Source organism: Homo sapiens, chromosome 2, assembly GCF_000001405.40.
Source record: "Homo sapiens chromosome 2, GRCh38.p14 Primary Assembly".
Lineage (NCBI taxonomy): Eukaryota > Metazoa > Chordata > Mammalia > Primates > Hominidae > Homo > Homo sapiens.
Genome location: NC_000002.12, coordinates 214,663,669 through 215,240,384, shown reverse-complemented (window position 1 = coordinate 215,240,384; position 576,716 = coordinate 214,663,669). Strand labels below are relative to the sequence as shown.

At 38.1% G+C, this 576,716-nt stretch overlaps 2 protein-coding genes, 3 long non-coding RNA genes, 1 other non-coding gene and 2 pseudogenes across 19 annotated transcripts, besides 9 other annotated features; 3 read left to right on the top strand and 5 right to left on the bottom strand.

The window, feature by feature from the left end:
- Positions 48,612 to 48,812: a silencer, noted in NCBI's record as "peak4041 fragment used in MPRA reporter construct". NCBI's record gives its function as "represses an SCP1 promoter by STARR-seq MPRAs in K562 erythroleukemia cells {active_cell/tissue: K562}" and the evidence as "EXISTENCE:reporter gene assay evidence [ECO:0000049][PMID:32103011]".
- On the top strand, positions 57,221 to 65,354 carry LOC124907974 (uncharacterized). The gene is made up of 2 exons (XR_007088074.1): positions 57,221 to 57,443; positions 61,044 to 65,354. It is a non-coding gene; the product is annotated as an uncharacterized LOC124907974 (long non-coding RNA).
- Positions 76,700 to 76,867: a silencer, noted in NCBI's record as "fragment chr2:216028241-216028408 (GRCh37/hg19 assembly coordinates)". NCBI's record gives its function as "represses an EF-1alpha promoter that drives an FKBP-Casp9 reporter gene in an ReSE screen in K562 erythroleukemia cells {active_cell/tissue: K562}" and the evidence as "EXISTENCE:reporter gene assay evidence [ECO:0000049][PMID:32094911]".
- On the top strand, positions 101,759 to 308,843 carry ABCA12 (ATP binding cassette subfamily A member 12). Of its 4 annotated transcripts, NR_103740.2 has the most exons (55): positions 101,759 to 102,245; positions 128,695 to 128,788; positions 176,166 to 176,319; positions 185,721 to 185,812; positions 187,801 to 187,898; positions 189,568 to 189,591; positions 190,574 to 190,759; positions 194,370 to 194,548; positions 203,320 to 203,432; positions 208,489 to 208,564; positions 213,447 to 213,565; positions 214,606 to 214,712; positions 220,589 to 220,845; positions 220,937 to 221,049; positions 222,253 to 222,377; positions 224,722 to 224,895; positions 228,250 to 228,414; positions 228,736 to 228,946; positions 229,915 to 230,054; positions 232,539 to 232,658; positions 236,086 to 236,176; positions 238,648 to 238,827; positions 239,365 to 239,680; positions 240,542 to 240,597; positions 242,576 to 242,690; positions 249,354 to 249,683; positions 250,764 to 250,833; positions 250,922 to 251,056; positions 252,592 to 252,738; positions 253,657 to 253,843; positions 256,520 to 256,738; positions 258,002 to 258,198; positions 259,742 to 259,902; positions 261,345 to 261,581; positions 261,919 to 262,069; positions 264,348 to 264,600; positions 265,521 to 265,607; positions 266,343 to 266,436; positions 269,985 to 270,112; positions 271,578 to 271,665; positions 273,432 to 273,537; positions 281,307 to 281,361; positions 281,931 to 282,108; positions 283,607 to 283,722; positions 285,024 to 285,183; positions 286,278 to 286,531; positions 289,302 to 289,506; positions 291,236 to 291,345; positions 291,648 to 291,789; positions 292,829 to 292,963; positions 295,281 to 295,384; positions 297,368 to 297,460; positions 302,770 to 302,875; positions 306,170 to 306,307; positions 307,644 to 308,843. NR_103740.2 is itself a non-coding variant. In NM_173076.3 (53 exons), exons 1-53 carry the CDS (start codon positions 102,177 to 102,179, stop codon positions 307,749 to 307,751), a joined length of 7,788 nt encoding a protein of 2,595 aa, NP_775099.2. In that variant the 5' UTR covers positions 101,759 to 102,176; the 3' UTR covers positions 307,752 to 308,843. The 4 variants fall into 4 exon arrangements, 3 of the variants coding, with proteins under 3 accessions (NP_775099.2, XP_011509253.1, NP_056472.2); NM_173076.3 differs by lacking the exons at positions 189,568 to 189,591; positions 240,542 to 240,597; XM_011510951.3 differs by lacking the exons at positions 189,568 to 189,591; positions 240,542 to 240,597 and having other exon boundaries at positions 252,592 to 252,747.
- On the bottom strand, positions 215,964 to 218,557 carry LOC124906117 (uncharacterized). The gene is made up of 2 exons (XR_007088073.1): positions 217,662 to 218,557; positions 215,964 to 217,493 (listed from the first exon to the last, which is right to left on the bottom strand). It is a non-coding gene; the product is annotated as an uncharacterized LOC124906117 (long non-coding RNA).
- SNHG31 (small nucleolar RNA host gene 31) lies at positions 276,780 to 430,156 on the bottom strand. Its single transcript, NR_110292.1, has 4 exons — positions 429,953 to 430,156; positions 406,280 to 406,396; positions 292,438 to 292,560; positions 276,780 to 278,575 (listed from the first exon to the last, which is right to left on the bottom strand). It is a non-coding gene; the product is annotated as a small nucleolar RNA host gene 31 (long non-coding RNA).
- Positions 335,414 to 335,915: an enhancer, noted in NCBI's record as "NANOG hESC enhancer chr2:215769194-215769695 (GRCh37/hg19 assembly coordinates)". NCBI's record gives its function as "activates a minimal SCP1, AML or CMV promoter by ChIP-STARR-seq in naive H9 embryonic stem cells {active_cell/tissue: H9 hESC(naive)}" and the evidence as "EXISTENCE:reporter gene assay evidence [ECO:0000049][PMID:30033119]".
- RPL10P6 (ribosomal protein L10 pseudogene 6) lies at positions 392,883 to 393,248 on the bottom strand (annotated as a pseudogene).
- On the bottom strand, positions 393,304 to 393,438 carry SNORA70I (small nucleolar RNA, H/ACA box 70I). The gene has a single exon (NR_145773.1). It is a non-coding gene; the product is annotated as a small nucleolar RNA, H/ACA box 70I (small nucleolar RNA).
- Positions 430,224 to 430,793: a silencer, noted in NCBI's record as "silent region_12296". NCBI's record gives its function as "represses an Ori minimal core promoter by ATAC-STARR-seq in GM12878 lymphoblastoid cells {active_cell/tissue: GM12878}" and the evidence as "EXISTENCE:reporter gene assay evidence [ECO:0000049][PMID:35858748]".
- BARD1 (BRCA1 associated RING domain 1) lies at positions 430,702 to 514,739 on the top strand. 11 transcript variants are annotated; one of them, XM_017004613.2, is made up of 12 exons: positions 430,702 to 430,973; positions 443,268 to 443,324; positions 447,160 to 447,258; positions 447,940 to 448,088; positions 458,876 to 459,825; positions 471,073 to 471,153; positions 472,731 to 472,903; positions 487,830 to 487,938; positions 494,531 to 494,663; positions 495,226 to 495,318; positions 509,877 to 509,974; positions 511,377 to 514,739. In XM_017004613.2, the coding sequence occupies exons 1-12, from the start codon at positions 430,816 to 430,818 to the stop codon at positions 511,707 to 511,709; spliced, it is 2,433 nt and encodes an 810-aa protein (XP_016860102.1). In that variant the 5' UTR covers positions 430,702 to 430,815; the 3' UTR covers positions 511,710 to 514,739. The 11 variants fall into 11 exon arrangements, 8 of the variants coding, with proteins under 8 accessions (XP_016860102.1, NP_000456.2, XP_016860103.1 ...); NM_000465.4 differs by lacking the exon at positions 447,160 to 447,258; XM_017004614.2 differs by lacking the exons at positions 509,877 to 509,974; positions 511,377 to 514,739 and adding an exon at positions 501,264 to 502,277.
- Positions 431,344 to 431,423: an enhancer, noted in NCBI's record as "active region_17073". NCBI's record gives its function as "activates an Ori minimal core promoter by ATAC-STARR-seq in GM12878 lymphoblastoid cells {active_cell/tissue: GM12878}" and the evidence as "EXISTENCE:reporter gene assay evidence [ECO:0000049][PMID:35858748]".
- Positions 431,714 to 431,763: an enhancer, noted in NCBI's record as "active region_17072". NCBI's record gives its function as "activates an Ori minimal core promoter by ATAC-STARR-seq in GM12878 lymphoblastoid cells {active_cell/tissue: GM12878}" and the evidence as "EXISTENCE:reporter gene assay evidence [ECO:0000049][PMID:35858748]".
- Positions 436,987 to 437,530: an enhancer, noted in NCBI's record as "OCT4-NANOG-H3K27ac hESC enhancer chr2:215667579-215668122 (GRCh37/hg19 assembly coordinates)". NCBI's record gives its function as "activates a minimal SCP1, AML or CMV promoter by ChIP-STARR-seq in naive H9 embryonic stem cells {active_cell/tissue: H9 hESC(naive)}" and the evidence as "EXISTENCE:reporter gene assay evidence [ECO:0000049][PMID:30033119]".
- Positions 502,868 to 503,067: an enhancer, noted in NCBI's record as "active region_17071". NCBI's record gives its function as "activates an Ori minimal core promoter by ATAC-STARR-seq in GM12878 lymphoblastoid cells {active_cell/tissue: GM12878}" and the evidence as "EXISTENCE:reporter gene assay evidence [ECO:0000049][PMID:35858748]".
- Positions 503,108 to 503,157: an enhancer, noted in NCBI's record as "active region_17070". NCBI's record gives its function as "activates an Ori minimal core promoter by ATAC-STARR-seq in GM12878 lymphoblastoid cells {active_cell/tissue: GM12878}" and the evidence as "EXISTENCE:reporter gene assay evidence [ECO:0000049][PMID:35858748]".
- ENSAP3 (endosulfine alpha pseudogene 3) lies at positions 542,460 to 542,788 on the bottom strand (annotated as a pseudogene).

Below are 576,716 nucleotides of genomic sequence, written 5' to 3'. Positions count from 1 at the left end.
GTTGCAGGTAATAGAAATAAGCTTTGGAAAATTCACATTTGGGAAATAAAGATCTAGGAAAATGACCTGTATGATTTTCTACAGCACATGATTGGCATTCAGTAAGTTACAAGTGCATGAGTGGGGTAAATTTAGTAAATTACTGAATTAAGTCAGTATCTTTTTTTTTTTTTTTTTTTTAAAGACAGAGTCTTGCTCTGTCATCCAGGCTGGAGTGCAGTCGCACGATCTTGGCTCACTGCAACCTCCGCCTCCCGGGTTCTAGCAATTCTCCTGCCTCAGCCTCCTGAGTAGCTGGGATTACAGGCATGCACCACCACACCCGGCTAATTTTTGTATTATTAGTAGAGATGGGGTTTCACCATTTTGGCCAGGCTGGTCTTGAACTCCTGACCGCAGGTAGTCTGCCTGCCTTGGCCTCCCAAAGTGCTGGGATTACAGGCACGAGCCACTGCGCCTGGCCTAAGCAGTGTCTTAAAGTCTTAAAAGCTTACACCTAACTTCAAAAGCATTTAAGAAAATGTGATGAAAGTTGCTTATTTAAGAAAAAAATATGAAAAAGTGTATATCTGTATACATAAAACACATGTACACATACATATATATATATTTTAAAAATTTTAACTGATGCTTATAATTGAGAGAAATACTGAACCAGTATTTTTGAAATGGCGTCTCACTCTGTCGCCCAGGCTGGAATGCAGTGGCGAGATCTTGGCTCACTGCAACCTCTGCCTCCTAGGTTCAAGCAATTCTCCTGCCTCAGCCTCCCGAGTAGCTGGGATTGCAGGCATGCACCACCACACCCAGCTAATTTTTGTATTTTCAGTAGAGACAGGATTTCACCATGTTGGCCAGGCTGGTCTTGAACTCTTGGCCTCAAGTGATCTGCCCACCTTGGCCTCTCAAAGTGTTGGGATTACAGGCATTGCAGCCTGTTTTGAACTATTGATCATTGTTTCCAGTGGATATATTTTAAACACAGACTTTCAACTCAATACAACAGTAAAATTCATTCTGCTAGACAATTCAATGAACTCATTTAATTAAAAAGGAATTTTAATGCGTGATGGTAATGCAGATTTGTAGCAAAACAAAAAAAAAGCTTTTTACGCCTTATTTTCATTAGTAATAAGTTTCAAAGCACTTAATTTATGCGTAGTTTAAACAAACTTGTAGATATTGAATATGTATCCATTTTGTATTGTATTCTTGTTACTTTCTGCCAAGTATGAGTACAAACAAGCTGTGTAGTAAACTATGTTACATTTCAAACTTTTCCAGTCAAAAAGTTAAGTTCAACATTAATGGCTCTTTCACTCTGTAACATTCTGCCAAAGCTTGCAGCAAGTTTACTAATGATGAAAGTTGTCTCCTGGCTTTCTGACTGCTGTGTTCTGGAGAGCTTGGAAACACTGTGTTGTAGCAGTGAGGTGCATATTTAACAGTCAGGAGGAGATCCTGCACCGAGGATGCCTGTCAATCAAGCCAGCCCTCCTGCTCTTTTTATTAATCAGAAAAATGCAGATAAAAATAAATGCAGTGGACAAAATAAACAGGGAATACAAAACTGGAAAAATTTGAGATCTCCTTGCTGTAGCCTTGTGCCAGTTTGAAATATAGTTCAATCATGACATCATTAGAATCAGAAATGTATCTTATTTCTTGTAGACGGAAATAAATATTGCTTAATATTCTCAGAGTACATCGTCTTTTCACTACTTGTCTAGCCTAGCATGTGGGATTGGGTAAGAGATTTTGCTGATCTTATCTACACAGTTTTTAATGTGTCTATTACCAGTTCTCAACTGCTGTTCCAAAGATCTGGGTTTTATCTATGCTACAACTGCTATTAGAGAAGAGGAGACTATGAAAGAGTGATGCCTCTATGTTACTATCTTACCTACAGTGTTGATAAATCATCAATACTCTGTTTCAATTTCATTATCCTCCTTGAGATTGTGTCCCAGTCCCAAAGCCACAGGGTGTGAGCTAATAGCTCCATGAACATTACGTGTACTAAATTATTACCTTCCCTAATGATATGCCTAATCTACAAAAAATAACTTACTGGATTGCATGGTGTGAATAGAATGCAGGAGAATTTTAGGTAGAGTTGGCTTGGCACAGTGACACTGGGAGAGTGACATGTAATCTTTCTTGCCCATGAGGCAAAGCTGTGGTAGAGATATCAGTAGTACAAGAAGTGGATTTCAATAGGTGGGATAAATTACTGAGATATATCCTGAGCTTTGTTTATGTACCCAAATTGGAGAACAAACACTATTGGATAATAGGGAATTCAACAAGGAAATATGCTGCTATTAGAGAAGTAGATATCTCCAAAAGTGCTTTTTATGGCAACTATGCCATATTCATGCCCCTATTTTCTTTCTTATCTTCCCTAAAGTTAGAGAATGTACTTTTTTAAAGATGGTTTTTTTATTATTATTTTTTCTTTGTTTGAGACAGAGTCTAGCTCTGTTGCCCAGGCTGGAGTGCAGTGGTGCGATCTCAGCTCACTGTAACCTCCGCCTCCCAGGTTCAAGCAATTCTCCCTTCCTCAGCCTCCTGAGTAGCTGGGATTACAGGTCCCTGCCACCACGCCCGGCAAATTTTTGGATTTTTAGCAAAGACAGGGTTTCGCCATGTTGGCCAGGCTGGTCTTGAACTCCTGACCTCAGGTGATCCTCCTGCCTCAGCCTCCCAAAGTGCTGGGATTACAGGCATGAGACACTGCACCTGGCTGGCTTTTTTTTTTTGGTGGGGGGGGTGTGGGGGTGGGAAATCATTTTAATGTAACCTTTTTAGATTTAGAAGTAAGTCTTCAGGCTTTGAAACTGTTTAAACTTCCTGTTCTCGGTTGTAAGGGGGTAGATGAGGGGTGTGATTATGTAGAAAGCATAGGTCTGTAAATTTGTGAGATATTTGGCTTATTGGGCCAGCCACCAGAAAATTTACTTAAAGAAATTTTATTTTTTTCTTGTGCTGCAACTTTATTGCATCATATTCATAGAATTGAGGCAATTAGTAACTTTTTATTCTTAGTGCTAACTATAGAAAGAAGGAAAAGAAAAGGTCTTAATAATTTCACTTTGCTGTATTTTATGTTCAAATAAGTTACAGCAGACATGTACTAATTTGAAAGTACAATGGGGGCAGATAAAACTTCTAAACTTTATATCCTCAAGGCCGTATACTCACCTAGAGGCACTTGCGGGCAAACCAGTCAAATGAGAGTTTATTCAAATGTCAACTCAATAATGTAAAAAGAGCATTTGCTCTGTGCGTGGGAGAGAGGGAGGGATAATGCATTATCCATCAATAAGGAATGCCAATATGGTAAATAGTGTGGCTGTGGCTATTTCTGAAAAATATTTGGGTCAGTGTTTTACAAACATGGCAAAATAAACAACTATTTCTTCACAGACTAGAACAAGGTCTTTCATGTTCAGAAAGAAGATAGATAGCTGCAATTTTAGTGTCCTAATTATTATTAAACTGAAGTCTTCTACCACCATTTCATTTTCTGTTTATTTCATAGCAGGAAATTGATTATTCCATATCATCGTTATCTGATGGTTTATATATATATAATATATAATTTGTATGTAATATAATTTGTGTATAATATATATTACAAAATAGTACAGACTCATTACAAAATAATATTCCGACAATTCAGAAATGTATAAAGTAGAAAACAAAAGTCTCAATTTCAACCAGTATTAATAGTTTAGTTTAGATTTTTTTTCACATATTTGCTTGTGTATCTCCCAATATATAATATTAAGAAAACCCTGAAGTAGTATTTTATTTTATTTATTTATTTATTTTTAGACACAGTCTCACTCTGTCTCCAGGCTGCAACCTCTGCCTCCCGTGTTCAAGCAATTCTCCTGCCCCAGCAGCCCAAGCAGCTGGGATCACAGGCATGCGCCACCACGCCCAGCTAATTTTTTTTTTTTCGTATTTTTAGTAGAGACGAGGTTTCACCATGTTGGTCAGGCTGGTCTTAGGCTTCTGACCTCAGGTGATCCACCCACCTCGGCCTCCCAGAGTGCTCAGATTACAGGCGTGAGCTACTGTGCCCAGCCTGAAGTAGTAGTAAAACATTAAACCTTTTTTTTGTTTTTTTTCTGAGAGTAGTCTCGCTCTGTCGCCAAGGCTGGAGTGAAGCGGCACATTCTCAGCTCACTGCATCCTCTGCCCCCCAAGTTCCAGGGAGTATCCTGCCTCAGCCTCCCAAGTAGCTGGGATCACAGGCATGCAGCACCACACCCAGCTACCTTTTTTTTTTTTTTTTTTTTTTTTGTATTTTTAGTAGAGATGGGGTTTCGCCATGCTGGTCAGGCTGGTCTCGAACTCCTGACTTCAGGTGATCTGCCCACCTCGGCCTCCCAAAGTGCTGGTATTACAGGCATGAGTTGCCGTGCCTGGCCTAAAACATTAAACTTTTCTGAAACTTACTCACTCTGACATAGTATCAGGGGCATCTTTTCATGTAGCACACATTACCCGGTTGATTTTAGTGACTGCAGAGTGTGATGTATTCTGGATGCTATCATTTATATCGATAATTCTGTATTGAGGCTGTTCTCTAACTCTGTTTTTCCCCAGTTGTAAAATTATTCATCCAATTAATTTTTTTAAGTTTCTGATTATGTTTCTAGAGAAAAAAAAATTAGTGTGTTTAGTGTGATGCTGAGCTGGGATACCAATGACTTGACATTAATTAGATTTTAAGGTAAACCTTGTATCCTCTCCTTACAGAGTTCTTTGAACCACTATTTGAGTTGCTACAGGTCACAAAGTGGTTTGCTAGCTTTAGGATGACTGATTTTCTCCAACTGTGTTAAGTTTTGAAATATTTTTAAACAAATTATATATTCATTTAAGCCTTCTATGCATTGACCATAGTAGTAAATTTTCTTCTAATATTAGACTTCTGTTGAGATGCAGTTAAATAAAATAGCAGGAAGTAACATTTTATTCTAAATTTTAATTGTGACATGTATCTTGCATGTGTAGTTGTACACAGCATGTATGTACAAAGTAAAGTGTCATAATAAAATGAACACATGTGTACTCACCACTCAGGAAATAAACTTGGTAAGTTCCCTAGAAGACCTTAGTGTTCTGCCTTGACTGTTTCTCCTCCTGCTCCATCCCCCACTACAGGTCACCTCTATAGTAGATTGTGTTAATAATTTTCATGGTTTTCTTTATAGTTTTGTTACTTAGGTATGTGCTGTAAATAGCACATTTACTTTTCTTATTTTTGAATTATATATAAATGGAATCATACAGTAGGCATGCTTCTGGGGTTATTCCTTTTGCCCATCATACCATTTTTGAGATTCAACCATGTTGATGTTTGCAGTAGATTGTTCACTGTATTACACAAATATACCACAATGTATATATCCCATTTTATTTTGTCGTTTGCAGGTTTTTGCTGTCTTGACGTAACATAATAGTGCTGCAATAAATACTTTTCTACTTGTCTCTTGGTGTACATATGTAAGACTTCCTGTAGACAGTGATATTCAAAGATTTTTGCCTGAGATACACAGTAAAAATATATCTTTTCTTTTTTTTGAGATGGAGTCTCACTCTGTTGCCCAGGCTGGAGTGCAGTGGTGCGATCTCAGCTCACTGCAACCTCCACCTCCCGGGTTCAAGCGATTCTCCTGCTTCAGCCTCTGGAGTAGCTGGGATTACAGGTGTGCACCACCACGCCTGGCTAATTTTTGTATTTTTAGTAGAGATGGGGTCTTGACGTCCAAGACCCCCCTGGGGTCTTGACTGTTGGCCAGGCTCATCTCGAACTCCTGACCTCAGGTGATCTGCCCGCCTTGGCCTCCCAAAGTGCTGGGATTACAGACGTGAGCCACCGGGCCTGGCCTAAAATAAATGTTTATTATCATAATTCGGTCAGTACACATATGTACACACCTACATAATGTGTGAAGGAAACAATACATATCCTTACTAATTGCAATGCATTCTGATATCTCTATTCAATTCTTATATTTCCATTCTTTCTATTGACTTTTAAGTGACTGTGTTACAAGTCACAGTCTGAAATGTACAGCCCTCGGATATGGACACAGGAGTGGAAGTAGTGTGTTGCTATATAAGCACATGTCCAATTTTATTAGATGATGCTAAACTGCTTTCCACATTTATTCTCTAAAAACAGTGGGTGGGAGATTTCAGTTGTTATACTTAGTTATCACTGCTTGATTTGACCAATCTTTAATTTTCACCAGTCTTCCATGTGTGGGATTATATTTCATTCTATAAGGTTGAGCATCTTTTCATATGTTCCTGGGCCCTTTGTGCTTGTTTCTGTGATCTTTCATTCCTTTGACTATTTTTCAATTGGTCTGTCATTTTCTTGTTGATTCATAGCTATACTTTACATATCCTGGATGCCAAGCTTTCATATCTTGTTCAGTTTGTGGCTTATTTTCTTACTTTTATAGTGGTGTCATTTATTGAATAAAAGTCCTGAATTTTAATTTTCAATCTTCTTTAAGGTTGGTGATTTTTAGGTCTCAGGAAATCTCTTTCTACCCTGAGTTCATGAAGATGTTCTCATATACAGTTGACCCTTGGACAATGCAGAGGTTAGGCATGCTGACGCCCACACAGTTAAAAATCCATGTAAAACTTTTGATGCCTCCAAAACTTAGCTACTAATAGCTACTGTTGACTGGAAGCCTTACCGATAGCATAAACAGTCAATTAACACATATTTTGTATGTTAAATGTATTATATACTATATTCTTACAATAAAGTAAGCTACAGAAAAGAAAATGTTATTAAGAAAATAATAAGTGAAAAATATATTTGCTGTTCATTAGATGGAAGTGGATTATCATAAATGTCTTCTTTGTCGTCTTCACGTTGAGTAGGCTGGTAAGGAGGAGGAGGAAGCGGGGTTGTCCTTGTGGTCTCAGGGGTGTCAGAGGTAGAAGAAAATCCACATGCAACTGGACTCATGCAGTTCAAACCTATATTGTTCAAAAGTCAACTATAATCTCTTAACAGTTGTATATTTTGCCTTACAAATCTTTAATCAATCTGAAATTGATTTTTTTCATATAGTGTGAAGTAGTAACCCACTTTCATTTTTGTCCATATGGATATACTCAATTGTTTCAGAACTATTTCCTGCAGTGCCTTCCTTTTCTCTACATCTGTAGTGCCAATTTTATTATATTTTCTGCATAGGGCTGTCTCTGGGCTTTCTGTTCTGTTCTATTTGTCTATTTGTCTATCCCTGTGCCAATATCATGGCATGTCTTAATTATTTAGCTTTATAATAAGGCTTGATATCCAGTAGGGCAAGTTTCTTCCATTTACTTTTCTTCAGTAATATTTTCATCATGGTCCTAAGCTCTTCTATGTAAATTTTGAGAATGAGTTTGACAATTTCTCCAAAATAACCCTTGGAGATTCTAATCTGAATTATATTGAATCTCTCGGTCAATTTAGGAAGAAGTGATTTCTTTAGTATAGAAAGTTTTCTTATCCAGGAAATGGTCTACCTTTCCATTTTATTTAGGTCTAACTTTGGTATCTCTTAATATGTTTTATAATTTTCTCCACAGAGATCTTTCCATCTTGTTTGATTTATGTATGGATACAATATATGTGTTGCTATTGTAAATTTGTTATGTAAAAATGCAATATATTTTAAAAATATTCGTTTTATATATACAACTTCTCTAGACCTGTTCAGTTCTAATATTTAATCTGCATATCATGTGAGTTTTACACTGAGACTATCACATCATCTATAAATAATGACATTGTTTCTCCTCCTTTCTGATTGTTACACTTTTTTTTTCCTATTTATTTATTTGAGACGGAGTCTCACTCTGTCTCCCAGGCTGGGGTGCAGTGGTGCGATCTCGGCTCACTGCAACCTCTACCTCCCGGGTCCAAGCAATTCCCCTGCCTCACTCAGCCTCCTGAGTACAGTTGCCCCCCACCATGCCCAGCTAATTATTTTATTTTTAGTAGAGACGGGGTTTTGCCATGTTCGCCAGGCTGGCCTTGAACTTCTGGCCTCAGGTGATCCACCTGCCTCAGCCTCCTAAAGTGCTGGGAATACAGGCGTGAGCCACTACGCCCAGCCCCATTTTCTTACTTTAATATCCTGGCAAAGATCTCAAACACAATTTCAGGTGGGATCAATGACAGCCAGTATCTTGTTTTGACGCTGATTCAGAAAGAATGTGCTCAGCTTTTTATCAGTAAGTACTTTGTGTGCTTGCTTACATTTCGCTGTTGTTCTAGACGCCATTTCGTGCTGCATAGTTTTCATGGTCACTGCAGATATCGCTCCACTTTTCCCACCGGTTGGTGCCCTGAGGGGCCCACATTTATGGGCCACTTCAGTGATTTTTTTTTGGCTTCCATGGGCTCCTACTGCTTTCAGCCAGTGAGGATCAATGGCAGGAGAGGGAGGAGAGCAGACAGAGGGAGGAGAAAGGTAGGATCTTTATTTCCCTTGCTGTTTCACTGTGCAACCCTGCACAAGCCAGCTGCATCACTAGGAAGAAAGTCAGGCTTCTTTTTTTTTCTTTCTTTTTTTTTTTTTTTTTTGAGACGGAGTCTCCCTCTGTCCCCCAGGCTGGAGTGCAATGGCGTGATCTCAGCTAACTGCAATCTCCACCTTCTGGGTTCAAGGCGATTCTGCTACCTCAGTCTCCGGATTATAGGATTTAGCTAGGATTACAGGCACTTGCCACCATGCCCAGCTAATTTCTGTATTTTTAGTAGAAATGGGGTTTCACCATGTTGGCCAGGCTGGTCTCGAACTCCTGACCTCAAGTGATCCGCCTGCCTCAGCCTCCCAAAGTGCTGGGATTACAGGCATGAGCCACTGGACTGGCCAGAAAGTCAGGCCCCTTCTATCGCTCTGTGTGTGTGTATGTGTCTCTGTGTGTGTGTGTGTGTGTGTGTGTGTGTGTGTTTCCCCTAGTTAACTTTTGGTGAGTAATTCTAATTTAATTCCACTGTGGTCAGCAAATGTGATGTGTTTATTATCTTTGAAATTCCTTGAGGCTACTTTATGGCCTAGCTCATGGTCGATTTTTATATCATTTATATGTCTGTTTAAAAAATTGATTTCTGCTATTGCCAGATATAATGATTATTCTGTTGACAAAAATTTCCTGAGGACCTACTGTGTGCTAGGCATTGAGGCATTGTTTTAGCTGATGTGAATAAGCAGTCAACAAACAGAAAAAATTCCTCCTTTTTGGGAGAGCATATTCTAGGGAAGGAAATAGAAGACAAAATAAAAAAAGTGAAGCATATGGTGCATGTGATAGCAATGAAGGAAAAGGAGGAAAAATATAGTAGGAAGAGTACTGGAGGTAACTTTCCATACTCTTGGTCAAAGGCAGCCTCAATAAAGACTGTAGAAAACAAGCCATGTAAATATTTGTGAAATTGAATAAACATATCTTAGCTCTTATCATTACCTTTTGATTCTAGTTACCATTATTATATATTCCAGATATTTATTTCATTTATTTCTTAGAGCTTTTGAAAATGTGTAGAAGTTTCTTTCAAAGTCACTAAAACTGTTCATATTTTCTCCATCAACCTGAAAATTTTTCCTAAAGAATCATTTAAGACAAATTTTGGATGGGGTGTGTGGCTCATGCCTGTAATTCCAGCACTTTGGGAAGCCAAGGCAGGCAGATCACTTGAGGTCAGGAGTTCAAGACCAGCCTTGGCAACGTGGTGAAACCCCGTCTCTACCAAAAATACAAAAATTAGCCTATACTAAAAATATAAAAATGAGCTGGGCATGGTGGCAGGCGCCTGTAATCCCAGCTACTTGGAAGACTGAGGCAGGAGAATCACTTGAACCTGGGAGGTGGAGGTTGTAGTGAGCCAAGATTGTGCCACTGCAGTCCAGCCTGGGCAACACAGCAAGACTCCGTCTCAAGAAAAAAAAAAAAAAAAAAGACAAATTTTGGAAAGTTTCTCCCCTTTTAGATATCTTTTCCCCATAAAAATAATATTATAAGGCCACATGTGATGGCTCACACCTGTAATCCCAGCACTTTGGGAGGCCGGGGCAAGTGGATCACTTGAGGTTAGGAGTTTGAGACCAGCCTAGCCAACATGACAAAACCCAGTCTCTACTAAAAATACAAAAATTAGCCAGGTGTGTTGGTGGGCGCCTGTAATCCCAGCTACTCAGGCAGCTGAGGCATTAGAATCGCTTGAACCCCAGAAGCGGAGGTTGTGGTGAGCCGAGATCACGCCACTGCACTCCAGCCTGGGTGACAGAGCAAGACTTTGTCTTAAAATAATAATAATAATAATAATAATAATAATAATAATAATAGTATAACAATAGTGTTTTACATAATTGTTTATGGTAAATTCTCGGTGTTTCAATAATACATCTAATCTACTAATGTGAACATCTATAGCATTTTCCATCCAAAGGAAAACACCTTCTCAGTTTTGAAGTCACAATTTAAAATTGGATCAAATATTACTATGTACACAGTGTTTAATTTGTGCTTTATTTGATTAAAACTCTTCCACCTCCTACTACAAAAGTTTTAATGAGGCTGAAATAACTAAATTTTAATACTTAATTTGAATTATCTCTAAAATAATGTTTTATATTAGAGAAAAAAAGCCTATTTTCTCTAATAATAAATTAGGTAGTTGGATATATGTGAACAAATTATTTCTGGGACTCAGATTTTTTATTCGTATGAAGCAAGTTAGTACCTGAGTTTATTTTCCTTCTCAGTCTTTGCCAGTCTTGTTTACTCAGATATCTTTCAAGATAAACAAAATTGGCAGTACCATTCTTCTTAGGGAGAAAAGATCTTTATTTCGGAAAATAATTCTTTTTGCTAATGGGGACACAGGGAGGGGATATGTGGAAAAGTGCTTTGCATAAGGGTGGGGAGAGCAGAGACAACAGAAGAATGTGGAGCCCAACAACCTAGCTGGAGGTTGGAGCCTGAGTTGAAGAAAACACAGAACATGTTTTCTAAAGAGGACGCTTAATATTTAATTTAAAATCTTTCATGTTTGTTCAATATAAATATCCTGCATTTTTCAAATGTTCAGAATATTACTGTGTACTTTTGGAAAGTTAGCAATATGGCTTTTGTGCAAATATAAAATGAACATGTAAAAAATGTATTCAATTCATTAATGCAGGAAGTTGTATGCTATTAAGACTAGTTCAGATGAGAATTGAAGAACAGGTATAAATAGAAACTCAAGATGCTTAAATTTAGGTAACAGATAAAAACTGTTTAATTTCTTATCTAACAGTAATATTTTCAAATTTACTTGCATTGCTTTGGATGAGAATCTTTCGTATTACTATCCGTCTTCTACAACCCCTAGAGAGTTATAAAATGACCTTGTTAATGGAAAGAAAATCAAAAGTGCACACTCGTATAAAATCACATAATTCCCAGAGGGTCTACTAGGCCATACCTAGACCTGTAAAAGGACATACAGTGATGTATTTTGCCCATTTCCAAGTCATGCACAGTTTTTCTTGGCAGAAAAGATGTGTAGACACACACTAAATTGTGTGACAATTATGGAAGAGGATTGAAATACCTGTCTTGAGTTGATGTGTTAAAGGAAAAAGTAGCATGGGCAGAGTGGTGTGACAACCCATACAGTGATCTAATTCTGTGGAAGCTGGAACTCACCACTTAGGTGAATATAAGGACAGAAACCGACTGGGAAGTCTTAGGGGAGGATGTTGGACTGCTTATGAGATGTGAACAGGGGCCTATAAATGTCATCTAGATTTTAATGGACAAGGTGACCATAACCACAGCTGAAACATTGGCCACACTTTTTATAAAATCATAAACGTTTTCAATTTTCAATTGTGAGAGTTAAGAGTTCTATTTCCTTCAACTTCTGAGCAGAAGTCTTGGAAAAGAAAAAACTCTCCAACCTATTCAGTAATGATGATATTTTCTAACATATCAGTGGTTTCACTGCTTTTCCAAAGGCTAGTCTAGCACTTCAACATCCCTGAAGACCCTGGCTTCTCCCAGTTTGATGGCTAATATTAAAGAAAACCATGAGTAGTGAAAAGAGATGTGTCTAAATGTGCAATGACTTTTGAAGTACTTTTGTTCATAGTGCCTAAGGGTTCTTTTTACTTACATTGGTTGCCCTTGTCCCTATCAGAGATTGTGGACCACTGTTTGATGAATTTGGGGCTAACTAGCGTGATCAGAGATTTAGCCGGATCTGGTTCCAGCAATCCAATCTAAAACTCAGGCTTGGTGTCAGTTGGCCATTCTAAACTTCTTAATGCTCTAGCGCTATTTTACACTCTTTGGGTTCCAAGAGCACTGTAGGTAAGTGGTTGAGGGTTCTAGTTCTGTAGCCATGCTCCTTGGGTTTGAATCTTGATTTTATCTTTTATTAGTCACATAGCCTTACGTAAGTTGCTCGAATTCTTTCTGCCTTAGGTTTCCTAATCGTAAAACGGGGACAATAGTTGTACCTTTCCCATAAAGTTGAAGTGAAGATTAAATAAATCTGTATGATTAAAACATCCCTGACATATGTTAAGCATTATATACATTAGCTTTAATTCTATTTTTTTATTTTTTATTTTTTGAGATGGAGTTTTGCTCTTTTTGTCCATGCTGGAGTGCAATGGTGCAATCTCGGCTCACTGAAACCTCCACTGAGGCAGTGATTCTCCTGCCTCAGCCTCGCGAGTAGCTGGGATTACAGGTGCCTGCCACCACACCCGGCTAATTTTTTTGCAGTATTTTAGTAGAGACAGGGTTTCACCATGTTGTCCAGGCTGGTCTCAAACTCCTGACCTCAGGTGATCCACCTGCCTCGGCCTCCCAAAGTGCTGGGATTATAGGCATGAGCCACCATGCCTGGTCACATTAGCTTTAATTCTAAATTGACAGTTTTAATTCACAAGATCAGGCCTAAAAAAAGTTTCCATCAATAATAGATGTTCCGATATGTTCAATACACAAACATAAAAATCTATGTCATATATATGCACACACATATATGTCATAGATAGATATCAAAAAAAAAGTTTATAAGAATAATATATGTCAGACTTCTACCAGAAAAACAGAACCAGTAGGACACACATACACACACACACACACACACACACACACACACACTTCACACACACACTTATATAAAGAGAAAACTAGAGGCTGGGCGTGGTGGCTCATGCCTGTAATCCCAGAACTTTGGGAGGCCGAGTCGGGTGGATCACCTGAGGTCAGGAGTTTGAGATCAGCTTAGCCAACATGGAGAAACCCCATCTCTTCTAAAAATACAAAAAATTAGCTGGGCATGCCGGCACGTGCCTGTAATCCCAGCTACTTGGGAGGCTGAGGCAGGAGAATTGCTTGAACTCAGGAGGTGGAGGTTGCAGTGAGCCAAGATCACGACACTGCACTCTAGCCTGGGAAACAAAGTGAGACTGCATCTCAAAAAAAAAAAAAAAAAGAAAAGAAAAGAGAGAACTAGGGAGAGAGGGAGAGACAGGGAGAGAGAGAGAGAGAGAGAGGTGGGGAGGGGATTTATTTCAAATAATTGGTTTACAAGACTATGGGGTAGGTGTGTCTGGAATCGATAGGTCAGGTCAGCCAGCTGGAAAACTCTTGGGCCACAACTAATGGGAATTTCCTTTTCTCAGGGAAACCTCAGTTTTGCTTTTAAGGATTCAGCTGATTAGCTAAGGCCCACCCAGATTATCAACGATAATCTTCTTTACTCAAAACCAACTGGTTGTAGCTGTTAACCACGTATTCCAAATACCTTCACAGCAACACCTAGAGCAAAAGGTGATTTAATAATTGAATACTGTAGTCTAGACAGGTTGACACATAAAACTAACCATCACAAGAAGCTTGTTAATCTAGATCATATTGTGTCCGGAATTGGTGGGTTCTTGGTCTCACTGACTTCAAGAATGAAGCCACAGACCCTGGTGGTGAGTGTTACAGTTCTTTTTTTTTTTAATTTTATTATTATTATACTTTCAGTTTTAGGGTACATGTGCACAACGTGCAGGTTGGTTACATATGTATACATGTGCCATGTTGGTGTGCTGCACCCATTAACTCGTCATTTAGCATTAGGTATATCTCCTAATGCTATCCCTACCCCCTCCCCCAACCCCACAACAGTCCCTGGTGTGTGATGTTCCCCTTCCTGTGTCCATGTGTTCTCATTGTTCAATTCCCACCTATGAGTGAGAACATGTGGTGTTTGTATTTTTGTCCTTGCGATAGTTTGCTGAGAATGATTGTTTCCAGTTTCATCCATGTCCCTAGAAAGGACATGAACTCATCACTTTTTTATGGCTGCATAGTATTCCATGGTGTATATGTGCCACATTTTCTTAATCCAGTCTATCATTGTTGGACATTTGGGTTGGTTCCAAGTCTTTGCTATTGTGAATAGTGCCGCTATAAACATACATGTGCATGTGTCTTTATAGCAGCATGATTTATAATCCTTTGGGTATATACCCAGTAATGGGATGGCTGGGTCAAATGGTATTTCTAGTTCTAGATCCCTGAGGAATTGCCACACTGACTTCCACAATGGTTGAACTAGTTTACAGTCCCACCAACAGTGTAAAAGTGTTCCTATTTCTCCACATCCTCTCCAGCACCTGTTGTTTCCTGACTTTTTAATGATCGCTATTCTAACTGGTGTGAGATGGTATCTCATTGTGGTTTTGATTTGCATTTCTCTGATGGCCAGTGATGATAAGCATTTTTTCATGTGTTTTTTGGCTGTATAAATGTCTTCTTTTGAGACGTGTCTGTTCATGTCCTTCGCCCACTTTTTGATGGGGTTATTTGTTTTTTTTCTTGTAAATTTGTTTGAGTTCTTTGTAGATTCTGGATATTAGCCCTTTGTCAGATGAGTAGATTGCAAAAATTTTCTCCCATTCTGTAGGTTGCCTGTTCACTCTGATGGTAGTTTCTTTTGCTGTGCAGAAGCTCTTTAGTTTAATTAGATCCCATTTGTCAATTTTGGCTTTTGTTGTCATTGCTTTTGGTGTTTTAGACATGAAGTCCTTGCCCATGCCTATGTCCTGAATGGTATTGCCTAGGTTTTCTTCTAGGGTTTTTATGGTTTTAGGTCTAACATGTAAGTCTTTAATCCATCTTGAATTAATTTTTGTATAAGTGTAAGGAAGGCATCCAGTTTCAGCTTTCTACATATGGCTAGCCAGTTTTCCCAGCACCATTTATTAAATAGGGAATCCTTTCCCATTGCTTGTTTTTCTCAGGTTTGTCAAAGATCAGATAGTTGTAGATGTGCGGCATTATTTCTGAGGGCTCTGTTCTTTTCCATTGGTCTATATCTCTGTTTTAGTACCAGTACCAGGCCGTTTTGGTTACTGTAGCCATGTAGTATAGTCTGAAGTCAGGTAGTGTGATGCCTCCAGCTTTGTTCTTTTGGCTTAGGATTGACTTGGCAATGTGGGCTCTTTTTTGGTTCCATATGAACTTTAAAGTAGTTTTTCCAATTCTGTGAAGAAAGTCATTGGTAGCTTGACGGGGATGGCACTGAATCTATAAATTACCTTGGGCAGTATGGCCATTTTCACGATATTGATTCTTCCTACCCATGAGCATGGAATGTTCTTCCATTTGTTTGTATCCTCTTTTATTTCATTGAGCAGTGGTTTGTAGTTCTCCTTGAAGAGGTCCTTCACATCCCTTGTAAGTTGGATTCCTAGGTGTTTTATTCTCCTTGAAGCAATTGTGAATGGGAGTTCACTCATGATCTGGCTCTCTGTTTGTCTCTTGTTGGTGTATAAGAATGCTTGTGATTTTTGTACATTGATTTTGTATCCTGAGACTTTGCTGAAGTTGCTTATCAGCTTGAGGAGATTTTGGGCTGAGACAGTGGGGTTTTCTAGATATACAATCATGTCATCTGCAAACAGGGACAATTTGACTTCCTCTTTTCCTAATTGAATACCCTTTATTTCCTTCTCCTGCCTGATTGCTCTGGCCAGAACTTCCAACACTATGTTGAATAGGAGTGGTGAGAGAGGGCATCCCTGTCTTGTGCCCATTTTCAAAGGGAATGCTTCTAGTTTTTGTCCATTCAGTATGATATTGGCTGTGGGTTTGTCATAGATAGCTCTTATTATTTTGAGATATGTTCCATCAATACCTAATTTATTGAGAGTTTTTAGCATGAAGGGTTGTTGAATTTTGTCAAAGGCCTTTTCTGCATCTATTGAGATAATCACATGGTTTTTGTCTTTGGTTCTGTTTTTATGCTGGATTACATTTATTGATTTGCATATGTTGAATCAGCCTTGCATCCCAGGGATGAAGCCCACTTGATCATGGTGGATAAGCTTCTTGATGTGCTGCTGGGTTCGGTTTGCCAGTATTTTATTGAGGATTTTTGCATCGATGTTCATCAGGGATATTGGTCTAAAATTCTCTTTTTTGGTTGTGTCTCTGCCAGGCTTTGGTATCAGGATGATGCTGGCCTCATAAAATGAGTTAGGGAGGATTCCCTCTTTTTCTATTGATTGGAATAGTTTCAGAAGGAATGGTACCAGCTCCTCCTTGTACCTCTGGTAGAAATCGGCTGTGAATCCATCTGGTCCTGGACTTTTTTTAGTTGGTAAGCTGTTAATTATTGCCTCAATTTCAGAGCCTGTTATTGGTCTATTCAGAGATTCAGCTTCTTCCTGGTTTAGTCTTGGGAGGATGTATGTGTGGAGGAATTTATCCATTTCTTCTAGATTTTCTAGTTTATTTGCGTAGAGATGTTTGTAGTATTCTCTGATGGTAGTTTGTATTTCTGTGGGATCGGTGGTGATATCCCCTTCATCATTTTTTATTGCATCTATTTGATTCTTCTCTCTTTTCTTCTTTATTAGTCTTGCTAGTGGTCTATCAGTTTTGTTGATCTTTTTAAAAAACCAGCTCCTGGATTCATTAATTTTTTGAAGGGTTTTTTTGTGTCTCTATTTCCTTCAGTTCTACTCTGATTTTAGTTATTTCTTGCCTTCTGCTAGCTTTTGAATGTGTTTGCTCTTGCTTTTCTAGTTCTTTTAATTGTGATGTTAGGGTGTCAATTTTAGATCTTTCCTGCTTTCACTTGTGGGCATTTAGTGCTATAAATTTCCCTCTACACACGGCTTTGAATGTGTCCCAGAGAATACCCAGTAGTCATTCAGGAGCAGGTTGTTCAGTTTCCACGTAGTTGAGTGGTTTTGAGTGAGTTTCTTAATCCTGAGTTCTAGTTTGGTTGCACTGTGGTCTGAGAGACAGTTTGTTATAATTTCTATTCTTTTACATTTGCTGAGGAGAGCTTTACTTCCCAGTATGTGGTCAATTTTGGAATAGGTGTGGTGTGGTGCTGAAAAGAATGTATATTCTGTTGATTTGGGATGGAGAGTTCTATAGATGTCTATTAGGTCTACTTGGTGCAGAGCTGAGTTCAATTCCTGGGTATCCTTGTTAACTTTCAGTCTCGTTGAATCTGTCTAATGTTGACAGTGGGGTGTTAAAGTCTCCCATTATTATTGTGTGGGAGTCTAAGTCTCTTTGTAGGTCACTCAGGACTTGCTTTATGAATCTGGGTGCTCCTGTATTGGGTGCATATATATTTAGGATAGGTAGCTCTTCTTGTTGAATTGATCCCTTTACCATTATGTAATGGCCTTCTTTGTCTCTTTTGATCTTTGTTGGTTTCAAGTCTGTTTTATCAGAGACTAGGATTGCAACCCCTGCCTTTTTCTGTTTTCCTTTTGCTTGGTAGATCTTCCTCCATCCCTTTATTTTGAGCCTGTGTGTGTCTCTGCACATGGGTTTCCTGAATACAGCACACTGATGGGTCTTGACTCTTTATCCAATTTGTCAGTCTGTGTCTTTTAATTGGAGCATTTAGCCCATTTACATTTAAAGTTAATATTGTTATGTGTGAATTTGATCCTGTCATTATGATGTTAGCTGGTTATTTTGCTCATTAGTTGATGCAGTTTCTTCCTAGCCTTGATGGTCTTTACAATTTGGCATGTTTTTGCAGTGGCTGGTACTGGTTGTTCCTTTCCATGTTTGGTGCTTCCTTCGGGAGCTCTTGTAGGGCAGGCCTGGTGATGACAAAATCTCTGAGCATTTGCTTGTTTGTAAAGTATTTTATTTCTCCTTCACTTATGAAACTTAGTTTGGCTGGATATGAAATTCTGGATTGAAAATTCTTTTCTTTAAGAATGTTGAATATTGGTCCCCTCTCTCTTCTGGCTTGTAGAGTTTCTGCTGAGAGATCAGCTGTTAGTCTGATGGGCTTCCCTTTGTGGGTAACCCGACCTTTCTCTCTGGCTGCCCTTAACATTTTTTCCTTCATTTCAACTTTGGTGAATCTGACAATTATGTGTCTTGGAGTTGCTCTTCTCGAGGAGTATCTTTGTGGTGTTCTCTGTATTTCCTGAATTTGAATGTTGGCCTGCCTTGCTAGATTGGGGAAGTTCTCCTGGATAATATCCTGCAGAGTGTTTTCCAACTTGGTTCCATTCTCTCCGTCACTTTTAGGTACACCAATCAGACGTAGATTTGGTCTTTTCACATAGTCCCATATTTCTTGGAGGCTTTGTTCATTTCTTTTTATTCTTTTTTCTCTAAACTTCTCTTCTCGCTTCATTTCCTTCATTTTATCTTCCATGGCTGATACCCTTTCTTCCAGTTGATCGTATCAGCCACTGAGGCTTCTGCATTCGTCACGTAGCTCTCGTGCCTTGGTTTTCAGTTCCATCAGGTCCTTTAAGGACTTCTCTGCATTGGTTATTCTAGTTATCCATTCATCTAATTTTTTTTCAAAGCTTTTAACTTCTTTGCCATTGGTTCAAATTTCCTCCTGTAGCTCAGAGTAGTTTGATCGTCTGAAGCCTTCTTCTCTCAACTTGTCAAAGTCATTCTCCATCCAGCTTTGTTCTGTTGCTGATGAGGAGCTGCGTTCCTTTGGAGGAGGAGAGGCGCTCTGCTTTTTAGAGTTTCCAGTTTTTCTGCTGTTTTTTTCCCCATCTTTTTGGTTTTATCTAACTTTGGTCTTTGCTGATGGTAACATACAGATGGGTTTTTGGTGTGGATGTCCTTTCTGTTTGTTAGTTTTCCTTCTAACAGCCAGGACCTTCAGCTACAGGTCTGTTGGAGTTTGCTAGAGGTCCACTCAAGACCCTGTTTGCCTAAGTATCAGCAGCGGTGGCTGCAGAACATCATATATTGGTGAACCGCAAATGCTGCTGCCTGATCGTTCCTCTGGAAGTTTTGTCTCAGAGGAGTACCCAGCCATGTAAGGTGTCAGTCCGTTCCTACTGGGGGGTGCCTCCCAGTTAGGCTACTCGGGGGGTCAGAAACCCACTTGAGGAGGCAGTCTGCCTGTTCTCAGATCTCAAGCTGCGAGCTGGGAGAACAACTACTCTCTTCAAAGCTGTCAGAGAGGGACATTTAAGTCTGCAGAGGTTACTGTTGTCTTTTTGTTTGTCTGTGCTCTGCCCTGAGAGGTGGAGCCTAGAGAGGCAGGCAGGCCTCCTTGAGCTGTGGTGGGCTCCGCCCAGTTCGAGCTTCCCGGCCGCTTTGTTTACCTAATCAAACAACTAACTCGGCAATGGCGGGCACCCCTCTGCCAGCCTTGCTGCCGCCTTACAGTTTGATCTCGGACTGCTGTGCTAGCAATGAGCGAGACTCCATGGGCCTAGGACCCTCTGAGCCAGGTGTGGGATATAATTTCCTGGTGTGCCGTTTTTTAAGCCCGTTGGAAAAGCGCCGTATTCGGGTGCGTGTGACCTGATTTTCCAGGTGCCGTCTGTCTGTCACCCCTTTCTTTGACTAGGAAAGGGAATTCCCTGACCCCTTGCGCTTCCCGGGTAAGGCGATGCCTCACCCTGATTCGGCTCGCGCACGGTGCGCTGCACCCACTCTCCTGTACCTACTGTATGGCACTCCCCAGTGAGATGAACCTGGTACCTCAGTTGGAAATGCAGAAATCACCCGTCTTCTGCGTCGCTCACACTGGGAGCTGTGGACCGGAGCTGTTCCTATTCAGCCATCTTGGCTCCTCCTTCCAAGTGTTACAGTTCTTAAAGGTGAAATGAAGTTTGTTCCTTCTGATGTTCGGATGTGTTCGGAGTTTCTTCTTTCTGGTGGGTTCATGGTCTTGCTGGCCTCAGGAGTGAAGCCGCAGACCTTCACAGTGAGTGTTACAGCTCATAAAGGCATTGTGGACCCAAAGAGTGAGCAGCAGCAACATTTATTGCAAAGAGCAAAAGAACAAAGCTTCCACAGTGGGGAAGGGGACCCCAGTGGCTTGCCACTGCTAGCTCAGGCAGCCTGCTTTTATTCTCTTATCTGGCCCCACCCACATCCTGCTGATTGGTCCATTTTACAGAGAGCCGATTGGTTTGTTTTGACAGGGTGCTGATCGGTCCATTTTGACAGGGTGCTGATTGGTGCGTTTACAATCCCTGAGCTAGACACAAAAGTTCTCCACTTCCCCACTAGATTAGCTAGATGCAGTGTCGATTGGTGTATTTACAAACCTTGAGCTAGACACAGAGTGCTGAATGGTGCATTTACAAACCTTGAGCTAGATACAGAGTGCCGATTGGTGCATTCACAATCCGTTAGCTAGGCATAAAGATTCTCCAAGTCCCCACCAGATTAGCTAGACACAGAGCGCTGATTGGTGCATTTACAAACCTTGAGCTAGACACAGAGTGCTGATTAGTGCATTTACAATCCCTTAGCTAGACATAAAGATTCTCCAAGTCCCCACTAGACTCAGGAGCCCAGCTGGCTTCACCCAGTGGATCTCACACTGGGGCTGCAGGTGGAACTGCCTGCCAGTCCTGCGCCATGGGCCCGCACTCCTCAGCCCTTCCATGGTCGATGGGACCGGGTGTGGTGGAGTAGGGGGTGGTGCTCGTTAGGGAGACTCAGGCCACACAGGAGCCCACGGAGGGGTTGGGGGGGGCGACTCCATCATGGCGGGCTGCAGTTCCCGAGCCCTGCCCCGTGGGGAGGCAGCTAAGGCCCAGCGAGAAATTGAGCGCAGCGCTGGTGGGCCAGCACCGCTGGGGGACCCAGCACACCCTCTGCAGCTGCTGGCCTAGGTGCTAAGCCCCTCACTACCCAGGCTGGCAGGGCTGGCCTGCTGCTCTGAGTGTGGGGCCCACCAAGCCCACACCCACCCGGAACTCTAGCTGGCCCGCAAGTGCCCGCGTAGCCCCAGTTCCCGCCCGTGCCTCTCCCTCCACACCTCCCCACAAGCCGAGGGAGCCAGCTGCGGCCTCGGCCAGCCCAGAGAAGGGCTCCCATGGTGCAGTGGCGGGCTGAAGGGCTCCTCAAGTGCGGCCAGAATGTGTGCCGAGGCCGAGGAGGCACCGAGAGCGAGTGAGGGCTGCCAGGGCTGCCAGCACACTGTCACCTCTCAGTATTTCTTGATGCCTAGGGGTTTAAATAAAGTTTAGTGACAGACTGTTTCATATCTACTACTTCTGCTGCCAGTTTTCTGGCATGATTTGTTTTGGATTCTGAGAGATACAATTACGCAATTATTTCTGGACAACATCCAGCTAGCAATAGCCGGAAGCTAATTTTCCTTTTTTTTTTTCCACACTTGAGAAGCACTTCAAGAAAATCATCAGGAAGAAGTCAATTGTTCTAGGCACAGGGGTTTGTCACTTCACCTGCTAGGGGGGACGACTTTCTCATAGTAATGGAAGAGAGCCTTGGAGTTGAAGGAAGGGGTCTTATTTATATTTTTTCTATTGAGAATCCTAGAATTGCAGAATTTCAGCTGAAGAGCCACTCTCTTTCCTAGCTTTACAAAGTGTCCAACATTACAAAGCAAATCCATGCATGAAACAGAAATATAACAAAGTTTCCTACACATTTCCCTCAGCTATTCAAATCATCCTAACAGAAGGCATAGCATTAAATCTACTAATGCCATAAAGCTTCTTCAGAGTTTTTCAGAAAATTTAGTGTTAATTCCAGGTGGCTATAATTTTATTATTTTTGATGGCTTTCTTACATTAAGTAGGTTGAATGGTGGAATACTTGACAATATGATGCCACAGATAAGCATAAGAACATCTGAAAAGAGAGGCCAGGCACGGTGGCTTATGCCTGTAATCCCACACTTTGGGAGGCCAAGGCGGGCGGATCACGAGGTCAGGAAATGGAGACCATCCTGGCTAACACAGTGAAACCCCATCTCTACTAAAAATACAAAAATAGTCCCAGCTGCTTGGGAGGCTGAGGCAGGAGAATGGCATGAACCCGAGAGGCAGAGCTTGCAGTGAGCCGAGATAGTACCATAGCACTCCAGCCTGGGCAACAGAGTGAGACTTTGTCTCAAAAAAAAAAAAAAATCTGAAAAGAGAATAGGTACTTCGATTGAATCACTTAAAATCGAAGTGAATCTTCATTTCTAAAATGTGTAGAAATTGGTAGAAAGCTTTGTTCCTTTAAGTGCACAGAACCAATAAGATTTACAAAAGGTGTCATGGAGGGACCTGTAAGATTCATTTTAAGTCGACAGTCATCTACGTGGATAGAGGGCACACAGTCAATCTTCTATTACAATGACCAGTAGGTCAGTCTGTTTCCTTCCTCAACTGTATAAGGGCCCTTAGATAATCAAGTATCATTCATCTTTTTTAACCTGAAGTGCCTTAGCCGTTAATATATAAAGAAAATTAAGTGCACTGCTAGAATTAAGGCTTCTAATTGCCTTAACATAGGCACTCGATGATGGCAAAACACTTCCCAGTTCTTCTGAGATGGAGCATATAGTTATTGTGTGTATTACATTGCTTATTGGTTACTTGTAAGATACACTCTTCAGAAATAGGTTCAGCCTATATTACTGGAGTTATCCTCACACGTTAACGAAGAATGACAAGGCATGAAGATAATGTGACATTAAAAATAACAGTGAATTGCACCTTGACTTCCTTATATACGGTGAGAATGGGAAATATGATATAGATTGTTGTGAATATTTTCCTTTTGTCTATTAAAGAGAATTTTAATGATAAAGATAAATATTAATATTTATGTGGTGCTTTTGTACATCTAATTAAATGTTGGGCTTGTAATATATAACAAAACAATTATAAGCACTGCTTCAGAACTTTTATAGCTCTTTTGTATATAGGATTTATAAAGTTACATTTACTGTACTACAGGGTCAAATTTGTAAAAAGGAAAACTGGAATGGCTAAAAGTTAGACAGGTTTCTTTTGGAACTGAGATCAGGTTATCACGACCTATCAGTAAACACCATAATATAAGCAGAATCTCTCCTGGTCCAAGCCACACGCAAATGTGATGTCAACAGAGTCTTAGCTAACAAGTACTTTATTGGTGGTATTTGTTAAAGGTTGAAACTATTTCCAATCTGATACCTATAAATCACTCAGATAGAATTGCATCTCATTAATTTTGGATTGTAGGACAAGCTCAGTCTCAGGAAGTTTATATATTTTAGAGCAAAATCTGTGAAATATACTTTACCTGAATTTCTTAATTTGCAAAACTTTGGACCAACCTTACAGGACATTATGCATTTCTCCACAAGAATGGGAGCCACTGGTGGACAGCGACATTTGTCCCTTGTGGGCACTGTATTTGTCTCTTGCATACTACAGTACTTAGCATGTATAATAAGGGTAGCAGTAATTTCTATTTATTGAACATTTATTTAATGATCAGTCATTACATTAATAATATTAATTGAATAAATTCTGCTTTTTTAATGTAAGCATGGCTCTAGACATTTTAAACACATTACAGTATTTAATGCTTGCAACATCTTTGCAAGGCGGATTCGTTATCTCCATTTTAAAGGAGAGAATTAGACTCAGGGAGGCATAGGTGTCTAACTAGAAGATATTAGAGCCAAATTTCAAGGAGAAGACCTGTCAGATTCTTCTAGGTCTGCTACCTTTCTTCATTAGGGTCTGCACTCAATACATGTTGGATAAATAAATGTTCTTAAAATATAGTATTTATAAATTATATGATAATTGTCTGGTCTGCATTTAATTTTAAGGAACTAATGGGCATTCAAACTTAAGCTACTGGCATGTTCTGAGATGGACATTTTGATTCTAATATGAGTAAGCATCCGGGTATTACATTCATTTACAAGCTTTGGATATGTTCTAGCGATTCTGATACACCTTGTTTGCTCACACACCCCTCCTCCACAGCACATTGATTTGCCCCCTTACACCTACGAGCGAGGGGACTCCTTCTTGCTTACATAAGGTACCTTCTTTTTAGAGTAGCACTATGATAAACACATGTTCAACTGCAGTCATTTTGGGCAAGACTTTGGGTTTAAAAGTATGATGAATTGACGTAATTCTCATTATAATTACAAAGTGCAAACTACACAAACTCCTCTTGATCTCTCTAGGCAAACACTTTTGCTAAACACTCTCTTGGGGGTCTCATTACCATAGGAAAGACTGCCTGGGACAGTTTGCAAACTGTCATTGACCACCAACCTTGAATGAAGTGTGAAGGCAAACAAAGAGGAAGTGATCATGTGTTATGTAAAAATAATTTAGAATATTTTTAACAGGTCTTTATCTTAAGAAGGGTTGAATAAAGCAATGATCAAAGACGAACAATTTTTAACTTTTACATATTGTTCTCTATGCCAGGAAATGTTCAAAGTGGCCTACTTGAGTTTTCTCATTTAATCCTTCTATGAGATAGGCGCTATTAATTTCATCTTACAGATGAAGACACTGAGCAGGCAGTGCCTTGCCAAGGGTCACACCCTTAGCAAGGAGTGATGGCAGGATTCAAACCAACATCTATCAAACTGCAAGGTCCACATCTGTAACTTCCCAAACTGCTTCTGAGAAATCTTCATTGTCTCAAGGATTGAGAAACCTTGACACAGTATAGGATGTCTGTGAACATCTAAAACTTCACATGTTCACAATAGACCCTTTCCTCTCCCACCCCACATCCACCCTGATTTTCCCTCTCCCTCTCTCGCTCCCTCCCTCCCTCTCTCTCTCTCTCCTTTTCTTTTTTCTTCTCTTCCCTTTTCTTTTCTCTTCTTTCTTCTACCAGGACAACAATTCACATGGTCACGAAGCTGGAAATGTTGACATCTCTCAACTGCTCTTAGTATTTAATTAGTTGCACAGCTCTGTGGCTTCTCCTGTGCATTGTGCCTTGAGTCTATCTCTCACTTTTCCTGTCTATTCCTATGACTTGATCTCAGTGCTCATTGCTTCTCATCTGGAAAATTGACGTCATTTTCTTACTAGTTCTCCTACCTCCTTTATTATTATTATTATTTTGGTCCATCCTATCATTATGCCAATATTCATCCTAAAGCTAAGCTATGATAATTCCTCTCCTCTGAGTTTTAAAAACAAGTCTTTATGTCTTCTGTATATGGAATTATGTCCAAATTTCTCACTTGAGGTTGTGGGGAGATGAATTGAGATCTTATTCCCTACTGCTATCGGGAAAGATGTGAGGATTTTTTCAACCAGAGAGAGCCATTATCCACTAAGGTTGTGGCCCTTACATTCAAGCAGCCACAGGAAGTAGTCACATGCTTGTTATCACAATGAGTCCCAGGTTGCTATTTCACAAGCAATGCAATCAAAGCCATGTTGCAAAGAGAAGTATGACTTCCCCATAGGAGATTAAATTGTGTTGTTTGGAAAAGAAAATTAATGTTTGCTCTAGTGAGATTTGTTTGCCTTTAGGTAACCTGGGAGGCTGACAGCAGTAGCCTTTGCTGCTTCAGCTTCTTCCTCACCTCAAGAGACCAGAACCCACCTATCCCAGTTGAGAGCCTGAAACTCCTAAGCAAAGGAAGGGCTGCGTTACTCTATTTGATTGAAGATTGAGGTTTCCATGACAAATACAAGATGCAGCTGTTTCCCTACAGGGAAAGGGGTGGAGTTTTAAGAGTGAAGGGGATTGAGATTCCAGATGTTGAGAGTAAGATTAAAAAGGGATTATGGGATGATTGTGAGAGGGATTTAAAAGATAAACCACAGTTGGGAATGAGAGGAACACCTCCTTCTCTATCACTCTCTGTAAGTATAAGCTTTTATTTTGATGTTTCTTTTCTTTCCTTTTCCTCCCCTTTCTTCCTATCTGCCTCCTCCTTCTCCCCCTCTTCATTTTTCATGGAATTCTAAGAATTGTATGGAATCAATATAATCTATGGAATCCATATGTTTCAACCACACTGTAAAGTATTCTTCTCCTCCTCTTCCTTCTACACTTCCTCCTCTTCTCCTCCTTCTCTCATCCTCCTCCTCTTCTCCTTCTCTTTCATCCCCCTCCTCTCCTCCTCTCCTCCTCCACGTCTTCATAAATCAGTTTGATTATTGTCTGTCTCCCTCTATTAAAATGTAAGCTCCACAAGGACAAATAACTTTACATTATTCACTGCCTCTTCCTAAAGCCTAGAATAGAGCCTGGAATAAATTGAGTGCTCCATAAATATATGTAGAATGAATGAAGGTTGGTCATGTGAAGCTCAGATATCTAAGACAGGTCTCAGTTAATTTAGAAAGTTTATTTTGCCAAGGTTGAGGACACACACCCATGAAACAGCCTCATGAGGTCCTGAAGGCAAGTGCCCAAGGTAGTCAGAGCACAACTTGGTTTCATACATTTTAAGGAGACATGAGACATCAATCAATGCATATATGATGAACATTGGTTTGGTCCGGAAAAGCATGACTACTCAAAGTGGGGAGGGGGTTTCCACGTTATAGGTATGTGAGAGACCAATGGCTGTATTCTTTTGAGTTTCTGATTAGCCTTTCCAAAGGAGGGATCAGATATGCATTTATCTCAGTAAGCAGAGGGGTGACTTTGAATAAAATGGGAGGCAGGTTTGCCCTCAGCAGTTCCCAGCTTGACTTTTGCCTTTAGCTTATTGATTTGGGGGCCCAAAGATTTATTTGCCTTTCACATTTCCCCCCTTTTCTTTTAAAAAGTCTTTTGGAGAAAACATTTTAGAAGAAAATGAGTCTCTGGTCTCAGGTTTCATCTTCTCTCTTATGACTAAGTTGGTTTAGTCCTAGATGGGTAGGTTCTGAGTTATTAGAAAGCTCATTTTTAGCAGGTTGTGAAGTCTCATGTCCTGTGAAGAGAAAATACTGGAAGGAAGGGAGAAAAACAACAACAAACAAAAGAACAATCCTGGAAAATTGATATAGGCCACATTACTCTGAAGTCCATTATATCAGTAGGCAGGTGTGAAAGTGGCTTATATATGTAAATGCTGTTATTTTCTGCTGAAGTGTAAGTTGTTTAGCTTCAGTTTGCAGGGCTTTAAGAAAGCACAGCTTAGTTTTCAGTGATTTCAGTTTAGGTAAAAAATTGGAGAAAAAGGAAAAGAAAAGAAAAAAATTTAAAACATTATTTTGGAGACTTGTAGACTGGAAAAAATTAGAATTTGGTCCAAACTGTATAAAATAATAAAAATTGAAAAACATTAGGCAAAACTAGAATCTAACAACTGGTGTACTATAGTTTTTGAAACACAATTTTTCTCTCTGCAGTTTCCCATTTTTACTAAAGACAAATCATGATAGAACTGATTTGCTTTGTTATACTTGGCCATATTATTTGTATAAAGTACAGCAAGAATAATTATTTTCACATAGGCTTTTAGAATTGGCTTTAATGGAACTTTGTTTCATAAAAGGAACCTCAGATAAGACTTTTTTAAAGCTGAGCCCAGCCATGGATTTGTACCATCAAACACCTATGAGTGGGGTGAATTCCTCTCCTCTTGAGGTCCCAAGATAAACTTGGGGGCTCCAAGGCCTGTCAGAAAGTTGCATTCTTTGCTTACCACAGGTCATGAACCCTGTGCAGGGACTGTGTAGACAAGGTATGAGGCCAGTTTTTCCAAGGGGCTTTTATTGGTTGCATAAGTCAAGTTTGACTCCTTAAAGGAAAGCATGCCATTCCAGTCAAAGCCTTGGTAAAATAACCAGTTTCTCCAGTTGTGTCCTGTTACAAATGAAAACAGATTCTTATTGCACTTATGCAAATAACTGTATTGTCGTAAGTTAAGAATACTCAAAAATATTTTCCAAATTCTGGAGAAATCAGGTAGAGAGAAATAAATATGCTCCAATTTTTGTTCATAGGAGTATACTAAATTGTTAAAAGCTGTCAATAGCTCAAAGAAAAGTTGCCTTGACTCTGAAAAACAAAACAAAGGGTCAGCAATGTTTTAAGCAAAAAGTCAAAGAGATTAATTCCATCTTCTGTTAGTTCAGTCCATGCAGTTAATTCCTGTTCTGCTTGATATTCATGAACATTTCAGCTCTCCATGAGTCCTGAATGTTTTTTCCTCTATTCTGATACCACAATCTCCAAAGTTATTGGAAACCTGCATTCAAGAGAGCCTGTTAGAGTTTTATAGCTGATTATAAAACCACCTTCTAAGGAGGATCAAAACAAAGCAGCAATTTTCTGTGGATGACAAAAGGTTTTAGGGCAGCCATAGTCAAAGACACAATTGACAAGGAAATTTGTTACCTCTGTGGCACACAATAATTTAACATAACAATTGTAATTTTTACCGATAATGTACACTAGGTCATATCAGAATTATAGGAGTTTCCCATGATTTTGGAACACATACCAATAGCATATTTATACAAATACAGCCCAAAGAAAACCAAATACCATTTCATATTTGACAATGCTTCCTGTAATTTTTACGCCAAATAAGCCAAATTATGTCCTTTTTGGACTTTAGGGAACCTAATGTCTTAAAGGATTACTTAGGTCAGAAAAAAATATAATTTATAATTTGATTTTGGAAGGTTTGTTAAATATCAAGGGTTTAAAATACTTGATATCACAAAACAGAATCACAGGTCATTGTAAAATAAGTCATTTATACAAAAGTGATAACTCAAGGATTTCAAAAAAAGGAGAACACCTTTATTCTTTCAGAGAGACTTAATTTTCCAAACAGCATGAAGCCAACGAAATTTGTTTTTCAAAATTTTATAAATAATCTATAAAATTTTAATCTTGACCACAAGATATAACTTCCATAAGCCTTTTATAATCTTTATAACCTTTATTAAGAAATTGGTTAATGCTTCAAGAAAACCTTGTCAGTCAGACACAGTGGCCCATATGCTGGTCTTGCATCAGTGTGCCTTTGACATTAATGATTAATTTATAGAGAAACTGAACTTATTTTATCTTTCAAAATCAGCCATAACAATCTCACATGCCCACCTCTTCCATGATAGTCCCTGGGCCATGAAGAGTTGAATAGCTTTAATTTCTGGCCCTGTGTCTCAGGAATGCAGTTTGATTGGCATTTTCTACCAGACCTGAGGATGAGGCTTTAATTGCTGTTAGTGTTTAAGATTTAGCAGGAATTGGTGTCTGTTTTAGAATGAAAGCCCAGTAACTCAATGTCACAAGGACTTTAAAAGCACATACCAAAAGATACATGGATGTAATAACCTTAATTAAAAAAAATGTTTTAATCTAAGTTTTTTCCTAAGCAAACCAAAACTTAATAATAATGGTATAGGAATTGTTTTGATAAAATGTAAAATCTGTTAGGCCAGTTACGAAAAGGCAAAAGAAAAGACTTTCTTCAATCCACAGAATATTATGTTGGAAGAAAATAGTTCCTTTAGACCTTTAAGAAAACATTGTTAACATCAGGCCCCAACAAACAGAGCTCATGGAAAAAAACTTATATGAGCTGACAATGAGTTGAAGGAGAGCATAACCATTTAGCACTCTTTAAAAGGAGAGAGAAAACAAACAATGGTGAGATGCTATAAAAGTTGAACTTCGGGTTAAAAAAATGAAAATGTCTTATAATTTATTAAATCAATTGCTTACGAAAATTTCATTGTTCTAACCAATTATTTAGTGTATAAATTTTTTTTACATCAAGCCCAATCTCTAGATAGTCCATTATCATTTCTTTTTAATTATAGACAACTTTATCACATACAAGTTTTTTTTTTAAATCCTATTATTGTGACTTACACAGATCATTCATGACATGCCTGGACTTTCTCGTCTGTCCTGAACATTCCTCTTTCTTAAACAACCAGTCATTTTATTCTAGGACAAAATTTACCATACAAGATTCTTTCTCATATAAAATTATTTCTCTTTAAGCTTTCTTATTTAAAAAAACCTCTTTTTTTTTTTTTGGAGATGGAGTCTCACTCTGTCACCCAGGCTGGAGTGCAGTGGTGCGAGCTTGGCTCACTGCAAGCTCCACTTCCCAGGTTCATGCCATTCTCTTGCCTCAGGCTCCCAAGTAGCTGGGACTACAGGTACCTACCACCACGCTTGGCTAATTTTTTGTATTTTTAGTAGAGATGGCATTTCACTGTGTTAGCCAGGATGGTATCAGTCTCCTGACCTTGTGGTCTGCCCGCCTAGGCCTCCCAAAGTGCTGGGATTACAGGCATGAGCCACTATGCCCGGCCACCTCTTTATTTCTATAACTTTATTCATATCTCTCTTACTTCCTGGTTCTTTTTACCTTGTTTTATACATAATCTTTAAATAAACTTTGAATTAGACAAAAATTATTCACCTTTTTAAAAAGAACACACTTTTTTTAAAGAATGTTTTCCAACAGTATATTTTTATTGGGAAATACCCGAATAATGAAATATCTGTTAGGTAATTTAATATAACTTTAGATTCTAAATTATGACAAGTTTGTCTACAAGTATTTATTCCATTACACTTACCTAATTATTTTAATCACTTACTGAGATTATTTATGAAAACTGAAAGTCATAATTTAAAGTTATGAAACCACCATTGCAAAATTATAACTGAGACCATGAAAAAGATCTGACCTAACTGATTCTATCTTGCTTCTAACCTTCCAGCTCCTTGTTCATTCCCAGACATAGGCCAAACTAACTTTCGGAGGAACTTTGTTTATAGGTTAGCTTTGAAACAAGTGTTAACAGTCCTTTTTCAAAACAAACTTCCTTCCTGCATGTGGACTAGACTGCCTAAAGCCACAAGATTAGAAGTTACGGTAGTCTTACTAAATTCAAGATGTAGCTATTTTTATTAAACCAATGTCAATGTCTTATTTATTAAAACATTACATAAATGAAGATCATTCTGTTTTGGGCTGGGTTTATAGTTTTGTAACCCTTATGCCAAATTTTGACATGTTATAGTGTGTCCAGAATTGGTGGGTTCTTGGTCTCACTGACTTCAAGAATGAAGCTGCGTACCCTTGCGGTGAGTGTTACAGTTCTTAAAGATAGTGTGTCTGGAGTTTGTTCCTTCTGATGTTTGGATGTGTTCAGCGTTTCTTCCTTCTGGTGGGTTCATGGTCTTGCTGGCTTCAGGAGTGAAGCTGCAGACTTCCGTGGTGAGTGTTGCAGCATTTAATGCGGCGTGTCGGGAGTTGTTTGCTCCTCCCATCTGGAGTTGTTCATTCCTCCTGGTGGGTTCGTGGTCTCACTGGCCTCAGGAGTGAAGCTGCAGACCTTTGCGGTGAGTGTTACAGCTCATAAAGGCAGTGTGGACCCAAAGAGTGAGCAGCAGCAAGATTTATTGCAAAGAGCAAAAGAACAAAGCTTCCACAGCATGGAAGGGGACCCGAGCAGGTTGCCGCTGCTGGCTCGGGCAGCCTGCTTTTATTCCTTTATCTGGCCCCACCCACATCCTGCTGATTGGTCCATTTTACAGAGAGCCGATTGGTCCATTTTACAGAGAGTTGATTGGTCCATTTTGACAGGGTGCTGATTGGTGTGTTTAAAATACCTGAGCTAGACATAAAAGTTCTCCAAGTCCCCACCAGATTAGCTAGGTACAGAGTGCTGACTGGTGCATCCACAAACCCTGAGCTAGACACAGAGGGCTGATTGGTGCATTTACAATCCTCCAGGTAGACATGAAAGTTCTCCAAGTCCCCACGCAACTCAGGAGCCCAGCTGGCTTTGCCTAGTGGATCCCACGCCAGGGCCGCGGGCGAAGCTGCCCGCCAGTCCCACGCCATGTGCCCGCACTCCTCACCCTTGGGTGGTTGATGGGACTGGGCTCCACGGAGCAGGGGGCTGCACCCGTCGGGGAGGCTTGAGCTGCGCAGGAGCCCATGGGGTGTGGCGGGGGGCTCAAGCATGGCAGGCTGCAGGTCCTGAGCCCTGCCTCGTGGGGAGGCAGCTGAGGCCCAGTGAGAATTCAAGCACGGTGCTGGCAGGCTGGCACTGCTGGAGGACCTGGTGCACCCTCCACAGCTGCTGGCCCGGGTGCTAAGCCCCTCACTGCCCGGGGCCGGCGGCACTGGACAGCTGCTCCGAGTGCGGGGCCCGCTGAGCCCGCGCCCACCTGGAATTCACGCTGGCCTGTGAGCGCCAGACACAGCCCCAGTTCCCATCCACACCTCTCCCTCCACACCTCCCCACAAGCAGAGGGACCGGCTCTGGCCTTGGCCAGCCCAGAGAGGGGCTCCCACAGTACAGTGGCAGGCTGAAGGGCTCCTCAAGCGTGGCCAGAGTGGATGTCGAGGCCGAGGAGGCGCCGAGAGCAAGCGAGGGCTGCTAGCACGTTGTCACCTCTCAATAGTATTTGGCAGGGATAAATATGAAGTTACTTGATCAATAAAAGCAAACAAAAATGTATGCTGGCAATTCTTAAGACATTTCTAATATTACTTTACCAATACTTTTAAAATTAGCTTATTTATTAAAGATTTTACTTAAGTCACATAAACTTGAAAAAACATTTGATTAGTCTTTTCTTTTTTCCTGATAAAGAATGTGATTCAAGTGCTTTTATTTTTCTCAAGCCAATTAATTAGAGCTCTTTTATGTATTTTCAGTAGTGAAACATTGTGTACACAACACATAAATACATAGTTGTATCAGTCATACTGATAAAAGTACATTTTATAGATCCCTAAGACCTCTTTTTTTTCCTATCTTTGATTTGCAAACTCTTGTTAACCTGTTTTATTACCCTTGCAGTTGTTGGCTAAATAGTCCTAAATCTGTATATTGAAGGAAACAACTCTTAGATGAGAAATCAGATAGCAAAATTTACATCTCAAGATACAGAGATAAATAATCTGCTGGTGTAGAAGGAGATTAAAGATGGATGCCAAATCAAACATAAAATTACAGAAATCTATCACAGGATTGTACAAGGAGGCCAGTTTTATTTAGATAAGGACTACTTATCTTTTAACTGGATCTCTGAGCTCTGGGCATGGCCCACACTAAATCTTGGGTCTCTAAAAAGGGAGAATTCTTATGAGGCTAGACCATGTGATGCTTTTACAGTGCACTTAAAAAAATTTTTCTAACAAAGACATTTTTAAGTGTCTAAATGACATTCTTCCTTAAAAAACCAAGGGTAGGCTGGGCCCAGTGGTTCTGGCCGGGCACAGTGGCTCACACCTGTAATCCCAGCAATTTGGGAGGCCGAGGTGGGTGGATTACCTGTGGTCACGAGTTGAAGACCAGCCTGGCCAACATGATGAAACCCCATCTCTACTAAAAGTACAAAAATTTAGCCAGGCGTGGTGGTGGGTGCCTGTAATCCCAGCTACTCAGGAGGCTGAGGCAGGAGAATCTCTTGAACCCGGGAGGTGGAGGTTGCAGTGAGCCAAGATTGTGCCACTGCACTCCAGCCTGGGCAACAAGAGTGAAACTCCATCTCAAAAACAAAACAAAAAAACCCAAGAGTAGCCTCTGTTGCAATAACTATTTTAGTCAAAAAATCAGGCAACACAATACAAAATCAAGCAGTTTAAGAGCTGTGACAAACTTGTCTGTTTACACTCTTACGGTTCCATAAGGAAAAACAGGTTTCTCTCCCAAAAGGAGTCTGGTGCCTTCCTCATTTTCTTTAAGGAATTCCAGCCTATTATAAACTATTTTAGGTCCCTCATGCAGCAGAGGGTGCAAGAGAAAGGAGAGACAGCAGAAGTAAATGAAGAAAGCAGAATTCAGTCAACTGAGAAGAAAAAAACTTTTGTTCAAAAAAAAAGACAAGGTCCTAGGAGAGAAAGAAAACAAAAATATGAAAGCCTTTTAAATACAAACACACACACGTGCGCGCGCGCACACACACACACACACACACACACACATCTTGATGTTAGCTTTTAATTAAGCTGACTTTTAACCATTGAGCTCCTTAAAAAAAATCCTTTAAAATCTCTTTACCATATTTCAGCTAGGACAAACAGCTGCTATTTCAGAACTGCAAAGTATCAAACTAGAAAGGGCTTGATTTAGGAACAAAACCCAGGCTATGGTGGTGGAAACAAAGAAAGCAGAACCTTAGCTATCAAACTGCAGCGTGGGGTGATAGCCATTGCTCTTTCAGTTTGGCCTGGCTAGCAAAAAGTCGCCTTGTTTTATAAATAAAGCCCTTTAAGTAGTCAAAATAAAAAAAATTTCCTTTTTTTTTTTTTTTTTAGCTTTCGATAGCGGTTTTTCTCCTCCCCCAACCACACTACCTTTTGTGTGTGTGTGTTGGGGGTGGGGTGGGGGGGCAGAATTTAGCCACTTCAGAGGACTTGTTCCCCGTAATTTGGAACTTTCCTTTGGCTTTCATCAAGTGGGATAGAGTTGTTCAAACCCAGTGGAAAATAAGACCAAAACAACAACAAAAACAGAAAGAAACAACAAAAAAATTAAGGAAAATAAATGATAGCACAACTTACTTAGTGCTCTAATGATAAGGAGAAATTAAGACCAGCTCGTTGTTAATTTTAACTTTAGCTGAGACAAACCCCAATTCATCTACTTATCTAGCGATGGGTCTCAGGCTGAAGACTGCTCTCTACCATCCTAGAAGCAGGAAAAAATTCAAACTTGTCTTTCCTGTTGGAAGCAAGCCCAAACTCAATAAAGGAATTACCTGCCTTCCATCATCAGGGAAGCAGGAAAACTTGCCTTCCTTGTGTTAGAAGCAAGTAATGTCCAAAAAAAGGAGTTGAATGGCAAAATTAACTTTATATCTCAATCAAATTTTGGGAGATCAGAGATTCTCTGGAGGTGGTGCTTCCAGGCCTCAGCAAATTTTCCTATTGGTTTGAGCCATAGAGATAGCTCAAAGGCCAGGCACGGTGGCTCACGCCTGTAATCCCAGCACATTGGGAAGCCGAGGTGGGCAGATCACGAGCTCAGGAGTTCGAGACCAGCCTGACCAACATAGTGAAACCCTGCCTCTACTAAAAATACAAAAACTAGCTGGGCGTGGTGGCACTTGCCTGTAGTCCCAGCCACTCGGGAGGCTGAGGTAAGAGAATTGCTTGAACCCAGGAGGTGGAGGTTGCAGTGAGCCAAGCTCACGCCATTGCACTCCAGACTGGGCAACAGCAAGACTCCATCTCAAAATAAATAAATAAATAAATAAAAGATAGCTCAAGTTGGCGCCAAGCACTCACAGATTTATCAAAGGTCAGGAGCACCTCCACTTAGTATCCCTTTGTGGTTACCAAAATGTGAACCCCAAATATCTAAAACAGGTCTCAGTTAATTTAGAAAGTTTATTTTGCCAAGGTTGAGTGTGCACGCCTGTGTCACAGCCTCAGGAGGTCCTGATGACATGCAGCCAAGGCGGTCAGAGCACAGCTTGATTTTATACGTTTTAGGGAGACGTGAGACGTCAATCAACATATGTAAGATGAACATTGCTTCGGTCTGCAAAGGCAGGACAACTCAAGGTGGCGGGGGGGATTTCCAGGTTACAGGTAGGTGAGAGACAACCAGTTGCATTCTTTCCAGTTTCTGATTAGCCTCTCCAAAGGAAGCAGTCAGATATGCATTTATCTCAGTTAGCAGAAGGGTGACTGAATAGAATGGGAGGCAGGTTTGACCTAAGCAGTTCCCAGCTTGACTTTTCCCTTTAGCTTAGTGATTTTGCGGCCCCAAGATTTATTTTCCTTTCACAGTCAGAAAGAAGGAAGGCATAGCAAAACTTCGGAAGGCACAATCCATCATGTCTTCTCCATCCTGTGCACTATAAGGGGCCAAGGACTTCGTCCTTCTACAATATTCTGCTTTGAGAAGTTACCTGATCTTTTAGAAAGTGAACTGCTTTCACATGGATGGATCTCACAAATTAAATGTAGAGCAAAAGAAGTAAGACAGAAGGGAATTAATGTAATATGATTTCATTTAGATGAAGTTAAAAAGACAAAACTCTGTTGTCAAAAGATGTCACTATGGTTGGTAAGACTATTTTCTTAAAACAGCAAAGAAATGATTATCACAAATTTCAGAATAATGAGAATAGAAAAGAAAGTGTGATTGGCTGGGCTATTTCTCAGCCAGTATATACCCACCCAGCTCTAGAGGTTGCTATCAGTTGGTGCTATTCTGACCTTTCCAGGAACTTGAAAGTATCTTGAATAATTCCCCTAGTAATTTGGAAAGTTCTTATTATTACATAACAAACCACCCTAAAACTTAGTCATGTAAAAACAAACATTTTCTTAAGCTCACAGACTCCGAGTTGAGAATCCAGGCAGGGTACGGTAGGGACGGCTTGCCTGTGCTCCACAATGTCTGGGATCTCAACGGAAAGCCATGAAGGCCAAGAGTGCCCGGAGGCATCTTCATTCACAACTGTAGCTGGGATCTCAGCTATGCTTTTGGCTGAAACACTTACATGTGGCCTTTCTACTTGCCCTGGTGATAGGGACAGGAGGCAGAGAAATTCTAGGCAGGAAAAGGGCAGGGGTCCTGGTGAAGCCCCACTCTCAAGCCTGGAAACTGCAGCCCAATATGAGAACATCTTGTTTTCCCACTTGAATGTTGTCTTTTCCAAAACCACCCCTGGCCCACCCCACTTCCCATCCTGTACTCATAAAAACCCCAGGCTCCACTGGCAGAGAGTAGAGAAGGGGAGAAGAGAAGAAGCAGCTGAAGGTCAGAGAGAAGTAGGATGACTTCACAGGGACAGCTTAATGGTGGGACTTTGGAGAAAAGTCCAGCAGGAGATGGCTAGACTTCCGGGGAAGAATACCTTCCTGCTCCATCCCCTTTCCAGCTGAGAGCCACTTAAAAGCCTCTGTATTCACTGCCCTTCAATTCATTTGGGCAACCTGATTTTTCTTGGATGCTGGACAAGAGCTTGGGATATAGAAAGCTGTCTCACCGACTCTCTGCCCTCATGAAAAGGTAGAGGGTCTGACCTGTTCAACACTTAAGCTATCCACGAATGGCAGAGCTAAAAGAGTGCACTGCAACACACACCCCTCTGGGGCTTTGGGGGTTGTGGGTAATTCCCCCCTAGATGCTGCGTGTGGAGCTGCACGGAGTTTCCACTTGTCCTGGTTCCTGCACCTGCTCACCTGCATGCTCCCCCTCCTGCAAGGGGTTGAGAGTTGTGGGCTGAGTAAGCCAGGCACCCCTGTTGCAAGGCCCACGGGGGCGTCAAAGGAAATTTCCTGTTTCACTGGGAATTTTTTTTTTTTTTTTGAGATGGAGTTTTGCTCTTTTCCAGGCTGGAGTGCAGTGGCATGATCTCGGCTCACTGCAGCCTCCACCTCCCAGGTTCAAGTGATTCTCCTGCCTCAGCCTCCCAAGTAGCTGGGATTACAGATGCCTGCCACCACACCTGGCTAATTTTTTGTATTTTTAGTAGAGATGGGGTTTCACCATGTCGGCCAGGCTGGTCTCGAACTCCTGACCGCAGGTGATCCACCCACCTCGGCCTTCCAAAGTGCTGGGACTACAGGGATGAGCCACCGTGCCCAGCCTCACTGGGATTATTCACAGCATGATGCCTGTGTTCAAGATCAAGTGGCCCAACAAGCAGGAGTGGAAGCTTCAGGCCTGGACCTGGAAACTCATAAAGCACCACCTTACCATATTCTATTGATCAAGCAGTCACAGACCTCAGGTACAAGAGAAAGGGGTATAGATTCCACCTTGTAATTGGCAACGGTGTCAAAAAATTTGGAAGCGTACTTCAATGCCGCCACAAAAAGAGTGCGTGGGGGTTTCTGGGAGCTACAATTTTCTATTACATAGGGAATAATTATACAGGTGTTTACTTTATAACTATGCTTTAAACTCTACATATGTGTTTATGAACACTTCCGTGTGTATAACCAAAAAAAAAATTAATGCTTAAACCTCTGTGGGAGCTTTGAGTGTGTTGATTTGGGGAAGATGAGCATTGCTGGATTTGGAAGAAGGTCACAGTTGCTTCCTGATAACTCCCAGGGATCTGACAAGATAGGTCTTATAAGGGAAGGGTAGGTGCTAGTTCTCCCCTGTGAACCATTAGGTGGAGGAACTATTTATCGGCAGACAAGCCTATAAGTTTGCAAAGCCATAAGGCTGATTTCTCTGATCCCCACTAGTGAGGAAGAGATACAAATACCACAGAACAAAGTGAGAACCCCTGACACATCCAGATTACATGGAATTCCAACACAATCCCAGCCTTTTCCAGCATGTTCCAAGTCAATCATATATTTCAGCCATACTGTAAAAGTATTACCCTCAACTTTGCTTTCCATTTTCCAACTTTAGTACCTTTTGTTACTATGCTCTTTTCTCAATTTGCCATGGCCTCTCCAGCCCCTGTCTTCACCAGGCAATGTATTTCAAGTTTCTGGTCAAATGCTGTCTTCTTCATAAAGACAATCCTCGCCTTTCCCCAAAGGTTATTTCTTCTGCCTCTCTTTCTTTCTCTCTCTTAAACCACCATAATACTTTCTCTGAACCCTCTTTTTGGGATCTTACATTTTTGTTACATACATATTGTGGCTCCTTGTCTTCTTGCCTTAGCCCACCTACTTGGCCATTATTATAAACACTATTGTTGAGTAAGTGAAAAACAATCATTTAAAGTAACAATTTTCCAGCTTTCCATCCTGAGGAGCTTTGACTTGTTAAGTTTCTTGGGAATTATTTAATGCATGTTCTACTTGTTTCAATGTCCCAACACTATCCCCCACCGTATAACAGTCTGGAGAGAAAAGCATCAGACAAAATCGCTTGGTAACTCAGAACAAAGAGTTAGAACCCTCGGTAGCTGAGAGTGATTGGTCTATTCTGTTGATTATCTCACTGATTGCCAGGAAAAATATGCCTGGTCTGATTGACCAGGCACGTCCCTCCTTCTTCCTCACTTTCTCACGTTTGTTTTCTTTTTTTTTTTTTTTTTTTTTGAGAAGGAGTCTTGCTCTGTTGCCCAGGCTGGAGTGCAGTGGCGCGATCTCGGCTCACTGCAAGCTCCGCCTCCCAGGTTCACGCCATTCTCCTGCCTCAGCCTCCCGAGTAGCTGGGACTACAGGCGCCCACCACCGTGCCTGGCTAATTTTTTGTATTTTTAGTAGAGACGGGGTTTCACTGTGGTCTTGATCTCCTGACCTCGTGATCCGCCTGCCTCGGCCTCCAAAAGTGCTGGGATTACAGGTGTAAGCCACCAAGCCCGGCTATATTTATTTATTTATTTATTTATTTATTTATTTATTTATTTATTGAGATGGAGCCTCGCTCTGTCGCCCAGGCTGGAGTGCAGTGGCGCAATCTCGGCTCACTGCAACCTCCACCTCCCAGGTTCACACCATTCTCCTGCCTCAGCCTCCCGAGTAGCTGGGACTACAGGCGCCTGCCACCACACCTGGCTAATTTTTTTGTATTTTTACTAGAGACGGGGTTTCACTGTGTTAGCCAAGATGGTCTTGATCTCCTGACCTCGTGATCCACCCTCCTCAGCCTCCCAAAGTCCTGGGATTACAGGCCTGAGCCACCGCGCCCAGCCTCATGTTTGTTTTCTTAAAGCTTTTCCCTTGGCCAGGGAGGATGGACTTCTCAGGAAGAGAAATCAGAAACAAGTTGGATACACAGTCCATACAGAAAAGAGCATTTTATCTATAAACAAACCCTATAGGGGTCTGTTCCCTTCCTCCTCCTGATGTTCTTAGAATCACCTAAGTGGAAAGAAAGAGGATCTCTAGCATGAAAAAGGAGAAAAAATGAGATGTCAGTGAAAACAATCCACTAATAATGGTATAAATATAAGACATTTACCTCAATTCCTACAGCTTTATTTTTCTTTCTTTTTGGAGTTAGAGAAGTAGAGATACATCCCCTGGAGGAAAGGAACTTTAGAATTAAAATTAACATGTCATTTTTCTACTTCTTTATTATTCCTCAAAACTTCTGTTTTTTCTGGTTAGGCACAGTGGCTCATGCTTGTAATCCTATCAGGAGGATCGCTTGAGGCCAGGAGTTTCAGAGCAGCCTGGCAACATAGTGAGACCTCATCTTTACAAAACAAAACAAAACAAGAAAAACCTTTGACTTTTTTCTATATTCTCCATTATGATTATAGCTACACCCAACTAATTTCCCAAGATGGAAGCTGAGAGTTACCTTTGACTCTTCCTGTGTTCATCCCCCAGGTTCGATCAATTTCTAAGACTTGTCAAATCCACCTCCTGCATGTATGTATATTTCCACCACCTAGCATAGTGTCAGCATCCTAGTACAACATAGTAGCAATCTATGGAACAAAAGAGACAGAAGTGGGGGTGGGGGGGAGAGAGAGAGATTGGAAATTGAGAGCCTTGGATATCAAGCTCTTAGCCAACGACTACAGGGCTAATTAATGGCTGAGCTAGGTCTTGAATCAAGGTCTCTTAAATGCCAATCTAGTTCATTGATTCCCTCTTGTTGCATTTTATCCTCTTCATCTACAAGTATTTTGGTTTTCAGGTAAGCAGGAACAAAACAGGAGGCATTATTATATCTCACATCATTCTTTTACTAGTTAAAATTCAAAGCTGGAGAGGGCATTTGATCTATCTTCATTTGCCTAAGAACTTCCACCACCCACCAGCCTCTGTCTCAGGCAACGCTTGGTCAAGGTGAGGAAAGAACAGATGCACCAAAAATATATTAAAGGAAACACGTCAGCTGAAACATTAAGAAATGATAATTTTAATAGGCAGGAGGAATGGTTTCTCCTAAATAAACTGCTCAAAGAAAAGTAGGTGAGGTTAGACAGAGTGACACCCACGTGCTGGAATTTCAGACCTTCAAACAAGGCAGTTTGTTGTTTCGATTATATAAGGCATCACTGTAATTCTTTATGAAACAAAGGCTAGGGCTGATCAGTCTTCACACTGGAGCGATGTTGACAGGCTCGCTGACAGACCTGGCTCTCCCTTCAGTGCAGAGCACAGACACATTCTCAAAGTAGTATCTGCAGTAAAGACCACAGTGGTGGAAAAAGATTCAGAAGAATCAAATGGCGTAGACTGACTATGTACACTCCAGGTATTAGTTGCTGGTTAGCTTTCTTAAAGAAATAAACACTGCTGGCTGTCCTATTCTCGTGCTCGTTATTGGTTTTATGTCAAAATTTTCTCATACTCACATTTGTCTACCCATAGGACAAAAAGGCATTGTCATAGAGCATGTGGTGAAATGCTTGCATTTTAAAAAATTTGGGACAAAAGAGCAAAGACGTCCTATATTTTGGGAAATGCTACAGAGGTGAAATAAAATATGATGGGAATGTGTCCAGACCGCCTACTCAGGTTACCTTAAATTTACCATCAAAACAAAATCCCAATGTTTAGAAGTTTGGAGAAAATATGAAATACCTCTTAAAATTGTGTGTTTTGTTTTTCTTTTTTTTGGTGAGACTTCTTATGTACCAACCCCAGCTATGTCTTCCCATCACTGTTTGAACATCACTGCTTAATTTTTCAGAGATGACTTCTTAAAAAATTGTATATATTTAAGGTATACAGCTTGATGATTTGATACAGGCATACAATGTGAAATAATCACCACAATTGAGATAATTAACTAATCTGTCACCTCACATCGTTACCGTTGTTTTTGTATGTGGTGAAAATAGTATGTACCCTCTTAGCAAGTTTCATGTATACAGCACAGTAGTGATACTTCAAGTCACCATGCTGTACATTAGATCTCCAGAACTCATTCATCTTGCATAACTGAAACTTTGCATACCTTGAGAACATCACCCAAACCCATGCCCTGGTAACCATCATTCTACCCTCTGCTTTTATTTTAGACCCTACCTATAAGTGAGATCATGCAGTATTTGTCCTTCTGTGTCCAGCTTATTTCATTTAGCATAATGCCTCCCAGATCTACACAGTGATAACTCCTGAGCCCTTTTCCTTCAAATCGCGCATGAATGGCCTCTATGGTTTACACACGAAAGGACCTGCTTTACATGCCTGTCCATCACACAGCATCTTTGTCTCTCTCATTTGTGAGTTACCAACTCTTCTGTGTCTACTCCTGTGCTTTCCTGTACCTCCTTGTTGTCTCTGAGTTACCCACACACCAACTGAGCTCTTGACTTCCACGGAGGCAGAGGCATCTGCTTGGCAAAGGTCCTAGCTCACATTCATCATGCTCTTCTTTCCGGCTGTTCTCCAATGATGCAGATTTTAATTATTTTCAGTGGAAGTTAGTGAATAGCCAGTATCAATAAGACAGGCAGTAGGCTAAAGAAAGAAGAGGAGTAAAAGACGCCTCGACAATCTATAAACTATATACAGTCATTAATCACCTTTTAAAAGATGGTGGAAGAAGAATTTTAGAAGTGAGGATATAAAGAATATTTCATTGGGTCTACCAAATTGATTCTCTGTGAAATCTTTCAGAAATGAATTCTCTCTCTCTCTCTCTTTCTGACTTTTTGTTATATTTTGGCTCTTGTTATTTTTGTAGTGATATACTAATTACATTTAAAATATAATAATTGAGCTCGATAGCCCCTGTTGTTCCAGAAATTTCTAACACACTTTATTGTTTGCCAGAGGATTAAATATAATTGTTGTAACTCTTTCCTTGAAGAAATAGAAGGTAAAATGATTTGCACACAAGGTCACTTTTTCCAATATGTAACTTGATAGCCATTCCTACAGTGTCTGAAGTTAAAGAAACTATTTTAACAAAAATTGAGCATCCTGCTACATATAATAAACTCTGCATTGAAATATGTTCTCCAGGCTGGCCAGGCGCAGTGGCTCACGCCTTTAATCCCAGCACTTTGGGAGGCCGAGGCGGGTGGATCACAAGGTCAGGAGATTGATACCACCCCGGCTAACATGGTGAAACCCCGTCCCTACTAAAAGTACAAAAATTAGCCGGGCGTGTCGGCGTGCGTCTGTAATCCCAGCTGCTGGGGAGGCTGAGGCAGGAGAATGGCATGAACCCAGGAGGCGGAGCTTGCAGTGAGCCGAGATTATGTCACTGCACTCCCAGCCTGGGCGACAGAGCAAGACTCCGTCTCAAAAAAAAAAAAAAAAAAAAAAAAAAAAGAAATATGTTCTCCAGGCTAATTGCAGATTCTGAGATACTTTTAGACTATCCAGAAATTTTTCCATTCTGGCAATTTGTTACATATAGATTCAATCTGAACCTTCAAATTAACTTTTCTTTTAAATTTATTTATTTTTTATTTTTTTATTATACTTCAAGTTCTAGGGTACATGTGCACAACATGCAGGTTTGTTACATATGTATACATGTGACATGTTGGTGTGCTGCACCCATTGACTCGTCGTTTACATTAGGTATATCTCCTAATGCTATCCCTCCCACCTCCCCCCACCCCATGACAGGCCCTGGTGTGTGATGTTCCCCATCTTGTGTCCAAGTGTTCTCACTGTTCAATTCCCACCTACAAGTGAGAACATGCAGTGCTTGGTTTTCTGTCCTTGTGATAGTTTGCTCAGAATGATGGTTTCCAGCTTCATCCATGTCCCTACAAAGGACATGAACTCATCTTTTTTTATGGCTGCATAGTATTCCATGGTGTATATGTGCCACATTTTCTTTTTCTTTTTTTTTTTTTTTGAGATGGAGTCTCGCTCTGTCACCCAGGCTGGAGTGCAGTGGCACAATCTGGGCTCACTGCAAGCTCTGCCTCCCAGGTTCACACCATTCTTCTGCCTCAGCCTCCTGAGTAGCTGGGACTACAGGTGCCCGCCACCATGCCTGGCTAATTTTTTGTATTTTTAGTAGAGATGGGGTTTCACCATGTTAGCCAGGATGGTCTCAATCTCCTGACCTTGTGATCTGCCCGCCTCGGCCTCCCAAAGTGCTGGGATTACAGGCGTGAGCCACCACGCCCAGCATATGTGCCACATTTTCTTAATCCAGTCTATCGTTGATGGACATTTGGGTTGGTTCCAAGTCTTTGCTATTGTGAACAGTGCCGCAATAAACATATGTGTGCATGTGTCTTTATAACAGCATGATTTATAATCCTTTGGGTATATACCCAGTAATGGGATGACTGGGTCAAATGGTATTTCTAGTTCTAGATCCTTGAGGAATCGCCACACTGTCTTCCACAGTGGTTGAACTAGTTTACAGTCCCACCAACAGTGTAAAAGTGTTCCTGTTTCCCCACATCCTCACCAGCACCTGTTGTTTCCTGACTTTTTAATGATCGCCATTCTAACTGGCGTGAGATGGTATCTCATCGTGGTTTTTAATTTGCATTTCTCTGATGGCCAGTGATGATGAGCATTTTTTCATGTGTCTGTTGGCTGCATAAATGTCTTCTTTTGAGAAGTGTCTGTTCATATCCTTTGCCCACTTTTTGATGGGGTTGTTTGATTTTTTCTTGTAAACTTGTTTAAGTTCTTTGTAAATTCTGGATATTAGCCCTTTGTCAGATGGGTAGATTGTAAAAATTTTCTCCCATTCTGTAGGTTGCCTGTTCACTCTGATGGTAGTTTCTTTTGCTGTGCAGAAACTCTTTAGTTTAATTAGATCCCATTTGTCAATTTTGGCTTTTGTTGCCATTGCTTTTGGTGTTTTAGTCATGAAGCCCTTGCCCATGCCCATGTCCTAAATGGTATTGCCTAGGTTTTCTTCTAGGGTTTTTATGGTTTTAGGTCTAAAATTTAAGTCTTTAATCCATCTTGAATTAATTTTTGTATAAGATATAAGGAAGGGATCCAGTTTCAGCTTTCTACATATGGCTAGCCAGTTTTCCCAGCACCATTTATTAAATAGGGAATCCTTTCCCCATTGCTTGTTTTTGTCAGATTTGTCAAAGATCAGATAGTTGTAGATGTGTGGCATTATTTCTGAGGGCTCTGTTCTGTTCCATTGGTCTATATCTCTGTTTTGGTACCAGTATCATGCTGTTTTGGTTACTGTAGCCTATAGATTCAATGCCATCCCCATCAAGCTACCAACAACTTTCTTCACAGAATTGGAAAAACTACTTTAAAGTTCATATGGAACCAAAAAAGAGCCCGCATTGCCAAGTCAATCCTAAGCCAAAAGAACAAAGCTGGAGGCATCACACTACCTGACTTCAAATTAACTTTTAAAGCATGAGTGTGACTAGCCAACCAGCCACTGCATACATATATATATAAAATCAGTTTGTAAATGTGAAAGACTGTAGGGAGAAATGGCAAGGAAGGATGAGATCATCAGAAAGGATTGAGAGAGTGCAGATATTTTGTAGTTTAGAACTTTAGAATAAAGCAGCAATCTACGTTTCACTGCAAGCTAAGAACTATTTACACAATTGTTCAATTAAAATTGAAATAATGTTGTAGTTAATCTTCTACATTTAGGAGCTTTATTATGGAATTTAAAATCAATACGAGTGAAGTTCAAGAGAGGGCCATTGCATGAACATGTTGGTAATTGTAAAAAGTTCTGCAATAAATCCCTAAAACACGAAAGTTTTCACTATTTACAAATGAAGCTGAGATAAAAGCTAATATAGGAAAATGAATCTGTATATAGAATTTTTGAAACCTAACTTTTGAAGCAAATTTGATATCTTTCAAAAAAAATCTATCTTTCCTTTTACATAACCCTCACCCTCTACTCATTTAACCCACAGGCCAAATTCCTCTTTGCTGTTTCTTACAGTTAAATTTCTTTTTTTTCTTTTTTCTTTTTCTTTTTTTTTTTTTTTTGAGACAGAGTTTTGGTTTTTGCCCAGGCTGGAGTGCAATGGTGGGATCTTGGCTCACTGCAACCTCCACCTCCCCGGTTCAAGCCATTCTCCTACCTCAGCCTCCCAAGTAGCTGGGATTACAGGCATGCACCACAACAGCTGGCTAATTTTTTGTATTTTCAGTAGAGATGGGGTTTCACCATATTGGTCAGCCGGTCTTGAACTCCAGACCTAGGGTGATCTACCCGCCTCAGCCTCCCAAAATGCTGGGATTACAGGCGTGAGCCACCACACCTGGCCTCTTAAGGTTAAATTTCAGAGGTACCACTTGGTGAGAAATGGGGAATTTCTTCCCTGGGGACCATGGCCAATTAAGTCTTTCTGGTTTGTTCCTTCAACGTTCTTTTGCTTCCCAACGAGATAATTTTTCTCTCTCTCTCTTTTTTATTTTTAAATGGAGTTTCCCTCTTGTTGCCCAGGCTGGAGTGCAATGGCATGATCTTGGCTCACTGCAACCTCTGCCTCCTGAGTTCAAGCGATTCTCCTGCCTCAGCCTCCCGAGTAGCTGGGATTACAGGCATGCGCCACCACCCCCAGCTAATTTTGTATTTTTAGTAGAGACAGGGTTTCTCCATGTTGGTCAGGCTGGTCTCGAACTCCCAACCTCAGGTGACACACCCACCTTGGCCTCCCAAAGTGCTGGGATTACAGGCTTGAGCCTCTGTGCCCGGCTGATAATTGTTCTCTTACTAGATCAAGTGCATGTGTTTTTATCCTATAAGGGTTATACAGCCTGGCCTACACAGAAAGCCTGAGAAAGCCCGTTCCAGCTGCTGTCATTCCTTTTCCCCTAACCTCTCACAGGGCGGCTTATGATGTCTTTGCTACTGAGATTAGTGTTCTGTTTTTTTTTGTTTTTTTTTGTTTTTGACTTGAACATATAGCTTGGTGAGTTTTTTTTTTTCTCTTGATTATGAAGATTCCTTACAGTGCTCCTTTGGTTGCTGTGTTTTTTTGTTTGCTCTAAGATCAAAGCTGAGATTTTTCCAACATTGGAAAAGCAGGGTTTTTTCTTTTGCAAGTACTACGGACCCAGCCACTCTGCCATTTTATTCTGTTTTGGGGAAATCTTGGGCTAGTCCTCCTCCCATTATAAGAACATAGTGTTTGTTTGGACAGGTTTCCTGAGCTGAATTGCCGTTTGGTCACTGAAGGACACACAGATCTGCTTCTGCTCTTCCACCAGGAGGATAAACAATTAGCACAGAGCCCACCAAACGATCAGACCTAGGTTCATTGAATTCACTATTTGTAGACCATTTGAGAGGAGTTGCTCCTAATTGTCTAATGAGTTAGTCTGGAATTAAATACAAATGAATAATTTTTTTGGAGTGGTCATTTGTTAGCTTCATTTGCTTCTGTTTTGATTCAATTTTGGGATTCATTTTTTCATATTCTTTTTATTTTATATCATTTTGTATATGCTTCAAAACAGAAACATATATTCAACAGAAGTTCTCACTCCTATTGGCCCATTTCCATCTATCTATATAGATAACTATTGCCATTAGCTTCTGGCTTACTTTTCCTACGTCTCTTTCTGCAAAATTAGCAAATATTTGTGTATGTGTGTGTTTCTATATATATTTGTTTTCATTTTTCCTATATAAAAGGCAGCATACTATATACATTCTATATACACATAGCCATATACTACACATGCTATATAGATCACAATATGTATTCATTAACAATAATAATCTCAGAGATCTTTCTTATACTTTTTGCTTGTTTCTGCATAGTACTCCATTATGTAGATATTGTAGTAAAGATTTTTGGTCAACGTATCCCCAAAGAAAATTTACAGTCATGGAAATTGCACCTCATAAAAGTTGTTAAATATTAAAAACTTATGGAGAAGCACATTGGAAAAATTAGCCAAAGTTAGAATTGGTAGAAATAAGCCATAAAAAAAACAAAAGCTAAAACTTCACATGGTAAGGTTTATTATTGACTAAAAACTAATATCAGAATCAACTCTTAACAAAGTTTAGATATGTCAAATTTGATGTGGGGAAATTGAGCTTGTTAGAAGGAAGAGCTGCCAGAGAAAAACCACATGGTGGAAGCCATAATTGGAAAAATATTATGTTTTCAAGAAATCCAATCGAATAATCATAGTCTCAGAGTAATATTTAAGTTAGAAAGAATCAATGTCAATAAAAGTAATTTCAGTTACATTAAAGATAAAAATGAAAAAAACAAACTGTGCTTTATAGAAAATTGATCAAAGAATCAAATTGGCTTAATGGAATGAGCTCTAGAAAATACATTCTTGATGAAAATTAAAATCGATCATGTTTGTATAATTCTGCTTAAAATATTTTATACAGGATCAAAATATCTACTGGGTCCTGAGGTAGAATCAAAACAATGTGTATGGATGTGTCCTGGGCTGCTTTTCCACAGTCCTCCCCTTGATTTTTTTTCTTCTTCTCTTCTTTCTTTCCGTCTCTGGTAGTCATCAATGTGCCATTTTGGAGCTGCTTAACTATGCATCAATTAGGCTTTTCTTTGAAGTATTATTTTTCTCCTTCCCATTTCCTACTGACTCAAAGTGTCCTCCCTCTTCAGATTATGGGTGACCCTCTCTCCTCCCTCTCTCCTCCCATCCTGAGTCACCCATAATCTTTGCTGACATTTGTATACGTCACATATTCATTGGCATGCTGAAGGGAGCACCCAGTTGTCCTTGTGAGTGCTCTCACCACCTTCCTTTGAAACCTATCTTGACCTTTCTGGCTCCCTGCTTCTTCTCCTCTCTTTGCCCTAATTTAAACTCTTGATACCCTGAAATTTAGCCCAACTCTGGCTGGGACCAGTTGCATTCCTGGTTGATTAATTCCAGGAGCTCTCAGTGAAGTGCTCCAATGACTAAGCATCTCATCAATTCTGCTGCCAGTTCCATGCTGGTATTGTGTCTTGGTGTGACAATTGTGTTTAGGCTTGTGCCTTGATAAGTGTTCCATAGTGTGCCCTCATTCCAGATTCTGTATTCTTTTTTTGTCTGGGTTTCTGTTTTGAGAGCATGTTTGGTACTTGTGTTTCACTAAGACTGCTTTGTCCGCCTTCTTAAAGGGCTTAGTGCTGCCCTTGAACTCTAGCCTCAGATCTAGGACCCTGTTTCCTGTTTCCAGAGTTTCTTGATGTCTATCAGCCACCAGCCTGGCTAGACCTCTGAGTATTACCTACTCCTGATCACCAATCTCCAGGTTCTCCCTGTCCACTGGAACCACCATTTATCTTTCATTGAACCTCCCAGGCATTGAGCATTTGACTAGACTCCTTACTCATGCACCCACACTCTTCTCCAAGTAGGTCATAGTTCAAGTTATGCTTCTTTCCATTCCTTGACAATGGCACCACTCTTTAGCACCTGCTCAATTCTGGGAAGTGATTTCCATGTCCAAGTCTCAAATTAAGCCTTAACTTCAAATTTCAATTTTGACAAAAACTTTATTTAATTATTAATAAATTATTATTAAACTATTACTACTATATAACTAATTAATATTATATAATTATTAAACTAATTATTATTAAACTATTATTTAATTACTTAATTATTCCACCATTCTTCATTCTTCTACTTTTTCTTTTCTTTTTTTTGTCTGAGACAGGTTCCTGCCATCATGTTGCCCAGGCTAGTCTCAAAATCCTGGGCTCAAGTGATCTCCCACCTTGACCTCCTAAAGTGCCAGGATTACAGGTGAGCCACTGCAGCCAGTCTCCACTCTTTTTTGAGTTTATTTCTCAATATTTAATCTATTTTGGGAGAGTTTTTGTTGTTTTGTCTACTCTATATTGCTCTTAAGTGTCCTTAAAGTAAGAAATAAGTCACCTACTACCTGTCTCTGTCAAAAAATGTCCTATCATGATTGTTCCTCAAATGGAAAGGTTATACAATATTAATCTATTAAAAACTTGCTATGCCTGGGCACGGTGGCTCACGCCTGTAATCCCAGCACTTTCGGAGGCTGAGGCGGGCGGATCACAAGGTCCGGAGATCGAGACCATCCTGGCTAACACGGTGAAACCCCATCTCTACTAAAAATACAAAAAATTAGCCGGACGCGGTGGCGAGCGCCTGTAGTCCCAGCTACTCAGGAGGCTGAGGCAGGAGAATGGCTTGAACCCAGGAGGCAGAGCTTGCAGTGAGCCAAGATAGCGCCACTGCACTCCATCCTGGGTGACAGAGCGAGACTCTGTCTCAAAGAAACAAAAAAAAAAAAAAACAGAAAACAAAAAAAACTTGTTATTTGCCTGGGCACCTGGGGTACAAAGATAAATAAGACATACTCCTTGTCCTTAAGGAACTCACTCACTACACAATTACAATACAATATAAGTTCTACCAGGTGTGATGTGTAAGGAACTTTGGGAGGACAGAGGTGAGTTTGCCTTGCAGTGAAACAATCAGCAAGATTGTTAATGACAAATAAGATGTAGTCCTTGTCCTTAAGGAACTTACTCACTACACAATTACAATACAATATAATAAAAGTTCTACCAGTTGTGATGTGTAAGGAACTCTGGGAGGACAGAGGTGAGTTTGACTTACCTCCTTTGCAGTGAAATGATCAGTGGTTGCCTAACAGCCAATTTGAGCTAGTTCCTAAAGACTGAGTAAGAGTTTGCCATAGGGGGTACTATATGCCTAACAGAAGAAACAGGAAATGGAAAGGTACCCAGGCATGTCAGAGCATGGCCCATTCCACTGGAGGAAGCATGAATAACTTGGATGGCTCCAGTATAAGCAGCATTGAAATGGGAGGGGCAGGAAATATGGCTAGAGAGACAGGTTGAGGACCTCTGATGAAAGACCTTGTATGCTATGCTAAAAAGTTGGGACCTGATTCTACAGGTGATAGGACTGCTCCCTGACAGTTGAGCAATTCTTCAACTGCCTTATGGAATAATCTAGTCCTTCTTGACTGCCAAAAAATTTATTCACAGTGTTTTAAGAAAACAGTAGGAGTTCAGTGCTCTGAAAGTTACATAAGGCTGGTGTGATTCTTCCAGAAGGCAGGTGCCATGGTAAATAGCTCTACAAATATATTTTCCCACATTTTACACACAAATATTTTTCCTTGTTCTGTGGATACCTTGTAGAAAAATACACCTTAAAGTATAGCTTAGATCTCCCTGCTCTTCTATTTATTTACTTGTATTTGAATTTTATGGTGAGTATAAATTTTTTCTGGCAAAAGTCACCTTTGTGTGTGTGTGTGTGAGAGAGAGAGAGAGAGAGAGAGAAAGAGAGAGATTAGAAGAGCTTCCTGATTTAGGCCGGGCATGGTGGTTCACACCTGTAATCCCGGTACTTTGGGAGGCCGAGGTGGCCAGATCACTTGTGTTAAGGAGTTTGAGACCAGCCTGGCCAACATGGTGAAACCCTGTCTCTACTAAAAATACAAAAAAGAATTAGCCAGGCATGATGGTGGGCACCTGTAATCCCAGCTACTTGAGAGGCTAAGGCAGGAGAATCTCTTGAACACAGGAGGCAGAGGTTGCAGTGAGCTGAGATTGTGCCACTGCACTCCAGCCTGAGTGACAGAGCGAGACTCCATCTCAAAAAAAAAAAAAAAAAAAAAAAAGAAGAAGAGCTTCCTGATTTGTCAAAGTCCATTTTGTTTTTCTCAAAGCTGTTTTGATTATGCATGACTTCTTCCTTGACTTACTGTTAGGACAAGCTCTCAAAATTTCCTGGCAAAAGAGTAACAACTTTAATTATATCATATGGTTCTGGAAAAGGAATTATCTGTCAAGTAACCATGAAAATATTTTCAAAATTCTTTCTTTTCACAAATATTTTTCAACAGCTGTGCTCTAGAGAAGCATCAAAAAAAGTACTCCTGAGAATGGTTGATTTTCTGCTTTGTTTGTCCCTGTGCATCTTGCATCTTAGTGAAATGCAGCAGGACAGATCACTTCCTTTTTCAACATTTATTTAGCATTTACTGTGTATACACAGGCACTGGTGAGCTCCTGGAGCAGGGTGGGAGGTTTACAAAGAAAAAGGGTGATTCCTCCTTCTAGGGCCATTGTGATATCTATTAGTCACTTCCTCCTCTGGCCTATCAGCTTGTGGCTGCTTCACTCCTGTGGTCTTGGCCTTGCATTCTCCCTCAGAGGACAATGCTTGGGCCATGGAAGCCTGTTGCCAGGACTAACCCAGAGCAGAAAGTGCATGGGGGCACTTATATCCACCAAGGGAGGCTATAGCCAATGACAGATGGAAGGGACTTGATCTGAAATTACTTCTGTGTCTGGCTTCTCATTCTCTCACTTGCCTCCTCCACTCCCTTTCCAGTTTCTCTTGGGAGCACTGGGGGCAGTTTGCAACTTGAGACAGTAGCCATGTATATCACTCAGGTTCTCCAGAGAAACAGAATCAATGGGCTATATAGATAGATACATAGATAGACATAGATACATGTATGCATGTATACAGATACACAGTCAATTATTGTTACTCACAATTCATAGTAATTATGTTCTATTATGTTGCTGCGAATACTGAATTAGCAAATATTGAATAGTCGCTTGTATGAATAATAAGAAATACAATGGCAAATACAGGGTTGGATTCATAGAGTCTCTCTGTCCACAACATTGTCATCAATTAATCAAGATATAACCTTGCTTTATGTGTGTTTCTTCTTAAAGACACCTTACTTAATATAGTCATGCACTGATTAATGATGTTTCAGTCAACAACACACTGTCTATATGATGGTGGTACCATAAGATTATAATGGACCATATATAGAAAAGTGATATATGGCACTTGATATTGGCATTGCACATCAAATAGAGGAAATGATTAATATTCAGTAATGGTGCTGGGATGTTTGGTTTTCCATATGAAAAATTAATATAAATAAAAATGTGCCTGTGCCATCTAGGTTTGTGTAAGCACACTCTATGATGTTTGTAAAACAACAAAATATGATGCATTTATCAGAACATAGCTTTTCATTAAACAATGCATGACTCTCTATATATTTTTGATTTATTAACATTGAGTTCAAGGCTAAGAGCACTAAAATCCTTGCCTGAATAAAGCTTATCTAGCACATACATTTTCTCTGGAAGGCGTGTCACAGCTTTCTTGCACTTAGAAACACTAGACAGCACTTCAGCACTGTGCCGGGAGAGGGGCATTTTAAACAGCAAAATCAACAAAAAGCACAATGATGTGAAAAACATGGCATTAAATATACCACAGAAAGGAGACTTGTTTACAGTATGAGAGTTGAAACAAGGCTGGACGTGGTGGCTCACTCCTGTAATCCCAGCACTTTGGGAGGCCAACACAGGCAGATCACCTGAGGTCAGGAGTTCGAGACCAGCCCGGCCAACATGGTGAAACCCTGTCTCTACTAAAAATGCAACAATTAGCTGGGTGTGGTGGTGTGTGCCTGTAATCCCAGCTACTCAGGAGGCTGAGACAGGAGAACCACTTGAACCCAGGAGGCAGAGGTTGCAGTGAGCCGAGATCATGCCACTGCACTTCAACCTGGGCAACAAGAACGAGACTCCATTTTAAAAAAAGAGTTGAAACAAGAAGGCAGAGCGTTGCCTGTTTGTTTGGCTTTGAGTAGGAACGTACCTGAGGAGCAACTCAGCATTTTCATTACTATGTGCATGTCCAGAAATGACTGCAAAACTATCATATTGATTTTGGGGTTACAAATAAATTTTAGTAAGTAGGCAAAACAGCAAATACGGAATTCATGAATAATAGGGATTGACTGTATGTCAATATACATGTTATATATATATGTGTGTTATATATGTATATATTGCACATATAAACATCTATTATATGTATATATTACAGAATATATACATATAATGCATACATATATTACATATGTGTATACACATAATATGAATGTATTTATTATATATATTTATATACATATACATTTGAATGTACATATATGTAGATATAGATACATCAGATACATATATACAGCCTGAAAACTCAGGCAGGAGTTAATGCTGCAGTCTTAAGGCAGAATTCCTTCTCCAGAAAACCCACAACTCTGGGAAGGCCTTCAACTGATTAGATGAGGCCCACCCACATTATTGAAAGTAACCTCTTATACTCAAAGGAGTATCTAACTGATTGTAGATGTTTTCCAAATTTGTAAAATGTCTCTACAGCAACACTTAAATTAGTACTCCATTAAATCACCGAGGCCTAGCCAAGTTGACACAAAAATTCCCATTCCTTGCAAATAATTTTAATCTGAAGTTGGTTTCTCCATTCTTCAAATATCCTTTGGCTACTCAGCCACTAGATATCTCTACTGGCTGTTTCCCTGCAGGGTCTCTTATTTCACCTCCTCTTTGTGAGCTTTCTCTTTTTTTCCTGCGAGAGCAGGATAGGTTTCATTTTGTTTTTTGGGCTTACGCCTCTGGATACCACTTTCCATCTCAAGAAGGTTAGCCAAATGTTTTCCCATATAGCTATAAAAATTAAATCCGTTTTAAAATCTTGTTTTATTTAGATGGGGATCAGAAATAAAAGGCTAGTGGTGATTTGAACTAGTTCTTGGAGAATCAGTAGGATTAGAGTGGGCTGAGATAGACTGGATATAATTCAGGGGGCAGGATTAACATGAACCAAAGCACAGGGATGAGATAAGTGCAGAGCACAATCTTGGAAGACAGATTGCTCTAGAATGGCTGAACATCAAAATTAACGTTGGTAATCTATGGAACATTGAGACAGAAAGATGGGCATGAGCCATATTACAGATCCTTGAATGTAATGATGGATGATGAGGAGTTGGTTGTATGAATACAGCAGCTTAGGTATTGTATTTTTATTTTTATTTCTACCCATCCACCACATCACTCAGCCTCCTTTCTCCTCCCCAAAGAACTGTGCCGAGTCTGAGCTGCAGTTAAAGCTTCGAATGCAGGTTCTGGCTCTGAGTTCTGAGCTGAAGGTCTAGGAACCCTGAGTATGAGTGAAAGGAGAAAAAATAAAACCAAAAAAAGGATTTTGGGGCTCAACATTTAATAAGTAATTACAGAGTGTAATATTTACCATACTTTTCACTTGCCGTATGAGTGCAAAACCAGGAGAAACTCCTATGAGGCAGTGCCATGCACGAACATGGCTGTCAGAGGAAGTTGCAGCAAACTGAGAGGGAGAGCATTTGAAAATGTGGAAAACGGCCTCTTTCTCTCTATTCCAGAAAGTGACCCCAAAAAGAGTCGAGTGCCTCCTCTATTCTATTCTCTAGCCTATGGAATACAAAAATCACAAAGCGCTGACTGAATATGGCTGTTTCCTTTGTTCTCCCTCTGTAGAGCTAAGGGGCTTTGGGAGGTATTTACAGGCAGTTCGAGTGCAAATGGATGTCCAATAGTTCTCACTTTAAAAAAAAAAAAACCCTCAAACAAGTAGCCTCCAGGTGCATCCCAAATGGCATGTTGATTGACTCAGCTCAAAAAGAAATTAGGGATGTAAATGTGTTTGAGAAAATTATTACCCAAATCACAACATCCTCTTCAGACAGTTGTATGATTGAATACTGAAAAGAACATTAAAAGTCTTCTAGCAAAAGCCTTTGCCAAAGTATTAAATGATAGACTGGTATGAATTCTCTTCTTGCCCTCTGAGAAAAAGATCTTCTTTGCCTTTGATATTCATTCAGGTTTGTTTGCATGTATAATTCAGACACATTTGTAGGTAGCCTTCTGTCAAAATGTCATGAGATTTCATATTTAGAAGGACTAATACTTGGAGTGATGTAGTGAGTATTAAAATTATTGGCATAGACAACTGTCATACTGTCTTAAAGCAAATGTGGTACAGACGATGTATACCAAAGGTGAATATGCTGAACCTGAAATTATATTGACAATATCTTTCATTCGTATATTAACCTCTTCAAAAAATTTTATTGAAGTCATAAAAAAGACACTTCATTTTTTAAATGAAGACCTAATAAACACCTGAAGTTTCTCTTAATCGTAGATTTTTACCCTATTAATTCATCAATTTGTTCATTCTATAAATAAATGTCTATTAGTGTTAGACCTTCGAGACATGGCAATGAACAAGAGAAGCAAGGACAGTTTCTGGCGAGCTTATATTTGAATGTGAATAGAATTAGAATTTATGAGACAAACAAGATAAATTAAACAAAAATATAAAAACATCTCAGAGCTTGAGTTTCAGCTTCCTTTTCCTATCACTTAATCCACCATTGGTGATTAATTTGATCAACATCATCTATCATTTTAAATTATTTTTCATTGATGGAATTTCAGCAGTAATTTTCTTTTCTTTTCTTTTCTTTTCTTTTTTTTTTTTTTTTGAGACAGAGTCTCGCTCTCTTGCCAGGCTGGAGTGCAGTGGCATGATCTCAGCTCACTGCAACCTCCGACTCCCTGGTTCAAGCGATTCTCCTGCCTCAGCCTCCTGAGTAGCTGGGATTACTACCACTGAGTACTGAGTACTGAGATTACTCAGCCTCCCGAGTAGTTGGGATTACTAGCCACCACACCCAGCTAATTTTTGTATTTTTAGTAGAGACAGGGTTTCACCATGGTGGCCCGGATGGTCTCAATTTCCTGAATCTTCTGATCCTGTGATCTGCCTGCCTCGGTCTCCCAAAGTGCTGGGATTGCAGGCATGAGCCACCATGCCCAGCCTTCAGCAGTAATTTTCTAACAGGCATATGTGGATTTAGGAGGAAGGAGAAAATTTAAAAGGACACGGAGAAATTTTTACTGGTGTTATCTTTATAAGTATCTGACTGGTTGGACTTGCTTGAGCTTGATCAAGAATGGTTAACAGTTAATTCTGGAAAGATAATGCTGCTATTCTGTTATTATGTGTCTGGTCCTTTTATGATGCTTTGCTCTTGCAAATATCCAGGGACCAAGGAGCAGGTATAAAAGCCTATAAACAAAAAATATTTTATTGATCAGTGATACATTTATTTGGTCAATGAATAAAAATTACATATTGCAAACTTTGTAAACACTGTCCTGTAACCAATAACTATAGTTGTTAGTACTCAAGTGAAAAATTTATGATCAGTTCTTGGTTGGATTGAGTCTGTCTCTCTCCCTCTCCCTCTCTCCCTCATGTTCATTAGCACAATAGTCTCTCAAGAATGGCAAATTGTGCGGAGGAGATTAAAGATGGCTGACTAGAGGCATCTGACAGTCACCTCCTCCATAAAGAAGAATCAAAATAGCGAGTAAATACTGGATTTCAAAAGTGAAGTGACAAGAAACACCTAAAAGGAAAGAGAAAGAAGTGAGGCAGTCTGTTTGGCAGGATCAGCTGGGAGCCCAGAGAAGCTCCCCAACGTGAGAAAAGGGTAAGTGAGACGTCCCCAGTCGTCTACATTTCCACCATGGGCTCCTCCAGTCCTAGCCATGGGAAAGCCCCTCCACCATTGCAGGGCCTGAAATTAGCATAGGGGGCTGCCTGCAGATGGCACGACAGCATTGCTCCAGAAAGGGATCTCATGTGGGGTCCCACACACCCCAAGATCCCAAGCAGCTACAGCATGGTGAGATTTTGAGAGTCCAGTCTCTACCAGACTGAATCCTTCCCTAGGGCCCAATAGTCCCTGCATCTCTATATCCCTGGTACCCCATTGACATCCCCTGCCTACAGTTGTCACTGCTGTTGGCTGCCACTTCTTGGGCTGAAGCAGGAGTCACTGGCAGCAAACCTACCCCCAAGAAGTGGGGCTGTTGCACGTTTTCACGTGCCTTGAAGCCAGGAAACCCAACCCGCAGCCACCACCTGGGCCTGAAGCTTGTGATCCCCAGCCACCATCCTACAGCCACCAACCTACAGCAGCTCTGACCTCCCCAGCAGCAGGGCTGCAGCACACCTGCTGCCTTCACCACCTGAGCACTCTGACGGGGGCAGGGGATCACCTCAACAATACTCACCACAGCCAGTACCCATACATATACATACCTGGGGACCTAAGGACAGGTCCACCCAGCCTAGCTTTGCCTCCCCCGGTGTCTGAGCACAGTATGCAAGGCTAAGGGATCACTCTGTCATGTCCACCACTGATTGGCACTAGAGTACTCCTCCCAGGGCCCTGTGGACTGGTCCACCTGGACTGTAGCAGACACTGCCAAAACCAGGACGGACCGCTTGGCATTCTAAGAGCTGTCCCAACACTGCTACTGCCATCACCAACACCATGCCTACTATCTAGGGGCCTGAGGACACACTCACTTGCCCAGCCCACTACTACCACTGCTGGCACCCAAGGAAGCTACCTGGAAGCCTAAGAATTAGCCTTCCAGAACCCACTAACACCATTGCCAGTGTATGCTGCCCTTAGGTTCAAGGAGAGGCATTCTCAGCCAACCACTGCCACCACTGGGAACAAGCGATCAGCCCACCTGGCATCCCCATCTCCAGCAAAATTTCACCACAGCTTCCACTAACAACCATACCCTAAGACACTGAGGAAATAACAGACACCACTGACCCAAAATTATATGGTGACTACACTACTGCGCACACCCAGACTCAAAACCAAAGTGCGCTACCCAACCAACACCAGAGATACATATTCAGGAAAAAATCCTCCCTTATGAAAGCAAATCCGAAACATTGGGGAAAGTGACTATTGTGCTAGGTGAGCGGGTATCAACATAAGGACCTAACAAACATAAAAGAAGTAAGGAACTGTTACATGTTCAGAGGAATGCAATAATTCTTCCGCAACAGATTCCAATGAAAAAGAGATTTATGAAATGCCAGGAAAATAATTAAAAATAATGATATTAAGGAAGCCCAGTGAGATATAAGAGAACACAGATAAACAATACAAAGGAATCTGAAGAACAATTCAGGATATAAATAAGAAATTTACCAAAGTAAAAAAAGAACCAGACAAATTTTGAAACTGAATAATTCATTAAATAAAATAAAAATTCAAAATATTAAAGAGCTTCAATGATAGACTAGATCAAGCAGAAGAAAGAATTTTAGAACTTCAAGACAGCCCTTTTTAAATAACCCAGTCAGCTGAAAAAAAGAAAAAAGAATTAAAAAGAATGAACAAAGCCTACATGTCATATGGAATACTGTAAGTGATAAAATAATCAAATTTTCAGTGTTCCAGAAGGTGAAGAGAAAACCAAAGAGAAAGAAAGTACATTTAATAAATTAATAGTGGAAAAACTTCCCAAATCTACCAGGACATTTACACATCTGGATACAGGAAGCTTAGAGATTCTCAAATATTTATAATACAAAAAGATATTCTCCACAGCACATTATAGTCAAGCTGTCAAAAGTCAAAGACAGAGAGAATTGTAAAAATGGCAAGAGAAAAGCATGTAGTCACTTATAAGGGGATCTCATCAGACTAACAGTGGATTTCTCAGCAGAAACCTTACAGGCAAGGAGAGAATGGGATGATGTATTCAGAGTGCTCAAAGAAAAAACTGCCAGCCAAGAACACTATACCAAACTAAGTTATCTTTCATAAACAAATGAGAAATAAAATATTTTCCAAATAAGCAAAAACTGAAGGAATTCATCACCACTAGAAAGGACCTACAAGAAATGCTTAAGAGAGTCCTAAACCTGGAAGCAAAAGGACAATATCTACCATAATGAAACACACAAAAGTATAAAACACACTGGGCAGGCAAACACACAAATGGGGAAGAGAAATGACTGAAATGTTACCCCTACAAAATGTATCTTTTATACAGAAAACCACCAAACTATAATGATAAACAATAAGTGGAAAAGAAAGGAACAAAGGTTATATAACACATTCAGAAAACAATTTAAAATATGATAGGAATAAAACCTGATATGTCAATAATAACCTTGAATTAAATGGAATAAGTTTTCCACTTAAATTGTATAGACTGGCTGAATGGATTTTAAACACATGATCCAATTATATGCTATCTACAAGAAACTAAATTTACCTTTTAGTCTATATGTAAAGATAGACTAAAATATATGTAAAAGATAGTCTATATATAAAGATACATATAGACTAAAAGAAGTAAAGAGATGGATAAAAGATAATTTATACAAATGGAAACCAAAAGCAGTCAGGAGTAGTTGTACTTACAAAACAGGCTTTAATTCAAAAACATTTAAAAAGACAAAGAAGGTCATTATACAATGATAAAGAGATCAATTCGGCAAAAGGATATAACAATTATAAATTTATATGCACTCAACACCGGAGAACTCTGATACATAAATATTATATTACTAGATGTAGGCCAGGTGTGGTGGCTCACGCCTGTAATCTTAGCACTTTGGGAGGCTGAGATGGATGCTTCACAAGGTCGGGAGTTCAAGACCAGCATGGCCAACATAGTGAAACCCTGTCTCTACTAAAAATATAAAAATTAGCCGGGCACGGTGGCACACGCCTGTAGTCCCAGCTACTCAGGAGGCTGAGGCAGGAGAATTGCTTGAACCCAGAAGGCAAAGGTTGTGGTGAGCCGAGATCACACCACTGCACTCCAGCCTGGGCAACAGAATGAGACTCGGCCTCAAAAAAAAAATTATATTACTAGATGTAAAGGAAAAAATAGACTCCAATACAATGTACAATAATAGTGGGGGACTTCAACACCCCATTCGCAGCAATAGACAGGTCATGTGGACAGAAAACAAAAAAGAAACACTGAACTTAAACTGGACTTTAGACCAATGAACTTAACCTTTACTGTTTCCAATGGCTACAAAATACACATTCGTCTAATTAGCACATGAAACATTCTCCAGGATAAATCACATTAGTTCACAAAAGAAGTCTCAGCAAATTTTTTAAAAATCAAAATCACATCAAGTATGTACTCAGAGCAAGTATCTTTACTGTTAATCTGATTAGATTCCCTTACAGGTGACTAGATACTTTTCTCTTACTGTTTTTACAATTCTCTTTATTTTTGACTTTTTACAGCTTGACTATAATGTGCTGTGGAGAATGTCTTTTTGCATTATAAATATTTGAGAATCTCTGAGCTTCTTGTATCCAGATGTGTAAACATCCTGCTAGACTCGGGAAGTTTTCCACTATTAATAAAACTGGAATAAAAGTGGACTAAAACTAGCAATCAATAAGAGTAACTTTGGAAATGATACAAATACATGGAAGTTAAACAACGTGCTCCTGAATAACCACTGGGTCAATGAAGAAATTAAGAGAGAAAATTTTAAAAATGTATTGAAACAAAAGAAAATTGAAACACAGCATACCCAAAACTATGGGATATAGCAAAAGCAGTGCTAAGATGGACATTTGTAGCAGTAATACCTACATCAGAAAAATGGAAGATTTCAAATAAACAGTCTAATGATGCACCTCAAGGAACTTGAAAAGCAAGAACAAACCACATCCAAGATTAGTGGAAGGAAAGAAACGATAAAGATCAGAGCAGAACTAAATAAAATAGAGACTTAAAAAAACAATACAGGCCGGTCACTGTGGCTCACGCCTGTAATCCCAGCACTTTGGGAGGCCGATGCGGGCGGATCACGAGGTCAGAAGATCGAGACCATCCTGGCTAACACGGTGAAACCCCGTCTCTACTAAAAATACAAAAAATTAGCCGGGCGTGTTGGTGGGCACCTGGTAGTCCCATCTACTCGGGAGGCTGAGGCAGGAGAATGGCGTGAACCTCGGAGGCGGAGCTTGAAGTGAGCCGAGATTGAGCCACTGCACTCCAGCCTGGGCGACAGAGCAAGACTCCATCTCAAAAAAAAAAAAAAAAAAAATACAAAGGATTAATGAAATGAATAGTCTCATTAGAGACTATTATGAACAACTATGCACTAACAAACCGGAAAACCTAGAGGAAATGGATAAATTCCTGAACACATACCATCTTCTAAGGTTGAATCAGAAAAAAAATAGAAAACCTGAACAGACCAATGAGTAACAAGATTAAACCAGTAATAAAAAGTCTCTGAGGAAAGAAAAGCCGAAGACCAGATGCTTCACTGCCAAATTGTACCAAATGTATAAAGAATTAATGCTAATTTTCCTGAAACTATTCCAAAAAGTTGAAGAGGAGGGAATTACCCCTAACTCATTCTATGATACCAGATGCTGTCTCTCCTGCTCTGCCGTGTGAAGATTATGCTTGCTTCCCCTTCGACTTCCACCATGATTATAAGTTTCCTCAGGCCTCCCTAGCCATGCCTCCTGCACAGCCTGTGAAACTGTGATTCAATTAAACCTCTTTTCTTTATGAGTTACCCAGTCTCAGGTAGTTCTTTATAGCAGTGTGAGAAAAGACTAATACAATAATGAAGGACAAAAACCATATGATCATCTCAAAAGATGCAAAAAAAAGCATTTGATAAAATTCAACTTGTCTTCATGATAAAAACTCTTCACAAACCAAAAACCCCACCAAAAAACTCTTAAAACTAAGAAATTCAGTAAAGTCTCAGGATACAAAATCAATAATTAAAATTAGTAATATTTCTATACACCAATAATGAACTAGCTGAAAAAAAATCAAGAAGGCAATACCATTTACAATAGCTACAAAAAATACCTAGGAATAAATTTACCCAAGTGGATGAATGACTACAAGGAAAACTACAAAACACTGATAAAATAAACTGAAGAGGACACAAACAAATGGAAAGACATCTCATGCGCATGGATCAGAAAAATTAACAGTGTTGAAATGCCCATACTACCCAAAGCCATCTATAGATTCAATGCAATTGCTATCAAAATATCAATGTCATTTTTTATAGAAACAGAAAAAAAATCCTAAAATTTGTACAGAACCAAGAAAGAGCCTGTATTAGTCTGTTTTCACACTGCTGTAAAGAAACACCACAACTGGGTAATTTATAAGCAAAAGAGGTTTAATTGGGTCACAGTTCCACAGGCTCAACAGGAAGCATGGCTGGGGAGGCCTCAGGAAACTTACAATCATGGCAGAAAGCGAAGGGGAAGAAGGTACATCTTACATGACCTGAGCAGGAGGAAGACAGAAAAGGAAGAGGTGCCACACACTTTTAAACAACAAGATCTCATGAGAACTCACTATCAAGAGAACAGCAAGGGGAAAACTGCCCCTAGGATCCAATCACCTCCCTCCAGGCCTCTCCTCCAACACTAGGGATTACGATTCAACATGAGATTTGGGTGGGGACACAAATCTAAACCATATCAGATCCCAAATAGCCAAAGCAATCCTAAGCTAAAAGAACAAAGTTGGAGGCATCACGCTACCTGACTTCAAAATATTTTACGAGGTGATAGTAACCAAAACAGATAGTATTGGTATAAAAGCGTACACATAGACAAATGGAACAGAATAGGGAAAACATAAATATATATTTATAGCCAAATGATTTGGACAAAGGCACCAAGAACATACACTGGGGAAAGAATATCTTCATCAATAAATGGTGCTGGCAAAACTGGATTCATATTCAGAAGAATGAAACTGATTTCCTATCTCTCACCATATACAAAAATAAACTCGAAGTACATTAAAGACTTACATGTAAGAGCCCAAACTATAAACCTGCTAGAGGAAAACATAGGGGAAACATTTCAAGACATTAGGCAAACATTTCATGGCTAGAAACTCAAATGCATAGTCAACAAAAACAAAAGTAGGCAAATAGGGCCATATTAAACTAAAAAGCTTCTGCACAGAAGAGAAAATAACACAGTGAAGAGGCAACCTGTTGAGTGGGAAAACATATTTGCAAACTGTTTATCCAGCAAGGAACTAATTTCCGTAATATACAAGGAACTAAAACAACAGTAAGAAAACAAAGAATCCCATTAAAAAGTTAACATGAATGGACATTTCTCAAAAGAAGACATACAGGTATATAAAAAATTAACACCACTAATCAACAGGAAATGCAAATCAAAGCCACAATAAGATATCATTTTACCTTAGGTAGATTGAGTATTATTAACAACAAAAGATGATGCTGAAAATGTGGAGAAAAGGGAACTGTTATACATGGTTGGTGGGAACGTATGTTAATATAGCCATTGTGGAAAACAGTATGGTGATTTCCCAAAAAACTAAAAATAGAACTACCACGCAATTTAGCAATCCCAATATTTGAGTGGAGTGCAGGTATCCCTTTGAAATACTGATATCAATATACTGATATCCTTTCTTTTGGATGTCAGTATATCAAAGGGATACCTGCACTGCAGCACTATTCACAGCAGCAAAAATACAGAATCAATCCAAATATCTGTCACTGAATGAATGAATAAAGAAAATGTGGTATATATACACAATATAATACTACTTGGCTATAAAAAAGAATGAAATCATGTCATTTGCAGCAATGTGGATGGAAATGGAGGTCATCATGTTAAGTGAAATAAGCCAGGCTGAGAAAAGGAAATATCATATGTTCTCACACACATGTGGCAGCTAAAGAAAGTGGATTTCATAGAAGTAGAGAGTAGAATGATAGAGGCCAGAGATTAGGAAAGGTGTGTGGATAGGAGAGAGGGCATGAAGAGAGGTTGGTTAATGGGTACAAACATATAATTAGACAGAAGTAATTGGTTAAAATGTTCAGCAGCAGAGTAGTGTGACTATAGTTGACAACGATGTACCTCATGTTTAAAAATAACTAATAGAGAGCACTTGAAATGTTCCCACCACACAGCAATGATGAATACTTGAGGTGATGGATACCTTTAATACCTTTAATGACTTGATCATTAACACATTCTGTGCATGTAAGAAAATATCACATGTACTCTACAAATATGTACAAATATTATGTATCAACAAAAAATAATGGCAAATTGAAGGCAAGGGTCAGTATTCACAGGAGGAGGGCCATTTCTGGCCTTAACCCCTTACCCAATCTGTTAGGACCTTGTCTGCCCTCTTTCTACGGGCAATACGGTTTGTTGTTGTTAAAGGAATGGATAAATGCATAACAAGTATTGAGCTTTGGTTACACAATTAATTGAACAGGTTGTGGCCAGAGGGCAAACCTTCCAGAACAAATCAAGTACCTGCTATACATTCCTATATGCAACTGTGACACTGAGCTCATGTCTCTGTCTCCTTGGTGTTGATATGACTTTCTTGTTACTAGAGGTGGGGAAAAGAGACTCATCCTTTCTGAGAACTAATAATGACTTTTTTCCACTTGGTTGAGTTCTGAAAATTACAGAATTATAGTTATGAGTAACAGGACATTGTTTAGAATTGCATTTTATCGCTTCAATAAAATTCCCAAATATACACCATTTTGCCCATTGTGTCACATCGGGGTTTAAATTGTACATTTCAGTCTATATTCTCCCCTTTTGAAAAGAACAGCAAATCACACTTTTGCTGGAAAAAAAAAAACTCTCGACTTGGAAGCAGAAGACTAGATTTTACAATTTAGTAACTCTGGACTTTGGGTAAGCTGCTACATATCCCTAAGCCACAGCTTTCCTCATCCATAAAATAAGAGGGATTCTTAGATGAGCTTTAAGTTGTCTTTCCAGCTTCTTAATTCCTCAACCAGTTGAGTAGCCAGTCAACATTACTCACCTTAGGCTATATTGGCCTCTCAGATTCTGTCCCCATCTGAAATCTACTTCCTTCTTGTTCTCTTACCAGCTGTCCTCCAGTAACTTATAGAAATGCCCATAGAAGTGAGGAGAACTTTTACAAATTAATTATGTTGCCTATTTCTGTTAATATATTGTGTTTCTATATTTTTACTAAAAATTATTTTTCTATCAAATTATTGTGTGGAATGCTGGAGAAAATGCAAGGTTCATTTAAAGTCAATTCCACACACATTTTGTTGTGCTCACTGGCTCCACAGATTTGTTACATGAAAAATTCTTTGCATGCCCACATTCCAGAGAGAAAGAGCAATGAACAATTCTGAAATGATTTTCTATTTTTATTTTTTATAAATTGGAGCTGATTCTTAAATACAGAAATACTTCCATTTTTTCTAGTGGTTCTGTGTCCTGCAGTGATGTGTAGACCATCTCACAGAGGACTCACTTCTGATAATCCTTTCCTTGGGCCAGGCCTGGCACCATAGTTCTTAGACGTGTTCATTTTTTTCTCATAACCACTTCTCTTACCTTTTTATCTACATTCACACTGCTAGGGGAATTTGCGAATCTCTGCATTTTAAACAAGTCTTCTTGTGGATCTGTACATTTTTTAAAATTTGATTTTAATTAGTCTTCTTTTGTCGTATAGTTATATAAGTTTTGACAAATGCATAGTCCTGAGCACCACTCTCAGGACATAGAATAGTGCTCTTACACTAAAAATGTCCTTGAGCTGCCTCTTTGGAGTCAAATCCCACTCTCAGCCCTAAACCTTGTCAATTACTGATTTGTTTTCTGACCCTAAAGTGTTATGTGTTTTTAGACTGTCATGTAAGTGAAATAAGATAGTATTTATTTTTTGAGTCTGGTTTCTTTCACTTCGTGTGATGTATTGAGGACTCGTTTATGTTGGTGCATGTATCAATAGTTTGTTCCTTCTTGTTGCTGAGTAGTATTCTACCATATGGATGTACAACAGTTTATATATTCTCCTGCTGAAGGACTTTTGAGTTGTTTCTAGTTTGGGGCAATTATGAATAATACTCCTCTAAATATTCATGTGCAGATTTTTGTGTGGATATGTGTTTTCATTTTTCTTCGGAAAATACCTAAGAGCAAAATTGCTGGGTCATGTAATAATCATATATTTGATTTTCTTAGAAACTGCCAAACTGTTTTACAGGGTAGCTGTACCAGTTTGCATCTTCACTAGTGTTGAATGAGAGTTGCAGAAATTTCTCTGTCAGTACTTGATATAGCGAGGGTTTTATTATTTTAGTCATACTAATAGGGGTATAGTGAAATGTACTCTTTTCTTAAACCACAAGAACATCTTTTACATTATGAAATAGACTACTTAACATTGCAGTCTAGTATATTTACATTTGTATTAAATTACCAATATCTGAAGCAATCCCAAGGATCAAAGGACCATGAGTAGGCATTTGATTTACATCTGCTTGGCCAAAAAGACGTATGAGAGATCTATCCCCAAACAAAGATAGGACCCCACAATGATAAACTACACATCTTGAACTGTAGAAAGCGAACACATAGCTTTAAACTAGCTTCCCCGTCCTGGTAGAGCCCACTATCAAGAGTTCAAAAATAATGGAGACCTCTCAGATTACACTACTATACAACTAGGGAATACTTTAAAAAAAAAAACAAAAAACAAATCTTTGCTTTATAGAACAAGTCAAAATATAGAACTACCCACACCATTAGTACCATTGTATTTTCAAGAATTAGACCTGACTCTTCTTGGAATTGCTTTCTCTCCTACTACCTAGTGACTACATGGAACTCCTGGTCTTTGAAGTCGGCTGAGCCTCAGACTTGCAGTGTCTTAGCCATGCATTAGAATAGCTAATGTCTTCACTATGACTTTTGTCCTCATGGCATCTCAAAATCTTACTAACTTCCTCAGAACTAGAAATACCATTTGACCTAGCAATCCCATTACTGGGTATATACCCAAAGGATTATAAATCATGCTGCTATAAAGACACATGCACACGTATGTTTATTGCGGCACTATTCACAATAGCAAAGACTTGGAACCAACCCAAATGTCCAACAACGATAGACTGGATTAAGAAAATGTGGCACATATACACCATGGAATACCATGCAGCCATAAAAAATGATGAGTTCATGTCCTTTGTAGGGACATGGATGAAACTGGAAACCATCATTCTCAGCAAACTATCGCAAAGACAAAAAACCAAACACCGCATGTTCTCACTCACAGGTGGGAATTGAACAATGAGAACACATGGACACAGGAAGGGGAACATCACATACCAGGGCCTGTTGGGGGGTTGGGGGAGGTGGGAGGGATAGCATTAGGAGATCTACCTAATGTTAAATGACGAGTTAATGGGTGCAGCACACCAACATGGCACATGTATACATATGTAACTAACATGCACGTTGTGCACATGTACCCTAGAACTTAAAGTATAATAAAAAAAAATCTTACTGACTTCCTCAATTACTAGACTAGCCTGGTACTGTTGGTTTGTCCTATCTTGAAGCTGCTTAGAGCCTAGTGTGGCTGGGTTACATCTTAAGTGGGAGTTAAGGAACAACTACTTATAGTCAAAGTTACTCCTGAACTTTTAGAATAATGCCACGTTGGAGGCCACAGCATGCTGTCTCACAGCTGAATCCAGTTCTGCCAGTTTTTCCTCCAGCTTTGGAACGAGTGACTTTTTCTTCAGTTGAGCACCAGATGAAGGAATTGGCTTGTGTGTGTGTAGGGACCATCTGGTAAGAAAACAATCCTTGGCACCTGAGTACCACAATTCTATTAAGTGCATCTGATTCTCATGCTATGAGTGGCTCAGAGAAAGTGAGATAAACTGAGGGAACAGACTTATGTCTCCCGCTCGTACTCATCTTGGGCACCTACTCAGCATATTGAGGGGGATGGCAGGTGAAATTTCTGGCACCATCTTAAATGTTATTTTTCTGTCTTTCCTGCAACCCTTTTCCTATCTTCCCAAGGTATATAGTTGGATTTCTGCAAGAAAAATGTCATAAAATCTGTAAAGTTACTTTTCTGTAGTGGCAATGCAGTAGCTGGCTACTGTCTTCTTTTCCATTTCTTCGCAACGGGATGGAGAAATATTGATAGATTTTATGTACCCTCTTAATGTCTAATGGCAAACTTGGCCAACCTTACTCCTTCCCTGAACAGTGCCCCCACTGCAAGTAGCACAATTGGTGAGCCTGCACACAGAACAGCCATATTCAACGCTGTTCTTACATGAGTGAGAGACATTCTTTTCAGCTGCTTCTAGCCCAAAGCCACAGAGTGCCCCTCCTGAGGTCTATAAATGCTCAGGCAGATTACAGAGCTGGGCTCATTAAAATCTGGCCGTAGAGCAATGGTGGTGACAAAATATGATATGTTATTACTTTCATTTTCATTTTCTGAAATGACTGTGGCATTACTCATTGGAGGTGCATTAGACATTTTAGATACGTTTTTACCCAATCAAATTCATAGAAGTAAAAATACCAACAAAGTTTCCAAAATATGACAACACAAATTTTCAAGTCTGGTTTAATAATACAAAATAACTGCTACTTATTTGTAATAAACAACAGTGTGTAAAAATAAATAGAAACCAATAAATGTACTTAATAAACAAATTGTTTAAAAAGAAGTAGATAAGAATTGAAAATTTGCTAGTGCAGAGCCTTACATAGTAGGAATTCATTAACTATTAATTGCCCTTGTTTTCTTTCATTTTTAACCCTTTGTATTTAGAAGATAGGTTTGTTAATGACCTAGTCATGGCAAAAAGAATAAAAAATGCTTAATAAGAAAAGTTATTCCTTGGACCCCCCTTTTTCTGGTTTGTTTTGGAAAGGCAATGTGGCACAACAGAAATAATATTTATGAGGCAAACCTATATTTAAATCCCAGCTAGTTGTGTGACCTTGAGCAAACTATTTAATTTCCTGAGCATCAGTTTCTTATTTTCAGAAGAAGATAATGTTCCAAATATCCAGGGCAGGGGATAATAACACTGCCTTGTGGAATCATTTTAACAGTTTAGGATGAAGCCATTAAACATTCAATGTATTGAATTTCTTTTGATTCCAAGAAACCTTCTAACTATGTATAGTTTTCTTGATAGGTATCTCCAGATTTTGTGGTGACCAAATGGGCTTCTAGATCTTATCAGTCATTTCCTAGTGTAAACCAGTGATTCTCATTTACCTAACCATGTTGCTTTACTAAACATAGAAAAAGAACGAACCATTTATCCAGAAGGCATGCTGTCTACTGGTGCAATGAGGTCTCGTCTTAAATTAATATACCTCATTTCATAACTGTAATTAAAGTGAGTTTCACTGCTTCTCCCAGAGACAGACCTGCTCTTTATGTAAAGGTGAAATTAAGCTTTTGAGCCTGCAAGGTGAAGGACTAGCAGCTGAAGGTTATACATTTAGCGAGGTAAGGAATGTCACCCAGGGAGACTTCTTTCTAGACTATTCTACTTCTGCATACCCAATTAAAGTTTACGTTTAATCATTATTACAGTAATGACTGGACATAATTTAAAAATAAAAAGTATTTGACTTAAGTATTTGACTTATAATGGAAAACTCTCAATTCCTGTTACTTGCAGGCAACTGCTTTGAATTCTTTAAGCTATTTCTTCTGATATTTACCCCCATATTTCTAAATTGCATGCCTCTGGTATTGATTTCTTGATTTTTAAAGTTTTAGATATTCTCTACTTATCTCTTCGGATGAAAGAGGAGGATGTTGCTAGCTTACACACACTGATACACATCCACGCAGCTAGCACACACACACATGCATGCGCACACACATACAGCTCTTCCATATAGTTATATCATATTTTTAGAACAATTGAATCATTATAGTGTTATGAAAACATTGTTCATAGCTGAGACATTATTAGTGAGTATTATAGTTGTGCACATGAGCATTTTCTTGCACAATTTTTGCTTTTTCTAGAATGTATATTGATGAAGGGACCTGCTACCCCATAACATCACTCTGTATAGTAGACAGTTAAAGAGTTTTTGTTGTCTACAATGCTTTCAAATGCCCATTTTGAAATTTAGCTCAGCACCTACAAGGCCTGCATTCCAAGCTCTCGCTTCTAGAGATCCTATGGACTACAATTCTTGGAAGAGACCTCAGCTTGTATCCAAGCATAAAAGAAAAGCAAACTTTGATATGCCTAGGAGCTGTGATTCCATCGTCCCTGGCCTCTGGCTGGTGAGCCAGCCCTTCCTCTCTTTCTGCAGAGCTTTTCTTACTGACAAAGGTTTGTTGCTAAATTCTGAGTTTGTAGTCTTAGTTTCCTTAACAGGTGTCGCTCTTCATCTTTATGTTTTCCCAACCTCCTCTGAAATTTTAAACATACTGCAGTTTTGTCATCTGCATGTTCTTCTTGGAGATGGGCCTCCTTAAGACTTTGTCCTGCTGTAATGGGGATGAGCTGCTCCAGAGCTGGCAACGCACCTACCGCCCCAAGACTACGCCTCTTCCCCATCCACGGGAGGCTCTCCATCTCCCTCCTCTTTGGGGCTCTCTGTTCTTTGTATCTTTATCTTATCTGATTTACTCCTCAATTTTAAAGAAGTACATCCTTCAGTAGTTTCCTGGGAAAGAGTTTGTGGTAAGTACATTTAATTTTTTTTTGACTGAAAACATCTTTATTTTCACAGTTGCTAATTTTGCTGAGTACATATTCTAGGATAAAAATTACCTTTTCAAATGCATTCTTCCAGATTTCAGTGTTGCAATTGGGAAGTTTGGTGCTATAATGATTCTTTTTATACATTAATAACTTTATTGAGTGATAATTTTATACTGATTGTTGATCCACTGTAAAAAATATATATATTTTTACATTCTGAAGACATTTATTTGTTTATTTTAATTTCATTTTATTTTACTTTAAGTTCTGGGATACATGTGCAGAATGTGCAGGTTTGTTACATAGGTATGCATGTGCCATGGTGATTTGCTGCAACTATCAACCCGTCATCTAGGTTTTAAGCCCCACATGCATTAGGTATTTGTCCTAATGCTCTCCCTCCCCTTGCCGCCCACCTCCGACAGGCCCCGGTGCCTGACGTTCCCCTCCCCATGTTTAAGGTCTATCCTCAGTCTCTGTTATTCATGAATTTTATATGTTGTGGCTTGAGGTGAGATTTATCAATGGGTCTCTTTAAAGGTAAAAATGTATGCCTTTTAGTTCTAGAAAATATTTATATTTTATCCTATGATAATCTCTTCTGTTTTCTGTGCTCTCTATATCAGCAACTATTATTATTTAGATGCTAGGCTTTCTGGATTGGCTAAATAAATAAATTTTTCCCTCGATTGCAGTATCTCCATATTTTATTCCTATTCTTTATTTTACTTTTCAATGCTTCTGTTGAAATGTTTATTTCTGGCCTGGCATGGTGGCTTACACCTGTAATCCCAGCAATTTGGGAGGCCAAGGCTGGTGGATTGCTTGAGCTCAGGAGTTCGAGACCAGCCTGGGCAGCAAGGTGAAACCCTATCTTTACAAAAATTACAAAAAACTAGCCAGGCATGGTGGTGCGCGACTGTAGTCCCAGCTACTCAGGAGGCTGAGGTGGGAGGATTGCTTGAGCCTGGGAGGTGGAGGTTGCAGTGAGCCATGATCACACCACTCCACTCCTACCTTGGTGACAGAGTGAGACTGTCTCAAAAAAAAAAAAAAGAAAGAATGAAAAAAAAGAAAACAAAAAGAAGTGCTTATTTCTATATCATACTGTTAATTTTCAAGAGTATTTGTTTTTGTTTGTTGGTTTTTTCAAAGTAGTATAGCATCCTTTTTTTTGTTTTATGGATCCTGTATCTTTTAATTTTAAATTTAATTTTTAATCTTTTCACAAGTTATTAGGGTACAGATGGTATTTGGCTACGTGAGTAAGTTATTTAGTGGTGATTTGTGAGATTTTGGTGCACCCATTTCCCAAGCAGTATACACTGCACCATATTTGTAGCCTTCTATCCCTTGCCCCCCTCCCACTATTCCCCCACGTCCCCAAAGTCCATTGCATCATTCTTATGCCTTTGCATCCTCATAGCTTAGCTTCCACGTATCAGTGACAACATACAACATTTGGTTTTCCATTCCTGAGTTACTTTACTTAGAATAGTAGTCTCTAGTCTCATCCAGGTCACTGCAAATGCTGTTAATTCATTCCCTTTTATGGCTGCATAGTATTCCATTATATATGTATAATGGAATATATATATATATACACACACACACCCACACACTCACACACCATTGGGTTGGTTCCATGATTTTGCAATTGTAAATTGTGCTGCTGTAAACATGCGTGAGCAAGTATCTTTTTCGAATAATGACTTCTTTTCCTCTGGGTAGATATCCAGGAGTGGGATTGCTAGATCAAATGGTAGTTCTACTTTTAGTTCTTTAAGGCATCTCCACACTGTTTTCCATGGTGGCTGTACTAGTTTACATTCCCACCAGCAGTGTAGAAGTGCTCCCTGATCACTGCATCCGTGCCAACATCTATTCTGTTTTGATTTTTTGATTATGGCCATTCTTGCAGGAGTGAAGCAGTATCGCATTGTGATTTTGATTTGCATTTCCCTGATCATTAGTGACGCCGAGCATTTTTTCATATGTTTGTTGGCCATTTGTATATCTTCTTTTGAGAATTGTCTGTTCACGTCCTTAGCCCACTTTTTGATGGGATTGTTTGTTTTTTTCTTAATGATTTATTTCAGTTCGTTGTAGATTCTGGATATTAGTCTTTTGTCAGATGTATAGATTGTGAAGATTTTCTCCTACTCTGTGAGTTGTCTGTTTACTCTGCTGACTGTTCCTTGTGCTGTGCAAAAGCTCTTTAGTTTAATTAGGTGCCAGCTATTTATCTTTGTTTTTATTGTATTTGCTTTTCGGTTTTTGGTCATGAGATCTTTGCCTAAGCCAATGTCCAGAAGGGTTTTTCCAATGTTATCTTCTAGAATTTTTATAGTTTCAGGTCTTAGGTTTAAGTCCTTAATCCGTCTCAAGTTGACTTTTATATAAGGTGAGAGATGAGGATCCAGTTTCATTCTCCTACATGTGGCTAGCCAATTATCCCAGCACCATTTGTTGAAAAGGGTGTCCTGTCCCCAACTTTATGGTTTGGTTTGCTTTGTCGAAGATCAGTTGGCTCTAAGTATTTGAGTTTATTTCTGGGTTCTCTATTCTGTTCCATTGGTCTATGCACCTATTTTTATGCCAGTACCATGCTGTTTTGGTGACCATGGCCTTATAGTAGAGTTTGAAATCAGGTAGTGTGATGCCTCCAGATTTGTTCTTTTTGTTTAGTTTTGCTTTGGCTATGCGGACTCTTTTTTGGTTCCATATGAATTTTAGAATTGGTTTTTCTATCTCTTTGAGGAATGATGGTGGTATTTTGATGGGGATTGTGTTGAATTTGTAGATTGCTTTTGGCAGTATGGTCATTTTCACAATATTGATTCTACCCATCCATGAGCATGGAATGTGTTTCCATTTGTTTGTGTTTTCTGTGATTTCTTTCAGCAGTGTTTCATAGTTTTCCTTGCAGAGGGCTTTTGACTTCTTTGTTAGGTATATTCCCAAGTTTTTGTTTGTTTGTTTGTTTGTTTTGTTTGTTTGTTTTTTGCAGCTATTGTAAAAGAGGTTGAGTTCTTGATTTGATTCTCCGTTTCGTCACTGTTGGTATAGAGAAGAGCTACTGATTTGTGTTCATTAATCTTTTATCTGGAAATTTGCTGAATTCTTTTATCAATTCTAGGAGCTTTCTGGAGGAGTCCTTAGGGTTTTCAAGGTAAACAATGATATCATCAGCAAACAGTGGCAGTTTGAATTCCTCTGTACTGATTTGGATGGTGTTTATTTCTTACTCTTGTCTAATTGCTCTGGCTAGGACTTCCAGTCCTATGTTGAAGAAGAGTGGTGAGAGTGGGCATCCTTGTCTTGTTCCAGTTCTCAGAGGGAATGCTTTCAACTTTTCCCCATTCAGTATTATGTTGGCTGTGGGTTTGTCATAAATGGCTTTTATTACATTAAGATGTGTCCCTTGTATGCTGATTTTGCTGAGAGTTTTAATCATAAAGGAATGCTGGATTTTGTCGAATGCTTTTTCTGCATCTATTGAGCTGATCATATGATTTTTGTTTTTAATTCTGTTTATGTGGTGTAGCACATTTATTGACTTGCATACGTTAAACCATCCCTTCATCTCTGGTATGAAACCCACTTGGTGCATTCATCAAGGATATTGGTCTGTAGTTTTCTCTTTTGGTCATGTCCTTTCCTGGTTTTGGTATTAGGGTGATTCTAGCTTCATAGAATGAATTTGGGAGGGTTCCTTCTTTCTCTGTCTTGTGGAATAGTGTCAAAGGATTGGTATCAATTCTTTGAATGTCTGGTAGAATTCTTCTGTGAATCTGTCTGGTCCTTGACCTTTTTTCTGTTGGTAATTTTTAAATTGCCATTTCAATCTTGCTGCTTTTATTGGTCTGTTCAGGGTATCTAATTCTTCCTGATTTAAGCTACGAGGGTTGTACTTTTCTAGGAATTTATCCATCTCTTCTAGATTTTCTAGTTTATGTGTGTAAATGTGTTCACAGTAGCCTTGAATGATCTTGTGTATTTCAGTGATGTCAGTTGTAATATCTCCTGTTTTGTTTCATAGTGAGGTTATTTGGATTTTCTCTCTTCTTTTCTTGGTTAATCTTTGCCAGTGGTCTATCAATTTTATTTATCTTTTCAAAAAACTAGCTTTTGTTTCATTTATCTTCTGTATTTTTTTGTTTCAATTTCATTTAGTTTTGCTATGATCTTGGTTATTTCCTTTTGTCTGCTGGGTTTGGGTTTGGTTTGTTCTTGTTTCTATAGTTCCATGAGGTATCATCTTAGATTGTCTGTTTGTGTTCTTTCAGTTTTTTTTGATGTAGGCATTTAGGGCTATGACATTTCCTCTTAGCACCACCTTAGCTATATCCCAGAGGTTTTGATAGGTTGTGTGATTGTGTCATTGTTGTTGAGTTCAAAGAATTTTTAGATTTCCATATTGATTTTGTTTTTGACCCAATGCTCATTCAGGAGCAGGTTATTTAATTTCCATGTATTTGCATGGTTTTAAAGGTTCCTTTTGGAATTGATTTCCAGTTTTATTCCACTGTGGTCTGAGAGAGTGCTTGATATAATTTCAATTTTCTTAAATTTATTGAAGCTTGTTTTATGGCCTATCGTATGGTCTATCTTGGAGAAAGTTCCATGCACTGTTTAATAGAATGTGTATTTTGTCCTCTGCCTCTGCCTCTGCCTCTGGCCTCTGGCCTCTGGCCTCTGCCTCTGCCTCTGCCTCTGCCCTTTCCACAGTCTCCATCTCCCTCATCTCCCCTTTCCACGGTCTCCCTCTGATGCCGAGCCGAGGCTGGACTGTACTGCCGCCATCTCGGCTCACTGCAACCTCCCTGCCTGATTCTCCTGCCTCAGCCTGCCGAGTGCCTGGGATTGCAGGCGCGCGCTGCCACGCCTGACTGGTTTTCGTATTTTTTTGGTGGAGACGGGGTTTCTCCGTGTTGGCCCGCCGTGTTGGCCGGGCTGGTCTCCAGCTCCTGACAGCGAGTGATCTGCCAGCCTCGGCCTCCCGAGGTGCTGGGATTGCAGACGGAGTCTCGCTCACTCAGTGCTCAATGTTGCCCAGGCTGGAGTGCAGTGGCATGATCTCAACTCGCTACAACCTCCACCTCCCAGCCGCCTGCCTTGGCCTCCCAAAGTGCTGAGATTGCAGCCTCTGCCCGGCTGCCACCCCATCTGGGAAGTGAGGAGCGTCTCTGCCTGGCCACCCATTGTCTGGGATGTGAGGAGCCCCTCTGCCCGGCCGCCCAGTCTGGGAAGTGAGGAGCGCTTCTTCCCGGCCACCATCCCATCTAGGAAGTGAGGAGCGTCTCTGCCCGGCCACCCATCGTCTGAGATGTGGGGAGCGCCTCTGCCCCGCTGCCCCATCTGGGATGTGAGGAGCGCCTCTGCCCGGACAGTGCCCCGTCTGGGAACTGAGGAGCGTCTCTGCCCAACCGCCACCCCGTCTGGGAGGTGAGGAGTGTCTCTGCCCGGCTGCCCCGTCTGAGAAGTGAGGAGCCCCTCTGCCCGGCAGCCACCCCCTCTGGGAAGCGAGGAGCCCCTCCGCCCGGCAGCCACCCCGTCTGGGAAGTGAGGAGCGTTTCCGCCCGGCAGCCACCCCGTCTGGGAAGTGAGGAGCGTTTCCGCCCGGCAGCCGCCCCGTCCGGGAGGGAGGTGGGGGGCAGCCCCCGCCCAGCAGCTGCCCCGTCCGGGAGGTGGGGGGGCGCCTCTGCCTGGCCACCCTGTCTGGGAAGTGAGGAGCCCCTCTGCCCAGCCGCCACCCCATCTGGGAGGTGTACCCAACAGCTCATTGAGAATGGGCCATGATGATGATGCTGGTTTTGTCGAATAGAAAAGGGGGAAATGTGGGGAAAAGAAAGAGATCGGATTTTTACTGTGTCTGTGTGGAAAGAAGTAGACGTGGGAGACTCCATTTTGTTCTGTACTAAGAAAAATTCTTCTGCCTTGGGATCCTGTTAATCTATAACCTTACCCCCAACCCCGTGCTCTCTGAAACATGTGCTGTGTCCACTCAGGGTTAAATGGATTAAGGGCGGTGCAAGATGTGCTTTGTTAAACAGATGCTTGAAGGCAGCATGCTCGTTAAGAGTCATCACCACTCCCTAATCTCAAGTACCCAGGGACACAAACACTGTGGAAGGCCGCAGCGTCCTCTGCCTAGGAAAACCAGAGACCCTTGTTCACTTGTTTATCTGCTGACCTTCCCTCCACTATTGTCCTATGACCCTGCCAAATCCCCCTCTCCGAGAAACACCCAAGAATGATCAATAAATACTATAAAAAAATAAATAAATAAATAAAAGAATGTGTATTTTGTGGTTCTTGGATAAAATGTTCTGTATATATCTGTTAAGTCCATTTGTCTTTGTTGGGTTGGGTTAATTCTAAGACCTTGTCTTAGATCTCTGAATTTCTTTCTTCTAGTTGTTCAATTTTACTGCTGAGACTTTTCAGAGCATTTTGCATTTCTAAAAGTTTATCCAAAGTTTCCCGAGTTTTTTTTTATTGTTTTTTCTTTAAGCTATCTATTTCCTTGAATATTTCTCTCTTCACTTCCTGTATCATGTTTTGGATTTCTTTGCATTGGGCTTCACCATTCTCTCTTCCCTCCCTGATTAACTTAACAACTAATCTCCTGGATTCTTTTTCAGGTAAATCAGGGATTTCTTCTTTTGGATCCATTGCTGGTGAAGTTGTGTGATTTTTTTGGGGGGTGTTGAAGAGCCTTGTTTTTTCATATTACCAGGGTTGGTTTTCTGTTTCCTTCTCATTTGGGTAGGCTCTGTCAGAGGGAAGGTCTATGTCTGAAGGCTGTTGTTCAGATTTTTTTGTCCCACGGGGTGTTCCCTTGATGCAGTACTCTCCCCTTTTCCCAGTGGATGTGGCTTCCTGTGAGCCAAGAGTAGTGATTGTTGTCTCTCTTCTGGGTCTAGCAACCCAGCGAGTCTACCCGGCTCTGGGATGGTACTGGGGGTTGTCTGCACAGAGTTCTGTGATATGAACCATCTGTGAGTTTCTCAGCCGTGGATACCAGTGCCTGTTCTGGTGAAGGTGGTGGAGGGTGCAGTGGACTGCATGAGGGTCCTTAGCTTTGGTGGTTTAATGCACTATTTTTGTGCTGGTTGGCCTCCTGCCAGGAGGTGGCACTTTCCCGAAAGCATCAGCTATAGTAGTGTGGAGAGGGAGTGGCGGTGGATGGGGCCCTAGAACCCCCAATATTAAATGCCCTCTGTGTTTGGCTACTAGGGTGAATTTTGAAGAACCATTAGATAAGCCTGGTGCTAGGGGCGGGTTTTGCTGCAGCTACTGTGGGGAATGGGGGTGAGATTCCCAGGTCACTGGAGTTGTGTACCTAGGAGGATTATGGCTACCGCTGCTGAGTCATGTAGATTGTCAAGGAAGTGGGGAAAGCTGGCAGTTACAGGCCTCACCCAGCTCCCATGCAAATTGAAGGGCCAGTCTCACTCCCACCGTACCTCCCCCAACAGCCCAGAGTCTGTTTCCAGGTGGAGGGCAAGATGGGCTTGAAAACATGCCTGAGGCTTTCCGCCTCCTTATCTGCGAAAGAAAAGGGCTTTAGTTCTTTCCCCTGCCTGTGAAGTCTGCACACCTGTGCAGTTCTGGCCAGGAGGCTTCTGTTCTGCCTGTGAGTTCTAGCCAGGAGGCTTCTCGCCCCGTTCACATTGTTACAAAGTTAAGCTAAAGAAGTCCTTCTCCCCGTGGAGTTTTACCCCCTGCTCCTCTGGCCACCCTCCCGATGGATCCTTGTGGTGTCAGGCAGGAATGGGCTGCTAAGGGACCCAGCGAGTTCCCAGGGCCTTTCTGCTGCTTCCTCTACTCTTGTATTTCACTCAGCTTGGCTGTCTAACTTGACTCAGCCCCAGGTACAGTCAGAAACTTCTCCTGCAATCAGACCTTCAGCTTCTCCAGTGGGGGTGTGTGTTCAGGAGAGGAGGGTCTCCCTTTCCCACTTCCGCAGTTGGGGCACTCATGATATTTGAGGTGTCTTCTGGACCCTGCAGGAGCTGTCTGCTTCCTTCAGAGTTTCTGTGGGTCCTCTCAGGATTGCTGGTCTGTTTTTGCAGTCAATCTGGAGCTAAAATTCACAGTGCAAGCCTCCGCTCGCTGCTCTGTCTGGAGCTGCAATTCTAGTCCTGCCTCCCGTCTGCCATGATCCCTCAGTAATCTGTAATTTTTTTAGATGGTTGCAGTATCTGCTCTTACATTTTAAGTAAAATCATGTAAGCATTTTAAAGTTTCCATTTGTTTTCTCTCATCATTGTTTTCTCTGTTCTGTTTGTTCAGTTTCCATCTTTGAGTTTAAACTTCCCTTAGTCGCCTGGTGGTCTCTGGCTGTTCATTTTTAAATAAGATATTATTGAGAGCTCTGTTTCTAGGCACAGTTTGCCAATTTGTGGACCTTGCCACAGAGTGATTGGATGGAGCGTCTGGCTATCTCACTGGGATGCTCCCCAAATAAGATTTGAAGTATTTTCTTTTGGTTAAATCAATTTTCTCAAAAGTAAAGTCTACAATCTCCTACCTAATGATATGTACTTTGCTGTAAGCATTTTGGGAGTCCAGCAGGAAAAAGTTGTTGGTGAAGGGAGTGGGAGTGGAAGGAACAGCCAATTTTATCAGCCCCCAAAAGTTAAGTGCTCTTTGGAGAATAAGCCAGATCTTACTCATTGTAGCATTTCTCATGGGAATGAGCTAGACAGCTTGCATATTGTGACATAAAGATGTTGGCAGTTTGGCTGGGATATTTGTCACACTATTATTTGTCAGGGTTGATTTAAGTGATTGTTTCATGCTTCATGGGTGTCCCTTTAGAAACTGTGAAAGGGGATAAAAAGCTTCAACAATAGAGAGGCCTACTCTGTTTTTTGTTTTGTTTTATTTTTTTTTATTTTTTTTAATTTTTTTTTGAGACGGAGTCTTGCCCTGTCGCCCAGGCTGGAGTGCAGTGGCATGATCTCGGCTCACTGCAAGCTCCGCCTCCCAGGTTCACACCATTCTCCTGCCTCAGCCTCCCAAGTAGCTGGGATTACAGGCGCCTGCCACCACACCCGGCTAATTTTTTTTGTATTTTTAGTAGAGACAGGGTTTCACGTGTTAGCCAGGATGCTCTCCATCTCCTGACCTTGTGATCTGCCTGCCTTGGCCTCCCAAAGTGCTGGGATTACAGGCGTGAGCCGCTGAGCCTGACCTTGTTTTATTTTTTGAGACAGGGTCTTGCTTGTTGCCCAGACTGGAGTGCAATGGCACAATCTCAGTTCACTGCAACCTCTGCCTCCCGGGTTCAAGCAATTCTCCTGCCTCAGCCTCCCAAGTAGCTGTGATTACAGGCGTGTGCCACCACACCTGGCTAAGTTTTGTATTTTAGTAAAGACTGGGTTTTACCATGTTGGCCAGGCTAGAAAGGCCTACTCTTTCATCACAGTGACTACATTGCTGAGCCTCCAGCTACGAGACAGAAGATACAAGATAGGACTTAACATATGTGTAAGGCACTTAAAGTAGTTCTTGGCACAGGAACTATTATTAGATACACAATTATCCATTATTTTACATCAATTTATTAAGTAAATACCGCTTTTTTACCTACAGTTTTGCTAAAACGGTCCTTACTTCAAATAAAATCCTACTCTCAACTAGCTTATATCCTAGAAAAGACACTTGAAAAATTGATAAACAATTGAGAAAAAAAGACAGATGAAACAAGATGAAATCCATGTTATTGAAGAGAGTAACAGAGATCCAAAGAAGTCACCTTCTTCTAGGGCAGAAAGAATCTTTTCTGCGCTCAAAGAGAATTCAGGGCTCCTTCATCTTGAGTGTCTGGGGCTTTAACCAGTATACATCGGATTTGGTTTTTATTCTACTCCAGAAATCTTCTGTGAAGCCCTTTAATTCACAGAACCCAAATATTTCCCCTGAGAGGTGATGTCACTCAAATGTTTGCTTCCTCTTTAATATATTTGTATTTCTAAAGATGTACTAATGTTTATGGACAGGCTTTATTTTCATAGAAACAGGAATCATATGCCATCCCATATACTTCCGATAAGTATTTCAGCTGTTTTCTGTTGTCCTTAAAGAAACAGGATACCCAGAGGACAGTAGGAAGCTAAAATGATCAGTATTATCCCACAAGAGAATTAAAGAGTGTAGAAAAAGGCATTATCACATGATATCAAATGGCAGAAAACTAGGTTAAACCTTTTAGCAGGCTGGGCTGTTGTCCTTTGAGGGACAACTCGGAGACCTACTGATGCATTTCAACAATGACTGCGATCATCACTGCATTTCTATTCCTTGCTGTGATGAGAGAAGCTTGTATTCTCAGTAGAGGTCCCAGGCTTGGAAATAAGTTGGTTTTCTTAAAATAGCTTATTGAAAGGAAGCTCTTGCAAAAGCGATCAGCGTCATTACCAATAAACTGTTTTGTTTATCTTTAATGTGAACGAATGTCATCCAGAAATGGAGCTTCTTCCTGCCTAGTGTCACTGACCACCATTGGCTGCAATGGAAAATATTGATTTAAGGAAATACTGTTTATTCAACAAAAATTTACTGAGTCGAGCACTGTGTAGGCCCTAGAGATACACTGTGATGCCAATACGTGAAGGATTTTAATATTTACAATCTAATGAGGGAGACAAAGAGCAATGAAATAATCACACACAAAAAATGTAAATGCCAACTCTATAAGGGCTACCAAAGAGAAAAGCACAGTGCTGTGGATGTTAGGTTAGACATTTGTAAGAAAATGACTGCCAGAGAGAGTGAGTGGGTATGAAACTCAGAGAGGGCAGGAGGGAAGTGTGTGCAAGACCGTGACCCTGGGAAGGGAAAGAGTGGGATGAAGAGACAGTGAAAGAAAACAGGTAGGGAGAGTTTTGGAGGATGGTGGACTCTAAGTATTAGACCATAGACAGTCTTGTGGACCATTAAGCAGTTCCGTCGTTGTCCTAAACACAAAGGGAAGCCATTCAAGGGCTTTAAGAAAGGGAGTGACATCTTTAGACCTGTGCTTTGAAAAGATCATTTTGGCTGCAATTTGGAGAATAACTTGGAAAGGCAAGAGTGGATGCGTAGTTGTGTGTAGATCATGTATCACTGGTCAAGCCTTATTGAGAACTGTTACATGAAAGCAGCACTTAATTTATAAGAGAATAAAACTAATGGATGTCAAAAAATTCAATCTGATATTCTCCTAGATTAGTGGCTGCTGAAAACTTTCAGGACAAATGACTTAAAAAATCTCTCAGAAGAGAAAATCTACTATATTTCTTGGGAACAGATACTGACATTTGACTATTACAGGGGAACCCATTCAGTGCTTTAAAATGCCATACCTTTTATTGGATAACTTTCACAACAATATTGAGAAGCAATTTGGGAGCATAATTTCAATTTTACAGATGCGGAGTTTAAGAACCTAGGTACAGAGAGACCTAGTGACTTGTCCTGGGTCATGAAAAAATTGAATAGCAGTGCTAACTGTTGACTTTCTTCTCAAGCTTTCAATTCCTTGAGTTGTCTAGATGACTTGGCATTCACCAGAAATGTCTCAGAGCACTTAAAGTTAGACCACAATTAAGCATAATATTGTAGACTTGGCACACATCTCCCTAAGGTTATTCTAAGCATGAAACTGCACCCTTGACCTCAATTTTTACACTTTACATACACGTTTTGTTCACTTTTTCACTTAATTTCATCAATCCCTTCATGTTACTTATTTGTCCTTTAGGTTTATACACAGTAGTTTTATGAACTTATAAGGATGCCACTAAGTTCTCAACTCTACCCCATATAGATTTGCCAAAGGCTGTGTGTTTACTGCAATGAACGTGAGGGAGTTTTGAGAGTTGATGCATGTTAGCCCCATAGAAAATGATGTATATGAACTGTGGCCTTCTAATAAAATCTTTCTCCATTCTTTTTAAGGTGATAAAAGGTAAAATCTATAAATTGTTTCAGAAATTAAATTAATGGTAACAGTAATGTTCTTCCCTAAATGACGATTTTAATTAACGTCTCTTGTTTAACCTGTATTTGTAATATTGACTGCCTATTATCTAGAGTTTCCAAGAAGCTTTAAAAGTGTACTATCTTCTAAAATTCCTGGAGAATGACAATGAATGACTTTCCCACCTTTTTTTTCCCCCGACTACAGGCAGACTTCTGGCCTAGAATCAAAACTCAGAATTTTTATTAGTTTTTTTTTTAATTGCATTAGAGAAAGTAGTTTGAATGGTTTGATTATTCACAGCAATAGGGCATTAGCAGAAAAGAAAATATTTCATATCATAAAGATGTTATAATAGATATTGAAATTCATCTTTGAAATGCTGACAAAGCATTTAACCTTCCATCTTAGTCATTCAACTGTAACTATCTGGGTAAATTCAGGCAAAAGCCTTTCATGTGTTTTTAACTAAAACATCCTACTAATGGGGAGAAGTCTCGGGCTTGATTGAAATTATACATATATATTTCTACTTAAACCTTTATATTCTATTAGGCCAGTATATTCTTTTTGGCAAAGATTTCTAATTTTACCATTATTTAGTCAAAGTATTTGGAACTCTTTGGATCCAGTAATCAAGTAAATAAAAGTCTGGAAGATTAACTTAGTGGGTAAAATTGTGGGAAAAAGTTTAAGGAGGAGCAGGATTTTTGCATAGTCTCAAAGTGTCCTACTGAAAATAGTCATTCTACAGTGAAGAAACTTGGCATGCATTACTTCAACCAAGGCTCATAACTAACATTTGGCAAATGATATAATGGTGATGTTAACAGTGTGTCCTAGAGAAAAATTTCGTGTTCTTTGATCATGTATCCTCACGATGAAATAAAAGCCTGGTAAAATGTAAGCTCCATAATGTTTATCATCAGGGGCATAAACTTTTTTTTTTTTTTCTTTGGAGACAGAGTCTCACTCTGTCGCCCAGGCTGGAGTGCAGTGGTATGATCTCAGCTCACTGCAACTTCCGCCTCCTGGGTTCAAGTGATTCTAGCCTCCAGAGTAGCTGGGATTACAGGTGCCCGCCATCACACCCGGCTAATTTTTTTGTATATTTAGTAGAGATGGGGTTTTGCCATGTTGGCTGGGCTGGTCTTGAACTCCTGACCCCAGGTGATCCGCCCACCTCGGCCTCCCAAAGTGCTGGGGTGACAGGCGTGAGCCACCGCACCCGGCCTATCAGGGGCATAATCTTAATCTGACATAGTTACTTGTTATGCCTTGAGCACTTAGTAAATGTTCAGTGATAAGAAATTACTTACTCATTTGAAAAGCAAACATTTATTAAACATTTATAGAAAATCTAGTATGGAATACACACATATACACACACACACATTTCACACATTTAAGAAAGTACTTTTTTTTTTTTTTTTTTGAGACAGAGTTCCGCTCTTGTTGCCCAGACTGGAGTGCAATCGCACTATCTCGGCTCACTGCAACCTCCACCTTCTGGGTTCAAGCGATTCTCCTGCCCCAGGTTCCTGAGTAGCTGGGATTACAGGCACCCGCCACCACACCCAGCTAATTTTTGTATGTTTAGTAGAGACAGGGTTTCCCCATGTTGGCTAGGCTGGTCTCGAACTCCTGACCTCAGGTGCTCTGCCTGCCTCGGCCTCCCAAAGTGCTGGGATTATGGGCGTAAGCCACCGCACCCGGCCAAGAAACAACTCTTTAAAGAATTCTGTTACATGATTGAGACTACACTGGGTTTCAGAATTTTGACTTAAATATTCACACTGGATTCTACTAGTTTAGCTATCTCTAACTCTGGATTTATAAAACCAACATAAATTAGTTAAACATAATTGAAGTTAACCCAAAGAATAAAATAAATATCAATGAGTCCATATTGATATAGATAAGTAACTGAATAAATAGAGAAATGGTAGACAAGAGTTAACATGTATTTACAGAAGAGTTCCAATTAGTAACTGTAGAAGGAAGGTGGTAATATAAATTCACTATTATAAGACTACAGTGCAGACAAAGGAGCAAAGACAATACATTGGGGAAATATCACCTTTTCAACAAATAGTGCTAGAACACTGGATATCCATCCAAAAAAAAAAAAAAAAAAAGAATCTAGACATAGACCTCACACTTTTCACAAAAATTAACTCAAAATGGATCAGAGACCTAAAACGTGAAGGGCAAAATTATAAATGTCCTAAAAGGTAAGATCAAAGTAAATCTAGATGACCTTGGGCTTGGCAATGGCCTTTTAGATAAGACACCAAAGGCACAATCCATGAAAGAAAGAATTGATAATCTGGACTTCATTAAAATTAAAAATTCTGCTCTGCAAAAAAGATTGTCGAGAGAAGCCACATATTGGGAGAAACTATATCTCTGATAAAGGTCTGTTATCAGAATTATACAAAGAACTCTTAAAACTCAACAGTAAGAAAATAAACAACTAATTAAAAAATGGGCCAAATGGCTAGGCACGGTGGCTCATGCCTGTAATCCCAGCACTTTGGGAGGCCGAGGCGGGAGGATCACGAGGTCAGGAGATTGAGACCATCCTGACTAACATGGTGAAACCCTGTCTCTACTAAAAATACAAAAAAAAAAAAAAAAAAAAATTAGCTGGGCGTGGTGGCGGGCGCCTGTAGTCTCAGCTACTCGGGAGGCTGAGGCAGGAGAATGGCGTGAACCCGGGAGGTGGAGCTTGCAGTGAGCCGAGATCGCACCACTGCACTCCAGCCTGGGCAACAAAGTGAGACTCCATCTCCCAAAAAAAAAAAAAAAGTGCCAAAGACCTTAACAGACACTTCACCAAAGAAGATATAGATAGCAAGTAAGTGTATGAAAAGATATTCCACATGATATCATATGTCATCAGGAGGGGAATGCAAATTAAACAAAATGAGATAGCACTGTACACTTAATAGAACATCCGAAATCCAAAACACTGGCAACACCAAAAACTGGCAAGAATGTGGAGCAACAGAAACTGTCATCCATTGCTGGTAGAAATGCAAAATAGAACAGCCACTTTGGAAGACAGTTTGGCAATTTCTTACAGAACTAAACACATTCTTACCATATGATCCAGCAATTATGCTTCTCGGTATTTACTCAAAGGAGTTTAAAGCTATGTCTACACAAAACCTGCCCACAGATGTTTATAGCAACTTGATTTATAATTGTGAAACCTTGGAAGCAAACAAGATGTCTTTCAATAGGTGAATAAATAAACTCTGGTCCTTCTAGACAATGGAATATTATTTAGTGCTATAAAGAAATGAGCTCTCAAGCCATGAACAGATGACAAGGAAATGTAAGTATAGATTACTAAGAGAAAGAGGCCAATCTGAGAAGGCTACATACTGTATGATTTCAACAATATGACTTTCTGTAAAAGGCAAAACTATGGAGACAGTAAAAACATCAGTGGTTGTCAGGGGCTTGGGAGGAGGGAGGGATGAATAGGCAGAGCACACAGGATATTTAGGGCAATAAAACTACTCTGTATGGTATTATAATGGTAGATTCATACCTTGATACATTTGTCCAAGTCCACAGAATGCACAGCTCCAAGAAGGAACCCTAATATAAACTGTTGATTTGGGTATTAATGATATGTCAGTATAGGTTCATCAATTTTTAAAAATGTGCTCCTCTGTGGGTGAATATGCGTGTGTGGGAGTGGTGGATGGATGAGAGGTCTCTGTATCTTACTCTCAATTTTGCTGTGAAGCTAAAACTGCTTTTAAAAAATACAGTCTTAAAAAATTACCTGCTACCCATCATGTAGGAAGACAAAAAAGAAAAAGTATTTATCTTGACATAAATAAATAACTGAATAAATATACAAATGGTAGACAAGAGATAACACTTCCTTACAGAAAAAGAATCCAATTAGTAATTCTAGAGGAAAGGTGGTAAATATAGAATTACCATTACAACACTACAGTTATAATTGTTTCAGGCAAGATTCACCAATGGATGCTGAAATTTTGGGTAAAATTTTAAGGAGAAAAAGGATATTTGCACCCCAAATTATGTCTTCCAAAATAGTAACATCACAGGGGAGAAATCTGACAGACACCACCTTAATCAAGGACTCAAAGCTAACATCACAGGTAATAAGATATAGTGACAGGTGGCATCATGCACCCTTCTGATACGGTACCCTGAGAAGTGTACATTGTCTCTGTACTATCCTTCCCAATAATAATGCAAAGCTCACTCCAATCATGAGCAAGCATGAGACAAACCAAAACTGAGATATACTCTACAAATTAGCTAAATTAGATAGTAACTTAGTACGACATAAAAGTTTTGAAGTCCTGAAAGACAGGCAAGGAAAGACTGAGAAACAACAGTTTGGAGGAGAGTGTGGAGACATGTCAACTAAATGCAGTGTAGGATTCCAAATTGGATCCTGGAACAGAAAAGAAGACTGTTGTAGGAAAACGAGGAAAATCTGAATAAAGCTTGTATTTTAGTTAACAGTATTGTACAAATGTTAATTTCCTGGTTTCAATCATTGAACTATGGTTATGCTACACTGGGGAAACTGATGAAGGGGATATGGGAACTCACTGTACAGTGCTCTTAATTCTTCTGTAAGCCTAAAATTATTTCAAACTAAAGTCTTAAAAGACAGTAAAAATTGAAGTTGACACTATGAATTGAGCACTATATTCACTGTAGTACAAATATCACAATTGGGGAAAGGCACGTCTCTGAAACATTCTAGTGTTCTATTCCATTTCCACCACTTGAAACACATTTGTTCCTTAAACATTGGATTTTAGAAATATGTGGATGGCATAATGTAACTGTCTTTAAAGATAACAGAATTTTCTATTAATTTCCACTTGTATCTCTGCATTCATTGCCTACAAACCAATTTCAGCATTTTCCCTAAAGCAGAATGATGAGAGAGTTTTGAGAGCTGGCAGCATGTGAGAAGCCTTTACAGTTTCAAGACCCATCAGGATGCTTACTTCTTCAGCAAGTCCCAGCCACACGGTGCTTTTTGCAGTCACTCCTTGCTAATAAGACTTGCTACGTGGGTATTGCTATCAACAAAGTACAATAGTAAGAATTTTTTTGTTATTGTTGAAACTGACTTGTATAATATATACCACCCAATTCCATATTAGAATTAATGTAAATAGTGATTATGCCTTAAAAACAGAAGTCTCAGGATACAAAATCAATGTGCAAAAATCACAAGCATTCCTATACACCAATAATAGACAAACAGAGAGCCAAATCGTGAGTGAACTTCCATTCACAATTGCTACAAACAGAATAAAATACCTAGGAATACAACTTACAAGGGATGTGAAGGACCTCTTCAAGGAGAACTACAAACCACTGCTCAAGGAAATAAGAGAAGACACAAAAAAACAGAAAAACATTCCATGCTCATGGATAGGAAGAATCAGTATCATGAAAATGGCCATACTGCCCAGGGTAATTTATAGATTCAGTGCTATCGCCATCAAGCTACCATTGCCTTTCTTCACAGAATTAGAAAAAACTACTTTAAATTTCATCTGGAACCAAAGAAGAGCCCACATAGCCAAGACCATCCTAAGCCAAAAGAACAAAGCTGGAGGTATCATGCTACCTGACTTCAAACTACACTACAAGGCTACAGTAACCAAAACAGCATGCTACTGGTACCAAAACAGATATATAGACCAATGGAACAGAATACAGGTCTCAGAAATAACACCACACATCTACAACCATCTGATCTTTGACAAGCCTGACAAAAACAAGCAATGGGGAAAGGATTCCCTATTTAATAAATGATGTTGGGAAAACTGGCTAGCTATATGCAGAAAACTGCAACTGGACCTCTTCCTTACACCTTATATAAAAATTAACTCAGGATGGATTAAAGACTTAAATGTAAGACCTAAAACCATAAAAAGCCTAGAAGAAAACCTAGGCAGTATCATTCAGGACATAGGAATGAGCAAAGACTTCATGACTAAAACACTAAAAGCAATGACAACAAACGCCAAAATTGACAAGTGGGATCTAATTAGACTAAAGAGCATCTGCACAGCAAAAGGAACTCAAAATGTCTTATCCCACAGTTTGGGCTTGGGGTGGGGGTGGGGTCTTTCGAGATTGCAGTCCAGATGTTGGTTAGGGCTTCAGTTGCCTGAAACCTTTACTGGGGCTGAAAGATCTACTTCCTAGTTGGCGCACATGAATAACTTAGCAAGCTGGTGTTGGTTGTTGGCTGGAGGCCTCATTTCTTCCTTACCCAAACTTCTCCATAGCCTGCCTGAGTGTCCTTACAACAGGGTAGCTGACTTTCTCTAGAAAAGGTAATTAAAGAGAGAGAAGTTGGAAGCCTCAATATCTATTTCAACATAGCCCTGGAAATCTTAATGCAATTATTATTTATGGAAGTCAGTCCTATTCAGTATGGGAAGATACTATCCCAGGAGGTAAGGATCATTAGGCGCCATCTTGGAGGCTAGTTACTACTATAGTGTTCCTAAAGGTAACAAGCTTGTGTATTTTCTCTTAATGTTCATATTAACTTTCAATATATTTTTCTTATTTACCTACTTCAAAATTCCTAATAATTGTTCTTGTACATTAAATTAACAGCTTTCAAAACATACCATTGTAGTATAAAAACAAAATCCTAAGTTCACTCATGGATTGAAAAAACACCCTCTTGACCAAGGTGACCCCTGGCATGGGAGGTTGGACACACTTCATGATATCCTCTTTTTTTCCAGTTTAGACAGAACAACTGACCAGCATTAATGTTAAAATTGAGATCATAATACTGACAAAACAGACTCTTTGTGACAATAATGTAGCAAGACCTAAGGCAATGCCAGGTAGGGTTAAGTCACACACCGCTACACTTAAAGAATAGACTATGTTCTAACTGCCATAAGGTTTTCCTCTTTCTCTAGCAGCTAACCAAGCACTGGCCTCAAGATAAGCAATATGAAAACAATTGTAGCTCACCACCAGACACTAACTAACTAACTCTCCCTGTTTCACAAGCCATAACTACAGCTTTGATTGGACAAGAGACTGATCTTAATAATTTTCTCCTGATAAGATCACCAACCAGGACTGGTTCTGATGGGTTTACAGAGGATGTGCACTTGAGTGCCTTTATGTCCTGAAAAGATCTTTGGATGTGCAGGGCCTGACTATAAAATACTTAAATGTTAAGTCATCAACCCAGAGTGAACATGGCTCATATGTTATATGCATGTTTGTTCAATACACATGTGTCAGGACCACCTTTATGAATAATCATAGCTCCTCCTGTAAGCTGTTGAATATGTATGTTTGGCCAATAAGCTCAGCATAAAGCTCTCTCCCAACTCCTCCTCCTTCAAAGTGCCTGTCTCTGGTCGTTGCTGGAGGCTGTGCTTCCCAGCCTGTGGGATGGCCACCTTGTAGGCTGTAACCCTTTACAGGTAAAGTCTCCTTTTCTAGATTTGTAGATCTTGGGATGTTTCAGTTGACAATAGTAAATCTTTACCCTTGCTATGATAAACATACCTTTATATTTCAGTTGACATAGAATTTCAATACAACAAACATATAAACAGGTTTTGCTTCAAAGTATATCTTGAAATTGTACCAATATTTGAAAGGAACGATTTAGTGAATAATAGTAAATCCAAATGACTTGTCTTATTTATATTATGACAATGTAATTCTGATTAGGTATATTGGTAACATACATGATGACATAACCATTAATCACATACAGGTTCAGGGATGTCTGAAATGACATTTACTCAGGTATTCGACTCTTCATCTTCCAAAGGCTGAGGCTGTCCCAAACAGATTTGTGTCAAATAATGAGGCCAAAGCCAAACCTCAGTACAGTTCCACTACATAAGGCCTTTGGTGAATTCTGACATGAAGATCAATTTCCTCCTTACCAAAGTACTGCTAAACCTTCAGAAACTGCAGCTGTCTTAAGGATGCATTCCGGACTGTTTCAGATCCCCTTTGTCTGTTTTCTCCTCTCTCCACGTTTGCACTTTGCCAGAAGGTTTGGTGTCTGAAGACTCAGACCCTTAGTTCCTGATGGTAAATGGCTCTTAACTTTTATTTTGCAGAAAGACCAGTCTTGTTATTTTAATTTTATGCTATATAGTTATCACCTGGGCATCAAAGAAAATCTAGTTGTACTGAGTTCTACAAAATATTTTGTAAGCATTTCTATTAGTTTTTTACTCTGAACCCTGTCCAGGGATCCAAACTCAGTCCAGACCAGTTTGTCTGAAAAGGAATAGATGCCATGTACTCCCTTCCATTATTTTTCTACCTTAACTCATCTTCAACAACCACTCCCCTACTCTCACTCCTTTTACAGTTGTAAAATCAAAGGCATATTTCTGGACATTTTGGGAAATCATTTAAACTCTGAATCCCAGGCCTTTCATTAAAAGAGCCCTTTTATGACACGGTTGAAAATGTATTTACACTGCCTTAAATGTGCCAATAAAATATAACTTCCTCTTTTAATAGATCAGATTTTTTTTTTTTTTTTGAGACGGAGTCTCGCTCTGTCGCCCAGCCTGGAGTGCAGTGACGCGATCTCGGCTCACTGCAACCTCCGCCTCCCGGGTTCACGCCATTCTCCTGCCTCAGTCTCCCGAACCGCTGGGACTACAGGTGCCCACCATCACGTTCGGCTAATTTTTTGTATTTTTAGTAGAGACAGGGTTTCACCGTGTTAGCCAGGATGGTCTCGATCTCCTGACCTTGTGATCCACCCACCTCAGCCTCCCAAAGTGCTGAGATTACAGGGGTGAGCCACCACGCCCGGCCCCTAGATCAGAACTTCTTTACAAGATTTTGCTTTACTGGATAATGTGGAAGAAAAACAATTGTAGAAACTTGGTAATTTATAGTTTAACAGTCTTTTCCAGTTTACATAACCTCTTTATTATGGCTCAGTGTCTTTGGTATAAATGCTTAGTGTCTTACATTTCTTTCACCCACTATGATTCTCTTTAAAATGGTAATGGGTATGATTGGATTGTTTGTAACACTGTGAATAAATGCTTGAGGTGATGGATACTCTATTTATCCTAATGTGATTACACATTGTATGCCTGTATCAAAATATCGCATATACCTCATAAATATATACACATAATATGTACCCACAAAAATTAAAAATAAAAAAATTTAACAGATGGTAATGGGATTTATGGAGGGTTGGTTTTATAATCTTGGAATATCAGGGGCCAAGCTGCTGGTGAGATTTGGGAAAAGGGAGGATCATGGATCCACATTCATTCTGAATCTTCCTTGGCTTCTCCTAGAGTGACAAATTCTGTTTCTTCTCTGGATGTGTAACCCCTGTGTCAGTTCTGTCTGATGTTTTGAGACATCATGCTGGTACCTACCATTAATGGCCATTGGCTAAGACCATTTGTCTTGCTTGAAGTTTTCCTAAATTGCAATCTCTTTATTGTTCAGTAAAGTTTACAGCAATTGCTTGAAAAAGCTTTCCCAGTTTTATAATCAACAACATGACTTCATAAGAAGTAGATGCCATTTAAAAAAATTAATGCGAGTGCCTTTTTCCCTTCAAGTATTGGGATACGGGCATAACTGTCTCAGAAACTTTTTAAAAAGTAAAAAATGTTTTTAAATGAAATGTTAGTTTTTAAATACCTACAAAGTTCTGCTGGATTAAAATATGTATTAGATATCAGTACCTTATGAGTGCGGAACATCTGCATGTCATCACGTCATTGGGGCCCTGTAACAGTCAAGATTCAACCAAAGAAGATAAACCAGTAGGAGATATATATTGAGAGATTTATTAAAAGGAACTGGCTTATGTAATTGTGGGAGCTAGATAGGCAAGTCTGAAATCTGTAGAGCTGGATATCAGGAAGGGCAGGCTGGAACTTCGGGGCTGAATCTTCTAGCCAAAGGCAGAATGGCGTCTTTATCAGGGAACCCTCAGTTCCTCTCTTAAAGCCTTTCAACTGATTGGATCAGGCCCACTCAGATAATCTAGGCTGATCCTCTCTTACTTAAAGGTAACTGATTATGAACTTTAATCACACCTACAGCAACCCCAAGATTAGCCTTTGGTTGAATAACTGGAGACTTAGCCTAGCCAAGTTGACACATCAAAAGATCATCACAGGTCTCAAAGTGTTTGTCCCCAGAGTTTTTCCAATGTTGCTCATGATCTAATTTTCTGTTCTTTATCCCTTTAATCATAGGGATTAACTGTGAATATTTACCTGATATCTTTGGATATTTAAATGGTTGACTTTAACCTACAAGGAAGAGTTAGTATAGTCAGAATATTCTAAATGTAGGAAATACATGTGTATATAAGTTATACATAATGGCATTAATACTCTTAGGCTTTGTTTGCTAGTTCAGCCTTTATGTTTAATAAGAACCTTCCAAAGAGAAATCGCCTCATGATTTAAACTATAACTAAGAAACTTCCATTTATCTTCAAACAATTTTTAGAATATCATGAATAAGTTATTTATTGCTGACCTTTTCAGCAGTCTGCAGGCCAGCTCTGTGCTGAAACATAATTTAAAAAAAAACACTTGGGCCGGGCGCAGTGGCTCACACCTGTAATCCCAGCACTTTGGGAGGCCGAGGTGGGTGGATCACGAGGTCAGGAGATTGAGACCATCCTGGCTAACACGGTGAAACCTCGTCTCTACTAAAAATACAAAAAATTAGCCAGGTGTGGTGGTGGGCATCTGTAATCCCAGCTACTCGGGAGGTTGAGGCAGGAGAATGGCGTGAACCCAGGAGGCGGAGGTTGCAGTGAGCTGAGATCGCGCCACTGCACTCCAGCCTGGGGGACAGAGCGAGACTCCATCTCAAAACAAAACAAAAGAAATCAAAACAAAAAACCATTTGTATGTACTTTTTCAATGCTACTGTGCATGTATAATTTTTGTATTAAGTTCACCTCCTTTTCTCACTGACCTACTGCAATTAAAGTAGTATTTACTTTGCTTTGCCATATCATGATTCAAAATCAAAGACTTTATTTTAAAAAAAAGAAACATTTTAGTTAGGAAATATCATTGCTAAAGAGAGATATTACTTTTATAACATTAAAGGAATTGAGCAATTCTTTTGAGTGTGAGTTACAATATCAGTTATGTAACAATTGCTGTCAGTTTTACGTTGCCATATTAAGAAGCTAGATAATCTTATGAATTCATGGAGAGGTTAAACATTTCTACCACGGATGGATTGCTTCATACTTAATTGTTCAGACTGGGTCATCCAGATGAAGCAGGGTAGGCTAACTTTAATTTTTCAAAGAGTGTTATAAATATGAAAGCGACAAAATACTCAATCTTCAAAAAGAATTTCTGGGCTCCTGAGAATATGTCAGGGATCCCAGAGAGGTTTACACTTCTCCTCACACTGTCTTGAGTATAAGAAAAAATAGAAAGTGACAGTATTTCATGTGTCCTGATGTATAATTGAATATTACTTTGAGTTTGAAATAATTGCTGTGGAATTAATCTCATTATCTTCCTTGATTGTCATTGTTCTGAAGGTTCCAAGTGATCAAGCATTATTTTAGCCAATAGTAATAGTAATTAAGTGTAAAGAGTTGGTGAAATTTTTACTACTTTAGGAGCTGCTACCAGAGTTTCTCATATGGTGAAAAGAGAACAGCTTTTATTCTAGTGACTGAGAAGCTTGGATGTGAATGTATTCCTCTGGAGTCTGGAGGTCAGGAAGCACTATAGCTTCAGAGAAGGGTTCTAAACTACTCAGCAGAAACGAGAGGAATTTAATTGTCCTAGAAAGGGACGAGGAAGAATGGAGTAAAGAGAAGAAGGAAATGGAAGGGGGAGAGAAAAAAGGTTGAGTTGGGGAGATTATGAGAGGCCATATACATGCAATTACTTGTCACCCCCTAATCATTAATAAGTGTGCTAATCACGCCTGTAATCCCAGCATTTTGGGAGGCCGAGACGGGCGAATCACTTGAGGTCAGGAGATTGAGACCAGCCTGACCAACATGGTGAAACTCCATCTCTACTAAAAATACAAAAGTTAGCCGGGCATGGTGGCAGGCACCTGTAATCCCAGCCACTCAGGAGGCCGAGGCAAGAGAATTGCTTGAACCTGGGAGGCGGAGGTTGCAGTGAGCCAAGACTGCACCATTGCACTACAGCCTAGGCGACAAGAGAGAAACTCAGTCTCAAAAAAAAAAAAAAAAAAAAGTGTGCTAAACTCACAGAATACTTTGTGTGTGGTTTTTTTGTTTTTGTTTTTGTTTTGTTTTGTTTTGTTTTGCTTTCAATTAATATACACCACCAATGAGTTTCCATCTGGGTTGTATAGGGTATTAACCCAAGCCACTGCACAGATGGCAGGAATCAGGGAGGCAGAAGTGGCCTCAACTATCCTCTAGGTTATTTATATTTGTTTGATCTTTTAGTTTAATTCCCCAGTAAACCTGTAGGCCGAGAATAATTATCACCTCACTTTCTAGATAAAGCAATTGACCCTCAGAAAGTGGTAGCTTGGCCTCAACACCTATCTCGTCAGTAGGGCTCCTCTGCTCTTTCCCTCCACATTCTCTGCTTCTTTGTGCAACAAAACAATTCTTTCAATAAGCCCTATGGCTTTCTCTCCCCTTGCAGTAAGTGTGTACCTTCGCTTTCAATGTGATTTGACATTTCTCACATGGCCCCTAGTTTAGGGAATGAAGTTGCTATATCAAAGTGGCATCTTGCCAATGACCTTCTGATGCTGCAGAGCCATGGTGTCAACAGAATTCTGTTTCATGGGCTCCCTGTGCTACACAAAATGGTTGTTGGCTCTAAGCAGTGAACTTTCATTATTGGAAGAAGGCTGATGATTTGAGGGTCAAGCTGTAGGTGAGAATGAGATTATGTTTCCCATAAAAGTCTCCGTGGTAGAGAAGTTTGTGCAAGTCTCTCAGAGTGTTTTGGACAAATTTCTTCTTTTATTATTGTCTATATATAGGTCACAACTAGCTTTCAAAACAATTCCATGGTCCAGAAAAAAACCACAGGTAGTAACAGAATGGGGAAGATTAACGTCATTCCTGCCACTTAACATGATTATTTTAGATTGAGATATATTTATTGCGTGTTATATGGGAGTACTTCCCCCTTGGAAAAGGGTTAAAATATAAACTTGATGCTCCCAATTATAATACAAATTAATGAATGCACAGTTAGTTAATTTAGAAGTTGATATGTTTAGAAAAATACCATGGGTGAAACTATATGCTGCAAAATTTGATTCAAAATCTCTGTCCAGTTATCTGTAGCAAGACTTCACTGATACAATAGCCATATGTTCTGCTTGTCACATGCTGTCATTAAAATACTCATTAAATGCATATCTGGAGAGCCAGATGTTTCATTTTTATTATATACCATTTTCTTCCCATTTACAATCCATATGTGCTTATCTAATGGTTAAAATTTTGTGAATTTTTTTACATACTTTTGAATATACTTTTTATCTCTAGCCACATATTTGTAAAGAAGCATATATAGTACATATTTACATCTATATAAACACATACAAAAATGGATATTTTTGAGTGTGGACTTGTGAATTTATCCTACTCTATTTGTACATTCTCTTGTTCAAGAGTCAAGCTATCAGCTACCACTATACATGCCAATCAGTTGTTCCCTTTCACTTCCCCCTGTACCTTTCCTTCTCCTCTGCTTCCAAAATATTACTGATCAGGCTGGGCGTGGGGGCTCACATCTGTAATTCCAGCACTTTGGGAAGCTGAGTAGGGTGGATCACTTGAGGTCATGAGTTCAAAACCAGCCTGGCCAATATGGTGAAACCCTGTCTCTACCAAAAGTACAAAAAATTAGCCAGGCATGGTGGCACATGCCTGTAATCCCAGCTACTAAGGAGGCTGAAGCAGGAGAATCGCTTGAACCCGAGAGGCAGAGGTTGCAGTGAGCTGAGATTGTGCCCCTGCACTCCAGCCTGGGCGACAGAGCAAGACTCCGTCTCAAAAACAAAAACAAAAACAAAAACAAAAAAATATTGCTGATCAGTTAGTGCTTGAAAGAGACTTCTCAACTAAAATGTTTGATTATTGATTTGAATTGAAATTATTGACTAGTTCCTTTACCCCCTAGCCTTATGCTTTCAAAGTAATACAGTAGTAGTTGCACATACAAAATGGGAGGCTGAGGGGGGCGGATCATGAGGTCAGGAGTTCGAGACCAGCCTGACTGACATGGTGAAACCCCATCTCTACTAAAAATACACAAATTAGCTGGGCATGGTGGCACACGCCTGCAATCTCAGCTACTCAGGAGGCTGAGGTGGGAGAATCACTTGAACCTGAGAGGTAGAGGTTGCAGTGAGCCGAGATTGCACCCCTGCACTCCAGCCTGGGTGACAGAGCAAGACTCCACCTCAAAAAAAAAAAAAAAAAAAGGAAAGAAAACCTGTGTGTTGCTCAAGATTGAGGGGACAGATAACTGGTTGACTTATTTTTCTTATATGTTGGAATTTGAAAATGCTAGAAATGATCATTTTCTAGCTTATTTAATAAAATTAATCTTTTCTAAGATAGTTTTTGTTGTGCCCAAGAGAATGCATGCTATAGAAACCTTTACTATTGGGATATTCTTTTTTAAATTGCTCTGGGAACAGGCCAGTCATCAAAGACTAAAACACATGCAAAAATTGGCTCGTTGTATTTTTTCCATGAAGAAACAAGCGATAGTAGATAAATATATAGATTTGTCTTTTAAGCTGCTTAAGGTGTTATGAGGGGGAAAACATAAATTGAGAAGAAAAAAATACTATTTTTCATTTTCATTTTTCCTTTAAAATGGAGAATTGATTATTAAAACTTACATTGCAAAGAGGAGGAGATGATCTTTCTGAATACTCTACGCTATATCTTTCCATCAGTTTAAATAGGTTGGCCAAAAATTTCTAAATTTTACAGGCATCAGTTTTTTTTTCTTAGCCTCACAAGATTATAGCTACACATGTAGTAAAATTAATTCAACATCACCAGTTTAAGAAAATGATTACTCACCCTGAGTGAGTGGATGAATAATTCTTCACAAGATGGGAAATCACCCTGAAATTGCCATACTCACATGGCTCAATGTAAGATAATCAATTGATTTACAAACTTGGTCCCTGACATGACTGTGTTATTTGTGATGAGAAATTCCATGCCATTGAAATCACCTTGGAGGGATAAGGTGCTCTGTAACAGCTTGGAGTGAGCGAGACTTTTTAAAGCTCCCTTGAAATATGTCTTCTTTTCGGGTTTTGTGGATCAGATTTTTACCAGTTGCTTCTTGACACAATTCTTTTGTCTACATTATCATTGGAGTGTCTCAGTGCTGAAAACTTGAAAATCCTGAATCTGATACCTTCCTCACACCCACCTGCTTCATAGCATCAGCTATCAACCTCTTACATCGCAAGTGGATCTTAGGCAATGAGGTATTAGCAACTGGTGCCTCATTATGGTAATCCTTGGGTGGAGTCCCACCCTTCTTATAAAAGAAGGATGCTGTTATTTTTACCATGAGTTAGCTTCAATTTCCCAACTTGTTGCACATTTCCACCTAGGTTAAATGTGTGCACTTGCTGTGTTTTCTTACCCATGCTTGCTTTATTAGGGCCTGTTGGAGAACAGGTTTTGCAGACACAGAAACCTGGGTTCAAATTAATGTTCTGACACCCATTATCTGTGTGACCTCAGGAAGCTACTTGTCCTATGCATCTTCACGTATACAGCAGGTAAAATAATGTTGACCTCACAGGTCCTGTATGCAATGAGTATCCCATAGCACCTTAATGTAAAAGTCAGTTGATGGTAAAACAAACAAACAAACAAAGTTGTCACTGATGCTATACACAACAACCAGTGCTGAGACAAAGGAGTAAAATTATAATCTGGTTGCTGTTAAAATTTCTGAACTGTTTTACATCATCACTAACTCAATTCACTTGTTTTTTCTATTCAAAAACAGGGTTTCAAGTCTCAACTTCAATCAGTTTCTCATTCTACTAACATTTTCATCATCCCACAGCATCGGCTTTATCATACTCTATCTCTTAAGAAGAGTTTCCAGGAACTTTTCATTTTAAATCCGCAATATGACATCTCCTCCTCTTTGGCTTTAGGTCCCTAACTCTCCAACTTTATCTTCTACTACTTCAGACCAGCTCTTAGATTTAGTTGGGTCAGAATTCTCACCATTCAGGAATACAGAATTTATCTCAAAATTGTGGTGTTCCATGAGACTTGGTCCCTGTACTCAAGGGGCTCAGAGTATGGACAGAGAGACAGACTGACTATACTAGAAGGTAATAAGGGAGTTGGCTATCTGTGCGAACAAAGCTTTATGGGAAAACAGATGAAGGGGTGATTAATTCAGCCGGGGGTGGGGGTGTGGTGGGTGGAAGTGCTGGAAAAGGCTTCAGAGGGGAAGTTACACTTGAGTCAGTCATTTGAGAATGAGCACAATTTCATTTTGGGCAGAGGGAACAGCATGACCAAAGCCTGAAAGTGAACAGTCCTCATCTAAAGTATTCTAGCAGATGGCAGGAGGGAGGGCTGAAGGTGGAGAGACAACTGATGAAGCTGGCAAGAGCCAGGCTGGGAAGTGCCGTGAGGCTCTATGAAGAAGCCTAAAAGAGCAGCCTTCCTTCTCCTGAATTCCTGGAGCAACTACTCTTTGTGAACTCATTTTGGCCATAATTTTTCATGCGTGTACTTACAAAAAAATCTCTACAAGTGATTTATAGACCTGCCTAGAGAAACAGGGAAAATCCCTGATGTTCATTTGTTTCTCAGCTCTTCCTGTGAAGTGTAATACATGGGACTGGAGAAAACATAGCACAGAGATTAACAGTACAGAAACGAGGTTCGAGTTCCTTCTCTGCTGTTCCCACTGTCCTCACTGCTAACTAGGTGAAATCCAGCAAGTTATGGCACTTCTAAATATCACTTTCTTTCACTGAAAATGGGAATAATGACAGTTTCTATATAATAGGACTCCTAGGATGATTCAATAAGTCCTTAGCAAACATTGCTACCCAATTAATAGAATTAATTGACTACTTACTATGAGGCAGGACCTGTGCTAGATTCCTTTTTTTGGAGGGGGGATGGAATCTCACTCTTTTGCCCAGGCTGGAGTGCAGTGGCGCCATCTCAGCTCACTGCAACCTCTGCCTCCCGGTTTCAAGCGATTCTCCCTCCTCAGCCTCCCAAATAGCTGGGATTACAGGTGCCCACCACCATGCCTGGCTAATTTTTGTGTTTTTAGTAGAGACGGGGTTTCACCATGTTTGCGAGGCTGGTCTTGAACTCCTGACCTCAAGTGATCAGCCCGTCTCGGCCTCCCAAATTGCTGGGATTACAGGCATGAGCCACCGCACCTGGCGAAGGGAGAACTCTTAATGCTTTAACGGATTTTGCAAGTAAAGTCTGGATTAGTCAGGGTAGGTGTGAGGATCAAAGGGGAGCTTCACCCTACTAGCCTTGGCTCCAGTAGTTTATTCAATTACATTCAGCAGCAAGTATTGAACACTAATGATATGTAAAGTACTGTGATATAAAATAGTCCATGTCCTCAAATAATTTATAATCTTGTAGGAAAAATAAGACATACACAAATAAAAATAATGCAAAAACTTTAAGTTCCTTGAGAGAGGGCAACAAAGAATGATTCAAAGGCAAGAGAATCTATCCTATGGGATATATCCAAAAAGGCTTCATTGAAGATGTCAACTTGGGGATAACTTTGAAAGGCAGGATCTTAGAGAGGGAGGAATGTATCATGGAAAGAGGAAATAGAAATGTCTTGGATCAGCCTGTGTCCCCTTTCACTATAAGAGCCTGAAACAATGTGGCTTGTCTGTAATAGACACGTGAATCTCCACTCACGAATTGAGGGACTCCAGTTTGTAATTTATGTCCCCTACAGCCTACCTTTCCTTTTCTGCCCTGTGCTTAACCTAGTACATTGTGATGAAAGGTGGGACCTGGCCAACATAGTTTCTTCCCCCAAAATCGAAACATTCAACTTTAGGTTAAAGGTGGACACTTTCCCTAGTATATCTAATGATGGGCTGAGGCTCAGAGCTTTGCAGCTAAGCTCTGGCCTTATTGACTTAAATCATTTTAATGACACTTTAATATTAAAGAGTCACTGGGCCCAGTGTCTGTGAAATGCTCTCTGTGCCCTGCCTCTGCTAGAGCAGACACTGTGTGCAGGAAAGAAGACAAGAGAATGTAGGACAAGTCCTACTGGCCTTGCAAAGGTCCCACCCCCTAGTCCCTGTGACGCATCCAGTGCAGGTGACATGTTCTCTAAGGTGTGGATAGGCAATTAATTTCATGGAGAGTAGGAGGTGTGGGTTCAGCTGCTGCTTTTTTTTTTTTTTCAGTGAGGCATTATCTGAATGATGCTCATTCTCTCTTGAGTCTGGACTTCGTGCAACAAGCAGCAACTGGATATTATTTTAAAATAAGCATAAGCCACCCAAAGATACTGATCTGGGTCCTTCTTTTGGAAGAAGAGTTGATTGAGAAGTGCCTCTTGGTTAAGGATTAACCACAGGGAAAAATCCAGCAGAAACAGAAGAACTGTGGGTTTCTTACCCCAGCCCTCAAGGAAGCTATGCCGTGAAAGGGGTACTGATACACTGACATACAGCAAGTTGGACGGGGCATCAGTTCTTCATTTGTGGAGTGGAGAAAAGAAGAGGAAATCTCTCATTTGGGGCATTTGAAGGATGGCTTCCCTGTTTCATCAGCTTCAGATCCTGGTCTGGAAAAATTGGCTAGGTGTAAAAAGGCAGCCGGTGAGTTAAAAAAAAGTGTGGGAGTATGGGTCATGGGGCAATACGCCAGGTAATCCTAAAATGTGATCTTAATGAGAAGTGAAAACAGAAGAGTTTAAAGGCATTTTCCAAAGCAGGAAGTAAGATATTTAGAATTCATCCCCCTATCTGTCTTATAGCTAATGGAGCGAGTCTTAACATGCCCCCAAAAGCAGCCTTTTCATTTCAGTAAATTAAAGAGTAAACCAGGACATGCCCTGGGCAAAAAAAAAAGAACATGACTCATTACTGGCTGAACTGGAACGTTGAATTCTGGTTTCAAGCCAAAAGGCTTTCAGAATTTTTCTTAATGTAGTTAAAAATGGGATAGAGGAAAGAAAAGTATTATTTGAAATGTACAATAAATGGGAAGAAATATACTGGAAAACTGAAAGCCATAGAAAGTTTGGTTGAAAGGTAAAATACAGAACAGAAATAGTTTGAAGGCTATTAGTATAGAAAAGCTACTGAGAAATTTTAGTATCTAAAAATCATTTACTGGGAATACCAAACAAGAGTATGTATATGTGCTATGTTTTAAGAATATTATTGAATCACTTAGCTTTACTACTACAATCTATCTTCTCTTGCTCATTGCAACGTCTTTTTTGTACTCTTACATTAATGTTTGCGTTCTAATTACAAAGTTAGCTATTAGATCCTCATCAGATGGCTCCCAGGATGATTGAGAAAGGAATTGGTTTCTGGGAGTTGTTATATATTCAGAAGAATGTTTGAAAATCGGGGAAATCCAAAAAGGTATTCAATATACTTTATTTTAAAGTGGTAATTCCCAGCCTTGAATGAGTAATGTAAATATTATGCAAATAATATGCATCACACAGAAACCAGCACTTTATCTATGCACCTTATCTCGCTCCAGGCTTGCTTGGATTGCCTGACACTTTACTTGAGTGTTTTGATGTGTGTAGTAAGAGGAGGAAGTAGATGTTCATTTACCCTTGTGAATTTTGTGGGTAGGGTTTTAAAATTCTAAGGCATGTGATTGCATGGGTGTGGGGTTTGAATATAAAATTATAAACTCATTCATGTTTTTATTTGTTTTTTAACTGGAAAAAAAAAAGCACAGAAGAAAACCTCCCCATAATTATCATGTGGTTGATTCTGTGTGGCATAAGCAGGGAAAGGATCCTGGGTGTGTGGATGTGGTCATGTGGTCAGAGCATGCGAGTTGGGGCCCCTGCCACTGCTCCTCATGTAACTTAAGTAGCTTAAGACAGTTTCTCTAAGCACTGTTTTTCCCACCATGATGTGGCATGATGAGTTAGACGTGACATGATTAGTTAGATGTGGCATGAAGCCTGCCACATCTAACTCATTGGGGGAAGTACCAAATGTGCTAATGTATTTCAAAGTGCTTTATAATACTGACACACTTAGCAAATAGATTAGTGAGGGATTTGAGGCAATGTGTGTCATATTTTATGCAGATTAATAATGAAAGGAAATTCAGGAGAAGATACTGTGGGTAAAAGGAAGAAATCCACGTACAGTCAAGTTTGTAAGTGATAAAAATTCAATAGCTAAAAACAAAAACACAGAGGAACTAAAATCTGTACGTGTTATTGTCAATAATCTGAATGCTGAGGTCTGTTTCTTTTACAACTCTATTTTGTGTAAAAAAAGTTATAGGAAAAAAAAACACCCAAATCTCAGGTGAAGATGTTTGTTTTTCATTGAGAAATTTTATCTTTAGAAATTTTAATGACAAATTTTTTTCCTCATTTTGAAAGTAGTAGGTATATCAATTTTCTCCTTTGGGGTTTCTCTTCATTTTAGTCAGTGTTTGTGGACATGGTGAAATATTTAGGGGAGATGTAAGTCAGATATTAAAAGTTTTTCAAGCATGACACCTTGCATTATTCCCATCTAGTCAAAACCCCTAAATAAACTCTGGTAACTATACTTTTCCTAGGGAGGGAGAATACATGAGCCATTAGTTCATTTTGGGACAGGGAATGATTCAGATCTTAAGTGCACCTTAAACAAATGGAAACCAGAACAGATAAGTCTTCACGGCAGAGTGAGGTCAGAGAAAGTCCAAAATTTGGGACAATACAGAGGCCAACCTGAATCCATTATAACCAACCAGAGGGACAAGAGAGACCTGTAGAAGATGGTGATGCAAAAGGAAAAGGAAGGACAATTCTGAGTGGAGGGGGAAAGGGCAAAGAAAGAGAAATTTCCTTCACAGTTTCGCCTAGGGTCAGCTCTGTCTCTCCATGTTGGGAAAAAGACTTGAAGACACGTGTGGGAAGGATATATGTGCGATGGCATTACACTTAAAAAGGAAGAGAGGAATAAGAGGTTGGAAAGTTGGAATTAAAGATCTAAAGGGGGATAAAATGAAAAAAATTGTCTAAAGAGAAATTATAGGCAAATTAGAAGACAGACAAAATGTGAAATGAAGGTACATATGAATTTGAGGAGAAGAGTGTTTTTGTAGGAACTAGACTTGGTTATCCATCAAATAATAATTTAAAATGCAAGCATTTATATTTCTACATTCATAATCATTCTAAAAATTGTACTTTCAAAGTATACTTTTACTCACAGCAAAACAGAAATTAAGCTATGGACACAGGAAATTTATAGTCCTTACTTAATGGTAAAGAAAAATGGAAGCATCACCACCATGACAACTTTGCCTAATATTTTTTAGAAATTCCATCACAAAGCAAGGTGGTGGGAAGACTAATTCAAAAGAGAAGAAGTTAAGAATCTATTAATGGAGAAACAAATGGCACATGAAAAAAGCAAAGGAAAACAAAGATATAGTAAAAATATTAAGGTAGATTGGAGATAAATGAGGAAATGTGTTGATTATAAAAGTATATGCTGGGGCTGGGCGCAGTGGCTCATGCCTGTAATCCCGGCACTTTGGGAGGCCGAATCAGGTGGATCACTTAAGGTTAGGAGTTCAAGAACAGCCTGGCCAATATGGCAAAACTCTACTAAAAATATACAAAAATTAGCTGGGTGGGATGGCAGGTGCCTGTAATCCCAGCTACTTGGGAGGCTGAGGCAGGAAAATCGCTTGAACCTGGGAGGTGGAGGTTGCCGTGAGCTGAGATTGTGCCACTGCACTCCAGCGTGGGTAACAGTGAAACTCTGTCTCAAAAAAAGAAAAATAAATAATTTTTTTTTAAAGTATATGCTGGCCAGGTGCAGTGGCTTATGCCTATAATCCTTTGAGAGGCCAAGGCAGGTGGAAGACTTGAGCCTAGGAGTTCGAGACCAGCTTGGGCAACATGGTAAACCCTGTTTCTATTTAAAAATACAAAAATTAGCTGGGCATGGTGGCGCATGCCTGTATTCCCAGCTACTTGGGAAGTTGCGGTGGGAGGATTACCTGAACCTGGGAGGTCAAGGCTACAGTGAGCCTAGATTGAACCCCTGTACTCCAGCCTGGACAAAAAAGTTTGACCCTGTCTCTCTCTCTCTCTCTCTCTCTGTTTGTCTCTCTCTCTCTCTCTCTCTCTCTATATATATATATATATAGAGAGAGAGAGAGAGAGAGAGATTATATATATACACACATATATACATATACGTATATATGTACATATATACGTATATATACACATATACATACGCATATATGTGCATATATACGTATATATACACATACACATATGCATATATGTACATATATACGTATATATACACATATACATATATGTACATATATACATATATACACATATACATATATGTACATATATACATATATACACATATACATATATACACATATACATATATATGTACATATATACATATATACACATATACGTATATATGTACATATACATATATACACATATACGTATATATGTACATATATACATATATACACATATACATATATATATGCTAAAATAGAAAATGAGAAGAGAATTACAAACAGCTATACAATCCGAGAAACAGGATGAGAATAGCATAAGCTAAATATTTAGTTTGGCTATAAAAAAGGGAATCTTTAATTTTGGTGGTGACTTCCCTCAAAATTATTCTTGGAGTAAATGTCTCTCTCTTTTTTTTTGTAAAGTAAGATATCAGAATTCTGGAATATTGGGACATATCTAACTGACTTAATTTTACAGGGTCCTAGAATGCTCAAGGGACTTGTCCAAGGTCACACAGCAAATTTAAAGCTCAAAGTCAGATTTCTTCAAGCATGAATTTATTCTTTCCATCACTTCCTGATGCTTCTCTATTGCTGCTGAGTTGAGTTTTTTCTCTAACATTCTCTGATCCCACTTAACACTTAGCCCACCAAAGAACAGATAATATCTGCTAAGGAGGCCTTGGAAATTGATGATTTTTAATATCTGTGGTAATATCAGTTCTCAATTGTATTGCCAAAGAAATGAATACTAAAGGAAAGTAAAGAAAAATACATTAAGTACTAATAGAAATGTTAGGTAATAGAGAAAGCCAACCAGGTGCAGTTGCTAACCTGCTGGGCTTGTAATTTAACTTTAAAAATAATGAAATAATGAAGAAATATTCCAGCAGAGATGGTTAGCAATAGGAAGGCTTACCTAATGAGATGCTAGTTAATGACAGGGAAGAGTCCTGGGACAGCAAAGAGATTGCAGGCTGAAAGACTAGATAATATAAGAGTTTGTCTTCCATTAAGATGACGAAGTCTATGAGAAGTATGAGATTATGTAAAGTGACCAAACCTACACATTATTGGAATTCTTGATAGAGAAGGAGAAAAAGTAAACAACTTGAAAAACATATTTTAGAGAATAATTCAAGAAAATTTCCCCAATCTTGCTTGAATGGTAGACATCCAGATATTACCAGAGATTCGGATAAATTTAGAGAACACTTGTGAGAGTTCATACAAGCCAAACGTCACCAACTCATGTAGTCACCAGATCATCCAAAGTCCATACTAAAAAAAAAAAAAAAAAAAAAAAAAAAAAAAAAAAAAAAATTAAAGCCAGCTAGAGAAAAGAGTCAAAGCACCTACAAAGGACAACTGGTTAGACTAACAGTGGACTTCTTGGCAGAAGCCCTGTAACGGAAAAGATGAGGATCTATTTTTAGCCTCCTTAAAGAAGAAAAAATGCCAGCTGGAATTTTATATCCTGCCAAACTGAGCTTCATAAATGAAGGAGAAAGTCTTTCCCAGACAAGAAAACACTAAGAGAATTTGTCATTATTAGCCTGGTCCTACAAGAAATTTTCAAAGGATTTCTAAACATAGAAACAAAAGGACAACACAGAAAAAGATACATAAGTACAAAGCTCACAGATCTTGTAAAGCAACTGCACAATAGAAACCTCAAAAGAACTAGCTAACAACATTACATCAAGAACAAAATCTCACGTATCAACATTAACTTTTAACATAAATGCCTCAATGCCCTGCTTAAAAGATGTAGAATGGCAAATAGGATTTTAAAAAAGACATGGCCATCTTCTGTCTACAAGAGACTCACCTACTGAGTAAAGATGCATTCAGACTTAAAGTAAAAAGGTAGAAAAAGATATATCACACAAATGGAAAAGAAAAGCAAGCAGGAATAGCCATTCTCATATTAGATAAAACAGACGTTAAACCAACAACAGTTAAAAAAAAAAGACAAAGGCATTGTGTAATGATAAAAGGCTCAATACAACAAGAAGATTCAACTATCCCAAGTATATATTAACCCAATACGGAAGCACCCAGCTTTACAAAATAAATACTACTAGACCTAGGAAAACAGATTAATAGCAATACAATAATAGTGGTGGACTTCAACACCCCACTTATATTACTAGACAGATAATCAAGGCAGAAAATCAACAAGGAAACTCTGGACTTAAATTGGACTGTGGAGCAAAAGGACCTAATAGACATTTATAGAACATTATACCCAACAACTGCAGAATATACATTCTTCTCATCTGTGCATGAAACAGTCTCCAAAATTAACTGTATGCTTGTCCAAAAGGGAAGTCTCAATAAATTCAAAAAAATTGAAATCATATCAAGTAGCTTCTTGGACCACAGTGGAGTAAGATTGGAAATCAATACTAAGGAGAAGCTTTCAAAACTATACAAGTACATGGAAACTAAACAACTTTCTCCTGAACAGCTTTTGTGTAAACAATAAAATAATGGCAGAAATTAAAAAAATGCAAAACAAATAAAAATAAAGACACAGCATACCAAAGCTCCTAGGATATAGCAAAGGCAGTGCTAAGAGAAAAGTTTATAGCATTAAATGCTTACATCAAAAAGATAGAAAGCTCTCAAATTAACAATTTAACATCACACTTGAAGGTACTAGAAAAACAAGAGCAAAATAAAATAAAAGCTATCAGAAGAAAAGAACAACACAGATCACAGCAAAAATAAAGGAGATTCAGGCCAAAAAAAAAAAAAAAAAAAACAATAGAAAGGATCAATGAATGAAAAGTTGATCCTTTGAAAGGCTAAACAAAATTGACAGACCACCAGCTAGACTAAGGAAAAAAGAAAGATTCACATAATTACTAGAAATGATAAAGATGACATCACAACTGTTACCAGAGAAACAGAAAAGATCATCAAAGACTACTGTGAATACCTCTATTCACACAAACTAGAAAACCTAAAGAAAATGAATAAATTCCTGGAAACATACAACCCCCAAGATTAAACCAGGAAGAAATAGAAACCCTGAACAGACCAATAACAAGTAATGAAATTAAACCAATAATAAAAAAAATCTCCCGATAAAAAAAGCCCAGGACAAGATGGATTCATGGCCAAATTTTACCAGATGTACAAAGAAGAGGTGGTACCAATCTTGGTGAAACTATTCCAAAAAAAAATCGAAGAGGAGGGCTCCCTTCCCATCTCATTCTATGAATCCACCATCACCATGCTTATCAAAATCAGGCAAGGACACAACAACAACAAAAAAGAAAACTACAGGCCAATATTTCTGCTGAACATAGATGCAAAAATCCTCAACAAAATACTGGTAAACTACAACAGCACATGAAAAAATGATTCACCATGATCAGGGAAGCAAGGATGGCTCAATATACACAAATCAATAAACATGATCCACCACATAAGCAGAACTAAGCACAAAGACCATATGATCATCTCAATAGATGCAGAAAAAGAATTCCATCAAATCCAACATCCTTTCGTGATTAAAAAAAAAACCCTCAGCAGACTAGGCATAAATGAAACATACCTCAAAATAATAACAGTCATATATGACAAACCCACAGCCAACATCACGCTGAATGGGGAAAAGTTGAAACATTTCCCCTAAGAATTGGAACAAGACAAGGATGTTCAGTCTCACTACTCCTATTGAACATAGCACTGAAAGTCCTAGCTAGAGCTATCAGGCAAGAGAAAGAAATAAGAGGCATCCAAATTGGAAAAGAGGAAGTCAACTTATCTCTGTTCAATGAGATGAACAGGTATATGCCATGATCATATACCTAAAAAACCCTAAAGACTCCTCTAGAAGTCTTCTAGGCCTGGTTAGTGACTTTAGTAAGTCTCAGGATACAAAATCAACATACTCAAATCAGTAGCATTTTTCATACACCAACAATGATATATCTGAGAACCAAATCAGGAACTTAAGGCCATTTAAAATAGCCGCACAAAAAATACCTAGACATATATTTAACCAAGGAGGTGAAAGATCTCTACAAGGAGAACTACAAAACAGTGATGCTTTAATTTCTTTAAATTGTAGATAACACCAATAAATGGAAAAACATTCCATGCTCATGAGTTGGAAGAGTCAATATTGTTAAAATGACCATATTCCCAAAGCAATCTATAGACTTAATGTAATTCCTAACAAATTAGTAACATCATTTTTCACATAATTAAAAAAAAAAATCCTAAAGTTTACATAGAACCAAGAGAAAGCCCGAATAGCCAAAGTACTCCTAAGGAAAAGGACAAATCTGGAGACATCACATCGCCTGACTTCAAATTATACTACAAGGCTATGGTAACTAAAACAGCATGATACTGATACAAAAATAGACACAGATCAATGGAACAGAATAGAGAACCCCAAAATAAAGCCACATACCTACATCTGACTGATCTTCAATAAGGCTAACAAAAATAACAATGCAGAAAGGACATCCTATTCAATAAATGGTGCTGGGTAACTAGCTAGCCATATGCAGAAGAATGAAACTGGATCCCTATTTCTCATCACATACAAAAATTAACTCAAGATGGATTAAAGACCTAAACATAAGACTTAAACTATAAAAATCCTAAAAGAAAGCCTGGAAAAACTTTTCTGGACATTAGCCTAGGCAAAGGATTTATAATGAAGACCCCAAAAGCAAATGCAACAAAGCAAAAATAGACAAATGGGACTTAATCAAACCAAAATGTTTCTGCACAGCAAAAGAAATAATCAACAGGATAAGCAGACAATCTACAGAATGGGAGAAATTATTTACCAATTATGCTTCTGAAAATGAATTAATATCTAGAATCTATAACGAACTCAAACAAATCAACAGAAAGAAAACGAACAACCCCATTAGAAACTGGGCAAAGGATATGAGCAGATGTTTCTCAAAAGAAGAAATACAAGTGGTCAACCAACACATGAAAAAATTCTCAATATCATGAATCATAAGAGAAATGTAAATTTAAACCACACTGAGATGCCACCTTACACAAGTCAGAATGGCTGTTACTTAAAAAGTCAGAGTGGAGCCCGCGGCAACTCCTGCTCACACTGGATGCAGATCAGGCAGCACCAGGGACATGACCTGGAGACCTGAGATCAGACACAGACCTTCTGAAGGAAGTGGACTGCTCCTGAAGGATCCGAGACCCTTCCAAAACTGTGAGTGCCCCAACTGTGGAAGTGGAAAGGGAGACTCCCCTCTCCTGATCACACACCTCCACAGGAGAAGCTGAAGGCACTGGTATCCATGGCTGAGAGACCATAGACAGTTCACATCACAGGACTCTGTGCAGACAACCCACAGTACTAGTCCAGAGCCGGGTAGAATAGCTGGGTTGCTAGACCCAGAAGAGAGACAACAATCACTGCTCTTGGCTCACAGGAAGCCACATCCACAGGAAAAGGGGGAGAGTACTACATCAAGGGAACACCCCATGGGACAAAAAAGTCTGAACAACAGCCTTCAGACATAGATCTTCCCTCTGACAGAGCCTACCCAAATGAGAAGGAAACAGAAAACCAATGCTGGTAATATGACAAAACAAGGCTCTTCAACACCCCCAGAAAATCACACTAGTTCACCAGCAATGGATCCAAACCAAGAAGAAATCCCTGATTTACCTGACAAAGAATTCAGTAGGTTAGTTATTAAGCTAATCAGGGAGGGACCAGAGAAAGGTGAAGCCCATTGCAAGGGAATCCAAAACATGAAAGAAGAAGTGAAGGGAGAAATATTCAAGGAAATAGATAGCTTTAAGAAAAAAAAATACAAAATTAGGAAACTTTGGACAAACTTTTAGAAATGCAAAGTGCTCTGGAAAGTCTCAACAATGGAATTGAACAAGAAGAAAGAAATTCAGAGCTCAAAGACAAGGTCTTAGAATTAATCCAATCCAACAAAGACAAAGAAAGAAGAGTAAGAAAATATCAACAAAGCTTCCAAGAAGTCTAAAATTACGTTAAATGACCAAACCTAAGAATAATTGGTGTTCCTAAGGAAGAAGAGAATTCTAAAAGCTTGGAAAACACATTTAGGGGAATAATTGAGGAAAACTTCCCCAGCCTTGCTAGAGACCTAGACGTGCAAATACAAGAAGCACAAAGAACACCTGGGAAATTCATCACAAAAAGATCTTTGCCTAGGCACATTTTCATCGGGTTATCCAAAATTAAGATGAAGGAAAGAGTCTTAAGAGCTGTGAGACAGAAGCACCAGGTAACCTATAAAGGAAAACTTACCAGATCAACAGCAGATTTCTCAGCAGAAACCCTACAAGCTAGAAGAGATTGAGGCCCTATCTTTATAGCCTCATCAAATAAAACAATTATCAGCCAAGAATTTTGTATCCAGCAAAACAAAGCGTCATATATGGAGAAAAGATATAGTCTTTTTCAGACAAATGCTGAGAAAATTCACCATTACCAAAGCACCACTACAAGAACTGCCAGAAGGAGCTCTAAATCTTGAAACAAATCCTGGAAACACATCAAAACAGAACCTCTTTAAAGAATAAATCACACAGGACCTATAAAACAAAAATACAAGTTAAAAAGCAAAATAAAGAAAGTACACAGGAAATTAAAAGCACAGTGAATGCAATGGTACCTCATATTTCAATACCAACAATGAATGCAAATGGCCTAAATGATGCACTTAAAAGATATAGAACCACAGAATGGATAACAACTCACCAACATCTGCTGCCTTCAGGAGACCCATCTAGCACAAAAGGAGTCACACAAACTTAAAGTAAAGGGGTGGAAAAAGGCATTTCATGCAAATGGACACCAAAAGCAAGCAGCGGTACCTATTCTTGCATCATACAAAACAAACTTTAAAGCAACAGCAGTTAAAAGAGACAAAGAGGGACATTATATAATGGTAAAAGGCCTTGTCCAAGAGGAGAATATCACATTCCTAAACACATAGGCACCTAACACTGGAGCTCCCAAATTTATAAAACAATTACTAATAGACATAAGAAATGAGATAGGCAGCAACATAGTAATAGTGGGGGACTTCAGTACTCCACTGACAGCATTAGACACGTCATCAAGGTAGAAAGTCAACAAAGAAACAAAGGATTAGACTATACCTTGGAACAAATGAACTTAACAGATCTGTACAGAACATTTCATCCAACAATGGCTGAACACACATTCTATTCAACAGTGCATGGAACTATCTTCAAGATAGACCATATGATAAGCCATAAAACAAGCTTCAGTAAATTTAAGAAAATTGAAATTATATCAAGCACTTTCTCAGACCACAGTGGAATCAAACTGGAAATGAACTCCAAAAGGAGCCTTCACAACCATGCAAACACATGGAAATTAAATAACCTGCTCCTGAATGAACATTGGGTCAAAAACAAAAATCATATGGAAATTTAAAAATTCTTCGAACTCAACAACAATAATGACACAACCTATGGAAACCTCTGGGATACAGCAAAGGCAGTGCTAACAAGAAAGCTCATAGCCCTAAATGCCTACATCAATAAGACTGAAAGAGCACAAATTGACACTCTAAGGTCACACCTCAAGGAACTAGAGAAACAAGAACAAACCAAACCAAAACCCAACAGAAGAAAGAAAATAACCGAGATCAGAGCAGAACTAAATGATATTGAAATAAAATTACAAAAGATAAATGAAACAAAAAGCTGGTTTTTTGAAAAGATAAATAAAATAGACCACTGGCAAGATTAACCAAGAAAAGAAGAGAGAAAATCCAGGTAACTTCACTAAGAAACAAAACAAGAGATAATACAACTGACACCATTGAAATACAAAAGATCATTCAAGGCTACTATGAACACCTTTCTGCACATAAACTAGAAAACCTAGAAGAGATGGAGAAATTCCTGGAAAAATACAACCCTCCTAGCTTAAATCAGAAAGAATTAGATACCCTAAACAGACCAATAACAAGCAGGGAGAATGAAATGGTAATTAAAATATTACCAACAGAAATAAAGTCCAGGACCAGACAGATTCACAGCAGAATTCTACCACAAATTCAAAGAAGAATTGGTACCAATCCTTTTGAAACTATTCCACAAGATAGAGAAAGAAGGAACCCCCACCCCCTAATTCATTCTATGAAGTCAGCATCATCTTAATACCAAAACCAGGAAAGGACAAGAGCAAAAAACAAAACTACAGACCAATATCCTTGATGAACATAGATGCTAAAATCCTTAACAAAATACTTGCTAACCGAATCCAGCAACATATCAGAAAGATAATTCACCATGATCAGGTGGGTTTCATACCAGGGATGCAGGGATGGTTTAACATATGCAAGTCAATAAATGTGATACACCACATAAACAGAATTAAAAACAAAAATCACATGATCATCTTAATAGATGCAGAAAAAACATTTGACAAAATCCAGTGTTCCTTTGTGATGAAAACTCATGGCAAAATCGGCATACAAGGGACATACCTTAATGTAATAAAAGCCATCTATGACAAACCCACAGCCAACATAATACTGAATGGGGAAAAGTTGAAAGCATTCCCTCTGAGAACTGGAACAAGACAAGGATGTCCACTCTCACCACGCCTCTTCAACTTAGTACTGGAAGTCCTAGCCAGAGCAATCAGGCAAGATAAATAAATAAAGGGCATCCAAACCAGTAAAGAGGAAGTCAAACTGTCACTGTTTGCTGATGATATGATTGTTTACCTTGAAAACCCTGAGGACTCCTCCAGAAAACTCCTAGAACTGATAAAATAATTCAGTGAAGTTTCCGGATACAAGATTAATGAAAAATCAGTAGCTCTTCTCTACACCAACAGCGACCAAACAGAGAACTAAATCAAGAGCTCAGCCCCTTTTACACTAGTTGTAAAAAAATAAAATACTTAGGAATATACCTAACAAAGGACTCGAAAGCCCTCTGCAAGGAAAACTAGGAAACACTGCTGAAATAAATCATAGACAATGAAAACAAATGGAAACACATCCCATGCTCATGGATGGGTAGAATAAATATTATGAAAATGACCATACTGCCAAAAGCAATCTACAAATTCAATGCAATACCCATCAAAATACCACCATCATTCTTCAGAGTTAGAAAAAGTAATTCTAAAATTCATATGGAACCAAAAAGCCCACATAGCCAAAGCAAGACTAAACAAAAAGAACAAATCTGGAGGCATCACACTACCTGATTTCAAGCTCTACTATAAGGCCATAGTCACCAAAACAGCATGGTAGTGGTATAAAAATAGGCACATAGACCAATGGAACAGAATAGAGAACCCAGAAATAAGCCCAAATACTTACAGCCAACTGATCTTCCACAAAGCAAACAAAATCATAAAGTGGGGAAAGGACACCCTTTTCAACAAATGGTGCTGGGATAATTGGCTAGCCACATGTAGGAGGATGAAACTGGAGCCTCATCTCACCTTATACAAAAATCAACTCAAGGTGGATTAAGGACTTAAACCGAAGACCTGAAACTATAAAAATTCTAGAAGATAACATTGGAAAAACCCTTCTAGACATTGGCTTAGGCAAGGATTTCATGACCAAGAACCCAAAAGCAAATGCAATAAAAACAAAGATAAATAGCTGGGACCTAATTAAATGAAACAGCTTTTGCACAGCAAAAGGAACAGTCAGCAGAATAAACAGACAACCCACAGAGTGGGAGAAAATCTTCACAATCTGTACATCTGACAAAGTACTAATATCCAGAATCTACAATGAACTCAAATTGATCAGCAAGAAAAAAACAAACAATCCCATCAAAAAGTGGGCTAAGGACATGAACAGAGAATTCTCAAAAGAAGATATACAAATGGCCAACAAACATATGAAAAAATGCTCAGCATTACTAATGATCAGGGAAATGCAAATCACAACCACAATGTGATACCGCTTCACTCCTGCAAGAATGGTCATAATCAAAAAAGAGTAGACATTGGCATGGATGAGGTGAACAGGGAACACTTCTACACTGTTGGTGGGAATGTAAACTAGTACAGCCACTATCAAAAATAGTGTGGAAATTCCTTAAAGAACTAAAACTAGAACTACAATTTGATCCAGCAATCCCACTACTGGATATCTACCCAGAGGAAAAGAAGTCATTATTCGAAAAGGTACTTGCACACACGTTTATAGAAGCACAATGCACATTCGAAAAGGTACTTGCACACATGTTTATAGCAGCACAATGCACAATTGCAAAATTGTGGAACCAACCCAAATGCCCATCAATCAACAAGTGGATTAAAAAACTGTGGAATATATATGTGATGGAATACTACGCAGCCATAAAAAGGAATGAATTAACAGCATTTGCAGTGACCTGGATAAGATTGGAGACTATTATTCTAAGTGAAGTAACTCAGGAATGAAAAACCAAACGTTGTATGTTCTCACTAATATGTGGGAGCTAAGTTCTGAGGACACAAAGGCATAAGAATGATGCAATGGACTTTTGAGGCTTAGGGGAAGAGTGAGAGGGGGGCGAGGGATAGAAGAGTACAAATGTGGTGCATTGTATACTGCTTGGGTGCTGGGTGCACCAAAATCTCACAAATCACCACTAAAGAACTTACTCATGTAACCAACTAATACCTGTACCCCAATAACTTATAAAAAAAATTAAAATAAAGATTAAAAAAGGAAAAAACAAGCCAAAAAATAACAGATGTTGGTGTGGATGCAGAGAAAAGAAAACATTCATACTCTGTTGATGAGAATGTAAATTAGTTCAGACTATGGAAAACAGTATGGAAATATCTCAAGAAATTGAAAATAAAACTACCATTTGAATCAGCAATCTCACTACTGTGTATCCACCCAAAGGACACATGCACTCATATGTTTATTGCAGCACTACTTACAATAGCAAAGTCATGGAAACAACCTAAGTGTCCGCCAACAGTTCATTGGATAAAGAAAATGTGGGACGCCAGGTGCAGTGGCTCACACCTGTAATCCCAGCACTGTGGGAGGCTGAGGCAGGCAGATCACCTGAGATCAGGAGTTTGAGACCAGCCTGGCCAACATGGTGAAACCCCATATCTACTAAAAATACAAAGTTAGCCAGGTGTGGTGGCGGACACCTATAATCCCAGCTACTTGGGAGGCTGAGGCAGTGAATCACTGGATCTAGGAGGTGGAGGTTGCAGTGAGCCGAGATTGCGCCACTGCACTCCAGCCTGAGCAGCAGAGCAAAACTCCATCTTAAAAAAGAGACAAAAAGAAAAAAAAGAAAATGTGGTATATAAGCACCATGGAATACTACACAGCCATAAAAAAGAATGAAATCATGTCCTTTGCAGCAACATGGATGGAGCTGGAGGCCATTATCCTAAGTGAACTAACATAGAAGCAGAAAATCACATATCATATGTTCTCACTTATAAGTGGAAACTAAACAAATGGTATACACAGGCACAAAGACAGAAAAAATACTCTGGGAATGCCATAGTAGGGAAGGGATGATGGGTGAGAAATTACCTACTGGATACAATGTACAATATTTTGGTGACGGGCACACTAGAAGCCTAGTCCTCACCATTACACATGTAATACCCATATAACCAACAAGCACATGTACCCCCAAATCGCAAATTTTTAAAAAAGAAGATGGTTCCTAAATAGGCACATCAAGGAGTGACTTCAAATTTCAACAGAGGTGGGATCTAATTCCAGCCTTCTGACCTAAAGAAGGGAAATTAACTTTAGTTGTTTATTTTCTGTGGTAACTGTTTCGCTACTGGATCACACTGTAGCTCAGTTGATGATAGAACTAGCTTTTCCACTCAGATGTTGTCACAACTTGCTAAAGGCTTACATTTTGGATCAAGCTTGACATACCCTCCTGCAATCCCCAACTTGCTCATATTACCACCTTTCACAGTGACTAGAGAAAGAGGAAAACTTTGCTTCAGAATTTAAGGACAAGTTTGTCTATGCATTAAAATATTTTTTAGAATAAAACAATTTAGGATTAAGCCCTAATTTCAAAATAATCCTAAATCAGATTGAAATAAACTGGGTCCTGCACAACTTACTCAACTATGTGATCAATGTTCCAGTTCCTTTTATCTCTTCTGAATTGGTATCATTTACTCCCTTAATCCCTTTTAATTGCTTGAAAATTTTAGTTCTACCTATTGATTATGGTGCCTGCCACATAGTAGACATGCAAATTTTATGAATGTAGTCAACCATTAAAAAGTAACTGAGGTGAAGAGGTTTCAGAAATGGGAGCAATAGAGGAGTTAATTGACTTAATGTCTGATAAAAATCCGTTGCTTCTGTAAACACCATAAAAAATTTACCAATCTTTAAATTTCAAATCTATAAGTACGGATTTCACAAAACTTTCTTGATTCCAGTTTTTAGATGAGTCATTTCTTTAGATGGCAGTGAGGCACACCAGTGTATTAGTCTGTCCTCATGCTGCTAATAAAGACATACCTGAAACTGGGTAATTTATAAAGCAAAAGAGGTTTAATGGACTCACAGTTTCACATGGCTGGGGAAGCCTCACATTCATGGTGGAAGGCAAAGAAGGAGCAAAGATACATCTTACATGGCAGCAGGCAAGAGCTTGTGCAGGGGAAGTCCCATTTATAAAACCATCAGATCTCATGAGACTTGTTCACTATCATGAGAACAGCACAGGAAAGACCCGCCCCCATGATTCAATTACCTCTTGCTGGTTTCCTTCCACAACACATGGGGATTATGGGAGCTACAATTCAACATGAGATTTGGGTGGGGACACAGCCAAATCATATCAACCAGAAAGACTAATTGAGAACTCCGAGCCATTTTTATTTCCTCACTGGGAAAGTAAGGTTCCTCATGGGAACTAAGGTTTATTCTGGGTCTTAGGTACCAAGCTCTTACTTCGCAATGTAAACCTTGGAATCCTCTTGTTACCATCAAATAACCGTCATTCTTGTCTTATAGGACAATGCTAAAGGAAATAAATAAAAAAGGAAAAAAGAGAGAGTGTACTTTATATATGGAAGTTTGAGCAATTTTTATTTTCAAGTTTGCAATAAAAAGTTCTAGGTTACAGAAAGTCCTTTAAATGACTTTCAATGCTCTCATAGAATCAATTAATAAAAGTATAGTATTCAAATCAAAGACAGCCAGTAATCCATTTTGTAGTGCGTTAGCTCTATAATTTAGTGATTAACTCTGCTAGTGTAGCCAGACTCCCTGGGTTCAAACACCAGCTCTACTGCTTAGTGGCTTCTGGAAGAAAAGCTTATTTAGTCACTTTAAGATCCTGTCTTCCCATCTGCAAGAGGAAGGGAGGTTATTATGTTAAAAGTGATAACGCATGTTGTGTTTAGCAGAGCATGTTACACAATCTAAGCAGTCAATATATATTAGCTATTATCATTTGGAGTATTGTATTGAATGCTGACATTAATTATAAGAAGACCACTTGACAACAAGAATTCATCCTGGGGAACATATTTTTTAACAGTACTTAACAGAATTGTTAAAGTTGCCTAGGGGAAGAAGGGATTTTGTCTCTCTTCAAATATTCATAGAATTCTCATGTGGAAGAAGTGGCCAAACTTAGACAAATAGGCAGTAGTTACGGGAAGAAAGATTTCACCTTAATATAAGCAAAAATATCAGACAGTATGAGTTGTCCAATGATGAAGAGTTTCATAGTAAACTTCTTGTCACTAGAAGCATTCAAATAGAGGTTGGATAACCATATGGCAGATATATTTTCCCTAAGTCTCAACGTACCAGTCATTCTGGACTTATTTCTGTTCCTGGACTATCCCCTTCTCTTCCCCATCTGTGGATCTTCACACATATGCTGCTTCTGCTCTACAGACTCCCACTTCTTTCTTACGCTCCATCCAACACATATTTATTTCTTCTGTTTGACCCTTTTTCATCCTTCGTGTTTTAGACTCAGCTTTCTTTATCTTTCTCTTGCATTCTTTACTTCCTATGTCATATTATCCATTCCAACTAGCTGTAATTATTTTTTTCAAATTTTATTTTAGATATGGGAAGTATATGTGCAGGATTGTTAGATGAGTATATTGCATCCAAGTGGTGAGCATAGTACCAAATAGGTAGTTTTTCAACCCATGTCTCCATCCCTCCCTCTTCCCTCTAGTACTCTGCAGAGTCTGTTGTTCCCATGTGTGTGTCCATAAGCGCTCAATGTTTAACTCTCACTTATAAGTGAGAACAGAGAGTATTTAGTTTTCTGTTCTTACATTAATTTGCTAAGGATTATGGCTTCTAGCTCCATCCATGTTGTTGCAAAGGACATGATTACATGATTTCATTCTTTTTCATGGCTATGTAATATTCCATGGTGTATATGTACCACATTTTCTTTATCCAATTCACCATTGATGGACACATAGGTTGATTTCCTGTCTTTGCTATTGTGAGTAGCATGGTGAGTGTATGTATCTTTTTGGTATAATGATCTTTTTTCCTCTGGTTATACGCCCAGTAAAGGGATTGCAGGGTTAAATGGTAGCTTTGTTTTAAGTTTTTTTGAGAAATCTCCAAACTGCTTTCCACAGTGGTTGAACTAACTTATACTCCCATCAACAGTAGATAAGTGTTCCCTATTCTCTGAAGCCTTGCCAGCATCTGTTTTTTTTTGTTTTGTTTTCATTTTTTTTTTTTTTTTTTACTTTTTAATGATGGCCATTCTGACTCATGTGAGGCCAAAACAGCATGGCACTGGTCCAAAAACAGGTGCATATAACAATGGAACAGAATTGGAAACAGAGAAATAAAGCGACATACTCACAACCAACTGATCTTTGACAAGGCTCACAAAACCAAGCAATGGGGGATAGGACTCCCTATTCAATAAGAGGTGCTGGGATAACTGACCAGCCATATGCAGAAGAATAAAACTGGACCCGTACCTTTCCCCATATATAAAAATTAACTCAAGATGGATTAGAGACTTAACTGTAAGACCTCAAACTCTAAAAATCCTAAAAGAAAATCTAGGAAGTACCCTTCTCAACATTGGCCTTGGCAAATCATTTTTGGCTAAGTCCCCAAAAGCAATTGTAACAAAACTAAAAATTAATAAATGGGACCTAATTAAGTTAAAGAGCTTCTACCCAGCAAAAGAAATCATCAGCAGGGAGTAGTGGCTCATGCCTGTAATCCCAGTACTTTGGGAGGCCAAGGCTGGCAGATCACCTGAGGTCAAGAGTTCAAGACCAGCCTGGTCAACATGGTGAAACCCTGTCTCTACTAAAAATACAAAACTTAGCCAGGCGTGGTGGCACATGCCTGTAATCCCAGCTACTTGGGAGGCTGAGGCAGGAGACTTGCTTGAACCTGGAAGGTGGAGGTTGCAGTGAGCCGAGATCGTACCACTCTACCCTGGGCAACAGAGTGAGAATCGGTCTCAAAAATAAAATAATAATTATCAATAGAGGAAACAGATAACCTAAAGAATGGGAGAAAATATTCTCAAACTATGCATGTAACAGAGGTCTAATATCCAGAATCTATAAGAAACTTAAATCAACAGCAAAAAACAAATAATCCCATTTAAAAAACGGGCAAAAGACATGAACAGACACTTCTCAAAAGATGACATACAAGAGGCCAACAAACATATAAGAATGCTCATCCTCACTAATCATAGAGAAATGCAAATTAGCTGTAATTATTTTTTTGTTTCCCTTTCTCAAAAGACTGAAAACTTACATTGCTGTATCCCCACTGTCTGGTACATAGTAGGTGCTCAACAATTTTTTTTTTGTATTTATGTATAAATCTTAAATAAATGATTACTGTTTTATATATGTTTATATTTATACTCTAAATTTCCTTAAAACTCTCCAAAACTATGACACTATGAAGGGGAATGAAAACTCTTCATCTTAGCCTTTTGTTTTTGTTTTTGGAGTGAGGCAAAAGAAATCCTATTGAAATATAGAAATTGTATTGATATTCAGTATCATATCATTCTTTTTTTATTAATTAATTTTTTTTTGAGACGGAGTCTCACTCTGTCACCCAGGCTGGCATGCAGTGGCAAGATCTCGGCTCGCTGCAACCTCCATCTCTTGGGTTCAAATGATTCTTCTGCCTCAGCCTCCTCAGTAGCTGAGACTAAAAGCGTGTGCCACCATGCTCGGCTAATTTTTGTATTTTTAGTAGAGACGGGTTTTCACCATGTTGGCCAGGCTGGTCTCAAACTCCTGACCTCAAGCAATCTGCCCGCCTCGGCCTCCCAAAGTGCTGGGATTACAGGCATTAGCCACCATGCCCTGTTGGGTATCATTTATTTTTGACATAACCAGCCTCAGGCTACTCTAGTATAAAGGCACAGACTCAAATGTCTGTAGGGGCAAAATATATAATGTGATAGGTAAAGTACACCATGCACTTCATTAAAAAGTGGGGAATGGTGACATCTGTGATGAACTAGAGAGTACTTTCCCTATTTAAAGGCATTCACATTTCATCGAAAACAATAACAAAACTGTGTGAAAGAAACAAAACACCTCCATGAGTCTGATGTGATCTTTCTACCACCAGTCTGTTACCTCTGCTCTAGGATAATAAGATGTAGTAATTAAATTCACAGAGTCTCCAAACAGTAGTTCAGTTTCATATAATTTAAAAATATATAGTTAGACTTGTTTACTTAAAATTCACCTGTATCTTATTTTCTTTACTGTTTAGTGAAAATGGTAAGAAAATAACAATGGTAGACAAAAATAGCATCAGATAGACTAGCATTAATTAGAATAAAGGGTTCTGACAACGTAATAAAGTAGTGATGACCTAAAGTTGAAATTATATGCTTTGCCCAAATTTTTTAGAACATCGGGTTTTTGAAATTTGTAAATACTTGAAATAATAGTTCTTAGCAGGTGCAGAGGAAAATATTACTAGATAATTCAATTTTGTTAATAGATACTGCAGATTAGCTTTAAATGAAAATTTTGCATTGAATTTACATTTGATTAATTCAAGGAATTGCTTAAGATTTAAACTTGTAATTTTGAGTTGATGACTTAGTGACTACAAGGTCACTGAAATGTGCCCTGGCATTATCATTAATTCTCCAAACCTCAACACTTGCATGCAACAGGATAGAATTTCTTGATGTGAAGCTTGTCTTTATCTCTTTTTCTGTTTCTTCATCTCTTGCACTCTTTTAAAAATTAGTCTAGATTTTCAAAAAGGAATGCAGAAATCTTTTAAATAATTTCTAAACTTTTTATTTTAAAACAAATTTACAGAAATGTTGCAAGAACAGCACAAATAACTTCTTTTCTAGAACAATTTGAAATTGGTGCTCCATTACCCCCAGATACTTTAATGTACATTTTCTACAAGTAAACATAGCTCAATACCACCATCAAATCCTTAGACTCAAGGTTCACCAGTTGTTGGAACTGTGGCCTTTATATAGCAAAAGGATCCAGTTTAGAATTACCTGCTGCATCTAGTTTTCATGGCTCTTGTCTCCTTTAATGTGTAACAGTTTCTCAATTTTTCCTTGACTTTCATGACCCTGACGCTTTTGAACCTTCATGACCAATTGTCTTGTAAAGTATCAGTTGTTTCTTTATTTTTTGAGTCAGGTTATTATTCATCTTTGGCAAGAATGTCACAGAAATTATGCTTTTTTCCGTTTCATCACATTAGGTTGTGCATGATGACATTTTGTCCCATTTTATAGAGAAATATTTTGTAGGTACATACTCCATTCCTCATTAAGCTTTCAATTTATTTATGTTTACCTATGTGTTTGTTTCCATCAGCATAGATTCATGGATTCCTAGTTTATTTAATTAAATATATTTTATTTTCAAATATATTTTAATGTTTAAATACAGCCACAGGCTGGTATCTGTATTCTTGGATGTGTCCTCATCATTCATTGCCAATCCCTTTGCAGTAAATCCATCACCCTTCTATCAATCTATCTACCTACCTATCTATATCAATCAAGCAAGCAAGCTATATAACTATCTATCCTTTTGTATCATCTGTCTCTTTCTTTATCTTCTACATATCATCTTTAGCTATGTCGAGTATTGAAAATATTGAGACCCCACTAGCAATGATCACACCTAGAACTCAGTTGTCTACTAAAAGAAGCTAGCATTTTTTTTGGAAAAATAGGTGTTTTCAGGAATTGGACAAAGAAGGTACACAATGAGGCAGAAACAAATTGTGGAACCAGAAAGTAAAAAATAAATAATACACATACGCATTTTTATCTGCATTTTATGCCTCTTTATACATTTGGGAATTAGGAGTTTATGCCCATTTTGCTCATTCTAACCTAACACTACCAAGATCATTCTAGTTTCCTTCTTTTCCAATTGTTATAATTACCTTGAAGGACAGTGAGAAGCCTGACTCCCCTAATGGGGGATATTTCTACTTTTATCATCAACCTGCTCTTATGAAATCGGTCGCCTGCCACTGCCTCTGTCCTGTCTCCCTGCACTGACACCTTCTTCACCCCACTTGGTCTCTGACATCCCACATCTCACTGCCTCAGTGCCCATGTCCTCTTCACCCTTCTAAGGCCCCACTTCCCTCACTGGGTAGCTGTGGCTCCTCAAGTACTAGCACGTACACTTACCTTGCTAGGACCTACCTACGGACTTTTGGATTGAATTTTTCAGGAAAAGAAGAAGAAAAAGAGAACAGAATGGTACATCTCAGTAGAAAATAAATCCTGGAGAAATAAAAGGACACGAATGCCCTGGCCCACTAAGGAATCATAAACTATTTAGTGTGCACATACCCTTTGATGCCAAGAGTATAGGGGGGTGGAATGCCAAGGAGATGTAGAGACAGTGTGAAATAATTACACTCTAAGCAAAAATACTAAACCTTTAAACACTGCTTTCCTCAAACATCTCCAGTAGCTCCTGTGTCTATATGTGTAAAATTAATATATCATCCCTTTCTCCAAACAGAAAAAAGTCATGGCCTATTGGTTTAGAGTTTGAATCCTTGACACCGCATTTGCTTCTAGGTTGCTTATGAACATATTTAGAATGGTGTTGTGAGCAACACTGCTGCTATGAAAATTTAAATTTTATTTATTTCTTGCTTTTGTGATTAACCTGTCAACCTTAATATTCGTGAGACCATAGTGTAGAGGGCTTTGTATTTATTTTCCCCGTAAAATGCAGTATGCAGAAATGTTCTCTAAATCTCTCTCTGACCTGAAATCCCAGGGAAACCTTGTAATAATAGATTCGTTTATAGGCTGGCTGTGGTTTTTGCCTTCAAGAGTCTAAAATGCCTTAAACGTCTCTGGTATAGATTGCATTTTTGTCTGGATTCAAAATATGTTTAAAATTAATTTTAAAACTCACCAAAACATCCTCATGAAATCATCAAATTAGATCAAGCAAAAGGCAACCATACATACCATACAATATATGCCCCTTATCTGAATGTGGATATGTTGTTATCGTTGATCTCGGTCACTGAATTCTCATGAAGTTGCCATAGAAAATGAATAGAAGTTCCTAAAAGTAGCTATGGGGCATTAAGTCTACTCAGATGAATACTTTCATAACTATGACCTCAAATACAAAACTGATAAATCCACAAACATTAATTTTTTAACCTTAATTCTTTCTAGTCTACATTTCAAATGAGAAACATAAAATAAAGACGATACCTTGTATTCAGGATCTTTAAAGAACAAGCTCCAATTTTGAAATAAATCAGAGATGAGGCTAGAATAATAACACGTCTTACATTTCTGTAGCACTCATATTTTTGCAATACACTTTCTGTAATGCTTTCTTATTTGCTGCTCGGAACAGCACAATAATTATAAAAAAAAGAATCCTGGCCTCCTATGTATCTTGGGATTCAGATCCTTGTCTCCTGCTCTGCCTCACAATTGGATATATGACTTTGGACAAGTTATGCTAACTTTCTGCACCCAGAGAATACAAAAAAGAGTTAGATCAGATTACAGGACCTTAGGATGGCTTTGGCAGTTTGGTCAAACCTACAGCTCCTTTAAGAATAATGTTTTAAAATTCATCATGTAAAATAAAATAAAAAGGATTATAAATAAAGCCAATTATATTGAAATTCAGTTATCAAAGTATTAAGAAAGCAAATTTGGCCGGGTGCGGTGACTAACGCCTGTAATCTCAGCACTTTGGGAGGCCAAGGTGGGCAGATTATGAGGTCAAGAGATCAAGACCATCCTGGCCTACATGGTGAGACCCCGTCTCTACTAAAAATACAAAAATTAGCTGGGCATGGTGGCATGTGCCTGTAGTCCCAGCTACTCTGGAGGCTGAGGCAGGAGAATTGCTTGAACCTAGGAGGCGGAGGTTGCAGTGAGCCGAGGTTGCACCACTGCACTCCAGCCTGGCGACAGAGCAAGACTCCATCTCAAAGAAAAAAAAGCAAGTTTATGATATGGTAATATGTGTGTCTCTTTATTGTAGTATTAAATAAAAGGTCTAGTGGTGAATTCATAACTAATTTTAAGTAGTAATGAGTATAAACAGCGCTTTAAGATATCTGCAACAACTCTAATGTGATTTTTAAATATCCATAATTTCTATTAGTGACAAAGTCACAGGTTCTTCTAATAACACTGTGGTTCATTGCCTATATTCATCATTAATGGAAATACTAAATGTTAATAACAAGCTAGAGAAAATAAAAATATAATCTTTTTTTCTCCCATTCAAATTTACAAATGCCTTGAATTCTATTCATTAGGTGATCCCAAAGAAATTTTCCAACAAAAATATTCCAGGACTTTGTAAACACTCCTGTTAGATAGGTAGGGTGGCATACATCTAGATCCACTCTCCTCAAAGTGCAGTCCATGGACCAGCTGCATCAGCATCACTTACCTGGGAGCTTCTTAGAAATGCAGAATCTCAGCCCCCACCTCAGATCTACTGAACCATAATCTGTATGTTTACAAGATCCCAAACTGATCTGGAAGTCCACACTAGTGTTTGAGAAGTGCTGTTTTAGATTAAGTTGTTCAGTCTTTATGGGTGCTTTTCAAGCTATGTTCAAACCGAGTGCCTCAGGATTCCTTGGATCTATAGTGAACTTTGTGAACTTCCATTTTTGAAAACTTACCATTATACCCAACGTCTAAGAAGTTGGTGACAGGCCTACCAGCAAGGAGAGCAGCACTCTTGGACACAAAATGGAGATTTTAGTAGCAAATGTAGATTAGGAGTTATTTAAGGATCAGTAATTCATGGGGTTTGGATTGCTTTGGTGAATTGAAGAGCTCCAGGTAGATAGCTTGAGATTTGGCTGAAGCAAATTGTCTCTGAAAAGTGGGAGAGAAAAGATAAGTCTGACCAGAAAACTATACAGTTCCAAGTTTCACTTTATTAAGTATAGGCAAAATTTGTCCCTGTGGTTTGGTTTTAGCACCATAACTATTTGCATATCACAGTTAATGTTCTTGTGAATATGTTTTTCATGGTTCTGGAGCCAATTATATAGGTCTATAAAATATTAAGCAGTTAGTGTTTTTCAAACTGAATCACTTCTACACGGGGAGGAAAAGCAGCTCCTAAAGTACTTAAAGTGAAATTCTCTAATGAAAATTTCAGGCCGGGCACGGTGGCTCACACGCCTGTAATCCCAGCACTTTGGGAGGCTGAGGCAGGTGGATCACAAGGTCAGGAGTTCAAGACCAGCCTAGCCAAGATGGTGGAACCTCATCTCTACTAAAAATACAAAAATTAGCCAGGCGTGGTGGCGGGTGCCTGTAATCCTAGCTACTCGGGAGACTGAGGCAGAGGATTGTTTGAACCTGGGAGGCAGAGGTTGCAGCAAGCCAAGATCACACCACTGTGATCCAGCCTGGGTGACAGAGCAAGACTCTGTCTCAAAAAAAAACAAAAAAAAACAAAAAAAAAACAAAAAAAACCCAAAGAAATTTCAATGCAGTATGTGTTTTTGAGCATCTATTTTTCATCGAGTGGTGGAAATTTAGGTATCAATAAGACACTGCCCCTACCATAAATGAACGTCCAGTTTATTTGGGAACTGGGCAAAAAAAAAAAAAAAAAATCATTGACTATAACGGTGTAAGTTCTATGATAGAAGTAGACACACAAGACATTAAGTAGTATATGGGACTGCATGGGACTTGAAGTTCCTTTTTACTTCTTCACTCATTGACTCAATTATTTCTTTTTTGGTTCATTCTTAAGTTCATTTTTTCAACAATATTTATGGGTCATGACCCACTTCACACACCAGTCTTTATGACTGAGCATAGAATGCTGACATTGAAAGGGCTAAAATAGGCATAGGTTGAAATTATTTTGGGTTTTGTATGGCCTGTTTAGAACATTGTGTCTTATCCAATAGGGAAGTGGGAAACTCTAAAGGATTTTTAAGGAATGAAGTAACCAATCAGGGTTAATTTTAATATAATGATGATTGGGGCAGTCATGAGAGGTGATCCAAAATAAATCTTCAGAAGGTTATTTCATGGTTTTAAGCCTGGAAAAATCATTCTTCTGTGCATTTACAGGTCTTTTACATATTAAAAAAATCTCTCATTCACTTTTTATTAATAATATCTACAGTTGGTCAAATATTCAGCTTGTGTTGAAATATTATAGTATGACATACTTTTTGTAGTCAGGTTTTAAAAATCTTTGGTTCAACAATAAAACTAACAATTTTTTCTACCATTATTTTGCAGCTTTGGACACTTGTCTTGATCTTATGGCCAGTCATTATTTTCATAATTTTGGCTATTACTCGGACCAAATTTCCTCCAACTGCAAAACCAACTTGTAAGTAAATGACATTTGTTTATTTCCTTAATTTTTGGATTCTAGTTAAAATTTATTTTGGTACCACTTTAGTGTTTCATTTCAAAAATTTTTTTTTGTATAGTGTTTTCACTTGGAAGGATTAATATGAACAATTTGTGTGTTTTTTACCCTAGATTTTCAAGTTAGTCAGAAAGTTGAGTTTGTAATATTTATCTAGAAAAATATGAAGCTTGTAGAAGCCAGAAAATATTTTAGCCTTTATAAAATTTTGACTCATTTATTATTCATTTCATAAATCTTGCCATGATATGCACAGCACAAACAAGCAGCAATCTCTTGCTATATCATTCTTTACTTTTGTAATGGAAACCATAGTCTTGTATTTGATCAACTGAACAAATGAAAATCCAGAGTAGTATACAAATCCCTTCTCTCTCTTTAGGGCTGATATTTGAGTGGTGTAAATGTGTCAACACATTTAGTTCAAGAGAAGATTGTTATCTAATTAGCGCTCTTTCAGTTACATTTAGTAATTGTCAAGTTGTAAAATGGGCAGAATGCCCGACACTCCGTTATTTTCTTTTGGATCCAGAATGAAAAAGTAGAAAGGACTAAGAAAAGTCCTCAGAACTGAGGGGGATGAGGGTTTTAACCCCAGTGGCTTGATGAATGCTGTTTTCATTTTTATTTTTTCCCTGTGAAGCCAGTTTTCTTAAAAGAGGAGGAAAAGTCAAACCAGACACTTCTTGCTTCACAAAGCAGCCATCTCCTAAAAAGCTTCTTGTAAATCAAATTTCTATAAATTAGATTGTATTTCACATAAATTATGGTAATTTGCTATGTAAAAGAAGACAATCCTGAATTATTTTGTAAAGAGAGTAAAAAGCTAGTGACTTTTAAAAATAATTAGTGTTTTTGAATCACCCAGTTCTAAGAAATCAGATGAGAACCATAGCAGAATTTACGTGAATCATGCTCAATAGGCTAATTCAAAAGAAAATGTCAACTCAGTTAGTGGAAAGCATTTAAACTGTTGGTGCTAGAATAAACAATTCCTTACATTTAAATAGTACCTTATTTCTTTTTTGTTTTGTTTTGTCGAGACGTAGTCTCACTCTGTCGCCCAGGCTGGAGTGCAGTGGCGCGATTTCGGCTCACTGCAAGCAAGCTCTGCCTCCTGGGTTCACACCATTCTCCTGCCTTAGCCTCCTGAGTAGGTGGGACTACAGGCGCCCATCACCACGCCTGGCTAATTTTTTTGTATTTTTAGTAGAGACCGGGTTTCACTGTGTTAGCCGGGATGGTCTTGATCTCCTGACCTTGTGATCCACCCACCTCGGCCTCCCAAAGTGCTGGGATTACAGGCGTGAGCCACCGCGCCCAGCCAACAGTGCCTTACTTCTAAAGGATGTTTTCTCAAGTCATTTGAGTTATTGATGAGATTTTATTTGATTGTTCATAAAAACAGCATAATTTTGCTCTCTTCATATTATGTGTATATTAGTTATTTATAACAGATTGACTCCACCGTATACTGTTGGAGTTTATATGTTTGTTCATATCTTAAGTAGCATGGGTCTCAGAAATAATCCATTTATATATTTCTACATATCTTAAGTAGCATGGGCTTCAGGAATACCATATAAGTAGGACAAATACTCTTAAATATTCTGGTTTAATATGCTAACTATCAATTTTCTAACAATAGTGATGGGAGGATTTTAATAGCTCCTTTCAACACCTATTTTCACCAATTTCTTGTTTTTAAGGACTTTTCAGTTACATAAAGTTCCTCTTGTAAAACTTCCAAGAGAGAAATATAAGGTCTTTGAATGAGCAGTCTTAAATTAATTGATATTACCTGATAGCATTAGAGATTCATGGAAAAAACTGTGGAAAGCTCTTATAATTCTACTAAATTAGGAAGAAAAAAAATACTAGAGAAATAATGTGATATGTGCCTCTTAGGCCTAATCTAAAGGGCTCTGAAAAAACATTGTATCAGGGAGGAGATGAATAACTTTTTGCTATGGACCTATTATCATACTCTAATAATAACTAGCCAAGGAAGTGATTATCTTTCTGTTTATCAGTAGGACAGTACAAAATTATAGGATGGTTCAAACACGGAAAGTATGTTTGTTAGTCTCTTAGACCTTATCAGACTCAGTCTAAAAAATAGTTTTTTGGTTTGTTATTACAAGTAGAAGTGACCCTCTCACTTTACAAATGAGAAACCTGCAACACAGGGAGATTACAGTTTGCCAAAATTCAATCATGTGGGATAGGAAAGAAAGGTGGTGAAAACCGCTTCTTTGTCCATGAGATTTACCGCATCTTACCCTTTTATACACAAATTTTTTCTAAGTCTGAAACTCCTATTTGGGTAAATAAGAGCCAAGTAAAAATTATGCCCAAAGTTTCAATACATTCTATAATCAATAGAATATAAAATGTAATTTTGTAATCAGAGGTGCTATAGAGTAATTTGGAGAATGTAAGACTGGTAGAGAAGCAGTTACTTGCCCCCCCGCCTCCTTTTTTTTTTTTGAGACAGTCTTGCTCTGTCGCCCAGGCTAGAGTACAGTGGTGCGATCTCGGCTCGCTGCCACCTCTGCCTCCTGGGTTCAAGCAATTCTCTGCCTCAGCCTCCTGAGTAGCTGGGATTACAGGAGCCCACCACCACACCTGGCTAATTTTTGTATTTTTAGTAGAGACGGGGGTTTCACCATCTTGGCCAGGCTGGTCTGGAACTCCTGACCTCGTGATCCACCGCCTCGGCCTCCCAAAATGCTGGGATTACAGGCATGAGTCACCGCACCTGGCCTTTTCCCCCTCTTTTGTCGTAGAAAGAATAACTTTGAGATGACAGTTTGGATTTAGATGCTTTTATCCTGTTTTTTAAATTGCTCTTGTTTTTCTTTGTTTCTCATGTATGTCTTTTATGCTGAAAGATTAGAATTGGCCAATAATTCATCATAATAAAAATATTTCTTGATCTCATACTGTGTACCAGATATTTAGTAAGGTGGTGACTGTATTATTCATCTCACAGTTGAGAAAACTAATGCACAGAGAACTTAAGTAACTTGACCAAGATGGTACCGTTAATAAGTGGTGGTGTCAGGATTTGAAACCAAGCAGTCTGGCCCCAGAATCTTGTTTTAAGCTCATGAACTCACATTTCTTACATCTAGTAGTCAGTACTAATTTTTCACATTGCATCATTTACATTTTGTAAAAGTGAACTAAAATTAGAAACTAGGATTGGAAGCACCCCTGCTTTGCCTCAATTATGAAATCAAGAAATATGGGGAGTAAGTGCATTCCAATGTATGTATTAGAGTTATCCTAACTATTAGTATTCAGTGCTACCTGTGTCCAACTAATTCTTCATGAAGCATTGTAGCTGAAGTATCATAGAAATTAGGTCCTCTTTAATAGAGTTAAAATCATTTGTGGGCTACAGTGCTAGTTGGGCAATAGAGAAGTGAAGATGAAACTCTAGAATCCACCTCTAAATGAAACTCAGCCATGGTGGGTCCCTCAGTCTTCATCATTAGATCATGGGTGTGCTGGAGAGCAAGGTGCAGTCTGGAATCCTGCACTCATGCCCTTGCCCTCACTTCCTTGAAAACATACCACGGGAAAAGTCAGCAGCAAGAGCAAGGCCAGAACACACCTCACTCCTCTGACTTTCACAACTCTCATCAGTGAGATGCCCCACAGGCTCTTTCAACATTAAGACTGTACAATAGCTCCTCTTAACAATTCGGGCACTGGAGTCATAACAACATGCATGGATCCCACAACAACTTCTGTTCTGTAATACTGTGGGTACATTCTGCTCCCAGAAGAGTCAGGCAGGTCTGTAGGACTTGATAACTCATTTAGAACAAATATAATTAGTGACGTAAAGGATTCCCTTCATAGTCTTTTTGATGGTTGGGCATCTGGAGAAGTCTGCATTTTTGATGAGCGGGAACCAGCTGCAATCCCTGACACCATTGGTGCTGGTCCAGATAACATAGATATTCCTGACATCACCTGACTTCACTCATTCCCTTTTGTGTTGCAACAAATGGCTTAGGTAACTAGCCTCTGCAAAGAATAAATCCCAGGTGAAGAAAACCTTTTGAGCCTGGCAGGCAGGCCCTAATTCTTCTCATTCAAACAGGGAAGAAATGAGCTGAGGTGCCAAGTTTGAAGTAGTTTCAATCTCTTATAATCTCCACATGCAGCAGCTTGTCAAGAGGCAAATGTTAAAGCCAAAAAACACTGCTTAGGATCAAGGGCCAACAAAACAGCACAAATCTCTACAAGACACACTTAGACTAAGCCAAGCTGTAATGTGCGGCAAGCTTATTTTGTCTCCCTTTAATACACACATACCCATGAATGTCCAGGCAAGCAGCCCCTAATTACTGTACAACTATTTTTCAAGTACAGTAAAACCCTGACAGAATGAGATAAGTAGACTCCAAAAAAAGTAGTCATGTCAAATAAGGAGTCACACTTTTGTGAAGTTTATGAAAAACAATGTTTTTCTATTGTTCCCTAAATACCTCTAAAAGTACAATGGAAATCATACTGTGCAAATATGACCATACATTACATTAAGCCCCAACTATCTCAAGGCTGTCACTTTCTAACACTCCTGGGCCCTCTGCGGATAAGAAATTCAGCCCATCTTGCATGTGAAAATCAGGGCTGGTGGAAGGCAGGAGCCAGCCATGAATTGAATTATATCCAAATTTATATTATCACAGAGTTATACTAAATAGCACCCATCCAGATGTTACTCAACAGCTTTGGTAAATGCAAGAACGTCCAACATTTTCAGCCTGACTTTTTTTTTTTTTTTTTGCCTCCAAAGCATACCCTTTATCTTCAGGGATGCATACAAGTAATAACAGGGATGAACATTTATTGAACACTTTGCTATGTGTCAGACACTGTGCTAAGTACTTTGCATGCCTTAGTTAATACTCACATCATTTCTTTGGACCTTGTAATAGAATTGTCCCTATTTTAAAGATGAGAAAATTGAGACACAAATAATGTGTTAAGTAATTTACCAAGGTTCACATGGTTATTATGTGCTGGAGCCTGGATTTTTGGATAAGATACCTGCGGACAGATGGTTTTATCTGGGTCATGGGTGTCACCGATGGCGGTCCTGAGGTCTGGTTCATTACAATAACTCATTTTTCTTCCTCATACCACTTATTAGGACTATCATAGATTGAGCATTGCTGTAAAAATGAACTCAAGTTGTTTTTCTACTTGTTAGTAGCTCTGGGAAAAAAAAAATGTGAGAAGGAGGATTGAAATTGTTGATCAACAAGTGGTTTGTGGGATCCATGCAAGTTGTTATGACTCCAGCGCCCGAATTGTTAAGAAGAGCTATTGTACAGTCTTAATGTTGAAAGAGCCTCTGGGGCATCTCACTGATGAGGGTTGTGAAAGTCAGAGGAGTGAGGTGTGTTCTGGCCTTGCTCTTGCTGCTGACTTTTCCTGTGGTATGTTTTCAGGGAAGTGAGGACAAGGGCATGAGTGCAGGATTCCAGACTGCACCTTGCTCTCCAGCACACCCATGATCTAATGATGAAAACTGAAGGACCCACAGGAAATAATTTCATTTGCTATCTTGATTGGCTAAAAATTTACATAGGTTTTTTTGTTGTTGTTGTTCTGAGGAGCTCAGAATTCATCATCATTTGTCTTTTGCTGTGGATTGCCCAATCCAGTTTCTGCATTCTCATGAGTACCAGCAACACTAGTTAGTCTTTCAGGTTAGAAACATCTGAATCATCCATGACTCCTCCCTTCGTTTACCTCCCATAACCGCTGGCATGCAAGTCAGAATCCATTTGTGAAATGTGTCCCAGAGTTACTGCTGCCCTTCCATCCTTCCTGTCACCCCTTGGTTCAAGATCCCATTGTCTCATGCTTGGATTGCTTCCATAGCTTTGTGACTGTGTGAAAGTGCGTGTGTGTGTGTGTGTGTGTGCGTGTGTGTGTGTGTGTGTGTGTCTTGAAGCCCTAACTCCAACTCTTTCCATGTTTCTTCATCAGATAATCTCCCTAGAATACTATTTGGGCCCATTAGGTTTCACCTTCTCTTTGTCTGACTTTCAAGACCTGCATAATCAGGATTCTTCCAACTTTGTGTTCATTCTGTTCTGCAGTAGAATGCCTGTGCTTAAGGAGGAGGTGTCTGAATGTCCTCCACACGTCTCATTCTCACTCCCACGTTGATGCATGTCCTTTTATCTTCCCTGCATGCCAGTTAAAAGCCAAGCTCACATCCAGGGTACTCCCATTTAGCCTTGTCTGATCACTCAAACCCCAATCAATTTTCCTTTATATCTCTCTTGTTGAAGTATTGGCTTATAATGGTCTTTAAGTGTTTGCTGCTTCAGTCTTGACTCACTTATTGGATAGATAGCACATTAATAGCAGAAATCACATCATACCACTGTACGCACAAGGTATAGCATGGTTCCTAACAGGGAACACAGTCAGAATGCAACAGGTAAAAATCTGATACAGTTTGGAAGATTTATATGGGTGACTGGATTACAAAATTCACTCAATGATAGATAGTAAAAAAAACTCAATGTGAGTCTGAGATGGGTAAGGGACAAGGAGTTAGTTTGTTTTGGTTTGCTATTTATTTTTCAGATCCAGGTAAATCTGATTATGGGATCAAAATAATGTCTATAATGCCCATATGGGGGAAAGAAAATGAATATAAAGCCCCGTCACTCCTTCCCAGCTACATCCACCTGGGAATTTCCATCACAAATACGAAAGAGTTCCAAATATGTAGGAGAGATTTTTTGTGTAGGAGCATTAACAGCCTGCTTCTTGCTTAAGAAGTTTCAGAACATTTTGGAACAGCTTTTGAATTTCACGGCCAAAGACCCATCCTGTACTTCCTCCATCAGCAAATTGTAGTAAGTGACTTTTTGGGAAACATTACTGACCCTTCACATACCAACATGGAGATAAATTCTGTGGAAGCCATAGAAACTGAAATTGGGATTTGATTGGGACCCTGTTTCCTCCAGTGTCCCGTGCAGAGCTGTCTGAAGCACACAGAGGGGTCGAAGATGTGGACACGGCTGCATCACTCACAGGGATGACTACAGCTCCTGCTGGCAGTGGTCCATCTCCCCCAGCTCCTGGCCTGACTCTCATGCAATGTGGATGGGCACACCCTAATGCCAGCTAACACGATGACAAGGTTTCTCAGCTAATGCCCTCTTAGGCTCAGTAAACAGAATTGCACAGAGAATAGGAAATATCTCTGAAGTACAATAAAACTTAATTTTAACAAGTAGAAAAATTAAGAGTAAGGAAGGGTATTTTCTCTCCATCCTGTATCATCCCCACATTGTGTAGTCTACCTTGCAAGCTTCCCAAAGGTGATTGTCTCAGTGAAATCGGCCATGGGAACCAAATGTCTTCTGGTTTTTACTCCTTTTCTCTTTCCTTCATAAGAGCAGAGGGCCTTTTGTCAGACAGGGCCTCCTCTCAGATAGGGAGTGCTAATGTCCAAGTCTATCCGATAAGTAAAGATGAATGGTTGAATATTTATAACATCTTTATAACATTTTTTTTAAATGGAATCTGTCCCTGTTGCCCAGGCTGGAGTGCAGTAGCGCAATCTCGGCTCACAGCAACCTCCACCACCAGGGTTCAAGTGATTCTCCTGCCTCTGCCTCCTGAGTAGCTGGGGTTACAGGCATCCACCAAGATACCTGGCTAATGTCAGATTTACCTGGATCTGAGAAGTAAATAGCAAAAACAAAACAAAACTAAACTAAACAAAAACTTGATATACTTAGATTAGTGCCTGCTATATGGTAAGAGCTATAAAAGTGTTGGACATTATTTTCTATACTGTATTATTTATGATACTATATTTGTATAGAGTATAGCATCTATCCTTGAGTATCATGAAGCTAATCTAGTATCTTGTCATTATTTGTCAGATGAGGAAACTGAGGCTCAGAAATTTTGAGGGATGTTATAGGGCCAGGTGCCATGGCTCATGCCTATAATCCCAGCACTTGTGGGAGGCTGAGTTGGGTGGATCACCTGAGGTCAGGAGTTCGAGACCAGCCTGGCCAACATGGTGAAACCCTGTCTCTACTAAAAATACAAAAAATTAGCTGGGCCTAGGGGTGGTCACCTGTAATCCCAGCTACTTGGTAGGCTGAGGCAGGATAATTGCTTGAACCCAGGAGGCAGACGTTGCAGTGAGCTGAGATCACACCATTGCACTCCAGCTGGGCAACAAGAGTGAAACTCTGTCTCAAAAAAAAAAAAAAAAAAAGAAAGAAATTTTAAGAGACATTGTTAAAGTTTCACATTTATTCTTGCCATCATCACATATTTAAAGGGCGCCTGTTGCATCTATTAAGCACTAATTAAGAAAGCCATGAGCCCTCACAGCAATCAAGCCTATAAGAGAGCAATAAGTATATCAGAAACTATTGCAATGTGAAAAATTCCACAGTGGAGGTAAGTCCAAGACAGAAGCAAGGAAGTTGGAGTCAGCAACTGCCTGGGACCAAGGCAAGTGCAGTACAAAATTAGAGAGTTTGAAAAAACTCAGTGATCAAGATCAATAATTGTTCAAGAGAGAATTTTACAAAATCAAAATTAATACAAAACCTTATGATGAACAAAATATCAATATTCAAAGTAAAAACAGGATCGGGGTTACCAACTTTTCTTTTTCCTTAGCTCCAACGTAGAGTTCAGTGCTAAGACTTAGCATGAGTCTTGAAGAATGAGTAGGAGTTCATCAGTTAGATAACCAGTGTCATTGCATTTCTTACAGAAAGCAACTTACATGAGTGAGGACATAGAATGTGGAAGAGTTAGATGTGCCAGGAATTTGGAATCTCTTTTGCCTGAAAAAGGAAGATGCTTGTTGAGTACTGAAAGATAAGGCTGTTTGGTCCAAACCAAAAGTATTAGAGTTTATTTTTATTTTTTTGAGACAGGGTCTTGCTCTATCGCCCAGACTGGAATGCAGTGGTGCAATCTCAGCTCACCACAACCTCCGCCTCCTGGGTTCAAGCAATTCTCCTGCCTCAGCCTCCCAAACAGCTGGGACTACAGGTGCGCGCCATCATGCCCAGCTAATTTTTGTATTTTTAGTAGAGACAGGGTTTCACCATGTTGGCCAGGCTGGTTTCGAACTCCTGACCTCAAGTGATTCACCCACCTCGGCCTCCCAAAGTGCTGGGATTACAGGCATGCGCCATTGCGTCAGGCCTAGACTTTATCTTAAAGGTGATGAGAAGCCACTGGAATTATTTTTACTAAATTAGTTTTATTTTTAAATGTTTATAGATTTTTCTGACTATAGATATACATGCTCATTATTAAAAATTAAATAATGAGGTACGAGTGTGCATACTGTAAAAAATGGAAGTCATGCATAATCTCAACCTCTAAAGAGAACCATTGTTAACATTTCAGTGTACATTTGCTAGGACTTTTTTCTATGCATGTACCAAATACTCACAAACACACATACATAGGCACACACACACACACACACGTGTACAAACAAATAAAATAGGACCATTGGGACTAGACAATAGTTTAGAAGGTGTTCCTGCAGCTGTGTGGGAGATGGTTTTAAGGAGTAGGAGCTGGTGGCTGGATTGGGAATTCTGGAGTTAAGACTTCCACTTCGGTCTTCTTTTTCATGATCTCTTGATTGCCCAAGAGAAATAGTAACTGAGGCTAAAAGAAATCTGTATACTTCTCTATCAGAGCTAGCTATTTCCTTAGGCTTTTTAAACACCCCCTCCTTCAATCCTCCATTTTCTTTTCAGATTTTTTAAATGCAGATTTCTTTTAAAAATAGAGAATTACTCTTTGTACTATGAAGGTTTTCAGTGCAAGGTTAGCCATAACCCTCTAATTTCATACTGTCCAAAATAAGATTTACACAATTTAGGAGAAATTTGGGAAGTGAAAATGGAGCAAACTAAGGAGCAAATAATACAGAAATCACATGCTATTATCAATATTTTTCTTCTTTGTCTTTTCTCTATTTTGGGGATTTACAAACAGATGTACCCAGCTACTCTACCTCAATCAAAATGATCTAAGTATGTTTGCTGAAATAGACAAATGGCAGAGTATTACCCTAGGCTTTCTGAGTTGGCATCTGGAGGTGGAGGTGGAGTTGGAGGTGGTGGTGAGTGGGATGGTGTTGAGGACCAGAGAGTTTAAATTTTGAAGAACTCGCCAGGTGATTCTTATGCTACTTCAAGTTTGTGAGCTACTTTTTCCTTTCTTTTCAACTTAAAAATAATTTTAGATCAGCTCATCACTGTGAAAACAAACCAGAGAATGGATTTAATTCTTTGAATAATCACGGAGAAGAACTTGCCTTTCACCTGAGTTAGCTTGCAGGCTTTCAGTGGCTGCCAGCACCCTATTCTTCTTTTCAGCACTCAGTCTTTCACTGTAATCCCCAGGATATCAGAAGTCTCACACCATTCTTCATGTCTTATATTGAAGACACGTTTTTAGGACAGGTGCGAAGAGGAGCAAACCTCCTCTCAGAGAGTACTGTTGGAGCAGTGTCTAAAGAAGGACGTGTTCACAATTTCCTGAACTGGTGCTTTTCCAAGATGATTTCATTGATAAGTTACATGCCCAGGGAACCCAGGTCCATGCAAACAAGCACTTCCCACTCTAGCTTTATAACACTGCATTTATGGCTTCATAAATATCAGAAGAATGAGAAATGTTAAAATCTTTTCATTATTTTGAAATTGCTGCCCTATGTGGAGATGGTTAAAAAAAGATGCTTCTGGAGATTTATATTCTACAAGGATGTGCCTAGGGCTGTAAAGAGCAGGACTGCGTTCTGACCTCAAGTTGCTTACGATGGAATTGTAAAGTGAAGAAACACACAAGATAGATTATGGGCCATAATATATTTTTAAAAACAAAAAATTAAATATAATTAAAGTAAAAGTGTTAAATATAGATCTTGGCCAGTACTTTGCACATAATGGGAACTCAAATATTCATTGATTAATAGTGACATGTAACAATTGTGCAAATAGGAAAATAAATATTAAATAGGCAGCATTGGCAATGAAAACTACTGGATGTTTAAAAAGGAAAAGATGGCTGCGAATTAGGGTAATTGAGAATTACTTCAGGATTAAATTAAGCTTGGAAGAAAAAAAAGTGAATATGCAACAAGAGGAAGTGGCTTTCAAGAGGCAGAAGGGGCATGATCGAGATCTTGGAGGCAGAACTTCTCAGGCTTAACTGGCTAAAGATAGGTAGACTAGTCTAGCCAAAGTAGAGTGTTTTGCTTGAGAGTAGACTGGGAAACAGAGGGAGACACAATCTCTACAAAAAAATAAAAATAAAAAATTAGTCACATGTGGTGGTATGTGCCTGTGGTGCCAGCTACTTGGGAGGCTGAGGTGGGAAGATCACTTGAGCCTGGGAGGTCGAGGCTGCAGTGAGCCATGATTGTGCCACTGTACTCCAGGCCTGGGAAAGAGAGTAAGACCCTGTTTCTTAAAAAAAAAAAAAGAGAGAGAGAGAGAGAGATCAATTTCATCATGTAGGGTTTTGAATACTAGACTAGGAGTCTAGATTTTATCCTGTAGTAATGGAAACATTGGAAGTCTGTGAAGAGTTATTTAATTTTGTGTTTTACAGCATGGGAGGTAAACTAAAGGAAGTTTGTTAAGTTTTCCACCCTAATTGTTTATATCCATCCAGATGTTTATATCACAGGCTGTATTAGTTATCTGTTGCTCTATAACAAATTGCCCCTCAAAACTTAGTGGCAACAACAATAAACATTTATCATCCTCCATTTTCCAGGGGTCAGAATTTTTTTTTTTTTTTTTTTGAGATGAAGTCTCGCTCTGTCACCAAGCTGGAGTGCAGTGGCGTGATGTGGGCTCACTACAACCTCCACCTCCTGTGTTCAAGTGATCCTACTGCCTCAGCCTCCCGAGTAGCTGGGATTACAGGCATACGCCACCGTGCCCAGCTAATTTTTGTATTTTTAGTAGAGACGGGGTTTCACCATGTTGGCCTGGATGGTCTCGATCTCTTGACCTTGTGATCTGCCCGCCTTGGCTTCCTAAAATGCTGGGATTACAGGCGTGAGCCACCGCGCCCAGCTGGGGTCGGAAATTAAAGAGTGACTTAGCCACATGGCTTTGCCTTGGTGTGTCTCATGAGTTTGCAGTCAGGATTTGGGCTAGGACGTCAGTCATCCAACAACTCGAGTAGGGCTGGAAGATCTGTTTCCAAGGTGGATAGCTCACATGGCTGGTGCGTTGGCACTGACAGTTGGTGGGAGGCCTCAGCTTCTCCCCAGCTGGGCCTTGAAGCTACTTGAGTGTCCTCAAGACAGAGTGGCTGGCTTTCCCCAGAGAAAGCAATCCAAGATAGGCAGAAACTATCCTTTTTCTGTCCTGCCCTTAAATGCCTTAGAGCATCACACTGCCACATTCTATTCATGAGAACAAGTGCTTCAGCCTGACTCATATTTAAGGGAATTAGGCTCCACCTTTTGAAAAAAAGTGCCGAAGATTCTGTGGATACATTTTAAAACCACCACACAGCCTAACAAGATTCAATGGTGCAATAACAAAGGGCATAAACGTGCTTACGATATTCAGCCCCATCATCGCGGTGTCCTTATCTGCTTTGGGCCACACTGAATTCCTAGTACCTAGCAGGGCCTGCACGTTGAGGCACTCATTAAATGTTTTTGAGCTATTACTGTTTTACAGATGGAGACATTTACTTTCAAAGATTTTAGTGACAGTCCTTACTAAGTGTTGAAGCAAGATTTAATTTGTTCTTACTTCCCATATCCTCTTTCTACTCTCTATGCTATCTGTCAAACAGAGTCACTCATGTCTGTAGAGATGCTCACCTTGCTGTTGGCACAGCTAACAGAATTACTCTCTGGAATATTGCTTGGCACTTAGTCACCCAACAAATATTTGTTGAACAAATGAGTGAATTTGGTGCAACAATAATTGAAGGCTGGAAGTTTAAAGAAGTCTGTTCAAATTTACTTACAAGTCAGTGGAAAATGGGAATACAATCTGGAGTGGTTGCCTTTTGTGCAGGTTATTATTCTGTCATATTTGCTGAAAGGGCACCATGTTCAAAGGGCAGAAGTTAGATATTCTGGATATAGAAGAGATGGAACTCCTGGAGTTTGAGAAGCTCTGTGATAACCACCCAGAAGGATTCTATGGCAAATGAACTTCCTACCATTGAATCATTGTTTTGAACATAGTCTTTTCAAGAGCAGTAATATTGCAGGGGGTGTGGGGGCTGGGATAAGTGTGGATCAGCTGGAATTCCTCCCATTTGAGTTGTGTTGTACTTTGACATTTAAACCGCAAAGAGAAACAAATGAATTAGGATGCCACATGGCATACCTAAACTCTCATACACCTCTCTACACAGCTCTAACATGGTTTATTCTGGAAAAATTTTGGACCAAAATTGAACCTAACTCCTGTGAAAACTTGACTTACCTCCACTGAATCCTGTTAGCTTTAATTAGCTGTTTTTAGGTTTTATGATAAGCAGAGCTCTGAAAATCAGGGAAAAAAAATTATAGAACTTTGTTATGCAGGTTACATTCTTTTCAGAGATATACCCAAGAACTGATATTTAAGGTCTTTATTTTGTTGATTTATCTTTGGTTTTATGTGGAAATTTGGCATTAAATATATAATCCAGAAGGTAAATAACAGGGACCAGTGTATTTCATAGGCAGGTTTAACGTTAGGGCTTTTATGGAATTTGTTAATATTAGATAGTATTAATGTAGCCAAACTCCCAGAACAATAAGCAATCAGTTTTTCTGCAATGTTAGTGCAAAGAGTATTAAATTTTAGCTCAAATACAACTGAAAGCAAATGAACAAGAGTGGGATTAGGTTAATCGCAAGCTTTAGGAAGGTTGCTCAATGTATTACAGCCGTGATTCCAGTCCCTGCTTTTGTTACATAGATTTCTAGCACCCAGCTGTGCACACCCCAAAACACTCGGCTATTTGTTAAGCAAATATTTATTTATTATAGCATCATGTGGACTCTAAAGGGAAAGAACGCAGGATTTTTAGGTAAAAACATGGATAATCAAATTACAGTAACTGTAAAATCCGCAATCTATTACATAATCAAGTGTGATAGCAGGAACAAAGAACCATCAATGCACTAAGATTTTTTAGAAAAAAAAAGATTTTTGGAGGCTAGAGAAGTAAGGTAAAGCTTAATAGCATAAATAAGACTTAAGCTATGTCCTCAAAAAAAAACTAATAGGATACTTGGATTTGCATGGAGAAGAGTGGGGAGTTTTGTAAGGAAAGGAAGAGAATGAACAATTTCGTGAAGGTGGGGGTAAAGGGCTTATTTTGCTTCAGGGAACTTTCTCTGAACCTCTATACCAGGTTAGTTTTCACTCCTACACCAGCCCTCCTTTATAATTGTAATTGACTAAGTATGCATTTATTTGATGTTTGTGCCTCTGGTCTTCCCTTCATAGGATCTATACCTAAGTCTGTTTTTCCCACAAATACAAGCAGTGCCTAGCGTATCAGATACTTAACAGTTAAGGAAATGCCCCCTTTTTCCTAAATTCCATTAGATTCTACTGGGAAATGAGTTTGAATCTATAAAATTAGACCAAGAGACCCGGAGTCATAAATACCAGGGTGAAGATATAGGAATATCTTTATTCCATAAGCAATGAAGAATGACCCATGGCAATAAAAATATGGAGTTTTGTGCATATTAATCAGATAGTGTCAGAAGACTAGATCAGGGCAAGGAAAGGCTGGAGAAAGAAAAAGAATTACACAGTTATTGAAATTATAATATAAAAAGTAGTGGGTACTCTAATGTAATTGGAGAAACAAAAATGGAGAAGAATGAGTAAGTCTTAAAGATACTGGGAAGAGGAAGTAGTAGAATATGGTAGAGACTGGATTTGGGGGACAAAGGAATGGTTTGAAATAAAAACACTCTTCTGGCTTTTGATTTGGGAGTCTGAGAAAACAGAATAGTGACAATAATGACTTCTTTCATGTAACTTATCTTTCAATTCTTGTACCAAACCTGAGAGATTAATTACTGTGATTTCCATTTCCAGATGAGAAAAATCAAAACTCTTAGAGAAGCAAGTAGAGCCTAATGATCAAACCCCTGGGCCTTTGATCAGGGTACTCAATTCAAATCTCAGCTTCACCTTTGTGTCATTGGGAAGTTAATTCTTCTGTGCCTCAGTTGGGGATAATCAAAGAACCTACTTCATAGCATTGTTGGGGAGTAAAATAAGAATAAAACTAATAAGATAGCATGTAATAAGATAATTTGTGGTATCACACAAAAGGATGCCTGCAGTCTATAGATGCATATAGTAAGGGCTCAATAAAAGATTACTATGAGTAGGTAACTTGCCCAAGATTAAACAGCTGGTAAACGGCAGAGCTTCCTACTTGAACCCAGGTCTTCTGGTGTATTTGTTATACATATTGTTATGCACGTCCGTGTGAAGAGACCACCAAACATGCTTTGTGTGAGCAATAAAGCTTTTAATCACCTGGGTGCAGGCAGACTGAGTCTGAAAAAGGAGTCAGCAAAGGAAGATAGGGGTGGGGCAGTTTTATAGGATTTGGGTAGGTAGTGGAAAATTACAGTCAAAGGGGGTTGTTCTTTTGCAGGCAGGGGTGTGGTCACAAGGTGCTCAGTGGGACAGCTTTTGAGCTAGGAGAAGAAATTTCACAAGGTAATGTCATCAGTTAAGGCAGGAACCGGTCATTTTCACTTCTTTTGTGGTTCTTCAGTTGCCTCAGGCCATCTGGATGTATATGTGCAGGCTTGGGCTCAGAGGCCTGACATTCCTGTCTTCTTATATTAATAGGAAAAACAAAACAAAATAGAGGTGAAGTGTTGGGATGGCAAAAATTTTTGGGGGTGGTATGGAGAGATAATGCGTGATGTCTCTCAGGGCTGCTTCGAGCAGGATTAGGGGAGGTGTGGGAACCTAGAATGGGAGAGATTAAACTGAAGAAAGATTTTGGGGTAAGAGGTGATATTGTGGGTTTGTTAGAAGGAGCATTTGTCGTATAGAATGATTGATGTGGCCTGGATGCGGTTCTGTATGAATTGGGAAACTAAATGGAAGACACAAGGTCCGAATAAGAGAAGGAGAAAAACAGGTTTTAAAGGACTAAGAATTGGGAGGACCCAGGACATCCAATTAGAGAGTGCCCAAGGGGGTTTGGTGTAATTACTTGCTTGGTTGGTGAGTTTTTGGGCTCTATCTTTGAGTTTTTTTATGTTGTTATATACTAGGCCAGATTGATTTAGGTAAAAACAACACTCTTCATTTAAAAATGTAGAGTCTTCCTTTTTCAGCAATGAGTAAGTCAAGGCCTATTCCTGTCGTCTTGTATTCATAATAAACAAAACAAAACAAAACAAAATAGTAGTGAAGTGTTGCTGTCATGAGGGGGACAGGGCACTGTTCGGTCCTATTTGCAAATTGATTTTTGGGGATAAGGAAAACTAGCATACATGTGCCTGTCCCATTGATAGGTAGACACATGTAGGTGGAGAAGCCACAGAGGAAGAAGAGAACTATGTAAGGCAAAACTGGAACTGTAAAGTGAAAAGATGAGAGGGAGCACCAAAAGAGATGATGTCTTGCACTCAGACTCTTAGGGATTTAGCGAGGGCAGCAGCTGTTAGAGGTTGTAATGGGGATTGATGGGGCAACTGGGTAGAGGGGGCGGTTCGATTTTTATGGTGTATTAGAAAGCACATAGTGTCTATGAGTAACCTTTCACTGCTATTCATGGGGCTGAGTATAAGCAAGCAAGAGGAGGGGCTAGGAGGAGAGTCTGAAGAACAAGGGGAAGGTAGCTAAGGATGGAGTGAAATGCAGGGCAAACGTCTTAAAGGAAATGAGAGGTTCTAAGAGGCAGGCTAGTGGCTTGTGACCTACATAGAAGAGGTTGTGAAACGACGATAGAATGGAATGAGCCTGTGAGGCTGGAAGGAGGTATTTTCCTTAGTCTAAGAACCATTTGCCTTGAGTGGGAAGGGATTGATAGGTGGACAACTTCAGTGGGAGAGCAAGTAGGAGTGACTGATGAGAAGCAGAAAAACTGGCCATGAGGGACAGAAGTTGGAACGCTAGCTGCTTCTTTAGCTACCTTATCAGCATAAGCATTGCCCTGAGCAATGGGGTCTGAGGCCCTTTGATGGCCTTTGCAGTGAAGTACTCCATCTTCCTTTGGAAGTAAAGTGGCCTTGAGAAGAGTTTTTAATTAAAGAGGCATTAATAAAGGAGGACACTTGCGTAGTGAGGAAACCTCTTTCAGCCCATGTAACAGCATGGTGGTGCAGGATATGGAAGGCATATTTAGAGTCAGTATAAATATTGACACGCAGTCCTTCTGAAAGAGTGAGGGCCTGAGTTAACACAATGAGTTCAGTTTGCTGAGAGGTAGTGGAGGCGGGTAGAGTGGTAGCCTCAACGATAGATATGGAAGATACTATAGCATAGCCTGCCTTTGCTGGTGAGTAGCTATTAGGCCTGGTGGAACTGCCATCAATAAACCAAGTGTGATCAGGGTGAGGAACAGGAAAGAAGAAAATTTGGGCAAATGGATTGAATGCCAGGTGGATCAGAGAGATACAGTCATGGGGGTCAGGTGTGGTATCAGGAATAATGTGGGAGGCCGGATTGAAGTCTGGGCCAGGAACAATGGTAATTGTGGGAGACTCAACAAAGAGTGAGTACAGCTGAAGGAGCCAGGGGGCAAAAAGTATATGCATCAGGTGTGAGGAAGAAAATAGATTTTGAAAGTTATGAGAACTATAGAAAGTGAGTTGAGCATAGTTTGTGATTTTGAGGGCCTCTAAAAGTATTAAAGCAGCGGCAGCTGCCGCACGCAGACATGAGGTCCAGCCTGAAACAATAAGATCGAGTTGTTTGGATAAAAAGACTACAGGGCGCGGTTCTGGTTCTTGTGTAAGAATTCTAACCGCACAGCCCTGCACTTCGGCTGTGTGTAATGAAAAAGAGTTGGGATGAGTTAGGGAGAGCTAGTGTGGGAACAGCTTCTAGGGCTGTTTTTAAGGAACAGAAAGGGGAGTGGGGAAGGGATTTAGGATTTATGGGGTCAGCCAGGTTTCCATTTGTGAGTTTATGTAATGGTTTAGTTGGGATGGCAAAACCAGGTATTCAAAGGTGAAAGTACCTAACCATGCCTAGGAAGGAAAGGAGTTGTTGCTTTGTAGAAGGGGTTGGAGTTTGGGAGATTAGCCGGACATGATCAGCAGGGAGAGCACATGTGTTTTCATGAAGAATTATGCTGAGATAAGTAATGGATGAGGAAGATATCTGGGCTTTGGAGGGGGATATGCGATATCCCTTTGAGAATAGATGTTGGAGGAACAGGAGAGTGTCCTGTTGGGAAGATTTGTAGGAGGGGCTATAAAGTTGAAGGTGGTCAAAATATTGAATAGGTGAGAAGCACATGGATGGAAAGAAAGTAAATCATGAGAAAGGGCTTGACTGAAGTAATGGGGGCTGTCCCTGAAGCCTTGTGGCAGTACAGCCCAGATAAATTGCTGAGACTGATGGGTGTCAGAGTCAGTCCAAGTGAAAGCGAAGAGAGGCTGGGATGAAGGGTGCAAAGGAATAGTAAAGGAAGCATGTTTGAGATCCATAACAGAATAATGGGTTGTGGAGGGAGGTACTGAGGATAGGAGAGTATATGGGTTTGGCACTATGGCATGGATAGGCAAGACAATTTGGTTGATAAGGTGAAGATCCTGGACCAGCCTGTAAGACTTGTCCAGTTTTTGGACAGGTAGGATAGGAGAGTTGTAAGGAGAATTTGTAGGCTTTAAGAGGCCATGTTGTAACAGGTGAGTGATAACAAGCTTTAACCGTTTTAAAGCCTGCTGTGGGATGGGGTATTAGCATTGAGTGGGGTAAGGGTGATTAGGTTTCAATGGGATAGTAATGGGCGTGTGATTGGTTGCCAGGGAGGGAGTAGAGGTGTCCAATACTTGTGGGTTAAGGTCGGGGGATACAAGAGGAAGACACGAAGGAGGCTTTGGGTTGGGGAGAAGGGTGGCAATTAGATGTGGCTATAGTCCAGGAACAGAGTAGCGGATAATTTTGTTAAAACATCTCGATCTAATAAGGGAACTGGGCAGGGGGAGATAACTAAAAAGGAGTGCATAAGAGAATATTGTCCAAATTGGCACCAGAGGTGGGGAGTTTTAAGGGGTCTAGCAGCCTGGCCATCAATACCCACAACAGTTATGGAGGCAAGGGAAACAGGCCCTTGAAAAGAAGGTAATGTGGAGTGGGTAGCCTCCATATTGATTAAGAAGGGAACGGACTTACCCTCCACTGTAAGAGTTACCAAAAACGTCTGTGATGGTCCAGGAGGCTTCTGAGGCCATCAGGCAGCATCAATCTTCAGCTGCTAATCTGAGAAGATCTGGGAAGGAGTCAGTCAGAGAGCTTTGGGCCAGCATTCCAGGGGCTCTGGGAGTGGCTGCCAGGTGAGTAGGACAGTCTGATTTCCAGTGGGGTCCCTCACAGACGGGACACAGCTTAGGAGGAATCCTGGGCTGTGGGCATTCCTTGGCCCAGTGGCCAGATTTCCGGCACTTGAAGCAAGATCCTGGGGGAGGACGTCCTGGAGGAACACCTGGCCACTGCAGTTTAGGCATTTTGAAGTTCTTGTGTGCTAGAGATATGGCTGGGGTTTCTCTCACAGTGGAGGCAAGTAATTGCAACTCAGAAATACGTTGCTACATGGCTGCCTCTTCTTTATTATTGTACACCTTGAAGGCAAAGTTAAGTAAGTCCTGTTGTGGGGTTTGAGGGCCAGAATTTAATTTTTGGAGCTTTTTCTAATGTCGAGAGTGGATTGGGTAATAAAATGCATATTGAGAATAAGATGGCCTTCTGGCCCCTCTGGGTCTAGGGCAGTAAAGCGTCTAAGGGTTGTTGCCAAATGAGCCATGAACTGGGCTGGGTTTTTATATTTGATGAAAAAGAGCCTAAACACTAACTGATTTGGGAGAGGTCGGCTAAAGAAAAAGGAGCATTAACCTTGACTACGCCTACAGCTCCAGCCACCTCTCTAAGAGGAAATTATTGGGCAGGTTGGGGAGGGCTAGTTCCAGAATGAAACTGTAAGCCAGACCAGGTGTGAGGAGGGGAGGTGATAGAAGGATTATAGGGTTGGGGAGCAGAGGCTGTGGAAGAATTGGGACCTGGCTCAGCCTGGTGAGAAGCAGCCTGGGGAGGAGTGGAGAGGTCAGATGGGCCCATAGAAAAAGAGGATTCAGAGGACTCTGCTTGGGGTGGAGACTGAAGGAACAGACAGGAGAGAAAGAAGAAAGCTTTGGGATGAGGTGCATTGGGAGTAGAGACTAGGGAGGGACCAATGTGTAAAAGAATGCCTGGACGTCAGGCACCTCAGACCATTTGCCCATTTTTCGACAAAATTATCTAGATCTTGTAGGCTAGGGAATTCAAAAGTGCCATTTTCTGGCCATTTAGAACCATTGTCGAGTTTGTATTGGGGCCAAGTGGTGTTGCAGAAGCAAATAAGATGCTTAGGTTTTAGGTCAGGTGAGAGTTGAAGAGGTTTTAAGTTTTTTAGAACACTTAGCCTTAAGGGAGAAGAAGGATGAATGGTGGGCGGAAGATTGCCCGTAGTAAAAAGGTAAATCTAGATAAAAGAGGGTAGAGACATGGAGAGAGGGCAGTGGGTACTTGTCACCCAGGGGAAGTGGTACTTGCCACTAAGGTGAAGGATCAAGACAGGCATCCCCGTGGTGATCAGACACCTCTGAAAAGTGGGAGAATAATCAGGCAGGCATCCCCACAGTGATTAGATACCAAGGGAAGACTGTCTTCTCGAGTCTGTGACCGGCGCTGGAGTTTTGAGTTCATGGATAAAACACATCTCCTCTGTCTCTACCAGAAAAGGAAAGGAACCAATATTAAGGAAGGGAGAGATTGAAGGGTGGAGGGATAGCAAGAGAGGTTAGAGAAGAGAATAAAAAGAAGCCGCTTAACTGATTTAAAATTGGGGAGATGTTCCTTGGGCTGGTCTGAGGACCCGAGGTGGTAGGTGGATCTCCTCACAGAGTGAGGACAAGGACAGGGGACTGGTCTCCCAAAGGAGTCCTCCTGTCCCGGGTCTTCAGCACCAAATGTCACACGTGTCCATGTGAAGAGACCACCAAACAGGCTTTGTGTGAGCAATAAAGCTTTTTAATTACCTGGGTGCAGGTGGGCTGATTCCGAAAAGAGAGTCAGCAAAGGAAGTTAGGGGTGGGGCAGTTTTATAGGATTTGGGTAGATAGTGGAAAATTACAGTCAAAGGGGGTTGTTCTCTTGCAGGCAGGGGCAGGGGTCACAAGGAAGCTCAGTGGGAGAGCTTCTGAGCCAGGAGAAGGAATTTCACAAGGTAATGTCATCAGTTAAGGCAGGAACCGGCCATTTTCACTTCTTTTGTGGTTCTTCAGTTGTCTCAGGCCATCTGGATATATACAGGCAGGCTTGGGCTCAGAGGCCTGACACATATCATGTTGCTACTGGAGGTAAAAATTAAGTCACAGGGGTAGAACTGAACTATTAGTTGCTTCTTAGTCAAAGAACACCACTTGTTTGTTGCAGTTCATGCTTTAAAAAACTGGTCTAGTGTTTGGAGGAAAAAAGGAAATCAATGGTTCTTATATTAGTTCTGCTAATGTAAATTATCCTAAGATTTGAGAAAGGACACAAATTGTTTTTTGGTTGCTATACTTAGGTACTGAATCATATATGTGAAATTGTGCTAAGAGAAACAATGGATAAAAATCCTCTGAATGCTAAGTTAGTCCTAAAATCTTTAGCGACCTCCACTGTTAATGGACTTTGTTTCTTTTTGAACTTTAAAAGAGAGGGCACTAAAGATGCTTCATAGAACCAACATTTGAAAGAATTCTGCTCCCTGCAGTAGTAACCAAATAGCAATCACACAGAAGTAAATTGATGAGAAAATGGTTTCTGAGAGCATAAATATTCAGAGGCTTTTTGGCCTGTGCGCTAATTAGTAAAATGTAGCTCTTGTTTTATTATTATATCCTTGCTAGTAAAGGTCTAGATTTTTGTGAATGTAGCGGTTCCTAGTAGTTTTAGCCTAGTAATGCTTTTCCTTTTGACGTGGTTTTGTTCCCCATTCTTAGGAAAAGGAATATGAATCTCATGAAACTGTAAGCAAGGAAAGATTATAGGGTTTATATGGAAACTGAGCATAAATAAGGCCTGGGAAAAAAAAATAAAGCAAAACTTGAGCCATAGCTAAAACTAATTCAACAAAAAGTGGGTGTTAATCTACTTTAGTTATTGCTATCTTGTTTCCTAGATCCCATATTATCTCCAGGAGAATGTTCTGACCACAATTTTATCCTTTCTGTTTAAAAATTTCCTAAACTCTCCCTGCTCTTTCAATGTGCCTGGCATTTATCAGATGTTCAATAAATATTTATTAAATGGAGGGAGGGAGGGGTGGATGGATGGACATATATGAATGATATACATGAATGATTAATGGAATGGTTAAATCAATGAATCAATAAAGTTTCAAAAAAAATTAACCCTTTTTTGCTACTAAAGCTCATTCCAGGAGACACTGTGTCACATCACTAACATAATTCAGCATTCCTAATGACAAATGCACGATCTTAACCAGGAATTAGCAGTCTTTTTTCCAAAACAGGTGTCTCCGTTCTCATTTCCTCTTCCTTAATGAAATCAATTTTGCCTCTTCCCATTTATTAAAATTCTAGTTTAAGCTGATGACAAATAATGTCAAACTAAGCCTCTGACAGCTTTGTTTCCAGTCTTCCCATCAACTCATGAAAAATGAATCAAATCCAGCTCACTTCCAGCTATTGGAATCTAATAGCTTTTCATTACACTAGACTAACCCAATTGCAATACCTAAAGAAAAATAATCAAGGAAATGTGGGTATATTACACATTTTCAACACATTTAATACTAAATCCTTTATCTTCCCTTTTTCCCAAACTGGCCGTTGCCTAATGTGGGAAATGAATTCGTCTTCTACTGAGTCATTCAAAACAGTAAGATGGCAGCCATTTTTTCCCTTCATGTCCACATCCTTTAGTCACTAAGTTCTGTCAATTTGTCCTTCCAAATGTCTCTTGAAACCCTCTGTCTCCATTTCTGCTACAATTGTCTTAGTTCAGATCTTCATTATATTATCCCATCTCCATGCATATGTTTTAGCTCCTTCAGTCTATCTTATATATTAATGCTAGTTATTTTCCTAAACAGAAATCTGTACATGCCATTTTCTCTGCTTAATATTCTTCTAACTCAAAATTACATTCAGGATAAAATCTAGACTCTAATGTGTGGCACCTAAGATTTTTCATGACCTAACTCTTCAGAGTCATCTCTTACACAGCCCCCTCTCCATCACTCATTGTCACATACATCACACTCCAGCCACTTTCAATGAGCTGAAGGAAATGCTGCCATAGCAGCATAAATGGGATCTAGAACATTCAGTCATGTAAAATGCAGACAGCTGTCTTGCAAGGGTAATGAAATGACCAGGTGAGCCAATTGCTTTATATCTGAATTCAAATAATTGCATTATCATGGGGCTTTTATGGTACTTCAGGCTCCTCAAGGGTTTTCTTACATTTATACCTTTGAATATATTATTCTCTCCCTTCCCTGTCATTCTCTCAGTTAGCTCCAACTTATCCTTCAAAACACATGGCAGGTACCACTTTCTCTAGCACTCACTTGCTCACTCTACTGTCTGCCACCAAGTTGTATTAGGAGCCCAAATTTCATCCTTTAATATCATACCCTGTGCATGACTCTATTAGCGTAAGAAGAATCATGCCAATTGAAATTGTTTTGTACATATACTTGTCTTTTTTCTCCTATCTTTATGAACTTCCCCCACCACAAAACACACACACACATGCACACACACACACACACACACGAAGCCTGTATGCACATTTAGGTAAGAATTTTATTTTTCATATCTATATTTGCTCTTAAGACTCAGTCCGTTGACAAGCACATAGTAAAAATTTGTGTGTTAATCGAAGCTAAAGATCTGTATTTGCAGTAAACCATTTTAATAAATATTTGACAGCGCTTTCCAATCCGTGAAGAATATCCTGATCCAGTTTGGACATTCATGATTGTCAGGTTCATCTTAATAGACAATATTAATAATTAACTGGGCCGGGCATGGTGGCTCACACCTGAAATCCCAGCACTTTGGAAGGCCGAGGTGGGTGCATCACCTGAGGTCAGGAGTTTGAGACAGGCCTGACCAACATGGAGAAATCCAGTCTCTACTAAAAATACAAAATTAGCTGACCTTGGTGGTGCATGCCTGTAATCCCAGCTACTTGGGAAGCTGAGGCAGGAGAATAGCTTGAATCTGGGAGGCGGGGGTTGTGGTGAGCCAAGATTGCGCCATTGCACTCCAGCCTGGGCAACAAGAGCCACACTCTGTCATAAAATAATAATAATAATAATAATAATAATAATAATAATAAACTGGTAGTTAGAGAAAGGTAAGTTCTGTGGGTCTTTGTCCCCTACAATCTTGTTGGCAGTTGGTGTGTTTACAGTGAAAACAAGCCTCACAGTTTGCCACACATGAAAATATTTATTTGCAAGCATGCACAAAAGCAGTCACACAAACCTGCTCATGAAGCTCTGCAAATACCCAGCTGTTTGTCCCTGTAGGCACTCTGATAAGGACCTTGCTGGAAAAATGTTTTAGAGGCACACGCAACAATACATTAGCAGCAGTGGGCATTAGCTCCAGAATCATACGGTGAGTGATGGGACACAAGGCTGAATGGAACTTCTAGGCTCAGGATGGTATTAGGAGCCTGGGTTTGCTGATTCTTAGCTGTGTTCATGTAAAGGTGGAGGTACATTTACAGTATTTCTAGTCAAGCCACATTAACTGACTACTTTTCATTTCACGGATAAAACCTTACTTCCAACACCCCTCATGCTACCTAACACATCCCAGGACTGACTGAAGGTACAGACAGGAGAAGCATTTCCATGCAAAGGGCTTCGCTGGCTTGAATTCTCCTAGAGGCTCTCATTTAGACTTAAGTATCCCTGGTCTGTGTATTCCTGATTTGGTAACTTCAAAAGTTAACTAACAGCCTCTGGATTGTAGATTAGAAGTAACTACAAAAGTTAATTGATAGTTGCTAAGTTATAGGTTAAAATTGACTAATGTACTTAACCCATTGTATCTGGATGTATTTTAAAATGAAGTATAGACAATCTTGGATCCTTTGGCCAGTCATGATGGTGGTTTGCCATCCCCACTCCAATAGTTGGTGCGCAATAAATGTAGTTGACAGCAATGGATGCTAGCCAGAATGACTGATTAGCTGAGCAAACAGTATCTTGCCCATGGCTTAAAATACTTCCCATTATTTATTTCCCCTCTGTCATTGTCTGGCCTTCAATCCAGAGATCCTGACTTCTTCCACCACTGTTACTTTTTATTCTTTATATAAAAACTACATAATGATTTTTTCATTTATATTAGGAATCTGCGATTACATAACATTATTTGACTCTTCAAGTGCCTATGTATTTGATGTTCTTGTGGAAGCAGGTTGATGCTTTATTGAACATTTCTGCCCTTCTTCCTCCCTTCTTCATTCCCCACCCTGCCCCAATAATTCTACTGCAGTTACTTACAAATATAAAGTGCCAAAATGTCTATAGAATGAATGAATGAATGAATGACATCCCATGTTATGGAAGGAAGAATCTTATCCTTGTGTACGTAAAGCTAAAATGGAGGAGGCAGAATTGTTACATGTATAAAAGCAAATTACTTTAGGCCAGGTCTTGTTGAAATAAATCCCATTATAAAATTGAGATTTTTGCATGATGAAAGAGCACTCACTGTACCCAGGAGAATGGTAAATCTTTTACCTACAGGTTTTCATTTAATCTCAAAAATATTACTCTGAGGTAGATGTTGTTGTCTCTGGTTTGCCCCTAAGAAAAAGAGAAAGTAAAGTCAGTGGGCCAAGGTCTTAGGGTGGTAGAGTTGGAACCAGGTTTTGAGTCCAGGCCTGGGCTAACACCACACAAATCTTCACTGCAACCTATCACCAAATCTTTTTCACCAAATCTTGATTCAGTTCACTTATTTTCAGTTAACATTTAAAACAGTGAAAGTCTTGTGCATCAAAAGAATAGAAAGCTCATTGTTACTGAGAATTGGGCTTTATAGCAAAAGCTTCTTACACAGGCACGAAGAACTGTATCAATCATTCACTCATTTTAGTCAACAATGTGTTTTTTGTTTGTTTGTTTTTTCTGTTTTTTTTTTTTTTTTTTGGAGACAGGGTCTGTTGCCCAGGCTGGAGTGCAGTGGCATGATCTCAGCTCACTGCAACCTCTGCCTCCTGGGGTCGAGCCACTCTTCTGCCTCAGCCTCCCAAGTAGCTAGGACTACAGGTGTGTGCCACCATGCCCAGCTAAGTTTTGTATTTTTAGTAGAGACGGGGTTTCACCATGTTGGCCAGGCTGGTCTCGAACTCCTGACCTCAAGTGACCTGCCCGACTCGGCCTCCAAAAGTGCTGGGATTACTGGTGTGAGCCACTGTGCCCAGCCCTTCAACAGTGGTTTTTTGAGTTCCTTCTCCAATCATATTGTGACAGGTGTATATATGGTATGGCATACATATAAAACTTTGCCAGTAAGGTAAATTGACCCTCATGGAGAACTGTAACCATTACGTGGTTCCTAAGTTCAAAGGAACACATCAAATTTTATGCAGTTGGGATGATAATAGTTACGAGAAGCTTCTGGCTAAGTTTCCCCCTTTTGATGGTTAAGGATCTCCATTCAGCCTTGGGAATTGAAAAGTTTTAGTGTTAAGGCTGTTGAGGTCAGTAGGAGAGTGTCTTTCACCTTAGCATTTGTAGTACTTTGTCCAGTTTTATATCTTTGGATTTGAAGAATTACTGGAAAACAAGTTCAAATATTTTGTTTAATTTGAGTAATAAGAAAATCAACTGTTGTGACTCAGATTGCCACTTGATAAATAAAGGGTTATTTGCACTTTTTTGGTGGGGGGGTGGTTCTGAAATAATGCAGTCTGTAAGCTGAAACTGTGAACACATGTAAACATTTGCTGGCCAGGGATGGTAGCGCATGCCTGTAATCCCAGCACTTTAGGAGGCCAAGGTGGAGCGCTACGTGAGCCCAGGAGTTTGGGACCAGCCTGGGCAACATCATGTGATATGGTTTATACACAAAACAAAACAAACAAAAAAATTTGGCCAGGTGTGGTGGTACGTGTCTGTAGTCCCAGGTATTCAGGAGGCTGAGACGAGAGGATCACTTGATCCCAGGAGGTCGGGGCTGCAGTGAGCTATGATCATGTCACTGTACTCCAGCCTGGGCAACACAGTAAGACCCTGTCTCAAAAAAAAATTGCTATCTTGGGTACAGGTCAAAGATATTCTTTATAAAAAAGATAAAAGGAAGAAAGAGAAACTTCATAATAATAAACTTGAAAATCACAAAGACCAAACCATACCAAATGATATTTTGATGGATTAATGGTAGCTTAAGGGGAAAATATGCACATGAGTTAAAGCTAGGGCACCCAGCATGACATGCCACTTAGCTTTTCAGTGAATTGAATACCCAAGATAAAGCTGCTTGTTATGTCATGTGAGCTACTCTGCCTTGGTATACCCATCTGAACTGTGGCTTTCAACCTCATTGTCCCCAAGAGAGCACCAAGATGGTAAAGTGTATAGAAATTCTATTAATAGTTAGTATACTCTAGATAAACAATGAAAATCCGTCTTACATTCATCCAAAAGAAACTTAGTGTGGTTAATTTTTTTCTTTTGTTTTTGTAAATTCTGTCCTGCTTGTTTGGTGTATAGAGACTTTGACGTAAAATTGCTTATGATACCCAAATGCAATCAATGCTCTAAAACCATCGGACACTCTGGCTTTTCTCCTTGTCTCCCATGATGAGTCCAAGCCCTCTCTGATACCTTCGTACTGAACCCTGATGTCTTGACCTGTCACTGTGATGTCATATTCAGGAATGACCTCATACTCAGGATAGTATGCAGCCTCCTTTCCTTATAAACTTTCACATTCCACTATCCGTTACCACAAACACCTGTTCTCTTCTGGGTGACTCTAGGTGTTGCTGACTAACAGGCAGTAATTTCTATAGATATGTCAGGTATCCAGTATCTTACACATCTCAGTAACAAGATCTATTAGTCTGGTTTAAGTGTACTCATCTCCAGAGAACCACTGCTGTATGGAAATGCCTGTTACATAGCCAAGTTAGGGAAGAGGTTTTAATTAGAGGAGACTTCCATCAGCTTTCAGCTCACACAATATATACAGAATGACTTCGTGGAAAGAGTGTGGGGCTTGAAATTACAACTCTTATTTCAAGTTCCAACTTTGTTTACTTACAAATATCATTGAGCTTTTATTCCCTAATCCATAAGAAGGGAAATGATGTTTATCTTCCATGGTTATGTGAATGAAGCTCAAAAGGATATTATTCGTGAAAGTACTTTTAAAGCTAAAAAGCATTAAAACACATTCTGTTACATATGTTATTATTACAGTAATTGAAAAGGAGATCCCTTGAGCAAACTCTTTAAGATAAATAACAGGTTATATGGATTCCAGAAAACTACAACAGGACTGGCAGTTAGCAGGGGGCTTGTGTGAGGTGGAATGGTGGGTCACAGGCTTGAATATTTATGCATCAGCCCCCTTAATGACTCTTCACAGGCCACTGGTCCTCCTTCCTGTGCACCCAGGCTTAAGACCATCAGGCTGCTAAATGGTGAAGAGAAAGAAGGCAATTGCTTGAACAAAGAATATTGATTGCTCTGGGCCTATGTTCCTTTGAACCCTGTAGCACAATTATAAAAGTATTATTGCAAAATATAAACAATGTGATTCAGTTTAGTAGGCAGGAGAGACAGCCTATGGTTGAAAGTTAGTACCAGCTGAGGGCTGGTGGGAGTCCTGCTTAGCGCTAAGGGGTGGGTTTTATCCTGAGGGTGGGAAGGCTGTTCAGAAAAAAGAGCATTAAAATACCAGGAAGAATTAACAATTTTAGCCGTTTGGGAGGCCGAGGCAGGTGGATCACAAGGTCAGGAGTTCGAGACCAGCCTGGCCAAGATGGTGAAACCCCGTCTCTACTAAAAATACAAAAATTAGCTGGGCACGGTGGCGGGCACCTGTAATCCCAGCTACTCCGGAGGCTGAGGCAGGAGAATGGCGTGAACCCAGGAGGTGGAGGTTGCAGTGAGCCGAGATCGTGCCACTGCACTCTAGCCTGGCCAACAGAGCAAGACTCTGTCTCAAAAAAAAAAAAAAAAAAAGAATTAACAATTTCAGTAAATAATATGTAACTGCATATGGACTTGTGAAGTGGGAGTCATACTTTCATCTGAGGTCAATACAGTGTGTGTAACACTATTAATAAGAATAATTCCAATCCTCTAGTAACAAAACGCAATCCCCAATGCTCCGTTGATATCAGTTTTGTATCTGAGAATTCAAGATCCTCTTAATTGTTTTATAGGGAAATAAAACTTCATTGTCAATCTTGTCTTCCAGGTCTCTTTCTGTTCCCTGTCCTGACATTCTCTCCTGGGCTTCCTAAAACATATGTATTGTGTGTGTATATATTTAAGATATCTATATACACATACTTTTAAATGTATAATTTCATGTGTTAGTTTGGTAATGTACTATAAAGTAGTATGTATCAGAGCATTCCAATGTTTAAAAGTAATCCAAGGAGCAGTGTAATAATTTGGTCACCTTTATTTAGGGGGGAAACTAAATCTAAATCCCTTCCCCCATTTTTTTGTTTGTTTCTTTTCTTTTTCTTTTACTTTTTCTTTTTTCTTTTTCTTTTTTCTTTTTCTTTTTTTTTTTTTTGAGACAGAGTCTTGCTTTGCTGCCCAGGCTGGAGTGCAGTGGCACGATCTCAGCTCACTGTACCTCTGCCTCCCCAGAATTCAAGCAATTCTCCTGCCTCAGCACCCAGAGTAGCTGGGACTACAGGCGTGCACCACCATGCCTTGCTAATTTTTGTATTTTTAGTAGAGATGGGGTTTCACCATGTTGGCCAGGCTGGTCTCGAACTTCTGATCTCAGGTGATCGGACTGCCTCAGCCTCCCAAAGTGCTGGGATTACAGGCGTGAGCCACTGCAGCTGGCCTGTTTGCTTGTGTTGTTAAGAAGTGAAGGCAAACAGGCTAAAGAGAGTCAATTGACATAAACTTTAACTGAAGCTTTTGAATACAAATATGTGCAACATGAAACTGAGGGTAATTGATTTCTCTCTTTCCTGGCCAGAAACTGGCATCATAAAACTATTAATATAGGAAGCAAAAATGAATAATAAACCAAGTGATTTTCAACTTTTTGGTCAACTAACAGGAGAATTTTCCAGCACTGGTTGAGAAAAGATTTAAAATAATATGGTTCTGAGGGGGAGGAAAGAGGGACTTAGAACATTTTTCAAGGATTACCTGGTAGTTCTAATACTCTGTATGAAACCACAGTTACTGCAGCAAGCAGGAAAATAGAGCATCGAGTGGAATACAGCACTTAAGATACCGTCTTGACTTCCCAATGGAGCGGCCTACTGGATGTGACAAGAAGTGGGTGTTATTTATGGCTGCTGACTGGGCTGCCTCCGGCATATCATTTACTCTTACAGTGTCTTCCTTTTCTAGCCTATAAAGTGCAAATAAGGGATTTTTCTCTCTTAAACAGCCTAGGGTGATTGTTTCTTAGATTTATAAATATATATATTTAAAGCATTTTGAAATTTAAGTAAGAATGTGTCTTAGTTCTATGATAAATCCTATGATAAATTTCTGACTCAGTTGCATCTTTTCTTTTTTTTGAGACCAAGTCTTGCTCTGTTGCTCAGGCTGCAGTGCAGTGGCACAATCTCAGCTTACTGCAACCTCCGCCTCCTGGGTTCAAGCAATTGTCATGCCTCACTCAGCCTCCTGAGTAGCTGGGACTACAGGCACGCACTACCACGTCCGGCTAATTTTTTGTATTTTTGGTAGATATGATATCTCACTATGTTGCCCAGACTGGTCTCGAACTCCCTGCCTCAGGTAATCCACCTGCCTTGGCCTTCCAAAGTCCTGGGATTACAGGCATGAGCCACTGCACCTGGCCTTTAGTTCAGGGAATTCATCACTGTATATTTTTAAAGGAATTTTAAGTAACTACATTAAAGTTACTAATAATATACCTTATTTTCCTGTAAGCAAGCAGAGCAGGAAAAATGATTTAGGAATAAAGATGCAAAGTTTTTTCAATTACATGTGGGATTCCTCTAATTACCGTATATAGCAGAAAGAAAATCCCCAACTAGCCGAGTTGTTATAAGAATTAAAGACAATACATGCCACATATAGGGAAACATATTAGGAATACGATAAATGGTAGCCATTAGTCTATTTATCCCCAACCAGTATTTTGGTATTAATCCTGTCGATATATCTAAATTTAATTTCTTTTCAGCTTTTTATGTTGTGTCTGATTTCATCAGCCTATCTTAATGTTGAAAGCCACTTGCCTGGAATTGAACGCTTCTGTTCATTTATTTCCCTAAACATTTTATTAAGTAACGCAAGATTAAAAACTGTACAACCTCACCAAAAGGAAAAATTAAAAGAGTCTGATGCCCAGGGGGAATCTGTGAATGTCTAGGAGCAATAAGCAAAAGCTGGCAGCTCATTTTGACCTGAGTGAAACAAAACAAGAGGGGCAATAGAAAGGGAAAGAAGTAATTGAACTGGGAGACATTAATGACATTTGCCCTGAATTAACTGTTCCTTTAAGCATACTAAGCAGTCAATGATAAACTTATACCAGTTCTGATGTTTGAAAACTGGAGATCAGTTCAAGCTTTCAGATATCTTCCACGTTTCATTTCTATTATTTATCCATCAATATTTTCCACAGCAGGCACCAAGGAGTTGATACCGAACACGGGCTGTTTAGTAAGGTTCCCTCACTTACATTTTATTGTTTTAGAGCCAGGAAAAAGTGCTATGACTTCTGAGTTCTCATCCTTCTGTTTCACATAGTCACATTTTTCCAAAAAGAAATCCACCACTGTCTACAGGAAGATTTTCTTGTGTGCTATATTGCACCTTCTTGCATCTTTCACCTTTTCTATATATTGAACCAGGAAGAAAAGATGGTATGAGGGTTGCGATTTTAGTATCTGTTATCTCTGCAGATGAAGCACTTGAAGACTTTTTCCCATCCTTCTGTTTTTCTCCATATCATTAGGCTAAAAGAATAAAAGCCATCTGTCTGCCTGAGACACAGAAGGGGCTACTGAAGGTTCACTAAATATGCATAAAAAAGGACAAGAGGGAAGAGGCAAAATATACCATGTTACCTAGATCATGTGCTGATTCACATCCCACTTTCTTTTAATTTTTGGACCCGTGGGTAGGATTTAATTTTATTGTTGCCTTAGAGAAGTCTAGTCTTGGGAGTTTCAAACTAGGAAAAGAGGAGTAATTGCCTGAAAGGTATTGTATTAATTTAGATCTAATTCTTAGGTATAATGGCCCAAAATAAAGATAGAGTGACTAGGATTTGTTTTGCTCCACTATGAACCTTGTGTTTTTTTCCTATTTCTCATTATTCTCACTAAGGGTAGAAACAGTTATAGTTTTCTTGTCCACCAGCAGTATCTCCACATTATGGACATAGAAGATGTTCAATAGCCATGTTTGGATTGAATGAATGAATGAATGAGTAATGATTCTCCATTGTGGGTGTAGACACACAGACTGGATCAATATCTACACAGGAATAAACAACAAAGGGGATACTTATCAACTAGGACTGCATAAGAACTGGGACTTTTAAGATTCAAAATGAATTTGAAGGCAACATTACCCGAAATGTGAAAGATTAACAAGAATTCTATGATAGCATCCATACAGTAAAATCATATGAAACCATTAGATCAGTATTCTCTCAAGGAAGACAAAGGCTAAACACAATGCTACATGATCTCAAGTTACTTTGCTCTACCAAGTGGCAGACTGCTGGCCTGAGTTTGCCAATGAAAGCTGTAGGAGTCAAGGGGAATGAATGGGATTGTTTTCCCTGGCTATTGTTTTTAAAAATCTTAAGAAACTGCAGAATAAGACTGAACCACTAATAAAGCGGTATCATTTACTATTAATTGTGAGAATATCTTTCAAGAGCTGCCATCTGGCTAATGGCTAACCTGTTTTTTAAAAATGCGAGAAGAGAGATCTTGGGAATTCACATCAGGAGTTGAGCAAATTTTACCTTTCACAGGAAAAAGCAATGACTGCACAGGCAGCAAACGTGGTATCGTTTAAATAAATTAGGTTGTGTCTTTCTAATCTGTGGAAATTCCTTGAAAGGATTGACTGAATATCTGTGGTTAGGAGCATCTAGTGCTTTACGTTTTTTGTGTGTGATCTTCCCATAAGGCTATGAACAACTGTTGCATTAAGTAATTTGAGGTATAATTTAATAATAGATAAAAGGTCCGATCTCGGATTCCAAAAACCAGCTGAGATGGGCAAATATGTAAAATGAGAGCACAGCATTCATCGAACAGTGAGTTGACTTTTAGAAACCTAGAGACAATTTAAAAATATATTTGTTAATAATTCAGAAGCAATACAAATAAATGGCACATGTTTGCCAACAACCAAAAGTTTGAAGGATTATGAGAAACTCTTGCAGGACTTAATTTAGCTCGGTAATGGAGTAAACACAATAGCAGATGATGCTCAGTGGAGAGTAGATAGAGGTAATATATAATGGAACAGTTTGGAGTTATGCATTTAATGAGCTCTGAATTAGCTCTACCCCTCAGGAAGAGAAATCCCAGCTAGTATCATAATAAACAGGGCAAGGAGGACAGTGAGTAAAAAAATGAAACCTAGGTAAATGAGTTACCCACAAAATTGACAAAACCAAAGAATGGAATTTATCAACTCAGAGAGCATTGTTATAAAGCTATTCTTGAACTGGCTTGTAGGTAAGCTTACATTGTAATGAGCTGTCTCTGGTACTTTGTAACTAAAACCTAGTTATGGCCGAATGCAATTCCAATACATCATTATTAAGAAAATTGTGAAATATTTCAAACACATTGGCAAGCACAAAAATAACAGACCTTCATGTATCTACTGCCCAACTTTATCAGACTCTAATATTTTGATGTCATATTTGCTTCAGCATCTATTTGTGTTATCATTTAAAAGAAGTCAAACATTAAAGGTACCTTGGAGGCCCCTGTGTAAACCTAGTAGGTTCCATTTTCTCCCTCCCTTCCTGCCTCCTTCCTTCTGTTCCTGAAGGAAATAATTATCACTAATTCAGTGTGTAACATTCTTATGCTTGTTTTATATTTTTTACTACATGTTTATATACTTGACTACATCACATAGTATTATTTTGCAAGTGTCTAAATGTTATGTAAATAGCATCCCACTCACACATCCTTTTGTATTAAGCTTTTTGGGCTCAACATTATGTTTTGCTCAGCACTGTGTTGTGTAGTTTATCTCCATTGATTTAGGCAGCTTGAGTTTATTCACTTTGACCCATCTACTCCATGTATAAATATATCACAATCTATTTGTCTGTGGTCTTTTGATGAACACTTTCAATTTATTACCATAATGGATATTCTTTTATATGTCTCCTTTTGCACATGTGTGTGTTTTTCTAGAGTACCTCTCTAGACTTAGGCACATTTTTAAACTTTGTCAAATGTGGCCAAATGCTTGCCATACTAGCTTTATCAATTTACTTTTCCCCACCATGGGATGAGAGTTCCCATTCCTCCATATCCTCTCAACACTTGTGTTTTAAACTTTTGCCAATCTGATAGATGTAAAACGGAATCTCTTGGTTTTCCTGTGTATTTTGCTGAAGTATTTTCTTTTCAGAAAAAAAAGAACTTTTTCTTAGAAAAAGCAAATACTAATTGCTATGTTAAAATATTTTTAATGATAAATTTTAACTGTACAACGTGGGAACATACCACCAGGGAATTTTTGTCTGCTATTTTTCCCCTTAATGAGACAGTAACTTTGACGAAAAATGGATCTGCGAAGAGAGAGGGAGAAGGCCAGTAACATGTTGTGGGATACAAAGCAAGCCACGGGTCACATAAATTGTCTCTTTGCGATTGGCAGAGGTCTTGGTAAGGAAATCTTTGGTTGAGGAAAAAAGTCAAGTCTGATGAGAAGATGGGGTTTTGCTACCTGTCAGCAGTGCTGCTGGAAAGAAAAGGTTGTGACACACATTTTCCACTGGTGGGCTGTCACAAGTATCATTTGTAAATAGATGGAATATGAATACCAAAGACCTAAATATTACACAAACTGTTGAGGAGTGATAGGATCTGGAACCAGACTTCGAGCATCCCGAGTGAATAGACCATCTGTTGAATTAAAGAAGTGACTAAGCTTCTGCCTTGATGAGGTCTATTTTTTTTCCATACAATGATCCCAGCAATAAATTTCACTGGCTTTTAGTTTTACACCATAGCACACAAAATTCACTGTGATAATAACTGAGTCAGATTTCCAAGTGAAAAGATAGTTGTTAGTAACATACCTCTATTGGGGTAATTACTAAAATTTGTTTTCTCCATTTCATTACTTTTAATGGGTTATCAAAATTATATTTTGATTTCCAAACATAATCTTCATTTTAAGTGCTTAATACTTGAACATGCTCATCTCCTTTTACAGGGGATTCTTCTACTTGGAACACTTGTGATGGATGGATGGCCCAGATTTTTTTTTTTTCCTGCATAAATGAGGAAACTGACTCAAGATACAGGGTTATGATTGCACAATAAATCATTTGCAAAGCTAGGATTAAGAGGATGCTTTTTGACTCTCGCTCCTGTCTGAACCTTCACTCACTAGAGTACTTCCTGAAAATTTTGCCAATATATAGTTCCGGGCAATAACTCATAAGTTAGCTCAGGTTACTAGAAGGGCAAAGATTTGGGGAAGAAGTTGAAAAGGGCATTTTCTCTGATTAACTCCTAACAACTTTACACTGTTTTCATTATCTTTCTTGGTATTCTGTACACTGGTATCATGATGATGGTGGCCCAAATTGGCAATGACCCCTTTAGAAGTGTCGAAGGGAGAACATTACTCAATTTTCCCCCCTCTTTGCCTGCAAGTGGTAAACACCTCCATCTCCCTTCTGCTAAGGATTAGCCACTGGAATAATGGATCACTTTCACTGAAGCTCCCATGCATTGGTGGTGGGGGGTAAATACACTCTCACATTTGACTCACTAAAGTGAAGCCCTAAAGTGCCTGACAAGTGTGATTTCTCTCTGTATAGTAAAAGCTGTATCTATCCCAGTACATTTATTTATTTATTTATTTATTTTTATTTTTATTTTTTGAGACAGAGTCTTGCTCTGTCACCCAGGCTTGAGTACAGTGGCGTGATCTCGGCTCACTGCAACCCCCACCTCCCGGGTTCAAGTGATTCTCCTGCCTCAGCCTCCCAAGTAGCTGGGACTACAGGCACGCACCACCACACCCAGCTAATTTTTGTATTTTTAGTAGAGAGGGGGCTTTACCATGTTGACCAGGATGTTCTCGATCTCCTGACCTCATGATCGGCCCACCTTGGCCTCCCAAAGTGCTGGGATTACAGGCGTGAGCCTCCACGCCTGGCCTATTTATTTATTTTTATTTTATTTTATGGACACTGTGAACTCGGTAAATGATCACGTTTCTGTATTTCTTTGACACCCAGATCCAAATTTGTGGCCAACCTCTATCAATACACAGACCTCTGGCCCATATTATTGTATTGGCTTTATTTTTTCCTATCCTTGTTTGTTCTCATTCTGAGTCCGTCATTATTTTTCCCTATTATAGAGTGTGTACTTTAATAAGCCTCCTAAAATCCTTCTAGAATGAAACTCCCTTCTTCAGGCAATGTCTGAGATAGGTTTTGCTGAGGGACTCCCACAAATAGTAATGCACAAACACTAAGGTGCTTGCTGAATTACCATCTTTAAGCCTTATTAGTAAGGTGACAGTTTACAAATAAGTTTTAGTACATTAAGACTTGAAACCAAAATATTTTCTTATGTAAGACGTTTCTTCCTGAGAGGGGGAAAAACAACTTTTCAATTCCAGGCATCTTTTCAGCTGGGAATATGTGAGATCATGGATTAAGGCTCTGTTTTCCAAAGTGTGCCCCATGGAATATTCATTCCCAGGTTATTATCCAATGCTACCCTAAAAAACAGGGAGAAAAATTTAAAGAAGGAAAGGAAGACATGTTCTGTAATCAGATCATGGAAATCTGGAATTAACCAAAGTTATTCAGGTTTTTTACTGAAAAACTTTTCAGAGTCTTTAATATGCAAATATATTCTGGCTTTCCCAGAAGGGGAGATAGAGTTTAGTTTCCTAAGCTCATTTGGCCCCAGAGTCTGGTTTAGAGGAATCCCCGATGCTTCCCCACTCTACTCCTCCAAACCCCAACATCACATTGGAGATCATAGTAACAGGAGAGGAATTAAATCCTCAACTCGTTCTCTCAGTGCAGGCTTTGTGAGTTAACTCCTAGATGCCTAGGTGATCAGCAACACAGTTAACTATGAGCACAGCACTTCCCTCCTCAATCAGAACAGATGCAGTGGCACTGCAGGAAGTACCACTCCCCCAGTGTACCATTCCTCCAGGGTACCCCTCCTTTCCTGGATGCTAAGTGGTGTTGCTGGATCTGTGGAAAGGGAGAATATCTCGGTGGGGGCGGGGGCTGCAGCTGATGGGGCTCAGCATAGTGGCTCTTTACCCACCAGCACCAGGCCTTTCTGATATGACCAATCAGCACGGTCATACCCAGTGTATGCGTACCCAGCTTAATTCAGACCTGCCCAGAGGCTAAAACCATCTTCCTGGTTAGCCGCATCTAAGGAGAATTAGGAGGCTAAATTTTAGAGGGAGAATGTCCTACAATGAAATGAGATTCTAGGGGTCTATTTAAAAAAAAATTAATGTATATTTAGAGGGGAAAAATAGTTGCCAGGATTCTATTTGCAAATGGCCATAGCAGGGAGATTTTTTAAAAATGCAATCGTGAATCTTTGTTACTAAAAGACAAGTTTCAGAAAAGCAAAATGTCAGTTACTGTAAGGCTTATCTAACAAGACTAATAAACCCTACTCACCCCAGATGAGCCGTAGAACTCAACATTCCTTGTTTCTTTTCTTTCTTTCTTTTTTTTTGGAGGCAGACTCTTGCTCTGTCACCCAGTCTGGAGTGCAATGGCACGATCTTGGCTCACTGCAACCTCCGCCTCCTGGGTTCAAGCAATTCTCCTGCCTCAGCTTCCCAGGTAGCTGGGGTTACAGGTGCCTGCCACCATGCCCAGCTAATTTTTGTATTTTTAGTAGAGACAGGGTTTCACCATGTTGGCCAGGCTGGTCTCGAACTCCTGACCTCGTGATCCGCCCACCTTGGTCTCCCAAAGTGCTGGGATTACAGGCGTGAGCCACCGCGCCTGGCGAAGAACTCAACATTCTTTGTTAAGTGGAAATGTTTTGAAAGTATGAGTGAGATTTTTATTTTTAAACTTCCCCCAGATTCAGTTCACAAGGGAGTTTATTATCTGCCATGTATTTGTTACTGTTATATCTCCCAGCCTTGAATCAAAACATTTTGTTTAAAATTTAAATAGACCAGGCCATGATCTTTGGAACCCATCACCCAGCAGGGTCTCCTTAACATTCAGAAAAGACGGAGCTACATTTTGGTCTGGACATGCAGGAAGGTGGGGTTATGGAGTCTTCTGGGCTGACCATCAATTCAAGTGTACACTAAAGGGTCAAAGAGATAACATCCAAAGAGACAGCAAGGTCCTGAGTCCAGACTGCCTTCTAAAAACTCTGCTTCCCTTAAAAAATAATAATAGCAATAAGCCAACAATATAAAGAAGGCAGAGATCTTCCCCCAGTGCCTCTTGCCTATAGTTTCATAGCCAGAGTCTCAAGGTACAAAAAATGTCCCTATGTCCTATCCATAGGGACACTTTTTGTACTTTTCAAAATCCGTCTGGCTGTGGTACTTGGCAGCAGCTATGAGGGATGCAGAGGATGTCAGAAAGATCCCGACATTGTAGGACACCCACCCAAATGACCCAAGGTTTGTTCTTGTTCCTTGTGGCTGTAGCAATTGAACATATTCAGGTGCCAACGTTTTGAGTACAGGAACTCCTTAATCACTGCTTTCAGGATTAGGCATCTTGCCTCAGCCCTCATTACCACCTACAGTCTACCTTTTTGCCAATGGATTTGAACTTGGAAAAGAATCTGTGCTATGAAGTAAGACTTGCCTGGGGAGAAGGAGGGAGAATGTATCATGGCACCACACCCACTGAGCACACAGTAATTTAAACACTACAGCGGTTGATACAGGTACATATTATGAATTACTAGGAAGAGAAGTGCATCATCATGCAACACTCCAAACCATTCACTGGCTCAAGGCATGAGCCAGGAGACCAGGTCGAGCAGAGAAGCCACAGCCAGCAAGTGGAAAATAAGATGAATGATGCAAGAGAAGCCCGATGAGCAATGGTAACTCATGGTTCCATGGGGCCTTGTGTCTTCAATGCTTATAGTACCTTACACAAGCATTGCCTAATTGATCTTCCCTGTGCCCTGTGAGATGGCAAAATCCATTATCTTCAATTTGGGAGATGTGGAAATAGAGTCCTAGGTTAATTTACCCCCTGGTGATTCAGTGATTCAACAGCAAAACTAGAAGTGTACCTGTTTTTCAAATTCTCAGTCTCTTTCCTCCTCCAAGATTCTGAAGCTTAGCTGAACATGTTGTTTTCATTACTGTAATCTATCATATAGTTCTAGATCCATCTCTGGCATTTTATTGTTTATGTTTGTTTATTATTAATTATTTATTTGGACTTTGACCAAATTGCTTGATTTCTCGGAGGTTATCTACAAAATGGGCATAAACCCTCACCCTGCCTATCTGACAGAATTGTCATGGAGCTTGTATGAAATGATGTATGTTAAATTCCTTCAAAACCATGAAGATTTATTTTTTATTTTATTTTATTTTATTTTATTTTATTTTATTTTATTTTATTTTATTTTATTTTATTTGAGACAGGATCTCACTCTGTTGCCCAGGCTGGAGTGTTGTGGCATGATCATGGCTCACTGCAGCCTTGAACTCCTGAGCTCAAGCGATTCTCCTACCTCAGCCTCTGGAGTAGGTGGGACTGCAGGCACATACCAGCATGCCGAGATAGTTTGTGGGTTTTCTTGAGTGTGTATTTTTTGTAGAAACAGGGTTTCGCCATGTTGCCCAGGCTTTGTCTCGAACTGCTGGGCTTAAGCAATCCATCCGTCTTGGCATCCCAAAGTGCGAGAGTATAGGTGTGAGCCTCTGCTCCTAGCCGAAGGTTTATTTTTTAACCAATGTCTTTTGTTTGTTTTCAAACATACACTTTTTAGTACACAATATTTCTGGCAGTTCAGGAAAACAAATGATTTCTATATGCATTTTACTTAATAAAACTGTGATGACCTTGTAAACCAGATTCACATACTCTCTCTTTTTTCTGTCTTTCCATAATAACCCAGAGTAATATTTTTTAACTGTTAAGATGAACAATTTTTAATCATCATTCTCAGTAAACTATCACAAGGACAAAAAAACAAACACCGCATGTTCTCACTCATAGATGGGAATTGAAAAATGAGAACACATAGACACAGGAAGGGGAACATCACACTCTGGGGACTGTTGTGGGGTGGGGGGAGGGGGGAGGGATAGCATTAGGAGATATACCTAATGCTAAATGACTGACGAGTTAATGGGTGCAGCACACCAGCATGGCACATGTATACATATGTAACTAACTGTGCACATGTACCCTAAAACTTAAAGTATAATAATAATAAAAACATTTAAAAAAAAGATGAACGATTTTTTAAAAAATAGAAGAATGAACCCTACTTAACACCTTTCTTGGTGCCAAGCACACAATACCTGCCCAGTAAATATTATTGAATAGATGGCGAATGGATTCACTTTGTGGATAATAAATCCAGAGGTTGACATTTATGGATGTCAATGTGTATTAGTTAGATTTTCAGAAAAATCAATACTGAAAGGCTCTACAACAATAAATATTGATTTTATTAATCATTTAAATCTGTCTATTTTACAAGGCATGTGAATATAACACAATATTATCCCTTGAACTTACTATAACATTGGAATACAATTTGAATCTTTGTCCTACAAACGATAAACATAACGATGTATATTAGGTTAGAGTCTTGAGTCATGCAGTCTTCCTCGGACTCCCCCAGGGGTTCCTACAGCTACCCATTTATTCACATATTTAAAATTGTTTACAATGTGTGAAGCATTGTGCTAAGAACTATGTAAGGTTTTTTCTTTCTTTTAAATAGCTTATTTTTTTATCCAGTCTCTTAAAAAGACGCAATTTTACTAGGTTAGAGTCTCTATTAGCAAGTTCGAAGTCATATTGGTTTTCAGCCCTAGGCTGAAGTCACTCTAGGCCACATAGGTGTAGAAGCCCTCATTCCGAGGGACTGGAATCAGGAAGAACTGGTGTATTTGATTTTATCTGAAGGTGGGTGGTGGACAGGACACCTCCCCTCAGTAAGTAGACTGATCCCTCAAATGAAAGGTGCATGCGAAGGAGAACAGGAACAGATCTACAGGCTCCTGATATAATGTTACGAACTACTTTGAAAGGCCAAGTTTATATCATTTACAATTTAACTTGTCTTTTCAAGTGTAACCGAGAACAAAATGTGCTTGAAAACTACAAGAAGATTTAAAAAAAAACGTTAATAAATTATTACAAATATGCTTCTAAGATTCATTTCCTTTCCTATGCTTTGAAAATTCACATTTAGGTATTTGATTGTTTACAGCTGATGTTTTTGATATGCTTCTCTCATTCTGTACTCTTGATATGGTGTTAAGTCCCTGTTGTGGTGCTTGACAAGGAGACATTATTTGCACGATCAGAAGGCCTGACACTTATTCTGCCACTGTGACCCTGTATCCAAAGAAATTAAGAAAAAAAAAAATGCTCTCAAATGAGTAACTCCATATTTTTTTTTTTAAAAGTCAGAATTTTCCTTCCAAAATGTATCATTCTATTCTTCACTGGGGTAAAGACTAAATGCCTTTCACCTGGAAATATAAAAATACCAACTAGGTTGTCTTCTGAACTGTTTTGAGAAAAACAGAATGAAACAGTGGCAAGTGTCCGATTCTACCATTGCTATAATGTGTACAAATGTCACCGAGGCAGCCTACAGAATATTTCTGGAGCCTAATGATTTCAAATGGAAGTAGCTTCATTCCTGAAAAGACCATGGCATAACTTTCTGCAATAATAAAATAAATAGAAAATAGCACTTCTCTAGACAGTGCCAGTGAGCAATGTGCTCCTGAATTTATTGCGGAAGTGAGTCAAAATTCTTCTATGGTGGTGAAAAAGACAAAGTAAAGGAAGACATTGAGAGACAACTGCATTCTTGGCTGCATCAATGAATACAGAGAGGGGAGCAGGGAGGAAAGGCAGCAGCAGGAGGAAAAGGGAAAAGAAGAATTGGAAATTGAACGAAAAGAGGAAGTAGTGAGTGAAAAGGAAAGAAGAAAACATTAAGAAGTAGAGGAAAAAGAATTAAGTCGATTAGATGCAATGAGGGAAGAGGAAAAGAAGGATGGGGGAGAAAGTGAAAACAGGAAGTGAACAAGGCAGGGGAAGGAGGGAGATGCCTGTAAGAAAGGCTATCCTTCCAGGAGTCAGCAAACTACAGCCTGTGGGCCAATTCCAGCCTATTGCCTGTTTCTGTAAATAAAGTTTTATTGGAATACAACCAGGCTCATTGAGGCACCCATTGTCTATGGCTGCTTTCATACTATAATTGCAAAATTCAGTAATTGTAATGGAGACAGTATGGCCCACAAGCTTAAAATATTTACTGATTCTCATGAAAAGCTTTGCAGTCTAATCCAGTGGTTCCCAAACTTCACTGTGCATCAGAATTACCTAGAGAGCTTATTAAAACACAGACTGATGAACCCCATCCCCAGAGTTTCTGATTAAGGAGATCTGGGGTGGGATCTGAAATTTTTATTTCTAATAAGTTCCCAGGTGACACTGATGTTGTTGGTCCAAGGATCAAACTTGGAGAACCATCACTCTAATCTTTACATTCTGTCACACTGACAGTGTTCAGAATAGATTCTTTTGAGAGGAAAGGAAAAGGAAAATCAAAATTGATCTCCCTTTGAGGTAAACATTACATATATCCATTGATATCACAATTATTTACAAAGCATACATTTAAAAAATTCTTAGAACTGATTCTTTTTGTAATTCTAGTTTCATTCTTATAGCAATGAAAAATGAATCTGATTTACTTTAAAGTTGAGTTAACTGGTGGTTTGTTCCCAAAATTGTTTCATAGTTTGGTTTGATTCAACTCCTTGAAATAACGTGGACTGTGTCAGTGTTATGATTGGACAGTGTCAATGAGGTAGACTGTATCCATTCAATGAGAATGACCTCTCTCCACCCATGAGTGGCTGGCTCCTCACTGCCTTTGCCTGGGGCCCCTGAGAAACTAAGCCATAACCAGCTTAGGATTTTGCCAACCAACACATACCTCACCCTACTCCCAGATGATGCTGACATCTTCTGAATTCGACCCTATGAAATTGGCAGATTCTTCAATAGCTTTTCTCCTGGAGATGGGCATGAATGTTATCCTGGGATGAGACTTTTGGGAATCATGGTACCATGGACTTTATCCTGCTTAAACACTCTATCTCAAAACCCTGCCTGAGATTTTTTTATTTTTATTTTTACTTGTATAGGGCTGCCATGGTTTGCACAATCATGGTCTTCCTTTACTTGTGTCCTTAAATTTGTGCTTTGGCTGGGAACATAGACACTCAATTATTAGCTTTAATTTTGCAATTCCTATGCTTGCTGCATGGAAGTTTCGTGAAAGAAAGAGAGAGGCTTCTCTTTTTTCTTTATCCTAGCACTGGGGAACTTAAAGGGGAATGTAATTTCAGAACTGAAAGTGCCAGAAACACCTTCAAGGATAGAATGCGCTGAAGTCAAAATTAGCAGCTCTTTAAAATGTGTAACGGTTTGATTCCACCATTGCTCTTTTTATTTGTATACATAACTGAGATGGGAAAAGAATGGAAAAAATATCATTTTTTTTACAAGAAAGCTACAGGAAATTTAATTCTATTTAATTCAGACATTACTTCTAGAGGATTTCCAGAATTTAAAGTTCATGTATATGAGAAAGTATATTATAGATGTCAAGGAAGGATGAATAACATAAGTAAATGTTACATGCCTAGCACAGTACATGGGATACAGTAGATACTTAATAAATCACTGTTGTTATTGTTGTTGCAACAGGCACCCTTACATTGATGAGGGTATAGGCCTTGATTAAAAGATTACGGCAAAACAAATAACGCAAGCCATCCATGCTCTGCATGGCACTCTGTTAGCTGAAACTTGTGCATGCCTGAATCAATTCCTCATTTGCACGATCCCATGTAACATGTTAAAAATCCATTATCAAAAAACTGTGCAAAGCATAGACTGTCTATACTTTCAACACCATGGGAGTTTATTTTTAAAGAAACTCTGTGATGAATTTTCCTATAAATTAGGTTTGTCCTCTGTAGATATCATACCAAAGAATGTTGTGGGTTAAATTCCTTCAAATTCCTCTCAAATCATTTGCAATTTGTAATGAATGCCAGGAAAGGTAATTTGGATGTCACCGAAAGCTCTTTTTTCCATGACATCTTTTTCCTTCTTTCCCTCTCTTTGTATTGCAATATGGCTTTTCTTGAGTGTCTCATTTTTTTCAGTACTGCCTGACTCAGCCACGCCATCATGCTGATAAGTGGCATAGAGCAGAGGGGTCATCTGGTCATCTTTCTGTTGCCCTTCCATCTATCTTCCATTCAAATCAGCCACTCCATGTGTTTGACAGAGAGTAGTAATAAATTCATTTGCAGCCCTATACCCTAAGTGAGAGGTTACAGTGGAGATCTGTGTAACAGAGTGCATTACCATGAATGGTAAACCTCCACTGCAGACTTTTAAAGGTCTTGCCATATGCAGTTCACTGTGGTAAAATTTTGTTTCGGAGGGATGACATGAAAAGCTAACAGGCGGTTTAGCAGCTACTCTCTATTTTATTCAGGGAATTGCATACAGTGAAAACATTGTGGGAAATTATTATTGGTTCACTGCAATTTTCACTTAGGTTTAACATTAGGAAAGGCACCAATCTCTCTGGTGTCAAAGAGGGTCCACATGGAAGGAACTAGTGAATAGTTTGGTGGGCTTCAGTTCTCTCCAATTTCTTCTGAGTTTTCAAATCTTTCATTCATACTGGTATTAATTTTTAAACTATTTTTTTCTATAGTTACTGTGATAAATTACCCCAAACTGAGTGTCTTAAAACAACACAAACTTATTATTTTACAGTTCTGGAGGTCAGAAGCCCAGAATTTGGTCTCAGCGAGCTAAAATCCAAGGTCTCAGCAGGGCTGCATTCCTTCTGGACCCTCTGGAAGAAAAGCTGTCTTCTAGATTGTTCTAGTTAGAAGTTCTAGAGGCTCCCCATATTCCTTGACTTGCAGCTTTTTCCGCCATCTTTAAGGTCAACAGTAGAGCATTCTCCAATCTCTCTTTTTCCCTCTTTGCTTTTCTTCTGGCAAGCTTTCATATTTTCCCTTCTTTATTTTTTTCCCCCAGCTCTTTCTTTATACAGAACTACATTTAAGTTACTGGAATCAAATACCTATTTATTCTTTCTACTGGTAGATTAATGCATGGCCATGTTGCTCTTACCATTCTCTCTTTCTCTCTCTCTCTTTTTTTACTTTTCTCCTTTCTCTTTAAAATGAAAACAGACCTGTACGGGCACTCTTTTTTTTTTTTTTTTTTTTTTTTTTTTTACACATTCATGCGGAGATTAAAGTTTTGCTTTTTAGCCTTAATTTTCCTAAACTTGCCTTTTTTGAAAGTTCATTGTCTGTGTATTCCCCCAAAGGAAGAAATCTAGTGTTTTCATAGCAAACCTAATTGTGAAAAGATGTGTATTTCCCAGCTTGCCTATTGTCATGACTCGTGTGTATGCCATCATCGTATTTTATAAAGGAAATGTTAAAGTTTACAAAACCCCTCACTATGAAAATTACTGTTTTGTATGACTTTAATTTTGGAGAAAATTTGCATTTTCATTCATACCATTCACTATTGGTTTTTAAACGGGAAAAAGAAGTTGTGTATATAGGATAATTAAAATGTTAAATTTTAAAGAGACCAAAAATAGCTCCTGGTTTTTGGAAGAATGGCTGCATTTATACCTACTTTGATTACAAAAGAAGACATGTAAATTGTGATAAAACACAGTTAATATACAGTCAAAAGGAAGAAAATAAAATGAAATACACTACCCAGGAAAAAAGCCATCAATCAAATTTTGGTGATACAATCTTTTGGATTTTTTAGTACATGTTTGTGTGTGTGTGTGTGTGTGTGTGTGTGTGTGTGTGTGTGCGTGTATTAAAAGATTAGGACTCTTCTGTTCATCTGTTTTCTGATCTGTTCTTTTAAACTAACAATGTGTCATAAACACTTTTTGTATTAATTGACAACATTTGTATTGGCTGCTTTGTGTTTTATCATGTGGATACACTGTGATTTATTTTTAAAACATTCTGGCAAACATTCTTGCAACTACCTGTAAGTATTTCCTTAGAATAAATCCCAGGAAGGGAATTCATGGGGTAACCAGGCATTTTTAAATGTTTTTATACGTATTAGCAAATCCGGAAAAGGGAAGTTAAACATAACACCCTCCAAGACTGCTCCTACTCAGTGGTGAGTGTTAGTTGCAGAGTTGGGGCTCAGTTGGGGGACCCGGAGAGTGGTAATCCAGGAGGTTAACTTCACAAAGTGGAGTTACTGCATTTATGTTCTTTCCCAGACAAATGTGCCATACTGATGTAATGACTGTTTTTTTAATTTTAGGTTACCTCGCACCTCGAAACCTTCCTAGTACTGGATTCTTTCCATTCCTGCAGACCCTACTCTGTGACACAGACTCTAAATGCAAAGACACACCCTATGGCCCACAAGATCTGCTTCGTAGGAAAGGAATTGATGATGCACTATTTAAAGACAGGTGGGGGCACTTCTCAAGTGTGTTCAATTGTTCTGAGAGATCAAATCTTGTTTCCTTCTGAGATAGCCAGGAAGCCATGCAAGCTTAGATATGCAATTTTGTTTTCTCTGTCTATAAATGTGATGATCTAAATATGAAATAACAAAGTAGGTATAAACTGGAATAACTGTTTATGTGAGATTGAGTACAATCTACTTTGGGTGAATGTCTCAAATTTGCTTTATAAGATGGGTGACTAAAGTAGTCCTCCTTTACATCCCTCAAAGATTCTCTATCCAACCTTAAATTATCAGTGACACATTGCCTGAGACTCATCACAAGCATGAGATGTCGTAAGTGTAAGATAAGTGTCAGGGCCATCATCCTGGAAGAATCACATACTGGTACTACCATGTGTGATACTTTCAGATACAATAAAAACCAGGAAGTGCAAAAAAGGAAATTAAGCGTCCTGAAATTCAAAGTAATAAAGTTAAAAGTATACATAATTGAATGACAACCTTTAAATGAGGTTAATGCATGTTCTACTTTATGGTGTAAGGAGCAGGTGAAGAATGAATAGGGAATCTAAGCCATTAACAACCTGACCATTTACAACTTCAATTTTCCTTGCTGGGATTCTAAACCTAAAAAGACTCCCAGAAGCCTATCTGTCTTCAGAACTGAAAACAATATTGTAATCTTGAATCAACCATGCGCTAATTCTGTTAGAGATATTTTTTGAGTATCTCTCAAGAAAATATTATATTTATCTATAATCGTAGATATTTAGTTGCCAAATTTAATACTAAATTCCCTAGCATGTAGCACAATTTCTCCTTTAATACCATTCTCATTATTTTGGTCATCAAATAATCTAGGTGATACTTTAAGAGTGCAACTGCAACCCGTTTATCAAAAAATATAAACATGTTAAGAATTGTCATGAGACACAGCTTGGGACCCCTAATTGCTGGGATGCTGATTCACACTGATTTTGTTGTTTCAATAATTAGGCTTGATGCTTAAAAGAATCTGATGTTCATTCATTCATTTATTAATCTATTTAAAAAACAGATTAATAGACTGAGAGGCTTCTATGTGCCAGGCACCATTCTAGGCACTGGGATACAGAGGTGAATAAAACAATTTCTCTATCCTTTTTGCATTCTAAAGGAAGGGAAAGCAACAGCATGATCAAATAAATAAATAGCATAATTAAATAATAATGAGTGTGCTAGTGAGAAAATAAAGCAGTTTAACAGGTAGAAATTATAAAGTAGGGATTTAATAGAGTGTCAAAAGAAGGCCTCTGCTAGAAGTGACATTTCGGTAGAGACCAACAAGGACAAGGAAAAATCAGCAGCAGCATATGAATATCTGGAAGAGAGTGTTGCATGCCGAGAAACAGCAAATGATCCTGAGGTGGGGACAAACCCAACCATTTAGAAGAGCAAAAAGTCAGCTAACACGGTTGCAATATGGCAAGGGATGAGGAAACGGATTGGGATACGTAGAAAAGGAACCTCAGAGACCAGAGCATGCAGAATTGATCATGAAAGAAAAGGTAAGGGGATTCGCATTGTGTGTTTAGTGTAAGGAGAAGCCATCTGAAAGTTTTGAGTGGGGAAATGACATGATACATTGTCTATGAGAACGGCACAGTTCTAGGCATATACAAGCATGACCTCAATGAGCACCGGTGTGCAATTAATTCTGTAAGAAGACCACTGCCAGCTAGTGTCTATTCCCTCTTGTATAATCAGTGCAAAGGTGGGATGGAAGAAGAATGGCATTCCTTCTTGTTCCAATGTTGATGGTCTCTATGTTTGTCACTAAGTGAGTGATGAATTAGGAATAATGTATGCTGATGTTCTAGCAGCGGAGGGAAAACATTAAATCAATAACAATAATAGGAGATAGAACAATGAAGACTGCCAGAGGGAAGCTGAAGCAAGACACCCTCTATACTTAAAGCAGAAAGAGAGCTTTCAGCTAGGGTAATCAGGTAAATCTTCACAAAGAGGTTTACTTGAGACAGACATTTTGTGAACCAGGCATTAGAGGAGCTGTGAGAAAAATTAATATCCATCATTTACAAATTGGATTACCATTTTACAAAGAACTATAAGGGACATAATTAACAGTATCTAAGAAGTAGACAACTATAGTTCCCTCTAAAGAAGTATTTGTCTATCTAATATTATAGACAACCAAATTCATGGGGTTGCATGAGATGAGACACTGAGTTGGTTTTGGAAGTAGGATTAAAGCCCAGGTGTATTTTTTCATCTGTTGATTATTCTCTAGATGGCTGATCATGTCTGCTTTACTTAATTTTAGTTTTACCTCCAGGTAGTTTATCTAGCTCAAGTTGTATATTGCTGTATATTCACTATTTTCTCTAAACTACTAAGTAATTGGAGTTTAATTTATAAAATTATGTACAATAATAAAGTTGCATTAATGATATTTCCCATCATGCTATTAACTTTTATGCTTTATATAGCTGTGCAATGAAACTGGCATATATTTTACTGGATAAACAATTCCACTAAAATTGCTTCCCTTTAGTGAAGGAAGATTCACCAGCATAGCCTCATTAGGAAACAAAACAGTCTTCCTTTTCTGTTCTATAAGTGAGGGGAAAAATGCCACCTTTGGTCTCACCAAAAGAGGCCTGCCATGTTTCTTTTAATAGAATGCTCTTCTGAAAGACATGATCACACTGCAGTCACTACTTGTTGGCCAGTCGCCAAGTGTTTTGATGTGATTTTGCGTCTGGCACCAGCCTTCTGTTATTAAATTTATACATCTCTAAGCATTAGCTTCAGGATGAGATGTTTAAAAAAAAATCCAACACTGTACTCAGCATCGACTCTAACTAGCTGTCTGAAAAAAGAAACTATTACGTTTATGGTTTTCTTGCTCATTTGCACAACAGATGATCCAACATCACAGATCTTACCCTTTTCTTTCCTCCTTACACTGCCTCTCAGAATCTATCAGCACAGTGGGAGCCCCTGGCCATGTGCCATTGCTCACACAGTTGGCGAATAGCAAAGATCATCCCCTAGAGCATACAGGGTCATTATTTGGAGAAGGGATTCAGCTTTCCTGAGATCCTGGGGGCAGTTTCCTCTGTGGATTTGCTCCCTATTTCTGTTGACACTCATTCATGACCTGCGGCTTCTAAATTCGTACCTCTGCTCCTATTATATGGCTCTTGCAGAACTTGAAAAAATATTTAATCAGAGTTTAGTCGGGTCAAATTTTAAAGTGCCAAGGCTTTTGTTTAATATTGAAAAATATGGATGAACTTAGAAACTGACCAAAAGATATTATTAGGAGTGTAAGATAACTGGAAGTAAAACAGGTGTTTGCCTTCATTTGGTTATATAGATGAGAAAGGATGTAGAGGTCTCTTCTTGTATTAATTTTAGATTAATTTATAACCATTTAGTAACCATTTTAGCTAAAATCAGCGTAAAAAGAAAGGGCAATAAGAATTTAAGAGTTTTAAACTTTCCTCTAGCTTGTTTTAGTATTACATTTTTGTTACTACATAGTTAAAATCACAAAGAGATACATGAATTGGAACATAATTACATGTAATTTAAACAGAAACATTGATCATTATGAAATAAAATTGATAAAAGTGAAAAAAGAATGGTTAAAATTTTATTTATCAAAAAACAAAGTAGAAGAATGTCTTAATTATTATGTAAGCACAACCATTCATTCAATAAGAATATAATGAATTCGTACAGCATGCTGGAGGCTATGCAAGTCACTATAGATACAGAAATGCATGAGGCATATGCCTTGCCCTATATAAACTTACAGTTCAAGTGGGAAAGAGAGACGGAGAGACAAGATAACACGTAAACTGCTATATAACATGGTAAATGTAATGAATGTCTGTTTAAGTGTCACTGTGCCCAGAATATTAGACAACAAATGGTGAATAGTTACACAGGTACCATAAGACATTGTTTCTGCCTGAGGAATATGGATCTTACTGGAGAGTGTATTAGTGAAGTGGAGATAAGTGTGGGTGGGCAGATGCCAGGAGAGTTATTTCAGAGGCTTTTAAGAGTGTCGTCATTGAGAACAGATAGGGTGGTGGTTACCAGAATAGCAGAATGTATATTTGAGATAGGTCATGGAGAAAGAATGCCAGAATTCAGTGAAAGGGAAAAATAGAGGCAGTTGCATAGTTGGCGTACAGGAATAGGCAGACAGCTTTGCTACTGACTGTGATGGAGAGATTACACATTTCCTTGCAGTGTTGCCAAATTAATCTGCTTGTTTCATGGTTAGGTAGAACATAATCTGCACAGTGTCATCTGAGAGACACAGTGGTGTTATCTCCTTCTCCCCATATTCTATGTGTTCCTGACACATGTAGGATACCCCCTAATCTGCCCATAATAATAGCCTGACAAATTTTAGAAATGTATTAGTTAGCCTCTACTCACTATATACTATAACTAACTCCAAAGTCTTTCCTAAGAATATAAAAAACCCTAAGACACAGTAACATATTAAGTCATTTCTAAATCTTAATGTTTTAACTGATATGGATTGTTGGATTGTAACTGGGCCACTTATAAGAGATATATGTTTGGAATGTGGACAGATATCCATAGCTGAAGTATGGATGACCCTTAGGGAATGAGGGTCAGGATGAAATATGAATAATTAAAACAATTAAAATTCTCCTGTGGGTGACTTGTGTTTGGGATATCCAGGAAGGACAACTGCGTCAAATCACTGAGGGGGCCTCAAGACCATTACAGTGTCCTTAGTCCTTATTTGCAGTTAAAAGTTAATGACAAATGTCATCTGGAAGTGGGATCAGAACTAGACTTGCAGAAAATCTCATATGTTTCCAGGTGCCACTACATACCCATGTAATTCTAATTCTGGGGAAATGAGAAAAAATACATATACAAATTTAACTAACCCTTAGAGACAAAAAATAATGTCAGAATTTTCTTTCCAGGATTTGCCATATGTCCCTTTCCTGATAGGAATTCCTCTTATAAATAGATTATGCCATGGCACACAGTACCACTTATACAGGTAGTGACGTTTCCTACTCATAGGAAAAAGACACCCAGTGGAAGTACATGCATTTTACCATTAAGACGATATATATAAATGTGACATTTCCTGAACGTAACTATTGGTAGACATGTCTGAGAACAAGTAAAATCTATTCAGTGTTTAGTTTTTTTTTCCTCAGAATGATGGAATTCTTAAATCCAAAATGTTTCCTGTATTGAATTCCACTCCAAAATAGAGCCCTATAAATGTCACTGAGGCAGAATCTACATCTTCACTATCTTAGAGGAGTGGCCCTTAGCCATGCCCATCGTACCGTGCATGTGGCCGGGTCCAGTAGAAGTTAGTAAGCTGATGCCATGGGCCACTTGGTGATTTGACTCAGGTTTTGTTGGTTCACCCAGAGGGTTGAATTTTCTGGAATCAGATGGGCCTATGTCCCGAATTCAGTGGACAGCTAAGTTTTGTGCAGTACTTTCATATGCTTCCCAGAGATATCCAGTATGAGATAGAGTCTCTGAGACTTCCTTGGAGCTATTTAGAGTTCCTGAATAGGATTTTTATCTCTCCTGATTTGGTTTGGTCATGGGGACTGGAAATGGGGATGAGTTGAATAATTCCATTATCTGTCATTGCACAGGGTTTCTCAACCTTGATTCTCAACTACTCATAACTGGGACCAGATAATTCTTTGTTGTGTTGTGCATTGTAGGATGTTCAGCAGCACCCCTGGCCTCTACTCACTAGATGCCAGTGACACTCCACGCACAGTTGTGACAACCAAATATGTCTCCAGACATTGCCAAATGTCCCCCGGGGTAGGGGTATTATCCACACTTGAAAACCACTGGGCTAATAGAAGGCTGAAGGAAAAATGTTTCTGGTTGCAAGAGGCTTGCATTAAGGATGTGAGTAAGGATATTGCTCTATAACAAACACAAATGGGACTAACTCAGATTTAGGGGCCCTGTCATGTGTTCCAGTCCTCCTTTGCACATGTCCTTACTTAGCTATTCTCATTAATGTACCATAATCCCTGGTTTTCTTATTTTACTTGCCCATTATTTTACATATAATAAGAATGTAATCAATGTTGGTGAGTTAATGAATGAATATGGTAGGTACGATGTAAGATGATAACTTTGGGGCTGTGGCTGGGTGTTTCCTTTTCTAAGGATCCTTGCAGAATCAGATATGCAACAATGGAGAGCAGGCCACAGCCATTTAAAAAAAGTTGCTTTAGTGGTAAGTTGTTCCAAGTAATGTTCCTCATTATCAAGTATCCAGTGCTTGTCATGTGCTAAACATCCTACTATCTGCCAACATAATACACTGTAGGCTTTTCTTAAGAACCTTACACTCTAAAAAGGGGGAAATTGGTAAACACTACTGGTGGAATATTTATCTCATAAACAGATAAAAGTTACATAAACTCATAAAATGAGGAAGGGGTTACACGGCTCTGGGTGAGGGCCTGTGCCTCATTCCATATCACTAGTAAATACTTGTAGGTTCCAGATCTATAAAATAATGGGATACATCCATTTGGTATCCGGAGCTTTTGAAGTTTCTAGGATTCTAAAGGGATTACATCTAAAATATGGGCCTCCAGCTCCATATTGATGGTGAAGGTTGCATCTTTGCAACATCTTCTTTTGTGGGTACTCTGACCAAGAGCTAATATTGATGAGTACCTATGATGACAGGGCCCAGAGAGACTCTTGGTACACACACCTCATATCATACTCATAACAACCTTGCAAAGTAGGTGTTATTATTGCTAATTTGCTGGTGAGGGAGATGATGGCTGAGATCTTTTAGGAAGAGAGAGCTGAAATTCTGAAGATATCTTCTAACTCTATAAAGTACTTTCTGCCATACCCCAACAATATGGTCTCTTTTTATTTAATCAGCCATCAGATCTTATGGTCCTATACTATGTTAGATATTGGGAATATAAAGATAAATAAGACATGGCAGCTTTTCCTAAAGATGTCACAGCTGAAATAGAAAAAGTGGTGGGAATAGGTACAGATAGATATGAAATAAGTGTGCACTAAGTGCTTGTGTGAAGTAACAGGAAGGTGCTATTTCTCAACCACTGTTCTAAGAAGCATGTAGTGCTTTGTCTATAAACATGATCCTGCTCATTAGAAACTTCAGGGAATGCCATTAACTCAGCAAGACCAGCTACTTTCTTGCCCTCTTTAAGTAATTTAATAGGGAGTTAATAGAATTAATTACCTTTGTTTGGGGGGAAAGTAGCTGTGTTTCAATTTACAGCATTAATTCATCTTTTTATGCACATACTCTGTTGTACATTTATTTTGTGATTTCCATTTTAAGAGTTTAAAGAAAACAGTTTTGATGTGTGATGGGAGTAGACACGTGCTGTCACACCACACCTTGTCAATGCAAAATGAAGCTGGAGAATATTTTCAGGAAGGGGAAGAGGAAAGCACACATGATATCCAACTCTTGCTTCCAAAAAAAAGACACATTAAGGCTACATAAAAGATGTGGGCAACCATGTCACACTGGGCACTTCCTGGTGAGAGAAAGGTGCTGTTAGAATGGGAGCTGCTGTGCGTCCTTGTCTAGGAGCAGTCATTTTACTGTTGAGCAAGCTCAGAGCTGCAGAGCCAGCTGCTTGCTGAGAAGGGAATGAGTTTGTCTTTCCATGGTGTTTAAATGCTATTTGTAGGAGTAATTTTAGGTTTCGTTTCTGAATGTGGGAAGATGAGTAAAGTGTCCTCCGTGGAGCAGATGCAGCTTTTGCTTCTCCAAGAGCACACTTGCTTAGTTTCCTATTGCCTCTTCTTTCTTTTCTTCCCACTTCCTCACCACCATTCATTATTGAGTCTATTTTCTCTTGCTCTTTCCATTGCTCATTTTGATCTTTGTCATCCTCCCTTTTGTTTTTGTTGCTGTCCCTAGTCCTTAAATTTTTATGAAGGCAGTTTTTGCTTTTGTCTTCAAAATGTGTTGATATTCAGTAGTCCTCATAGGATTTCAAGCCAAACTAAAAAAATGTCGAGAAAAAGAAAAGTAAACTCAACTTTCTCAAACTTTCTAAAACTTCTTTTTGAGAAAAGGGAAAATGTTCAGGTCATTTCTTATTTTTACCTGAACAATTTTCCCATCACGTAGTCAGCATAAGGAATGTAAAAAGATTAGGGGCATACAGTCAGGGTCATGAATAATTCAAATATATATTAAGAATGCAGAACTTTTGGAGCAAAAAGTACATTTTATGGAGAATATTGGAAAAACACTAGGGAATGAAAACAAATATCACTTCTTTTTCTTTTTCCAATTATAAACACAAAGTACCCTGGAACTAGGATTCAGATCTTGTTTCTAAAACAGAAGTCAAGTTGAACCATGGTAGTAAGCAGAATTTCTTGCTTTTCCATTATCTTTTTATAGCCATTGTTACGTACCTTAAGGTTTTTATAAATAACTACATAAAATACACCAACTTTTTGGAATTCTAAAAATTATTTGCATCCTGGCATTTAGACTGATTTTATTTTTGAAACATACATACTTATTTTAGGCACGAGCTTTTAGATACATCCAGTTTTCAAGAAAATGTGATCATCTCCATTTTAATAACAAACTAAACAAAAAGCGAATTTTTAGAAAAGAGGGGGTTACTAATTGTGGGAAGGCCCAGCAATGTCTTCTTCTAAAACCTAGTGTGATCATGTTGCACAGGGATTCCTGGCACCACAATGTAATTATTACTGCCTTGACACATTCAATGCAATGGAAAATTTATTTTAATGTTATTCCTTTTATACTTGGTGCCATCTGTGATGACATCAACCACAATTCCTGGCACATACTGGGTATTCAATAAATGTTTGGCCTTTCTCTTCTTCCTTGAACCTGTGTTGAAAATCTTTAAAAGGCCATCTATAATTTAACATAGAAAACTTATTTTTCTTTTAATGTTGACAAATAAGCAGACCTTTGTTTCAGTCCCCAAAGCACTCTTGGATTCTCATTTGTTTGGGACCTATCAACTTTTTAAAAGAAAAATATATATCATACATATTTTAAGTATTTATCTCTAATGTCTTTTAAAATGTCCTTTCTACAAGATTAAAGTAAAAATAACTATTTTAAACTTCATCTAGGCCATTTTCTCTGAATAAAAATATACTTTGTAGGAGACCTTATATATTCATTGGTGTGTGGTTAGGTGAATTCTTCCATTAAAATCCTGGAAACTATATTAAATATTTGAAAGTCCTCAGACAGCCCTGGAATCTGCCACATAATACATTGCTGTAACTAAAATTAATGTGGGAGAAGTTACAGAGTTCTTGCTTTTTCTTCTCTAGTGAGATTCTGAGAAAGTCATCCAACCTGGATAAGGACAGCAGTTTATCATTCCAGAGCACCCAAGTTCCAGAAAGAAGGCATGCATCACTAGGTAAGCTATTTTCTTCTGTAGAGTTCAGAACAAGCCTTATGGAACAGTAAAGGTCTAATCTTTGAAAGGTTTATACTTTAAACTTTTCAAACAAAGAAGGAATGCTTAGAATAGCCCTGTGAGATCTAAACGTTCCTCATGGTTGCCTGAGTATGGCGGTGCAATTACGCAAAGGTGTTGAAAATAATTAGAAATTAAGTTCTTACTGAAATACTCCATAGGAGCAAAAGCCTACATGTTGAGAATTGCACCATTTCCCAGAACTGACTCTAGACTCTTTAGTTGTCTGCAATTAGATGATGCTGGGATGGGTTAGAAAGCCCATTAATAAAAATTTTTGGAAAGAATCTCAGAGGTTTGTCCAGATTTTCCATTTTACAGATGAGAAATATGAGGCTCAACAAAGTTAAGTGCTGTATCTACAGCCATACAGCAGAGCTGGCATTAGAAGGACTTCCAGGCCAGTACTCTTTCAGCTGTACACTTCTTCCTCACACTTAAGGCTTAGTATCACAGTCTTCAGTGTGACTGTGGACTTGCTTCACATCTAGGCCAGTAGCTCTCAAATTTTCACGTGCAGAGACTCTTCCTGAGTTGCTCCCTCAAAACATGCGTTTCTGAGCCTTAGGTGCGAGTGATTCAGTTGCAAGTGGACTTGAGAAACACTGATTAGAAGCCACATGTTAAAAAAAATAAACGCTCGAAACAGCACGACTGGCTAACATTCATTGACAAATATTTACTAAGTCCCTAATACTAAGCAGCCACTGTCTTAGGGGCTGGGGATATATTAGTGAACAAAACAAGATTCCTGTACGTTGAAATATGATTGGTGCTCTGGATAAAAAGGGAGTTTCTTTAAAAGGCCATGGGATATTTAAGACTTTATGATATTCAATAACATTCCAATGCAAGTTGATGGAGCAAGTAAAAAAAAAAGTCCTATGTTAATGTAGCAGGAACATGGTGGTGAATGGTTTTGAGGAGTTAATGTTCTGTTATGAATGATCTGTGGGTCTTTGGCTGAGTAGGTTAAAGCACCGTAGAAATAAGGTTATAATGTTATGGTCCAGTAAGCTTTGCTTTGCTTGGTAGCCACAGATTATGTTTCTCACTCTGGCCAGTTATCTCACAAATATATTGCCATAGTCTAAAGGAATCAGATGGCAAATTCTTCAGCCCTGTGGGCACAAAAATAAAGCCTAGGCCCTACTGCTGATGAGTCACTGGTACCATTGAATATTAAGATTCTTTGCTCTGAGGATGACAAAAGACTTCTGTATTAAATTTATAAAGGTCAATATACTGGCTTAATGAACATCCATGTTATAGATAGGAATGTCGTCTTCTAGCTAATGCTCCAAACCCAGAAAACTCTGCCACATCATAAATAAATAATACTAGATGTAGATGCATTGGGAATTACTTAATTAGAGTATACTGTATGTAGTCCAGGCTAATGGCTTTATCCCATTTATTTGATCTAAAATATCATTCAGAAACCACTTTGAGGAGAGAATTTATGATTCTAAGCAGATTTCGGTGTCCCAATTGGATAATTAAAAGAAAAGACCATTATCACCAGATGTGCATTGGCAGATCCTTTGAACAGATGTTGGATATGATGGATCTGTGGAGCTAGTGTAGGCACCTCAAATCCTCCAGGCCTGCACAGAAATGATTCGGTTTATTGGGCAATAATGTTGGTGATGAAGTTTAATGTCACCGACTGGAATGAAAGCAAATGACATCTAAATGATTGGATAAACAACAAGAACAGACCAAAGTCATCACAATTTTATATGAAAAGAAAAACTCATGGAATTTGCCACTTTTCCAGTATAAAACTTCCATGGAAGAGGCATGTTTGAGCACATCCTTGCTGTAGGGTATATGAGGTCACAAGTGATGTTTATGGATTCTCATGTGGTCCTGTGCATTTGTGTGTGTGTGTGTGGAATGCTAATCTGTTCCTTCTTTGATTACAGCCACAGTATTTCCCAGTCCAAGTTCTGATTTGGAAATCCCCGGAACATATACTTTCAATGGCAGTCAAGTGCTCGCACGAATTCTTGGCTTGGAAAAGGTAACTTGATTCAATTTTGTAATGGGTAGAGTGATTCAACATAGGCCTTTTAGGTTAATAGAAGGATCTCTCAAATAGCAAGATGTTTGGAGCACCTTTCCTATTTAGGGTAATATCTCAGGCAACTTCTTTTCTTAGGAACCCTTCAATAAACAGCTTAATTTTAAGACATTCTGAATTCCTTAATATCTTGAGTATTTATTTACTTCCCTGTTAAGTCCCTTAATTGAACTTAAAGTTTTCACTTAGTAAGAAATTAGGGTGGCATAATATGTGATGTTTTAATTTTCTGAAGCAGGAAAGAAAAAAAGACCAAATGAAGTTATAATGCTCTTCGAATTTGCTGCCTCATCCATACTAATCAAGTCTTGGGAAAAATTAGAGCTAAGGAAAATATTGCCCCAAAGTAGGAAAATCCTTTTTCTTAGCGTATTTTAGAGAGCTTACTTATCGATTTCTCTGTTTCCTAGAGATCATCTACTTTAAGATTTCCCAGATTGCAAGATAATGAACATAATTTCTATCAGAGGTGTAAACTGGCAGCCTGTGAGCTAAATGTGTGTGTGAGTGTGTGTACGGAGATTTTAAGAAATTGAATGTGAATGCCTTTAGGCAGAACACGTGCTCTTTGTAACTACAATCTCTACTTCCCCTTATTGTCTTTCATCTGGCCAGATTAATATATTTAAGTTATTTGGCTGGTCCCATAGGTATTTAAGTCCTGTTTTATGTGCTCTTTAGACATGAAAAGACTTCATTTTCAACATTTGGCATTAGAGATACTATTCTCTCTCTCTCTCTCCCACTCACCTTTCTTCTCTCCTTCCCCCATCACCTTCACACACACACACACACACACACACACACACACACACACTAGCGTTTTTAATAATATATCTATATCTTATATAGCAACCATTTCTTTTATCTGATCATGAGACATGTCTTTAACATTTATTAACATTCCAGTAACCATAACCACTGCTACTTAATATGACTTTGTTAGTTATACTTAAATTAATACTCTGTTTAACTGAGGCATTTCAATAAACTGAGTTATATAAATGAGCCAAAGGCCAGCACAAAAGCGGACTCCAGGAAATGGCATCACACTCATCAACTCTGCCCATGCTGGCCAAAATAGAGGACCTTTCAATCTGTCCAATCTAGACATTGAAAGTCTAGTTTACATAATATTTGAGGCTTCTAATGTTTTTTGTCTGGCATAGAAGTCTCTCAATATGCCCAGTTAATTCCAGTCTAAAGCTTCCCCCAATCAAGCACAGTGTATAAATTAGAGAACATTATTCTATTCCATTCCAGTTCTTACATATTGGTTCCTAGAAGTAGACAGTCTTGCATTGGATCAGATAAATTCTTTAATATCTAGAAGAGCAATGCTATTCTCCAAAATGCTACTTTGTCATATTGAAACTCCCAAGTTATCTTTCTCATATGGAATAGAATTTCAGAATTTTGTGAGGCAGCACAGAGCTATATATCCAGGGGAGATAAGCCAAAAATGAAATTTCTATGTATGGATACATATTTTTAGAGTAGTTGGAGCAGGGAAGGGATGTAAAAATTAGGATGATATATTGATGCCTATGTCAGCAATCTCTCTGATTCCTCTTTCTTTCTCTTTACTGCTTTCTGCAACACTTGCAAGAATGAGTAGAGAAATCATTTTTGGGTGAGTTTATGTGGAATGTTAGAAGAGAGATACGGATGAATGACTAGAAGGCCTAACACTTATAGTACATCCTAGATAAGTGGATTCTGTCTTGTTCCATTACTTTTAGAATTTGAGTCACTAGAAGGTAGCATGTAGGTTTTGTAATACACACTTAAGGGGAGGATGAAATTGACCTCACCTCATGGAGTAATAAGAATTAATTATTAAGATGGACCCCTTAAGTCTGACAACTAACTATCATCAGCTCTGTAAATATCTAAACAACTTAATAATGGTAAATATGATCAACATTATGGGTAAAATACTGCTATATCTGTGACTGGCCTGAATTATGAAATATATAGGGAGATTATGATGATTCCATTACGAAAATGATTTCCAATGACTACTTTTAGTAGTTATGCCTGCTATTATACATTTTCACATACGTTTTCCTTTTTCTTTCTATATATAAGACTTAGATGGAAGAACTGCTTTGCAAATGAAGCAATCTATATTTGTACACTTCTGTAAATAAACACTGTTCATCCTAGGAATAGACCTCGAAGCTCCTTCTGTTGGAAATCTTCCAAAGATCACAACCAGTTTCCTATGAGTGCCATGAAGAGTTAGGACACCTGAGTTTCTGCTACTCAATGTCCAGAAAAAGTGAATAAGATTTTTATGCGTGAAGATTTTTGTAAGCAAAGACTCTGTGCATTGAGGTTTTCTGGTCAGAGACAAGAAATGAGTTCAGTCAAACAATTCATATATAAATCATTTAAATAATAACAATGACAAGAATTTACCACATTCATGCATTCGCTCTACAAGTTTCATGGGTAAACTCTATCTACTTTATTGTTATTTTAATAGCTGCTATAATGGAGGACCTCAAAATGGCTATTTTGAAGACAGCTTAGATTCCTTGAAGAATAGAATATTTGAACATCTACATTTATTAACACTCTTATTTTACTCTTTTCACACATGCTTTTAGCTGTTAAAGCAAAATTCAACTTCAGAAGATATACGAAGAGAACTATGTGACAGCTATTCAGGATACATTGTGGATGATGCCTTCTCTTGGACCTTTCTAGGAAGAAATGTTTTTAACAAATTTTGCCTTTCTAACATGACCCTTTTAGAGTCTTCTCTCCAAGAACTAAACAAACAGTTCTCCCAGGTGAGTGTAGATCTTTGATCCACAAAGTGACTCAACATGAATTAAAGGGTAAATCTATAGCCCGTGTAGACTGGGAAATGCTGACTGGGATATTTGTTTACCTTAGGCATGTTTTCCTCACATAGACATTTGCACACAAAGTTTAATCTTAAGTAGTATTACTTATTTAATGTGAAAGGTTGAAACGATTTCAATGCTAAACCAAAAATATTACATTATGGTTAATGTGGACACACCTTTATAAATAAAATATGGCTTTGCTCTACAGTAAATGAAGTTTGATAGTTTTCTCTGAGATCTTTAGGTGAGATTACTCAGGCTGTGATACAAGTTTAATAATTAAACTGTCACAGTCATATAACTGCCAGAATTTAGAATAATGGGTAAAATCTTTTTATTTTTCTCACTGACTTCAAACCTAGTTTGAAAAGCTAATTTTTCTTTAATTGTGAATTTTCAAAAACTTTTATTTTAGGTTCAGGGGCACATATTGCAGGTTTGTTATATAAGTAAACTCATGTCACAGTGGTTTGTTGTCTAGATTATTCTGTCACCGAGGTACTAAGCCTAGTACTCAGTAGTTATTTTTTTCTGATCCTCACCCTCCTCCCACACTTCACACTCAAGTAAGTCCCAGTGTCGGTTGTTTCCCTCTTTGTGTCCACGTGTTCTCGTCATGTAGCTCCCACTTATAAGTGAGAAAATGCAGTATTTCGTTTTCTGTTCCTGCATAATTTGCTAAGGATAATGGCCTCCAGCTCCATCCATTTTCCTGCAAAGGACATCATCTCATTCTTTGTTATGGCTGCATAGTATTCCGCAGTGTATATGTACCACATTTTCTTCATCCAATCTGCCATTGATGGGCATTTAGGTTGATTCCATGTCTTTGTTTTTGTTTTGCTTTGTTTTTTGTTTTTTCTGAGACACAGCTTCACTCTGTCACTCAGGCTGGAGGGCAAAGGTGCTATCTCAGCTCACTGAAACCTCCGCCTCCTGGGTTCAAGTAATTCTCGTGCCTCAGCCTCCCGACTAGCTGGGACTACAGGTGCAGGCCACCACACCCAGCTAATTTTTTTTTTTTTGTATTATTAGTAGAGATAGGGTTTTGCCATGTTGGCCAGGCTCATCTCGAACTCCTGACCTCAAGTGACCCACCTGCCTCGGCCTCCCAAAGTGCTGGGATTATAGACGTGAGCCACTGCACCGGCTGATTCTGTGTCTTTGTTATTTTGTGACTAGTGCTGCAGTTAACATATGTGTGCATATGTCTTTATAGTAGGATAATTTATATTCTGCTGGGTATATACCCAGTAATGGGATTACTGGGTTGAATGGTAGCTCTGTTTTTAGGTCTTTGAGGAATCACCACACTGTTTTCCACAATGTTTAAACTAATTTATACTCCCACTAACAGTGTTTAAGTGTTCCCTTTTCTCTGTAACCTCACCAGCATCTGTTATTTTTTGACTTTTTAATAGCCATTCTGACTGGTGTGAGATGGCATCTCATTGTGGTTTTGATTTGCATTTCTCTAATGATCAGTGATATTGAGCTTTTTTTCATATGCTTGTTGGCTGTAGGTATATGTTCTTTTGAAAAGCATCTGTTCATGTCCTTTGCCCACTTTTTAGTGGAGTTTTTTTTTTTTCTTGTAAATTTGTTGAACTTCCTTATAGATGTTGGATATTAGACCTTTTTCAGATGCATAGTTTGCAAAAATGTTCTCCCATTCTGTAGGTTGTCTGTTTATTCTGTTGATGGTTTCTTTGCTGTGCAGAAGCTGTTAAGTTTAATTAGATCCCATTTGTCAACTTTTGCTTTTATTTTGATTGCTTTTGGCATCTTTGTCATAAAATATTTACCATTTCCTGTGTCTAGAATTGTGTTGCCTAGGCTGTCTTCCAGGGTTTTTATAATTTGGGGTTTTACATTTAAGTCTTTAATCAAACTTGAGTTGAATTTTGTATATGGTGTAAGCAAGGTGTATATTTTTTAATTGAGTTGAATTTTGTGTATGGTGTAACCAGTTTCATTCTTCTGCATATGGCTAGCTGGTTATCCCAATGTCATTTATTGAATAGGGAGTTCTTTCCCCATGGCTTGTTTTTGTCACCTCTGTTGAAGATCAGATGGTTGTAGGTGTGTAGCCCTATTTCTGGGTTTGCTATTCTGTTCCATTGGTCTATGTGTCTGTTTTTGTACCAGTACCATGCTGTTTTGGTTACTGTAGCCCTGCAGTATAGTCTGAAGTTAGGTAATGTGATTCCTCAGCAATAAGTTAGATTTTGATAAAACAGTATATCCCTCTCACCAAAATATTATACATTAGAAGCAAGAACACTCTACTATGGAGTGTTTGCATACATTAGTCTTTAAACAAATTTAATTTAATGTTAAGTTCCAGGATACATGTGTAGGACATGCAGGTTTCTTACATAGGTAAATGTATGCCATGGTGGTTTGCTGCACCTATCAACCCATCACCTAGGTATTAAGCCAAGAATGCATTAGCTATTTATCTGGATGTCTTCCCTCCCCCTATCCAGCTCTGACAGACCCCAGTGTGTGTTGTTCCCCTCTGTGTGTCCATGTGTTCTCATTGTTCAGCTCCCACTTACAAGTGAGAACATGCAGTGTTTGGTTTTTTGTTCCTGTGTTAGTTTGCTGAGGATAATGACTTCCAGCTCCATACATGTCCCTGCAAAGGACATGATCTCATTCCTTTTTTTCTGACTGCATAGTATTCCATGGTGTATAGTGTCATATTTTCTTTATCCAGTCTATCATTTATGGGCATTTGGGTTGATTTCATGTCTTTGCTATTATGAATAGTACATACACTAGCCTTAAACAACAATGGTAAAAATGAGACAGCAATAATCTACATTTAATGCAACCCCACATACAATGAGAGAACACAAAAAAATACAGTTATAATAATCCCCAATCCAATGTAAAGTACTTACAATTGTTTTTTTAACAAAATTGGCAGTCATGTAGAATAGAACATGTGGTAAAAAAGACATTGTTCAAAATCACATAGCACTAAGTATGTGTAATTGTAATAGTAAACATTTTCCTGAATTATGTATATATATATATACACACACACACGCTCTTATATATATTATATTATATTATATTTTATATATATATAAAAATCTATCCGTATCTCTACTAATCTATATATTAGTTAAGGAGTACTCCATCCAAACAATATAACACCTAGTAATAAGTATAGGGAAGATATATCTGCAACCCTAAACCAAGTCCTAAGAAAAAAAAACATTACTCAGAGCTAAAATTATTTTAGGAACTTAATTTTAATTTCCAAATATATAATTTGAAATATTTTATATAAATACAGCTTTGTTAACCAAACTTTTATGCCAATTTCTGGAGTTACAGGGAAAAGATCCAATTATGTTTAAGAACATTAGAAGTAGTTGCTGGTTTTCCAAATAAAAGATTGGCTTCAAACTGAGTGAAGGTCTAAAAGAATTGCTTATGTGAAAATCTAGATTTTTGATGCTTTTAAAAACAGCAAACCATGTGATTACAAATGTTAAAGTCTCATTTTGCTCTGTTTGTGGTTTTATATTTTAAGCTATCCAGTGACCCCAACAATCAGAAGATAGTGTTTCAGGAAATAGTCAGAATGCTGTCTTTCTTCTCACAAGTGCAAGAGCAGAAAGCTGTGTGGCAGCTTCTGTCTAGTTTTCCAAATGTGTTTCAGAATGACACATCACTAAGCAATCTATTTGATGTTCTTCGAAAGGCAAACAGGTAAGAAAATGTAAGAATTAAATGTAATATTAGTGTTCACAAAGAAGTGTTTAAAAAAATGTTACCTGTGATGATTACTGTTATCTGGGTTATTTAAACACAGAGCAAATAATCCTTCAGCCTCTTATTGCAGATTTTAGCAGTGAAGGTGAGTGTATTAGTTAAGCAAAGAAGAAACATACACTGTGGTCATCAAGGTTATGGAAGCATCCACGAGGAACTGATCCTAACTGTTGTATTGTTACTGGGTATCGCAGAGCTTCTAAGAATGAGGTGTACAGCAGGACCAACAGTATATTGCAGCACTGACTCCAGTTCATTCAGGGACAACCTGAGCTCTATGCAACTAGCATTTAAACTATCCAGGAATAAAATATCTCAGTGAGTTTTGTTTGGTACCATCCAACATAAAACAACCATATTGGTAAGAGTTTTGTTCCAAGCCACCTCAAAGAGGTTGGCCTCCCTCATGTGTAGTCAGCTTAGAAATGACCTTTCCAAGCCTGCATATCAGTTAGCCTTGGTATATATGTTATAAAGATTTTAAAACCTTTGCAGGAGAAACACCTTTAAAGGTTACTTTATTCGTAAAAGAGATCTGGGCACGGCCAGTATTTAGAGTTTAATGGACAGTACTTAGGTTTTGATTGCCCTGTATAGCTAATTTGAAAATGAGCCTTAAAAATCCAACTACTGCATCAATGATGTTCGATTATTAAGTGCCTATTACATGCTAGATGTGTTACCAAGTCGTTTGTACACATGATCACATTGAATCTTACAACAAACAGTATTTATTTTATAAATTAGATTAACAGTCCTAAAAATTAAGTATTTGCAGATCCTGCATCTAGAAGGGTTTGCAACTAGATTTTCTAACTCCAGAACCCAGGCTGCCTCTCTTATATGTCACTAATAGCATGATGTAGTCTATTTTATATGTCTAGAGCATCAGAAGAGATTGCTTTTTACTTTTGGAATGCTTTTAAGAGCTTATATCTATTCAAAGACCTTATAATAAGCCCTTGTATTGATAAAACAATCTCATTTGATTCTCAGAATAGTGCTTTGAGCTGGAGACAATGGATTCCCATTTTATAGAAGAGGAGACAAATCCTTATGGAGGTCAAATGGCTTCCCCAAGGTTCTACAGTTAGTACATGGCAAAGCCAGGACCTAAACTTAAAGAATTTGAATCCCAGTCCTATACTCTTTCCATGGTAACACACCATAACTGGAATACAGAAGAAGCAAGATATTAGGAAGTTTGATTCTCTATGTTAACCCTCATTTTATCTCTTAGGGAAATTTTCACTCACTCAGAATTTTGACTCTGATCCTTTTCCTCCTATTTATTTTCTGTCTTAGGAAGCAAACAGGTGAATCTGTAAAAGGAGAAGGGGAATTATTTGACTTGTATAGTGTAGCAGTGAAAAGAGTCAATAATATTCAGACCCCAAATAAGATATCACTACACACTCACTGGAATGGGTTAAATGTTAAAAGATGGATAATTCCAAGTGTTAGCAAGAACATAGAGCAACTGAAGCGGTCATATATTACAAGTTAGCATGGGAAACAACACAGTCATTTGGAAAATAGTGTGACAGCTTCTAATGAAGTAAAACAGTAGATCCGTATGAGGCTGCATTCTACTCTTGGGTATTTATCCAAGAAAATGAAAATATACACCTATATGAAGACTTGTATGCTGATGTTTATTTCTTGATAATAGCTAAAAGTGGAGCCAGGTAATCAAATCTCTATAAAAAAATGGCAAAACAAATTGTGGTTTATTCATATATTAAAATACAACACAACAATAAAAATAAGCAGATTATTGAGTCATACAAGGTAAATAAGTCTCATTAATATTATGCTGGCAAAAACATCAAAACAAAAAATATATACTGTGTATGTAGATAGCGTTATCATCCTATTTATAGAAGGTTCTAGAATTGACACAATTAATCTATAATGTTAGAAATCAGATCAGTGGATTCAGGAGCAATTGCATGAGAAAAATTTTCTGGGGTGATTGAAATGTTTGTATCTTAATTGGCATGGTGGTTACATGTATGTGTATTTGTCAAAACTTATAACTTCACTTTGTACCCCGTAAGTTTATACAATTAAAATGATCACTTTACAACTTAAAAAAAACTCATTTAATTGTACACCTAATATAGGTGCATCTTATTGTATTTAAATTATACCTCAATGAAATTTGATTAAAAAATCAACAACAACAACAACAACAACAAAAATTCCACAAAATAATATTTACTAAAAGACAGAAGATCTAAAAATACTCTAGGCATTATTTTGGCGGAGCAAATTACACTGGCAAAAACATTGTGCTGTGGCTATTTTAACAACAACCTCTGATCCAAGTTCTGCAGCTATTTTAATTCCCTTTAAATTTTAAAATAAAATTATTGCATATTTTGGCACTATGCAGTAGAGTATGTTGTCAAGTAATGATTATATATGTAAAAGAGTCTGCATAATAATGAAAATAGCTTATTAATAAATGGCTTCAACTCAAGCACCTTAGTAGCAAAAAAACAAATAATGCAATTTAAAATGGACAAAAGATCTGAATAGATATTTCTCAAAATAACACATATAAATGGCCAACACGTGTATTTTTAAAATGCTCAACATCACTCATCATCAGGGAAATGAAAATCAAAACTATAATGAGATATCATCTAACTGCAGTTAGAATGGCTATTACCAAAAAGACAAAAACAATAACAGATGCTGGCAGGGATACAGAGAAAGGGAAACTCTTGCACACTCTTGGTGGGAATGTAAAGTAGAATGGCCATTGTGGAAAATAATATGGAGGTTCCTCAACAAATTAAAACAGCCATGCACAGAAAGACAAATACTACATAATCTCATTTTTATGTGGATCCTAAAAAAGTTGATCTCATAGTAGAATGTAGAATAATGATTACCAGAGGTTGGGTGAAAGGGGAGGATGAGGGAAGGTTGATCAAGGGGTAGAAAGTTACAATTAGATAGGAGGAATAAATTTTACTGTTCTATTGCACAGTAGGGTGATTGCAGTTAATAGTAATCCATTGTATATTTCAAAATAACGGTAAAAGAAGATTTCAGATGTCCTCATGATAAACAAATAATAAACGTTTGAGGCAATGGATACATTAATTATACTAATTTGAGCTTTACACATTGTATACATGTACCAAATTATCACACTGTACTCTATAAATATGAACAATTATGTGTCAATTAAAAATAAAATAAAACTTACAAGAGGCTGAGTGCAGTGGCTTATGCCTGTAATCCCAACAATTTGGGAGGTGGACATGAGAAAATTGCTTGAGTCCAGGAGTTCAAGACTAGCCTGGGCAACATAGTGGGATACTATCTCTACAAAAAAATAAAATAAAATAAAAAAGTAGCTGGGCATGGTAGTGCATACCTGTGGTCCCAGCTACTTGGGAGGCTGAGGTGGGAGGATCGCTTGAGCTTGGGAGTTTGAGGTTGCAGTGAGCCATGATAATGTCAGTGCTCTCTGGCCTGGGTGACAGAATGAGATTCTATCCCAAACAAACATAAAACCTAAAGAGAAATAGTTTCAAATTATTATGAAGCAAATGACATTTGACTTAAAAATTATTTTATATTCATAAGAACACTTAACATGAGCTCTGCCCTTTTAACACATTTTTAAATTGTAAGCTATAGGTACAATGCTGTACAGCAGATCTCTAGAGCTTATTCATCTTGCTTAACTGAAACTCCATGCCTGTTCATTACCAACTCCCATTTCCCTTTCTAATCAGACCCTAGAAACCATCACTTGACTCTTTGATTCTAGGAATTTAACTATTTTAGATACTTCCCATACAAGAAATTTTGTAGTATTTTGCTTTGTGTGACTGGCTTAAGTGGTTATGCATTATCATTTCACATCATGTCTTCAGGGTTCATCCATGTTGTTGCATATTTCAAAATGCATTCTTTTTTAAGTCTGAATAGTATTCATTGTGTTTATATAGCACGTTTTCTTATTCATTTATTTGTTGATGGACATTTAGGTTATCTCCACATTTTGACTATTGTGAATAGTGCTGCAATGAACACAGCAATACTACTATCTCTTCATTATTCTAATTTCAATTCTTTTGGATAAGAATCCAGATGTGAGATTGCTGGATCATATATGATAGTCTATTTGTAATTTTTAAGGAACCTCCATACTGTTCTCCATAGCAACTCCACTGTATTCCTTTTTTTTTTTTTTTTTGAGATGGAGTCTCGCTCTGTCGCCCAGGCTGGAGTGCAGTGGCACGATCTTGGCTCACTGCAACCTCTGCCTCCTGGGTTCAAGCGATTCTTCTGCCTTAGCCTCCCGAGTAGCTGGGACTACAGGCACGTGCCACCATGCCCGGTTAATTTTTGTATTTTTGGTAGAGACGGGGTTTCACCATATTGGCCAGGCTGGTCTCAAACTCCTGACCTTGTGATCTGCCTGCCTCAGCCTCCCAAAGTGCTGGGATTACAGGCGTGAGCCACAGCACCTGGCCTATTTTGTATTCTTTTGGTAAATTTTTTATCTTCAATTTTCTTTAATTCAGCAGTATTTCTTTTTATTTATTTTTAACTGACAAAAATTGTATATATTTATGGCATACCACATGTTGTAATATATATCTACATTGTGGAATGGCTAAATCAAGCTATTTAACATATACATTTCCTTCATATACTTATTTTTTTGTGGTGAGAACACTTGAAATCTACTAGCTTAACAAATTTTTTGTATTTAATATACTTTTATTTACATAAACAGGCCTTAGGGCTGGATTTGGCCTGCAGGTTGCACGGCTTAGTAGGTGCAGCAAACCATCATGGTACACATATATGTATGTAACAAACCTGCACATTCTGCACATATATTCACACCCCCCCTTTTTTTTGTAGAAGAAATAAAAAAAGGTTTGGGACACATAACATTTTGTTTTTTTGTTTTTTTGTTTGTTTTTTGAGACGGAGTCTCCCTCTGTGGCCCAGTCTGGAGTGCAGTGGTATGATCTCAGCTCACTGCAACCTCCACCTCTTGGATTCAAGCAATTCTCCTGCTTCAGCCTCCCAAGTAGCTGGGATTACAGGCATGCACCACCACACCCAGCTAATTTTTTTCGTATTTTTGGTAGAGACGGGGTTTCACCATGTTGGCCAGGCTGGTCTTGAACTCCTGACCTCAGGTGATCCGTCCACCTTGGCCTCCCAAAGTGCTGGGATTACAGGTGTGAGCCACCGCGCCCAGCCAACATTTTGTATTCTCACCAATAGCATGGAAGGTTTGGATTTCTTCATATCTTTGCCAATACTTTTTGTCTTTTTTTTATTTAATAATATGCATCCTGACAGCTGTGCAATGATATTAAGATTTTGATTTGCATTTCTCTGATGATTGAACATTTTTTCATATGTCTATTGGCTATTTATATGTTTTCTTTATATTTTGGAAATTAACTGTTTATCAGATAAATGGTTTCCAAATATTTTCTACCATTGTATAGTTTGCCTTTTTGATAGAATAGCATCTGACTTTTATTTAGTCAGAACAACTCTTTTTTTAGTGGTCCAGTAATACTTGATCTTTCTAACATGATAGCCCCTAGTTAATGTGGTTTTTGAGCACTTGAAATGTGCTAGTGTGCCTAAGGAACTGAATGTGTAACGTTACTAACTTGATTAATTTAAATTTTAAAAACTGATACTTGGTTCAGTTATTGTAATACTTTTTAGTATGTTAACAATGGCTTAGGTATGTGAATCTACTTTTTCATCCGTAAATTTAATGAAATCTAAATACAGGTGAAGACTTTTCAATTAAAATTTAGCATCTGCACTGAGATGCCCCATAAGTTTGGAGACCTAGTACAGTAAAAGACCTAAATTATTTCATTAGTAATTTTTATATTTATTAAATATTGAAATGCTAATATTTTGGATGTATGGAGTTAAAATATATTATTAAAATTAATTTCATCTGTTTCTTTTTACTTATTTATTTATTTATTTATTTATTTTTTGTGAGAAGGAGTCTTGCTCTGTTGCCCAGGCTGGAGTGCAGTGGCGGGATCTGGGCTCACTGCAAGCTCCACCTTCTGGGTTCATGCCATTCTCCTACCTCAGCCTCCCAAGTAGCTGGGACTACAGGCGCCCGCCACCACGCCTGGCTAATTTTTTGTATTTTTAGTAGAGACGGTGTCTCACTGTGTTAGCCAGGATGGTCTCGATCTCCTGACCTCATGATCCATCCGCCTTGGCCTCCCAAAGTGCTGGGAATACAGGCATGAGCCACTGCGCCCGGCCTTTACTTTTTTAATGTGACTACTAGAAAATTCTAAATTAAATACATGGCTTGGACTTTTTAAAGTCAGCTGTTTATTATTATGATAAAGCTGACAGTGTCACTAAAAGCCATAATTTTCTCACAAATGACTGTATTTTATCACAACATTATGGTCTCATTGGTTTATCTTAATCTTTGTTGAACAAGTAATAGAGACAAATGGACCCCACAGGAATTTTTGTTATTTCTCCAGCATTTTTTTACATTGTATGTTGTATATAAACCAACCACCGAAATCAGATTATATAATGTTAAAGTTAAGACAGTAATAAGCAGAAATCAGCAATCTCAAAAGTTGAGAAAAGCATATGAAAGGACACACAGGATTGTTGCCTTACTGAGATGAAGGCTATGCTGAGACATAAATCACAAAAACTCTTTTTAAAAATTACCTTTACTCAGAGAGCAACCTGTTTTTGATGATGTTTTGTTTTGATGATGTTTTGTTTTGATAATTTCCATTTTTATATGATGAAGAGAAGAAAAATAATCTATGAAGTAAAATAAATATCAAGTATCAATGGTGTAAAGGATTTCAGAGAAGATGGAAGCCCAGGTGTCATTATTTATTCAGTTACATTTTGTTAGATAAAGATGAATGAAGTCTACTGACATTTAATTAATAATGTTAATGATAATAATGCTGAAAGATTTAATGAGATTGTCAAATGTTCAGTCTTTGAAGATGTTACTTTGGGACAATAGGTCAGGTGAGTTAGGCAGAGGGTCAGGCTTGAAGGCCGACCAAGATTTACGCCCTGAGACAGTCTAACTGATCTCCATGGTTGCTAGGGTTTGGAAGTAACCCAACACCTGAGAACCAGGAGATTCTTGGGGCAAACATAAAAATGCCTGAGGTGTCACCAGTCATGTATACAGAGCAGAGATGAGAAAAATACAGCCATGCCTCTGTGGCCAACTGTTCGGAACACAGCTGGGTGACAAATTAAAAATGCCTGTGGGCTCTGTGCAGAAATGTTCTGCCCTCCTCCTCCCCACCATGTTGAAGCAAAGCTTTTGTGCTAGAGGCAACATATAGAGTGGATAGAACATAAACTTTGAAATAGAGAGACCCCAGCTGTACTTATTATTAACTAAATAACCTTGTGTTATTTAGTTACTTAACTTTTTTCAACTTTAGTTTTCCCATCTGCAAAACTGGACAAATAAATAGATTTTATAGAATTATTAGAAAACTAAATGTTAGAAAATATATATGCATATATTTTTATGTATGTTTATAAACATACACACATATCCACATGTATATCCTTATTTTATACTAGGAACTACCCAGATGGCACCTAAAATTTAGTTCTCTAAACAGCTATCATTCATATCTAGGGGACTAAAATTAACATCATCTTAATCTAAATTTCAAAAATTCCAAAAACATTATAGAATGCCATGAAAGTGTACACAAATACTATCTATTGCTGGAATACACATTGAGTTTACTAAGAAACTAGATAGGGAAAAATTACTATTAGCTAATTTGTACTACATTTAACTTCACAATGTCAAATTTTTAACAAAAGCCTACTACTTAACTAAAGCATTGACTCAACTGTTGATACAAATCACAGTACTTATATAATGTAGAAATGCATGTGCAATAACAATATTTCTTTAAAATGCACTAATGGCTATAAAGGAACTAAAAGACATGTTTTGAGAAACTAATTGCGTTTTCCAAATACAGGATGAACTCAAGCATAACTGAATTTTCTGATTTTCTATCCCCAGTGTAGACTGCCCATCTTATCGGTAACATAAAAGCTATAGAAACAGAGTATGGATATTAATTTTGAACTACCTCTGGAATAGTGCCTATAGACCACTTAGAAGATAGAATATAGTCTTTAATTAGGGCAAGCTCCATTTTCTTCTTCAAAAACATTACTATCTGTTTAGCAAAAGATAAATATTATAAATGCTTAAATAATAATTATTCCTGAAACTAGATCCTTTATTTGGGTTTGGTTTTTAATGAAAATACTTTCTAATATTTAATTTTTCTTTTTAGCTAAAAAAAGATGTATTCTTTAATTGAAAGTTGCTTTTCCTAACTACTTATTTCTAAGTCTTAGAAAAAAATTGATGGGAACCTTGCTCCATTACTTTAAGGCTGGTGATTCCTGATGTTTTAGAAACCTAGAAACATAAACTGCTCTGTCTGGTTAAGAATATTTTGTTGAGATTTTGTGCATGAACAGACAAACAAGTAATTAAATTACAAAAAGTAGCATCTTGTCTTTTATATTATAAGAATAATTTATACTGTAGCCATTTTCTCCTTGAATAATCTTTTGTTTCTGTCTGCAAACCTTGAAACAGAATCTGGTTTAATTGCTTTTTGACTCCTTAGTGTGCTGCTGGTTGTGCAGAAGGTTTATCCACGTTTTGCAACTAACGAAGGTTTCAGAACCCTCCAGAAGTCTGTTAAACATCTGCTGTACACTCTGGACTCCCCAGCTCAAGGTATTATATTTCCATCTTACTGTGTTAAATTCAGTGTCACAAAGCCCATTGGAAATATAAAGCAGAGTGCAATGAAAGTAATCATGTAGAGATGATATTATTCTTAGGTGGGGACATATGCTATGAATAAATCTGGATCTCGAGTTAATCAAAGTGTGGAGAAAGGGAGAAATGGCCAAGAAGAGGGAACTGTGGCTTTCTAGGGTTTTTAGTTAGGTGAAAATGATCTCTGTTAGCTTGTAAAACTATGTTTATACTTGGTATAGAAAAAAAAAATCAGGGACTATGCCTCAACAAATCGATTTCTACCTTATTATTTGAAACAAATGCCTAAAGTGAATTGCAGTATTTTAAAATTCATTTTCAAATTTTGATTTTCCAGTAAGACAAGGTATAACATGTTGGTAGTGAGTCACAAAATGTCCCTTTGGCATATCTAGAATGGTACTGTCTACACTCACATGGAGACATACAGCTACATACACACAGACACATACAGACAAAGGTTTGGAGATGTAAGGAATAAATCCCTACTTGCCAAGTTTGGTTAACAATTTATCTCTGGTGAATAAATTTAGAATTATGCTTTCTCAGCTGAGTTTGTCAGCTTTTACATATTTCAACTTTTACCTTTAGATTACAAAATAAGCATCCTGAGATCATCAGGTCAAAATCTGATTGTTCATTACATAGTATTGAAATATCAATTTTCATATAAAAAGAAAGCATGCCTGTGAAGGCTTTGAAGAATTCTCACTGGAGGGTCCAACAATACTCTTGGATGCCATTTTCTGTTAGTCTAGAGCATTTTTTATATCTACAGTTTCAGAATTGATGGTTAGCTTGCAGGATTGACTGTTATTAAATTTGATGGTCTTGACGTCCATTAGAAAAACAGGATTACTCTTAAAAAAAAAGTTTAGGCTAGAAAACCAGACAATGTGCTAACAAACATAATTATTTCCTCTGTTTTCTTTTCATATTTGCATTTTAAAGGCTTAAGAACTTAATGGTTCTCCTTATTACCCTTTCCTTTTTATCTTCAGACTCATCCTTTATAATTAATATAAAGTAAAGTAATAAAGTTACATTTTTAAAAATTTTAAGTACAAAGCTCACCTGTGCTTCAAAAGCTGGAGAAGTAAGCAGGATTTCTTATTAAGCAGGGAGCAGAACCCATTTCCTGGTGAAAAATGTAATTCAGTTTTCAATATTTAACCGTGACCATGTCTTATGTCTATGACTGTGCTAATCATTTTGGCAAGTCTTTTTTTTTTTTTTTTTTTTTGAGATGGAGTCTCGCTCTATTGCCTAGGCTGGAGTGCAGTGGCGCGATCTCGGCTCACCGTAACCTCCGCTTCCCAGGTTCAAGCAATTCTCTGCCTCAGCCTCCCGAGTAGCTGGGATTACAGGCGCCTACCACGCCCGGCTACTTTTTTGTATTTTTAGTAGAGATGGGGTTTCACCATCTTGAACAGGCTGGTCTTGAACTCCTGACCTCGTGATCCACCCACCTCAGCCTCCCAAAGTGCTGGGATTACAGGCATGAGCCACCACGTCTGGCTTTTGGCAAGTCTTAAAACACGTCATTGGATGGTCAAGAAGACAAGGACATACACCAAGGAAATGTATTTTTATTCATAAAATTTGATACACTTACCTTTTGTTTCTTTTTAAATTTCCTGCACTGTGAGTTCATCAAGCCAAGAATATCAATGCAGATGTATTAATGTCAATTCCTAAAAGTTACTAACTTCAAAACCCTACCTGTTTGAGCAGAAATTTTGTAGACTTTGAAAACCCTCCTAAGTATTTCTAGGAAACTTTCAGGGAACTTAAACTTGTCATTGAAGGCAGAACTAGTGACTACAGTTCAACAGCACTGGGGTCTCTGGTCCAAGTACAGATACCTGCCCCGTAACCCAGGCCACCTCATTCTTAGTCTTCACAGTGTTCAGCAGTATTTTTGAAAATGAACATCCTTTCTCCCTTGGTTTTTTACTCTGTTATGCTGGAGTGGGGTGGTATCTCATAGCAGAGTTGCTTGGATTCTCTCTAATATAATGGTTAAGATAGGTTTGTAGGCTTCATACCACTCTTTCAAGTAAAGAACACAATAGGTAATATTTATTGTATCAATGCTCAGTACTTTAGTATCTGAAATTCATTTTATCATCTAAATAACTCTGTGAGATACAGTTATTATCCCATTTTATAGACAAAGAAACAGAAGCTTAAGGAGGCTGGGTGCTTGGCCTGTGTTACTCATCCAGTAAGTGGCCAAACTGAGATTAGAACTTGGATCTGTGTATCTCCAAATCTAGGCCCCAGGAGCTCTTTTATGAACAACCTCACTTAAACATTTACCTTCTGGGACATACTTGCTTCTGAGGTATCTCACTGGGACATGCAAGTACCTGCTTAACCTCAGAAGAGCCCACACTTTTAGTCACTGATGGAGCTTGGCTCCCCATCCACACTTATTCTGTGGGAAGCCATATGCTACATTTTTTCCACTGCCTTCCCCCATTCCTCTCCACACTCTGATTTCTACCCACTTTCCTCACACCATGTTTATCTCTGATCCACCCTGACGTATGAGCACACTTCAAGATTTCTTCAGGAGCCTCCTTAGCAACCGTGAAAATAGAGAGCTGCTAATAAACACCTGGGAAGAAAGTTGCCTCCTAACTTCCTATCTCAAGATACCTAATTCTCAGCTCGGCTCCAGCTAGGATCCTTGCTACACAGTTAATACACTCCATAGTAGGTCCATTTATAAATACTGAGTTTTGGGAGCAGAGATTATGTTTGTGACTCACTGGAATTTGCTCTTTTGCAAAATAGTACATTATATAAAATTACATTTTTAGGATGTAATTTAGGATAGAAATCCTTACTGATAAAAAGAGGTTATCTATGCACCATATTTCTGTGTCTGTGAATACAATTTTTTTAGCTGTGTCTATCCCAGTACATATATTTATTTTTTTATTTTTATTTTTATTTTTTGAGACGGAGTCTCACTCCGTCGCCCAGGTTGGAGTGCAGTGGCATGATCTCGGCTCACTGCAAGCTCCACCTCCCGGGTTCACGCCATTCTCCTGCTTCAGCCTCCCAAGTACCTGGGACTACAGGCACCTGCTACCACGCCCGGCTAATTTTTTATATTTTTAGTAGAGACGGGGTGTCACCGTGTTAGCCAGGATGATCTCGATCTCCTGACCTCGTGATGTGCCCACCTCGACCTCCCAAAATGCTGGGATTACAGGCATGAGCCACTGTGCCCGGCCTGTGAATACAATTTTAAGTATGCCTAATCTTACAAATAAAAAAGAAGTAAAATCTCAGTTTTTAAGGGTCTGTAACATTTTCTATTTCATTAAGGACTGTTTAGTATAGTATTTCTCTCAATATACTTTATAGTCCTTAGTGACCAAAGGGAAGAGTCTTTATTTAACTTCAGGGTCAAGTCTGTCATTGATAATATAAAGTTAATTTTCTATTAGTTACTTATTTTAATGGCTTGACGAAAAAGAGAAACTCTATAACCACATAGTATTACAAATACCAATTAGCTTGCTGAGCATCACATAGGAGTTCAAAGTGAGCAAAATTTGATCTTAGAAAAAGAGTTTTATATACCTTTACATTGCAAAGGCATAAATCTCAACAGGTTTTTGAATCTATAGTTATTCTATATATAGATGCCAATACATAATAGGTATTACTATTGTTAATTAGGTTTGTTTATTCTGGGCATCCCATTCATTCTTGGCCCTTTAACTCACTGATGCATTACTGTTATTAGAGCAATAATATTCAGCTGCATCGTGAACAGAGCACAGAAAAACTCTACTCTGCTGAACAGAAAAACCTGAGACAGCCACTCTGCCAGATAGCAGGGGCTGTACAAACGTTACTTAAACATGACTGATACAGGTGACAGACAAGGAGATTTTTAATTCTGGGATAGTCTTTTTACACACATACTAATTTAAATAAAGTTAATAATCAGGACCAGCAAAAAAATGGGTGATTGCATAGTTTTGTGCTAGTACCTTTTTAGAAGGCTTTAGGTTGCACTAACTAGAGACAATACAAGAACTATTGAAGCTGGTAATAAAATATCCCATTGAAAATGATTAGGCCAATGTTAAAAATGACAGCATTGAGACATACTGGATTATTTATAAGGAATGAGTAGAGTCTGAAGAGAAGGGAAATAAGTGATATCATTTCCCTAAAGGAGCTGAATTAAAGTATTGGATTTATGATGTTTTTATTTATGCAGGGGCCATTTAAAGCATTTTCATTTTCAATTTTTATGTGAATGCTGTTGCACACTTACTCTTTTATGATACAACCTTATGCAGCAGGCTGAATTAGGGACCTATTTAACTTCTGGGGGTAACTCATGGTGTTGAATTAGATCTTCGTATGTGGTCTCCATTAGACCAAACTTAGTGACTGCCTTCCACACTATGCACCCTCATATTATTTGAGAACTCTCAGAGCAGTTCTGTTAACATCAGTCAATTTGCATTCACAGCTGCATTCAATTGAGATTAGTGGCTGCTTTTTGAAAGATAGAAAATATAGATTAGTGATGGCAGATGTTTCCTGAGGCTACATTCTAGACAACTGAAGGCAAAAAAAAAAAAAAAATCCAGTGACCCATAAGACTAAAATTGGCTTCATTTGATTAACAAATCACGTGGTAGTCAATCTTCATTATAGTACTTAGCAGTCATCTGCATATGCAGGTCCTGGGATAAAATAATGTAGTGGCTTGATGCACAGACAAAGAACTTGTTAGAAATGCATATGCTTGACCATCGGGATTATTTTGATCAGTAGGCATCTATTTCCTATAAATATCACAAATATTTCCAACAAAAGAGCATAGATGTCTTTTATACAATTCTTTTGAGAATGATTCTGCAGATTTCTGCATTTTCTCCTCATTAATTTGACCTGGGATGGTTTTCACTGAGGAAAAAAATCTTTAAGCAAACATGTTAAATGTTTACCTATATAAAAATTATTACTTCAGGTGACTCCGATAATATAACGCATGTGTGGAATGAGGATGATGGACAGACCTTATCTCCAAGCAGTCTGGCTGCACAGTAAGTCTTTGTTTATTTCTAAATAGGTAGATAACTTGGCTGAATAAACAATCAAAACAATTTCTAAACATAATTCGCTTATCAGTGTATATAAGCATGGAATAGAAAAATCAACTATTGACTGAGCAGAGGAAAGGGCATAGTCCAAGTGTAGTAAAGTTGAAACTTATTTTTTGATATTATTTAATGATATTTAAGCATTGCACAAGAAAATCTCTTTTTCAGTTCTGAGCTTGCATAACTAGATCTAATGTGTCATGTCTGGATTGGTTACCTTATGCCTATGAGGATGATCTAGCTGGAGGGCTGTCAACACTTTTCTTTCACCACAAACAGTGTGTAAGTATCTGTCTTGCTCTGTGCAGGCTGCTATAGCAAAATACCATAATCTGACCAGCTTATAAACAAGCCTCCTAATACCATCATCTTGGGGGTTAGGAGTTCAACATACGAATTTCGGGAGAACATACTCATTCATACCATAGCAGCCTCTAATTTTTTGTTACTATTTTTTGGGTTTCCAGAGAATAAAAATATTTTTTATGCTTAAACAAGATAATGCAAAATTTGTTTGCTTTCAGTGGTATTCAGTTAGGCAAAACTGTTTGTAGGTAATTTAATTTGGGACTTTTATTGGCATATATAAAGTCCCGGGAATAGGCAGTGGAAATAACAGCAGCAACCATGCTGTCTAAAGACCATTAATGTAAGCAGATCCTGAAGTAACTGTGATAATTATGGTAAGAAATGCAAACAGTTGCTTATGGTAGTTAATTGACGCAAATTTCTGTAGTTCAAGGCAAATTTAGAGACGAGATGGCCTGCCTGTTAGGTAAAGATTGCTTTAGCCTGTAAATTATACTATTGAAATTCTTTTATTTTAGTCCCAAAGGATACATCTGTGTGCTAACGGAAATCTATACAAATAAAAAAACAAACAGGATTACTTAGGTTTAACCAATTTTTTTCTTTTTCTAAAATAGAACGTACATAGTTGTTTACAAACTTTCTATTATTTAACGAGAAGTTCTCCACCTCTGAGTAGATTCTGGCCAAAATCCTTGCATAAACAACTACCTCCTCTTTCTGCTGCCATCTCTCTCATCCTCTAAGGTGGCTGACCCAGGTGCTTCTCCCAGAGCAACCAAGCCCTTAGGCAATTTCACCCTAGCCAGGCTGCCATGTTTCATATAGTCATGTCTTTTTTTTTTTTTTTTGAGATGGAGTCTGGCTCTGTCGCCCAGGCTGGAGTGCAGTGGCGCCATCTCGGCTCACTGCAAGCTCCGCCTCCCGGCTTCACGCCATTCTCCTGCCTCAGCCTCCCAAGTAGCTGGGACTACAGGCGCTTGCCACCACGCCTGGCTAATTTTTTTTTTTTTTTTGTATTGTTAGTAGAGACGGGGTTTCACCATGTTAGCCGGGATGGTCTCGGTCTCCTGACCTCGTGATTCGCCCGCCTCGGCCTCTCAAAGTGCTAGGATCACAGGCGTGAGCCACTGCGCCCGGCCAAATAGTCATGTCTTTTAAACACATTCCCTATATAGCCATCAAAAATAATAATAGCAAAATACCTTTAAACTGAGATAACTGCATGCGTATTGCTGAAGCCATGTATTTTTATGAGAGCCTTGAGGCATCCATAGCATTGATAATGTCAACGCCACAGACCTGCAAATTCCACAGCAAATGTAGGTAGTTGCTGACAGCTAGTTGACAGTTTATTAGGAAGAATTCCATACTTCTAAGTTGGCTCTTGTTGTGATTGATGAAATTAAGGGATTTCTTATCTTCAGACTTCCTTTCCATTCCAGCTTTAAAATAATCACAGAGTGGCAATACTGGTATAAGGTAAAAAGTTATTTTGGCTCAGAATTTTCTAAAGAAAGATGCTCAAAAATACTTTTTCCTCATAGCTCTACTTTCTCCTAATTATTTTTGTTCTAAAGTCATTATTTTTATCATTTTGTGTTTGTACTTATGAACATGAATGTGCACATCCAGACACTTACCTTTTATGGTAAGCACTCTTGGGAAGTAGGTAGGATTTTGTATAAAGGATTACTCCAGTGTTGTAAGGGAATAATTGGGTATTTATGCCAAAACTGTGGCACACAGATATAAGATCTTATTTTGGAGTATACTAAGTCTATTCTCAGAAATTTTTGTAATCAAATGTTCTTCATGAAACTAAGAGAATGCCTTATCAAGGTCAATTCTAGCCCAACTGTCCTCTATTTTAAGCTTGACAATACACCATGAAACTCTCTTGTTCCAGTCCATCTAGTAGATAAGGCCAGTATTTTGCTGTTGAGCAGTGCACCAAGTGGAAATAGCTCTATGTTGTAACAATGATGACAGACAGAAAGACAAACACAAAAGAAGGAAGGGCAATATTGGGAAGTGTGGGGAAAGGTGAGGAGAGGAAGGGAGAACCACCTTACTGAAGCAGGAGAACGACCCGACGTGTGCTTATCCGGTGATGCCTCATTGGGCACTTCTCAGATAAATGGCCAGTGTCTCTGCAGCTTCCTGCATCTCTTTTCCTTATGTATTTATCCTTTCCACAGATACTAACTCAAGTGTATGATGTACGAAATACAAATGCTAGATATTCTGTGATGGGGATGGGGTCGGGGTGAACAGGGAATGGGATACAAAACTAAATGGATCATTCTTTCAAGTTGCTCAGAGGAGAAATGTTTATATTGAAACCTCTACTTATCACTATAGCCAAATAAAATAGATGGATTATTCTACCCTCCTCTTCCCAAAATAGATGCAGTAAATTTATAATTATTCTCATAGTTTCATTTGTCTCTTCTTTGACGTCTTGGATTCTCAAATCCCATCTTCCAGCTTATCTTTAGAATATTCTTTCTGACACTGCTTCCCACTACCCTCAACATTCTGAAACTATCATTTCAAAATACCTGCTCAGGGTTTTTTGAGCAAGTGCTGTGAGTATATTGGTTATTATTATACCTTGGCTTGATTTGATTTGACTTGACTCACTGATGTCATAGGTAGACTACAGTCCATGAAACTTGACTGTAGGCATGACTTCATATTACATGCATAACCTATATAATAGGGTTAGTTTTGTCACCTGTCACACTCCTGTTGCATTTTTAACAGTAATAATGTGATTTAGAAATTTCCCTAATAGATAGTTTATTTTATTTAGGACAGAAAACTTACTCTAAGAATACACTCTCCTGGTCCTTCATTTGTGAATTGATCAATGGCATTAACTATCTATAAGGAGGCTTTGATAAATAATGAAGCTCACTGTCTAAAATCTCTAAGGTCTGAGTCCACCAAATATAGTATTACCAAGAGTCTCTAGTCAAGGAAATGCCTATGCACAAGCATGAGCGCTTGTAAAATGGATACTTTTTAAAAAAATATAAAGACTATGAATAGTATTTAAATGAGTCAGCCCTCTGACCACTTTGCTGTGCTCTGACTGCCAAGTTAGAGACTTTTCTTGCCATGTATTTCTTTTTCTTTTAAAGTTCCTCAAGGATCCAGTGTTGTTAACCCACATTTAAACACCCTGAGTCTTCTTTAATATTGATGAAAATATTTTCCTGCATTTACTAGCTATGCCAAGGTTAATCGTTCCCACTCGCATTTTAATAAAATCTAAGTTAAACATCCAGTAGGACTAGTTAATTTGTGTATTGTACAGTTTGATTCAAAACAGATGATCCCCAAATCAGCCATTGACATTTATTCTATCTTTACATAAAATTCAATAGTAGACACTAAGGAAAGAAGTTACAAAATAAATAGAGATGTAGCCTCACAGTTGAAGCGACAGAGCACACATAATACGCACATACTCATTCACATAGCCTTACTCACTCATGTAGCCTGAAAAATCTTAGGCCCTTTCCTTACATGCCAATCACTTTGAAAGGAAACCAGAAAGTGGTGAATTTGGAAACACTAAATTGGTTGATTAGAGAAAAAAGGAACTTATATTGGTCAATGGGATCCCATTAATTCAAAATTAAATGAATTCAAATCTAGTTATTCAATATTATAGGTGGAAAGGACCTAGCAGATCATCTAGCCCCCTAGCTTTCAATTGACAAGAGAAGAATCGGAGAGTCAGAAGGGGGTTGCCAGATTTAGAAAATGAAAAGTAAAAAAAAATTGCAGGACTCGTGGGATGTACTTATACACAAAAAAGATTATTCATTGTTTATCTAGGATTCAACTTTAACTGGGAGTCCAGTATTTTACCTGGCAATCCTCACCCAGTGACCTTTTTCTTTCATGTAAGTGTGCCTAGAAATTGCCTTAAGATGACCTATGATGGCATATTAAAACAATTAAATATAAAGATAGTACACATAGAAAAGGCAAGTGCTCAGAAGATCTAGAGTAGTGCTGCCCTTGTACAGTTAAACTGGGTGAGGGAAGACATCCAACTGCATAGTATTTCTTTCTTTTTTTTCTTTTTTTTTGAGATGGAGTCTTGCTCTGTCGCCCAGGCTGGAGTGCAGTGGCGCGATCTCGACTCACTGCAAGCTCCGCCTCCCGGGTTCACACCATTCTCTTGCCTCAGCCTCCAGAGTAGCTGGGACTACAGGCGCCCGCCACCACGCCCGGCTAATTTTTTTTTATTTTTAATGGAGACGAGGTTTACACTGTGTTAGCCAAGATGGTCTCGATCTCGTGACCTCGTGATCCGCTCGTCTCGGCCTCCCGAAGTGCTAGGATTACAGGCGTGAGCCACCGCGCCCGGCCAACTGCATAGTATTTCAATGTCCAAGTCAACCAATGCCAAACAAGGGACCAAAATGATCTCAACAAAACGGCTTTGCTTTACTTTTATATGTCTTAATTTCTATATTCTTTTCTAATTCTGCAGGCTCCTAATTCTGGAAAACTTTGAAGATGCCCTCTTAAATATATCAGCAAATAGTCCTTATATTCCTTACTTGGCATGTGTGAGAAATGTGACTGACAGTTTGGCCAGAGGTTCACCAGGTAATACTGTTCTTAACAGTCAAAATGCTGCTCATGGTTTCTACCTCTGTTCTAAAGTAGTGAGTTTTTGAGGCATTTGCTTACACAGGAAAGAAAATTTGTAAAATCTTAGTTTCCATATGCATCAGTTTCAGTCTGGTGATTTGATATACAAAGGGAATGTCTTGTCATAATATCATATTATTCTGTTGCTGCTGCTAGCACTAGCTGGCCACCTGGACAAACTTTAATACATAATGGCCATATAATGGATAATATGATAATGGCCACTGGGACAAATTTTCCAAGTGTCCAGAGTCATTAGAGGTTCATATGACCCTTCATGACATTTCTATGCTCTTAATAATCTTAGCTGTTAAAAAATGTTAAGGAATGATAATATAGAGTTCTAAAAGCGGGTGTAAATTACATAAACAAAGGCATTTTTGTGGCAGACTACTTTTATTTTCTACCCTTACACACTTTATTTGCAATTTTCTGCCTACATGGGCAACCATAAAGATTATATTTAATCAAATGTTTCTTTTTTTTGAGAGAAAAGACCTACTTTCTCACATTTTCTAGGACACACACATTCTTTTTTCCTACACCAAAAATAGTTTTCTGAGAGTTAATGGCAAGCAAATAGCACAACAAATATTTAAGTCCAGACTTTGTTTACAAGGTATGAATTAATCAAGGTTGGAAAGGCATATTTATATCACAGTGATTCTATAACCTATTCTTTCCAAGATACTTCAACTTAATAGTATATCCAAAAGTCAGGAATGAAAGCATAGTCAGTTCACAAAGAGCCAAAACTATGGAGCACCTTTGCTAGAAATATTTTTATCTCTAAGCTGATATTTTTAAAATAATGAACTCTGTTGTCCCCATGGTTCAAATAAAGGTTAAATTTTCATTCATCTTATGTTTGTATTGAGGTAGGCTATTATCTTAGGAAAAATTTAGTAATAAGTCAGGATAGAGGTGTCTTTCAAACTGGTTTCCTAAATGACCTTGCAATTCACATAAAGTAACTCTTCTCCCTTCCTTTACAGAAAATCTAAGACTCCTGCAGTCCACAATACGATTTAAAAAATCTTTTCTTCGCAATGGTTCCTATGAAGATTACTTTCCTCCAGTTCCTGAAGTCCTAAAATCAAAAGTAAGCCATGAAAGTAAAAAAAAAACAAAAAACAAAAAAAAAAACAAAAAGACAAAACAAACAAAAAAAAAACCTTAACACTTCTCATAATATTTGGCAAGATACACTTTTAAGTTTTAAATCTGATCTTTGTAAATAATGATGCTATTTTAACTCTAGATTTATAATGGCCCTACTTACGACTCTAGAAAAATGGTGACAAAAGAGTTTATGGCTGGATGCCGTGGCTCATGCCTGTAATTCCAGCTACTCAGGAGGCCGAGGTGGGAAGAATCACTTAAGACCAGGAGTTTGAGGCTGCAGTCAGCTGTTGTCACACTGTGCTCCAGCCTAAGTGACAGTGTGAGACCCTGTCTTTAAAAAGAAAGTTTTTAAAGAGTTTGATGTTATATAATGGTATTTTTTTTTAATCAGTGGAGATCTCGGCATGAAATGACCCAAAAGAGCCTAATTAGAGTATGCACATTTATAAGGGAATGGCTAACAATAGTTATCATATTAAACTTCATAATTTGAAAGAGATTTGAAAAAGGATTCGTAATAATAATTTCTAATTTGAGATGTCTTGTTTTAAAATTTGTAAAAGTAGATTTTGAAAGCTGATGTTTTAGATTTCACAGCATACAAAAATCTCAAAATGTGGTTCACCCTACTTTTATTGTTGTCATCAGAAGCTAAAATGAATAATTTATATTAAAATTTATGATACTAGAGAATGTGGGAAAAGGCAACCAAAAAATATATAACTGTATGTGGGAATAACTTTATGCTTATTTGTCTATTATTCTTTATCTCATGCATATAGTATACAGGTTATCATGAAATTTAGTTTATTTTTTAAATAACCCTATTAAAATTTGAAAGCTGTATTCCTAGAAAGAATAGCTATTTAATTGGATTTACATAGTCAGGAATAAAGTGAAATTAGAACTGGTTTATTCAGGGCAAGCAAGATGACTTGTATAGTGAACATGGTATAATTAAGCAGGCATGCAAAACATTATGTCCATGTATATTACAAATAAATGTACTACTTACCATTACCTACATTTTAGCCCTAGTCTTCTACATGCATCAAAATTTCTAATATACTTAATTTAGCATTATCTTAATTTGTTTGTGCAAATGAGAAGGAAATTGTGCATTCATCTGGAAAATTCCTACTCATCCCTCAAGGACAAGTTTAAATACCACTTCTTCGATAATATTAGAGTATCACCTTTCTTGCTGTTTTTCAGCCAGGATAATGACTTTTTCTTCTGTGCTCCTATAATATTTATCCGTTCATTTTTTTATCAATTATATGTACTCCCATAATACTAATCTATTTATTTGTAAGACATAGCCTCTTACCCCAAAGTGCTTATTGTCAATCCATTGGAGGAGATGGAAAAGCAGACCAACAATTGTAATACAGTGAGATAAGTGTTGTGATAGGTGGATAGAGGCTTCTGTGCATGGAGGCGGGATATCTAACATGGATTGTAAGGGATAGAGGTGGAGAGAAGAAATTCTGTAGAGAAAATAATGCTTTCTCTGAGTTTTGAAGGCTGCATAGAATTAGGTTAGTTGTGCATTCTAGACATAGAGTCCTGAGTTTAAGAAGATAGAGGCGTGAACTTGAAAGACAGGTATAGGGGTATCTGCAGTCATGTGTTCAGCTGGAACAGAAGATGCCCATGTGATAGGCAGAAAACAGGGCTGCAGGGTGAGGCTGAGCCTAGATCCTGACTTCCTTGTCAAGGAATTTGAATTTGATCATGAAAGTTGTAAATTTGAAGAAGGTGAAATTTGCATTTTAGAAAGAGACATCTCTAATGAGATGACATCTCCAGTGACAGTGAGATATCTGGCCTTTGGAACTTATTACTTGGCATTATAATTTGTTGCATATGTCAGGTCTGTTTTCCTCACTAGAGTTTAAGCTGATGAAATTATGCTTTCATCACCCCTAAAGCCCCACATAGTAGGAGCTTAAGGCTTGATTCATGAATGTATGAAAAAGTGAGGGTGTTAAAGTAGAGCACTGAGAATGTAATCATGCTCCCTGGGCAATTACAGTTCTTGACTTAGAAAGTCACCAGGAAGCACATAATATACACTAGGGAAATGGAAACACCACAGTCTCAACCATTTATACTAATAGGATGGGACTGGGGCTAAAAATAATTTAAAACATCATCCCCAATTTGAATATAATGCTCTCCTTCAGGGTTACATTATGGAAAAAGTTCTAGAAGCCACAGAAGTGGAAATAAACTACACTCGTTTCTTTTGAGTAGAAAATCTATCATCATTTATAACAAGCATGGCTGTTATTTGAAATTGACGGGACCCATTCAGTCCTAGACCACAAGCTCCATGAGGAATATTGCCAGGTCTGTTCCTTTACCATTGCATCCCCAGCACCTGGCATAGGGTATGACACATGGGAAACACTCAGTACCTATCACTGAAAGAATGAAGACAAACTCCTAGAGTTTCACAGTTACTGATGCTCTTACTCCCCTGCTTTGTTCACCCTGATAATTAGTATCATGCTTGTGACCATCAGTTAGGGCACACCCAATCTAACGCTTTATTCATGATATTCCTAAGATAGTGGTGAACCCTGGCATTCATTGGTGACTTTTCCCAGCTTTTTCTCCTTGCCGGAACATTCTGCTCTTCTTGAACTTTTGTGTTTTCTCCTCCCTTCATTGTTTTATCTTTTTTCTTTCCAGTTGCTTTGATGGGAAGAATAACTTCCTGATTAGGGAGCTATGCATAAAGTGGGTGTTCCTGTATTGGGCAGAAATACAAATAACACAATATTTTTATTGTAAAACCTGTAAAATTTTAAATAGACTCATTTTTCCCTCTATTTACCCACCAAGAGCTCAGGAATATTGCTGCTTTATCATTTTATGCCCATTGCTATTGTGAGGTCAGTACCATCATGTCACTTACGATTCTGATTCAGATACATTTGAAAAGCATCAGGCAGTGGAGAATTCAGTCACAGCTGGAAATGGCATTAGTCATCCGTTGTTCTATTTTAAACCTGAACTTTTACTCGTGATAAAAGAGAGAAGGGCTCTACATGAAGCTTTGGCAAATCTGCAATCTGAAGTTGACACATACTTTTGAAGAAAGAATTCTAATTCACTGAATTTATGTTGATGATTAATGATCTGTGAAGCTTCTAGAACTTTAATGCCTGTATTGTTCTCAGAATAAAGCAGTAAGTAATAACAAAGACAAAATGACCATAATGTTGCTCCTTGGTGGATATGCTTCTCAATGCCTTCCACATTATTGGCCCTGAATTATACTTTTATTTCAGAGAACCAAGCCTATTAGCCACAGTGTGGCTAGATTTCCAATGTCCTCTTCTATAACTTTTATCTCACTAAGCCAAGACTATACTATATGGAACTTTGCTGGTTTCCCACATATGTACACCAAACTTATAATTAAAAAACATATTTCAGTATCTACTGGGTAAAAGTCATTCAAATGTACAACACCCTCAAAGCTCAATTAAAACAAATATATTAGCCCAACAGAATTTATCTTTTTATTTAATAAATTACCACAAAAAACTCCCTGGAGAATGTAATATAGAGGCTTCACTCCATTTATTACAGGTTTAATCATATCTAGTAGCTGGAAAATCAAAAGAAAGACTAGAGTGGCAAATGCAGTTATAGGTGGTACAGTGATTGGGTCTATTCCAGAATGGAAAATCTCTCATAGCAATAACACTAGTAAGTAGAATTTTTGTACATATAAACCTATTTTTGAATAGTTCAAACCCAGAGGTCAACTATAATATTAAGTACAATGGAAAATAGACCAATGATATTTACTATCTAAGATGACCAACATTTAATTGCTATAACTACGTGTAGTTATAAACCTCTCATTAAAGACATATCATTGTGCCTTTCTTATTTGATAATATAGAAATAAATATTCCCAAACATTTGCCGGTACCATAAAATACTTCATTTTGGTCAAACTGTAACTTCTGATTAGAAACTGAGCTGCAATGAATGACACATAGGATGTCATGTTTCTTAGGATGTTGTTCCAATTTATTTCCCTTCTTAAAAGAAACAGCTCTAGGGTAGCTTCCAAGCACAATAGAATTTTCTTTCCCAGGGGCACATATTATTTTTTCCCCAGGATGTAGGGCATGGAATATATCCTCAGAACACATAGAACACAGTGAACTGATAGTGAGAGGAATATCATTGACAGGATAGGAAATTATTTGATTTTCATTTTCCTCTTTTTCCTCCGGGTGTGGGATTTTTAAACCCCTTTAAGCACTTTTTAAAGCACTTTGAAAGACAAAAACACCGAGTATCCTGTAATACCTAAGAGAGAAAATAACGTCAATAACGGTGCAGACACTTCCAAAAAATCAGGCGTCTTCTCGTCCATAGTTTAAATACAGTCTTATTAGAATGAATGTGATCTTCATGCTGCAGTTCAAGAAAGGCTTTTAAAATTTTTTGTTAACCTTTAAAAATTGTCGACTGGCCACAGTGGCTCACATCTGTAATTCCAACACTCAGAGAGGCTGAGGCCGGCAGATGGCTTCAGCCCAAGAGTGAGACCAGCCAGGGCAACAAGGTGAAACCCTGTTTCTACAAAAAATACAAAACATTAGCCAGGAATGCAGGTATATGCCTGTAGTCCCAGCTACTTACTCGAGAGGCTAAGGTGAGAGGATCACCTGAGCCTGGAGGTCGAGGTTGCAGTGAGCTGTGATCGTGCCAATGTACTCCATTGTTTCCACAAGAAATACAAAAAATTAGCCAGGAGTGCAGGTATATGCCTGTAGTCCTAGCTACTTACTCAAGAGGGTAAGGTGGGAGGATCACCTGAGCCTGGAGGCCGAGGTTGCAGTGAGCTGTGATCGTGCCAATGTACTCCAGCCTGCGTGACAGAGTGAGACCCTGTCTCAAAAAATAAAAATAAAAATAAGAATTGTGGTAAAATAAACATAACATTTACTATCTTAACCATTTTTAACTATATAGTGCAGTTGTGTTGAGTACATTCACATTGTTGTACAACTAATCTCCAGAACTCATTTCATCTTGTAAAACTGAAACTCCATATTCATTAAACAACTCCTCATCTTCTACTTCCCCAGCCCCTAACAACCCACATTTTGCTTCTGTCGCTATGAATTTGACAACTCTAGGTACCTCATCATATAAGTGGAATCATATAGTATTAGACCATTCACCTTTCATTTTCGAGACTGGCTTATTTCACTTAGCATAGTATCCTCAAGGTTCATTCATGTTATGGCCTGTGTCAGAATTTCTTTCCTTTTTAAGGTTTAATAATATACCACTCTGTGTGTGTGTGTGTGTGTGTGCATACATTCCCACCAACAGTGCACAAGGGTTATAATTTCTCCACATCTTCTCCAACACTTGTTATTTTGTTTTTTTTTTTAAATAGTAGTCATCTTAATGGGTGTGAGAAAGAAATACTTTTTAAACGTTCTAAAACAAACTTGCTTTTTATCTGCCCTTACATATGATTTAAAATATAAATCAAAATATAAAATTAGTCAAAGTATTTGTGAGTTAAGCTGGATAAAACTAAACTCCATTTTTTAAACCTGTGACTCCACAGAGAAAGACAGGTCTAATAGGCCCAAAAGTTTTACCAGGTTCTTACGAGAACAATAAACTCAAATGACAGACGGTAGTACTTCATAATAAAACTAACGCCAAATGCCAACTAACCACATACATAGGCAGAATGTTTTTCTTAAAGGAAATCAATTGTGGTTGCTTATTATCAACTACTATATATGTAGAAAAATGTAACTAATCTATTTCCCACTCTTTTCCCTTTTTGGAAAGCTGTCTCAACTTCGAAACTTGACCGAACTTCTTTGTGAATCTGAAACTTTCAGTTTGATAGAGAAGTCATGCCAGCTCTCTGATATGAGCTTTGGGAGCCTGTGTGAAGAAAGTGAGTTTGATCTGCAACTCCTCGAAGCGGCAGAGCTGGGCACCGAAATAGCAGCCAGCTTACTGTACCATGACAATGTCATATCTAAAAAAGTGAGAGATTTGCTGACTGGAGATCCAAGCAAAATTAATTTAAATATGGATCAGTAAGTTTTTCCATTGTCTTCTTCCTTGGTGAAATCTCTTTCAAAATATTGAAATACTTAGTTGAATTTCTTCTTTTCTGTTTTGTTCCAGGTTTCTAGAACAGGCACTGCAAATGAATTACTTGGAAAATATCACTCAGTTAATACCGATCATAGAAGCCATGCTGCATGTCAATAACAGTGCAGATGCTTCTGAAAAGCCAGGTGTTTCCCCATCCACATTTTAAATCTTGTCTTATTAGAATGCATGTGATTCTCACGCTGCAGTTTAAGAAAGCTTTTTTGAAGTTCCCAACCAAACTCGCTTTGCTATCTGCCCTTACACATGAGAAACCTGAAGCATTCAAATATGGTTACTTGTCTAAAGTAAACACACAGAAAGCTAGCAGAGAATGAAACAGGGAAATCTGATTTCACAGCAAAAAGATCTTCAAAAGTTTAACTAGTTAGACCATTCACCTTTCGTTTCTCTGATATATTAAAGTTCATCCCATAGTCAGCTGCAAGGGCAACAATGAAATTTACTTGCTTCTGTGAAAATAACCTGATGGAAAAAAACCAAAAGGATGCACTGTTGTCTACAGAAATCTCAATTCAGAACTTTCTATTAGTATTCCAAGCATGAGGTATCATGCAATACGTTTCTTCTTTGCATAATTCCTCAATACTGAAAGGAAAGGCATTCAGAATTTTGGACAACGGGCAGCCACAAAATTGGAATGGCACTAGATTGAAAAATAAAAAAAAGATATATTTGCATGAAGGATACTTAGATGGAAAGGCATTTGCAGGATGATTATTACAATCTGCTAAAATCTAAATATTGTTTATTGTGCCATAAATGACCCAGAAATAAAAGAATTATAATCACCGTCCTAAAAGAGTTTGAAGTTAAACACGTTCTATTTAAAAGTGAGATAATGATTGTAAAAACCCTTTATAACTGTAGTGTGACTGTAGTTAAAGAAAAATGCTCTGTGGCATTATGTGTGGATTTATCAAACTTTGTCCTAAATTGACAATATTACATGATCCCAGATTAAAAAAACATATTGAATCTGTGTGATATTTTAAATCAAATGGAGAGATATTTATTTAGTGCATTATGTGATCAAAATCTGTGAGGAAAGCATATTTTCCTTAAATAAACCTTGACTTGTAGATACCTAAGGAAAATTTATAACTCAGAGCAATCTGTTACCTCGGGTTTATGATATAATAATAAGAACAAATCTAAATCAGATAGAAATAGATCCTAAATATGCAACGTTTGCCAAAACTGGGAGACATCTGCCCCTGAGAAGGCACGTATGTCTTAGTCTAGAAGGTTTCTCTATGTTAGTCATACTAAAAAGAGTGACCTGACAAACCAACATGGGTTTTCTTTTTACATTTTTCTTCTTGCAGGTCAGTTACTAGAAATGTTTAAAAATGTTGAAGAGCTGAAAGAAGATTTAAGGAGAACAACAGGAATGTCCAACAGGACTATTGACAAGTTGCTGGCCATTCCCATCCCTGATAATAGAGCTGAGGTGGGGTGTCATGTGTTTGTACTTACATGCAGTTCTTAGAAATTTAAATAGCATTTAGCATTTGTTGAGCGCTTACCAGTTAAACACTGAGAAGTTGCATGCTAATCTGGTGAATTTTCTATGCAAGTGATAAACCTGGAGGCCTCATTAAAGATAGAAGAAAAATTCTGAAGCAAGAATTTTATCACTATGTGTCCCTTTTCTCTTTATTTTTCCTTGTCCTTTCCCATGCCCCATTTGTTCTTTCCTTTTCCTTACCCCCAGATGGCTTCCTCAATCAATGAGCTTGCAGTGAGCTGAGATCGCACCACTGCACTCCAGCCTGGGCGACAGAGCGAGACTCCGTCTCAAAAAAAAAAAAAAAAAAGAATTATATTCACTGTCGCAATTACATTGTATGAGGTGAATTTGTACCTACTCAAATGCTATCAAAGTCAAACTTCAGTAACCTAATTGGGGGAAAATGTATGGAGACTACTTACTATTGCTTGCAACTAAAATTAAAATGGATATCCATTTTTACTTTTTAAAAGTCGTACAGCAAGACATAGCATATACAATAGATGTGGTCAAGGGAACTAAGGGTAAGTTTGTGGTTGTAGTAAATATTTTTTGATGTGAAAATGAATAATGTCATTTCTTCATATGCTGGTAATAGGGTTTTCCACTCAAAATGTCTTATCTTTTATTCTTTTTCCAAGTCCATTGTCTGGAAGTGTCATGGAAATTTTCCAAAAGAGCTGCAGAGCTTAAGGCCTCATCCATTCAAACCTTATGTGTGACAGAGTGTGTCATTTCTAAGCACAGCCCAGTTATTTTCCAATATTGGATAGTTTCTAAAAAGCCTTTAAGGTTCCCCTTAAAAAATATTGCAGCTATCTCTTGTCATTTTAATTGGTTCCCCCATACAAAAATTAAAACAGCTTTGCCTTTACTGTACTAGTAAATAATATTCATTGATCTTTTCTCTTTAATCTCACCTTTTGATTATTTGATCCTAAGATATAATTTCAGCAATCAAGTTTTTGGCTTCTATAGAGCAGGTTCATTTTAGTAAATAAAACGTGTAAATGGAGAGTCTACATTCTTATTACTTTCAAGAGGAAAGAGTGAAAAGTTCCTGTGGCCTTGAATGTTATACGCTTTTCTCTTTATTTCAACTCGGTGGCAATAAAGATGACATCTTATTTTGCGTAATCATACCTCACTATCTACAGGAGCATTACTGTTCAAGATGGGTAATTCACATGATTGTAGGATCTGAAACTCTTTTTCTTTGCTTTACATCTCTGGACCCACAGAGTATATTGCCTAAGATTTTAATTTTGAATGATTACAAAAATTAAATGCAATTTGAATTTATTAAGAGTGAGATTTTAAAGGGAGCAAAGTCTTTTTTTTTTTTTTTTTTTTTTTTTTTTTTTTGAGACAGAGTCATGGTCTGTTGCCCAGGCTGGAGTGCAGTGGTACAATCTCCGCTCACTGCAAGCTCCGCCTCCCGGGTTCTCACCATTCTCCTGCCTCAGCCTCCCGAGTAGCTGGGACTACAGGCACCCGCCACCACGCCCGGCTAATTTTTTGTATTTTTAGTAGAGACGGGGTTTCACCGTGTTAGCCAGGATGGTCTTGATTTCCTGACCTCGTGATCCGCCTGCCTCGGCCTCCCAAAGTGCTGGGATTAGAGGCGTGAGCCACCGCGCCCAGCCAGGGAGCAAAGTCTTAAACTAACGTTTTCCCCAAACTTACTCCAAACCACTTGTCTTTCTTGGTATCATCATTCACCCAGCTGTTCAGGCAAGAAATCCAGGGGCCATCCTGAATGTCTCCTTGTCTCTTTTTTCCCCATCTTTTTTCTTTTATTTTTGAGACAGAGTCTCACCCTGTCTCCCAGGCTGGAGTGCAATGGCGCAATCTCAGCTCACTGCAACCTCCACCTCCAGGGTTCACGTCATTCTCCTGCCTCCGCCTCCCGAGTAGCTGGTATTACAGGCGCCCGCCACCACGCCCGGCTAATTTATTGTATCTTTAGTAGAGACGGGGTTTCACCATGTTGGCCAGGCTGGTCTCGAACTCCTGACCTCGTGATCCACCCGCCTCAGCCTCCCAAAGTGCTGGGATTACAGGCGTGAGCCACCGCGCCCGGCCTCCCATCTTATTTCTTAAGTGAACTATTAATTCTCTATTGTCTTATTAATAGTAATTAGTGCTTTAGATGAAAAGTTGTTTGATTCTTGAGGACCTTTTGTTTTAGTTTAAAATTTAGAGTATACAGAAAACCTCACAAAATGAACAGTTGACTCTCGAATGATTCACAGTTGAAATATTTTTCTTCCTCCATTTGCAGATTATTTCTCAGGTGTTCTGGCTGCATTCCTGTGATACTAATATCACCACTCCCAAACTAGAAGATGCAATGAAAGAATTCTGCAACCTGTCTCTTTCAGAGAGATCCCGGCAGTCTTACCTCATCGGACTCACCCTTCTGCACTACTTAAACATTTACAACTTCACATACAAGGCAAGTTGCTGTTGGTTAAATATGTTTATATTCATGGTTTATATAAAACTATTTAATTATACATTTATGTTCTCTGATACTATGAGGGATGAGATCCATTTATTCGGCTTTTGGAATTATTGCATTATGTTAAAGCTAAATGCAACCTTAGAGATCATTTATTGCAATTTTGCACGTTTTATAGATGTGGAAACTGATATTATTCCTTACTAACTCTCGGTTTGTGTATCAGAGACCAATTATTAAATTTAATATGTACTGTTACTGTGAAATACAAATGTTGTATTTCAAAAGTGTTAAATGCAAATGTTGCAATTATTATTTTTTTAACAGTGAACAGACATGAAGTTGGTAGGGTTAAAAAAGATTAGAAAAAAGGGGTTTCTTAATTAAAAATAGGCTTTTTTTGGCGTTCTTTAAAAAAAAATTTCCTGTTTCCTTCATCAATTTAGATAGAGGCTACCATTACATACCCAGAAGGAAAAACAAATGGTTGTTATTAGAGCTTAGTAAAGTCAGCATTGACTTCATCTTGCAATATGCAGATGCTCTATGAGTACTTATTTACTAAATAACCGAAAGAAAAATATAAACATAGGAAAATTAAGCACCTATGTTCACCCAAATTTCACTTGGGTCAAAAATATTTACATGTTCTTAAAAACACTGAAGAATTATCCTTCTCTGTAGTAAACACAACCAAAAGGAAATAGCTGACATATTTTTGAGACATAGCCACAGGGATAAAAATGTTTTGGACTAGTTATAAATAATTCTGCTCTGAGTTACTGTCATCTCATGCCTATATTTCTGCAGTGGTCTCCTAACCATATCCCTTGCTTCCACACCTACCCTCTACCCCTCTCCCTAGCACCTTGCAAGCAGCCTGACTGATCCTTTTAAAACTTAAAGTCTCATTATATCACCCTTCTGCTCAAAACTTTCCAGTGGATCTCCATTTGATTCAAGTAAACCCCCAAATTTTACAAGGGCCTTATGATCTGCACAATGATTCCTCATCACTAAAATCTCATTTCTTACTTGGCTACTTTCTGGACCCTGGCTCCAGAGTTGCTGTGTGGCACAACTCCAGAGACAACCCTTCACATGATTTGCAAGGCTATTTTTTTTTTTGACTTTGCTTAACATTGACCTTTTCAGTAAGGTCTACCCTGACCACCCTATTTAAAATGCAACCAATGCTACCTACAGCACTCTCAAATCCCCTTTTCCTATTCTGGCTTCTGTTTTGCTTCCAGCCAACTATATATTTTATTAAATTTTCATTTTTAAACCTTTTTTTTTTTTTGAGTCAGAGTCTTTCTCTGCCACCCAGACTGGAGCGCAGTTGTGCCATCTCGGCTCACTGCAGCCTCCACCTCCTGGTTTCAGGCAATTCTTGTGCTTCAGCCTCCTGAGTAGCTGGGATTACAAATGTGTGCTACCACACCCGGCTAATTTTTGTATTTTTAATAGGGATGGGGTTGTATCATGTTGGCCAGGCTGGTCTTGAACTCCTGACCTCAAGTGATCCTCACACCTTGGCCTCCCAAAGTGCTGGGATTACAGGAGTGAGCCATCGTGCTTCGCCCATTTTTAAAATGTATTTGCCGTTTGCACCACTAGTATGTTAGTTCCACAAGGGCCTCTTTGTTCACTGAAATATTTTAAATGCAAAGAACAGTGTCTGGCCCATAGGGAAATGAAGCAAATACCCATTAACTCAGCCAATGGTTATTTTACATAAACTATAACCTACAATGCATATGACATGAAATTACTATTATTACTTTGCCTAAAATTTTAACTCTAATTTTATAATGCCTCTACAGAGCAGATATCAAACTAAATATTTGCTGTTGAGTCTAGCCGTTAAACGTCGGCATGCCAATTTATTTCACGTTAATGTGGGAATGCCTAGAATTCTGGCAGAACTGCAATAGAAAATAGAAAAAAATGTTGGTTCTGATTTTCAAAATATGATTGGAATCAGGAGCTCTGCTATTGAGGTAACCATATCTTCATGACTGAGAGATGGGCGGTGTGGGAGATATGAACACAAAGCTACCTCTCTAACTGAATCTTGTGCTCAAAATCTTGGTCTTTGACTTCCTTAGAAATATCACAGGTTTTCTCTCAGGGACCTCAAACAGCTTTGCCCCTCTGCCTATGCCCTTCCTCTTCTTGTTCTTCCAATGGTATGTTCTTTCTCATTCTTTGAGATTTTGCTTTGAAAAGGTCTCCTTTGATTTCGTAGCTAAACACTCCCTACCTTCTCATATGCCCCAGCCTTTGGTTCATTGGCTTGTTTGATATCTGTTCCTCCTAATAGATCAAAGTTCTGTGAGTACCGAGATGGTGCCAGCTTCAGCACCACTGCATAGCCATCACCTCACCCAGTGCTGGGAACACAGCAGGCACTCAATTCATGTTCCTGAATAAATGAAATAAGAGGATAAAAAAATTACATTAAAATTTTAAAACATTTTCAATGTTTCTTCTTGTAGCACATAAGCATTATGGGATTAAAATGACTTAGCCTGATAAATCATGTAAGCCTTTTGACAGTTTTATTTTAATTTTTAGGTGCATATTATATCATTTTTGAGCAATAGTATACATGAAGAAATATGTAGTTGACATTTGCCTTTATGACTTATAAAATCATCTATTTTTGCAACTTTATTGAGGTATTATTTATATACCATAAAAATCACTCATTTTTCGTGATTAACTCAATGATTTTTTTAGTAAATATACAGAATTGTGCAACTATTACCACAATCTAATTTTAGGACATTTCCATTACTTCGGAAGGAAACCTCATGTCTATTTGCAGTTACGTCTCATTTCAATCTCTAGCCCAAGCAACTTCTAATCTATTTTCTGTCTCTGTAGATTTGCCTTTTTAAAAAGATATTACATATAAATTGAATCATGAAATATGTGGTCTTTTTGCCTGGCTTCATTCACTTATTCACTTAATATAATTTTTTTTGTTTCATACATATTGTACATGTATCAGTATTTCATTTCCTTTTATTGCCAAATAGTATTCCATTTTAAGAATATATACTTTGTCCACTCACCTGGATTGTTTTCCCTTTTTGGCTATCGTGAATAATGCTGCTATAAACATTCACATACAAATCTTTGTGTGGACATGTTTTCACTTCTCTTAGGTAAACGCCCAGGAATGGAATTGTCAGGTTGAGTGTTAAATTTACATTTAACTATTTAATAAACTTCAAAAATGTTTTCCAAAGTGGCTGTACCTTTCTACAACCTTACCAACAATGCATGAGGATTCAATTTTTCCACATAAAGCATTTATTTTTATTCTGTTTCTGTTAGGTGTTTTTCCCGAGGAAAGATCAAAAGCCAGTAGAAAAGATGATGGAGCTCTTCATAAGACTAAAAGAGATTCTCAATCAGATGGCTTCTGGCACACATCCGCTGCTAGACAAAATGAGATCCCTGAAGCAAATGCATCTGCCCAGAAGTGTTCCATTAACACAGGTAGCAAAGTCACCCAGTAATGTTCTTGTTGAAAAATGCCTTCTGTCATATTGAGTAGTTATAATACATTCAGCTTCAATCGTAGTACATTGAAAAAAAAAAAAACAACACCTACAAGAAAACTCTTCTACCTAGCAACACTTTTTGCCACTTTAATTAGTGAAGTTTATTGTTCTTCATTTACATTTGGAATAAACATATAAAAGGAATTATGGAAACTGTAAGGATACTCTAAGTATTATCAGGTTCTCTTTCTCTGTTGTTTTCAGTAGCTTCTAAAGCTCATATAGTGTCAATAAATTGTGGATTTTTGTCTCACAGGCAATGTACAGAAGCAACCGAATGAACACACCACAAGGATCATTTAGCACCATCTCCCAAGCATTATGTTCTCAAGGAATTACCACTGAATATTTAACTGCCATGCTGCCCTCTTCCCAGAGGCCAAAAGGCAACCACACCAAGGATTTTTTGACTTATAAATTAACTAAAGAGCAAATTGCTTCAAAATATGGAATTCCCATAAATTCCAGTGAGTATACTTTAAAATAAGCATGACAGTTGCCCTTAATGACAATAAGAATACTGTCTATTCTGTCTTAGTTTTTTATGATAAATGAAGTATTAATTTTCCCCAAGAATAAAAATAGAAAATAATTATACAGCACTTACCACATGTCAAGAATGTTATATACATTAACTCATCTTAGTATGGGGAAGTGGAGTACAAGGAGGGTAAGTAACCTGGCCAGTGTCGCTCAACTTGGAAGTGCCTGAGCTGTCATTTGAACCCAGGTACTCTGCTACAAAGACTATCCTCTTAACTACAATACTACACTTAGATTTTGTCAGTCATCACTGAGCCTTCTAGACAATATAAAAACTTGCCTTAAATCTGTTTGGGTTGAAATTTTTTTCCTAACTTTCTAGAATTAGAATTTTTATCACACATGGTAGAGTTGCATGACTGCAGCAGAACCGTAAATGTCTCGTGGCACATCAAAACCATTTACTTGATCTATAAACTTGGAGATGCAAAATGTGATGAGTGAGCTCATTCAAATAATATATGGGTGTTTAGTATAGCAACTGGATTCATTTATTCATCTTTTTATTCATTCACCAAGCATTTATTGAACAGCTCTTATGTATCTGGTACTATCCTAGTGGTTGGTTTTTGTGTATTTTTTTCAAAGGTAAATGCTGGGAAATGAATCTGTTAGCCATTCTGAAATGTGGCTTTCACGTTTTCTATTTCCTCCTGGCAAAATGCCATCACTTACTCTGGGCTTGCTTATTGGGTTAAACTTTCTCACCTAAAAAAGATTGGTTACTGTGCTTTCTTACTTTGACACCAGATGCCTCACATCTGTTAATAATATAGGAAGTACTAGAGCATGTATTTTTGGGTGTGATAAGAATAATCTCTGTCAATTTGCCATGTGGAAATGGATTTGAAGTACATCTATTAAATGGTTTTATTTCACTTTTTCCTTCCAGCACCATTTTGCTTCTCCCTTTATAAAGACATCATTAACATGCCCGCTGGACCTGTGATTTGGGCTTTCTTGAAACCTATGTTGTTGGGAAGAATTTTGTATGCACCATATAACCCAGTCACAAAGGCAATAATGGAAAAGGTTTGACCATTATAACTCAGTTTCTATTTTGACTATTAAGATGTTTTTTAAAGTAGTCAACTTCCAAATTTACTTTAGCTGACTGATTTCTTTCTATCTTACCTACTATTATTATTATCCTTGGCTTTCTGAAACTATTAGTAAAATTCTCAACTTCTGCCCTGGATATGTGCAAGCAGTATAGATTGGGTGGGAGCCCTTTGAAGAGAAATGAACCATGTTAACATTTGAGAATGAGGTTAGTTGAAGCAAGACCTCAGATTTTTCCATTTATCTCAAAAAGCAGAAAAGTCCTCTGCAACTGGTGTCTAACTTTCAAAGTATGTAAAAATTATTGTACTAGAAAAAGTAATATTGAGCATTATATAACTAGTTGGAACAAAAACAATCCCTGAAGTATAGATTCTTGGCTTCATATTTAGTTGTACAATTTAACGTCTCATTTATATAGAAGATAGATGTCGAATAAGACAACATTATTAACTATACTTACCATTTACTTCATTTAACCATAATAGTATTTCCCTCTCACTTTAAAGTTGGCTTTAATTATTTGAATTTATAAACCTAGTACTTTTAAAATGACGGAGCTAAAGTAAAAGAAAAATCTCTGTTTTACCATTACTTGGCCATTCAACTATAATTATATGAACATAACATTATTTTTATATGCTACAGAATAATGGACAGCGATCATTATTATCAAAGAATATTCAATTTAATCTCTGTCCATTTTTATAAAAACTGTGATTTAATACCTTATTTGCTTTACTGACTATATATTCCTATGTAGTTTTGCATAAATTGAGTTATATATGAACTTTGTTTTTCAATTTAAATAAACAATTATTTGTTGATTTTTTTTAACTTTTATTTTAAGTTCAGGGTTACAAGTGCAGGTTTGTTACACAGGTACACTTCTGTCATGGGGGTTTGCTGTACAGATTATTTTATCACCCAGGTATTAAGCCTAGTACCCATTAGTTATTTTTCCTGATCCTTTTCCTCCTCCCACCCTCCACCCTTCTGTTCCCCTCTCTATGTCCATGTGTTCTCATCATTTAACTCCTGCTTATAAGTGAGAGCGTGTGGTTTTTGGTTTTCTATTCCTGTGTTGGTTTGCTAAGGATAATGGCCTCCAGCTCCATCCCTGTCTCTGCAAAGGGCATGCTCTCATTCTTTTTTATGGTTGTGTGGTATCCCATGGTGCACATGTACCACATTTTCTCTATCCAATCTATCATTGTTAGGGATGTAGGTTGATTCAGTGTCTTTGCTGTTGTGAATAGGGTTGTGATGAACATATGCATGCATGCATCTTTATAATAGAATGACCTATATTCCCTTGGATATATACTCAGTAATGGGATTGCTGAGTCGAATGGTATTTCTGTCTTTAGGTCTTTGAGGAATTGCTACACTGTCTTCCACAATGGCTGAACTAATTTACACTCCCACCAACAATGTATAAGTGTTCCTTTTTCTTCACAACCTCAGCAGCATATGAGCTTATGTTTTAAGCGTGGTCTTTTTTTTTCCCCTTTTTGTATTTGGTTCTCACCTCCCCTTTTCCTCTTCTCTTGATCCTATTCTTCCTTTCATATAAACTAATGTATGTTAGCATTCATATATGCATCTTCCTATAATTTATTCTATTACTCCAATCCTTTATAGATTATTATACCACATATATTCATAAGCAGAGTTCTTTGAGGTCACTGCATTAAAATGATACTGCATTTTAATCCTTTTTTATATATAGTTTTTCTCATACAAGAATACATTGTGAAAATTTTTCCAACTCAATAGGTATAATTTAATTCATTCTTTTTAGAGATTGCACATTTTTTTTTATAACACCGAATTTACTCATCCAATCATCAGGTGTTGGGCATTAATTTTGTTTCCAATGTTTTGTGTGTGTGTGTGTGTGTTTTTCTTGCTAATATAAACAATGTAGCAATAAATATTCTTGTGTATCGGTTTTATGTAGCAGTATTTTTATTTCAATAAGATGAATGTTCAGAATTGAGGGGTTGAAGGATATTGCATTTTATTTTAATAGCCATTGTCAAATTGCTTTCCAAAAACCTCTAACATCTATTCTCAGCAGCAATACGTGAGAATATCCTTCTGCTATCCTCGAACTAGGATGTTTCTTTAATAGTAAAGTTAAGTGTGTCGTTGGTGAAAATGAAAAACTGGTAAGAACTCCAGAAGTCAGGCTTTCATTTTGGCTATAAACTCACTCTGGACATGAATCAAACCCTAAATTATCCAGAATTTTTATAAATGAACTTGACCCTATGAAAGCTGTCATTTGAAACTTTTGACCATGTGGGAAATTTCTGACAATTGTTTGTACTAACTTCATGTTTTAGAACTGTCTTTTGAAGTTACGTAACAAAACAATCTTAAGATACCTTGTTAAAATATAGACAAAATACTAATGGATCACACTTCTTTTGTTTCTTTGTCATTAAGTCCAATGTAACTCTGAGACAGCTGGCGGAATTAAGAGAAAAATCTCAAGAGTGGATGGATAAGTCGCCACTTTTCATGAATTCCTTCCATCTGTTAAACCAGGCAATTCCAATGCTCCAGGTATGAGATGCTTCTGTCATTCAACTTAGTAGGAATTTGAATTCTTTGAGATTTTAATTGCCTTCAATATGTGAACGGGAAGGGGGTAACTTTCCGTATTCAACAGATTAAATTGCCTCTCTTCCAGAGAGAAGGTCTGAGACAGGGTAACTGATCTATCACTCATATTCATAATTGGCTAACTTCACCTCTGGTACTGCAGCTCCTCTGTCTGTAATTCAGAGAAGACATCTTACAAGTTGATCTAGAGACATAACTAGTGATGTAAATCAGTTTTTCAAAAGTTTAAAATGCTACAAAAATGCTTGTTATTGATTTCTCTCCTTTAAATTACTCTCCTTTGCTATCTTAACCAGAATTCCTAAAATACCAATAGGCTAGAGAACATTAAACTTGGGGAATTCCATGGTAGAAATTTATGACACATGTGTTAATAAATTCCAAATTCAGTTTGACATGTTATACACAAGGTGTTCTCGTTAACGTATTTATCTGAATTTACGTTTAAGGCCACTTAAGGAAGCAAAAGTTATAATTGGAAAAAGTGCTCTAGGCCAGGTGCGGTAGCTCACGCCTGTAATCCCAGCACTTTGGGAGGCTGAGGAGGGCGGATCACCTGAGGTCGGGAGTTCAAGACCAGCCTGACCAACGCGGAGAAACCCCATCTCTACTAAAAATACAAAATTAGCCAGATGTGGTGGCGGGCGCCTGTAATCCCAATTACTCGGGAGGCTGAGGCAGAAGAATCGCTTGAACCTGGGAGGTGGAGGTTGCAGTGAGCTGAGATTGCGCCACTGCACTCCAGCCTGGAGAACAAGAGCAAAACTCCATCTCAAAAAAAAAAAAAAAAAAAAAAAAAGGCAGGAATTTCTGAAGATGATGCAAATAATGTGGGGAAATGTTCCAATCACAGAGATATTGGCAACTGAAGATGGAGCAGCAGAATTAGCCCAGTAATCAGTTGGAGAAAAGAAAATTGGCAGGAATGGTGACAACCTAGGAGCTTCAAGAGACTGGCTTGCATATCAAAGAGAGGTCCTTGGAAGAGTAATGGAGCCCTAAAATATTTTTGGGAAAATAATGCCCTTTTGTATGATCATGCTTAGGAAGTTAAACTTAGAATGGAGGATATTATATGATATGAGATGGTCAGAAAAATTATACTCCAAAGGTGCTTTTATTCAGTCTTTGTTTTGACTAAGAATTAATGCATAGTTATAATTACAACCCAAATTTTATCATAAATGATTAAATAAATTTCTAAAATAGACATTTAATATATTTAATAACATAAACTTTTCATCAAATGTCTTCCCCACAATTTCCTATTAATTTTTGGTTCTAATTCTAAGCATGCTCATTTTAAGTGGCCTTTTCTAGTGAGTCTCAGAAAACGAAGGCTACTTAGATAGCACTTCATGACAAATATATTTTCCTGAACAACACATTGCCATTTTCTCCTAAGACTTTTTCTCCAGGAGGAGAAAAAAAAGCCACATATGATTTTCTTAAGAAAAGTTTTGTTAGCTAAAGTGGTGAATTAACAGGATGTGTTCTATACATAATAGTTTCAAAGTACTGTAATTTGCTGGAATCTCTGAGATTGTGTTCATAAAGGGATCATCATCTAATGGAAGGATCTTGATTCTGTCCAGAGCAAAATTAATTATTTTCGATTATTGAGGAAATAATATTGTAAATATGCACAGAATTTGAAATTTTAAGCTTTTGGCACAAGAACTGGCTTTGCCACTGTGAACCCTTAGGTGAATGACTTAAAGTACGTGAACTGCAGCTTATGGATCTCTAAAATTAGTATATTGGTAATGACAGACTTGTGAAGATCACATATGTGGAAGCATTTGGTGTTTTGGTATTTTTAAATTTTGTATACATTTATGTGATACAAACGCAATTTTGCTACATGCATGGATTAGTATTGATCAAATCAGGGTTTTTAGCATATCCATCACCCAAATAATATACATTGTACCTATTATTAGATGTCATATGATTGATTGTAAAAGGAGTGATGGGAGAATTGAAATAGGGTTTAATGGATTGTCTCCAGATTGCAACTAACACAGTACTTTATTTGTTAGTGATGCTCTGATACAGATTTTCCAAGATGCAGAAGCTAATTCCTGATAAACCGATCTTAAAGGACTGTTATCACAGCATGTAGCTGCATGATAGCTAGCCATCAGTCTGCATGCCACCAGCTGCTTTTAGAACCCTCAGCAGCTATGGATTTAGCAAACTAATTCTATTATATATGTGCTCGACTAATATGTTTTTCTTAGTCATTCATCCCCATGACAATAAAACAAAAGACACTGGTAAGAAGGACATGAGACTATGTTGTACCAAATGGGGCTCTAAAAGGACAATCAAGCCTCACTTACATAAAAACCAGGCCATGAATTTACACATGTGATGAAAAAACATTTCTTTAATTGAGTTGAATTCTCTCCTTCATTTTTTCCCTTAGCCCTTATTAATTGTGTGTCCTTAGGAGAATTTACATAGCTTCTTTAGCCATAGCTTTGTCATCTATTACTTAGAGGTAATAATAGCCCTTACCTCAAAGTGTTGTTGTAAACAAAGTGAGAAAGTCAAGTTAAACTCTATAAGACGGTGCCCAGCACATGGTATTATAAAAGCTCAACAAATATTAGGTAATAGTACTCCTAGAGTGATAGAAGTTATGTCTTCTAATTTGGCAAATAGCTATAAAGGCCTTTATATTTTAAAGCAATTATGTTTTTCTTTTAATTTTTCAGCCTTTCCATTGATAGAGTTTAAAGTTTTATCATCAATTTATTCTTTCATATTCACATAGTTGCACTTACGACAGTACAAAAATAATATTATAATAATTGAAATGGACTATTCTGATGTGATGAGGCATTCTTACCTACTTCACCAAAAGGTTACCTGAGACTGGAAACGGTACTTGCTAAAAGCTTCAGGCTAGGAAGTAGTAGAACTTGAATACAAATCAGTTGTGATGTCAGATTCCACGGAGACATCATGATTTTTAAGAGTTTTGTTTCAAGTGAACAAAGTTCAACCATGAATCACAACATTGTGTATAGTATACATTAAAAAGGAATAATATAGCCATGAGGAAAAATCCTGTTAAATCGAATATAAATTTCTAATGTTGATAATTGTAGTCACATCTGGCCACTGTGCATGCTGACCAATTTGTATCTATAGACAAGCAACAGCCCAGCCTGTCAAGTCATTACCAACCCCCAATCTTCTCTTTTCTTCTCAAGGATTTCTCTGTGAGCCTTTGCAAGACAGTGCATTGATAATGCCCAGTTGTGGTTACTGCACTTCACTGTGGTGGTTATTAGAGAGACAATGTCAAACATGATTTTTCTTGTATTGAAACTGATTTTTAATTATTATTTGTTAGAATACTCTAAGGAACCCTTTTGTGCAAGTTTTTGTAAAGTTCTCCGTGGGACTCGATGCTGTTGAACTATTGAAACAGATAGATGAACTCGGTGAGTCCAAATTCACAAAGCTTTTATTCATGAGTCATGTCGGACATATAAACAACATTGTTCCATATGATTACATTTTCCCCCCTTTTCTCCTGTACTTAGTTTGTAGCTAGCTACTCAAAGAAAAATGAGACCCTGGATATATCCCCCCTATCTTCTTCCCAGTTAGTTGTACAATTACAAGTAGTCATGATTATTTGGATGCCCAGTGTCTGTAGTTAGTTTCAATAATTATAATGTAGGCCAGGCGTGGTGGCTCACGCCTATAATCCCAGCACTTCGGGAGGCAGACACGGGCAGATCACTTGAAGTCAGGAGTTCGAGACCAGCCTGGCCAACATGGTGAAGCCCTATCTCTACTAAAAATACAAAAACTAGCTGGGCATGGTGGTGCACGCCTGTAATCCCAGCTGCTTGGGAGGCTGAGGCAGGAGAATTGCTTAAACCTGGGGGGTGGAGGTTTCAGTGAGCCAAGATCATGCCACTGCACTTCAGCCTGGGTGACAGGAGTAAAACCCTGTCTCAAAAAAAAAAAAATTATTATTATTATAATAATGTAATATAAATGCAGTTTTTTTCTTCAATCATAGGTAGGTTGTTAGAAGTAAGGGAGCACTTTATTTTAGTGACTTGATGAAATGCAAGTCCTTAAGGACAAGGGAAAATGAAATTATTTATTTCTGGCTACATTTAACATTTTTATCTCCACTGGCCTCAGTATCACTTGACTAACCCAGAATGTAATTAGAAGAGATATAGAGTTAGCAAAAGCAAGAAAAACGCAATGGGGAGACTCAAAAGAAAATACACTGAAATCAGTATTCAAGGTTGGGTCCTCCTCACATGGTCGTTTAAAAGGAAGAGGCTGCAGAAGATCAAAGGAAGCTGTCTAAACTTATGCATTCCCTCTGCCATGTCCCCACCTTCAACCTAAGGGATGCAAGACATCTAATTCAGGCTGTGTCTGATTCACTGTTGCTATGCAACCATGGGTATGAGAAACGGATTGAGAGCATCAGAATTTGGCAGTAGCAGAGCAAACGCCCCTCCCCCTCCCTGGCACTGCTGGGACGTAAATGATTTAGGTTCTAAACCACTGGGGAAGAATTATGCCTATATTTGTATTGTATATGATTGTACACATATTATGATAGTCAACCCAGCTTGATTAAATAAAGGTACTAGTGGATTTACTCTCTAAAAGTATCATTTGGGCAAGGAACTATTTGATTAACACATCAGGGCTAAACTGCAAAGTTCTTAGATAAATTTTGTCATTTCTAACTTCTGAACTAGGAAGTGAGGCTAAGAATTTAAAATAAGATTAAAATGAACGTAGCACTGAGACTCTTATGTTTGTATAATTACACATGTAACTTAGTATTGAAGAGGTTATATAGTTTGAATTCGGGGGACTCTGACCCCTTGAAGTGTTTTTATGATCCTGTCTACCAGAATTTCTAAATAATTCCTTGGTGTTGTGTTGATTTCCAGTGGCCGCTGGAGGCCACTGTTCAACCACAATTTACCCCTCCCCCACCAACATCTACATCAAGTAAAACATTTCACTTTAAATTCTAATGAGAAATGCATTTAAGAAGTTGTCTTCTGTGAGAAATTTAGTCCTATTTTGGACGATGTAAGAGACATGTCTGGGTTCTGTGAAGGAGGGATTTATGATATTCGCAGCCTTCTCAGCATTCATGATGATCAAGTCAGTAAAAATGTAATTGGCCAAATGATTTGTTAACTTGCAATTTCATATTTACCCTTTGTCCCGGTTGATTTCCTCACAAAGAATCATAAAATTGAAGAGAAATTAAGTCCCCTTTATTCCAGAGTAATTACCCAAAATAAAATCCTGATCATTTTGTCAGATTAATACAGATATCAAAAGTATTAATTTTAAGATATACACATAAGATTTTAAGTCAAACAGTATTAGAAACTCACAACTATGTGGCATATATTTTCAGGTATCTTAAGTGTTTCTATATCACAGCTTATGTAATAATACAGTTTATTTATCCTATGCATTCTACATAGACTTTCCTTTGTTTCAGTTTGTGCATTCACATTCCGTGTACAAAGCAGGCATTTCTGTTTAGTTTATTCTAAACTCACATCTCTGGTTTATAGTTTTTGTCCTAACTACATGTAGATAGATTTTTAAAAATTTATTCATCTTAGTTCTTTGTTATTAAATTGTAACAAAATATACTTTTAAGTTATCTTGTATCTTTCTTAGAACCTAGGTTTACTGTATTTGTAACTAGCTTGGCTCCTCAATGAATATTTGCATAACGACCCATTTTCTTTGGTGTAGAATACTAGATATTTTTAGAGTAAATTCTGCAGGCTTTTGTTATTTATAATCTAGTTTAGTATTTACAAAAAATCAGTATTTCATCTAATTACGACCAGAATCAGGACCATAATTTTTTTTTGTCTCTTTTGCTTTGCCTCTTTAGATATTCTAAGACTGAAATTAGAGAACAACATTGACATCATCGATCAGCTTAACACACTATCTTCCCTGACAGTAAATATTTCCTCTTGTGTATTATATGACCGTATTCAGGCAGCAAAAACCATAGATGAAATGGAGAGAGAGGCTAAAAGGCTCTACAAAAGCAACGAACTCTTTGGAAGTAAGTGCTGTTCTATTAGGGTTTGAGCATCTCTTTGTGCTAAAATTGGCCAAATTCTTTCCTCATGTCTTTCATCCAGAACTCAGAAAACTAGTGTGGGGGTCCTTAGGTCCTCTGATGTCCTTAGAAAAGAGAACCTTTCATGTAGGCAACCAACTATAATCTCTAAGTATGTCTAATTTTGTTGGTGTACTTCAAATTAAGATTGAAAAGGATTACATAGTTACAGAGTGAAGTTGAGTCCATCCTCATAATCAGTCATTATTTATCTAAAAGTGTTTTTATATTAATAAGTGGCTTAGAATGGTGCATTTAATCTGTCTACTTAGTTGGTGATTATATTCTTAAACTCCAGCTTTGAATTTCTGAGGTTGACACCTCCAATTAACCATGTTTTCTGTAAATTAAGAACCTGAACCTACTGTCACATTACTAACTCAATTGACTGTTTGGCTGTCCCCTCTGTGTACTCTCCAAACAATGAATAACGTCAACCATAAAATAACCTTTCTGCTGTTGTTGCCATTTTATTTTTAGGTGTTATTTTTAAGCTTCCTTCTAACAGAAGCTGGCACAGAGGCTATGACTCTGGAAATGTCTTTCTTCCTCCTGTCATAAAATATACCATCCGGATGAGTCTCAAGACCGCACAGACCACAAGAAGCCTAAGAACCAAGATTTGGGCTCCAGGGCCACACAATTCTCCATCACACAACCAGATCTATGGCAGGGCTTTTATTTATTTACAGGATAGTATTGAAAGAGCAATCATTGAATTGCAAACTGGAAGGAACTCCCAGGAAATAGCAGTCCAGGTTCAAGCAATTCCTTATCCCTGCTTCATGAAAGACAAGTAAGTGTGTGCACTTCCAGCCTTTTTAATGATCAACAACTTTTCTGAGAACTCACTTCAGTCCATTCATTCAGATGTATTACATGAAAGGAACAACATTCACCAAACTTTTGTAATATGCTTGTTTTGAGAAAGAGTTCACACTATAGGGCATAGCTTCATCATAACTGCTCATCAATACCAAAATGATGGTAAAGTGTTTACCAAATGATCTATAAAAACCCTTAGCTCTCCAAAAATTCTGGCCCTAAAATTGGAATAATTGGACTTCAGACCTGAGTACATTGCTGCATGATTTTGATGTTCCCCACTGTCTACTGGGCTTACCTCCCTCTAGTCAAATGAAAGGGATGAACAAGACGATCTTAAAATCCCTTCCAACTCCCAAATCGGATTTTAAAAAATCTGAGCGCATGATCAATTTTAAGAAAACAAATTGATAAAAGAAACCTTGAACACATTTTGATCAACTATTTCAGATAAATATTGTGCTACCTGAAACTTTCATGTATTATCAGTTCATTTGCTAGGAATCCTCTATATCTAAAATGGTTTTTCTAGATGAATAAAAAAGTAACAATAATGCTTTTAGACAATTCAATTTGAATGTTCGAGAAATCTGCCAGTTGGGTAGCACTGAATGCTTCCTTCACTCTGTAGATGGTTAAAAAATAAGCAGATTATGGTTTTCAAGCTCACCTTCCTATATAAAAGCTTGAGGCTGAATATTACTTTAAAGGAATTGAACATGCTACGCAACCCAGTTATTGCAGTTTATATACAATTCAGATGGTATTGGATTTTTCTTTTCTCTTCTTTTTTCTTTCTTTCAATGCTTCTGTCTCCCTTGGCTACTTCAAGAGTTATAAATGAGATGAGGTAATGTAACCCAGTGCAACAGTAGCATGAGGAAGCAGGTAAGGAGTCCATCAAGTGGACTGTCAAGGTTAGCTGGCTATTGTGGAGGCTGTTGTGGACGGGACTGTGCTGCCCGAACTATGTGTGAACTGCAATGGTTTGCACAAATTATAAAGATCTATGGGGTCAATGAAGTTATAATTCTTATCTAGTTCCCTGCTCATTTGTTCCCCTTATAAATTTTGGTACCTAGGATGGTGGGTACCTGGGTGTGCAGTCTGTATTCTTTATGGGAATATGTTCATTATGCCTTACACACATATACACTGTTGCATATAAAGTGATTTCCCATTAATTATTTCATTTGTTTCACCCAACAACCTCATAATGTAAGTAGGAGCAGGAATTATTGTCCATACTTTCCAGATGAAAAAACTGAAATCCAGAAAGGCTAATTAACTTGCCCAAGATAATATAACTGGTACTACACTAGTCCTCCTGTTTATAAGACCAACATTTCTGCTTTATACTAGACCAAATCTAAAATACACTATCACTTGGAAGAAACATTACAGGGGATTTGTTGTTAATGAATGAAGGCCTTTGCCTAGTTCTAGATCCAGAAATCACTTCAAGGCTGTACCTGAACCAAAACAAAATTCATTCAAGAAGTAGTCTGTAAATGCCTACCCCATGCCATACAGTTTCCCAGGAAACAACAACAAAAAAAATGGAATATGGCCTCAACTCCCACTGCTCCCTCACCAAAAAAACACCTCATCTCTCTGATAATGACACACTTCTGCATGCTAAAGTGATACTGAATGATAGTGATCTCATGCTTCATTAATATTTACATTTTTCTTGGGGTACTTGGAGGTAATTTTTTAGTCTTGTAGATTAAAAAAGGAAATGGCCTTGGGACCTTTCTCCAAGTGAAAGCTTGAGTGGAGCCCAACACATAAACAGAGCAACTTAGAATCTCTCATCGACATCTACTGCTTTTGCCTCAGCTCAAATAAGGGCATCAATTGTCAGAACCATGGCTCCTAAGGTGTGGTCTCTGGACCAGCAGCATCAGTATCACCTGGGAAGTTGTTTAAAAAGCAAATAGATGGTCCCACCCAGATATAATAAATCAGAGGCTGGGGCCCAGAAACTTGTGTTTTAGTAATCTCTTTGGGTGCTTTGAGAACCACTCCAATTTAACTTTCAGGTTTCATGAGCAGGACATTGAGGAATACATCTGGGCTTGAGGATGTCTTCCAGTGATTCTCTAGTTGAGCACATCATCAAAATAGACATTTCTATACCATGTATAAAGCATCTTCCAGAGCATTACTTTGAGGAATCCAAGTTCTTTGTCTGCATTTTAAATCAAATGCTTTGGGCCAGGCACAGTGACTCATGCCTGTAATCCCAGCACTTTGGGAGGCCGAGGCAGGTGGATCACTTGAGGCCAGGAATTCGAGACCAGCCTGGCCAGCATGGTGAAACCCCATCTCTACTAAAAAACAAACAAACAAACAAAAACAAATGAATGCTTTAGATTTTATTTCATTTTTAGAAATTTAGTTTCATAATAACTATGATCTTCCTAAGAGTAGCTATAAATACAGTAATTTTGGAAGATATAGCTTTTAGTTAGGTAAACCAATCATCGTCTCATTTTAAATCTGCCTTTTAGATAAGAATTTAGTTTAGACATAAAGGTTTTGAGCCTTGCAATTATATCTATATAGTAATTATTTTCCCAGACACATACTCAAACACAATTTAAACAATATGGCAATTTTATGTAATAATCCAGAGCTTTTTTTTTTCTTACTCTTGAAACATTACACTAAAAAAATCACAGACCTATGGTTAAATCAGCTTCATGCTTCGTAAATAATGGGGTAATACCGATTATTTTCAATTTCAAAACACGATCATAAGTTCAATGTAAGAGAGAGTGAGTTCTTTATATATTATAATCTCTGCAAGTATGGTGTTCATTTTGGTCGCTGAATTTTTCTTTTTTTGTTTGTTTTACAGCTTCCTAACCAGTGTCTCTTATTCTCTTCCAATTGTGCTTATGGTTGCCTGGGTTGTATTTATAGCTGCCTTTGTAAAAAAGCTTGTCTATGAGAAAGACCTCCGGCTTCATGAGGTATGTTGAAAATCACTTCTTGTTATGAATAAGTCCTGTTCATAGAACAATTACTATGATTTTCATCATGCCTTTATAAACTTCAGAAAGCCTAACTTATCCCTTGTGAATTAAACAGAAAGAAAAACCTTTTACAAATCACAAAAGCAGCTGATAAGGCAATATTTTATTTTCTCAAAAAGTGACATAAAAGTCACTTAATAAGTGCTTTTGAAAAACAACATCTGAATAAAATATGAGTACAATGATAATTCCTGGAGTAATTTTTTGCCCAAGAAATTACCTATAGGACTTAGGATCTAACAGAGGAAGTTTAAATAACAACAATAACAACTGTTCAGGCAGAGAGATTGTTGGCATGGTAACTAAAATAACCCAAATGTAGATATAGATAGAGCTATAAACATAGACATAGACATATGGCATATTTCGGCTCTCACAAAGAAAATTCTCTTTCCAGTATACCTTGTCTCCTTCAATTACCTTCTCCATTTCCCACTGACTCCTGACTTATAGAAACTAAGAATTTCATGTTATGCTACTGATTGGGTTAGTAACCATATCACAATGGAAGACAGAACCAGGAGTGTGATGCATGACCTCTTTCTGGGCACGTTCTTCATCATTAACCCCAAATCCAAAATATCTTACTTCTTTTTAGAATTTATGATAAAGCATTATGTGATTTTTAGATTGTATTTGAGTAGAAATTATTTTATCTACTTATCCCATAATGAGTCCCTTCTTATACTCACTCATGGAGTGGAAACAAAGGTGAAACATTTCAAAACTGGGGCACAATAATTATTGCAAGGCCTGGCTGAATTCTGAAATAATGAGGTTAGAGGAACCCGTCCATCCACTTGTCCTTTTCAGACTTACCTTGCCAATGCTTTTAGACAATTGATCATTTCTCCCTATAAGATACAAGTTGCTGCTACATATTTCTGTTAGTTCAGCATCAGGCTTTCAGGGTTGTCCCCGTATTTGAACTTATATTTTTTACCTCTTCTGTTTGAATTTTGGTTGATCCACACAGCTGCATTTTTATATTTCAGTTATAATTTGGTAAACTTCTCATCAACTAGTTTGAGTCCTGTTGTTTTCAGGACTGTATGCAATGGTTTTCTAATTCCAATTTAGAAACTTGAATCCATGCCTTCAACCGTAATTATGATTGCAAGCCCCTCCCTTCTAGTTATCTTTCAGGTTCCCAGTATTCAGAAGCAAATCATCACAGAGTAAAGAAAATCTTTGAGATAGAAACTGTGACAGAAACAGAGTCCATTTCTACTTCAAAATTAATACCTACCTTTAAAATATTACTTGTGATAGAAACAGTAAATAGAAGCATGTATGCATACAGTATATATACAAATGTATATGCATATAATAAAACTGTGTGTATATAATACACACACATTGTATTATTTCATGTTTGAAGATGATGCTCTCTGAATGCATCTATGTATGTCACCAAAAATTATCAAAGCATAACGAAAAGTCATTTCTCAACTGAAAATGCAAAAGACTTGTTTTTAGCTATGAACCAGTTTCTGTTTGGTAGCTCTGTGTCTCCATTTGGCCTGCGTCTACCTTTGAAATTTAACCACCTTTGTCTTGGGGTCAAAGTCACATGGTGGAAGATCACTGAACTTGTAATCAGAATATCAGGTTTTGTATTCCAATTCTACCAGCCATATACACTCGGGCTCAGTCTCTTAAACCCTTTGAGTCTGATCATCTAGACTTCATTCAACATTTATTTCCAGAATGTAGCTCTCTCTCTCTCTGCCAGAACAGAGGAGCTCAATTATTCATATTTTATCAATTCTAAGACATTGATTTTCCCCCCTTTTTAAAGCCTTGGAAATTGGGATACATTTGATAGGGTGTCACGATTTATTTGGCAGTAATCTTTCTTTCTTGGTGGCATGTAAAATAGTGGCACATCCTCAATGTGTTCTAAATTCAAAGAAATACAGTGTGTTTATGAAATGAATTGATGGAGGTGAGCGTGGAAGGAGTGGGATGTCCCTAGTGCCTCCTGCTCAGCCTCGCTCCACTGCCCACAGTTCTCATCTAAACTCCTCCTTTTTAAAGATGTAAGGTTCAGCTCAGAAAGTGAGAAGTGACTTGCTGAAGACCTTGGAGCTAGTTAATGGTAGATCTGGCAGTAGAACGGAAGTATTTTGACTTCCAACCAATCCTCTTCCAGATCATAGCTACCTTTACCCTTAGAATCTTACTTTAGTAACACAGACTTCTAAGGACATTTGCAGATGATGATAGATAATCTCTTAAGTTACCAGAAACTCAAAGTCACTTTTTAATACTATCTTTTCATATTCTGATAAAGTCTAAAGCTGCCCAAGTCCTACTTCTTTCTCATTCAAATTAAACCAAAAAGGTAAGTAAAATCAATATTCTCCCCTTTTCGTTCTGTAATTATTCTCAGTCCTGGCAAGAAAACCAAGTTAATTGCTATCTCAATGAAGCCACTTATCTTTGACTTTGTTATGGTATGATTCCATGAATCCCTTTCCCTTGTTAAATAAATTAGCACAAATCTAATAAGTTTATTAAAGTAAGCCCATAGTATAAAAAAAGTACTTAAAAAATGCCTTTCGATTGGGTTTTGTTCTGCACTTTGCTTTTAAAAATTAAAATACTGAAGCTATAAAAATCTGATTTTATAACATATACAGAAGAGTATATTTTTTCTCATTATTTTCATGGTTTATGAGTTCGATTCATCTGTTTGATCTAATGTAAGTCATGTATGGGACTTTCAGTGCTTATATTTTGTTGGAGACAGAATTTTGGAGTCATTCTCTCAGTTCAGACAGGTAGCCTAAAATATATGTGGGCCGCAGAGGTGTTACCAAGAATTAAACAAAGATTTTTTTAGTCTCCTAGTACTTCACATTAAACAATTTTTTTGTGCTTTCCTGACATACATTAATCCACCCCACCAGTGGGAATTTGAAATGTTTCCAGTAATGATCACAACATCCTTTATATCATACTAAAAAAAACAATAATATAAATGTCTATTGTCAATAGAATTATAGAAATTGAGGTAGAAAATGTTATTATTCCTTATGAGTTAGTACTTGACATTCTTGCAGAATTGAATGAAGACATTGCTCTCAAGTAAATATATGAGTATTTCTGATTTCTTTTCTTGGCAGTATTTACGTCAACCCCTGTGCATAAGCTTCTCATGAATGTGGCAACACATTTATCCAAACTCTTCTAGAATCTCTTTCTTATTCTCTGCTATAAACTGGGCAGACTTTGGCTACTAGGCAGCGGGGTTTTCTTTGAGCAACAGGTTATCAGATATTGATGAATTGCTCTGGCAGGTTTGGGAGGCTTGATAAAAGTGACTCTCTGATTACAAAGCTGGCACCTGACATCTGTCACTTTGAGGAGGAACTAATGGCATCCAAGAAAGCACATCTAGCCGCTCTCGGTGGGCCCCCTTCCATCAGCAAATTTGGTCTTGTTTATTACAACAAAGTTGGCAGTGAATCTGGATAATTTATGGATGACTTATATGCTCTCACTGGTCTTTCTCTTTATGAATAGCAGCTGTTTTCCTCGTGGCATAAAATCCTGAAGTTTAACACTGAAGTTTCATGCTAGAATGTTAAATAGTGAATGCTTTTGGAAGCACCTAACTCACCCTGTTTCAGGAAAAAGCAAAATGATGAGTCTCTAACTTTTGCAAATTCCTGGGACTGGAATCTGATCTTGAGTATCAAAAATTTCAAAATTACAGTGATTAAACACCTTTAGTCCTGGTGTTCAAGCCTGCCAAATTATCTTTTAACAAGCCTATGAATGAAGAACATTCTCAATATATAAGTGATTTCTAGAAAGCTATCAATTGTCAGGGAAGAAAAACACGTTTATACACATGACATCAGCTTTATTTTGTGGCCTTGATATGGTCTAGATATTTTATAAACCACCTTGGGAAATATATTGACATTGTCTCCTACTTACATACATTACCACTGGGACGAAATATGTTTGTATAGGCTACATAAAACTGTGGTAAATATCAGCTTGGGAAGTAGTAATATAGGTTCCATAACTCCCCACTTAATTATATTCAAATAGGCATAAAAATCTGAAAATACAAATAGTAGGAAAGGGAAATAAAAAGGACTAACATATCATATTGGAACAGGTGAATATCTCTGAAATAGTCGCCAAACATGACACAGTAATTTTTTCAAATGGGGTAGGGTACACGCAAAGAATTGCTGGAATAAGATATCTGAGGTCTTTTTCACACCAAACTGTAGTTTTGTTTTCAATGATAGCATGTGTAGCAATTGGGGAAACTTTCCATAGTGACCTTTGCTTCATGCTACTTTGACCCATATTTTCCATTCCCACGGAAGCATAGGTTGAGTCTTTACTACAAATGGTGACAGGGCCTTGGAGGAGAAAAACATTAGGGAGAGAAGAAGGTGAGAAAGAGGGCAAAGTTAAGAGGGAAAGTCACAGGGTCTTTCTCAGTGGTGATTAGTTTAAAGCCCACAGCTTAGGCTGTTGGCAGCCAGGTAGCTGTTTCCCTGGTAACAACTGGAGCAGCAGAGTTATCGAAATGTGATGTTACCAAAGCAGAAAGTAAAATTCACTATTTTGCTCGTAGAGCAAAAGATCCGATGCATTTGCTATAATTTTTTTTTCCTGGAAAACTTAGGTTTAAGGGGGTGGGGCATTGACTATCCTTGATTTTGAAAAAAGAAAAAATTGGGTTATAAAGCTGTTAGTGGAGATTTATTTATTTATTTATTTATTTATTTTGAGACAGAATTTCACTCTTGTCTCTCAGGCTGGACCTGCAGTGCAGTGGCATGATCTCGGCTCACTGCAACCTCCACCTCCTGGGTTCAGGCTATTCTCCTGTCTCAGCCTCCTGAGTAGCTGAGATTACAGGCACCACCACCATGCCCGGCTAATTTTTGTATTTTTAGTAGAGATGGGGTTTTGCCATGTTGGCCTGGCTGGTGTGGAACTCCTGACCTCAGGTGATCCGCTTGCCTCAGACTCCCAAACAGCTGGGATTACAGGTGTGAGTCACTGTGCCCGGCCAGTTAGTGGAGATTTCCTCTGTTCTTTTTTTTTTCCTAAAAAAAAAAAAAAAAAAAAGGGGGGGGATACTAGGTTGATAGGCTTAACATTAATCATGAATTGTTTTTTTTTTTTTTTCATTTTTTTTTTTTCTTTTTGAGACAGAGTCTTGCTCTGTCGCCCAGGCTGGAGTGCAGTGGTGTGATCTCGGCTCACTGCAAGCTCCGCCTCCCAGGTTCACGCCATTCTCCTGCCTCAGCCTCCTGAGTAGCTGGGGCTACGGGGGCCCGCCACCACTCCTGGCTAATTTTTCTGTATTTTAAGTAGAAACGGGGTTTCATTGTGTTAGCCAGGATGGTCTCTGTCTCCTGACCTCGTGATCTGCCCGTCTTGGCCTCCCAAAGTGCTGGGATTACAGGCGTGAGCCACCGTGATCGGCCCTCATTAATCATGAATTGTTAAAATTAGAAACCAGGATATCCAGGTTTCCCCAAAGTACATGTCACAAAATTCAACCAAACCAAGGTCCAGGGGACTTTAAATCTTTTTATTTTTATTTGTATTATTTTATTATACTTTAAGTTATGGGATACATGTGCACAGCGTGTAGGTTTGTCACATAGGTATACACGTGCCATGGTGGTTCGCTGCACTCATCAACCTGTCATCTACATTAGGTATTTCTCCTAATGCTATACCTCCCCTTCCCTCCATCCCCCGACAGGCCCTGGTGTGTGATGTTCCCAGGGGACTTTAAATCTTTCAGAATCCTTTTGAGTTAATGCACAAATTGATTGTGCTTGTTTATTTTTCTACCTTGTGGAACGCCTTGGCCTCTGGGGATATCACTGAGGTATCAAAGAATATCAATTGAGAGAGAGGTATAGAGGATCTCAGATACATGAGTTTATTATGAATGTATAAATGGCTTTTTGGAAAACAAGGATGACAAATATTGACCTAGACTGCCAGTAAGTGTTAAGGATGGGAAGGCTATAGCTAAAGGCAGGAGGTCTCCCTTAAGTTATGTGTTTTAAATTCTTAGGAATCAGGTATACTGTTTCTCTCAGGAACATCAATACTGATTGTGTTGTTCATTAGTGTTTAGTAAAAAAAAAAATTATGGATTTTTATGAGCTCAGTCTCTACACTGAACTAATAGTTAAGCCATGGTTTTTTACCAGTTTGAAATGCTCATGCCTGCATAAATGTCAAAATCATGTAAAATTCTACAGGGGATACCATAAATTTGATAATCTATTCTAAATTAGTTTAATCTAGAGATGTCAGCTGGGTAACAATTATAAAGTGGAACTGTAATTAAACCCTCACCATCCAAATTGTTTATTATATTGTGCCATTCTGTGAACAAATAATCTAAGTTGTTCTGGTGTATATAGGCATATTTCACATAGCAAGCATGGATAAATTCTTGATTTATGTAAATTATTAAAATGCCTAGTTCCATATACAGAGAGACTATCATGACATTTTGACATAATACAGGGAATAATTTTTATTTGGAAGAATATCAGCATAACAAGCGCCTCACATTTTTTCTTCTTACAGTACATGAAGATGATGGGTGTGAACTCCTGCAGCCATTTCTTTGCCTGGCTTATAGAGAGTGTTGGATTTTTACTGGTTACCATCGTGATCCTCATCATTATACTCAAGTTTGGCAATATTCTTCCTAAAACAAATGGGTTCATTTTGTTCCTGTATTTTTCGGACTACAGCTTCTCGGTTATTGCCATGAGCTATCTTATCAGTGTCTTCTTCAACAACACCAACATTGCAGCTCTGATCGGAAGCCTCATCTACATCATTGCCTTCTTTCCATTTATTGTTCTGGTTACAGTGGAGAATGAGTTGAGCTATGTATTGAAAGTGTTCATGGTAAGTCAACCGTTGGAATGGCAGAGTGGGAAATTACCCATTTTTGTTTGTTTGTTTGTTTGTTTTTGGATTCTCAGACTGAAAGTTCACTTATCTTAATTTGAAATTCAGTGAAAGCAAAGTAAGCTTAATGTCCTAATGATAGCTTTTCTTACATCACTGTATACCATACAAGACAATGAAGAGCTTACAAAACCATGATATGTGATACTGTTAAGAAATAGTTCCTAAAGAAAGAACAGTTAAAATGTCATACATCATGTTTTAGAGGTCTTCAAGAATTCTGACTTCTCTCTGGACCAATTCCTGAAACGTCTTGGAGCCTCTAGTATTGGAATTATTCTCATATGTGAACAATTTTCATGGTTCTCATGACATATAATATAGCTTAAAGGTGTAAAGACAAATGCACCAACAGCATATAAGCAACCTTAAATTCTCTCCTGCCTTGTCAATTCAGAAGCACTAAATTAAGAATTTTAATTAAAGCATTAAGATTACTGACTGAAATTTAGAAAGCAGAAGCTAATTTCATCATATTAAAACTTTGCTATTTATGGAAATAAAAAGTAATGAATAACTTTATCTAGCATTGACAACTTTGGGTTTAAACAATATTTAAATTTCTAATTTGTTGCAATTATCAATATTCAATCAACTGATATTTTAGTATATTTTTATTCATAGTACTTCTATTACCTGAAATAAATGTATGGAGTGAAAATGCCTTCTGGCCCTTAACATTTTTGGTAAATTTTAGTCTTAATACTGAATTACTCCATAATTAACTATTTTATTACTTGCTGAGCAACATTTAATGAGTTCAAATGTATATTTTGATTTTTTAAGGAATGGTTTTCAAGTTGTAATTTTCCTGTTTTTGTTTTCTGCTATTCTCTCTGCTCTTGCTTCACAGTTGTAGCATGGTTGGTAAGGGACTGCTGTATTTTTAAATATGCTTAGAGAATGAGCATCAATTTTATCTATACAAATGTCCAAAGTTTTAAGTATTTTAGGATACCTCTGGGTGAAATACATGAAATCTACAAGAACTATCATTGCCGTTTCCTTTCTTCACAGAGCCTGCTGTCCCCAACAGCATTCAGCTATGCAAGCCAATACATTGCACGATACGAAGAACAGGGCATTGGTAGGTCCCCTTTCTTTAAAACTGGATTTTATCTTTCACAACTGTGCTGTGTGTCACAGAAGAATAAACACTTGTGTTCACTTTTTAGGTCTTCAGTGGGAAAATATGTACACCTCCCCGGTTCAGGATGACACCACCTCATTTGGCTGGCTGTGCTGTCTAATCCTAGCTGACTCTTTCATTTATTTCCTTATTGCTTGGTATGTCAGGAATGTCTTCCCAGGTATGAATGTGCTTCCTACAGATACATGCTTTTTATGGTTGACTTCAATATAAATCAACTAATAATATGTTCTAATATTTTATTTGCAAAAAATTTTTAAATTAAAAAATAAAAATATTATATATATATATATATATATATGTATGTATTGAGATGGAGTCTCCCTCTGTTGCCCAGGCTGGAGTGCAGTGGCGTGATCTCGGCTCACTGCAACCTCCACCTCCCAGGTTCAAGCGATTCTCCTGCCTCAGCCTCCCAAGTAGCTGGGATTATAGGCACGTGCCACCACGCCCGGCTAATTTTTGTATTTTTAATAGAGCCGGGGTTTCACCATGTTAGCCAGGCTGCTCTCGAGCTTCTGATCTCAAGTCATCTGCCCGCCTTGGCCTCCCAAAGTGCTGGGATTACGGGCAAGAGCCACCATGCCCGGCCTTTAACTTTTTTTTAATTAAAAAAAAATCTTATTTGCCATATATAATCTCCAAAAAGAAGTATTCAAATCCCAAAGCTAACAAAAAATTTTCAGGATGAGATAATATACTGCTAAATTTCCTCTCGGATATTCCTTTAAAAGATGGAGTGAATTAAGAAGCTTAGAATAGTGTCAAATCAATCCAGTCTCTCTAAATAGGAGTGTGAGAGATAATAAGGGAAAAACCAAATCTCCTAATTCTAAGGAGAATTTACCAGATTCTAACGGAAGAAGACAAGTTGGGTTCCCCCTTCTAGGTCTCAAGCAGTCATCCTTTCTAACATGCTTAGTTTTCCATTTAGCCCTACTTATATGTATGCATTTTTTGGTGTTATACATGAATAAAAGAATATGATTTCATTTATGTAAGATCTGTGAAAGACAGATAGAGACAGAAGGCAGATCAATGATTGCCTGGGATGTGAGGTGGGAGCAGGGATTATCTGCAAATGGGCATGAGACAAATTTTTTGAGTTATAGAAATGTTCTAATACTGAATTGCACAACTTTATACATTAGCTAAGACTTATCTACCTGTACACTTACAATAATAAGACAAGTAGGCCAACAGCATGCATTGTTATGAGAGAAATGATATGAAATTATATGACTAACAGTTTTAATTATGTTTTTCTAAGTGGCAAAATTATCCTTTTGGTCATAGATGAATATGTCTACACATGTCTGTTTGGACCCTTGTGGGGATTAAATTGTGGCTTTTTCTGGGCTGGAAACCCAGAATCTGGATCTGAACTAGTCTTATCACTGTAAAATCACAACTTGTAGACATGTATTTCATAGATAAATAGTGGCTTTTTCCATTACAATAAGTGTACAGTTAGATAAGTTTTAGTAAATGTAAATAAAGCTGCTTAAAAACTAACAAGGAAAAAAAGCATCGTTTTTTGCTTTACTATGGAAACTGAGACCACCTTTTAGTTTTATATAGTGTCAAAAAATAAAACTACTTCCTAAACCATACATAGGATCTACTGTTTTGTTTCTGATGATAAATGTTAACAGTCAACTAAAACTCACTGTTCCTGATATATTTTTATTCCAGGGACATACGGTATGGCAGCTCCCTGGTATTTTCCAATTCTTCCTTCCTATTGGAAGGAGCGATTTGGGTGTGCAGAGGTGAAGCCTGAGAAGAGCAATGGCCTCATGTTTACTAACATCATGATGCAGAACACCAACCCATCTGCCAGTAAGACAAGTCGGTCAACAGCGTGCTTTGTTATGAGAGAAATGATATGAAATTACATGACTAGTAGTTTCAATTATTTTTTTCTAAATGGCAAAATTATCATCCTTTTAGTCATGGATGAAAATGTCTACACATGCGTCTTTGGACTCTTATGGGGATTAAATTGTGGCTTTTTCTGGGCTCATTAGCTCAGTTGGTTAGCATATGGTGCTAATTAGGCCAAGATTGCAGATCCCTTTGTGGTCCAGTTAGACTCACACAGAGAAAAATTTTGTTCCTTGGCCACAATCTACACCCCTAACTCCAGCCATCTGTCACCAGTCATAAGGGGTAACCAAGTAACAAGTTTGAGTAATTTAGCATAACCCATCACAAATACTGGAAAAGTAGTTCAAAGCTTGTGTCTTCCTGATACTAGGTGAGTCGTGTCATTATAAAGTGAGTACGGGCCACTAAGCGGTCCTTTTGTGATGCCTGAAGGAGGTGTAGATAGTTATTAATGAACTGGATTCTATAAACCACAATCTCAACTAGTCTTATCACTCTAAAATCACAACTTTGGAGGCATTTATTTTATAATTTGGTATCATCCTGCCCAACCAGAGGACCAAGCCTTAGACATATCTTTTGACTATTTGATATCTGTTGAATAAAGGAGAATTTATAATTATAATACCATATTCTGGGACTGCTTTTTCCAACAAAGAAGGGTGAAATGAACCCTGGTTCTCCACTCTTATTCATTCTGCAACCAAGTGAGGAGGCTGAAGACTATAATAAATCATTTGTTTCTGGATTTTTTATTTTACTTAGAGGGTTATATTTTTATAGTCTTAAATTTTTAATAAAGATAAAGTCTAACTCTAGCTGCATTACCTTACTTGTGAGTTTACAACTCTTCCCTTGATTTCTCTCCAGGTCCTGAATACATGTTTTCCTCTAACATCGAGCCTGAACCTAAAGATCTCACAGTCGGGGTTGCCCTGCATGGGGTCACAAAGATCTATGGCTCAAAAGTTGCTGTTGATAACCTCAATCTGAACTTTTATGAAGGGCATATTACTTCATTGCTGGGGCCCAATGGAGCTGGGAAAACTACTACCATGTATGTTAACTTTTTGACATTTATTGCCATGGAAGCATGTTACAAAAAATACAGGTGTAAAAAAAATAAACTAACCTATGTTTATAAAACATAAAGTTATTACATTTCCCAGATGGAGGAAGATGGTTCAACTTGTATGCTATAGAATGGAGTCAAAATCAAAGGTTGTAATACTTTAAAAAATTTTTAATTCAGTGCCAATTTTGTAAAATAGGGAGTTTCTAATAAAAATAAATATTCTTGGCACCTCTTAGATAATAGGAAATTCTACAACATTGAGTTCATATTCTTAGGTAGAGACTATTGATTGGGGCTCATTAGTAACTGATCTCTTAAAGGGAGTATCTGTTTTCTGGCTCATCCCTGGTCTCTACCAAGCTGCACTGCTTCATACACCCACCCTGTTTCATTTATTTGCATTTCTAACCTGGCATATATATAAGTATGAAATTTTGCATCCTGATATAAACACACTTAGCCTCAGCTGCTCCTTCATGGGAAACCTTTGCCTTGACTCATAAAGAAACAAAGGAACCACCAGCTATCAGACAGCAATCAAAAAGGCCAGGAGCAGAACATAAGCTGTTCTTTCTCACTCCTCACCTATGTAGCATTTTCCTGTGTCAGAATGGAGAAGAGATTCAACTGTTTTTAAAGTGACATTCTTTTGAGTTATTTTTATGTGATTTGCCTCCAATGCTCCATATTCACTTAGTTGCTGAGTCAGCTCTAAGATGCTGCTGGTGCTCGAGCCCTTGTTTGAGAAAAAGGATCAGTTGCTGCATATCTTACTTAGTATCATCACGAATCAGCTCAGTGACTGCAAAAACACTGGAATTAATTTTTTTTTGTAAATAAAAGGGGACAAACGAGGTCATGAAATGAGTGAGCATACAGCCTCTGCTATTTGCATGGCCTGTTTAAAGTCAGAGTTGGCTTTCCAGGGAGAATACAATGCCAAAAAGGCCAGATTTTTTTTTAACTTTTATTTTAAGTTCAGGGGCACAAGTGCAGGTTTGTTACACAGGTAAATTCATCATGAGGGTTTGTTTTACAGATTATTTCATCACTCAGGTATTAAGCCTAGTGCCCATTACTTATTTTTCCTGATCCTCTCCTTCCTCCCACCCTCCACCCTCCGAAAGCCCCACTGTGTGGTGTTACCTTCTCTGTGTCCGTGTATTCTCATCATTTAGTTCCCACTTATAAGTGAGAACATATTTGTATTTGGTTTTCTGTTCCTGTGTTAATTTGCTAAAGATAATGGCCTCCAGCTCCATTCATGTTTCTAATAGGCAATAAGAGGCTAATGAAGAAAAGGAACAGAGAAGGCTCTTGAAGAGGCTATAATTTTAGCTGAGAATGCCCCCATTTTATTGTTCTAAATAGAAACCTTTAATATAAAGTATGTTATTTGTATTTCAGTGTTCATATGGGAAAACTGCATATTCCTTTGTTCATAATTTAATCCAGAAGTCTGCACTGCAAGGCACTGAGTAGGTTACTGAGACAAAGTGCTTAGAAAACAGGACCTTTCCTTGACCTCATGGAGCTTACATTATAGTGGAGGAGATGGGTATTAAATAATTGCCCAGTTTACTAACTATCTGAAAGATGATGAGGAATTATCCAGGTGAGAATATTCTAATCACAGTATAGAGAAAAGGACTAGAGATGACCAAAGAGCATGCGGGAAGTAGAGTTAGGAGCTTAGAGTGATGGGTTAGGCAGGTGGTGATGGTGATGGTCCCATGAGGATAGCTGTGAAAACGGTGAGATGGGCATGTAGTTAGGAGATTAAGATAGGAGGAGAGTGCAAAAATGACTTACAGATTCCAGTCTCGTGCAACCAGTGTATGAATTTATCACATGGGGAAAGAGGCAAAATCAATGAGGGTGTGGCTTTTAGGGTAAAGATCATGAGCTCGGTTTTAAACATACTGAGTTGAAGGACCCTGTAAGAAATCTCACAGAGAAGTGGTATTGTCTGATAGATATATAGAGCAATCCTGGAGCTGAATAATGAAGTCTGGGCTACAGATGTAAATTTGAGACATGCCAACCTGTAGATGCTAAGGGATGTCAGGAAAGTGCATGGGTATGCTCAAGGAGGGAGAACGTACTTGGAATTTAAAAGCCCAATCATGGCTGGGCGCAGTGGCTCATGCCTGTAATCCCAGCACTTTGGGAGGCCAAGGCGTGTGGATCACGAGGTCAGGAGATCGAGACCATCCTGGCTAATACAGTGAAACCCCCGTCTCTACTAAAAATACAAAAATTAGCCGGGCGTGGTGGCACATGCCTGTAGTCCCAGCTACTCGGGAGGCTGAGGCAGGAGAATGGTGTGAACCCAGGAGGCAGAGGTTGCAGTGAGCTGAGATCGTGCCACTGCACTCCAGCCTGGGCGACAGAGTGAGACTACGTCTCAAAAAAAAAAAAAAAAAAAAGGCCTGATCGTTTTTGTCATCATCATTTAGCATTTATGTAATACTCTGAATTATTAAAAACTTAAAAGTAATATTTCTTATTCCCATTAAATACCATTTTATTTCATAGTTTGCCCTTGACTGAGAAGATACACTGTATTTTTTCCTTCTAACAACTGAGATATAGTTATTCCTAATATCTAGCTTCAATGCTTGGCTTATACCTAATTTATCATTTCTTCATTTCCAGTTCCATGTTAACTGGGCTGTTTGGGGCCTCAGCAGGCACCATTTTTGTATATGGAAAAGATATCAAAACAGACCTACACACGGTACGGAAGAACATGGGAGTCTGTATGCAGCACGACGTCTTGTTCAGTTACCTCACTACTAAGGAGCACCTTCTCCTATATGGTTCCATCAAAGTTCCTCACTGGACTAAAAAGCAGCTCCACGAGGAAGTAAAAAGGCAAGTTAAGACAGGAATGAGAACCTAAGTTGCTAACTCCTCTCAAAGACCCATAGCTTGGTTGGTAAAGTTCTGGTAATGATACCAATAGGAAATATTTTCTCACGAAATAATTACTTTTTAGTTTTTCTACTTATTTAATATTGCAAACATTTAAGGTCATTATCCTTACCGGCCAGTTATTACACTGAAATTGTTTAACTCTCTTCATCTGTGGCTCCCATATTGCCCCGAATCCTTTGCTTCTGATCTCCATGGCTACTACCCTGGTCCAAGCCTCCTAAGTGGATTCTTGGATTTCACTCATCTCTTGTGAAATCTGTTCTTCAAAGAGCAACCAGGGTGATCTTTTTCAACTGCAAATCAGACTATGTCACTCCTGGATTTAAATCGTCCAGTGGCTTCCTTCCATGCTCAGTATAATACTCAATAACATCCTTATCAAGACTTAGGAGGTCCTAAGTGATTTGCCTCCATTCTCACTTCTGATTTCATGTCCTTCCACTCACCTCCACATTCACTCTGCTCAAGGCACACTGGCCTAGCTACACACGTGACTGTCCTAGGCCTGCTCCAGCCTCAGGGCTTTTTACTTTCTCTTCTCTCTACTTACAGCACCTACCCCCCCAGATGGCCATTTGTCTTAATCTTGGTCAAATGACCGCTTTCCTGGTCTGTGCCAAAATGTCACCTTTTCTGAGATGACTACCATATATAAAATTGATGCCTATAATAGCATGTCCCAGCCACTCCTTATCTTATATTCACTGCTTTATTTTTTTTAATTGCACTTATCACCACCAAAACTTACTTGAGAATATATTTATTGACTGGATTTCCCTATATCCCTCCCAATACACACACTTACTAGAACATAATCTCCTTATGAATAGAAATTTTATGTGTTCACTGCTTTTCCCAAGTACATAAAACACAGCCTGGCACAAAATAGGTAGGAACTCTCTAGATATTTGTCAAAGGAATGAATTATATATTCCTTTGTGTTTTTTTCTGAGTATTAATTTTGTACTTTGTAAAGTACATTAATTTTGTACTTTGTAAAAAGTTAATTTTTTGAGTATTAATTTTGTATCCAGGTGATAAATAATAGAAAACTATATTATGAATCCTCAAGAGTTTATTGTACCTTACTGAGCACATAATAGTTACCTAGTGAATACATATCAATTAGGGTTATTGTATGTTTCCAGTACTCAAATAGTATATCTGTAAAAAAATAACCATCATACATTATTTTTGAAGGACTTTAAAAGATACTGGACTATATAGCCATCGTCATAAGAGAGTTGGAACACTGTCAGGAGGCATGAAGAGGAAGTTATCTATATCCATAGCTCTCATTGGTGGATCAAGGGTAGTAATTTTGGATGAACCATCTACTGGAGTTGACCCATGTTCTCGCCGAAGTATATGGGATGTTATATCCAAGAACAAAACTGGTATGAGTAGTTTCTCAGAACTTCTCCACCCAACAGTCATACTTCTGCCCTCTGGCATATACAAAAGCAAACTGAGGCTGGGTGCAGTGGCTCACGCCTATAATCCCAGCACTTTGGGAGGCCAAGACAGGAGGATTGCTTGAGCCTGGGAGTTTGAGACCAGCCTGGGTAACATAGTGAGACGCTGTCAATAATAATAAAATAATAATAATAATAATAATAATAATAATAATAATAATAATAAAAACAGCTGACTGTGGTGGCTGGCATGTGTAGTCCTAGCTAGTCAGGAGGCTGAGGCTGGAGAATCACTTGAACCCAAGAGGTCAAGGGTGCAGGGGTGCAGTAAGTTATGATCAAGTCACTGCACTCCAGCCTGGATGACAGAGTGAGATACTGTCTCAAAAAAAAAAAAAAAAAAAAAACCAGCTTGACGACTTTTCTGTTTATGATATCTTTTTAAAAATTTTAAAATTTATTTGTATAGATACATCATGCTTGTACATATTTATCGAATATGATATCTTTTAAAAGTCTAAGATTGGCTCTTTCTTTTCTGAAGATTTTGAAGATTTTTCTCCCAGACAACTTTCTGGGTCAATTGGTTAATATCTATGTACTGCCCGCTGTGAGTTGAGCACTTAACTGGCCTTTTTGAGAGCATGCAAATCCAACAGAAGTTTCAAAGTTTAATGCTTAGAGGAGCTAAGAATCTAATTAGAGATATCAAACATACACAAATGAAAATAAACTGAAAACAGACTAAGTAAGTGCTGACAGGATGTGAAGCAACGGAGTAATCAGAGTGGAGTGGAATAATCAGAGAGGAATATTCAAAAAGTCTTAAATTATTGCTTTTTCATAATGAAGAAAGGGGAAGAGAGAGAGAAAAACAATGCAAAATGAACCCATGGGAGCAAAATTCTAATAGACTGTGAAGAATTGCCAATGCCCACATGACAAATGGTGAACATTTAGTCACTCAGCATAATAAAGGATTATTTGCTGTTAATTTATATGAAAAAAAATGCGTCCAAATATTTAAGAACACCCTTCTGAGTTTTTCTTCTTTTTTTCCTTTCTTTTTTTTTTTTTTCCCTTTGAGATGGACTCTCGTCTGTCACCCAGGCTGGAGTGCAGTGGCATAAATCTTGGCTCACTACACCCTCCACCTCCCGGGTTCAAGAGAGTCTCCTGCCTCAGCCTCCCAAGTAGCTGGGATTATAGGCATCCGCCACCACACCCAGCTAATTGTAGATGGGGTTTCACCATGTTGGCCAGGCTGGTTTCGAACTCCTGACCTCAAGTGATCTGCCCGCCTCAACCTCCTAAAGTGCTGGGATTACAGGCGTGAACCAGTGAGCCTGGCCCTGAATTTTTCTTGCATCATTTTGGAAGCTCTTTGAGGTCAGTCAGTTTTTCAGTTAGCTCATGAAATGTGACTCTTCTCAGATGTCACAGGATTTACTCTGGCCAACTCTGTGTGTCTTGGGAACTGTACTTTCACGTTTCATTCCCTGTTGTTCTTGTCTGTATTTTCAAGCCAGAACAATCATTCTGTCAACGCACCACTTGGACGAGGCTGAAGTGCTGAGTGACCGCATCGCCTTCCTGGAGCAGGGTGGGCTTAGGTGCTGTGGGTCCCCATTTTACCTCAAGGAAGCCTTTGGCGATGGGTATCACCTCACGCTTACCAAGAAGAAGGTAGGAATGGGAGAAAATATATCTCATTATGGCACCATAAATTAAGTTTTATATGAAATAGGAGCAGAGTCTCTCCAACTTTATTCATTGCTAAAATTCATTAGTATACTAGCTTACTGCTTCTCATATTTGAGTGAGCATCGAAATCCTGGAGGTCTTGACTAAAACCCAGAGTTCTGGCCCCACCCCAAGAGTGTCTGATCCTGTAGGTCTGGGATGGGAGTGCAGAATGTATTATATTTTTATCAAATTCCCAGGTGACGCTGATGTTGCTGGTCTGAGGACTGCACATTCAGAACCAATGTGCTAGGTAAAAAATGATTGACATCTTAAGGTTACTGATGGAGAATCAGCCTTTTAGTTCTCCTAACATTTCAACCTAGAAAGCCAAAAATTCAATTTTCTGCTTTATCAAAAGCAAATAAAACGAATATGAAGTCATGGGTTCACATTCTGATTAGTACTCCTCAAGTGGCAGTGCAGGGACTGTAATTTGCACAGGTCAACGGTGCCTTTACATCTTTTGGAGAACAAAAATGCTCGCTAAAGATCCCTGCACCACCTAACAGAACATATGATTTAAAAATACTGTGCAAGATGTATATGCTATTAGGAAGTTTTCAACTACCTCCATTTATTTTATATCTAATCCTCCTGTGACTTACAAAATATAAGAAAATGTTATGCTATTAATAGTTATACTCTTAATTATTATACTCATTCAGACATTTATGTATTAGGTGCATTATGCCTTATGATATCCAAGCACTGTCCCAGGCAGTGGTGACACAGCAGTGAACTGATAATATGAAAATCTCTGGCCTCTTAGAGTTTATATTCTGATGGAGTGTGAGGAATTCAGATGATACGATCAATAAGTAAATTATTTCATATATTGGCAATTAGTACATCACTTATTTCTATTAGTAAATTTTTTAATATTTATTAATAAATAATATTTTAGTAAATATTTATTTCTATGCTATGGATAGAAATAAAGCAGGGAATGCCAAGTGGGGCAATATTTAAGTAGGGTAATAAGAAAAGAGGTTCTTTGATAAAGTGACAGTTGAGCTGAGAGTTGGAGGTGGTGAGAGAATGGGACACATCGCTATCTGGAGGTATAGGACCACCAGTTGCAAGGACCCTGAGGAGGGGATGTGCCTGAACCCAAAGCCCTCTAGCAACAGAAAAGAGACTGTTGTTGCTAGAGTAGAGCAAATGAGAGGGAGGGGGTTAGAGAAGGGACAGCGTGACATGGGAGAATGGGGCCAGTAGAATAGGGACCCAAGTGGCAAAGGGGTCTCTAGAGCAGTGATGTTATGATCTGACTCAGGTGTGGAGTGGCCTAAAAGAGCTCATCACCTCACCCTCTGATTAGGGCCTGGAGCACTATAGTGTAAAGAGAGGAGAGTGTTTTAATTCCTACTTTTCTCTCTTAGAGTCCAAATTTAAATGCAAATGCAGTATGTGACACCATGGCCGTGACAGCAATGATCCAATCACATCTCCCCGAAGCCTACCTCAAGGAGGATATTGGGGGAGAGCTTGTTTATGTACTTCCTCCATTCAGCACCAAAGTCTCAGGGGCCTACCTGTCACTCCTACGGGCACTCGACAATGGCATGGGTGACCTCAACATCGGGTGCTACGGCATTTCAGATACCACCGTGGAGGAGGTATACCTCAATATTTCTTTTTTTTCTTCAAGCTGATATAACTTGCTGTTCCCTTTGAAGAAATATGTGCCATTTTTCTAAAAAAATTTTTAAAATAGTTCACAAAATTAGAAAAGCTTAACATTTTTTCAGTACTATTCTTATGTAAGACTGAGAATAAAATGTTGCCCCAGCTAGACAGCACGTATCTTTTACATACAGAAATATTCACTTGAAGTCAGACGGGAAAAATTTGTCTCAGTAAATGTGATAAAAGTTCAAAATCAAAGGTAAGCTTAGAAATGAGAAAAGACATGCACTTTTCATGTTAATGAAGTGATCTGGCTTCTCTTTCTAGGTCTTTCTGAACTTGACCAAAGAGTCACAAAAAAATAGTGCTATGAGTCTTGAGCACTTAACACAAAAGAAAATTGGGAATTCCAATGCCAATGGCATCTCAACTCCTGACGATTTATCTGTGAGCAGCAGCAATTTCACAGACAGAGATGGTATGAATCTAATGTGGATATTTTGTTTAATTCCAATGGATGACATAAATGAGAAAAATCACAGACAGACTTTGATTTTTAAAAATTCAACTCTAAAGTTTCATTCTAAATTCAAAAAACACTAAGGAAATTTAAGCCTCCTTTTTTAAGATATAAAATATTCATTAAACCAAATCGAATTCTCTATTTCAAAAGTACTTTGAAGAATGTGAAAGAACTCTCTTGATAGCATGGTGATGAGTATTCCACCTCCCCACCAGAAATTGTTTTCAAGAAGTAACTTCTACAATTTCAGTTCATGTTCAGCAAGGTAAAATTCTTCTTGTAATCGGGGCTAACAATGGACAAGATTACCAAGTAAGGTAGTTCACTCCTTGTTATTAGACATGTTGAAGTAGAGACAATAGTCATAAAAAAAAGGAAAAAAAAAAAAAAGGAAAAAAAAGGAGCTGCCGCTCTTTATGGTACCCTCAATGGAAAACATGTCTAACCTACGTGACTCTGAGTCTTTCAGGTGCTGAGAAACTGCTTTTGGGGAGAGTTTCTGAGTTAATTAATTTGGACTTGATGGCTAAGAGTCTGTAATAGTAGATTTCCTCCCCCAATCCTTAACATAGGATATGCTTAAAAAATCATGTTGCTTGACACGACTTTGTGGGATTGGGCTCTTTTGAAAATAACTTTTATTGTCTCTTCTCTTTCTGACAGTTAATTTATACCTCTGGAAACACCATTTACTTAAGGAAGCATAGAGTAAAATGATATATAAATCATGGAGTAGTCATTTCAACAGTTTTTGCTTACAGAAAAAAATCTCTAGGAACAGAACTTTTAATTAAACATTTGCCTGGCTCTCAAAGTCAGGAAAGATAATCTCTGATGTTTGTATAATTCTGGAACTGGAGGCTAATTTGTCCTCTGTCATAGTTCTCATTTCTTTTCTTTTGGGGAATATAATTGTGGCCTCCATGGCATTGAGGACTTTTATTAGAAAGTGGTCATCTGCTGCAGGAAGCAAAGGCTAAGTATGTGCCTCTGCATGTGTCTTATAATTTGAAACTATTCTTCAGTCCAAATGTTCCCTTCATTGACATTATCTTTTAGAAAGCACATTTATTTCATTTGATACACCTGTAAGTCATCCACATATAATTTCTCAAGAAACAGAAAAGCATACTAATTAACTGAAAATATTCAGCTCCTTCTACAGTTCCCTTTTGCAGAGATATGAGTTTGCATTTAAACTTGTTCACTCTGTTTAATTGGAATTCATTTTAAATTAAGCAGCTTTGTATTTTTTCTTATCAGCTAAATGAAGATCATGATTTTTGTGCTGCATAATTTCTGATGGAAAACTTAAAATATACGCAGAGTTGATGAATACCATCATTTTATCACCTATGAAGGTGTGCGTGGTGGCAGGCTTTCGGAGAGAATGCTATATTTGAACCTGTTTTTAGAGGGAGTGCTGAAATTATTAGCCACAGAGCTCTATTGAGGAAGCAATGGTTTATGGCCTCTATAGCTGCTCTGCCATGGAATTTTTCTCAGCACTAGAAAAGCATTTCAAAGTATGGGGATGGTAGATATTTTTTCTAATGAGTTCTTTTTTTTTAATAACTCTAGTGGCAAAAATGGAGTTTTGAAAGGCCATATAATCATTCCAAATTTCTAAAGAGAATGTAATAAATATGTGGTTGAACCAGAATTGTACTCTGGAAGAGAGGATTTCCCTTTTCCTACTCTTAGTGTGAATTAATTGGACCTCATGTTAGAATCAGAGCCAATTAGACTTACAGTCACTAAGTTACTCACAATAGGAACAAATTGTTAGATTAGGTTGGTGTTTGAGTTTGTATTTGTCTCACATGTATTTAGTCTCTTCATAGAAACTATCTCTTGAGTATTAGTAATATATACTGGGTCTGCATTGAGACTTTAGGGTTTGAGGTCAATATTCATTTATGAAATTCTAGGTATCTAACTTTGACATGTAAAATTACTATGCCTGTGATTAATACTATTTTGTGTATAGTGAATTAGAATTTTCAAATCACTTTACACACAGTTCTATATGAGATGGATATTATAGTTCTCAGTTTTCCCAATGGAAGGTCCAAGGCTAAGGCTGAGAAATAACATTGCTGAACCTCAAATCCAAATCTTTAAAAGCTTTTCCCACCACAGTGTATTATACCATTTATATATAGTTTCTGAAGTTATTTTATTGCTTATCAAGATTTCCCAGAACCATATCCAATCTCTTTTTCTTAATCAGACAAAATCCTGACAAGAGGAGAGAGGCTGGATGGCTTTGGACTGTTGCTGAAGAAGATCATGGCTATACTCATCAAGAGGTTCCACCACACCCGCAGGAACTGGAAAGGTCTCATTGCTCAGGTTATCCTCCCCATCGTCTTTGTTACCACTGCCATGGGCCTTGGCACACTGAGAAATTCCAGCAACAGTTATCCAGAGATTCAGATCTCCCCCTCTCTTTATGGTACCTCCGAACAGACAGCCTTCTATGCGTAAGTTTCTTTCTGTTAACTAAAAGAATGTTTCCAAAATGCTTCCAGGAGTGTGGTTGTACCTGAATGAAGGCCATGAGATCTGGAGAATAAAGTACTTAGAAGCCATGGTACCTGATTCTGCTAAAGGAATGAACAGTTTGATTGATTGCAATATGTTACTTCTATTGCCAACAAATAGTTTTTTTCAGAGTTTTTGCATTCATCTAAAACTAAAGTTATAGTAGATATTTATTTATAATGACGACTTTAATTAAGAAATCCAGGCTAGGTATGGCTTCCCAATCTGTTGTAATATACAGCAAATAACTTTTTATTGGTCTCACAAATATTAAATAGCAATGTCAGAATCCTGTGTAATATAATGTTACATATACAATAGGTGATCACTGATGCATGTGACAATTAGGTGAATAAGAAGGCAGCCAAACAGAGACATGTGCATTTTCCTGTGATACCTTTCTTTCTTTTCCTGAGACTGTGTCTTTTTTCAGATTTCTTAGATTAAGAAAACAGTCCTAGGCTGAGTGCCGTGGCTCACGCCTGTAATCCTAGAACCTTGGGAGGCCAAGGTGGGCTGATTACTTGAGCTCCAGAGTTTGAGACCATCCTGCCAACGTGGCAAAACCCCGTCTCTACTACAAATACAAAAATTAGCCAGGCCTGGTGGCAATCACCTGCAATATCAGCAATTCGGGTGTCTGAGGTATAAGCATCGCTTGAACCCGGGAGGCTGAGGTTGCATTGAGCCGTGTGATTGCACTACTGCACTCCAGCCTGGGCAACACGGCAAGACTCTGTCTCAAAAAAGAAAAAGAAAACCCTTCTATATACAGCACATTTCATTTCTTCAAGCATGATTTTAATATGGGAGACTAGTAGAAAAATCATGAATTTGTTTCTGTCCTTTCATATTGCAGTAATTATCACCCGAGCACGGAAGCACTTGTCTCAGCAATGTGGGACTTCCCTGGAATTGACAACATGTGTCTGAACACCAGTGATCTGTAAGTGGTTCTTGCTCTTCTATTTTTTGTTTTCAGCATTCCAGTTTGAGTGTGTGCATGTGTATGTGGGTGTGTGTGTCTGTTATTTGCCTGGAAGAAAGCTGTACCCTGATAGAAATCCCTGTTTAACAGATTTTGTCTATCTCCTTTAGTTCATTTCTTAGTTATCCTATGCTATACCAATCAATATTAGATGTCTTATGATTTGTACAACTCTCTTGTATACATATTTTCATTTAATTATCACAATCTTGTGGATTATTAATCCCATTTTACAGATAAAGAACTGAGGCCCACAGAGACCAAGATACTTATCTAGCTGAGACTCCAGTTCTCATTTGCACTATATAGTGTTGCTTATTTGAACATCTAAGATAGTATTAATACACAACTCATGTAAACATGACCTTGGTGTATTATTATGCTAAAGTATCCCTTCCTCTCTGCAAAGAGTATAAAGGAGAGAAGAAACCCCATCCTGACACAGTAAGACAATTCAATAAGCACTGGTCTCAATACTATGTAATCAATAAATGCTCTCCCTTGTCCCCCATCACAAAACGTCAAATCATTTGGAAATGGTGGAGCAATGTACACTGAAGTTATGAAAAATCAGTAAATTGTTCTGTGACTACACACATGAACTTAATACCAAATACTTGTTTACATGCTCATATGTAAACATGAGAACACATATACATACACACCTCACAGCAATATCATTTTAACTTGCAGACAGTGTTTAAACAAAGACAGTCTGGAAAAATGGAACACCAGTGGAGAACCCATCACTAATTTTGGTGTTTGCTCCTGCTCAGAAAATGTCCAGGTAAGATGGAATTCAGTTTCAGTGAAATGGGAAAAATACGGGAATAAATATCGAAAGCTCGAAAGATCTCTCTAGGTTACCAAAGAATCAGTATAAGTTCATTTTATGGAAGCTAGTAGCTCAGAAATATGGATCTGGGCAGCTCAAAAAATACTGACTTTGAACATCAGCTTACTGTTTTAAATCCATCTCAGGACCAATTTCCAAAGGTAGGTAATTCTATGATGGTCTTTGTGGAAACCAACCGAAAATGAATTTTTGGTCTCAATTTAGAACTAAGTAGAAGGCTCTATGCTTCACAGGAAAAAATGAGACCATAACTGTCATATTTGAAATATAGCAAGACTGCCACTGTAGTGGTCAGCTGGGAAGTCAATAATGTATAAGTCTAGAACAGAACTCCATGTGTCTCTAAGCAACACCTCCAGGCTTCAGGAAAAAAATCATTTCCTGAAAAAACAAAAAAATTATTCATCACTTACTCTGTCTGTATTCTATTGATGCGGACCTTAGTTTTCTAAGCCTATCAGTTCACCACACTTGTACGAGAACCACATTCACTAGAGAAGTTCAAGATTGTTGAAGAAAAAAGGTCACTATTAGTTTCTAATAGTTACTATATTGCCAACTAAATTTCTTGCAATATTTTCTTCAGAGTGACATATGGTTGTACACTGAAGTGTCTTGGTATAATAGTTTATAATGAAAATATCTTCAGTGAATGCAACCCATTTTGGTGTTCTCATGCAAAATAGATACTAACAATAAGAGTTGGGACCCAAAAAGAATCTTTTGGAATCCCTGCATATTTAAAAATTAGTCTTGGCCAGGTGTGATGGCTCAAGCCTGTAATCCCAGCACATTGGGAGGCTGAGGCTGGTGGATTGCTTGAGCTCAGGAGTTCAAGACCAGCCTTGGCAACATGGTGAAACCCCATCTCTACCAAAAATATAAAAAGTAAAATAAAATTTGCTGGGCATGGTGACACGCGTCTGTGGTCCCAGCTACTCAGGAGGCTGAGGTGAGAGGATAGCTTGAGCCTTGGGAGTTCAAGGCTGTACCACTGCACTCCAGCCTGGGTGGAAAAAAAAATTAGTCTTAACCCAGTATTAAAAGTTTTAAAATCCTTTATCTAATTTAGCTAACTTCAGAAGTTCTTTATGTATTTCTTTAGTTCACAGGAAAAGTTACCTAACTTAATATTTAAAATTGACATTGGTATAGTTTTTATTAATCTGAAAAATCTAGGCCAGGTGCAGTGGCTCATGCCTGTAATCCCAGTACTTTGGGAGGTGGGAGGATTGCTTGAGCCCAGGAGTTCGAGACCAGCTTGGGCAACACAGTGAGACCTCATCTCTACAAAAAATTTAAAAATTAGCTGGGTGTAGTGGTGTGCACGTGTAGTCCCAGCTACTTGGTGGGGCTGAAGTGGGACGATGGCTTGAGCCCACGGGGTCAAGGCTGCAGTGCTGTGATTGCACCATAGCACTCCAGCCTGGGTGACAGAGAGAGACCCTGTCTCAAAATAAATAAATTAAAATAAATTAAAAATCCAGTAGATCTTCAATTTTTTCCAACCAATTTTGTCATTTAATTAACATCCCTAAATCTATTTCCAACTATTTAATAACAATGAGGTCACTTTGCATAATTGATGCTCTGTATACCAGACATACAATATGGATAAAGTACTAAGTTTTTTGAGAGAGAAAAAAAATTATACTGTATATACATCAAAAGATGAAGAGAGTAAAAAGGAAATCCACAGAGTAGAGAATGATATTCACAATATACAACAAAGGACTCATATCCAGAATAAACGTGTGTATAAAGAACTGCAAATCAATGAGAAAAAGATAAATAACACAGCAGAAAAATTAGCAACAAACATGAGACACTGTACAAAGAGCATATCCAAATGGCCAATAAATATATAAAAAGGTAGTCATCAGGGACATACAAATTTAAGGCACAAAGCAATACCACTCCACACTCACCAGAATGGCTAAAATGAAGAAGAGGAAAAATTCTAAGTGTTAACAAAAATATGCAGCAACCAGAACTCTCATATTCTGCTCTGGGAATTTAATTTTGTGCAAACAGTTTTTAAAACTACTTGGCAATATATCCCAATGGTAAAAATTTGCATATCTGTGGGACCTGCAATTCCACTCTTACTATATACCCATCAGAAATGTGAATAATGCTCACTAACAGAATAGGTAATGTCAAATACAATATATTTCCACAGTAGTATATAAACAAAATGAGAATGATTGATCGACCACCATACATAACATATGGAAGATTCTCATAATCATAATAATGAGTGAAAAGAACCAGACACAAGAAAACACATTTATACTATTCCATTAATATAAAATATAAAAATAGGCAAAACTACGCTGTGTCTGTTACTTTGGGAGTGATAGTAATTTGAAGGGAGTGTGATGAGGGGGCTTCTGAGGTATGGGTCCTGTTCTGTATCTTGTCTTGGTTGTTGGTGACTGGTTACACAGGTGTGTCAGTTTGTCAAAATTCATCAGGCAGTACAGATAATACATGTGCATTTCTCTATGTATAGTATAATTTAAAAATTACACGAATACATAAGAGTATTCTCTTTTAATTATTTGTGAAAGCAGTGTCACTCTGGAATGTGATCTTCATGTTGATATAACTTGATATAAGATAAAATCCAGCACCGATTTTCTTTAGAGCAAGCTGGAACTTTATGTTCTTGAGATAGACAGGTGGCACTATAAAAACGTGCTAGACTTTTCCCATACTAAACTTCATTGCAATGAAGCATGAGAAGCTACACTGAAAATTAAGTTGTCAGGAAGCAAAGAAAGTTACAGGCATAAATATAAATGGTTAAACTAAGCTCTAAACAAATATACTTGGTAATATAAGTACCCACAAGGGAAAGTGACCAGGGTACACAGGAACTCTCCACTAGCTTTGTGACTTTTCTGTAAATCTAAAATAATCCCAAACTAAAAGTTTATGTATATCAAACTAATATATATACACACATATATACATATATAATATTAACTAATATACATATAACTAAGCTGAGTCTTAGGTTGCATACTAAAACTAATGTATCATAAACTTTTCATCCACTGCTATCAATCCTTGAAAAGTGTTATATTTTCAATTTGTGGCAAATATTTTTTTCCTTCCTTGAGAATTATTGAGGAAATTTTATCATCTTAATGTTTAACATTATTGTCCAAACATATTAAGCCTCAGCACAGTGAAGGAAATATCACACATTTGTTAACTTGTGTTCTTCCAGGCCTTTAAGTGAGTCCTAAACATAGGGATTTGCTCTACATGAATAATAACTATTTGTTCTAATTTCTTGGTGTAGGTGAGATGACTTCTTTTTCAAAGCTCTTTAGAGTCAAAGGACAGTCTTATCACACTCTACCAGTTGCAGTAATAGACAAATCATGAGACTGAAGCTCCTTGACATTGTCTATTTAACTTGCACAGCATTGGCCAGAAAAAAATTCATTTTTAACTTTATTTTCCAGGAATGTCCTAAATTTAACTATTCCCCACCGCACAGAAGAACTTACTCATCCCAGGTAATTTATAACCTCACTGGGCAACGAGTGGAAAATTATCTTATATCAACTGCAAATGAGTTTGTCCAAAAAAGGTAAAATAATCTGTTTATAACATATTTAATTGCTTGCTAATTTTAATGGTAGCTGCCTTCTAAAGAGACAATAGATACAAATTTCTATTGTTTACATTTTACATGGTTAAATTCTCAGTTTTATTTAAACAGCCTTATATATTGAAATGTAAATAATGACTCTAAATTAAGATTTATTTGAGCAAATGGAAAACCAATGGTTATATTAGGCCTCAAAAATGTACTGTTAAATTTGTACATATTTTTTTTTTCCTTGAAGCCAAAGGGAATTTATTGACTGACTTATACCAACTTGGAGAGGTTTAAGGCATGACTTTTGATGACAATTGGCCTCAGTTCCAATATGAATATCTCAAAACTTAAGAGTGTGATATCTGCATATGGACAAAATGTGTTGTTCATGTGTAGCAAGGAAATGTGCTTGTACTTAAGCCACCCAAGCATTTGTCATGGACACAAAGTTGGTAGACCTTCAATTGCTGCCATTTTCTTCTTTCCTCCATCTCTTCCCTCCTTTGTTTCTCAATATATATCCATGATTAATATTCATTGTAAAAAATAATTAGAAACTACAGATAAGCAAAAAGAAGAAAAAGAATATTATTTCTCCACACAGATATAAGCACTATTGATATTTTGGTGTATATCCTTCCAGAAGTTTGTCACAGATATACATGTAAATATTTTTAACAAAATGGGTTTTATTATAAACCAACTGTCTTAAAATCTGCCTTTGAAAAAAGTGAATTACATACTATGATGTTATTTGCATGTCAAAAATATATAGCTCTATAGCACTACATTTAGGATGACAGTCACAAGATTATTCTAGTGTGACTGCACCATTATTTATTTAGTCTGTCCTTAATTTGGTAGGCAGTTAAATTAACCTATTCTTAAAATTACTACTTGGATTTTAAAAATCAACTTTTCGTTTTTATACCATGAATTGACAAGCAGTTGACATGAATTGACAAGACCCAACTTGCCCTCAAATATTCAGGGAGAAAAAATGTATAATGTCTGGGGACAATATAGGGGAAAATTTGTTATATAGAAGAAATTGAGCCATTTGAAAAAAGATATGAACTGATATTATATCACTTCCATATTAATTACCTAAAAGGAATATTTGAGTACTAAAATATTAAGATATTTGAGATGGTAGATGGGTCAGTTAAGTTGGAGAAATTGATTACATTATATGCCACTCATTTTCAGGATGACTACTAAACATATGCAATTGTTTAGGACTTATTGCCTCTAGTTATAATGTACACTTGAGACTGAAATATGATAAAAAGAATTGATAGAAATGTAAAATATTTGTCAGGAAGTATTCATTTTATACTGTAAATGTGTTCCTAACAGAAACAAAAAGTTGAGCTCCTCGTTAAGTATTTTAGATCTATTTAAGAAGATTTTCTCCACTAAACCAAAGATATATTTTTATTACTCTCTGTAGATATGGAGGTTGGAGTTTTGGGCTGCCTTTGACAAAAGACCTTCGTTTTGATATAACAGGAGTCCCTGCCAATAGAACACTTGCCAAGGTAAATTTTGATCTTTTTTCTGGAATGTTATACAAATGAGAAGGTGAAATTGATATGTTTAATCATTTTCATGAAGTGAAAACAAAATATGGGTACAATCGATTTGGCATTGTGCATAACCCAGGGCACAGTGGTTCCAATTCTGTGTATGTACCCTAGGGAAGCATGTACACATTAGCATCAGGACACACGTACAAATGTGTATACATAGTAGCATTTCTCATAATAGCCAAAAACGCAACCCAAAATGCCCACATGCAGAATATAGAAATAAACTGTTTCATATTCATTCAATAAAACTTTCAGCAATGGAAATGAAAGAACTCAGCTCCATGTAACAAGCAAGTTAAATCTCCCAAACATTATTAATAAGGAAAGAAAAGACAAAAAGGAATACATTGACTATGATTACATTTACTGTAAACTTTGAGAGTTTATAGGCAAAACTCAACCGTTTGTTTAGGGGAAAGGGAGGGTATTGTGATTTGGAAGGACACAGAGGGTCAGGGAAAAGGCATTCTGGAGGCTGGCAATTCTTATTTCTCAACCCGTGTATAGTTTAAGGGATGTACTTCCTTCAGAATTTTTTTGGTAACACTATACTTTATTACCTGCACTTTTCTTGTGTATACGTCAAAACTATTTAGAAATGAAAATGTATATGTTTAGCCTTGCTTCTTAAAGAACCTGGAAACTTTAACCAAATTTAATGGAGATAAATAATTCTGCTCACTTATTTTTCCTTTTAGATTATACCTAAAATGAGGTAGAGTCACGGGATCAGATGCATATTCTTACGTATGTGATCAATGGTAGTCATAGGGATTTAAAATTGTCTACACATATTTCTCATCTGGTAGTAAGAGACATACACAGTCTTTGGGAAAGTGGGGGAACTAATGTCCATTTCATGATGATTATGTGCCAACCACGAGTATCATCTTTTACACAAACTACCTAATTTTCTGCTCACAGCATCCCTGTGTGATAAATATTCCTGAGTCTATTTTAGCTGATTTTTACAGTAAATCATATAGAAAGTAATTAGTGGTGCTGGGGATTTCAGTGCTTTCCTTTTCTTTCTTCCTCTCTTCTCTCTCTCCACACACACAGTAAATATTCTTGCACAAACATGTGAATTTCTAATATAAAATCATTTCTCTCAAAATCAACTTTGCTATTTTGAATTAGTAATTGGGTTTCTTGAATTGAGGTTCACCAGTATATTAAATCTCTCTGTTTATGACATAGAAGGTAAAATCGCGCCCCATTTGGTAGGTTATAATTAGGAATCAAAAATTAGTGGAGGAATGTCAAGGCTTTCAATCTTGTGCTAAGGACACCATGCGTGTATATGTATTTTATTTATTTCTCCAGCTTGGTCTATTCCATTAGTTTTTATTACCATTATTGGCAGCCAGGATACCTTAGTTCTAGTCTCAGAATCCCATGGATCTGCCACAGGGATGTAGATAATGATTTCTCCAGTTTATTTCAAGCTTTGCCTAGAAGAGATCCTGAATAACTAATAATTTAGTGCTATCCACAGAACAACTCTCTTCCCAATTTCTGCCTGTTTCTAAATTGGAAATTTATAGGCCTATGGTCAGTACTCTAGAGAACAGTGCATAATCTTCCAAGATAAAATAAATTATTGGAAAATTGATGCTCTTATTTTAAATATAAATAAGATAGCTGTCAGATGTTAAGACAGCCTAATTTATTTGAATGCAATATTGATCTTGCCTTCTTTTGGAATTTAATAGGTATGGTATGATCCAGAAGGCTATCACTCCCTTCCAGCTTACCTCAACAGCCTGAATAATTTCCTTCTGCGAGTTAACATGTCAAAATACGATGCTGCCCGACATGGTAAAGTTACTAACACAAAAGTGTCCTGTATTGCAACTTCTGTTACTCTTTGTATAAAAATGCACTTTATATCCTGTTTCTTCACAGGTGGCAGGTATTTTATGGTATCTAAATCACAGGTCTTTAAAAGGAGTTTAGAAGTAGTAACTATCGCCAGATGCAACATTCTGGATAATCCTCTTAACTTCAGGTCAATTTAGTTTTCTCATCTATCAAATCAGGATAATAATGCTGACGTCACGTGCATGTCTGCTGTCAACCAAGCAGTTATAGCTTATAGAAAAATATTTTTAAACGACGTGCTTGTCTATAGGCTAAACAATTTTTAAAAACAATTAATGTTTACAAATACTGTTCACAAATCTAAATATGATGACAAAACTTTTCTTTCTTTTTTGACATATGTTAGTGGTTACTTTTTTATTTCATTATTATTTTTCTTCAACTTTTATTTTAAGTTCAGGGGTACATGTGCCAGATGTGCAGGTTTGTTACATAGGTAAACATGTGCCATGGTGGTTTGCTGCACATATCAACGCATCACCTAGGTATTAAGCCCAGCATCCATTAGCTATTCTTCCGGATGCTCTCCCTCCTTCCATCCTCTGCGCTCTGACAGGCCCCAGTGTGTGTTGTTCCCCACCATGTGTCCATGTATTCTCACCATTCAGCTCCCACTTATAAGTGAGAACGTGCAGTATTTGGTTTTCTGTTCCTACATTAGTTTGCTGAGGATAATGGCTTCCAGCTCCATCCATCTCCCTGCAAAGGACATGATCTCGTTCCTTTTTATGGCTGCATAGTATTCCATGGTGTATGTGTACCACATTTTATTTATCCAGTCTGTCATTGATGGACATTTAGGTTGATTCCATATCTTTGCTATTGTGAATAGTACTGCAGTGAACATACATGTGCATGTATCTTTATAACAAAATTATTTATATTCCTTTGGGTATATATGTAGTAATAAGACTGCTGGGTGAAATGGTATTTCTGCCTGTAGATCTTTGAGGAATCACCACACTGTCTTCCACAATGGTTGAACTAATTTACATTCTTACTAACAAACAGTGTAAAAGTGCTCCTTTTTCTCTGCAACCTCGCCAGCATCTATTGCTTTTTGACTTTTTACTAATAGCCATTCTGACTATTTTGAGATGGTATCTCATTGTGGTTTTGATTTGTATTTCTCTAATGATGAGTGATGTTGAGCTTTTTTTCATGTGTTTATTGGCTGCATGTATGTCTTCTTTTTAGAAGTGTCTGTTCATGCCCTTTGCCCACTTTTTAATGTTTTCTTCCCCCCTCGCCCCAGTAAATTTAAGTTCTTTAAAGACTCTGGATATTAGACCTTTGTCAGAGAGACAGATGGCAAAATTTTTCTCCCATTCTGTAGGTTGTCTGTTCACTCTGATGAAAGTTTCCTTCTCTATGCAGAAGCTCTTTAGTTTAATTAGATCCCATTTGTCAATTTTTGCTTTTGTTGCAATTGCTTTGTTTTTGGCATTTTCATCATGAAATTTTTGCCCGTGCCTATGTCCCGAATGGTATTGCCTAGATTTTCTTCTAGGGTTTTTATAGTTTTGGGTTTTACATTTAAGGCTTTAATCCATCTCGAGTTAATTTTTGAATATGGTGTAAGAAAGGGGTCCAGTTTCAATTTTCTGCATATGGCTAGCCGGTTCTCCCAGCATCATTTATTAAATAGGGAATCTTTTTCCCCATTGTTTGTTTTTGTCAGGTTTGTCAGAGATCAGATGGTCGTAGGTATGTGGTCTTATTTCTGAGTTCTCCATTCTGTTCCATTGGTCTATGTGTCTGTTCTTGTACCAGTACCATGCTTTTTTGATTACTATAGCCTTGTAGTATAGTTTGAAGTTGGATAATGTGATGCTTCCAGCTTTGTTCTTTTTACTTAGGATTGTCTTAGCTATTCCATCTCTTTTTTTGGTTCTGTATGAATTTTAAAATTTTTTTCTAATTCTGTGAAGAATGTCAATGGTAGTTTAATGGGAATAGCATTGAATCTGTAAATTACTTTGGGCAGTATGGCCATTTTCGCGATATTGATTCTTCTTATCCATGAGCATGGAATGTTTTTCCATTTGTTTGTGTTCTCTCTGATTGCTTTGAGCAGTGGTTTGTTGTTCTCTTGAAGAGGTCCTTCACTTCCTTTGTTAGCTGTATTCCTGGGTATTTTATTCTTTTTGTAGCAATTGTGAATGAGAGTTCATTCATGATTTGGCTCTCTGCTTGCCTGCTGTTGGTGTATAGGAATGCTAGCAATTTTTGCACAATGATTTTGTCTCCTGAGATTTTGCTGAAGCTGCTTATCCTAGCTTAAGAAGCTTTTGGGCTGGACAATGGGGTTTTCTAGATATAGGATCATGTCAACTGCAAACAAAGATAATTTGACTTTCTCTCTTCCTATTTGAATACCTTTATTTCTTTACCTTGCCTGATTGCTCTGGCGAAAACTTCCAATACTATGTTGAATAGGAGTGGTGAGAGAGCATATCCTTGTCTTGTGCCAGTTTTCAGGGGGAATGCTTCCAGCTTTTGCCCATTCAGTATGATATTGGCTGTGGGTTTGCCATATACATCTCTTACTATTTTGAGGTATGTTCCTTCAATACCTAGTTTGAGTTTTTAACAAAAGGGATGCTGAATTTTATCAAATGCCTTATCCGCGTCTATGGAGATAATCTTGCAGTTTTTGTCTTTAGTTCTGTTTATGTGATAAATCACATTTATTGATTTGTGTATGTTGAACCAACCTTGCATCCTAGGGATGAAAGCCAACTTGTGGCAGATAAGCTTTTTGATGTGCAAACTGGAGTTTGCCAGTGTTTTATTGAGAATTTTTGCATCGATGTTCATCAAGGATATTGGCCTGAAGTTTTTTTTTTTTTTTTTTTTTTGAGGCAGAGTCTCACTCTGTCAGTCACCCAGGCTGGAGTGCAGTGGCACGATCTCAGCTCACCACAACCTCTGCCTCCCGGGTTCAAGCAATTCTCCTGCCCCAGCCTCCCAAGTAGGTGGGATTACAGGTGCCTGCCACATGCCTGGCTAATTTTTTGTATTTTTAGTAGAGACAGGGTTTCACCATGTCTCTACCGGGCAGGCTGGTCTTGAACTCCTGACTTCAGGTGATCCACCCGCCTTGGGCTCCCAAAGTGCTGGGATTACAGGCATGAGCCATCATCCACAGCCTCTTTTTTTTTTTTTTTTTTTTTTTTGGTATCTCTGCCAGGTTTTGGTATCAGATGATGCTGGCCTCATAGAATTAGTTAGGGAGGAGTCTCTCCTTTTCAATTATTTGGAATAATTTTAGCAGACATTGTACCAGCTCTTCTTTATACTCTGGTAGAATTCAGCTGTGAATCCATCTGGTCCTGGGCTCTTTTTGGTTGGTAAGTTTTTTATTACTGCCTCAATTTCAGAACTTGTTATTGGTCTATTCAGGGATTCAATTTCTTCCTGGCTCAGTCTTGGGAGGGTATATGTGTCCAGAAATTTATCCATTTTTTCTACATTTTCTAGTTTATTTGCATAGAGGTGTTCATAGTATTCTCTGATGGTTGTTTGTATTTCTATGGGGTCAGCGGTACTATCCCCCTTATCATTTTTCATTGTGTTTATTTGACTCTTCTCTCTTTTCTTATTTGTTAGTCTAGCTAGTTGTCTATTTTATTAATTTTTTCAAAAAACAGCTCCTGGATTCGTTGATTTTTTTAAGGATTTTTTGTGTCTCTATCTCCTTCAGTTCAGCTCTGATCTTGGTTATTTCTTATCTTCTGCTAGCTTTGGGGTTTATTTGCTCTTGGTTCTCTAAGTTCTTTTAGTTAAGATGTTAGGTTATCAACTTGAGCTCTGTCCAGCTGTTTGATGTGGGCATTTAGTGCTATAAATTTCCCTCTTAACACTACTTTAGCTGCGTCCCAGAGATTCTGGTACATTCTCTCTTTTTCTCATTAGTTTCAAAGAACTTCTTGATTTCTGCCTTAATTTCATTATTTACCCAAGAGTCATTCTGGAAAAGGTTGTTCAATTTCCATGTAGTTGTGTGGTTTTGACTGAATTTCCTAATCTTGAATTCTAATTTAATTGCACTGTGGTCTGAGAGACTGTTTGTTATGATTTCAGTTCTTTTGCATTTACTGAGGAGTGTTTTACTTCCGATTATGTGATCGATTTTAGAGTAAGTGACATGTGGCAATGAGAAAAATGTACATTCTGTTGTTTTGGGATAGAAAGTTCTGTAGATATCTATCAGGTCTACTTGATCCAGAGCTGAATTCCGGTCCTGAATATCTTTGTTAATTTTCTGAAAGACAAAACTTTTATACTAAGAAGTTCTATACCTGGGCAAAAGCATTGCCATTCATTGAGCACTGCCCATATGACATGCTTTATATGAAATATTGATGATCCCTACAGCACTCTTCAGGGTGAATATTATTATCCCCTACTATTATATTATTTCTCTAAGGCCTAGAAGTGGGATTTGAATCCAGGACTGTCTGACTCCTGCCTGTTTATTTTTCTAATCCTCCACACTGCTCCTCTGGACTCAGCCATGCCTACTTCAGTTGAGTTTCACAAGAGGCTTTCACATAGTTTTTAAAATAAGGTTTGAAATTTGAAACAGACTTTTAAAAAATATACATATTTCAATTACTGTTTATAAGACCATCTCATCTTCTTGAGCCTTGCGCAAATTGTTTTTCCATGCTGATCCTCAAAAAAATTAAAAAGAATAAAGAAAAGCTGGCAAACACATTTGCTGGCCAAGATTGAGATTTATAGCCTAATAGTCTATTAAGTAGGAAAAAAGATACAACATCTCTTTTAGAAATGCCAACATCTACATTTCTTTCATCTTCCTACTGTTGGGCATCATAGTGTATGCCAGATGTACTGGTGACTGTAGAAGTAGACCGAAGAGTCCAATACTCATTCCAGCAACAGGATCTTGAGGAGTCTTCATTTCAGAGAAAACAGTATTTTTTTCCCCAATTGCTTTGGCATTTTCCTATCAGGAGAAACCAAGAAGAAAATACAAGATTGATAGTCATTAGATCTAGAGCATCAATAAAGAACAAAGTAAAAAGTGGTAAATTAAATTAAATGATGACTAAAGTGAATTGGGTCTAGTGTAACCGGTGTGAAATACTACTGGATGCTGTACTTTCAGTAGGGTGTTTTACTCAGAGCAAAAGACATTTATTGTTGAGACAGATAATGAAAGTATAAGAACTATAGAAATAACTAGGGGAAAATGTAGCAAAGATAAAGAGAACAAGAGACCAATGCTGCTTTTGAAGGGTCAGCTTTTTAAAACCTGTATTCTGGCTTCCTTTGTAATTAGTGCTCTTTATTTAGACTAAGGCAATCTGAGTCACTCTAGACTCCAGCAGGCTTGTTGTAGCTCCTAACATTACATTTTAAGTTACAGAGCATAAAGAATTAAGAATTCTAAAACATAAAAGTTTATTTTGACCCTAAACTGAAGTTTATTTTAATTAAAACTAATTTAAGATGTAGCTTGAGTTATATAGAAATTAGTAATAGTATGTCTTCTAGCCTCTAATAATTTTTCTTAAATAGACTTACGGAAGTGGTAAGTTTCCACTCTCTCTGGAAGGAACTCGATCTCTTTCAAAGAAGAAGTGCTACATCACCCTAACTTACTTTTATTGTTTCTTAATGCATATATGAGATCTACCATTGTAATAATGTTACTGGTTTTAAAAATCAACCCAATTATTCTCCCACTGCCTCCCTCTAACACACTAGTTGTTTGAAGGCATCTTTGTTAGATTTTGCATGAATTGGGTTTTTACTTTAACTATAAAATTGATTTTCTTTGAATTCTAACATGCTAATAAAAATCTTTTAATTAGCTTTCCTTTGCAATGTCAATATCTATTCTATTCATGTGGTTCCCTCTAGTGGTTAATATAACATGAAAATTCTGTTCTTTCTTCTCAAAAAATACAGGTTTGCTTGTTTTCCTTAACAAATGTTATACAACTAGGCTCTTTTTCAAGAATACTAACACATTGTCCCTTCCACTCCAGTGTTTATTCTTACTTTGTTGCATTAGAAGCAGTGGTCCATGGGAAGCATCTAAATTAAGGTTTATAACTGTAGAGACATCAGAAGATGTCTTATTTTTAATATACATTATATGTAAGAAAAATATTAATTGAAATTTTAAGATTTGAGTTCATTTAAAAGCATTTACTGACCAATCTCGCTACTTTGGACATCATGCTGGATGCTGTAGAACCTACAGAGATAATTATGATACAGGTCCCCAACTGTGACACATTTCCTTGATCTTTCAGCTAAAAATATGTATAAAAAACTGGTTCCACAGGATTTTGCATAGTGGAGTAAAATGTATTTGCAAGGATTCCTCTGGTGAAATAGAGTATTTCTTGATTCTGAAATACAAAGCAGAAATAAAAGAAAAGTTCTCCCTTACCTATATAATAATTTACCATTAGGGTTTAAGTAGAGCCCCCAGGAAAACTGAATCTCAGTTAAAAAGGGCCCCTTAATTTATACAAAAGATAAGAAAAGTATATCCCTCCAATGATGTGATTAACATTATAAATCAACTTGGTTTTTGTTGTTGTTAGTTTCTTGCTTTAACCATATATTTTTTCTTTAATATACAAGAGTTACAGAACTCAAATTCAAAGGATGTTACATTCTACTTAATGAAAATTACAAATGTAACTTGAGAAAATCTGCCTTTAGAATCATCTATAATATTCAGTGCTGTGCAAGGGCCTTAACATCCTAGTACAATGAACAAATACTATATGAACAGTTAAGTGAGAAAGCTCTCACTTAGTTTATGACACTATAGGAACAAGTATTTAGGAGCTTTCTTCAGTGGCATCCCCTACCACTCTTTTCCACAGTCGCTCAGACAGTACACACTTTACCCTCACATTGTTTTCCTTTGGGAAACTGTTGACAGCTCATTCTTGACTTTGGCTAACCAAGGTCCCCTAAGGAAGGGAAGAAAAGAGCCTTGTTTTTTACTCAAGTATAAACAACACTGGGAGATCCCAGCAATTTGGGACTGTATTGGAATTAAGTGACCACTTTTCTGAAGCCAGCTAATATCTCTGAATCCTCTTGGATATTTATGTCTCAATGAAAAGGCCTCGGGTATGGCTGAAGTTCCCAAGCCCTACTCTGGTAGAGCTCTAGAAAAATAAGCATCTTAGAAGCAATAAAGGGGAAGGAGGAGTCCACTCAGGCTACACTATTTCCCCAACACAGACAGCACTAAAGAGGGATGGGGGAAGTAACTGTCTGCTCTTTAAGGGATCCTCATATAAATAATTGGTCCTGCTTTGAATTGCTTATTTAAATGTAATACATGTCTGAAGTGCTGTTGAAATACAAACATATATATGACCAGATAGAAGGAAAAAAATGGAACATACTTATTTAAATATAACACACTAGAGAGAAATGCAATATAAGAAATACAAATTCTTGCTCCCTTCCCAAAGGTTCTAAACACAATGTGAAAAACTTCTTTTTATGTGAGTGCCACCAATTGTATGGCATTAATGGGATTAGGGGAAAAATAATTTTCCTTTAAAAAAAAAAGGTCCCCCAAATAAAATTGTTTAGATAATAATATAAGGAGGAAAGTGTTGAATATTATTCATCTAAAAATTGGTATTTCTGATTAACTGAATACCTACTAATAGAAGAACTGTTTCGTCTTTAAGGCATCATCATGTATAGCCATCCTTATCCAGGAGTGCAAGACCAAGAACAAGCCACGTAAGCAGATATCTCTAGCATGACTACTTTCTCCTTGACATAGCTGAGCCTTTGTATAAAGTGCTGTAATTGGAAATCACAGTTGTATCTGAATGAATGTCAATCTAGAAGGGCTGGTAATATGTCACTGACTGGGATCAAAGGAAGTTTCTGCAAGGGTGTAGAGTGGGCTTGCCAAGTAGAGCTTGTTGACTGTAGACTCACAGCGTTTGCTGCTTTTATAAGTCAAGTGATAAGTGCTACATCACTTCAACTTCCCTGCATAGCAATTAAGTATGGTTCCTATGCTCAAGAATGATATATCCCTTGCATAGACTCTGTAACCGTTGGAGACCGAGGTTTTTCTATCAAATATCCCTAGTCAATTCAGATGCACTAGAACTACATTTATTCTAGGGTCATGGTAGAGTCACGTTGGAAATATTATCTGGCTGCCTTGCAGGATGCCTTATTTGTGTCACAGCCAACTCTTGTACTGTTTTCTTGATGGTTTTAGTTATGAATCTTTCTGAAAGGAAAAGAGTTTCAAAAACTTATGTGTGTTTTCCTCTCCCTATTGCTCACTCTAGAATCAGCAGTTTAATCGATATTTTAGTGGCACTGTCTATCTTGATGGGCTACTCTGTCACCACCGCCAGCTTTGTCACCTATGTTGTAAGGGAACATCAAACCAAAGCCAAACAGTTGCAGCACATTTCAGGCATTGGCGTGACATGCTACTGGGTAACAAACTTCATTTATGACATGGTGAGTAACTTATGTCCTTCATTGCAGGGAATAAAAGATCAATTTGGATAGAAGACATCAGTTTTCTATTCAAGAGTTATTTACTCTAGTTTGTTCAAATTGTTATCACAAAGACAGGAAATAAAGAAAATGACTTGAGTCAGGCTTATCTTCATCCAGTGGTTGGAGGAAACATAACCTACCGGCCCTCATCTCTGTGGACTATATCAGATTCTCTAGGGCACTTAAAATGAGGATTTCTGGGCCTCACTCCAGATCTGTTAAATTCATATCTTAGGAGGGGAGCGTGGAGAACATGCATTTTTAAAAAGATCCCCCAGGTGATTCTAAGCACGCTGAAGTCTTACAGTCAGTACTGTGGAGAAATAGAAGCTTAGCAGCAAAATATCCTTACGTAATTGTGCCAAACAATCAAGCTTATAAAAATTTAATCAACTAATAGTGGAAAATGCGAAGTAGTAGCCCCTGCTAATGACACATTAGAGAAGATTAGTAGGAAAAAGAAGGGATGTATTTCATTGATAGCTCTCTCATTTGCATAAAATGGTCCCAAGTTCAGATGGTTGTTCTGGACTCCAAACATACCAATGTTGGCCAAAAGCCCAGGATGGGTATGCATTTGCCTGGTGATTATGGTGAAATTGTCTGAGTTGCTGTCAAGATCATCGGCTTAAAGGGTTGGAGAGTAATTAACTGCATATCCATTTTGTTAATGTATCCAGTGAGGTCTAAAATGTGTTTGTTGTAGAAGTCAAATCTAAAAGAATAGTAATGACTTCTCAGGACTTAACAGGAGCTTTAATGTTAAGAAAATTTCAAGTACATACTTCTGTGAAGGTCTACTTAGTACTTTAGGATTCTGTTGTCTTATATCTGGAGCTCATTCCAATTTAGGAGATTCCTCCCCACCCTGCAAATTAAGTTACCACCACCTTCATTGTGTCCATCTTCCTGCAAACTCCTCAGCATTTAATAAATATTTCTACTTGCCAACAAAATGCTAAGTTCTTTGTTCGTATACCTGTGATTATGAGGATATGTGGGACCTGATGCCCTGCTGCTTTGCACAGAGTGGTTCACACTGATAACCAAGCTTTAGAAATCAACCATCTGAGAAAGTTCCAGCATTCAAAACGAAATCAATACTTTGAGGACTGAATGTAATACCAAGATACCTGGCTGTCTTATCTTTCTCACTGAACCTCTGTCACTGAACCATCCCAAGTCTCAAAGCCTAGAGGCAGGAACACCAGGGACTCCTTGTATATCTGTTAAAGATGGAGATTGGCTTAACCTCATATTGCAGGAGACAAATTCTAAAGTGAAATCAATGTAAAATAAGTTGAATGTTAGAAGCAATGGGAACATAAATAAGAATTCATTTCTTCAAATTTTTCTAGGTCAACTTGTTGCAGTTTTAAACTAGATGGGTTATTGATTTTTTTTTTTTTGAAAAATGCTTGTCACGTATTAAACATTGTTTTGAATATTTCCATAGGTTTTCTACTTGGTGCCTGTAGCGTTTTCAATTGGTATCATTGCGATTTTCAAATTACCTGCATTCTACAGTGAAAACAACCTAGGCGCTGTATCTCTCCTACTTCTCCTGTTTGGGTAAGCTGCTGATTAAGCAATGAAAGAAGAATTAATAGAATTAAATGCCCCTAGACACAAATAGGACTTAAATCTCATTAGCTAAATTACAATTGTCTTGGGGTTTCATTTGACATGAGTGATGACTAACAACACATTGCACTTGCTAGTCCATAGACTGCAAAGTATAATACTTTTGAAAATTAATGTTGTTATTAATAGTAATACCTAAAATTAATAAGCATTTATTGGGTGCCAAGTGTCATGCTTTCTAATTTACATATGTGATCTCATTTACATAAAAATGAAAGCTTTAGAATGATGAGAAAATGTGTATACATGTATAAATTTATGTATTGACTATATGAGTATATGTAGCATTATGAAGTGCATATACCTTCATGTATACTTACTTATATTTATCTTTTTATAGATGTATAAGGACACACACATAATATTGTTTCTATCTTAAGCTAATACAGGTAACACAGGCTGATATAATCAATGCTTAGCATAACAAATCTTTCTGCCCTGAATACATGGTAGTAACCCTTAATTAGCAATTGTAGCTAATGCAGGAACTCTGTCTCTAGATCTATTTAATTGCCCCCCAAATTGCTCAAGGTTTTGCTCAAAACAGGCTAGCCAGCTTCTAAGCATGCTCTTTCTGCTCAGCTAGACTTGAACAGTGTCATTACTTTTCCTCAACTTTAAATTATAAGATTTATACTGATTAAACTCATATTTCTGAGCAACCTAAAAGGCTTGCCTAGGCGGGATAATACCATATTCAGGAGGGATTAATTTGTAGTTTTAATGATGTAGAACTACTCAAGGTTTCTTAAAGAGGCTTTTTACTGTCTTTAAAAAAAACTCTTTGGATTTTTTTTGTCAAAAAGGAATGAAAGAGAGATCTAGTTAGAAGGCTTGACAACTCATCCCTAATGGTTATTTTTACTTTGGAAGCCCATCTAAATTGTTATTTTTTGTAAAATAGAATAATTAAGGCATTTCTTTTCTGAGACAGGATCTCACTCTGTCACCCAGGCTGGAGTGCAGTGGCATGATCACAGCTCACCACAGCTTGATCCTCCGACCTCAGCCTCCCAAATAACCAGGGCTACAGGTGCGTGCCACCGCACCTGGCTGATTTTCATATTTTTCTGTAGAGACAGGGTTTTGCCAAGTTGCTCAGGCTGGTCTCAAACTCCTGGGCTCAAGTGATCCACCTGCCTCAGCCTCCTAAAGTGTTAGGATTACAGGTGTGAGCCACCATGCCTGGCCGAGGCGTAATTTTAATTCTTTGTGTTTTTAACCTGCAGGTATGCAACATTTTCCTGGATGTACTTGCTGGCTGGGCTCTTCCATGAAACAGGAATGGCCTTCATCACTTACGTCTGTGTCAACTTGTTTTTTGGCATTAATTCCATTGTTTCCCTGTCAGTGGTATACTTTCTTTCCAAGGAAAAGCCTAATGATCCGGTAAGGTCCCTTATTTCAGTGAATTTATCAAAAGCTTCAACATGTTCCAGGTGGAAAGATTTTATTTATTCTACATAAAAAAGAAGAATATCATTTGATTCTATTAAATTTGGGAGAGGAGAAACTACAGCTTTTAAAATTCTTTTTGGGCCTCATCTAAGTTAATGCCTATCATTGTATGTATTGAGCGTCAAAACTATTGACACCTGATAGGGCTTGAATGTGGTGACAGAGGTGAAATCAGATGTATTGTGCGGCACTACATAAATCACGCAACCATTGGTCAGCTAAACATCTTACTCATTAACAAGTTCTTATGGTATGGTGGTGACAAGGACAACGACTTAGTTATATGACTGTGAGCTTTGATTCATTTGAACATTCATAGAGAAAAAACCTAATTCATCCCCTTTCAATCATGTATTGGAGACTACTTCATTGTAAGCATCACTTTCCATTCAGAGCTGACAATTACGATTAGTGAGAAGAGAAGCACTAACAGTGTCAGGCAATTGAACAGAAAAGAATAGAGAGGAAATGAAGTGAACTGAGGACTAGACAAGCATACTCTGGGAGAAGGAAGAAAATTCATGAAGTGGAAGTAGTTGGCCCACGTGTGAATAATGTGAAAATGAGCTATTTGTCCCTCTTCGAGACATGTTGGCTCTTCTTCTACCTCATTTCAGCATTTTAGTCCCTCTCCAAGTAGGGATTACCTTGGGTTCCAAAACTTTACTGTACCAAGTACCTCCCTCCCTCAGGCACATAATGATACCGTGTAACAGACCCCAACACACTGGCTAGCCCTACATTCCTGGGATTAAAGGTAGGTCTAGAAATAATTTTGCCTCCAGGATTAGGTCCAACATTATAGGTGGCCTCATATAATGATTTTCTGCTTGTATTTCAGTGATAAACATCCACCATTTAGTATACTAAATATTTGTATGCAAATTCAGCCTATATGGGAAATAATTGCCAATCTAGATAAGCTTTTTAGGTTTCACTATTTGTCTACATCCATCTAGTTTTAAATTTTTGTCAGCTTTTTGGAAACTTAACACTGAGTTTTATTTTTATTTCTCTTATTTCAGACTTTAGAACTTATTTCTGAAACCCTCAAGCGCATTTTCCTGATTTTCCCACAATTCTGTTTTGGCTACGGTTTGATTGAACTTTCTCAACAACAGTCGGTCCTAGACTTCTTAAAAGCATATGGAGTGGAATACCCAAATGAAACCTTTGAGATGAATAAACTAGGTGCAATGTTTGTGGCTTTGGTTTCTCAGGGCACCATGTTTTTTTCCTTGCGACTCTTAATCAACGAATCCCTGATAAAGAAACTCAGGTAAATATAATGAAAACATAACGTTTGACATCTAAAACAGAACTCAATTCAACCTATTGAGAAAGAAGTCAATAGTCTAAGCTTTTCCATTGGTAATATGGAAATGTTTGGCTCAAAAACTTTTAAAAAATTCTAGCATAATTCACTATTTATTTTATTCTAGTAAGTAGTTATCAAATCTTAATATGTGACTGCAACTATTGCTGTTGAGTGAGGGAATAAAATTAAATAAGCACAGTTGTTAACCTTAAATAGATTAAGGTACAGTGGTGAAGTGAAAATATGTAAATGAACAAAAGATGTAGTCTTTGAGTTGAGTTTGGGAAAATGGAAAACACTTTCAAGGCAGAAATGGGGAAAGAGGATTGAGTGTGGAGCATGTTGGCAATGAGTTTGGGAAAAGAAGATTAAGAAAAAGTGAAGACAGCATCATAAATGAGAAGAAATACACATGCCATTGACCCAGCAATTCCATTTCTGGAATGTTTGCATATATGGTCACAGATACACAGACTTACTTATGTATGTTTAAAGTTATTCATCATGGTAACCATTTCTAATACCAAAAGAATAGAAACAACATAAACGTCCTTCATTTAGGGACTAGTTTAATTATATACATAGATTCACTAATAGAACATTAAACAGCCATTAGAAAAAATGATATAGTTCTCTATGTAACATTTGGAAGTGTCTTTAATATTTACTTATTTAAAAATGCAAGGTTCAGAACTATGTGTAAAGTATATTGCCATTCAAGTTAAAAAGAAAAGAAATATTTATGCAGACATATCCATAGACTATCTCTAATTGTGAGTGCCTCTGCTGATGAGAGATATATACAGTTGAAGATGACCAGTTTTTACTGTCATCTTCGGTACCATTTAAATTTTAATGACATGTACATGTATCACCTATTGAAAAATACAATGTTAAGTAAACAATGAGAGGAAATAAAAGAGCAGAGATAGAGAAATATATTAAGAGCATATTTAAGAAAGAAGTATTACAATTTAATCAGAACAGAATAAATGTAATGAAAAAGTAGGAGTTACAGTTTAACATGTGGTTGGGAGATTATGGAATCTCTTAAATGCTTGGTAAAGAAATATGGTTTGGGCTTTATTCAACAAACAAATGGACATTCATTGAGAGTTTTTGAACAGAGAGAAACATGATCAAGTTGTGCTTGAAGAAGTGTAATTTTGTAGATGGAGTGCAGATTGGAATGGAAGAGTCAGAGACCCTGGAGCAGTTTTAGCTCCTGGAGAAATCTAGGTGAGAAGAATAAAAGCCTATAGGACTAGGCAGAAAATAATCCACGATAGGGTGTTATAAGGTGCGGTGGCTCACGCCTGTAATCCCAGCACTTTGGGAGGCCAAGACGGGCAGATCATCTGAGGTCAGGAGTTCGAGACCAGCCTGGCCAACATGGTGAAACCCCATCTCTACTTAAAATACAAAAACTAGCTGGACGTGATGGCACGCACCTGTAATCCCAGCTACTCGGGAGGCTGAGGCACGAGAATTGCTTGAACCCAGGAGGCGGAGGTTGCAGTGAGCCGAGATGGCGCCACTGCACTCCAGCCTGCGTGACAGAGCGAGACTCCGTCTCAAAAAAAAAAAAAAAACAACAAAAAAAAGGCATTTCCAGTATTTGGAGACTGACTACATGATTTTGGAATAAGGAAGATTAGAAGAAACATTACAGTTGGGGTCTTTGGGGATCTCATCAGAAGAAACAGGGACATTGGGAAGAAAGCCTGGATTGATTTCTTTAAATTTTTTTTTTTTTTGGTATTTGTTAGCCAATATATCAAGGTGGGTTTGGGACTTAATGAGTTTGGAGGGCTGATAACCTTAAAATATTGGCTAAATCCTAGGTGAGACATTAGTAAAACAAGTACAGAATAACAATAGTATTCATATTATTGATGATTATAAAAGTAGATATATCTGCGGTACAATATTGTGCCTATAGTTAACAATACTGTATTATGCACTTAAAATTTTGTTAAAAGGGTAGATCTTATGCTGTTTCTAAAATTAAAAAGAAGAGAGGCTTTTTAAATTTAATTGAAAAAAACATTCTTTTTTGAGACGGAGTCTTGCTCTGTCGCCCAGGCTGGAGTGCAGTAGCGTGATCTTGGCTCACTGCAACCTCTGCCTCCCAGGTTCAAGCAATTCTCCTGCCTCAGCCTTCTGAGTAGCTGGGACTACAGGTGTGCACCACCATGCCTGGATAATTTTTGTATTTTTAGTAGAGACAGGGTTTTGCCAGGTTGGCCAGGCTGGTCTTGAACTTCTGACCTCAGGTGATCCGTCGGCCTCTCAAAGTGCTGGGATTATAGGTGTGAGCCACTACACCTGGATGAAAGGATTTTTTTAAAAGGTGATCATTGGTCTTAGGTTTGTAGATGATGAGTTTTCCTAATGATTCTGGAGTTCCTTAGTTCCTCTGTTAGGAACTAACCTTCAAACATATACTTACTGTATTCCTTATTACTGAAATTAGAATTATAAATCTTAACAGTGGATCTGTAAACATTTAAGGCATGGAGAACAAAAGCTGTTTCACAAATATAGTGAATACAGTGAGGAGGGTCTATACTGATTTAAGTTATCTGAGTAGCATAATTCATTACAAATGTAAAAGAAGTCTAATGATGACTAGTACACTGTTAGTGACATGAAAACCCATCAAAACATGTCAAAATTGAATGCTGTCATTTCAAAATCATTGACGTAAAATCACTGGGTCCATTTTTAGGCTTTTCTTCAGAAAATTTAATTCTTCACATGTAAGGGAGACAATAGATGAGGATGAAGATGTGCGGGCTGAGAGATTAAGAGTTGAGAGTGGTGCAGCTGAATTTGACTTGGTCCAACTTTATTGTCTCACAAAGACCTACCAACTTATCCACAAAAAGATTATAGCTGTAAACAACATCAGCATTGGGATACCTGCTGGAGAGGTAAGAAACTGTGTTTTGTTTCTAACTGTCCTTTTCATTGGCATACTATGTGACAAATTAAAATCTTAATTATTGGCCAGGTACAGTGGCTCACACCTGTAATCTTAGCACTTTGGGAGGCCGAGGTGGGTGGATCACTTGAGGTCAAGAGTTTGAGACCAGCCTGGCCAACATGGTGAAACCACGTCTCTACTGAAAATAGAAAAATTAGCTAGGCATGGGGGCGCACGTCTGTAGTCCCAGTTACTCGGGAGGCTGAGGCACGAGAATAGTTTGAACCTGGGTCGTGGAGGCTGCAGTGAGCCAAGATTGTATCACTGCACTCCTGCCTGGGTGACAGAGTGATTCTGCCTCAAAAAAAAAAAAAATCTTAATTATTTTCCCACAATTTTTTTCTAGAAATATAAATGTTAATCTGAATATTTCCATGGGAAAATATACACACATGCATATATATACACACACACACACACACACACACACACACACACACAGATATATATATACACACACATATATATATATACACACACATATACACATATATATGTATACACATATAGAGTCATCCCTCCATATCCATGGGAGATTGGTTCCAGGACCCCCAAGGATATCAAAATCCACAGAAATCCACAGATGCTCAAGTCCCTGATATAAAATAATGTAGTACTGTAGTACTGCATATAATCTATGCACATCCCACTGTATATTTAAATCATCTCTAGATTACTTATAATACCCAATGCAATGTAAATGCTATGTAAATAGTTGTTATCGTGTATTGTTTAGGGAATAAGAACACAGGAAGTCTGTACATGTTCAGTACAGATGATTTTTTCCCCCTGAATATATTTCAATCAAACCTTTGGATCCAAAGGTTAGAAACTCGGATAAGGAGGGCTGACTGTATATATAATTTACACATGTCCAGGTATTAGGTTGGTGCAAAAGTTATTATTATTTACCCTATGAGTCTTCCCGCTTGGCGGAGGGAATTCAACAGGTCCTACCACACAGCAAGTTCTGAGCCCCTTCCTAAACTACTGTCCACTTACTGTGGGGTAGACTTTGGTCAGGAAGCCTGTTCAGGGTGCTGTCTTCACCCTTTCATTTCCAGTCCTCCCCAAAAAACATCATAAAGACATCAGTTTTCAGAAGTGAGGTCCTAGGACTGCATCTATTTATTTATATTCTTGCCATTTTCACAGAAGCGATATTAAGGCAGCATTGAAAAGAGAAAGCAAATCTGGCTGTGCCACTTGGTTTTCTAAGCAGAGCTGCAAACTACACGCATCAAATTTGACAGTACGAAGAAACTATTGCCGCGATAGTTTATTCAGTGAAGTTGTGATTTTGTGTGAATAATGTGAAATGTATAAATATAATTACTTTGTTGGGTTAGCAGATCTTATTTGTGGGGTATTTTATCATGTCACATAGAGGGATGATATAACATAACATGTAAAATAGGTCCTGTGTGTGTGTGTGTGTGTGTGTGTGTATATATATATATATATATATTCAGATGGTTAAAGGAAAAAGAATACATGGTATCCATTTGTTTTAAAAAAGAAAGTTTTATCAAGAGCATTACACTATCCATGAATAATTCCAGAGATTTATTTTTCTCGGTAATTTATTTCACCCAGGGAGAAGAGGGAGAGATACAAAAGCAATGTCTCATTGGTTTGGATTAAGGCTTATATCTTCTTTTTCTCCCTCAAACCAGTGTTTTGGGCTTCTTGGAGTGAATGGAGCAGGAAAGACCACTATATTCAAGATGCTGACAGGAGACATCATTCCTTCAAGTGGAAACATTCTGATCAGAAATAAGACCGGGTATGAAAAACTAATGCTTCAATTTAGCGAGTACAACATACTTAAATGAGAAAAATAATTGAAATGAACATTTAATGTTATTTTGTGGTTATATTATTCAGTCCTTAGGGGAGAACAAAGCTATTAAGGTGGGTGGAAATGTTTAAATGTTTAAATGTGAATTTGATAGTGGGATTATTTTATCCCTTTTTATCAAAGTCACTGACCACCATGACCAAAATAGAGCTACCTTCCCAGCATTTGGGAACCAGGAGGGATAAATCTTTTGAAATTCATCTGTGTTTTTGATTCTCTCAATTCAGATCTCTGGGTCACGTTGATTCTCACAGCTCATTAGTTGGCTACTGTCCTCAGGAAGATGCCTTAGATGACCTGGTAACTGTGGAAGAACATTTGTATTTCTATGCCAGGGTACATGGAATTCCAGAAAAGGATATTAAAGAAGTGAGTACAAGTGTGAAAAATTACTTAATTTGAAACCATTATTGTTTCTACTTCCATCCCCCACCCCACCACACCCACTGTCCCCCCTGCCCCACCATTTCCCCTCAAAACCACCTGGAAAACATTGTCATTTTCCTTCTGGCAGTGGCAATGGCAGTGAGTCCCTCTTAGTTTGGTCATGTGCATTATATATGCACCTATGAAATTAGCTTTAGAAACTCCTTGGCCCGTGTTTGTTCAGTTACCCTTTTAAGAACTGTCAAATACAGGATCACACTTGCATTAGGCTCTGGGCTGAGCACTGGGTGGTGAGGCCTATACATCTTTTAGTGTTTGGATTAGCACTGACACATACAGTTAACGGCAAAATGCCCAAGTAAAATAGATTCGTTTCCACTTTGGTTTTTAATCTGTGGCTTTAGATCTCACTGCAACTATTTGCCATTTTAATGAGATGGCTGACCCTTAGGGCAGTTTCTTCTACTTTTGAAATCCTGAGGACCTGTTGTTTAAATTCAACTAGGATTTCATTATTTGCCAGGACTATTTAACTTCAGAAATAACTGCAAGAACCCATGATTCCTAATGTGCTAACGTTTTGGTACTGGGTCAGTTTTAAATAGATTGAAAGCCTTTGTGACAACTCACCCCTCAGTAAGGAGAAAGAGGACGCAGGGGTAACAGTCAGTGAGAATCCTGTCTTGTGAATTCTGTTTCAGCTCTATTAAGCCTTACTAGAGAATCTTGTGGTAATGCAGCAAAAAGTTCAATCTGCAATTGTAAACACACACACACGTTTGGTGGGGGAGGGAATCCCATCTGAAAATGAGCCTCCAAAGAATCTCTTTAAATAAACTATTAATCCTTAAGTGATTCTTTGAAAATAAAATCTATGTTGAATTTAAGTGTTTTCATTTTTTTCCAGATATATTCTCCATGATAACATTTTCTTTTCATGAGCATCTTTTTTTTTTCCATTTAGTGCTTTAAGGGTTTTGGCACAGGAAGGTCAACCTAACTCCCCTTTTATTGCCTACAGACTGTTCATAAACTCCTTAGGAGACTTCACCTGATGCCCTTCAAGGACAGAGCTACCTCTATGTGCAGTTATGGCACAAAAAGAAAATTATCCACTGCACTGGCCTTGATAGGGAAACCTTCCATTCTACTGCTGGTAAGAGAATCATTATTTAAACAGGCCACTCCATAATTAGAACAGCATATCTGATTGCATGTGTTAACATTTCATCATCATGATTGCAGTCAACATTTATTGAGGTCTCACTATGTGCTAGCTATTGTGCAAAGCACTTTATGTATACTATCTCAATAAAGGATTTTATATCAGCAAATAATTTGTTACCACAACAATATGCTCTCAAAAATGTTTTATCTGAAAGCAATAGCTTAGTGCGTTTCCAAGGAAACACTGGCATGGAAATGGGAAGTGAAACAAATTCAGGGTACTCAAATGAGTAAGTTACGGAATATGGTAGCATCTGATTCCCACCTATTGAAGAAATCATCTCTCTTTTTCTGTTAGGAACTGAGTAGGTAAACTCACATTTTCCAGCTTCTACTATGGAGGACAGACACATTTTAGGACAATGTGTTGTGCTAAAATTTTATTTCCTTGTTACTTTAAAATATGAGTTATCTAGCTTAGGATGTGATGGATCCATCCTATGTCATCTGAATGTGGGGGGTATAGGGTGGGGAAGAAATGCATTCCACATTTACATTTTTCTTAAGAGATGGAAAATTTAATTGATTACCTGGAAATATAAATTACACATAGTAGTAATGTTAATATTCTGCACCCCAAGTCTAACTTTGTCAAAGGATGGTTATTTCAGAAAAATATACTTGCCCTTATTTTGGAAAATCCCGTTCATTCAAGGACCTCCAAACTCTGAAAGAGCCTTAACTATAAGGAATCATAATGCAGCTATAAATCACCACATTATTCCAGGGATTAAGTCATACAGTGGATCAAATCATTTCAACTGCCAGATAAAGTGATGCACAGCCCATCTTTCTATAATACCAGAAGCTTATAATGCATTATATCTCTGCCAATCGATGCTTATAATGGAATTCTATTGTGTAAATGTTCCTTAAATTGAACAAAACAATCTTTAGGCACCTCTGTGAAATAACAAATGTAAAGTACTTTAAAATGTTAGACATTTTATGTAAACATTATGCATTAATGAACCAAAATGAAATATTGACATGAAAGATACCAAGTTTTCTTCTATATGCATTTACTAAATATGCTATCTTCTTCAAAAACAGGAGCAGTGACAATGTATCCTTTGTTTCCCCAAATTAACACTAATTTCTTTATTTTTTAAAAAATTATTTAACTACCATTTTAATTGACACATAATAATTATACATATTTATGGAGTACAGTGTGATATTTTGATTCCTGTATACAATATGTAATGATCAAATCAGAGTAATTAGCTTATCTATCACCTCAAATATGTATCATTTCCTTGTGTTGGGAACATTCAAAATCCTTTCTTCTAACTATTTGAAAATATACAAGAAATTATTGTTAACTATAGTCACCCTATAGACCACTAGAACTTATGCTTCTTGTCTAGCTGTAATTTTGTATTCATTAACCAATCTCTCTCTATCCTCCTCTCCCCGCTATGCCTCCAGCCTCCAGTAACCATTATTCTACTCTCCACTTCTATGAGCTCAACTATATTAGCTTCCACATAACCCATTCCTTTCTTTAGATTTTACATCATTCTGTAAAAACAAGCCTCTAGTTATGTACATATTCTTTGTTACAAGTATATTTTTTAAATTTTTACCTAATCTTGCCCTATAGTTTGTTTAACCATCTGTCAAAACCTGTTATTGTATGTTTAGATTATCTACTGCTACATTTTCTGTCTGAATGATTTTTCATAACATCATTTACTTTGAAAAATAACGTACATCTTTCTACTTGGCAATTTCTACAAATCTTGTTTTTATTTCCCAAGGAGTGTTAGATTTCAATTAATAACAGAAAACTAAAAATATATCTCAAACAAATTAACTGAAATATCAAATTATGTTCTTTCTGTTTCACATAGCATATTATCACTCATAGCCACAATTCTGCTACCAGGAACAGGGTGGTAATCTTGTTGATGTGGCTTATATATGTGGCAAGATAGAATTAAATATAAGAATTTGCCAGTAATTGAAGTGGAATTTTTTTCCAAAGAAACATAAGAGACGGATGTAAAGTAACAGGGTGTCAACTTCACTTAGACACTTTTTGAAACAGATTGACAATTTTAAATGATTAATTTTGAACTTTTTGACAGCAGCAGAAAGAAGTCTATTAAGTATAAAACAAGTTAGTCACAGGACCTCGAAAAGTATTTCTGTTCTAGGGAAGTGAAATGCAGTAATTCATGAAAAGAACTTCATCAAAAATTAATTAATTTGATAAATTTTTGTTGTAACTTTCTATTAAGGATGAGCCGAGCTCTGGCATGGATCCGAAGTCGAAACGGCACCTCTGGAAGATCATTTCAGAAGAAGTACAGAACAAATGTTCCGTCATCCTCACATCTCACAGGTAAACTGAGTGGAATCTTTAAAGCGAATCCACACAGTCTTAGGATGACAGGTGGGAAAAGGTAATCCTGTATAACATAAATAAATATATACACATACATATATATGTGTGTGTATATATATATATACACACATACAAAATATATACACACAAATATATGTATATATATAGACAACGAATGCCCACAGTTCAATCAAACTATTTTATATTTATAGTAGTAGGAGCAAGTCAGGCAGGTTTCATGGTGAGAATATAGTTCCTGTGGTGGGACGGAGTCTAAGGTCTAAGCAGTCTTTTTAACATCGAATTTCTCATGACTTATGGCCCTCTTAACTCGTCTGTGGCTCCCTATTGCCTGTCAAATAAAGTTCAGAATCTTTAGGCTCAACATGCAAGGCTCTCCATTCTATGGCCTCATCTAAATGCTCAGTCTTTTTCCCCTGCAACACCCTCTCCTATCAGTCAATCTGGATGACTCCTTCCTGGTTCTGCATTCTTCCCATCTCCATACCCTTTCCCATCTCCAAGCCCCTTCTTTGGCTGTGCTTTCTATTTGAAATTTTTTTTTTATTTTTTAATTTTTTTTATTTAGACAGAGTCTTACTCTGTCACCCAGGCTGGAGTACAGTGGCACAACATCTGCTCACTGCAACCTCCACCTCCCGGGTTCAAGCAATTCTCCTGCCTCAGCCTCCCATGAAGCTGGGACTACTGGTGCCCACTACCATGCCCGGCTAATATTTGTATTTTTAGTAAAGGCAGGGTTTCAGCATGTTGGCCAGGCTGGTCTCAAATTCCTGACCTCAAATGATACACCCCCTTGGCCTACCAAAGTGCTGGGATTACAGGCATGAGCCACCCCGCCTGGCCTGAAATGGTCTTTTCACAAAATCTCTCCAACTTCTAATCTTACCAGTCCTTCCAGAACCAGCTCACATACCTCTCCTCCACAAAGCAGACACTTCCAATCAGCTAAGTATAGGAGATACTAAATCATTTTATCCATGCCTCTCTTATGAGGATGGCCTTGTCTTATAATTTGTATTAAGTTTATGTTTGCATTATAATTGTCATATAGTAGAAAAAGTATTAGATTTGCTTATTATCAAGAGACTTGTTTATATCATAGTTTGCCCCAGCACAATGGAGCCAATCATTTAATTTCCATTGGCTTTTGTAAGAGGTGGACAGGGTAATACCTAAAATCACCTCCAATTATGATAGACCATGAAATTAGAGACTGTATAATCAAGTACAGGCCAACTAGTTATAAATCCAAAAATAGGAAAGCCAACAGAATATGGGGTACGTAGCATAATGGAAAAAGCTTAGTGTTATTTTGGAAACACTTCTAAGGAAGTGTAGGTCTTGAATCAAAGATTGAAAGAAATACTAGGTTTGATGGAGCGGGTATTCCAGGTGAGAGAGAGATGGCCTTTGGTTTTAGAAGAAACAGTAATAAACCCTATCTGAAGACATTTAATTTATATTTTAAGAGATTGGCTTTTGTTCTCCTTTAAAAGAACTAAAAACTAAAAGAGAATCAAGAAACTAGGCCAGGCACGGTGGCTCATGCCTGTAATCCCTGCACTTTGTGGGGGTCCAAGGCAGGAGGATCACTTGAGCCCAGGAGTTCAAGAACGGTCTGGGCAACATGGCAAGACCCCCATCTCTACAAAAAAAAATTAAAATTAAAATATTAGCCAGATGTCGTGCACATCTGTCGTCCCAGCTATTCAGGAGGCTGAGACAGGAGGATTACTAGAGCAAAGGAGGTCAAGGCTACAGTAAGCCATGTTCAAGCCACTGCACTCTAGCCTGGGCAACAGAGTGACACCCTATCTCAAAAAAATAACAAAGAAAAGAAAAAAACTAAAATAGTATTTCCAAGTGCCATAATGAAACAATTATGCTTATGCTCATGAACTTCAACCCAAGTTTTCTGTATCCTGAATGCTAATATGATCCTGCTTTGTCTTTTAGCATGGAAGAATGTGAAGCTCTCTGTACCAGGTTGGCCATTATGGTGAATGGAAAGTTTCAATGTATTGGATCTTTGCAGCACATAAAGAGCAGGTGAAGAACAAATGCATTGCTTAACAGATAGTGTTGGGTCATCTATCTAATGGTGCTCACTCAGATTCAAGGATTATCTCAGCAGCCTAAGTAGTAAAACTAGAATGGACAAGCTAATCTTTGGAAGCTAGTCACTGACTCACCTTAAATTTAAATTATTTTATTGGGGATTTGATGAATTTTTACTTAAATATTTTAGTTAACTCATAAATTTAACTCATAAATGTATTTTAGTTAATGCATAAGTTTAGAAGGCCAAAGATGAAAAAATGAATAAATAATAAACAGTTCATAACCAAATTACTCTCAGGTGGAAGTTCTAGAGTTTACCCAATAATAAATTAGAACTTGACAAGTAAATGAAGGCATAGATTGTATCTAGCATGTTCATTTGCCATTTGCACAGTCTTTCAGTAAGCTATCTAACATTCATACCACATTCAAAACCTTTTAATCAAGAATACATTGGAGAAATGTGCATAAATATCATACTACTATCAAATTTAATAGTTTGTATACACCAGAGTGTATATGCATTTATACATATCCATGTTAATCTCCAAACTTCAGAATATTTTATACTTTTCTGTATAACAAGTTGACTTTCTTGCAAGATAGCATTAACCAAGATAAGGAAAAAAGGATGAAAGAGGCATTGTGTTGCTCTTAGAGAGTCTGTTGTGACTTCTTTACAAACTCTATTCTTGGTGCAAACAGTTAGCTGGCACATTGATTTAATATTTATTTTTAAAACCCCAATAACATTAATTTTTATTGATGACACCAAATCTCCAATGACCTGCTTATCAAGACCTTGCTTACTTTAAATTAGAATGCATTTAACTTTACAAGTGTATTGTAAAGACCATCAACACTATGAAGAAACTGCATCAACTAACAAACACAAAATAACCAGCTAGCGTCATAATGACAGGATCAAATTCACACATAACAATATTAACCTTAAATGTAAACGGGCTAAATGCCCCAGTTAAAAGACACAGACTGGCAAATTGGATAAAGAGTCAAGACCCATCAGTGTGCTGTATTCAGGAGACCCATCTCATGTGCAGAGACACACATGGGCTCAAAATAAAGGGATGGAGGAATAGCTACCAAGCAAACGAAAAGCAAAAAAAAAAAGCAGGGGTTGCAATCCTAGTCTCTGATAAAACAAACAGACTTTAAACCAACAAAGATCAAAAGAGACAAAGAAGGGCATTACCTAATGGTAAAGGGATCAATGCAACAAGAAGAGCTAACTATCCTAAATATATATGCACCCAATACAGGAGCACCGAGATTCATAAAGCAAGTTCTTAGAGACCAACAAAGAGACTTAAACTCCCACACAATCACAGGGGAAGACTTTAACACCCCACTGTCAATATTAGACAGATCAACAAGACAGGAAATTAACACAGATATTCAGGACTTGAATTCAGCTCTGGACCAAGTGGACCTAATAGACATCTATAGAACTCTCCACCCGAAATCAACAGAATATACATTCTTCTCAGCACCACATCACTATTCTAAAATTGACCACATAATTGGAAGTAAAACACTCCTTAACAAATGCAAAAGAACAGAAATCATAACAAACAGCCTCTCAGACCACAGTGCAATCAAATTTAAGAAACTCACTCAAAACCGCACAACTACATGGAAACTGAACAACCTGCTCCTGAATGACTACTGGGTAAATAATGAAATTAAGGCAAAAATAAATAAGTTCTTTGAAACCAATGAGAACACAGACACAACATACCAGAATCACTGGAACACAGCTAAAGCAGTGTTTAGAGGGAAATTTAGAGCACTAAAATGTCCACAGGAGAAAATGGGAAAGATCTAAAATCAACACCCTAACATCTCAATTAAAACAACTAGAGAAGCAAGAGCAAACCATTCAAAAGCTACCAGAATACAAGAAATGACTAAGATCAGAGCAGAACTGAAGGAAATAGAGACTCGAAAAACCCTTCAAAAAATCAATGAATCCAGGAGCTGCTTTTTGAAAAGACTACCAAAGTAGACCACTAGCCAGACTAATAAAGAAGAAAAGAGAGAAGAATCAAACAGACACAATAAAAAATGATAAAGGGGAGATCACCACTGATCCCACAGAGACATAAACTACCATCAGAGAATACTATAAACACTTCTACACAAATAAACTAGAAATTCTAGAAGAGATGGATAAATTCCTGAACACATACACCCTCCCAAGACTAAACCAGGAAGAAGTCAAATCCCTCAATAGACCAATAACAAGTTCTGATATTGAGGCACTAATTAACAAACAGCCTACCAACCAAAAAAAGCCCAGGACCAGATGGATTCACAGCCAAATTCTACCAGAGGTACAAAGAGGAGCTGGTACCATTCCTTCTGAAACTATTCCAATCAACAGAAAAAGAAGGACTCCTCCCTAAATCATTTTACAAGTCCAGCATCATCCTGATACCAAACCCTGGCAGAGACACAACAAAAAAAGAAAATTTCAGGCCAGTATCCCTGATTAACATCAATGTGAAAATCCTCAGTAAAATACTGGCAAACCGAATCCAGCTGCATATCAAAAAGCTTATACACCATGATCAAGTCGGCTTCATCTCTGGGATGCAAGGCTTGTTCAACATATGCAAATCAATAAATGCAATCCATCACATAAACAGAACCAATGACAAAAACCACATGATTATCTCAATAGATGCAGAATAGACCTTCAATAAAATTCAACACCCCTTCATGCTAAAAACTCTCAATAAACCAGGTATTGATGGACTGTATCTCAAAATAATGAGAGCTATTTATGACAAACCCACAGCCAATATCATACCAAATGGACAAAATCTGGAAGTATTCCCTTTGAAAACCAGCACAAGACAAGGATGCCCTCTCTCACCAATCCTATTCAACATAGTATTGGAAGTTCTGGCCAGAGCCATCAGGCAAGAGAAAGAAATAAAAGGTATTCAAATAGGAAGAGAGGAAGTCAAAATTGTCTCTGTTTGTAGGTGACGTGACTGTATTTTTAGAAAACCCCATCTTCTCAGCCCCAAATCCCCTTAAGCTGATAAGCAACTTCAGCAAAGTCTCAAGATACAAAATCAATGTGCAAGAATCACAAGCATTCCTATACACCAATAATAGACAAACAGAACCAAATCATGAGTAAACTCCCATTCACAATTGCTACAAAGAGAATAAAATACCTAGGAATCCAACTTACAAGGGATATGAAGGACCTCTTCAAGGAGAACTACAAACCACTGCTCAAGGAAATAAGAGAGGACACAAACAAATGGAAAAACATTCCATGCTCATGGATAGGAAGAATCAATATCATGAAAATGGCCATACTGTCCAAAGTAATTTATAGATTCAGTGCTGTCCCCATCAAGCTACCATTGTCTTTCTTCACAGAATTAGAAAAAACTACTTTAAATTTCATCTGGAACCAAAAAAAGAGCCCCTATAGCCAAGACAATTCTGAGCAAAAAGAACAAAGCTGGAGGCATCATGCTACCTGACTTCAAACTATACCACAAGGCTACAGTAACCAAAACAGCATGATACTGGTACCAAAACACATATATAGACCAATGGAACAGAACAGAGGCCTCAGAAATAATGCCACACATCTACAACCATCTGATCTTTGACAAAGCTGACAAAAACAAGCCATGGGGAAAAGATTCCCTATTTAATAAATGGTGTTGGGAAAACTGGCTAGCTATATGCAGAAAACCGAAACTGGACCCCTTCCTTACACCTTATACAAAAATTAATTCGACATGGATTAAAGACTTAAACATAAACATAAACACTTAAACATAAAAACCCTAGAAGAAAATCTAGGCAATACCATTCAAGACACAGGCGTGGGCAAAGACTTCATGACTAAAACACCAAAAGCAATGGCAACAAAAGCCAAAATAGACAAATGGGATCTAATTAAACTAAAGAACTTCTGCACAGCAAAAGAAACTATCATCAGAGTGAACAGGCAACCTACAGAACGGGAGAAAATTTTTGCAATCTATCCATCTGACAAAGGGCCAACATCCAGAATCTACAAAGAACTTAAACAAATTTACAAGAAACAAAAAAAACCCATCAAAAAGTGGTCAAAGGATATGAACAGACACTTCTCAAAAGAAGACATTTATGCTGCCAACAAACATGAAGAAAATCTCATTACTGGTCATTAGAGAAATGCAAACCAAAGCCACCATGACATACCATCTCACGCCAGTTAGAATGGTGATCGTTAAAAAGTTAGGAAACAACAGATGCTGGAGAGGATGTGGAGAAATAGGAACACTTTTACACTGTTGGCGGAAGTGTAAATTAGTTCAACCATCGTGGAAGACAGTGTGGCGATTCCTCAAGGATATAGAACCAGAAATACCATTTGACCCAGCAATCCCATTACTGGGTATGTCCCCAAAGGATTATAAATCATTCTATTATAAAGACACATGCACATGTATGTTTACTGCAGCACTGTTCACAATAGCAAAGACTTGGAACCAACCCAAATGCCCATCAATGACAGACTAGATAAAGAAAATGTGGCACATATACCCCATGGAATACTATGGTGTATATGTGCCACATAAAAAGGATGAGTTCACGTCCTTTGCAGGGACATGGATAAAGCTGGAAACCATCATTCTCAGCAAACTAACACAGGAACAGAAAACCAAACACTGCATGTTCTCACTCATAAGTGGGAGTTGAACAATGAGAATACATGGACACAGGGAGGGAAACATCACACACCAGGGTCTGTTGGGGGGTGGGGGGCTAGGGGAGGGATAGCATTAGGAGAAATACCTAATGTAGATGATGGGTTGGTGGGTGCAGCAAACCACCACGGCACATGTATACCTATGAAACAAACCTGCACATTCTGCACATGTATCCCAGAACTTAAAGTATAATAATAAACACAAAAAATAAGAAAAAAAGGGAAGTATTTAACTGCAGAAATTAACATCCATTGCCGATTTATGAATGTCATAGAAAGCCAAGATTTTATGTTATGTTTTCTTTTCAACTCAATTTTTGCCCAAAGACTCTGATTTTATATAGAGGTAGAAATAAATAAAAAATCATAGCAGTGCACTATTTCCAGTTTGCAACATGTCCTGAACTTTTATGGCAAAATGATAGTCTTCATATAAAGAAAAGGTGATATAATGGTTGGCTTGGGTCCTGTTTCATTATCTAGAATTCCAGAGGAGCTATTTCAGCAAAATGTAATTCATATCATATTTTGCACTTTTTCTTTCTAGGTTTGGACGAGGATTTACTGTCAAAGTTCACTTGAAGAATAACAAAGTGACCATGGAGACCCTCACAAAGTTCATGCAGCTGCACTTTCCAAAAACATACTTAAAAGTAAGTGATGATGGCTGGGTGCAGTGGCTCACGCCTGTAATCCCAGCACTTTGGGAGTCCGAGGCGGGCAATCACTTGAGGTCAGGAGGTTAAGACCAGCCTGGCCAACATGGTGAAACCCCGTCTCTACAAAAAATACAAAAATTAGCTGGGCATGGTGGCACATGCCTGTAATCCCAGCTACTCGGGAGGCTGAGGCAGGAGACTTGCTTGAACCTGGGAGGCAGAGGTTGCAGTGAGTCAAGATCATGCCACTGCACTCCAGCCTGGGTGACAAAGCGAGACTCTGTCTAAAAAACAAAAACAAAAACAAAAACAAACAAAAAACCAACAATGTAAGTGATTATCTTGCCTTTTGATCTTCACTAGTTTTGATGGTAATGTCATAGCGACATTTGTGATTTCCAAGTTGACTACAGCTTTATTATTAATCTTAATTTATTGATTAGTTCAAGATGCGTAAGATATGCCAAAGCATACTTAGTATGAACAAATAGCATCAATTAATTATATATTTTTGTACTTACTTAAAGTTAACACAGTCCTTTCACATACATGTATTTTTTTTTTTCCTCACAAAGGATTTATGATCATATTGTATTAGTTTCCAAGTTGTATACCTTGCTGATCTACTCATTATATATATTAGGGAACTGAGGGATGACAGGTATTATATGACCAAGGTCATTTCTTCTTAAAAAAACCCAAAAAACTACAGAGCTCCAGAATGATTATCTGGTTTGTCCCCCTCATTTGAAAGAGAAGCCCACAAAAGTTGGAGCAGGACTGAGTAGAAATCAAGTCCTCAAGTTCTAGACTAGATGAAATATTGTACAGTTGATCTCATCTCACATATGCATAGGCATGGGATGGACACACACAGATATATGCATATATACCTAACATAGCCCATACTTAATTAAAATAAATGTACTTGACAGGAAAATTTGTCATTATTACATCTTTGATATACAGGCAATTTGTAGAAGATGATTTCAAATGATTGTTTTTGAAAGGAAATCAGACGTGGAATGATAAAAAGAAATTGGAAAGACTAGGGCTGAGGTCCAATTGTGCCCATGTGATTCCCAGCAAGCCATTAATCTCTGAGCCTCATTTTTCTCATTTGTAAATAGGAATACAGGAGTGTCCCACTATTCATGGGTGATACATTCCAAGACCTCCAGTGGATGCCTGAAACTATAGATAGTACCAAATCTGGTATACACTATGCTTTTTCTTATACAGAAACAGGCAGGTAGCTTACACAACATAAATATACTGGACAAAGGAATGATTCACATGCCAGATCGGGTGGTACAAAATTAGATCACACTACTCAGAAAGGCATGCAATTTAAAGCTTATAAATTGTTTATTTTTGTATTTTTCCATTTAATAGTTTTAGAACTTGGTTGATCACAGGTAACAAACCATAGAATGCAAAACCACAAATAAGGGAGTACTACTACAGTAACATCTACTTCACAAAACTGATGTGAGAATTAAATGATAAGGTGTCCACAAAGATACTCCATAAATTATAAGGCACAATGTTAATTTGAAGTGATTTTAGAGAAAATAAACTGCATTTTAAAAATAATTATTTTATCTTCATAAAATACCTTTGCCTCAGCCTCTCCAAGTTTGGCTAACTTCTCTATTTCTCTAGGAAAGAATAGCTTTCTTAATTCTTAAAAAAAATTTTTTTTAAGACACAGAGTCTCGCTATGTTGCCCAGGCTGGAGTGCAGTGGCATAATCATAGCTCAGTGCAGCCTTGAACTCCTGGGTTCCAGGAATCCTTCCACCTCTGCCTCACAAGTAGCCAAGCATATAGGCATGTGCCACCATGCCCTGCTAAGTTTTGGATTTTTTGTAGAGACAGAATCTCACTATGTTGCCCAAGCTGGTCTTGAACTCCTGGCCCGAAGCAATCTTTCTGCCTTGGTCTCCCAAAGCACTGGGATTACAGCTGTGAGCCACCACACTCGGCCTAGCTTTCAGGATTCTTATCAAAGCTCATTTTCTATCATCTAAATTTAAATCAAATTTAAAAGTAAAAGGACATCTTTCTTGCACAAATTGTGTTGGTAGTAATGCTTTCTCTTTTAGTGGATTTCTGGGTTGAAATCTGTGTTGTTTCACTGAGTGATGAAATTACATTCTCCCTGGTCTGTTCCTCATGGGACCAGGGCTATACAAGGCAAATGCAGTGATAATAAAAAGTCTGATTTCTCCCTAGCAGACCATTCTTTACAAATTTGTGGTGGTTTCTAGATGTCTAGAAGGAAAATAGCCAAAACAACAATCTGAGAGCAAAAGTAGGCAAGATGGCCCAATTGCAGTAACAGATATAATGCAACTGCATGTCAATGGGAGACGCTAAGCAATGCACAAAGCGGGAGGAGAAGGGTCTGAAATACATGGTCATGATCTGATGCACTGGCGTCACAGGGGTAGATTCTGGAATAAGAAAATATCCTAATCAAACTAGTATCAGCAAAGATTATCCCAGCTGCTTTCTGCAAGAAAGTTAAGTGTACAGAGTTTCTGGGGTTCTGAAGAGGCTGTTGCAGTAACTAAGATGTGGACTAATAAGCATCAAGTTAATCATATTGGTGGTGCAAATAGAGAGAAAAGGTTAAGTTTGAGAGGTATTTTAGAGGAAAAATAAATAAGATCTGGTAACTGATTAAATATCCAGGAAAGCAAATTGTTAAAGATACTCCAAGGCAACTAGAATGGATTAAACTAAGTAGATGGTGATACTGGTGACCGAAATAAAGAAATTGGAAAGAATTTTAGGGTGAGTTGGGAAAAGGATGAGCTGTCATTTGAAGGAGCTTCAATGCTTTTGAAGTCTACTGTCTTTAGCCAATATAAATGGAACTGCTAATTTTTAGCGTTTTAGAACACTTCTAACACAAAAATGAAATTTCTTAAGATTGAGCACTGAGAAAGCTTATGTGAGCTGAGCATAATGTCACATGTGAAATACCATTCCACAAATTCTTTTCCAGGCAAGATTATAATGACTGTATAACTTCACATGAATATAGAATGCTTTGGAGTTTTCATGAACTTTTAAATTTGTTTTCTCTTTGACATTCACAAAACTTTCATCTCATCTTTGCAAGCTGTTAGTTTCAAAATATACTCGTTATTTATACTGTAGCATCATTTTCAGTGGAATGAACTTCAGTTATTTTCCTGAACTCTTGGTAAAGTTATGTCTAGTCATGTCAACATTACCAGACATTGCAAAATAAACTTTTTTCCTTTGGTTCCCACAGGATCAGCACCTCAGCATGCTAGAGTATCATGTACCAGTCACAGCAGGAGGAGTCGCAAACATTTTTGATCTGCTGGAAACCAACAAGACTGCTTTAAATATTACAAATTTCTTAGTGAGTCAGACCACTCTGGAAGAGGTAAGATATATACCACGATCCATGTGCACAACGTCACATATTAATATTATTATTCATTCTGGTTATTTCTTTTTAATTACATTCAATTTGTTTTTAATTGAATTAATATCTAGTCTTGCACCTGAAAAACTTAGCAAAGAGCCTAATCAATTTCTCACTTAATTTGGGGATATTAAAAAAATAGATGTGAAAGACATTAACTTTTCCATTTGATAAGACATCTGTACCCATAAAGTTATATGTATACATAAAGAAAAAAACCCCACTATTTTCACATACATAACAAACAGCTGTTAACACTTTCCTTCCTTCTTCCATGGTAGGTTTCTTAAAGAACATTTCTATTGATTGGCTTCCTGGATTAGGGTTGGACAGGGTAATTAGAATTTGGTGTCAGACCTTTAGATCTGTTAAATTCAGGCAATTAAAGTGGTAAATGCAGAATCCTTTCCGTTCAACGTACATCATCTGTCTTAATTACATTTGCATTTAATAACTACAGACTTATTAGGTCATCCTTTATCACTTCTGTACTGTCTTAATTTTGCACAGCTCAACCAACATGACATATAGAAAGTTTGATTATATCTGTCATTGGACTAGGTCTGAAAGTAAGGCCTTTAGGGGTCAGTATATGGTGCTGCATTTGATGTACAACTCTTCTTGTGGGGCTTTAGGCATTTTAATGGGGGCTTTAGACAATCATGACTTTCCTGAAAATGAAGACTTAGTCTTCGACTTATGACCAACTACCAGCACCATGGCAAAATACAGACTCTCGATAGTTTTTGGATGAAACTATGACTAATAGATTTAATGACTTTAAACAAAGTGAAAAGATCTGCCTGTTAAGTAATTGGCTTACTGAACACAGTGTTAACATGGGCTTTCTATACAAATTTTATCTTAATGCATTAACTCTTGAAACTAGTGAAATTTCTCTCAACATTTCTACACAACCATTCAATAAGGGCACAGGGCTGGGCTCCTTGTTTATACCTGATAGAGATATTGATGTAGGTCATATGAATGCAGAAATGTGGCTACAGATAGTCAACTATGGCTTAAGATTGACATGATTATAAATAAAATCATAGTCATAAATATGGTCATAGATATAGGTGCTGTTTTCAAGCCCCAGTTAAATTTGATTTTCTGAAAGGACTCCTAGTGCAAGCATGTATAAAACTAGGATTTGGATTTTATAGGGGCCTGCATACACATATATACACGCTTGCACTAGGAGAGAGGAAGGGGAGAGAGAGAGAATGAATTAACTTTATTTTTTCCTTTGGCTTACCAGGCATTAATGGCTTTATTTTCCCTGAAAAATCAGGTTTTCATCAACTTTGCCAAAGACCAGAAGTCCTATGAAACTGCTGATACCAGCAGCCAAGGTTCCACTATAAGTGTTGACTCACAAGATGACCAGATGGAGTCTTAACACTTCCAGCAAACTCAATCTCAGCGTGTGACCAATGGCTTCATTTTGAAGAAAAGCCACAGAAGATACACTTCCGCAAGATATCTTCATTTTAAAGTAAAGTAATATACTGTATGGAAAGTTACAACTGTGTTAGACTAACAAGTAATTATAAAAGGAAATTTTTCCTTCTAAGGTCAGTGAGTGTTGTTGCTACTGAAATGAATTCCTGTATACTCAACACTGTGAGCATGCTAATGTATATGCTGGTGATTCTTATGCAAAGGTGAAGCCACCTCAAGATGAATATCTTAATTTATTACTTTCAATAAAAAGACAGTTTAAAAGGCATGGATTTTGGTAGTTGAAATATAAGAGTGGAGAAGAAAAGTCAGATGGTTTGTGGCAGGTGCCACCGGGCAAGCAGACAACATAATTTATTTCCAGAAAACAACAGAATGAACATCATCATGAATACATGAATCGGCTGTGATGTGTGAACTGCTAAGGGCCAAATGAACGTTTGCAGAGCAGTGGGCACAATGTTTACAATGTATGTGTATGTCACTTTCGGTACCTGTGAATGCATGGGGACGTGCTGAACCCGAAAAAAAGTGCCTTTCCATAAGGACTGCAATAGAGAGGGCAATTTACCCTGGTGGTACACGGAACCTAGATTCACTCCTGCCATGCCTTGCCAATAGTAAGCTGCAGGGTGGAACAAGAAATCACTTGCTCTGGGGGGAAGGGAGGGGGGAATGGGTGTGTCAGCTGGGTAGATACAAACCCTGAAAAGAGAATCCATGTGCTACTGGCAGGCAACATTTTTTAAAGCTCTTTCAGAAACCCTCATATTTGGGGTTTCTTTTCAGGAAACATTCCTGTGGAGGGAAAACGAATATGAAGATAATTTTCAGCTAATTATCTGGGTGACCCAGAATCGTGTATATGGCTATAGGATAGACTTCTTAATAATGGCAAGTGACGTGGCCCTGGGGAAAGGTGCTTTATGTACCGTGTGTGCGTGTATGTGTGTGTATCTATACAAGTTTGTCAGCTTTGGCATGACTGTTTGTCTCGAAAACCAATAAACTCAAAGTTTAGAAAAACTCATTCATGCTGTCATTTCATTTGTTAGGGAAGAGACAGGAACCTAAAAATGGGAGTCATGTGGCCTGCAAAGTTTCACTTGATCTGGCCCCTGTTGGCCTCTCCACCCTCATCCCCATCTTTCTCTCTCTTTGGCCCTTTGGGATCTAGCCATGCTGGCCCCTTCCCACTTTTTCCAGTGCTCCACAGTCTTCCCCATCTCCAAACCTTTGCACATGCTGTTCTCCTGCTGGGAATGCTCTTCACCCCACACTTTTTACCTGGCTAACAGGCTCCAGAAATGTCATACTTTCTTAGAGAACCCAGACTGCCCGGCTTTCTCATTTTAAATCTGGTCTGCTGTTCTAATACTATATGCTTTGTTGTTCCTCCCAACCTCCTACTTTTCTGTCAGAGCATGCATCATCATTTGTAATATATCCAGACTGACTGACTTAACTACAAATATATATATATATATGTACCTTAACAGATGGTAACACAATTTCTTTCAGGATGGAAAATGTCTTTGCTGAATATAATATGTAGACACGCCTTTTGGAGTAGATAGAAGGTATAACTCTGAGAGCGTGGGTGTCTCTAGGGTCCCAAGTGACAAAATAGATAGCCGAGCTCCATGAAAGAATAAAAGGAATTTGTTTGCTGTTCATTGTCTTTGTTGTGGTTGGCTGGTTGTCTGCTTGTTTCTGAGCAATGGTAGGAAAGGAAGCAAAAGAAAAGGACACAAGGGACATGGAGAAAGGTGGAACCAGTGAGATGGCAGAAGGCTAAGTACTGAAACAGACGGAAGCCCAGTGAGAAAGAGAAGTGGTTGAATGGACGTTTAAAACTATGAGTATTCAAATACTTTTTGCATATTCACTCACTGTGCAGCCATGCTGTGGATGGTCCCTGTTACCACTGAATCTTCGTTGAAGTCAGACACGCTTACAAATGCTCTGTGTGACTGAGTGTCTTGTGGAGACTGGAATGAAGATATGTTAATTCCTTTTTTGAAAGAGGTGCAGTACAGTGACAGCTTCATCCCAGAAGCTGTCAGACCATGAGACAGGGAGATGCCAGGACATGTGTGGAGCAGAGCTTCTGACCATAGGACATGGATCAGGGACTCCAGCCAATCTCATCTACCTCTCAATGGGCAGGGAAGCCCCAGCTGGGCTCTGGACCGTGATAGTAGCACCATTATTTGAGTGATTAGTATTTCTCTGTCTCACTAGGCTTGAAACTCCATGAGGACAGAGATCTATTTTGATCTTCCTGGCTCTCCAACTGGTACCTATATACACAATAAATATTCGTGGCACTCAATAAGTAAGTATTTGTTGGTTAAATGAGTAAATAAATGAAGGAGAAACAAGAGAGGCTGGCATGGTTGATATGAAAACCAAGCAACCTGATTTTGTTTAAATTTCTGAAATACAGTGAGGTTTCCCATGAGGTAGTTTATTCTGAGGGAAGAAAAGAGAAAGATGATACATAGTCCCATATTACAGATATTACAATGAATCTACTGCGATGGAAGGATTTGGGTATCTTCTTTAGAATGAGAATGCTATGTTTTGTTTTTGCACATTTTTGGACATTTATTTTTCTTCCTCTTTTTTTCTGTTAGTATGTACTATTTAAGAGTATCATGGCACATTTTTATATGTAATTAAGGAACATCTATGAACAAATATTTGAACCCATATCCCTTTGGGTTTCTCTGCAGTAGAGGAAATGTTTAGAGAATTCCCAGTTCCCAGAACTTCCACTCTGGATAATACCTACAGAATGTGCTTGCTTTTTTGTTTTTGTTTTGTTGTTCTTGTTGTTGTTGTTCTTTTTTTTTTTTTTTAGACAAGGTCTTGCTCTGTTACCCAGGCTGGAGTGCAGTGGAGAGATCACAGCTCACTGCAGCCTCGATCTCCCAGGCTCGAGTGATCCTCCCACCTCATCCCCCTGAGTAGCTGGGACTACAGGTGTGCACCTCCAAGGCTGGCTAATTATTTTTTATTTTTAGTAGAGATGAGGTCTCGCTATGTTGCCCAGGCTGGTCTTGAACTCCTGAGTTCAAGCAATCCTCCATCCATGGTCTCCCAAAGTGCTAGGGTTACAGGTAGGAGCCACCACGCCTGGCCCAGAATCTACTTTTTTAATGTGAGTTACCTGAATTACCTCTGAGGATAGTGGCAATTTTTACTTCATGCATAAAACCTAATTTTCATAATATTTATACAGTGGGTACAAAAATCACAAGAATGGAAAAATGATAAGCCAGGTAGAGTGACTCATACCTGTAATGCCAACACTTTGAAAGGCTGAGGTGGGTGGATCACTTTAGTCCACGAGTTTCACACCAGCCTGGGCAACATGGCAAAACCCTGACTCTTAAAAAAAAAATAATAATAATAACATTAGCTGGGAATTGTGGTGCACATCTGTAGTCCTAGCTTCTCAAGAGGTTGCAATGGGAAGATCACCTAAGCCCAGGATGCTGAGACTGCAGTGAGGCTTGATCGTGCCATTGCACTCCAGCCTGGATAACAGAGTGAGACCCTGTCTCAAAAAATAGAAAAATGATCCAGACAGCCTTCTGCACAGTATGCTGTCTTCCTTATTGATCGACTTCTAGACAAACAGCAAATGCTGACCTAGGTAAAGATGGGAATGACCAACTAGGCTTCCATCCTCTTACCTTCACCTGACACCAGAAGTCTGCTTGTTTCATTAACCTAAGCTTTTCAATGTAAGAAGACAACAAGCTACAAAGAAATGAATACTATTTCCTCTGGCATCATTTGTTTCAAGGTTAATCTTATCACTCCTTTGCTTGTAAATCCAGATTGGTTTTCCATAATCTGCAGGATAAAATACAAACCCCTTAACTGATCTTCAAAGTATTTAATAATCTGGTTCCAACACTTCAATCTCTCTTCCCTACGCAGTTGATGCTCTTACTGTAATAAATTTCTCGCTATTTCCTATTTATGTCAGAGCCTCTCTCAATTCTGTGCAACTTTGCTCACACTGCTCTTTTCTCTTGGAAGACCTTTTCTCCCTCCCTACTCAGCTTTTATCCAGAATCTCCTTTTCATCTTCATTACACTTCTCTTAGGCCTTATCTTTAAGGAAGACTTCCGAGAGAGCCTCAGGCAGAGTTAATTGTTCTATCCTTTGTTACAAAAGCATTTTTGTGCATGCCTCTGCAGAAGTATTTTCATATCACATTATAAACATCTCTGTACATATCTCTTTCTTCCCTAAGTTCCTTAAGCGCAGTGACCTATTTTTCTTCATCATTGTACCTCCCATATCCAGCAAAATATCAACATATTGTTGCTGCTCAATAAATTTTTGAAGAACCAAAGAGGTCTATTTCAACTTAGAAATGCTTGTAGGATTTTTGCTTTAACTTTTTTGTAATCATGTTTGTTTTAGTTTTAAAGTTTAAAGTTAATTGCTGGGGGAAAATGTGCAGATGACCAACATTTTAAGTTAAAATGTTGATTCTGCATAAAGTGCATTTCATTAAAATGCCAAGCATTGGACATACAATTATTTTAGTAACACTACTGCCTATTATGGCATTTGCCTAAGGATTTTCTTTTATTTTGTATTTTTTGAGACAGAGTCTCGCTATGACACCTAGGCTGGAGTGCAATAGCATGACCTCGGCTCACTGCAACCTCTGCCTCCTGGGTTCAAGTGATTCTCCTGTCTCAGCCTCCTGAGTAGCTGGAACTACAGGCATGAGCCACCACGCCCGGCTAATTTTTGTATTTTTAGTAGAGACATGGTTTCACCATATTGGCCAGGCTGGTCTTGAACTCCTGACCTCATGATCTGCCCACCTCAGCCTCCCAAAGTGCTGGGATTACAGGCATGAGCCACCACGCCCGGCTTGCCCAAGGGTATTGAAAATAAAAATGCTATTTAAATCAAATACTTTCACTAAGACAGAGTTATACTTAATCACTCTCATCGCACAAGTGGAAAAGCTAGATAAGAAAGCAGTTGTAGTTAGGTTGGCTGCATGTGGTGTCTCACACCTGTAATCCCAGCACTTTGGAAGGCCGAGGCAGGAGAATCCCTTGAGGCCAGGTGTTCAAGACCAGCCTGAGTACCTAGCAAGACCCTGACACTACATAAAATTTTAAAATTAGCTGGGTACAGTGGTGTGCATCTGTAGTCCTAGCTTCTTGGGAGACTGAGGTGGGAGGATTGGTTGAGCCCATAAGGTTGAGGCTGCAGTATGCCATGATTGCACTAGTGCACTCCAGCCTGCACAACAGAGTGAGTCCTGTCTCTTCCAAAAAAAAAAAAAAAAAAAAAAAAAGAAAAAGTTATGATTAAAATAGCAGGATCTACCACTTATTCATAATTTTTTATCTGTGAGATACAGGTCAAGTTTGCCACATTTCTTATTCTCACAACAAACTTTCAATTGGTTACTGAAGGTTGGAAAAAGGCAACTATCTGGCCCAGAATCCTACAGCCAAAGAATGAATTTGATGCCACAGACTGTATTCTGACATAGACCCCTCCCTCACAAAAAGACTTGACTATGTCAACTTACATATTTAAAATCCATTCATAATTTAGTGATGAGCTGTATTTATGTCTGTGCTGACTTGGCAAGAGAATCACTGGTCCTGTGGGCCCTGAAAACTGCTCCCTTGTCTACTGTAGCTATCTCCAGTACTGTTTCTAGCACAAACAAGAAGACTCTGTCCCTGACTATCCTCTTTCCTTAGAAATCCTTAGGAAGGATCCTCTTCTTTCACCTTCCTACCTCCTGCCCCCGCCCCCCTCCACTGAACTATCTCGCAGAGAAAACCAACAATGTCATTAGATATACAAAGATTTACTAATAATTTCCATTTATTTTAACTCAAAAGAGTTGTGGTTTGTACTTACTGAGATTTTGTTGTTGTTTTCAATATAGCAGATAATTTTGCTATTCTGTTTATTTGATTTCTTTCCTCAGTTTATTTTCATTTTTATGCTTTATTATTGCATTCAAATGGGAGCTATAATTTCCAGTGTAAGGAAGCCCACAATGTGAAATGGTCTATGCCCTAAACAGGTTATGGCCAAGATGGCTCTTTCAACACCTCAAAACAGATTTTTAGTTCTTATTTCATGGGACCCACTGAAAGTTTCTAGTGGAAGAGGAAAACCCTTCACTTAAGTTAATGCTCTTAGCAACTCAACAGAATTGCAAACTGAATTCTTCTCAAAGACAAAAGCTTCACTAATCAGCCCAAAAGAAATATTTAGTATTACCAGAGAAGTTTAACTTTCTTTTATTTAAAGCAGTCCAGTCATTAAAGAAGATATTCATGAAATATTTTGAGCTAAAAAATTGTAGGCAAGATGCTCCAACCAATGCATATATCATTTAAGAATGAAATAAATGGAAAGTTCTACTAAAGGCAAACCAGATATAACTCCAGAAAAATCCTGAAACTTTCCGTCATATTCTTTGGTAAAATGCATAAGCACACACTAACTAAGCTAGAAGATTTTCTTTTCACACTAATCTGTTTTAAAAATTTATCTAAGATACATTTAAAAAAAAGAAAACTACAGGCCAATATCCTTAATTAAAAATGATGCAAAAATCCTCAACAAAATACTGGCAAACTGCTAAAAGAAAAACTTCAGCCAAATTAAATATAAAGGAGTTTAATTAAGCAATGAACGATTCGCGAATTGGGCAGCCCCCAGGATCACAGCAGATTTAGAGAGACTCCAGGGATGCCTCATGGTCAGAAAAAATGTATAGGCAAAAAAAGTAGTGATGCACAGAAACTGGTAGTGAGGTACAGAAACAGCTGGATTGGTTACAGCTCCATGTTTGCCTTATTTGAACACAGTTTGAACACTCAGCAGTGTATGAGTGGTTGAAGTATGGCTGCTAGGACTGGCCAAGACTCAGTGATTGTTACAGGAGCATACTCCTAAGTTAGGTTTTCAATCTTGTCTACCTATTAAGTTAGGTTGCAGTTTATCCACAAGGACTCAAATATAGAAGTATGGAGTCCTTCTCAGGACATATTTAGTTTGCTTTAACAAAACCAAATTCAACAACACATTAAAAAGATCATTCATCATAACCAAATGGGATTTATCTCGGGGATGCAAGGATGGTTTAACATATGCAAATCAATCAATATGATGCATCATATCAACAGAATGAAGGACAAAAACCATATGATTATTTCTACTGATGCTGAAAAGCATCTGGTAAACTTCAGCATCCCTTCATGATAACAACAACAAAAAAAAAACCCTCAAAAACCGGGTATAGAAGGAATACACTGCAACACAATAAAAGCCATATAGGACAGACCACAGCTAGTATCATACTGAACAGAGAAAAACTGAAAACCTTTTCTCTAAGCTCTGGAACAAACAAGGATTCCCACTGTCACCATTGTTATTCAACATAGTACTGGAAGTCCTAGCTAGAGCAATCAGACAAGAGAAAGAAATAAAAGTCATCCAAGTCAGAAAGAAGTCAAATTATTCTTGTTTGCAGATGATTTATCTTGTATTTGGAAAAAACTAAAGACGCCATAAAAAAAAAACTGTTAGAGCTGATAAACAATTCAGTAAAGTAGCAGGGTACACAATCAATGTACAAAAATCAGTAGCATTTCCATATGCCAATGGCAAACAATATGAAAAGGAAATCAAGAAAATAATTCTACTTACAATAGCTACAAATAAAATAGAATACCTAGGAATTAACTTTAACCAAAGAAGTGAAATATCTCTACACTGAAAACTATAAAACACTGATGAAGGAAATTGAAGAGGGCACAAAAAATTGGAAAGATATTCCATATTTGTGGATTGGAAGAATCAATATGGTTAAAATGTTCATACTATCCAAAGCAATCTACATATTCAATGCAATCCCTATCAAAATACCAATGACATCCTTCACAGAAATAGAAAAAGCAATCCTTAAATTTCTGTGGACCCACAAAAGACCCAGAAGAGCCAAAGCTATTCTGAACAAAAAGAACAAAACAGAAGGAATCACATTACCTGACTTCAAATTATACTACAGAGCTATAGTAACCAAAAGAGCATGGTATTGGCATAAAAACAGACACAGATCAATGGAACACAATAAAAAAGGACTCAGAAATAAATTCATACATCTACAGTGAACTCACTTTCAACAAAGGTACAAAGAACATACATTGAAGAAAGGACTATCTCTTTGATAAATGGTGCTAGGAAAACTGGATATCCACATGCAGAAAATGAAACTAGACCCCTATCTCCTAACACAGATAAAAATCAAATCAAATGGATTAAAGACTTAAATCTAAGTCCTCAAATTATGAAACTATTAAAATAACACATTGGAAAACTCTCTAGGACATTGTACAGGGCCAAGATTTCTTGTGTAATATCCCACAAGCACAGGCAACCAAAGCAAAAATGGACAAATGGAATCTCATCAAGTTAAAAAGCTTCTGCACAGTAAAGGAAACAATTAACAAAAATGAAGAGACAACCCACAGGATAGGAGAAAATATGTGCAAACTATACATCTGACAAGGGATTAATAGCCAGAATATATAAGGGACTCAAACAACTCAATAAGAAAAAATCTACTCATCCGATTAAAAAAATGTCTATTTGAACAACTAAATGTCTGAATACAGAATTCTTAAAAGAAGACATACAAATGGTAAACAGGTATATGAAAAAGTGCTCAACATCATTGATCATCAGAGAAATGTGCATCAAAACTACAATGAGACACCATATCACCCCACTTAAAATGGCTTTTATTCAAAAGATAGATAATAACAAATGCTGGCAAGGATGTGGAGAAAAGAGAACACTCATACAATGTTGGTGGAAATGTAAACTAGTACAACCACTATGGAGAGCTTTCTAAAACACAAAAACTAGAGGTATGATATGATCCAGCAATCTCATTGCTAGGTATATACCCAAAAGAAAGGAGATCAGTCTACTGAAGAAACATCTACACTCTCATGTTTACTGCAGCACTTTTCACAATAGCCAAGATTTAGAAGCAACCTAAGTGTCAATCAGCAGATGAATGGGTCAAGACAATGTTGTGCTTATACACAGTGGAGTAATATTCAGCCATAAAAAAAGAACGAGATCCTGTCACTTGCAAGGATGGAACTAAAGATCATTAAGTAAAATAAACTAGGCACAGAAAGATAAATTTTGCATGTTTTCTCTTATTTGTGGGAGCTAAAAATTAAAATAATTGAACTCATGAAGACAGAGAACAGAAGGATGGTTACCAGCCCCTGGGAATAGTGGGGGAGGGGGAGCAGGGGGGAAATGGGGATGGTTAATTGGTAAAAAAATATAGTTAGATAGAATGAGTAAGATCTAGTATTTGATAGCAAAACAGGGTGACTACAACCAATAATAATTTATCAGACATTTTAAAAGAAGTAAAAGAGTATAACAGAATTTGTGTGTAACACAAAGAAAGGATAAATGTCTGAGGTGATGGATACCCCATTCACCCTGATGTGATTACTACACATCGTATGCCTGTATCAAAATATCTCATGTACCCATAAATATGTACATCTATGAACCCATAAAAATAAAAAATAAAGTTATTAATTGAAAAACTTATCTGATAGGACTTGACAGACAATAATAGATTTAAAAGATACACAGGAAAATCAAACATTATATAACAGAAGTTCCTTTTTGTTTTTGAAAACCAGTCAATGTAAGAGAGCACATGTTAAAAACTATGACTGAAAAAAAACTTACCTTAAAAAATAAACATCAAAGCTAAATATTGAAATGATACATTGTGTATCTGGGTGGACTTCACTGAGATGAATATTCTTGTAAAATTATTGAAATGTAAAGGAAAAACCCTTTGGATAGCCAGAAAAAAGAACCAAGACCCATTTTAGAGAAAGAAAATTAAGTAGTCATAATATTATTTGACAGTAATGATTTATATCAGGAGAGAAAACATAAACAAAAGACTTTGTATCTAATTAAAATGAAACTGAATTATAAAGGTTTTAAGCAGATTATTTTGAAGATATGAGAATTCGGGAAAATTCAAAACCCTTTCCTGAGGAACCTACCAAAAAACAATTTTCAGACAACAAAATGATGGGAGTAACATTGACATAAAGACTAGTTTTGAGCATTAAACATCTATTTGTCTGCAGAACTAAATCTAAATGAAGATTATAAAAGTATGTATGTGAAAAAAAAGAAAAAGGAACATATCTGATCTCTTCCTAGGTAGAGCTTCAAAAGTACTCCTCTGTTATAAAGGTCTTCCTAAAACTGTTCCTTGATAATGAAATTAAACTATAAATTATCTTATCAAATAATTTATCTTTATTAAAGAGACAGCTTACATCCTTACTTGACCAGTGTAACCTATCTAGCATTTTGAGATCCCTCCACGAATACTGAATCTCTAACATAACTTACATATGTAAAGCATATCATTTATTGAGCACAGAGATTTGAGAAAATTGAGGGTTTTTTTTTTCAATTATTCTTTTGTGAATGTACTAAGGAGAGGAAATAGGTGGTTAAAATGTAACGGACACTCTACAATGGCCCCCAATTATTCCTACCTCCTGGTACAGATGTTTTTTAGTGAAAAATTCTCTCTCCTTGACTATGAGAGAACCTGTGACTTGCTTCAGACAAACAGAATATAACAAAAGTGATTATGTCACAAAAGATTGTACCATCTGTCTTGCTAATAGCCTCTCTCCCTTCCTGGCTTTAATGAAGTAAGAGGCCATGTTGAAAGGCCTCCTTGGCAAGGAATGGCAGGCAGCCTCTGGCCAACAAGTGGCAAGAAACTAAAGATGGCCTCCAGCTGAGAGCCAGCAAGAAACTGAGACCCTTAGTCTCACAACCAGCAAGTAAATGCTGCCAACAACCATCTGAGCTTAGCAACAGGTTCTTCCCCAGTCTGGTATGCAGATAAGAACTCAGCCCTAGACAATACCTTAATTACAGCCTTACAGAGAACTCTGCTAAGATGCACCCAGACTCCTGACCCATAGAAATGGTAGATAATAAACATGTGTTGTATGAAGCCACCAAATCTGTGGCAATAGTATTACGCAGCAATAGATAGCTAAAACTCATAGGTAGATTCAAATCTAACTGCCTATGCAGCCTTAACTTCCATTTTTTTCTTTGATAATATTTTTCCCTCAAAGTACCCTTTCCAAAAGATTCTAGTCAGTATTTGCTTAAGTGTGTAATTAATAATCCTGTCCACCCCAATCTTCGAGATAATTTTTATTCCTCTCTGTTTAAGGCACTAACTCTTTGGTTGACTTTCTGCTAATTATTTCACTGTGGTAAAATACACCTAAGATTTATGATCTTAATCATTTTTAAGTGTACAATTAACTGGTATTAAATACATTTATAATGCTGTACAACCATCACCATCTGTCTCTACAACTATTTTCATCCTGTAAAACTGAAACTATACTCATTCAACAATAATCTCCTTTCTCCCCTCTCCAACTCAACAATCACCATTATACTTTCTTTCTTTATGATTTTGACTACTCCAGCTACTTAATATAAGTGGAATCATATAGTATTTGTCTTTCTGTGGCTGGCTTATTTCACTAAGCATAATATCCTCAAAGTTAATCCACGTTGTGGTATATGTCAGAATTTCCTTCCTCTTTAAGGCTAAATAGTATTCCATTGTATGTATATACTACATTTTGCTTATCTGTTCATTGGTCAACGAATACCCGAGTTGCTTCTACCTCTTGGCTGTTGTTAATAATGAACATGGATGTACAAATATTTCTTCAAGACCCTTCTTTCAATTCTTTGTAGTATATACCCAGAAACGGAATTGCTGAATCATATGAATTATCACATAATTATATTTTTAATTTATAATACTGTTTCCACACACAACAATAGCATTTTTCATTCCCATCAACCCTGCACTAGGGTTCTATTTACTCCACATCTTTACCAACAATTATTACAATTATTATATTCTGGTTTTTTTGGTAGTAGCCATCCTAATGGGTGTAAGGTGGTATCTCATTGCAACTTTGATTTGCATTTCCTTAATGATTAGTGATGTTGAGCATCTTTTCATGATTTTTGTTTGTTTGTTTTTGGTTTTGGTTTTGGTTTTTGAGATGGAGTCTCACTTTGTCGCCCAAGCTGGAGTGCAGTGGCACGATCTTTGCTTATCTCAAGCTCCGCCTCCCAGGTTCACGCCATTCTCCTGCCTCAGCCTCCTGAGTAGCTGGGACTACAGGTGCCCACCACCACGCCAGGCTAACTTTTTGTATTTTTAGTAGAGACAGGGTTTCATCGTGTTAGTCTGGATGGTCTCGATCTCCTGACCTCGTGATCTGCCTGCCTCGGCCTCCCAAAGTGCTAGGGTTACAGGCATGAGCCACCGCGCCCAGCCCTGTTCATGTTTTTATTAGCTATTTTTATATCTTCTTTGGAGAAATGTTTATTCAAGTCTTTTGCTCATTTTTGAATTGGGTTGTTTGTCATTGAGCTGTAGAAGATCTCTATACAGTCTGGATACTAATCCCTTATAAAATATATTATTTACAAATATTTTCACTATTGTGTCAGTTGCCTTTTTACTCTGTTGATAGTGCCTTTTGATGCATGATTTTTAAAAATGTCCATGAAGTTCAAATTTGTCTGTTTTTCCTTTTGTTTTCTATGCCTTTAATGTCATTGCCAAATTCAATGCTATGAAGCTTTTACTCAATGTTTTTTTTCCTAAGGACTTTATAGTTTTAGGACTGACATTTAGGTTCCTGATTCATTTTGAACTAATTTTGTATTCCAACTTCTTTCATTTGCATATGGATATCTAGTTTTTCCAACACCATTTGTTGAAAAGACTATTCTTTCCCCACTGAATGGACTTGGCACCCTAGTCAAAAATCATTTGATCATATATGTGAGGGTTTACTTCTAGGTTCCCTATTCTGTTCCATGGGTCTGTATACCTGTCTTTATGCCAGTTCCACATTGTTTGATTACTGTCGCTTTGTAGTAAGTTTTGAAACCAGGAAGTGTGAATCCTCCAGTTTGGTTTGTCTTTTTCAAGGCTGTTTTGGCTATTTGGGACCCCTTGAGAGTCTGTATGAATTTTAGGTTGGCGTTTTTTATTTCTGCAAAAAAATGTCATTGGGATTTTGATAGGAATTGCGTTGAATCTATAGATAGATTTGGGTAGTGTTGACATCTTAACAATAGTAAGTTTTCCAGTCTATGAACATGAGATGTGCTTCCAATTACCTGTATCTTTACTTTTTCAGCACTGTTTTATAGTTTTCATTGCACAAGTCTTTCTCCTTCTTGGTTAAGTTGGTTTCTAAGTATTTTATTCTTTTTGATGCTATCTAAGTCCATTTTGGCTTCCCGAACAAAATATTTTAGACTAAATAATTTATAAACAATAGAAATGTATTGCTCACAGTTCTAGAAGCTGAGAAGTCAAAGATCAAGGTGCCAGCAGATTCATAGGTATCTGTTGGCAGCCTACACTTCATAGATGACACTTTCTTGCTAGTCCTCATATGACACAGAAGACAAATAAGCTCCCCTAGGCCTCTTTTACAAAGACATTAATCCCATTTATGAGGGCTTTGCCCTTATGACTTAATCACCTTCCAGATGTCCCACCTCTCAGCTCCACTGCGCTGATTGTTAAATTTCAACACATGAATTTTGGAGGGACACGAACATTCAGATCATAGTAGGTGTTACTGTAAACAGAATTGTTTTCTTTCCTTTCTTTTTCTTTCTTTCTTTTTTTTTTTTTTTTTGAGATGGAGTTTTGCTGTTGTCATCCAGGCTGGAGTGCAGTGACACAGTCTCAGCTCAGTGCAACCTCCACCTCCCGGGTTCAAGCAATTCTCCTGTAATTGGGATTATAGGTGCCTGCTACCATGCCCAGCTAATTTTTGTATTTTTAATAGAGACAGGATTTCACCATGTTGGCCAGGCTGGTCTCGAACTCCTGATCTCAAGTGTTCCTCCCGCCTCGGCCACCCAAAGTGCTGGGATTATAGACATGAACCAATGTGCCAGGCCTAAAATTGTTGTCTTAATTTCTTTTCCAAATTGTTCATTACTAATATATTGAAATCTAACTTAGTTTTGTGTTTACTTTCCATCCTGCTACTTTGCTGAACTCACTTATTAGTTCTAACAGGATTTTTTTTATGTGAAAATTTTAGGTTTTCTACGTATAATATCATCCGCAAGCAGAGATAATTTTACTTCTTCTTTTCTAATTTGCATGCCTTTTCTTCCCCTTGCTTAATTGTTCCAGCTAGAATTTCCAGTACTACATTGAGTAGAAGTGGTAAAAGCCTGTGTGATTGACTCTTGTCGACATCTATGCTATTGTTACAAATCACAGAAGGTCAGCTTCTGTATCTGTTCACATTTTGCCAGCCACTGATGAACTAATCTAGATTTAATAATAGTTAACAATTACATAAGTATAAAATTTCACTTTTTATGAAAAAACTTTACATGTTTAAAATCATTTGAACCTCATAGCAACCCTGTGCAGTATTACTGCCCCTAGATGGGAACAAGTATCAAAGGGGTTAAATAATTGATTTATAGCAAAAAAGATGATATATTAAATTATGGTATTAAGCTATATTTTTTATCTGCCCTAAATTCTATCCCAACCTTTTTCTTTTCTTTCCTTTTTTTTTTTTTGAGACAGGGTCTCACTCTGTTGCCCAGGCTGGAGTGCAATGGCGTAATCTCAGCTCACTGCAATCTCCGCCTCCCAGGCTCAAGTGATTCTCAAGCTTCAGCCTCCCAAGTAGCTGGGATTACAAACACGGACCACCATGCCCATCTAATTTTTGTATTTTTAGGAGAGATGGGGTTTTACCATGTTAGCCAGGCTGGTCTCCAACTCCTGACCTCAAATCCAGCTCCTGACCTCAAATGATCTATCTGCCTTGGCCTCCCAAAGTGCTGGGATTACAGGTGTGAGCCACCATGCCTGGCCCCTAGTCTCTTTTCTTATTTCTGTGGTTCCCTTGTTCCCATTCCAGGTTGTCTCAATGAAGCTGGTGACTATGGTGGCCCCTCTTCATCCCAGCAATTAGGTGTGCATATGACCCTAGATGGCCAGAGCATCTTAATTCTCTTAACCACTTTGATTAGTTTAGAGATTGACACAAGACTCTAGCAAAGTTAGTCAATCATTCCTGAATTAATATTTAAATTTTGGAAGAGACATTTCCTTCTCATGGGATTGCTGAACTGAGAGAAGACAAGTCTAGGACAAGTGTAGGGCTCCCAGTTGCTGTCTTGTTCATAACATGGAAAGAGCTTGTGTATTTAATAAAGTCTAGCAGAGACAAGCAGAACCAACAAATAAAATACAATTACCTAAGAAAGTCCTGCTGCCTTTTTTGTTTGTTTGTTTACCATAGAATCCAGCGAAACCCAAAGGACCACTCTGGCAGCTATGGAGGACAGGCAGTAGGGATCTAAAGCAGAAGTCAGGGCAATCTAGAAAACTAGTGCAGCAGAATAACTTGGTAGCTATGGAGATAGCAAAAAAAAAAAAAAAAAGGTTAAATTCTGGGTACGTTTTTGAGGAAAAGCTGATAGAAACTGCTGCCAGATTAATGAAGAATACATAAGATAAAGAGAGTCAAGAATGAATCCAAGGGTTTTAGCTTGAGCAACTGGATAAATTGAATTGTTATTTATTGGAGAATGAGAAAATTGGAGACACAAAGACAGTTTAAGGCGATAAAATCAAGAGCTGGGTTTAAGATGCATTATGTTTGAGATGTCAGACATTCTAGAGGAAATTTTGACTAAACTATAGATCTCTGTGTCTGGAGTTTGGGAAAAGATCTCTGCTGGAGAAAAAAATAATGTGGAAGGCACTGGCATACAGATGAAAATTCAAGCCACAAGCCTGAATGAGATTATGCAGGGAGATGAGTTTGGCTAGATCAGTGAAGCAATCTAAACAGAGCATCCCAAGGCAGCACAGTATTTTTGAGGTAGAGAAGGAGCATCCAGAAATAATGTGTAACATGCAAGCCAAGAAAAGAAATTGTTTCTAAAAAGGAGAGAGTGGCCGACCTTGCCCAGGCAGCTGCTAGTTAGATTAAAATAAAGACTGAAAATTGACAGTTGGATCTAACATATTCAGGGATGACCTTGACAAAAAAAGTTTCTGGGGAATGACAGAAAGAAAACCTCATGAATGAGTTGAATAAAAAATAAGAGAGAAAGTAGGGAGGATGGGAAAGGGGAGCAGAGAAATAGGTGGTAGCTGGAGGAGAATTCCTAGTTATATTACAAGAGGGATCTCACATATTCTAGTGGGGGCAGAAAAAGGTCAAGTTTGCCAAGGGTAGCGTCCTGTACCTTTGATAGTCTCTGGGGTGGACAATGTCCCCTTTTCCCTGGGTAATATTTTCTATGTCAGGATTAGGGGCCGACATAACTTGTGATCTGGTCTCTTTCTTGACTTAGTTACAATATGGTAGTGCTTCTGGGCTAACTCATTTTCACCCTCGAGTGTCTGTTACATCTTCCATTTTTCCCATAGGCACATAAGCTCACACTTAGCTCAGAGGTCACCCAGTTCACCAGAGTGGGATCCATGACAGAACACTGTTCACAAGTCAGTGACCATGCCACACTCAACTGAAGGTGACCAATCCGGAACCCAATGTCTCCTTTACTGTACCATCTTGTGCAGGATCGTTTACTTTGATGTGGCATGTACAAGAGAGATCTACAGCAGCTTGCCTTCCATGTTAAACTCATTTAATGAATATTTAAAATACCTTGCCTTCCACATTAAGCTCATTTAATGGATACACATGCTTCCGGGTCAAAGCCCTGAGGTAGAAAATTAGCACTGTGTTCACCCCTCTCTCCTCTTACTTTCTTTCCTTTCTTTTTCCCTTAAATCCTAAGGATAGAAAGCAGGTATGCTTTCTTTACATCTGATCTTCCTTCTACAAATGAACAACAAATCTTAAGACAAATAGTGTCTTTTCTTTATAAGAGAACTCTGTGATCTTAAACTCGTTCTCTAGTTTTCCAGGCTAGACTTGTTCATCTACTACAAGGGGTGGAGGGAGGAAAGTCAAAGAAATTCAGCAAATCCATTCTTAAAACAATACCATGGCTTTCAGAGTTACTATCCTGCTCTGTATTCCTATTTTGTTTGTCATAAACTGAATGTTACCTTGGCCTTTCCTCCACTTTCTGGAACTTTTCCAATTCCCTAACTCCTCCTGCCTCCCTCTCCACCAACGTGCCCCCACTCCTACCCTCCAGCAGATAAACACCTTGAACTACAGGGCACAGGCATAGAAATCAGAGAGGCAAATGAGAACAAGCTTCAAAGGAGAGAGGTTATAATGGCAGGTCTATCCAGGCAGGTCTTTCTCACACAGAATAGCAAGACTTTCACCAGACCTCATCTCTGCAGCCTCAGAATCATAACTTAATAACACAAAGGGCATACAGCTCTTATGGGTGGACTTGCATTAAAGTTCAAAACACTGATGGCTAAAATCTGAGTGTCAGATTATTGATTTACAATGAGAACTTTAACGGAACACTCCTATCCCCCAGCCAACAAATTTTATCTCCCCTCATGCACACTATATAGGAAGTCATGCTTTAATCAGAGGGTTACTTGCTGAGCGGAGAGACTCAGGCCAAGTTGAGATAATTATGTGATTTCAATGTTTAATGTCATCAGGCTTCTTGAGCCTGAAGCATCCATCTCCACAGTAAGATACACCTTCAAAAGATATATCCTTGACTCTGGAAACCTTCTTCCCTCATCAGAGCTGAGTGGGCCTTGAGGTCTACCATCCTCTGTCCTTCAGAAACTCTTTTTCAATGCTTCTTTGGCCAAGCAACTCCCTTTTAATGGATCTTTATTTCTTTAGACATGATAATCTAGCACTTTACACCTGAAAGAAATATCAAGATATTTTTTCAGGTATAAAGATTTTGTGCCTTCATTATTTGTCGATTATAATGCTTAACTCAGAGCAATGTTTCCAAACTTCCCTTACAATAGGAATGACTTAGGGCTCGTTGTTGGAAAAAATTCAGCTTTCCAGGCTCTTCCCTTGGAGATTCTAATTCAGGGAGTCAGTGACTAGGGAAAAAGTGACAGTGTTAACAGGTACCCAGGGGATTTTCATATTCAGAGAAATTTGGAGAACAATCTAATACACCTTATTTCTATGCTCTTCACTAAGGTTCCACTATGGACAATATATACTCACAACATTTACACTAATTATGTGTATACTTATATAAACCCTCATAAAATCAGGCTGGGCGCGGTGGCTCACGCCTGTAATCCCAGCACTGTGGGTGGCAGAGGCGGGTGGATCGCTTGAGGTCAGGAGTTTGAGATCAGCCTGGCCAACATTGTAAAACCCCATCTCTACTAAAAATACAAAAAATTAGCTGGGTGTGGTGGTGGGCCTCTGTACTCCCAGCTACTTGGGAGGCTGAGGCAGGAGAATGGCTTAAACCCAGGAGACGAAGGTTGCAGTGAGCTGAAATTGCACCACTGCACTCCAGCCTGGGTGACAGAGTGAGACTCCGTCTCAATAAAAAACAACAACAATAATAATAAAATCAATCACATCAGGTCTGAGAGGGAGCATAACACAGGGATTTAAATGATTGCTTCTTAAACTTAAGCACCGCTTTTGAAGTCACCCCCTAGTTTTGAGGTTCACACCCAGTTGCCCTCAGGAAGTAACTGATGCAGTTTGGCTGTGTCCCCACCCAAATCTCCTCTTGAATTGTAGCTCCCACAATTCCCACATGTTATGGGAGGGACCTGGCAGGGGATTATTGAATCATGGGGGCTGTTTCCCCCATTCTGTTCTCGTGGTAGTGAATAAGTCTCACGAGATCTGATGGTTCTATATACGGGGAAACTGCTTTCACTTGATTCTTATTTCTCTTGTCTGCTGCCATGTAAGATGTGCCTTTCGCCATCCGCCATGTTTGTGAGGCATCCCCAGCCAACTGGAAATGTGAGTCCATTAAACCTCTTTTTCTTTATAAATTACCCAGTCTCGGGTATGTCTTTATCAGCAGTGGGAAAATGGACTAATACAGTGACCTTGTATGTTTTACTTAACCTCTCTATAAACTCAGTTTCCTTGTTTTTAAAATGGGGATAATGCTAATATCTTCCTCAAAGGATTGTTATGAAGATTTTATGGATGTTAAAAGTACTTAGCAGAGTACCCATGGTAAATTCTGCATAAATGACAGTTCTCATTAACATTTTGGTGCCACGGCTTGGTTTCAGCTCTCAAAACCAGTAATGAGTGCAGATTTAAAGACTTTGTTGCTCATAGGTATATCTTCTAAAACAAAAATTCTCAAAGCAAAAATTGTTATAAATAATAAGATGACTATTTTCACCTAACAGTGGGAAGATTAAGTTTCTGCATTTTGTTGATTCCAGGAATCACCTTAACTGGGTTTCATTAAGCACATTCCCCTTAATGTATCTACTCAAACAGAAAAGAATCTTGTGTTAACAAGCTCTCCAATTGACAAAATTATTTTCACTGTAGCCTGAACCCCAATTGTTAGAAAACTGTTCCTTTGCTTTATCTCTTAAGGTTAGATTATCACAAGAAATGATCAACCTGTCTTCAAAAATATATTTTCCATAACTTAAGATTATAAACTCGGCCCAATTTGGCACATATTGGAAATTAATAAGTGCTACTGAATGTATAAATAGATGGATGGATAAATGAAGAAATAAATGTAATATTCCTAAAAATCCTTTTTCAACTTTCCTCTGTCAACAAAATCTAAGTCTGAGCTTTACAATACAGCATTTTATCAGAAGAAGAAAATGATTTTAGACATACTTCTCCATTATGGTACTTTCTAATTCAGTGATTCTCAATTTGGGCTGCATATTGAAATTACCTGGGGAAATTATACTGCTTCCAGGGTTTTACCCTTCCCTGGAAAATCTAAAATGATTGGTTTAGGGTGTGGTGTGGCCACTGGGAGTCTTAGAAGTTCCCCTGGTGTTTTTAACGTGCAGCCAAGGTTGGGATCCACAGTTCTATCTACTATGGATAATTGATATCTCACTGAAGAAGTAAATTCAAAAACAATATATAACTCTTGAACGTCTTACTGAATTTGAATTATACTTCGGCTCCATAGATAGAATTATAAATTGTATTGCTTCAATATAGATCCCAGGTACTAATGCCCCTTGAAAACTTGTATTATAATCATGCCAGTATAATTAGAATTGGAAAGAAGAGTCTTTTGAGAGATCTAATAATGCTTTTAAATGATGTGAAAATCAAGTTATGCTCTAGCCTTTTTTCTTTTAAACTTATATTTAAAAACTAATGCAGCTACAAAAAAATAAGATATGTGCCCAACTGCCATATACAAGAGGAAGAAACAGCTGAGCCTGTTTGGGGTCATTATTTTCAGAAAGAAGTTCTCAACAACTATGCTATATAAAACTATTATGATGAACATCCTTTTGCTTTTTAGCCAGGTGGTTCTACAATACTTATAGGTACTGAAACAGCTTCTAACATATTTGTCCCATCTGCTTTTGTAGTTGTTGCTCTATTCTTTCTGTTCTCTGAAAATATAGCACAGAATATGAATCATGTTCAGCATCATATGTGAATCATTTAAATCCCACCTAACAACCCAATTAAGGCGTGAAGGCATTATGTTATGTATCAGTGAGTAAAAAACTACCACAGAGAAATGAGTTTTCTTAGTAAATTGATTACTTAAGAAAAATGGCAACACAGAAGTAGACTTCTATTTCTGTAGATTTTAGCAATGGAAAAGTATATGTCTCCTTACAATATTTCAGCAAATTATACTTTGAATGCTTTCCCAACTTTTAAAATGTAAACATCTTTTAAACAAAGCAAGAAGGGCAACAATATATATTTTTATATTAAAACTCCATTAAAGAAATATCACATAAATAGATGGATTAAGATTTAACAGACATAAAAATCATGCTTCTAAGTAAAAAGCTAAAAAGAATAAACCAGTGGGTATTTATAAAATGCTCCCCTCATTTTCATTATGTTTTGTTTCATTAATATACATTCACAGGTACACACCAATAGAAAACAGAGAAACTGGCTCTAAATCTAAGCTCTGCTGGCCCTATCTTTACTGTAAAAATTGAACAATGGCAGATAAAATGTAGAAGTAAAAACAAAACCATAACTGGACTTTAAAAAGAGATAAACCGGCCCATGGACCAGAGACAGAGCTGAAATAAGAGCCACAGGTTGCCAAAACTCTGGGTCCAACAGCAGGCAGTGGTTGGAATTCAGCCACTAAAGGGATGAGGGGACTAAAACCTCACCCAAATGAGGTACAGGGTGCCAGAGTTCATTTACTCAAGCATCCTCAGTGAATCTTCTCTTCCTCAAATAAAAACAATGATTTACTTAAGCACATGTAGGAAATCTGATTCAGAGGGCAAACAAGACAATTTGCTAATATCTCTCATGCAATTGGGGCAGGGAGGTTTATGGGATGGGTTATGTGACTGCATGGTACAAAACACAGTCTTCCTCAATCTGTGTTTTTCCCTCTGTTTGCAACTCCTTTCCTGTGGTATCTCAAGGGGGGTGGGTAAAGGGATCTGTCAGACCCAGTGCAGACAAAATTGGTGTACAATGTCCGTAGAGAATTTAAAAATAATAACAGGATCAACTTATTTTCACCAAGCTCCAGCAAAGGCACTTCTAAACAAAGTCAGTGATTGATATGGTTTGCCTGTGTCCCCACCCAAATCTCATCTTGAATTCTCACGTGTTGTGGGAAGGACCTGGTGGGAGGTAATTGAATCATGGGGGCAGGTCTTTCCTGTGCTGTTCTCGTAATAGTGAATAAGTCTCACGAGATCTGATAGTTTTAAAAAGTGGAGTTTCCCTGCACAAGTTCTTCTTGTCTGCCACCATTTGAGACATGCCTTTCACCTTCAGCCCTGATTGTGAAGCCTCCCCAGCCACGTGGAACTGTAAGTCCAATAAAACTCTTCCATTTGTAAATTGCCCAGTCTCAAGTATGTCTTTATCAGCAGTGTGAAAATGGACTAATACAGTGATCAAATACTCCTATCAAAAAAAAAATCTTTCATCAGGGTAAATTCTAAAGAAGTGATGTGGTTGCTACTAAATTTTAATAACATATTGGTAAATTGCAAATTTGAGCTTTTAAAAAATTATTTATTCTTTGATAAACACTGTATTCTTCATGAAGGAAAACTAGGAGAACTCCCAGGTAAAACTAGGAGAACTTCCAGGTAAAGTGTATACACTTTACCTGGAAACTGGGGAACTAACTCATCACAGAATTCCAAGTTGAAGACAGTTAGGAATCTCTTTCTAGCTAGCTTGGGGGGCAATTTCTACCTCCATCACCTCTGAAGCTATATATTTCTGCATTTAACTGGTAGATTTGTTTTTTTTATTTGGTTTTGTTTGTTTTGTTTTGTAGAGATAGGGTCTTAGTCTTGCTCTGTCTCCCAGGCTGGAATGCAGTGGCACAATCATAGTTCACTGTAGCCTCAACCTCCTGGACTCAAAGTGATCCTCCTGCCTTAGCCTCCAGAGTAGCTGGGATCATAAGCTCGAGCCACTGCACCAGGCTATTTTTATTTTTATGTTTTTATAAAGATGGGCCCTCACTTTGTTGTCCAGGCAGGTCTCAAATACCTGGCCTCAAGCGATCCTCCTGCCTCAGCCTTCCAAAGTGCTCAGATTACAGGTGTGAGCCACCATGCCAGCTAACTAGTAGGTTTTAAACAAGCAATGATAGCATTGTGATTGCAAAGATGAAGAAACAGAACTTGTTACTTCAATTCTGTCATTCTATGTAGCCACTTGGAATTTTTATGTTTAAAATATTTTGACTGTAGGGACATTTGAAAGCTGCTAGAATCAATCCCAAAGAAAGACATGGAGAGCAATGAAATTTATTGTGAAATAAGATTTTTATAAAAATCTCTGCCAAACTATCCTTAAAGACTTTTCTAACTATTTGTATAACTGTTGCTTTGTGTCAGAGAAATATATCAAACTGAAAATAAAAAGTAACCTCTGATCAACTAAGAGTGAAGATAGATTAAGCAATCTGTCTATACTTGCTAATAAACTTAAACATGCAAAAATCTATTTTGCTGAAGCCGTTGACAGAGGGCTTGAACACAGAAACTATATTATTCATTTAGTGACAGATCATTATGTAGATATTATTTTTCCTTTTTTAAAAAATGCATTAGTTAAATATCAATTCATTATGTTTTCCTTTGTTGAAGGTATTTATTTTAGTCTCTAAATTTATTAATTTTTAAATTTTTAAGTGACGTGACTATATATGAAATTCAATAAAAGATAAATCTTCACTGTTTTCATCACTTTCACAGCCACTATGATTAGTTTTATTTCATAATTATTAAAAATAATTTTGTCATATACAGGAGGGAGGTGTCAAAGAAAAAGATACAGGCCATGCACTGTGGCATGCACCTGTCGTGCTTGTATTTGGGAGGCTGAGGAAAGAGGATTGCTTGAGCCTAGGAGTCTGAGGCTGTAGTACTCAATGACTGTGCTTGTGAATAGCCACTGTACTTTGGCCTGGGCAACATAGCAAGATTCCATCTCTAAAAAACAAAAGGAAAAGATCCACTCTTAAAAAGTCAGATATGTTAAGTGAGTCCCTGTTCATCCCACCATCAAACCTCCCAGTTTGTGAAGCTGATAGGTGCAAAGTTATTGCAGTAAAACCCATTATTTCTAAATTGAGAATGAAGGAGAAGGTTAATACTCCTAGCATTATTTATCTGAAAGGAACTAATTTACCCTACTAAATTTTTAAGTAATGAAATTAGAATGAGTCCAGAAGTCACAAATGTGTAGTCCAAAACCCAGATTCTACACAAAGATATATTTTACATAATTTATACATTTCATGGAAAAGAATAGAAAGCCAATATGTTGCATTCTAGATATCTGACTTGAAATTCAAATATTTTACTCTGAAAATGGCAAGATCTGATATCACTGATATCCCACTGATACCACCATGGAAGGTAATTGAATCATGGGGGTGGTTTCCCCCATGCTGTTCTCATGATAGTCAGTGAGTTCTCACGAGATTTGATGGTTTTATAGGCATGTGGCATTTCCCCTGCTGTCACTCATTCTCTCTCCTCTGCCCTGTGAAAAAGTGTCTTCTGTCATGATTGTAAGTTCCTGAGGCCTCCCAAGCCATGCGGAACTGTGAGTCCATTCAACCTCTTTTCTTTATAAATTACCCAGTCTCAAGTATTTCCTTATTGCAATGTGAGAACGGACTAATATAATGTAGTTTGAATATTGAGATTTGAGGGTGGCTTTCACAGAGCTTATAGGACTGTACACAGGAAGTCTGGGAGTTAAGAAAGAGGTTACCTGAGCTATTTGCTTACTTTCTGTAAGTGACTTGAGAAAAACAAACTATGTTCTCCAGCAGCCAAACTGGAAAGAGTACAGTTACTCAAATATCTGCTTCTACAGCCAATATCTAAACTCACCTGGCAACTCAATCCTGCAATGAAATCCACACCTATGGCTCGCCCTCCAGAGTCCTCGCTTCTTGAAATAGCTGTACAAGATCTCTCTTTGAACTATGATCTAACTTCAAAACAAGCTCATTTTGCAGAAAGAACAGCTTGTAGTCTATTATATAGACAATATAAGAGAAAGGCCAAATGGCATTCTTCAAGAACAAACAGTTTCCTTCAGTTTCTTGGAAAGGAAAGTCTATGCAAAAAGTACTTTTCTCCCTGGATCAATAGTTTTAGGTTTTAACCTCTTCAAAGTACATAACATTCACTAAGATTTTCAAAAGAAAAAAAGGAACATACTGTAGGTAATTTATTTTTTGTTTGTTTGTTTTTTGCCATGGAGACATTCTTTGTGACTGCAGGTAATTTCTAAGTTGTTGCATTCCAGGTGTGAATATGCTAATTAAAACAGCATGCACCTGTCCTGACCATAAGATTGAAAATACAGGAAAGTGAAAGAAAGACCATGAACTAGAACAGAGATACTAAAAGCAATTAAGGACGCTGAGTTGGTGTGATTTTCCTGTGTTTAAGTCTTACAGAAGATGGTTCTAATTTTTAATTCAAAATCAGTTGGTTCACATCTTAGCTTCCTAACCATATGGGGGATTTCCATCCCTATCCCCATCACCACCTCATTGCTGTCATCAGCATTACAGAAGATCCCATTACCCTTTCCCAGTGTCATCTGTCCTTCTTAAGTAGGTTTCCCAGTAAAGAAAGATTTCCTTTAAAAGGTTTTTTTTTTTTTTTTTTTTTTTTGAGACGGAGTCTCGCTCTGTCGCCCAGGCTGGAGTGCAGTGGCGGGATCTCGGCTCACTGCAAGCTCCGCCTCCCGGGTTCACGCCATTCTCCTGCCTCAGCCTCCCAAGTAGCTGGGACTACAGGCGCCCGCCACTACGCCCGGCTAATTTTTTGTATTTTTAGTAGAGACAGAGTTTCACCGTTTTAGCCGGGATGGTCTCGATCTCCTGACCTCGTGATCCGCCCGCCTCGGCCTCCCAAAGTGCTGGGATTACAGGCGTGAGCCACCGCGCCCGGCCAAAAGGTTTAATACTCTTTTCTCTTCTACTTTGTTTTTTTTGGTAAGTTATAAAATCTAAATAGTTCAGCTATTTTAGTTTTTAAATATATTTTTAATGTAAAGAATTTGTTTTCCAAAAATTAGTTTAAGTAATTCTTAAATAGTCCATCATTTAGTATACTGTAAAATCTAATTTATTTTCATCAGTTTTTATGGATCTGAAATGTTTCGGAATTAAAAGAAAGATAAAACTTGGTCAAATGTCTAAGAAATCATCATCTGATTACATAAAGGACATAATGGAAAAAAATCTGAACTTAATTATATGAATACATGGGAGACTGCTAAATTTTTTCACTAAAAAACAAATAGAGAACTACTTATAATATTCTTTATGCTTCATGGCTGGTAAAATAAAGGCTCTAGTTAGAAATGGTGTGGCATTAACACTACGTGGCATAATTTTTCCATGAATCATAGCCAAGTTCTGACATTTATGCTGAGATGAGAAGAAGGAGTTAAAGAGGCAATGGGAAATGATTCCAAGCAAACCTAAAAAAAGAGAATAACTGAAAATGCTAGTTCTAAATATCATTTGCTTCTTTCCAGAAAGGATATGTTTTAATTTTATAAAGCATTAATGATAATATCTACATATAATTCCCTTATTTGATCAAAGAACCTATGTATCCAATTTTCATTTTCTTTCTTTCCACTTATTTTCATTTAAACCAGAGGAAAGACTATGACTGGGAAATTAATACATTTGGAAATATACCTATAGTGGCCCATAATAACATATCTGAATAATTTAAATTCTCATGCTCATTGCCATCAGTTTAGTTCCCATTGTTTTTACTTGTCTACTCATAGGAGGAGCATTACAAAGTGAAAAATATGCCGAGGCCCCTAGTTGTGATCCAAGGGACTGTGAGCCAGACCACTCTTAGCAGTCTCTCCTTCCAGCATGCCCGATTGTTCACAACTGGTGGAAAGTCCTGGTTAATTTGTCAGTTATCATCTCTGGAAGATATATACATTAAGCTATCATCTGCATTAATATCTTAGGCCACATTATTTTATTAGATTAGCCTTCTAGACTAGAAGAAAGTTCTAGAGCAGAGATTCAAGGCACTGGTGTCCCTCCAACCTGATCTAGACCTCCCTTGTATTCTGTTACCAGTGATATAGTGTTGGTTGGCAAATGTCCTATATCTTAGGTACCAACATATAAAAAGGCAATTTCTTTTTGAAATCTAAATTTGAGTTTCTCTTGAAAGGCCAGATCTGGCAACATTGCCTATCTCTCCCCAATGCCAAGTGGATTCTGCAGGAATCCAATGGCACTGCTTGTTTCAAATGAAACACAGACTCTCCAGTTGGTCACGGTTGCCTCCATCCCTGAGTTTCTCCGAACCCTGATGCTAAATGTCTGATACCATTAAGAGGCTTTTCTGACCATTGAAACTCCTCCATCTCTAAATCTGGTGACTCTACCCCATTTTGTAACTGAAAAGTATAGCAGCTTAGCCTCAGACTACATTTTAAACTTTTTTTTCTTTTCCCTTTTCTCTTCCCCCTCCAAATCTAAAGATGTAACTTTAAGACAAACTGCATATGTGCTACCTTTCATCTCAAAATACAGCCTTGGAATGTGCTGTGAACCTCGACTCCCTTTCCTTTTCCATACTATACTCCCATGCCTTGTGCACGTTTATTTATCTCGATGCTTGTTAACCACACACCACGCTCTCTTATCTGGTCACATATTTCCTTAGAAGTGTCAGGGGTCAGATCCTGATAGGGACGAGACAGCTCCAGAATTCTCTCTCCAACAAAAGATTACTTCAAGTCCAGAAGTCACTCCCGACTGAAGAGTGACTACAGAATTGACCTATTATGACCTGGCAGGACCCACGATGGCGCCAGCTCCTTTACCAAATGGGACAATAATTCAAGGTGAGCCACGGGAGCAAGTCAGGCCACCTGGCACCTCCTAGCTCCCTCCTTACCTCTTCTGCATTCCAAACCCTTTCTTTAAAAACCCACGTTCCCTCCACAAGTTGAAGAGTGGAATTCCTTTCTACTCTTCCCATTGCTGGCATGAATAATAAAGAAATATCACTCTTTATTATGATAATTCATTATTATTTTGACTTCTTTCCACAAGCTGCAGGCAGCTGGATCCTTTTGCCAGTTGCAGTTTTACTCTTTTCTCTTTTCCTGACGATACTTATCATTCTCGAAAAGAATCTTACTTGTCCTCTTGTTTACTTGTTTATTCTCTGATTCCACTATACTCTAGAATTGAAGTTCCAAGCTAGCAGAGAGCTTCCCTGTCTTACTGACTACAGTATTCTCAGTGCCTAGAATACCACTTGGCACAACAATATCTATTTGTTAGATGACAATAACTACTTGTTATCATCGTGACTGCATTATTGTTTTTCACAAGGCAGAGAAATATTTCTCTGTATGCCCATGACCTTATGTAAAGGACTTGAGGAAAGAAGTTACATTCAAAGAAACAAAAATCCAACAGAGCTTCTGGTCTATTTGTATCTGGTCATTTCACTGCCTGCAATATAAAAACAATGGGATCTAAACTGATGGTAATTAACATGACTTTTAAGATCATTCAGAGAGTTTAGTATGGACCACTAGAAGCATATTTAAAACTATTAATTTCCCAGTCATGATCCTTCCTCTGGTTTAAGTAAAAGGAAGAAAATGTATTTTTTTCATTTATATTTGTTTCATTGAGAAGCCTTAATTGTATGTATTTGTGGAATACAGTGGGATATTTTGATATATGTATACAATGTGAAATGATTAAATCAATATAATTGACATATTTATTACCTCACATGCTTTTCTCTGGCAAAAACATTTGAAATTTACTCTTAGCAATCTTGAAATATGATATATTACCATTAGCCATAGTCACCATGCTATGCAATAGACCTCAAAAATTTATTCTTCCTAAGTGAAAGCCATTTGTTCCTGTGGAAAATAATGATTTTAAGACCCTTGAAGTGTCTTGCTAGGGTACATTCAACTCTAGCAATTTGATTGTCATGCCAATCTTGTTTTTCACGCTGGGCTCCATACACTTTTTTCTTTTTTGAGGTGGAGTCTCACCCTGTCGCCCAGGCTGGAGTGCAGTGGCGCAATCTCGGCTCACTGCAACCTCCGCCTCTGGGTTCAAGCAATTCTCCTGCCTCAGCCTCCCAAGTAGCTGGGACTACAGGCACCTGCCATCACGCCTGGCTAATTTTTTCTATTTTTAGTAGAGACGAGGTTTCACTATGTTAACTAGGCTGCTGGTCTCGAACTCCTGACCTCGTGATCCACCCACCTCGGCCTCCCAAAGTGCTGGGATTACAAGCATGAGCCACTGTGCTTGGCCTCATCCACATTTTTAAAAGCACATTAAAAGGCTCTATGTCCCATCACCAAGCAAATCTGGGTGGATTTGAGCATAAATATTCATTAGAACCTCCCTCCACCTCCTCTTAAAAATGCTCTACTGAAATGGAGATTTTGACTTTTAGAATAATGAAGAATATAAAAAGCCTTTATTCTGAAAAATTAACAGATTAATAAAATAGCATTTCTCTTTTTATTAAGATGAGTTGTCTTATTTTTTTAAGTAAATTTCAATGTACTGTGCTTATTGTAAGAAAAGCATGTTATTTTTCAGAGGGTGGAATAGCTCCTTAATAATGTGTTATAATTTCTGCATTCTCTGTTAATCCCCAATTAAATGCAGCCAGAATTATTTTCATTTTGGTACTTAGTATAAACTTTGAAGCTCTCCTTTGTCTTTGGTAAAAGTATAAGAGGCCTTAGATTCTGCTCCTTTAGTTAGGGACTTACTACACAAGCCATCTTACTACACAACCCAGCTCTCAGTTGTTTTCTTTTCTCTCAAAAGAGGGAAACAATAAATGAATCATCGTGAGAATTAATAAATCCCTGTTAATGCAGTGTGCTTGAGTAATGTTTTGCAAAGTCTGTTTTGAAGAGAGGGCCTGTATCCTTTCTAGATAAAACTAAAAACCTGGGAAAAGAGAAATATGCTTTCAGAGTATTTCAGAATAGGAACATTCAAAATAAGGTAAAATTTTTGTTTTGTTGTTGTTTTGGTTGTGTCTTTATCACTGCTACTTTTTTTCTGAATGGAACCCCACTCTTGGAAAATCCGGTTGCCTCCCAGGTGAATCAAGACAAATGAAGAGTGATGATTTGCTGTTGCCCTCTGCCTCTCAGTGTCTATAAAATCTAGCTTCGGTTTGAACAAAACAGGTGCCCTGGTGTTTTCAGTTCTACATCTGCTGCAGAATCTAATTATAGCATTGATGCCCGTTTAATCTGATTGGTTTCCATTGTGTCTTTGTCTATGCTCAGGGCCTTGTTTCCGAGTCATTTCACTAGCCAGTTGGTCTTTGCCACATTCCATTGAAAGAGTGTGATTTGGTTTCTCGATTCATCATATCTTATTGTTTTTTGTGACTTGGAACTGTAATGTCACAGTAAGATTTCTTTTCTTTGTCTAAGAATGTTTTTAAAAAGACTTCTAAAATTTCTATGACAGAAAGTAAAGAGGTTTAGTTAGAATTAATCTATGAATCTCCCATAAAAAGTATCTGTAATGTATTGATACAAATTCCTTCGCAAAAGCAAACAAAAGTTTACTTCAAATAAATTACACTTAATTATTATTAACTTTATTTTACCAAAACAGTAACAAAATGTGGTATAAACTATTGATAGACAACTGTTGTCTTTCCAACTGTCACATTCCTCCTTCCCACTTCTTCCTTCCTGGCCAAGATGTCATTCAATGACAGAGTCTTAAAATGTCATACATCATTTTCTTTAAATTTCTTTGCAGCTAGGTTATGGGGTTGTGATCCAATCCTGCAGAAGAGACCAAAAGGAAAGTCTGCCAGGGAGCTTCTGAGAAAAGTTTTCCTTCCTATTAAAAAGATACGTGGGAAGAAACTGTCCATCTTTTATGACAGATGATGTTATCTCTACATGTGATACCTAAACTACAGCTACACCCTTACATTCAAGAGGTTAAAATAAATCTAAGGTCCAAGACAATATTCTGAGGATGAAGAGCTGAAATATAGAAAGATATGAATCCTTTATAATATTACTAAGCTGTCAAACCAATCCTGAAAGCACTTTGACACTTACTTTTGTTAAACTTTTTAAATTGGGTATTCTATTACTTACAACCAAAAGAATACAATGGAAAATCACCACATTAACTGATAGAAAATGTGATTATTTTTATGCAATGCAGAACTATATCTGTACCAAATAATATGTAACTAAAAACCTAAATTACATTTATTGAAATGGTGTCTATTCTCTTACCAAATTAAAGCAAACTTCTTGAATAACAATTATTTTTCTAATTTTGTACTAAAAATCACTTTTAAATGGATTCTAGTCCTAATGACATTCTCCCCCTCAAACATGGTATTGATAATTCAGCTGAGGCTCTTTTTAGAGTGGTTTTAGTTTATTTATTTATTTGCTTATTTTTGGTTTTTACTTAGGGATGAGGTTAAGGGAGAGTTTCCACAATGTCAGACAGAACTCAGAATTGAATATATTTCAATTCAATTCAATTGAATATATTGACATCTGTTTTTTAAGATATTATATAATTGTATAGGCATACATCCAACAATGAAAACTACAAATTCCCCATGATAACCAGTTTTTTAAATGTGTCCTAATAGTCTGATTCATTTTGAGTATATAAAGAAGTCTTACCTTATTTTCCTCGCAACTCTTTTCTTCTTTTTCTTTTCTTTTTTTTTCTTTTTTCTTTCTTTCTTTCTTTCTTTTTTTTTTTTTTTTTTTTTGAGATGGAGGAGCTGTGCTTTTTTTGCCCAGGCTGGAGTACAATGGTACACTGCAACCTCCGCCTCCCGGGTTCAAGTGATGCTCCTGCCTCAGCCTCCTGAGTAGCTGGGATTACAAGTGTGTGCCACTATGCCCGGCTAACTTTGTATTTTTAGTAGAGACGGGGTTTCACCATATTAGCCAGGCTGGTCTTAAACTCCTGACCTCAGGTGATCTGCCCGCCTCAGCCTCCCAAAGTGCTGGTATTACAGGCCTGAGCCAGTGCGCTTATTTTTCTCACAACTCTTAATATATGTTTCTTAAAAGAAAAGCTTCCTTTTAAAAGTTAATACCAACAAAACAAGTGGATAATTTATAAGCCTATCACCTACCCATGATCCACAATAACTGAGTTACTTCTTTTCTTGTAGCAAGGTCAAAATAGAGTTCTAATCTACCGTGGGTAATTTGGATGAAGAGACTGGCTTTAGGAAGAAGGTAAACAAGCACTTCACTTTGGCTGATAGCCTAGATAAATTTAATGTGTGAGTGGAGTCACAGAAATGGGATAGCGATTAATGGAGAAAAAGAAACATGAATTTCACATTAAAAAGATTAGGCAAATCCCAACCTTTATTATAAAATATCTGTGAGCCTACAAAGATGATTTATAATACTGGAAAAGCTTTAGCTATGCTTTGGCTAATGCTCCGGGGAGGCTCAGAAAACACAATCCAATTTCCTAGTGGTGTACAAAAGAGACATACTTTAAAATAATTGCTATTTTAAACTGTAGGCTTCGTGGAGCTATTGGCATCTAACCACAACATAAGGATCAACAGAAATTGTTACACTGCCACTTTAAAAATGTGATATTTTTTGTCACATATTTCACAGCCCATGGCAAGAAAAGCCAACTACGTGAAAGAATTGTTTCAACTGATGCGCACACCTTACCTTGGCTGATTCACCTTAGAGACGAACAAACAGAAACAAACTGGAAGTCACGAAGCAATATAACCTGTTAATTAAGCTTTTGGAGTGATCCAATTGCTATTCTCTGGGAAAACAAAGCTGTGGCTCTCACACACAATTTATGTTTTTGAAAGCACATCCTTCCTTTTAGGCATTTTGTTTTTTTCAAAATTTTCTAGAAGATTCAGAAGTATTTTGTTCCAGGGTTAATTGTAGGAGCACACCACAGCAATATGAAAGATATATTTACCTGTCTGACATCTCAGGCAGTCTTATTTAGCTCTTAACCAGCACAAGAGCAGGTTTCTTAGAGAATTTTTACATTGTGAATTATGCCTCCAGAAATGTGACTTATATCTGCTTTACTTTAGCCCAATCATCAAACTCTGATGGTTTTCTGCTGCAGGCTACTCTGATTGTTTATTCCATTCTGACAGCCAGTTTTACAACTTAGTGTTCTAAAGTAGCATCGAACCAGAGTCAAGCAATTTTGTTCTAGCCCCATTATTGGTGTGATGGACTATTCAGTATTCAACCTAATACAGAGTTTCATAAACAGCTTCTAAGGGCTAGAAATCTGCCATAGCTGAAGCTTGTTTTCATGGCTGATTTATCCAAAGACACTGCTTCACAACCAAAAAATCTTGGCAAGTAATCAAGATGTTGATCAGCTCAAAGAAAACTTTATTATTTCTCAGCTTTTAGCATCCCTCTGACAACAGTCAGAGACCAGATGCCAATTTGGTAGTTTTGGAAGGAATCTTATGATATTACTGTTTAAATTTACTGAAAAAGCTCAATGTGATTAATTAACTGCCTCAAAGTAATGGTCTGTCTTTAAGGTAAGAGCATAAGATAAAGTAGGGTAAACATACATAGAATATTTAGTCATTCAATAAATATTGAGTATCTCCCTCTTTTGGGGTATTGTTCTAAACACTAGAGATACACAAGAAAGATATCGTCCCAGATTTTCTTTAAAATAATTCAGTGTGTGGGTGGGTAGGGGAGGGGTGAATTTGAAAGGTGTTAGTGGATGAAATATGAGGGGCTTGTTTTGATGATTCTTACACATGAGTGGTGAGTACATGAAGGTTTGTTACTCACTAGTTTTATTTATCTTTAAAATATCCCATTAAAATATTTTAAATTAATAAAGACCACAGAGGTCCAGAAATAACAAAAAGATAAAAGAAATACGCAGTCTCTGCTGTCATGGGATTGACAGTCTGTCAGGGAGGGAAGACAGACATTCTGAAAGTATTGAAAGGAATTAAGAAACTATTCAATTCAATATCAGAGAACTGCAAATTAAAACTACAATGAACATCACTAGTCACCAGAAATTAATATCTGAAAATACCACGTGTAGGTGAGGACATGGAGTAATTATTAACCCTCACACACCTCAGGTGGAAATGTGAACTAGTACAACACTTTGGAAAACCACTTGGAAGTTTATTTAAAAGTTAAAAATACACGTACCAAATGACTCAACTATTTCACTGCTAGTTAATTACCCAAGAAAATGAAAACATGTCTGCAAATACTCATATTCAAATGTTCATAGTAGCTATTTATAATAGCTAACAACTGGAAACAAGGCAAGCGCTCAACTCTTGAATGGATTAAACGAACTGTGGCATATCCATACAATGGAATTCCACTCATCGATAAAAAGGAATGAACTACTGATATTAAACTATGTGCGAATCTCAAAAGCATTATGATAAGGAAAAGGAAATGGTCATAAAAGACTACAGACTGTGTGTATCTGCTGTTTCTTGCTGTCCCATTCACATTTAGCATACATGATGCCCCATGAGCACAGAATTCAGGTAGACCCACAATGCATGGGAATACGACATGACTGAAAGAATGTACAAGGTAAGTGCATAATCTGTACAGCTAAATACATGGGACACTGACTGCCCTGAGAAGCCAGGCTTTCTGTTCAAACTATAGCTGCTTCAATAAAAGCAGGACCGACTGAGGAGCCCAATCATATCCTTTCTTACATTACTTGCCTGTATTATGTAGAAAATGATGACATAGAAAGAAAGGAAAAGTGGGGTAACCACTAGAGAGTGTTAGTGGGATGTGCACATACCGAGAAGTGAAATACAAACAGCTGAGTTGGTTTTGTGCAGCATTTTCACATATGCATATATAAAACACAACCTGTGTAATTTGGGTGATTTTGCATTTAAGATAAATGCTTTTATATTTATATTTAAAGTTGGCAGTGCCATAATATGAAGAATGGTAAATTTTATTCTAAAAATTTAAATATTTAATGTTTAAACTTAGAACATTAAATAGCAAATAAAGATACCATGAAAAGTTGAAAGACACACCAGAGAAGAAAGGAAAAATCTTTTATATTTGATTACCTTAAATGGCACAATTTTTCCTGCTTTTTGAACAAGGAGCCCCATATTTTTGTTTGGTAATGGGCCCCACAAATTATGTAGCCCTGTCTGGACTTGACCCTGAAGGACAATGGGGCATGGGGTATCATGGAAAGATATCAGAAAGGAAAATCACATGACTGAGTTTGTGCTTTAGAAAGCTTGCTCTGGGAATAAGGTGGTCCCTGGATTTGGGGGACAAATACATTGGAGTAAAGGAATCCAATTATAATGATGACAACAGGGATGTCGCTTGGTAAAAGGATGTAGATTTTGAAATATTAAGAGTTAGAGTTGCCAAGACTTGTTGACATGCCTTTTGTTATCTATCCTATATTGATATTAAAAATCCTTGAATTCTCAAAATAATTTTATCTTTTAGACACTGTTTCTCAAGTTTTTGGTATCTATGAACTACCTTGATGATGTTTGGCTTCACAAAGACCACCAATTTTAGGTAAACTTACAGATAAGTTTTTCAATGATAAAATATACTCTTTTAAAATTTAAAGTAATTAAAGTGTATTTATATCATCGTGAGTAATGATGTTATTTGCTACTTTTCAACTAAAGTAACAACATCTGTCTGGCACAAAGGTCAGCCTTCCACATTGAGGTTTGTTTTTTCTCTCTTTTTATCTCATATTTTAAAATGCTCATTCAAATAGTAGATCAAAATTAGAATGACTATCGTCTGAGCTTCCCAGATTTTACTGTTGTCCAAGTATAACTATTAACAGCACCCCTTTTGCTCTCACCTGTCTACCTTGTACATAAATTACATGCTCACCCCACCCAGCAATATGGCAGCAAATGTTCGGTGACTCTGTTCAATTAGTTCTGGATATCTGGATCAAATACACCCGATATAGTGGGATTTCTGACTGAAAAATGTTTTCTGTGCTGCATCAGAGGCTAATCAGTGAGCACATCATCCCAAAAAGTTGAGGGATCAAATGTTTTAACACAAGAGATAATAGCAAATGGAGTCTTAACCTGTTCATTACTTGTTTTCCCATTCAGGGCGTGTTTTTTCCTGTTCCTATTGCAGCACTTTGGGTGTGGTATTTAAATAGGAAGCAGACCAATGTGAAAGAGACTTCTTTTAGTCACACAATATTTGTGTTCTCCTTTTCCCTTAGTATAATAATAGATCTTTGGATTTTAGCTGGGCACATGGCCATTAGAATAAGGACTACATTTCCTAGTCTCTCTTGCTGCTAGATAGGGCTGTGTGACTCAGTTTCAACCAATGAGATATAAGCAGAGATAGTGTGTTCAACTTTCTGGAAGAATAATTAAGGAAGGAAAACATCTAATTCTTCAATTCTTCACATAATTCTTTCCTCAGTTCTTCTGAGCAAATTTAACACATCTGAATACTACCACCCAAATGCAATATTATCAATACATTAGCCTATGGCAGAGGTTGACAAACTTTCTCTTTTTCTTTTTTTTTCTTACTTTTTTTTTTTTTGAGACAGAGTTTCACTCTTGTTGCCCAGGCTGGAGTGCAATGGCGCGATCTTGACTCACCGCAACCTCCACCTCCCGGGTTCAAGCAATTTTCCTGCCTCAGTTTCCTGAGTAGCTGGGATTACAGGCATGCGCCACTACACCTGGCTAATTTTGTATGTTTAGTAGAGACAGAGGTTTCTCCATGTTGATCAGGCTGGTCTCAAACTCCCAACCTCAGGTGATCCACCAGCCTCGGCCTCCCAAAGTGTTGGGATTACAGGTGTGAGCCACTGTGCCCGGCCGACAAACTTTTTCTTAAATGGTCAGATAGTATCATAGGTTTCTAGGGCTACATGGTTTCTGTCACAACTACTCAACTCTGCCCTTGTAGCCCAAAATTAGCCATAGATAACACAATATGAATGGATGTGGCTGTGTTTCAATAAAACTTTATTTACATAGTGGCCAGGTCATCAACCATAGTCTGCTGGCTCCTGGCTTAGATTGGTGTTTTCCAGCTTTTTGCACATCAGAATTCACTAGGGAAATTTTAAATATACAATGTCCAGGGCCTACACCCTGAGCTTCTGATTTAATCAGCTGGGGTAGAGCCCAAATATTTGTTAAAATGTCTCACTATAATTCTTCTGTGACGCCAGAAAAAAAACATGCTTTCCATGCATTAGCTTACTTTTCAAACATCGTCAATCTTGGGAATTTCTTAGGAAGAAATGGTTAAATGTCCTGGATGGTTTCTTTTCTATTTGTATGTGTTTTTAATACCCCTAACTGCCCTTTCTCAGACAAAAATTTATGACACCATGTTTTGTTTAGTTAGACTTTCAGTGGCCTAAAGGCTCTGAATGCTAATGAGATAATTTGGCTGGAAATTCCAGATTGAGGCAATTAAGTCATGACCTGTGACAAACTAACTGTGCCTTAATTGTGAGGTAATTGAAATTCCTTTATTTGAAAAATATAATGGAAAAACAAAGTTTATTTTAATCACCTGGCCAAACTTTCAGAAAAATAGAATTGATAGTTATCATGTTAATTCTACGGATGTGTTACAGGGGAAAATGTTAATTCGTTTTCAGTTTGGGGCTGTAAATGTGGATCTAATATATACCACTTTGATTATTCTTGATCAAAAACTTTAAAAGGCTGTGTAATACAAAAATTACATAGCATCAAAATGTGCTAAGCCATACATAAAATTGTTGCTGGCATAATCCAGAAATAGAAAGGGGGTCTTCAAAAAATTCATGGACAATGCAAATGATAAAAAAAACTCTGGCTGGGCATGGTAACTCATGCTTGCAATCCCAGCACTTTGGGAGGCTAAGGCGGGCAGCTCACCTGAAGTCAGGAGTTCAAGACCAGCCTGGCCAACATGGGGAAATCCCATCTCTACTATAAATACAAAAATTAGCCGGGCATGGTGGTGCACACCTGTAGTCCCAGCTACTCTGGAGGCTGAAGCAGGAGAATTGCTTGAACCCAGCAGGCAGAGGATGCAGTGAGCCAAGATCATACCACTGTACTCCAGCCTGGGTGTCAGAGTGACAGTCTGTCACAAAAAAAAAAAAAAAAAAAAAAAAATGAGATGACATTGAAGATGAAGCCCACAGCAGCAGACCATCACATCATTTCATGAGGAAAAATTAATCATTTGTTCCCTAATTGAAGAGGACTGATGATTAACAGCAGAAAGAATAACCAACACCATAGACATCTCAGTTGCTTCAGCTCACACAATTCTGACTAAAAAATTAAACTTGAGCAAACTTTCCATTCAATGAGTGCCAAAAGCATTGTGTCCAGATCAGGTGCAGAAAGAACTTTCAATGGAAATATTAAACAAGTGGGATCAAGATCCTGAAGCATTCTTTCACCTTGGCAGACAAACAGATATATGTATACCCTGAAGCATGTCTTTGAAGAATTGGAACAGGTGATGAAATATGACTTTACCAGGATGATCCTGAAGACAAAGCACAATCAACACAAGGCTACCAAGAGGTGGAAGTGGTCCAGTCAAAGTAGAAATAGCCTGGTCAAGGGCAAATGTCATGCCAAGAGTTTTTTGGGATGCTTAAGTTATTTGGCTTGTTGACTTTCTGGAGGGCCAATGGATGAAAAGATCTGCTTATTATGAGAGTATTTTGAGAAAGTTAGCTAAAGATTTAGCAGAAAACACCCAGGAAAGCTTCACCAAGGAGTCCTTGTCCACCACAACAATGCTCCTGCTTGTTTCCCTCATCAAATGAGGGCAATTTTGTGAGAGTTTATATAGCAAATCATCAGACAACTAAACTTACAGTATTGATTTGGCTCCTTCTGATTTTTTTTTTTTCCTTTATCTTAGAAAATCTTTAGAAGACACCCTTTCTTTTGTGAGTAATATAAAAAAGACTGCACTGACATGGTTAAATTCCCAGGACCCTCAGTTCTTTAGGGATGGACTAAATGGCTGATACTGCTTAGAAAGGTGTCTTGAACTTGATGAAGCCCAAGTTGAGAAATAAAGTCTTTTTTTTTTGTTTTTATCTTTTAATTCGATTTTCCATGAACTTTTAATTCCATTTTTCCATGAACAAGCCCCCTCATATATTAGTGTATGTACCCATAGCTTATAAAAATTTAGGTCTAAATTAAAGATGTGGTATGACTCAGGTATTCAGTAAACATCATGAAAAAGTGAATGGCCATAAAAGAGTAACAACACTGTTTAGAGTGCCCCATATAAGTGAATTTTCCAGATAACAATAGCTGGCCCCTTAAAGTGACATTATTTTTTAATAATTTATTTTTCTTCAGCTTTTATTCTATGTTCAGGGTACATGTGCAGGATGTGCAAGTTTGTTGCATAGGTGAAAGTGTGCCATGGTGGTTTGGTGCACAGATCAACCCATCACCTAGTTATGAAGCCCAGCATCCCTTAGCTATTCTTCCTGATGCTCTCCCCCCAACCACCCCATTAGGTTTTGAGAGAATTCTTTCTGCCCTCTGGAACAGAATTGTATCTTCTTGGTGACTCAGGACCATCATTGTAAGCTTGGGTTATTATACTGGGCTAGGATGCACTGACATCTACAGGGGCCTCAGAAAAAATGGGTAAGAGTGTGAATTCTGGGGCAAGATGGCCAGGTTTAAAATTTAGCCCTCCCCCTAACTCTACTAAGTGTACCTAGACTCGTTACTTGCACTCTGGTGTCCTCATCCACAAAATGAGAATAATAATAGTACTGCCTCACCAAGCTGTTGTGAGGATGAAATGAGTTCATACATGTAAAAGATTTAGAAGAGTGCCTGATAAACGTGCATTACTATTACCACTATTCTTGAGGTGTTTAGTTGTTCACAAAATAGTCCCACACTTTCTTTTGATGTTGTGTTTGTTCAGTGGACATTCATTTTTTTTTCTTCTGCTCTTTTAATTTAAGGATGTTGAGGTCATATCTAGGGCATCAAGAAGCCATGGCCATTAGCCAACCAGGATGGGGGAGATAGGCAGTGGAACAGTATCTACACTGTCAGCATTCAACCTGCTCAGCCAGCAGACAGTGCCAACACCAGATGTTGAGATGGTGACAAATGTAGGGTCAACACTTGGCCATTCCCTCAGTTCTTCAGCTGTGGCCTGGACAGTCAGCCACAGGGTTTCATGATGAAGGGTCATGAATTCCTAACATGGGTAAAAACTGACAAAGGGGGCTTGGATTAGGGACATTTAGTAGTCTAGTAGTTTCCAGGAAGCTGGCACTAGAAATGTCCTTCACCAAGTAAAACAGCTCTACTGTCTAAACAGGATTCATTCATGTGCTGTGGCTAACCGCTGAATGGGAAGGACCACAATCTAGGAGGAGTTTCTACATCAGTTATCAAATAACACCCTGAAAACAGGAATCCAGGATGAAGCCCAGTTAGGAGAATTAAGGGAAGGGCGGGGCTCAGGAATAAGGGGATTCCCAGTCATTACAACAGAGACAAGACTTCAGGGTCAGATCTACACCAGAGATAACTAAATGCTGACCCTCGGGAAGTGGTTCTTTAAGTATTTAAGTTTCCATTGTTCTTGGAATTGAGAATGAAGATGAGCCCATACAGGAAGACCAGCTGATCCTAGAGTTTTGTATGATAGGGTATAGAGTATGGAAAAGAGGGGAAAGATACTGGGATTTGGAAGCTATTTAGGCTTAACAGCTGAGTCATTTCTTGTTGCTGTCAGTGGACTTACCTCTGACAGTATTACGCATCTCTCTCTACCAATCTACTAAGGTACTTTAAATTTGTTATCCACTAATGTACCAAAAAGTGTATGTACCTATTTATTTTAATTGTGTGTAAAGTAAGAGTGAATAAACTCTCTAAATGAGACCTCGAACAGTCCTCTTATGAATAAGTAATACACATTCCCAAGTAGAACTTGTACTACCGCTTTGGCTGCTCTGAAATCTTTTTAGTTTTCTCCAACATTGTATCATATATTTAAAATAACCAGTTGTGGGCTGGGCTTGGTGGCTCATGCCTGTAATCCCAGCACTCTGGGAGGCCAAGGCAGGCAGATCACCTGAGGTCAGGAGTTTGAGACCAGCCTGGCCAACATGGCAAAACCCCGTCTCTACTAAAAGTACAAAAATTAGCCGGGCGTGGTGGCGGGTGCCTGTAATCTCAGCTATTCAGGAGGCTGAGGCAGAAGAATCGCTTGAATCCAGCAGACGGAGGTTGCAGTGAGCCGAGATAGTGCCACTGCACTCCAGCCTGAGCAACAAGAGCGAGATTCTGTCTCAAAAAAAAAAAAAAAAAAACAACAAAAAACTAGTTGTGATGGCAAAATAAATGAGATGTTGACAACAATTCCACAGAAATGATTCTGCCTGACTCCTTTCCCCTTTCTAATGGTAGCACTCTTTCCCTCTTAGGAGTAATGGGAAGGTTTGACCTTACTGTCTCGGTCAGGTAGGTTCACTGACAGAGTTCTCCTGCAGTCCCCTAGTTCCCAACTCTGCCCTGGATTACCCATCTGTAATGCCAGTAACTGCCGGAAACCTATGTTATAGTGCACTCAGTAAGCTTAGAAGGCCATAGTCGTAGATTGAATACGTCCACGAATTTTTTTTCTTGCTTCTCTCATTGAGAGGCATTGTTTAATTCCTCTGATCTTAAATCCACCAGACTTACTTGAGCAATGGAGTGTAGCATTTTAGAATTTCTAAAGTGAGGGTATAAAAGTTTTGCACTCACTCTTGGAGTCCTCAGCTGCTATACAGAAACCCTGACCTCCCTGAGGCTGCCTTGCTGGAAAGACAAAATGAGAAGACCATGTGGAGCGGCTCTGAGACCACATAAGAGAGAGATATACATGGTCAGCTGCTCTACCCCTCAGCCATTTGAGCATCTCTGCAGAGGCCCTGCCCAATTAGCAGAGTTGCGAGCATAATAATGTTGTTGTTATTTTATGGCTTTAAGTTTTGGAGGTGGTTGGTATGTAGCAAGACATAGCCAGAACTGCCACTCTTCACTTGTGCCAGAGATTCATAGCATAAAAAAGCCTGCTTTGCTTTTATTAACTCATCATTTTAGTCTCAAGACTACCACACTAGATATTTAGCCAAGTGCAAATTTGCCTACTAAAAGGTTAGGGCAATTTCAGGAGACACATATAACATAGATGGCGAAAGGTTGTACTTAAGTACTGAAAGAAAAGGCACCTAAGAATTGGGTCCTGCAAAAGAGGTCCCCTCCAGGGTTTCTTTGCATCTCATGCCCCTCAGGTACACACATGCACTCCTCCAAGCATCTCTATCTTCTAGTCATCTGCCTAAATTCCCACCCACCTACACAGAACACTCCACCTCTCCTGAATCCATTCCCCCTCCTTCTTTAACATAAATACCCAAGTCTGATGCGTGAAAGGAAATAGCAGCCCCAGGGTTTGATGGGATGTCAGTGAAGCAGGTGGATACCAAGTCTCCTACATAGAACAGGTGAGGAGTAACAGCTCTGAACCATTGTTAATGGGGAAGAAGGAAGCTCCTTGCTGGAATTTTTTTTTTGAGACACAGTCTTGTTCTGTCACCACAGCTGGAGCGCAGTGGCATGATCAGCACTCACTGCAGCCTCAACTTCTCAAGCTCAAGTGATCCTCCAGCCTCAACACCTCTGAGTAGCTGGGACTAAAGGCATGCACAACCATGCCCAGCTAATATTTTTGAATTTTAGTAGAGATGAGGTCTCGCCATGTTGCCAGGCTGGTATCAAACTCCTGAGCTCAAGCAATCTACCTGCCTTGGCCTCCCAAAGTGCTGGGATTACAGGCATGAGCCACTGGGCCCAGCTGGATTTTTTTTTTTTTCAATATTTGCATCAGTATGTGTTACAGTTGAGCAGATCCCCGTAATTAAGTAACTTTTAAGTGAAACACATATCCAAGAAAATTCATTACTTTTGGGGGGAATAGGGCATTCCAAACTAAGAATCATAATTGAGGCATTCAGACTTCAAGCAGGTAATGTAAATGAGTGAGATGGACTTGGTGTCATTAATAGGGAGAGACAGGAATCAGGGCAACGCAGAATGAGCTTGCATGCTTTTGCAAAGGGCACAGTTGTTACATGCCTCCCAGCAAATGCTGTTTTGCAGGAATGCAGACAGTGTTGCTACATTTTTCTCTCTCTCTCTTCAGAAATCTAGATTTACATATGAAATGTCCAATTTTTAGAATGTTGAGGAGGTTAAAGAAAATATACCTATCCACTGAATTGGGGGCACCAGATGAAAAAAAATTCGAGAAAGTAATGTTCTTAATTATCAAGACACCCCTACCTTCTCTTTCTCTGAGTCCTATAATTATATTGAGTAGCATTTAGTTTCCTTCTTCTTCAGCCTGAAGGTTCTACTTGAATAAATTAATTACATTAGCCTTTAATATTGACTCCTATTTTTTTCTTAGAGTGACTCCCAGATATGATTAATTCCTAAACTTTAACCATCTCCCTCTAGGGTGGAGAGAAGAATGTTTGCCAATTATTTTCTTTCTTATTTCTTTCTTTCGAGACGGAGTTTCGCTCTTGTTGCCCAGGCTGGAGTGCAATGGCGCAATCTCGGCTCATTGCCAACTCCACCTCCCGGGTTCAAGCAATTCTCCTGCCTCAGCCTCTTGAGTAGCTGGGATTATAGGTGCCGCCACCACACCCAGCTAATTTTTTGTATTTTTAGTACAGACAGGGTTTAACCATGTTGGCCAGGCCAGTTTTGAATTCCTGGCCTCAGGTGATCTACTCACCTCTGCCTCCCAACGGGCTGGGACTACAGGCATGAGCCCCTGTGCCCGGCCCAATCATTTTCTTCACAAAAGTTTAAAAGTCTTAGAGATATAACCTTCACTACTATGTTAATTCTGAAACTCTACCTTCTTTCATCCTTTCTTAAGCAATACTGTATTAATCAGGTATTCATTGGTCCCTGTATTTCTTATAGGTGTTTCTCCTATAAGAAATGCCTGGTGAGATTTTAATAGAAAATAATTTAACTTGGGATTTTTAAACAGAAAATAATTTAATGAGTATCTGGTGGGGAATTATAATCAATTAAAATAACCAAACAAAATTAATTATTTTTATTCTATAAGAAGTTAATAAATACTGCATTGAATCTCTACCACCTCTTCCCCTTCCCCAACTCCCAATCCCTTCTGACAGTAATTCCTTACATCTGAATCACATAACGTTCCAAGATCTGCCAATATTTGAGAAGACTCCGTGTTCTGGTCTAGACAGTATAGTACTTTAAATCTTTTCATTACAACAATATAAAAAGGATGGGTCTGCAATAATTCATCACTCTTTATTCTCTATCAGTTGCAATGTCAATAAATGTCCAGATGATAACCAAAATACTTTCAGCCTTCTGGCTGAAGGTAGGCTCTGAAATCATTTGAACTGTTCTGATTCCTTAAGGTAGCACTGCTTAACTCTTTAAGAGTGGGCAATGAGAGGCTGGAATCTGAGCTGGGAGCTGATGTACGCCTTGTGGTACTGAAACTTTTAAAACTTCAGAGTTCTCCTTAAGAAAAAGAATACACGTTTACAGGCAAACTGATGTCCAAAGTGTTCTAAAAAGAGTGGACTTTTTTTTTTTTTTGAGACGGAGTCTCCCTCTGTTGCCCAGGCTGGAGTGCTGTGGTGCGATCTCCGCCCACTACAAGCTCCGCCCCCCGGGTTCACGCCATTCTCCTGCCTCAACCTCCCGAGTAGCTGGGACCACAGGCGCCCGCCACCACGCCCGGCTAATTTTTTTTTTTTTTTTTTTTTTGTATTTTTAGTAGAGACAGGGTTTCACCGTGTTAGCCAGGATGGTCTTGATTTCCTGACCTCGTGATCCGCCCGCCTCGGCCTCCCAAAGTGCTGGGATTATAGGCGTGAACCACTGTGCCCAGCAGAGTTTTTTTCCTTTAATGAGAATATGATAAGAGGCACAATCTCTCTTGTGATCGTTAACTTTAGGTGTCAACTTGACTGGATTGAGGGATGCCTAGATGTCTGGTTTTGTCTTTCTGGAGAAACCTGACTCATACACCTCTCAGGTGGTGAAACCAGAAAATATGAGCCAGGGAGTTATTGGTAACTGGGTTCTCAGAGGTATTGAATGAATTCTTTAGAACTCAATAAAGTCCACACATATAACCTGTTAAAAGACAGAAAGAAATGGCCTGTTGTGGATGTTCAGGTACCCTATTCTGTAACCATTTCTTAAATGTTTCAGTAAAAATAATAAGAAAGTATACACACTGACTTATACTGTATAAATGGTACCTTATTTGTCTTACATAATTTATTAAAGAACTAAGAAAGTTCAGATAAAAATACTGGTATAAGAAGCAAAAAGGATGAAGAATGATAAAGATTATTCTAACATCAAAAAGAACATTCAAATAAGAGCAAAAAAACCAGATCATACCCAAAGTATTAACTTCTGTTTTGAGGTCATACAAGTGAGGTGGCCCTAAAGCTCTCTCATCATTAGCTTTAGGATAAATCTGCCTCTACTTAGAAGCTCCATCCAATCTCCAACACAAGGTGACCTAAAATCATTCCAGCACAGAGAATTTTGGCCTTTTTTTTTTTTTTTAACTAGTTTCCTCTAGGTAGAATATGTGAGTTTGGTAAAATCTAATTACAACTTCCTTGTGCCTTATTTGAGAATAGAAAGATTCTTTCTCATCTATCAGACATACAGATACAGAGAGTAATCGAAGAGACTCCCTAACAAAGCCACTTTTTAAGAAGAGTTATAGATGTTACTCAGACTTAGCGCCAATATTTAGCAGATATTTGATAAAGGAGATTCTTTGCATTGAATATCTGTTACTTCAATCTGTTCTCTTAAGGAAAAATTGTGTTAAATGTCAGTGAACAGGTTCTTAGACTTCCGCTGGAAGATTTTTTTGCAAGGATCTTGGGTAAGACTTTTATTCTGTCTCCTAGATCAGTTTTTCTCTTTTACTTCTCTGACAATATCCTCATTCTAGTATTTGAGCTGCCCATCTACCATCTATAGGAGACTTTCTATCTCTATCCATATTCCTGTTGTGGTAATACAGAATATGCCTTCTGCAACTATTTTAATGTCTAGATGGAACCATTTTTTACTGGACCTCAGCTGCCTTTACTGCAAATCCATGTAAGTTTGCCCTACTTTTCAGTTTTTCTTCCTTAAAAATTTTTTTTTGCCACTTATTGCCTTAATGCTTTTAGTTCTACGACTCAAGGATGTTTTTATTTATTATTTCCTATAGTCTATCCCCTCCGTGCTGTTTTTGATTCTCCCTGCAGGCTTTCCCTCTTTTTGCTGACATTTGCCCTCAAGCTGTACCTTTTATGTTTTTTTCTTTGGTTCTTTCTTCCAGTAGCCTTAATTCTTGGTAATAATGGGAAGAGATGTGACCATTTAGCAATACACCAACTTGCTCAAAAAGACCCTGCTTTCTAGACCCCTCTCTTTTTTCAGAGTCTTTTTTTCATTCACTTCAAAGCATCCTTTTGGTCACTGATGTTCTATTTTGAGACAGACATAAATGCCACTTTGGAAGTTTTTTGAAAGCTTTTCCTGACCATGCAACTTCTTTTAAATGTGTGTTAATTGAGACTAGCCAAAACCAAAATAGCTGTTGAACAAGGGAGCAGAGTGTTTCCAATGGAGCTAGGTAGCCCTTAGGCAAACTCAGGACTCTACTCTTGCTGGGAGGGTAGACATGCATGGCTATCAATTTGCTGCTGTATAGCTAACATCACTCCTATAATTAGGAGATGAAGATTATCTTTCGATGTTATAGGAATAAACTGGTCACAGTGCATCTTTCTCTTCCATTCTCCACTGAGATAATTCATAGCCTATCTTCTATCTGAGCTCCATAACAGACACCAGAAACAAGATTATTACATAAAATTAAGAGTAAACTCTGTATTTGGTAAGGATTCCAAGAAAGATGGTGATAGTCTGTGGTGTTTCTCACTGGCAGGGACAGGTGGTAGTCATGGTGCAAAGTAGCGTTAGTAGTGTCAGATCACTATCTGTTAAGCATAATTGAATTGTCACTGATACTCAATTATACACTTATATTACATAATCAGAAATAAAAAGTTGTAATTATTTTTTTCTACCTCGCTTTGGCAAACTGAGATTTGCCAAAGTGGTGAATTTTTAAGAAGTTTTGAGAATTTACTAGTAGTGAGTTAGTTACACTTTTAGATGAGCCAATCAGTATGCTTCCAATGACTGATTTGAATTGTAATTCATCTTATGCTCACATCCAATTACTTCTCATAGAAAGGGTTCAGAAAAGTTCCCAATACACCAAAGCAAAGCCTTGACTTCAGAAAATATGTATACTTTGTTAATTTTCAACTTTTTTCTTAATTGAATGGGGAAAAAAGTAAAGTTCAGTCATTCTGTTAAAAAGCATCATGTTTCTTCAAGCTAGAATGACATTAGAATGAAGGTATTTTTAAAATTCTTTGTTCCCTGTAGTCCCAGCTACTGGGGAGGCTGAGGCAGGAGAATGGCGTGAACCCGGGAAGCGGAGCTTGCAGTGAGCCGAGATTGTGCCACTGCAGTCCGCAGTCCGGCCTGGGCGACAGAGCGAGACTCCGTCTCAAAAAAAAAAAAAAAAAAAAAAAAAAAAAAAAAAAAAAATTCTTTGTTCACAGTTAATATTTCTACCCAAATTTTGAAATATCATCCCAAACTTTAAGAAAAAAAAAAAAAACTAGGATAACTGTCCTCTTAGAGAGGCATACTGAGTTACCATAAAAGTGAGCTAGAGTCTAGACCAGGTTACATTTCTGGGATATAGTAAAGATTTAGTATGAACCAGTCAGAGGTTATGTCAGGAAGCTGTGAGGAATGAATTGCAATTTATTGGTAGCTGAGAAAATGGGATTCAGGTCACAGCAATATATTATAGATTGGTTCAGAGGTCGACACTCTATTTAGTTCTGAATGACTACAGAAAAGTGAGGTAGAAAAATAAGAAAAAGAAAGGAGTATCAGTAGGAGGTTTAGGTAGAGACCATTGAGAGGAGAAAGAAAGGAGAACGTAGGAAAGAAGAAGCTATACAGGTAATACCAGGATAAACCTAGAGTATCACGGACTGATTCAGGTTCTTAGGAGCCAAGTTTATCTCTATTAGTTGTCCTCAACTTTCTGATTGCTTACTGTCTTGTACTCAGTTATTACTAAACACAGGGAAAGGAACTTTGATTTATCAAATTCACAATCTCTAAAATCCAGGTATAGGTGAATGGACAGTGGAAACCAAACACAGGGCATTGACTGTGCATTCGACACTGGACATTGACCATAGATGTGAGTGGGATAGAGGACTATAGGATTACTTCCTGTATTCACTATCCAGGAATACCACAAAATACTTCCCCCCAGGGTTTCTAACATGTGCTAGGACCAAAGTAAATTCTGCCCTTCCTCCAGGCAAATCATAGCTTGGAAAATCAACTGTCTTAGCACAATGGAGCTGAGACTAAATCAGTGACCTGAGACCATAGTAATAATATGAATATTTCAGGTTTCTGCAGTGTTCCTAAATGGTGAGAAGAGACAATTATATCAAATTGAAGAAACACTTTTTTTCTGAGATGGAGTCTTGCTCTGTCATTCAGGCTGTAGTGCAGTGGCGCGATCTTGGCTCACTGCAAGCGCGAACTCGCCTCCTGGGTTCACACCATTCTCCTGCCTCAGCCTCCCCAGCAGCTGGGACTACAGGCGCACGCCACCACGCCCAGCTAATTTTTTTTTTTTTGTATTTTTAGTAGAGACGGGGTTTCACCATGTTAGCCAGGATGGTCTTGATCTCCTGACCTCGTGATCTGCCTGAAGTATGGATCTTTAGACCATATTTGCGACAATTCTGTTTCATTTTCCCTCGTGATGAAATCCCCCATTTCCAATACAGACCGGCTGAATATGCTCTCTCCTTCTACATCATGGAGGACTTTTATTATCTCTAAGGTATAATTGGATGACAATCTAGTAAACATAATCTACTCTAGAGATATTTTTATTGCAATAAGGGCCAAGACAGTTATCCTAAGAAGGATCATCAAATATATATGTGGTTACCCTTCGTCTTTGATGATGATGGCAGACATAACAAAACATGGACTTATTTCCCACTGATACCAGATCTAGCCACAGAATCTTCCTCAATATTGGTGTTCCAGATTGCCACAAACAACTGAACAAAGTAAGCCATTTAAAACTTATTTGCAATTCAGAAGCTATGTCATAAAACTCTAATAGTAACATTTTAAATATCAATCAAGATGCATATGCACACAGAAAGTATGAAATATATGGAATGATGAAAGGGACTGAGGGAAGATAGTTCATATAATTGTAAATCTAGTTCTGCTATCAGATATGATACTGAAGGAAAATATTAAATAATTCAATAGTTAATGACAATTCCTGGTAAGAGTGTCACAGACCCAAATTGTCAATAACTACAAAATGCAAAGAGGTCACATTCAAGATCACAGGTACACATGGCTGAGCAAAGACTGAAACACTGTTTGAAACCTTTTATTTAAATTTTTGTTGTTGCAGTTGTTGTGGAATGGATGGCCATCATTTTCTGAACACTTGTTATATAATGTGTTTCTACTCTTCAAGAAACAATGCAGAAATGACAGATCCAAATTACTATATCCCTTTCAAAGTAGCTGACCTGACAGACTATACATTTATTCCAGCAGTACTGCCATTTCTTAAAACAGTTTTAGAACTCCTCTTGAAATTGCTTTCAGAGCCTGAAGCTAATTTCTTTGACTATCCTCAATAGTGGCAAATCTTCATCCCTTGACAGGGGATTTGATTTTTTAGAGCTTGCCAAAAGTCAAGACTAGTGAATAAAGTCGTTGGTTAAATTGGATTATAATGTTTGGGTTTCAAAAATAAGGTGAGCTACAAAGTTATGAGCCTGGTTTTCTCATGTAGCTCATAAACCAGTTTAGAAGCCAATCACAAAAGGGAATTTTTAAAAGTATATTTTAGTTTCTTCCTCTATAAAATAAGTGGATACTACTAACTGATCTCTAAATTCCCTCCAGCTTTATGATTGTTTCAGTAATTTATTTTAAAAAACTCCATATGATTGAATTTTTTTTATCTTTTAAAAAAGGCCATTCATCATACTAACATAATACTGGCATACTTTATGTTCTTAATTATCACTGGGATTCATTTTCCTCTGCTGTCAAATGAGGAAGGGTCTTGAACTGATAACTCTTCAGCTGTACAATGCTGTGCTATGTGTTAGTAACCTATGATTTCACAACCAATTATTCCAAATTAAGTGGCTTAAACAACATTTATTATTGCGGTTACTTTGAGTCAGGAATCTGGGCCCTGCTTATCTGTGTTGTCTGCTTCAGGTTTCTTACAAGCTACCATCAAGGTATCATCTGAGTTGCAGTAATTCCAATGATCAGCTGTGGAAGAATTTGCTTCTAAGTTCACTACATGATTGTTGGCACGGTTCCATTCTTTATTGGCCTCAGTCCTTGTTGGCTGTTGGCTGAAGGCTACACTTAGTTCCTTTTTCACATGGGCCTCTTTGTAAGGCATCTTAAAAGCAAGCAAGCAAACAAGGAGGACCAGGGAAAGAGAGTGTAAGTGAGGCAGGATAGGTAGTCAAGGAAGTGACCATGTTCTCGAGGCACAGCAACCATGGTGACTGCACAATCCACACAATAAATGACATTCGCAATGTAGTTGAGCTCATTCAAGCAAAGCTATCTTCAGTAGGGACTTTCCGGTCTAAAGAGCATGCACATTTTTATTTTACCTATCCTCAAACTGACCATTTGCTCATTTTAACAGTAAAAAGCACACCTCCGGGTGGAGATTTAAGATGCTAATGAGACATGCGATGTATGAACAAGCATGTACAGCTATTGTGCATGTGCACCAAGAGGACAACCCAGAACATGCTTACTAGTAACACCTCTTTCCACCTCTTTATGAATAATCATGTAGGTCTCCATAAAGGGAGCCTCCCTAGTGCCAGTCTTTGCTGTCTTGTCCTGCTCTGAATCCTCTCTCTCTCTCTCAGGGTATACTGCCTATTCTGCACCTAACCTTCGAAATACTCTTTTTCTTTTTGAAATAAATTACTCTATACTACACCCCCTTTGCTGGGTGTCTCTTGTTTAAATTATTTTAGGAAGACAAGAACCGAGGTATCACATCAGCCATCAACATAAGCAAGATGGAAGTCATAGTTTTTGTAACCTTATTTCAGAATTGGCATCCATCACTTTTGCCATGTTCTGTTCTTTGGAAGAGAGTAATGAAGTCCAGCCCATACTCTAGGGGAAGGAGTTACACATGGGACTGAATACAAGAAGGTAGGGAAGACAGGGATTCAATTTATAAGCAACCTACTATTGTCTTCCCTCTGGCCCCCAGTGATTCTCATTTCTTCCACATGAAAAATATGTGTACCATCTCTCATGTCTCTGTAAAACTCACACCATTATGGCATCAGATGAAAGTCCAGTATCTCCTCATCTAAATTATGTCCAAGTATATGAAGGAATTTCCTTGAGTGTAGTTCTTTAAGTACAGCTCTAGGAGTACAGCGCCTCTATATCTGTGAACTTGTGAACCCAGAAAGACAAGTTATCTGATACCCAACAAACAATGATGAGGCAGACATAAAATAACAGATGCAGACATTTCTGTTCAAGACAGCAGAAAATTGGGAGATGCGATGCATTTTGTACTGCTTCTGTTCACTTCAGCCCATGCTGGCAATGTTTTTGCTTATATATTTTTCTCAAAAATGTTGTGGGTCTTCTGTGAATGTCACTGGCATTTTGCCTATTAGACAAATCACATCCATACATCTTCTGGGGTGGGATTGGGGAGGCTTTGGGCTTCTATTGAGATTCCTGAAGAACAAAGTTCTGAAGCTTCCTGGAGGCCCTATTGTTCAATAAAAAATCTGTGACGTATGCCCATAATCTCTAGAGTCTTTTGTGTGACTGAATAAAACTCTGATCCTTTTATCTTCTCTTTTTTAAAAGGTAGTATAGTCAAATCATTAATACACCTATTTTTAGGTATCCCACAGCTAGGCACTCCATATCTACCACTCGCACACCAGAAGATAAATATTTTAAAAAGAGTACACTTCTCCACTGTATTTGACCTGGCCTTATTCTATAACTCTAGGAGTTCTGGGATTATGATTTTCCTATTACCACAAACTTCACGGCTACCCTAACACAAGTGCCTCTGTACCACAGGGCTTGCTGCATCTGGACCTACTGCACAGACTTTATCTGCTCTGGTTCCACTCACAGCTGGCAGAGCAGTATCCCCAAGTATGCAATAAACTGCCTCAGATCCCAAAGAAGAAACCAGGTATCATGTTTTCTTGCTTGATGAAAGATGTGAGGATGTGATAATTTATCCTTTACTTTGAAGGGGATGTTCTAGGATGCCCCAGACCAATGAATCCCTAACATTTAACTGATTGAATCAGGTCCTTGAACCCTCAGAATGCTTATCTCCTACCCTCTTACCTAGTCTTCCAATGTACTTACCTTGCCACTTTTTGATGATCTGATCCAACCAATATGATGCCATCAATATAATGGACCAATGGGATGTTGTGTACATAGCTGATCTGTCTAGATCCCTCCAGAAAATATCATGATAGAGGGTAAAACAGTTAACCTAGTTAACCTAGGTAACAGTTAACTTAGGCAAAATTATGCTTATTACATATGAATACAAACTGTTCCTGATCCTCCTTTCCAATAGAGATTTTTAGAAAGGATAAAACTGCTACATTAATGACTTCATACCATGTACCTGAAGTTGTGGTAATCTGCTCTAACAAAGATGCTTCTTCTGGAAGAGCAACTGCAATTAATGCAACATTTGGTTGAGTTTGCAGCAATCTACTTTCATCTTCCAGATCCATCTGGGCTTTCTAAGAGCTAAAATAGTGAATTAAATGGAGATATAATGGGGCCATGACCCCTGCATCTTTTAGGTCCTCTGCTGTTTCCCCTGGGATGCAATATTGCATGTGAGGAAGGGGCATATTAGAAATTTCCACTTGCTCTTCCCACTAGAGTAACTTTTATTCTGCAATTTAATAAATCATTAACTACCAAGCATTTCTATTCCAATTATATATCTTGGGACCAAGGAAACAATAACTTTGTGAGCCTTTGAACCCAGTGAACCCACTACTATGAGCCGGACCAATGCCAGCATTCCATTTATCATCTGTCTTCTGTATACCCTCACTTTAACATGGGGATTATGATGCTTTATGTCTCCAGTTTTCAATGTCAACTCAGGCATGACATCAAACAGCTCTCGAAATGTTTGGGTATTCCCTTTTCCCCAGAGTTTAGTTATACATGTAAATGGGTATCATTCCTGTTGGAGAATGACTTGTCTCTGTGTTACAGGGTCCCTCTTTCAATTGATAAGTTTAGGATATGAAACTGACACAAGTATGGAAATGGAATGTGACTTTGTAATATTTTATGTAGTTTATTTCAGTCTTCTGATCATCTATTTTTGACTTATATTAACTTATAGTTTGAACAACACCCTGATTGGCTGCTCATCTCCCTTGCCTTCAGGGATGTTGTGTACCCACTGTGATAACTGAACTTTGGTGAATATACACCAATGAGTTATAAGCTTATATAAGGCCCTCCAGTTGACTGCAGGTGGAAACTGTGACTTGCTTCTGACCCCCAGAATATGGTAAAGATGATGGGATGTCACTCCCTCAATTCAGTTATGTTTTATGGCAAAGGTAATGGATGTTACTGCCATGATTATGTGACCTTACATGACTGTCTTAGCCAACCGAAAAACAGAGACTCTCTGGCTGGCCTTGAAGAAGTAACCTGCTATGATGTGAACAGCCATGGAGAGGGCCACATGGCAGGAAAGTGAGGTGACCACTAAGAACTGAAAGCTTTAATCTTACAACCACAAGGAATTTGGAACAAATAAAAATGACACAACTCATGTCTAGATACAGATAGAAATAGTGATTATATAGGTATAAATGTAGATAGAGGGATAGATAGATAGATAATGTACTGAAGTGAATTATAAAGAAAGGCATAACTTACTCTGGTGTGGACCATAAATCTTTTCTCATGAAGGGTTTTTGGAAGCACACTTATATCTACAATTCATCTGTAATAAATTTTTGTGAGTGGACTGTGCTAGAGACTTCAGTTAATTTTTTCATACGTGGATATGAAAATTTATAGGCCTAAATGTCAAATTCTGACCACACCAAGTACTAGCAAGAACATGTAGCAACTGGAACTCTAATATACTATTGAAGAGAGTGAAAATTGATATAACCAATTTGGAAAAGCTTTGGCAGTACTGACTAAAGCCAAAGTCATACTTCATGATCTACAAGTTCAATGCTAGGTATATTTCCTATAGAAATGTATACATATATGCACCAAAGTACATGTACACGAATGTCTATAGCAGTACTAGTCTTAAATGCAAAAAGGAAATATTTAAATGGCTACTAACAATATAATCAATAAATAAATTGTGTATTTCTAAAATTAGTTATCATATTGGAATAAAAAAGAGGAAACTTCACCAACAATATGGATAAAGCTCACAGACATATGATGAGTGAAATAAATCAGACAAAGAATATATGCTGTGCAATTTTGTTTGTAGAAAGTTACAACTCAAACTAATTAATGGTGAACAGAATAGTGATTAATTTTAGGAGGGCAAATGGAGGGAGCATGAGGAAGTCTTCAGAGATATAATGTTTATAATATGACCTAGTTGGTTGTTACAAGAGAATATTTACTTTGTAAAAAAGATTCATTGAGCTATATATTTACATATGTAGTGCACTTTACAATATGTTGTACTCCAATGAAAAAAATATATATCTTCCATAAACAAATAGTAGTTTAGAGAAGAAATGAAAAGGTCCCCTGCATATTCAAAAACTTGTTCAATTTTATTCATAATAAGAGATGCAAATTCAGCCATATATTGTGATACCACTTCTTACCTACCAGATAGGCAAAGAGCCTATACATATTGGATATAGTCTGTTGGACAGGCTGTGGGGAAACAGGACCACTCCTATGTTGCCAGTGACAACGTCAAATGGTATAATACCTATGAAGGTGAGCTTGGTGATATCTAGGAAATTTACACAGCCATTTACCATTGATCCAGCAATCACACTTCTAGCAATCTACTTCTAATACATACTGTCATAACGTGAAATTACTTTTTATGCTGAATAGCTTTTGTTTGCCACTCCAGATCTCTTCTCCACCCTTCCCCACTCTGCTCTGAGCCTGAGAGACTGAACTTTTTGACCTACGTCAATGGTCAGCAAACATTTTCCGTAAAGGGCCAGAAGGATAACTGAGGGCCATATAATCTCTAACTACTAAACTGCTGTTATAGTGTGAAAGGTGAAAGCATGCACAGATAATACATACACAAAGGAACATGGCTGAGTTGCGATAAATCTCTGTTTACAAAAGCAGGCCATAGTTCATTAACCATTGGACTACATTAACTAGATTCCTCTGGCTTCGACATAGGTTTGGCCCATAGGAGGCATCAGCCAGAGACTGGAAGCCAGGAGGAAAGTTAAGTTTGGGGTATTTATTTCTCACCTCCTTCTGGGCCAAGTCAATATTCCTCTACCTAGGGTCCAGCTTCTATCAGGCAGTGCTGTCCAACAGCTACAGCTACCACTTCAATGATAGTAGTTTTCCAGATTTCAGTAACTACTCTTATAACTTCAGGCCAAATGGAGGGGAAATGACTCTCAAATGTTACTAGCATTTGTCTTAGCACTTTTTCTGTTTCCCTTGACCGTTCTTTATGTCTCTTTGAATAATACTTTTATTAGCCTCTCCTCAATAACCCAGTTTGAGTGTGCCATCTCTTTCCTGCCAGTACTCTGACTTATTGATAGGTTATTATTATGGCATTTTTTAAAGCAAAATTTGGAAACAAACAATATTTATCACCAAGGAACTCACTGAGTAAATTATGATTGATTCGTGTGTGTGTGTGTGTCTGGCATGTATCAGATATCTTTGTTTTTTCCCTTTCTTTTCTCCTTATCATATAACATAAAATTTACTGACTTTTATATTATAGTATTTAAGTATTGTTAACTTTACATCAAGTAATACAACGTTATAAGATATCAAGGAGAAGAGTGTTCTTCTCCTTGATATCTTGTAACTAAATATAACAAATAAAATATATTTTTATTTGGAGAGTAAGTATAGTTTAAGGAGATGTGTATCAGTGTCAAACTGACACGGAGTGGGCTTGTGTTGGTTAGTTTTATGTGTCAACATGGCTAGGACTAGATATTGCTATGAAGGTATTTTTAGGTGAGATTAACATTTAAATCACCAGACATTCACTAAAGCTGATAACTCTCCACAATGTGCATGGGCCTCATTCAATCAGTTGAAGACCTTAAGAGCAAAAGGACTAACATCCCCCAAAGAAGGAGGAATTCTGCCAGCAGATTGCCTTTGGACTCAGGTGAAACAACTCTTTCCTGTGTCTCCAATTGACCAGCCTGTTCTGCAGATTTTGGACTTCTTAGCCTCCACTGTCGCATGAGCCAATTTTTTTGAAATAAATAAATCTCTCAGATAGATAGACAGATGGGGTTGGCAAGGGGAGGGGGCATGATGGCAGACAGGCAACAGGTGGGAATGTAAACTAGCATAACCGCTAAGGAAAACAGTATGAAGATTCCTTAAAGAACTAAAAGAGAACCACCATTTGATCCAGCAATCCCACTACTGGGTATCTACCCAGAGGAAAAGAAGTCACTATATGAAAAGACACTTGCACATGCATATTTACAGCAGCATAATTCATAACCGCAAAAATACGGAACCAGCCTAAATGCCCATCGACCATGAACAAGTCGATAAATAAAATGTGGTGTATATACACCATGGAATACTACTTAGCCATAAAAAGGAATGAAATGATGGCATCTGCAGCAACCTAGATGGAAGCGGAGGCCATTATTCTAAGTGAAGTAACTCAAGAACGGAAAGCCAAATATCGCATGTTCTCACTTAAAAGTGGGAACTAAGCTATGAGGACACAAAGGCATAAGAATGATATAATGGACTTTGCGAACTCGGAGGGAAGGGGGTGAGGGATAAAAGACTACATGAGTGTATACCGCTCAGGTGATGGGTGCACCAAAATCTCAGAGATTACCACTGAAGAACTTATCCATGTAACCAAAACTACCTTTTCTGCAAAAAATATTGAAATTTAAAAAAAGACAGATAGAAAAAAAATAGCATTTAGAATACATTCTTTAAAAATCAACATGTAGACTGGGTGCAGTGGCTCACACATGTAATCCTAGCACTTTAGGAGGCCAAGAAGGGAGGATCGTTTGAGCTCAGGAGTTCAAGATCAGCCAGGGCAACCAGCCATGGCAAAATCCCATCTCTACAAAAAATAGTCAGGTGTGGTGATGCATGCCTGTAGTCCCAGCTACTCAGGAGGCTAACGTGGGAGGGTCACTTGAGCCTGGGAGCGCAAGGCTGCTGTGAGCCATGATTGCATCACTGTACTCAAACCTGGGTGACAGAGCAAGATCCTCTCTCAAACAAACAAACAAACAAAAAACAAACAAACAAAAAATAACATGTAGAACAAAAAGTTAATTATTTACTAGAACAAACACAATCCTCAGAAAATGATACATTTCAGAGTTGCTGGAATGTCCAGTTTTCAATCAAAATTTGCTAGACTGGCAAAGAAATAGAAGAGTTTATCCATTCTCAGAAAAAACAAAAGCAATCAGTAGAAACAGATTCTGAGTTGGCCTACATGTTGTATTTCGCAAAATCTTCAAAGTAGCTATTATCAATATATCTAAAGAATTAAATAAAAATATGGTTAAGTAATTAACAGATATGCTGTTAATGAGTTAAAATACAGGTAGCATTAACACAGAAATAGAAATTACCAAAACAGAAATTCGAGAGATAAAAATACAAAAACTAAAGTAAAAAAATCACTAGATAAACTTGATAGCAGATTTGAGATGGCAAAACAAAGAAAAAGTGATCTTGTACTATAAATTTCTAAATGTTGTTAAAAAAGGAGAAATGGATTCCGTAAGTCTTTTAGGACACCACTTTCCTTTTAAACCTTTACTTTCCCTATCCTAGCTTCTCCTCTCTTTTCTGATGACAACAACATCTAGGAAGTTATGCACCTAGACAAGAAAAATAGTTCCTCTCGCATCTGCAGAAAAGGCTGGTTGTGTATCTGAAACTTAAAAGCCTTATCTAAGGCCCTGTGCAGTGGCTCACGTCTGTAATCCCAGCACTTTGGGAGGTTCAGGTGGGCTGATCGCTTGAGCTCAAGAGCTTGAGACCAACCTGGCCAACATGATGAAACCCCACCTCTACAAAAAATACAAAAATTACCTTGGCAAGGTGGCCTGTGCCTGTACTCCATCCCAGCTACTCGGGGGCTGAGGCTCAAATATCACTTGAGTCTGGGAGGTCGAGGCTGCAGTTGAACTGAGATCAAGTCACAGCCCTTTGGCCTGGGCAACAGAGTGAGACCTTGTCTCAAAAAAGAAAAACAAAAAAACAAAAAAACTGAAACTAACTCAAAGCCTTATCTATATTCTAGCTGCATGGCTCTTTCATTACTCTATATTTGTCATCACCCTGTTCAAGATTTCTCACATCTGCCTCTCCCCTAACACTGCTGTTCTTTGATCTCAACTAACTACAGATTAGAAAGTGGCAATCCACTTTCTAGTCTGTAGGCAGGTGGATCACGAGGTCAGGAGTTCGAGACCAGCCTGATCAACGTGGTGAAACCCCGTCTCTACTAAAAATACAAAAATTAGCCGGGCATGGTGGTGCATGCCTATAATCCCAGCTACTGGGGAGGCTGAGGCAGGAGAATCACTTGAATACAGGAGGCGGAGGTTGCAGTGAGCCAAGATTGCACCACTGCACTCCAGCCTGGGTGACAGAGACTCTGTCGCAAAAAAAAAAAAAAAAAAAAAAAAAAGAAAGTGGTAATAGAAGTGGCAATAGTAGTTTGTCATTAGTACTGCTCACCAAATATTTGTATTTGTAGTAGTATGCTTTCTCATGTCTCTTGAAGTTATTTGTGGCCTTGAACTTACTTTAGACACAAAGTGTGAGTGGAAGGTTAACAAAGGGGATGTGTGTTACTCTGCACACAAGCATTAAACACCAGTATGTAATTCATCACACTCTCTGTTCACTTTGGATGCCTTGCAGTGTTACAGGCAGTAGTATCTTGTTCAATGCAGATCCTGTAGTAAAATCCATGGAGAATTGGTACCACTTCTTGGTTGGAAAACCAACCAAACAAACAAAACAATGGGGAGTGGAAGACACATCCAACTTGCAATGGACATATAATGTGAGCAAGAATTAAACTTGGTGGTTTTAAGCCATGAAGATTTTCAAGGTTTTGTTACTTCAGAATAACCTAGGCTATTCTGACTAGTATATGTATTAATACTTTTCTCCACCTCTCTCACTTTTATTATCTAACCTACCCAGAGGAATGATGTCACTGCCTCTGTCCTTGAACCCATGCCTTATCTTTTAAAAGAAGGTGGTGGCAGCAAAAGAAACTACCATCAGAGTGAACAGGCAACCTACAGAATGGGAAAAAATTTTTGCAATCTACTCATCTGACAAAGGGCTAATATCCAGAATCTACAATGAACTCCAACAAATTTACAAGAAAAAAACAACCCCCATCAAAAAGTGGGTGAAGGATATGAACAGACACTTCTCAAAAGAAGACATCTATGCAGCCAACAGACAAATGAAAAAATGCTCATCATCACTGCCCATCAGAGAAATGCAAATCAAAACCACAATGAGATACCATCTCATACCAGTTAGAATGGCGATCATTAAAAAGTCAGGAAACAACAGGTGCTGGAGAGGATGTGGAGAAATAGGAACACTTTTACACTGTTGGTGGGACTGTCAACTAGTTCAACCATTGTGGAAGACAGTGTGGCAATTCCTCAAGGATCTAGAACTAGAAATACCATTTGACCCAGTCATCCTATTACTGGGTATATACCCAAAGGACTATAAATCATGCTGCTATAAAGACACATGCACACATATGTTTATTGCGGCACTATTCACAATAGCAAAGACTTGGAACCAACCCAAATGTCCAACAATGATAGACTGGATTAAGAAAATGTGGCACATATACACCATGGAATACTATGCAGCCATTAAAAAGGATGAGTTCATGTCCTTTGTAGGGACATGGATGAAGCTGGAAACCATCATTCTCAACAAACTATTGCAAGGACAGAAAACCAAACACTGCATGTTCTCACTCATAGGTGGGAACTGAACAATGAGAACACTTGGACACAGGAAGGGGAACATCACATACCGGAGCCTGTTGTGGGGTGGGGGGAGGGGGAAGGGATAGCATTAGGAGATATACCTAATGTAAATGACGAGTTAATGCGTGAAGCACACCAACATGGCACATGTATACATATGTAACAAACCTGCACGTTGTGCACATGTACCCTAGAACTTAAAGTATGATAATAAAAAAATTAAATAAAAAGAAAAAAGAAAAACTACCTATTGGGTACTATGTTCACTATTTGGGTGATGAGATCAATAGAAGTTCAAATCTCAGCATCACGTTTAATATACCCATGTAACAAACTTGCACATGTACCCTCTGAACGTAAACTTTTAAAAAAAAATTTAAGAAAAAAAATAATAAATAAATAAAAGAAGGTGGTGGTTGTTTTTCATTCTGCATGTACCTATACTAATTTTTTTAAATCTCTCCAGGTCTACTGACCTGAAGTTTTAAGATAGTATTAGCCATGATTAGCTGTATTTTTAAAATCCTATTAATATATATCTAGTGGGTTACTTTTCTAAATAAAGGAATAGAAACAATATTCTGAGGCTTGGAACAGAAAAAAGCACCACAGAGCCTATTTGTAATTCTAGTCCCCCAAATACCATATTGAATCAGTTATATCAGTAATATTTGGATGCTCATATTCAACCAATGCTACATGTTACAACCTCAGAAGAACTTGTATATTAAGAGTGTACTTTTCAGCCCATTAAGGTGAAGCCACAGTATGATTTAGTTTTGATCTCACCTAAAAACTACATGAAGGCATTCTGTGTTCTGCCAATAAGCCTGTTGAAAGACAACAAATACCACGGGATTCCAAGTGTGTCCTAGTTTTTTTTTTTTTTTTTTTTTTTTTTAAGATAGAAGATAGCATGCTATAGAAAACTTTGGCATAGAAATTAAGTTATCTGTGACCTTTCCTAGCTCTACTTACGGTGATTATGTCTCAACTTCTTCAAGAAAACTGATGTAAATCAAAGTTCCCAATCTCATCAAGATCCCCTAATGTGCCTTAAAGCAACAATGTGATTTATATTCTTGTTTCAGAAGCTTAAATGTAAATGATATATTATCCAAAAGATTATCTTTTGAATCTGACACATATTGCCTTTCTGAAATCTTATATGACCTACGTAAGGTTTAATAAAAATAGTAAATTTTCCCATGTAGAAGCTAATATATAATTATTAGTTTCATCCATTTGAAATTGCCAATATTTAACAAATCTGACCTATAAAAGTGGCACTTTATGGTTTAGCCTAATAACTTTCCACATATTATTTTGTTGCATTTTCCTTTATATACATGATGAAAATGTACAAGAAGAAATTGGTCATTTTCTCCCCCAAACTCTGCTCCTACTTTTATATTCCTTATCTTGATGAATGCACCATTGACTACCCAGTTGTCCAAGTAAACGTGGAAGTTATAATTAAGTCTTCCATCTTCCTTTCCTTTTACATCCAATTGGTAGTGAATGCTATTATTCCTTAAAATATCCTAAAGTCTACACTAGCTCCATTGCTACTGCCTTGGCTCAATTTGTAATCTGCCACAGATGGGGTTCCCAAGGAAGCAGACTGAGACAGGGATTATAGCCAGAAGGAAGGTTCTTAAGGCTGCAACATGCTGAAGGGAAGGGAGTCAAGCAGGATTGAGCAGAGGGAAAAGTTGGGCTGTGATGCACTCTCAAGAAAAGCTTCAGCAGATTCTATAAGGAGTTTGTTGGGGTTCTTTGTTTTGTTTGAAGAGATAGAGTCTTCCTCGGTCACCCAGGCTGGAGAACAGTGGTACAATCATGGCTTACTGCAGCTTAGAACTCCTGGGCTCGAATGATCCTCCCACCTCAACCTCCTAAATAGCTAGGACAACAGGTACATGCCTGTAGTTTGCGTCTGGCTATTTTTTTTTAATTTTTTTTTATTTTTAGAAATGGTTACCCAGGCTGGTCTCAAACTCCTGGCTTCAAGCGATACTCCTGCCTCAGCCTCCCAAGTAGTTAGAATTACAGGCATAAGCCACCACACCCAGCCCACAAGGAATTTTACAGTTGAGATGGCCATTCTGAATTATATTAAATTGGAGCAAAGGGATGAGGCCTTTATACCTCTGCATCAACAAGTCATCAAACATGGTCTGGGAAAGAAGTATGGCATTAAGAGAGGCCACACTCTTCAGCCTAGGCAGTCTCTAAGATGTCTGGAAGCTAAAGGCCATCTGCTGGCAGCATTCCCAGAGGGGAGAGGAAACTTTTCAGTTCTGGAGGGGCATCTGGGTAGCACATCACAACATCCACTAAAGTTCGTCCCCTGTAATGCTCATATCCACTTCTTCACCATAAGTTCCAGAAGCAGTTCCTCCAGGATTCCATGGGCATCTTTTCCTAAAGAAACTTACAGGAGGAATGTCAATAGAACAAAACATAACCTTTATCTCTGTAGTTTGTCTCCAGACCACAATTGATACTCACGTCTCTCTTTTCTATTATGCATTCTAGATTCCTTTTGCCTTCAGGTAGCATTCTGCTAGCCTCGATGTTTTTCGTGGTGGTGTGACTGAGACCTTCATCCTCAAAGGTCTAAGCCTACAGTAACTGTGCCTTTCCCAGGCCCCAAGTGCTGCCCTTGTCCTTTTAAACATCAAAATTGGGGAAGCGGTTACCAAGAGACGATGCTCAAGTAGATATCTAGAAGCCAAGTGCATTTTTCTTGCCCCATGAAGTAAAGACAGCTCTAAGTCCTTGTAGAAGTCAAGTGTATTTTTCCTACCCCACTAACTAAAAACGGTTCCAAGTCCTCGTGATGATTAGGGTCAATTACCCCTGCCAAGAGAGTCACTCCTCCTCTTGCCTGCTTCTCCCTTGGTAAGGTGAGCCTGAAGTGCCCAGGAAACAGCTGTAGCTTTTAGTCCAATAAGACTCTTGTGTATTTGGAAACCAAACCTCTAAACTCATGAAGCCCAGAGTTGTAGAAATGGGAAACAATCCCCGAGAAGGTCAATGGTAGTGATGGTCAGTGGGGCTCCTTGGCTTTTAACTCATGAGTCCCAGATCAATGAATTTCAACTATAGGGAAACAGCATCATGTAAAGGTCATTGGTTTAAAGCAGGGTTTTTTAACCCTTGGCATTATTAATATTTTGAGCGGAATAATTTTTTGTTGGGGGGGGGGCTGTTCTATGAAGTGTAAGATGTTTAGTGTACTTCTTTCCTCTATCCACTAGATACCAGTACAACACAACCCACCCCAGTTCACCTCCCCAAGACCCCCCACTCCACTATATTACGACAACCAAAAGATGTCTCCAGACATTGTCAAATATTCCTCCAGGGACAAAACTGCTCCTGGTGGAGAACCACTCATTGAAATGCATACAGGAGGGATATACTGGAGGATGGTGTCCCACCATTGCTAGGCATTGCCTCTGAGTTGACATTTCAGCTATGCCTTCAGTAGGCCATTTTATTGCTCTATAAGGTTGTCAGCTTTCTGGGGGGTGCAGTATGTAATGTGCCCAGTGGGTCCAGTGGTTATACACCCACTCCCACACTTTGTTTGCCATCAAAATGGTTCTTTAGTCTAACACAATGTAGGTTAGAATGCCACATAAATGGAGAAAATGCTGTAAACCCTCAGATGAGAATGCCAGTTTAGGCTCTGTAGCCAAGAAAGGGAAATCAGTACCTGGATATATAGCTGCTCCTAGTGTTGTGAAGGGGGACTAATGTAATCAACTTGTTACCAAGTAACTGATTGATCTCCTTGAGGGACGGTGCCATATTGACAGACTCAGTATTAGGTTCTGCTACCGGATGATTGGGCATCTGTAGCAACAGTGGCTTCGTAAGTCTTGGTAAGTGAGAGTCCACACTGCTTGGTCCATGCATGGCCTCCAGCTTTGCCATCATGGTCACCCATTCATATGCCCATTGTAATAGCACTAGTGTAGGGTGAAGAAGAGATCAGTTGATATCAACTAGGTGAGTTTTTGGTCTGATTGTTTAATGCCTCCTCCATGGTGAATGCTTTCTAAGTGCATGACATGTGATAGAAATATTTTCACATTTGGTGCCCACTTGCATATGTCTCTACTCTAGAACACCACAGAGCATCTCTTCCCATTTCTGATACCTCTAATACAATAGGGAATCCAAGGTTGTATGGCCAAAGAGGTAGGGCTACTATCACCACAGCACGGACTTGCTACAAAGCCACTTTCTTCCCGAAGCTGGTAGCTTTTCCTGTCACCTAGTATGCGAGTTGGAGCAGTATTCTCAGCTGTGGAAATTTTCTGACAAAAAAGGGGGGCCTAATAAGCCTTGTGTTGTCCCCCTTCAAGGTAGGAAGTTCAACATGCAATAATCTGTCATTTTACTGGTGTCTTACAAAGGCCTCTTGATGTTATGTATCACTGTTAAGTGAAAGAGTGTGATGTTCTGCAAGATGTCCAGCTGGTCCAGGTTTGTCCTGACTATAAGAGAGGGAAGAAGAGTTGATGTAGTCCTGGGGCAAGACTGTGAACGTATACACCTGTCAGCGGTGAACGAAAAGTTTTCTGATTCCCCCCATTACGCTTGTTTGTTAGGAGAAAAGGCATATAAATTTGTTTAACGTGCATACACAGGAAGAACGACAGTGATTATCCCTGATTCTGTTTTTGATAGGGGTGGGAAAAATACATTTACCAGCTTGTTAGCTATATATCATTTACCTGAAGCCACATCAATACATAGCAAGCATTCCACATTGATGCAGAAGCCATAATTGGGAATATATTTATTTATTTATTTATTTATTTTTTGAGACAGAGTCTGTCTCTGTTGCCCAGGCTGGAGTGCAGTGGCGTGATCTCACCTCACTGCAACCTCCACCTCCCTGGTTCAAGCAATTCTCCTGCCTCAGCCTCTGAGGTAGCTGGGACTACAGGCACCCACCACCACGCCCGGCTAGTTTTTTGTATTTTAGTGGAGACAGGGTTTCACTGTGTTGCCCAGGCTGGTCTTGAACTCCTGACCTCAGGCAATCCGCCTGCCTTGGCCTCCCAAAATGCTAGGATTACAGGCGTGAGCAGCCACCGTGCCTAGCTGGGAATACTATTTAGTGGAGTTTGCGGTAGACAACTGTCTTCCTCCAAAATCTGTCTAGTTTCTACAGGGGCCAGACTGGTGAATTAAGTGGAGATATGAAGGGGAACATCACTCTTGCATTCTTTAGGTCTTAAAGGGTTACACTAGTCTGTGCCATCTCTTTGGGATGCAAGATTGCTTTTGATTTACTATATTGCCTGGGGAGGGGAGCAGTTTCAGAGCATGTCCAATTCTCTGAGCCTCTTAAATCTTTTCTTCCATTGCCTACTATGGCAATTCTGGTATTTAATACTTCATTTACTGTGGGTCATCACTTTTCCATGCTTCTAGGAAAAACTACCATACTCTAGAGTCTTTTCCAAGTATTAAATCCCGTATATTGGAGAGACCTGTCAAATCAATAAACAACTTTATGTTTTGTCCCTTTAATCCAGCACTCTCACAATCCAGTTCCATATGTACTCCCCAACTCCTGTCGATACATTTTGGCTAAGTCCTACAGCAGTTTAAGGGTTATTTTAGTTTTCTATTTGCTGTAAAACAAATTTCTACCAACTTAGTGGCTTAAAACATGACCCATTTTTTAACTCACAGTTGTGTAGGTCAGAAGTCCAGCACTGCGTGACAGGGTTCTCTGCTTAGGTCTGAAATCTAGGTGTAAGCCAGATTAGGTTCTCTTCTGGGGGCTTTGGGGAAAAATCTGCTTCCAAGCTCAGTCTTACAATTTGCAAAATTTAATTTCTTGAAGTTGTAGGACTTAGGTCTTCATTTTCTTGCTGGCTGCCAACCTGGAGCCTCTCTCAGCAACTAAAAGCCTACTACATTCTTTGACATGTGGACTCCTTCACCTTTCAAGATAGCAACTTGCTGTGTCAAAGCCTTCTCTTTCTTTTAATAACTGACTTCCCCTTCATCAACCAGCTGTAGAAAGCTTTCTTTTAAAAGGTTCATTTGAATAGGTCAGACTCACCTAGATAATCTATCTTAAGGTCAGCTGATTTAAGACCCTAATTATACCTGCAAAATTCCTTCCCAGCAATACTTACATTAGTATCTGATTGAATAACTGGGAGAAGGTGTGTATATACCAGGGGCCTGGAATCTTGGGGATCATCTTGGAATTCTGCCTCATACAGGAGGAAAGGGGAAGGGTTTTTATTCATTTGCATTAACCAGTTATTGGATATGGGCTGTCATGAGAGGGCAAAATGACCTTAGGAGAGAAATCTATTTAGCTAAGGCAATTATGTAGAGGGCTGACAGCTGAGAACTGCCTGTCAGCAGCACTCCCAGGAGCTAGGGGGACAAATTCTTCTATCCAATAGAAGGGAATGGATGGTTTAATCTCATCTATTGCATCATCCTTCTTGTCTAGATTACCATACCACTTCCGGTTTTGCCCTCTTCCAATATACACTTCACACAAATGACAGACCACATTTTCTACAACACAATTCTGATGATGTAATTCCCTTCATTAAAGTAACTGCCTAGTTATGTACAGCATTCATACCTTTACTCTTACTACCATGTAATACAAATTCTTCATGATCTCATCCTTTTTTGCCATCCGGTCAAAGGCTACAGACCTTCCATTTCTTGTTCTTTCTTCTTGGAAAGCCTTGATCATCCAAACACTGTCCTTTTTTCCCAAGTTAACTGTCCTATTCAAAACTGGCGATATCACCTCCTCCACATAGCCACCAGAGAGCCTTCATTTATGGCGCTGCCATCATCTCAGCTAAGTCCATGTCCTCTGTGCTTTCCAGAGAAGTCCATGCTTACCTCTACGACAGCATGTGTCATTCTATTTAGTAGACATATATATTCCTTTAATTTTTTATTTTCAGTTTTTGTGGGTACATAGTAGGTATATATGTTTATGGGCTACAGGAGATATTTTGATATAGGCAAACAATGCATATTAATCACATCAGAGTAAATAGGATATCCATCACCGCAGGCATTTATTCTTTGTGTTTCCAACAATATAATTGTACTCTTTTAGTTATTTTAAAATGAACAATTAAATTATTTTTACTATGGTCACACTGTTGTGCTAGCAAATACTAGATCTTATTTATTCTAATTATATTTTTGTACCCATTAACCATCGTCCCTTCCTTCCCCCCACCCTCCAACTACCCTTCTCAGCCTCTGTTAACTATCCTTCTACTCTCTATCTCCATGACTTCAACTGTTTTAATTTTAAGCTCCCACAGATAAGTGAAAACATGTGATGTTTGTCTTTCTGTGCTTGGCTTATTATACTTAATGACCTCCTGTTTCATCTGTGTTGTGGCAAATGACCAAATCTCATTCTTAGTTATGGCTGAATAGTACTCCACTGCGTATATGTACATTTTCATTACACATTCATCTGTTGATGGACAGACACTTAGGTTGCTTCCAAATCTTAGCTATTGTGAATAGTGCTGCAATAAACTTGGGAGTGCAGATACCTCTTCAATAGATTGACTTCCTTTCTTTTGGGTATATACCTAAAAGTGGGATTGCTGGATCTTATGGTAGTTCTATTTTTAGTTTTTTGAGGAACCTCTAAACTGTTCTCCATAGTGGTTGTACTAATTTACATTCCCACCAACAGTGAATGAGGGTTCCCATTTCTCCATATCCTTGCGAGAATTTGTTATTACCTGACTTTTGGACAAAAGCCACTTTAGTGGGGTGAGATGCTATCTCATTGTACTTTTGATTGCATTTCTCTGATGACCAGTGATGTTAAGTACCTTTTCATATACACTTTCCATTTGTATGTCTTCTTCTAAAAAATGTCTATTCAGATCTTTTGCTCATTTTTAATCAGATTCGTAGATTTTCCCCTCCAGAGTTGTCTGTACTCTTTACTTCTTGATTTCTTTCTCACATTGTTCACTGTTGGCATACACAAATGCTACTGATTTTTGTATGTTGATTGTGTATCCTGCAACTTTACCGAATTTGTTCATCACTTTTAATGTTTTTTGGTGGAGACATAAGGTTTTTCCAAATACAAGTTTATATCATCTGCAAATAAGGATAACTTGACTTCTTCCTTTACAATTTGGATGCTTGTTATTTATTTCCCTTGTCTGACTGTTCTAGCTAGGACTTCCAGTGCTATGTTGAATAACAGTGGAGACAGTGGGCATCCTCGGTATGTTCCAGGTCTTAGAGGAAAGGCTTTCAGTTTTTCTCCATTCAGTAGGATACTAGCTGTGGGTCTGTCATATATGGCTTTTATTATGTTGAGGTGTGTTCCTTCTATACACAGTTTTTTGAGGGTTTTTATTATGAAAGGATGTTGAATTTTATCAAATGCTTTTCAGCATCAGTAGAAATGCTCATATGGCCTTTATCCTTCAATCTGTTGACATGATGTATCACATTGATTGATTTGCATACGTTGAACCATCATTGCATCCCAGGGATCAATCCCTCTTGGTTGTCATGAGTTATCTTTTTAATGTGTTGTTGAATTCTGTTAGATAGTATTTTGCTAAAGATTCTTGCATCACTATTCCTTAGTTGATATTGGTCTGTAGTTTTCTTTTTTTATGTGTCTTTGGTTTTGGTATCAGAGAAACACTGGCCTTGTAGAATAAATTTGCAAGTATTCACTCCTCCTCTGTTTTTCAGACTAGTTTGAGTAGGATTGGTATAAGTTCTTCCTTAAACGTTTGGTAGAATTCAGCAGTGAAGCCATCAGGTTCTGGGCTTTTCTTTGCTGGAAGCCTTTTTATTATCCAAATCGGTAAACAGAAAGTCAAACTGTCGCTGTTTGCTGATGATATGATTGTATACCTAGAAAACCCTAAAGACTCCTCCAAAAAGCTCCTAGAACTGAGTTCTAGGAAATGAGTTCAGCAAAGTTTCAGGATACAAAATTAATGTACACAAATCAGTAGCACTGCTATTCACCAATAGCGACCAAACTGAGAATCAAATCAGGAACTCAACCTCTTTTACAACAGCTGAAAAAAATAATAAAATACTTAGGAATATACCCAACCAAGGAGGTGAAAGATCTCTACAAGGAAAACTACAAAACACTGCTGAAAGAAATCACAGACAACACAAACAAATGGAAACACATTCCATGCTCATGGATGGGTAGAATCAATATTGTGAAAATGACCATACTGCCAAAAGCAATCTACAGATTCAATACAATTCCCATCAAAGTGCCATCATCATTCTTCATAGAACTAGAAAAAGCAATCCTAAAATTCATATGGAACCAAAAAAGAGCCTGCATAGTCAAAGCAAGACTGAGCAAAAAGAATAAATCTGGAGGCATCACACTACCTACTTTCAAACTATACTATAATGCCATAGTCACCAAAACAGCATGATACTGGTATAAAAATAGGCACATAAACCAGTGAAACAGAATAAACAACCCAGAAATAAACCTAAATACTTACAGCCAACTCTTCTTCAACAAAGCAAACAAAATCATAAAGTGGGGAAAGGACACCCTTTTCAACAAATGGTGCTGGGATAACTGGCAAGCCACATAGGAGAATGAAACTGGATCCTCATCTTTCACCTTATATAAAAATCAATTCAAGATGGATCAATGATTTAGACCTAAGACCTGAAACTACAAAAATTCTAGAAAATAATATTGGAAATACACTTCTAGACGATGGCTTAGGCAAAGACTTCATGACCAAGTACCCAAAAGCTAAGGCAATAAAAAGAAAGATAAATAGGTAGGATTTAATTTAACTAAAGAGCTTTTGCATGGCAAAAGAAAAAGTCAGCAGACTAAACAGACAACCCACAGAGTGGGAGAAAATCTTCACAATCTATGCATCTGATAAAGAACTAATATCCAGAATCTACAACTAACTCAAACAAATTAGCAAGATGAAAACAATCCCATCAAAAAGTAGGCAAGGACATAAATAGACAATTCTCAAAAGAAGATATACAAATGACCAACAGACATATGAAAAAATGCTCAATATCACTAATGATCAGGGAAATGCAAATCCAAATCACAATGTGATACCACTTTTCTCCCACAAGAATGGCCATAATAATAATAATAATAAATACATGTAGGTGTGGATGCAGTGAAAAAGGGAACACTCTACACTGCTGGTGGGAATGTAAACTAGAACAACCACTATGGAAAACAGTGTGGAGATTCGTTAATGAACTAAAAGTAGAACTACCATTTCATCCAGCAATCCCCCTACTGGGTATCTACCCAGGGGAAAAGAAGTCATTATACAAAAAAGATACTTGCGCATACAGGTTTATATCAGCACAATTTGCAACTGTAAAAATGTGGAACCAACCCAAATGCCCATCAATCAACAAGTGAATAAAGAAACTGTATTTATATATGATGGAATACTACTCAGCCATAAAAAGGAATGAATTAATGGCATTCGCAGCATCCTGGATGGGACTGGAGACTGTTATTCTAAGTGAAGTAACTCAGGAATGGAAAACCAAACATCATATGTTCTCACTCATAAGTAGGAGCTAAACTATGAGGATGCAAAGACATAAGAATGATACAATGGACTTTGCAGACTTAGGGGAAAAGGGAGGAAAGGGGGTAAGGAATAAAAGATGACAAACTGGGTTCTGTGTATACTTCTTGGGTGATGGGTTCACCAAAATCTCACAAGTCACCGCTAAAGAACTTACTCATGTAACCAAATACTACCTGTTCTTCAAAAACCCATGGAAATAAATAAAGTAAAATAAAATAAAATAGTCATAGACACACACACGCGCACACACAAAAGTTAAAATTAGGTACTGTGAGTGTTTACCTGATTTCTGGTTCTTATGAAGGTGCTTTTTCTGTGTAATTAGTTGTTAAATTGGTGTCCTTGCAGGGGGACAATAAGTGGAACCATCCATTCCGCCATCTTGCTCTGCCCCTCCAATGGTTTACTTTTTTTTGGTATCCACTGAACTAAGAGCTACTTGAAAGCAGATAAATTTTTTTGTCTGCATCCTCATATCTCTAAATTTCTTTCATCCATCCCTGCACTTGCTACTTACTAGATGTTCACTACACATAAATAGGTTTTCAATTACTCTGTTTTTGTTTTAACAAATATCAACAGAATACTCTAAAAGATACATATTAATATATTAATATTGGTTGTCTCTGGGTAGTGGGATTATGTAATTTTTCTTTTTGGCTAAATTGCATTTTCAAATTTGTAATTAATTACCAGAAAAGATTACTAAAAGATTACTAAAGACTACTAAAATCAAGACTAATCATAGCATCCACTTATCTTCCTGTCCAGAATTCTTCTAGATAACAGAAAATGCATCTTTAAAAAAGTATTTCGGCTGGGTGTGGTGGCTCATGCCTATAATCCCAGCATTTTGGGAGGCCAATGTGAGCAGATCACTTGAGCCCAGGAGTTCAAGACCAGCCTGGGCAAAATGGCGAAATCCTGTCTCTACAAAAAATACAAAAATTAGCCAGGCATTGTGGCGCCCACCTGTAGTCCCAGCTACTCAGGAGGCTGAAGCGGGAAGATCACATCCAGGAGACGGATGTTGCAGTGAGCTTAGATCACACCACTGGCCTCCAGACTGGGTGACAGAGTGAGAGCCTATCTACGCCCCCAAATAATAGTAATTTATTAAAAAAATGTATTTCCATCACAGTGCTAGAAAACAAGGGTGCCATCAGTGGAACAGAAAGTCCTGAATAATAGAAAACAGACAGGATCATGTTGACAGAGAAACAAGATTGAAAAAAACATGTTCAAGAAGAAATATCTGGAGAAATAAGAGAAAGTCAAAGATGTTCCAAGCTTAAAGTGAGCAAATACAAAGAGAATGGGAAGGCATAGAAATATCATCAGGGTATTAATTAACTGTGTTTGGAACAGCAGTGGAAAGAATGGATATTGCTCTCCAGGCAATATTCTGATAACTGCTTTCTAAACCTTGCAAACTGTATGCTCAGACATTTTCCTGGTATGAGTGCTAAGGGTGAAGAAAGATAGAGAGGTAACTCTTTGTTACCCATAGTCCTCTACAAGAACAGCAGGACTAATGAAAAAGTGAGAGAGAATTTGACTTCTCCCTAGTCTAAACTCAACTATTCGTGTTATTTTCTAAAGTAGAAATGTTCAAATAGGAGGTGCACAGAGTGGGTACCAGAGATGGAGGAGGAAGCCAATGTCCTGGTAACTGAGGATCTCTGGGGGAAATGCACACTCAAAGCTCTGATGCCAAACCATCCCCATGTGCCTAGCCTGGCTTCAGGTACTGCCCTCCCCTAAAATCACCAGAGGCAAGCTTCTGTAAATGGAACCTACAGTCACCAAAAAGGAAAATAAGAATTTTCAAATATTAGCATAGAGGAAAAAACAGAATTATAAAACACTTAAGGAAAAAAACCATGAACTAGAGGTGCAAGATTCAACGAAAAACTCACATTCAAAGGTACAGTTCATAGAGAAAACCAGACTAAGTGACTATGCAAAGAATGAGTAGAGATCATAGAAATGAAAAATATGATCCCTTAAATAAAACATTCATTAGAGAGGCAGTCTAGCAAAGGAGGATGGAAACAAATAAAGATTGACTTACTGAGGGGGCCAATTGACCTATCATTCTTTCAACCATCCCTGCACTTGCTACTTACTAAATGTTCATTACACATAAATAGGTTTTCAATTACTCTGTTTTTGTTTTAACAAATATCAACAGAATACTCTAAAACATACATATTAATATATTAATATTGGTTGTCTCTGGGTAGTGAAATTATGCAATTTTTCTTTTTGGCTAAGTTGCATTTTCAAATTTGTGATTTGAGATCTATATGATTCTCATGAAGTTCAGGAGAATGAAGCAGCAGAAAGTACAATAGAAACGTTAAGAATGGAGAATACATTCAGATGTTCCCACAGCATTCCAGAAAGAGAAGGAAGAGGAAATAAATGGGAGAAAATTACATTTAAAAGGAGAGGGGAGAAGGAAGAAAAAGAGAAAAGCAAGGAGAAAAAAGGTTAGGAAACGGAGGAGATAGGGTGGAGGAAAAGGTAACTTTCCACAGGTAAAAAGTCCACCATGTGTCTGAGTACTGATGTTAAAAAAAACCCCACATGGCCAGGTGCAGTGGCTCATGCCTGTAATCCCAACACTTTGGGAGGCCGAGGTGGGTGGACTTGAGGTCAGGTGTTCGAGACCAGCCTGGCCAACATGCTGAGACCCCGTCTCTACTAAAAATACAAAAATTAGCTGGGCATGGTGGTGCATGCCTGCAATCCCAGCTACTTGGGTGGTTGAGGCATGAGAACTGCTTGAACCCGGGAGGTGGAGGTTGCAGTGAGCCAATATCTCGCCACTGCACTCCAGCCTGGGCAACAGAGCAAGACTCTGTCTACCAAAAAAACAAAAACAAACAAACAAAACACATACGGACACATTCTAAAAATATGTCAAAGCCCTAAGTATAAAAGAAAGCATTCAATGATTTTCAGAAAGAAAACAAACATGTATCTATGAAGGAATGAAAATCAAGTTAGTGTCAGACTCATGGTCCCCACAATTTTACAATCCCCATCATGCAGAATTCACACTGTGCTGCCGAGAGGCCAATCCAACAAGACACCAAAGTAGACGGTCCCTCCTGCAGTTGCAGAATATGGCACTCCAGCCAGACTTGTCATTGCTAACAATAAAAGCTAGAGAATAGAGCAATGACTTCAGAGTTCTGAAAGTTATTTCAAATCTAGAATTCTATACTCACTGGATTTAGTGTGAGAGCAAAATAAAGACATTTTTTTTTCAGACATACAAGGCTCAAAAAAGTTACTATCTACAAGTTCTTTCTGAAAGAATTCCTAAAGGGAAATTCCAGTAAGAGAAAATAAATACATAATTCCATTTCACAGAGGTAAGAAAAGACGCCTGAATGGTTACTGTACAATATTTTAAAAAGCTAATTTGACCATGGGAAATGATGAGAAAGGAATGTAGGGTGTAACTAACAGCAAACTATTGTTGTCTTGTTCAAGGAGAGTCTTATACACTGGCATGCTTTTAGGGGGTTGCATCTCTTCTCCCTTGATTCTTCCCTTGGGGTGGGCTGTCCACATGCACAGTGGTCTGCCAGCACTTGAGAGGGGCCCAATGCGCAGTGTGTTTACTGAAGTTGTGCACATGCTCACTTGAGGCATTTTTCCCGTTCAGTGTTCCCAGAGAAAGGTCACCTACCAGTTAAACTCTGCCATTTTGCCTCTTGGTGCACATGCTTGAGCCCATTTGCTCAGCTCCTGAGATCTTATCAGGAAGCTGCTGATCACCAGATTCAGGTGTTTCTATCTATTGGGAGACTGCCTTTCCCTGGCACTGGCTGCAACCAATTATTAATACTATTTTAGAGAGACAGTGTAACAACCACCTGACCATCACCTGATGGGCACCAGACATTTCTGGTAGGAGGGGTCCTCTCCTGCCCTGCACATATCTGACTATCTACTATTAAAAATATGGCTGCTCCAGCTTTAAGGGATCCTGGGAAAAGAGTATTTAGCTTTCACCACCCTATATGGAAGAAGAGTAGGGAGAGGGCTTGGGGAAATGTTGGTGGATCATTTGACCAGAGTGTCTACCTGGAAGTTAAATGTGCTGATCCACTGTAGATATTGATAGTGAAAAGGATCAAGATATGCCACTCCAAAATATGCCTCTTTGGCCTAAGGATTATTTGGAGTTAGAGGTAATTAAGCATAAACAAAATACAGGAAGGGTTCTGTGCTCTCCTCTTATCTGTCTAAAAGTAAGGCATATATTACCCTTTATGAAAATGGCATATTAGTCGGGTGTGGTGGCTGGCGCCTATAGTCCCAGCTACTCGGGAGGCTGAGGCAGGAGAATGGCATGAACCTGGGAGACGGAGCTTGCAGTGAGCCCAGATTGCGCCACTGCACACTCCAGCCTGGGCGACAGAGCGAGACTGCTTCTCAAAAAAAAAGAAAAAAGAATGAGATGGTCCCTGAAATATCTCCTCAAGAGGGTAGAGTAAGTTAACTACAGGCCTTTTGTTTTGCTGAATGTCATATACAAAGCTGAATTGCTCAGAATTTTGAGAACCTGGATGACAGGAAAGGGAAAAGGGGAGAAATTAGAAGTGTAGGTTTCTATGTACTCTCACCATTCATCAAGTAAGTTTCCTAGTGCTCTGAACAAGTGAACTCCAAATATGCCGGCAGCATGGCCCTATCTATTAATATAAAAATATATGAGCACTCTCCCTTTGTTGTATGTGTGTTTTCAGGTCCGAAATATATGAAATGCTGCACTGGTTATTACGTGAGGACACCAGTGTCAAAAGGTGTTTTGTTACTAATAAAGCCTAATTTCTTCATTTTTTAAGACATAAAAGAACTATAAACATATTAAATTTTCTTATTCACTTCATTCTTCCACCAAACTTGGAAACAACGGTATATTTCACTTGGAAAAACACACTGTTTGCATATCCTGCCTGACAGAAAAACTCTGGCATAGCACAACGTGCCCACGCTGCTCTGAGGAGGTGTTCTGATCCCAGTGATACAAGGCATTAAGATGGGAAGGCTGCCTGAAAACAAGATTGTTTGGGGATTTCTTTATACTGTGATTGTTCACCCTGGTGATTGTGAATGGAATTCAAATCATTTTAAGCAAGCAGAAGAGTTGCTGAATCACCACCTTGACTGCAGGCTTCCAAACTTGTGGCAACAACCAGGAAGGGGGAGAGGTTAAAAATTCAGTTGAAATGTGTACTTAGAAAAAATTAAAAACTGAATTAAAAATTATCTAATCATAATGAATTATAAATATAAAAACTATTACTTGATGTTCTTGTACCTTGTAACAGATCACAGGCAAATTTATAAAGATCTTTTAACAGTACTAATATTTTTTAAGAGAGGTTCCCCCTTTTAGATTTTGCTTATGTGATGTTATCATTTGAGTTTATCATTTCTGTAGCATGAAACAAACATAACCCTTTTTGGAGCACATTTAAATGATGTCAAAAATTTAATAAAATTAATGGCCCTGTTCTTTGCAATTGCTGCAATACATTTTCTTTCTTACACTAAAATTATGAGTAAAGATGCTGTTACTTTTTAAGTGATTTCACATAATAAAAATATGAAGTCTAGATTAAATTGATCTTTCTACTACTATTCATTCTGCTATATTCCCTCTATGAAATTGATGTTTCATCTTCAATTGTACAATTTCAACTAAAATTGGAAGACCAAAGCAACTTAGGCTATAAAATAATAAAATTACCTTACTCTGGTACAGTTTCATATTTTTCAAAGCACTTTCCCCTTATTGAATTCTGTCTCACAACAAATCTAGTTGTTATTATTTTTCTTTTGATATATGAGGAAAATGAGACACAAAATGTTAAGTGGCTTGTTTTTAGTTACACCATTTAATTAGTTATAAAGCTAAAGCTGGAACAGAATGTTTCTGTTTCTGAGTTCTTTTCTTCTGTGACTATTCCATGAGACCTGATGCTTTCATGGAAATGAGTCAGAAGTGTACCCTCTCCAGATAAACTCTAAACTCCTCACAATGAAGAGTTCAAGGAGACTGTCAGTTCTTAGAACACCCTTCCAAATTCCACAATTTGGAAACTATAATGATCATGGAAACTATAATGAGATTGGTAATCTAATATTTTCTGTTCTTCAGCAGCTGAAATAGGACTATACAGCAATTATCTATTAAGCCAAAGCTATATGTTACTGAAAATACAAGCATATTCAAGGCACCTAGGACAGGGACTGAAGGAATGGTTTTTTGATTAAAATAAGAATTTCAAGGCCTGGCATTCAGAATTGTTAAAGATCTCAAGGCCTGAAATGCCTCCTACTACTTCAAACAGGTATCTGGGGATACAGATATCCAGGAATACAGGAATTTCCCAGGACTGGTATGCCAATTCTGACTATGCAATTAGAAGAAGGAAACAAGACCTCAGCCCATGTACCAGAACTAGAGAGACTGTCAATATGGATTCAAACCCAGATGCTATGAGACAAAGTCAGAAAGATAATCCCAATAGCTGTGGAGAGTTGCTATGGTTTTAATGTGTTCCCCAAAAAGCTTGAAGTGGAAACTCAATCCCTAACGCAACAGTTCTGGGAGGTGGGACCTAATGGCAGGTGTTTAGGTCTTGAAAGCTCCACCTGTATGAATGGATTAATGCTGATTATTAAACGGCTTGAAGCTGTAAGTTTGATCTCTTGCTCTCTCTCACCTTCTCTTGGCCCTTCCACCATGGGATGACATAGCAAGAAGGCCCTCACCAGATACTAGCCCCTTGATTTTAGCCTTCCCAGCCTTCAGAACCCAAAACCAATTTCTGTTTATTATAAATGACCAAGTCTCAGGTATTCTTTCATAGCAGCACAAAATGGACTAAGACAGTAGTTGCAGAAGTATAGTGAAATTTTTCTGAGGAAGCTCAGATTCCCTAAGCAGCAGAAGCAATGTGGGAAAGAAGTCTGCCAAAATTTCACTATTAATGAAGGTAATTTAGAAGGACAAAGAGAAAGGGAGAGTTCTGGCTGCTTTTCCATTATAAAACCAAAAAAGTAGTTTGCATAGAGAATTACTAGTCCAGACTTGGGGAACAAGGGTTGCATGTTATGATTCATTCTCCTAGCTCCAGTCCAATTCCCCACAAGATTTCTGAAAGAGAGGAAAAGCAAGCCCCAGAAGGATGCACAGAAAAAGCTTCAGACCTGGTTTGCTTTACTCACTAATGTTCAAGTAGTGTAGTCCTGGCTATTCACTGACAGGATAGGTAAACACTAAGAACCAGTTTCCTGGTATCTTCACTTGTGTTGCCATAACAAATTATCATAGACTGGGTAGCTTAAACAATGAACATTTATTCCCCACAGTTTTGAAGGCTGAAAAGTCCAAGGTCGAGGTGCTGACAGATCCGGTCCTAGTGAGGGTTTGCTTCCTGGTTTGCAAATGGCCATCTTCCTGCTGTGTCCTCACATGTTGGAGAGCAGAGAATAAGCTCTCATATCTCTTCTCTTAAAAGCACTAGTCCCATTCATGACTAATTACCTCCCAAAGGCTCCATGTCCTAATATCATCAAATAAGAGGTTAGGATATCAAATTATGAATTTTAGGGAGACACAAATACCTGGTTTTCCAAGAAAAATAATCCCAGCACTTTGGGAGGCGAAGACGGGCAGATCACGACGTCAGGAGATCGAGACCATCCTGGCTAACACGGTGAAACCCCGTCTCTACTAAAAAATACAAAAAATTAGCTGGGCGTAGTGGTGGGCACCTATAGTCCCAGCTACTTGGGAGGCTAAGGCAGGAGAATGGTGTGAACCCGGGAGGCGGAGCTTGCAGTGAGCTAGATTGCACCACTGCACTCCAGCCTGGGCAACAGAGTGAGATTCCATCTCGAAAAAAAAAAAAAGAGAAATGAAGGAGTACTGGGGACTCTGCGGAAAGTTAACATCAGGATTTGTTTCTACTGTGGGAAGGATAGGCATCTCAAAGTAGAGCATATCTGTGAGGCAAACTCTACCCTAGTCTTCCAGAAATTGAGGTAGGAGCTGGTATAAGAAGACCATGACCCTCAGAGACAACAGAAATGAGGATTAAGGAGGGGATCATGGAGACAAGAGTCCTGGGTGTGGGGTAATTGAAGATCCAGCCTAGGCTTTGCACCTACTCTCCCAGACAACTTTGTGTCCCAGGGGATACCTGTGATGAACCAATAAAAACTTATTATGCATTCCATATTCTCCAGACTGGGAAGGATCATGGTGGGGAAGATGCCCAACAAAAAGAGGTGAAAATATTTCCTGTATCTACATATTTGCCCATCTTAGGAGGAGTGGCTGAGCCCTGAGTTGAATAAGACTTGAGAACCACACATAAGCCTTGTGTTTTTCTTCCATTCATTCGACCTAAAGGGAGAGAGTTAGTATAATTGATTTGTCAGGATAGCCAATATTTTCTCAAGGGAACATATAGTAACTAGAGAACATGTTTTTCAGTAGCTGTTAGGAGAATCCCATCACAAGAAAACACACAGATTTGTTAGAGAGATGTCAGTAGTAAAGTCCAAAGAAGCTTCCTGTTGGCCTCCAAGTTTTATTGGTAAAAAGCTAATTTGAATAATATGAAGGGAGGGGAAGAGCTTAGGAGCTGAGAGAGGCAAATTTCCATAAAGAAGAGCCCAATCTAACAGGCTTTGGGGAAAAGACAAACTTCTAAGACAGTATTATTGAATTGTTGGCTAAGTGACATATAAAGTAAAACTCCTCCAGCTCTGTTATAAAATCAATGTTAAATCTTACATTTCCAATTAATGCCTTCATGGCAGTTGTTCTGTTTTTTTTTTGTTTGTGGGAGGAACTCAGAACAAGTTGTCTGCCAGGTAATTGAGTTACCCCATGTGATGGTTAACTTTATGTGTCAACTTGACTTCTCTAAGGGGTGTCCAGATAGCTGTTAAAACATTTTTCTGGGTGTGTCTGTAAGGGTGTTTCTGGAAGAGATGAGCATTTGAATCAGTCAACTGAGTAAAGAAAATTGCCCTTACCAATGCCAGCAGGCATCATCCAATCCCTTGACAGACCAACTAGAACAAATTAGTGGAGGAAGAAAGAATTCACTCTGTGCTTGAGCTGGAGTTATCTGTTTCCTCCTGCCCTTAGACATCAGCATTCCTTCTTTTCCAGCCTTTCAAATTTAAACTGAGACTAACACCATTGGGTCCCTGGTTCTCAGACTCCAAGGCTTAGACTGGAACTACACCACCAGCTTTCCTGGGCCTCCAGCTTGCAGATGGCAGGTTATAGGACATCTCAGATTCCATAAACACATGAGCCAATTTTTCACAATAAATACATATATATATATATATATATATATATATATATATATATATATATCTCCTATTAGTTCTGTTTCTCTAAAGAGGCAAGGCTAATATACCCCATGAGAAATATAATGCTTCAGAAATACAGCCATCAATCCCTGTTTCATCATTTGTTTATAGGGTGCCTTATAGCTTTAAAATATTCTCATAAAATTATTATATTCTGAGTTTTTCACAATAAAATAATGTAGATGAGTAAATAGAGTGGTATCATCCTTTCTTTTTTGCAGATGAGGAAATGGGCTTTGCAGAGAATAAGTAACTTGGCCAAGTGATAAGTAACTAGAACTCTGATTCTTGTCAGTAAGTTTTTTGGTTTCAAGGGACCAAAACCACTCATACTTGGTAAATAATGGGTCTCAGTGGTGTGCTAGTAAATGTCTAAGAATTGGAAAAAAAGGTCAGAGTTTGTAACATTTGCTAGATCTCCATGGTGTAAATACTTCTCACCTATGGCTAATTTCAGCCTACTAATTTTGATGTCACCGAATGAAGAGCTGGGAAGAGATGCATGTGACCAGCAAGAGCAGGTAAGAACTGGCTCCAACACACCACTTCCTGAGAGGCCATCCAAGGCCAAGAAACGAATTATAGCTAGGACTTCTTTTAAAGCATTTGATGAGCAATCTTCCACCCTTTTCCGATTTGCTTTGGACACATTCATTTATCTTAACTATGTCTTTGGTAAGTTTACTTTGCTAAAGTTCGACTTTCAGAGTCCAAGGAAAAGTAAAATAGTATGCAGTCTCTTTCTGTGGTATCTTTCCCCTCATGGAGTCTGTGAAGGGGCAAGTTTTTGCAGCTAATGGAGAACAGAGGTAGAAAACATCAATGCTCTCCTGTATAACTCAGTGGTGTCCCATGAGGGACAACCATCTGGTAAAATACAATTTATGAACATGTAACAACAAAAACTAAAACTCTCAGTAGGCAATTTTTCTTTCATAATTTCTGGAACTTCTATCACAGATATGGGGACATTTCTCTAGAAAAAATTCTGTGGCAAATCTCTTGAGAATGGATCATTTCTCTATTAGAATGATGTTATGAAGGAGAACAAAGAAAGAAAGAAATAGAATTAACTACCTTGGAAACTTCCACTGACACAGATTGTAAGAATTAATATTTTGTATCTAATTAATATTTTATATCACATTTTGGGGCAAATAGCAGATTATCAATAAATATTTTTGAATTGATAATTTTTCAAATACTAGTACATAAAATATGTATTTTATTTATAATAGAATTTTAACGTGGTCAATTAAAATATTTTAAAATTCCACATATAACTTGAAATAAATGATCTTGCCTTTCTAACATCTACCTTCCCACATCTTGTTCCTCAAATCAACAATGAACCAGGTTAAGGGCTAGCTGTTGCACAGACAAGGATTCATAGAACCCAGCACTTTAAGAGATTACAGACTAGCTTAAATCTTCAAATTAAAAGTAAAAACAAGATTATGAAATACTATTTTCAAAAATAAATGTAAATAAACCCAAAGCCATTTTGAAAATCATCTTCAGGCCAGGTGTGGTGGCTCACGCCTGTAATCCCAGCACTTCGGGAGGCTGAGGCGGGCAGATCACGAGGTCAGGAGATTGAGACCATCCTGGCTAACACAGTGAAACCCCGTCTCTACTAAAAATTAAAAAAAAAAAAAAAATTAGCCGGGCGTGGTGGTGGGCGCCTGTAGTCCCAGCTACTCAGGAGGCTGAGGCAGGAGAATGGCATGAACCTGGGAGGTGGAGCTTGCACTCCTGCCTGGGTGACACAGCGAGACGTCATCTCAAAAAAAAAAAAAAAAGAAAATCATCTTCATTTTCTGTGTTTAGGAGGAAATATCTGGTGGTAATATACTTTTTATTGACTTTCCTTCCTTCCTTGGGAGAATAAAAGGAGTGATTCTTAGAAAATGCTTAGCACAGGTGCCCGGAATGCCATGCATATGTATATCGCTTATTCAGCACCATTATCAACTGGTAACCATTTTCAGAAAACAGAGTTCAGTGTTGCTGTGGCCTTTCTGAGAGAATGTGTATAATACACCTCAGAACTGTGCCATTAAGAGGTGAGTCCCAAGCAACCCCTTCCCTTATTTGCTGAGAATTGTATTAATACTACTGGCATTAACTCTTCAGCATCTCTGGCTGGTATGGGCAACCCTCTCCCTGTTGCATCCCATTGCCTGAGGACCACTGAAAAATCTCTCCTGGGGCTTCACAAAACAATGTTTGCCCTCCTCAAGATCTCCTTTCACCTCCTCTCATTGCTTTTAGACAAATGACTGGGGTCAGGTCTCAGCATGGTTCAAGTGGGGAATTACTGTCCCTGTTATTTAAGTAAATAGATAATTTACCCCCAAAGTCTCAGAACCTGGATAGTGGGTATTAGCAAGAACCAGCAGAGTATATGTGAGATATATATATATATATATATATATATATATATATATATATATATATACATATATACACACACACACATACATATATATATAAGCTGAGAGTGTTGAATGGGGAATGAGGGTTGAGGTGGGACAGAATATAGGGAATTCATTGATATCGGACAGTCTCCTGAGACTTAGATGATAATACCTTGACAAGGTTGCCTGGAGTCAGTTCTAATACACTGCTGGCTGGCTCCTTGAAGTCTGGAAATAAGGATGGTCTATAGTGGAGATGCCAGCACTGCCTTGGCAGAGTATTGAGGAAGGGGTCTTAAAGACTTGGGCTCATTTCATAAGACCTGAGAACACACTAGCTGATTCTTACCTGGAAGGACCTGGGTAGGCACTCCCCTAAAACTACAAGGAATGCACTAACGAGGGAGTGCTGGCATCATTTAAAAATGAATGATGATAGATGTCATCTCTAGACCAGGGTTGATAGGAGAGGAGATGGCTATAAAATTGAGCTTCCTAGTGATAATGGAGATGTTATAAGATTCTGAAATAACAGAGGCCAGGTGGCACCACTTAACTATCAGAGGTAAGCCTGACACAATTACTGTAACAGACACAGGCCATAATGTCACCAAGGAAACTTGACCCACAGGGGTCTGTGGTAATGGCAAACTGACCAGGGTGTTCCTTGGGGTTAAATAAATTAGCAACTAATAAAGGTTATTCCTTGATTTCTATAAACATAAATAATCAAGAGCTGGAAAGCAAATGGTTGGCGTCGGCCACTGCAATGGCCATTGCAATGGAAAATCATGCTCCCTTATCTGCTGTCTAGATCTGAGCCAATTCTTAGTCATACAGCTCATCAATTGAGAAAGAAGAGGTCAGGTTCCCCTTCAAAAGGTCTTTGCAATGCTATAGCAAGTATATGAAATAAATATTTCACTAATCCTTAATCAAAAGAATCTTGGGCCTTTCATCTTCTTAACTGTACACTGGAGAAAGGATAATACAGATCTTTCAAGGGCTTCTGAAAATAGAGAAAAAGATGACGCTGATATTAGGAGGACACATAGGTGATGATGGCCCCTGTTAGAGTGTGGCTCTACGGAGGCAAGGTGACAAATGGGTGTCCTATCTCAAGTCTATCTCACAGTGGGTCTAATGAGTCTAAGGCCTTCAAGATGAATATTTTCCTAGTTATAAATGCAAAATTGGATATTCCTAGTAGCTGGCAGAAGCCTCACATTAGTTCCTTCACCAGCTAGATAAGTGCCACAGTGGTAGAAAAAGCCAAGTGCAAGTTTCTGAAATCACCGTTGCAACCTGGCCAAAATAATAAATCAAAAGCAATCTATAGGTCATTTGGAATGGCAGAGACTTGTGCCATCTTCAAAGTCTAAAAGATTGATGAATGATGGACCCCATCATATTCCCATTTAATTCACTGATATGGCCCCTACAAAAATCAGGGTGATCACAGCAAACAATAGTGGACTTACCATAAAACTGACCAAGTGGTAGTGTTAATCATAGCTGCTATGTTGTATGTAGTACTGCTAACAGAACAAATCAACACAGCTGCTATGAAACTGGAAAATGAATTTTTTAAAGTTGTTATCAGGAGAAAGGACTGAAAGCCCTTAGCATTTACCTGATTGGACAGCAGTGCAAGTTCAGAGAGTTGCCCCAGGTCTATGTTAACTCTGCTGCTTTCTGTTGCAATAGAGTCTAAAGGGACACTGCACAGAATCTGCTGGTCCACGAGTTAAATGACATTATATTAATCAAACTAGTGAGCATGAAGTAGCAAATGCTCCAGATGTTCTGACAAGCCATATGTGAACTGCAAGGTGGATAAACCATAGAAAATTTAGTCTCTACTAAAAATATAAAAATTAGCCAGGCCTGGTGGTGGGCACCTGTAATCCCAGCTACTCAGGGGGCGAGGCAGGAGAATCACAGGGTGAACCTGGGGGGTGGAGGTTGCAGTAAGCCAAGATCATGCTACTTCACTCCAGTCTGGGCAAAAGAGCAAGACACCATCTCAAAAAAATAAATAAATAAATAAAAAATAAAAATAAAAAAGAAAATTTAGGGTACATTAGTGACATTTTTTTGACAGGAAGTAGAATTTATTGGTGAGTATTAAGAGGGGGGCAGCACATTGGAAGCCCTCATGAGTGCAGGGCCCGCCACTTGTCCAGAGGGCCACGATTGGGGATGTACTTGACCCCACAGCCATCTGGGATGAGCCACTTCTCAGCCACCATGTCTTCAAATTCATCAGCATTGAACTTGGTGAAGCCCCACTTCTTTGAGATGTGGATCTTCTGGTGGCCAGGAAGCTTGAACTTGGCCCTGCGCAGGGCCTCAATCACATGCTCCTTGTTCTGCAGCTTGGTGCGGATGGACATGATAACTTGGCCAATGTGAACCCTGGCCACAGTGCCCTGGGGCATTCCAAAGGCACCTCGCATGCCTGTTTGGAGCCTACATTGGGGTAGCGCAAGGTCAGAAACATGAACATCCATTGGAAAGGCCTGTCTCCAAGGTCCCTCAGAGCAACCCATACAACCAACAGGCTGTGTACACTACCAAGGAAGCTGCTGTGTGCAGCCATTGCACACTGGGCCCCCACAAGGAAAGGAACTCAGTTGGCTTAATTGGCTGCAGAACATTAGTGACATTTTTATAGTCCATGTTTTGAGGCAAGCTAGGACATTCCTTCAATGTAAAGGACAAGTTATTACACCATGCACCTCCTATATTAAAGAAAAAGGCACAGTGCTTCAGTTCTCTTTAGATATGGGAGATATTCTATCACTTGGGTTCCCTGTCTCAAGTTTCTTGTGCCCCTTGGTGTCACAATTCAGAGACATGTTCTACTCAGTCTCTCAGAGGTTCCCTAGCAAGATCGAGCCTGGCTGTCTACAATAGTAACCACCTCATTAACACTAAATCTTTAATGGGCTTTTCTCCTTACTCCTATCTCTGCACTACTCTCTACAATGCTCCCTGAGATCACCTCCTAAATAAGTTACACTGAAATCCTTGTTCAGGATCTGCTATTGGAGGAACCTAAACCAAGAGAGTGGATAAAGGTAAAAACAAGGACAATATTTACCAAGTTATTGCAATAATCCAGGCAAGAGATGATGATGTATGAATGAAGGTGGAAGCACCAATAAGAAATTGGGAGGCCATTAGAATGAGGCAGCTCCAGCACCATGGATTCCCACTTAAGCAAACCAAAACCTACTTCAGTGTAAACACTCTTAACCAATCTGAAACTGTCAACTAACATCTAATCTTAATCAAAAGAACCTTGGGCCTTTCATCTTATTAACTGTACACTGGAGAAAGGATAATACAGATCTTTCAAGGGCTTCTGAAAATAGAGAAAAAGATGACACTGACATTAGGAGGACACATAAGGTCATGATGGCCCCTGTTAGAGTGTGGCTGTATGGAGGCAAGGTAACAAATGGGTTTCCTATCTCAAGTCTATCTCACAGTGGGTATAATGAGTCTAAGTCCTCATTAGAACATTCTATTACTTATACCTATATACACATGTATATATGATAGATATATATATAAGAAGAACATTCTATTACTTATGCATAACCAACTGAAACCATCTAACTAACTTCTAACTAGATCACTTTAACCAATCAATTTTTTTACCCTGCTTCCTCATTTACCTTTTTTTTTTTTTTTTTGTGAGACAGAGTCTCACTCTGTCACCAGATTGGAGGGTAGTGGCACTATCTGGGCTCACTGCAACCTCCGCCTCCCAAGTTCAAGTGATTCTCCTGCCCCAGGCTCCAGAGTAGCTGGGACCACTGGCACATGCCACCATGCCTGGCTAAATTTTGTATTTTTAGTAGAGACAGGGTTTCACCATGTTGGCCAAGATGGTCTCGATCTCTTGAACTTGCGATCCTAGCGCCTCAGCCTCCCAAAGTGCTGGGATTACAGGCATGAGCCACCGTGCCCGGCGTCGTCTACCCTTTAAAAGCCTTCCCCTTATGCCCATTTGTTGGAGCCCCAAATTGCTTGCAGTCTTGAGCTGCCCCATTTGTGAATTGTCGTCTGTTCAAATAAACTTTAAAAAATTTTAACGTGCCAAGATTTGTCTTTTAACACACTGGAGGTAATTGGATGTGGTCAAGTGTGATTGAATTTTGGATGTATTTTGAAGTTAGAGGTGTGAAGTTGGATGTGTGATGAGAGAAAGATGGAGTCCAGGATGTCTCCAAAGCTTTTGCCTGAATTAACTGGAATGATCAAGTTTCTTTCAAGTGAGATGGAAAAAGACTTCAGGAAGAACAAATTTTCTGGGGAAGATACGGAATTCAATTTTGGTCAGCTTAAGTTTGAGATACCTAGTAAATATTCAAGACAAGCTTTCAAGTAGGCAGTCTGTGTGCATGAGTCTAGTGCTCAGGAGGAAGGCTCACACAGGAGATATAAATTTGGGACTCATTGTCATATGATGATATTTCAAGCAATAAGACCAAATGAGATCACCCAAAAAGTAAATGTAGAGAGAAAGAGAAGAGGACCAATGCCTGAGCACTGGACCCCTCCAATGTTAAAAGCTGGAAAGGAGAGGAACAGACAAACGAGATTTTAAAAATTCTATCAGTGAGATACGAAGAAAACCCAGGAAATGGGATATCCAGGAGGCTAATGGGACCAAAAAATATGGTATATAAAAAAGGATGTGATCACATGTTTTTTAAAGGTTTGCTGATATGTCAGATCAAATAAGGACTGGGAATTTATGAGTGGATTTAGTGATGGGAAGATCGGCTGAAGCCTGGGGACATGTTTTTTGGTGTTCAACGATATTATGAAGTACACTTCATTAATTCCAGTGAGGTTCAATGAATATCTGAGCATTCCTGAGGCTGAATACAATGCAGCCTTTCTCAAAAAGATGGGGGAAGGTATGCATGAAAAGAACTCTTAAAATGAACTTTGGATACTTTGCAATTTTGCCAAAGGTCAGCCATGACATTGGCAATAAAACACTGGAAATAATATGATTATAATAATAATATTACAGATGAGCAAACTCCCCTGGGTGCCCTGGTGGGAAAAATACAATAATACTAGAATCTCCTGGCAGTCAAACTAGTTAATTTACTGAATGCTTTTTGTGATAATTTTGCTGTAAAATAGACAGTAGATTATATTGAACAACAGTACCTACAATTTCCAACTGCACAGTGTTTTGGTTTGTTATAATCAACGGGAGGCCCAAATGATGGCTGAGTTCAGGCTGGTACAGCCACCTGACAGTAATGCTGAAAGTCATCTCTCAGTAAGCCCTAATTGTTCAATGAGAGCCCATGAGAGATAATGCCAAAAAAGCCTTATACACAAAAAGCAACTGACTCCCAGACAGGTAGGGGGCAAAAATAAGTCCATTTCATCTGTTCTCTCTCTGGCGAAAAGTTGTTCTGTGGCTAGTTTTACCTTTGTTACAAATAATAGATTTTTTTCTTCTCTTATGATAGCATTTGATTTGGGTCTAGCAATTACCTTTAGCTTACTTCACCACTGCTCAGTGTCATTTTCTCTCCTGATGGAAAATGTTGCCTAATCAGTGTTTGCATTTCTTCATCCACTATCCTTCCCTTGCCAACAGTCATACTTGTTATAAAAACAGCATCTACCTATAGGATTGTTAAAAAGATCATGGAACTTAATCTAGCTAAATCACTTAGGATGGTACTTGGAAAAGAGCTTGTGCTCTGCATATGAGTGTTACCTCTTGTTTTCGTTTTACATGATAAATGTTTAGGGGGAGAAAAGATTTCTTTTCCTCATCCATTGCTAGGTTCATGGCTGAGGGTCCTATAACATAAGACACATTAACAAGAGAAAAACACACAAATGATTTAATATAAGTTTTATGTAACACAGGAAACTTTGTAAGGAAATGAAGACTCAAAGAAACAGGTAAACGTGTGTATTTTTATGCTTAGGTTTGATGATGAGTGTACCGTCATAGGCAAATATGACTGGAACAAAAAGGGGTATGATCTAATGGTAATAAACTGGGGAGAACTTAGCAAAGGCTGTTTGTACAGATTCTTTTCTGAATGTCTGTGCTTCAGAGGTAAATATGTTCCTTTGCTCTAGGTATAGAAAGGGTACCTCAGAAATGAAGGTCTTATGATCTGCTGCAGGGGAGAATAGTGAAAGAAGGTCAGAGGGTGACTTTTCCAGGTTTTATGACCTGCTTCAGCAGAGAAGGGTGAGTGGAAGGTAAAGGTGATTTTCCTTCTGCTGATTTCTCAAATGCTAAGGTGTCATGTTTAGGGGTAGTATTTCCTGAACTCCATCAGGTTTTACTTTTGTATGGCCTATCTTTACATGAGTTTCTGTTACTTGTGACTATAAAAAATATGGAACTTATCAAATCATTGTGAGCATGGATTTTTCTAATCTTTTTCTTTTTCTTTCCTTCTCCTTCTTTTATTTATTTATTTATTTATTTATTTTGAGGCAGGATCTTGCTCTTTTGCCCAGGCTGAAGTGCAGTTATGTGATCATAGCTCACTGCAGTCTCAAACTTCTGGGCTAAAGGGATCCTCCTGCCTCAGTCTGAGCAGCTGGGTCTTATAGGCATGCACCACCAGGCCTGGCTCATTTTTTAAATAGAGACAAGTTCTTGCTATGTTGCCCAGTGTATTAGTCCATTTTCACAATTGCTATAAAGAACTACCTGTGACTGGGTAATTTACGAAGAAACGAGGTTTAACTGACTCACAGTTCTGCGGGCTTAACAGGAAGCATAACTGGGAGGCCTCAGGAAACTTATGATCATGGAGGAAGGCGAAGGAAAAGCAAGGCACATCTTCCCACGCTGAAGCAGGAGAGAGAGAGAATAAATAGTGAAGTGCCACACACTTTCAACCAGATATTGTGACAACTCACTATCACGAGAACAGCAAGGGGAAGGCCCACTCCCATGATTCAAATACCTCCCACCATGCCCCTTCCCCAACACATGGGGATTACAATTAGAGATGAGATTTGGGTGGGGACACAGAGCCAAACCATATCACCCAGACTGCTCTCAAACTCCTGGGTTAAAGTGATCCTCCCACCTTAGCCTCCCAAAATGCTGGGATTAAAGGTATGAGCCACCACACTTGGCCTGTACTTCTAATTCTAAATGTATGAATGTGTAGGAAATAATAATCCTGAAACCTTCAGAAATCCCACAAATTCTGGAGAGGAGAGTAAGTATGAGCCATTCACATTCTAAAGGCTCGGACCAGACCTCAGAGTCTTAGGATCTCTGAGTCTCAGCTAAGCAACTGACATCTCCCAAGTGAGCTGCTATAGTTTGGATAGGCTTTGCTTGGCTCCGCCAAGTCTCATGTTAAAATCTGATCCTTAGTGTTGGAGCTGGGGCCTGATAGGAGGTGTCTGGATTGTAGGGGGAGATCTCTCATGAATGGCTTAGTGCCATTGTTGGGAGAGTGAGTGAGTTCTCATTCTTAGTTCCCACAAGAATAGGATGTTGAAAAGAGCCGGGTACCTCCTCCTATCTCTTGCTCTCTCTCTTACCATACAATCTCTACATACCATGAGCAGGAGGAGCCTGAAGCCCACACCAGAAGCAGATACTGGAACCATACTTCTTGTACAGCCTTAAGAATCACAAGCCAAATAAACCTTTTTTCTTTATAATGTACCCAGCCTTAGATATTCCTTTATAGCAACACAGATGTACTGAGACATAAATTTGGTCCCAGGAGTCAGGTGTTGCTATTAAGATACCTGAAAATGTGGAAGAAGCTTTGGAACTGGGTAATGAGCAGAGGTTGGAAAAGGTTGGAGGGCTCAGAAGAAATAGAAAGATAAGAAAAAGTTTGGAACTTCTTAGACACTGGTTAAATGGTTGTGACCAAAATGCTGAAAGACATATAAACATTTAAGGCTGTGCTGATGAGGTCTCAGGTGGAAATGTAGAAACTGTTAAGAACTGAAGCAAAGGTCACCTTAGTTACAATATAGCAAATAATTTGGATGCATTGCATGCATGCCCTAGAGTGGCAATCTACAGTATCCAGCAAGAGAGATTTCTAAGCAGCAAAGTGTTTAAGAAGTGATGTGGCTGCTTTCAACAGCTTATGATCAGATGTGGGAGAAAAGGAATGACGTGGAGTTTGAATTTATAATTAAATGAGAAGCAGAGCATAAAAATTTGAAAAATTTGCAGTCTTGCCATGTGGTAGAGAACAAAAGGAGCATTTTCAAGAGAAAAATCCAAGGGTGTTAACAAGCAACCACTTGCTGGAGAGATCAGCACAGATAAAAGGTAGCTGGGTGCTTCTAGTCAAATCAGTGGGAAAAAGGCCCAAAAGCCACTTCAGAAATATTTGAGGCAGCCCCTCCCATCACAGGCCCAGAGGCCTAGGAGGACAGAATTGTTTGGGGTACACACCTGGGGCACCACTGCCAGATGCCACCTTAGGTTGCTGCTTCCTGCATACCAGCTACTCTGACTCTAGCCATGGTTGAAAGGGCCCCAGATACTGCTCTAGCTGCCACTCCAGACAGTGCAAGCCATAAGCCTTGGAAGCTTACATGTGATATTAACTCTGCAAGTATGCAAAATTTAAGAGTAGTGGAGGTTTGGTAGCTTCTACCTCAATTTCATAGGACCTATCAGATAGCCCAGGTGCCCAGGCAGAAGTCTGCCACAGGGGCACAGCCACTGCAGAGGGCCTCTACTAGGGCAGTGTGGGACCAGTATGTCAGGCCTCTGAGCCCAAGTCAAGCTATCGCATCCCCTGTGACTTGCACGTATACGCCCAGATGGCCTGAAATAACTGAAGAATCACAAAAGAAGTGAATATGCCCTGGCCACACCTTAACTGATGACATTCCACCACAAAAGAAGTGTAAATGGCTGGTCCTTGCCTTAACTGATGACATTACCTTGTGAAAGTCCTTTTCCTGGCTCATCCTGGCTCAAAAAGCACCCCCACTGAGCACCTTGTGACCCCCACTCCTGCCCGCCAGAGAACAAACCCCCTTTGACTGTAATTTTCCTTTACCTACCCAAATCCTATAAAACGGCCCCACCCTTATCTCCCTTTGCTGACTCTCTTTTCGGACTCAGCCCGCCTGCACCCAGGTGAAATAAACAGCCATGTTGCTCACACAAAGCCTGTTTGGTGGTCTCTTCACACGGACGCCCATGAAACAGTACTGCTGTCCTCCAGGTTCCAGAATGGTAGAGCCACCAGTAGCCTACAATCTTAGCCTGGAAAAGCTACAGGCATTGGATTCTAACAGTGAGAGTGGCCACATGGATTATGCCTGGCAAAGCCATTGGGCCAGGGCTGCCTAAGGCCTTGGGAGCCCACCCAATGAACTAGTGTGGCTATGGGACATGAAGTCAAAGATTATTTTGGGTCTTTAAGGTTTAATGTCTGCCCTGCTGGGTTTCAGATTTGCCTGAGGCCTGTTACCCCTTTCTTTTGGTCAAATTATCCCTTTTGGAAAGGGAATGTTTACCCAATGTCTGTTGCACTATTGTATCTTGAGAGTATGTAACTTGATTTTGATTTTACAGACTTACAGCTTGCTTTGAGTCTCAGAAGAGATTTTGGACTTTTGGGTTGGTACTGGAATATGTTAACACTTGTGGGAACCATTGGGACAGAATGATTGCAATGTGGGAAGGACATAAGATTTGGGAGCCCAGGGGAGAAATGCTATAGTTTGGATAAGGTTTGTTAAAAGTGTCATGTTGAAATTTGATCCCCAATGCTGGAGCTGGGGCCTGCTGGAAAGTGTCTGGATCATGGGCACAGATTTCTCATAAATGGGTTGGTGCTATTCTTGAGTTCAGTAAGTGAGTTTTCACTCTCAGTTCTCGCAAGAACTGATTGTTGAAAAGAGCCTGGCACCTCCTCTTCTCCATCTCACTTCCTCTCTTGACATGTGATCTCTACACACCATAAGCAGAAGCGGCCAGAAGCCCTCACTAGAAGAAGATGCTGGTGCCATGATTTTTGTACAGCCTGAAGAACCATGAGTCAAATAAACCTCCTTTCTTCACAAAGTACCAGCTTCAGGTATTCTTTTATAGCAACACAAATGGATGAAGACATGAGTATTTATAGCAATTGCATGCTTCTAAGAAAAACAAAACATATATCCCCCTCTCAATCCCATCTCCATCTTTCTTAGATTCACTGGGTCTTATCTTTGGCCCACCCAGGGTACAGCTTATATTCCAAGTCTCAATTTCCTTTGGAAGGAGGCTTTGCTGGTGAAGGGAACCAGAATATGTCACCCCAAAATATGCCTAATTTACATAAAAATTATTTTGAGCTGAAGGTAATTAAGCAGCAGCAAATGCAGGAAAAGCTCCCTCTACCCTCCCCCTTTCCTGCCTAAAGGAAAGATATAAATTCTCCTTTACCAGAAACAGCTCTAGACACTTAAACCAGCCTAGAGATAACACCAGAGAAATCTGCAAACAAACCTTACTTCATTCATTTCCTCACATATTTTTACCTTCCTACTGTTTGCCACCCTTGGAAGCCTAAAACCACTTTTCTTTGTCCTGTCATTTCTTGACAAATTTGTTGTTCTTTGTTTGAAGATGGTGTATCAGCCAGAGTTCTAAGCCACTGATTTGAGTTACTCTGTTGAGGTTTCTCCTGTGTGATGTGCATTGCATGCATTATAATAAACTGTTTTTCTCTTCTTAATCTGTCTTTTTGGTTAATGAGTCCCAGCTAAAAACCCATGATGGGTGGCCAGGTGCGGTGGTTCACACCTGTAATCCCAGCACTTCGGGAGGCCAAGGCAGGTGGATCACCAAAGGTCAGGAGTTCAACACCAGTCTGACCATGGTGAAACTCCATCTCTACTAAAAAAAATACAAAAATTAGCCAGGTGTGGTGGCATGTGGCTGTAGTCCCAGCTACTCCAGGAGGCTGAAACAGGAGAATTGCTTGAACCTGGGAGGTGGAGGTTGCAGTGAGCTGAGATCGCGCCACTGCACTCCAGCCTGGGTGACAGAGAGAGACAGTGTCTCAAAAAAAGAAAACCTCAAGATGGGTAGAGGTAAGTTTGCTTCCCCTGTGCTGGTAACACGCTCATGCACTGACATCCTTTTGGAGGGTGGCAGCTTTGGTAGTTGGGTCCAGTCATTCTTGGAGCCCCTGACACCTCCCTGGGATGCCATGAGGAGATGGAGTACAAATTTGCTGCTTCCAGAACCTCTAATCACCAACCCTTCAAGATCTGGAACCTTTTTCAGTTTTTGTCATGTCTGGTTCCTGATCTTAGAGTCCCAAAGCCCATCTCCTTTGCTGGACTGTGTTCTTTTACAAACTTTTCTTAACTCTGTAAGACAAGCCCCAGATCTCCATTCACCCTAAAGCTGAACTGAGACAAAGGGGTATGAGAGAGAAAAATAAATATCTCTTGTGTTTCTCACATGCCTAAGCTGTGCAAACAAAACACAAATTCATATTTCAGTGGATTATTCTGGAACACAGTAATAAAATGGATCATACCATCTCTTGCCTCTGGCCTTGGCATATACTGCTGCTTCTTCCTGGAATATGCTGCTACCCCCTCCTCTTTAACTGGCTACCTCCTACTCTTCACATCTTAGGTTAAACATCACTTAGCAAATTTAAACTATGCCTTAATTCATTATTTCAAAGAATCAACACAGATTAAAGATTTCAAGAACATAAATATACTTTCATATATGATATTCACTACCATAGCTTAAATTAAGGAGAGAGTGGCCTCCCAAGACCTGCAAATAAAGAGAGATTTCCCTTCAGGGGTTCCTACTTCCTTCCTGCAACCTCCTCTTCTTAAAGGCATCCACCTTTTCAAGGGTTGTGGGCTCCTGACCCTTTCCATTACCCTTTCCCAAAGTCTTCCCACAGAAAAGGATCATTAATTGCTCATTTCCATCTTAGTGCAAATGTAAATCAATGTGTTAAGTCTCCTGGGGTATTCAGGCTAAGCCAAGATACTCTGGTGGAATGAGAGACTTTGTTCCCAAATAAAGTGATGTTAAGCTGCAGGAAGAAGGATTTTACTTATTGCAGTTTAATATTAAGTGACTTTGGGCCTGCCCCAACCTCTCTCTATCAGTAAAATAATGCTGCATGTATTCTGATTTTCCCAACAATTACTTTGGAAACTAAACGAGATAATGTATCTGAAAATGTCTACAAAGTATTACATAAATGCTATTGCTATTATTAGTTAAGTTTTACCAACTTAACATCCATTGGCATTCAAGGCAAATCTGGACACCCTTTATTCATAATGCCTGGATCTCTCTCTAAGTTGCTGCATTCAGTATACTTCCATGTAGATTTACAGTTTCAGACTAGTTTCATAAAGTAAGAAAGCATATTTCTTTAAGAATAAAACAATACCTATGTCTTGCAATAATTTTTCTTGTAATCTTTTTCAAAATCTTTTGTCTCAGGGGAATCTTCTATGTTTTTCTTACTTTTGCACTATAGAGCATTTTATTTGTCTATATAACTTAAAATATTTTTTCTCTCTGCCCCAAGAGCTAAAATGTGATATTAAAATAACTCATCTCTTCATTTTCAATGAAAATGAATTAAATCCACCATTATCTTTTAATTAATTAGGGGAAAAGGTTTTACTTATTATTTCTTACAGTTGAATTGCACTGATCTCTAGAGTCTGTGAAATTAAGAAATTAAAACTTAAGGCTGTTGGAACTTCAAATTATTCTGAGCTTTGAGAGAGATGTGGCTATGCAGTCTGAGTCACAAGGCATGCAGCTGCAACTTCTGACTTTTTTTTTTCCTGTAAATAATTATGACCAAAGAGTGCCAGAGATTAGAGTCCCTCAGATCACTGTCCACCCATCCTTAGGAAATAATAAAGTAATCTTCCTTAGAATGTAGCAATCTATAACCAATGAAATCACTGTAACATATGCACTGGTCTCATATGAAGCATGTAACCTGCTAAAATTTCTCTTTCTGCCTATATAAATGAAACTTTACCTTTCCCACTTTAAAACACTGATCTCATTTGTTTGGAGTTGTGTCTCCTGGATGGCTATCCTTAAGTGTTGCACTGGAATAAATGCTATTCTTAATAATCTTTTCTGACTCTCATTATTTAAGATCCCTCTCCCTCTCCCTCTCCCTCTCCCTCTCCCTCTCCCTCTCCCTCTCCCTCTCCCTCTCCCTCTCCCTCTCCCTCTCCCTCCACGGTCTCCCTCTGATGCCGAGCCAAAGCTGGACGGTACTGCTGCCATCTCGGCTCACTGCAACCTCCCTGCCTGATTCTCCTGCCTCAGCCTGCCGAGTGCCTGCGATTGCAGGCGCGCGCCGCCACGCCTGACTGGTTTTCGTTTTATTTTTGGTGGAGACGGGGTTTCGCTGTGTTGGCCGGGCTGGTCTCCAGCTCCTAACCGCGAGTGATCCGCCAGCCTCGGCCTCCCGAGGTGCCGGGATTGCAGATGGAGTCTCGTTCACTCAGTGCTCAATGGTGTCCAGGCTGGAGTGCAGCGGCGTGATCTCGGCTCGCTACAACCACCTCCCAGCCGCCTGCCTTGGCCTCCCAAAGAGCCGAGATTGCAGCCTCTGCCCGGCCGCCACCCCGTCTGGGAAGTGAGGAGCGTCTCTGCTTGGCCACCCATCGTCTGGGATATGAGGAGCCCCTCTGCCTGGCTGCCCAGTCTGGAAAGTGAGGAGCGTCTCTGCCCGGCCGCCATCCCATCTAGGAAGCGAGGAGCGCCTCTTCCCCACCGCCATCCCATCTAGGAAGTGAGGAGCGTCTCTGCCTGGCCGCCCATCGTCTGAGATGTGGGGAGCACCTCTGCCCCACCGCCCTGTCTGGGATGTGAGGAGCGCCTCTGCTGGGCCGCAACCCTGTCTGGGAGGTGAGGAGCGTCTCTGCCCGGCCGCTCCGTCTGAGAAGTGAGGAAACCCTCTGCCTGGCAACCACCCCGTCTGAGAAGTGAGGAGCCCCTCCGTCCGGCAACCACCCCGTCTGGGAAGTGAGGAGCGTCTCCGCCCGGCAGCCACCCCGTCCGGGAGGGAGGTGGAGGGGGTCAGCCCCCCGCCCGGGCAGCCGCCCCGTCCGGGAGGTGAGGGGCTCCTCTGCCCGGCCGCCCCTACTGGGAAGTGAGGAGCCCCTCTGCCCGGCCAGCCGCCCCGTCCGGGAGGGAGGTGGGGGGGTCAGCCCCGCCCGGCCAGCCGCCCCATCCGGGAGGGAGGTGGGGGGGTCAACCCCCCGCCCGGCCAACCGCCCCGTCCGGGAGGGAGGTGGGGGGGGTCAACCCCCCGCCCGGCCAGCCGCCCCATCCGGGAGGGAGGTGGGGGGATCAGCCCCCCACCTGGCCAGCCGCCCCGTCCGGGAGGTGAGGGGCACCTCTGCCCGGCCGCCCCTACTGGGAAGTGAGGAGCCCCTCTGCCCGGCCAGCCGCCCCGTCCGGGAGGGAGGCGGGGGGGGGGGTCGGCCAGCCACCCCGTCCGGGAGGGAGGTGGGGGGGTCAGCCCCCCTTCCGGCCGGCCGCCCCGTCCGGGAGGTGAGGGGCGCCTCTGCCCGGCCGCCCCTACTGGGAAGTGAGGACCCCTCTGCCCGGCCAGCCGCCCCGTCCGGGAGGAAGGTGGGGGGGACAGCCCCCCGCCCGGCCAGCCGCCCTATCCAGGAGGTGAGGGGCGCCTCTGCCCGGCCGCCCCTACTGGGAAGTGAGGAGCCCCTCTGCCCGGCCACGACCCCGTCTGGGAGGTGTGCCCAGCGGCTCATTGGTGATGGGCCATGATGACAATGGCGGTTTTGTGGAATAGAAAGGCGGGAAGGGTGGGGAAAGAATTGAGAAATCGGATGGTTACCGGGTCTGTGTGGATGGAAGTAGACCTGGGAGACTTTTCATTTTGTTCTGTACTAGGAAAAATTCTTCTGCCTTGGGATCCTGTTGATCTGTGACCTTATCCCCAACCCTGTGCTCTCTGAAACATGTGCTGTGTCCACTCAGGGTTAAATGGATTAAGGGCGGTGCAAGATGTGCTTTGTTAAACAGATGCTTGAAGGCAGCATGCTCGTTAAGAGTCATCACCACTCCCTAATCTTTAAGTACCCAGGGACACAAACACTGCGGAAGGCCGCAGGGTCCTCTGCCTAGGAAAACCGGAGACCTTTGTTCACTTGTTTATCTGCTGACCTTCCCTCCACTATTGTCCTATGACCCTGCCAAATCCCCCTCTGCGAGAAACACCCAAGAATGATCAATTAAAAAAAAAAAAAAAAAAAAAAAAAAAAGATTGACATACCTTAAGTCAAAAACAAAACAAATAAAACTACATTTTTCTGCCATACCAAAGATGTACTGTTCAATCATTAGTAGCATGCATTTCATACTTCCTGCATATCACCAAAACACTACATTTTTCCTTTGATCAAATCTTATGAATTTGGGTGATTAAAAATGATCATTGCTTACCGATATTGAAAGTTTAAAGATTTCCAAGCTTATTTAAGCTTTCCTGTTACTGGTTCTTGTGAATCTCTTTTCCCATGAAGTCATCACATAATTTTGAAAAGTAGGCAGCTAATTACGCTAGGAAAAAAGAAATAAAAGAATATGTAAATTTATTTTCTACTAAATTGATATACACTAGGCAAGAGTATGGCTGCTTACGTGGCTAGGCAATACCCTGTGAACTCAAATCAAATAAGCCACTGAGTTTTTCTCACAATGATACCCTTAAGAATAATCAATCATTTTTCTTTCTCTTTTTAAAATTTATATTTATTTATTTATTTATTTACTTATTTGTTTACTTTTGAGGCAACGTCTCACTCTGTCACCCAGGCTGGAGTGTAGTGGTGGGATTTCGGCTCACTGCAAGCTCCACCTCCAGGGTTCAAGTGATTCTCCTGCTTCAGCCTCCCGAGTGTCTGGAATTATAGGTGCACACCATCACACCCAGCTAATTTTTGTATTTTTAGTAGAAATGGGGTTTTGCCATGTTGGCCAGGCTGGTCTCAAACTCCCGACCTCAAGTGATCTGCCTGCCTCAGTCTCCCAAAGTGTTGGGATTACAGGTGAGAGCCACTGCGCCCGGCCAATCAATCATTTTTCAAATTCAACCAACTGACCTCATGACCTTAATCATATATATATATATAAAATCTAAAAAGTGCCTGGCACTTTTAATATATAGTAGTATAGTACATTGTCAAGAAACACTTGCTGAATGAATGCAAAGATGTATAAAATACAAAATTTTGGGTACATATGCTCATGAAAGGCATGAAAAAGGCAACTACGCATCATAAACTATTTAGAGATGTGTTAATAACACTTGATTATTAGACAAATGGTAGCAAAAAGCAATGGTGAACCTGTAACAGCAGGCTTCTGGAAGACATATAGTTTGAGAATCACTCGGACAAAATAATTCATTCTGAACTGTAGTAAAAACTAGATTCAGTTATCAGTTCTACACAAATTACTTAATTTGGGACTCTGAAACACAAATGTCTAAAGCAGCCAGTCAGGAAATAGCTGAGCAAAGGTACTGGAACCATTGGGAGTGCTGAGCATGGACTAAACTAGAGGACACTTGCTTGGTTCAGGAGCAGATATTTCTCAGCAATTTCAGTCATTATCATATTGGATTGAGAGTGCCATATTGCCAGATGTTTCCATTTTTCAAGACTTTTAAACACTGGTGATTCCATTATTTGGAAAATGCCACCTGGCCAAATTTGGCTCTTGGATTCCTAATTCTGACCTGGACTTAATCTTCCCAGGCCTCAGATGATGTAATTATGTGACAGTGCTATGTAAACTAAACACCATTTTTTCGGTGGTTCATAACATCTTGGGTCACACACCTTTCCAAGATTCTGATGAAATTATGGATACTTTCCTCAAAACAACTTGATATAAGTGACATTTTGGATAAAATTTCATGATATTCATGTGCCCCTTGAAGGGTGTTCATGAACTGTTAAGGATTACATGGACCCAGCTTAAGAATCCCTGGGTTAAACAAATACAATATTAAAATATTATACTGATGTCTCTTTTTTTCTTTAACTGCCAGGAAGCTCAGACCCAGATCTGTGGCTCTAAAATAATAATTGTGTAAAATCCTAAAATGTCTACTTTTCAGTTTGATTTTGCTCCTTGGTCTTGACCTTCTAAAATTCCTTCTATTTCTTCCATTCTATGAAATGATAGACTCTTTGTGTTTTAGTTGTAGTTGCCTATTTTATTGCCTGCATTTTTTATAACCCACCTAAAATTCCTTGAGCAATAAATAAATAAGAAATGATAGTAAACTGTAACAGGAGTAATACTAACGGACACATATTTGTTCCAAATGAAGAGTAACTGTGAAGTAAAGACAGTTCTCTAGTATCCTCCTAGCTCTCTCTTCTCTCATTTTCTCCTTGTAAGTTATTCTTCACCCTCTTCTGATTGTGCTCATGCTACCTTGGTTGCTCAGAGTTCCCCAAGGCTGTCTTCTACCCAAGTCCATTGTCTCATGGTAACAATCTGTCTTGTATCTGCCTTGGGCTAACTACCTTAGACCTCTGCTGACATCTTCCTCTTAAGGCAGAAGATGTCTGAAGATGTCTTTCAGAAGAACTGTCTGACTGTGTCTCATTTCGACAATCACAGTCTGCTTTACAATGTTATTAAATGTTTTGCAACATGATTGTGCCATAGGGCTACATAAAGTTTGGTGTCTTGTCCCTCTTTTATAGGCTCCATGGCTTAGCAAAGTGGTGAGTATAGATAACAGCTTAATAGACACAGATTAAGTTTGAGTGTACTACTTGTTATTCAAAGCCTGCTGTTTTTTTCCATTTTTTCAAACAGGCAAATCTCTCAACAAAAATGTCACTTTTTCAATAAGCTTTCACCAGGTGATGCAATGAAACCTGGATCCACAAGTGAACATCGGGATTTGGGCAGATGAAGAATATTTCTGTCTGGAAGCCATAAGAATTAGTGCTATAACTAATCTGACTGAATTCTAGGGATGATGAAGTGAACACAGATCACCGGGAAGTGGAAGATTAACAAGAGAATATGTTCCTTGCTATACAGTTATAATCTGGGAGCTTATGGTTTCTGATAATTTCTCAATCCATTTTATACTTTTATTAAATCTGTTATTAGGTTACAAGTTATTAGACTTAGATGTAGCCTGTTGTTCATTGCAAAACATGGCCTTCAAGTAAATGCTAATATGGCTTCTAAAGGTTAATGTCACCAGAGTCAGATTTTTCTAAGCAGCAGTTTAAAAGGTTTGACATTTTCTGAGTTGCCCCTGAGAAAGTGCCTCTCTAAAAGCACACCTCCTGCCAGAATGTAGCACTTTCAGAAGCTAGACTCATTTCAACAAACGCTGAGTGCCTACTATATACTAGGCATGCTGGTATCGGGGGAAAAGGAGGGCTTGCCTTCGAGACAATAGAGATAGTGATTAGATCTAAAAGAACCAAACACTAACCCCATCCTCTCCCCACTGTTTACTGGCAAAATAGCACAGCAAGGACAGGTAACATGAGAGTATAAAGGAAGAGCTCATTAGGGGAACTTGGGAGCACAGAAAGACTTCCTGGAGGGGGCGATAAAGCAGCTGAGTTTTCAGACATGAGTCAGGATTATGGAGTTTATATTTCTGACATCTAACAACACCATGTATTAATAGTCCATCATCTCGTATTTCTTGAATTTATATAGTGTAATCTTGGAACAAAAAACAGTAAATATAATCATCCCTTAATGGATCCCTGTGGACACCAAAATCGTCAGATACTTATGTCTCTTACATAAAATGACATAGTATTTGCTTATAATCTACACACATTCTCCCACATACTTTGAATCACCTCTAGAGTACCCATATTACCTAATACAATGTAAATACTAGGTAAATAGTTGTTATACTGTATTTTTTTTTAGTTTGTATTATTAGTATTATTGCATTGTTTTTGAGTATTTTCAATCCATGGTTGTGTGAATCAACCCATGGTTCAGACATGGAACCCACAGGCACACAGGATCTACGGTATAGACCTAGCATGAAATTGTGTGATGGCGCTCAGCTATAAGGTAGCCATTCCAGTGATCCATAACATGTTTGTATCAGTTGATTTTTCAGACTATCACATTATTAGCAGGCACCCAGGACTGGTCTAACAGTTACAGAATGAGAATCAGAAGGTCTAGTTCTACATAAAGAACTTCCTACAGAAGTGCCTTTTAAAAAGAGGCTCTGGGCCTGGTAGGCAGTTTCTCAGCGGTGGGCAGTCTAATTGCAAGTTTAATTGCATAATTTCTTCAGTGAAAGGAGAATGGATTCTTTGACTCTATGAGCCTATAGAATAATAAGGGTACAAATAATTACAATTGAGGAAATATGATAAATCCAAGGGAGAATACCCAAATTCATTAAATCTTATTCATTATCAGTTACAGCTGTATACAGCAAGGCTAAGAGGATTGCAAAGTGCTTAGGGTAAAGAGGAAGGTAGGTTGACTTTAGTAAAACTATCAATGAGTTTTTATATCTCTATTGATTTTCTTGCAGGAGTTAAGGTTCTTCCCTTTGGGAGGAAAGGAGGGGAAAAGGGCTGGGGGTAGGAATAAATGCAGAATCAAGTAAAAGTGAGAGAATCACGTTAAGAAAGACCAAATTGCAATTTGTCCGATTTATGCAAACAAATTAAGTTGGAGCAAAGCAGATGTGAAGATTGAATAGAAATTTCTGAGTATGGTGACTTCTCTGAGTGGAAGCCCAATTTGAAACCCCAGAATCCACATCCACAATTCAGGGTTCTTTCCATCATAATCTGATGCCTGCTATTTTTATGGTCATGAATTTGAAAGCTTCAGAGAGGTAGAGTAAAATGTCAAGGAGGTCTTTTCCGCTCAGAGACCCTTTCCTCTGCAGAGGAAGCTGTTTCTCTTTCTCTTCTCTTCTACCTATTAAACCTCCACTCCTAAAAGAAAAAAAAAAATGTCAGTGGTTGTTTGCAATCCGTAGAGATTGTCTGGAGGAAAGACATGGCAGTTACTTTGGTCCAGAATTTTCATAATCTTTTTTTTTTCATGCACCTCTCATAGTAATATACAATTTTTCAATCCCCCTTGGGAACTTTTAAATCATTCGGTAATTTTTATGTACTAAGTTTATATGTGTGTGTGTGTGTGTGTGTGTGTGTGTTATATAATTCATACATATACATATTCTAAAGTTGTCTTCAGTGATCAACTTTAATCATTCCTGGTTGAGAAAGGAATGATTGAGAAAGGGTCTTCCCTTTTGTCTTTATAAATTTATGTCTTGCTTTTAGGCAAATTAAGGAAGGGCAGAGAGCTTTTCTTATATCTGCTTCTTCTCAAATGCCATCAGCTCAAAATAATCCTTATGCCAAAGGAGTATATTTTGAGGTGGCATATTCTGGTCTCCTATAATTATAAGATCATAATTACATTTTAAATTGTCTTAATTTATAGTTATGTTTTCCCTATATATACATATAACAAAGTTTAGGAAGGTAAAATCTCTAAGGGTAAAATCAAAACATACTTCTAAAAGATTGTGTTTCTTTCATATAAAAATTTAGTTATTTATAGGATGTTTGGAAACAGGCCATTCTTGACTATTCAGAGATCAGAGTGAGTTTTCATAATCAAATTCCTGGATTTATAAAACATAATACAAAACTGGCCACTTACAAAATTAGTCATCAAATAACATGGACTACTCTCTGCCTCTCATTAGCCTCTATAATTCTCATTGCTTAAAGCACCAGTACCTGGACAGTATGATATAAAATACAATGCAAATCAAATTCAAAGTTCAAAATACAAATATTGCACAAGATGCAAACTTTCTTAAAGTCATTGAAAGTGATATGGAGAATTATTAGAATCATAAGCAAATAAGAATTAAACCACTCAACAACTAAAGAGAAATGCAAGAGCCATGATGACAAGTTAGGAGCATCAAAAGATAATAATTTGAGTATCAGAAGATTAAGAGAGGCCCTTAAGAAAATGGGGATTAAGAATGTCATGTCTTACTATCAAAAACATTGTTTTGCCCGGGTGCAGTGGCTCATGCCTGTAATCCCAGCATTTTTGGAGGCTGAGGCGGGTGGATCACAAGGTCAGGAGTTCAAGACCAGCCTGGCCAAGATGGTGAAACCTTGTCTTTACTAAAAATACAAAAAAATTAACTGGGCATGGTGGCGGGCGCCTGTAGTCCCAGCTATTCGGGAGGCTGAGGCAGATAATTTCTTAAACCCTGGAGGTAGAGGTTGCAGTGAGCCAAGATCACCCCACTGCATTCCAGCCTGGGCGACAGAGTGAGACTCTGTCTTAAAAAATAATAATAATAATAAAAAATTAAAAAACATTGTTTTGCAATGTTACACTCCCAAACTATGGGATTTCATTTTTAATTCATTCTAAAAATCAATACATAATTGCAGTTATAAACCAAATATTATTAAATGTAATTCATTTTCACAATTTTTATTTCCTTTTTCAAGCTAAAGAGCTATCAAATATTTTAAAATCTTCTTGTCCTTCCTTCTTCTCCTCTTGTTCCTTCTTTTCCCATTCGCTTTCTCCAGTATTTAATATAAAATTGTGGCCCAGCAGTTAAGATGGTCCACCTTAAGTGAGCTTTTCCCAGTCCCAAATAGTGTCAGAGCATGAGGAACTTCTGTGCAAAATCGGAAAAAGGAATCAGCCAGAGCCATCCGGAATCTCAATATTTGGAAAAAGATGAAAGAGCAGGCACCTTTGGGACAGAAATAATTATACTTGCTCCAAATTCTGTGGCCTTTTCTCAGTTCTCAATCCCTAAGCTGTCTTATCACTGGAGGAGAAAGCCTTTTAAAAAGAAAAATATAACCAGTAAACATTTTCAGTCTATTTCTCCCTGCACCATCTTCTTCACCTAAAATCCCAAGTCTTCTTCAAAATAAGGGTTTTCAAGCCTAAATAATATTCCTTCTATGGCTTATCCTTGAATGAAGTTTTTTTTTTCTTTTTAACTTTATTATTATTTTAATAGAGATGGGGTCTTGCTTTGTTGCCCAGGCTGGTCATGGACTCCTGGGCTCAAGTGATCCTCCCACTATGGCCTCCCAAAGTGCTGGGATTACAGTTGTGAGCCATCACTCTGTTTTTTTCTTTTGAATCAACATCTCTTGGATGTTCTCTTAGATGATCATGCTACTCCATCCAATCTCCTAAATAGGAGTAGGTGTTTCTGAAAGTGCTTGCCCTTCCTTTTCTGCATACTTTCTCCCAGAATGTCCTAGAAATCAGAAACCATGCTTTTAAATTGCTTATTTATCATTTCAGAGACCTTTCTAAACACTTTCTGACCAAAACAAACAAAAAATCCTATTTTTTTGTTTTAAAAAATCAAGTTTTTAACCAATCTAACATGTATAATGTGCAAAAATCTCAGAAGGCATTTCTTATTGTATTATTACTCTGTGGCGTATTAAAACAAATCTCTTTCATTCTAGGTTTGAAACTTGATCTCTTCCCTATCCAATGTATTACTATTTTTTTAAAAGTCTAGGTATCAGAGAACCCCACTGCCTGAATAAATTTTCAGTCTCTTTCTGGCTTGAGTAATTGAAAAGCGGTATATGACTGAACAGCCTTGTTAATTATGATTCAGCCAATGCCATCCATAAAAGTGAGGAATAAAAAATATTGGTACATATCTTCCCAGTTCATTTTAATGAACTATAGGTAATTAGTACTTGACCTTTTGGTCATCTCTGCTTTTAGTATAGACGCATAATAGACATGAGTATTAGGCATAAATTTTAGGCTAAGTTTGAAACTTGAGGAGCTATATTTGTAAACTGTATTCCTCAGACACTTTACAGTTGATCTTAATAGATTATTTTAAAGAAAATCTCACCAGTAATATAGCTCCAAATATGAAATGATTACTCTTTACAAAAACATGCCTTATAAGATTTTAAAATTATATTTAACTTAAATAATTAGGTAAAATGTAGTTCATCAACTGTGATTAAAAAATGTTTCATGATATTCTTCATTTCACTTATGCAGAATATGAGTAATGTGTTGTGGAAAAGGAGCTGTCATCCTCTCTAAAGTCATGTCAGAAAGCAATTTAAAAATTGTTCATTATTTTATTTTTTTTGAGTCAGTGTCTTGCTCTGTTGCCCAGGCTAAAGTGCAATGGTGCAATCATGGCTCACTGAAGCCTTGACCTCCTGAGCTCAAGTGATCTTCCCACCTTACCCTCCCCAGTGGCTGGGACTACAGGTGCATGCCACCATACCCTGCTAATTTTTAAAGTTTTCTTTTGTAGAGACAGGGTCTCACTATGTTGACCAGGCTGGCCTCAAACTGGTCTCAAGCAATCCTCCTGCCTTGGCTTCCCAAAGTGTTGGGGTTACAGGTGTAAGCCACCACATCCGGCCGGCCCAGGTTTATCATTTTAAAAACAAATTCACAATTTTAAAGTTATTCTTTCTGTACTTGAATTTCTGTGAGCTAAAATATTGATTTTCACATTTTCAACTTATATTAAAAAATGCCAAAACTTGTAAAATAATGAATACTATATTTTTATTTGAAGTCTCTTGTAGGTATTTTAATAAATAAACCATTTGTACTAAGTATCACATGAAAAACATAACCTGCGGAGTTATTTTAAAACATAGAGGCTGCTGTGCAAGTACTCGGAATATCGTTGTACTTCCCTTCTTTTCCATAAAGCATGGTGGCATTTTTCACCTTAAGTCTTTCCTTTAGGAAGTACATTGTTTAGTCTTTATTGGGATTTTGTAGTCAGGGAAAGAAAAAGAAGTGTATTGTTGGTAATTCATATTTCTCTCTTAGCAAGGCAAGGTTCTTTGTTGCTCTGACAGAACATGAAAGTCTTGATTCATGTTTGCATAGAAGTAAGCTATCAAAGTATATCATATCACTACCAAAACTATTTTACTAGCTTTGTCACATTACAAATTGATTTTAAAATATACTTGTCTTATAAAGTAAAAAACTGCATTACTCGTGTTTAAACACCGCATAAACCAAATTTAATGATCTGTTTATTTTTCATGCTTGCATGGACCAAGTTGTTTGCACTTCAGAATGTTGTGATCCGCAATTATTTACTGCAGAAAAACTATTAGTTCTACAATCTGTGACTCTTTAATCTTATAAATTTAAGAATGAGTCAGTTTAACCTTATATCCTAGTATAATAATATATTTGTATGTATGCCCTATTATATTTATATACATTTGATTTTAGTTGTAATGTATAGTGGTTTTGTTCTAGGCTTACTTATAAACTTAGGTAAAGTACAACAGAGAAATGCATCTATGAATTGACTTATGGATGAAAACTACAAACATTTCAGCTTGTGTAAAAGAAGATGATGTATTTATCTATTTTATTGTCTTGCGAGGTCTATATTTGTATCCTTTATTTTCAAAAGTTAATTACTTTATTTAGAAGATTAATGAATCAAATACCCTTTAAGCTGGTATCACCACTACTTCAAAACTGGTGTGGCTTGTCAACAAGTAAAACTTGACATTCAAGAAATACTCAAGTAATACTTCACAATTTTTGAATAATTACAAACACTTAGCAGAGCTAAGCTTGTCAAAGTTGTTTCATCTATGAACATATTACTGCTGTAATTTGATTTAAAGACACGTAGTATATAAATGAGACTAGAAGGGGACATAGAGCTATGATTCTGTTTGATCCAATATTAAAATTATCCTCTGAATGGGCAGATAAAATGGTTAATTCAATATTTTAAGAAATTATCCTTAGATATGGATTTTTTACTATCTTGTACTGATGTTGTATGATAAAAAAAATTACCACCTTAAGTCTTAGGACATCTTTATTTAAATTATAGTTTTTTTTTTTTTTTTTTTTTTTGGCTGCAGTTTACCTACTGGGACAGAATGAGCTAGATTTTGTGATTCTCACCCAATGCTTCAACCATTTATTCTGGCACCCTATAATTCAAGAAAGGAAGTTTAATTCCTACTTGGAAATGAAATATAGAGGAGAAATTTCAAAGCAAGCCACATTATCTATTGATCATAATGGGAATTACACAAAACCTTGGTAGGTTTTTTAAAGAAGGTATTTTTTTTTCTACGGAGGCAATTGTGCACTGACAATTGAAGTTAATAATTTTGTTTTAATTTTAACAAATGTGAGGTTGGCTGAGTACCTCTTATTCTGAGTTTGGACAAAGAGAAGTATAATAACCTCTCACATGTATGCTTTACAGACTACTTTTACATAGGTATTCCCATTTGATCCTCACAGCAACGCTATGAGAAGGCAATTATTATTTTTTCCATTTTAGAGTTAATAAAAGGGAAGCACAGGTTGTGAACTCTATGAGGACAGGGTCAGGTCAGTCTTATTCGCCCCTCTAATTCCAGCACCTAATATAGCAACTGGCGTATGATAAGCTCTCAGGAACCATTTGATGCATGAGATTAATTGGAAAGATTTTAGCATTAAATGGCTTTTTAATGCTAAGACTTTTTCTTCTTCCCAAGGTCGCTCCACCTGATAAAACTTTTAATGGTTTTAAAAAAAAAAAAAGTAAATGAGAGGGCCAGGGCTTGAATAAACATGTTACAGCTCCAAGAACACTGCTGCCTTAGTTTTTCTTTTTTTTCCTACTCATTATTAGTTATCCCATCCCTTTTGTTTCTCTTTTGTCCCCCTCAAAATGCTTATAAATTCTTTTTAAAAACATATACATTTTAAAATGTATTTTTCCTTTTATTTTTAAATACTCCTAACCATTAAAAATAGTTGGAAAACAAAGAATATTTTTCCTTTTTCTGTTCTTGGTTTTTATAATTACTGTTATCACAGCATCCTCCTTCACCTAAAGCAATAAGCTGGAAACATGTGAAAATCTTCGACATCAAGCCCACTGAGTGTGAAAACAGAACTCTATTGAGAAGATAATATGATCAGAAACAAATTCAGGTAATATGTTTTACCCATAAGGACTGTCATGTCTTGCCTCTGGAATGATAAGCATGCATTTCACAGGCTGGCTGGGCAGTTTGGAGAGTGAGGGAAATAGAAACCTGAAACACCTCGTACCATATCTATCTTGCCCACCTTGTTTGGGAGCAAAACGTTTCCCCTTGGGAGCAGGATGTACTGTTTTTCTGATATTAAAAAACATAACAAAAAAATAGAAGCCTTCACCCAGTCTTACTGAGATAAAACAAAAGATTCGATTTCAAACCTGGCTCTCACAAATCTGAGCTTTCAGCAGGCACCATCTTTGCTGGCAATATTACTTTCCCAATTATTTCCAGGTTCTGGATTGCTGGGTCCTGCCTCCCTCCTTTCTTTTCTTTTCTTTCCTCCTTCCCTCCCTCCTTTCTTTCATCACATCATGATGAGCTATATATAATGTATACAGCTACTTCACTTGTACAAAAGAGGCCTGGTGAGGCAAGAAACATCTTCACCTTTATACTCAGTTACATGGCTAACATGGCATTTTCCAGGGGCCAGCCCTCATAAATCCAGACTTCAGATTTGTTTCCATAGCAATCCTATATTCTGCTAAAAAACATTCCATAATTAAGGACTCTTGTTCTTAAAGTTCTCAGCCACCCCAATCCTGGGATTTTCCCTGGCTGCTTTTAATCGATTCAAGTCCAGTCTATGATTATGACATATTGATTCCTCTCTCTGCCCCACCATCCTCTTTCCTCTCTTCCTCCTTCCCATGGCTTAAACTTAATTTCTCTCTTTGCCTCATGGAAAGTTACTTTGGGTTCTGCTAATTCCCCTCTTAGCCAAGCATCTTTTTTTTTTTTTTTTTTTTTTGAGATGGAGTTTTGCTCTTGTTGGCCAAGTGGAGTGCAGTGGCGTGATCTTGGTTCACTGTCACCTCCGCCTTCCGGTTCAGGTGATTCTCCTGCCTGAGCCTCCCGAGTAGCTGGAATTGCAGGTGCCCACCACCATGCTCAGCTAATTTTTGTATTTTTAGTAGAGACGGGGTTTCACCATGTTGGCCAGGCTGGTCTCGAACTCCTGACCTTGTGATCTGCCCACCTCGGCCTCCCAAAGTGCTGGGATTACAGGTGTGAGCCATCACACCCAGTCTTAGCCAAGCATCTAATCAAGAATTTTCCCAAACCATCTCACAAAAGAAATCTGGTCTGACATGTTAAGAAAATGAATTTTTTTAAACTTTTGATTTTATACACTCCTAGGTTTTATTTTTCTTCAGACAATGGGAAGAGAAGAAGTAGATTGAATCTATTGGAGTGCAGAAAACAATACCCTAAAATATGCCCCATTGGCAAGCTAAGTGCTTTGAATTAAAGAAAACTGAAAGGCCTCAGAAATAAGCCTCAGAACTAAAGTCTCTCTCTGACCTTCCCCAACCACCCTCTCTCTCTGACCTTTTTCCTTGCTCAAAGCACCAAGAGAGATTCTAAGATTTCCTTATCTGACTAAGGAAGCTTCTTTCCAACAGAAATGCAATTGTCTTAAGACCCACTTCCTAGAAATCTCATCAAATGACCAGGAAAGTTCAACCATTGAAGAAGAGAACTGACTGGGAGTCAGCACCATGCCTAGGCTTTTCATCTCTTCTCTGACGGCAGCTCCAAGAGATTACTTACCTACAAGACTATTTGCATATTTTCCCAGTGAAGTTCAGCCACTCATCATCCTGCCACCTCCCCCAGAACTCTGAGAAACTTCATCCCAGGCCATTGTTCTTGGGGTTCATTAATTTCCCCTGAAAATCATTTACTACTCCTCATGATTGACTATATCTCATATTTCCTTGTCTATTATGAAGAGGGTAGTATCAACCATCTGGCTCTTCTTTGAATCTCGTATTTTAAATGTTTCCTATGTTTATGCATGTTCAATAAATTTGTATGCCTTTTTATCCTATTAATCTGTCTATTGCAGTGAAACTTCAGCAGGTGGAGAGGAAGCTTTCTCTCCACCTATACAAACCTAAGCAATACTCACCAAAAGCCAGAAAAATTTAGTCATTTTAGAGAACTTAAAGGGCACAAACCATCCCAAAAAGGGTTGGTTATCTGGAAATCTCTGGGGGCAGTGGGGAAGCCTTCTCCTAAGAGAAAAGAGCAATTTTGGTCTGGAAATAATACCTTAGCATCTAAGGGCCAAGCTGATTTTGATTACGGCATGTGTCTTCACTCTGTCCTCATTCATTCATTCCTACACCTATTACATCCCTGGTGCTGTCCTAGGTACAGGGGATATAGCAATGTACAGACAACAATTGATGCTTTCTTGAAGCTGGTGTTGCATAAATAAATATAAATAATAAATTACACAAGTTAAATATATAATGTGCGAGTTGGTGAGACACATAAAGAAGGAAAAGTGGGGTAGAAAGTGTTCCTCCAAACCAGCCCCTCATGGATTTGTGATATGAATGGAAAAAGCACAAAACCATAAGAGCCAATTTTGCATGCTTCTGAGAAATAATGAAGGCATTGGCAGCACTAAATTATTTGAGTAGACACAAAAATGGGGAAAAGCCACAATCCCTATTTTAGTAGAGCTGTGTGGAAATGGAGTACCTTGTAAAGGCAGCACCTAGGGAGAGTTTTGGACTGGAGGGGTTGAGGGGCTTGAAGGAGCGAGGAGCTCATGACCTCAGAGCATGCCAAGCTTCAAGCTTCTTTTATTTATTTATTTATTGAGAAGGAGTTTCACGTTTTGCACAGGCTGGAGTGCAATGACATGATCTCGGCTCACTGCAGTCTCCACCTCCCAGGTTCAAATGATTCTCCTGCCCCAGCCTCCCGAGTAGCTGGGATTATAGGTACGCGCCACCATGCTCGGCTAATTTTGTATTTTTAGTAGAGATGGGGTTTCACCATGTTGGCCAGGCTAGTCTCGAGCTCCTGATCTCAGGTGATCCGCCTGCCTCAGCCTCCGAAAGTGCTGCGATTACAGGCGTGAGCCACTGTGCCCAGCCAGCATGCCAAGCTTCTGAGTCTAGGCAGTAAACATCACTATGGAGCTCAGTGACAGATCCTGAGAGGAGGCAAAGTCTGGATCCCATGTTGTGCCAACAGCACTGTGTTTGCGACTAAATGTCAAACACAGCCTGAGATTTCCACACGGTGGTAGGCAGGGTAGACACAACTGGACATAATAGGTAGATGCACTGACATGCTGGTAAATGTTGAACAATGAGCATTCTGAGTGTAGTTGCAACATATATGTTGGTTGATATTTGTATTAGAGTCAGACAGAAGTGAAACTTGTTCATCAATGATGTGACTTGCTTGCAAGTTGAATACTGAAAGAATATGTCACCAATTTTAGGCTGTGTGCAGTGGCTCATGCCTGTAATCCCAGCGCTTTGTGAGTCCAAGGTGAGCGGATCACTTGAGGTCAGGAGTTGGAGACCAGCCTGGCCAACGTGGTGAAACCCCGTCTCTACCAAAATACAAAAATTAGCTGGGTGTGGTGGCAGGTGCCTGCAATCCCAGTTACTTGGGAGGTGGTGGCAGGAGAATCATTTAAACCCAGGAGGCGGAGATTGCAGTGAGCCGAGATGGCACCACTGCACTCCAGCTTGGGCACAGAGTGAGACTCCCTCTCAAAAATACCTATATCTATATCTACCTATATAGATAGATATAGATATATATCACCAATTTTTGTACCTATTCACAATACAACATCTATAGACATGACATACTTTTTAAACATTTTTAAAATGTATTTTATTTTATTTCAATAGTTTTTGGGAAACAGGTGGTTTTGGTTACATGAATACGTTCTTTGGTGGTGATTTCTGAGATTTTGGTGCACCCGTCACCCAAACGGTATACACTGTACCCAATGTGTAGTCTTTTATCTCTCACCCCACTCTCACCTTCCTCCTGAGTCCCCAAAGTCCATAATATATTTCTTTTGCCATGGCAGACATGACATATATTTAAAAGTAACCTGCATTATTACATTTTTCTCATGTACGTTTAGAATAAACAATCAATGAAATATATTAAGCCCTAATTAAGCCTTACACCAATATTCTTGGTGTAAATACTCTCACCATGGCTGCTTTCAAGATACTGAAGTAAATGTATTCTGTATTATTACATTTTATTCATCTATGTCTGGAATAAACAATCAACAAAAGAATATATTAAGCCCTAATTAAGCCTTACACAGATATTCCTGTTGTAAATACTCTCACTGTGGCTGATTTCAAGCTACCAAAGTGATGTCACTGAATGTGAAGTTGATAAGATGTGCAAGAGCACACTATCATATACTATAGCATTTCTACTATAGGGATAGAAAAAAATGTAAATAACTTCAAGAGCATAGATAATAAGTAAATGCAGTAAAATATTTAGGAAGTGAGTTTTTAATATTACCTTTGTTTTTAAAAAGTTATTCTAAGTTCACATAATATAATTTTAAATAATGACAACATTTAACAAACAGCTGGCAAAACTCCTAAAAATTCCTGAAAATTTAATAAATGGCTCTTGTGAGCCTAAACATGCCAGCTAGCACACACCACTGGTGGATGGCAAAGCTATATAAATGTGGGTTGTTATTAATAATGTGACTTAATATTTACTCCCTGGCTCAAGTTGCCCTGAAAGGCAAGCTTTTAAAAAAATATTTCAGGGCTTTAATTTTAGTCTATTTGCTTGGTCGCAATGGGGCTTTTCTTTGAATAGCTAAGCACCATATTTCCAAATCTCTTAGGGTGGCATATATGAACAGATAAAAATCTCAGCCATTATTTATTGATAGCTGCTAGCTTCCCTCTCAGAAAGTGACTTTTCACTGATCCTTCCCCAAATTCTAGGAGTTCGTTATTACATTTAGCTGTGTACTAACTATAATCACTACTATATAATAGGTATTAGGTTGAGCCAGATGAAATTGCTGTTGTCTGACCATTTTTGACCTACAAAACCAGTAATTTTATATGCTTCAATCAACACTTTTGCTCTAGTCAAGCTGGTAGTGATGTTCCCCTATCATTTGTGTGTCTGCATTCCTATGATTTTGCCCATCTAAAATAATTTTCCTCCTCCCTTCTACTACTCAAACCTAAGACTTAACTCCCACTTTCACCTCTCCCACAGATATCCATGATCGTTCCAATCTTCATTAAGCAACTGTAAGGATTCTCTCCCATGACCTTTTGTGATACTTTATGTGGATCACAGAATTGAACACTTAATTATAATGTCTCATATTATTTATATTGTGTCTTGCATAGTCTTAATAACTAGGAACTAAATTCTCTGAGAGGAAAGACTATAACAAACTTTTTCTGTAAGTAACAATGTATAATTGTGCTGAAAATGGGTATGAACTCGTATTTCAACTGATTGGGATTTAAATAATATCCTTTTCTGAAGTTGAACGTAATTAAAACTAGGTTATGTGCTACTTATGTGCTTGGGCTTTGGAGTCAGGCAAACCTGGAACTATTTCCTTGCTCTGCTATCTGTAAGCTATATGTTTTTAGGAAAGTCACTAAATAGCTTGAAGTCCCTTTTCCTCTTCTGTCAAACGGGGTAATGGTGTCTATACTACTGGGTGATTGTTAGGATTATATGATGAATCTGGATTATACAGACTTTTTTCTAGAAAATATAACCAAAGCAATATATTTTTCTCAATGATGTGAGTAAAATCAGGGAAGGAAAGATGATCATGGTGTTTGGTTTAAGAATAAAGAGAACACAACATTATATTTATTTTTATGATTGTATTTTTTGGTTTGACTCGGCTTCCAAATTTCCCAAATTAATACCTAAAAATGGTATGTGTGTATTGTGTGTGTGTATACCTATACTGTATTAGTCTGTTCTCAAGCTGTTAATAAAGACATACCCAAGACTGGGTAATTTATGAAGGAAAGAGGTCTAACTGACTCACAGTTCCACACGGCTGGGGAGGCCTCACAATCATGGCGGAAGGTGAATGAGGAGCAAGGTCACTTCTTACATGGCAGCAGGCAAGAAAGCTTGTGTGGAGGAATGCCCGTTTATAAAACCATCAGATCTCATGAGACTTATTCACTATCACAAGAACAGTATGGGGGAAGCCACCCCCATGATTCAATTATCTCCACCTGTCCCCACCTTTGGCACATGGGTATTATTACAATTCAAGGTGAGGTTTGGGTGGGGACACAGCCAAACCATATCATATACACATACATATATACACACACACTTATATATACATATATACACACACATACATATATATACACACATGCTCTTATTACCTAAAAAAAATTCTGATCAATTTATTATTCTTGAACCTAGAGTTTTTTGTACAGTGGTAAATGCTAGCATTTATTAGGAACTTAATATGTTCCAAGCACTTTTCTAAGTGTATTAGCTTATTTTATCCATATAATAGCAGTAAAGTATTTTCTGTTATCCCTACTTTACAGATGAAAAAATATATAAGCTATATTTTGAGATAGTGAGAAAAGTAACTAAAGGCATGAGCGAAATTTAATAGACTATGTCTGATAATTGTAACTAAATTTTAAGTCAGCGTTCTAAATTCTAAATATATTGCTGAAGGGCTCTTAAGGATTATTAACAATAAGAGTAAAATGAGTCCAATATGAACAAGGCATAATTTCTAAAAGAATATATATGGATGAAGAAAAATTAAGCTGAAATGCATGTTGTAATTGATCATTGCTTTTACAGATAATGGTATATAGTCATTCTTTTTTTTTTATTCCCATATTTATTGAACACAAATTGTATATGAGGCATATTTAAATATATTGGTTACTTCTCACTTGTGCTTTGAATGAAATTTAAATTATTGCATGAATTTTGATTAAACTGATTACAGAATTTTGAAACACAATGGAACCCAAACTAGGGCCAATGCTCATTTCCTAAATGAACATTTTATGTGCAAACAAACAGCTGCTAGAATCCAACAGAATTTAAAACAAGCTGTTTGTAAATTTTACTGACAGCTGTTTTTGGTGATTTTTGTCAACAGAATTTTCCTGCTTTGCATCACAGCATCCTTTTATTATAGTATCCCCTCAAAGTATAACTTGCTTGCTTTAATCACGTTTACAGAGATTTATGACTTGATGCTTATTCAGTGGTAGAGCTTCTCAACACAAAATGTCAGTGAGCCTGTTATAAATTGCTTCTGGCATTCCTACTCTATCTTTTATTTGGCTGGGAGTATTTCCACCTGAAAGTGATAAATTCCTGTTATAACCACTTTATGTGCTTCAGTAATTACACTGTACAGAAAAAGAGGATTTCTACTGAGGTGTCTCCTTAAAAATAGCAAGCAATAAAAGGCAGTGGAATGGGCTGAACTCTGAAGTCTATTGAACAAAAAACAATGACCAGTGAAATATGTGTGTCAGACTGAATTTGATAAATGATCAGGAAGTACAGAAGATACCAAAACCTTTAAAACAACTACTGTGGGGTCATAGTAATGTAACTATGTCCTTAGACTAGTTACTTTTAAGCCTGTGACAGAAATTTGGCAGGTGCCCACAAGAATGGAGTTAACATCCTTTCAAAAACAATCTTAAAATATCTAGATGCTTCTAGAGACTTGGGTAATTCTAAACTAAATGCCAAGGTGTACATGACATAGGGACTGAGTTGGTATGTACTAGTCAAAGAGACTGTGGCATGCTAAAACGGTTCAGTACAGTACACTGCAGCCAATAACTTGATCAATACATATACACACAATTGAACTGATTGAAATACACATTAATCATGATATTCATGGGTGGTTTGTTTGCTTCATATATGCTGTCTCTAGTACGTAGGACAAAATTACTGTTTTTAATTGCTTAGGCTTTTTTTTGTTCTTAAATGAGCAACAAAATGATGTAAATAAAAGATGTTTAAGTTAATGAAACAAAATTATAAACATTTTCATTGTCACGTCCTAATATTATGCCAACGATGGTGTTAGGAATCAGGTGGATACTTTATCTGAGATGATACTAAAAGAGACTATAATCAGTAAATAGGATTTAAGCTTCCTTTCCAGGTGATTGCATTATATTTGCATAGGAATTGCTACTGCAAGTATCTCTGTTCCAATAGCCACAGAATAAGTGGTTCTTTGCTTAGAATATGTACTCTTTCATAGGAGAAATCATAAGCCAGTGTAGCTGGCTTCATGCAACTCAACAATGCCAGTCCTAACAATGGAAAAATATGTTGTGCACTTATTGTGTTTTAAGCTTTAATATATATATTAAAGTTTAGGACAGTCCATTGCAAAGGGATGTCCATTGGTTGTGCTGCACTTCTGGTTTAGGACAGTTTCATAAACTGTAATTCCTTTCTCACCACAACCCTTTGAGTATGAGATTGACATATATTAACCCTAAATTTACAAAAGATGAAACTAAGTTCCAAGATGGGTTACACAATGGACAAAATTGTAGGAAATGTCAAGGCTAGGTTTATAATTCAGTTCTGCTTGACTCCAGATCACCGTGTACTTAATCATTACGCCACATTGAATTTCAGAAAAAAAAACAGCACAAAGCATATGACTTTACCTTAATAGCATCATATAAAGGCAAGCTCAGTCAAATGTGCACAGCACACACCACAGTCCTAGATGCTGGGATGGTCTGCTCTATTCCATCAATTACCATATTCAATTGCTCCTTATCAAATGTTTCAAACTACATTTTTTTGTGGGGGGACTACACTTCATAGAGGGGTGCTTGCAAACAAAATTTGTATCTGACAAAAAGAATGCTCTCAGGAAGTCGAAGTGGCCTTTTCCAGTGCATAATACCATAATTAAAAATCAGAGAAGAATTAATATAAAGGTAAGAATTTGTGAGATATCTTTACACTCCTTGGGAGTAGAGTCTGGGTATTATGGATATCCCATTTTGCTTGTTATATATGTTTATCCAAGTGAATATGAGGAAGATTTACCTCTTTGTAAAACACTTCATAACACAACAGAAGAGAAAACAGCATTTTGACTGTTTTCAACAAACCATTATATAAGCCTGAAGATCAGAAAAGAATTCAAGGCTGGAGATGCCTTCATAGCATGGTAACACTACAGAGGGTAACTGAAGCAGTCGGGGGGATGAGGGTTTAAGTGGGCCTGGAGAGAGGAGGATAGGTAAATAAGGCTGAAGCAAGCTTATCTGCATGCCTCAGAATCCACCCAGGACTACAGTGTTACAGTGGGGGAGGGATGGATGATTTTGAGTCTAGGATACTTGGGAATACTGCTTACTAGGAAGAGAACAGACTAGGAGTGAAATGGAGCAACAAGTCTAAACTTTTATGTACACAGGAGGTCCTTGCAGGGAAAACTCTGAAAAAGAAATGATACCATTTAGCCCTTTTTAAAGTGAGAAGAAGAGGACATTGTTCATGTCCTAAACCATGGCTTTACTGAGACCCTGCTGATGGCTGGAGTTCCCTGCAGAACTTTTTCTCTGGGACAAGAATTCCAGGATTTTACACATTGTTGGATGTACCCCATGGGAGAAGGAATGTGCCCTTGAAACTCAGGATCCAGGGTTAAGAGGAAGAGTTGGTTCAAAACAAACATCCCATCTCCACTAAAGGCAAAGCACCAGCAAGCTAAGCTGTAGAAAAGCAAGGCTGGAAGGAAGAAAATGGAATGGGAAGTTGCACATCGGAGAGTAACCCTGCTTATTCTCTTTATGAGTTTCATTATGGCCACTATTAAACAGCTGCCACGAATGTCATGACCCCTGGGGAGATGGAACAGGACAATGGCAGAAGAAAGGAAAAAAGCAAACAAACAGTAGAAAGAACTAATTGTATCTGCATCATAATTCATTTAATAGCATGGTATGAATACGCCAGTTATAAATGTTTGGTCCCAAATCATTTTACCAAAATGTGAAATTTTCATTTACTCTGATCACAGTTAAATTGTGCCCCAAGTATAGTGGCGCACGCCTGTAGCCCCAGCTACTCGGCAGGGTGAGGCACGAGAATCGCTTGAACCCCTTGAACGCAGGAGGCAGAGGCCACACTGAGCTGAGATTGTGCCACTGCACTCCAGCCTGGGTGACAGAGCAAGACTCTGTCTCCCCCGCCCCCCCGCAAAAAAAAAACTGTGCCCTTAATAAAAAAAAATTGATAAAAATGTTCAGTGTTATTCTTTAGTAAATAAAGCATTAACAGTACTGATTATATATAATCATCCTCAATCAGTTACCATTTACTGAGTACTTATGGTGTATGTGATTTTACATTTAATCTTATTTAATAGTCCTCCAAATCTACCCGATAAATATTATCCCCATTTTGCAGACAAGGAAACTAATGCTCAGAGAGCTTAAGGCTTGGTTTAAATCACACAATTATTTAGTGAAAGTGGGATTATAAGTAGGACAATCTATCTCCTGAAATCCTCAATTTACCCCATTAACACCATAGTATCTCTCCAGGTTTTAACGTTTTAAGTTTTCGTTCTTTTTCTTTTTCTTTCTTTTCCTTTTGTGTTTTTTTTTTTTTTTTTTTTTTTGAGACAGTCTCGCTCCGTTGCCCAGGCTGGAGGGCAGCGACACCATCTTGCCTCACTGCAACCTTCACCTCCTGGCTTCCAGCTATTTTTCTGCCTCAGCCTCCTGAGGAACTGGGATTACAGGTGCATGCCACCACACCTGGCTAATTTTTATATTTTTAGTAGAGACGGGGTTTCACCATGTTAGCCAGGCTGGCCTTGAACTCCTGACCTCAAGTGATCCACCTGCCTTGGCCTCCCAAAGTGCTGGGATTACAAGTGTGAGCCACCGTGCCTGACCCATTTTAAGTTTTCTAGAACTTGATTTCTCCCACGCTCAACAAAGAGTAAGCACTGGCTTAACAGGACTAATAAGGACTAACTTCTTAGGTGCCTCTGAGTTAAAAAAAAAAATTGGTTCGTTTGTGTGCTATCATAGTTTCAGTTAAAACATTTAATAAAGCCTTATTTAGTTGTGCTTATTCTAACTAACCAAGTGTGTGATTTTGGCCAAGTCATTTAAACTCCTTGAGTTTTCATTATTTAGTGGAGCTACAAGGCACAGTGGCTCACACCTGTAATCCCAGCATTTTGGGAGGCTGAGGCAGAAGAATTGCTTGAGGTCAGGAGTTCTAGAGCAGCCTGGCCAACATAGAGAGACCCTGTCTCTACAAATAATTAAAAAAAAAATTATCCAGGCATGGTGGGGTGCACCTGCACAGGTCCCAGCTACTCGGGAGGCTGAGGTGGGAGGGTCACTTGAGCCCAGGAGTTCAAAGCTGCAGTGAGCTGAGATCGTACCACTGTACTCCATCCTGGGCAACAGAGTGAGACCTTGTCCCAAAAAACCCCTCAAAAGACCAAAAATATAATTTACTGGGGCCATTAATAATCAAAAAGATCTGGGTTAATATTCTGCCACTGTTGTTATCTGTGCCTCCATCCTGGACAAGTATGCTTTTCTTTTTACAAATCTTACTTTTCTCTAAAGATGGGGGTCTTGCTATGTTGCCTAGGCTGGCCTTGAACCCCGGGGCTGAAGTGATTCTCCTGCCTCAGCCTCCCAAGTAGCTAGGACTACAGGCATGTGCTGAGCCCCTTGGGCAAGTAAATTAAGATCTCTGAGCCACACCTGCCTCCTCTTATTAAAGAGCACTGTCTTAGCTGTTATAACAAAATACTATAATCTAGATGGCTTAAGCAACAGAAATTTGTCATATTTCTGGAGTCTAGAAGTCTGAGATTAGCGTGCCAGTATGACTGGGTTTTGGGGAGGGCCCTCTTCTTTTGCGTTCTTGCTGTGTCCTCATGTGGTGGAGAGAGAGAGAACTCTCTCTTCTTACAAGGTCATTAACCCCATCATGGGGGCTCTGCCCTCATAACCCCATCTAAATCTAACTACCACCCAAAGGTCCCCTCCAAATACTATCACGTTGGGGTTACAACTTTTAATATATGAATTTGGGGGTGACACTACAGATACTAATGCCCATTTCATAGGGTCCCTATAAGGCTTAAGGCAGGTATTAACATAGGAAAGCACTTAAAGCTGGGTCTGGCTTGGGTAGGTAGTTCAATGATTCAACAAACACTGAGCACCTACCTGGAGCCAAGCACTGCATGTGCCACATGAAGCGATATTGGGAAATGAGTCACATGCAGCCAATCTCTGGCCTTTTGGAGGTTTTGAACTAGAAGGGGACACGCACATAATCGTATGTGTGTGTATCTACATACACAGGTGATATGATGCACCTGAGAGAATCCAGTCTAGGAACTAGGAAAACCTTTAAGGAGTGATACTTCAGCTGTATTCTGAAGGATGAGGAATGGAGAGGAGGCCAATTCCAGGTTCCAAAGTGAATCTTTGCGCAAAAGCCATGAGGCAGCAAGGTGCAGGGGCTTTTAATGACCTAAGGGAACGCACTGTGGGGTTGGGACCATGATGGCCAGAGGAGGTTTTGACAAGAGGCTAGTCAAAGAGCAGAGAAAAACTTTAAGGAGTTTTAAGAAAGGGAAGTGCCACGATGAGTTTTGTGTTTGGAAATGTTTTAGGCGGCCACACCGCAGTCTCGGGACTGGCTGGGACCTGGATAGACACTTGGATATCAGCTAGAAAGCTACGACAGGAAACCAGGCGAGGACGAGGCAACTGGGGATGTTGTGGAGCAGAGACGGAGAGAAAATGGGTGCATTCGAGACAAGTTAGGGGGAAAAAATGCAAGGACTTGGAAATGAACTTGGGGCGCGGCAGGAAGGCATGACGGGTTGCTCTGTAGGTCTTATCTGTAAATTACGGCGATCAGTGAAAGATCTGGAGGAGGAAGGTGGACACACTCTCTAACAAAAAAAACCCTTTTTGAAATTTTATACCAATATTTTAAAAGTAAACCAGATCTTTTCAGACATGCCTTTGAGCTGATATTTGTTAACTAGTTAGAATTAGAAACTTTCCTTATTTTTACTCAGTTACAATATACGCCACAGCTGAGGTGAGAGGAAAGAAAAGGTTGCTTTCTTAGGAACAAAGAGTGGTACCTTCAGTATCGTGGGCAAAGCTTTTCCAAGTCCAACAGCAGTCAAAACAGCGCTTTTTATAAATAACACTCAGCTAAAAGTTTCTGGGTTTGTGATTGTTCCAACGGTTAAGCTCGGATGAGGGTCCCTGGAGTCGTAGCTCCCGGGAAACGTCGACTGGCTTTCCACCTGGACTTCATCCGTCCAGGCAGCCCAGAGGGGCTTCAGGCCCCGCCCGCTCTCCTGCCAACTACAGCCTCGCGACTGCGCTCAGCCTTCAGGCCCCGCCCCTTCGGTCAAGCGGCGTGCTCTCACTGCACGGCGCCTGGGCCCCGCGCGCCGGGACCTCGGTTTCAGCCGTCCTGTCCTGCCCCGAGGCCCCTAGGCCCCGCCCCTGGGCCCCGCGCGCCAGGACTTCGGTTTCGACCGTCCTGTCCCGCCCCGAGGCTCCTAGGCCCCGCCCCCTCTGTCCCCGGCGTGTTCTCGCGGCTCCGCCCCTAGGACCCGCGCGCCGGGACTTTGGCAAGTTTCAGCCGTCCGGCCCCGCCCCCTCGGTCCCACGGCTCTCGCGGCCCCTCCCCTAAGTCCCACACGCCGGGACTTTGGCAAGTTTCAGCCTCCAGCCCCACCCCTAGGTCCCGCCCACTCGGCCAGCGGCTGGCTCTCGCGGCCCCGCCCCTGTGCCCTGCGAGTCCCTATTTTGGGAGCATTGCGGCCGCCGTGCCCCGCCCCTCCCCGCGCGCCCCGCCCCTCTGGCGGCCCGCCGTCCCAGACGCGGGAAGAGCTTGGCCGGTTTCGAGTCGCTGGCCTGCAGCTTCCCTGTGGTTTCCCGAGGCTTCCTTGCTTCCCGCTCTGCGAGGAGCCTTTCATCCGAAGGCGGGACGATGCCGGATAATCGGCAGCCGAGGAACCGGCAGCCGAGGATCCGCTCCGGGAACGAGCCTCGTTCCGCGCCCGCCATGGAACCGGATGGTCGCGGTGCCTGGGCCCACAGTCGCGCCGCGCTCGACCGCCTGGAGAAGCTGCTGCGCTGCTCGCGTTGGTAAAGACGGAGCTTCTTGGGGGTGGCTGCGAGGGCACGGGTCGCACAGTTTCTGGGGGCGGCAGAATCTTTTCAAATCTTCCGTTTCCTCCTTCCGTTCCCGCGCTGCAGTCGGGTCGGCGTGCGGTTAGCACCTGCCGGGGGATATAGTATTAACAACTTCTGCTTCTCATTCACTTTATTTTTGGGCGACTTACCGGCCTCCCCTTGCCCTGAATCCAACTGAAACGGTAGTTTTTGAACTTCAGCGGGCTGAAGAACCGTCTGGAGGTGTGGCTAAAAAAATGTTCATCCCGGTCGCGCCTCCAGAGTTTGAATCGGGCTGGGGTGGGGCTGAGGCTTCTGCATTTTTTACCCGGCCCTGGATTACCCCGCTGCTTTCCGGGAGCTGTGGCGAATTGGGCTGGCGGGCCGCCCCGGAGACCCTCTAAATTAGAAGCAGCTGCCACTCTAAGTTAAACTGGCCTTTTTGACATTTTCTCCGTGCCAGCTTTTTCGAGTGAGATGGGATGGAGCATCGGATATCTACCATAGTTGTAGATTGAAGATGGCACGGAATTTCTCATTTTCTTAGTTTGCTCAAAAGACTGTATGTCTGGTGTCCCCGCTCTTAGTGATGCTGTTTATTGTTTTCCTTCATGCTGTCACATTATGGGAGTCCTCTCAGGGTTTTCATTCCGTCCAAAGACATTTTCATGAGTGTTACTTCTTGCTTTTTTTCGTGTAGCTCTTTCTAGTATACAAACCAAGAAGGTTTGTAAAACCCAAGAAAGGTTTGTCTCATTTTCATTTCTTCTGAAAAGCATTTTTATTGAGCACTTGCTGTGTGTACAGCTAAGTATTTCTGTATGAAGATCACTGGCAGTTTTTTTGTTATTTGTAGCTGTCAAAAGTTTATATCCTTTTTGGACTTTTTTCCCCTTTGATTTCTAACTTGCAGAACTTAAGTTACCTAGTTGCATAAAGTATAAGTAACACAACTTTTTCTTTTCTTTCCTTTTTTGAGACGGAGTCTCGCTCTGTCGCCCAGGCTGGAGTGCAGTGGCACGATCTTGTCTCACTGCAAGCTCCGCCTCCCGGGTTCACGCCATTCTCCTGCTTCAGCCTCCCAAGTAGCTGGGACTGCAGGCGCCCGCCATCATGCCCGGCTAATTTTTTGTATTTTTAGTACAGATGGGGTTTCACCGTGTTAGCCAGGATGGTCTCCGTCTCCTGACCTCGTGATCCGCCCGCCTCTGCCTCCCAAAGTGCTGGGATTACAGGCGTGAGCCACGGTGCCCGGCCAAACTTTTTCTTTAAAAATGAAAAGGACTTAACTGTCAGAGTTTTGCACTTATATTTTCTTTGACGAAAACTTTTAATATCTGTGACAAAATGACATTGCACTTCTTAGAAAAGTGACACTCAGATAAGTGAGTACATGAAGACATTTGAGTTGTGTGTTTGTTTTCCTGTAGCACATGGGTCATCTGAGAATAGGAAATTTAAAACTGGCACTGCTAGTTGCAATAACAGAAGCATTATAGTTCACACCTTGATAGTCCAACGAAAGTTAGACATTCCCTTGGCACATACCTATGTGGAAGCATCGGGCTTCACTTAGACTGTGGTCAGAATGCCTGAGTTCAGGTTCTAGCTTTGACACTATTGAGTAGGCCAAGTTATTCATCTCTCATTTTCCGGATATGAGTAATACTAATGATTAGCTTATTTTCTTGTGAGGATTCATTAATAATCATAAATTTATTGAGCACCCATAAAGTGCCAGACCCTATTCTGGGTATTGGGGATTTGTTAGTGAACAAAGCAGACAATAAATTCCATCTCTTAGGGAGCTTTTATGGAAGAAACAAAATGAAATTTTACATGTATGTAAAGTATTGAGTTTGGTGGTTGTGATAGAATAAATGATAAATAATGTGTGTCTTAATCTAAAAGAATGTGGTGTTTGCTTGCTACATGATTTGGGAGAGACAAAATAGATAATATATATGAATATATGTTGTCCTGAAAAATAACAAAGCCGGTTTCACTTTTTATCCCCTACCAAATATTTTTCCAGTTTCTAACTGAAGTGAGTAGACAGTAAGAGGCAACGGAGTGTAAACAGACATCAGTAACCAGGCCCAGACTTTTAGCATGGCTCACCCATTTGACTACAGAATGCTATTGAATGCTATTGATTTTTTTTTTTTTAATCCGAACCTCTATAGATGAACTGAATCTTAACTCTTAGACTGCATGTTTTCATGTAGGGGTCTGCAAATTTTTTCGGTAAAGGGCCAGGTAATTAATATTTTAGGCCTTTCTGCCCGCAAATAGTTTTTGTTCTTATTTATTTTTACATCTCTTAAAAATGTAAAAACCATTCTTTCCTTAAGGGCTGTACAGAAACAGACTGCTGGCTTGGTTTGGCCCACAGGCAATAGTTGCTAAACTGTCGATAAAGTCTTGATAAACTTAATGTCTCAAGTTTAAAAATCCTTTTTGGTATACAATTTTATATCACATGGGGTGCCTTTTTTTTTTTTTTTTCCCTAGGCAAAGTTTCACTCTGTCACCCAAGCTGGAGTGCAGTGGCATGATTTCAGCTCACTGCAACCTCCTTCCCCCGGGTTCAAGCAATTCTCTTGCCTCAGCCTCCTGAGTAGCTGGAACTACAGGTGCATGCCACCATGCCCGGCTAATTTTTGTATTTTTACTAGAGACGGGGTTTCATCATGTTGGCCAGGCTGGTCTCCAACTCCTGACCTCAAGTGATCCGCCCACTTCAGCCTCCCAAAGTGCTGGGATTACAGGCGTGAGCCACCATGCCTGGTCTTTACATGGGCTTTAATGTTTAGAAATGATTTTGCTTTCCTCTGTAGGTGTCTCTGCAACTTTGGCACTATCTATAGTGAAAAAAGCATGGCCAGCTGCACCTTACTCAAGGAGGAAAAGCATTGTTCCTACCTCTGCCTTTGCCCTGGTAGCCTCCTGACATTGCCGGCAAGGAGCAACTCAGAATGGTCTGCTTCTTCCATTTGCTACCCTCCATTCAAAGCAGTGTCATATTATTTGAAATTGTGTCAGTATGTCCTTTTACAGAGTTTCAGAGTTCTACCCAGTGGGCTAGTGATTACCCCGATTACCCTCACATTCAGCTTGCAGCTGACATCTGCCTTGTGTTGCACATGGATCTGTTTTGCAGCAAGCATTACTTGCTGGTGAGGGTGGATTGGTACATAACCGGGCATCCTTTCTTGACCTTTAACATGAATCTGGCTTCAAGGTGAAGCCGATGAAAGTGTTCAAGAGGCCAGATGTGACATTTATATTAGGACCAAGCCTCACAACCAGAAAGAAGCTATTTAAGGATTTGGAAAAATGAGACAGGAAGACCATATTATTTGAGAGGCTGGCAGAAAGCACAGTAATAATGTGTTCCTAAAGGAAGCAGGAAATGGTAATAGGAGCTGCAGTGTAGAAGCCCCAGGTGTCATATAACACTGTTTTGTGAATTAATAGGTACCTCTTGGCATATTTTTGAGGGTGAGAGTGGGATTAGACATCTATGACAATTGTAACGTGGGCCTTTTTAATCAACTTTTTATGAAAAGTTAGAAAGTAATCTTTTAACCTTTATGATAGGTATTTTTTTTTTTCTGAGTTCTTGTTTAGGAGATGATCAAGCTTAATTTTGTATTCTCTCATACTTTGAGGCAGCATAGTGTAGATGTTAAATGTGTGGAATCTGGAGTTAGATTCCCTGGGTTCAAATCCTGGCTCCATTATTTAGGTTATTTTATCTTTTTATGCTTCCTTTTCTTCATCTGCACAAAATGAGTGGATATTCATAAGATGCCTTGAGCTGTGTCTGTTATGTACTAAATACTATATGAATATTTGTGAAATAAAGGATAGGTTCTCTGACTCCGGGTTCAGCTTTTGCCTTTCTTCATGAGTTTTGAATGTTCAGAGGCATTCTCACAGAGCAGTGATCCCCAAATGGAATGATTTCTCCCTGGCACTGGTTATTCATTAGAATAACGAGAAATCACTGAGACACTGTGTAAGGGGTGATAAGGTGATGCATTTTCTACTTCTGCCTTTAAGGAGTGTATGCTTAATTATAAGGGATAAAATAAATACAAGTTCAGGGTAAATTGTCGTGCAGGTCGACATAGTGCTGAGAAGAGTACTTGGGTAGGGCCAGTGGAAGGAAGCTTCATGGGCTTTTAAATTGAAATATGAATAGATTTTCTTTTTTCTGAGACGGAGTCTCCCTCTGTCACCCAGGCTGGAGTGCGGTGGTGTGATCTCGGCTCACTGCAACCTCCGCCTGCCAGGTTCAAGTGATTCTCCTGCCTCAGCCTCCTGAGTAGCTGGGATTACAGGTGAGCGCCACCAAACCCGGCTAATTTTTGTATTTTTAGTAGACACGGGGTTTCACCATGTTGCTCAGGCTGGTCTCGAACTCCTGACCTTGTGATCCGCACTTCTTGGCCTCCTAAAGTGCTAGGATTACAGGCGTGAGCCACCACACCAGGCCGAGATGCGAATAGATTTTTAAAATGGAGCCAGGTTGCAGGGAGCTGGGGTGATGGGTGTTATTTGCAAATAACTAGCTATAAAGAATTGTAGGGTAAAGGGGGACTGGGTCAGGTGAACAGAGAGTTAAGACAGGGTCAAATCAGTGATAGTAGCCTAACAACAGAATACTCAGTTGGTTTATATAGTTAACTTCCTAAAGAGAGCAATTTGTATAGCTTTCCTGGACTCTGGTTCCTCATCTATAAAATGAGGAAAATGGACTCGTTGATTTGTAAAGTTCTCTCCAGTTTGCAGATTTCATAGTTATTTGTGTCCACTGGATGAAGTTTAACATACATACAGAAAAGGCACAAATCATTGGTGTTCAGCTTGTATCGTATCTTCCAAGTTAGAATTTATTTGTGAGATTTATTTATTTATGGAATATTTTGAGTGATGTCTGTCTCCTTCAGTTATATATTTAGTAAAACTAGGTTCACGTTTGTAGCCACAATGCCAGACACATAGTTTCTTAGTGTATGTTAAATTGATGTATGAAAGAACTTAGGTTAAGGTAGGATCACATTTGAAGGGCCTTTGCAAGTGGTAATACCAGAAGATCTAGTTAATTTACATGAATTGCTAAGAATCCCCTATAGGTTCCATGTCATTATCCATATACTTTACTTGTTAAACACTTTATTCTTCTAAAGATAAACACAAGAAAAATTGTTTAATTGGCTTGGTGAGCCTGCACATTTAGATGTTCAACATGTTGGTCCACACGTTAAAATTACCTTGAGGATTCTTTAAAATGTAAGAGCACTTTGGGAGCTGTCTTGCCTAATATTAAATAGCAGTTGATATTTCATGGAGATACAGGGGAGCCATTCTATTAAGAAATAGATCTGCCTTGGTATTATCATCTCAGATGGATTTACCTTCCTTTTTTTCTTTTCGAAGAAAATTTTGTATCAGTAAGAACTTTAAAAAAAATTGTTCTCACTACTTAATTCTTCCCTAAGTTATCCTCTGACAGCACTGATCTGAAGGGGTGGGTTGCCCCTCCACACCTGTGGGTGTTTCTCGTAAGGTGGAACGAGAGACTTGGAAAAGAAAAAGACACAGATACAAAGTATAGAGAAAGAAATAAGGGGACCCAGGGAACCAGCGTTCAGCATATGGAGGATCCCGCCAGCCTCTGAGTTCCCTTAGTATTTATTGATCATTCATGGGTGTTTCTCCGAGAGGGGGATGTGTCAGGGTCACAAGACAATAGTGGGGAGAGGGTCAGCAGACAAACACGTGAACAAAGGTCTTTGCAACATAGACAAGGTAAAGGATTAAGTACTGTGCTTTTAGATATGCATACACAGAAACATCTCAATGCTTTACAAAGCAGTATTGCTGCCCGCACGTCCCACCTCCAGCCCTAAGGCGGTTTTTCCCTATCTCAGTAGATGGAACCTACAATCGGGTTTTATACTGAGACATTCCATTGCCCAGGGACGGGCAGGAGACAGATGCCTTCCTCTTGTCTCAACTGCAAGAGGCTTGCCTTCCTCTTATACTAATCCTCCTCAGCACAGACCCTTTACGGGTGTCGGGCTGGGGGACGGTCAGGTCTTTCCCTTCCCACAAGGCCATATTTCAGACTATCACATGGGGAGAAACCTTGGACAATACCTGGCTTTCCTAGGCAGGGGTCCTTCCGCAGTGTTTGTGTCCCTGGGTACTTGAGATTAGGGAGTGGTGATGACTCTTAAGGAGCAAGCTGCCTTCAAGCATCTGTTTAACAAAGCACATCTTGCACAACCCTTAATCCATTTAACCCTGAGTTTGACACAGCACATGTTTCAGAGAGCACCGGGTTGGGGGTAGGGTCATAGATTAACAGAATCTCAAGGCAGAAGAATTTTTCTTAGTACAGAATAAAATGGAGTCTCCTATGTCTACTTCTTTCTATACAGACACAGTAACAATCTGATCTCTCTTGCTTTTCCCCACACTGATCTTTCTAAATCAACTACATGTAAAGTTACAGAAGTATGACTGTAGATGGGGAAAAAGTAGAGTAGCTGAATTTTCAAGGTACAGAAATCCTGTTACCATGCAAATGTCTTCTCTTATTTGTTTGGATTTTTTCTATCTAATATATATGTATATCAAACAGAAAATAGGGTAAGGATAAAATGGAATTGTTAATACAAATGCATTTTTGTATATAGGCTTCCATTTGGTTCATTCACTAAGAACTTATTGAAATCCTGCAGTTAATCTAGCACCATGCTAGGTAGGTAATGGTGGGTTGGGGAGCTCAGAAAAAATGAAAGTTAAGATCTCTTGTCTTAGGGCTGGAGTCTAATTTCAAGACAAGAGAAATAGAAAATCAGGAAGTTAAAATACAGATGCTCCTGAACTTGAGATGGGGTTATGTCTGGATCAACCCATAGTAAGTTTAAAATATTGTATGTCAAAAATATATTTAATATACATACCCTACCAAACATCATAGCATAGCCCAGCCTACCTTAAACATGCCCAGAACACTAACATTAGCCCAGTTGGGTTAAATCATCTAACACAAAGCCTATTTTATAATAAAGTGTTTAATAGCTCATGTAATTTATTGAATACCATACTAAAAGTGAAAAACAGAATGACTTCCTGCTGTGGCCCAGCATTGTACTGCATATTGCTAGCCTGGGAAAAGATCAAAATTCAAAGTGTGATTTCTATTGAATGTGTATTACATTTGCAGGATAATAAAGCTAAAAAATTGTGAGTCGAACCATTGTGAGTCAGGGATCATCTGTACAAAATATTTAGTTTTCAAGCCTGGGCAACATGGCAAAACCCCACCTCTACAAAAAATTAGCCAGGTATGGTGGTGTGCACCTGTAGTCTCAGCTATGTGGGAGGCTGAGATGGGAGGATTTCTTCAGCTCAGGAGTTCAAAGCTCAGTGAGCTGTGATCATGCCACTGTACTCCAGCCTGGGCGACAGAGCAAGATCTTGTTTTAAAAAAAACAAAAACAACCCCCCCCCCCGCCAAATATTTGGTTTTCAACATTGAATCCCAGAACCCCAACTAGATGCTCTCTTCTTTGTAACTTTAGAGCATTTTGTACATCTTTTAAGTCATATTAATTTGGTTTATGTAATTAATTGGCCAGATTATAAGACCCTTAGAAAAGAGTGGAACACAGTCAACTTTGTTCTTTAGATGTTACATGGCATGAATTTTGCAGAAGTGATGGCTGGAGGCTGAAATCCAAGAGATGGACATAGGCTAATAATAGTTGTAAGAGACACTGGCCTGACCACAGCAGAGTTTTTGTTGAGGAGCAATGAGAGAAAAGGTTGCATGGCTTAGGTGTTACAGATTGTGAAGAACTTTTTAATAGTAAATTTTTTTTTAATGGTAAACAGTGTGTGAAAAGAATTAAAATAACACAGTATATGGCCATTCAGTATTTGTTAAATGAACGACAGATAAGTGTGAATCTTCTTCAGTAACTTATAATTATCAGTTTCTTGTGTATCCTTCAAGAGGTTCTATGTTCATATAAGCATTGTACTGCCTCAGATAAGCAGATACTAAACACCATGTAGTTGTTGCATGATTCATTTAACCATTTCCTTATTGGAAACATTTAGGTTGTTTGTGGTCTTTTGCTGTAACAAGCAGTGCTGGAGTGATACTGATGTCATGTGCCTTTACATTTAAAATGTTTTTAAATAAAGTTATACATGAACGTAGTTGACAGAGTCAATAGGACAGACTATTAATGAAAACATTCTTTGCTTCATCCTTCATCACCCCTGAGTTCTATGCATCAGAAACATCTTTTGTCTTTTTTTTAGTTTTACAAGCATGTACCTCTACATTTCCAAATATGTTTATATTGCTATTTATTTTTTTTTCCATTTTAGATGTTATTAACTTCCTAACTATTCTCAAAGATGAATTTTCTTACTACTGTTAACTTTGACAGTGGAAGTTAGTGGATGTAGAATTCAAAGTACAAAATAATTGTCAAGAATTATTTTGAAGGCCTCGTTCCACAGTTCTGTAGCATCTCTTATTACCCTTGAGAAGTCTTATGCTATCCTGATTCCTTTTTTTAAAAAAAGTATGACATTTAATTTTATTATTTCTTAAATCTCTGGAAGGTTTTAGAATCTTGTCTAGATATCTTTGATGTTTGAAAGTTTCATTTTTGCAAGTATCTAGTGTTGCTGAAGGACAAATTCCTGGCAGTGGAATAGCTGAGTTAAAGTTGGATGCATTTATATTCTTGATAGGTATCTCCTAGTTGTAATAATTTTTTAAAAAAGTTTTTCTAAAGATACATGTTCTTGTTGTGTTGTCCAGGCTGGAGCGCAGTGGCTATTCACAGGCACGATCATGGCACACTATAGCCCTGAACTCTTGGGCTCAAGCTTTCCTCCTGCCTCAGCCTCCTGAGTAGCTGGGATTGCAGGCATGTGCCACTGAATTTGGCACTCCCTTCTCTCTCAGCTTGGCTCACACACTTCCTTCTTGTTCCCTCCCCCAATACACACAAGTGCACATACTTCTCATTCACATTTCCATTATCTTTCCTTATCCGTTAACAGCAACACAAATATATATTCTAACTCACTAATTAGAATAATTAGTACAACTGATCAATTATTCCCACATGTTAAATCATTACTAATATGTGATAGCACCTTATTGCTAGAGTGAAGGTTAAGAACTATAGCTAAAGAGTTCAGTCATCTTAGGAAGGAAATTTAAAGTTGAGAAACAGAATCAAGGCGTTGAGTCAAGTATTGCCAGAGAAAGCCGGAAGGCTACGGACTGCATCCTGGGGGTATGCCTACATGGAGAGGTAGGAAAAGCAGCTAAGGAAATGCTGAAATAGGCAGATCAATGTGTATAAAAATATTAAAATGCGGTGGAAGGAAAGGTTTCAGGAAAGAAGATGAGGTCAGTGCTGTTTCCCAGAGTGGTCAGAGAGAAGGGGACCAAAAATGCTTTGGAGAACAGTTTCAGCAGAGTGGAGGGAGTTAAAGCTAGGAAGGTGAGGAGATGGGAGTAGCTGGTATGGAGCACTCATTTAAGAACTTTTATCTGTTCAAGAAAGGGAAGAGATGGAGCAGAAGGTAGAATGGGAGGTATGATCAAAACTGTGTTTTTTCTGTGTCAAAGGAGAGATTACCTGTTCATGTGTAGATGCAAATGAGAGAAGAAAGGCAAGTATTATGAATATCTAGTGCTTTGGGAGGCAGAAAAGATATGGGAACTATAGGTAGAGTAGCACATTTTAGGAAGAGTGACTAAAGGAGATCGAATTTTCCTCTTAGACTCTAGGAAGGGTAAGATGACTGGTGAAGAGATAAAAATGTATTTAGGTGTTAAAAAACTTACACCATTAAGTTCCAGTAAAGTTAATGAGATGAGGAAGCATAGAGATTGTTTTGAATAGCCATCTATTCATTTGTTTGTTTATTTATAGAATATTGAATACATTACTTTGGTAGAGATACAAACATGAAGAGGCTACCAAATAAATTTTATGTCTTTATTTTATTTTATTTTAATATTTTTGAGACAGAGTCTGGCTCTGTCACTCAGGCTGGAGTGCAGGGGTGTAATCTCGGCTCACCTCAACCTGTGCCTCCTGGGTTCAAGTGATTCTTGTGCCTCAGCCTCCCCAGTTCCTGGGATTACAGGCGTGCACTACCATGCCTGGCTAATTTTTATATTTTTAAAATTTTATTTATTTATTTTTGATACAGGGTCTCGCTCTGTCACCCAGTCTGGAGTGCAGTGGCTCAATCTTGGCTCAGTGCAACCTCCACCTTCCAGGTTCAAGTGATTCTTGTGCCTCAGCCTCCCAAGTTGTTGGCATTACAGACATGCACCACCACACCTGGCTAATTTTTGTATTTTTAGTAGAGACAGGGTTTCACCATGTTGCCCAGGCCAGTCAAGCTCCTGGCCTCAAGTGATCCTCTCACCTCGGCCTCCCAAAGTGCTAGGATTACAGGCATGAGCCTCAGTACCCGGTTGCTACCAAATGAATTTATAGAGAGAAGTTTATTCATCTTTCTTTCCTTTTTTTTTTTTTTTTTTCTTTTTTTAATAGTGGTTATTCGCAGCCTGAGTGGGCAGGGAAGAAGTAGACTCTGGGGCCTATCTAGCATTATAGATTGGCATCCATGAGTGTCTAAGAGGTCAGCACAATTAGGTAGTGGTGAAGGTGGCTTGGAAATAGTTAACTCTGGCCTGGGCTGGATAGGGAATCCAAGGTGCTAGGAAACTGAATGGACTTCTTTCAAGGTAGAGAGCAACCTGAAGGTGGAGGTTTGGCCAGGGCGATGTAATAAAAGAGGTAAAGGAAGGATATTATGATAGGAGGAGCTTGCCACGAAATAGAATTCAGTACACTTGATGGGGAAAAGGAGGTTAGGTTTGCTAGGTCAAATAACAAAAATTATAGACACAGTATGAATGTTAAAAGAGATCATGTTTATTGGCAGAGTCACAAGTCATATTTTTATCTGTACGTTTTACATACTGTGATACAAAAATCAGACATGGTGAGTTTTTAAAAAGTAATAGGTTTTGTAACGTCAGTGAGCACCATTTTCAGTATCTTGAGAATAACATTGTGGGTGTGTACTGTTTTTCGCAATCTTTCTGAAAATCTCAATTTCACTTGAATGTTCATATCTATTAAGATGTGCAGTGTGATACTTTCAATCTTTCAAGAAATGTGAAGAATTGTTTTTATTGATACGTGGTATGTGTACAGAGGTAATTTAATAATAATGGTGTAAATATCTAAAGGTTTTAGAGTTAGTATAATAAACCAAGCAGAAAAAGTGCTCATCATTTAAAAGGCTTTACTTCTCTGGGTACATTACATCCATTGAGTATAATGTCTTGGTGTGTATTTATTAGTATCATTACTTTGTTAGGATTAACAAATGTAGCAGGTATTTTGATGGACAGTATTAGAAATATTTTGTTTCTGTGTCTCTTTGCTCACTCACTGCAGGGAACTTCATTCTATCTGCAGACACACTGCTAATCTGATGATTTCTGTTTACATTTGCTTAAAGAACAATTAACTTTCTGTGAACTGAAAGAATGGCTGCATTTTTCACAATATATCTGTGAAAAATTGATGGCTACTTTACAGTAGTAAGAAACACATGTTTTTTTTAATTGGGAAACCTTGGATTCTTACGGTCAAAATGACTAGATATCCTGGTTTGTCTGGGGCAGTCCTGGTTTATTCCTGTTGTCCCAGCATCCTATTCAATTATCACTCCTCTTCACTCTCAGAAGTTTTCTCATTTGGATGATACGTTATATGGTCATTCTACGTGTGGGACACATTTTGAGGTATATGGTCTACACTTTGAATCATAAGGGGAAGATACACCTTAGTAGTTGAAAGAAGCAGCCAGTAGTTGGTTTTGCCTTAAGAGGTTTAGAGATACTTGAACAAAATTGTTCCTTTCTCCAACTTTCTAGAAAATACATTTTAAAATGTATTACAACTTGTACCCAGTTTGGTGGTTACTATTTAAAATCATCAGGTATGTTATGGTACAATATTTAACCAGGGAGTAACAGCCTTTCAAATGAATGCATCCTTAATACCTTCTGCTTTGAGAAAGTGAGAAATATGGTAGTGTTGGGCCTTGGATGAAATATTGGGTGTGAGATGTTTATCTAACAATGACTCAAATCTTGATTGTTTTAATTTCTTCAAACAGTACTAACATTCTGAGAGAGCCTGTGTGTTTAGGAGGATGTGAGCACATCTTCTGTAGGTAAGTAATTACGGTTTGATGTATATAGTACAACTGTATTTTTTACTAGATAACAATCATGTAATCTTGTTGATAATAATGGTACTTGATGTTTGTGTAACTTTCAAAGTCTGCAAAGTAACCTATTGTACATTATCTTAGTTTGATCTTTAAAACTGTGTCTTAATTTACAAATAAGAAAACCAAAGCTCAAAGAGGATGACTTGTCCAAGTTACAAAGCTTAGTAGACAGCTTTGCCAAATTGGAGGAAAAAAATTAATGCCTTTTATATAATTCAAATAGATGTTTTTAAATTTTCCAGTTAAATTTTGAATCTAGACTCAAAATTGTGAAAGTATAGGTCTTACAGTTATTATATTAGTTTCCTAAGGCTGCCATAACAAAGAACCAAAAACTGGGTGGCTTAGAACAACAGAAATGTATTGTCTCTCTAGTTCTGTAGGCTAGGAGTCTAAGATCAAGATGATGACAGGGTTGGTTCCTTCTGTGGGCTGTGAGGGAGAATCTGCTCCTTGCCTTTCCCCTAGCAATCTTTGCTGTTCCTTGACTTGGAGATGTATCACTCTGGTCTTTGCTTTCATGTACACCTGGCATTCTTCCTTGAGTGCTTGCTTCTCTCTGTGTCAAATTTCCTCTTTTCATACGAATACCACTTATATTAAGGGCTCACCCTAATGTTCTCATCTTAACTTGATCGTCTAGAGCCTCTTTTTCCAAATTAGGTCACATTCACAGTAACTGAGGGGTGAAGACTCAAACATCTTTTTGGGGGACACAATTCAGTGCATAACAGTTATTGTGAAATTATATCCATGTGATGGCCCTGGCTTACAGGTCAGAAGATTAGATTTTTATCTCTTATTTCTTGTTCAGGAGAAATCAGTTGAGAGATTAAGTGTCTTAGTTTAATTGCCTATGAGACAGGGAAAATATAGTCTCCTTTGAATTAATCTTTTAATTATTTCCAGTTATGAGTATGTTACTGTCTGACATGAACAAATACATTCGGAAATTTGAGCATATATGAAAATAACCTTGTGTATTACTTCAAGGGCTAAGGTTGTCTGGGAGGCAGCTATGTTTTGGGTCCCAATTTTGTTCCTGGAAAAACAGATCTGTTATACGAGGGATATCCAGCAGGAGGATGGGGGGTAGGAGATGGAACCTGTTGCCTACCAGATACGTCTGTTTGGATGATGAAAGAAAAGGCATTTTAAAGTTGGTGTGTTCAGAGCTGACCTCTTGATCATCCTCCTCTTCAGCCTTTTCCTGCCTGGGTAATCTTCATCACAGTAAATGGTACCAGTTACTGCTAGGTTGCTTATCCCACATCGCTAAGTTCTGTCAGTTCTGCCTCAAAATGTGTCCTGAATCTTGAATTTTTCCACCTTTTTTCTGAATTTTCTACAGTTTATAGTTTGTTCCAAGCCATCATTGTATTATCTCTGCTCATACTATTGTGATAGGTTCATAGCTGGTCTTCCCTTTTTGGCATCATCACCCCTTCCTCATTTTCTACATTCTTGACAGTGATCTTTGAAAAATCACGATAATATCCATATCATTACCCTGCTTAAACTCTTTAGTGGGTTCCTATTGCAGTTAAAATAAAATCCAAGCTCTGCCCTCTGGTCTGCAAAACCCTGTATGGGACCTAGAACCTGTCTTCCTCTTGGACGTCATTTACCTCTGGCTCACACTGTTCCAGCACTTCTCCTTTTAGCTCATTCAATACACCAAATTCACTCCCGCCCCAGGACTTTGGCACTTGCTATTTCTTCCACGTGAAATGTACTTATGCCAGATTTCTGTGAGGCTTACTTTTTACCAGTTATATATCAGCTGAAATGTCACTGCCTCCAAAACGCCTCCCATGGATCTGCTTACGAAATGATGCCCACTCCCTGTCCCCACTCTGTAGCAAGCAGATGTATTTTGTTTCAGCTGACAGATGATGGGTTTGCTCACTGTATACAATAGGTCAGTCACAAAGCTGCTAGAGCATAATGAACTCCATGACATTTTATGCAAAGTTGGTTTGTGTGTGTGGTGGGGTGGGGGATCCATACGTTTAATCAGATTCTAAAGGACTCTGTGACTTAAAACAACCAATCAAAGGTTTGAGACACGAGAACATCTTAAAAGAGAAAATGATTATGTGTATATGACATGAACGTAGGAAAGAATTCATTCAGTGCAGTTTTGATTTGTTTTGATTATATGATGCCAAAAATTATGGTAGCTGTTTTTATTCATGCAGATTTTGAGTTAAAACTGCTCAGCAATGAGGTTTTAAAATGATTTGACATAGCTCAGTTCAACTGATAAAGGTAATTCATCTACTCTCTAAGATACAATTTAAGACATGTGGCAGGGGTGCTCAAACATTTTGAGCATTCTTCAGAATTGAGAACCATAAAGAGCTTTTGTGTGTTCATGCATTTACCGTACAAAACTGAGACTTTTTAAAAAAATTAATTTAAAAATAATAAACCCATTAATACAAACACAAATAACACTTTGTAAGGAAAAATAACAATTTTAACAAATCAAAGAAAAAAATAGAGTGGCACTGTTGTACATTTTTGCAAATCTCTGTCTTGCTGAATGGAAAACAGCTACATTCTCAACTTATATATTCAGTCTATTGTGATACTTTTTTGATTGAAGAAAATCTGGCTTTATACATAATTGTAGTTGGAAGAAGTATTGAAGTATTTTCAGTAGCTTTTTTAGATAATTGTGGCTATTCTTCTTTAATACTACACCAAAACTTGACAAGTGCTTTTTTATTTTTATTTTTTTGTGAAGACAAGAGTCTCACTCTGTCACCCAGGCTGGAGTGCAGTGGCGCGATCATGGCTCACTACAGCCTCAACTTCTTGGCTTGGGTGATCATCCAATCTCACTTTCTGAGTAGCTGAGACTACAGGTGCACCCCACCACGCCTGGCTAATTTTTGTAGTTTTTTGTAGAGACAAGGTTTTGCCATGTTGCCCATGATGGTCTTGAACTCCTGGGCTCAAGCGATTCTCTTGTCTCGGCCTCCCAAAGTGCTGAGATTACAGGAATGAATCACCATGCCTGGCCAACAAGTGCTGTTTTCTTTAGGTTCATCACAGTGTGGAATCTGAAACTATATCAATAAATTTTTATACTCTGTTACATGAAATTTCATTGGTTTATCTAGTACTTTGAATTTATCTGTTACTCAGCATGATTTTATGACATCACACACGGGTCATTTGAGAAATACTCACTGAGCTATACAGGTCCACCGAAAAATGACATTTTTTTCAGAATTCCAAATTAATGTATATAAAATAATTTGGGAATAGTTTATAAAATGTTATAGAAATATAAAATACTAGTCTGATCTGAGTACTAGTGCAGTGCTGGACAAGTAACTTAAATAACTGGATCTCATTTTCTTCATCCAAAAATGAGGTGGTAGTTCTTGATGAGTTGATTTCAGATTGTATTTTACTGATAATTAAGTATTGCACAAATGATTTAAATTGCATGAGTAATCAGTTTTACATATTTTTTTGTGTTGGGGTTCCAAGTTAGAGTTCTTAACTACTAGCAAACAAATGTACAGAAGATCCTTTGCTAAAGAAAGTTGACATTTATTGACCCCAGTGACATTTTTTGAATTAGATGGTCCCAAAAGTCTCTTCCAGCTCTGGTATGGGTTACAGATTCATTTTACAATTTTTTTTGAGTTACATTCTGTCAGAAATCATGCTAGAAGCCAAGGATACAAGAATTAGAAATGGCATAGGTTTTGTTTGAGGATAGTTCATATTGAGTAAGAATCCTCTCTGCCTACAGAGGATTGGGTCCTGTGACAAGGAATGTCCTGTGGTGCTTGGGGAAGATGTGGCTTTTCAACTGTTACATTACTTACTCAGTCCTACTGGAACCCATCTGGTGAGGCCAATGAAGGAGGAGATTTATAGAATTCTTATTCTGGAATTCACAGATGGGCTTGTGGGGGGGATCGTGAATCCCTCTTTTTACATGAGTATGTATAGATTTTCATCAGATTTGCAAAAGGTCTATAAACCCCAAAATTAGAAAAACTCTTCTAACTCTGAAACTTTAGTCCTTAGATAACCCAGGTAATTGAGTCTACAGGTTTTAAAATTGTCTGAAAAAGTCAAAGATCTTTTCCCAAAAGCTACTTTAAAGCCTTGAGATACTAGTCCCAAAACAAAACAGAAGGTCTTTCCCAGTGTCTGCAGTAGTTTTGGGTATTTTCATGCAATGTTAAGATAGAAAAAGTTAGGATGCACGACTACTATGCATTAGGCATTCTATCTTTCTGTTACATCTCTGTAACCTTTAGAAGCTACAGATTTATTTGTAGGGAAAATTATGCAGACTAATAATCAGGCTAAGTAAAGTCTCTTCATAGCAAATTACATGAGCAACCTTAGATTTGATGTATGTATTTTACTCTTTAAAACAGTATTCAACAAGGATATTACAATTGACCATTGTATGTTAGAATAACCTCTGCTCCATTTATTTCTGTTCAAACTGTTTAGTTTTTGGAATTAAATTCTGCTGAATGGGTTGCTTTTTTTTTTTTTTTTAATTATTTTAAAGTAATTGTGTAAGTGACTGCATTGGAACTGGATGTCCAGTGTGTTACACCCCGGCCTGGATACAAGACTTGAAGATAAATAGACAACTGGACAGCATGATTCAACTTTGTAGTAAGCTTCGAAATTTGCTACATGACAATGAGCTGTCAGGTAAGAACTATCCCTATCTCTCTTAGTTAAATTCATCAGTTAAAAACTGATGAATTCATATTCATAAAGTATATAAAACATCTATCTGGAGTTCTGGAATACGTATTTCAGATTTTAAAATCTGTAGGTTTTTTTTTTTTTTTTTTAAATAGCCATTGAGTCTCTCTATGTTGTCCAAGCCGGACTTGAACTCCTGCACTCAAGGGATTCCCCCCACCTCAGCCTCCCTGGTACATGCATGTGACACACCCGGTGGTTTTTTGGAAGATCATTTTGAGAAATGACGGGAACCATAGAGATAATTAAAGTCTAACCCCCTTATTTTATAGTTGAGAAATCAAGGTCCAGAGAGGTGAAATAACCTTGCCTACAGCCGCATGTGTAGTTAGTACTAGAAGCTGGAGAAATAAAGCCCATTTCTGACTGTAAATCCAGGAACTTTTTTGCTGCTTTACATTGCCTGCTTTTTACATTTATGATAACTTCTGCAGAATATATATGGAATAGTGATTTTGGCCTTAATAGCACTTAACTCACTTAAATACACTTTCCCAAGATAGAATACGACATTTTTCCATGGATCACTTTTCTAGACTGAATTAATTAGATGAGCACATTTTGAAAGAGCAGAAATCTAATATTCATTTTCTTTTCTATTTAAGTGGGGGTTAACGTTTTTTAAATTGTCCTTAGACTCTGTGTATTAACTGTGTATCTTTCCATTGTGCTTTCTGCTGAGAACTAATTAACTGTGGAAAGAAAGTAAAATGTTTTGTATCTTCATAATTGGATATTAGAGTTGTCTTTTTATTGACCAGATCATGCTATTTTAGTGTGTGTTTGTAGAAGAACGTGTTCTTGACTGGCAGGATGCCATGGATGATTGATAATGCTCATATAAAATTGTTAGATTTCTATTTTTAAATCTTTTGTTCTTAGAATCCTGCCATGATGTCTTATTGTCAGCTAAAGATGAAGTTGATTATACAAAATAAATAAATGTGGCAAAAACTTTGAGTCTTACCACAGGTCCATATTTTTAAGAATTAGAACTTAAATCACTTTATACCTATTAAAATTTTCCTTCAGCTAGTTATCTGCGTCATTGTATTCAACTCCATTCTTTTATGATAAAATGTGCTGTAGTGCAGAAGTTTTTCTTACTTTCAGATGTAACTATACACACACATTTTTAAAAGTTGCCGTTTTTTAAAAATGATATTGTAGTTGTAAACCTTTTTAAGAACACACTGAAGAAAAATTCTGTCATTAGTTCATCTGAACTCTTCTTATTTAAAGACAGTACTGACAATGTTTATTTTCTAGTTAAAAGAGATTGGTGTGTGATCTACCTTTCTCTCCCCACATAGATACCGAGGGTCAGTGCAGGGGTTCTTAATCAAGGGCCCATGCACCTTTGGCAGTGTTCAGAGTTGAAGTGGGTAAGGGATCAGTGAGCTTCTTGAGTTAATTGTGCAGTATGAAAACTGTTCATGTTTGTGTGAAAGTGACTTTTGTTAGATTCTTAGGAGTGTGTGGTCTGTTAGGATTATTGGCTTTGCACTGAAATTTGGAGTGCTACTTTGGGATTTGTGGCTATGATGATATTTTGATTTGGTTCTTCACCAGTTGCTGTATAGTAATGTATTCATTTGCTAGAACTGCTGTAACAAAGTATCACAAACTGAGTGGCTTAAACAACAGATATTTATTGTCTCACAATTCCAGACACTGGAAGTCTGAGATGAAAGTGTATGCAAGGTTGGTTCTTTGTTGAGGTCTGTGAGACAGAACCTGTTTTAGGCCAGTCTCCTTGTCTTGTAGATGGCCATCATTATGTTAACATGGTTTTCTCCTTGTTTGTGTCAAATCTCCCCCTTTTTAAAGGACAGGAGTCATATTGCGTTGGGAGTCCACCCTACTCCAGTATCGCTTCATTTTAGCTAGTTACATCTGCAATGACCTTATTTCCAAGTAAAGTCACATTCTAAGTTACTGGGGGGTTAGGACCTCAACATGTGAATTTTGGTGGGGGAGGAACACAATTTATAACAATATAACATTTTTAATGATGATAAATGGAGAGCAGGGTAACCCTTGATGGATTTACCGTTGTCAGTTATGGCATACCATAGGGGTGCAAAAAAGAGTAAGATAGACTCCTTTCCAGAAATTTTATTCTAGCTAGTGATGTTTGAATCATTTATATTTTGAGGACTATGGAATATGAAATGCTTTCTTCATATTTCATCATTAAAGATATTTAGGAAAATTGAGTTTAGAACAAGTTTCTGAGGCCTTTAAGAATGCGGTCTTTCTCATCTAAGTAGAGTTGGAGATTGGAGAGATAATTCTACTGATTAATTTCCCAAAGGCCATTTTATGTTTGTTTTCCTTATTATAATTAGGAATAATTATTTTAGTCCTTACCAGACTTAAGCACTGCGCCCTCAACGTTACTTATATTAAACTGAGTTGAAGTTCCCTGTTTAGATAACACATAATCAGAAATTTAGGAACACGAAGGTCATCTTTAATCCCGTTATTCTGTAGGTAAGGAAACTGAGGACCCAGGCTACACAGGGCAGTTGTGTTGTAAATTTCTTACTGTTTTTCTATTTTACACAACTTTTTGGTTCGAAGTGTAGGTATTCATTATGTTTGTTGAATTGAGTTGGATAAAAATTGGCAGTGCTAATTTATATGCTAGAGACTAAACTTAATTAAAATTATTTATTTATTTATTTTGAGACAGACAGTGTCTTGCTCTGTTGCCCAGGATGGAGTGCATTGGGGCCATCATGGCTCACTGAAGCCTTGAACTCCTGGGTTCAAGAGATCCTCCCACTTCAGCCTCCCAAGTAGCTACGACTACAGGCACTCACCACCACATACCCTGCCAATTAATTTTTTTTTTTTTTAGAAGAGATAGGGTGATAGGGTCTTGCTGTGTTGCCCAGGCTGGTCCTGAACTCCTGGCTTAAATGATTCTCCCACCTCGACCTCCCAAAGTGCTGGGATTTACAGGCATGAGCTAATTGTGCCTGACCTAATTAAAATAATTTTAAAATACATTCTTAGAATTTGGTTTAAATAATTTCATTTCATAATGATAACATCTATGCATTCATAGACCTTCTTAAAAAATTATAATGGTAGTATCTTTCTTTGCTACTTTGATAGGAAATGACAATAAATTTAGAGTATAAACATACTGAATTATAACCTTCTGTCCAGATCTCTAAATTCCATGGTGTAGAGCTTTTTCTACTTTAATATAAGTTGTATAGACCCCCAACTTTTCATCCCAAATTCTTCCCAAAACAAACTAGCCTTGAAGGGCATTTGAGATTTTTTTCTGGAACATTTCCCTTTGTTTCTTTATAGTTTGTCTATTCAGTGTATTTTACGCAGTACCTTTGTGGTAATTGATTATCTAGTAAGTACTTCTAGAACTAAAAGGTTAGAAGGTAAACTATATACCAGGAACTGATAGTTGGGGACAAATGACAGTTGGTCTTCTTTATAATAGTAAGGAGATTGGAAAATGATCTCATTAGGATAAGGGTATTAGATTAAGTGATTCCTAAGCTGTCTCTCCAAAATTGTATGATTCTGTTAAATGGTCATGTGTAGAAGATGATGAATTAAGTGGAATGGTGAACATCTCTCACATTTTCTCTTTTAAAAACCCTGTAGTTCACAATTTATCTTTCAAATGAACCTTGTTACTTGCATTTACTATAATATATATAATTACTGTAATTAAGGTGGGCAATTAGGAAGAACTTGTCAAATCATGGACATAGTGTATGGTATACTGGAGATAAAGAAGCCTAATTTGTAGTAATACTTTCTAAAATGAGCTTCTAAATACTTGAACAGATTTTTCTTGGTTCAGTGTACTTTAAAGAGGAGATTGTCAAATTTTGCTGACAACCATTTATGGATAATTTTACCTTATCCTTTATAACATGATCTTCTTTTTACTAATGGAGTTAAATTTAAAAGTTTTTATTTTCTCTTCAACCCTATCATATTAAGTCAGACCTTGCAGGTGCTGGTCAGGTTCTGTGAAACATGTCGGTGTTGGTGACATTAAAAAAAAAATACTTTGATTATGCTTTTATAGTATTACAATTTCCTTTTCTATTTTCTGCTTTAGAGAGAGATGCTCGTCTTTCTGTAACGATTACATAGTGTTTCATATATGCTATGACTTTTTTATAATAGAGGAAGATGAATGTTTGAATAGCTGTGTTGCTGTTGTTTTTCTTAAATAGTACTAAATGCTTCCTAGCTTACAAAATAATCATTCTTCAGTGAAGGCGTTAATGTTGCACAGATGGTAGCAAAGGACTTTCCTTTGATTTTTAATAAGGGACTGGTTCGTCAAAGAGATTTCTCAACTTCTGTTGTGAAACCTATAATAGAGAATAACTTGAAAGGCACACAGTGTACATGATTATAATCCTTTGATGTAGATTAATGATAGCTAAATCACATTTTCTAATTGCCTCTTTTTTCTATAGTTGATTATTAAATTGTAAGAAAAAACTTGGCCAAGCAGCTCCTTAGTAACACATGCATCTCTGTTACTCAATATTTTGTGATGTACTCTGAAATTCAGAGAATGGAATTCTTTTAAATATTATCATTAAGGAATTTTCTGTGCAGAGGAAGGACCAGTATTTTTCTTCATGAAATGAATATGTTGATTTATCATGCTGAGAAGCATTCACCCATAAAAATTGTTGGTAGCTGTTAATAATGTGATTTATGTTCCAGCAATAGTGTTTTGCTTTTTACAGTTTTATCTTAGAATATTATCTTAGATATTCAGAATATCTAATAAAATTCAGAATATACAGTCATCTTTGTTGTGCTCCTTGCTTAGTTATGCAAGATACATAATTAAAATCTTTTGAGTAAAGTTATTATTACCAGATGAATAGTAAAATTGTGTTCATATCAATTACATTGAGTATATTATCTTCATTTACTCATTTATAAGGTAGGAAATATGTACACCTGAGTATGAAATTTCTTCTTTTTATATTGAGGTTTTTTAGTCAGTTGAGTATGTTGCTGCTATATATAAGCCTTAATTTTCCTTTAAAAGCTCAATTCTACATTTTTAAAGTTTTTCAAAAATTGAGAACCTCAGGGTTTGAACATGGTTTTAATTGAAAATGTCATCTGTGTTTAAAATAATTAAAAAAAAATCAAATACAAGTTATTACAGACTATCAGAGGATTAACCTTTATGACTTTGTAATCCTGAGTCTTTCTTGAAAAGTAATCCTGGTAACATTTCATTTTGACCTTTCCTATAGACTTGAGATTATATCAGAAGTGACTTGGTTTTGAAATCTACTTACCACTGCAAAGAAAATACCTTGTTGAATCTAGACATAAAGTCTCTATGTGAATGGATACGTCATTCTGATACTTTCCAAGATCCTGTCTTAATAACACTTTGTGGACCAGGTCATGTTCAGCTATGATATTTAAAAGTTTATGTAGGAGAATCTGCCCTTATTCATATACATACTCCTGCCTTCAGTAGGTTTATCATTTTACTGTCTTTTCAGTGTAGTGCTTCCATTTCATCTGCAGGAAGTGATGGTACACTTTGGAGTAGAAAATCTTTACTCTTTTGCTAGAGAGGGACCATGTCTGAAATTTCTAGAGTTAAGTACTAATTATTTTATTTTTCAAAGCCTGTTTCCCATTTCTTCTTACCTGTTTAAGGTTCTTTTACCAGGTAAATATATTTTTGAAGATAGGACTTTTGTACTCAAGAAATATGAGGTGAAAGAATAGGCAGAAGAAGCAATTTTGAACTTGAAAGAATTGAGATGATCATTAACAATCTTCTGGTGTATTAATAATTTTAAGCTGGTAAAACAATAAAACAAGCTGTTCTATGTGGATAAAAAATGACTAAAAGGAAATAAAAAATAATAGATGATGTACTTTTCTTTTGCTAATAAAGACATGAGAATGTTGAAAAGAAATTTATTCCCCAAAACGTAAGAAAATGAAAATAATGTTGTATCTCTTAAGTATTAAAAGTTCTCAGTAATAATCACCATTTGAAAATGTTATTGAACACCTTGTAACATCAGATGTTTATTTCCTATATGGTAGATGTTATATCCCTTAGGAATAAGACTAGTGGCCACTGGTTTTCTTCTTAAAGTACCTTAGGTTTAGAACTCCATTCCATTAAAAGTTTTCTTTGGTTCTGTAATGTAGGTAAAGTTTTATGCAGAGTTCTTTTCGATTTGAATGAAGAGTGACTTAAGGAGGAAAACAAAATTTGGGTAGTTTCTTTTTCTCTCTTTTTCTCTGTCTCTCTCTCTCTTCTCTTTCTTTTTAAAATAGGAATAACAAAACATATTGTAAGAAGCCTGGTTGGTCAGAGGAGATTGTCTGTGTTAATTAGGAGAATGTTTGTCAGGCAGCATGAAATCATTTGTTAATTACTGTTTTTAATCTTATCAGATTATTGTTATTTTTCCAACTTTCCTCCGTTTCTAATGTTCTTCTTTTTCTTTCTTTCTTTCTTTTTTTTTCTGGGCCTGAAATTACCTTTTGCTAATCCAGTTTGTGTGGAGAGATAGAGTGCCAGATTGGGAGTTAGGGGACTCCTTCCTTCTTTTTGTTTTAACTTTAGTCCTTCATTGTTAAAATGAAAGAATTAGACTAAATTATTTTCAAGTTTTCTTCTAGCTCTTAAAATTAATTCTAACATCTCTTACGTAAACATTTGGAAAGATTTAAGAGATATCAAATAATTTATTCACTAGTACTTACTGAGTACTGTCTATTCATGTGCTCACCACTGTGCTGGGCTGAGCTGGGTTGATTTTACCTATGTTGTCATGGGGTGGGAGAGAATTTTAAGGCAATTTTTTTTTCTTGAAGAAAATGAATATCCCAAAGACAAAAACAACATAAGACAACTTGAAGGTAGTTGATCGTCAAAATCAGAAAAGTGGATGACTTGTATGATTTGTCAATGAAGAAAAACTTTTCCTCTACACTCTTAGGTTCATTGTATGGAGGCCTGTGAATTAAACTGTAAAACAATTAGCAAGAGAAAAAATAGATTTTTATTTATGAATATACTTGTGAGTTCACAGAAAAATGTGACTCTCCAAACAGGTAAAAATGGGAGTTTATAAACCTAAATTAAGGGGAAGAGGTAGAGGGAAGAAAAGGCTTCTATGGAAAGAACAAATGGCTTTCTTTCTTTTTTTTTTTTTTAACTATAATTTCTGGGATACATGTGCAGAACATGCAGGTTTGTTACATAGGTTTACACATGCCGTGGTGGTTTGCTGCACCCATCAACCTGTCATGTACATTAGGTATTTCTCCTAATGCTATCCCTCCCCTGACCCCGCTCCATCGGACAGGCCCCGGTGTGTGATGTTCCCCTCCCTCTGTCCATGTGTTCTCATTGTTCACCTCCCACTTATGAGTGAGAACATGCAGTGTTGGGTTTTCTGTTCCTGTGTTAGTTTGCTGAGAATGATGGTTTCCAGCTTCATCCATGTCCCTGCAAAGTACATGAACTCATTCTTTTTATGGGTGTATAGTATTCCATGGTGTATATGTGCCACATTTTCTTTATCCAGTCTGTCATTGATGGGCATTTGGGTTGGTTCCAAGTCTTTGCTATTGTGAACAGTGCTACAATAAACATACATGTGCATGTGTCTTTATAGTAGAATGATTTATAATCCTTTGGGTATATACCCAGTAATGAGATTGCTGGGTCAAATGGTATTTCTGGTCCTAGATCCTTGAGGAATTGCCACACTGTCTTCCACAATGGTTGAACTAATTTACACCCCCACCAACAGTGTAAATGTGTTTCTATTTCTCCACATCCTCTCCAGCATCTGTTGTTTCCATGACTTTTTAATGATCGCCATTCTAACTGGCGTGAGATGATATCTCATTGTGGTTTTGATTTGCATTTGTCTAATGATGATGATGAGCTTTTTTTTCGTGTTTGTTGGCCACATAAATGTCTTCTTTTGAGAAGTATCTGTTTATATCCTTCGCCCACTTTTTGATGGGGTTGATTTTTTCTTGTAAATTTGTTTAAGTTCTTTGTAGATTCTGGATATTAGTCCTTTGTCAGATGTATAGATTGCAAAAATTTTTCTCCCATTCTGTAGGTTGCCTCTTCACTCTGATGATAGTTTCTTTTGCTGTGCAGAAGGTCTTTAGTTTAATTAGATCCCATTTGTCAATTTTGGCTTTTACTGCCATTGCAGTAAAAGACTTCAGGACATTGTTTTAGTCTTGAAGTCTTTGCCCATGCCCATGTCCTGAATGGTATTGCCTAGATTTTCTTCTAGCATTTTTATGGTTTTAGGTCTTATGTTTAAGTCTTTAATCCATGTTGAGTTAATTTTTATATAAGGTGTAAGGAAGGGGTCCAGTTTCAGTTTTCTGCATATGGCTAGCCAGTTTTCCCAACATCATTTATTAAATAGGGAATCCTTTCCCCATTGCTTGTTTTGTTAGGTTTGTCAAAAATCAGATGGTTGTAGATGTGTGGCATTATTTCTGAGGGCTTTGTTCTGTTCCATTGGTCTATATATCTATGTCACAATGGTTTGCCGCACCTATCAACCCGTCTTCTAGGTTTTAAGACCCACATGCATTAGGTATTTGTCCTAATGCTCTCACTCCCCTTGCCCCCAACCCCCTGACAGGCCCTGGTGTGTGATGTTCTCCTCCCTGTGTCCATGTCTTCCCATTGTTTAACTTCCACTTATAAGTGAGAAGATGTGGTTTTTGGTTTTCTGTTCCTGTGTTAGTTTGCTGAGAATGATGGCTTCCAGCATTATCCATGTCCCTGCAAAGGACATGAAGTCATTCTTTTTTATGGCTGCATAGTATTCCATGGTGTATATGTGCCACATTTTCTTTAAAAATCACTTTCTTCCGTGGTCTCTGTAAGTGAGGTATACTGGCCATCCTTTAATTCCTTAAACTTACTACAGTTGCCCCTTGAATAACATAGGCTTGAGCTGCATGGGTCCACTTATATACAGATTTTTTTTGGTCAAATGCAGATGGAAAATACAGTATTCATGGAATGCAAAACCCAAGTATACAGAGGGCTGACTTTTTCTACACTCTGCTTCTCCAGGAGTGAGTACAGGAATTGAGTGTGTGGGTATTTTGGTATCCAAGGGAGTTCTCGAACCAGTCCCCTGATAATATGGAGGAACAACTTTGTATGCTCTCTGCTATTGGGCTTTTGAACATTTTATCATCTTGCTCTTGCCTCTTGGTCTAGGTAACTTGTGATCTTTTAGAATGCTTTTTACCATTTCTATTACTGTAACACTTGTCAGAGCCAATATATTTCCTCTTGGATGATAGCCACATAATTGGCTATTGTTTCTACTCTTTTCTTTCCAAAGTTCCTCCTCCACATGGCAGTCAGAGTGGTAATTCTACAATATAAAACATTATATCCCTTTTCTGCATTGGATGTGAGATCCACAGGACTGTTTCCTTTACATCATTTACATCTCAGCTCAAAAATCAACTTCTCCTTGATGCCTTCCTTGATGACCTTAATTAAAGTAGCAGGTGAGTGTAAAGAAGAGTATCTCTCACAAAATCTGGCACTTTGTGTACATAGAGACAATTTTTTTTCTTTTTAAAAACTCTGCTGAATCTTTGTATATTCTGTCTACCCTCAATGGAATCTTTGTGTTTTAATTCTTGATTATAAATCTATATTTTTCAAATTTTTAAAAAGTATTTTATATATATATATGTAGAAAAAATATATATTTTCTAACCATATAGTTTAATGAATTTGCACAAACTGAACTCACCCAGAACAAAAACAATACTCTGGAAGCCCCTCTTGTGCTCCCTTTCAGTCACTACTTTTCCCTGTAGGGGTAACCAACTACTATTCTGACTTAACACATTAAATCAGTTTTGACTGTTTTATATTTGATGTAAGTGAAAACATATAATGTGTATGTAGTTTATTTTGCTTAAGAGATTATGTTTGAATATGTAGTTATTGTTCATTTATTCTTACTAATCTTTGGTTATACAGCTTGACGTTAATATTAGATGATACCTAAAGGGTCATGACTATTGTCTTTAATCCCCTTTATTCATTTTGTCAGAGATACGTTTTGAAGTCATATAGTATGAGTCCTCCAACTTGGTTCTTCAGTATTATGTTGGTTGTTCTAAGTCTTTTGCCTTTCAAATTGTACCTTTCTTTTTCCGTGTAAATTTTATAATTGCTTGTCGAGTTTTACAAACAAGCCTACTGGAAATTACATTGGGATTTGTTATATCTGTAAATCTGTTTGGAACAATTGGCATCTTAACAATATTGTTATAGTTCATGAACATGGTATATCTCTCCATTTGTGTAGAATTCTTTAATAAGTATTTTGTAATTCTTAGCAAACAGAACTTATACATTCTGTTAGATTTGTATTTTATGGGTTTTTTTGGGTACTATATTTGGAATATAAGTTTCATGTTTTGTTCTCTGCTATATCTTCAGTCTCTAGGATATGGCACAAAGTCGGATTCAGTAAGTATTGAATGAGTGAATATCTGCTATCAAAGAGTTCACACTCTAGGAGCTGAGAAAGAAGTACATAATTAAAAGATGATACACTTTAGGGGAACTGTAAACAAAATTCTTCGGGAGCTCCATGTGGGAGCAATAAATTTCATGTAACAGATTTCTTTTTCTTTTTTTCTGTCAGATTTGAAAGAAGATAAACCTAGGAAAAGTTTGTTTAATGATGCAGGAAACAAGAAGAATTCAATTAAAATGTGGTTTAGCCCTCGAAGTAAGAAAGTCAGATATGTTGTGAGTAAAGCTTCAGTGCAAACCCAGCCTGCAATAAAAAAAGATGCAAGTGCTCAGCAAGACTCATATGAATTTGTTTCCCCAAGTCCTCCTGCAGATGTTTCTGAGAGGGCTAAAAAGGCTTCTGCAAGATCTGGAAAAAAGCAAAAAAAGAAAACTTTAGCTGAAATCAACCAAAAATGGAATTTAGAGGCAGAAAAAGAAGATGGTGAATTTGACTCCAAAGAGGAATCTAAGCAAAAGCTGGTATCCTTCTGTAGCCAACCATCTGTTATCTCCAGTCCTCAGATAAATGGTGAAATAGACTTACTAGCAAGTGGCTCCTTGACAGAATCTGAATGTTTTGGAAGTTTAACTGAAGTCTCTTTACCATTGGCTGAGCAAATAGAGTCTCCAGACACTAAGAGCAGGAATGAAGTAGTGACTCCTGAGAAGGTCTGCAAAAATTATCTTACATCTAAGAAATCTTTGCCATTAGAAAATAATGGAAAACGTGGCCATCACAATAGACTTTCCAGTCCCATTTCTAAGAGATGTAGAACCAGCATTCTGAGCACCAGTGGAGATTTTGTTAAGCAAACGGTGCCCTCAGAAAATATACCATTGCCTGAATGTTCTTCACCACCTTCATGCAAACGTAAAGTTGGTGGTACATCAGGGAGGAAAAACAGTAACATGTCCGATGAATTCATTAGTCTTTCACCAGGTACACCACCTTCTACATTAAGTAGTTCAAGTTACAGGCGAGTGATGTCTAGTCCCTCAGCAATGAAGCTGTTGCCCAATATGGCTGTGAAAAGAAATCATAGAGGAGAGACTTTGCTCCATATTGCTTCTATTAAGGTAGGATGCTTACTCTGAAATACCATCTCAGAATGAGGCCAACTATAAAGCAATTTCTTTGCAGTTTTTGAAAAATGGCATAGGATTACTAGGATAATTAACCTTTCACAGACATGATACTTCCTCTGAACCAGAGAAGCCAGATTCATAGGGAGAGCATCTCTACTTCAGTTGGAGCAGTGGCCCCTGAGTCTGGGCGCATGATCTTGTAGGAGAAAACCAATATTTGAATATTTCGGCTTTTATTTTGCCAAGTGCTTTTGCTTTTGTCTATTTTACCTTCAGTTTTTATCATTTTGTTTACCTGTCTTCATGCTTTATGAATGTAGACAATTGCTAAGTTATTACAGGCAACAATGTTTACTTAGTAAAAAAGCCCATATTTACCATCCAAATTCAACCAAAATTTGGAAGGTTGAAAGATGTGGTCTGTACATTTCTCCAATGACCGGGACATTTGACTATCAGAAATGGCTCCTCCAGTTCACCACAAAGGAGCTGCTTTTTACCCTACAATCAGCTGTTCCTTTTACTGACCTGTTCATTGACGTTCATTCTCTTTAATTATTGCCTCAACACCTGAGATGTGGCAGCGTTTTATGGAACCTGGCCTGTTTTCTGAACACTTGGCAGTGGTTAATCTTTGAAACTGACACAAACACTACATGTGAAATAGAGCAGTAGGCACCATAGCTTTATAAGCTTTGCTCTGTGATTTCATGCAAATGTTAGGAAAGTATGATATGGTAGACCTTAGTACTAAATTAGGATAGCTTTTATGCAGTCTCAGCGACTGTACGTAGTCAATTCACCCAGGAAATCCTTTGGTCTTCTGGATGGGTAGAGAACTTTGGGACACCTGGGAGGAACCACTTGGAGGTCCACAAACATGAGGCTGGTGGGCAACATAAAACATTTGAGAAGAACATGGAGTAGACATTGAGTGTGGTCCAAAGATTCCTGTATTTCTGTGTGGAGAAAGGGAATAGCATAAACTGAGCTTATCCCAGCTGCTGCTGGTTTGTTTTCCTTGCTTTTCTTCCAGATTAATGAGGAATACAGTCAGCTCTGTGTATCTGTGCATTCTATGTTTATGGGTTCAACCAACTGCGAATCAAAAATATTTGGGAGAAAAGCCAATAACAATACGCAATAAAAAAATGCAAATTAAAAAATATCGTATAACAACTATCTACATAGCATTTATATTGTATTAGGTGTTATAAGTAATTTAGAGATGATTTAAAGTATACTGGAGGATCTCTGTAGGTTATTTGCAAATACATCATTTTATATGAGGAATCTGGATTTTGGTATCTGCTGGGATTCTGGAACCAATCCCCCACAGATACTGAGGGATGACTGTACTCTATTTCTGATACCAGTGAGGCAGGGACCTTACAACATGACCACATATCCTTTGGACATGTTGAATTTTTGCACTTGGCTCTGGTTGTGTTTTAGTTTGATTTTTGCAAAGCCTGACTTAACAAAATTAGACATTTTTTGTCATCTCTGTTATATATATGTATATTATATGTACATATAAGCTATTGTAAACAAAGTTATAGACATAAGTAGCTAGTGTAATGATTATTTTTGTTCATTTTGCTGGCTAATACATAGTAATTTATATATTTTGCTTTCTGGGAAATTTTTGGACTATCAGGCAAGCATTTACTTATATTGGTGGCGACTTTTTCTTCTAACCATAAGAATAATTTATCTTTATTAATGAGGATCCCTAGGGTCTAGGCCAGAGTTTTGTAAGTTCTTTCTTAAAGGTGCAGTTAGAGTAAATGTTTTCAGCTTTGCAGGCCATGAAATCTCTATCATAGCGGTTCAGCTCTGCCTTCTTAGTGCAAAAGTAGCCACAGGCAATATGCAAACTAATAAAACTTACGTACAAAATTGGGTGACTGGCCCATAGGCTATAGTTTGCCTACTCTTGGTCTAGGCATGTGAAGAAACTGTAATAGAATATTAAGTCAGGATAAAATGATGGCATGCTCCTGTCTTGGTGAATTTTCTCTATTAATACGTTCAAGATTACTTCATATGAGTTTTGTCAGTTTGCTTAGAGTTTTGCCGGAATTATTAAATCCATTTTTATTTCCTTGAACTTAATTATTAAATGCAATTATTGTCACCAGTTGTCAGATTATGTTATGGTACATTTTTTAAAAGTTAATTTTTATTGTTTTTAAAATCACCAATTAATAGTGTCCTTTTAAATTTTTTTATGAGTTGAATGTATGCCTCTCGCCTTAGCTTTATTTTAATAAATATATCCTTAAAATCAGATTTGCTTATATAAATATATTTATATATTTTTTTCTTTTTTGGGGGTGGGGGGAGGGGCGGGGGACAGAGTCTTGCCCTGTCACCCAGGCTGGAGTGCAGTGGCACAATCTCAGCTCACTGCAACCTCCGCCTCCTGGGTTCAAGCAATCCTTCTGCTTCAGCTTCCCGAGTAGCTGGGATTACAGGCACCTGCCATCATGCCAGGCTACTTTTTATATTTTTAGTAGAGACGGAGTTTCACCATGTTGGCCAGGCTGGTCTCGAACTCCTCACCTCAGGTGATATGTCCTCGGCCTCCCAAAGTCTTGGGATTACAGGCATGAGCCACCATACCTGGCCAATCTTTTTAGAAACAGTTTTCATTTCATTCCTATCCTAATTTTCTCATTTGCAGCCAAGAATGAATAAATCTATGTGTACACATATTGCAATTCTGCTATCTTATTTATATTTTGCACCCACCTGCTTCAGAAAAGGATTTGAAGTGGCTCTAAAGTTAAAGCTACTATAAAATGGAACAAGGAGTTGGTAAAGAGGAAAGAGTTACTACAACTGGAGTGAATTTAGTTTTGGTGACCTTTAAGGCAGCCAAAGCAAATAAGGGGAAGGACCAGGTTTTGTGCTGTCAAAAGATAATGCATCTTTTTTGGTGGTGATTATTTATGTTTTGTACCCACCTACTTCAGAAAAGGATTTCAAGTGGCCTAAAGTTGTTTAGACTTGCGTTGTATTGTTTCTTAAGCATGTTGGTAAACTTGCAGTTTCTATAGTTTGAGCACATGTTTGCGCTGAGCATCCTTGGTGTATGCACCGAGGGCAGAGAACCCAGCAGGAGTTTGTTCTCCTGCACTAGTTACCTTCCCCCACTGCAGGTAGGGCTTTACTGATTGATTTCTGAGCTTGGAAACATTATTAATAAACATCGTATAATACCTTGCCCCAAACTACCTCTGGGCATCATCATTGGCCATAACCTTTCCATAGCTACCACCCTACTGGCAGCTACTTCTCTTTTCTTGCCCCTACCACTTGCATTAATTTTCTATTGGTGCCAAAACAAACTTCCACAAAGTTAGTGATTCAAAGCAATGCAAATTAATTTTCTTACAGTTCTGTACACCTGAAGTCTAGTATGGGTCTCATCACACTAAAATCATGTTGTCAGCTGTTTTCAGGAGGTTCCAGGAAAGACCCATTTCATTTTTGCTTGGATGGTTGGCAGGGACTTCATAATTCTTGTGGTAAGACTGAGATCCAGATTTCTTGCTGGTTTTCAGCTGAGGGTTGTTTCCAGGTTCTAGAGACTCTCACATTCCTTTAGTTCGTGGTCCTCTTCTTCATCTCATCCAGCAGCAGCAGATTGAGTCCTTCTCACATCTTATCTTTCTGACATAGCCAGAAAGACCCTCTGCTTTTAAGAATTCATACGATTAAATTGGGCTACTTGAGAAATGCGGAATAATCTCCCCATCTCAAGGTGTGTCCACTTAATTACACTGCAGTGTCCCTTTCACCACGTAAGGTAACATAGTCACAGGTTCTGGGGATTATTCGTGTGTGGACATTTTTGGAGGTCGTAATTTTTTGACCACACCACTGAAGTAGCTTCCTAATTTCCCTTTGTATTTCCTGCAGTCAGTTCTCTATGTAACAGCCAGAGTAATCTGACCGAAATCAAAATTATCATTTCTCTGCTCTCCTATCAGTAAGTCTTTTTTATACCCCTCTTCCTATTTGAATATCTTCATAACTCATGTTCCTATTTGAATGTCTGCATCAGCTATGTTAAACTGCTATTGAGAACACTGTGTCATGAATGGGAGAGTTTATGAGAAAGCTTTGTGCGTAAGTAGAAACTAAGATACTCATTGTTTATTCTTCTGATTTATTACCACAATTACTTTTGCACCAACCCAATAGAAAACAAAATACTAAGGATATAGAGAAAATTTTTTATTTTCTATTATGTCAGCTTTGCTTGAGAATTTGTGCCATCCTGACCTTCCCCTTTTCTTCCCCCACACCCTTCTACCAAGTTCTCTAGCACAAATTCTTAAAATGGCAATGACTACTCATAATTTATGCCACAGCAATGACTTACTGTGGAATAGAAGAATGGCTTGAAGCTGGCATGCCATGATTTATTAGTGATGTAGACATAATAGATAATGTTTTGAATGCAACTTACAAGGCATGGTATGCTTAGAACATAACAAAGGTGATGAAGATCCCCTGGAGAGAGAGAAGATCCCTTGTGAGGAGTCTCATTTAGAGTTTAACTTTGTAGTTTATTATACTTGAAGACAGTCATGTTATATTGTGTGTGAAATTATATATCCTTCATAGTAGCTTCATGAGAAGGTAGCAAAGGAAACAAAAGCAGCCTTGGCATATGTGATATTTTCAAGAGTTTAATTTCTAAAACACCTCCTGGAGTCAGTATCTATTTTTCTCCTCTGTCACTCACCACATATGTATAAGTCTGCTTTTGTAATACCAGTAACTTATTGTGCCATTGACCAGGTTATCAGAATTATCTGTTAAATTACAGGCATACCTCATTTAATTGCACTTCACTTTTTTATGCTTCGCAGAGAGTTTTGTTTTTGTGTTTTTTGGCAATCCTGCATTGAGCAAGTCTGTCAGTGCTGTTTTTCCAACAGCCTATGCTCAGTGTGTCTCTGTGTCACATTTTGGTAATTCTCACAATATTTCAGATATTTTCACTATTGTTGTATCTGTTACGGTGATTTGTGATCAGTGATCTTTGATGTAACTATTGTAATTGCTTTGGGGCACCACAAACCCTGGCCATGTAACATGGCAAACTTAATTGATAAATGTCTTTTCTGACTATTCTGCTTACTGATAATTCTCCCATCTCTCTCCCTTTGAATCCCTGTTTCCTGGGACACAAGAATATTGAATTTAGGTAAACTAACAACCCTACAATGTCCTCTGAGTTTTCAAGTGGAAGGAAGAGTCACTCATCTCTTACTTTATATAAGAAGCTAGAAATGATGAGTGAGGAAGGCATGTTGAAAGTTGAGATAGGCCAAAAGCTAGGTCTCTTGCCAAACAGCCAATTTGTGAATGCAAAGAAAAAATTCTTTAAGTAATTTAAAAGAGCTACCCTGTTGAATACACAAATGAGATGAGAAGAAAGCATAACCGCCTTACTGCCGATATGAGGAGAGTTGGAATGGTCTGGATAGATGATCAAACCAACCACATTTCCTTAAGCAAAACCCTACTCCAGAGCAAGATCCTAAATCTCTTCAATTCTGTGAAGACTGAGAGAGGTGAGGAAGCTGCAGAAGAAAAGTTGGAAGCTAGCAGAGGTTGGTTCATGAAGTTGAAGGAAAAAAGCTGTCTCCATAATATAACAATGCAAGTTGAAACAGCAGGTGCTGATGGAGAAACTGCAGCAGGTTATCCAGAAGATCTAGCCAAGATAATTATGAGAGTGGCACACTAAACAACAGATTTCAGTGAAGTTGAAACAGCCTTTTGTTGGAAGAATATGCCATCTGTGTCTTTCATAGCTAGAAAGGAGAAGTCAATGCCTGGCTTCAAAGGACAGGCTTTCTTGTTAGGGGCTAATGCAGCTGGTGACTTGAAGTGGAAGCCAATGCTCATTTACCATTTAGAACAACAAAGCCTGGGTGGGAGCACATCTTGACAGCATGGTTTGCTAAATATTTTAAGCCTGCTGTTGAGACCTACTGTTCAGGAAAGATATTCAAAATATTACTAATTGACAGTGCCACCTAGTCACCCAAGTGTTCTGATGAAGATAAGGACATTAATGCTGTTTTCATGTCTCCCAACAAAACATCAATTCTGTAGCCCATGGATCAAGGAGTAACTTTACTTTCAAGTCTTGTTACTTAAGCATTTTGTAAGGCTATAGCTGTTGTAGATGGGTATTCCACAGATGATTCTGGAAATGACTCACCATTCTAGATGCCATTAATATCATTGATGATTCATGGGAGGATGTCCAAATGTTAACATTAACAGTAGTTTGGAAAAGAGTTGATTACAGTTTTCATGGATGACTTTGAGAGGTTCAGAACTTAAGTGGAGAAAGTAACTATAGATGTAGTAGAAATAGCAAGATAACTAGAATTAGAAGTGGAGCCTGAAGACGTAACTGAATTGCTGCAGCCTCATGATCAAACTTCAATGGATGAGGCGTTGTTTGTTATAGATGAGAAAGAAAGTGGTTTCTGCAGATGGAATCTACTTCTGGTGAAGATGTTGTGAACACTGTTGAAATGACAACAAAGGATTTAGAAAATTATATCATCTTAGTTGATAAAACAGCAGCAGGGTTTGAGAGGATTGGCTCCAATCTTGGGAGAAGTTCTACGCAGATAAAATGCTACCAAACAGCGTCACATGCTACAGATAAATCTTTCATGAAATGTCAGTGGATGTGGCATACTTCATTGTCCTGATTTAAGAAACTGTCACAACCACCCAAACCTTCAGCAACTACCTGCTTGCTCAGTCAGCAGCCAGCAGCATCAAGGCAAGACCATCCACCAGCAAAACAATTGTCACCATTTTTTAGCAATAAAGTTATTTTCAATTAAGGTCTGTTCATTTTTTTTAAAAAACATAATGCTATTGCACACTTAGTAGACTACAGTATAGTGCACATATAACTTTTATATGTGCTGGGAAACCAGAAGATTCGTGTGACTTGTTTTATTGCAATATTTGCTTTATCGCAGTGACCTGGAACTGAACTGACAGTATCTCCGAGATATGCCTGTATTTTATTCAGTAAATTCTAAGAAGCTACAGAAATATTTAACATATTTTAGAGCTTCATTCCAGTTGGTTCATTTTTGTTTGTTTGTTTTAATGGCATCTAATTGCCAAGAAGGGAAGTCTTTGGTTCCTGGTCGGTTCATTTACATGGAAAGGCTTAACCATGCTAGGCAAGTCATTTGTCTTATACTTAATTGTAACGTTCTGTATTGTTTTTATGAATATGTTTATTAATGGTATTTTAGAAGAGCTAACATTTATAATAAGGAAAAGTTTTGTTTTTATGTGTGTGTTTTTGGAAAGTTAATTTATATTGTTGGAATATGTGTGGATCTGCAGTATGTACAAATGTGTGAAGGATCTTTCCTTTGATTGAAAGATTAGGAATAAAAGATTCAGTGGGACACACACACACTCTTATTTTCAGCCTTCAGTGTATTACTTGAAAATACCAAATTCATTTAAAATTTTTAATAAGCCTTGGCAAATACTTTCCTTAGATAAATTATGTTTGCTGTGGTTTAAGAAAAGTTCAATTATTCTTTCAAGTTGTGAGGAGCCCAAAAGTGAGTACTTGAAAGTAATTTAAAGAAGCCAGAATCAAAACTTAATTTATTTCCTGGCTACTTCATATCAGTTCAAGCTATTCCAGTTACTGTAGACTCTATCTAATTATCATAATTTTATTTATGCGCATGACATTACATTTACATGAAGTAGAAAGATGAAAATATGACAAAACTTTCAAGTACTAGAGAGGAGAAAGCAGATTGGTTATAAAAAGCAAGCCGTTTGCTAATCAGCTATACAGTTCAGGGGTGGGGAGAATGTTAACAGAAGACACTTTGATAATATGAAGAGGTGACATGAAAGAAAAATAGCAACTGTCTAACAACCTTAAAAGAGAGTCTACTTGTATTCTTTAAATTGTCACTCCGTTTCTGTTTGACTATTCCCTTGAGACTCTTCCATTTCACAATTGTGTTTATATTATTTTTTAAGCTTCTTTAATATTTTTTTTTTGCATTACCATGTAGAATTAGAATGGGGAAATCTTTGAGAAGGTTTTTGTGTGTGAGTACTTTCATGTTAAAGATAGGGAATGTGTGTGGTTCTGGCAGTTTATCTGCTCACTTGTTACAGGATTGTTTTGGAAAAAAAAATTTGTATCTTGGCAGATATTCCTGCATTCATTTGTAACCGTTATGAATATAAAGCAAAAGTTGCAGGGGCTCACACCTGTAATCCCAATAATTTTGGAAGCTAAGGCAGGAGATTGCTTGAGTCCATTAGTTTGGGCAACATAGTGAGACCCCCATCTCTACAAAACAATAAAAAAAATTAGCTGGGCATGGTGATGTATGCCTAGCAGTAGCATACTGCTGAGGCTGAGGCAGGAGAATTGCTTGGGCCCAGGAGCTTGAAGTTACAGTGAGCTATGATCATGCCATTGCACTCCAGTTGCTAAATACATGATAACTTGCTCTAGAAGTAGAATTTGCACTGTTAAGAAATCTGGGAAAATGTTGCTTTTTTTTTTTTTTTTTTTCCTGAAACTGGGGTAATTAATTTGAAACCTACAATCCTTTTAGACCCATTGAGCATTTAAGGTCATTTTGTTAATTTAGGAATATAAAAATGTATGTTGCATGAGAATTTACTTTTTTAGAAAACTGAAGATTTGAGAAACAGCCCAGAGCACAGAAACAGAGACAATTAGATATAAAAAGCATTTTTTTTTTTTCTGAGGTAGAGTCTCGCTCTGTCGCCCAGGCTGGAGTGCAGTGGTGTGATCTCAACTCACTGCAACCTCCGCCTCCTGGGTTCAAGCAGTTCTCCTGTCTCAGCCTCCTGAGTAGCTAGGATTACAGGCGTGTACCACCATGCCTGGCTAATTTTTGTGTTTTTAGGAGAGACGGGATTTCACCATGTTGGCTAGGCTGATCTCAAACTCCTGACCTCATGATTTGCCTGCCTCAGCCTCCCAAAGTGCTGGGATTACAGGTGTGAGCCACCACGTCTGGCCAGCAAAATTTTTTAAAAAGAAAAAAAAATCAAATATTATATTTAGGAGAATTAGTGATTTCTACATTATCAAACCAACAGAGGAAAAAAATTTCAGAAAAAAGTATTGGGAGAGGGGTTGGGTGGGGAGAGATTTATTCACTAAAGAAGCACTCACGAAACTCATTGAACACAATGTTATGCATGTAACTTCTGTCTATAGCTTTTTATTTGGTCTTTTTTGAGAGTATGCTCTGCTAGATATTTTTGCTTTATCGTCATGGACTTAGGTACTGTACCCTGCCCTGTTATCCTAAAAGAACTGATTAGTTATATTTGCAGTGAGTGGTGATAATAATGTAATTTCAAGAAAATTTTTACCTTCATCCCGCTGCATAAATGCCTCCTTCTTCCTAAAGCCTGACATTGTTTTACAAAGGGACAGTATCCTTTATATTACAGCTAGAGATTTTTAAAAAGGCTTTAAGAGTTAACGGATACTTAAAACGTAATATGTAATTAAATATAAATGATAGATGTCAGATCTTTCCACATTACATGAAGGGCCAAATTTAAGAGACCCTGGTATTAGATAGCTGGAGGATTATTATCTCTCACTTCTAGGAAAATAAAAAAGAAGAGTGGGAGGGCAGACTACCTGAGACCAGTTCCCCAGAACTCCTTTGCCACAGTCTACCTTCGCTGGAGGCTGGCAGCAGAGGGAAGCTATTTTTTTTGTCTTACTTCAAGACAGCTTTAAAGTGACCTTAAAAGTCTACTCATTTATAGTAGGATTTAGTTGGATCATGACACACAAGACACAGAAAGTTCAAAACTGGAAGGGGTCTTCAATTTTAATGCTATTTAATAATTGACGGTGTCTTAATATGAAAGTCGAATTAATATTGTCTGCCTTCAGAGTATTTTCCTTGCCTTGTGCCTCATTTTAATTCACTTATTCCCCGGATCTTGCTCATCTGATTTAAAAAGAGGTTGTGATTTCTAAAGTAAAGTTATTGTATTTCTTACTATTCCTCATCTGCCTTCTCCATTGCATCAGTGTGCTACTGTTGCTACTGTTATAACATTGTTGCATAGCTCTCCAGAGTACTGGAATAGAGAAATAGAGAAATTGAAAACCACTTGTTAGAAAAGACTTGTAAGGCTACATTACAGAAGCTCTATTTCGTATAGTTGAATTAGTTGATAATGGGTGGTGATTTTAGTCTTGAACTGGGCGGGGAGCAGGGGGATAAAAAATTTAATGCTAATTCTGTGGGCTGATTTGAATAGGTTTGTACTGATCTCTTTTTTTGCCATTTTAAACAGAGCAACTGTTGCTTCCTAGAAAATGTTGAACAAATAAGGTGAATATAAACTAAATGTATTAGGATGGAGTAACTGCCAATAAAATGGCAGTTTTTGGCTGTTTTTTAACTTTGGTTTCACTGAGTAGTCTTCTGGGCTAAACAGTTTTGGTTGTTTTAAACAATACTCAGAAGCCATTTACAAATGCTCAAAAATTGTTTTTTTCACAAGTGAAATTATGGCTTTTAAAACTTCATTGTGAGCACATGATCTTTGGCCAGTGTCCTTTATTTGGTACCTGAAATGAATTTTGAATATGGCTTTCTAATAGATTTTGTAGTCTATATTCAAGCATGACTGTACTTCTTGATATCTCAGAATAATTTATACGCAGACAATTTCTTTTTTGTTTTGTTTTTTTGAGACGGAGTCTTGCTCTGTGGCCCAGGCTGGAGTGCAGTGACATGATCTTGGCTCACTGCAACCTCTGCCTCCTGGGCTCAAGTGATTCTCCTGCCTCAGCCTCCCAAGTAGCTGGGATTACAGGCTGGCACCACCATGCCCGACTAGTTTTGTATTTTTAGTAGAGACGGGGTTTCACCATGTTGACCAGGCTGGTCTCAAACTCCTGACCTCAGGTGATCCACCCACCTTGGCCTCTCAAAGTGTTGGGATTACAGGCGTGAGCCACCACACCCGGCCTAATAATTTATTAACTCATGAACAGTAGCCTTAAGAGAAAACGATTTAAGTTTTACTTTATATTGAAGAAGGCAGCATTTAAAAAAGCTCAATATTTTCCTTTCTTTCCTTAATGCTTTTTAATTTCCGTTTTGTTCATTTTTCTAGGGCGACATACCTTCTGTTGAATACCTTTTACAAAATGGAAGTGATCCAAATGTTAAAGACCATGCTGGATGGACACCATTGGTAGTTGTCTGGTTTTTATTCTCATTCTTTCTGTGTTTTACAGTTCTTATAGTTTATAGTTATGTAGTTGTCTATATATCATCCTCTGCCACATATACTCTTTTTAGTCTGAAGAACTTATGTTTTCATCAAGTATGAGAACATGATTACTTTCCTTCTAGCTTTTCATTTGTGACAGGCAAGAAATTGGTTACCTTTTGACAGACTACCTTTAGATTTAGGAATCCATTTGTACTGTACTGCAGAATTTAGCTAATGTCTAGAGGTAACAGCTACAGCTGACATCAGGCTCCATTCTGTAGCACTGCATGTCACTGGAACCAAATTTCTTGGAACAAAAAGAGGTCGGAGGAACTGAGTATAGGAAAGTGATCACAAGGAAGTAATTCTCACTGAGGGTCTATCTTAGCCTCACTTATACCCTATCCAATTGTAGATATATAAGGCAGTAGAAATCTTTGCTTACATTAAACATTTTTAAAGGTCTTTGCTTATTATTACTAAAAAAGTGTGAAGCATAATCTGGAAACAGAATGACACAAATACTTGGAAACAATTGGTATGTAGGCCAATTACATTAGGACAAACATGAGATTTGAATGCAGCCACAGAAGTGTCAGCAAATGAAGTGGATGCCTTCATCCTGTAACTAGAAATTCAGCCCAGAAATTAGGAGACTCTCAGTAGGCTAGGTGCAAGAAAGCTGGGAGAGTTTAGTCTAGATCAGTCGCTTTGCTGGTTGGACTCTACTGGCTGGCTAACCTTTTCAAAGAAAGGTTAATTTTATTTTTTTCTTCAAAGCCACTAAGGCAAGTTGTAGTAAAGATTGGTTAGTGATTTAGAGGGTTTAGTGCCTAGTTTGGATTCCTTTCTCCTAAAAATAGACCTACAGATGTTGAGTGTGATATCACTTATTATGAATTGAAATTGATGTACTTAAAAAGTATAGAATGCCAGAGATTTATTAGAATACAGCATTGTTTATAGTTCATTAGACATAAGGAAAGATTTGGATGTAAGGCATCTTTGAACACTCCATTGTTGCCGTTTCTGTCATTCAGCAAGCTCTTTTTGTATTCCTACTCGTGTTATTTCTCTTATCAATAACAGCAGCCATACAGCAATTTGTAGGTTCAGCAAATAGCTTATCTTAAAAGCATTCCTTCACGGATACTTACTTTGTTGCATGATATGTGTATGTACTGGTACAGATTTTATGTATCATCTTGTTATTAAATATGTAGACTTTTTTCTTAATGTGTTACATTTATTGTAGAACATTTAAGGAGCTACCGTTGGTTTAAAACTACATTTTCTTCTAAAAAACAGAAAAGTGCTTGACCCAAGGCTCAAATGAGAATAGCCTTTCTTTTTTTATGAGTTACACAGATCTTGATTGAAAGATTATTAATAGTAACTTTCACTCTGTCAGCAACTTATAGTGTTTTTGAGTATTTAGGTAACAATAAATTTACTGCCTGACGTTTACATTTATTTTTCTAAAGTGTGATATTATAATATCATCCATTGCTCTTTCTTATCACTTCTTTCACTTCTTTTTCAAAAAATTTAATTAGCATGAAGCTTGCAATCATGGGCACCTGAAGGTAGTGGAATTATTGCTCCAGCATAAGGCATTGGTGAACACCACCGGGTATCAAAATGACTCACCACTTCACGATGCAGCCAAGAATGGGCATGTGGATATAGTCAAGCTGTTACTTTCCTATGGAGCCTCCAGAAATGCTGTGTAAGTAGTTCAACGTAAAAATTATTTTTAAAATGGACCTATATTCTTGAATCAAGGTGTGTGATAAAGCAGACTTTAAAATAGTCAAGTTGATGGCTTTCTTCACTTTCACAACTAAAATTAGATGTGATCATCACATTCTGCACTCATAATCAGCCTTCATGCCCTTTTTATGATACAGTTGGTCCTTCATATTCTTGGGTTCTACACTTGAGGATTCAGCCAACTGCAGATCAAAAATAATTGGGAAATATCAATGACAGATCGGATAAAAAAAATGTGTTACATATATACCATGGAATACTATGCAACTACAAAAAAGAATGAGATCATGTTTTTTTGTGGGCACATGATGGAGCTGGAGGCCATTATCCTTAGTAAACTAACGCATGAACAGAAAACCAAATACCGCATGTTCTCACTTATAAGTGAGAGCTAAATGATGAGAATTCATGAACACAAAGAAGGGAACAACAGACACCAGAGTCTACTTGAGTGTGGAGGATGGGAGGAGGGAGAGGAGCAGAAAAAGTAACTATTAGGTACTAGGCTCAATACCTGGGTGGTGAAATAATCTGTACAACACACCCCCGTTACACAAGTTTACCTATATAACAAACCTTCACAACTTAAATAAAAACCTAGAATAAAAGTTTAAAAAGGGGAAAAAAAATAACACTACGATAATAAGTAATATAGGTAAAACAATATAGTATAAATATTTATACAGCATTTCATACTATTAGGTATTACAAGTAATCTGGAGATGATTTAAAGTATACGGGAGGATGTGTGTAGTTTACAAGTAAATACTATGCCATCTTTTATAAGAAACTTGAGCAGCGGCACATTTTGACATCACGGGTTGAGGAACCAATTCCCCATGGATAGCAATGGGGATAACTGTGCTGACATATTTGGGGGAGATTTACTTTCTTAATTCAGAAACAGTTGTCAATTTTGGAAGCTTTCATTTAATGGAAAAATTTACTTAGTGTTTATATTCTGTAGATTGATTTACACTTTAATAAGCAGTTATTGTAGAAATAATTATTTTGTATGCTTCCTAATAGTTTGGAATTATTTTAAATATTTCATTCCCATTTTATTTTTTCTGTGTATTTACTATTACAACAGGTAAAGCATATAAGAATTTAAATATTGGGCCGGGGCAGTTGAATTATTTCTTAAATTTTTTACATCATTCACATGAGGTTCTGGGTGAACTTTTTGCAGTGTCAGGACACAGAGATGCATTAGTGAATGCCAGCAGCTGGATTTTAAAATTGGCATTGTCAAGAGTGTCACAAGCAAATGCTGTATGTAGATTTTGTATCTTTAATCTGTAACTTGGTTCATGTCTCCCTATGTAGTATTTTATTCTTTTCAGTTAATTAAGTAGTTGAAATGAAAATGCAGGTATTGCGTCTCTGCCCTTGTTGCTTCTATAGGTTTGAAAAGGGCACAAAAAAATTAAGTTTTCAATGGTAACAGATGCAAATAAGAATTATAAAATGCAGGGCTTCTAGGTCGTAATTTTTTATTGGTAATTATTTAACATAATTGAAAACCAAATTAATAATGCAAGAATGTACCATACCTTGGTGCTGTTAGTTTCAGTAAATGTGTCTAATCTCTTTTATCTCTCATCACAGGTTATAAGATAATTGGGGCAAATTCAGGGGATGTGTATATTCTTCCGGTTTTTATTTGTGTGTGTGTGTGTGTGTACACACGTGCGTGTTTGTGTGTGTCTCCATATACATGGACCTATTTCTTTGTAAGGACCTAACCGATATGACCCTCCCATATGTGTTGCAAGCTATTTGGTAACGCAAATTATTGCTTGGGTCAGGTGAAACTGACTAGTTTTCATTCTAGGGTTCTTAAATCAGCCATGACTACTTTAATGGATGGAGCACTGGTCAGGGCGTTAGGGAATCTAGCTTTTATTTGTGACTCCATTACTGACTGTATAGCTTCAGGCAGGTTAATTTCTGTGCCTTGGTGTCCTCACCTATAAAACATGGGTGATGCCTGCTGCATTTCTATTTCTTCAGAGCATAGTGAGGATTAATGAGCCAAAACACAGAGCCTGTCTTGTGGTTTGTACACCATGATTCGTCACTGCACTGTGAGGGCTTATTAATATACAAGGAGTGGCATGAGACAGTGAGTGAGTCTGCCTTCACAGGTGCCTTCAGTGTTGGTTTAAGTAGGACTACCTAGTGAAGTGGCAAATTTAGGTATATCTGTTCCTCAGCACTGTCCAGTAGACCTTTCTGTGGTGGTGGAAATGTTTATATCTATGCTGGACATTCAGTAGCCACTAGTCACCTTTACTATTGAACACTTGAAAATTAGCTATTGCTACCAAGGAATAAATTTTAAAATGTATTTTATTTTAACCATATGTGCCAGTGACTACTGTGTTGGACAGCTGGTTGATACAGCTGGGCAGTTGGGAAGTAGGGTTTATTTCACCCAAGAGGTTGGGATTGATATTGGATAAAGGATAGTAGGGCAGATGAAGGGACAGATTTAATCCTAGGGTACAAGAGTATGGTGGCTGTTTCTAAAAATTTCCTTTCCAGACTATTGGTCTTCATACTTTTTTCCTGTGTTTTTTGCCTCTTAAAAACATGTCGTAGTCATTGTTGTTCATCTGATTGGCTTTACAAATTTCCTGACTGTTCTCCTCCTTTTCAGGTTACTTTTCTTTATTCACTCTCCATCCTGCAGCCAGAGCACCTGCAGAAGAACACGAGTCTGGCCAAGTCATTTATTTGCTTAAAATCCTTCCGTGGCTTCCTCTTAATGTTTTTAAAATAAAGGTTAAATCCCAAAATATGGTTTATAAGACCCTGGATGGTCTGGTGCTACTTTCCTCTCTGTTCTCATCGGTCTTCACAGCTTCTCCTTTCCCCCTTTCCTTCAAGCATTTTTTGCACCAGCTTTTCTGAATTTTTGTTTCCTTAAAATATGTAGGGTCTTTTACCTCCTAGCCTTTGTACATGTCTTTGCATTGTCTAGAATATTTGTTTTTGGTAGCCAGTTTCTCATTTGGGTTTCACCTGGGTTATCCTGTCCTTTTGGCCACCTTTCCTGATGTGGTACTTCTCCCCAGTCGTAGGACTTACTGTTTCCTCCCTTCTCGTGAGGCTGTAAGCTGTATGGGCCAGGGATCATGTCTGCCCTCCCTAGTTCTGCCAAGTGCCTAATGTAGTCTGTATCCACATTTGTTTGTAGAGTGAATTAGTGTTTGAATGAATGAAGATTATGGTATACTTTTTCCTCTTTTTTGATAAAAGGTCAGATGACATGAAAATGGGAATTGCCTCCTTCTGCCACTACCTTTACTGTGTGACAAGATGTCTAAAACCAAGTTTCCCATATCTGTGCCTTTTCTAAGGTGGTTGAACTGGTTCCTGGCAGCTTTTGCCCAATTGGCATCCATGGCATGTTACTTTTTGTGGGATTGTGGCTACCCAAAGTAATTCCTATAGCCTTGACTTTTAAGTGCATGCTGTCTCAATGTTCTAGAGACTGTCTTCTAGAATTAGGTAGTAACAGGTGAGAATAGATGAAATTTATTCCTGCCCTTTCCTCCATTTCTTAAGGAGATCATGGGAAGGGGGTCTGGAGCATGGAGACTATGGGATTCTTACTACTCTTCTATTTCTTCCTGAAGCTCTTACTCCTTATAAACCATTAACATCTCAAATTCTGGAATCTGAGTTGGCAAACAAACTTTTTCTGTCTCTGCTTACTGTATCTCTTACTCTTGCTGGAACTCTTTTCTCAATAACCAGGCCTGAACTCTTCCCATGGAAGAAGGGTAAGAACCAGCAAGGGCAAACACCATTCTGTCTGACCCTCTTTAGGGTTTGCTACTTTGGCTGATTGAAGAAGTAAAGTCCTTTTTGCTTACTGTAAATTTCTAAGTGGCCTCCTTTAGCTCTAGCATAGACATTTTGGCTGTGTTCTTCATGACCTCAAGGTTGAAGTTTTCTCTTAGATGCCTTCCTTTCTTCTTAAGTCTTCTCATAGTCCCTCCATTGCTCCTTTGCCTCATCATCCCCTCAGTTGTCTGCCTGCTTCTGTTCTAGTAGGAGTGAACAGTGAACAGTCTGTTAAAGCACTGATTATAGAATGGTGTGAGGTATGCCTTCATAGCACGGTGCTCACAGTAGTATGAAAGTCTCAGCTAGGGCTGAAAGTAAGACCAGAGGAAGTCACAGAAGGCTTTCTGGAAGAAGAAGAACTTCGAGTTTTGAAAAAATAGAACGGGAGGATGGGATTTTGAGAAAGATAAGATATGGGTGCTAAGGTACTCAAGGCCAGACTGCTTCTTCATTCATTCTAGGAACTTCCGTTAGTGATGTAAGTGGAATAAAAGGATGGAGGAGGATGAGAGGCCAGAGAAGATGGGCAGGGTCTTTGAAAGGCTGTGTGTGCTAAACAGAGTGCTGATTTTAAGTTGAAAACCTCCTCCTTCACACTGGGGAGGGAACTCAGTTAAGAGGTTTGTCCAGTAATCCAGGAAAGGAGTGATGAGAGTCAAATCAAAGTAGTGACAGTAGTGGTGGGAGGGGGGTGGGGTGGAGAATTAGCCATATTTATTAATTTATTCTTTCAAATGAAGTTTGATTTACTTTGTACTGTTTCAAAAATACCATATTAGGATGTTTTGAAGTTGGGTACGTACATAGATTCTAGTGGAGTACCGATTAGGATGTTGATTGAAATTGGTAAGTATATACAGTGGATTAATAAAGTTGGTTTCTATCAAGTCGATTGATAAACTTTATGTCGTGTGTTATTCTTTAAATGAATACATCAGTTTGCTAGGTTTTTGTTTAGGAATTTTGCATTTTAAAAGTTAGAGTGATTTGTGATTTTATCTTTCACTTCTTGTCGGTAGATTTTGATATCAAAGTTAGACTCATAGCTTCTAAAAAGTAATCAGGACCAAGCTGCATGTCTCCATTTGTTTAAGCATTCTGTTATATATATCTTAGTAAAGTTTTTAGTCTGTTTCATATATATGTATGTAGGTATACACATGCATATACCTATTAATTGAGGTTATTCTAGTTATAGACTGAGTATCCCTTGCCCAAAATGCTTGGGATCAGAAGTATTTGGGATTTCTTTCAGATTTTGGAATATTTGCATATACGTAATGAGATGTCTTAGGGATGGTTCTCAAGACTAAATGTGAAATTTATCTGTGTTTCATAAACATTTTATACACATAGCCTGAAGGTAATTTTATACAATATTTTAAACAATTTTATGCATTAAAATGGTTTTTTAAGTACTGTGTTTGGAATTTTCCGCTTGTGTCATATTGGTGCTCAAAAAGTTTCCAATTTTGGAGCGTTGCAAATTTCAGATTTTTGGATTAGCAATGCTCAACCTGTATAGTATTTGATTATTTGTTGCTAGTAAACTGGATATTGTGTTAATAAATATAATTTGTTATTCTTGATATATAGGAGAGCTGTTGATTTAGTACGTTTCTATCCAGTCAACACCTAATTCTAAAGATCTAATTATCATTTATTAACTTCTATTTCTTATTGCATTTGTCAGTGCTTCCAGAATGATGCAATAATGATGATAGTTGGCTTGCTTGTTTTGTTCTTCCTTTTTTAAAAAAGTACTGACCCATAGAGTTATAGTCAATACTAATATCCATATTAAATACAAAGATTAATGTTCTTTATTGCCCTGTGGAAGCTTTCTTCCCTTTATTATTTTCTAACAAGACTGTATTTTATTTTATTGAATGATTTTCAGCTTCTGCAGAGATGATCTTATACTTTTTTTGTTTTTGTTTTTGAGATAGGGTCTCACTGTGTTGCCCAAGCTGGTCTTGAACTCCAGGGCTCAAGCGATCCTCCCACCTCAGCCTCCCAAAGCTTATGCTTTTTTGACTATTGATGTTGTTAATACATTTAAAAATATTAAATAATGCTTGTATTCCTGGGATAACCTTGACTTGGTGTTGTGCATCATTTAAACACAAATTTTACATGAATTTGCTAGGGTTTTAGGAATTTTGCATTTATGATTATAAGTTAGAGTGATTTGTGATTTTTATCTTTCATTTTTTTGCCTCGGATTTTGATACCAAAATTATACTCATAGTTTCTAAAAAGTAATCAGAATGCTTTTTTTTTTTTTCTTTTTACCTTTCCTCTTCTCTGGAACATGAATAGAATGTCTTCTGGAAATATCCTGCCCCCTGCCAACTTAGCATAACAGTATCTATTTTGATAACTCACATATTATATAATTTTTGGAGATCTCTCTAGTTTTGTTATTAGTAGTAATCACTCTGATAGACCAGTGTATTCATAATAAAATACAGACACTAAAGAGAAAATGGACTTTTTTTTTTTATCCCATCAAGTTCATCCTTAAAAAGTCCCTGTGGATTGAGAAGCCAAGGCGGGTGGATCCCGAGGTCAGGAGATCGAGACCATTCTGGCTAACACGGTGAAACCCCGTCTCTACTAAAAATACAAAAAATTAGCTGGGCGTGGTGGTGGGCGCCTGTAGTCCCAGCTACTCGGGAGGCTGAGGCAGGAGAATGGTGTGAACCCGGGAGGCGGAGGTTGCAGTGAGCCGAGACCGCACCACTGCACTCCAGCCTGGGCGACAGAGCGAGACTCCATCTAAAAAAAAAAAAAAGAAAAAAGTCCCTGTGAACTGTAAAACTTTTACCTATTTTGACGTTTTATCTGAGGCTGTGATTTTGATTAACTTTATAACTTTCCTGTTACTGTAAGAATATTAGTTTGAATTAGAAGAGTAAATATTTTTGTAATGCAGCCCTAGGAGAGAGAAGAAAAACTAAGACAAAATCCAGCCATAGAGTTAGTCTCGGATGTCACTGGGAGAGAGGAAGGCTTGTATAAGAGGGCTAAGTAATCCAGGTTTTATCCTGATACATGTTCTGGCATTATTAATAAGTTATGGGCCTGGCGCAGTGCCTCATGCCTGTAATCCCAACACTTTGGGAGGCCGAGGCGGGTGGATCACTTGAGGTCAGGAGTTCGAGACTAGCCTAGCCAACATGGTGAAACCCCATCTCTACTAAAAATACAAAAATTAGCCGGGTGTGGCGGCGTGTGCCTGTAGTCCCAGCTACTCGGGAGGCTGAGGCACAAGAATCGCTTGAACCTGGGAAGCGGAGGTTGCAGTAAGCCGAGATCGTGCCACCACCCTCCAACCTGGGGGACAGAGCGAGACTCGGTCTCAAATAATAATAATAATGTATCATGAATGGTGCTAAGTAAGATGTGACTTTAAATATTGGAGACCAGGCTTAAGAAGTACCTTTTCAGTAGTGACATATAAAATATAAAGATAACTGAGAGCTTTTTTTGTAGCCCAGGAAGTGGGGACAGTAACCAACTCAGTCATATAAGTTAGACATTGAATGTGTGTGGAAGACTAGACATAGGAAAAAGAATGGAGTATTATCTGCTGCAAAGCCAAGTGAATTTAAAAGCGTCCTATTGAATATTGGTGGAGGGAAATCTTGAAACCTTATAAGGCAAGGCAAAATAGCTAAGAATTAACCATATTGTGGTATGAATTTAAAGTCAATGATACTCTTTATTTGCCATCTTCACTATTTAATTTTAAATTAAATGAGCTTTTATAGTTCACCAGTGAAGTCTCCCAATCCTATTTTTTCCCATAGAGGCTGTGTTCTTTATTAATTTTCCTACTGCAATGTTTTTGGGCCCTAAATCTTTATAATTATGGAGGATTCGAATGTACAGTGGAAAGTCATATATCTACTTCATACTTTCTCTTTTGTTTTGATTTAACTCTAATATTCTGGCAACTTACTGTTTTTATATGTCTTGCATTTAAATAACAGTATTAAGTCATTTAACCCTTAATTTTTTTTTGCATAAAAAAAGTACCTTTTGTGAGCTAAAACAATAAGAAAGTCAGTTCTGTTTTAACCCTAGATCATGAAAAAAAGATTTATAATCTTTGTTGTCTGGGAGTATTTATAACTGTTCAAAACATCATTGGTAATCTGTCTTCCCCACTGCCCTCTGTACATCCCAGTGTGAAGCTAGAACCACAGCTCTTACGGTCACATGAGAACCATTTTGAGTGTGTGGCGAATAACATGTGCTTCTTTTTTTTTATTTTTAATGGATATGTAGGATTTTAGAATGTGGTACTTGATCTGCCATTAACAGTTTTCCTTGGAAGGATGTTGAATTCTGAAGTAGAAAATATTACATGGACCATTGGACCTATTAATTGTCCCACTGCCCTAGGTTAATTTTAAAAAATTAATTGCCAGAGATAATTTATGTTTTATAGCTTTAAAAACCCATGTTGCTAGTTTGAATTACTCTGCTTTATCCTGCTCCATAGCAAGCAAAGTGACTTGAAAAATTAAATCTATATGTTTGCAGTTTTGTAGTTATTCATGAAGGGTTTCATTCATGAACTCTCTTGGTATCCTGTCATGCGTGATAGATTTAGTATTAGTAAAAATGCCTTTTTGCATATGTTTTTGCAGTTTGGATGGTCTGTACATGCAAGTACAAGTTTAAATTTGCCCATCTCTCCTTTCTCTCTTTTATTAGTGGTGTAATGAATTCAGATCACCATTGTAGGCAGGTGTCTGCCATATTATTACTGAGGGGAAAAGGATATTAAAAGGTTATACTGCATCCTGAATGTGGCCTTTGGGACAAAACTGAAACATTGAACACCACAGTTTAGCCCTTTCATAAGTACTTCCTTTTCCTCATCTTCAGGATCAGAAGGATTCCTAGTTAGGAAAAGGATTTTCAGAGTTATGTGGTTCATACTCTTTAGATAGTGCCACATGGGAAAATGAAAATCTACTCTTAGAATGTTGTTAAGAAGACATAATTCTATACTTTCCCTTAGTAAACTTCCAGATTATCATGAAAAACATGCATCAATTGTATCATAAAATTGGGGAAAATGAAGATATGAGGTTAATGCTCCAGACATAACTTATTTTGTGCCCTTATCTTCATTCTGTATCTGTCTTCCAAAAATGCAAATCCAATACAGTAATATAATGGCAGTTATTGAGCTGTTCATATATGCTAGGTACTGTTTTAAATGCTTTTGATGTATTCATTTGATTCTGGCAACAATCCTGTAAAATAGATAGTGTTATTATTTCCATCTTATAAATGAGGAAACAGGCACGGGATTTAAGTAATTCGTGTAAAGTCATAAGACTTTTGAGTGGCAGGGCTGAAATGTAAGTTCAGGCAGTCTTATTCGGTAACCCCAACTCTTAACTACCATGCTACGTTGATGCCATCCCTCCTGCTTACAATGATTTAGGAAGCTGTTCAGGGTTTCTTATTGCCTTTGGGAGGAAGTCCAACTCTTTAACACCTCCTCTTTGTTCTTATATAATCTGACCATAGCTTACAGTTCGAGAGTACCTCATATTCCTGTGGTACATTCCCTCTCTTTCTCTCACTCTCCCTTTACCCCCTTTTTTCCTTTTTTTTGGTGGTTCTAAAAAGTTCTAAGTGCTATCTCACTTAAAGTCCTTCACACACTTTTCTGTCTGCTAGGATATTCTTATTCTGTTTGTGTACCCGCTTTTCTTCCTTACCCTTTCAGGTCTGGGGAGCTTTACCAGACTGCAAAACCTTTTCTGTGTGCCTCTCTGCTTTCCTCCTCTGAGTTCTGTGAGGACATTGTTTCTATAGTGCCAAAAGTTGTTGGTACATTTTTTTCAAAGTATTTGCTGAATGATGACTATTTTCCAAACTAATTGCAAAACAGAGTTTGTGACTTTTCCCCCTACTTGTTTATACAAATATATTCATTCCATGTGTGTTAAATAAATAAACGATTATTGCTACTTCTGATATATGCAATATATATATCATGCATTATGTATATTAATACATATATCCATTTTCACATAGGTTCTATCAACATCAGTAACAAATCATCCAGTATTTCATACTACATTTTAGATAGCAAAAAGCAATGACACATGAACACCTGGATTGTCTGTTCAAGATTTTAAAATGTAAAATCTCCAGTCATATCTTTAAAGATTTTATAAAGCATATTTTCCACATTATGATTTAAAATCATAGGTAAAGGAATAGCGCAAGAGTACATTAGAAAAAAAAAAAACTGGTGAAATCTGCCAGTGTACTGTGTTGTCAAGGAACAGAAAAAAAATTAGAGCCTTTGAATTTTTAGGATTCAGTATATGTATTAGTCCCTTTTCATACTGCTGTGAAACACCTGAGACTGGGTAATTTATAAGGAAAAGAGGTTTAATTGGCTCATGGCTCCCCAGGCTATACAGGAAGGGCCTCAGGAAACTTACAGTCATGGTGGGAGATGAAGGGGAAGCAGGCACATCTTACGTGGTCAGAGCAGGAGGAAGAGGCGAGGAGGTGCTGCAGCCTTTTAATTTATTTATTTATTATAATTTTTTTATTTCCATAGGTTTTTGGGAACAAGTGGTATTTGGTTACACAAGTAAGTTTTTTAGTGGTGATTTGTGAGATTGTGGTGTACCCATCACCCGAGCAGTACACACTGAACCCAGTTTGTAGTCTTTTATCCTTCACCACCTTCCCACCTTTTCCCCTTGAGTCCGTGAAGTCTGTTGTGTCATTCTTATGCCTTTGCATCCCCATAGCTTAGCTTCCACTTATGAATGAGAACATACAATGTTTGATTTTCCCTCCTGAGTTACGTCACCTAGAATAATAGTCTCCAGTCCCATCCAGGTTGCTGTGAATGCCATTAGTTCATTCATTTTTATGGCTGAGTGGTATTCTATTGTATATATACACCACAGTTTCTTTATCCACTCATTGATTGATGGGCATTTGGGTTGGTTCCACATTTTTGCAGTTGCAAATTGTGCTGCTATAAACATGCATGTGCATGTATCTTTTTCATATCATGACTTCTTTTCCTCTGGGTAGACACCCAGTAGTGGGATTGCTGGATCAAATGGTAGCTCTACTTTTAGTTCTTTAAGGAATCTCCACTGTTTTCCATAGTGGTTGTACTAGTTTACATTTCCACCAACAGTGTAGAAGTGTTCCCTGTTTACCACATCTATGCCAACATCTGTTATTTTTTTATTTTTTAATTATGCCCATTCTTGCAGGAGTAAGGTGGTATCAATATGGTTTTGATTTGCATTTTCCTGGTCATTAGTGCTACACCCTTTTAAACAACCAGATCTGGTGAGGACTCAATCACTATCACAAGAACAGCAAGGAGGAAATCCGCCCCCATGATCCAGTCACTTCCCACCAGGCCCCACCTCCAGCATTGGGAATTATAATTTGACATGAGATTTGGGCGGGGACACAAATAGAAACCTTATCAGTATAGGTAAAGTATATTATCTACATATAATCATTTTCAATTCACTGAATTCGCGACTGTCCGTTGATAAGGCATTAAAAGAACTGACTGTCGAAAGTGGTACATGTAAAAGATATTAATATACTGTCGTGTACTAGATGTAAATTCAGCAGTTAAGATCTCGACATTTTCATATATTCCAAAATAGTTTTAAATATTTTGGTGTTGCATTGACCCATGTCATTTAGCTAGTAGACACATGTGCCTTTCCATTTTCACAGCAACATACGCTTTGTGTCTGTAATGTTCATTGCTTTATATCTGATTTTTTCATTGGTTTTTCATACTGTGTTTGGTTTCTACACATGAGCACACAGTGCCTAGAAGGTTTGATAGAAAGCTTTCTTCCATCAGTTGCATCCATTTCAGTAATCATGTTGCTTATTCCCTACACGGCCCCTTAACAGTTAACCACCATATTCCAGTTTCTAGTCCTGGGATCAAGGCCATTTAAATCTTATCTTCTATTTCACCTCATTACTTGTTTGGGTTTATACTTTATCAGTTTGATACCTGTTTGTTGAATGAACGTTTATCCTCAGTAGGATTATAGGCAAGGACAGTGTTTTTCTAAGTCTTATGTGTCCCTCCAAAACACCTAGTTTGGTAAAACTTTAGGTTAAATCATGCTAGAAAAGAGAGAATTTACTATATTTAAGTGTATTTAGAAAAAGCCATTTTATAAGCTTCCCCAGTAACCCATTCTAATAAATATCAAATCAAGTTATTGATGTCTGTTTTGAGTCCATGATGTAGTAAATCTAAAAAAGAGTCTTCTTCCCTTGTATAGTGATGAAGAATAATGTATTTATCACTGACTTCTCTATTTAGTAATAAGTCATGTTAATAGTTCCTGAGATACATTTCAACATAACTTTTCCTGTATGTAGTACCTATTAGTTTTACAATGGGAATAAAATCCACCTCTGTGTATTTTAAATTGATTTTTCACACTAATTCTCTAACTAAAGTGTTAGTCTGTTAAAATACATCAGTGGGAAGAAAGCACACATTATTGTGCCCAAATAATAAGAAATCTTACACATGCCCCATCTTCTCTTGCTATGGTCTTTGAACGTCCCACATGTAAACTTACATCTACTTCCAAATTTTAATGGTTCATGACAAAGCAGAAGCAACATGACTGGATTTAATAGGCTCTATTTCCCATGATGCAGGACTGAGGTAAACTGATTATCTTTCCATCTGTAGCACTTGTAATGTGCCATTCAGTTCATTAGCGTTACAGGAGGGCTAAGAGTTTAGTGAATTGTGTGTGAGCAGAAGCCATCCATAATCCAAGCAGAGAAACCACATGTTTTAAGACCATATGACATAGTAAGCTTTGTATAGTAAGGATCCTAAATGTAAATTGGAACTCTGGTAGTCACTTTGTAAAATCATCTTACTGGCTTAGACCATGTTTTACTGGCTGATTTTTGGTTTATATTCCTCCCTAGCTGATGGTGGTACTTTGAGAAGCACTTGAACAGTTTTTCATGTTGTCATCATGCACTTTTTTTCAAATATGTGTAAAATAACTATGCTAATGTGATTCAGTTGCTGTGCATTAAAGTGCACTTGATTGGGCTCTTAGATTTTATTTTTTTGAGGTGTAAGGTCTATGTTTGTCTCTGTCAAAAAGTCCTAGTGTATGCATGGATTTTTTTTTTTCTCATTTTTTCTTTTTTTGTTGAAACAGTATCTCTTGCTCAGGCTGGAGTACCATGGTGCAATCATGGCTATGCAGTTATGATTTTTTTTTTTGGATGGCATATAATGTGGCCATTATATGTTGTTGTTGTTTTGTTTATTCATTTTTGCACTTGGTGGTTTAAGACCTAGAACATTGGTTCTTCAACTCAGATTTCTATTTTTTGATTGTCATATGTATAGCATATGTGGGTGAGGAGATTGTGTAGTTGGTATATGAGCATAATAATTTAGAGAATGAATTAGGAAGTATCAAGAATAGTGGATGAGTTTCTTTTAAAATACCCTGAGATTGTCTGCTGTAAATGTATACTGTGACATGTGTCACTTTGTTTTAAATTATAAAGCTGAAATGCAATCCGCTGTATTATATCTTGGCTGGAGAAAGACTGTTGCCAGAGGAAGGTTGTTGGACTTGGACATAAAGAAGAGTCAGAATACAAACTTGTCAGTGTTTACCCAGGACTGTCCAAAGAAGAAAGCAATTGGACCTGATAGTCACGAATTGCAGTCATTAGAGAAACATTTGCTGTGGTTCATTTCTTATTCTAATACATTAGCTTTCTTTTCCCACTCTGCCATCAAAACAGTTTTCACCAAGGTCATTAGTGACCTTGTCTGTGAACTCAGTAGATGCTTATATCCCTCATCTACATGATCTCTCTCTGCAGCATCAAACGGAATTGGCATTTTTCTACCTTTCACTTCCCCTAATGTTTCTCTCTGTTTCCTTCCAGATCTTTTTCTATACATTTGATACAATTTACAGAATTAGTATTATACCATGTTTATAACTTCATGTCCCATTTACTGCATTGGATTTTCACATGGACTTCTGTGGCCATTATATGAATATAGCATAATCTTTAAAAAAAACATAGAAGACTATAAAAGAATTGCTCATTTTGAAAACTTCTTGCCATGGTATAGTGTATTTAAATCATATTCTGAAACCATATGTAAGGAAACAGAATAGTAGACAGAAGTCCTTTAGTTTTAACAAGTTACTTATAATTGAAAGACTTTAGGCTGGGCAATATTTAATTTCAGTGAAATTGAACAAGGAGAATATGACCTTAGTTAAGCCATTGGAACTTGTTCTTCTCTCTTTTTTTTCTTATCTTGAACAGGATCAAACTGGGATCTCTAAAATCTCTTCCAGCGTAACATTCTGTGACTTGTGAATTAGTACATGCTGAGAAGTTTGTATCTCTCTGAGCCATAATACTTTGTTCTGCGATGGTTGTGATTATTATAGGTTATTGTATGCACACATGTTTAAATTAATTTTTAAAGTACCCTGTTAACTATATTATTAAACTGTTTGTTATGTGGCATAATTTTCCTTCTAGTAGAACAAAATCCCTGTCCTGTGAATTTATCTAATTTTTTATTGGTTTATAAAGACTATATGGCCTATAATAGCTATAGTAAATGATTTTTATTGGCATTTGAAAGTCTGTCACTTATAGTGATTGGTGATTATGAAGCCATATTTTAATATGAATAAGAATGCAGAATACAGTTGTGAAAAATTCATAATACTATATTCAGTAAAAACAATCCCTATAATCTGATGTCAAACTGAAATTTTACATCATTTCTCCTTTGAGTTCAGCAGCTTTTGATTCTAGATTCTTCTGCCTAATATGAGTTCTGAGTAATTTATTTTAGTTAAAATTGTATATTATTAAGGATGTTGAAAAATTGAGTCGAGTCACACATTTGACTTACTTAAACACATCTGCACTTATTTTACCAGTAATATATTTGGTCTGCGGCCTGTCGATTATACAGATGATGAAAGTATGAAATCGCTATTGCTGCTACCAGAGAAGAATGAATCATCCTCAGCTAGCCACTGCTCAGTAGTAAGTATGGATTTAGCTTTGGGACATTTATATATTTTATTAAAATTGGTTATGAAAGGAACATAATAGAAAAATTTCCATTTGACCAATTGCTTACATTCACCAAACAATTATTGAGCACTTCCTGAGTATTAGCTACTGTGGATTCAAAGACATAATCACAGTACGACCATCTAGAAATACTTATTGAGCCCACTCTGTATTTTAGGCAGCATTCATAAAACAATGAATATGACTGGTAGAACTCTTATTCTCAGGGAGGAGCTTACCATCTGGTGAGAGGTAGGAAAGAGACAAACTGTAAATATTGAACTAATATAAATAAAATAATTTCAGACACTTAGACATGAGTGTTTCGAAGATGTTGTAGAGTGTCGTTGGGTGGAGGTAGTGGGCTTCTGCAAGGCCATTGCTTTAGCTAGGGTCACAGAGTGGAGCCTTAAAGCACTGATTTGAATTGAAGCCTGAATGTTGAAGTGAGGAGGCTGCCAGGTGACTATCTGGAGGACACAGTGTATAGGCCCTTCAGTGAATGAGGCTGGTATGTTGGAAGGTTAGAAAGAAGTTTGTTATTGCTGGAGACTAGCGAGCATCAAAACGGGACTTTCGGATAGATTACATATGAAGTGTGGGAAAAGAATGGAATAAGTATGACCTTAGCAGGGAAATAGATGGTAATGCCATTTGTTGCCATGGAGAAGGAAATCAATAGTTCTATGTGCCAATTTGATGTCTGTAAAACATGAAATGGAGATATCGAATAGATAATTGGATATGAAAGTCTGGAGCTTAGGAGAGAGGTACAAGCTAGAGATAAAGTGGAAAGAATGCCTGTTTCTTAGGAACCCATAGCTTAGCAGGGATTTCAGATATAAAAACTTTTACTGTACATTGTAATAAATTTGTAAAATAAGCTATAAAAATATACAGTAGAATCAAAGTAAGTAGAAACTACAGGAGATGTCAGGAAAAATTTCACAGAAAGGCCAGGTGCAGTGGATCGCACCTGTAATCCCAGCACTTTGGGAGGCTGGGGCGGGTGGATCACTTGAGGTCAGGAGTCTGAGACCTGCTTGGTCAACATGGTGAAACCCCATCCCATCTCTATGAAAAATACAAAAATTAGCTGAGTGTGGCGGTATGCGTCTGTAGTCCCAGCTACTAGGGAGACTGAGGCACGATAATTGATTGAACCCGGGAAGTAAAGGTTGCAGTGAGCCGAGATCAGGCCACTGCATTCCATCCTGGGTAACAGAACAAGACTGTCTCAAAAAAAAAAAAAAAAAAAAAAAAAATATATATATATATATATATATATATATATATATACACACACACACACACACACACACACACACACACACACAGAATTTCACAGAGAAAGGTGTCCTAAGTCTTTCAGGGTAAACATTTTAGCAGAGTGTCTAATAGAATGCTGTTGGCTGCCAGTAACAGAAAACCTTTTCTCAAATGCTTGAAGACAATTTATTACTTTATATAGAATTAATCCCAATGCAGGATAGCTCTGCATTTGCTTAATTTAGCACTTAGTGGTTGCATCAAGGAACCAAATTCTTTGTATCTCTTTACCTTGCCATCCTCAGTTTGGGGGATTTGTCCTCACTAAGAAGTTTCCTTTAATGGTTGTCGAATGATTGCCACAATTCTAGATATGACAGTGGCCAACTGAAAAAGAGACACTAAAGTCTTTCCCTGAAGCCTTTCCGTGGACTTCCCCTGTGTCTTATTGTCAGAAATTGATTTTGACAGCCCCTCCTGGGGCTGGAGGTTAGGGTCAGTCTTTGAAAGGGGGGCTACCTGAACAAAACTGGGCTTCTGTTAGTGTGGAGGAAGTGAGCAATAGATTTTGAGTGTAACAGCCAACATTCCCCACTGCAGTCAGGTGTACAAAGTGAGAATGGCAGCCCAAATCTAAGGAACAGCTGCTCAGAGACAAGGAGGCATAAAGGACCTTAGGAATTTGAGAAACTATAGCATTTACTGTGAGAGGAGTATGACGTGTGTTTAAGAGGGATTCAGGGTAAAGGGTTAGGTTGGGACCAGATTGTGAAAAGCCTTAAATTCCCTGATACGAGTTTAGACTTAATAGGGTACCTTCAGTGTGTTTATAACTGAAATAGGACTGTCTGCAGGCTAGCTGGGAGTAGGAAGAGACTGAAGGCTGATTGGGAGGCTGCAGTAGTGGAGACCAGGTTTGAAATGCTGAGGACTGGAATTATAGATGGTAGTTATGTGGGGATGGAGAGAAGAAGAAGAGTTTTAGAGAGAGTTGGTAGACTCACCAGATCCCAGTACTGCTCAGATGGGGGAAAGTAACAGAAAGGGAGGAGCTGAGGTCAAGGATCATTCACAAGAGTAGTAGTAGATGCCATTGTTTAAGATAAGGAGGTAGCCTAAGGTAGCTACAGTTTGATACTCTCATAGATGCTTTCATGAGCTAGTTGCTTTCATATCTTGAAAACCCTATGTCTTCTGCTTTAGACTTCAGCCTTATAAATCTGTTCCAAACTATAGTTTTGGTAATGAATTGGAAGAGAAGCTAGAAATCAGCAGTTTAATTTTCTCACTTTACAAATGAGAAAAGTGAGACCTAAAGAGGCTATGATTTGCCCCAGGGTTAACCAGCCATTAAAAAAAAAAAAAGGTTGTTTTTTTCTTTATTAATGGACCAGTTAAAACTCACATTTCTTAAAACTTAGGTCGGTACTCAATTCAGTCCCACCGTACTCAGCAACTATAAATTGACTTGTTTTCTTCATTTGTACTTGAAGTCTGACAGAGCATAGCATAACCAAGTTGTCCTTTGCTGATGTTCCTTTTATGTAAAAGCTGGAAAATGATTACTTTAAATGTGTCAAGAATAAAGATATCTTTATGGTATTCTTGGAGTCTGGGGGTGGCAGTGCCTTTCAGAAAAGGAGGGTTTTTATTACATGGAAGAGACCTATACTTTGGGCATGTCATGTAGACATGGCCTTTTGAGTTTTACTATTTACTGTCTTAATGGTTGGTACTTGGCTAAGGAAAAGATAATATCAAGTCCTTCAGGTTTAAAGGGTAGTTTCTTAATGTGCAGTCCTTAAAGATGGAACCTCTGGAATATACCTTCCCCCAGCCACTACCAGTCTCTTCTTCACTCACTCTTTTTCAGTCACATGGGCTGCCTTACTGTGTCTTGAGTCCACCAAACATACTCTCATTTCAGGTGTGCAGCACCACTTGTTTAGTTTTTTTTTTTTTTTCCAGGAACTAGATGTTCCCATGGCCAGCTTCCTCACACCCTTCAGACCCAGCTCTAGCATCGTCTTAGCAGAGAGGGCTCTGTGCCACTGCACAGTAAATAGCAACCTCCCAGTGCTGTCTAACCCCCTTCCCCTGGTGTGTTGTACCATACTATTTCTCATTTGATGTAATGTATTTTTATTTTCTTGTGTTGTTTTCCCCTCTCAACTAGAATATAAACTGTGTGAGGGCAGGGGCTGGCTCTTCTGTTTACTATAGTAGCCCTAGCATTGAGAACAGTGTTTGGCACATACTGAGTGTTCAGTGTGTGCTGAATGCATGAAGGAACATTAGAGTATTCTTTATGATACATACTTGCCTCTGAAACAAGCACAAGTGCTTGGTAGCGTCATTGGGAACCCTTTAAATCAGTGATCTCCAGTGAGCTGCTTTAGGGAAGCAGCTCACTGCTTCCCTAAAGGAAGGGGTTTGAATTTCTCTCCTTTCTCTTTAGAATTTTTATGTTTTAAGTAAAATTTAGTGGCTGTTGGAAATCTGCTTTGAGAAGCAACCTCTAATCTTTTAAAAATTTAAAAAACTCCTTATCATTCATTCATTTTGAGACTTCTCTGTTTGTGATTCATTTTAAGCAGCATGTTTACCTTTTTAATTTTTTTTCTAGATTTTTTAACCCCATTTTTGATGAACTTAAGAAAAACTAATGATTTTATCTAAGAAAAAGTACCCTATTTAATTATTCCTTTGAATTTAATGCTAATGAACATAGTATCTAATCTCTATAAAATCAGGGTATTAAACCTTTGGGGTGTTTTTTGTACCTCTTTTGAGCCTCATGGGTCAGAGACCTATGCTTATTCAAGTCAAATCCCCAGCCCCCATGCCACCTCACCCCAAATCAGACATGTGGCTTTGGCAGCTGTTTGCTTTATGTTTTATTATAGCACTCTTTAACTGTGAGAAATTAGTGCCAGTTTCTATTTTTTATGCAAATTTTTAAAAGTATGATAGGAAAATACTTGACCCACTTTGGTGCTTTCCTTGGGTTGGTAGAAATAGTATCATATGCTATATTTAGAAATGATATCTTTTTCACTCTTGTGTTTTGTGCAGAGAACTAATGTAGCTGAAGTGGAGTTATATAAATTGAGAAGTAATGTGTTCTGTTTAGAGCTATTTTTATGGTATTTGTGTAACTTAAGAATTTTTGAAATACTGTAGTGTTTTTAAATATTATCAAAGAGTAATTGAACAATCCATAAAGTACACTGAATATTTTCCTTTTTTAATTTTTTTATTTTTTATTTTATTTTATTTTATTTTATTATTATTATACTTTAAGTTTTAGGGTACATGTGCACAACGTGCAGGTTTGTTACATATGTATACATGTGTCATGTTGGTGTGCTGCACCCATTAACTCGTCATTTAGCATTAGGTATATCTCCTAATGCTATCCCTCCCCCCTCCCCCCACCCCACAACAGTCCCCAGAGTGTGATGTTCCCCTTCCTGTGTCCATGTGTTCTCATTGTTCAATTCCCACCTATGAGTGAGAACATGCGGTGTTTGGTTTTTTATCCTTGCAATAGTTTGCTGAGAATGATGGTTTCCAGTTTCATCCATGTCCCTACAAAGGACATGAACTCATCCTTTTTTATGGCTGCATAGTATTCCATGGTATATATGTGCCACATTTTCTTAATCCAGTCTATCGTTGTTGGACATTTGGGTTGGTTCCAAGTCTTTGCTATTGTGAATAGTGCCGCAGTAAACATACGTGTGCATGTGTCTTTATAGCAGCACGATTTATAATCCTTTGGGTATATACCCAGTAATGGGATGGCTGGGTCAAATGGTATTTCCAGTTCTAGATCCCTGAGGAATCGCCACACTGACTTCCACAAAGGTTGAACTAGTTTACAGTCCCACTAACAGTGTAAAAGTGTTCCTATTTCTCCACATCCTCTCCAACACCTGTTGTTTCCTGACTTTTTAATGATAGCCATTCTAACTAGTGTGAGATGGTATCTCACTGTGGTTTTGATTTGCATTTCTCTGATGGCCAGTGATGATGAGCATTTTTTCATGTGTTTTTTGGCTGCATAAATGTCTTCTTTTGAGAAGTGTCTGTTCATATCCTTCGCCCACTTGTTGATGGGGTTGTTTGTTTTTTTCTTGTAAATTTGTTTGAGTTCATTGTAGATCCTGGATATTAGCCCTTTGTCAGATGAGTAGGTTGCAAAAATTTTCTCCCATTCTGTAGGTTGCCTGTTCACTCTGATGGTAGTTTCTTTTGCTGTGCAGAAGCTCTTTAGTTTAATGAGATCCCATTTGTCAATTTTGGCTTTTGTTGCCATTGCTTTTGGTGTTTTAGACATGAAGTCCTTGCCCATGCCTATGTCCTGAATGGTATTGCCTACGTTTTCTTCTAGGGTTTTTAATGGTTTTAGGTCTATGTGAGGAGGGTTTATAGCGTTTAGGTTAGATGTGGTTACATCATCTTACAATTTAGTGACTAGGAAAGATGAGCTGAACTTTTAAGTGCTGAATTCTGTCATTTACAAACACTTTTATGGAAATATATATATATATGGACATATATTGTTTCCTGGAGTCTTTCACTTCTCAGCTTTAATGCTGTCCACTCTTACCTTCTCTTTATTTTTGTCTTTTTTGTCTTCTGTGAATTCTAAGTCTAGATTTTAAAGTGAAACTATTAGTCTTTGTTACAGCACTTCTTTCTTAGTCGTGAGCTATATGGACTTCTTACTATTTATGGATCTGATCTCCTAAGTTTTGAATTAACTTGTCTGTTTTTATCTTTTCCTAGTTTTGAGGGGTTACTATTTTGATGCTAATTTGTTTTCTATCTTTGAGGTCAGCACTGTTCTAGAAGCCTTGGCATTCTTTGATTTTTCAGATAATCTCAGTTTAAACTAAACAAGTTTGATTTTAACTCTATTGGGACAAGTTAGTGGAGGTGGAATAGGGAATTGCTGATTTTAAGTGGATATTTTAAGTTACTTGGGAAAAGAAAAAGACTTACTGGTGACTGAATGAAGTAAAACCCTAGAGAGACCCAATTTAAAATTGAAGAAATGAGATGCCCTGGGTATAGAGAGCTATCACAATTGACATTTTCTTGAGGGAAAAATAAAGAGAAAAAATTTATTTAAAAGGTTCTGGGTGTAGATTCAATGGAAATAATTGAAAATTATTAGAGTAAACTAAGTAATGAAATTCAAGCTTATATCAAGTAACAGTCTGTTTAATGTCTTTGTCTAGTCGTCTAATGTTTTTAACACTGGTATCTCCTTTTATATTAACAGATGAACACTGGGCAGCGTAGGGATGGACCTCTTGTACTTATAGGCAGTGGGCTGTCTTCAGAACAACAGAAAATGCTCAGTGAGCTTGCAGTAATTCTTAAGGCTAAAAAATATACTGAGTTTGACAGTACAGGTGAGGATTTTGAATTTTGGGAGGTGGGGTAGAAAAAATGTTAAATAGATGATCCTTTTGGAGAACTACCTTTGATAATTTACATATGTTTTAACCATTGGGAGATGGCTGTATACTTTGCATCTTGTAATACATCTAAATTTTTTTTCAGTAATAAACTACTTATAGACAACAACGTAGTTAGGAAATGTAAAGTTTAAAGGTTTGCATATATTTTAGGACAAGACAGTATTTCAGAAGAGCAAATTTGTGACTTTTGCTAGTGACAAATAAATTGTTGTGCAGTGTAATGTCATAATCCCTTAGCTGTAATTTGAAAATAAAAATTTGTGTTTGCCAATATGGCTTTAAGATATATGGTTTATGATCTGATTTTTCATATTGATGGCCAGGTTAGAGAACTAGATACTAAATAGAAGTAGTCTTACACTTAAGTGTAAAAATTGTTGCCTTTGAAGATTCAGATATAAGCTTACAAAATATAGATGAGTTATAAGAAGCAGGCCAAAGAAATACTTTGGCTTGTATCTTTCTTTCTCTTACTGCTTTTTTTGTATTTTAGTAACTCATGTTGTTGTTCCTGGTGATGCAGTTCAAAGTACCTTGAAGTGTATGCTTGGGATTCTCAATGGATGCTGGATTCTAAAATTTGAATGTAAGTGTTGGATTTGAGAGAATTAAGAAATGAATTAGACTAGTTTTGTTTTTCATGGTTATTAATGCCTGTGATTAAGGAACTTGATGTTAATTTTCTTACCTCTGGTTAGTCACTGCATTTTGGAAAAGCTTCTGGCTGGGCGTGGTGGCTCAAGCCTGTAATCCCAGCACTTTGGGAGGCCCAGGTGGGCGGATCACAAGGCCAGGAGATCGAGATCATCCTGGCTAACACGGTGAAGCCCTGTCTCTACTAAAAATACAAAAAAATTAGCCGGGCGTGGTGGCGGGCGCCTGTAGTCCCAGCTACTTGGGAGGCTAAGGCAGGAGAATGGCGTGAACCTGGGAGGTGGAGCTTGCAGTGAGCCAAGATGGTGCCACTGCACTCCAGCCTGGGCAACAGAATGAGACTCTGTCTCAAAAAAAAGAAAAAAAGAAAAAGCTTCTCATATTTATGGTGTCATTTAGATGTCCTTAGTAAATGTATATACATATGTTCTGGTTTTAAAGTCTTTTTTCCTACAATACCAACTATTTCAATGAAAAGTAAATGGAGTACATAGTATACTTTTAAGCCTAAGCGATTCATGTTACTGTTAAATGATATATTGAATTTAATAACACATGTTTTAAATATACTGCATGACATGTCTGTGAAATGAAAGCAATTTATTGCTTTTCCTTTATGATTACCTGCATAACACCCTTTTGGTCTTAGTTAATTTAATCCAGTATTTTTAGGAAGCTGTTGGGAAATTGACTGCCTTTTACTACTTTAGTTGGAGTCACTATACCAGCTATCTCAACCTCCACTGAAAATGTATACCTGTTCCCCTCTTCTTGCTGATAGTCAACCCACCATCACCTTCAGAGCTGCCTGTCACCTTCCCTGCTGTCACTCATTTACATTTCTACTTGGATTCTCTTGGGACTTAAAATGAAAAGAAAGCTCATACACGATTATTTTCTACTCCTTAATAGTTAACATATCTACTTTTGATACTATGGCTAACATAGAACAGTGGATTGACCTTTTTTTGTTTATTAATTGTTTACAAAAGATTAGTAGTTACAAAAGATTAGTGGTTACAGAGGAGGAATGTGGGGAGCAATACAGTTGCGTATCTTGATGTTAGTGGTGGCCATGTAACACAAGACTACCTGAGATAAAATTATGCAAACAAGTGCATTTATAACCAGTGAAATCAGGCCAGGCACGGTAGCTCATGCCTGTAATCTTAGCACTTTGGGCGACCGAGGCAGGCAGACCAGCCAGGCCAACATGGCAAACCCCCTTCTGTACTAAAAATAGAAAAATGAGCCAGGCGTGGTGGCACATGCCTGTAATCCCAGCCACTTGGGAGGCTGAGGCAGGAGAATCACTTGACCCCGGGAGGTGGAGGTTGCAGTGAGCCGAGATGGCGCCACTGCACTCCAGCCTGGGCAACAGAGTGAAACTCCATCTCAAAAAAAAATAAATAACTAGTGAAATCTGAATAAGCTCTATGGATCGTATTGAACTCAATTTGTTGGTATTATGTTATAGCGGTGTTAGATGTTAACATTGGACACTGAAGGAAAAGTACGTGGGACATCTCTGTACATTCCTTTGAAACTTCCTGTGACTATAATTATTTTTAAATAAGATGTTAAGAAAGAACAGTGGGTATATTTATTGAAACTCTTTATGAAGCAACTGATGGATTAAAATTAGTTTATAAAAATGGTTTTATGGCTTTGTGCTTTGAAGGTTTTATGGTAGAATGCCTGATTTATCAAGATCTTAATTATGTTATTAATTTAATCTGTAGTTAGAAGTTGATTTGGTTTGTAAAACAGTTTCCTTTCATCAATTGGTATTCATGTCATTTTCAAATACAGCTACCACTTCTTTTTTTGTGATGCTTGTCTCAACCAATGCAGTCTGATCCAGCTAAGAGGCTGTGACTAGCAATGCCACTCCATCTGTTCTCATCAATCCCTATTAATTAGTCCCTCCTAGTTATGATGAGTTTGAGAAGTATAAGTAATTGGACTAATTTGTCTCACTTAGTTTTGAACTTTCTTTTTCCTTTTAAATCTGTGAAAGTCTTATTGAGCCTCAGTGTTTAAAAAATTCATTTAAAATGGTTTCATGATTAGGGATGCTTTTGTATCAAACCTGTGCCAGAAACCTTTCCAGTGGTTATAAGGAGAAATAGATTTTCATCATAGTAAGGTCGCAGTAATAAAGAAGCCATACGAAATTTTGAATGTTAAGACATTTACCACTTAACTTTTGAGTCTAGTTCTTGTGAATATGCTGAAGTGGCATTTGGTTACATATACAGGCTACATGATTTATTTCCATAAAATATGCCTTCTTTGGGAAATGTGGGTTTTGTCACTTTAATATCTTGGCCGTGTCGTTTTTATAGAACCACTGATGGACTCGGACTAACTTAATAGTGTGCTATTTGGTGATTCTGACAGTAGTGAATAACATCCTCTAATATCAATGGTTCTTTTAGGATAAAGGATGGATGGAATCCCTTACTGAAGTTCATATCGTCATATTTTCTAATATAGAGTACAAAGAGAAACAGATTCAAAGTTTGAGATACTTCCTTTAAATAGTCACTGGGTTTACAAAAAGAAGGCAAGAACCTTCAAATAGTTCTTTCCTAATATATATTTCTCATAGTTTCTATACTGTTCTCAGTGTCAAGCATCTCAGTTTGATTCTTTGTTTGTTTTTTAAGAGATGAGGTGTCACTCAAGCAATCCTCCAGCTTCAGCCTTCTGAGTAGCTGGTACTACGGGTGCACATCACTGCACCTGGCTCAGTTTGATTTTTAAAAATGTTTCAGAGCTATTTAAAACTATTTGAAAACCATTCATATTAAAAGATGATAGGTGGACCAAAGCTTTCAAAATTAATTTTAAAGATTTATGACTTTTTAAAACTAGGTCTCATGTTTGAGTCTGTCCATTAACTTGCTGGTAGACAAAACTTCAGGATTAACTATTAGGAAACTTTCATATTAACTTTTCATGGGATTTCTCATAAACCAAATAGATTCAAGTAGAATTTTATTTGTAATTTTCTCTATAGATAATCAACACATTTTATAAACTAAACCATTTAACAAAAAGAATTATACAAAAGATTTGGATCCATTGGGTCCAAATTTAACTATGAGAAGTTTTCTGTTGAAGTGTTCTGTCTTAATTGGTTAATATCTCTTATTTTCCTACATTGTTTATACAGAGTATCTTACAGTGCCATAATTAATGAACTTAGCATGAGGATTCTGAGACTAAGCCATAATTTTACAGACCATCCAGTCTATCTTATATTTCTTTTACAGATATTTTACAGAATGATACTTATTTTATATTTTACAGAAATAGGAGCTATAGATAAGAAAAGTCCCTCCTTCAACATCAAAATGGTGAGGGAGACTCTACTTTAGTCCTAGTCTGGGTGCTAATTTCTCACAGGCCATTAGCACCACCCTCATACAAGGTTGATTTTGGCATTAAAGAGGTGATAAGAATGAAAGAATAGAAGGTATATAAATAAGTCATCTTACGAATCTCATAGAGTATGAATAAGATGAAACTGTATCCTAAAGATGCAAACTAGGCCAAGATAAAATGTTTTCTACTGACCTATTCTTTTAGTACACTGCTTTCAAAATTTTTTTGTATCTTAGCCTTTTTTTCTAAAATAAATTTAATTCTACATCTTCTTTTCTTATCTCATTATGAAGGGGAGAACAGATGGCTGTCATCTTTTCTTTAATAATCTTTCCCTCTTCCCCACTCTCATCTAAGTTTAAATAAAATTGCAGCTGTAGAAGTTGTAAAATTCCCCAGTACCTAAGGGAATTACTGAAGGAATGTGCCAGACATTTTACACTGGATTTATGTCTGTGAGATGGGGAAGGGCTAAATTGAGTGTTTTTTCATTTTTGTTTTAGCTGAGGAGAGATGGACCCTAGAAGACAATCATTACATCATCATTTAATAAATAACCTCATAATCAGGCTAACACATTAATTCTTTTCAAACAAATTCTAACAAGTTGGCTTCTTTAAATGGATACTGAGAGTACTATGGAATTTTAAAATTAAATGCAACTTTTATTCTATACAGACTTTGCTAATTATTTAAAAAAAAACATTCGTATAAATTAAGATTGATTAGGCAACTTTATGCTGACAGAAGGCTTCCACCAAAGATTGTCTAAGAATAAAAAAAAATAACATCCTTTGATCTAATAGTCCCAGTTCTGAGAATTTACCCTACGCAAGAAATACAGATGAAAGAAAAAGTATTTGCAGTGTTACTTCTAACAGCAAGAAGTAGAGAATATAACCTACATATGAAAGATTAGGAAAATTCTGAAATGCCTGAAGATACTCTCTGGAAAAAATGCATATTTTTAATATGATAAATATTAAGACTAAAAGATTATGAAAAATAGAATTGTTTAAATTTTAAACACATCAAAATTATATCTTCACTTTCAACAATATATAAATGTATGCATGCATGTGGGTAAAAAAATAATCAAAGAGCAGTAAATTGGTGGGTTACTGAAGAGGACTATTTGTTTATAACAGTTTTAAAAATAGTGTGTGCCTGTTAGATCAAATTTAAGTTCTCTAGGAATAAATTAATACGTTGAAATTTTCAAGTTGTAATAATAATTGGAAGTATTTTCACTTTTCTAACGATTAATTGGATAGGGAAGGGCTTTGGTCTTAATTAGGGAAATTAGAACCTGCATGTATTTATTCCTCCCATCTGATACAACAGGTCTTTTATACCTGTTTAATGGATACCCAGCAAATACATTTGAATATGGTGATTGTCCTAATCAGAACAGAATTTTTTACATAAAAATTTGAACTTTTAATATATGACTTCAAAAGAACACTGAGCATGAGTTTTCTAATAATTAGGAGAATTTTTGGACGTTAGACTGTGTTCGGTTTTTAACCATACCTATATAGAGACAGACAATTTTGATATTATTCATAATACAAGAGATAGACTATTTTGATATTTTGATATTATTATGCATAATACAAGGTCTTAGAATTGATACCCAAGTTTTGTCTAAGAAAAATTTATGATATAATAATATATTTTTGCAATAGAATTTAACCTGCTTCTCAATGCATTAAGTAAAATAGCAAATTACACATCTTGTAATGTGAAGAAATATATTTCTACATATAAATATGCTGATAGCCAGAATTTTTACTAAAATGTCAAAAATAAATAATTGCTAAATGATATTTATATGGAGCCAGAATTTAATGACTGTCGACAGTATTTAATGAGATATCTCAAATCTTAAATGGAAACATTTAGCCTTTATTTTATATTTTCAGCCTTTATTTCATTGTCCTTTCACTTTTCGCTATGGAAGTTTCAAATTTCAAACTCATTTCTCTGTTCTTTTACTTAAGTTTTCCAAAAATTGCAGTGATAGTATGCTACTGTTTTTTCATTTTTGTCATTGTTGTAGGCTGCCTATTGTGATGTCCCTTTTTACTAAAGTTTAGTGCTGTTATAGTTTACTCGACTAAAAAGTCTAAAATATAATCATTTGCAAAACACTTGTTTTGCTTTTACAATCTGGGTGTTGATTTTTAATAGAATCAAAGGAAATTCTTTAATTTTTATTTTACTTACATACTGTTATCTTGAGTGACACACATCCCTAATTTAAACATCTTTAGTTTAGATCTAATGACATACTGTAGTAGAACATTTGTTTTCATATAGAATAGTGATGTTTGATTCTGTATTTTAATTTTTTTTTTTTAGGATATTTTGTATTGACTAAAAGTGGTTAATTCTGATTCCCATAGCTATTTCAGTTACAAATAGCCATTAATTCCAGAATAATAACAACCCTTTTTTCCCCTCCCTCACTCTGTCACACAGGCTGGACTGCAGTGGTGCAATCATAGCTCTTTGCAGCCATGAACTCCTGGGTTCAAGTGATCCTCCTGCTTCAGCCTCCTGAGTAGCTGGAACTACAGGCACTCACCACCATGCCTGGCTAATTTTTTTTTTCTTTTTAGTTGAGGCAGAGATCTCACTTTGTTGCCCAGGCTGTTCTTGAACTCCTTGTTTCAAGCGGTCTTCCTGCTTCACCCTCCCAGAGTGCTAGCATTACAAGTGCGAGCCACCAGGTCTGGCCTAAAAATTCTTTAAAATGTGGATCTGTTTACTACTCTGGGATTTGAAGAGTGAGAAAATTCTAAGTATGGCTTTCCATGCAGAGTTAATAATCGTCTCCTCCTTTGGACATTTAACAGATCTCCATTTTGAAGTTTTCTTCCATCTTCATTGTATTCTCTCATCATTTTTGTATAACTGTGGATTCAGGAACACCCCTCCTTTTTTTAATTTCCTTGCATTTGTGTTATCTTTTTTTATTATAGGAAATGTAAGCTTAATATAAAACCATGACCATCATCAGTGGTCCATGCAGCTAAAACAGAAATATACATCTACTGATGTATATGCTTTTATGAGGTAGGAGGAGAGAGTGGTTATTAGCAATTTAGAATAAAAAAATACCTTCTGTACAGTACAAGTTTCTTTATAGAAAAGTGTTGTAGCCCTGGAATTCATAAGCGTCATTATTATGCAAAAATTCCAGGCTTTGCTAAGGTAGACAGAGCTACCTTAATGACTTTGGGTTAATCAGTACTTTAGAAATGGGGCTGCTTACCTATATGTAAAAAATTAATAAGATCTCAGGAAAAAAGGAAAGCTTACATGAAATGGAGAACATGATCAGGAATACACCTGGGCTAAAAGAATCTCTAGTTGTAATAGCTAAGTAGTTCATCCGTTTGTTTCTGCGAAGTGATAGCTTCAGTCAAAACCTTCAACTATAAAGGAACATATGAAAAGTAACAAAGATGAAATAAAGCATACATTTTATAAGGTTAGTGGCTTGACACATTTTCAAGTATGTATCATTCTGGCATATGCAAAAGTTATGTTTACGTAAACTTACTCATGCAAGGTAATTTTAGTAAGGAAATTATTAGCCAAGAAAGCTAACTAAAATGTGGTCTTATATTTGTATTTTTGCTTTTTTTTTCTTCAAAAGGAAGTAGAAGAGTTCATCTTTCTACTAAACTGATGGAATAATTATGGACTTTATTAACTGTTTATTACAAATATAAAATAGTTTAAATCTTAAAATGTAACTGTGTTTTAAATGGAAAATAGGTTAAGAATTCTTGCTGCAGATTGCTTAACTTTTATTCAGTAAATAAAACCTTAAAATGTTAGTCATTATTTAGGCTTGGGTTAATTAAGTAATGTTTGGCTGGTAGATTCTTCCAGTGCATTGATAATGTATCACCATTTGAATTGCTGAAAGTTTATTTTAAAGCATTTCATTCTTATTTACTTTTCAGTAAATCAACTCAATTGATTTGTCTTAAAAAAAGGTTCAGTAGGAAGTTGATATGAATTTGTAACTGTGGTATTGTCTCCGGAGTAGGTCATCATTCTGAAACTCACAGTTTCAGATAACAAGTTAGACAGTGGCAACCTTAGCATGTCGGATTGAGTAAGCACATTGATCCAACTAAAAATAAAGATGAACAAAAAAACTTGATCTGTGACATGGAGGATATTTCAGTTCTCATCTCAGTTATGTCACTGAGAAAGCCACTTAAATCTCTTGGGACTTAAGTTTCCTTATCTATAAAAGAGGTTGATTAGACAAAGCATCAAAAGTTTCAAATCGGCAGGCTGAGGACTCTGAGGGCTGAAGGAAATACAGTGTCTGGTTTTGTCTAACATAATTAATTTTTATATATTTAGGCATGATGTTTGTTACAGTCTCCATAGCTTCCTACCACCTCACACCAGGTTCTTCACACATTTATGTAATCTACCTGGCTTTTGTAGGCATTTGAGTCGCAATCCTTGAAGTAGTTGTCACTCCCAGCTTTGAAAAAATTCTAGAGATTTTCTATGCTATAACAGCAACTTTAACAAAACACTTTGCCACCCTTCAAATGTAGTTGTAGACCTGGAAACATCCTTTCTTTTCAGGAAAAGAAAAAGAGCTACTTTCATTCTTCCTTAGTTAGTCTTAGGTGACACAGGATTCTGCAAATTGTTGCTTGGAGTAAAAGCATATTAGAGAAATGTATTTGTTTAACTCAATCATTGTAACTAGAGCATTGGATTTGCTTTACTTTACAGAAACTTACTACATAACTCCCATGAAACAGAATATTTAATGAATTAAGACTTACACTGGCTCCTTCTCATGGAAGTACCATGCTGCTCTGTTGGTATCTGCCATCTCATTTTTTTGATGCCATACTTACTGGACTGTAGTATCTATTAAGGTTAAATTCTGTTGATTGACTAATGCCAGCATGTTTTCAGGAGGAATAGATGCCATTTTAATGTGTTTCTTGTAAATAATCAGTCAAATAAACCCATAAAATGGAGAAGCAGCTGGCACAAGCACAGCCTACTTAATTCTGCAATTAGACATTAGCCATTCATTCGATACAGTAGATATCATAAGAATGTTCAGTCCTTGGCTTTCTGTGCCACCATATGCAGTTAAAGATACAATTATGAATACTCTGTAAGTACCATTGGGAAGGAGATTTGGGAAGGGGAATACCTGCTTACGTAATGAGGAAAATAAAAAAATCACATATAAAATAGTGAATTTGAGTTAACCATTTCACTGGATTCCTGATGGTTTTTTATTTGATTTTTAATATAGAAACAATATATGACATAATTCCAGCACACTGGCAGTGCTTCTAGTATGGTATTTTGACCCAGTCAAGAATTTTGAGTCTCATTTTCAATGTATAATAAAATTAATATTTATATTACCTTTATTAGAAAGGTTTTTAATTCAGTGAGTGGTTATTAAAATTTATGCCTTTTTTAGAGTATAATTTTTATTATATGTAAACAATTTTCAAAGCACATTTATGATAATTTAAAATTATAAGATTCGGAAATTCAGCTTAGCAACCTTGGGTGAATATGACTTTCATATTAAAAAAATGGGGGAGAGAGATCTGAGAGCCAAATAAAACACAGATAAAACTAACAAATTAAGATTGACATGATGGGTAATCATAGACGTCCTGAGTGTGAGTGTTGAATTTGAATTTGCATTAATGACCCAATTCAGGAAAGACTCAGCGTCTTGACAAACCTCTGCTTTTGGAGAGATGGAGTATTCAGTTGTTAGTCTTCTGACCTTTTTATAATAAACAACATCTTAGAACACTCAATTTAAGCAGCTTTTAAGCATTTGACATATTCACATCATGCTAAGATAATACCCAAGGTTTATCTTGTGTACCACTAAGTTATATTTCAGTGTGAAATACACAGCCTTTAGAAAACTAAGCAGATTTAGGTTCAAATTCCCATTCTGCCACTTAATGGCTGCATTCAGCTTTAAGCAAGTTGACTTCTTAGCATTTCAGTTCCCTCCCCTGAATTGGAAGTAATAAACAGTAAATCCTCATTGTTTGTGGATTCTGTGTTTGTGAGTTTTCTTACTTGCTAAAATTTTTCTTGTAATCCCCAAATCAATACTCACAGTGCTTTTGTAGACATGTACAGAGTAGTGAAGAACTTTAGTTGACAAACAAGTGTGTCCCCAGCTGAGGTCAAACAAGGTGATACTTTACCTCCTCTTTTCAGCTCTCACGCTGTAAACAAGTGGCCCTTTCACAGTCTGTTGATGCCATGTTTTTTGCATTTTTGTGTTTTTGTTGCTGATTTTATTATTTAAAATGGCCTCATAATACAGTGCTGAAGTGCTGTTTTGTGAGTCTAAGCTCAAGAAGATGGTGATGTGCCTTTCAGGGAAAATATTAAATACTGTGTAGGATAAGCTTTGTTAAGGCCTTAATTGTAGTACTGCTGGCCCTAAGTTTAATCTTAATGAGTCAACAGTATACAATAAATAATGTGTATAAACAGAAACATACATAAAACAAAGTTAAGTATTGATCAGTTGATGGAAATGCTGGAGCCACAGGCCCACAGAAATGTAACCCTGTATTTCCTTTAACAGCAGTGTTTCATTATTCACTAATCGGTGTTCATAGCATCTTTATAGAACATAACTACTGTAGATAATGAGCATTGACTATACTACTCTTGCTGGATTTGGGGAAGGATACAAGTACTTTTGGTAGCTGTTATCACAGTAATTTTGATCAGGATCTTTTCTTAGAACAAACAGTTGTGTCCTTGGTCATTTAAAGTTAGAAAAGTAAAAAGAAAACAGAATAGAATAAATTGGTATTTTAAGAATTTTCTTTTTCTCCTTTGACCAGAAAATATTGGTGTGTGATTTTTAGCATTGGATTGGTTAGGCCTTATGATTTATGAGTATTTTATTCTAGATTGTGGAAAAATTAAAGTTTTCAGAGCACTGCACAATGTACACGTTCAATCTATAGTAAAGTATTTTGCTCATTGGATGAATATTAGGTAACATAGCATTCATAGTTTTTATAAAATGATACTGCTCTCATGGTTCTCTATTAATTTATAAGAAGAGAGTTCTGTCTGATAGTATTTACAGGTGTAAAATAAACTTATATACAATCAAATAAATTCTACTCAGGTTCTACTCAATTTAAACCCAGAGAAGTAACAATGGAACAACTTATTCCATATTTTCTTAATGATGTTCTACTTTTTCTTTCCATATTTAATATTGTGATTTCGTATTTGTTTAACAAGAGCTATAAATGGCTAAAACTCTGGCTGTGTATTATTTCCTGCTTTATTAGTATTTTTGAATACCACTTCACTAATACATGTAAATCATTAATACTTCCAGCATATTTTTTTAATATTTAAAATATATTGGTCCTCCATTATTTTCAGAAACAACTTTGCATTCAAACATTTTATTCAAAAAACCTATTATCTTTGCTTTTAACATTGAAATACATGCAAAATATAAAAGAATATTTTATTATCTTTCTGGCAAGCAAATCTGCTCCCACATTTGTTATTCTTTGAAAGGTTAGCCATTTTAAGTAGGAAAAGAGGGAAAAGCTGAATCTGAAAAACGAATCTTCTCATGTTTGTCTATGTATAAGCTATTAACCTTTTTTCTTTCACTGACTTTGTAACAGAAGTTTACGTAATGTGAAGTTCTTAGGATTTCTGGACAAGAGTAGGGAGTTTTCTTGTTATTAGATATACCATGATTGAGATTATCTCAGTGGCATCCTTAATATCTTTAAAACATGGATGTAATTTTAAATGTGCTTGAAAAATTAAATTTGATAGTGGATTGCTTGTTGACAGAGGAAAATAAAGCAATAAAATTTCATTTAAAATTAAGCACTCTGAGATAGAGCATACAATATTAATGAAAGTTCAGGATTAGATTATTGAAATAAAGTGACAGGAAACAGCAGGAATTTTCTTCTTAGGGAAGAGATTATGACTTCTCTTGTACATGATAGGTGTTTAACACAGTTTGAGCATTCCTAATCTGAAAATCCAAAATGCTGTAAAATACTAAACTATTTGAGTGCCAGCACAACACACACGACCTAACATGATGGCTCACAGTCTAAACGCAGACACAACTTTATGCACAAAATTATTAAAGATAGTATATAAAATTATCTTCATATATGCTTTATCTGTATAAAGCGTATATGAAACATAAATGAATTTCTTTTTTAGACTTGGGTCTTGTTGCCAAGATATACCTAATTATGTACGTGCAAATATTCCAAAATCCAAAACAAAATTGAATTTTAAAACACTTGTGGTTTCAAACACTTCAGATAAGGGATACTTGGCCTATAAATATGATATAGGAAGAGCGCCGAAGTGGAAGTCTGTTGCTTTAGGAAGTGGTTCACTTTAACTTTGCTATTAGTGATCTTAGCAAGTCACTTTATGTTTCTGCACTTGACTGTGCAGATCTTTAAAACAAGAAGGTAGGACTAGCTCTTCAGGGTCTTTTCTACCTCGTAAGTTATTTGATTCTAGGTATTTTCAAAATTCAAGTTACAAGATTAGAATAAATAAAACATTTTATAAAGAGGACTCAAACACATTTTTTTTCCCTCAGAAAGTACCAGTTTTTTCAGTTCTGTCGCTTACTCCAAATTCTGCAGATGTGGCTCCTGGAAACAGTTGAAGTTTTGTTATTGTGTCAGTGTGGGGTAATAAAGAAGAAAGTTTAAAACCGATTATGCCATAAAGTCTGAGTTAGTCTAAAGTGGACCATTACTCACTCTTGGAAAACATTGCATTTCTTTTTCTTCTCCAGTATAAGTTTTTGCTCTCAAGATAATCATTATAGGTCAGCAAGGTGTGGTGGTTCACGCCTGTAATCCCAGCACTTTGGGAGGCTGAGGTGTGCAGATCACGAGGTCAGGAGATCGAGACCATCCTGGCTAACGCGATGAAAGCCTGTCTCTACTAAAAGTACAAAAAATTAGCCAGACATGGTGGCGGGCGCCTGTAGTCCCAGCTACTTGGGAGGCTGAGGCAGGAGAAAGGTGTGAACCCAGGAGGCGGAGCTTGCAGTGAGCCGAGATTGCGCCACTGCGCCCCAACCTGGGTGACAGTGCAAGACTCTGTCTCAGAAAAAAAAAAAAAAGAAAAAAAAATCATCATAGGTCAAAAGACATTTTACTCATACACAACTGAATCTTAATTTATATTAGATGCAATCGCAGGACAGTTCTGGGTAGCAGATTAACTGTTGGTTCTTAGCCACCCTTTAGTCAAGAAAGGAGCCCTTTTGCAGGCATATGCAGTTTACATGCCGAGTAGTGGTTCTGCTCCTGTGTTGGAATCAATTTACTGTTGAAGTAAGTAGGGATCAGCTGGACAAAACTTTATCACTAGCATTTTTCAAGAGGTTTCCAAAACACTGTAGTATATCCAACATATATGTCTAATCCTCAATATAAAGTATATGTTTATGCAGCCATAGATTTTTTTCTGATCATTTTAAGCCATTAGATATCAAGTGATAACAGGATGTAACAGTTTGATATTCAAAACTATGTGTAACTCTGAACTCTTACAGGTGCTATATAATTACTTATTTTTATTGATGTGGATACAATCTGTCAATGCTGTGTCCATAGTGAATTTTTAAAAACTTTTGTTCCTTTATGTTAACAACACTAGACAGTGAAGGGGATACCTGAGTTATTGTTCCAACTTTCCCGATACCCTCTGCTATTAAACTCCTGTTCTATGGGAAAGTGTATGAAATTCTGAAGAACGCATAGGTGAATAATATATGGTTCCTACCCTCAGTGATAAAATGAAGTATTGAGCAAAACAACCTCAAAGACAAATAGGAAATTGTATGGAGGGTTTGTTTTTATGATGAAGATAATTCATTGTAGTATCTAGTTTTTAGAATGCTTCTTGCATTTTATCCACAGAAGCCCGGTGAAAAACATTGTTTTCATTTTTTATTTCCATAGGCAAGGAAGCTTCCAGAACAAGTAATTGGGATAGCCAAGTCCTTCAACTGCAAATCTCAAATTTAGTTTAGTTATATGCCATCAGAACAGAAGCATGATAAATATATATACATGCCATCAGTTCCCTCGCTTGGTGGTAAACAGGCATTATCCAAGATGTTGTCTCTAGCTGAAGCTGACCATGTCCTTCATGATTGGTCCTGGGAATCCCAAGGGTTCCTTTCATTTCTAGAGCCTAGCGAGACAATTGGTACTGGCTGCCAGCCAGTGGCCCTACTTAGGGATTCCCCACCCAGGTGCCAAGCAGTGGAATGACTCTAAACAGTGCCAGGCTGAGCTGTCTCTATTGCTTTTGCTTTTTAACCTGAAGCTGTGAACAGACTTACTCAAGCCATCAAAAGAATGCTTTTTTTTTTCCTGCAAAGCCCAATCAAATCATCTCTAGACTAGCAACCTCAGTTGTGTACCTGTCACATGCCAAACCTATCCCAAGCTCTGCTTGTTTATTTTAGGAAGCGCTGTTGAACCCCTGTTGTGTGGCTAGCTGAGCTTGGTGCTGTAGACTAAAGCACATTCCTTCATGTCAAATCACTTACAGTTTAACAGACGATTAGACATATAACTGTCAAAATGAGCAGTATAGATGGTAAGTGCTCAGTTTAGGTTATTGTGTCATGGACTTTTTATTCACCTTAATTTTGGGTAATTGCTATGAGTGGAAATGTAGACTTTTATTTTTGTCTTTGAAATAGTATCCTGGCTTAGGTTTTTCAGAAAGGAGATTAAAATTACAGTTAGTGTTCAGTACTAACTTATGGCTTAATCCTCCAAAGAAAGAGTTTTTTAAAATATTTTCTTTATATGGGAAAACCAGTTGTATTACATTTTGTTTTGGCATAAGTAAGATTTCTGTTTGCATTTTAGAATAATACTTAAAAACTGCCATGAAGAAGAAAAACCACTTAGGTAAATTGCTTGATTTTAATGAGAGAGATATAGTGCTCACTTGATACTTAGTTTGCTTTAATTCTTGTGTTTTTGTCAGGGGTAAAAGCATGTCTACGAAGAAAAGTATGTGAACAGGAAGAAAAGTATGAAATTCCTGAAGGTCCACGCAGAAGCAGGCTCAACAGAGAACAGCTGGTATTTTTCTTTTAATACAACTTTCATTGTTCTTATTATGACATACTATTATTATCACCATCAGGAAGAACTTCTGCCCTTTCAACAGCTACAGGTGACTGATTAAAATTTTAATTGTGCTTATTTCAAGCACTTGATTCTGAAAGATGATCACGATGAGCAGTAAAATCCAGAAGGTAATAATTTCATACTGTTAATGGATTTTTGGCATCTTGAACATTGCCATAAACCTTTCAGAATCTGAGGTAAATCTCAGATACAGGAAGTAGCTTGAAAGAAGACTTACAGCTGCTGCTTGGATTTAGTTACCATATGTCTCTATGGCCACATATTGTAGCTTTAATGGATAATATCGCATTATCCTGTTGATATTATATAAGTATATTAGAAGTCACAAAGAAAATTTCCATAGAAGGGAATTATGAAACTTTTTTTATTTCCAACGAGCATACGGAAGTATGTTTCATAGCTAATTGGATCCCTAGCCTCAGCACAAAAATCTTTTGTGCCCCGTGAATACATTTCTGGAACCCTGGAGGGCACACCCCCATGGTGGCTGCCCTGGAGACCTTAGGTTGGTAATATGTAAGGACCTGAATGTGGATGGGCAGAATTGGATAAAAGTCCACGGAAAAGATGTTACTCTTGTAATTTAATAATGTTTAGCCTGGTGTCTCTGAAGCCTATTTCAAATAAGCTAGGAGTTGTGGAGGCTTTAAGTCCCACCAAATAAGCATAAACATCCTGATGAAAAAAGTTTGATGAATAGTTTGTTTTTTTCTTTATACCAAGCATATCTAAAATTTTAGAAGAGTGAAAAGGAACCGAGATGGTGACTGAATCTTAGGGAAAAAATTGTAAATAGGAAGCCCCTATTTGCCTAAGTATTTTTCTTGATCCAGTTAGTATGCTTGAAATATAACTTGTCCCAGCACCTCATTAAGTAGCTTCTTAGCTGCTCATAATTGTTACAGATGGAGCATTCCTAATCCAACATCTAAAATGCTCCAAAATCCAAAACTTTTTGAGCTTTGACATGATGCCACAAGTGGAAAATTCCACACCTGACCTCATGTGACAGGTCACGGTCAGAACACAGTCAAAATTTTGTTTCATGCACAAAATTACTGAAGATATTGTATAAAATTACTTCAGGCTATGTGCATAAGGTGTACAAGAAACAAACGAATTTTGTGTTTAGGCTTGAGCCTCATCCTTAAGATACCTCATGTATATGCAAATTTTCCAAAACCCAAAAAATTTATGAATCTGAAATGCTTCTCCTCCAAATGTTTCAGGTAAGGGATATTCAACTTGTATTTTTATTTTCCTCATTCATATACAGTGTTTTTGAATACAGTATTTTGATCTGCCTTTAACAAATGTTTTCTCATTATTTCAGTTGCCAAAGCTGTTTGATGGATGCTACTTCTATTTGTGGGGAACCTTCAAACACCATCCAAAGGACAACCTTATTAAGCTCGTCACTGCAGGTGGGGGCCAGATCCTCAGTAGAAAGCCCAAGCCAGACAGTGACGTGACTCAGACCATCAATACAGTCGCATACCATGCGAGACCCGATTCTGATCAGCGCTTCTGCACACAGTATATCATCTATGAAGATTTGTGTAATTATCACCCAGAGAGGGTTCGGCAGGGCAAAGTCTGGAAGGCTCCTTCGAGCTGGTTTATAGACTGTGTGATGTCCTTTGAGTTGCTTCCTCTTGACAGCTGAATATTATACCAGATGAACATTTCAAATTGAATTTGCACGGTTTGTGAGAGCCCAGTCATTGTACTGTTTTTAATGTTCACATTTTTACAAATAGGTAGAGTCATTCATATTTGTCTTTGAATCAAAAAAAAAAAAAAAGTCTAATGCCAGATTAGGAATTCATGTTATGTTTACCATTTAGAAGCTGGGATTGCTTTTAAAGGTTTTTCTTTTTAAAATTGGCATGTTTTTGATTTATCATGTCTTTCTATTCAGATTATTGGGTATCAAAGATTAATGAGGACACCAGAATCTTGGTTAAATAGACAAGTGGTATCATTACTGTTTGAGTCTTTTAATATTCTCCATACCTGCCACCAGTGAAAAAACTTGCCTTTTTTTTTTTTTTTTTTTTAGTAAACAGAATATTATCAAACAATTTATTTTGGCTTTATTGAAAAAAGAGTATTTGGTCTAAATGTGCCACCATAGGTGTTAAATTCTCCTATCTGCAATTGTCTTTATCCTATATTGTGTTCATTTCTTTTCTTAATAATTTACTTTGTTGTGTGTTTCTACACTTTCATCCCTGTTTTTTATCTTGTATATCATCAGGAAATTGTGATTTAATCATTAACATTGGTTTTTTTGTGTGTGTGGTAAAAATCAACACTAGGCTCATGGTACATATTTTTATTCTGTACATTTGCTTGTAACTATCAATTTGTAACTCTGTTTATCTACTACATGTGTATATATACTTAGAGCATTTTCTCTAACACATTTTAATGTTAGTATTTTTTAAAAGGTCTGACCAGTCTAGCAAATTGTCAGTCCAACGTCATTACTTTAAATTAAGAAGCAGTCTTCTTCTGGTAAACCTTGTTGGTATTTGTAAAATAATTTTGAAGGTCTTAATTTCTTCCTTTGTAAAAGGAAAAGGTTTTTTTTAAAGTTTTTAGGTTGGCATGGAGGCAGAAGTTGGTGATTACTTGATTTACAACAGATTTTTTCCAGATCATACAAAAGGCCATACAGTAAGTATAGAAGTAGGTATGGGGAGGGCTTACTAATATCAAATAGGCAAGGCCTTAGTGAGTGGGCAGGATACCACCTGAGAGTGGCCAGATGTGGGGAGGTTACTCTGCTCTGGGTGCTCTCATTCATGAATCGACAAGGATACATTAGATTATTTTGAAACATTTTTTTAAGAAGCAGAATTCTTTAATAATTCCTTCCTAGACATTGAATATACTTATAAAATTAAAGACTTGGGGAAGGAGACACTGAGAGACTTGCCAGTTTGGTTCCTCATGAACAAAAGAGGACAGTTTGATAACTACCAGAATAGAATATCCCTAGTTTTAAAATAGTGAGAATCTCTGAAGTTCATCAACATCTTAAGATGCACTTACTTGAAAGTTTGAGATTCTGTTTATCATTTGAAAACACATTTTGCTTTAATTCTTTCTTTGACATGTTGTTTTTTCATATCAAGAAATATATGAACAAAATAATAACCTTTTGACCCTGACCTTGCTGGGTGAATTAGCTCTGAAACACTCTCTACAACCAGTAATGCATTTGTCCCACATTTCATTCTGATAGAAAATGAACACCATAGCACCAAACAAAAATCCGAGGCGTTAGATAATGTCTGGATTAAATAATTTAAGACTCTCTAGGATTTTGGTTGTCATTTTTTATTTATAACAGACTTTAAGTCACTTTCTGTTGCCTCATAGGTCACATTTTAGACAGGTTTGTGTCTGTTCCTTGCATCTGAATTCCTGATTGTAAAGACACCTATGAGGTCTCTTAGTTTTTGTCATTCATTTTCTTGGTTTATCACCCCTCCCTTCTTTTTGTTGTTTTTCCCTGACTGTTAAGCAGTTTCATCTTTGCTTTTGTTAAATATTTGACAGCAGTTAGTTTGTGTTAAGCTCTTGAAACTTGTGATTGTACTTTCTGTGTAGATATACATGTAATTATTTTTTATTTTTCAATCATAGATTCAAGCTTCCTTCTTTTTTACCACAAATCATTAAAGTTATTTGTGTTTCCATATACCTGTGTCTTGTATAAAATTGGCTTATTCTGTGCTGTTGAATGAGGCTCAACATGACTTGGTGAGGAAGTCTATTAACTAACAAAAGCTTATCTTTTTTAACATAATGCTTTTTAATTAATTTTGAATAAAAATATTTCTAAAGTGTACTAGATACTTTATTACCTTAGATTATTCCGAATACAGTATAACTTTGATAGTTTGGAATAGTCATTAAGAAACAATTACACACTGATTGCTTTGTGTCTCTAAAAGTGAGAGGCTGGTAGCTTTTCCACATTCTCATGGCTATTTTCTAGTTCTACTTGAATTTATAACTGTTTCCCTTTTTCCTTGACAGCTGCCACTTTGTAGCTATTTTTCTGTCTCTGCTAATACTTTACCATATCTATCTCAATTGTTTTTTCTTTTGACTTGCTGAAAAATAGAAACCAGATGGGAAGTATATTAGCATTATGATTGAAATAAGGGTAAATGAGCAATGTGTGAAGGTTTTCACTGACTTCACCTAAAAGATAGTTTAGCTACTTGAATTTTAGTAAATAGAATTTTTCCTTTATTTCATCGGTCCCCCCACCTTTTTTTTTTTTTGCACCTGCCTTGTAAATTTAATAGTTAAGTGACCTCTGCCTAGAGGATGATATTTGGGGAGGTTTGATGTTTCCTGTGGGAATAAGACGATTCACAGGTGAGAGTGGGGCCACATTAGCTGTTATTGTTTCCATGGGTCAGTGTGGAAAATGCATTAATCATATTCTAAACGTTCATGGGCCTCATTACAGTCACAATTGTCTATTCTGTTTCCTACCCTGAACACATTAAAATGGTAGGAACTAATGCTTGTCTTATTTAATTACTAAAAGCCACCATTTTCTTTGATAGATTGAGCTACAGATTGTAAACTTCATGTATTTCTTTATAAGTCAACCCTTTTCAAAGATACGCACATCAAACTGAATGAATAAATAAATATTGAGAAGTTGTCTTCGTTTAAGAGCTGTAATTTTTTTTTTTTTAGTCAACTAATAGTCTTATGCCTGGCTAATTAAGCTGCAGACATTCTTATGAATTAGGGATTGTTGATTATTTGTGTAGCTTTCTAAGGCACAAGGTGCACTTTCTGATACCTGTAAGTTTCTATTAGAATGGTGATGTGAGAGAAGTGGGAAAAGCATGTTCTTTGACTAGGCTTAAAGGGTTAATGACTAATACTCCAGCCCCAGGGAGGATCCTGAATCGGCTTTGAAGTTAGACATGGGTTTGTTAACAATCTAACCTGTATCATCAGTGATAAAGGGGGGGAATACAGTTCATTTCACCTGAGTATAAAGATGTGTGAAAGTGCTTAGCACACTGTAGGCATTCACAACTCGCCTTCCAGGACCCCTGTGAGCAAGCTCATGAAAAAGTGACTGTTGGTAGCACAGCTTGTGTCAGTCCTGAGTATCCTGGCTCTTGTATCCCATGCACAAGACTGCTGGGTGTCCTCCTGTATTCACTTTACTGGTTTTAGCCTGAACAACAACCAGAGCCAGGCCCTAGTTTCTTATTTCTGACTTCTCACCATCCCATCTGCACTGGTAAAGTTTGCCCATCTATGTAGCCACTCCTGCTCATTTAACTAAAATGTTTAGCTTTCATCCCCTCAGTGTATTTACTGTGGATACCAAGATTGCTTAAGCCTCCACACAGAAGTGGGGCACCTTGGACAGCACTGGCAAAGCTTCTACAGTTACCATAATATCATAAACCCTTCCGCCACCTCCACTTGAGGCCTAAAACAAGGATGTTTATCTTTTCTGCCTTAGTTCATAGTTTGTGAGACTCATATTTTCATTAATACCACTAATTTGTCAAAACACACCTTATTTGCCTGCTGTGTAAGATAATGTAACCTAAAAATAAAGGTCTTTTTCTGAATCTTACTACTGTAAATGTTTGAGCTTTTAAACAAATCTGTTTACAAAAATATTACATAGTTCAGAAATACAAAAAGAATTTCTGCAGAATACAAAAGCACAAGGAAGAAAACAGGCACAAAATCCAGGGACCGTTAAACTGACAAACTATTTTGTGTGGCCTTCATAGTGTTAAAAGTACATCAAATGCTGTTGACAGGGGACATGAGCTTCCATTCACCACATCCTCACCACTTGTCTCTCACCCCTTACATTTATTCTTTTAGTTGGGCCTTGGAAACATTGACTTAATCCACAACTCAGGAACAACAACTATTAACATTCTTGTCTTTTTCTTTCCCCATAAGTTATTGGGGTACAGGTGGTATTGGGTTACATGAGTAAATTAGTTGTGATTTGTGAGATTTTGGTGCACCCATCACCCGAGCAGTGTACACTGCACCATATTTGTAGTCTTTATCCTTCGCCCCCCTCCCACTCTTCCTCCCAAGTCTCCAAAGTCCATTGTATTATTCTTATGCCTTTGCATCTTCATAGTTTAGCTTCCACATATCAATGAGAACATACTGTGTTTGGTTTTCCATTCCTGAGTTACTTCACTTAGAATAATAGTCTCCAATGTCATCCAGGTCGCTGCAAATGCTCTTCATTCATTGCTTTTTATGGCTGCATAGTATTGCATCACACACACACACACACACACACACACACACACACACACACACGTATATGTATATATACACACACCACAGTTTATCCACTCATTGACTGATGAGCATTTGGGTTGGTTCCATGATTCTGCAATTGTGAATTGTGCTGCTATAAACATGGGTGTGCGAGTATGTTTTTCCAGTAATGACTTATTTTCCTCTGGGTAGATACCCAGTAGTGGGATTGCTGGATCAAATGGTAGTTCTACTTTTAGTTCTTTAAGGAATCTTCACTGTTTTCCATAGTGGCTATACTAGTTTGCCTTCCCACCAGCAGTGTAGAAGTGTTCCCTGTTCACTGCATGCATGCCAACATCTGTTTTTTGATTGTTTAATTATGACCATTCTTGCAGGAGCAAGGTGGTATCACATTGTGGTTTTGATTTGCTGATCATTTCTGATGTTGAGCATTTTTTCATATGTTTGTTGGCCATTTGTGTATCTTCTTTTGAGAATTGTCTATTCATGTCCTTAGTTCACTTTTTGATGGGATTTTTTTTCTTACTGATATGAGTTCATTGTAAATTCTGGATATTAGTCCTTGTCAGATGTACAGATTATGACGATTTTCTCCCGTGCTGTGGGATGTCCATTTACTCTGCTGACTGTTCCTTTTGCCATGTAAAAGCTCTTTAGTTTAATTAGGTCCTAGCTATTTATCTTTGTTTTTATTGCATTTGCTTTTGGGTTCTTGGTCATGAAATCCTTGCCTAAGCCAGTGTCTAGAATGGGTTTTCCAATGTTATCTTCTAGAATTAGTATAGTTTCAGGCCCTAGGTTTAAGTCCTTAATCCATCTTGAGTTCATTTTTGTATAAAGTGAAGAGATGAGGATCCAGTTTCAATCTGCTACATGTAGCTAGCCAATTATCCCAGCACCATTTGTTGAAAAGGGTGTCCTTTCCCCACTTTATGTTTTTGTTTGCTGTGTCTAAGATCAGTTGGCTGTAAGTATTTGGGTTTATTGCTGGGTTCCCTATTCTGTTCCATTGGTCTATGTGTCTCTTTTTATACCAGTACCTGTTTTGGTGACTATGGCCTTATAGTATAGTTTGAAATCAGGTAGTGTGATGGCCTCCAGATTTGTTCCTTTTGCTTAGTCTTGTTTTGGCTATGTGGGCTCTTTTTTGGTTCCATATGAATTTTAGGATTATTTTTTCTAATTCTGTGAAGAATGATGATGGTTTTTTTTAAATTTAATTTTATTATTATTATACTTTAAGTTTTAGGGTACATGTGCACAATGTGCAGGTTAGTTACATATGTATACATGTGCCATGCTGGTGTGCTGCACTCATTAACTCGTCATTTCCATTAACTTGTCATTTAGCATTAGGTATATCTCCTAATGCTATCCCTCCCCGCTCCCCCCACCCCACAACAGTCCCCAGAGTGTAATGTTCCCCTTCCTGTGTCCATGTGTTCTCATTGTTAATTCCCACCTATGAGTGAGAACATGCGGTGTTTGGTTTTTTGTCCTTGCGATAGTTTACTGAGAATGATGATTTCCAATTTCATCCATGTCCCTACAAAGGACATGGACTCATCATTTTTTATGGCTGCATAGTATTCCATGGTGTATATGTGCCACATTTTCTTAATCCAGTCTATCAATGTTGGACATTTGGGTTGGTTCCAAGTCTTTGCTATTGTGAATAGTGCCGCAATAAACATACGTATGCATGTGTCTTTATAGCAGCATGATTTATAGTCCTTTGGGTATATACCCAGTAATGGGATGGCTGGGTCAAATGGTATTTCTAGTTCTAAATCCCTGAGGAATCACCACACTGACTTCCACAGTGGTTTTTTGATGCAGATTGCATTGAATTTATAGATTGCTTTTGGCAGTATGGTCATTTTCACAATATTGATTCTACCCATCCATGAGCATGGGCTGCATTTCCATTTGTTCGTGTCGTCTGATTTCTTTCAGCAGTGTTTTGTAGTTTTCCTTGTAGAAGTCTTTTGACTCCTTGGTTAGGTATATTCTTAAGTGTTTTATTTTTTTTCAGCTATTGTAAAAGGGGTTGAGTTCTTGATTTGCTTCTCCGCTTGGTCGCAGTTGGTGTATAGAAGAGCTACTGATTTGTGTGCATTAATCTTGTATCCAGAAACTTTGCTGAATTCTTTTATCAGTTCTAGGAGCTTTCTGGAGGAGTCTTTAGGGTTTTCAAGGTAAATGATCATATCGTCAGCAAACAGTGACAGTGTAACTTCCTCTTTGCTGATTTGGATGCTCTTTATTTCTTTCTCTTGTCTGATTGCTCAGGCTAGGACTTCCAGTACTCTGTTGAAGAGCAGTGGTGAGAGTAGGCACCCTTGTCTTGTTCCAGTTCTCAGAGGGAATGCTTTCAACTTTTCCCCATTCAGTATTATGTTTGCTGTTACATTAAGCTGTGTCCCTTGTATGCCATTTTTGCTGAGAGTTTTAATCATAAAGGGATGTTGAATTTTGTTGAGTGCTTTTTCTGCATCTCTTGAGATGATCATGTGTTTTTTGTTCTTAATTCTGTTTATGTGGTGTATCACATTTATCATGACTTGCATATGTTAAACCATCCCTGCATCCCTGGTGTGAAACCTGCTTGATCATGGTGGATTATCTTTTTGATAAGTTGTTGGATTTGGTTAGCTAGTATTTTGTTAAGGATTTTAGTATATGTGTTCATCAAGGATACCCGTCTGTAGTTCTCTTTTTTGGTTATGTCCTTTGCTGGTTTTGGTATTAGGGTGATGTTGGCTTATGGAATGAATTAGGGAGGATTCCTTCTTTCTCTATCTTGTGGAATAGTGTCAAAAGGATTGGTACCAATTCTTTGAATGGTAGAATTCTGCTGAAAATCCATCTTGTCCTGGACTTTTTTTTGTTGGTAATTTTTAAATTACCATTTCAGTCTTGCTGCTTGTTATTGGTCTGTTCAGGATATCTAATTCTTCCCGATTTAAGCTAGGAGGGTTGTATTTTTCCAGGAACCTCTCCATCCCTTCTAGGCTTTCTAGTTTATGTGTGTAAAGGTGTTAGTAGCCTTCCATGATCTTTTGTGTTTCATGATGTCAGTTGTATTATCTCCTGTTTCGTTTCTTAGTGAGGTTATTTGGATTTTCTCTCTTCTTTTCTTGGTTAATTTTGCTAATGGTCTATCAACTTTATTTATCGTTTCAAAAAACCAGCTTTTTGTTTTTTGTATCTATCTTTTGTATTTTTTGTTTTGTTTCAATTTCATTTAGTTCTTCTCTGATCTTGCTCATTTCCTTTCTTCTGCTGGGTTTGGGTTTGATTTGTTCTTATTTCTCTAATTCCTTGAGCTGTGACCTTAGAATATCAGTTTTTGCTCTTTCAGTCTTTTTGATGTAGGCAGTTAGGGCTATGAACTTTCCTCTTAGCACTGTCTTTGCTGTATTCCAGAGGTTTTGTTAGGGTGTGTCATTACTGTCATTCAGTTTCAAGAATTTTTAAATTTCCATCTTGATTTTGTTTTTGACCCGATGCTCTTTCAGGAGCAGGTTATTTAATTTCCATGTATTTGCATGGTTTTAAAGGTTCCTTTTGGAGTTCATTTCCAGTTTTATTCCAGTGTGGTCTGAGAGAGTGCTTGATATAATTTCAATTTTCTTAAATTTATTGAGGCTCATTTTATGGCCTGTCATATGGTCTATCTTGGAGAAAATTCCAGGCACTGTTGAATAGAATGTGTATTCTGCGGTTGTTGGATGAAATGTTCTGTATATATCTGTTAAGTCCATTTGTTCCAAGGTATAGTTTAAATCCATTGTTTCTTTTTTGACTTTCTGTCTTGATGACCTGTCTAGTGCTGTCAGTGGAATATTGAAGTCCCCACTATTATTGTGTTGCTGTCTATCTCATTTCTTAGGTCTGTTAGTGATTGTTTTATAAATTTGGGAGCTTCAATGTTAGGTGCTTATATGTTTAGGACTGTGATATTTTCCTGCTGGACAAGGCCTTTTACCATTATATAATGTCCCTCTTTGTCTCTTTTAGATGCTGTTGCTTTAACATTTGTTTTGTCTGATATAAGAATAACTACCCCTGCTCGCTTTTGGTGTCCATTTGCATGAAGTGCCTTTTTCCACCCCTTTACTTTTAAGTTTCTATGAGTCCTTATGTGTTAGGTGAGTCTCAGCAGCAGATAGATGGTTGGTGAGTTCTTATCCATTCTGTGGTTCTTTTAAGTGGAGCATTTAGGTCTTTTACAGTCAATGTTAGTATTGAAATGTGAAGTACCATTGCATTCATCATGCTCTTTGTTGCCTGTACACATTGTTTTTTTTTGGTTGTTTTTTGTATTTGCTTTTTAATTTGTATTTTGTTTTGTAAGTCCTGTGTGATTTATGCTTTAAAGAGGTTCTGTTTTGCTGTGTTTCAAGGATTTGTTTCAAGATTTAGAGCTCCTTTTAGCAGTTCTTGTAGTGGTGGCTTGGTAATGGCGAATTCTCTCAGTATTTGTCTGTCTGAAAAAGACTGTATCTTTCCTTCATGTATGATGCTTAGTTCCACTGGATAGAAAATACTTGGCTAATAATTGTTTTGTTTGAGGAGGCTGAAGATAGGGCCTCAATCCCTTCTAGCTTGTAGTGTTTTTGCTGAGAAATCTGCTGTTAATCTGATAGATTTTCCTTTAAAGGTTACCTGGTGCTTCTGTCTCACAGCTCTTAAGATTCTTTCCTTGTGTTAACTTTGGATAACCTGATGGCAGTGTGCCTAGGCAAAGATCTTTTTGCAATGATTTTCCCAGGTATTCTTTGTGCTTCTTGTATTTGCATGTATAGGTCTCTTGCAAGGCCAGGGAAGTTCTCCTCGATTATTCCCCCATATATGTTTTCCAAGCTTTTAGAATTCTCTTCTTCTTTAGAAACACTGATTATTCTTAGCTTTTGTCATTTAACATAATCCCAGACTTCTTGAAGGCTTTATTCATATTTTCTTTTTTTTTTTTTTTTTTTGAGACGGAGTCTCGCTCTGTCGCCCAGGCCGGACTGCGGACTGCAGTGGCGCAATCTCGGCTCACTGCAAGCTCCGCTTCCCGGGTTCACGCCATTCTCCTGCCTCAGCCTCCCGAGTAGCTGGGACTACAGGCGCCCGCCACCGCGCCCGGCTAATTTTTTTGTATTTTTAGTAGAGACGGGGTTTCACCTTGTTAGCCAGGATGGTCTCGATCTCCTGACCTCATGATCCACCCGCCTCGGCCTCCCAAAGTGCTGGGATTACAGGCGTGAGCCACCGCGCCCGGCCCATATTTTCTTATTCTTTTTCCTTTGTCTTTGTTGGATTGGGTTAATTCGAAGAGCTTGTCTTCGAGCTCTGAATTTCTTCCTTCTACTTGTTCAGTCTTATTGCTGACTTTCGAGAGCATTTCACATTTCTAAAAGTGTCCAATGTTTCCTGAATTTTTTATTTTTTCTTAAGCTATCTATTTCCTTGAATAGTTCTCCCTCCACTTATTGTATCATTTTTTTGATTTCCTTGCATTGGGCTTTGCCTTTCTCTTGTCCCTCCCTGATTAGTGTAATAACTAACCTCCTAAATTCTTTTTCAGGTAAATCAGAGATTTCTTCTTAGTTTGGATCCCTGGCTGGTGAACTAGTGTGATTTTTTGGGGGAGTGTTGAAGAGCCTTACTTTGTCATATTACCAGGGTTGCTTTACTGTTTCCTTCTCATTTGGGTAGGCTCTGTCAGAGGGAAGGTCTAGGGCTGAAGGCTGCTGTTCAGATTTTTTTGTCCCATGGAGTGTTCCCTTGATGTAGTACTCTCCACCTTTTCCTGTGGATATGTCTTCCTGTTGAGAGATGAAGCTAGCTGGACTTCCTGGGTTGAGTGGAGACTTGGAGAACTTTTCTGTCTAGCTAGAGGATTGTAAACGCACCAATCAGCATTCTGTGTCTAGCTAAAGGATTGTAAATGCACCAGTCAGCACTCTGTGTCTAGCTGAAGGATTCTAAATGTACCAATCAGCACTCTGTAAAAAAGCACCAATCAGCGCTCTGTGTCTAGCTAAAGGATTGTAAATGCATCAGTCAGCTCTCTGTAAAAACGCACCAATCAATGCTCTGTGCCTAGCTAAAGGATTGTAAATGCACAAATCAGCACTCTGTAAAATGGACCAATCAGCAGGATGTGGGCAGGGACAAATAAGGGAATAAAAGCTGGCCACCCCAGCCAGCAGCAGCAACCCGCTTGGGTCCCTTTCCACGCTGTGGAAGCTTTGTTCTTTCGCTCTTCACAATAAATCTTGCTGCTGCTCACTCTTTGGGTCCATGCCAACTTTAAGAGCTTTAACACTCACCATGAAGGTCCACAGCTTCATTCTTCAAGTCAGTGAGACCAAGAACCTACCAGAAGGAACCAACTCCTGACACACTGTGAGCCGAGCTGCAGTGATTGTTGTCTCTCTTCTGGGTCTAGCCACCCAGCAAGTCTACCTGGCTCCAGGTTGGTACTGGGGGCTGTCTGCACAGAGACCTGTGATATGAACAGTCTATGTATGGGTCTCTCTACCTTGGATACCAGTGCCTTTCCCTGTGGAGGTGGCGGATGGGAGGAGGGCAGTGTGTGCAATAGACTCCTTGAGGGTTCTTAGCATTGGTGGTTTAATGCTCTATTTTTGAGCTGGTTGGCTTCCTGCCGGGAGGTGGCACTTTCCAGAGAGCATCAGCTGTGGTAATGTGTGGGTGAAACAGTGGTGGGCGGGGCCCTAAAACTCCCAAGATTGTGTGCCCTTTGTTTTCTGCTACCAGGGTGGGTAGGACCATCCGGTGTTTGAGCTCAGACTCTCCTTGGGCAAGTCTTGCTGCGGCTGGGGATGGGGATGAGATTCCCATGTCACTGGGAATCGTATACCTAGGAGTTATATACCTAGGAGGATCATAGCTGCCTCTCCTGAGTCATGCAGGTTGTCCGGGAAGTGGGGGAAAGCTGGCAGTCACAGGCCTCACCCAGCTCCCACGCAAATCGAAAGTCCGGTCTCACTCCCACTGTGTCCCCCGATGAACAGCCCTGAGTCTGTTTCCAGGTGGAGGGCTAGACAGGCCTGAAAATCTGCCCCAGGCTACCCGCCTCCCAGCTGGGAAAGAAAAGGGTTTGGTTCTATCCCCACCTGTGGCATCTGCACACCAGATTTGCACCCTCCCCCAAGTTCTGGCCAGGAGGTTTCTCACCCTGTTCAAATTTTTACAACGTTCTGCTGGAGATTTCCTTCTCCCTGTGGAGTTTTAGCCCCTGCTTCTCTGGCTGCCTTCGGTATGGATCCCTGTTTTAGCCAGGCAGGAATGGGCTGTTTGGGGACCCAGTGAGCTCCCAGGGTCTTTCTGCTGCTTCCTCTACCCCTGTATTTCACTTGGCCATCCAAATTGACTCAGCTCCAAGTAAAGTCGGTAACTTCTCCCACAAACAGACTTCCAGCTTCTCCAGTGGGGGTGTGTGTTCAGGAGAGGAGGGTCTCCCTTTCCCACTTCCGCAGCTGGGGCACTCACAGTATTTGGGGTGTCTCCGGGTCCTGCAGGAGCAGTTCTCTTCCTTCCGAGGGTCTGTGGGTCTTCTCGGGATTGCTGGTTTGTTCTTGCAGTCAACCTGGAGCTAAAATTCATGATGTGAGCCCCTGCATGCTGCTCTGTCCAGAGCTGCAACGTAGTCCTGCCTCCCGCCCGCCATGAAGATCCGAGAATTTGTTTTCCTTTTTAGGGAAATAGGATTCTGAATCTTTTTTTTCCCGCCTATTTAAGCACACCTATATAGGTTTTATAACTAAGGCATTAAACTCTGTGTATGCTTTTATTTTCCATGTTTTTCCTCGTAATTAAGTATTCTTATACACAATTTCAAAAAGTGTAGTATCCTATCAACAAGATGTATCATGATTTATTTAACTGAATCCCTGGTGTTGAATATTTGGATTCTTTCTATTATAGAAACAATTACTATATTATTATCTTTTTTTTTTTTTTTTTTTTTTTTTGAGAAGGAGTCTCACTCTCACCCAGGCTGGAGTGCAGTGGTTCGATGGCTCACTGCATGCAGCCTCCGCCTCCCGGGTTCAAGCGATTCTCCTGCCTCAGCCTCCCAAGTAGTTGGGATTACAGGCACTTGCCACCATGCCCAGCTGACTTTTGTATTCTTAGTAGAGACAGTGTTTCACCATGTTGGCCAGGATGGTCTTGAGTATTATTATCTTTATAATAAATTTGGAGTGGGAGGGGACAAAGTTTCTTTAAAAGGTCACGCTAAGTTGGTATCCATGGCTACCATCTCTGCAGAATGTGGTGCATAGCCTACATATTTAAATTATAACCTGTAGTTACACCTAAAATACAAAAATTAGAAAAGGAGCCTTAACTGACTGCTGTGATTCTCATGAGTTGGTGAAACTTTACCTGTGTGACTAAAAACACCTTATGGGTTAAAAACTAACCATAAAAAGAAAAAAGAGAAACAATCTGCTTTTTGGTAGAGACCTCAGAGATTATCTTGCTTGTGAGAAGTTATTTTGTTAAGATGAGGAAACTGGTCCAGAGAACTCACTAGTGACTCACCCAAGATCATTCTACTCACAAATGGCAGGACCTACAACAAATGCCTGTGTTTTTTCTCTATCCCATACTACCCCCTGGGGCACCTGTGTCTTTAAGGCTATTAAAGCATTTGCTGTTATGCTTTAATAGAGCCTTTGATCTGATATCTACCGAATGAACTTACTGGACTGTTCTAGGACAACCATAAGGGAAGACTGTCTGTCCCACACTTGGGGCAACCCCACCTCTACCTCAGCAGACATTACTAATCACTGTACTTTGTTTCTGAGACTGCAAAGGATCTTGAGATCTTTCTCAATTTTTGTTTCAGACAACCACATCTAATTAGTCAAGTTGGTTTATCAGCTGGAATACATTTACCATTTCTAAACTAAGCCATGCTTAAAAACTCAAGTAATTTTTAAGTGTATGTGTGTGTTGCTTTCCTCTGCAGCAGACTAGAAGTACGTAATTTTCCAGTTAATGATATTCCAGTCAGTAACTGTGGCTCAGTACAAGTGATTTTCAACTGGGAGGCTACGCCCTCCTAGTCGAGGATAGAAGGGGTAAAAACAAACGAAAAAACACCATCAAAGGGTAAGAGAAAGAGAGTGGAAAGAAGGAATGTGGTTCAAAAAAATTCTCTAGGCGATTTTTATGCCTGCATTTGCCACAGTTTCAAGTCACTACTGCTTTAGCACCACTTGTTGCTGGAATTTACTTGTGACATCATCACACCATTCAGAAATTGTATTTTTGATTTTAGCACCTATTGTGATGTGAGAAGTATGTATGTATGTGTGTGTATGTGTGTTTGACTAACTCTAACTATATATTACGTATGCAGTGTGTCTGATTACCCATCACACACATTTCTAAAGCTAAGGGATGTAGAATAAGATGATGTGCCTTAAAGACATTACCATCCTCTTTGTAGTAATTCTTTCCTTTTTTCTATAAGTGCTGAAATTTTGGCATCTGGTAGTAAATTCAGATTAATTTTCTGGGCTGTAGAACTAAGGATTAACACTTATGGCATTTATATTAAAATAAAATTAGTACATTCTGAAAAATAAATGAAGTCTGTTGAGTTTTTTGGTTTTGTTGTTATTGTTGTTGTTAGACAGGGTCTTGCTGTCACCCAGGCTAGAGTGGAGTGGCACGATCACAGCCCACCACAGCCTCAAACTCCTAGTCTCAAGCAATCCTCCTGCCTCAGCTTCCCAAGTACCTGGGACTACAGGTGCATGCCACCATGCCCAGCTAACTTTTGTATTTTTTGTAGAGCTGGAATCTCATGTGTTGCTCAGACTAGTCTCAAACTCTTGGCCTCAAGCAATCCTTCCATCTCAGCCTCACAAAGTGTTGGGGTTACGGGTGTGAGCCACTGGGCCTGGCCGAGATATTATTTTTCTATTGACCTTTCTTTTGCAGATATGTAACAGAAAGTACAAAGACTAGGCATTTGACTTTTTCAGTGAGTATCCTCTTACTTAAACTGCTATGCAAAGATTCACTTGCAGTGATATATATGCATTTTATCCTTTTCCTTCCTAAAGATCTGGCTTTACATTTTAAGAGGGTGAGAAAGAATCTGATACTAATTAACCCAGTAATTTGTACTATGTTGATTCATTGACTATGAGGACCTACTGGGTATCAGACTGTGTTGCTCACCTGGAGGAACAAAGGTGAATAAGATATAGCCCCAGTCCTCAATGGGCTTACTACACTCTAGTAGAAGAGCCAAACGAATAAACAGATGATTGCACAGGTATTGTTTTTGGCAAGGCAGGCCCCTACTTTTCCTGTCCAAGAGAAACATCATGTTGGAGACCTTCTTGCTAGCGGGTATTGCTGTGTTTCAACAAAGTCTACCTTGCTACACATGACTCACTTGTTAAAAGAACCAAATCAGTGTTTGCTCTGGATATAATCAGGTATTTTTTGGCAAGGTATCTAGGATTTATCTTAGGATCGGATGAGTTAATATTCACCTTATGTACTAAACATTGTTTGATTCCTCTTGAGTGGTACTTCTAGTCTTTTGCAGAAGAGAATGGCATTTTATCAATATTTTATTAGCCGTTTTTTTTTTTTTTTTAAATTAGGAATTCAAGTCAGAAACAGGAAACGCAGTTTGCTGAAACCATGAATGGGAAATGGTTTTTTTGCCGTCCGTATTTAATTTGCTAAGTTAGCAAATTTAATCTGAAGATAATTTAAACAGTAGTTAAATCTATCCAGATTTATTTCATCTACCTTTCTAAAAAAATGTGTCTTTTTAATATTCATGCTGGTTTTCTATGAAGTCAGATGTAGTCTTTAGAAAGGGTTTTTTTGTTTTTTTTGTTTGTTTGTTTTGTTTTTGGCTGGGCGGTAGCTCACACCTGTAATCCCAGCACTTTGGGAGGTTGAGGCAGGCAGATCTTGAGGTCAGGAGATCAGGACCATCCTGGCTAACATGATGAAATCCCATCTCTACTAAAGATACAAAAAATTAGCCAGACATGGTGATGCATGCCTGTAGTCCCAGCTACTCAGGAGGCTGAGGCAGGAGAATCCCTTGAACCTGGGAGGCGGAGGTTGCAGGGAGCCAAGATCACGCCACTACCCTCCAGCCTGGGTGACAGAGGGAGACTCTGTCTCAAAGAAAAAAAAGGGAGGGTGGTTGTTTATGTCAGAGAGATTTTTAAAACTGATTATTGGCATTTAAAATCTTTTTATTTTGTAGCAATTTGTGCATGTAGTTTAAAAATTCAAATATTGCTAGAAGATTTAGACTAAAATGCATGCCTTCTCTAGCTCTCTCAACTTCTGCCCAGAAACACTTAGTACTCCTGTAACAGTTTTCGGTATTTTACCTTCTACTTAGTAAATATGTCTGTATTGCATTTTCTTGACTCATTCATTTTAAGCATCTATTGATTCCCTGTTGGAGTAGATGATGATTTTGGCACTCAGATTCCTTCTGTCTCCCTCTCCCCATCTTCCTAGTGGGTAATTTAAATCTCTTTCTGGGGTTTTCACCACAATGACTATGGAAATATTCATTGCTCTTCCAAGTCATTTGCAATAATTGCACTTTTGTAAACTTTGTTTTTCTTCATTTTTTATTAGTTTTTAAAATTTGTCTAAATTTTTGAACTCATATCTAAATCTTCCATGGCTTTGATATTTCTAAAAAGTCTCACAGTCTTACAATACATTTTTTTCTGCAAGACAAACCTATTCAGGCAGTAGATGAATAGTTTCATTTTTTTTTCCTGGAAATACTTCTCCTGGCACCCCCATGCCTTCCCACTCCCATCTGGACTGGCTGCCAGTGAGACCTGCCACCTCACCTTCATCCGGGGACTCCCCTTCTTTCCCAATTGCTGGGAACCCTGTTGCTTTTCTTCTCTATTGGATTCGCTGTTTTCTGCTTTACATGTATATTTTGATGGAGTGTATCAGTTGGTTTGTAAGAAAGAATACAATCAATAAATATTTTGTCTGGAAAAGGTTTTCATTTGGCCATCACACCTGACTGTCTGACTTGGCAATTATAAGGTGGCAGTTGTTTTCTCTTAGTGGGGTTTTGAGGGGTAAATCAGCTTCTTCCTTATGGTCTATGTTCCCAATGCTGGCACTTGGGTTTGACCGTACCTCCACCTAAGTCATTTTCACTCATCATATGTTGTATTGAGAGTTACATCAGGTTGTTCATCATGTTATTTTACCGTGGTTTTCAGGCAGAGAAAGGGACAGTCAATGGGAACAACACCTTTAGCATCCATACCCATTCTTCTGAAAACCAGAAACTCGTTCTATCTATCTATCTGTATAAAATGGTGCATTGGATTACATTTGCCATTTGAAAATAATTGGCATAGACTTGTTTAAAATGGTGTAACCTGGCCCTTTGAAAGGAATAGTTGATAAAATAAGGCAACTTGGTCATTTGAGGCTTGGGACAAACTTGCAGACAAAACTTAGTAAGCATTTTCCTTTCCAAAGGAGACCTGGGCTCATGAATGATCACTGTAAATGACTAGTCATCCCCTGCCCAAATGGCTACTGATTTATCCGTAGTATTCTATACCAAAAAAACTGTACATTGATAGTTAATCTTTTTAGCAGCAAGTCTTTGTAATGTTTCCTGGCCGGACACTCTCTTTTTGGTAATGCTATAGAGATGTATAAAAATCTTGGTATTATAACCCAAAAGTAAAGGCAGTATTCATAGGAAATCTGCTAAAATGCAAATGTAAGCCATGTAGGTGTAGAGGGGGTAATGGGGATTTTTTAAAAGGCATAAGAAGAATATACTCTTAAAAGCCATGTTAATTATGATACAAAAATATAAGGCTATCAATTGATGATTATCAATTAGACATTTGGGGGGAGCGGATATCAAGTAGAAATCCAACCAATTTCCTATGACCATAGTCGAAAGAGGAAGAAAGAACAAACAAATGGAAGTATATATAATAATTGCTTTATGTCTTTTTATGTTATTCTATAATTTCTTAAGAATTGACAGGTAAGCTATTTTGCTTCACTGAAAGATAAGCTTGTGGTTTTGTGGTTTTTTCATCTGCAAGAAAATACAGCTATTCAATTTTCATTATATCTGTGCATTGTGGGAATTAGAGACAATAAACCATTTATCCTTCTTTGAGTAGTAAATAATCTATAGAAATATTATACTCAGGTGGTTACCTCTGGGGAATATTTTAAATATTATAATATTTGAAGGAAAAGAATTCATGTAACAAAAAAAAGGAATTTAAGAGTTTGCTGTCCTCAATGGGATCATGCCTACTAAAATCTTCAGCATGTGCTTAGTGTCAGGAAACAGTGAAATAAAATATCAATCCTGAGCCATTTCCTTCTCTTGTTTTGAAGCTTTTCCAAAATTTTGTTTCTTTATAAATCTTTTGCATTTGTAGGTGGTCATCAGGATTACTAAAGATAACAGCCTGCTTCAGTTGTCTTCTTATTTTAAATATTATATCACATGTAAGCTAAAAGGCTATAGAATTGGAGCTCAAAGTTTTTTTTCTCCCTTGATTATTAGATTTTCCTTTTGTCTCCATCTTAAATTTGGGTGTTTTCTTCTTGCTTTTAATAGGGTCTTCCCTCATAGAAGGGTTTCTGCCTTCATCCCTGTCTTAGCATCTTGAACAGAAGTCTCATCACATTGTCTTTGGCTTACCATTATTATTTTTCTGCTGGTGCTGGACTTCCATTCACCCCATACCACCATTCTCCTGCCTTGCTATGTATTTTTACCCCTTACTGACCCTTCAGTGGCATTCAGTCTTAAAATCTCTGAGCTTAGATGCTCTCTGGTTATTTTCCAGCTTTGTCGTCTCACAGGAAAAAAAAATGTTCTGCAGAATTCTTGGAATTGCCTATTTTATAAGCCATCAGAAGTTCATCCACTTCAATGAATGCAACACGACTTTTTTTTTTCCATTTGCCCTTTACATTATTAGCTTGTTTTCTTTCTCTCTTCTCCCCTCCTTGCCCCCAGAATTTGGCTTTTACTTCAACATTCACTCACTGTCACTATCAAAAAGTTAGGAAAATTTTTATTTCCAGTTAGTGTTGAAAGTAAATGGCCCTTTGGCTTTTATTAGTAAAGCAACTGTGCTCTAATTTGTATAAACTCCTTAAAGCTAGTACTGTATAGTAATCATAGATAGCAACGAATGCTTTCTTGTTGCCTGCCTAGTATGAATAGACACTGTTTTCATTCTTTTATATGTATTAAATAATTCTCACAACAGCCTTAATTTTCTTATTAGTGTTTTTGTCCCATTTTAAAGATGAGAGTTTAAGTAACTTATCTCTCAGGGTTATGCAGGTAGTCCTCGTCTTGCTGAGAGTTGAGCCCAGATTGTCTGACTCAAGAGCCCAAACTGTTGACTGCCACTTTATCCTTCCACAACAATTTTGAACCTAGATGTGGTTAGGAAAGAGTCTGCCACAAAGAATCAGCCCCTGATCTTCCTGAAGCAACATCTAACGAGAACTAACTATGAAAGGCAGTGTCAGAGGCCACACACCATAGTGTTTAATACTGGGCTAACTTTGTTAGAAAAATTAACTTGCATGATTGTGACAAGCAGCTTCACATCTTATAGTCAGTCTCCTCATCTGTAAAATGGGGAAAGTGATATTTCGAAGGGCTATGAAGATGAAATGGGAACCTATAAAGTGCTTGGTGTAAGGAGGGCAATAAATACTTGGTGTATCTCAGATCAGTCGCATGGATCTGAAAGTCAGCAGCCTAAAGCAGGTAGGGGATTGTTTTTCTCTTCTGTAACATGAAGTCTAGAGGCTAGGGCAGTGGCTCCCATTTTCTACCTTGTATCATTGTTACATGGTGTCCACTGAAACTCTGACCATCACGTCATTTGAGACTGAGAGGCAGACAAAAGAGCCCACTAGTTCTGTCAGCCACACCCAAAAACTACTTTCTATATCTTATTGGCTAGAAAGGCACATGATCACTAACATCAAAGTGTTGACTCTAACAACAAGAAATGTGACTATTAGTGAGAAAGAAGGTGTGTGTGTGTGTGTGTGTTTACATGGTGATTATATGTGTGTATTATATACCAAAGAAGGAGCAGAAAGAACAAACACAAAATGGGGAAAAAGAGAAGGGCCTACCACCAGTAGCAATCCTAAGCAGCTAATAAAGGCTGGAGGGAGAATGAGATGTTCCTGCTACACACATTAAAATATGTTTAAGACAGGAAAATATGAGCTAGGCCCTTTCAAAAGAATGGCATGCAAATATATAAAAGAAGGTCACGTTCAGGTCTTAAGAAGTTACCTTAATTGGTTAGACAGAGTGATAACAAAGCCTCTGTATTGGGCTTGGACTCTGCAGGTACTAATTACCTGCCCCCTTACCCTTTGAGGGTAAGTCCAGACAATAATTTGTATTTTTTGTTTTTCTCAACCTCAACAGTGCTTTTCCACTCCCAGGGGAAAAGCAAACCAAAACTATAGAACACTCACTTAATAGAAAATGGCTGATCGCATCATTTCCTCTCTAAAAGACAAGAGTTAGTATATGGTGATGGGCTGACATAGTTGGCTTGTAGTGTGGGAGCCATCATAGGGGGCCCATTTGTCATCAGCCCGCTGCACACTGGCGTGACCCTTTCACTTCACAGGTCTCCTTAACCCTGAGTTGATCTGGTGAATTACTTGGCATTTCACCTGCAAATGGTTGATTTCATTAGCTTTATTGATCTGCAGTGGAAAATAAAGACTTTCAATGCTCAGACTCCATTGTTCAGACCAAGTATATAATCAAAGGTTAATTTAACCTTGAATGCATGATTGGAGTACATTTAGATAGATAGCATTTTGGTATCATTTTGTTTGGCAAAGTTGAATTCATGTGAGGACATATGCAGATACAGTTATTCCAAGCACATTTCTAAGGTTGAGATAAACAAGAAAATGGCAACTCTAAGAACAAGGTAATTTTTTAATGATACTGAGTTTCATTTGAAAAATCCAGTTGTCAATATTTAATATGTAAGATGGTAAACAATATATAAATGGAGTTTTTAATAACTGTGTAATTGTAAAATTAATGGATTTTAAAAAAAGAATCTTCAGGAGTTCTGATGGAAGACAAATGAAACAGAAATATAACCATGAAGGATAGTGTCCAGGTTCACTGCTAAGAGTAGATATCTTATAATGTTCAGGTGAATGGACTGGATGAAAAATATAACTATGATTTTCCCCCATCTGCTTTAAAATATGAAAGTAATGTGATTTTAATATGCCCGAATTTAAGAGAGGAGAGTGGCCTGGATTCAACGGGTTTTTTGTGAGGTTTTTTTTTTTTTTTTTTTTTTTTTTTTTTTTTTTTTGCTTCTGTGCCTCTGGTCTGATAAAGTTCATTTTTGCCATTTCACAAGATAGGACATTTCAGAGAAGATTCTTGCTTCTTAAGTTAAATGTACTAGTGACAAAAGAATGTAGAAAGGAGGCAAAAATTTCTATCTGGTGCAAAAGAACATTCAAAAATTTGGAGAACTATTTAAATGCTGGGTTGCCTTTCAATTGTACCAAAAGTTGTCTACATCTGTACCACCCTGAATGTGCCTGATCTTGTCTGAATTGTACCAAAAGTTCCTCACTAAGCCTTTAATGTTGCAGGTTTAAGAGTCATTACTGCCCTTGGAGGAAGATAGGCATTTGTGTCCTGCAGTTAACAGTTGAGCCAGTTTCACTGTGGCTTTGATTGACTTTGCTGGCTTCAGCTGCTGGGTCTTTGCCATTATAAAGATAAGAGCTGACGCAATCATGCAGAGGCTCTTGATATTTATGTAGATGTACTTTCTGTGGCTGAAGAATTCTACTTTACCTAATTTCAAATCGCTGTTAGGCATGATTGGACCAGTACAATGTTTCTCAATTTCTTGGAGACTTGCTGCATATTACTGTCACATAAAAATCAAGGATTTTTAAATTAAATCTCTATCTCCTAATAATGAGATCTGTGACTGCCACTCATATCAGAGCACACTCCCACATTCATTACTTGAGATGTCAAACATTTTTGTCTCTATCAGGATAAATTCAGGTATTTCTGAAACAGGGTTGAAATGTAACATTTTGCCAAATATTTATGTGTATTCTTTACATTAAGAACATAGCATTGGAAACATTAAAAAAAAAAAGGATTCCTCTTGCCTTGTATTTCATTGCCAACAATGGTGACTGCAATCAGAATTTAGTCAGCGATATTTTTGATTTTTGAAGCAGAATAGCATGTATTTTGCTCTTCTGTAGTAATATTGGTTCTGCAGGGCAGATGGCAGTAAAATATTTATTTTTCTGAGTAAACTAAGCAGACATGAATCAGAAGACACATGGGAAGGAAATAAATGTTCTTCTGAGACACTGTTTTGCAAAGGCTCTTTTTGACAATAACCACACTTTATATCTCTGTCCTTTACAATATTCTGTAATTTCTAATACACCATAAAATAAATTTATACTTTCCTTTTAAAGACAGCAGTTGAGGTTCTGCTATCAATCCCTCAAGTTAAAGTATATTGTGTGATCGGAAGCAGAGTGATATAGCAGCAAGTGCATTAGCTGTAGGTTTTGGAAGTTCTGGATTGAGTCCCCACTGGGTCATTTACTGTCAACTTGAACAAGGCTTTTTAGAGTCTCATTTTCTTGACTTATATTACAAAAATAATAATCTTTAACCATCTTGTGGGGTTACTTTGAACATCAAATAAGATAATACCTGTATAAATTATTAGGTCCTCCATGGACATGCAGGATTATAATTTAGGACATTTTTGACACCGAACTATCCATTATTCAGAGCTTTTCTACCTAAGGACGAAAAAGCTGATGGATGTACTTGACCAGGCAAACAGTTTTTGGCTGTCATGAGAAACAGGAAGAATTTTTGACTTAAAATAAATCTGACATCTTAGAGGTGAGTAGCATCTTCAGAAACTCCCTAGTTCTGAGATGTAGACTTGCAATAATTATAATATTACTGTCAGAATATTTACAACCTATCTAAATTTTAAAATATTTTAACACTTTTTATTAGATACATAAGTATACATATTTATGGGGTTCATGTGACATTTTGATAAATGCACACAATGCATGATTAAATCAGAGTATTTGGGATATTCAGTCCTCAAATATTCATCATTTCTTTGTGTTGGGAACATTTAAAATCTTATTTTCTAGCTATTTTGAAATATACAATACATTATTGTTAACTGTATATCACCCTACCATGCTATCAAACACTAGAATTTATTTCTTCTATTTAATCATATGTTTGTACCCATTAACCAACCTCTCTTTACACCCCTACCCCACTTCCCAGCCTCTGGTAATCGTCATTCTACTCTCTACATCTGTGAGTTTCACTTTTTTAGCTCTCACATGTAAGAGCATGTGATATTTTTCTCTCTGTGCCTGGATTATTTCACTTAACATAATAACCTCCAGTTTCATCTGTGCTGCTGAAAATGACAGTATTTCATTCTTATTTGTGGCTGAATAGTATTCCATTTTGTATACATACCACATGTTCTTTATCCATTCATCCATTGATGGACACTTTGGTTGATTCCATATCTTGGCTATCATATGAATAATGCTGCAATATACATGGAGGTTCAGGTATCCTTTGATATCCTGATTTCCTTTCATTTGGGTAAATACACAGTAGTGGGATTGCTAGATCATATGGTAGTACCATTTTTAGTTTATAGAGAAAACTCCATACTGTTTTCCATAAGGGCAATAATAATTTACACCCCCACCAACAGTATATAAGAGTTCCTTTTTCTCCACATCTTCACCAGCATTTATTTTTTGTCGTTTTGATAATAGCCATTGTAACTGGGGTGAGATGATACCTCACTGTGGTTTTGATTTGTATTTCCCTGGTAAGTGATGTTGAGCATTTTTCCACCTATCTATTGGTCATTACTATGCCTCTTTTGGAAAATGTCTATTTAGATCCTTTGCCTAGTTTTTAATGAGATTAGCTGAGTTTTTGCTGTTGAGTTGTTTGAGTTTCTGGTATATTCTGGATACTAGCTCCTTGTCAGATGAATAGTTTGCAAATTTTTTCTCACGTTCTACAGGTTCACTTTCTTGATTGCTTTGCTGTGCAGAAGCTTTTTAGTTTAATATAGTCTCATTTGTCTATTTCTGTTATTGTTGCCTGTGCTTTTGAAGTCCTAGCCATAAAATCTTTGATGAGACAAATGTCCTGGAGTGTTTTCTTCTACTAATTTTGCAGTTTCAGATCTTACTCTTAAGGCTTTAATCCTTTTTGATATGGTGGGAGATAAGGGTCTAGTTTTATTGTTCTGCAAATTGATACCCAGTTTTCTCATCACTGTTTTCTGAAGAGGAGGTCTTTTCCACATTGTATGTTCTTGGTGCCTTTGTTGAAAATCAGTTGGCTGTAAATATGTTGATTTATTTCTAGGTTCTCTATTCCATTCCATTGGTCTATATGTCTGTTTTTATACCAATACCATGCTACTTTGATTACTATAGTTTTGTGGTATATTTTTAAGTCAGGTAGTGTGATGCCTCCAGCTTTTTAATTTTTGCTCAGTATTTCTTTGGCCAGTTATGGTTCTTTGTGGTTGCATAAAAATTTTAGGATTTTTTTTCTAGTTTTTTGAAGAATGCCATTGGTATTTTGATAGGGTTTGCATTGAATCTGTAGATTGCTTTGGGTAGTACTGTCATTTCAATATTAATTATTGTAATCCAGGAGCATAGGGTATCATTCCTTTGTGTTCTCTTCAATTTCTTTCATCAATGATTTATAGTTTTCATTGTACAGGTCTTTCACATCCTTAGTAAAATTTATTCCTAGGTATTTTGTGGGGTTTTTTTTGTAGTTATTATCATTGGGATTGCTTTCTTGATTTCTTTTTATGCTAGTTTGTTATTGGTGTATAGGGATGCTACTGATTTTTATATGTTGATTTTGTATCCTACAACTTTACTGAATTCATTTATCAGTTCTAAAAGTTTTCTGGTGGAGTCTTTAGTTTTTTTAATATATAAAATCATGTTGTCTGCAAAGAGGAACAGTTACTCTTCCTATTTTCCAATTTTGATGTCTCTTTTTTGATTTGTTTGTCTCGATGTCTATTTCTTTTTCTTGCCTGATTTTTCTGGCTAAGACTTCCAGTGGTATTTTGAATAAGTGTTGTGAAAGTGGGCATCCTTGTCTCATTCCAGTTCTTAGCTTTTCAATTTGTCCCCATTCAGTATAATGTTAACTATGAGCTTTTCATATATGGCCTTTATTATTTTGAGGTATGTTTCTTCTATGCCTAATTTGTTGAGTGTTTTTATCATAAAGGGATGTTGAATTTTACCAAATGCTTTTTCTACATCTATTGAGATGATCATATGGTTTTTCTCCTTCATTCTGTTGATATGATATATCACCTTTATTGATTTGTCTATGTTGAACCATCTGTGTGTCCTTGGGATAAATTGCACTTGAACATGGTGTGTTATCTTTCTGATGTATTGTTGGATTTAGTTTGCTTTAGTATTATTTTGTTGAGGATTTTTGCATCTATGTTTATCAGGGATATTAGCCTGTAGTTTTCTTTTTTTGTTGTGCTCTTGTCTGGTTCTGGTATCAGAGTAATGCTGGTCTCATAAAATACATTAGGATTTCCTCCTCCTTAATTTTTAAAAAAATAGTTTGAGAAGAATTGGTGGTAGGTCTTCTTTATAGGTTTCATAGAATTCAGCAGTAAAACCATCCTGTTCTGAGTTTTTCTTTGATGATAGACTTTACTACTGATTCAATCTCATTAGCCCTTATTGGTCTGTTCAGATTTTCTTTCTTCCTGGTTTCATCTTGGTATATTGTATGTCTCTAGGAATTTATTCATTTTTTAAGTTCTCCGATTCATTAGCAGATAGTTGTTCATAATAATCTCTAATGATCCTTTGTATTTTTGTGTTATAAGTTGTAATATCTCCTTCTTTGTTTCTGAATTTATTTATTTGGATCTTCTTTTCTTGGTTAGTCTAGCTAGCAGTTTGTCAATTTTACCTTTTTCAAAAACTAACTTTTTGTTTCACTGATCCTTTGTGTCTTTTTTAGACTCTATTTTGCTTATTTCTGTTTTAATCTTCATTATTTCGTTCCCACTACTAACTCAGGGTTTGGTTTCTTCTTACTTTCTTAGCTCTTTGAGGCATATTGTTAGATTGTTTATTTGAAATTTTTCTACTTATTTGTTGTAGGTGTTTATTGCTATAAACTCTCTTAACACTGCTTTTGCTGTATCCTATTAATTTTGGTATGTTGTGTTTCCATTGTCACTGTTTCCTTAATTTCTTCATTGACCTAGGGATCATTCAGGAGCTTTTTGTTTAAATTCCACGTATTTGTATCGTTTCCAAAGTTTTCTTATTACTGATTTCTAGTTTTATTCCATTGAGGTCTGAGAAGATACTTGATATGATTTAGATTTTAAAAAATGTGTGGAGACTTGTTTTGTAGGCCAACATGTAGCTTATCCTGGAGAATGTTCCATGTGCTGATAAGAAGAGTGTGTATTTTGCAGCTTTGGATGAAATGTCCTATAAATGTCTATTAGGTCCATTTGGTCTATAGTGCAGATTAAATTTGATGGGATTTTTTTGGTTTATTTTCTGTCTAGATGATCTGTTCGATGCTGAAAGTGGGGTGTTGAAGTCCTCAACTATTATTATGTTATGCTTTATCTAACTCTAATAATATTTGCTTTATATATCTGGGTACTTCAGTGCTGGGTGCATATATATTTACATTTGTAATATCCTGTTGCTAAATTGATCCCTTTGTCATTATGTAATGACCTTTTTTGTCTCTTTTTATGTTTTTTGACTTAAAGTCTATTTTGTCTGATGTAAGTATAGCTACTTCTACACAATTTTGGTTTCCATTTGTGTGTAATATCTTTTTCCATCCCTTTACTTTTAGTTTATGTCTTAAGAGGTGAAGGGAGTTTTTTGTAGGCAGCATATAGTTGGGTCTTGTTTTTGTTTTTAATCCATGCAGCCAATCTATATCTTTTAGTTGGGGAATTTAAACCATTTACATTGAAGGTTGTTATTGATATGTGAGGACTTACTCCTGTTATTTTGTTGAAATTTTTCTGATTTTTTTAAATATCCTTTGTTTCTTTCTTCCTCTTTTACTGTTTACTTTTACAGTTTGGTGGTTTTCCACAGTGGTAACATTTCAGACCCTTCTCTTTCTCATTTGTGTATCTATTCTACCAGTGAATTTTATACTTTTGTGTGTTTTCAAGATAGTAGATATTGTTTTTTTGCATCCAGGTGTATGACTCTGCTATAGTTTGGATGTTTGTTCCCCAAATCTCATGTTGAAAGTTGATCTTCAAAGTTGGAGGTGGGGCCTGAAGGTGTTTGGGTCATGTGGTCAGATCCCTCCTTAATGGCTTGGTACCATCCTCATGGTAATGAGTGAGTTCCTATTCTACCAGTTCCTGTGAGAGCTGGTTGTTAAAAAGAGCCTGGCATCTACTTGCTCTCATTCTTTCTCTCTCACCATGTGATCTCTGCACATGCCAGGTTTTTGTTGTTGTTGTTGTTGTTGTTTCCTGCCATTGGAGGAAGCAGCCTGAGTCCCTTACCTGATGCAGATGCCAGTGTCATGTTTCTTGAACAGCTTGCTGAACCAAGGGCCAAATAAATCTCTTTTCTTTATAAATTATCCAGCCTCAAGTATTTCTTTATAGCTGCACAAATGGACTAAGACAGGCTCTCTTAAGCGTTTCTTTTAGCACTGATCTAATGGTGATGAATTCCGTCAGTTTTTGCTTGTCTGGGAAAGACTTTATTTCTTCTTCGGTTTTGAAGAATAGATTTGTTGCATGTAGTATTCTTGGCTGACAGGTTTTTTTTTTCTGCACTTTGAGTATATCATTCCAGTTTCTACTGGATTTATGTAAGTTTTCTGTTGAGAAATCTTCTGTTAGTCTGATAGGGATTCTTTTATATGAGACTTGACACTTTTCTCTTGTTTTTAGAAATCTTTATCTTTTTTTGACAGTTTGATGATGTGCCTTGGGAAGAGATTTTTGAGTTGAGTCTATTTAAGAATTTTTTAGCTTCCTGTATCCAGATGTCTATATCTATTGCAGATATCTTCAGATATTATTATTATTATTATTGTTATTATTATTTTTATCTTGTTTTTGAGAGGAGTCTCGCTCTGTCCCCCAGGCTGGAGTGCAGTGGTGCAATCTCCGCTCACTGCAAGCTCCGCCTCCCAGGTTCACACCGTTCTCCTGCCTCAGCCTCCTGAGTAGCTGGGACTACAGGCACCCACCACCACACCTGGCTAATTTTTTGTATTTTTAGTAGAGGTGGGGTTTCACTGTGTTAGCCAGGATGGTCTCAATCTCTTGACCTCGTGATCCACCCACCTCGGCCTCCCAAAGTGCTGGGATTACAGGCATGAGCCACTGCACCCAGCCGTCTTCAGATATTATTTAATTATATAGGTTCTCTGTACTTCTGATCATCTCTTCTCCTTCCAAAACACCCCAAATTTGAATATTTAATCACTTTACAGTGTCCCATATCTTATTTGGCTTTCTTCTTCTTTTTAAAAATTGTTTTTCTTTGTCTGGTTTGTTTCTATAAACCTGTTTTCAATGTCAAAAATTCTTCTGCTTGACTTCGTCTATTGTTGAGCTCTCAGGTGCATTTAAAAAATTTCATTGATTAAATTATTCAGTTCCAGGATTTCTGTTTAGCTTTTTTATAACTTTTGTTGAATTTCTCATCTAGATCATGCCTTTTTAAAGTTTATGTATGTAATAATATGACATATCTATGTGCAACATTGCTAGGACCATTGAAGAAACTATACAGTGATGCTCAGCATTTTCCCCTTCCCATATGGACTTTCGATTAAGGATGATAGCATGAGGAAATGGAGCCAGAAATACAAAAATTATATACAAGTGACAGCCAAGGAGTTTAGGGGCCAGGGACTCCAGAGATCCTGCTCTCTTCATTCCTTCCTTACCAACTTTCTCATGTCCAATCTGAATGACAGCCTGACAATTGAATGGCCAGTCAGAAGAGAAGTACATACACACCTTATCCCCCTACATGCACATCAGCTAGTTCATCAGACATTCTCACTGGGCCAAATGTTTAGTATATTGGAATTTGTGATGTAAGAGGGCAAGGGAAGATTACAGAATCTTGCTCTCTTGAATAGTTAGTTCTCACCCTGGCCTTCTCTGTTATAACTAGCAGGTTGTATTCAGTAAGATTCAGTGCAAGCTGGCGAACTAGATTGTAGATGCTGGTCCCTTTCAAGTCCTTTCCTCCTCCTGTTCATGAATCACCAGCATTGCTGCTTCTCCACATCACATAAGAGCTGGGTTGCTGAGTTCTGGGAAGGCAGAGATTTCTCAGTCTTCCTCGTCTCCCTAAACACTTTCCCCAGCTTCTTCCAAGGTGAATCATCTCCTAAGTACCTCCTCATCCAGCTCCCCTGTAGTAATAAACCCCAAAGGCTAGTTCAGTTTATCCCTTTTCTTCCCTTTTTCCCAAAATACACCTGGCATCATATTATATCTGACCCATGGGTCAGCACATATGCAGGCATGATTGAGCATGTCTTCCCAGGTGCACAGTTCTGCTGCCAGAGCAGCTTTTAAGAAGCTAAGGCCCCGATGTAGACTGGAAAAGTGGACTGGGTCAGAGGCAAGAAGCTTCCATGGGTAGCTGCTGCTGCTGCTTTTTTTTTTTTTTTGGACTCTGAAGACCATGCCCTATATGAGGTTCAGGTTCACTTGCCTGAATTTGTAACTCCCAAATCTCAACTTTCTCTCTCCTCATGTAGCCCTCAAATGGTTCCCCTGTGTAATACTTTCCCAGTATTTCATAGCAGCACAGTATTACTTCATCACCTGTTGGCCTTCCTCACTTTTAATTTTACAATGATCAATACAGCGTTTTTCTGCTGGAAGTTATAGGGCTTTAGAATCAGAATCAATTTTATATATATTTAACTCTATTTTAGCGATGAGGAAATGGAAATCCAGAGAGGCTAAATGACTTAAAGGTTATACATGAGCTCTGCTGAGACGAAGTAGAACTAGAACCCAGATGCCTTGACTCCTAAACCAGTGCTTTTCCCATTATCCCACGATATTTTCAAAAGCAACATGTTGGAAGAGAGAGAGAAAAAGTGCCCATTTTCTGTGAGTAATGTTCATCAATCTTTACATTATTTGAGAGCCAGGGCAAACTGCAAGAGATACTAAGTAAAGGGGGCTAAGTGGACATTGTAGTTTTAGGCAAGCAAGTCTGTCTTTCTTTGTAAGGATTTTCTAAACCTGCCGTAATGGAAACATGAAGCAATAGCAGCATAAGGGACAAAACACTTAGAAGCACAAAAACATGTCTTATTTAATCTACCTTTCCCAACTATGTCAGGTTAGCTTTTGGATGTTAAACCTGCCGTATTATTCCCAAGGCTCAGCTTAATCAATTATGGGATATTCTCCTCCAAAAGGAGAAATCACATCTCTCCAGTTTCTCACAAAAGAGAAAGCATTTGCAGCATTATCCAATCCTAGTCTTTCCTATTTCTGGGCCCTACCTGGATTATAGGGAGGATGTAGGAGTCTCAATTTAACCAAAGAAATGGACTCAGAGTCCCCCTTCAACTTACATTACCTTCTCAGAAGCCACTAGGAGAATCATAGTCATTTTTGCCTGGTAACTGAGATCTGACTAGGTGTCCATTTCATCCCTGCCTATAATATGTAAACATCCAGTGGGGTGAGGAGTAGGAGGAGAGGGCAGCCTGGGTTACCCTGCAAGCTTGCTGGTGATAACCAAGGACTTTCTGTGGGGCAGAATGTGGTCACCAGTCACCAGGTTCTTCTTTGGTTCTGCACTTGGAAGCTGCTTACTCTTCATCTTGGCTTTGGCCATGTTGTAGTCTCCTGAGACAAAGTACCTTTTCCCTTTCTGTAATCTCTTCATGAGGAAGTTGGAGCCTCCGGGCTCTTGTCCTAGGCTTAGGTATTTGGACTTTAGCTTTGGCTCCTCAACTCTCTCAGAGAGAATACCTTCTTTATCCTGCATCTTCGTTTCTCCTTGTTGGTCTTCTCCACAGGGTTCTCTCTTTCTTGTTACTGGGATGTGGTAGGACTGAGTCTCTGGGGCATAGGAGGGCCCATATAGTCCACCTGACAAGGGAAAGGGGAAGGGAAATGGGGACAACCTATGCTGCTGCTTTGGCTCCTGTCACTAGGGTTGCTCAGTCAAAATAGCCATAAATTGTTTTTTCTGATTTATTTGTATTGCTTATCTGTGTTCTCTTGCATCTCACTTAGTTTCTTTAATATCATTATTTTGAATAATTTTTCAGGCATTTCATAGATTTTCTTTTCTTTGGGATCTTTTACTGGAGAAGTGTTGTTTTTTCATTGGAGGCATCATGTTTCCTTGCTTTTATATATTTATTGTGTCCTTGTGTTGATATCTGTGCATTTAGTATGAGTTACTCCTTCAAATTTTATGGATTGGTTTTTGTAGAGAAAGACTTTTTCATGTATTTATAGCATTGGTTAGGTAGGATGTTTTGGCTCTGATTCTGAGTGGCTGCAGTAGTATAGTGTCTGTATAATTTTTTTCACTACAATCAGCATCTGTGAGTTCATCAGTGGCTTAGCTTGCAGTGGTTAGCAGAGGCTATGGTGAGGTTTTGCACAAGACAGGGATGCCAGGAGGGCCAGTCCTTGGGTGTCAGTGGTGGCAGCAGCGAGCTGGGTGTGCAGGTCTTCGGGCCCCTGAGTAGTGTATGTGAGTGCCAGCAATGGTGGGCCTAGGCAGACCAGTCCTTGGGCCTCCAAGCAGCTTGCTTGGGTGCTGGCAGTAGTTGGCCAGGTAGGCCTTGTGTTCCTGGATGGCATGCATGGCATTGGTGGTGGTACATGAGCTCTGCTGAGTGGCATGCACAGGTGCCAGCAGTGGTGGTGGTAGGCTGGATGAGCTGGTCACCAGGCCCTAGGGAGGTTCATGTGGGTACTGGTAGTGTGGGTAAGGTGGTCTCATTTCTTATGTCCCTGGACAGTGCATGTGTGCACTGGTGGCAGCAGCAGGGCAGGCCTACCCCCAGGCCCCCAGGAGCATGCACAGACAGCAGTGGTGATGGAGTGGGACTGTCCTCAGGACCCCCAGTAGTGTGTGCAGGTACTGAAGGCCACAAGTGGGGCAGATTTATCCCTGGGCACCTGGATGACATGCTCATTCATGCCAGTACCCAGGCCCCTTGAAGACATGAGCAGTGGCTTTGCTGCCAGAGGAAGGGAGGTTGATTACAGTGGTAGCAGCAGCCCTGGGCATGCAGCTCTCAGGCTCTGGGAGGTGTATGCTTTAGCTCCCGTTGTCCAGTGGCAGCCTCCTTGTTGCATTTCACCTCCCGTTCTTTGGGGTCTAGGATATTGTGTGGCTAGAGTGCTAGACAATGTGCTGTACTGCTGGGTCCAGTTGGCATCATAACACTGCAACCCTCTGAGGGATGGCAGTGGGGCTCCAGGGTTGTGGAGATGCAGGTAGAGCAAGAAGTAGTCAGGTGGAAGGTGGGTTCTCAAAATGGTGCTGTGCTGCAGTTGCTTGGGTCTCGATAGTGTGTGGAACCCAATGCAAAGTCCCTCTCTGGAACCAAGCTCTTGTGTGGACTCCAGGCAGCTCCCTATACTAGTCTTGGGGCCCATGAGGGCTGAGAGGCTCTCCCTTGGCTGCATTGCTGGAGTTTGCATGGGAATGTGGCTCACTGGGGATATTTTGCTTACTTTTTCCCCTCAATGAGGAGTTTCTCCTGGCTCCAAGCCAATACTGACTAGGCTGACTGCTTTGATTCTCTATCCTTTGGTGATTCAGAGGTTTCTTGTCATTTCCTTGCTGAATTCCTGTGTTCTGTCTTAGAAGGTCCATTCAACATGGGGCTATCTACTTGCTCTTTTGTCCTTCTTTGTGGGGGAGGTGAGTGCTGGGTACCTTTAGTCAGCCATTTCGAAGCTATCTAAATTGAAATGTTTTATAGATGCCACACAATCAGTGATATCTTTAATAAATGCCTGAAATTCTATTAAAATCATGGAATACGTTTGTTGTATACAAAGGTACAATGATTATGTAGTTCTGATAATAGTTCATATTGTTTATTATATTTTTATATGGTTTTAAGGTATGAGTAATTTCTAGATTACTCATACTCTTTTACTCAAGAAATTAATTTCTTGAAATAAATTATTTACATTCTTAAATAAGGAGATATTCTTAGATGAAATGTCTTTATTTCTAAGCCACATAATTTTTGTAACTTTAAGAATATAAAGAATATTCTCTTGAGCTGTTTTTCATAATTACATACTCTCAGTAGTATAGAATTATAAATTATAATTAAAATTTATCTTTACATTGAATTCTTAGTCATGCATAGACTCCATATCACCTTTTAGAATTAGAAAGGGGAGATTTAAATTGTATAGACTATTAAATTCACAAAGTAATCACATGAGGGGGATCTAAAAAATGTCTGTAGTCAAAAGTCTTGTTCTTTACAATGTAGTAAACATATATGCAATACAAATTTGGCTCTGAACTTTAAACTTGCAGAACTCTACAAACAGTACAGGAAATATGTTTTGAAAAATAGCCAGAAATCAAATGTCAATTTAATATGACTAACAAAATGAGAGATTACCAAAAGTGGCTTTCTTTTTTATTCCTTCCTTTTTTTTATTGAAGGAAAACATTCTATCCGTAAATGTCATTCACCTTAAAACGCTCAAAATAATTTCCAAAAGAATAAATCTTTTATTGAGATTTTTACACTGCTTATCAAAAAGTTTTCATTCTTTATACCTCACTTACTTTTGACATTATAAATGTGTATTTCTTGAAAAGAATCTTTTATTAAATAAATATTTACATGTGACTCAGTCTACTACTAGTCCATGCAGTATGGATTTAAAGGTGAGAAGGCATAGTCTTGATTCATAAGGAGCAATTGGCATTTCCTAATGATTTAACAAGTTTAAGAATCATTATTTTAGAAAGACAACAAATATTTTCAATCTAATGCCATATGAAAACAAATTGTATTTTATCACTGATTTAATGTGGGAGGGTGTGTGTGTCAGTTTTGTGTGTGTGTCAGTTATATATTATTGTATAACAAATCTTAGTGGCCCAAAAAATGTACCATATTTCATAAGGTTTGACAGGCTCATCTGGATTGTTTTACTCTATTTACTCTTTATCTCAGCTGAGGGCAGATCTGACTGGGCTCCATCATCCAATATAATTCATGCACATGACTGGCAGTTAGCATTGGCTTGTATTTTGTTCCTTCTACGCATGGCTTCTCAACTTGGCTTAGACTTCTAAGTATATGGCAACTGGGTTCCAAAAGAAAGTATTTCAAGCAATGAAGGAAAACACTGCAAATCCTTTGAGACTTAGCGTCAGAAGTTACATAACATTTCTTGTACTGCATTCTGTTAATAGATGCATATTACAGGGGTAGCCAGGTTACTGAGAAGAGAGGTAGAATCCAGCCTCAATAGAAGGAGGAATCAAATAATTTTTAGCCATCTTCAAGCACCTACAGGGGGAAAAGTCTCCATGTTTGTTGAGAAATTGACATGGTACCCTATAATCTGTTTCAGACTCTGCCATTACTTAAGTGATTACTTGCTTTTTCTAAACATTCCTCCCTTTTGCACAGTGATTGAAAACAGAGTTCATTGTGTGCATTGAACATTATAACTTTTTGATCTGGCACACAGCTTTTGAAAAATATATATGAGTAACATGGCTGCAGGATAATTACCATTGGCACATAAAAGTAGAAAAAAAACTTAAAAGTTTACATTTAATTTATGGAAGCTCATTGAAAATTTCTAAGTGCAGTTTATAAATATAACTTGTTTATGCTCATTGCTTGGTTAGACTCGAAATGACAGAAATTTTGATGATTGTTACACCACTCTTATAGCAGAGATTTCTAGGTATTGCCTCCTTTTCACTCTCTCCTCCTTCCTTAGTGTAGATTTATATATTTTTAGCTTAACTAAAGGATTACACTTCCAAGTGTCCATTGCAGTTAGTTGTAAGACTAAGTGCTGGTGATCAGTCATAAGAAGTGTTGGGTGAGCCCTTCTTGTCTTCTTTTATTTTACTGTTCAAAGTAGATAATACTGCTGAACAAGGATCACATCCAGATATGGAGTGGGAAGCTGAAAAGAGTCTGGTTTCCTGATGACATTGTGGAACACTTATGCCAGCCCTTGACTGCCAACCTCAGGATTGCTTTTATGTGAGAAAAATAAACTTCTGCTTGTCTAGCTACTTTTATTTGGGATTTTTGTTGTCGCTGTTTTTGTAAGGAGCCACGCCTAATCCAAACTGATTCACCTGCTAAGCAAGTTCTCTATTCTGAACTTAATGAAAATATAGTCAATTTTGAGAGTTATCTTTTCTATGGGTGATGTTTTAAACATGATTCTTGCCTTTTTTTCTTTTTTCTTTTCTTTTTGGCCTGCCACTTACTTGGTGGCTTCAGTGAAAGAAATATTGTATGTGTGCACATGTACTCATTTACATGCAAGGAAAATTAAAGAATTGTTAAAGCTGACCTCAGATAATATTCTGGTTGTTGTTTGCCAAGTACTAATTGGCCAAAAGCTACACCAAAATAAGTGAATTCTTTTATGTCTATTGTTTTGATTATCAGAGCACTATTGAGAATCTCAAGCAAGAAATGAGTAAGTCTAATAAAAATCAAGTAAAAAGTTAAATACTTTAACATTACTATGACTAATTTGTAATCAATGGTTGATACAAATAAAACTTTACAACATTTTATATAAATAGAAATATTTAAAAATGGCTCTGAAAATTTGTATACAAATCTTCGTCAGGACATATGTTTGCATTTCTCTTGGGTATATCCCTAGGAGTAAAATTCTGGGTCATATAGTAACTCTATGTTTAATAATTTTAGAAACTACTAGACTGGTTTCCAAAGTGGTTGTACCATTTTATGTTGCCAGCAGAAGAGTATGAGGATTCTGATTTCTCTACATCCTTGACAACACTACTGGACTTTTTGATTCAAGACATCCTAATAGATGTGAAGTAGCATCTCATTGTGGGTTGTTGTGTTTTGTTTGAGGCACAATCTCCACTCACTGCAACCTCTACCTCCAAGGCTCAAGCAATTCTCATGACTCAGCCTCCCAAGTAGTTAGGATTACAGGCATGCACCACCACACCAAGCTAATTTTTGTATTTTTAGTAGAGACAGGATTTCCCCATGTTGGCCAGACTGGTCTCGAACTCCTGGCCTCAAGTGATCCACCCACCTCGGCCTCCCAAAGTGCTAGGATTACAGGTGTAAGCCATGGTACCCAGCCTCTCATTGTGGTTTTGATTTACATTTCCCTGATAACTAATAATGTCAAATATCTTTTCATGTGCCTATTGACCATTTGTTTATCTTCATTGGAGAGGTAGGCCTATTCACCTCTTCGCCCATGATTTGATTGAGTAGTTTGCCTTTTTATTATTGAGTTGTAAGTGTTCTTTGTATATGCTAGATACAAGTGCCTTGTCAGATATACAATTTGCAAATATTTTCTCCCATGCTGTGAGTTGTATTTCTACTTTCTTGATGGTATTCTTTGAAACAATACCTGTTAAATTTTGATGATGTCTTATTTATCTTTTTTTTGTTGTTGCTTTTGCCACTTGTGCTTTTGGTGTCATATCTGAGAAACTGTTGCCTAATCTGAGGACATGAAGATTTACTCCTATAATACCTTCTAAAAGTTTAATGGTTTTAACCCTTATGGTTAGATCTATAATCTACTCTGAGTTAGTTTTTGCATACGGTTTCAGATAGGAATTCTGCTGAATTCTTTTGCATGTGGATATCTGGTTGTCCCAGCACTATTTGTTGAAAAGATGATTCCTTCCCCACTGGACGACCTTAGCATCCTTGTCAAAAATCAATTGACCATCAATGTAAAGGTTTATTCTTGGACTCTCAAATTCTATTCCTTAATTTATATGACTAGTTTTATGCCAGTATCACACTACCTTGATTACTGAAGTCTGTAGTAAGTTCTGAAATTGAGAGATGTTAATTTCCCAACTTTGTTCTTCTTTTATTATATTGTTTTAGCAATTCTGTCTTTTGAATTTCTACATGAATTTTAGAACCAGCTTGTCCATTTTTGCCAAAAAAATAAGGCAGATGGAGTTTTTTTGGGAATCACATTGAATCTGTAAATCAATTTGGGGAGTATTGCTATCTTAACAATATTAAGTCTTCCAATTTATGAACATAGGATGGGTTTTTTATTTAGTTACCTTTTATTTTTTAATTTATTATTTACTATTTATTATTTTTATTTTTATTTATTTATTTTTTTTGAGATGGAGTCTCACTCTGTTGCCCAGGCTGGAGTGCAATGGCATGATCGCGGCTCAATGCAACCTCCGCCTCCCAGGTTCAAGTGATTCTCCGGCCTCAGCCTCTCAAGTACCTGGGATTACAGGAACCCAACATCATGCCCGGCTAATTTTTGTATTTTTGTAGCAATGGGGTTTCACCATGTTGGCCAGGCTGGTCTTGAACACCTGAGCTCAAGTGATCTGCCCACCTCAGCCTCACAAAGTGCTGGGATTACAGGGGTGAGCCACCGGGCCTGGCCTAGTTAGTTTTTAAATACTTACTTCAATGATGTTTTATAGCTTTTTCAATGTGTAAGTCTGATATATCTTTTGTTAAATTTATTCCTCAATATTGTTGATGCTACTGTAAATAGAATTGTTTTATTAACCTCATTTTCTAATTTTTTATTATTAATGTATGGAAATACAGTTGACTTTTGTGTATTGATCTTGTATCCTGCAACCTTGATGAGTTCATTTATTAGTTTTAATAGTTTCTCTGTGGATTTCTTATGATTTTCTATATACAATATAATGTTGGGTATGAATAGAGTCAGTTTTACTTATTTCTTATACTCTGATGCCTTTTATTTATTTTTATTTCATAATTGACCATACCAGAACCTCCAGTACAATGTTGAATTAAGTGGCAAGAGTGGACATTCTTGTCCTGTTCCTTATCTTAGGGTGAAAGCTTTCAATCTTTCAGCACTAAGTCTGATGTTAGCTGTGAGTTTTTAAAAAATTCATGTTCTTTATCAAGTTGAAGAAGTTCTGTTCTCATCTGTACCTAGTTTGCTGAGTATTTTTATAATGAAAAGGTTTTGGGTTTTGTTGAATGCTTTTTTTCCATCTATTGAGATGATTATGTGGGTTTTGTCCTTTATTCTATTAACATAATGTGTTACAGTGATAGATTGTCATATATTAGAAAAACTCTTGATTCCTGGGACAAATGCCACTTGGTCATGATATATAATCCTTTCTATATGTTTCTGGATTCAGTTTACTAGTATTGTGTTAATGATTTTTCTGACTATATTCATAGGAGATGTTGGTCTATTGTTTTCTTGTGATGTCTTTGTCTGGTTTTTGTATCTGGACTCATAAAATGAGTTGGAAAGTTTTTCCTCCTCTTCTATTTTTTATGGAAAAGTTGGCAAAGGATTGGTGTTAGTCTATTAAGTGTTTGATAGAATTTATCAGGGAAGCCATCTGGGCCCAGGCTTTTTCTTTGTGGGAAGTTTTTTTGACTACTAGTTCAATCTCTTTTCTCTTAAAAGTTTACTAAGATTTTAAAATTTCTTCTTGAGTGAGTTTCAGAGATGTGTATTTTTCAGAAATTTGTCCATTTCATTTAGGTTAATCTAATTCTTTGTTATACAATTGTTCCTAGTATTTCCTTATAATGATTTTTAATTTTATAAACTCAGTAGCAATGTCCCCTCTTTTATTCCTGATTTTAATATATTTTTCTCTTTTTTTTTCTTAGTCAAGCTAAGCAAATTTTTGCCAATTTTCTTAGTCCTTTCAAACAACGAATTTTGGTTACATCGATTTTCTCTATTGTTTTTCTTTTTTTTTTCATTTCATTCCTTTTTTTTTTTTTATTATACTTTAAGTTTTAGGGTACATGTGCACATTGTGCAGGTTAGTTACATATGTATACATGTGCCATGCTGGTGCGCTGCACCCACTAACTCGTCATCTAGCATTAGGTATATCTCCCGATGCTATCCCTCCCCGCTCCCCCTACCCCACAACAGTGCCCAGAGTGTGATATTCCCCTTCCTGTGTCCATGTGATCTCATTGTTCAATTCCCACCTATGAGTGAGAATATGCGGTGTTTGGTTTTTTGTTCTTGCGATAGTTTACTGAGAATGATGATTTCCAATTTCATTCATGTCCCTATAAAGGACATGAACTCATCATTTTTTATGGCTGCATAGTATTCCATGGTGTATATGTGCCACATTTTCTTAATCCAGTCTATCATTGTTGGACATTTGGGTTGGTTCCAAGTCTTTGCTATTGTGAATACTGCCGCAATAAACATACGTGTGCATGTGTCTTTATAGCAGCATGATTTATAATCCTTTGGGTATATACCCAGTAATGGGATGGCTGGGTCAAATGGTATTTCCAGTTCTAGATCCCTGAGGAATAGCCACACTGACTTCCACAATGGTTGAACTAGTTTACAGTCCCACCAACAGTGTAAAAGTGTTCTTATTTCTCCACATCCTCTCCAGCACCTGTTGTTTCCTGACTTTTTAATGATTGCCATTCTAACTGGTGTGAGATGGTATCTCATTGTGGTTTTGATTTGCATTTCTCTGATGGCCAGTGATGATGAGCATTTTTTCATGTGTTTTTTGGCTGCATAAATGTCTTCTTTTGAGAAGTGTCTGTTCATGTCCTTCACCCACTTTTTGATGGGGTTCTTTGCTTTTTTCTTGTAAATTTGTTTGAGTTCATTGTAGATTCTGGATATTAGCCCTTTGTCAGATGAGTAGGTTGTGAAAATTTTCTCCCATTTTGTAGGTTGCCTGTTCACTCTGATGGTAGTTTCTTTTGCTGTGCAGAAGCTCTTTAGTTTAATTAGATCCCATTTGTCAGTTTTGGCTTTTGTTGCCATTGCTTTTGGTGTTTTAGACATGAAGTCCTTGCCCATGCCTATGTCCTGAATGGTAATGCCTAGGTTTTCTTCTAGGGTTTTTATGGTTTTAGGTCTAACATTTAAGTCTTTAATCCATCTTGAATTGATTTTTGTATAAGGTGTAAGGAAGGGATCCAGTTTCAGCTTTCTACATATGGCTAGCCGGTTTTCCCAGCACCATTTATTAAATAGGGAATCCTTTCCCCATTGCTTGTTTTTCTCAGGTTTGTCAAAGATCAGATAGTTGTAGATATGCGGCATTATTTCTGAGGGCTCTGTTCTGTTCCATTGATCTATATCTCTGTTTTGGTACCAGTACCATGCTGTTTTGGTTACTGTAGCCTTGTAGTATAGTTTGAAGTCAGGTAGTGTGATGCCTCCAGCTTTGTTCTTTTGGCTTAGGATTGACTTGGTGATGCGGGCTCTTTTTTGGTTCCATATGAACTTTAAAGTAGTTTTTTCCAATTCTGTGAAGAAAGTCATTGGTAGCTTGATGGGGATGGCATTGAATCTGTAAATTACCTTGGGCAGTATGGCCATTTTCACGATATTGATTCTTCCTACCCATGAGCATGGAATGTTCTTCCATTTGTTTGTATCCTTTTTTATTTCCTTGAGCAGTGGTTTGTAGTTCTCCTTGAAGAGGTCCTTCACATCCCTTGTAAGTTGGATTCCTAGGTATTTTATTCTCTTTGAAGCAATTGTGAATGGGAGTTCACTCAGGATTTGGCTCTCTGTTTGTCTGTTGTCGGTGTATAAGAATGCTTGTGATTTTTGTACATTGATTTTGTATCCTGAGACTTTGCTGAAGTTGCTTATCAGCTTAAGGAGATTTTGGGCTGAGACAATGGGGTTTTCTAGATATACAATCATGTCGTCTGCAAACAGGGACAATTTGACTTCCTCTTTTCCTAATTGAATACCCTTTATTTCCTTCTCCTACCTAATTGCCCTGGCCAGAACTTCCAACACTATGTTGAATAGGAGTGGTGAGAGAGGGCATCCCTGTCTTGTGCCAGTTTTCAAAGGGAATGCTTCCAGTTTTTGCCCATTCAGTATGATATTGGCTGTGGGTTTGTCATAGATAGCTCTTATTATTTTGAAATACGTCCCATCAATACCTAATTTATTGAGAGTTTTTAGCATGAAGGGTTGTTGAATTTTGTCAAAGGCTTTTTCTGCATCTATTGAGATAATCATGTGGTTTTTGTCTTTGGCTCTGTTTATATGCTGGATTACATTTATTGATTTGCATATATTGAACCAGCCTTGCATCTCAGGGATGAAGCCCACTTGATCATGGTGGATAAGCTTTTTGATGTGCTGCTGGATTCGGTTTGCCAGTATTTTATTGAGGATTTTTGCATCAATGTTCATCAAGGATATTGGTCTAAAATTCTCTTTTTTTGTTGTGTCTCTGCCTGGCTTTGGTATCAGAATGATGCTGGCCTCATAAAATGAGTTAGGGAGGATTCCCTCTTTTTCTATTGATTGGAATAGTTTCAGAAGGAATGGTACCAGTTCCTCCTTGTACCTCTGGTAGAATTCGGCTGTGAATCCATCTGGTCCTGGACTCTTTTTGGTTGGTAAGCTATTCATTATTGCCACAATTTCAGCTCCTGTAATTGGTCTATTCAGAGATTCAACTTCTTCCTGGTTTAGTCTTGGGAGAGTGTATGTGTCCAGGAATTTATCCATTTCTTCTAGATTTTCTAGTTTACTTGCGTAGAGGTGTTTGTAGTATTCTCTGATGGTAGTTTGTATTTCTGTGGGATCGGTGGTGATATCCCCTTTATCATTTTTTATTGCGTCTATTTGATTCTTCTCTCTTTTTTTCTTTATTTGTCTTGCTAGCGGTCTATCAATTTTGTTGATCCTTTCAAAAAACCAGCTCCTGGATTCATTAATTTTTTGAAGGGTTTTTTGTGTCTCAATTTCCTTCAGTTCTGCTCTGATTTTAGTTATTTCTTGCCTTCTGCTAGCTTTTGAATGTGTTTGCTCTTGCTTTTCTAGTTCTTTTAATTGTGATGTTAGGGTGTCAATTTTGGATCTTTCCTGCTTTCTCTTGTGCGCATTTAGTGCTATAAATTTCCCTCTACACACTGCTTTGAATGCGTCCCAGAGATTCTGGTATGTTGTGTCTTTGTTCTCGTTGGTTTCAAAGAACATCTTTATTTCTGCCTTCATTTCGTTATGTACCCAGTAGTCATTCAGGAGCAGGTTGTTCAGTTTCCATGTAGTTGAGCGGTTTTGAGTGAGATTCTTAATCCTGAGTTCTAGTTTAATTGCACTGTGGTCTGAGAGATAGTTTGTTATAATTTCTGTTCTTTTACATTTGCTGAGGAGAGCTTTACTTCCCAGTATGTGGTCAATTTTGGAATAGGTGTGGTGTGGTGCTGAAAAAAATGTATATTCTGTTGATTTGGGGTGGAGAGTTCTGTAGATGTCTATTAGGTCCGCTTGGTGCAGAGCTGAGTTCAATTCCTGGGTATCCTTGTTGACTTTCTGTCTCGTTGATCTGTCTAATGTTGACAGTGGGGTGTTAAAGTCTCCCATTATTAATGTGTGGGAGTCTAAGTCTCTTTGTAGGTCACTCAGGACTTGCTTTATGAATCTTGGTGCTCCTGTATTGGGTGCATATACATTTAGGATAGTTAGCTCTTCTTGTTGAATTGATCCCTTTACCATTATGTAATGGCCTTCGTTGTCTCTTTTGATCTTTGTTGGTTTAACATCTGTTTTATCAGAGACTAGGATTGCAACCCCTGCCTTTTTTTGTTTTCCATTGGCTTGGTAGATCTTCCTCCATCCTTTTATTTTGAGCCTATGTGTGTCTCTGCACGTGAGATGGGTTTCCTGAATACGGCACACTGATGGGTCTTGACTCTTTATCCAATTTGCCAGTCTGTGTCTTTTAACTGGAGCATTTAGTACATTTACATTTAAAGTTAATATTGTTATGTGTGAATTTGATCCTGTCATTATGATGTTAGCTGGTTATTTTGCTCGTTAGTTGATGCAGTTTCTTGCTAGTCTCGATGGTCTTTACATTTTGGCCTGATTTTGCAGTGGCTGGTACCGGTTGTTCCTTTCCATGTTTAGTGCTTCCTTCAGGAGCTCTTGTAAGGCAGGCCTGGTGGTGACAAAATCTCTCAGCATTTGCTTGTCTGTAAAGTATTTTATTTCTCCTTCACTTAGAAAGCTTAGTTTGGCTGGATATGAAATTCCTGGTTGAAAATTCTTTTCTTTCAGAATGTTGAATATTGGCCCCCACTCTCTTCTGGCTTGTAGGGTTTCTGCCAAGAGATCCGCTGTTAGTCTGATGGGCTTCCCTTTGAGGGTAACCCGACCTTTCTCTCTGGCTGCGCTTAACATTTTTTCCTTCATTTCAACTTTGGTGAATCTGACAATTATGTGTCTTGGAGTTGCTCTTCTCGAGGAGTATCTTTGTGGCGTTCTCTGTATTTCCTGAATCTGAACGTTGGCCTGCCTTGCTAGATTGGGGAAGTTCTCCTGGATAATATCCTGCAGAGTGTTTTCCAACTTGGTTCCATTCTCCCCATCACTTTCAGGTACACCAATCAGATGTAGATTTGGTCTTTTCACATAGTCCCATATTTCTTGAAGGCTTTGCTCATTTCTTTTGATTCTTTTTTCTCTAAACTTCCCTTCTCGCTTCATTTCATTCATTTCATCTTCCATCACTGATACCCTTTCTTCCAGTTGATCGCATCGGTTCCTGAGGCTTCTGCATTCTTCACGTAGTTCTCGAGCCTTGGTTTTCAGCTCCATCAGCTCCTTTAAGCACTTCTCTGTATTGATTATTCTAGTTATACATTCTTCTAATTTTTTTTCAAAGTTTTCAACTTCTTTGACTTTGGTTTGAATGTCCTCCCGTAGCTCGGAGTAATTTGATCGTCTGAAGCCTTCTTCTCTCAGCTCGTCAAAGTCATTCTCCATCCAGCTTTGTTCCGTTGCTGGTGAGGAACTGCGTTCCTTTGGAGGAGGAGAGGCGCTCTGCTTTTTAGAGTTTCCAGTTTTTCTGTTCTGTTTTTTTCCCCATCTTTGTGGTTTTATCTACTTTTGGTCTTTGATGATGGTGATGTACAGATGGGTTTTTGGTGTGGATGTCCTTTCTGTTTGTTAGTTTTCCTTCTAACAGACAGGACCCTCAGCTACAGGTCTGTTGGAGTACCCGGCCGTGTGAGGTGTCAGTGTGCCCCTGCTGGGGGGTGCCTCCCAGTTAGGCTGCTTGGGGGTCAGGGGTCAGGGACCCACTTGAGGAGGCAGTCTGCCCGTTCTCAGATCTCCAGCTGCATGCTGGGAGAACCACTGCTCTCTTCAAAGCTGTCAGACAGGGACATTTAAGTCTGCAGAGGTTACTGCTGTCTTTTTGTTTGTCTGTGCCCTGCCCCCAGAGGTGGAGCCTACAGAGGCAGGCAGGCCTCCTTGAGCTGTGGTGGGCTCCACCCAGTTCGAGCTTCCCGGCTGCTTTGTTTACCTAAGCAAGCCTGGGCAATGGCGGGCGCCCCTCCCCCAGCCTGGCTGCCGCCTTGCAGTTTGATCTCAGACTGCTGTGCCAGCAATCAGCAAGACTCCATGGGCGTCGTAGGACCCTCTGAGCCAGGTGCGGGATATTATCTCCTGGTGCGCCGTTTTTTAAGCCGGTCGGAAAAGCGCAGTATTCGGGTGGGAGTGACCCGATTTTCCAGGTGCCGTCTGTCACCCCTTTCTTTGACTCAGAAAGGGAACTCCCTGACCCCTTGCGCTTCCCGAGTGAGGCAATGCCTCGCCCTGCTTCGGCTCGCGCACGGTGCGCGCACCCACTGACCTGCGCCCACTGTCTGGCACTCCCTAGTGAGATGAACCCAGTACCTCAGATGGAAATGCAGAAATCACCCGTCTTCTGCGTCGCTCACGCTGGGAGCTGTAGACCAGCTCCTCCCTCTCTATTGTTTTTCTAGTCTCTCTTTCACTTATATCCACTCTCATCTTTATTATTTCCTTCCTGCTTGCTTGTGACTTAGTTTGCTCATCCTTTTTTAGTTTCTTAAGGTATGAGGTTAACTTACTGATTTGAGATCTTTCTTTTCTTCATATAGGAATTTACAGGTATCAATTTCCCCCTAAGTATTGATTTAGTTGCATCCTATAAGTTTTGGTACATTGTGTTTTTATTTTCATTAGTATCAAATTATTTTCTAATTTCCCTTGAAATTTCTTCTTTGATCCATTGTTTAGTTAGGAGGGTGCCTACCATTGATGTCAAATTATAGTATACAGGGGAAAATATTGAAAGGAAATTTTAATAATTTATAGTGTGAAGTAGGTCCTACTCTGAAAACAAATTACTTGCATTTAATAGAACATACCATTGCTCATTTTCATCTCACGCCTGTGTTTATTATCACATATTCCAAGATGGTGTGGGTAGATCTTCTCAAGGTTTTCATTATGTTTTCACCACCTACAATATCCTTTATTTTTTCTGATTCAATTTCAGTTTCTCTAATTGTTCAGCAATCAGTGCAACACGGTGGTTTTTCTCCTTCATCTTCAGGAGGCCGTGTGGTTAGCAAAGAAAGTCAAACATTTATTATATTTTCTATTTTCAGCATAACAAGAGTTCCAGCAGAAGAAGACTGACATTTAGTGGACCTGTAATGTATTTATGTGTTATTTTGAATTAATTATTTCAAAAGAATATAGTAAAGAAAATTGTTCCCATTTTCCAGTTGAGACTCAGGAAATGTCAGTAGTTTTGCAAAAAGTCAAAATGATAAATGATAGACATGGGATTTAAACCCAGTTTTGTGCTATGTTAGTGCTCATACTCTTTCCACTGCATCTGCTTCCTGAGGAGCAAAGAAGGCCCATCACTGCTAGATTTGGGGAGTTTTATAATTAGCACTAGAAACATAGTAGCTATGTCAGGCTCTACAATCTTTCTTTACTTTCTCAAAGTTTTTACTTTTTAATTATCTGTTAATTCTCAACTAAATGTTCTCCACCAGATGATCCACTTTAAAATGTGTTGGTTTCCAGAGTGTTTGATACTATAATTCTTCTTCTTTCTATTAGATCTGTTTATTGCATTATCCACATTCTAGCCATGATTTACATGCCACCATATCTTGGGGATACCTAAGATAGCATCTGTAATTTTGCTGTAAAATCCTATGCCTGTTATTTTTCATGTTGTGTCCCAGTAGATTTGAAGTTAATAGTATTATTCCTATCATTTTACTCTATCCTTCACCTATTCTTATTATTTTTGTCCTAGCTGTTGACCTTCCCTATCTTGTCATATTTTTATGGTGTTTTCTCCATTTCCGTGGTCAGCGTAAAGCTTATAAGTTTAGTGGTTAAGATGGATTCTGGTGTGCATAGAAGTAATTAAGGCATATTATTATTGTAGTTTAAAGGTTGTACATAATAAGACATTTTGTTTTTACTGTATGTTTTTACTGAGTGATCTATTTACCATCCCAAGGCAAGCATGAATAAAAGTAGGTTAAACGTGAAAAAAAAAAAAGATGGATTCTGAAGCCAGACTGTTAGATTCAAATTCTTTCTCTGACAACTGACCCGAAATGTAAGAACCTGGGGATGTTACTTTACCACTTAAACCTACCTTACAGGGTTATTGTGAACTTAAATAAGTAGACACATGTAAAATGCTTCGTCAGAGTTCGGCATACAGTGTTCAACAGCTTTAACGCTTATTTCTCTTATTAGTATTATCCATTAAGTCAGTCACTATGATTCACATATAATTTTCTTTCAGTAAGAGCATAAGCTGGAAGTTATTATTCTAATATTTTTTAAAGAATTTCTGCATGATTAGCCATTAGCATCCTACCATCCTCTCACTTTTTTACTATCACATTCATAGCTTTTCTTGAAGAAATTTTTATAAATTCTGGGTGTCTGGCAGCATGCCATAGTAGAAGAATTTAGAATATTTGGCTAGAAAAGAGATTCGTCAACTTAATAGGGTCTGATTTCTCCTTGTTTAATCAAGCACAGGACAATCAATATCCTTCCAAAGGTTTGGGTTGCCTTTAATGAATGGGATGCATCCTTATATGATTCCAGGAGGGCACACTTCCTACTCTCTTCCACTAACTAACCTCTCCACCATATTTCGCTTTTCCTGGAACTCTGCATCTTCTATAACAAAATGCACTTCTCAAGTCTTGTCCTTTTGCAGAGAGATCTTTCTCAGAAAAATAAAGCATAAACTCTGCAGGATATTGGATCACCTCTCTTTAGCCTTGAGGTGAAATATAAGCTTTTTTGTTTCCCTTTGGTACAAGTTTTACAGGATATATGGGTAGAGGATCAGAAGAGAAATGCTTTTTGAGATGAGTACTCAGCTTTTCTGGTTCACCAATTTCCTTCTGTTCTCTATGCCTTCTCCTACCCAACCTTCTAATTGAAGGTAATTTCAAGTAGCATCAGCTTTCTTCAGCGACTGCACTGGAATGAAAATCATATGAGACATTTGTAAAATTATAGTTATCAGGGTCTGACCTTGAGTTCTTAAATCAGAATCTCTGAGTTTGAAGTTACACAAATCTGTATTTTAAAAAATTCCATCCAGTATATACACATTTTCTCTGTTTTTTTTTCCTTTATATACCTGATAGTAAATATATATGTGTACATGTATTTAAATAAATATATATATGTTTAATGTTAATGGGCATCTTACTATATTGCCCAGGCTATATTATCCAGGCTGGTCTCAAACTCCTGGCCTCAAAAACCTCAGCCTCCAAAGTAGCTGGGATTACAGATTCAATCCACTGCACAAGGCATGATAGTAAAATTTGAACTACTGGGTTTAATTTTTTTATTTTTTATTTTTATTTATGTATTTATTTATTTTATTTTATTTTTTTTTTGAGATAGAGTCTTGCTCTGTCACCCAGGCTGGAGTGCAGTGGCGCAATCTCAGCTCACTGCAAGCTCCGCCTCCCGGGTTCACACCATTCTCCTGCCTCAGCCTCCCGAGTAGCTGGGACTACAGGTGCCTGCCACCACGCCCGACTAATTTTTTTTTTTTTTTTTTTTTGAGACGGAGTCTCGCTCTGTCGCCCAGGCCGGACTGCGGACTGCAGTGGCGCAATCTCGGCTCACTGCAAGCTCCGCTTCCCGGGTTCACGCCATTCTCCTGCCTCAGCCTCCCGAGTAGCTGGGACTACAGGCGCCCGCCACCGCGCCCGGCTAATTTTTTTTGTATTTTTAGTAGAGACGGGGTTTCACCGTGTTAGCCAGGATGGTCTCCATCTCCTGACCTCGTGATCCACCCACCTCAGCCTTCCAAAGTGCTGGGATTACGGTGTAAGCCACTGCGCCCTGCTATTTTTTTATTTGTTAAAAACAGTTTTCCTTAAATTATTCAAACTTCTGTCTGTTAGTTTACCTTCTGGGAGATTTCCTTGCTTTATTTCTATCTTTTTTATTTAAAAGTTTATTTCAAAAACTGATTTCTAGGCACGCTTCTTTTTTTCCAAATGTTACAAATTTCTTGTTTTATGCAGGCAATATCCTCTTCCCTATCTTTGAAGATACAAAATAGTTTCAGTTTCATCTGGGGTCAGTTTTCCTGTTTGCTTATTTTGGTTTTCTTCTTTAATGTTATATATTATTCTCATTTTCTGGTGACCTTGGATATTGAGTCAAATTTAATATCTAAGAGGGATTATTGGGTAGGAACTCTGTTTATGGGTAGAGTTAGTAACACCAGGCTTCTTTCAGCCTGAGTGTTAAGGGAGCTGCCTATTTTTGTCAAGTGTCAGAAACAGGAAGGTTGTACCGAAAGGCACTAAGACACTCAGTAGCTATACTAGTTATCTCTAGATTTTTTTAAAACCATCTAACAATTATATCTTCTGTTGTGTAATTTCTGTTATGTAAGCCACCCAGCCTGTGGTATTTGGTTATGGAAGTCCTGGCAAATGAATAGACAAGCTATTAATTGAGACAAGCTCTTGTCTTAAGGACATTAAGAAACAGCAAAGAAAATGGCTAATGAGTGGGGAAGATAGACTTACACTCAGGGCTTCTGACTCCCTCCTAATTCTCTTTTGTATTACACTACCCCTGTCTTGCTACTGACTGGTTCCTAGAACATATATTATCCCAGGGTCACTAATACCATGGACCACAGATCCTGTATCAATAGTTCATTCCATGTATCTTTCAGTCTTACATTCTGACTGTTGAATTTCTCTTATCTATGTTGAGCTGAAATTTGTAGCCCAGTAGCTAACACTGGTTGGTGCTGGATTTTCCTTGAAGAAACAAGAATAAAGATAATTATTTTCCATGTAGTAAGTCTTCATTAGCATACTTTCCCCTTTCTTTATCTTCCACCCCATAGTTGCTTCTCTTTTCTGATTGAGCAGTTTCCTTCAGCAGCTTCTTTTTAAAATCTTTTAAATTACAGTAAAATATATGTAACATAAAATTTACCATTTTAGCCATTTTTAAGTGCACAGTTCAGTTTTACTATGTACATTCACACTGCTGTGCAACCATCACTAATATCCAATTTCAGAAATCATTTTATCTTGCAAAACTGAAACTCTATACCTATTAAACAACAACTCCTCATTCCTCCTACCCCCAGCTCCTGCCAACCACCATTCTACTTTCTGTCTCTATGTTTTGATTTCTCTAAATACCTCAAATAAATGGAATCATGAATAATTTCTCTCTTTTTGTGTGTGACCGGCTCATTTTACTTCACTTAATGTCCTCAAGCAGTTTATTTTATAACAGGATTTCTAGCTCCTTCCCAATCTCAGTCATTCTTCTCTGAAAACTGTTTATTCATAGCCCATTCAAGAAAGTGGAGTTCAGACAGCACATATTAATCAAAGCATAGTCTGAGAGGCAGAGAAGAGAATTCATTCTGGATATTACGTTTCTAATAAAGAACGTGTGCTATCTTTTTGATTGCCTCCTGCCACTGTTGACTCATTGAGCTTTACTATCAACTCATAGCCCTAAGTCCTTTAAGGTACTTCTTCCACTGTCCTGCCCCCTACCATTTTGTATCACCAGGCACAAGGAACATTAGCAATTGCATATCAAGGTCATAATGAGATCGAAAAAAGGATCGCATAAAAAATGAATTTTCTTATGCAGTTTCTTCTACAGTAGCATTTCACATTCCCGTTAAATTCTAGTCCATAGGTAGAATCAATGCAGTGACTTTGGGAGATATAAAGTAATAAAAATTATTAATATATACTGACCCTACTTTCCAAACGCACGTTCTATAATGACTCAGAATTATTATGCTGAGCACATTTTTTTTCACCAAAAGCACAAACATATAAAATTGAACATTTTTTCTTTTACAAACACACACTAGTTTGCATTTAATAGACAGTTCTCAAAAATGATGCCAAGCCACACTTATATGTATGTGATAAAATAGGTTGTGAACCAAGGTATGGTCATTTGTTATTAATGAGAATACTGAAGTTTTCTAAATGAGATACCTTTTGTTAAAACTTAAGGTGGATCCAAGTATATCTCTCTCATTTGTTTTCTGGTATGGAAGGAAAATGATTGAGTTATAATTAGTTAGCTAGGTGGAAATTGTTCATAATTCAGTCTTCATGGAATGCAACTGTTATTAATGTACTGATAATACTTGAGGGATTATGAATCACTTAAATTCTTTTAAGTTGCAATTTTAATTATTTTTTATTTTACCAAGTGGATAAATTTATTATAAGGAAGAAAATTATAAAGAAAATGTAAATAGGTTGGTGAATCTTACATCTACATTACATCCATAGGACTATGTAGAAATGCTTTAGTTCCCAGCTGTTTCTTTGTTTCATCAAAATCTGTGTAACCATGGGAATGTGAACATGTGAATATCACCCATCCCATATATTAAAACCATATATATATGTGTGTGTGTGTGTATGTATATATATATAGACAGAGATAGAGAAAGAGAATCACTAATGAAGGCAATTTGGATAATATATAGCTGGGAATACAAATATAATATTTTACATTATAAAAAACCTTATAATATATAAGATTATATTTTACAAGACACTTGAAGTATTGATATTTAGGCAAGTGACTATCTCATGCTAGTCAAATTCCCTAAGTATATAATTCACTGGCTCCTACTGGGACAGCATTTTAGTAAGGTAGTCATCCAGATAGATGGCATTTTGACCTTGAAATGGACAGACTATATAGTATTAAGTTTAACTTTGAAGTTGGAAAATTGTTTAGTGGTATCATAGTTTGCTAACAGTTTCCCCCTAAATACCTATACCTTCTTAAAGTTATAGGAGACTTTCAGACAATATCAGCACCTTCAGAAAATACATATTACTCAGGAAATGATACATTTGCTAATAAAAATAATTTATATATGCATTTATCAATAAATAGGTTCAGAGAATCATCCTATACTTTCTGTTGAGAATCCTGTATAAGGATTGTAGTCAAGGTACTCAAATTGTCTTTCTAATAGACCATTTCTTATCAGCTTTACTTGGTCTATAATTTTCAGTGTGACTAGCTTTTTTTCTGATCTTTAGGTCATACTTCAATTAAGTAGTATTTTATTAGTAAAAGCTTTTTCTAATTAAATTACAGTCACGTGCTGCATAGCGGATTTCAGTCAACAACTGACTGCATATACGATGGAGTCACCTAGTAAGCTAATGTTAATTTATTATTGAAGAAATAAAAATATTTTAAAATAAATTCAGTGTAGCCTAGGTGTGTAGTGTTTATAAAGACTAGAATAGTATATGGTAAAGTTCTAGACTTTCACATTCACTCACTACTCACTCACTGACTCACCCAGAGCAACTTCTAGTTCTGCAAGCTCCATTTATAGTAAGTGCCCTATACAGGTGTACCCTTTCTTATCATTTATATAGTATTTTACTGTACCTTCCCTATGTTTAGGTATCTTTAGATATGCATACTTTCCAGTGTGTTACAACTGCCTGCAGTATTCAGTACAGTAACATGCTGTACAGGTTTGTAGCCTAGGAGCAGTAGGTTATACCGTATAGCCTAGGCGTGTAGTAGGCTATACCATTTAGGTTTGTGTAAGTACACTCTGATGTTTGCACAATGACAAAATTACCTGAAGATGCATTTTTCAGAATGTATGTCATTGTTAAGTGGCATGACTGTATTCTACTTAAACTGCATAAAAATCTCAACTTTCTCTTTTAGGATGAATATAGATTTTACTGCTTCTTGTCTTTGTTCTTTTGCTTTGTGCATCCACCTGTGTACCCAATTGTTTTAACCCACTGTATCTTATCATTTATTATTTATTATTATTATTTTTTGATACAAGTTCTCCCTCTGTTATCTAGGCTGGAGTGCAGTGGCATGATCTTGGCTCACTCCAGCCTCAACCTCCTGAACTCAAGCAATCCTCCCACCTCAGCCTCCCCAGTAGCAAGTAGCTGGGACTACAGGCACGTGCCACCACTCCTGACTAATTTTGTTTATTTTTTGTAGAGACAAGTTCTCACTATATTGTCCAGGCTGGCTTCAAACTCCTGGGCTCAAGCAATCCTCCCACCTTGGACTCCCAAAGTGTTGGGATTATGGGCGTGATCCACTGTGCCCAGCCCCCACTGTATTTTAATTTATCACTGCCTGTACCCTCTTTAGCAGCTATAATCTTAATTATTTCCAAGTTTGAATTGACAGAATTTAGCTTGCTACTAAATGACTGGAAATTAACTTTCTCATATCTCAAATGTCCCCAGGTTTTGCTAATAGGTAGCAAGGTTTCAGTGTGACACTATTTGAGGTTCTGTAGGCAGTTAATGAAGTTTTTCTTTTAAAGAAATCTTTTCCTTTTCACTAAATGGCCTCCAGATTGCTGGTCTGGCTGGACTGGTGTGTTCTTAGCAATACCCTCAGGGCCTGATATAGGTGGAGCTTGCCCCTTTCCTGTGCTACTGTGGTTGGTATCCTCCTGCTGTTGCTGGACCTGCTCCCATTATTACTGCCTCAAGCCTCTGCAGTCAGTTCTCTTAGTTGCTCCCTTGACACTTCGCTGTACTCATCTTTCCCACTCTTCTTGCTACTCTTCCAACTAATCTGCCTTTGGTGATGAAAGTCCTGACTTTTTCTATTTTTTTTTTTTTTTAAAGATTTTACTTTCTTTATCCAGGTAGGAAGTTAGACATTTTACCAAGGTCTAACAATGACTGATTCTTCAAAGTGGGCACAACCTTTTAAACTCAGGCTATGTACGCAATAACCTTGTGGAATTGGTTCAGCCAGATCTTCACTTGCATGAAGGCACAGGGTCTGTCCTTTTCTTTCCAGAGGCCCCCTCTCACATTCCACTGCCAGTTCCTGTTAGGCCTGACTTTTATAACAATGGTATTCCCTTCCTTATGGTTATGAAACCAATCAACTGCACACCAGGTGTGTAGCATTCCCATACTAACTTTCAGCAGCTGACATTACCACTGATGCAGGTGCATGCCATCTTTGGGCTATGCCACCTTTAGCATGTTGATTCTTCTTCTCATATTGTCCCCAGCATGGACACAAGATGACTGCAACAGCTCCAGACATCACACAGTAAGTTTCAGTGTCTGAAAGAGTGTCCATCCTTTTATAAGAGCCGAGAACACTCCTTTATAAGTCACCCAGCAGATTTGCCTTCACATCTCAATGGTCAAAACACCATTGTTGGACCCACTCTGAAACTGGGAAGGGAAATGGAGTTGCCTTGATTGGCTTATGCTACACAAGATTTATCCCCAGAGTTGAGGAGGGGCCTAGGTTCTCCTGAAACACATGGATTCTTATACAGAATCCAGGCTGTAATAGTAAGAAAAGTCCAGGGATAAGATTGGCTGTAGAGTAGGCCCCAGCCATGTCTGCTGCTGGAATGAAAAACTTTGCTTGAACAGGTAAGAACTGGGCCCAAAAAACTGAGACTAGCCTTTGGGAAATAGACTATCCAAAAGGCCTTCTCCCAGACTACACTAGCAAAGTGTTCTTTTGACTCCTATAGCATTTGTTAATGTAACACTTACTGACACTTAGCACATCTGACCTTTTGGGGTCAATTATCCTCTCTATGTTCTGTTTCCCCAACTAGACGGTAGATGAATATGTTAGCAGGTCGAGATTCATGAAAGGGCAGTGCAGGGATTAGGTGTCTCACCGTGTTTCTAATCTCAGTTGCACTTCCATGTGCAGAGCAGGGACTGGCCCTGAGCACTGGATGAAGTCACCTGACTGGTCTTGCCTTCCCCTAGTGCAGAGCCTGCAAACTGCCAGTTGTGGGCTGTGTCAGGCTAACAGACATGTTGTTTTAACTTTACAATGTTTTTTGATTTTTTTTAAAGAAAACCGAATAGTTTTTAATATTTAAAAATTGGAAGATGGTCTATAAAATCTTGATTTCTCTCTTTTTTATTTTTTTTGAAAAATCTGATGCTATGACACCACTGAGTCCATATCCTTTTAGAGCAGCAGCTGGCTTGGGCTGCCCAGCGCTGGCCTTTTTGGAGTGGAGCCTGGGCTCTCCTGTCCTCCAAGGTGCTGCCCGGATCTTGTTCTCCCCATAATAAGAGCATTTAAGGTACCTGTTGGGCTTCTGTAACATTTATATTTGAGATTCCTATTGTGCATCATCCCGTATATTGACACCATGTTAATTTTAAAAAATCTTCTGCTGCACACTTCTGATTGCTTCTTTCAGTTGTCTTTTTTTTTTTTTTTAGACAGAGTTTCACTCTTGCTCAGACTGGAGGGCAGTGGCGGTGATCTCGAGGGCAGTGGCGGTGATCTTGGCTCACTGCAACTTCCTCACCCCCGGGTTCAAGCGATTCTCCTACCTCAGCCTCCTGAGTAGCTGGGATTACAGGAGGCCGCCACCGCGCCTGGCTAATTTTTGTGTTTTTAGTGGAGACAGGGTTTCATCATGTTGGCTGGGCTGGTCTCGAACTCCTGACCTCAAGTGATCCACCCGCCTCAGTCTCCCAAAGTGCTGGGTTTACAGGTATAAGCCACCGCACCCTGCCTCAGTTGTCTTTAAATAAAGTTTTCAGCCTCCTTGGTAGTGTTTTGCCCATCACATACATGGAGGTTCCCTATCTCCACTGCACATTGCCATTCCTCAAACAATGGTATCCCTACCTGCTTCCATGACTTTGTTAGAAAGCTCCCTAGGTCTGGAACACCTCTGTGGTAAGCTAAATAATGCAGCTCCTGTTCACCGAAGATGTCCATGTCCTAATCCCTGGAACCTGTGGACATGTTACCTTCCATGGCAAAAGGAGATTTTTGCAGATGTGATTTAGTTAAGCATCTTAGGATGGGGAGATTATTTTGCATTACCTAGGTGAGCCTGATATGATCACAAGGGTCTCCATATAAGAGGAGACCAGATTGGAAGAAGGTGATGTGAAGTCAGAAGGGGAGTTATTAGAGTGATGCAGTTACAAATTATGAAATGCCAGCCAGGTGCGGTGGCTCATGCCTATAATCCCAACACTTTAGGAGGCCAAGGTGGGTGTATCACAAGGTCAGGAGTTCAAGACCAACCTGACCAAGATGGTGAAACCCCGTCTCTACTAAAAATACAAAAATTAGCCGGGCGTGGTGGCAGGCACCTGTAATCCCAGCTACTTGGGAGGCTGAGGCAGAGAATTACTTGAACCCGGGAGGCGGAGGTTGCAGTGAGCCAAGATCGCGCTGCTGCACTCCAGCCTGGGTGATAGAGTGAGACTCCATCTCAAAACAAAAACAAAACAAACAAACAAAAAAAGAAATGCCAAAGCAGCCATTAGATTCTGTAGGAAGCATGGGTTGGCCTCCAGAAGGAAGCAGACCTGCTGACATTTTGATTTTAACTCTCTAAGGTGAAGTTTAGATGAAGTTTAGACTTCTGCCCTCCAGGACTACAAGAGTAAATTTGTGTTGTTTTTAAGCCACCAAGTTTGTGGTAATTTGTTATAGCTACAACAAGAAAATCATTATAACTTCCTTCCTTTATCATTCCCTGTAAATATTACCTTCTCATTGAGATCCTTGGAGATCATCAAAACATGCGCAGTCTCACTGATTTTATGTGCATACATATCTTAATTCTCCTACTAGGTTGCAAGCCCATTGAGAATAGGCCCTTTGTGATTCAATATGGTGCTTTTCCCAGAACTTATTGTTATTATTTTTGAGATGGAGTTTCGCTCTTGTTGCCCAGGCTAGGGTGCAATGGCGCGATCTCAGCTCACTGCAACCTCCGCCTCCCAGTTTCAAGCGATTCTCCTGCCTCAGCCTCCTGAGTAGCTGGGATTACAGGTGCCTGCCACCATGCCAAGCTATTTTTTTTTTTTTGTATTTTTAGTACAGATGGGGTTTCACCGTGTTGTCCAGGCTGGTCTCCAACTCCTGACCTCAGTTGATTAGCCAGCCTCGGCCTCCCAAAGTGCTGGGATTACAGGCATGAGCCACTGTGCCCAGCTTTCCCAGAACGTATTTAAGTGCTTGATCATGGCTAATAGTTAAGAAATATTTGTTGAGTGAAAGAAAAGGAAGACTAGGAGTATTAGTGGCCAAAATGGCCATGAGGTGCAATTATAGGTAAGTTTAATAGTATGCTTAAATAACAATTGTTTATATGGCTTGGCATCTTGGAATTTTATTACCTCTAGATTAGTTGAATTGGCCTAATGAACTTTCAGGAAAGGATAAAAGAAGAGAGAAAAGAAGAGGAGAGGAGAGGAGAGCTTGACTAAAACTGGAAGAATAGACTTTCTCAAAAGGATGAAAGAAGAGAGGAGTGGTGAGGGGAGGGGAAGGGAGGGAAGAGCTTGACAAAAACCAGAAGAATAGACTTTCTCTGCTTCCTCTTTATTTTGGATGTGGTGTGGATCACAGAAAGACATTTCCTGTTGGAGCACTAGGATAAGCAACTTTTCTCATTAAGCTTTAAATTCCACTTCTATTGATGGCTCCTCCTAAATGGTATAGATTACAGAATTCTAAAGGCATGTTTGTCTTATGAGACCTTTGGTCAAGAATGGCATTCTACTCTAGACATTGTAGATTCCCTTAGCAAATGAGGTCAAGATAATTTTTCTTCGCTTTTGTGACACATATTAGAGTAGGTCACAGCTGTCTAAGTGGACAATGTGCTATTTCAGTGCTACTTACACATTGGCATCCAAGCAGTTCGTCTCCAGGGAAAGTTACACATTTGCATAATGTCACTGAAGTTTTGTGTTCCTGTATTAACTGACAGAGACGGGCAATGACAGGATACCAGGCAGCTGTGTTGATGACAGAGCCTCTGAAAATAGAGAGTGCACATTCTTTCAAGCCTTCAATTAAGGGAAGGTAGGACATCAGCTTTCAATTAAGGGAAGGTAGGAAGATACCCAAAGGAAGGAGAATGGGGAAAGGAGAAAGAGCGAGCTACTGAAGAGCTGGAATGATAGAAGGTAGCTTTGATTACTGAAGGAAGGAGGGAAGCAAATGTTTTCATTATGTTGGACTTTGAAAGACAGAATGTGATACTTGGTGCAAATGGATTAAACATTTTATTTAACTAAAGGATTAATGAAAGAGGAGAACAAATAGATTAAGATTAGGCTAATGTTATTACTGTTGTTTTTTCTTGTGGATTACAACTTAAAATCTTGTCTTTCGTACGTGTAACCACAGTGAAATGTGACCTTACTGTCTGTCCCTGTGTAGCTTCATGAGAGCAAACTTTGTTTATACATCTTGCGCATTCTGATGGAGAGCCCAGCACTTGAGCTAATTCTTCAAAAAATCCACTTCACATGTGAACAGTTTAAAACGAGACATGAACGTTACTTATTATTTTATAGAAGGTATGATTTATATGTGTGTATGGGGCATTGGTGGTGGTGGTGGTTATATCACACAAATCACCAGCTCTGCCTCAGCAACTACTATGAAATGTATATTCTGAAACTCACTGAAAAAAAAAAAAAGGTCCTCCAATTAATAGGGCGCACCAATTTTAAAAGGCAGATAGCGATTACCTTTTGGTACTTATGCATTCCTTTGGGGTTGCAGCCAACACCTAAGTAGGTCAGTATCTTAGGTTGGATTCCCTACAAGCAAATGCTGAGATGAGGATTTGAGCACCAGTGATTTATTGAAGGTGTTTACAAGAGAAACTGGAAAAAGAGTGAGGGATGCAGAATGCGGAAGAGGAAGAAGCCAAGCAAAGGTACAGCCTTAGGTTAAGTTCTAGACTTGCCCCTATCCAGTGGCATATAAATTACACCTCATAGTTGGTGATTTGAAGCAAGAAAGCTGGGCTTCCATGCTCTGGTACCATTAATCATTGGCCAAGAGCCAACTCAATGGGCTATAAACCCTCATGTATTTGAGGCTTTCCCTGTGTACAGTTTCCTGAGGGCCATCCCTCAAAGAGGAAGCACTGCTGTGGGCCCTGACAGGCAATTGCACATTGAAGCTGGGGAAAATGAGGGACAAAGAAACAGGAAGAGGGATCCAAGAGAATCTTAGCTAAACGCTGACACTGACTGCTACACTTATCAAAGTACTCTTTTCAAATACCAAGTGCCTCTTCAAGGGGAGTTCTTGATAACAACATCTCTTTCTCTCACTTTATTTTTATTGCCCTTCACTAAAAGATGTTCCTGCCCCTGATTACTATAACAGGTATTAATTAAGGCAAATTGCCCTGTAAAAATGGTACAGAAAATGAAATGGGCTATACAGGTCAAAATTTGCTATCAACATGAGCTATTTATCCCCTTGACTCCATTTGAATACTTTGCCTAAACTGACTTCCTGGATTCTGGTCCTGTGCCCTAAGGACTTAGTTATGGTATTTCTGTGGCCTCACTGGTTTTGAAGTGATATGTCAACAAACTGCTTTTCTTCCATGAGCTCCCTAGGTTTTAACTCTGTTGTGCATTACTGAGATTTATTCCTAGCTTATTAATGATAATGACCACAGTAGTAAAAGTGACAGCTATCATTTATTGAGTTCTTTTGTGTATCATGCAATTTAGAAATAAATTCTCACACTGTCCGTGATAATTGGGTATTATTATTTTCTTTTTATGAGTGACGAAACTGAAGCGAAGTGGGAGAAACATAAAACTTTCCCAAGGACCTCTCCTTTTTTTAACATGCTACATTGGGGTTAGCATGTCAAAAACCCATACCCCTTCTCCCCTCATATCACCACTCGCTCTCTCTGAGCAACTTGAATTTTACAAAATTGGGGCAAATTAAAGGCAAATACCTGTTTGCTTTTTTAAGGTCAGTAGCAGGTTGTCTTCTTCAGTGAGGCCTGCTAGTATTTAAATGGCAATTCATTCTTCAACTCCTACATATAGACAGTCAACTAACAGCAAAAGAGATAGTAGTTCTTTTTGCAGCTTAATGTTTTTTGAATTAATTTTTTCTGTCCTCATTAAAGGCTGTTAGCATATCAAAAAGGTGTTTTAAAAATCACTCTGAGAATCCAAAGAGCAAACCCAAGCACATTTTGACATATTCATAATGAGGCCAGCTACCTCAGTTAATAAACAGGCTGCAGCGCTATGAACAGAAGTGTCCCCAAAATAGTCCACAGGAATGAGACTAGTGATGTCAAAGGCCCCTGGGAGTTTGGAAATTCTCCAATGTTCTGATTCCTGTGATGCCATTGAGAGGTAAGAGGGAGGAGATTATCTGTACTGGGACCTGTCTAGGCTGCTTTTAAATCTAGGTTAAATGTTTTAGGTTATTTTTATTTTCTTTTTAAAATCCAGATTGGACTTGTTTTATCTGTCTCTCAATGTAGGAACTTCATTTTGTACTATCTTGGGAAGATCTGGTTGGTTATCCATTGCTGTGTAACAAAGCATGTCGAATTTAGTGGCATTTTTAAGAAAAAAAATTTATTAAGTAAGGAATCCTTTCCCCATTGCTTGTGTTTGTCAGGTTTGTCAAAGATCAGATGGTTGTAAATGTGTGGCATTATTTCTGAGGCCTCTGTTTTGTTCCATTGGTCTATATATCTGTTTTGGTACCAGTACCATGCTGTTTTGATTACTGTAGCCTTGTAGTATAGTTTGAAGTCAGGTAGCATGATGCTTCCAGCTTTGTTCTTTTTGCTTAGGATTGTCTTGGCTATACGGGCTGTTTTTTGATTCCATGTGAAATTTAAAGTAGTTTTTTCTAATTCTGTGAAGAAAGTCAATGGTAGCTTGATGGGAATAGCATTGAATCTATAAATTACTTTGGGCAGTATGGCCATTTTCATGATATTGATTCTTCCTATCCATGAGCATGGAAAGTTTTTCCATTTGTTTGTGTCCTCTCTGATTTCCTTGAGCAGTGGTTTATAGTTCTGCTTGAGGAGGTCCTTCACATCCCTTGTCAGTTGTATTCCAGGAACAGAAAATCAAACACCTCATATTCTCACTCATAAGTGGGAGTTGAACAATGAGAACACATGGACACAGGGAGGGGAACATCACACACCAGGGCCTGTTCGGGGGTTGGGGGGAAGGGGAGGGATTGCATTAGGAGAAATACCTAATGTACATGACATGTTGATGGGTGCAGCAAACCACCATGGCACATGTATACCTATTCAACAAAACTGCTCATTCTGCACATGTATCCCAGAACTTAAAGTATAATTTAAAAAAAGAAAAAAAATGTATTATATCAATTTGTGTGTGTGTGTGTGTGTGTGTGTGTGTGAGGGATATTGTCTTATACCATGTGATGTCTATTAGGATCACTCTGTGATCTTCATTTAGTGTCTGAGCTATTAGAATAATAACTCAATGGATGGGTTGAAGTGTAGAATGCAACTGAGGTAAGAATTAGTGAATTAGAGGATCAAGTTGAGGAACTCCCTCTGAAGACATAAGAAAAAGGTTAAAAAAAAAGAAAAGGAAGGAATGAAAGAAAAATTAAGATATATGAAGGGTAGAGGTAAGAAATATCAATGCCCCTTTAATATGAATTCCAGAAAGAAAAAAGAATTAATGGAAGGGAGAAAAAATTAAATAAACAATGATGATTACAAGTTCAACATACAAAAATCAACAGCACTCTTCTACAAAAGATGATATAGCTAAGTAAGAAATATAATAAAATAAGATACTTTTGGTAATAGCAAGAGAAACTATGAGATATTCAGGAATAAACCTAACAGAATGCACAAGATCTTAAGCAGAAGAATTTTTTTTTAAATTACTAAAGTTAATAAAAAGAAAAATTAAGTAAGTCAAGAGATATGGTATATCCAAGGATGAGATTACATAACATGGGAAAGACCTAATTTTCTCCTCCAAATTAATCTTAAATGTAATGCCATTCTAGTTAGAATTCCTGGAGGATTCTTTCATGAAATTTGAGAAACTGGCTTTCTAAAATTAATATGGAAAAATAAAAGCCCATAAATAAATGTAAACTTTTTTAAATAAAAAAAAGGGGGAATGTGTCATATCAACACTTGGGATCTAGTACAAAGAGTAAAAACAGCATGACACTGGTGTAGGAAAAGATAACTGACTAAAGGAACAGTATCAAAGGTCCAGAAGTATCATGTATTAGGTTGGCAGAAAAGTAATTGCGATTTCGTACCATGAATTTTAAATCATTATAACTAGGTTAAAACACATTTTTATTCATCAAAATAGGAACCATTACAATCAACACAGTTTTGCCATTGAGAAAATTGTTGCTTAAATATCTGTGCTTTGGGATTCCATTAACTCTTGGAAATCATTTTCTGTATCCTGCTGGTTGTGGGAGCATTTTCTCCACAAAAAGTGTTCAGGTGCTTAAAGAAGTGGTAGTTGGTTGGTGAGAGGTCAGGTGAATGTAGCGGATGAGACAAAACTTTAAAGCCCAATCCGTTCAACTTTTGAAGTGTTGGTTGTGCCACGTAGAGTTGGGCGTCGTTGTGAAAGAGAACTGGGTCCCCTCTGTTGACCGATGCCGGCTGCAGGCATTGCAGTTTTCAGTGGATCACATTGATTTGCTGAGCATACTTCTTGGATGTCATGGTTTCGCTGAAATTAGAAAGCTGTAGTGGATCAGACCGGCCAGTGGCAGACCACCAAACAGTGACCATGACCTTTTTTTGGTGCAAGTTCGGTTTTGGGAAGTGTTTTGAAGCTTCCTCTCAGTCCAACCACTGAGCTGGTCGTTGCAGGTTGTAGTATAAAATCCACTTTTCGTTGCATGTCACAATCCAATCAAGAAATGGTTTGTTGTTGTTGTGTAGAATAAGAGAAGATGAAACCTCAAGACAACGATTTTTTTTTAAATTTTTGCTCAGCTCATGAGGCACCCTCTTACTGAGCTTTTTCACCTTTCCTATTCACTTCAAATGCCAAACGGCCATAGAATGGTCAACGTCGACTTCTTCGGCAACTTCTCATGCAGTTGTAAGAGTATCAGCTTCGATGACTGCTCTCAGTTGGTTGTTGTCAATTTCCAATGGCCAGCCACTATGCTCCTCATCTTCAAGGCTCTGGTCTCTTTTGCAAAACTTCTTGAACAACCACTGCCCTGTAAGTTTGTTAGTGGTTCCTGGACCAAATGCATTGTTGATGTTGCGAGTTGTCTTTGCTGCTTTATGACCCATTTTGAACTCAAATAAGAAAATCACTTAAATTTGCTTTCTGTCTAACATCACTTCCATAGTCAAAAATAAATGTAAAATACACAGCAAGTAATAAGTCATTAGCAAAAATCATAAAGCGAGAAATGCGCATTAAAATGATATATAACATAACCACATTTATTTAAGAATGTATCTCAATATCAAACGGCAAATTTCAAAGTGCAAAAACCGCAATTACATTTGCACCGATCTAATATATACAGAGTTCAGTGTATGATGGCCATTACAAATCAGTAGGTATACGGTGGATTATTAATGGATAATGTTAAAGAAATTATCCCTCTATGTAGAGAAAAAATAAAATAGACTTGCTAATTAACACCATATGGCCTTCAGATGGGTTAAAAACTTAAATAATAAAGATGACGTTACAAAATTAAATAACATAAAACATGAGAATATCTTTATTATCTTGAACTGTGGAAGGATTTAAAAAATTAGATTCTCTAAAGTAAAAACCATTAGGTAAAGCTTCATGCTTTTTACTTTAACCACAATTTTTTTTGTTTAAAAAAGTTACCATCACCAAGTTAAGATATGCTGCTAGACTGGGAGAAGATATTTGCAATATGTAAAATATAAAAGGGGATTAAATATCTAGAACATAGAGTAAATGTCCAAATTAGCAAGAAAAAGGACAGCCAATAGATATTTGGGCAAAGATGATGAGGTAATTCAGAGAAGAGAAAACCAAATGGCTAATAAGTATATAACAAAAAGATGTTCAAGAGAAATGCAAGTTAAGTTTATGACTAATCACTAATTTGCCACATGTCAAACATGAGAAAGTCATGTTGAAGTTGAGGAGATCAAGGGGGAGGGAATCCTCATATTCGGTCATTTGGGGGAATATCCTGGCAGTGCTTAGTGATATTAGATATGGATGTACCATTAAACCCCACAAGTCCATTCCAGTGTATATACCTGATAGAAACTCAAGCAGAGACCCATAAGGAGCTGTGTTTGAGGACGTTTGCAGCAGCATTTCTACCAGGCAAAATTTTGTCTGAGATAGATGACGGTCCTTAGGGAAACTGGCATTTAAGCTGTGTTATAGGCCGAGTGTGGTGGCTCATGCCTGGAATCCCAGAACTTTTGGAGGCCGGCGCAGGTGGATCACTTAAAGCCAGGGGTTCAAGACCAGCCTGGCCAACATGGCAAGACCTATCTCTACTAAAAATACAAAAAAAAAAAAAAAAGAAAGAAAGAAAATAATTAGCTGGACACGGTGGTGCACACACCTGTAATCTCGGCTACTTGGGAGGCTGAGGCAGTGAGCTGAGATTGCACCACTGCACTCCAGCCTGGGCAATAGAGCAAGACTCTGTCTCAAAATAATAATAATAATAATAATAAAGTGTGTTATCATCCCATGGTACAATACTATACTGTTATCAGAATGAATCTACTGCATTAACTGATGACAATGTGGCTAGAACTTAAGAATAGTATAAAGTAAAAAAGAAAATATTTAAATCCAATACCATTTATAAAACTTTATAAATTCTTAAAATATATTTCAAGAATATACATTTATTGAAATACAAATAAAATGATGTATGAGAGCACATATTTTAAATATAATAAAGCAGAAGGCTAGAGATAGGGGAGGGGGGACAGAGAGACAAAAATAAGGAACTAAAACAGAACAAAGTCTATCAACCGGTGCTGACGGTGTGCCATGAGCAGAGCAGCATTAGCTTCTTTAGCTTCTTTCTATGCACCAGAGGGAAAGTAAATCAAGATGGAAAAATAAGAAGAAAGAAAGAAAAGAAAAAAGGAAGGAAGGAAGGAAGGGAGGGAAAGAAAGAAAAAAGAGCGTGAAACAGCATGAAGGGACCTTCTTTTTTTTTTTTTTTTTTTTGAGGTGGAGTCTCGCTCTGTTGCCCAGGCTGGAGTGCAGTGGCGCGAGCTCGGCTCACTGCAACCTCCACCTCCCGGGTTCAAATGATTCTCCTGCCCCAGCCTCCTGAGTAGCTGGGACTACAGGTGCAGACCACCACACCCGGCTAATTTTTTGTATTTTTAGTAGAGATGGAGTTTCACCATGTTAGCCAGGATGGTCTCGATCTCCTGACCTCATGATCCGCTGCCTCGGCCTCCCAAGAAGGGACCTTCTTGAGGGGGAAACATGAGCCACAGTCCAGGCACTGTGCTGACCCGCAGAGCAAATCACCAATTTAGAATTCCCTAAACTTTGACAGTTCTTTTCATTCATTTATTCGACCTATAGATAATTTCCCTTCAGATTAGTTGTTGGTGATAATGATAATGGTGATGTGACAATGACTATACTTGGTAGAAATAGCATTGACAAAACATGAAATAAATGCAATACGCTTTTAACTAAAGCCTCCAAAAAAAATAATCACAGAAT

Coding starts and splice junctions, on each gene's coding strand:
- ABCA12 (XM_011510951.3), top strand. CDS start 102,177: ATGGCTTCCCTGTTTCATCAGCTTCAGATCCTGGTCTGGAAAAATTGG. Junction 256,739..258,001: donor CTCCACGAGGAAGTAAAAAG/GCAAGTTAAGAC, acceptor TTATTTTTGAAG/GACTTTAAAAGATACTGGAC. Junction 266,437..269,984: donor CCTGCTCAGAAAATGTCCAG/GTAAGATGGAAT, acceptor TTTATTTTCCAG/GAATGTCCTAAATTTAACTA.
- BARD1 (XM_017004613.2), top strand. CDS start 430,816: ATGCCGGATAATCGGCAGCCGAGGAACCGGCAGCCGAGGATCCGCTCC. Junction 487,939..494,530: donor CAGCTAGCCACTGCTCAGTA/GTAAGTATGGAT, acceptor TTATATTAACAG/ATGAACACTGGGCAGCGTAG. Junction 509,975..511,376: donor GGCTCAACAGAGAACAGCTG/GTATTTTTCTTT, acceptor TCATTATTTCAG/TTGCCAAAGCTGTTTGATGG.